Below are 576,716 nucleotides of genomic sequence, written 5' to 3'. Positions count from 1 at the left end.
TTCTTCAGGAATAGTTTGCTTACAAACTTAGTTTGTGTTTTTATCTTTGAAATATATGGGGCAAATGCATCAATAAATGTATCACCTTCAAAACAAAAATAAAATACACAGAATGTGTGCATGTTATACCTATAGATATGCCTCTATTTATGTGTCAATAAAATAAACATGTTGTTTAATAGATGTTTGTAAATTCTTCATCCACCTTTCTTATATATACAAACTTATTATAAAAATTATTGGATTTGCAAACATTTTCTCCGATTGCATAGGCTGCCTTTTAATTCTGTTGATAGTTTCCTTTTCTGTGAAGAAGTTTTTAAATTAGTCCTTCTTGTTTATTTTTGCTTTTGTCATCTTGGCTTTTGGTGTCAAATCAGAAAAATCATTGCCAAAACAAATGCCAAGGGGCTTACCCCATGTGTTTTCTTCTAAAAGTCCTGTGGTTTCAGGTCTTACATTCAGGTCTCTCTTCTTAGTTGATTTTTGTGTATGGTGAAAGACAGTAATTAATTTTTGTTATTATTTTTTGCATGTGGCTGTCTAGTTTTTCCAATATCACTTATTAAAAGAGACTGTCCTATCTCTATTGTAATATTCTTGGCTCCTTTGTTATAAATTAATTGACTGTATCCATGTGGGCTTATTTCTGGGCTCTCTAGGCTGTTCCATTTATTTATGTGTAAATTTTTATGCCAATAACATATTTCCTACCCTTTGCTTGGGAGTATACATCTTGGATTCTAAACTGAAAGGTTTGCCTATAAAGAGATTCCATTTTTGTCCTGGATTAGACTTCTCCATGCTGAAGTCTGCTTTATATATAATTATTTGTCAATTTTTCCCTCATACTCTATGTCTGCTTGGATTTCTAAATCCAAAGCAAACAACCAAAACAAATAAGAATTGTCAAAACACTGAATCCCTACATGGACTTGAAACACTTTCTTTCATTGGGACATGATGTGCTGGCTTCTCACTTCAAGACTTGTGATAATGACATGTTCTCCATTGCATATAAAGTGACCTTATAGCTGTAACTGATTTACCTGTTCAGCCCCACTGCTCAATTCTTGAATTTTTTATCCTCCTACCACTGATAAATGGACATTAGCCTTTGCATATAGTGTATGTAATTGGTCTATGTACAACTTAGACAGATGCTATTTCATTAACCACTGTTTGAAACAACTTTTGAATTACAGTGGTCTGAAGAAATACTTATATCTTTATATTAAGAATCATGGAAATTGGGGTTTTACATTAAAGGAAGAATCACATACCTACATATATTTAAGATAAGACATTACAAAATATAATGCACAAAATTAACATTAAAACTTCTTTCACTTTTTTCCATACCAAAAAGAAAAATAAGGGAATTGCAATTGCTTCCTTTAGAATACTTTGAATTATGTTGCTACTCCACAAGTTCCACATTACATATTGAGATATAAAATAAATTTTAAGCTCTGAAAGAAAAAACTTCATGATAGCTAGCCACTTTCACATTTATGAAGTGTTACAAAGGGGTAGGTCAAGATGGAAGTGTAGAAAGATCCTGGGCTCAACTCCTCCCACCGGCACACCAAAATTACAACTACATATAGAGCAACTATCTCTGACAATGACTTGAAGTCTACCAGAAAATATTTTCCACAAATAAAAATAAAAAGGAAATGCCACACTGAGATGGGCTTGGGGGTGGAGACTTGGCCTGGTCAAGAACCACACTCCCAGTACTGTGATCTATAGGCAGGAAGGATATCACAGACTTGAAGGTTTCCCCTGAGGACTGAGGGATTTAAATCCCATATCAGACTTCCCAGGCCAGGGGATCTGCACTGGAAAAATGAGCTCCCATAACATCTGGCTTTGAAAGCCATTGGGGTTTACATCCATGACAGCTGAAAGGCTATCGGAAACTGAGACTCCGCTCTTAAAGGGTATGTGCAAAAACTCACTCTCTCTGAATCCCAGTACAGAGGCAACATTCTGAAAAGTGCTTGGGGCATACATAAAGGAGATTCACTGAATAATTTTAGAGTATGTGCCCAAGGTATAGGGATCTGTTGAAATTTACTCTGGATACAGAGAAGCTGGTAAGTGCCAGTTTTCATTTGTTTTTGATTGTTTGTTTGCTTGTGGCTCACCTTTTACCTAGCTGATTTAGTGCTGGAAGCGTTGACATTTTTGACTGTACTTACCCACACTACTGGTGGTCAGCAGAGACCCTCCAAAGCAGCCCATGCCCCACTAGACCTGGCGGATGCCCTTCGCTTACACTGGCAATCCCTCAAAGCAGCTTCCACCCTGTAGGCCAGACCCACACACAAAAGCACTCATAACAATTTTGAACAGGCCTTACAGCCAGCTGTATCAGAGGACAGCCATACACACCAGTGTTCCTGCATAAACATGGCCCAGCCAAAACAGTAGAACACAAGCAGTACACACAGGAGCCACTCCTGGAGCACCTGGCTCTGGTGACCAGGGTGAACCACACTACTGGGCTCGAATGACACCTTCTAAACTAGGTCACTCTTTCAAGACCAGGAGACATAGCTGATGTACTTAATGCATAGAAGGAAACACAAAGAGTTAGGCAAAATAAGGAGACAAGGAATAAGTTCCAAAGAAAAGAATGTGACAAAACCTGAGAAAAAGAATTAAATGAAACATAGATAAGCAAACTTTCAGATAAAGAGTTCAAAGTAATGGTCATAAAGATACTCACTGAACTCAGGAGAAGAATGGAGGAATACAATAAAAATGTCAACAAAGACTTAGAAAATATAATCAGAGCCGAAAATACAATAATGGAAATGAAAAATACACTAGATGAAATGAGTGGCAGATTATATTATACAGAAGAAAGGATTAGCAATCTGGAAGACGGGCTAGTGGAAATCATTCAATGAGAATAGCAAAACAAACAAACAAAAACAAACAAAAAAAGGAAAAAAAAAAAGAAACAAAAAAAATGAGGGGATAGTTTAAGAAACCTTTGTGACAGTACCTAGTGTACTAACATTAGCATTATAGGAATTCCAGAAGGAGAATAAAGAGACAGAAAACCTATCTGAAGAAATAATGGCTGAAAATATTCCTAACCTGGTGAAGCAAACAGACATCCAAGTCCAGGAAGCATACAGTCCCAAACAAGATGAACCCAAAGAGACCCAAACAAAGGCCAAAGAAACATAATTAAAATGTCAAAAGTTATGTCAATCCCAAACTCCCTTACTATCCCTTTCCCCAATCCTTCCCCCTCGGTAACCATAAGTTCGTTCTCTAAGTCTATGAGTCTGTTTCTGTTTCGTAAACGAGTTCATTTGTATCATTTCTTTTTAGATTCCTCATATAAGGGATATCATACGATATGTCTCTCTGTCTGACTAACTTCGCTCAGTATGACAATCTCTAGGTCCAGCCATGTTGCTGCAAATGTCATTATTTCATTCTTTTTAATGGCTGAGTAATATTCCATTGTATATATGTACCACTGTACACACTGCTATATTTAAGATGGATAACCAACAAGGACCTAATGTATAGCACAGGGAACTCTGCTCAGTTTTATGTGACAGCCTGGATGGGAGGGGAGTTTGGGGGAGAATGGATACACGTATATGTATTGCTGAGTCGCTTTGCTGTGCACCTGAAACTACCACAAAATTGTTAATAGGCTATACCCCAATATAAAACAAAAAGTTAAAAAAATAAATAAAATGTCAAAAGTTAAAGAGATAATCTTAAAAGCAGTAAAATAAAAAAAAAAAACTACAAGAATGTATCATTTTATTGTGCTTCACTTTATTATGCATTGTAGATACTGAATTTTTTACCAATTGAAATTTTCTGGCAACCCTGCATTAAACAAGTCTAACAGCACTGTTTTTCCAACTGCATTTGCTTACTTCATGTTTCTGTGTGACAATTTGATAATTCTCACACTATTTCAAACTGTTTCACTACCATATTTTTTATGGTGATCTGTGATCACTGAAATTTGATGACACTACTAAGACTCACTGAAGGCTCAGATGATGGTTAGCAATTTTTAGCAGTAAATTATTTTTAATTAAAGTATGTACATTGTTTTTTAGACATAATGCTATTGCATATTTAGACTACAGTATAGTATAAACATAACTTTTATATGCGCTGGAAAATCAAAAAAAAATTTATGTGGCTCACTTTATTGTGATATTCTATTTATTGTGGTGGTCTGGAACTGAAATCTCAATATCTCTGAGGTATGCCTGTAGTTACATCTAGGAGAGCGCCCATAAGACTACCAGCTGACTTTTCAACAGAAACTTTCTAGGCCAAAAAGGAGTGGTACAACATAGTCAAAGTACTGAAAGAAAAACATTACAATCAGGAATGATCTATTCAGTAAGGTCATCATTTAGAACTGAAGGAGAGATAAAAAGTTTCTCCAACAAGCAAAAGCTGAAGATGTTCACCACCACTAAAGAGACTTCACAAGAGATGGTTGAAGAATTTATTTAAACAGAAAATACATAACTAGAAATATAAAAATTGTGAAAGAAAAATCTCACCGGTAAAGTCAAAATATAGTAAACGTAGTGGATCAACCATCTATATAGCTGGTATGAAGGTTAAAAGACAAAACTAGTAAAATCACATGTATCTACATTAATTAGCTAAGGAATACACAAAATAAACATGTAAAAAATGACATTGAAAACATAAAATGGTGAAGGGAGAGTAAAAATCGAGAGCTTTTAAAATGGATTCAAACATAAGCAGCCATCAAATTAAAATATACTGCTATACACATAGGTCATTATAAAATAATCTCATGGTAACCACAAACCAACAACCAGTAATAGATACACACACACAAAAAAAAGAGAAAGGAATGAGAAGATAATTCTAATAAAAATCAACAAATCACAAGGGAAGAGAGCAAAAGTGGAATAAAGGGGAAAAAAGAACTACATAAACAATCCTCAAACAATTAATAAAATGGCAAAAACTATATACCTATCAATAATTACTTTAAATGTAAAGGGACTAAATGATTCAATCAAAAGATAGAGTGGCTACATGGATAAAAAAAGAAGACCCATATATATGCTGCCCACCAAAGAACCATTTCAGATCTAAAGACACACATACACTAAAAGTGAGAGAATGGTAAAAAAGTGTTCCATGCAAATGGAAACAAAAAGAAAGTGGATCACCAATACTTAGACAAAATGTTTTTGGTTTTTTTTTTTTTGACAAAATGGTTTTTAAAACAAAGACTGTAATAAGAAACAAAGAAGGACATTACATAATGATCAAAGGGTTGATCCAACAAGAAGATATAATACTTGTAAACATACATGCACCCAACATAGGAGAACTTTTAAGTCCATAAAGCAAATATTAAGAGACATAAATTGACAGTAACACAATAGTAGGTAATTTTAACATGTCATTTACATTACTGAACATATCATCAAGACAGAAAAATCAGTAAGGAAACATTGGGCCTTAAATGACACATTAGACACATGGACTTTACATATATATATATATATATATATATATATATATATATATATATATATATATATATGGAACATTCCATCCAAAAGCAGCAGAATACACATTCTTTTCAAGTGCACATAGAACATTCTCCAGGTTCACATTCTGGAGAGCATAGATCATATGCTCATATGATCACATGCTCGGCCACAAAAAATCTCAGTAAATTTAAGAAAATTGAAATCATATCAAGCATCTTTTCCAGCCACAGTGCTATGAAACTAGAAATCAACTACAAGGAAACAACTACAAAAATCACAAGCACATGGAGGGTAAACAACATGATACTAAACAAGCAATGAGACATTGAAGAAATCAAAGAAGATATTTTAAAAAAAAAAAAAAAAAAAAACTTGTAGATAAGTGAAAATGGAAACACAATGTACCAAAATCTTTGGGATGCAGCAAAAGCAGTTCAAAAGGGAAGTTTAGAGTGATAAAGGCCTACCTCAGGAAACAAGAAAAGTCTCAAAAAATAATCTAATCTTACACCATATTACCCATCTATAATGAGATGATGTTCACTAAATGTATTGTAATCATTTCATAATGTATGTAAGTCAAATCATTATACTGTACACCTTAAACTTATGCAGTGGTTTATGTCAGTTATATCTCAATAAAACCGGAAGAAAAAAGCAGATGAATGGACAAACATGTTGTGATATGCACATGCACGGGATTCAGCCATAAAAATGAATGGAGTACATGCTACAACTTGGATGAACCTTGAAAACACTATGCTGAGTGAAAGAAGCCAGATACAAAAAGTAGCATGTTGTATGATTCCACATATAGAAAATAATAGGTTAATTCACAGAAACAGAAAACAAATCAGTGATTGCTAGAGGATAGGAGGAAGGGGAGAAAGAGGTATAACTGTTTGGTAGATATGAGGTTTCCTTTTGGGGTGTTGAAAATAATTTAGAACTGGATGAAAGTTGTGTTGCATAATATTATGAATGTACTAAACTCCATTGAATTGCTCTCTTTAAAATAGTTAGTTTTATGTTATGTGATTTTCACTTCAATAAAAAATTAAAATATTAAATATAAAAAGTGCTAAACAGAACTGCATCAAAAATAACAAATTATCTTAATATAACTAAGGTTTTAGGTTTAGTCTTAAATAAGATAATAAAGCAAATTCCAATAAGTCAAAGGAAAAACTGTTAAATGAACCTCTTATTCTATCTCATATGACTATTTCTTTTCCTTTACAGCATCCTTTAGAGAACTTCTCACAGTATTATGCATACACTTACTTGTGTCCTTGTTTCTATAATTTTTGTATCTCCCATCAAAGAGATCCAGAAGATCCATAAAAGGAATGACTATGTTTACCCCTGATTACTTTGCCTGACACAGATCAGTGCTCAATAAATAGTAGCAAATTATAAGAATTTTTTTCATTTTTTATATTTCAGAAGATAGTCATTTTTTTTGATATTCATCCATTTTCAACGTTTAGCTAATGCTTACTGAAGGCCTCTCTATATACCATTCCCATGCTTAGTTATGGATAAATGTCTGTAAACAAGAGATCTTACCTTCAAAGAACCTAAAATCTAGAGCAGGAAACAGAAGGACAATGTCAAATAATGAGATAATGTTCTCAAAAAGAGATGAGAAAGATGTGTAAAAAAAAAAAAGCTTCAATTCTCCATCTAAAAGCTTTAGACATGTGATAAATGATTAATATTTCTTTTAATAATAATGCCAATGGGAAGAGTAAAGAAATATTAATTTAATGTAAAAAGATAAACCTTGGTATAATTTGAAAAGAAAAAGATTTTCACTTCTCAATAAGATACTCCATTTCAGTCATGAAGACTAGCCTGAGGCACCAGGTCAATTAGTATGATAACTTGGTACATAAAGACTCAGGCGTAACAAGTGAAATTTAATTTAGTAATCTCATATTAATCATTGAGGGTCCAGAAGAGAGCAACACAATAATTAAAAAAAAAAAAAAAAGGAATATAGCATTTATGAGGGGAACTGGAGGAACTAATGAAATATAGCCTAGAGAAGAGAAGAGTAAGATGATATTTAATTTTGCTTGAATGGATATAGTAATGATATTAGGAGTCAAAGAACTTGTGCAAATACTGACTTAAATATGTGTCAATAATCAGCAATACATATGCAAGTAGGGCATTTGGACACTTATGTTTACTTGAAATTTTTTCCCCATAGAATTATGTGGTTTTGGCTCTGGACTTATGGGCAAGCAATAACTTGCATTAGCTATAACTGAGTGAGAATTTTTTGTGTTTTTTTTTTGTATTTTTGTGGAGTAATTTCTTGTTTTTTGAGTTGTGCTTTTTGGGTACAATTTGGAGTTATACAATAACTTATGTACATTGTGTCTCTTCTTGAAAGTAATAAGCAATTAATACTCTTTGATTAATCTGAAATACTTATTAAGTATACTGTTTTAAACAAACCTAAACAACTGTAACAAATAACATTGATCATTTAATATGTCCACTGAAAATGAGACTACCAACTCCTGTCCACTGTACCCCTTTTCCAAAATTTATACAACCGTTTAACCCATGTAAATTACAGCTGTGGACCAGAGTCCAAGATTTGGACTAGTATTTCTGCAACCTATTGAATATTTACATTTAAAAATTTAAATACAGTTTAAAAATTAATAAGGAGTCACTATTTCAGATATTTTGAAATGCAATTTTATTCTAATTTTTTGTAGTGTTTTTATTTGCTTTAGATATTTTTATGTTAGAATGGATTTCTACTCTGACTCACAATTCTACTTCAATTCATAATTATTTCATTATTTTATTCCAAATAGAATGAAATAATTTTAAAAATTACCTATTTGATTAACCAAAACCAAAATACCCCAATATCCCTATCTTGAGAATAAATTTGAGTGAAGTATATAAATTGTAATCATTATTATTATTTTTTATTTCAAACTACTAAAGGATTCAAATATCTTAAATATGAAATTGAAATCTGATAAAGGTATTAGAAATTTATCAAATTATTCTTTTTCCAGTTCTATATTCAAGTTAGCATTAAGTTTTTATTATTTTCCTGTTTCAATGCTATTCTGTTTTGTATGGTCTCTATTTGTAAGTACCTTAAAATAAAAGAGAGAGGGAGACACATGTATAAAACATTTATAAAATAATATTTCAGTATATAAACAAGTACATAACTGTAAATTACAGACCATATGTATCCCCCAAATTTCTACTTTTTACTTGATCTTCCATAATAGTGCTAAGTGGCTACCTCACCTCTCAGGGGGTGTGGGGAATGGCTTAGCCAATCCTGGTGGAATGGCTCCCTATCTCATCATCACTTTCTTTATTCTCTGGAAGTTCTTAAATTAAAACCACTTTTCTGGACCTAGTGGTTAAGTCAGATTTGTGTAAACACCTAATCTCACAGACATCAGGAACCACTTGTGTGCTGGGACCAGTTCATGTCTCATGAGAGCCAAATGTGTGCCAATGTGTGCACCTCTTCCAAACTGCATGAACAATGACATCACGTTAGGAGCTTGAAATTGGCTAAGATGAGAATATTTACACCATGAAAATTTGCAAATGCTACAAATCAAGGGGCTTTGTTTCTTTGTTTTGCTTTGTTTTTTTGGGGGGAGGGGGAGTAGTTTGCTAAACATTGATTAACACACCATTGTGTACAACTATGTGTTTTTCCATACACTTTCCAATTGGTTTTTAGCTCTAGTTTTTATGGCTCAACCAGAAGAATGTCTATAGAGTATATATACTGCTTAAGCCTACGGGGCTAGAAAGCATGAATATGAAAGTTCACAATCTCTTCTTGTTAGTGTACATATAAGGTCTACAAACTATGAAATCTGCTGTGCCCACTCTCACAGGATGTTTTTTGTTTTTGTTTTTTAAATGCCTAGGTGTTCTAATATAGGAAAGAAATCAGGGTTGAGCCATAGCAACTCCTTGGCTCTAGAACAGAAATCTTCTGTTCTAGAAGAGCAAGTTGTTGAGTAACAACTTCAGGGACAATTCTGTGAACTGCTCTTCATAAACTGTTTCCACAATAATTTTAATAAATCTGATAGTCTTATATATCCAGCTAGAAGTTCCATGAATCATTTTCTAAATATGCAATTGATAGGGATTGAGCAGAATAATTAAATATTATAGTTAGTTTAGAAATTCCACTAGAGGATTAAAGACAGAAAGGGAATTTTAAGGGAGTTTGGGAGACTGTTGTAAGCTAATGACCAATCAAGGAAAGAATCCAGTAACCTAGCAACAATCTACTCTACCTTCAAGGAAGAACAGGCACATTCAAGCGGCAGGCACACTCAAGCCCCAAATCCTGATAGTTAAAACACAAGACAATAGTTATGGGGCCTGAATCTTGTTACATGAAGTCAGGGAGTTAATGGTCCTTGAGGAGTAACATTTCTGCATGTAGCCAAGACAGGAATGTAAGTGAAAGGGGAAAGAAACTAGGTGATAGGGGACATTATACTGAAACTTGAGATGAATTACCATACTTTAGTATGTTACCACCCTTTTGCTAATATACATATGATTTAAATAGTGTCAAGACAGTCCTTGTTAGACCATATAGGGTCAAAGGAAAAATTAATGATGTAAGCTTTTATGTCTAACCAAGAATGTGGAAGAAGGTGGTCTTTTCCCCTCCCTACTTTTTCTTTGATCATACAAATGCCTCCCTCTTTGTTCTCTGGGCTGTGTCCCCTTGCCTGCCCACTTGTATGTCTCACAAGCATACTATGCTAATAAACTCACTCTCTGCCTATGCCTTTGCCTCACCCTGAATTCTTTCTGTGAAGAGACAAAAGAACTTGGGCTTCAGTAAGTCCTGACACCAGGTGAGCAATTTTAATTAGAAGACAGTGGGTTTGAGTCCCCTCCTAAGCCAGGGATTCTGGGTTCAAGTCCAAATCTGAGTTAAGTCCCATCTGAGAAGGAGTGTGGTTTCACAATAGCAGTGTTTTTACAGAAGGAAATCATTAGAGAAAAAATAGCTTGAATGAAGGGCCTTGAACTCCCAGATTTTCCAAGGATTCCCTCATCATAGGTTTGGGGTGACATCAACAAAGTTATGGCACCTTTATTCTGGACCATTTCATCAGCAAAAGCTTCTACTGATAGTAGGTGTATCATTCATTCATTCACTCATTCATTCATTTTTCATAATTATTGAGTTCTCATTATGTGACAGGCACTGTGCCTCAATCTCTCTCCCTTATTGAAATTACAGTGCAGTAGTGAAACTGACAATAAGCAGTTACAAATCAGTACAGGTAAAGGTGTTTCAGACAAGAGAGAGAATGGCCTTTTAGAGAATTGAAAGTTAAGTAGGCAGGAGATTTTTGTAAGAACAAAATTCTTACAAAATCACATGCAAATTTTTAAAAACAGATCTAGATTTCTTTAAGGAAAATTGGAAAGTATTAAAATAGTTTTACTTATTTATTTTTATTTTGTGTATGAGTACAGAAATGATCAAATTTTATTTTAGAAAGAACTAGAATTTAAAAGAAAAAAATACTATATATTTCAACAATAGACTTAGCCTTATTTTTTTTAGTAAATTATAATATTTGGAGCAATACAAATTCCTGATGGGAGCAAAATCAAAACTCATTGACAAGAATATGAACAAACTTATAAGAACTACCTTATCTGGAACACAAAATTAGAAATTTATCATGGCAAGAGCAAACTCTCACTATGCCAAAGATTGCATCATTGCACCTGGTTATGGAAGGTAGTGTTTTGATGTGGGAATTCATTCCACTCTTTATTTCACTGTTCTTCTCTTAACAGAAATAAATATTTGGAAATTCTTTCTGACATACTCATCCTTTCTAAATGGTAAGTGTCCCCACCCTACCCCACACAACTACAACACAAAGGAGAAATATATGCTGGGCTTAAAGTCATACAGTAGTTGTGCAGCACTTACCTATGGTGGATTGAGCTGTTTGAAAAAACTTTACCCTTTCTTCTATTTACTTGAGGAGTCCATTGGTATATTTTTAAAAAATAAAATGTCCTAGTTAAAATCTCTGTCATTTTTACTTTATATTGATGAAGTGGTGTCTCATACCACAATAATCTACTGTGTTAGCCAGAAAAATAAAGAGAGGTTGCTACTTTAAAAAGGTGGTACATTGTCTTAGAACTTTGTGTTCCTTTTAATTTTTTCACATGTATCAGAGATTATGTGTCTCAGCTGTGACACAATCTTCAGAGTTACCCCATTTTCATTTCTAAACACATTTAAAGATATACACAAATGAAATATTTAAAGTTGTTTCACCCACTCTGTGTATCTTGCAGATGGTATTGGATAAGTGATGGTGGAGATAGTGATAATGATGATGATAATAATAGTGATGATTCTGGCAGTCAGTTTTTCAAAGTGTCAAAAATTTGGGTTAATCTCATAGCAACATGAAAATTACTGTAGTCAATAACTTTTCCGTTGACATATATATTACAAAATATAGTTTTATCCTCACTTGCTAATTTCATTCTATAACTCCATAGAAAGAGACATAAAATTACAAAGAACTCATTGCATCTTGAATTGGGCAAACCCAAGGTGCACTACTGGAAGTTATACTAACTATCTCTGTTACTTGAACAAGTTCCTTAATCTCCAGTCCTTGGTTTCTTCTTACATAAAATAAGAAAAGCAATCATTGTAGTTATTGGGGTTAAATGGTACAGCATACATAAACTGCTTAGCACACAGTAGGTACTTAATGCATAATCTTCCCTCTGAGAAAAAAATAGAGTTACTACAAATTTATTTTACATATTTCTTACAAGACAGTATTAATCTATAATGAACTAATCAATGAATTTTTTAGTAGAAATATTTTCTTTAACATCCAGTTATTGTAATGAAATTTCATTTTCCTTAATAGCCATACTCTCTGAAAAAGTTTTCACTAATTTAACACAGCTTAAAGAATGATTAGTTATCCTATATATTCGTTGCAATATATGGTATCATACCTTGAAATTTGTCCATTCCCTCTTTTTTTTCCTTTTGCAAATATTCATTTTTGACATCCTCCTATAAGAAAACATAAGATTAAATTGATTAAATGAGCCAATATTTCTTTTCAATTATTTACTATTCTGTATTGTAATTAAACCTTGAACATGTATAACTGGAGAGCTCTAAATAATAGTAGAGAAGTTGAATAGACACATGGTAAAAAGATACGGGATAAACTATTTGAGCAATGCCTCAGATAGGAATACAGAGCCACATCTTCAAAGACAAAGAGGGTCTTGAAACAAAGTTTTACTGGTAGCTTATAATGAATAATTACCAAATATATAAACAATTTATTTATATTTATATAAAGGGACATGCACACACACACACACACACACAAGCACACAAACACGCACATAGTCTTTCCAGGCATTCTTTTCTCTTAATAAAACTTCCATTTTATAAAATACAAAACAACTAAGAAACAGAGGAATAACATTAGTACTGTTCCATTTTAAAATAAAGATATGGTCAACATGATCTCTATGGTGCTATATAACACTAAGTCATTATTCCATTTCTTCTGTGAATATAATCCTTTTTGTTTTTATTGCTTTTAAATTTAAATTGTGAACATAGTGAGTGAATATAGGTCTACATATATGTTGAATAAATACTTATAAAAATTAAAAATTAAAAATTAAAAATCAACAACTATCTTACTAAGTCTCCCAATGAGCTTTTAATTACCAAATGTAAAAGGACATTTTTACATTTTAGAAGGACATGATTACATGTCTATTACATTTACACATTTTAGAAGAGCACAAACACATGAATATTAAAACAGATTTCTTTAGCAGAAAAAAGTGTGAACAACTTAACATTCCAACTATTCATATCAAAACCTGTAATAATACCTTATGACCTATATATGATCAAAATAATTCAAATGATAATGAGTAGGTTTTAAACATTATCATATATAATAAGGTATTAACGATATATAATGTACAGCAGCTTATTTCTCTTCTGGAATACGGTCTTTCACATAAAATTGTAAGTTTCCAATTGTTCAACATGATGGTTAATAACTTGTAATTAATAAAATAATCAAATAAATTAATAGAGAGTAAGTCACATGGAGTATTCATTTTCACCAGACATATATGAACTCAAGCAACACTACATATAATTCAAACCTTGGGAATTCAGCAGGCATCTAAGTATTTACCTTGTTCATTACTTATGTTTTTACTTTAGTATTCATAAAATATCAGTTTACAATGATTCCTGGGTGATAAATGCTATATAAAACTGCTTTTGTTTTTATTTTGAGATTTGTGATAGTTTGGCATTCTCCTTTGAAATTATGCCAGTATGAAGCAAACCTTAGGATTAATTGGAGTGGATATGAATTTACTGACATTAATATTCCTCATACAGGGATAATCTGCTGGATAACTTCACATTATTGGATAACTAATGATCCCATTCTCTTTTTGGCAGTCCAAATGAGACATCTTTCAGTGAAAACAAAACACAGATGTTCAACATTAGCAGATGTCTAGGGTGACACACTAAACATATGCAAGGAATGGAAACCCTAGATCCTCTCGTGTGTAAGAAATTCTGACCAGTGAGTGTAAGATTTCCTAGCAGCATCATTTAGCTTTGTAAGAGTAGAATTTTGTTTATGTATTAGATAATAATATCCTCCCACATTCCAATCTCTACATTGATGCCAAAACTATTTTTCTTTCAAAAATAAATGATACATTATATTTTAAAAACTACATTTAGTTTTATTATTTTCATACTATTTCTACATAAAATAAAAAACTATAACATGTAAAGATAATTCATCTGCACTATCAAAATAAATTCTTAACTTAATTTCTTTTGTCCAAAAATTCTAAGTGACTTCCTTCATTGTTCATTTTTAGCCTACTCAAATATCTTTTCAGTGTGAACTTCCCTGGTTCAATTCAAGTGGAATATCTGACATTGTACACTTATGTATTTCTCCCTACTAGAAGCTTTGTGAAGGCAGTGAGTCACTTGACTTGTTTATCACTATACTTCCAGTGCCTAGAATAGAGGATATAGTAGGTGTTGAATAAATATTTGTTGGCTATATGAAAGATGAAAAAAAAATCAAGTTTTTTTTCGTTTGTTTACTTGCCTTACTTCCTTCCTTCCCTCCTTCCTTCCTTCCTTCCTTCCTCACTTTTGTGGGTAAGGTGTCATCCTCACCTAATCAGTGCCACAGTACCCTGAATTTGATAAGCAATAAACACTATTCAACTGAATTAAGGATCCACCCTAACTAGCACTTTTATAAGTGAAATTTCAGCCAACATTATTTTTAAAATGAAGTATAAATTACACACTATAAAATGTACCTTTCTTACATTTTCTGTTTGATGAGCTTTGACAATTACATACACATATACTACCAACACCCAAAACAAAATAAAGAATTTCTCTACCACCCTGGGAGTTTCCCTCATAACATTTTTCAGTCAAATCCCTTTTCACAGTGGCAATTGTTTTCTGACTTCTACCACTGTAGGTTATTTTTTACTATTTTGCTAAATGAAATTATACAATATATCCTTTTCTGTTTCTAGTTTTATTCACTTTGCATAATATCTGTAATATTCTTTATGTTGTTATGTGTATCAGTCTGTTACTTTTTATGCCAAGCAGTATTCCATTGTATTAATGAATCACAGATGGTTGATTAATTTTCCTGTTGATGGACACTTATGTTTTTCCTTTTTTTTATTATTAAAACTTAGAATGCTTTGAACATTCTTGTAAAAATATTTTTGTATTCATTGACCTCTGTGTTAAATACTTAGGTGTAAAAATACTGAGTCATAGGGTAGATGTGTCCTTAACTTTATAGGAAATGGTCAAAGATTTCTCCAAGATGGTTGTAAAATTTTATACCTACAGCAACAATATACAGTAGTTCTGATTGCTCCTCATCCTGCTACATGCCAACATATGACATCAAGGTCATTAAAGACATTCTCCTATGCTTTCTTCTAGAAATTCTAGGTTTTATGTTTCTTTTATCTGTCTTAAATTATTAGTATTATTATTTTATTTTTATTTTTATAGAGTGAGGTTGAAATTCATTTTTTTCCCTAGAAATATTCAGTTGTATTTTCCTTTTTAAATTTTAGTCACTCTATTGCATATGAAACAGTACCTAATTGTGGTTTTAAATTGGATTTTTCTAATGATTAATGATACTGAACACTTTTTCATGTGCTTATTGATCATTCTCATATCTTATTCTGTGATGTGTCTGTTCAAATCCTTTGCCTATTGTATAATTGAGTATTCAATTTTATTTCTACTGATAGAAGAGTAATTTACATTTTTTGCATATGTGTCCTTATTCAGACTTCTGTGCTGTGCTTATGTTTCTTAGTCTGTGGATATCCTACTGATTTTACTAATCATATCTTTTGATAAGCAGATATTGATAATATTGATGAAGACCACTTTATCATTTTAGATAAACTTTTAGCAGTGATTTTTGTGTCCTAAGAAATATTTGCCAACATCAAGGTCATAAACATATTCTTTTTTGTTTTATTTAGAAGCTTTATGGTTCTGGGTTTTATGTTTAACTGTTTGACCTGTCTTGGATTCTTCTTTCATGTAGAAGGAAGCCAGCGGATAAAGTTCATTTTTTCCATAGAAACATTCTGTGATCACAGCTGGGAAAAGTTCTCTACTTTTAAGGACTCATAAAATTAGATTGATCCCACTCAGATAATCTCCCCCTGTGAAGGTCCATAATCATTAGCTACATCTGCAAAGTCCTTTTGTCATGTAAGATATCATATCCACAGGTCCTAGGAATTAGGATGTGTTATTATTCTGTCTACCACATTTATCTTTCAGACTTTTATTTTCTGGTTTTTTTCTATCCAATTATTAAATTTAATTTTTCATAGGTAATTTGTGAACATGGTTTAAAAATTAAATTTATTAAGAGGTGATAATGAAAAAGCTCCCTTCTTTCTTTCAACCCCATTCTGTTCCATTCCTATATCTCCTAGGTAACTGTTAATCTTATTTTTATTTAATTTCCAGAAGTTAGTTTTTGGAATTTCCTTGTGCATGTATAGGCAATTATAAATATAGATTCTTATCTTAATCATTTTTTTACAACTAAACATTGCATATGATGTGCACTGCTTTGTTCCTTGCCTTTTCACTTAAAAATAATATTTAGGGGTTCTTTCTAAATTGACACATTGGGAAATACCTTATTTCTTTTTACATTTTTGTATGCTTTTAATGAATTTATCACTCTTATTTAACCAGGGTCTGGAACATTTAGGCAATCGAAATTCTCTATTCTTACAAAAATCTTGCATTTGAAAACTTTTAACATACATCATTTCATGTGTGTTCCAGTGCATGTGAAAAATTCCCCAAAGTGGAAATTCTGGATCAGTAGACATGTGCCTTTTTAATCTTGATATACCAATTGACTTCCATAGGTTATAAGAACCTGTGTCTTCTTAAAAAATCAAATTTACATATTTTCTACTTACCCTAAAAAAGTTAGAAATTTAGCACATATACATAATTCCCACTTTTCCTTTGCTACTCCTCACAATTTTTGTCATACTATTATTAGTAGTAGTTCTTCTATTGGTTAGTTTCTTAAATTTATATTATATACTTACTGAAACTTCTAGATTTATTTTTTTCTTTTGAACAATCCTACCCATCATTCTTAAATACCTTATTATTTCCTACAAACAAGGACATTTTCCTACATGCTCATACTACAACCATCAAAAACCAGGAAACTCTGATAACTTGGTTAAGAAGGTGTCTGCCTGATTTTTCCACTGCATTATTACTTCCCTCCCTTTGTAATTAGGATATATTTTATGGGGGAGTTACTTTGGAAATACTCTATTCCTCTTTACATTTTCAGCTCCATTTATTTATTTGGAAACATGGTTTTCAATTTTATTCAAAGAGTTTAATCAATTTTATATACTGATATATAATATATAGTATATATGATATATATTTTATACATAATATATATAGATAGACATAGAGTCAATATTATATATATTCAGAATCCTAGAGGCGGCTGCTACATGTGCTCATTGCTATGGAGTGTCACTGTCCCAAGGGCACACACACACACTTTAACCAATATCCAATACTTTTAATTCCAGTGAGCTACTACAGGGTTCATTCTAGTTTTCTTTTTCTCTTTCACAAATTGTAACTAACTTCTTTATTAGTGAGTAACGTGTCTTGAGTTATCCTAACACATATACACATTTGATTAATCTGCTGTACGTGACCAATTTCCTATCGCCACCCCTGCCCACTTCCCTCAGCGGATTCCCTCCTGAAGAATCTCCCTCTCAAGACATCCCACTCTGGGCCTACTCTTGCTATCCTGGTGCCCTCCTCAGTAAGCCTGGACGTTCACAACACACGCAGGTGGATCCCTCCTAATGGACAGAGGACAACCTCTTCACTGTACCTGGCATGATACACCTTGTCGCCTTCCTCAAGGCAGTCTTTCTTACCCCATGCAGGCTCCAATGCTAGGGCTTGGCCACGCCCTATGCAAGCGACCGGCTTCCCTCCTCAAGCTCCAAAACTTTGCATGGAATTTCCGAACCCTCTGGAAGGGATCTGCCCCCTGCCCTCTCCAGATCACACTCCTTAAATGGGGTAGCCCTCCTAAGTGGGCAACATTCTCAAGCTGCAAAGTCTAGGACACTCAGCACGAGCCCGCCACATCAGCCTTAATGCTGCGCATGCTCTGACATGGCACCCGCTGCCCCTCTGCAGGGAGGCCCCTCTAAGTTGAAGATAAATAATTTTCATTTAAAATCAGAGTGAAGTTACACTAAAAATAGATATTTTACATCTTGAATGATAAATACTGATGATGCTTTCCCATAAAATTCCATAAAAATTATGTCTACCTGACTACCATTAGAAATGACAGGCAAAGAACTGTAAGAAACTACAAGGTTTATTTCCAGTGCAGGTTGGTAGGGATGGGTGGTGGTTCTGCTTTGCATAGTCATTCAGGGACCCAGACTCTTTCCATCGAATGGCTCCTTCATTCCAGAGGCCTCAGAGTCCTTCTCTAGATCCTCTGAATCCAGACTCAAACAAGGGAAGATGGAGAATGAAGGATCATGAGTGGGGAATCTGAAAACTACAAGGAAATCTGAAAAATGTAATCTAGCTGTGTGTTCAGGAGGAAAGTAAGAAGATTTTGTTGTATAAACAGCTAGTTTCTGTCAAACATTATGTTTAGGTCTTTGTGAACTGCAAGGATAGTTTATGGTTGATCATATAGAAGAAAAATAGATGTAAACAAAATTTTTGTAAAGTGTATGTAAACTAAATAATGGGTTGTTTTTACAAAGTGGAAATATAAGTTATTGAACAATAATAGAGAAATTCTAATCCACGTTGAGACTTTTTAAACTGACAGGTTTTTTTTGGTAGGCAATATATTGTAATAATTTGTTCAGATTTTATTAAAAGGAGATTACATGAGGCAGCTCTATACAACATGCATTTACTTTGATTCCTATTTGAATAACCCTTAAGAAAGCATCCAATTTTAGTGCTGTTAGAAATAGAGGACCTATGAAATCATCTACAGCTTAAGATATTGAAGATATTACACTTAGGTAGCAAATATTAACTCTTTATTTCTTTCTACTTAAAGTGTTCTAATCATCCACTTGAGGTCTCAAACCTATCACCAAATGTTGTCTCTGAAAAAATAAAGCACCTGGAGTAAAAGAAAGAAAATGGTAATTGCATGTACACTTTTTAAAATCATCACTAATTGTTTACAGTGAAATTTAATCACAGGAAGATAAGATTCTTATAATTTAAACCTAACATTCATGTTCCAAGAAAGTAGCAACATTGTCTGACAGATTAGAAAAGCATAAATAGTAATCAAATTATATTGTCCAATTTTTATAATTTTAGGAAGAAATTAATTTAGAGTACTGTTAATGAATGAGTGGGAGTGATTACTTAACAAGTACAACAAATATCTGTAGTTCAGCAAAAGCAAAACACCAACAAGATTTCTAAAGGAGCTAATCCAACCTGAAGCAAAGACACATGACTTTTGACCCTTGTATTTGTATAGAAACAACATTTAGGAAAAGATTATAGAATCTTTTAGGTGGAACTTTAGGCATAATTTACCTAGCACAATAGTACTGGAATTTCCTCTATAATTTTCTTGAGACATGGAATCCCAGTCTTAGCTTGAACACTACTTCACAGGTGAGCAGGGGCCACTGCTGGTTATACAGGACCTTATAAAATGTTGTCTTATACTGACTTGAAACAAAATTTCTTATGACTTTCAAATATTAATTCTTATTCTATGACCTGGATGATGAATACATTTTCACCTTCTAGATAAAATATTTTAAAATAATAATGATGGATAAAATGTAACTTGTCTTATTTTCTTTATTCTGAGCACCTTTCTTTATACCAATTCTCTAATACTGCTAACTAAATTGTCAGCTCCCCTTTCAGAATGTCTGTGCTATTCCTAACCAGAAAAACATGTATAAGATGAGAAACAACATACTTGGCATTTGTGATATCATTTTTAACTTAAAAATGTGCAGAACCCCAATAATGAAATCCTTGAACTTCAGATCTCTCATGCAATTTTGAACAGAAGTCGTGTTATGTTCATATTCTGTTACTTGTATTTATTCTTTTGAATGAATGGTGATCTTGTTATCTCATGAAATTTGGCATGGTAATCTTAATATCTCAAGGAAAAATGTAATGTGTTACTAGAGCAAAATATTCAATAGGATTTGAATTATTGGAAATTGTTTTATGTGCAGTAAAGCATTTTAAACTTGTTTATGCAAATATATATATTTTTTAAAGGAAAAATGGTCAAAGTAATAAGACATAAATGTCTCCAAGTTGTCTTAGCCAAGAACTTTGGTCTTCTGAGAATTGCACCTACTTAGCATTTGATAATGTGGAGGAAGATTTGGAAAATATTCTTTTAGCTTCTGAAAAATGTACTCTTTATCAAGTAAATAGTTGTATTTATTTCAAGATCTAGTATTAGATTTTTTCTTTATTCAGAGACTAACCTATTTGGCTAATATTTCTGTAGAAAAATAAATCAATTTGCTTCCTTCTATTAAGAACCACAAAAATGAAAATGGAAAAAATGAGTACTTATGAAATGGAAAAATAGAGAAAAAAATAAGATGCCAGTCTTTACCCTTTAATTGTATATACCTACCTACTATCAAAGCAATGACAAATATACATTCCCACTCAGAACTATGTCTAGAGGAAAGCTTTTTCAAGAATGTAAATATTCCTGCTTAATTTTTTTCTTATTATCTATTGTTTATGTGCACCAAGCTGGAGAGTGCATCATTTTTAGGTGAAGAAAATATCCAGTGGGATATCCAATTTAACATGACTGAAGAATACAAGCATTGATTGAGCATTTCTCCACACTCACATTCCAGTGAAGTGTTCAGATGCCACAACTACTTTTCTGAACGATCTCCTTCCACTTTCATCTTTGCTCCTTCCATTCTAGCCACACTGGCTTTCTTTCTATCCCTTGCAGTTGTTTAGCATGTTCTCAACTCAAATAAGAGGGAGGCTTTTGGCTATGTCTGTTCCCTTTGTCTAGAACACTCGTGTAAATAAATGTTAGACTCATTACCTCAGCTTTTTCAGGTCTCTGTTCAAATATCAACATATCTACAGGCCCTCCCTATCTATGCTTTGTAAAATAACATGCCTCACGCAGGGCACTCCATCTTTCCCTGGCTTTACAATATTTATCCCTGCAATGTTGATCAATCAAAATCATTTATTTATGTTTTATTGTTGGTCTCCTTCTCCACACTGCTGACACTTGCTGTTTTGTCACCTACTCTGCCCTCTGTACTCAGATACTGACTGGAACTTCGTAGGTACTTAATAAATATTTGATAAATAAGCTAATTAATGAATATTGAATGGTAGGCATCAAAGAAATTTTCCCACACTTTATAAAGAGTAATGTGTTCAGAATGAAAAAGCCCAACTTTCATTGATGAGGATCCACATTTAGAAATATTTCTTGTGAAATTAGTGACTTCAAGAATAAAGGAGAGTCCAAGTAGAAACTTAAAAGAAAAATAAAACACAGGAAAAAAATGAGGTTAGCTTCAGATTATTTATCTGTATAATGAACAATGAAGCAATACAATAATGTTGAAGCTGTGGTTATTTAACCAACTAACCTAGCATTCAAATGTGAGTTGAAAGTAAAACGTTTTGGTATATAAAAACATACAAAAATGAAGACATTAAAAAAAAAAATCCAAGTGAGAAAAAGGCACATTGGAAGAAATAAGAAACAGAGAAGAAATTTAAAATTTTAAATTAAATCTAAAAATAAATGCTATCAACATTGGAAATGTGGCTTTGAATCATTTAAATTAGGAAATTATTGTTAAGAAAATAGAGGCAGGATTTCAGAAATTACTAACAATTCTGCACTAACTTTACAGATGAATTAAAGAAGAACATTAGATGAAATGGGATGTAAAACAGAAATATGAATATTTTATTCAGGTCATATCTGTTTGTATTTACAAATTCATTTGTATTGAAAAATGGAAGCATGTATCTGGATCAAAGAGTAATGTTTATTGTGGTTCCTGTTCATAGACTTCCAATAGAAATATTATGCTTTATTTTGTGTTAGGAGGAAAAATATTAGAGGACAAAAAGGACCTTAGTTTTTATTCACTTGTCTTCTGTATATTTCATTCTTGAAACATATGAGTCAACATTTTGAAAAAAGAAACTGATATCTCTGGTCAAGAGTGTTAAAGACAATGTATAAAGAAGACATTGTTCAACCCCAAATTATTTCAAAACTTTTAATAATAAAATACATTGTAAGGGACTCAAACATTTGAACCATATTTAGTCACATATGCTATTTATTTTCTTTATTTACTAAAATAAAAATATAAATTCACCTTACTGTAAAATTTTAAAAAGCATAAAAGTATATAAAATAAAAATAACCCCCCTTTCTTTTTCTTACTCCCTCCAATCACGTTTCATACCTTAGAGCTAACCATTGACAGACTACAATGACAAGTTCTAGAACATGCAGGTTGGAATTATGATAACAAAGACATAGGTTTATAAAGATATGCTGTCAAATATATTACTGTACTCAGAAGGGCACCAAAAGGATTTGAAAGAATAATGTGATTTTCTTGTTGCAAGACAAGAAATCAGACTAATTCATTGCTAATTCTTATGAGAGCAGGCATTATCAGAATATGGGACTTTTTATTTTTTGCAATACAAAACTGAGACAAAAATGTATTACTTGAATAAGAATATTCACCTCATTACCAAGTATTTTCTGATTTATACTTTGAAAATTCTAAATGAAATATAAATTAAATTTTTAAATATAAAATAGCATTTTAACATTTATAGCAATCAGTCTTAATTTATAAAACATGGCAGGTGGACTAGGTAGATTTTTATGTTCACCTCACCTCAACTCCTTAGCAGAGGTTAAAGATAGAGAAAGACTGCTTCCACACTTAAAGAGATTACATTTTAGTAGAAGGGAGAGGTAATTTCAAATGACTTACAAATAAAATTAAATAATGCACCAGGTACAAAAGCAGTATAGAACAGGAGAGCAAGAGAAGAATCTTCCCAGCAGGTGTACAACATTGAGAAAGACTTTAAAGAAGAAATATCCCATGGACAGGATTTGAAAGATGAACTCCCCAGGCTAATAAAAGAAGAATACAACATAGACAAAGGCACAGAGGCAAGAAATAAGATGGTACACTAAAAAATTTTTCAAGCAATTTTGCATTAGTTGATTACAACAAAGAGTAAAAGGCTGGAGAAGTCTGTAAGGGCTGAGTCATGGATGAGCTGGTATTAGCTAAGTTACTTGGACTCTAACCTGTAAGCCATGGAACATGAATGAATGGGTTTTAGAATTGGAAGGGACTGAGTAATATTCCATCCCATATATGAGCCACATCTTCTTTATCCATTCATCTGTCGATGGACAGGAGAGAATAGAATCCTTAACAATGGAGAAAATTGAATACCTTAGTTCAAATAGCAGAACTCATTGCAAATACGACATTGCATGGAATAAAATGTAAATAGGTAAAAGGTTAGTTTATCTATGAACCAAACCCCTTTCAACAGAAAATTGAAGTTGCAGTTAAACATTCAGTGAGTTTCCAATGTAGTCCCAGAGCCCTTCTAGTCTTTAAAGGGTATGAAAACAGACTAATACAATATTTGAATACTTGATGGACTGTCTTGAATGCATCATGCCCTATGGTACCATTTGTTACCAAAGGTTGGCCAAGGATCAGTAAATTTCAAATGCAATAAATTCAGGAATAAGTTGAAAAACCAGAGATGTCTAAATTATCAGGAGTGTGTTGTCAAACTTTATTAAAAGATGAGATGCTGAATGTCTTGGCAGTCCACAGTCATCAGAGCAATAATGGGATATCAGTATGCACACTATTTCATACTTGAATTAATGTGAATGTCTTCTTTTTACTGATGTTTTCTTTTTTTAAATGGTATAGGAATTAAGCTACAGATTTGTTTTAGTTATCCACAGAATTTCTATGATGGGTACTTTATAAGCGAAAGAATTTCAAAGATAACAGTAGAAATTTTAAATTAACACTATCCTGAAACCATTTGCCACAGGCAGCTTGCAGACACTCCAATTGTGGCCGCAGTACCCCTGCCTCGGCCTGAGTGAATAAGTGTGCCTCAAGCAGCAACTGCTTTCACTCCCTCTCGCCTGGGCAAAGAACAGATGCCTTAGGGTGGTGCACACACCAAGGTGGGGTCAAAACCAAAGCTGAGCCCCAGGGCCAGTGAGACTAAGGAAGAGGACAGCTGCACAAGTTGTGGATTAAATCCCCAAGATCAGCTGGGTAAATCCTGCATCTGTGGAATACCTGAATAGATGAGTGTTTCAACAATTGAGACCCGTCTAACCTTCGCAGCACTGGAATTTGGGGGCAAGTACATGTGGGAGTCTGGCCAGGTCAGAGTCTGAGCTGGCCCCACAGTGCCCACAGCAGGTCCAGAGACCTACCTAGAGGTATTGGAGGGCCTCCTGGGGAGGCATGGGTTGGCTCTGGCTCACTATGGGAGCAAGGACACTGACAGAGGAGGGCCCAGGAAAATATTCTTATTACTATTATTTTTTTTTTGTACATTTCATTTTGTTCAGTTGTTGGTGTTGTTGCTTTGATGTTTTTAATCTTTTAATTTTAATTAAAAAATTTTAATATATATGACTTTTATTTTTCTATTTTTACTTTTTGTTGCTTTGTGGGTTTTTTCTTGTTTTCATCCTTTATTTTTAATTTTCTTTTCTTTTCTTATTGTTTTTATGTGTACATTTTATGTTTCTTTTGATTTTTTTGTTGTTTGTTTGCTTTCTGTTTTTGATTTATTTTTCATTCTTTGTTTTTGTTAGTTTAGTTTTTATTGACTGTTCTCATATTAGAATTCTTTTGTTTGTTTGTTCCCTAGTTTTTTTCTTTTGTCTGTTTTTCTTCTTTTCTCTGTGTGTGTGTGCATGTGTGTGTGTTATGTTGTTGTTGCTACTGTTTGTTTAATGTTGTTTTTGCTATTTGTCTTGCATAAAAACAAACATTTACACATATTTAATTGTAGTATCATATAAGCAGTAAATAAAGAAGCTAAACGGAAATCAAGAAAATGAAGTCAATAAAATGAAGCACGTGTGTGATTCAGAAAAAAAAAAAGGTAATATCTGTGATATCACAGGTTATCTAGTTTTATTATCATTCTTAGACCTGTAGGGAAATTGTTATAATTCACTCTGTATTTTACTGTTTTTTATAATGCCTGGTTATGACAAAAGAGAGCTTGAAAATGTTATTATGTCTCACTACATAATTAAAAAAAAAAAATTTACACAACCTATAACAATCCGAATCCTTATACAAGGATTCAAACTGGATGAATATACTGCATTTCTTCTTTACTTTATCGTTTTTATTATTTGTTGAAGCTATCAACATCGTTTGCTTCCTTTCCAATTCTGTTCTATTATTGAAGACTTATCTTCAAATTTTATCTTCTCCAAGAAACTTTTCCAAGAACCTTGCAAACCAAATTATCCATCTCCTAAATCTTTGACCTTATAATTCTAGCTATTCATAAGCAAAGTGATTTTAAAATTGAACAATGTTTATGCTTAAGAATCTAGATCTCAAACATCTATCATGGAATACACACATGTAATGTCTAAAAGTTTGTGGACAAAGACGTCAAGATGACAGAAGATGTGAAACAAGACTGGACTTTATTTAGGCAGATGGAGGAATGTGAAGAATGTTTTGAAACCAATATGCCCCTTCTTCAACATCCATATTTTATCCCTTTGTACATTGTTCCTTGAGTCTCTTTTCTCTTTTCCTATTCTGCTTCTGGAAATACCTCACTTATTATTAACAAAGCAATGAAACGCTTTATTTTTACAAAATAATAATTATATTTGTTAGGAGAGAAACAGTTTAGTTCTCTTTAAGTTTTCTATATGGAAAGCTAAAGTTTCATAAACAGTTTATAAAATTCTCCAAATGTATGTGTAGCTTGAAAAGTTTTCACTTGTACCATCAGATTTATCTGCAGAAGGAAGGAAGCTGTTTAAAGAATGTGTGTAGGGATGCTCAGTGTTTGGTTGGACTTATTTGCTGCACCAATAGAGCATATTTTAGAGGAGGCAAAATCAGTAGAAAATTCTGATCAAAGACAACATGTTGTCTCTCTTCTTCATTAATTGTTAAAAGTAGTCAAAGGTAATGTACGAGTTCTTTCTAGTATACGTGTGTAACCAGATATCTGACGTGACAAATGTCTGGCAAGTTCATTCAATTATATGATTAAATACTAATTGAAAGCCCGGTATGTACCAGGCAACTTATCACATTAAGAACTGGAGAAGACATCCCTGTTTTCAAGAAGTAATTTTCCTCCCACTTCATTCTTATTCTTCCTCTGTCTAGTATTTTGTTATTTCAAGTCAGCCATTCATTTAATCATTATTTACCAAGCACTATGTTAGATACTAGAGACATAAGAGAACCCAGAAAGACAAAACCCATGTTAGATCTTAAGAGTAGCACAGTGTTGTAATAAACGGGGAATTAAATTGGAGATCAAGATAACATTATCTTAGACATACTAAGTAATTATTTTATATAGGATAGATCAGCTTCCTCATCATATTTCTTTTACTTATTAAATAAAGGGAGTCATTAATTTAGTCATTTAATGAACATTTACTGTGTTGGTCTATTATGTTCCATACACAAAGATAACTGAACTAAACACATAAACTCTGTTCTCTGTAAGAGAGCTTACAGTCTGATAAGAGTGGGGATAGATACACAAGTTAAAACATTCCAATAAATGTGTGTATAGAATGATATAGAAGCAAACGGGCAAGGTGGTCAGTGACATCAAGGGTCAGCAAAGTTTTTTGGATGCAGATAACACTGGAGTTTATTATGAAGAAAAAGAAAAAGTCTATGTTGCAAGTTGAAGGAAAAAGGAAATTCAAAGTAGAGCAAGAAACATAAGACACAGATACACAAGCCAGCATACTGGAAACTACAAGGAATCCAGGATGCTAAGATAGGGAGGTTTTAAAGTGCTAAGTGAAGAAAGATAAGGGACAGGAGAAATGGGCAGGAACAAATCTATCAATATTTGCATACCATGTTAGGAAATTTACATTTGTTTCTGTAAGCAAACAACAGTCACTGGAAAAATGAAAAGCTTGGAAGTTGTCACAATCAGAAATTGTTTATTTAAATAGATCGCTCTGAAAACAGTACAGAGAATGTCTCTGTAGAGGTTAAAAGCATTGCCTCTAAAATCACAAAGACAATCATGGCCTCAGTTTCCCAATCTGTAAAGTGAGAATAATAATCCTAAAATTGTCACAAAGTTTAAATGAAATAATGTATGCAAAACTCTTAGTATAGTTACCAGCAGTTTGGGTGAAGATATCAATGCCAGAGGCAGGAAAACAAGGAAATCACCACACATCAGAATGTCTAAAATTTTACCACTACTCATGCCAGTAAATTATTATGTAAATTTATTCCCAAATAGATTACAAAATCTGCTAAGGGAAGGGAATTTTTAAATGTATTTTTAAATCTCTCATTCTCTAGATTCTAGGATAAAGTTTTCTTTTTTTTTTTTTTTAACATCTTTATTGGAGTATAATTGCTTTACAATGGTGTGTTAGTTTCTGCTGTATAACAAAGTTAACCAGCTATACATATACATATATCCCCATATCTCTTCCCTCTTGAGTTTCCCTCCCACCCTACTTATCCCACCCCTCTAGGTGGTCACAGAGCACAGAGCTGATCTCCCTGTGCTATGTAGGTGTTCTACAGAAGTTTGCTAAAGACACAGCTAAAATTTTTAGGAAGGTAAGTTTTGCTTTTGACATTTTAACACAAAACTTATGAAAAAGTAAGGTGTTGGTTTTGTTTGATATTCATCTTTTCTAACCTTTAATTGTTTAAAAAATATCCTTTCATCATGTTTTAGAACAATTTAAAATTATTTAGAATAATGAAATCTCATATGTCATCACTTGCTTTACTTTTATAATGAGTTATTAAAGTACTTTTGCTGTTATAATGAGAATTAAATAAATCAGCAAATTCAGATTTGCTTTATTTTGATGGTTAAATTTATAACAATTATATGTTAAACACATCATTTTGTTTTTTTCTGATAATGTTAACTTTCATGATTTTTTCAGCTTGGTGTATATTATTACCTATAAATATATATTATCAAGTGGTCCTAGTATAAGTATGTCCATACTGAAATATTAAGCATTATGTTTAACCTTGAAGTGTAAAAGTGTAACCTTATTGGAATATACTATACCTATCTACATCTACATCTATATCTATCTATGTATGTCTACAAAATGTCATTGATATTAATTTTTTATACCCAATTGTCTAATATACTATTTAAGCTCAGTTCCTCCTTCCACTAACCTTCAGCATTTTGGAAATGGATAACACCTCTGCTAGAGGCTGGATAGGAAAGGAAAACAAGAAAATCCCAACAGGTTATGCACATATTCAGGCAGGTTCATTGCAGGTTTCGGTTGTTGCTCTGCAGTTATGTTATTATTTATAGATTTACTATCTTGTCACAAGCTATATATCATATCTGTTTAAAAGCCATGATTCCAAATGAAGGGCTGGGAGTCTTTCTCCTGCATGCCACAGAGATGCTGATTGGTTTCCAGCTTGGTGTAAATTTGTCTTGATTATTTTGTGACTAGTGTTAGTGTAAGTAATAAAAATAATGTATCAGAATCCTGCATTAGAAAGTAGGGAGTTTGGTAATATGCTTGTGCTTTTGGCTGCAAAATATCAATATAAGCAGATGCTGTACTTTTTGAAAACTGCAACCTTCACCTCACCTCTGTGCACACTGACTAGGCTACACTGAGATAGTCCAGATGTGACAGATGCATGCATCCCACTGAGCTGATCTTTATCCTGGAGGAAATCCCAGAATATTCTGTCCAGAGAAAGATGAAAGAAAGCACTTAGAGTTACATCATATACAATGTTAAGTCCAGAAGCAATAATGAATAGCTTGCTTTGTTTATTTGTATTTGAGAATTTTAAGACAACACCCATTTTTAAATGCCACAGGGCCTATGTATCAAGAAAAATAAACAAAATGCTAAAAGCTAAAAGTCATTTTTAATTAGCATATCAATAACGAAAAGCTCAACTGAACAGATGTCCCTTGATTTGTGCCCAGAAGTTCAATGAACTGGAGCGCTGTCAGGTCAAGGGAAAAAAAACATGTTCAACAGACTAAACGCTTTAAGACTCTTAATAGGAGCACTCTTGCTGATTTTACCCTTTGTAACTGTATGTAGATATTGATATCCCTCCAAAAAGTCAAAGGCCACTCTAATAATGGAGATTTAAAGATTACATTTGAATTATATCACTGAGGAATTACATTACATCATTTCAATATATTTGCATGGAATTCACAGAACTAAGTATACCTGGGATGGGTTACTTGCATCAAACCCTTCCTATACTCATACCCCCAATCTGTTTTCCACATAAGTAATTTTTATGAAATATTGACTGCATACCTTCTGCATTACCATTATTTATAAGAAATATATACATATTTGGTCATTCAGATGATCAAAATATGTTTCTAATATATATTTGGTTTTCATCCACAGCTTCTAATTGGTCCTTCATCTATGGCTCACAAAACCCTTGGAATTTCCTGAGCAATAAGAGCAATAGAAACATCTTTTGTTAAAATATTTGATCTCTTGTCTTCAGTTCCTGAAAATTCTGTGGAGCCATAAAGGTGAAATGAGTGTCTTCTTATTCATAATAAATGTCTTTCCACCACTCTCAGGCTTATGTTAATGAAGAGGGCTTTTGGAAACACCTAAGGATAGGAGCTGGTTGCCAAGGGAACCAACCAAGAATAGAGCGTTGGAACTTTCAATCCCACCCTCTGATTTCCTGGGAGGGGAGAAGAGGTAGAGATTGAATTAATCACCAATGGCCAATGAGTTATACAATTGTGCCTATGTAATGAAACTTCCATAAAAACTCAAAAAGAGGGATTTGGAGAGCTTCCAGCTTGGGGAACCAGACCTTCTAGGTGCTGGGCCAAACTTCATGAGGGCAGAAGTTCTTTTGCTCAGGACCTCACCCTATGTATCTTTTTATCTGGCTATTCTTATCCTTTAATATCTTTTATAATAAATCAGTAATCTAGTAAGTAAATGGGTTTCCTGAAGAGCTGTTCTAACAAATTAACTGAACCCATGGAGGGGGTCATGGGAACTTCTGATGTATAGCCATTCAGTCAGAAGCAGAGGGCTTGCAATTGGCCTCTGAAGTGGAGGGCCATCTTGTGGGACTGAAACCTTTATCGGTGGAATCTGATGCTATCTCAGGGTAGATTGTGTCAGAACTGAGTTAAATTTAGTTGAATTTTTGGACACCCTGCTGGTGTCTGGGAATTCCTTTTTGGTGTGGGAAGCCTCTGCAGGCACACACACACACACACACACAAACACACACAAACATGTGTGTGTGCTTTGAAATTGGGTCCAGGAACCCCCAAAGACCTTCCTACTTAAAGAATCATAGTGACCATAGGAGAAGATCTGGCTATATAAAAATCAAGCCACTTGCAAAGTACGACACCAAATTACTTCTCAGACTTCTCTACCATAAATGTGCATCATATTTTCTCCATTTCAACTTTGTATTTTCCTTACACTTCATGTGGTGCTTAAAGTATAAATCATCTCACCATTTCCTAATATCTACATCTGAAAAAGCCTATTCATTTTTCAAGCAGCTTTAGATAAAATGATACACTTTTCATGTAGAATCACTCCATCTATATTTCTCTGTAATTTCTGTATGTAAAATAAGCTGTTCTTTTCTCTTGTCTCATTGTTTGTAGTAAGAATATATGCTAGCCCTACTGCAATGGCTTAAAGAAGTTAGGGGTTGATTGGATCAATGATATGTGGAATCTGTAGGTAGGCTGCCCAATTAACAGATGTAGTCAAGGAAATGGGCTCTTGCTATCTCCTTGCTACAACACCTTCTTTTCTCACAACTTGTGTTCCAGGCTAGAATAATGGGAAAGGCCAAAAATGTTTTACTAGTGAGATATTGTCTGTTCCTTTAGAAGTCAAGCCCTCTACAGAAAACTCTATAAGTATTTCATTGACTAGAACTGGGCCATATGGTCACCCAGCTGCAATAGAGTTTGAGAAGATAATTTCTTCAAAATTTCAGACTCTAAAGTCAAGAAAACTGAAAACTTAAGTATGTAAGTGACTTCATGTTTCCCCAACTGCCATAAAACTAATTTTCCTATTATATTACAGTTATTAATTTTAGATATGTTCAAGTCTGTTTGTAATCCTGAGTCACTTGAAGAAAATGATTGTGACATTAATAATCCTATTGCTCATGTCAGGAACAATGTTAGAATGGACAGCTCCAAGAAGGAGAAGATTCTGTTTTAAGAACCCCAAGGACCTGAAAATAGACCAGCCTTAATTAAATCAAGGTAATCTCCCCATGACCTTTCTGCTCTCAGAAAACTTAATTTTCTGGAGGAAAGTAACATCATTCAGAGCATCTATAATTTTGCCAAAGTGTTTTCCAAAGCAATTGTATCATAATTCATTCCCACCAACAATATATGAGAGTTCCAGTAGCTTCACATCCTAGTTAACTCTTAGTATTGTCAGTCTTTTAAATGTATTACCTGTATAGTGATATTTCATTATAGTTTTATTATTTACTACTTTGAAGACTGATTTAATGTGCTTGTGGCTATTAGTATATCTTGTTTTGTGAAGTGTGTATTCAAAACTTTGACCATATTAGTTTTTCTTCCTTTTTTTCCCCTCTTTGTAAGAGATGTTTTTATATTCTGGATAAAAGTCCTTTATCAGACATATATTTTGCAAATATGTTTTAATATGTGGTTTACTTTTAAACATGCTTTTTTATAGCAGTTTTAGTGAGATATAATTTGCAAACCATAAAATTTATACTTTTAAATTATACAGTTCACTAGTTTTTCATATATTCTCAGAGTTGTATAATGATCAACACTATCTAATTTTAGAAAAGCAGGCTTTATTTGTTTCATGTTTTCTGTCTCTTGTCTAATAAATCTTTGTCTATTCGAAGTTGTAAAAGTTCTTTCCTATGTTTTTCTTCTGAAATTTGTGGTTTTGACATTCTTTAGTTAAGTTGTGTATATGAAATAGGGTAAGGGACAAGCCTTATTTTTTTTTTTTCATACTTATTCCATTACAATAAGTTGAAATGACCATGTTTCCTCTTCAAAATGCCTTGACAACTTTACTGACCATGTATGTATGGGTCTAATTCTATTTGTACTCTCTGTTCTATTGACTTATATGTCAATATCATGTATTCATTGTAGCTGTATAGTATGTTTTGGAATTTGATTCATCTTTCTCTAAATTGTGCTCATTTATTTTAAATGTTTTCATATATTTCTAAATTGTTTCAGCTGTTCTGTGTACTGAATATTTTTATACAAATTTTACAATCAACTTGTCAATTTATAGAGGAAAACATGTTGGAATTTGTCTTACAAGTGTGTTTAACTATAGATCAAATTAGTAATGATTGCAATGTAATATTAGATGCCGTCTTTCAAACTCTATTATCTCTTTTTCTCTGTCACATATGTATACTTAGAGTCATTATGCAATTTAATCCTGAATTATATGAGTCCTTAGATGTAAAAATAACTAAATATCTATCACTAATTTGAAACAAAACCTAAATAATAAAAGACTTCAGTTAAACCTAAGTAATGAAAGATTTTGGGTAAACCTACTAAATATGAAAAACAGTAACCTTTAAAGGAATAGGGGAAAATGCATAGTAATAAGGAATTCTATTCTTAAGTAGTAAATCTTAACTTTCCTTAGAATTAAACCCTTTGGTCCTGAAAATAAATGCACAGTCCTTAGAAGATTATGACCTATCAGCAATGATAAGCATCGAATTAAGTCAGTGTGGTTAACAATAGAACATGTTGCATATTACGTTGTCAATTTACTTCTATGAAATGAAAAAATAGATCACATGGTGACTCTAATTTCCTAAGAGATAAAGATAATTGTGGTAGAAATTCTGGGGTCATTAGCTCGCTGGGGGTTGTCAACACATAAGAGTAGTACACCTTTGGTAAACTACTCTGTTAAATATAGATCGAATTATTTGTACTTGATTGACTTAACAGTACAATAGGAAAAACCTAGCAACATTAATTATACATCAAGTAACAGTTATCTGTACTTTGTGTATTTCATGAGCAAAAATATATTGCATCCCATACACATAAGTAAATGGCAACAATGAAAGACTCGTAAATCCAATAGCATGACTCTCTTGTTTTGTTTCAGAAATATAACTCATTAAAATAATAGAGAACCTCAAATGCTCTTTATTAGTTTTAAATTATTTATGCAAGAAAAAATAGTTGTTCCAATAAGAAAAATGTTTAGAAAATTTGAAAACCCATTTTCAAAGGGAGAAATTATTGCCACGTTCTAGAAATTTGCTTTATGGTTTTATTTCTTTTGGAAAACTGTGATTACAAACAGAAGGATTTCTCACAATAATTATGCATGAAAAGAAAAACATATTAAATCAAGAGTAATTTTAAGAGACCATAACATTTGTTCTAATGAGAAGCAGAGTAATTTTCATATTGCAACAAAACATTTGCTTTTTATTTCCTAAAATTTATTTTCATAATTGATTTGGTAAGAATATTAAATATGGTAGTCACACTAAATCTTTTTAAAATTCCTCTGGGTTTATAGTTATTATCTATATTTCTTTTAGAAAACATTTCAGTTTCAACTGAATTTAAAAATCAAGTATCATTTAATATCGATGATCCACAGCAATCATAATGCTTAGGACTGGAAATGTAATAGAATAAATCGACCATATCAAATGATTAATCAAATTAAATGTTAGCCTATTTAGTCTATTCAGAAAGTATCTAAAGGCAAAGATCGAGTTTTATCCATTTAATTAAAATTTTTTTCTGAATTATATTACTACAGTAATTTTCCTACATACTAAAGAGTTCCATTCTGAGAGCACATACGTTAAGTCCAATTTGTTTGTAAGCCCAACAAAGTTAGCCTAGGTACCCAACTAACACAACTGGCTATATCGTACTGTACTGTAATAGGGTTATAATACTTTTCACACAAATAATACACACACAAACAAAACCCAAAAAATAAAGAAAACATTTTTAATCTTACAGTACATTACCTTGAAAAGTACAGTAGTACAGTACAACAGCTGACATACAGGGGCTGGCCTCAGGTGAACAGGCGAGAAGAGTTACTGACTGGAGGAGAGAGAGGAGGCAGGAGATAGTAGAGGAGAAGGATCATCAGCAATAGGAGATAGAGGGCAAGCTACAATTTCACTCATGCCTGATGTTGATGGAATGCATGTTCACATATTGTAAAGTTCGCAACTTGGAGGTTTGTACGTAGGGGACTTACTATATTATAATTATTCCCTTTGTACATTTTTCTTTAACATACATTAATTCAAGCTAGTAAATAAAATGAAAGCTCTCCCTAAAATTCTCTGGTAATAATCTTGGTCACTTTTATATATTGCTTTATGTTCTTATTTGAACCATGAATAAAATAATGTACTATCAAAAGAATATTATTGCAAAATTATATCATTTTGATCATTGCAAAAGTATATCATTTATATATATATTGATTAAAGGTAAAGTTATTTAAATTAGGTGGTTGGTACTATGTGATAATGATTAACTTGAACTCAATTTATTTACTTTTCTGGTTAAAAGATATATCTTAAAACAGACTCCTTATAAAAATACATTCAACACTGCAAATAAAATAAATCAAGACTGAGAAAATTGGAACAGAGGGAAAATGAGGATAGGAAAAGGAGATGATGTCAGAAGTGAGATGAGTACACTGAAAGCATACCAACTGTTCCTGTGTATCTGCTGGAGATGGGACACAAATTTAGCCCAAAGCTTTCTAGTAGTCAACACAAGGAAGGATCAATGATTCATGTAATGGGTCACAGTAACCTCGAAATGAAAACAAAGTACTCATTCAGGAAAAGACCTATTACTGGCACTATAACCATAAAAACATTTCCCATGTGTCTTAATAAAAACAATATTAGATGGGCTTCCCTGGTGGCGCAGTGGTTGGGAGTCTGCCTGCTAGTGCAGGGGACGCGGGTTCGAGCCCTGGTCTGGGAAGATCCCACATGCCGCGGAGCGACTGAGCCCGTGACCCACAACTACTGAGCTTGCGCGTCTGGAGCCTGTGCTCCGCAACGGGAGAGGCCTCGATAGTGAGAGGCCCGCGCACCGTGATGAAGAGTGGCCCCCGCTTGCCGCAACTGGAGAAAGCCCTAGCACAGGAGCGAAGACCCAACATAGCAATCAATCAATCAATCAATTAATCAATAAAATAAATCTTTAAAAAAAAAAAAAAAAAAAAAAAAACAATATTAGAAATTACAACCATACCTACATCCTTACAATATAGTACAGTCAGAAGTGCTCTGACATTTCTAGTAATAGCATTCTCAACTTAGGCTGTTCTATGACACAGAACACAATTCAGCAAAGCCAAAGCAATCTAATTTGGATGGACACAACTATCATGTGCCATGGCTTAACCCAACAATCCACTGCAGAGTTTCTAAAGTAGTAAGTTTCACATTTTCACTTTACTTCAGGAGCTGTCCTGTGTGCCCATGTGAGTGCTCATGAATATACATGGGCACATAGATAAAAGGAGATCCACTACCAATTCCAACCAAAAATTTAATAATTTGTTATATTTGCTCCAGCTTTATATTTTGTGGCATAATATGTAGAAGAGTTTTGAAATTTGTTTGTTGGTTTGTTTCTAAAGAACAGTTTGAAAAGTTCCAGATCTAAGCAAAGAGTTAGACTGAATATTGTTTAGGAAATCCTCAATCACTGATTCTGAAATAAGTGAGAGTAAGTGAGGATTACTTCCATGTTTTGTTTCCTGACAGCTTTTTGTAATATTACTATTTTATTTTTTCTTGTCCGGTACAAAACCAATTATTTTAAGAGTTAGTGGAACTAAAAGATGATCAACACCACCATCTTTTTTAAAGGTAATGGTGCTGATGAGGAACACATACACTTGAACAGACAACCTGGATTAGCCCAATGGTCTTTTAAAAGCAGTTTGTTTTTTATTTCGGGACTAAACAACAAAGAATAAAAAATACATGTTTTTGGATTAATGCCAGGTAAATGTCTCCAAGCTTGAATGGAATTGTAATGCAATCCTTTATGAAACTTTAAAAATGCAGGTGTCTGACATACATTTCAAAAATTCTGAATTAGAAATTGCAGAATAAGAAGAGAGTAAATATTACTACTCAAAAATTTCCACAAGTAATCCTATTATGTATTCTAGATTGAGAATCACAAACTTGTTCCAAATATATTAAATAGTAATATTACAAAAACTAAAATAATTCCTTTCTTCACTTTTAAATTTCAGTCCATTTTGTAGCTGGTCCCCCAGTCAAATGCCAAAAAGAAGCTGGAAAAGATTCATAAAGCACATACATTGTGGGGTAAAGAAAAATTACACCTACAAACCTTCTTCATTTTGCTATCACATTGCCTTTTCTGCCTTTGAATATCAACCACTAAGGTAAGTGGGAAATGCCAGGAGCAGAGATTTGGGACTTAAGCTTTCTTGTGGCTTTGTGTGTCTGCTTTACCACTGCTATGCTCCTGATTGCAGTCATGTACCACTGGGCAGAATATTACACACACAATATGTTTTCAGTCAGGTTAAAATGGGAAACATCAAAACAAGCATTAAAGACTGACTTTTCTAGAGACTATTTAATTAATACTTTCTTGTACAACACAAATATATTTTTTACATAGATTTTCAGAATATTTCAGAAAGTATGTTTTCTGACAGGTGAACCTAAGGAGTAAGGAAGTACTGAATAAACAAGAACTTCTTAATTTTCCTTCTGATTTCCCATTTACCACATCTTCTAAATTTCTAGAGTGAAATTTTTGATTTTTATCTTTAAAAATTAAATCTGTTCTGCTCTATTACAAACCTGATTTAGCACAAGAGTAATAACAGAATGGCTTTTCACCAGCTATAAAGGGTCTCTGACTATATTTTTCCATTTTAAAAATACCTAGTTTTATTATTCCTAATATGTTTCACTGAATGCAACATTCTATACTGAGGGTAAAACTCGTCATTAGTTTGGTCTATTATTGAATTGGACTCACAATATTTTAAATGTTTTTCTTTATTCTCTCTGCTCCTTCTGCTCTTTTTTCAGCCTGTGTGAGTCAACTCTAGCTCGAAGTAATGTCTCTCTAGTCTTTCTGTATTTAAAACTCTTTTTGTGCATTCCATCAGTTATTCTCAAGTAACTACCAGACTTCCATTGTTCTCCATGGGCTTCATTTATTTATCAAATCATGGTCAAGTACCTTGCTTGAAGTCTAGCCTTTCCACAAAGAATAAAGTGAGAGAAAAGGAATGTCTACTTCATTCACATGGTATCATCTTAGAATATAAATGTTTAAAAGATAGGATAGTTAATTATCATAAGTAAAGGTATTCCTACGGTGGAAGACACTTGGGTGCAAGGGAGACTCAATTTGAATGTCTCCAGATATTATGGGTTGGTAGGCATTCGAACCATTCATTGGGAAAAAATACTGTCAAACACTTGCTTAAAAAGGTACTATGAATTAGTCATATCCCTGAGATTGAAAACCATAGAAAAGCAGTAGAGCCAAAGAAAATATGGAAATAAAATTAACACAGGGAAAGTGCTTTGTTTCATATTTTTTAGCAAAAATATACGCAGAACTTCTGCTTCTGGGTATAGTGGATACTTTGTGGTTGACTATTGTTCCTGCTGAGCACAATTACAAAATCTGGGGAAAATTCTTTTTTTTTTAAAATTAATTAATTTATTTATATATGGCTGTGCTGGGTCTTCGTTTCTGTGCGAGGGCTTTCTCCAGTTGCGGCAAGCGGGGGCCACTCTTCATCGCGATGCGCGGGCCTCTCACTATCACGGCTTCTCTTGTTGCGGAGCACAGGCTCCAGACGCGCAGGCTCAGTAATTGTGGCTCATGGCCTAGCTGCTCCGCGGCGTGTGGGATCTTCCCAGACCAGGGCTCGAACCCGCGTCCTCTGCATTGGCAGGCAGATTCTCAACCATTGCGCCACCAGGGAAGCCCGAAAATTATTTTTTTAAAGGCTTCAGATATCTGCTAATCCCTTGAAGACATAAAGATATGATAATCTGGAGTTGGACTTTCAATGTGGAGCTGATTTTACTGCTTTGGGGTCATTTACTGGTACTGCTTGAGAAATTTACCTGGATAGAAGGTCATTGTCTCCCAGTAATGAGAAATTATCTGAGCTTTTGGTGATCTCTTGTGTCTATAGTGACACAAATGAAGACTTTTGGGTCCCAAAACACAAGGTAAATTGTCCCCCCCGAATCTGTGCCAGGCAAAAACCTAAAAACTTTAGCCGAAACCATTGGAAAAAGCTGGGTTTTCAGCATTCTTTCCTAAATAGACAAAAATTGACCTCAGGAACTGTCAGGGAAGGACCCACATGATGTTTTCAAATTCCACTGAAAACTCTGGAGAACAACAGGGATTCAATAGTAGACTGAGCTTTACCAAAAGTGTGATGCAGCCTCAATTCTCTGATCGGTTAAAGTGTTGAAACCCTTATTCCATCTGCCCAGTGAAGAAATGAATATATCACCTGAAGTCTGAAAAATATTTGTACAAATTATCCAGCATTAAATTGGAAATTCCCAAGAATGGCAACAAGAAAGACAATGTGACAGATAACCAAGAAAAAAAATAAAAAAGAATTACATGATCTAGACTGACCGATTATTCTGATGTCAAGTTCAGAGATCAGGACTTCAAAATAACTTTGACAGTTCCGTGTGTGTGTGTGTGGGGCGGGGGGGGGTGTTGTGTGAATCCTTTAGAATTTTCTACATATGAGCTCATGTCATCTACAAACAGATAATTTTACTTTTTCCTTTCCAATTTGGATGGTTTCTATTTCTTTTTCTTGCCTAATTATCCTGGCTGGATTTTCCAGTGCTACACTGAATAAAAGTGGTGTGATGGGCATTCTTACCTTGGTTCTTATCTTAGAGGAAAAGCTTTTGGTTTTTCAACATTGAGTATGAGATTAGCTGTGAGCTTGCCATGCCCCTTATTATGTTGAGGTACCTTCCTACTACGCTTAGTTTGTTGAGAGTTTTTATCATGAAAGAGTAATAAATTTTATCAAATGCTTTTTCTGCATATGTTGATATAATCATGTGATTTTTATCTGTCATTCTGTACATTTGGTGTATCACATTAATTAATTTGTTTGTGTTGAACCATCCTTGCAGTTTAGGAATTAACCCCACTTGATCATGATGTATAATCCTTTTAATGCGCTGCTAAATTTGGTTTGCTAGTATTTTGTGAGGATTTTTGATTCTGTGTTCTCAAAGGATATTGGGCTATAGTTTTCTTGTAGTGGTTTATCTGGTTTTAAAGTTGCAGGATACAAAATCAACATCAGTTGTATTTCTATACACTAACAACAAGCTACCTAAATAGGAAATTAAGAAAATAATCTCATTTACCATAGCATCAAAAAGAATAAAATACTTAGGAATAAACTTAACCAAGGTGGTAAAAGGCTTCACTGAAAACTACAAAACATTGATAAAAGAAATTAAAGAAGTCACTAATAAATGGAAAGACATCCTGTGTTCATGGATTGGAAAAATTAATCTTGTTAAAATATCCATAAGTAATCTACAAACTCAATGTAATCCCTATCAAAATCCCAATGGTATTTTTTACAGAAATAGTAAAAACAATCCTAAAATTCATATGGAACCACAAAGTCCCCAAATAGCTAAAACAATCTTGAGAAAGAAGAGCAAAGGTGGAGTCATCACACTTCCTCATTTCAAATTACAAATCTACAGTAACTAAAACAGTATGGCACTAGCCTAAAAGCAGACATACAGACCAATGGAAGAAAATAGAGGTCCCAGAAATAATCCACACATATATGGTCAACTGACTTTCAATGAGATGCCAGGAATGTACAATAGGGAAAGTATCATCTCTTCAACATTTAGTATTGGGAAAACTGAATATACACATGCAAAAGATTGAAATTGAACCCTTATCTTACACCATAAATAAAAAAAATCAATTCAAAATATATAAATGTAAGACTTGAAACTTTAAAACTCCAGAAGAAAATACAGGAGAAAAGTTATGTGGCATTGGTCTGGGCAATGATTTCTTGGAAATGACATCAAAAGCACAAACAATAAAAGAAAAAACAGACAAGTGAGACTACCTGAAACTAAAAAGCTTCTTTGCAACAAAGGAAAAAATCAGCAAAGTGAAAAGATGATCTACAGAATGGGAGAAAATATTGGCTAGCCATATATCTGATATGGGGTTAATATCCAAAATATATTAGGAGGAACTCATTCCTAATTCAATAGCCAAAAAAAACCCTAAATGAACTGATTTAAAAATGGGCAAACATAAATCACAATCTTATTGAACTATTTTGTTGTTAGTATGCCACACACACACACACATACACACATACACACACACACATATACTTAAATTCTTAGTTAATAAGACAAACATTTTCTACCCAGTCTATCAAGAGTAACTTACATTCAGAGTAAGTGAAATTTGAATATTCTAAATTACAGATCTCATCTTATATACGATTAAATTCATAATTTTTCAAAAAGAAAAATTGTTAACATATTGTTTAAAATTTGTTGCATTACTATTATTTGTTTCTGACGACAACAGTGACAGAAACTAATGATTATATATCCAGATAAATGCCCATGCTTATAATGAAGAGACTTTTAGCTCCTTTAAAGGTAAAATAATAGTTTTTTTGGACTAAGCCGCAGAATTAAGATGACAAATGGAATGGAAAGTATCACAATAAGGTATATATGATGTGATGTCACTGTGATTTGACCACCTTAAGAAGTGGACCTGTGGCAAATAGTATAACTCCAGTACCAAGACTAAATGACAAAATGCCATTTGTACAGTCTACCGCAGATTCAGGCATGAAGTCCCTGAAGAAACCATACCCAGATCTGAGAGGCCTGCTATTGCAGCATCCAGTTCATTATAAGGAATGGAATAATTAGTCACTAAATAAATGTTCTGGTTTAAAAAACAAAACAAAAAAGGGAAAACAACTTAGACATATTTCCAAAGAAAACATACATATGGCCAATAGGTACATGAAAAGGTGCTGAACATCATTAACCATCAAGGAAACGCAAATTAAAACCACACTGGGATTTCACTTCACACCTGTTAAGATGGCTATTATCAAAAAACAAAGGCTAGCTGTTGGTGAACATGTGGAGAAATTAGAACTCTTGTACACTATTGGTAGGAATGTAAATTGGTACAGCCACTATGGAAATCAGTATGGAGTTTCCTCAATAATTAAAATAGAACTACCATATGATCCAGCAATGCCATTTATGGGCATACAGTCAAAATAATTAAAATCAGGATATCAAGGTAATATCTTCAGTCCCATGTTACTGAAGCATTATTCACAATAGTTAAGCTATGGACACAACCTAAATGTCCATCAATATTTAGGTAAAGAAATATGGTATTCTAGCTTAAAAAAGAAGACAATTCTGCCATATGCAACAACATGGATGAACTGGAGGAAATTATGCTAAGTGAAATAAGCCAGTTACAGAAGGAAAAATACACATGATTCTACTTATACGAAGTATGTAAAACAGTCAAACTCATAGAAATAGAGAGTAGAATGTGGAGTTGCTGTTCAATAGGTGTTAAGTTTCAGTTATACAAGATAAATAAGTTCTAGAGATCTACTGTATGACATTGTGCCTATAGTTAACAATACCATATAGGCACTTAGAAATTTGTTTAGAGGGTAAATCTATGTGAAGTGATCTTATCATAGTAAAAGAAAATCACTTTGCCAAATATGTTCAAGAAAATAATGGAAAAAGATGAATCAAAAGGATGAAAAATTGTAGATATCATCTGATAATTGGAATCTATATAATTGGAAATTAAGATGTCAACAGATTTAACAGCACATTAAAGAGTAGAGACAGAATTGGTGTACTGGAAAGAAGAACAATTGAAAGTATGTACACTGAAGCAGAGATAAAAAGAAATATAACTAAAGTAAATATGTAGGAAAAAGACACATAGACTGAAAATTTCTCACATATATTTAAATGGAGTCTGAGATGGAGAGAAAAAAGAACGAGGCAAAATCATTATTTGAAACAATCCTAGCTGAATTTTCCAAAGCTAATGAAAGATGTGAACCTATAGATTGAAAAAGCTCTAACACTGAAACAGAATAAAAAGAAATAAAATGAAAACCAGAGGGAGGCACATCAAAATAGGATTGCTGAAAAACAAAGACAACTAGGAAACCTCAAAATCCAAGCAGGTTACTTTTTGTATATCGATAAGTCAATTTTATTATAAAATTTTAATGGAAATTCAAAGAGGAAGAGAATTGATAAGGCAATCATGAAGCAGAACAGGGTAGAAGGATTTAATCTGCAAAAAGCCCATAATTTATATCTAATTCTCAAAAATTAAGCCACTGTAGCACTAGTTTGGGAATAAACAATATGCCTATATTAAAAAATAGAGACTACATGAATAGACTCATGCATATATAGTCACCTGATTCATATCAATAGTGGCAATGCAGTTCAGTGGATAAAGGATGGTCTTTTCATTACATGGAACTGGCATAATTGTATATCCATATGCAAAAAACAAAAACAAAAAACTTGACCTTAAATTCATACCATTCTCAAAAGCCAACTTCATGTTAATTGTGAAAATTAAAACAAGAGAGGTTTTTAGAAGTAAACACAGGAGAATTAAACACAGTTTGAGTAGATGAGTGGGGAGGAAGGTCCAAGATGAATATTGAAGGCGGCTCTTTGTGGCACCATGCATGAGAATTTGGCTTTGTTGAAAATTCCAATAATTATACAGACACTACTGAGCTGTGTCTGAAACACCTCATTTTTACAAACTAGTCAAAATAGTTCTGTGACTGCGGAAAAATGCTGATCAGCATGAAAAAAATACATAGAGAATACAGGTGTTTTACTCAGATATGTATTCTGCTCATATAGTTTTGATTCTGCCAGAATTAGTTAACAAAAGAATTCTAGCTTGTGAAAAGGACCAGAATAGATGCCCCTGAAGGAGGCAAAATGTGAAGCAGCTTTAGAATCGTCACAAAACCACATAGTGACATACACAGAATTAAAAATGAACACTTGCATGATTATTAGCACATTTGGAAAATAAAGTGTGTTTTATTTTTCTGTGCTACATGGTTTAACACGTGGTTGGCTTTGTAGGCCGCATCTGTTCTTGCTCCCACTAAACTGGAAGTTGGAGTTTGCAACTGAGTGTTAAAAAAAATCAAAATCATTAGTGAGCAGTTGAAGATATTTGAGGGAAAACAGAACTTTTACTTTAAACCTGCCACTGTAAACAACTTATTTATAAATGTGTATTTTCTTCTAAGTCTCTCTTTGGCCACACTTCCAACCAAGGATTTTCTCCTTGCCACACTTTGCTTTTTCTGCTGTCTTTTCCTCCGACACATCACATTCCCCTTTATGCTCAGATCCCCAGTTTGCATGGTCTAGATCTCTGCTCACAGGGCTGACCTTTCCAACCAGTTCACCAGCCCTTCCGAGCACTTCCTATATCCACTAACCCTGATGAATAACAAACATTCTTTCTTTCTCATTTATATATTTCTTACAGAAAAATATTTTCATCCTTCCCCAAAAACAATCTTCTCAAGGAGAAGGCAACACCCGGATTTACTTGCTATTTCCAGGGCTCCATTGATTATTTGCTTAAACTCCTCTCTCAACCAAGAGATAACAGAGCCTTCTCAACGTCCTCTTTTGGGGTTGTGTTTCCTATCCCAGTCTGATGACTTAACTGTGAAAAAATTCTCTTCTTTTGGTTCTGAATTTGTCCCTCTCTCAGTCGAGTCAGGCAAAATTATACTTGTGTCAGCAGAGGTCTGTAGGTATTCTTAATTCGGGAAATATGCAACTATTATTGCTACAGAAGGGGAGGTTTAGAGGTGAACTTAAAAGTTCAGTCCTCACCAACTTAGCACATTTTATCCTCAGAGCCATAGCCCAGCTATCCGAAACATCTTTAGCCCCTAATACTGATATCTCTGCATTACTTTCAAACCCTCTCATTTCATGAGCTTAATTTCTCTAAGACAAGATTATGGTTTCTACCCTTAAAATAACCAAAATGAATGGCTAAGTGTTTCTATTTCCTAGGGTCTTGGAAAGTCCTTTGCTTTTATTTCCAAAATCTGCTTCTGCCTGTCTCAGGTGGTCCTTCCAGCTCTATGTAGGACAACCACCAGACCAGAATCAAGTTAGTGGGCAATTCCAGTGCCAAAGGCAAGTTCCAGAGGCCAATTTTTTTCCTGTTCTCCAACACATATGACCTCAGGCAGCTGAGCCACATGTTAGTAATCTGAAGATGGGCCAATTTGAACTGACAATTGAAGTTTCAAGTCTGCTATTTCTTTTTATCTACTGAGGGCAGGCATTCATACCTTTAGTCTTCTTCCTTCTGAAACAGCTTTACTAAGAGACAGTTGTAAAGGGAAAAGTTTGTTTTTTTAATGACTTCAAGATCTTTCCAGGAAAGCTAATTTATAAATTGCTCTTAAAGTAACTATTTCTGGGTAGTTCCAGTGTTTTCTCCACATCATATTTCAGAAAGCTTATTACAAAGTCTCTTGAGTTTTTAAAATACATGTAAAAGTATTTTATTACTTGTCTTTTTGACTTATGATCAGAATCCTGTCATCTTGATCCCAGCTACTTTCCACTTTATCATATAATGCCACCAAAACAGAGACATGTCCACCTTATATAAGTCCTAGCACTGGTCTTACAAATGATGTTGTAAAATCTTTCATGTCTCTACTTTATACCCACTCCTCCTGAGAGTTTCAGTGGCATATTCTAGGCACAAATCAAAATATTTTTCTCATGTAACTGGCATTACATTCCCAATACATTTCTCTATTTTCTGGCAGTTTTTGACCTAAACAAATCATTCTAATACTTGATTGATGACCAAATCACCAATAATGTACTTTCTCTAGGGAATTCCACCTCTACAGGTGACATCTGCTATGGACATCTTATAACAATCTTGGAAATACTTTAATATCTTAAGATTTGGTTAACTGGCATGGCTCAATTATATATTCATTACTAGCCTAAAACTTCGGAATGATGTTTCTTAATTCTCTCACTCAAATACACAGAATGGTTCATGTATTTAGCACTTTATTTGAATCTTTCAGTATTAAACTGTGCACAATGTTCATCTCATAATGCCCCTCTTCTATTCAGTCATATGCCAATTACCATCATGGTCTGTGTCATTTGGCAGCCATAGTGAAGAAACACTCTTGTCTCACTTTCATCATGATGATTTAATCCAAAACACAGCTGAGAGCTGCACCTTAATTCATAAATCCCAGATGAATTCTCAAAATATAACCCAGATGTTATCCCCTTTGGGAAACTTCTATTCTCACCACACTTTAGTCTTAAAAGAGTACTCAAAGTGTGCTCAAATTCAACCATAAGGAAACACTGAAATCATTAGAATGAGTTAAATGGATTTCACTAAGGGTTTTGTGGGGGAGATGGAGGGGAGGGCTAGCACTGAGCACCACACTATAAACAAGTTAGTCTTTAAAAATCCCTTTAGGGAATTTCTGGTCCTCAAAGATCCTATTTGGTTAAAATGCCAATCTGTTTCCTTTTCCCTTTGACTTCTCCACCATTTTCTCATATCACACATCATAGTCTGCCACTTTTACAAATACCCACTCCAGACATGTGGACTTGGGTTCTCCCTTCCTTTCATGTAGAGCAATATCATCGGCCATCTGGCCTTCTCCAGACATCTCTATAATGTTATTGATTTAAACTTTCTCCATATTCTTCATTATGTCATAAACTTGTTCAAGGTTTTTCATTTCTTGTATAAGTCACTAAATATTCTAGCATGCAATAACTGAATATTTTAAACTGTCTAATTTATAATGGTCCTCTATGCATTCTATAGCACATTGTAAATGTAAGTTTTATGGAGATTGGTATAAGGTGTATTTATTGCAACTATAAGTATATTTTGTTTACATGAAAAGAATATGCTCAAACTAAAAATAATATGGCCTACAGCTTTTGAAATATCTGTTTAAATGTTTGTACTGCTATTGAAAAATGTGAAACTTTTAAATTCTTTTATTGTGTTAAAAAGACTTGAGATCTACCCATTTAACAGATTTTAAAATATGTAATACTGTAGTATTATCTACAGGCAGAATGTTGTACAGGTGATCTCTAGAACATATTCATCTTGTGTGTCTGAAATTTTAGCCTAATTAATTAGCAATTCCCCATTTACCTCTTCCCCCAGCCCTGGCAACCACAATTCTATGTTTTGCTCCCATGAGTATAATTTAGATACCTCATGTAAGTGAAATTATGCAGTATTTGTCTTTCTGTGACTGGATTATTTCACTTAGCCTAAGATCCTCAAAGTTCATCTACGTGTCCATATAGCAGGCATGCAAAAGAATGAAATTGGACCTTTATCTTACACCGTATACAAAAATCAACTCAAAATGGATTAAAGACTTAAACATAAAATCTGAAACTATAAAACTCCTAGAAGAAAAATAGGTGAAACTTTTTTTTGTAAGACCGATTACATGGTATACTTCTGTTGAGATAGGCTGTAAAAGTTTTTGTAGTGTGTTATAAATCTCCACATTATAAAAATATTTCCATAAGTAACATTAAAACACATAAGTAGGTGGATGGATCATTGTAAGAACTTTTACAAATATCCTATTCCATTATTTTCTAGGGTGGATGATATGAAGTCACTTTTAGTAGCAAGGCAACTAAACATTAAAACATAATAAATGTTTTCATTTAATTACCCTGAATAGCAATATTTGTTATAATTTGAAATTCTACTTACATCTGACAGATGACCAAAAGTTGGTTTAGCTGTTTGAAGCATAAGTTTCTTGGTTATTGGGTTTAATGCTAGAGGAAAAGCAAACAAAATATTTAGAATATCACCAAAAGAAATAAAAAATAAGCAAAAAGTGGATAAGTTGTTAGTATTACCTTTACCAATATTTTGATATAAAAGACAATATTGGATTTTCCCTAATAATAAAATTGACTCATTGGGACTTCTTCTTAACTTCACATTCACAGACAACCATAAGCATGAATTATTTAATCTAATTTGTACAACGTCTAACTTCATAGTCAGAAATTAGAAATTGTATAGTACTTCACATGTGGCAGATATTATTGGTTGCCTACCCCAAAGCCATTACCTTATCCCTTGCCAGAATCACTTTCCATGACAGAAGCTAAAAATATCAGACATTTGCTTTTTTATAGGATACGTTGTTCCTAAGTTATAACCATGTGACCAAAACTAAAGTAGTCATAATTTATCATCCGAATGGGAGCACATTTGAGAATAAAAGGGAAGTATTCATAATTCTGCTTAGACAGTAGAGCACATCTGAAGTGGAAACGTGCCAGGGGACTTTTGGGAATATCTAGATTCCAGGATATAAAAACAATCTAGGTTGAGCAACTGCCCTTTATGCTTTGAACAAAGCTGTGTTGGATCACAAAACTTGAAGCAGAATCTTGGATGCATGAAAGGGACTACTGCCAACACATTGAGGATAGCTGAGTGAAAAAACAGAAAGAGCCGGAATCTTTTCTGACATAGTTGAATAGTTTGCTTCTTCTTACACAATAAATAGTTTTATTCCTTTAATTAGCTGTTTTTATTTACTCACATCAAAAGCATCCTAAATAATATATTTATAAATATTAATATGTAATGAAATTTGGGACCATGGTATTTCATGCACAACCCATTCAACTATTGGACAAACTTGTTTTAATAACTTTTCCTCCTATGGCATATGTAATCTTTATATTCTCTTTTATCTTCAATATTGAATTTATGATGAATCCGCTAATTTTTAAGGTAAAATGTCAGTTTCAAAACACACTACATGATATCAATAACCAATCTTATAGTCTACTTAAAATCAATATTAATTTTAAAACTATGATGCAATTTAATATCTTGAAAACTAAACAAATTTGCTCTAAACAACAGAATTTTAAAAGCAGTGGAGTAATTTATAACACATTCATTTGATTGTAATGATTAGAATACACTTTAATCCAGCTAGAGTAAAAACGATGTACGCCTAATAAGGACATACAAAATAATATAGCAAGTTCTAAGGACGTAGTGAGAATTGAATCTGAGTTCAGAAATATCAGAAAACAAGGGTGCTAGCTTTGTATGTTGAGAATAACACAATGCCTCTCATACTGCTACGTTTGAACCCTCTTACATTATCAGCTGGCTTCCCACACAGTCTCTTAATGAGGAAACCCAAAATCCAAGTTTACATAATCTTGTAATTCAGGATACTACAAGTTGGCCCTAGTGTTTATGACAGAATTTACTTATTGAGAAAAGATAATTGGTTTGTCCAAACCTATAAATTTGTTTACATTAGATTAAGAGTCTACCTCTGGTTCAGTTAGAAGAGATTGATTAAGAAACTTTCACTTCTGGGCCTGTGAATGAGACATGAAAATGAAGAGGTCTGGTACAAGAAAGAAGTCAAGCAAATTCGAATTTGATAGGGCATATTAAATGCTAGGCACCCCTCAGACAACTTTCGTAATATCTAATACAATCCTCACATAATTTCAATAAGACAGATTTTCTGGCAACAATTATACAAATGAGAAATTGATGCCTCAGGACAATTAAGCAAGCATCATTGCCAGAATTTTAGCCAAGGTCTGTCTATCTTGATAAAAAGGTAGAAAAATGGATAATTACTTTATTAGAAGTTACAGATATGGCTATTGATTTTTGTTAACATAAGGCACAACCCAGAATTGTATGGATTTTCCCTCAATTTTACCAGAGTAAAAGTATAAGAACATCATTTTGCCATAATAGATGTTATATTATTATTCATGTTTTCTCACACCAACCTTAGATTACCCATATCATGTTGTTGCTTTTAATAATTTAGAATATCAAGCAATTTATATCAGAGAAAAGAATATGTATTTAAATTGAAATTAGTAAGCAGTTTGTGGTGTGCCTATAGTATTATCATACCATTTAAACTGTATTTGATTTTGAATAGCAAAAAAAAGAAAATCTAGGAGAGAGTGTTCATTCAAAAGCAGATTTTATTTGAGATGAGGTTGGTATTTTTTAGTACCTTAACAAAATTGTGCAACCATCACTATCGTCTAATGCCAGAATATTTTCATCCCTGAAAACAAATGCTGTACCTAATTGCATTCAGTCCCCATTCCCACCTCCACCTTAGACCCTTGGCAGCACTAATTTACTTTCTGCCTCTATGGATTTGCCTTTTCTGGATACATCATACAAATGAAATCATACAATATGTAGTTTATTGTGTCTGGCTTTTTTAGTTAACATAATGTTTTTGAGGTTCACCATGTTGTAGCATAAATTGATACTTCATTACTTTTTATGGCTGAATAAGTCCCTTGTATGGAGGTGCCATATTTCTTTAGTCATTCATCAGCAGATGTACATTTGTTTCCACTTTGGGGCTAGGAACATTCATGTAAAAGTTTTTGTGTGGACATGTTTTCAGTTCTTCTGGGTATATACCTAGAAGTATCATTACTGGGCCATATGAAAGCTCAGTGGTTTACTTTTTGAGAGCTGCCAAACTATTTTCCAATACATTTACATTCCCATCAGCTATGTATGAGGGTTCCAATTTCTTCACATTCTCATTAACACTTATAATTGCCTGTGCTTTTTATTTTGCCATCCTAGTGGATGGAAGTGACATCACATTTTTCTGATTAGCATTTCTCCTAATTTGGAGAACAGATAGTCAAGATTATTTGCTCACTTTTTAACTGGTTTATTTTGGTTGTTTTGGTAGAATTGCAATAGTTCTGCATATATCCTGGATACTAGACTGCAATCAGATGTATGATTTGCAAATCACATATCTCTCATTTTGTGAGTAGTCTTCTTAGTTTCTAAATAGTGCCTTTTAAGCACACAAAAGTTTTGTCTTCTTTAAAATTTTTTATGAAGTCAACTTTATCTATCCTCTCTTTGGCTTCATGTTCTTTGAAGTATCACATGTAGAAACCATTGCCCCATGCAAGGTCATGAAGATTTACATCTATGTTTTCTTTTAAGAGTTTTATAAAATTTAGCTGTTACATTTCAGTATTTGATGCACTTTTAACTTATTTTTTGCATATGGTAGGAGGTAGGGGGGTCCAAACTTATACTTTTGCTTATAGATGTCCAGTTTTCCCAGCACCATTTATTGAAATTGTCTTAGTACTATTGTTGAAAATCAATTAACCATAAATATGTGGGTTTATTTCTGGATTCTTAATTATATTTCATTCCTCTAAAATTTATCCCTATGCTACTACTACACAATCATGACTACTGTAGTTTGTGTAGTAAGTTTTGAAATCCAGAAGTGTGAGTCCTCCTACTTAGCTCTTCTTTTCCGAGATGCTTTTGACTATTCTATGTTCCTTGTAGTTCCATATTAATTTTAGGATCAGTTTGTTGATTTCTGAAAGAAAAAAAGAGACCTGAGATTTGATAGGGGCTATGTCGAACCTGTAGATCAGTTATGTCGAACCTGTAGATCAATTTGGTGAGTGTTGCCATCTTAACAATATTAGGTGTTCCAATCCATGAATACACGGTGTCTTTTCATTTATTTAGTCTTTCTTTAAATTTATTTCAATGGTGCTTTGTAGTTTTCAGTGTACAAGGCAAACACTTCTTTTATTAAATTTATTCCTAAGTATTTTATTTTTTTTGACGCTATTATACATGGACTTATTTTCTTAATTTCATTTTCAGGCTGTTTATTGCTAGGGAATAGAAATACAGTTGATTTTTATATACTAATCTTGTATCCTTCTGAACTCATTTATTGACTCTGATAGTTTTTTGTGAATTTCTAAGGATTTTCTATATACACAATTAAGTCATCAGCAAAGAGAGATAAGGTTAATTCTTCCATTCCAGTAAGGATATTGTTTTCTTTTCTTACCTAATTTCCCAACAGATGATCTTCATCAGGATCTGAAAATTCTGTGCTCTGAGACTGCTTCTTTGATAGTGATACCTGCAATTTTACCAGTGTATAAAATTTTAGGAGCCTAAAACAGGACATTTTAAGGCAATCTTCAGAAGTAACCTATGGCCACAAAAGATCCTATGAGGCAGTAGTTCTCAAAGTGTGATCCTCAGACCAGCAGTATATGTACTACCTGGTTCCTTGTTAAAACTACATATTTCTTGGGCCACAGCCCAGACTTACTGAATCAGAAACTCTGAGTTTGAGAGCCAGTAGTTGATATGCTCTTGGAGTTCCATTAGTGCTCATGGAGAAAACTACTGCTATGGAGAAAACTAATGCCACATACTCCAAAGCAGGTGCAGTCAGTATCCACATGAGACGGCAACTCCTGGGTTGTGCTCAGATCCTTGTGTAGCAATGAATGCCAGTTGTTGCTCACATTGCTGGCCATCTGCAGGGATTACTAGGAACTCAGCAGATCCCTCTCACTTTGCCTGTCTTGGAGAATCTGACAAGTGGCTTGCTGCTGGAGGAAACAGATCTGCAGCATCAGGCACCCAGGCCCCTGAGGGCTGAGAAAAACCACAGTTCCTTGACACACCTGTAACTCATTTGGGGAGGTGCTGCTTGTGATGCTTGTGAAGCTCAGCTTTATCATCAAAAAATGGATTCTCCATTCAAAAAATATACTCCCAGCAGCTTGCAAAATGAGATCAAAATCACCGAGTACTACAAGTATTTTCTCATTATAGAAATTAATTTTATAATGAGAAAATACTTGTTTACATTTGTTATAAAGAAGTAGCAGTACATTTTGAAAAAAAACTAAACGTATAAAGAAAAATACATAGTGATGTAATCAGTAATGTTTCTTTAATAGTTATTGTATTTTACCTTAAGGTATGATATTATTAGTATGTATCTATGAACTCCTCCTTTCCTAACCTTCTACCCACACATATCTAGTACATATTATTCATTTCCAAGTGTGCATATGGTAGGCACATTAAAATAGCAAAAAAAAAGAAATCTGACCATTTGACAAGCATAGTAATAACATAAACATTTATACGAGCAGTGGCTAAACTGTTTAGGTTTACCAATTAAAATTCAAGGGTTATAATTAAATTAGAGTGTAAAATCCACCAAGGTAAATACCTAAAATTAAAAGATACTAGTTGCTAAAAATAAAAAAATCCTTCAGGTGAATGAAAACTTGAATATTTCAAAATACAGGTATAGGAATTTAAAGTAGCAAGAAACACAAATATGAAAGCATAGTGCCTCCTAGTATACTATGAAAGTTCATATTTTTCTTGGTAATTGTAGCATAATGAGGTCTAGATTCAAGTGAACTTGGAAAATAAATATTTGAACAGAGAACATGCAGATGATTGTTATTCAAAGTATCAGAACATAAGCATGTCTTAATAAAATTACTTGTACATTTTAGGCACATCTTTCTCTTTTGTCTAACATTTGAGGGTAGAATCCTAGCCATATTGATTGGCCAGACGTGATATGTTGATACTGTATTAACTGTTTTGCTTTTGTTATTTTTATATTTTGCAGATGTCACTTCATCCTAGTTTTAATATTTAAAAGGAACACATAAAATAACACAGTATATCAGAGGATTTGGTATGTTGTAAGAAAACAGTCTATATTTTTAAAAAACAAACATGAATATCATTTCCTAATTTGCCAAAATGGACAAAATGAAGGATACGGGTATCTCAATTTAAACTGAAAAAACAGTTCAAGTTATTTAAATTTTTTTCCTGAAATTTTTTGTATGATAAATCTAAGGTATTGAAGTTACCTCTGATTAGAAGTAAAGGGCAATCCAGTGGATTTGCGCCCGAAAGCACTACTGAATGTTGAGGTAATCCTCATAAAATTTCATTCAGTTGCAATAATGAGAGAGAAAAAAACCAAAACAAAACACTTTATGTCAAATATTTCCCTATACAATTAAAACCATCTGTTTCTGAAAATTGCATACTGTTTAAGCAATATTATTTAGAGTTCTATTCACTTCATGGCCACTCATCTTAGTATTTATGGGAAAATAGTATTTTAATGTCATTAAGATAGCATTTGTCACATTACTGTTGTGGTTGTTTTAATGGGAAAATTCAGCTAATTTACAGGAAATGTCTCAGTACACATAACTTGGTGGGAATTTAGGAAACAGTGATGTATATATTACAACAGAAATGTATGTAAAAATATTTAAAATAAAAAATAGAAGATATGAATGTCAGGAGAAGGCTAAAAAATTGTCAATAAATTCCTATCAATAAAACTTTAAAAAATCATCTTCTGGTGGGTGGCTTATTATTTACTTTGTGTTTATTAATATATTTTTAAGAACTTTTCTAGTTGGTTATAGATCAGCATCTTTTGGCAATAGCACAATGTTTGTGAGAATTTTGTACAATGAGTTTTTAAATATGTGTGTGAATGAAATGAAGATATATTTAATCTCGACTAATCCTGCTTGTGAAATGCCTGAGCTTAGCTATAGAAGGAATAAGAGTTGTATTTTTAGTATATTGAAAGTTAAACATGGAACTGTAAGGACTTCTGTTATTTATTCATTCGGTAAAAATTTTAGCTTCAACTGTGTGCCAGAAACAAGGATAAATAAAACATAGTTATGACCTTGGATAGCCATATACACTAGTGATAGAGAAGTAATTAAAATACTTAAAATAAAATATGAAAAATCCTCTAATAAATACTGGGAGAGCAGAATAGAAAGAGAAAAGTAGCCCAAAGCTCTCAGAAAGGATTCAGAAAGGCATTTCAATTAATGGAATCTCAAATATAAGTAGAAAGAGTTAAAATTCTATTATTTTCTGTATTAGTAAGGCATACACTAAAAGTTCGTGGTCAGTATGGGGCCCTACATTTCAAAATGAGAGTAAATCAGGAAGATATCTGGCAAAGACAATGCTAACTAGAAAAAAAGCCCTATGAGGAAAAGTAAAAATAATTGATGCTATTTAGTTAGAAAAGAAAGTTGTGACATCATGCAAATGGAAAGTTAATGTTTCTTCAGATTCTTGTAGAACAGACCATGACAAGCCTATCAAAAATACATTATATTTGGGACTTTGCTTTTGCTTATGATGGACTAGCTTGTGTCAAACCCACTCTACTGACAGAAACAACTAGAAAAGCTGGGTAAAATGCATTAAATCTCTTTGGAGGCATCAGAAATTACCAAGACAACCAAGATTTGAAGGGAGAAAATCTCAGAGAGAATGGAAAATGCTGGAACTGTGGCTTGGTGCCATTTTTTCTTTCCTGGTATCTGCTGATTCCTAAGCAGGGGAAAGCTTAGAGATTGAGAATCAACTAGAGGTTGGTGTATGAGTCTGAGAGGTTATGTAGATCTTTTGGCAGTCTTACAATGCAGGGAAGGGCAAAGCTAAAGCTCAGGGCCAGTTAAGAAGCCTGATTAACACACCAGATCCTGGAAGTCTGCACTCAAGGTACGAGGTCAAATCTGAAATAGACCAGCCCTAAAAAAACTGAAACCCAGCTTTAAATTAGCTCAGTTTCAATACTGGATTCAGGAGATAAGCCAGAAATATGCAAAAGTAAATATCTATGGGAAAGATAAGATCATCCAGATATAAAAATTATCCCTACTGTATTTTTACACAATAATTAGGATTCAATCATATATTACCAGGCTATCACAACACAAGATCAATATACATTAAACAAACAAAGGGAAAAAAAAGAAAATGAAAAATAGAGATTCAGGAAGGTGATCTAGATGTTAAAGTTATAAGGACTTTATAATAACTTTGATTCATAGGTTTATGAAAAATATATTTCAGGATAAAGAATTTTAGTAGTTAGTTAGTAGTTAGTATCTGTTAATAAAACTCAAAAGGTAATTATAGAATTAACAATAAATTAACAAGAATTAAAGACTTGATAACTGGGATTAAGAAGATTAGACACAGAGGATTAATGAATTGGATATAGCTCAGAAGAAAATGCTCAACTTGAAGCATGGAAAGAAAATACAGAGAAAAATTTAAGAAGATGTCTGATGTATTAAGAGTTATAATCCCATGAAGAAAGGAGACAATGAAGTAGAGCAATATTTGAAGACGTATTACCAAGAATGCAAGCCATAAAATACAAACAAAAAATGTAAACTGTATTGTAGAACTAAAGGAGAAATGATACAATAAACAAAAATATCTACAAGACAATGCAGACAGCTATCTTCAAAAATATTAGGTAATATGAGTTTCCTTGAAAGAATATAAAAAACACTATATGGGGGGAAAAGATGAGTTGGACTGCATTAAAATGAAGAACTTCTCATCTAATGAAAACATTAAGAGAAATTCATTAAGAGAAAATTCAAGCCAATAAGTGGGAGAAAATATATGTCATACATACATCTGACTCATGTATAAAATTTACTGAAAAAAATCTACAAATGAATAAAAATGCAGGCCATCCAATAATCACATGAGCAAGTGGATGTCAAAGAGGATATCCAAATCACAAATGAAAATATTTTAACACTGTTTAACCTTATTATTCTTCAAGGTAATGCAAATTGAAACTACGAGATAACTATTTCCTATCCAAATTGCTGCAAGGACAGAAAATACAGAGAGTTGGCAAGGATTGGAAGTAATGAGAATTCTTATAGACTGATAGGTGGAGTGAAAATGTGTACATATCAATTTGAAAAATTATTTTTCAATATTTACTAAAATTGAACATATGCATAAACTACGACCTAGAAATTCAATTCTGAGAAATAAGACTGCTAGAAATACATTCAATAAAAGGCATTTACTAGAATGCTGAAATATTCATGGCAGTATTTTTTCATAACAAACCCAAATTACAAACAATACCAATATCCTCAACCATATCAATCAACAATAGAACTGATTAAAAAGTATATTATAATCAGATAGAAGGATGTCATTCAGCAATAAAAATAAACAAATACTGATTTAAGCAACAACGTAGATGAATCTTGCAAGCACAATAATGAGCAAAAGAGGCCATAAACTGAACTATACACTATATTTCCTTATGTATAACTTTAAAATGAGCAAAACTTCTTTACAGAATTACCAGTGAGAATAGTGATTAAGTTTGAGGATGCAGATAGGTTTTGTAAATAAATGGGAAAGGTCAAGCAAGGAGTTCTGTGGTGTTTTAAAAGTCTGATTTATACACTGTTTCTCAATCTGGGGCTGTGGACCATGGGTAGCCATGAAGATGCTATCAGTGGCATGTAAATCCACATATATACTGCATATTATCTTAGTGAATGAATATGTTTTTCAAAAAATATTTTTAAATACATGGAGAATTTATTTTGATACAAAATCAGTGAAATTGTTATTAAATTCATAGTAGCTTTTTGCCATAAGGTATTTTGTCAATCTATAGTTACCAGTATAATATCATCCTATAGATGTTAATAAAATATTTCACATTAAAAATGTTCCCCATTCATGAACAAAGGTTGGAATCAACAGCTTAGATGATATACTGAGATACAGATCATTTAAATGAATGGTCTTTTAAAATCTCTCTTTATTGTATAATTTTTTAATTAAAAGAAGATATATTTAAACTGATATAAGCTATCAAACTAAGTTTTGTAGTTTGGCGAATCATAAAAGAAGGGCTCCACTTCAAGGTCCACAGAGAAATATACTGAAAGTAAGATGTAAATGTGCAGGAATTTCACGTTGTCAGTGGATGATTAATTTCCCTAAATACTCTCCACGTGTTACCAGATAACAGATTTTTTTCTTGTTGTTTTTGTTTTTAACATCTTTATTGGAGTATAATTGCTTTACAATGGTGTGTTAGTTTCTGCTTTATAACAAAGTGAATCAGCTATACATATACATATGTCCCCATATCTCTTCCCTCTTGCGTCTCCCTCCCTCCAACTCTCCTTATCCCACCCCTCTAGGTGGTCACAAAGCACAGAGCTGATCTCCCTGTGCTATGCGACTACTTCCCACTAGCTATATATTTTACGTTTGGTAGTGTATATATGTCCATGCCACTCTCTCACTTTGCCCCAGCTTACCCTTCCCCCTCCCTTTATCCTCAAGTCCATTCTCTAGTAGGTCTGTGTCTTTATTCCCGTCTTGCCCCTAGGCTCTTCATGACCATTTTTTTTTTCTTTTATTTATTTTTTAGATTCCATATATATGTGTTAGCATATGGTATTTGTTTTTCTCTTTCTGACTTACTTCACTCTGTATGACAGACTCTAGGTCCATCCACCTCACTACAAATAACTCAATTTCGTTTCTTTTTATGGCTAAGTAATATTCCATTGTATATATGTGCCACATCTTCTTTATCCATTCATCTGTTGATGGACACTTAGGTTGCTTCCATGTGCTGGCTATTGTAAATAGAGCTGCAATGAACATTTTGGCACATGACTCTATTTGAATTATGGTTTTCTCAGGGTATATGCCCAGTAGTGGGATTGCTGGGTCGTATGGTAGTTCTATTTTTAGTTTTTTAAGGAACCTCAACGCCGTTCTCCATAGTGGCTGTATCAACTTACTTTCCCACCAACAGTGCAATAGGGTTCCTTTTTCTCCACACCCTCTCCAGCATTTATTGTTTGCAGATTTTTTGGTGATGGCCATTCTGACCGGTGTGAGAAGATATCTCATTGTAGTTTTGATTTGCATTCCTCTAATGATTAATGATGTTGAGCATTCTTCCATATGTTTCTTGGCAATCTGTATATATTCTATGGAGAAATGTCTATTTAAGTTTTCTGCCCATTTTTGGATTGGGTTATTTGTTTTCTTGATATTGAGTGGCACGAGCTGCTTGTAAATTTTGTAGATTAATCCTTCGTCAGTTGCTTCATTTGCAAATATTTTCTCCCCTTCTGAGAGTTGTCTTTTCATCTTGTTTATGGTTTCCTTTGCTGTGCAAAAGCTTTTAAGTTTCATAAGGTCCCATTTGTTTATTTTTGTTTTTATTTCCATTTCTCTAGAAGGTGGGTCAGAAAGGATCTTGCTGTGATTTATGTCATAGAGTGTTCTGCCTATGTTTTCCTCTAAGAGTTTCATAGTGTCTGGCCTTACATTTAGGTCTTTAATCCATTTTGAGTTTATTTTTGTGTATGGTGTTAGGGAGTGTTCTAATTTCATACTTTTACATGTAGCTGTCCAGTTTTCCCAGCAGCACTTATTGAAGAGGCTGTGTTTTCTCCACTGTATATGCTTGCCTCCTTTATCAAAGATAAGGTGACCATATGTTTGTGGGTTTATCTCTGGGTTTTCTATCTTGTTCCATTGATCTATGTTTATGTTTTTGTGCCAGTACCAAACTGTCTTGATTACTGTAGCTTTGTAATATAGTCTGAAGTCAGGGAGCCTGATTCCTCCAGCTCCATTTTTTGTTCTCAAGATTGCTTTGGCTATTTGGAGTCTTTTGTGTTTCCATACAAATTGTGAAATTTTTTGTTCTAGTGCTGTGAAAAATGCCAGTGGTAGTTTGATAGGGATTGCATTGAAGCTGTAGATTGCTTTGGGTAGTAGAGTCATTTTCACAATGTTGATTCTTCCAATCCAAGAATATGGTATATCACTCCATCTATTTGTATCATCTTTAATTTCTTTCATCAGTGTCTTATAATTTTCTGCATACAGGTCTTTTGTCTCCTTAAGTAGGTTTATTCCTAGATATTTTATTCTTTTTGTTGCAATGGTAAATGGGAGTGTTTTCTTAATTTCACTTTCAGATTTTTCATCATTAGTGTATAGGAATGCAAGAGATTTCTGTGCATTAATCTTGTATCCTGCTACTTTACCACATTCATTGATTAGCTCTAGGAGTTTTCTGGTAGCATCTTTAGGATTCTCTATGTATAGTATCATGTCATCTGCAAACAGTGACAGCTTCACTTCTTCCTTTCCTATACGAATTCATTTTATTTCTTTTTCTTCTCTGATTGCTGTGGCTAAAACTTCCAAAACTATATTGAATAATAGTGGTGAGAGTGGGCAACCTTGTCTTGTTCCTGATCTTAGTGGAAATGGTTGCAGTTTTTCAGCATTGAGGACGATTTTGGGTTTGGCATAAATGGCCTTTATTATGTTGTGGAAAGTTCCCTCTATGCCTACGTTCTGGAGGGTTTTTGTCATAAATGGGTGTTGAATTTTGTCAAAAGCTTTCTCTGCATCTATTGAGATGATCATATGGTTTTTCTCCTTCAATTTGTCAATATGGTGTATCACATTGATTGATTTGTGTATACTGAAGAATCCTTGCATTCCTGGGATAAACCCCACTTGATCATGGTGTATAATCCTTTTAATGTGCTGTTGGATTCTGTTTGCTAGTATTTTGTTGAGGATTTTTGCATCTATGTTCATCAGTGATATTGGCCTGTAGTTTTCTTTCTTTGTGACATCTTTGTCTGGTTTGGGTATCAGGGTGATGGTGGCCTTGTAGAATGAGTCAGGGAGTGTTCCTCCCTCTGCTATATTTTGGAAGAGTTTGAGAAGGATAGGTGTTAGCTCTTCTCTAAATGTTTGACAGAATGTGCCTGTGAAGCCATCTGGTCCTGAGCTTTTGTTTGTTGGAAGATTTTTAATCACAGTTTCATATCAGTGCTTGTGATTGGCCTGGGCATATTTTCTATTTCTTCCTGGTTCGGTCGCAGAAGGTTGTGCATTTCTAAGAATTTGCCCATTTCTTCCAGGTTGTCCATTTTATTGGCATATAGTTGCTTGTAGTAATCTCTCATGATCCTTTGTATTTCTGCAGTGTCAGTTGTAACTTCTCTTTTTCCATTTCTAATTCTATTGATTTGAGTCTTCTCCCTTGTTTTCTTGATGAGTCTGGCTAATGGTTTATCAATCTTGTTCATCTTCTCAAAGAGACAGCTTTTAGTTTTATTGATCTTTGCTATTGTTTCCTTCATTTCTTTTTCATTTATTTCTGATCTGATCTTTATGATTTCTTTCCTTCTGCTAACTTTGGGGTTTTTTTTTGTTCTTCTTTCTCTAATTGCTTTAGGTATAAGGTTATGTTTTTTTTTTTTTTTTGAGATATTTCTTGTTTCTTAAGGTAGGATTGTATTGTTATAAACTTCCTTCTTAGAACTGCTTTTGCTGCATCCCATAGGTTTTGGGTCGTTGTTTTTACATTGTTATTTCTTTCTAGGTATTTTTTGATTTCCTCTTTGATTTCTTCAGTGTTCTCTTGGTTATTAAGTAGTGTACTGTTTAGCTTCCATGTGTTTGTATATTTTACAGTTTTTTTCCTGTAATTGATATCTAGTCTCATAGAATTTTGGTCCGAAAAGATACTTGATATGATTAAAATTTTCTTAAATTTACTAAGGCTTGATTTGTGACCCAAGGTATGATCTATCTTGAAGAATGTTCCATGAGCACTTGAGAAGAATGTGTATTCTGTTGTTTTTGGATAGAATGTCCTGTAAGTATCAATTAAGTCCATCTTGTTTAATGTATCATTTAAAGCTTGTGTTTCCTTATTTATTTTCATTTTGGATGATCTGTCCATTGGTGAATGTGGGTTGTTAAAGTCCCCTACTATGATTGTATTACTGTCGATTTCCCCTTTTATGGCTGTTAGTATTTGCCCTATGTATTGAGGTGCCCCTATGATGGGTGCATAAATATTTACAATTGTTATATCTTCTCTTAGATTGATCCCTTGATCATTATATAGTGTCCTTCTTTGTCTCTTGTAATAGTCTTTATTTTAATGTCTATTTTGTCTGATATGAGAATTGGTACTCCAGCTTTCTTTTGATTTCCATTTGCATGGAATATCTTCTTCCATCCCCTCACTTTCAGTCTGTATATGTCTCTAGGTCTGAAGTAGGTCTCTTGTAGACAGCATATATATGGGTCTTGTTTTTGTATCCTTTCAGTCAGTCCATGTCTTTTGGTTGGAGCATTTAAACCATTTACATTTAATGTAATTATCAATATGTATGTCCCTATTACCATTTTCTTAATTTTTTGAGGTTTGTTATTGTAGGTCTTTTCCTTCTCTTGTGTTTCCTGACTAGAGAAGTTCCTTTAGCATTTGTTGTAAAGCTCGTTTTGTGGTGCTGATTTCTCTTAGCTTTTGCTTGTCTGTAAAGGTTTTAATTTCTCCATCAAATCTGAATGAGATCCTTCGTGGGTAATATTGCTTGTAGGTTTTTTCTTCTTCATCACTTAAATATGTCCTGCCACTCCCTTCTGGCTTGCAGAATTTCTGCTGAAAGATCAGCTGTTAACCTTATGGGGATTCCCTTGTGTGTTATTTGTTGTTTTTCCCTTGCTGCTTTAATTTTTTTTTCTTTGTATTTAATTGTTGATAGTTTGATTAATATGTGTCTTGGGTTGTTTCTCCTTGGTTTTATCCTGTATGGGACTCTCTGTGCTGCCTGGATTTGATTAACTCTTTCCTTTCCCGTATTAGGGAAGTTTTCAACTATAATATCTTCAAATATTTTCTCAGTCCCTTTCTTTTTCTCTTCTTCTTCTGGGACCCCTATAATTCGAATGTTGGTGCGTTTAATGTTGTCCCAGAGGTCTCTGAGTCTGTCCTCAGTTCTTTTCATTCTTTTTTCTTTATTCTGCTCTGCAGTAGTTATTTCCACTATTTTATCTTCCAGGTGACTTATTCATTCTTCTGCCTCAGTTATTCTGCTATCAATTTCTTCTACAGAATTTTGAATTTCATTTATTTTGTTGTTCATCACTGTTCGTTTGCTCTTTAGTTCTTCTAGGTCCTTGTTAAACGTTTGTTTTATTTTCTCCATTCTATTTCCAAGATTTTGGATCATCTTTACTATCATTATTCTGAATTCTTTTTCAGGTAGACTGCCTATTTCCTCTTCATTTTTTATGTCTGGTGGGTTTTTGCCTTGCTCCTTCATCTGCTGTGTGTTTCTCTGTCTTCTCATTTTGCCTAACTTACTGTGTTTGGGGTTTCCTTTTTGCAGGCTGCAAGTTCGTTCTCTTTGTTTTTGGTGTCTGCCCCCAGTGGCTACGGTTGGTACAGTGGGTTGTAGGCCTCCTGGTGGTGGGGACTGGTGCCTGTGTTCTGGTGGATGAGGCTGTATCTGGTCTTTCTGATGGACAGGACTAAGTCCGGTGGTGTGTTTTGAGGTGTCTGTGACCTTATTTTCATTTTAGGCAGCCTCTCTGCTAATGGGTGGCATTGTGTTCCTGTCTTGCTAGTTGTTTGGCATAGGGTATCCAGTACTGTAGCTTGCTGGTTGTTGAGTGGAGCTGGATCTTGGCATTGAGATGGAGATCTCTGGGAAATTTTACCCATTTGATATTGTGTGGAGCTGGGAGGTCTCTTGTGGACCAGTGTCCTCCAACTTGGCTCTCCCACCTCAGAGGCACAGCCTTGACACCTGGCTGGAGCACCAAGAGCCTGTCATCCACACGGCTCAGAATAAAAGGGCGATAAAAAAGAAAGAAGAAGATAAAATAAAATAAAATAAAATAGTTATTAAAATAAAAAAATAATTATTAAAAAAAATTTATAAAGTAGTAATTAAAAAAAAGAAAGAAGAGAGTAACCAAACCAGAAAACAAATCCACCAGTGACAACAAGTCCTAAAACTATACTAAAAATTATAAAATAAAATAAAAATGGACAGAGAGAACCCTAAGACAAATGGTAAAAGCAAAGCTATACAGACAAAATCACACATAGAAACATACACTTACACACTCACAAAAAGAGAAAAAGGAAAAATATATATATATATCGCTGTCCCCAAAGTTCACCTCCTCAATTTGGGATAATTTGTTGTCTATTCAGGTATTCCACAGATGCAGGGTACATCAAGTTGATTGTGGAGATTTAATCCACTGCTCCTGAGGCTGCTGGGAGAAATTTCCCTTTTTCTTCTTCGTTCGCACAGCTCCTGGGGTTCAGCTTTGGATTTGGCCCTGCCCCTGCATGTAGGTTGCCTGAGGGCGTCTGTTCTTCTCTCAGAGAGGACAGGGTTAAAGGAGCAGCTGATTCGGTGGCTCTGGCTCACTCATGCCAGGGGGAGGGAGGGGTACGGTTTGCAGGGTGATCCTGCGGTGGCAGAGCCCGGCGTGATGTTGCAGCAGCCTGAGGCACGCCATGTGTTCTCCTGGGGAAGTTGTCCCTGGATCACGGGACCCTGGCAGTGGCGGGCTGCACCAGCTCCCAGGATGGGAGGTGTGGATAGTAACCTGTGCTTACACACAGGCTTCTTGGTGACTGCAGCATCATGCTTAGCATCTCTTGCCTGTCTCTGGGGTCCGCGCTGATAGCTGTGGCTGGCACCCATCTCTGGAGCTCCTTTAAGTGGTGCTCTTAATCCCCTCTCCTTGTGCACCGGGAAACAAAGAGGCAAGAGAAAGTCTCTTGCCTCTTCGGCAGTTCCAGACCTTTTCCCGGACACCCTCCCGGCTAGCTGTGGCAAACTAGCCCCTTCAGGCTGTGTTCATGCAGCCAACCCCTCTCCTCTCCCTGGGATCCGACCAAAGCCCGAGCCCCAGCTCCCAGTCCCCACCCTCCCCGGCGGGTGAGCAGACAAGCCTCTCTGGCTGGTGAGCGCTGGTCGGCATTGATCCTCTGTGCGGGAATCTCTCTGCTTTGTCCTTCGCACCCTTGTTGCTGCGCTCTCCTCCGTGGCTCCGAAGCTTCCCCCCTCTGCCACCCACAGTCTCCGCCCGCGAACGGGCTTCCTAGTGTGTGGAAACCTTTCCTCCTTCACGGCTCCCTCCCACTGGTGCAGGTCCCGTCCCTATTCTTTTGTCTCTGTTTTTTCTCTTTTCTTTTACCCTACCCAGGTACGTGGGGAGTTTCTTGCCTTTTGGGAGGTCTGAGGTCTTCTGCCAGCATTCAGTAGGTGTTCTGTAGGAGTTGTTCCACATGTAAATGTATTTCTGATGTATTTGTGGGGAGGAAGGTGATCTCCACATCTTACTCTTCCTCCGTCTTGAAGCTCCTCCCCAGTAACAGATGTTTGTTGTTTACCAGAGCCAATCTTTTCAGTGGTGAAAGAGATATCAATAATTCTAATATTTTTAATGTGAATCACAATAAAATCTGAGATAGTTTCAAATGTCTGAAATAGTGACTTGGGTGTATGAGCCAGAATATTGAATGTAGGCTTTCCTTCTGCCATTGATATTGTTAATCACATTTCATGCCCAAGTAAATTGTTATATCTCAAGAATGGAGTTTTCAAAAGGTGCATAACATGAGTAATGCTGATGATGTCTCTCTTTCTTTATTCCTTCCATGTGTTACTGTTTTAGAATATAAACCATGCAGTTGTTTACTCATTTAGGTATCTCACAAAATCATAGATTAAGAAAATCTGTAACCCTGTTTTAGGCAATAATAAACCATTAACAAATTATTACTAAATACATGCCATATACATTTGTGATATTTTAAAAAATCAAAGAAATGGTTGTATCCCATAATCTTACAATATTTCTCTCAGGTATATTACCCTAAAGAACATTATATTCTCTTCTTTCATGCCCTTGCCCTCTGCTCAGATTCATCCCCTATACTTTTTGACATAAAAACTTCCATCAGAGTGGCCTTCCTGCCCTGTTCTTCTTCCCTGTTGATCAAATACCCTCCCTGATGCTGGACTTTTGTCAGACAGTTCTGTACTGGATCCATCACCAGAAAGCTGACAGCAATCCACTCCCTAATAGGACTCTTGGTTGATCTGGACATTTGAGGTATATACTAAAAAACCAAACAAAAAAAAACCTTGTCAATAAATCATGGTCATTTACTGTTGAAATAGTACTATTTGTCCTGTAAGTGAATCACATGATGGGGGTTGAGCAGGTGGCTTTCACACTGGGTCTGATACCCTAATCACTACTGACAACAAATTTTTCCTTAGATTAAATGCATTCAGGGATCCAAAAGAACTGTGAAAACACAAATTGTGTGTGCTGCAGCACATAAAAAACACACCTTAAAATTGTGGTCGAGATATTCACTGGATTTACTTAGAAAACACACAGTCCCTTACTCTCAATAGTAGTTGGAGGAGGAGGAGAAGGAGGAGGAATAAAGATAACAGTGATAATAATTTTTAAAACATACTTCCCTTCAGTGAGGGCCTGTGTTGTGTGAGGCGTTGTGCTATGTAATTAACATATAATAGTTCATTTAATTGTCAGAAGAATAAGAATATAGGACATTAAAGCCTCATTTTATTTCAATATAATTATCTTTAAAACCTCAATAAGCCTCCAATATATTTGTTTCTGGTTTATCGAGTTGACTAGAAACCACACCCAAAGATGATATTTATGCACAGTTTTTGAATGTGGGACTTTCTGCTTCCTCACAGCAAGCCTTTCTGCACTAAGCACACTCTAGTTCACAAATTAATAGCTTCAAACCAAGATAAATCAAAACGTGGAATATGATTCTATTCTCCAGGCTACATTCCAGAGACTTCTTCAATGAGACAGAATCATTCTTCAAGAATTACGTAAGGAACATTTTTAAAAAAATGCTCAAACTACTTTCTAAGAAAAATTAATTAAATAAGAATTTCAGGGGCTGGAAGCAAAGCATCATTATTTTTTAAAAAACAATGTGCAGCCAAAGTTGAAACCACTGGGTTAACCAGAGATATTTGAAAGAGGCTTAAGTGTTCAGACTTATATTTTAAGTAATCTAATCTTCTGAGAATTCTTTCTGTCTCAGTTATCAGACATTAAATTTGGATTACAATGTATTTCCCAACAATTCAAAGAATCAAATTATCAACGGTGAGAATGTTTATTATAAAAACTGTCTTTTCTTTATTCTTTGTGTCCAGAGAGGCCTAAGCTTGTCTCTTTCTTGGAAAATATATATGATGGTCATAATAATTAATCAGCACATTGCAACATCCTGATATTTTCCTAACAAGTCCTTAAAGACATTGCTCTTATTCCAAAAGTACAACAAACCATAATTTAATCAAATATGGAAAAAAATTTCAATTTTCTACCAGGAATAATAGAGTCCTTCAGCAAATCAATTCTTCATGGAAGGATGTATCTCTGCCAGCCATGGTACCAGATTCTTTAACAGCATTCTCAGTTGTAAATGAGAGAAATTAAATCTGGTTAGCTTAACAGAAAAGGCTTGTAGTGAAAGAGTAATTGGTAGCTCATAAAATCTCTGGGAGTCCTGGAGAATCACTCCAGGTAGGGACAAAGGAAGGTAAGGTTTAACTGGAATCTTGCAACAGGAACAACCTACATAAGATGACATTGCCAGTGCCATGATCACCAATTATTAATTTGTGAAGTAGAATCTTTTATTCTTTTCTGACATCATTACTCTTCGCCCTAGAAAAATGTATCTGGAAAAGGTCTGATGTAAATAATTTAATATCAGTGACAATTAGTTATGGATTACTCCAGTTCAGCTGAACCAATTATAACATTGATATATTTCCTCACCAACCGAGTTAGATAACCATTGTAAAAGCACCCTAAGTATCTTACAAGCACCTCAGCTGCTCTAGACCCCAGATCTCCCACTACTAAATACATGATGATTGGCATGTCAAGGATCCTTCAAGATCCTGCTCTGAGTACTTTCTTCCGAACCGATCAGGGTTGGGCTCTTCCAAGTGTTAAATATTTGAATAACACTCCTTCTCTTCCCATCTGACTGAATCTTTGGCACTGGGAGCTGAAGAGTGATTCAAGACAACACAGAATGTAAGTGTGAGTCCAGGGTTTGGAACCTAGCAGGCTCATTCTAGACTCAAAGCTCTAAAACACGAAATCCATATTATTTACTTTCTTCTAGATAAGTTTATATCACATTAAGTGAATTTCCCTCACAAAAATTACAGATTGAAGAGGGGGGAGGCACTGGGGAAAACTGGAAAGGGTATTAGGAAGACTGTTGAAGTGACCTTAAAACCATATCATATATCAACATATACATACTGCCGAAGCCTAACAATGCCTTAGGACACAGACATCCTTTGTCCTAGCATCCTTAAGACTAGTGCATATTTGGCGGCTGCTTTAAAATTCTCACTTAATTTTCATGATTTTTATTTATACATAAAAGGAACACCAATAACAAAAATAACTGTTGTCTATTGAATTATCACAGGTTAAACTAGTGAAATAATTAAAATGAGGCATGAAAAGAAAACAGAAATATATTTGCTCCATTATAATAAACAAATAAATGGAAATAAATAATTTTATTTTAGTATCTTTAACATCTAGGGGGGGAAAATCTCTTTGATTTAATTAAAAAATTAATGATTGAAGAATAACAATCTGACAAGTAGAAAAAGTATCCCACTAAGGGAACAATTTTCTACTCATAGGCGAATAAGTGGGTTTGAAAGTACAGCAGTAAAATCTGTAAGTCTGTTTTAGATTTACTGTCATTCTTGGTCTAAAAGAATATTAATGATAGAATTAAAGCCTGATAAGTCATAAGAAAAACTTTAAGAAAGGCAGGTAGAAGCCTTTGGGCAAAATATGTTTACAGCTTAATGTACTGAGCATGGTTGACATGGTGAATTTAAACTTCTAAGACAGGGGAATTATATACAACCCTATAGCCCTCCCTGAGACTTAGAGTGATGAAAGGCATGCTTGATATACAATAAAAGGAGGATGAATCAGGTTTAAAGAAAGATGGATTATGTCAAGAAATCTATAGTTTTATGGAAATGTTTGCAACTGAGAGTAAATCTATGTTGAACAGCACTTTAAAAAATTGAGAAGGATCATAAGAATATATACTTGATGCATTTTAACTTAACTCAAACAGGTAGAGAAAGTGCTTATTACATTTTTGATACAGATAAACAAGCTGGCTTACAAACAGGCTCACATAGAACTAGGGAATTTCTATTTTCTCTGGCAATCTATTTTCTCTAAAAAAAAGTGCCCAAGATATGTCAACACATAGGGATAAAATGAGGTAATTCCAGAAATGGAAAAACAGTTTAATTATTAAAAAGTTTAACTAACAAAATCCAAACATAAATATTTAGACTTCTCCAGGAAATAGATATTTAAGAAGATATGATAATATTTCAGATTTATTACTATAACAAGGGAATACTTGAAGAAATGTGTTTGCCTATAACACAGGTATAATCCAGACCATAAAATAAAGACATTGACATCTAAAAACTTAGAGGATATTGATGATTATAACTTAATCATCAATTTATGATGATAGCATAATTGAAGCCATGACCACATTTGCATCTATGAAGTTATTCTATGTTTCAATAAAAGGAAGGAAATCTACATGGAATTCTGAGGACTATGAATGCAAAATGTAATTTTGCTATATTGTAATTTTACTATAGCTTCAACACTAACCAAGAAAGAGATAAGGTCTGTTTGTTGCCATGAACTGTCTGGTAAACTACATAAACTGTAGAGGTAAACTCTGTTTTGTGGCGGAGTTATGTTTCATTTATATTTACCAGCACTGAGGCATAATAGTTTTTGAATATCATTTCTTTTGCTCTGATTTCACTTTTACACTCTTACAAAACAAATAATAGTTTGGCTTTATAACAGCACAGTGGCAAGAGCATTGGATCAAGGTGACAGATGAAATAACACATACAACTAGGAAAGTGGGTACACTAAAGGAGTTATGCCAACATTTCTAGTCATGGGATGCAGTTTACTACTCTGACTTATACAAATATTATTAACATTACTTGCTCAATTCATGGGTAAGTAAAATTTACAGCTCTGGAAGAAATAATGCACAAGAATAAATAAAATATGTAGAAAATGAAAAAAAAGAGGATGAAGTGGCCCTGACAAATATAGAGTTGCACTATAAAATAAGAGTAATTAAAACAGAGAGATAACTTTTCAAATAATAAAGCAACAAATCAAATAATCAAGAGTCCAGAAACAGACAAAATATATATTTTTTTAAATATTTTCACCTAAAACCGTGATAAAATAATGGGCTATTAAAATACACAATACTAGGGCAATTAGCTATACGTGATTGTTGGGGGTAGAAATGATCCCTGCATTACATGAAAAGAAATTCTGGATGATTCAAAGAACTAGGTAAACAAATAAAAACTATAGCACATTCATTACATTAATAAAAGGGAGCGGTTGAAATATCAGAAAAACAACAATGGATGGTCTGGAGAAAATATTTTCAGTATATAAAACAGGAAAACTTTCAGTACTACTAATATAAGAAAAATTCATATGAGTATGAAAAAGAGACAATCTAATGAAAATAGACAAAAACTATAAATAGGTAAGAGCAGAAAAAGAACTACAAACATCAAATGCATGTATAAAAGGTGTTTCACAACATTAATAACTAAGGGAATGCAAATCAAACTGGTAGACATTTGATTCTTATTATTCACAGTATTTATGTTCTATAAAGTTGCCACATAAACTGAACAATTACTCCTCAGGGAAATACAAGGTTAGTTTTCTGTGAACATCTAGTCACAACATTTTCAACAACTCAACAATATAAAACATTGTTTTATGGATATTTCTGTTTAAAGACATTATTTAATAAATATTGTTAATTGATTCATTAACATTGAACTCACAGCCAACAGCACTACAACTCATGTATTACTGAAGCTTATCTAACACACATATTGTCTCCCTAAGGCACATCACAGCCTTCTTGCACTTAGAAGCACCAAATATCACGTTAGCACTACACTTGGGGGGCCATTTTAAACAGCAAAATCACCAAGAAGCACAAAATATGGAAAACGTGGCACTAAATAGACTGCAAAAATTACACTTATTTGCAGTATGAGAACTGAGCATCATCTTGTTCCTCCTCAGCTGGGAAAGTGTGTGTTGGGTGATTCCAAATTTCCATTGCCCTGAGTATGTCTATGAATAATCCAAAAATCACCATGAATATTGATTTAGGGGTTAAAAATTAATTTTAGTGACCAGGCAAGTTCACAAATAGGTAATATAGGGATAGTGAGAATCATTTAAAATCATCTGATGAGCAATGCCTGAAATAATTATATACTCAATATTGCATGGGGAAACAAGGATCTGAATACTGTGCTGGTGGAGTTACAAATTTTATAATGTGCATGCAGTATGACTAAGTAACACCACTTCTAGATCTTGCCTATGGAAATATCAATGTATATAAAACATAAATATGAGTGCTAATATCAGCAACATTTCTAAAAGCAAAATTTCATAAACAAAATAAATGTTTAGACAAAAAAGAATATTAAAATGAATTATAGTGCATCCATCCATACTATGGTATATACTGTAATCATTTCAAAAGAATATCTTCGATCTATATATACTCAAAAAGTAAGACATCTTACATATATCACTAAGAAAGGAAAATTGAAGAGCAATATGTATAATTTATGTTAATGAACCTAACTTATGTTAATATTTAAAATTTTGAATATACAGTTGACTTTTGAACAATGCAAGGGTTAGGGGTATCGCCCCTCATGCAGTTGAAAATCTGCATGTAACTTTTTTTTTTTAATTAATTAATTAATTTATTTATTTATTTATGGCTGTGTTGGGTCTTCGTTTCTGTGCCAGGGCTTTCTCTAGTTGCGTCAAGTGGGGGCCACTCTTCATCGCGGTGCACGGGCCTCTCATCATTGCAGCCTCTCTTGTTGCAGAGCACAGGCTCCAGAAGCGCAGGCTCAATAATTGTGGCTCACGGGCCTAGTTGCTCCGCGGCATGTGGGATCTTCCCAGACCAGGGCTCGAACCCGTGTCCCCTGCATTGGCAGGCAGACTCTCAACCACTGCACCATCAGGGAAGCCCTGTATGTAACTTTTGACTCCCCCAAAACTTAACGACTAATAGTGTACTATTGATGGGAAGTCTTACTGATAACATAAAGAGGTAACACATATTATGTATGTTATATGTATTATATAATATATTCTCACAATAAGGTAAGGTAGAGAAAAGAAAATGTTATCAAAAAAATCATAAACAATGGACTTACATGGTGGTGCAGTGGTTAAGAATCCGTCTGCCAATGCAGGGGACATGGTTCGAGTCTTGGTCCAGGAAGATCCCACATGTTGTGGAGCAACTAAACCCGCAAGCCACAACTACTGAGCCCATGAGCCACAACTACTGAGCCCACGTGCCACAACTACTGAAGCCCACATGCCTAGAACCCATGCTCCACAACAAGAGAAGCCATCACAATGGGAAGCCCACACACCACAACGAAGAGTAGCCTCAGCTTGCTGCAAATAGAGAAAGTGCACGCGCAACAATGAAGACCCAACACAGCCATAAATAAATAAATAAATACATAAAAAGAACATCATAAGCAAGAGAAAATACTTCACAGTACTGGACTGTATTTATTGATACTGTAAATTTACATTGTCTGTTTATAGGATGAATTGTGTCAGGACTTGCTTTAATATTGTCTTATATGATACAAAATATTATAGATTTTATACATATTACTAACACTATACATCAAAAATGAAAAGATAATGTGAAAAAATTCATATTTATTTACAGTTTAATGATTCATGCATTGATAACAAAGAAGCAGCAATGTGATTGCTTTATTGTAGCCTAGTGTGATCTATATGATTGATTCACAGTAGCCTTGCCTAACACTAATGAATGAATCGTTGTAAACTTTTATGGCATACGGTATATTACATTCGTATTCATAATACAGTATTGGAAGCTATGTTACTTTTTTTTAAAAAAAACTCCTGTGATGATAGGCTGATACGCAGTTTCTCCAGTTATGAGAGAGAAAAGTATCATGTAGACATAGTGTAATTATTTGAAAACCAAGTTATAAAACATTAAGAAAACTAATACATTATTAATTTACATTAAATATCACTCACCTTATGCCTAAGTGTAGGCTATCCACTTCAATACAAATGTTTCACATGATGTTCTACACTATTAATACTTAGGTGATGATGATGAAAAAAGTCTTATACAGTTCTTGCCACACAGTTATTATATTTCCACATGAAGACATACATATACACAACAGATAAGTGTATTCACTGTATGGCATGATGATTATTTACTAATCATTAAGTGGAAATGGATCATCACAAAAGTCTTCAGCCTCATGGCCTTTACACTGAGTAGGCTGAGGAGGAAGAGAAAGAAGGGTTGGCCTTGCTGTCTCAGGGGTGGCAGAGGCAGAAGAAGTGGAGGAGATGGAAGGGGAGGCAGGCACACGGTGTAATTTTACAGAAATACATCATAGTCTATGTCTGACTTTTTGCTTTTTCATTTCTCTAAAAATGCTTCTATATGGTACCAATCCCTCTTCCACTGTCTGTTTTAGTTTCAGTGCTCATATCATAAAAGGATCTATGTTTAAAAAGTCAAAAGCAGTCTTGAATAATCAGAACTCTTCTATCAGACTATCCAATGTCAATTTTTTGTTCCTGGCACGGCTTCTACTTTTCTTCAGCACTGGTTCAGAAGCACTTATCTCCATCAGGTTGTCTTCTGTTTATTCCTTTAATGTGTTGTCTATTAGCTCTTGAATTTCTCCAAGATCCATGTCTTGAAATGCTTCACCCCCCACGTTTTTTTGCAAACCACATGATTCCTTGATTGGCTCTATTGTAAATCCTATGAAGTCATGGACAACATCTGGACACAGTTTTCTCCAGCAGGAATTTATTGTTTTGGGTTTGATGGATTTTACAGCTTTTACTGTAACAGTGATGGCATCTCCAATCGTGTAATCCTTCCAGACTTTTATGATGTTTCATCAGGGTTCTCTTCCATAGAGCTGACAGTCCTTTGTAAAGAGCCTTAAAGGTCCTTATGACCCCCTGGTCTAAAGGCTGAATTAGAGACATTGTATTTGGGGGCAAGTAGACCACTTTGATGCCTTCAGTGTTGAACTCATGGGGTTCTGGGTGACTAGGGACATTGTGCAATGTCAAAAGAACTTTAAAAGGCAATCCCTTACTGGCAAGGTATTTCCTGACTTCAGGGAAAAAAACATCAGTGGAACCAGTCCAGAAAAAGTGATCTCATTGTCCAGGCCTTCTTGCTATACAATCAAAAAACTGGCAGCTGGTGTTTATCTTTTCAAGGCTCAGGAGTTAGCAGCTTTTTAGAAAAGGGTAGTCCTGAACATAAACCTGACTGCATCTGTACAAAACAGTAGAGTTGGCCTATCCCTTCCTTTCTTAAATTCTGGTGCTCAGTTCTCTTCCTTACTAATAAATGTCCTTTGTGGCATTTTTTTTTTTCCAGAATAGGGCACTTTTGTCTGCATTAAAAACCTGTCAGGCAGATATTCTTTCTCCTCAATGATTTTCTTAATGGCACCCGGGAACTCATCTGCTGCCTCTTGGTCAGCAGAAGCTTCTTCTCCTCTTATCTTGATATTTTTAAGCCAAACCTCTTTCTAAAATTATCAAACCATCCTTTGTTGGCATTATATTATCCAGCTTTAGATCCTTCACCTTCCTTTTGCTTTAAGTTGTTCATATAATGATTTCACTTTTCTCAAATCACATTAGAGTCCACAGGTATGCCTTCCTTAGAGCAATCCTGCACCCACATCAAAACTGCATTTTTAATATGAGATTTTGAAAAGTAGTTTGCAAAAGTACAAGATTTTCAAGCCTGCTGGCAGGGCAACAGCAATGGCTTAAATTATTTCCTTTTCGTTTTTATACGATGGTCCTTATGCTGGATTCATTTATCTTGAAGTGGCAGGTAACCTCAATTGCAGACCTCAATCTATGGTACATATCAAGAAATTCAACTTTTTCTTGTAATTTCATGTCTTTTCTGCACTTCTTGGGAGCACTTCCAGCATCACTAGAGGCACTTCACATGGGTCTCTTGGTGTTATTCAAAGTTTACAGTGTTGTGCTAAAAATGATAAAAAATACACAAGAACCACTAGAGATCACTTTTTACTGTGATACCAATTTACTGGTGAGACCAACTGCTCACGTGGAGATGATTAGTATCACACAGCATTTTAAGCAGATACCCGCAACAGTTGAGCTCATCATAATAGCAACAGGAGGTGCCTATGAAATTATGACAGCAGTACAATAGGTACTGCAGTTAATTTTATGCAGTTTTGATTTGACATTGAATCTGCACATTTGTTTGCATTTCTCTTGACTGTGAATGGCACCGTGTATGATCTGTGTATGCGTAAGTTTTGATAAATTTTAATTTTTATAAGAGATTTGTGAATATTTTATGGTATAAATGATAAAATAGACTAGTATCAACATATATTTTGTGCACTCAATGCATACCTAACTTTTTCTTAATTTTTTTCAGTATTTCCAAGCTATGAAATTCGTCTGCAAGTTTTTTCAACTTGTTGCAAATCTCCAAAGAATTTTCCAATATATTTATTGAAAAAATTCTGCATATAATTACACCCACACAGTTCAAACCCATGTTGTTCAAGGTTCACCTCTCTATATAGAAGCATATAAATATGTGTTTAAAGTCGTGAAGAAAATAAAGAAAAAGAATTGCTTATCTCAAAGGTGGAAACTGGGGAGATTTAAAGAGAAATTTTACTACTTTTAGGTATGTTATTTATTTTTACTATTTAGGTAGTACATTGTTGATTTTTTTCCCACAATAACGATTTTAAAAGTAATTTTTATTATTTAAAAATATATTACAGAAAGGAGGACTTACAAGGAATGAAAAATTATTTTTGCCCTTGAAGAATTTTGCTATAAAATTTAAAATTACAAAGTATTATAAGACAAATATCTAAGATGCCATGAGAAAGAGCAGCTGATTCTAAGTTGAGCATGGACATTTCAATGAAAGGAAGCAACATCCCAGGTCTAATAGAGGTTTGCTAAATGATTTAAAGGAAATTTCTATAGTTCTATAAAACTTATAATGTGGTGTTTGGAGAAAGTTAATTTATATGACTGCATAGATTATCATGTCACATTATAGATAAACACTCACAAAAGATTGAAGAAGGTTGTTGTATAACATAACTTCAGAGCCCTAAGGAAGGAATAAGCTGGGGGAAAATATCAATACACTTAGGCACCTCAATATGTCTTCTTCCATAAGCCTCCCTTTATTAGAATATGAGGTTTTTAATCTGCTTTCCATTAACCTCTATGAACTCCTAAAATGTATGGAAAATGCTCTGTGGGCAAGCCTATGTAACATTCCTGCCTTGCCTCTGAGGAGAATGATCACTAGCTGTCATGAGATTCTGAAAGGGTTAAAATGACACATGCACACACCAAGGCTTTACACCACTACTTTACACAAAACAATTCTTTCCTTTTGCTATGTTCATAACTACGTTGTAAATGTTGATTACAGCATTTTAAAAATTGTTTGGCACTATTAGGACATCACTAAATGTTTCTTAAATGAGTGAACAATTCAGTATGTTATATTATGTATAACATAGTTTTAAAAAATTGTTCCTCTCCCTTTTCTCTAGAACTATTCAGAAAGCCATAGAATTGCAGCAAAAAAAAAAAAAAAAAAAGTTATTGACAAAAAAATCCTTGCCGATATCACAAGCATGCAAACAACTATGTACTGTATCTGCAGAATCTTTAAATTCACTTATAACTATTTTCATGCTAAATCTTTATCTAGAAGGAGTCTATACTCATATATGCCAACTTCAAAGAATATATTTAATTTTATGTTTTCATAGTCTCAAGTGAGAAATCATTAAGCAAAGTACTCTGAGCTGTTGATCTAAGTTTAGCAAACAAAGTGGGAACAAGGTTTCAAAACAGTATCATTTTTACTGTAATTCAATTAATTGATTTGGTGGTTTAGTGTCCTTACTGAAAAGGAAATAAATAATACCTCACCTTGATTTGCTTCATCATGGCAGTAATGAAAACAATAGAGGTATTTCTTTATCCCTAGTAAAAAAATTTTCTTTTTTACTGAGTTAGCAGAGAAAGAGCCATAAAAAATTTAAAATCAAGATGGCTTAATCAAATGAATAATGAGTTTAATTATCTGAAGCCTAAGCTAAATGTTTTCATTAAAAAATAACCAAAAAATAAGAATTTATGTCCCCTTTTGATATATGGATAGCCACTCACAAACTGGAAAAGTAAAACACAGAGGTTCTTAAATCTTATAATATACCATCTAGGCAGGTTTTTAATCATCAGAGCCTTGGTTATACAGATAAGAGCAGATAAAAGAATATAAATTATTATTCTAGACTTTCCTATTAGCCACAGAGAGGAAGAGGGAATAAAAGGGAGAATGCAAATTGTAACTGCAAACAAGATTTTTAAAAAATAGGTCTGAATACACATATACAAAGTTAAACAATCCAACCACTTTTTACTCCCCAGCTCATAAATGATCTCTTCATTTAAACAGGTATTAGTTTTAGAGTTGGGAACAATTACTTGGCACTTATCAGTGCTTTGTATTGTTAAGAATCTTCTTATTTTATAGCACTAAGCTAGAATGTAATTATTCAAAGCAATTATGATTTTAAATAGTCCCCAGTATAGTAGCATATTCATAATATACTCAGTACAGATGATTATTATGTCCAATCAACAGATGAAAAAATACACACTTTGACCATGCCACAAAAATAAACATGTAGTCTATAATTAGATATCATTATTATTATTGTTGTTGTTATTATTTTAATTATTATTTTTATTTTTATTATACCTTTAACCTAGAAGTGGTTGTTTAGATCCTCTTCTCCATTCAGCTGGTCATTTATTCAAGTAACTTTATTACATATTGGGCTATAAGAAATCTAGAAGACAATATCTTTTACTCACTATTCCCTAATAGTCAATGTATAATCCAGCCTTCTCACTTGTACTTACAATTGCTTCACTGAATTTTGGTTATCTTTCTCTCTCCTGTCAGTGTATTCACATCTGCTGTCTTCGGGGTCTGGAAAAAGTCATATTATTTTATAGCAATTCTATGATCATGCCAGTCCACAGGTAGTTTTCTTTCCCTCTTCCAAGGTATAGTACTTATGATTTCCACACTCATCTTGGCGCTTACCATTTAGTCTATTATATCTCATATATTGATCCCTTATTACTTTTGAACTTCCTGTTATTTAGGTGTAACTGGCATTTTCTTCCAAGTCATACTTACTTTCTATGAACCTCACAATCTCTTTGGGGAAAGAAAGGATAGTTTATATTTCTTTGAAATTCTCAAAGACTAGTTCTGATTATATATTAGATGCTGTCTAAAAATTTGAATTCATGTTAGATAAAACACATTAATAAATAATAATTTAGTGTGTATGTCTACTGGCAAACCCTCATTTTTGTTATTTTAGGAAAGAATTAAGACTACTTGATCATATCGTATCTAATTAACAGCCCAGATGAAATGTTTCTGGAGGTAGAATATTACTGGAAGAGCAAGAAAAGTTGTCTAAGTCACAGTGTGAACTATGCATGAGTCTAATCTTGTCTTGCCACTTTTTCCTAAACAATGAACTGCTGCCAATCTGCTTACTGGAATCTGCTCTTGATAATGCCTAGTGTCTGTAGAGTTAACCTGCGTAGAAATGAATTCTTGATTCCATCCCCAATCTTACTCTACTCCCAATCTTCTAGATTCCAGTTAATGTCATCCCTATCTTTTCAATTCCTCTGCCCAAGAACTTATAGTCATTTCATAGCTCTGGCATCAAAAAAACCTGTAGGAAGACCTTCAAAATATGATGTTGAACATTTTTAAATGGTCATTTTTAGATTAAAAAAGTTAAAAGCCAGCAATAGATGATGTCTACCCATAACGTGTCCTGAATCAGACCATTTCTCATCACATTCAATGTTACCATTCTAGGCCAGGCCATCATCATCTCTTTAAAAACAAAATAAAATAAGCAAATAAACAACAAATACCTAAGAGTTTATTAAGATATAATTCACATACCACACAACTAACCCATTTGAAAGAGAAAAATTCATTGACTTTTACTATATTTACAGAGTTGTGCAACCATACCACAATTTAGTTTAGAATATTTTTTATCACTACAAAAATAATTTATATCTTTTAGCAGTTACTCTTCATCCTTCCCCATTTTCTCTCCCAGCCCTAACAACCACTAATCTACTTTCTATTTCTATAGATTTGTCTATTCTGAACATCTCATACAAACAGGATTATATAATATGTGGTCTTTTGTGACTAGCTTCTTTCACTTAGCACAATGTTTCCAAGTTTCATCCATGTTGTAACATGTATCAGCTCTTCACTCCTTTTTATTGCTGAGTATTCCATTGGAAGGTTATACCACATTTTGCTCCTCAGTTGATGAAAATATGAGTTGTTTCCATGTTTTGGCTATTATGAATAATACTGTTACAAACACCTAAGAGTGAAATTGCTTAGTCATGTAGTAAATATATGTTTAGCTTTGTGAAGAATTGTCAAGCTGTTTTCCAGAGTGGTTGCACCATTTTATATTCCCATCAGTTGTGTATGAGATTTCCCATTTCTTCATATCCTTGACAACATTTATTGTCTGTCTTTTAAAATTTTTGCTACCCCAGCAGGAAAGAATTGTTATCTCATTGCAGTTTTGATTTGCATTTTCTTAATCATTAATTACGTTGAGCGTCTTTTTATGTGCTTATTGCCCTTTTGTATGTCTTTGGAGAAATATTTGTTCAGACTATTCACTGATTTTTAATGGTGTTGTTAGCACTCTTTCAATATTCTGGTTACAAACACCTTATCATAAAAATTATTTCCAATATTTTATTGCATTCTGTGGATTGGCTTATCACTTTCTGGATAATATAATTTGCAACACAAAAGTTTTTAATTTTAATGAAGTCCAATATACCTTTTCTTTTTGTTTTCCTTTCCTTGCTTGTGCTTTTGGTATCATAACTAAGAAGGGTTTGCCTAACCCAAGATCACAAAGACTTACTCCCAAATTTTATTTTAAGAGTTTTATTAGTTTAGTTATTACATTCAATTCTATGGTTCTCCATGACCCATTTTAAGTTAAATTTTGCCTATAGTGTGAAGAGGGGTCCAACTTCATTTTGTGTGTGTGTGGATATCCAATTATCCCAGGATCACTTATGAAAATACTATTCTTTCCCTTTGAATTATTTTGGCATCCTGTCAAAAATTGACCATAACTATAAAAGTTTATGTCTAGACTCTCAATCCTATTCCACTGATACATATGTCTTTCCTTATGGCACTACTACACAGTTTTATAGTAAGTTTTAAAACTTGGAAGTCCTCCATATTTCTTCTTATTAAGATTATTTTGGCTATTCTGCATCTCTTGTGTTTCCACATGAATTTTCATAACAGTATGTCATTTTCTGCAAAAAATCAGGCTGGGATTTTGATAGGGATTTTACTGAATTTGTAGGTTAATTTAGAGAGTATGCCTTTATTGTTTTCTACATGGACTTTCTAATGCCTTCACAACTGATCGTTTTGCTTCAATCCTTGCCCTTCAAATCTGTTCTGCATATGGAACTAAAGTGATTTTTTAAAAAACTTCTCAGGTAATATTCCTCATCTTTTTATAAACCCCCAAAGTCTCACCCAGAATAAAATCTAAGGTCTTTACCATAGTTTAATGGCCCCACATCAACTTTTCTCCTGCTGCTACTTTGATTTCATTTCTTACAATTTTCCCACTTGGTCACTCATTTGAACTACACTGAACTTATCAGTAATCATTCTATGCAGGCTCTACTTTAGATTTTTTATACTCCCCATTAACTCTGCACATATTCTTCCTCCTCCAGACATCCTGCACTTTCCTAAGGTCTCAGGTATATTATCATATTATTAGGGGGTCCTTCTTGATCTTTTTATATAAAATAGCATCTCTCCATCCATCTCTATCTTCTGATCTGGTTTATTTTTCTTCAGAGCCCTTACTACTGCCTGACATTTAATATATACATACTTTTTTTTTTAGTATTTATCTCCCCCAGTAAGTTTAGCGTAAACAAGATTTTTGTTTTGTTCATTATTTTATCTTTAGTGATTAGACTAGTACCTTTCACAAAGCAGGCACTCAGTAAATATCTGTTGAAAGATGAACAAAATATTTTAAGACTATCTAATGGCTACAGATGAAATAGCCAATTTTATGAGGATTCTGTTAGACAATGTTATATACAGATAATACACAATTAAAACTTCTCTCTCTTACATTCAATATTATTGTATTATTCAAGCAGTGTGTCTACTTTAAAAGACGTGTCAAATGAATTTGAAGACTAAGTGAATGAGTCTTACTTGAATCTGATTTTCAGCAAGTCAGAAATACTAAGGTCTCATAATCATTACCAGTCTTGGCAAGCAATAAAATTTATATCACTATGTTCTAAAATCAAAGAATCATTGGTATCTCATAAACAGTATTTAGACTAAGAAGCCAAAGAGCCCTTAACTTCTTCAAAATTCTGTTTTTCACTTTGCATGATTTGGGCTGTACCACTGGACAAGTCATTTATCTTCTCTAACATTAGGTTGTGTTTCTTTAAAACAAAGATGATACAGCTTGGTGCTATTTATTCTCTCATATGCATTTGACAATATTGAAAAAGGTGACATAATTCTAAGCACAGGTTAATTTTTCACTTGGGAACTGCCACTCAAAAGGAAGAATTCCTGCAGTATAAAGGTTTCAGTGTACATAAAGAAGGATATATTAATGTTATAGTGTGAAAAATAACAGAATTATAAATGCATGAGAAGCATTGTGGGAAAGAAGGAAAGAATCAGGAGTCAAGAAGACCTTAGTTTAAATGCTGACTCTTTATTTTCCTAATAATGAAAAAGTTAAGCATAAAGGAACCTTACTTCTTTTTTTCTAAAAGGGGAATGGCAAACACTTTTAGAGCACCTAACAAAGTGCCAGGCGCATGGTATGTGCTTAATAAATGTGTGGTTCAACTCCTTTAATAGAACTCTCAAAAGGGCATGGCACCAGGTATCAAGCCATGGGTCTGATGAACAGATAGACTGAAACAAGTATCTTTATATGAGGCATGTGGGTTAACTTCTGAAATGAGTTGTTGAGAATTCTATTATTATTTTTAAATTAGCTGGTATCTCCATAATATAGTTACATTAAAAATGAATACTTTTCTACAAAATTGAATGTTAAAATAAAATGAAAAATTATGAGGCTTTTGAAGATCTCATAAATTGGGGATCAAATCAGCTATTCAATATTTATCTTTTTGCCTTTTAAATATTCTTTATAGGTTTTTTAAATTTCAAAAGTCAAATATGCTACTCAGTCCACATCCTGACAACAGACATTGACAACCTGGTGAATATCTTTCCACCCATTTGTGTATATTCATATAAATATGTACATAGAATTTTTATGTTTTGTTGACATTTGCTATATATATATATATATATATATATATATATATATATATCCTGAAGTTTATTTTGGAAAATTCTTAGTATCAACAAATAGTATGACTATAATTCTTCATCCAAACCTAGAAAGGCTATGCTATTAAAACTCATATTTGGACAACAGTTCTAAACTGAGACTGTCCTGAGAGAACCAGAATGTATGTTCACAATAGATTGAACACATAGTTGATAGTTCCATCGTGCTCTATAATACAGTTGTTCTGTAATTTAGCCACTGTTATGAACTGATGTTCATTGAGGTTGCATCTAGTTTTAGGCCACTCCAAAAAATAAAACAAACAAAAAGAAGTGATGTAATAAATATTCATTTTCCATTAATTATTTTCCTTTAGGAGAAAACCTTAAAATTGCACTGCTGAGTCAGGAGGTTTATGTTTTAAAAGAAAAACACTAACAATGTCAGATCATATTCTAAAAAGTATCTCACATTCACTGCAGTAGTATATGAGAGCACTTATTTCTCCATAAGGAAAGTCCATATTTCCATGGATTGATTTCTTGATCCTTTCTTCTGATTATTGTATTTTCTTGTGGTAAGATCATATCCCTTTGCTAAAAATATATTTTAAATTATTAATTCTTTTTCTAAATTTGAGTTATTCATTATTCCATACAAACATAAAATAATTTTACCTCATTACTAGCTAGTGGGTAGTTAGATATTCTTATGGAAATATTAAAATGCTGAACAGATCGTATTTAAATTACATGTATATTTTAGAAATGGTCACACTTTATGAAATTAAATTTTGCCTTCAAAACACAAATGATGTGTCTTTTTTTTTTAACATCTTTATTGGAGTATAATTGCTTTAAAATGGTGTGTTAGTTTCTGCTTTATAACAAAGTGAATCAGTTATACATATACATATGTTCCCATATCTCTTCCCTCTTGCATCTCCCTCCCTCCCACCCTCCCTATCCCACCCCTCTAGGTGGTCACAAAGCACCGAGCTGATCTCCCTGTGCTATGCGGCTGCTTCCCACTAGCTATCTATTTTACATTTGGTAGTGTATATATGTCCATGCCACTCTCTCACCCTGTCACATCTTACCCCTCCCGCTTCCCATATCCTCAAGTCCATTCTCTAGTAGGTCTGTGTCTTTATTCCCGTCTTGCCACTAGGTTCTTCATGACGTCTTTTTTTTTTTTTTCCTTAGATTCCATATATATGTGTTAGCATACTGTATTTGTTTTTCTCTTTCTGACTTACTTCACTCTGTATGACAGATTCTAACTCCATCCACCTCATTACAAATACCTCCATTTCATTTCTTTTTATGGCTGAATAATATTCCATTGTTTATATGTGCCACATCTTCTTTATCCATTCATCTGATGATGGACACTTAGGTTGCTTCCATGTCCTGGCTATTGTAAATAGCATTGCTATGAACATTTTGGTACATGACTCTTTTTGAATTATGGTTTTCTCAGGGTATATGCCCAGGAGTGGGATTGCTGGGTCGTATGGTAGTTCTATTTTTAGTTTTTTAAGGAACCTCCATACCGTTCTCCATAGTGGCTGTATCAATTTACATTCCCACCAACAGTGCAGGAGTTTTCGCTTTTCTCCACACCCTTTCCAGCATTTATTGTTTCTAGATTTTTTTTGATGATGGCCATTCTGACCAGTGTGAGAGGATATCTCATTGTAGTTTTGATTTGCATTTCCCTAATGATTAATGATGTTGAGCATTCTTTCATGTGTCTGTTGGCAATCTGTATATCTTCTTTGGGGAAATGTCTATTTAGGTCTTCTGCCCATTTTTGGATTTCGTTGTTTGTTTTTTTGTTATTGAGCTGCATGAGCTGCTTGTAAATTTTGGAGACTAATCCTTTGTCAGTTGCTTCATTTGCAAATATTTTCGCCCATTCTGAGGGTTGTCTTTTGGTCTTGTTTATGGTTTCCTTTGCTGTGCAAAAGCTTTTAAGTTTCATTAGGTCCCATTTGTTTATTTGTGTTTTTATTTCCATTTCTCTCGGAGCTGGGTCAAAAAGGATCTTGCTGTGATTTATGTCATAGAGTGTTCTGCCTATGTTTTCCTCTAAGAGTTTGATAGTGTCTGGCCTTACATTTCGGTCTTTAATCCATTTTGAGTTTATTTTTGTGTATGGTGTTAGGGAGTGTTCTAATTTCGTACTTTTACATGTAGCTGTCCAGTTTTCCCAGCAGCACTTATTGAAGAGGCTGTCTTTTCTCCACTGTATATGCTTGCCTCCTTTATCAAAGATAAGGTGACCATATGTTCGTGGGTTTATCTCTGGCTTTTCTATCCTGTTCCATTGATCTATGTTTCTGTTTTTGTGCCAGTACCCTACTGTCTTGATTACTGTAGCTTTGTAATATAGTCTGAAGTCAGGGAGCCTGATTCCCCCAGCTCCATTTTCTGTTCTCAAGATTGCTTTGGCTGTTTGGAGTCTTTTGTGTTTCCATACAAATTGTGAAATTTTTTGTTCTAGTTCTGTGAAAAATGCCAGTGGTAGTTTGATAGGGATTGCATTGAATCTGTAGATTGCTTTGGGTAGTAGAGTCATTTTCACAATGTTGTTTCTTCCAATCCAAGAATATGGTATATCTCTCCATCTATTTGTATCATCTTTAACTTCTTTCATCAGTGTCTTATAATTTTCTGCATACAGGTCTTTTGTCTCCTTAAGTAGGTTTATTTCTAGATATTTTATTCTTCTTGTTGCAATGGTAAATGGGAGTTTTTTCTTAATTTCACTTTCAGATTTTTCATCATTAGTGTGTAGGAATGCAAGAGATTTCTGTGCAATAATTTTGTATCCTGCTAATTTACCAAATTCATTGATTAACTCTAGTAGTTTTCTGGTAGCATCTTTAGGATTCTCTATGTATAGTATCATGTCATCTGCAAACAGTGACAGCTTTACTTCTTCTTTTCTGATTTGGATTACTTTTATTTCTTTTTCTTCTCTGATTGCTGTGGCTTACACTTCCAAAACTATGTTGAATAATAGTGGTGAGAGTGGGCAACCTTGTCTTGTTCCTGATCTTAGTGGAAATGGTTTCAGTTTTCCAGCATTGGGACGATGTTGGCTGTGGTTTTGTAATATATGGCCTTTATTATGTTGAGGAAAGTTCCCTCTATGCCTGCTTTCTGCAGGGCTTTTATCATAAATGGGTGTTGAATTTTGTCAAAAGCTTTCTCTGCATCTATTGAGATGATCATATGGTTTTTCTCCTTCAATTTGTTAATATGATGCATCACATTGATTGATTTGTGTATATTGAAGAATCCTTGCATTCCTTGAATAAACACCACTTGATCATGGTGTATGATCCTTTTAATGTGCTGTTGGATTCTGTTTGCTAGTATTTTGTTGAGGGTTTTTGCATCTACGTTCATCAGTGATATTGGCCTGTAGTTTTCTTTCTTTGTGACATCTTTGTCTGGTTTTGGTATCAGGGTGATGGTGGCCTCATAGAATGAGTTGGGGAGTGTTCCTCCCTCTGCAAAATTTTGGAAGAGTTTGAGAAGGATAGGTGTTAGCTCTTCTCTAAAAGTTTGATAGAATTCGCCTGTGAAGCCATCTGGCCCTGGGCTTTTGTTTGTTGGAAGATTTTTAATCACAGTTTCAAATTCAGTGCTTGTGATTGGTCTGTTCATATTTTCTATTTCTTCCTGGTTCAGTCTCGGCAGGTTGTACATTTCTAAGAATTAGTCCATTTCTTCCAGGTTGTCCATTTTATTGGCATAGAGTTGCTTGTAGTAATCTCTCATGATCCTTTGTATTTCTGCAGTGTCAGTGGTTACTTCTCCTTTTTCATTTCTAATTCTATTGATTTGAGTCTTCTCCCTTTTTCTCTTGATGAGTCTGGCTAATGGTTTATCAATTTTGTTTATCTTCTCCAAGAACCAGCTTTTAGTTTTACTGATCTTTGCTACTGTCTCCATCATTTCTTTTTCATTTATTTCTGATCAGATCTTTATTATTTCTTTCCTTCTGCTAGCTTTGGGGTTTTTTTGTTCTTCTTTCTCTAATTGCTTTAGGTGCAAGTTTAGGTTGTTTATTTGAGATGATTCCTGTTTCTTGATGTAGGCTTGTATTGCTATAAACTTCCCTCTTAGAACTGCTTTTGCTGCATCCCATAGTTTTTGGGTCGTCGTTTCTCCGTTGTCATTTGTTTCTAGGTATTTTTTAATTTCCCCTTTGATATCTTCAGTGATCACTTCGTTATTAAGTAGTGTATTGTGTAGCCTCCATGTGTTTGTATTTTTTACAGATCTTTTCCTGTAATTGATATCTAGTCTCAAAAAGTTGTGGTCGGAAAAGATACTTGATACGATTTCAATTTTCTTAAATTTACCAAGGCTTGATTTGTGACCCAAGATATGATCTATCCTGGAGAATGTTCTGTTGTTTTGGGGTGGAATGTCCTATAAATATCAATTAAGTCCATCTTGTTTAATGTATCATTTAAAGCTTGTGTTTCCTTATTTATTTTCATTTTGGATGACCTGTCCATTGGTGAAAGTGGGGTGTTAAAGTCCCCTACTATGATTGTGTTACTGTTGATTCCCCTTTTATGGCTGTTAGTATTTACCTTATGTATTGAGGTGCTCCTATGTTGGGTGCATAAATATTTACAATTGTTATACCTTCCTCTTGGATCAATCCCTTGATCATTATAGAGTGTCCTTCTTTGTCTCTTGTAATAGTCTTTATTTTAAAGTCTATTTTGTCTGATATGGGAATTGCTACTCCAGCTTTCTTTCGATTTCCATTTGCATGGAATATCTTTTTCCATCCCCTCACTTTCAGTCTGTATGTGTCCCTAGGTCTGAAGTAGGTCTCTTGTAGACAGCATATATATGGGTCTTGCTTTTGTATTCATTCAGCCAGTCTGTGTCTTTTGGTGGGAGCATTTAATCCATTTACATTTAAGGTAATTATCGATATGTATGTTCCTATTCCCATTTTCTTAATTGTTTGAGGTTTGTTATTTTAGGTCTTTTCCTTCTCTTGTGTTTCTTGCCTACAGAAGTTCCTTTAACATTTGTTGTAAAGCTGGTTTGGTGGTGCTGAACTCTCTCTGCTTTTGCTTGTCTGTAAAGGTTTTAATTTCTCCATCAAATCTGAATGAGATCCTTCGTGGGTAATATTGCTTGTAGGTTTACTCCTTCATCAATTTAAGTGTATCTTACCACTCCCTTCTGGCTTGCAGAGTTTCTGCTGAAAGATCAGCTGTTAACCTTATGGGGATTCCCTTGTGTGTTATTTGTTGTTTTTCCCTTGCTGCTTTTAATATGTTTTCTTTATATTTAATTTTTGATAGTTTGATTAATATGTCTTGGCGTGTTTCCCCTTGGATTTATCTTGTATGGGACTCTCTGTGCTTCCAGGACTTGATTAACTATTTCCTTTCCCATATTAGGGACGTTTTCAACTATAATCTCTTCAAATATTTTCTCAGTCCCTTTCTTTTTCTCTTCTTCTTCTGGGACCCCTATAATTCGAATGTTGTTGCATTTAATGTTGTCCCAGAGGTCTCTGAGACTGTCCTCAGTTCTTTTCATTCTTTTTTCTTTATTCTGCTCTGCAGTAGTTATTTCCACTATTTTATCTTCCAGGTCACTTATCCTTTCTTCTGCCTCAGTTATTCTGCTATTGATCCCTTCTAGAGTATTTTTAATTTCATTTATTGTGTTTTTCATTGTTGCTTGGTTCCTCTTTAGTTCTTCTACGTCCTTGTTAAATGTTTCTTGCATTTTGTCTATTCTATTTCCAAGATTTTGGATCACCTTTACTATCATTATTTTGAATTCTTTTTCAGGTAGACTACCTATTTCCTCTTCATTTGTTAAGTCTGGTGTGTTTTGACCCTGCTCCTTCATCTGCTGTGTGTTTTTCTTTCTTCTCATTTTGCTTATCTTACTGTGTTTGGGGTCTCCTTTTCACAGGCTGCAGGTTCGTAGTTCCTGTTGTTTTTGGTATCTGTCTCCAGTGGCTAAGGTTGGTTCAGTGGGTGTGTAGGCTTCCTGGTGTAGGGGACTAGTGCCTTTGTTCTGGTGGATGAGGCTGGATCTTGTCTTTCTGGTGGGCACATCCACGTCTGATGGTGTGTTTTGGGGTGTCTGTGGCCTTATTATGATTTTAGGCAGCCTCTCTGCTAATGGATGGGGCTGTGTTCCTGTCTTGCTAGTTGTTTGGCATAGGGTGTCCAGCACTGTAGCTTGCTGGTCGTTGAGTGAAGCTGGGTCTTGATGTTGAGATGGAGACCTCTGAGAGATTTTTGCCATTTGGTATTACGTGGAGCTGGGAGGTCTCTTGTGGACCAGTGTCCTGAAGTTGGCTCTCCCACCTCAGAGGCACAGCCCTGATGCCTGGCTGGAGCACCAAGAGCCTTTCATCCACATGGCTCAGAATAAAAGGGAGAAAAAATAGAAAGAAAGAAAGAAAGAGGATATAATAAAATAAAATAAAATAAAGCTATTATAATAAAAATAAGAAAAAAATTATTAAGAAAAAGTTTATTAAGAAAAATTTGTTTTTAATTTTTAAAAATAAATGTATTATTTTTTTTAAATAAAAAGAAGAAAAAAATATTAAGGAAAAAATTTATTAAAAAATTTTTAATTTTTTAAAATAAAAAATAAGAAAAAAATTACTAAGAAATAATTTATTAAGATAAAATTATTTTTTATTTTTTTCAAATAAAAAATTTAAAAAAATTAATAAGAAAAAAATTTTAATTTTTTTTTAAATAAAAAATAAGGAAAATTTATTAAGAAAAAAAATTTTTTTAATTAAAAAACAAACAATAAAAGCGGGTGGACCAAACCCTAAGAGAAACGGTGAAAGCAAAGCTATACAAACAAAATCTAACCCAGAAGCATACACCTATACACTCACAAAAAAAGGAAAAGGGGAAAAATTAATATATCCTGCTCCCAAAGTCCACCTCCTGAATTTGGGATAATTCGTTGTCTATTCAGTTATTCAGCAGATGCAGGTACATCAAGTTGTTTGCAGAACTTTAATCCACTGCTTCTGAGGCTGCTGGGAGAAATTTCCCTTTCTCTTCTTTGTTCATACAGCTCCCGGGGTTCAGCTTTTGATTTGGTCCCGCCTCTGCGTGTAGGTCGCCTGAGGGTGTCTGTTCTTCGCTCACACAGGACGGGGTTAAAGGAGCAGCTGCTTCGGGGGCTCTGGCTCACTCAGGCCGTGGGGAGGGAGCGGTACGGATGTGGGGCAAGCCTGCGGTGGCAGAGGCCAGCGTGATGTTGCAGCAGCCTTAGGCGCGCCATGTGTTCTCCCGTGGAAGTTGTCCCTGGATCACAGGAACCTGGCAGTGGCGGGCTGCACTGGCTCCCAGGAGGGGCAGTGTGGATAGTGACCTGTGCTCACACACAGGTTTCTTGGTGGCGGCAGCAGCAGCCTTAGCGTCCCATGTCCGGGTTTGGGGTCCACGCTGATATCCGCGGCTCGCACCTGTCTCTGGAGCTCATTTAGGCGGTGCTCTGAATCCCCTCTCCTTGCGTACTGCGAAACAAAGAGGCAAGAAAAAGTCTCTTGCCTCTTCGGCAGCTGCAGTCCTCTTCGGACTCCCTCCCGGCTAGCTGTGGTGCGTTAACCCCTTCAGGCTGTGTTCACGCAGCCAACCCCAGTCCTCTCCCTGCGATATGATCGAACCCCGAGCCTCAGCTCAACTGATGTGTCTTTCCTTTTTCATTCTTTAATATTTTTATAGTTTACTTCATATAGACCCAAAAATCTGTTATTAAATCGCTCATTTTTATTTTATATTTTATCTTGTCATTTCCATTTCTAAATAGATAATTTTTATTATAAAAACTATTGTTTTAAGTTTAAATATTTTACTATTAAATTACTATTAAAATTTAGTATTAATTATTAAGTTATATTGATATGGTAATGTTGATCTGGTGTACTGAGCTAGTAATTAAATGAGCACCCTTATTTATGTATGTAATCATAGCAAGCATATATAGAAAGTTGGTTCTTTTTTCCTACTGTTTCATGTTGTTGTTTTATTATATTATCTAAAATCTCCCAAAAAGTACTAGTGGGTGATGCTAGACGTTTTTGTCTTGATCTAGAGTTTATCTACAATAGCTTCAGCATCCCATCACTTTTGAGATATTTCCAATTGGTTTCTGGTAAATTATCTATATCACATTTAAGTATTTTTCTTGTATTTTCCTTTTACTAAGAATTTTTCTTAGACATTGCTACCAGATTCTAGGAGATATCTATTTGCCTTTGTTTCTATAATTCTGTTTTAGATCCCTTATTTCCTTTTTTAATATTATCTTCATTCTTCATACACAAGCAGATTCATACATTAATATAAATTAACAAATAATACATTTGCTTTTAAAAAATTCTGCTCATCTTTTGGGGGTGAAATTATCTCTAAACTAATTCAATTTTAAGTTTTAGGATTACTATATTATTTAGTGATTTTTTTACCATTTTTTTCTCATTAAGTTTTGCATAGTCTGAAGAGCTAATAGTTAAGAAGATTGTTTCTTAACTCAAGCTCCACATCCCTCACAGGTTTGTTACAGTGTCACCCCTAGACCCAGGCTGGTGAAATAGCCATTTTCTGCAATATTTCAGAAATCATTATATAGAGAAAAAAGAAACATGTTGGAACATACTATGATACTTAAAACTTCTGCTAACACATGACACACATCCTTGCATTTACATTTCATTGGCCTAAGTAATGCACATGACCATGCCTGAGTGAGTGGGCACTAGGAGTGAGACATATAATCCTCCCATGGGTATGAACAAAATATAGGTGACAAGAAATACCACCTACCCATTGTAAGAACTCATTTGAATATAGAAGTTAATATATATGTATGTATATATTTTGTTTTAATATAAACCATTTTGTTATGGTATCTCTGGTAGGCAAAATGATGCTCTCCTCCAAAAAGCCCTACTTCCTAATCCCTCGAGCCTGTGAATATATTAGGTTAACATAGCGATGGAGTAGGGGAGAATTCAGGTTGCAGTTGGAATTAAGGTTGCTTGTCATCCCTCCTTAAAATAGGGGCATTATCTTGTATTATCCAGGTGGGCCTATTGTAATCAGAAGGGTCCTCAAAAGTGGACTCTAACACCATATACAAAAATAAACTCAAAATGAATTAAAGACCTAAATGTAAGACCAGATACTATAAAACTCCTAGAGGAAAACATAGGCAGAACAATTTTTGATATAAAGCACAGCAATATATTTTTGGAATAGAGGCAAATGGGATCTAATTAAACTGGAAAGCTCTTGCACAGCAAAGGAAATCATCTACAAAGTGAAAAGACAACCTGCTGAATGGGAGAAAATATTTGCAAATGATATGACTAATAGGGGATTAATATCCAACATATATAACAGCTCATACAACTCAATATCAAAAAAAAAAAAAAAAAAACAATTAAAAATAGGCAGAAGAACTGAATAGAAATTTTTCCAAAGAGGAAATGCAGATGGCCAAGAGGCACATGAAAAGAAGTTCACCATCAACTAATTCAAAAAGATACATGCACCCCAATATTCATAGCAGCATATTTACAATTTCCAAGATATGGAAGCAACCTAGAAGTGCCCATCAACAGATGAATGGTTAAAGAAGAGGTGGTATATATATATACAGTGGAATACTACTCAGCCATAAAAAAAGACTGAAAATTTTCCATTTTCAGGAATATGCATGGACTTGGAGGGCATTATGCTAAGTGAAATAAGTCAGACAGAGAAAGACAAATACTATGTGGTATCACTTATATGTGGAATCTAAAAAATACAACATACTAGTGAATATAATTAAAAAGAAGAAGACTCACAGATATAGAGAACAAACTAGTGGTTACCAGTGTTGGGGGAGGGTCAAGATAGGGGTGGGGGAGTGGGAGGTACAAATTATTTGGTGTAAGATAGGTTACAAGGGAGTATTGTACAACATAAGGTATATAGCCAATATTTTGTAATAACTGTAAATGGAGTGCAACCTTTAAAAATTGTATAAATAATTTATAAATAAATAAATAAAATTCCTTCTGTAATTAAAAAAAATGTGGAAGAATGAGACAGAGTGTCAAAGTCAAAGAGACATTTGAAGATAGGACACTGTTGGCTTTAAAATGGAAGAAGAGACTACAAATCAAGGAATGTAAGAGGTCTCTAGAATCTGGAAAAGGGAAGGAAACATTTTCTCCTGGAACCTCTAGATGACATAAAAGCCATCTGACACCTTGATTTTAGCCTAGTGTCACCTATTTCAGAATTCTAACATTCAGAACTGTAAGATAGCAAATTTTTCTTGTGAAGCCACTAAGTTTGCAGTAATTTGTTCCAAAAACAATAGGATTTAATACCTGGAAGTGAGTTGCTATGTTAAATATCTAAAAAATGAAAAGAGAAAAGAAGAGGCACTATTAAAGAAAATTTTGAAAGATTTTTTTTTACTGCCAACTCTACATAGCATCTAGAATTTTAATTTTTATGTTTGCAATAAGATAGAGATGGTTATGTTTTTATTTTCTTCCAGATTAAGTCAGCTATTCTAGCAACTTCAAGTTTCTTTCTTTCTCTAGTTATTCTACTTCCACTTCTTACATTTTATTTTATTTTCTTTCTTCTTCTCTCCTCTGAGCTAACCAAAGAATCATATGTGTCAGATCAGACTTATATGTTTACTAATAGTTCAATGATACAAGCTAGTAGCAAGCACAAGTAGAGCAGGGAGAGATTTGGACATCAATGACGGTTCCCCAGGCCATTATGTCATTCATTAGACATGTAATTTCTAACTCAGAATACCAGATGAGTTTTCCATATAAGATATGTCAGTTATTCCACAGAGCAAGAAGCATTAAGGTTATGAAGAATTTTTAGTTTATATCTAGATAGGTGATCTTATTTAATATTTCCCATGAAATTAAACCTCACATATCCTAGGTTTGTTTACCATAAGCAATCTTAGCCAAAGACATCCTTCTAAGAGCATCCCACTGATAAGGACTCTTCCTACCAAATATCAATAGTTTATTCCTTAAGACCTCCAAGGAGATTAGACTGGGTCATCTGCCTTCTTTCTTTCCCTTAAATCGTCTCTCCAATAAAGATAAATAGATTACATGGCAATTGTTTTACCTCCTTCCTCCCCACAACTCCAGGAAACTCCTAAGTCTGTTTTGTTTTTCAGAACTGTCACTCTCTTGATACAATTTAGTTATAGCTGGATAAACACAATGGCATTTCAGGTACAGAAATAGAAATTCCCATTCAAACTACTGTTTGTTACATGAATTTGGTTACAGTTACCTCACGTGACAAAAGTAATTCCTAGCAATTCTGTTTCAGGTGAACTGAGGAATGGCATTTTTAGACATCGTTATCTCCACTGACATAATTCTATTATTAGAGCACTACGATTTCCCCTTATCTGAATCATATGCAAACCCATTCAGAAATATTTGTAAAACTCTCAACTGTTCAAGACACAGATGTGTGTAACAGAGCTCAAGTTCTTCTGCCATGAGTACTTTTCCTACATTGTACACAATCATTAACTATTTCCTGCTTTCTAAATATTATCTCATCCACCAGCCTTACTAGATACTTTCATGCTTATATCTGATTTATTCATTTACCATTGATGCACAATAATTCAAAATTTATATTTCTCAAAACTTAACACATTGGCATCTACATCATTAGGCTAAAGCCTGACTGCATCTTTGCTTCTTATTTCTTACCTGTATATACAAACCAGTGCTCTCTGAAGGAAGGTGTATGCTCTGGTTTCCTACACAAGATCATCCAATATGGTATGGAAAGAAAATATTAGAATTTCCTTTTGTTTTTACTTTAATCTCATACTTTAAAACAATCTTCTTTGTGTTTTATTATGACCATGATATATTAATACAATAGCATATACATATTATATATGACTAAGTATACATTTATTGAAGTACACCTTCAAAAAATATTCCCCTGATAAAATTGTGCTTTCAAAACAGTTTGAAAATCATTGCACCAAATTATTCCTATTTAAAAAAATAAATATATGAACAATCAGAAAGTTTTTATTCTGGAACATTTTTTTTCCCCAAAACTTCTTAAGAATTATGAAATATGTTTTATCTATTATTTTATTTTGAGTAAATTATCCCTAAATAGACAAAAATGAGTATTTCTCATAAAAGTTATATATAATTGGTATATCAATGTTTCATTGATTTTTCCTTGTTTAAAGAACTCCTCTTTAATATCTCTATATTAAAGCTGCTCCTCTAAACAAAAATTACTTTATTTCAAAATCTTTTACTTATTTATATTTTTTTTATTAAAAATAAACACTTTACTCCCATAAATAGTATTTAATATAGCATGTATTTTTGTATTACATGCAGAGTAGAATGATACTACTTCTCAGGGCTATTCGTACATAAATTAAATGAATAAATACCAATGTTTAGTATTATATAACTGTGGGCCTAGAAAGCTGGTATCCAAGATGTGCTCTGGCACATGTTAGACATATGTCCTCAGTTAATTTTTTTACTCTTTCGAAGGTTCCAATTTCTCCTCTATAAAATGAGAAGCCTAGTTAAGAGCATGGGCTTTGGACAGAACTGGGCCTGGATTCTGGTTCCATCACTGCAAAGTCCTGTTTATTTGTACAAGTGGCTTACGCTCTATAAGCATTAGTTTCCTCTTCTGTAAAATTGGTTTAATAAACTTAACTCAAAGGATTATCATTAGGATTAAATGAAATAATGCAAATAAAGCAGTTTAATTTAGTAAATACTCACTAGTGTTAGCTATTTTGATTACTAATATGCAGATTCCTAGTAAATTATCCAAATATGACTATGCATGTCTAAAATGTGTGACACTTTTCTAAGTGTTTTTACATGTGTCAGGATATTTCTAGAAAATAATTATTTCATACCAAGTTTTACTGTTAGAACGTTGGGCTCTAAGGGTTAGGGTAACTTCTTACAATCATAATTCACAGTAAATGATAGAACACAAATTAGAGCACTGAAGTTTTAACTCAAACACTCATGATATTCTTACCATATCATACTGTCTTCATCAAAGGAGAAAATTAATGAAGTGATTTTTATATAGGTCATAGAGGAGAGAAGATAGATATGATTTTGACATGAAGTTAGGAGAGAAAAAGGTCTTTTAGCATTGAGCAAAGGGTTATAGTAATGAATGGGAATGTCTGCTATGGGGGAAGAGACATTAAGGGTTCAACCTGATTGGATCAAACAATATGCTTTGAGATGGAGAGAATACATAATGCAGATAAGTAATAACAAATTGTACCATTCTCACCTGGAAAGTCTAGACTTCATTAGAAACAAATGGGTTCTTAATTTGAAAGACCCCGAGTTAAAAGTTAGTTTCCTAACTAATTTTTAGAGCCTATAATATGATAATTAGAAATATATCTCTACAGCATGTGAATTTTCCCAAGCTTATTGATCACAGTTCCTGTAGAAACCCTTCTTAAACTCTCTTAGAGCCTTTCCCTTACAACTAGAAAGTGATCCTATACCTTATCATGGTCTGGTGAACCTTACATCTTCTTACCACTGTCTACCTCTCCAGACTTCTCTCTTTACTCCCTCCTTATAACTGCTTCAATCTTCTTTCTGATATTCATGCCATAATTGTTCCCTTCTCAAAACTTTTGTGCCTGTGCTTCTCCCTTCCGCTTAGAATGCTCATCTCCAGATCTTCATGCTACTAACTAGCTCTTTTTCAACATGCAGGTCTTACCTCAAATGTTACCTTCTCAGAGAGGAAGAGGACTCCACAGCTAAAGAAGTATCTCTAAGCATTCTCTGGACTATCACCTGTTATTTTTTTCTCACTCATCTGAAATAATCATTGGGTTTCCCATTTCTGTGTTTACTTGTGTATTGTCTATCTCTTCTCGCATCATAATATGAACTGATAGGACTGGGGTTCTTTTCAGATGTCATTCCCTTAGCACCTGGAAGAATGCCTGGATAATGCAGGCGCTCAAAATTATTTCCTAACTGACCAAATGATAGATGGATGAACGGATGGAGGGATGGATGAACGGATGGATGGATGGATGAATTTGGAAATCCTTTACTCAACCCTCATTTGCAAACTAGAAAATGGCAAAAGGTGCCTTTCTAATTTTCCCTTGAATTACTCCTTCTGACCAGGTGACAAGAGCATCTTCTGCCTGCAAAGTTACATTCATTCACCTTTTGAATTGGAAGCTGACCATACTCTGTAAAAATATGTAGACAGCATCTCAGTCACCAAAGACTTCGGCAAACTACCAAATTCTGTTTTATAGCTTTTGCTCCATTTTGATTTTTCAAGCCCCTTGACAAGATATTCACCCATTTTTCCACATCAATTTTAATCTCATTTCCTGATGTTGTGCTTCCCAGATAATCTTCTCTGGAGTCCTAACTCTTATTCTCTTATTATGCATTCCTGATTCCTGCATCTGACTTCTCTGATTCACCAACTGAGTATCTGCTTTCTCCCTATTCACTTTCTGACTCAATCTTCTCTCAAGTCCCAGCAAAGCCTACATTCCCAGAGCACCTTAGTTCTAAATCCCTGTAGAGAACATTTGTTTATATATTTGTTAATTTATCTTTAGATATTCTGTTATTTTTTTCAAATTTGTCTTATTTTACCAGTTCCAATAAAATACCAACACACCAGTGTTGTTGTAAAGATTGAATGAGCCTATCAGAAAGATCTAGCACAGCAGCACAGCACAACACACAACACAGAATCTCAGCAGCCACAGAAATATCATCTCTGTTATTATTTGATGTTATGACTCCTTTCCTTACATAATTTCCTGCATTTTCAGGCAACATATAGTTAAATGATAAGCTATTAAATATTTACAGAGAAAGAACAATTTCTCCTTCAAGAAATCTACATATCTCTTACCAACACCTTTCCAGTAGATCTAAGGCCTGAAAATAGATGGACATAGGATCATGAATGTATTTCCTACAAGCAAATCAGGAAAGTATGAAGGAAGAAATTAAGTACGGTTGTGGAATGAACCTTGAAACTTTTAAGTCAAATTTTCCTTTTAATATATGGTAACTATAAGCAATTTTGTGGGATTTTATATGCACTAAGACATTTAAAAAGTAAATAACGGATGAAAGTTTTGTCTTGCATGTTATAATGTATTTCATTTTCTTCTTTGAGACTTTGGAATGGTTTCTAAACTGATATTTCAATCTAATAGCTTTAATTCAGTATTTAAGATATAACAGCCTAAGAAAAGAGAATCTGTGTAATAACTATACTGAATATAAATACTTGCTTACAGTGAATTCTATGCCTTGGAAAAGATGACCATCATGAACATTCTCAGCAGATTTACAGATAACTTTGCCTGCAAGTATTTCTAGGTCATTTTCTATTAAACCTTGGTGGATGTTTATCTGACATAGTCTATTGGGGTTAATTTTGATTATTGATTTGTCTAACTTTTTGCTTTCTCTTTGAAATGTACTAAATTCTACTTACCTCTCTGTGTGTTAACAGACACCACACAGTATACTCTAGGGCACATGTTATGTTCTGGAAATATGTAACTAAATGATAAGCTGATTTAAAAATATTTTGTTAGGGGATTTTTAAGTGTACTATTTTTTAAAGAGCTGAATTTATGTTTCCTCCGTCTCTTGTATATACAATGTTCTTATTATAAAAATATGCCAAAATAATTCTAAATCTTATTCTAAAACTTAGCATATATCTTCTTTATGTACATACATTTTCTTATTCCTAAATGTGCCTTGAACTTATTTTTGAGTACATATTTAAATGCTAAGCATAAAAGAATTATAATGAAAAACATATTCATTTTATGTCCTAATTTGGGAAATTTTACTTATCTATGAACTCCTCAGAAAATATCGCATTGTTGTCAGTTGTAAGACTCAGGGTAGCACTTGCTAGTTGCTATAACAAACTAAAATCTGGTTGCTTAATTCAACAAATGTTTGTCACTTGCACAAGTCTAATACTGATGTTCCTGGCTGAGCTATTCTTATGGGCAGCTCCATCCAAGAAGAGGATCCTAGAGTACAAGTTCCCACCATCATGTGATTCTGATATCTTGGAGCACTTCACTTCCAGACAGTGAGTGAGATCATGAAAGATAATATCTTTCATGACCAGGCTATAACAATTTCCCTCTATTTTATTAACCAGAACCAGTTACATGTCTCCAACCTAAATGCAAGAGAGACTCTGGAATTTGACCTTCCTCTATGCTTAGAAAGAGAAAAGGGAGATTGTTAAACCTCTAGTCAAACTCTGCCACACAGGCATATTGTTCTAGAACATGGTAAAAGAAGTAAATATTGGCAATGAGAATAAAAATCCTCAGTGATAGTTTCTTTTACTGAAATTTTCCTTATTAGTATGTTGGTTTAAAAATCAGATTTTAAAATGTAGTATTTTCATTTTTTGTGCATAACTGTACATAAAAGTGATTTTATCGAATTACTTACAAGACATATTTTACTCAATTAAATGCTTTCCTGAAAAATGAGTGACAGCCAATATTTAGTAGACAAGATGTAATATCAGAAATACTTCTGAAAAACACTCTGAAACAAGACATATAAAATGCAAAATAACTATTCACTTTAATTATTATATTTCAGTGGCTATAATACATGTTGGATATAACTGCCTTGTACATATTGATAAAGCACAGTATTGCCTATATTTTTATTTTCTTTTTCATGAATTATTTGTAAGAGATCAGTATTTTGTAGGGGATTAGTTTTGCCAAGTAATATAAATAGACAAAAGGTAAAAATACTATACTATGAAAGCATGTTTGGAATTATCAGAAGCTGTAACACTGAATTAATCAAGTATAAACTATTTTGTTTTCCAATAATTAAGTAAGCTTTTGCAATATAAATATTAAGACATCAAAAATGTAATCCAATTATAAGTTTATAAAATTACATTTGTGTATATGTAGATTTGGAGCCCTTCTAAAAATATTGAAGCATACGGTTTATGGAAAAACTTGGCCTGAAATTTTATGTGAACTAATTTGAAAACTATGTTTAAAGAATACAGGACTTTCATCAGTTTTGGGGTAGGTTTGAACTTGATATCTGATTAATATTGTATTATCTGCTAAACCAGCAAGGCACTCTGGTAAGGCTTGGTAATTTCCTATTCTATTAGCAAAAAATTTGTAATAATATCCTTTAATTTACAGACAATTACAATTCAATTATGAAGCATACAAAACATTTTCTAAGTTAAGACAATACACTGCCTAAAACTTTATATGATCTGTCAAATTTTTGCTGAAAAGAAATTCATGATTAAGGTATTATATAATTATAAGATTGAAGGCTCAAAACCTATGAAAGTTAAAGACTAAAACGGAACTAATTATTGTTATCAAAATGTTTCATGTCCAGGTAAGCAAAAGATGCATGATGAACTCTGTTTGTGATAACGCATTAAAGCCAAAATTCTGCCTGGCTTCATTTCAAATTGTTATTTGTAGTCAGGGTCAATTATTTCAATATCATCTATGTGGTTGGTGGCTTCACCTAAATCTATTGAGCTGATACTTCTATAATTCTGGGTCAGTAGAAGTAGTACTGGTCATTAATCATCATCTTCAAAAAAATCTAGTGTCCAGTAACACTTGTTTTTTTCTTGAGAGAAAAATACCAACCAATATACAACCCCATTAATCAAAAACATATGTAAATTCTGCCTTTTTTACTATTGAAATAATTCATCCATCTACTTCTATATAAGATACTTGATGCATTTATATATTTTTAAATTCAAAATATATTTTAAATTCTGTTATCAGGTAAATACATAATCATAACTAAAATTGATTAAAGTAGCAGAAATGAAAAATAGGGAAAGTAATGAAGAAATAATAACATGAGTTTATCTAGGTAAGGAAGCTACCACAAAGTCAAAAGTGGCAAAGTGACATTGTTCTTTTTTTTTCTTTCTTTTGGCCATACCACGCAGCATGCAGGATCTTAGTTTCCTGACCAGTGATTGAAGCCATGCCCCCTGCAGTGGAAGCATGGAGTCTTAACCACTGGACTGCCAGGGAAGTCCCAAAAGTGACATTGTTCTTTCTGGGAATCTAGGAAAAGTAGAAATATCATGAATTGCACTGTCTCTAAAAAGGAAGCATGCCAGTTCACAAAATGAGAGGAACTTGTTCTGAAAATCTAATGAAAAATTAATGTAAGTAAATTAACTGAACTTAAATCATTAAAATATTAGGAATTTTAATAATAGGATACGTTATTGATATGTAAGAGTATCAGAGAATGAAAGAGACCACATATTTGTGGAGAAATAAAGTATTATGGGGACCAGGGGCAAATGGCGGAGGAGTAAGACGTGGAGATCACCTTCCTCCCCACAAATACATCAAGAAAACATCTACATGTGGAACAGCTCCTACAGAACACCTACAGAACACTGGCAGGGGACCTCAGACTTCCAAAAAGGCAAGAAAATCCCCACGTAACTGGGCAGGGCAAAAGAAAAAAGAAGAAAAACAAAGAGGCAAAGGAATCAGGATGGGGCCTGCCCCTCTGGGAGGGAGCTGTGAAGGAGGAAAAGTTTCCACACACTAGGAAACCCCCTCACTGGCAGGGATGGGGGGAAGCTTCAGAGCCTTGGAGGAGAGGACAGCAACAGGGGTGCAGAGGGCAGAGCGGAGAGATTCCCACACGGAGGATTGGTGCCAACCAGCACTCACCAGCCAGAGACGCTTGTCTGCTCACCTGCTGGCCAGGGTGGGGGGTTGGGGGCTGGGTGCTGACGCTTGGGCTTCAGAGGTCAGACCCCAGGGAGAGGACTGGGATTGGCTGCATGAGGACAGCCTGAGGGTGTTAGTGTGCCAAAGCTAGATAGGATGGAGTCCGGGAAAAAGCCTGAGCATCGTGGAGAGGCAGGAGACCTTTGTTGTGGTGTGCTCAATAGGTGGCCCACCATAGGAGCTTCCTGCTGTGTGCTCACAGATGGCAGGGCAACACCTACGTGAGCACAAGCACTAGCCACGGCTGTTATCTCGGACAACAGAGGCTGCCACCATTGCCACCAAGCGTCCTGTGTGCAAGGCAGGTCACTGCCAACACTTTCCCAGCAGCCTGTGCAGCCCGCTACTGCCAAGGATCCTGCCATCCAGGGCCAACTTTCCTGGGTGAACATACGGTGCGCCTCAGACTCTTGCAACTTCACGTCGGCCTCTGCTGCCGCAGGTACTCCTCACACATCCTAATTGTGACTGCCATATCCCTCCCTCCCCCAAGCCTCAGTGAGCAAGTGAGCCCTAATCCGCCACTGCTTTCGCCTCCTCTTGCCTGGGAGGGGAACAGACGCCTGAGGGAGGCCCACACGCAGAGGCGGGGTGAAAACCAAAGCTGAACCACAGGGGCTTGCAACCAAAGAAGAGAAACGGAATACCGCTGCATGACCAGTGGATTAAATCCCTGCAATCGGCTTGGTAAACCCTACATCTATGGAATATCTGAATATACAATGAGAGTTCCCAGAGTTGAGGCTGTGGACTTTGGGGGCAAGTACACGCAGGTGTAAGGCCAGATCAGAGTCTGAGCTGAACCCACAGTGGCCACAGCAGGTGCATAGACTTACCTAGAAGTATTGGAGGACTTCCTGTGTAGGTAGGGATTGGCTGTGACTCACTGACGGGGCAAAGACACTGACAGCTAAGGCCACAGGAAAATATTACTACTTCTTTTTTGTTGTTGTTGTTCTTTTTTTATTTTTCTTTTAATTTTAATTTTTATTTACTTGTTATTTTCTTTTCTTTTTTATGCTTTATTTTTAATTTTTTAAAAAAAAATCTTTATTGGAGTATAATTGCTTTACAATGTTGTGTTAGTTTCTGTTGTAAAACAAAGTGAATCAGCTATACGTATACATATATCCCCATATCCCCTCCCTCTTGCGTCTCCCTCCCACCTTCCCTATCCCACCCCTCTAGGTGGTCACAAAGCACCAAGCTGATCTCCCTGTGCTATGTGGCTGCTTCCCACTAGCTATCTATTTTACATTTGGTAGTGTATACATGTCAATGCCACTCTGTCACTTCGTCCCAGCTTACCCTTCCCCCTCCCCGTGTCCTCAAGGCTATTCTCTACTCTGCGTCTTTATTCCTGTCCTGCTCCTAGGTTCTTCAAGACCATTTTTTTTTTTTAGATTCCATACATATATGTTAGCATATGGTAATTGTTTTTCTCTTTCTGATTTATTTCACTCTGTATGACAGACTCTAGATGCATCCACCTCCATACAAATAACACAATTCTGTTTCTTTTTATGGCTGAGTAGTATTCCATTGTATATTTGTGCCACATCTTTATCCATTCATATGTTGATGGACACTTACGTTGCTTCCATGTCCTGGCTATTGTAAATAGTGCTGCAGTGAACATTGTGGTACATGAGAATTCCAGATATCAGTAAAATTAAGGTAGTTGGTATGCATAATTTTAATCTAAATGACGTGAGGTATAAATTCTGCATCTGGACAAAAATATATTACCTTCATAAAAATAGTGATCAGATAAACTAAATTACCAGTGGCATTATATGAAAAAAAAAAGAATATACTTATATTGATTAAACTTAATAACCCTGTTCTCATTTTTCTTTACATGCTCAAAGTAGTATCTGAGAAGCATGTACACAGATTACAAAACAAGTTATTTCCTATTTTCCAAAAGTTAACAACTAAATGAACAAAGGAATCACTATTCAAGTCCTTTTAAATACTGTCAAACTAATTATTGAACATCTTCTAAGATTATATATAAATAGTTGTATATATAATTCTCCAGATACAATATGTAACATTTATGCACTCTTTTATGTTCCTTGGATTCTGTTCTACTTATCCCAGGTTGAGGTATAGTGAATTTATTGCTTCCTTTAGGTATTTTCTAAATATTATTGATAAACTGGATCATTTAAGTGATGTTAACTCTTCAATGTATTTTATATAGGTGCAGATAGAGTGTGAACTATATACCTGAGAAAATGTCTTTTTCTCATATGTGGATTACGTTGCCTGCACATTCTAATCTATAAAAGATTGTTAAATATAGTAAAAAAATTTTGGAATTGTAAAATGGATTACTAGAAAACTAAATGTTTAATTAGTCACAAAACATGTCAGTAGCTTTATAACATCTGTCCCAAATGAACAAAATATAGAATGGAATTTAAAATATGAACAACACACACAAAAATGCAACTGAAGCTTATACTACGCCATCTATTTGAATTTTAGTTTGTTGGATGACAAAGAAGATTCAGATACATGCTTGAAAGAAGCACTTTCATTTGTGAAATATTGGTTTACATAAAAGAGTCCACAGTGTATTTATTTACCTTGCAGCAGTTAACATAATTAGTACAGGAAAAGAAAAACCTAGCCTATGTCAAGTGAGAATATTATAAATATAACTGGTGGTCTGTAATTATTTTTAAGTGATATGTACCTTGAGGGGTTTGGTATTTGAATTTCACAGAAGGAAAGAATATTAATCAATGCTATTTCAAATGTATACCTATTAAAAATGGATACATGAATTTGAAGTTAAACAAAATCAGAGTTAAGAAGGTAGAGCATACATATTCTCTGAGACATTAAAATTAAAACAAACCTTGAAATTCAGAAAAGAGAATTCAGTCAAATCATATACAAGTAATATGGAAAAATTTCTAATTGAGCTTATTTAAAGCAAATCTCTCACCCATGTTAATTTCTATACGTTTCTAGATCTTTTAACCATTTATATTTCATATTCAATTGCATATCTTATTTGAATATTTATAATGTTTGGAGGGTCAATCACAGGTGACTGCACAATTATTATTCTAATATCACTAGAGCTCTAAAATTTCAACATCATTTATTATTAGAAAAATGCAAATCAAAACTACAATGAGGTATCACCTCATACTGGTCAGAATGGGCATCATCCAAAAATCTACAAACAGTAAACACTGGAGAGGGTGCAGAGAAAAGGGGCCCCTCCTACACTGTTGGTGGGAATGTAAATTGGTACAGCCACTATGGAGAACAGTATGGAGGTTCTTTAAAAAACTAAAAATAAAACTACCTTAGCACCCAGCAATCCCACTCCTGGATATATACCCAGAGAAAACCATGATTCAAAAAGATACATGCATTACAATATTCATTGCAGCACTATTTACAATAACCAGGATATGGAAGCAACCTAAATGTCCATCAACAGAGGAATGGATAAAGAAGATGTGGTACATATATACAATGGAATATTGCTCAGCCATAAAAAAGAACAAAATAATGCCATTTGTAGCAACATGGATGGACCTAGAGATTGTCATACTGAATGAAGTAAGTCAGACAGAGGAAGACAAATATCGTATGATAGTGCCTGTATGTGGAATCTAAAAAGAAAGGATACAAATAAACTTATTTACAAAACAGAACTATGGTTACGGATGTAGAACACAAATTTATGGTTACCAGGGGTTAAGGTGGGGAGGCAGATCAATTGGCAGATTGGGTTTGACATATACACACTACTATATATAAAATAGATAACTAATAAGAACCTGCTGTATAGCACAAGGAACTCTACTCAATACTCTGTAACGGCCTATATGGGAAAAAAATCTAAAAAAAAAAAAAGAGTGGATATATGTATATGTATAACTGATTCACTTTGCTGTACACCTGAAACTAACACAACATTGTAAATCAACTCTACTCCAATAAATTTTTTTTAAATAAAATAAAATTTCATATAAAAGTTTAAATACTGCAATCCATGGAGCTTCATATACACTTGAACAATTGGAGGAAAGTACACACTTGACCTGAACCAGAAACACTTAAGCAATGATTAAAAAAAAAAAAAAAAAAAAATTCCAGAAAAGGAGAAAATGTTGCTATTAATGGTAACTTGGGAATTGGCAGAGAGATTTTAATAATTTAAAATCAGTCTTTTAAAATATTGCTAATATATTCTAAAAGTAGCACAATTAAGTCAGATAGACTATGAAGTTATAAAGGGGGTTATCTATAGATATGCTGTCTCTGTAAATAATATACATACACCCATACTTACTTGAGTGTCCCAATTTGTCTGCGAAATATGTCTACTCTTACCAAAAACTCATCAAATAAAACGGTATAACAGTTGAAATAAAAGACATTTATGTATTTACCAAGTAGGTCCTTATCTTCAATAATTGCCATCTCAACGTCTTTTCCAGTAACTATTGTGTATGTGAAAGGAACTTGAAGAAGAACACTAATCTCACCAAAAGACTCCTTCTCCTTAAGTTTACCCATATACGCAAGTCTTCGTATTTTTTCCTGTAAGAGATATAGATAACTGATGTTTAATGAAACCACTTCCATATAATGGATAAATAATTTTGGTATATGGTATTTAAAATAAATTAGCAGTTTCAGGCAAATCAGAGAACATTTATTCATACATGTATTTAAATTATATTAGAAAAATAATAGATTGACGAGAACTTCAGCATATCTAAGACAGCTGAAGGCACTGTACTTTAGTGATCTAGAAATTAAATGTGTTAATACACCAAGATGTTTATGAAATCTTGAACTCATTCCATTTTTTAAGGTCCTAGGATACTGTTTTGTAAGCATAATTTAGTATGTTTTGTGAACCACCATTTGTTACCTCAGTTCCAGCTGCAAGGCACAGTTGTTGAACTAACAGAGAATAATGAAAATAAGCAGAGAGTGCCAGGAATGGTACTGATGAGATGATTAACTGCAAAAGATGAGATTCTACCCTAACTTTTTTGTATAAATTAAAAAAGGAAAAATGGAAAGTGAGTTTGACTCAGGGAACTAGCAATTTAAGTCCAAATAAGGAATTTTGTGGAAAGGAGCTGACAGTAGTTTCAATATGCATAGTTCTGGAGAAAAAATTGAAACTCCAAATTATATTTTCAGGGAGAGCCTAACAGTATTAAAACAAGAATGAGCTGCTGAGCAGTAAGATAAAAAAAAAAAAAAAAAAAAAGAATGTAACCCTCAGGGTAGGACAGTGACAGAACTCAGAACAGGTGAAAGCCTTTACTAAGTACCCTGGGGTCAAAAGCCAATAACTAACGAATTGATATGCCACTTATATAAATGACAAATCTTTACACTGAATATGACTAGTACAGCAAAATTCAATGAAGTTTGCATATTAAATTGAATTACATTGAAGACTGCCTAACCAGCCAAAATGGGTTAGTTCTAACTTTTCTGTCACTATGTATTAGTGTTTTGCCTATTCTAGAACTTCATAAAACTGGAGTCATACAGAATGCACTGTTCTGAGGTTTACCTTTTTGCCCAACTTAAGGCTTTGAGATTCATCCATATTCTTGTATGTAGCATAAATTCTTTTTATTGAGGCATGACATTCCAATGAATGAATATACCACAATTTTTCTATCCATTCAACTGTCAATGGATATTTGGATTACTTACAGTTTCTGGCTTATGAAGATTCATGTAAGTCTTTTTGTAAGCATATATTTTATTTCTCTTGAGTAAATATCTAGAGTGGAATTTCAGGGTCATATATTAAGTGTATTTTAACCAATCTAATATGCTTATAGAAGTGCTTTGTTGTAGTTTTAATTTGCATTTCTCTGATAAATAATGATGTCAAGCATCTTTTAATGTGCTTCTAGTTTGTTCCTAAGTCTTACAATTCAATATATCTTACAACTTATTTTACATTCCTGCTTCTTACAACTCAGTAAAAAGAAGAAAATAAATGAAAGAAAAACTAGTCAAAAATTGAACAGCTATTTCACAAAAGAAGACAAGTAATAAATGACCAATAAACACAAGAAAACATGTTCAGTATCTCCTATTCATTAAGATAGGCTAATTGATTAAAAAGAATACATAAGTTTAAAACTTACCACTTTTCTTGATTCTGGTTTTGAAAGTCCTACAATACTTCTGTAAACCTTACAATATCCAGAATTAATATAAGCCACAAAAGAGATTATATTTCCACTTTCCACTATCACTGAAAACAAGAGACAATTCATTGTTTCACACATTTTTATAAGAAATTATTTTAGATATTATGACAATAAAAGTTGACATTTAATTCAACAACTATTGAGTAAATTTCTTAAAGAATGACAGTTTATAGGCAGTCCTCTGTATATGATAAAAATTTACATCTGATATTTATATCAGCAACTAATATAGAAGTAAATATTGACAAGAATTTGGCAGTAAAATCAATGGTGTGCTAGTAAACTGTATGGTGGGGGAGAGGAAGATGAGTGTGGGGCAAGCCCCAAGCCGTAGCATTTGCTGATTTTCACGGTGTAGTTATTTCTACCATAGCTAGTTTGAAACTGCCAATGGTTTAACAACTGGCTCAAAAAAATCTCTGAATATTTATCATTTGGATCTTCAGAATTCAAAGTGTATAATAAAAAAATAAATAAAAGGTTTTTTAATTGTCACTAGTCATTTATTTTGCTTAAATAAAAATTTACGGTAACTCTTCTACTGTCTTATATTTTGTTTCTTACAGCCAAACAATAATAATATAAAGTTATCTTCAAATATCAAAGTATAATATAGCTGTAGAATTATGTTTAAATTGTATAGACATGGGAATTTTTTCATAGATCCTACTCTTAAAAGTAAAGAGTAGTGTTTTTGCCAAGATGTTATATGATAGTAGAGGCTGTTTTACTTCTTTTAGTCAATCAGCAGGACATAAAGGAAGGTATAGAGTCTCCTGGCAATTGTTACAGGTAACAGAAGCATGCACTTAGAGAGTAAAGAAGCCCATTATTTTTAACTTTTAGAGCTGCACTACTGTAAATCTTTTCTTGAAAGTCAAGCCTTACATAGATCATAGAGAAGTATACGTAATATCAAAGTGAATAAAGATCATGGGAATTTGTATTAAAAGTAAGGCAACAATGGAAAAGCTGAATCACTGCAGCGAAATCTATGAGGCAGTCTCACTCCTTATAGGGGACATTTGCTGCCTCAGTAATTGTCTGTGGTCTCTGTGCTAATCATAGAAAATGTTTATCTTAATGAAGACAACACAGCAAAACCGTTTTCATCTAGGTAAGCAGGCTGAATTTAATGACATTAAAAAAAGTCTCATCACACTTAAGAAATTTTAAATATTACTTTTTTGACTAGAAAAAGAACCATACCAATGCCTGCAAAGACTTAACACCTTTCTCTTGTGTTTCTTAATTTTATGCATTCAGCCTCTGAACCTGTTTCCCATTACAAAGAACTTATGCCAGTGATGTCAAGATAAATGTTGTCATCTCCATACCCTTTCCTCTTGGGATGCATAGAAAACTATGAACAACATAGAAAGATCCAAAGGATTATAACAAAATTTTAAATGAAAATATTTAGTCATGGACTATATAAATGACATTTTATTCATTATTATTTAAAGGTAATATTCAGGAAATAAAGTTGATTTATATTTAAAAACAGAGTTTCAGTTTAGGAAGGTGAAAAATTTGGGAGATGGATGATGGTGAGAGTTGCACAACAATGTGAATGTAGTGTCACTGAACTATATGGTTAAATATGGTTAAAATGGTATGTTTTATATTATGTGACTTTTACCACAATAAAAATAATTTTTTAAATAAGGTTTTAAAGAATCTCATCAAAACTCAAACTCATATTCTAAAACCTGAAAGCATTAGACCTTTATGAAAAGAACAAACTTGACTTTATCTTAAAAGTAAATTAGAAAGAGAAGAAAACCAGAAGGATTCATAGAAAGTGAATATCATGTATTGTTCTTTTCCTTCCTGTTGTTTTTCATGTGCCAGGAAATAGTCACAAGTCTAATAAAACTATTTTATTCCAATTTTCAGATCAGTTAGAAGAAGTCATGATAAGAAGGATAATTCCCAACTGGCTATTAGCATCAGCACTGGGACAGTTAAGGTCTCAGTTTAAATGGAAACTAGTGATTAGAAAGGTTGTTAAAGGACATCTTCTTAATAAACTTAATAAACTCAAGTCCATTAACCTAACAGACCAAAACACAGTTTTGGAGCAGAAGTGTGTCTGAGTATCAGCAAGACTGATGCAGCTTCAAGCAGAACATGCATTAGCTTAATGGATACCAGTTCTCCTTGTAAAACTAGAGTACTAGAAAAAGAATAATATAAAAAAAAATAGTGCTAATGAATCCTATTTTTGAATTTTAATGTCAATTTGGGGAAGCATTTTTGAACATGTTTTCCTTATGAATATATTTTTTGCTTTCCTAATGTGTTAAGAAAGATCTTGGTTAGAAAGGACCTTGCATTTACTGAGTATTTCTATAAGGGTCCATACTAATGAAACTTTAACCAATATTAAACACTACTTATTTATTATTTTAAAATATATATTTATATGAAGATAAATAGCATTTATGGCTAAATGGAAGCAAATCCTGAATAGAAGTGCGTATCAGAAAAATTGAACACTGATTAATTATCTAATTTCCATTTATACTACACCTTCTGAATTCATGGCACATTAAGATAAGTCATTCTTCTAAAGTATGAGTACTATATGTAAAATACTGTCATGCATATTAAATACCTGCCACTTTGCATAAGAAATTAAAAATAAGTGAGCATTTCTCTAATCACACAAACATGAGATTTGGAAAAAAGTTGTACTAATTATTGATAGAGGAAATCCAGAGAAATATGGGTAGAAGAAATTTAAATTTTGAACACACCTCAGAAACTATTCCAAGAAAAGAATTTACTAATATAATACATTTATAGAATTTCACAGAAAATAACAGAGTATGACTTGTTACTTATTGAAAATTAGGGCAGATGAAGAAGGTCCAGACTTGGTGTTAAATTCCCTCCACCCCTCTCTCCTTCCCCTTCTTCCCCTATTTTCCCCTTTCCTCCATCCCACGCTCCAAGATAGGACAAATACTGGGGCTTAGAGTCTTTTACAAGTCAGGGCAGAAGGGATTATGGAGATCTTATGCCCAGCCTGATAGCCAAGAAAGCCATACCCTCACCTCAACTCTCTTACCAGATTCAAATCTTCATTCAAATCTCACCCTCTCATGACTCTGCTAGTTTATCCTACAGTTTAACCTGCTCTTTCCAGCTCCCTTACCCCACTCTGCTTTTTTTCCTCATGGTTTTGTTATCATCTAACATACTATCTAATTTACTGATTTATTTCTTGTGCTTACTGTGTATTACATCCTCTAGCCACTAGAATGCAAGCTCCATCAAGACAAGGATTTTTCTTTTTATCTTTCTTTCACTCATGTATTTGCAAAGTAGCCGTTCAATAAATATTTGATGAACAAATGCAAGGTCTCAATATTAAATTGCAATTTCCTCAAAAGGTTAACTGAGCACGAGAGGAAGCTCAGAATATGGTAGCTTAGGTTTTTATGGAACCAACTTGCACAACTAAAAATTCTGGCTGAAATACTTTTAAATATATGAGGTGGTAAAAGGCAAAAAAACCCAAACCAAAACAAAAAGAAACCCAAAAAACCCTCAAAAGCCAGAAATAAAAAGAAAGTGCAGTCACAGAGGTAAGAAAGCCCTAGAACCAATGGCAAAGTCTGTCTGAGAGATCAGATGTGGACATCCTCCTTCATAAAACCTTCAAGAACAATATTCTTGGGGGGGTGAACTTGAAAAAGCCCACCTTACAAAGAGAGTTCCTGAAGATATTTTCCTCTCTTACTTGTGGTGCTAAAAGGAATGGAAAAAGAGAAGAGAAAGTCTCTCTGAAAATTCCTAACCATAGCTCATGATATTGGGGCTAGAATCTACACCACCTGTGAGGCATCAAAGATTTATTTTTAAATTATATTGTTGATTTGCCATGCTAAATGCCTGGGAAAAAATTCTTTCTGGATAAATTAATGTTTATCCAGGCTTCAAAGAAGTCTAACAGATATGAAGATACTATTTTAGGGAAAATGAGCCCTCAATAAAATATGTGTTACCAAATATGTTAGCAAACCAGCACCATTAATTATAGTCACCATACTGTTATAAACATAACTATACATATACTTACATTACTATAGATATTTTTATGTATTTATGTACACATGATATATACACATTTATAGCAACATCAGAATTAGGAAATATAAGATAAAACTATATTTATAAAAAAGCAAGAGACAGAATTAATCAGTTTGATTACCAAAATTATCCAGTGCTTTCGGAAAAACTATAATCAATCCAAACAAAAATATTAAATTAATTAAATATTAAACTAAAAAACTAATGCTATATCCTAAAATTTTATTATTAAAATTTAGCATTACATTTTTTTTTTGCATTATAATTAAGGTCACATTTCAAATGGCCATGAATTTAAATATTAGTTTATTTGAATCAAAATTTAAAAATTAAATTAAATGTAAAATGCTTATATACGAAACGCTAAATAATACAAAGGTAATTTCTGGAAGGACTTGCGTAAAATAGAAATTTTTCTTACAAGTTTGGGAAAATTCATTAGATCAACTGACGGAGTGTGTTTTTGGTTTTTTTATGATTATTACAACAATTCCTTTTGGTATTTTCTAGTTTTCTAATTCATACTTCTCTTTCATTTGACATTTTATATTTTCTAGAGATGTATTCTTTCCATCTAGTTTTTCCATACGTTAGAATAGACTTGTTTATGACACATACTTCTGAAATCTTTATTGTGTCTTTATTATATTTCATGTGCTTATAATGCTTTTTCCAAAATGATTTTTCCTAAAAAGCATTTTATTTCACAGATAGCTTGTTTCTGTGTAAATATTGCTTCTTAGTTCATTGATCTCTGTCTTTATTTCATTATTTTTTAAAATTCTTTTTTCTTGTTTTCTAATAAATGTATTTAACCCTACACATTTCTTCTCTCTACTGGCCTAACTATACCTCATACGTTCTGAAATATAGTGATTTTATTATGATTTGGTTGAGAGTTATTCTTAATTTCCTTTTTTAATCAGTGGGGTACAGCAACATGTATTTATTTCATTTCCAACATTTGGGACTATACTTTTTCTATTCTTTTAAATCAATTTTAAGTTTTCTTGTTTTGTTTTGTTTTACACTTGACTCTGTGTGACCATTATATACAATATATTTTTGTAATTATTCCTTATTTTTTACATGCTGGGGAAAAAGTTCTGTTGATGTGATGTATATAAAATTTTGACTTTTTAAAATTGTAATGTTCAGTTTACAGTTGTTAATCTATTTGGTCTCTCATTTCCTGAGAAAGTTGTGTAACCAAACTACAATGATTATGATTCTTTCTCTTTTTTTATCACAATAGTTTTACACTGCATTCTATCCTGCTATATATTACGGTTCTTTCATCAGCTTAACACACATAATTTAAATAAATGCATCATACCATTAATATTTTTCTGTGGCAAGATCTTCTATTTTAATTTTTCCTCTTTTACACTTGTCAGTATTTCCTAGTCAGCTTTCCATTTTAGTATGTATAAATTAATGTCATTATTTTTGAAAGACTCCATAGTATGGAGGTATCATAATTTAGGTCATCATTTTTCTAAAGTTGAGGTTTTAAACGGTTCCAAGTCTTGCTATTTAAAAATATGCTACAATAAATTTCCTTCCTGGACATCTGCAGATAAGTGCACAGTTTTCTATAAATTAAATTCCTTATAAAGCATGTAATAATAAATTCTGATAAATTTTGCTAAATCAGAAAATGAAATCTAATTATTGTTTTAATTGGCATGCCTTTGATATTTGCTGAGGATTAAAGTTCATTTATTTATGTATTTACCACTTGCATACTTTTATGAATTTTCGCTCATACATACTGTCCATTTTCAATTTTGACACTTTTGGCTTTTTTATCTGTAGTAACTTTATATATTATGGTTCTTTAATCTTCATCATTATATACATTGCAAATATTTACTTCTGGTTTCCTAAGAATTATTTTACTTGTTTACAATTTACCACATAATTTTTATGATTTTGTTTGTGGTCAAATCTGTTAAGAGTTTCTTCATAATATATGGATTGAGAAGATTATTACTAATAAAAATGATTATATATGGTTTCAATAGATTTATAGGATTTTGCATTTAAATACTTCCTATAATTTACAATTTGAATAATGTATGAACTAAGAATTTTCATCTCAAATGGATAGAAGTCCCAAAAACAATTGTTGAAAATTCTTTCTTATCCTCATTGATTTGAAATGTCCTTGATTTCATGTATAAATTGATATAAAGTTATGAAGGTTTTTCTGAACTTTATTGTAATGCACTTTTTAAATTATTTTACTATTAGAGTATGTTTTGATAACTGTGAGATAACTTTTCCCACTGAAATTTTACCAGATTTTCTTGGAACATATTAAATGTTTGCTCTTCCAGACAAAATTATGATGCTGAATATTTATGTTTGTCCCCTTCAGATTCCCTTTCTAACTTTCTCTACTCTGTTGGCTTTTTGTTGAATTTGGCCAATGAGAGGCAAAGGAAGGATATAATAAATGAGAGAATTTGAGGTAGTTATTTCCCCCATCTTCCATTTTGATGGACTACTGTGTAGCAGAGGCTGAACACCTGTACCGAAGACCCCAATTGCCACAGGAAAAACCTGTAGATACAATGTGTAGTCAGATGCTGATAATTCCTCCCTCCCCTTTCCCCTTCAGACTTAGACTTTGTAATGATTTCCTACTATTGGAAGTCCCTAGGTGCTTCACCATCTTTTGCTAGTTTCCCAAAATCTTACCCTCACTTTTGTAAGTAGTCCATTCCTTAGACTCTCTTTCATCATTCCCATCTAATATGCTGTCTATTTACTGCCAGAAGCCCAACTGATACCTAGAATTTTCTTTTCAAGTCCCATAGAGTATTCTGACAACATTTTCATTTCCATTCTATTCAATTCATATATTAATTTAGGTAGAAATCTATGTTTATCATATTCCAGTCTAGTTTCTATTTTCCTGGTCTTTTTAATACCATCCCTCCAAATTATATAGTTTGTCTCATAAAGGGTTTGCATTTTTCTCTTAGTTCATTTCTGGACATTTAAAAGTCTGTTGATATTTTAAGTGATGTGTCCCATTATTTTGCATAGTTTTTGTTGCTTATATAAATTATGAATTGTTGACTTAAGAAGTGGAAATTGATTCTTGTTGGTGTAGTAAAAGAGAAAGTTTTGAAGAAAGGATTGACATTTAACCCAAAGTCAATTACATTTATGGTGCCAGAGTCAGAATAAATCAAGCTTCATAATTGCCATACTTAGGATTTTTATTCCACAAAAGTAGTAGTGAGCAAATTTGGGTCAGGTGCCAGATCCACAGAGGATTTCTTTCTATGCAGTAGGGGTTGATCACCAAAGAAGAATTTATATGACATTACCAATGATTGACTATATATATGCTAAGTAAACAGAAACATTAAAAGAAAACGTTTCAAATAACATAATAAATGTAAGACTATCATCTTCCAAAAATATTTCTGATTCACTGATACCATTCTTTCTTTTACCTAGCACCATGATGCTAGGAAAAACATGCATATATATATATATATATATATATGTGTGTGTGTGTGTGTGTGCGTGTGTGTGTGTGTGTGTGTATGTGTTTAGCTTGACTTTCGGAATCAAATTCTATTTTCTGCTGAAATGGCAAATTGACGTTATCTCACAGGGTTCTTTAGAGGACCAAATAGATAATCTTTATAAATAGCAATAAATTAATAGAAGAAAATTATTTTCATATTTGTGTAGAAAAAGTTTCTTCGTTTTCACCTGACAATCATATATTTTAGCCATAAATTATAGTTAACCATGGTAATTGTCCATTTAGCAAGGATACACTGATTAGTGACTTCATTCTGACACTACCTAAACATCTACATTGATTTCAGTTCAATTACTTAAGCAATATTATTTTAGAGATGAATAATCACATACTAAATGGACTGGCCAACAAAGTACATGAATAGTATGATGCATTTAACATTTGTACATAGTACAGATTATAATTAAATTTATTCATTATTTGAAATACTGATTTACCTCATTAATTTCACAATAATTAACTTTGATTCAAGATAATATTCCATTTGGTATATCTTAATGTAATTTGGACAGTGTAGGTAAATTGTTTGAGTAAAGAAATTTATTTTATTACATACCTTCAGAACACCGGTTATTTCTACTCAAATTAGTTCAATCACTCTATAAGATATTTATGCAAAAGTACATTTCAGTACACCTACTGGTGATCCAGCTTCATTTTTGTACACACTATTCTGACAAGAAAAATGTGTGAAGTTATTTTTTAATATTTTTCAAAACAACTTTAAAAAGATGTGATAAATCCTATTTTCATTTTTTTGAATGGAATATTAATGTTTGATAATTAGATTTTGTGAATTCTTTATATTAATCCTCTTTTATAATATCATTTGTTGATTTTTCTGAAACTATTGTTTTCCTCTTAATCTCATTACTTTCACATGTTAGACAACTCAATATAAATTTCATACCCATAGTTTCTTCTTATTGTTATCTCTATCTTTAACTTAATAATTAATCCATCTTAAATAATTTTTGTCACATGATGTCAGGTTAAATAGCTGACTAAAGTTTTTTCCCATGTGTACAGATTATTTTCTAACACTTTTTGTTTTTTTACAGAATTTCCTTTTTTATTTTGTCAGATATACTCAACATACTCAAAACCTAACTTTTATCCTATGCCATATTTGAATTTTAGAATTGGTAGGGTCTGATTAATATATTCTACATAATAAGTTAACAAATCTGTTTTTCTAATAACACTTTTTATTTAAAAAAATACTAGCCTTTCCCCACTGATGTATGATACTTCTTCCATTATATACTATACACTATTCTCCTATACACTGGGCTCTTTTATAAGCTAACAGTCTAAATGGAATGAAATGAAAAAGTTGTTAGAGCTTTTATAAGAAATAAATTTACAGCATGTGTCAAAAATGATGTAATCTTTTAAACACATTGATGAAATGTATCTAATTCTAAGAATTTTTCTTAAGGAAATAATCAGGTAAGTATTTAAGTATATAAGTATTCAAAACCCTGTGTGTAAGATATTTTATGCAACTTAAATGACAATCAATAGGGAAATGTTTAAATAAAGTATGATAATCCATTGGGTATATTATGCTTCCACTAAAATTCATAACTTTTAAAAACTGTTACTGACATGGAATATGCTAATTTTATAATGGCAAGTGGAAATGAGTTCCATTAACTCTATAGTATTCAACTTTGGTTAAAAATATACAAAAGCCATTTGTTTCTGAATTAAAAACTTGGAAAAATATAGGAAAAGGTTGACGTCTGTAACAGTCAATGTTTTAAGAGTATAATTATAAGTAACTTATGCTTTGTAATCTTCTGTACAATAAATGTACACATTGTTTATATATTATTTTCATAATCACATTAAATAAAACATTTTCTAAAATAATTTTAGAACAACTGATTCATAATGTGGTCTCTGGTAGAGGTATACCATAATTACAGAATAAAAATAAATTGCTTTTGAGCAATATGGTATAATAGGAAGCCTGAGACCCTCCTTTCTCCCACAGAGACACTGATTCTACAACAATCCATGGACCAATTCCATTTGTGAGAAATCCAGAAACTAAATAAGAGGCTCTTGTACTCCAGGTGAGCACAAAACCAGCTGCATCAAAGCTGGTAAAAAAATTCATGGCACCCTCGTGCCATAGTCTCTCCCCACCAGTGAAGCTCCATACAATCAGGAGAAAACTCCCAGCTCCTGATTTCTTCCTAGGAAGGGAAAGAGAAGGCTGGACTGTATGTACAAAGTTCTGACCTTTCCAGGGAGCTGCCTGAGGGATTGGATTCTGCCTTGTCTCTCTGAGATCATTGACAGAACTCAGCATACTCTAGATGCCTGGTGGTCTCTGAGAACAAATAAGAGCTGGGTAGCATGCCGCTTCTTCAGAACACACGTGGTACAGCAGACAAAGTCCAGAACAGCTTGATGGCCTCTCCCTCAGGAGAAAGAGAAGAGTGGTGCATGCATACAAAGTTCTGGCTTTTCAGTGGGTTGCCTGATTTATATCTTGTCTGAATCTAAGCACTAACAGGAATAGGATACCAGGTTGAGTTCCAGTGAGAACAAAAATTTTTCAGTGTGCACCAGAATCTACAGTACCATATATAGACACTATGTGGCACTCCTGATTAGAAGTTGGCCAACAAGGCGATTAGACACACAAGCCTAAACAGAACAATCCCCAGAAAAGGCTTGAAAAATCTCTAGAATATCCAGCTGGGCTGACTGAAGAAGTTCCTCCCTGTGCAGAACCATGCCACAAAGACTGGGAGAAATAGTGGATTTTTCAAATTCCAAAGTTCCAGCAGAAGATAACAAGACATACAAAAAGCAGGGAAATATGGGATATTCAAAGGAACAAATTAAATCCCAAGAAAATGACCCTAAAGAAATGGAGAAATATGAATTAGCAGACAAAACATTTAAAATAACCATCATAAAGGTTTTTAATAAATTAAAAGAGAGCACAGACAGATAACTAACAGAAATTGGGAAAGTGATGTATGAACAAAATGAGAATATCAACAAAGATAGAAACTATGAAGAAGAACTAAATAGAAATTCTAGAATTGAAGAATAAAAAACTGAATTGAAAAATTCACTACAGGGTCTTAACAGCTCTTGACTAGACAGAAGAAAGAAAGAATCAGCAAACTTGAAGACAGGACTTTTGAAATTACTGAGGCTTAGGAGCAAGAAGAAAAAGAAGAAAAAGAAAAAAATGAAGAGAGCTTAACAGACTTGTGGGACATCATCAAATAGAATAACATATACACTATAGGAATCCCAGAGGAGAAGAGAAAGTGGCAGAGAACCTATTTGAAGAAATAATGGCTAAACACTTTTCAAATTTGAGAAAAAAAGGACATACAAATTCAAGAAGCTCAATTCACTCCAACCAGGATAAATCTAAGAAGACCTACACAAAGACACATTATAATAAAACTGTTAAAAGTCATAGGCAAAGAGAGAGTTTTGAAAGCAGCAATAAAAAGCTACTCATCACATACAAGGAAGTTCTAGAGATCTGTTGTACAACATTATACTTATAATTAACAATAAAGTACTTAAAAATTGTTGTGTAGGTCTCATGGTTTGTGTTTCTTACACAATAAAAATATAGTGTTTTTAAGATTTAGCCTCTGAGTTACTAACAGTTTTTTTAATTACTTCTCCATCAAAATATACCCTGAGTAATATGCAAACACACACACACACACACACACACAATCTCCAATGAACAAAAAGTCTCAATTGAGATCTTGTTAATCAATCATTGACCTAAGGTAGATGGCATGTAATTTTAACTTTTGACAAAATAGTTTTCTCTGTTGCAACTCAAAAATTATGATTACATAAGATGTGTTTACAGAGACAACTGAAAATAGTATCAGAAATATTTTAGTCAAATTTCTAGAGGTATTGAAAATATGTTTTTTTCTAAGTTTGAAGACTCATCCTTCTATCTAAAAATGCAACTGTAGAAACAAAACTAACCAGTTAAATTATTAAATTTAATTAAATGATTAGCTTGGACCTCCTTTCTTGAACAAACACTTAAGTTTTTTAAAACGTCTGAAATACAGTTGACTTGACAAGGCAAAAAATGAAAAGTAAAGTAAATATAAGAGAAATTTACTGGATTCTAATTCAAAATATTTCATTTATGTCTTTAAGAGTTAAAAGAACATCTACACAGTGCCACATATGTAAAAAGCAAGCAGCAATCAAAATTTTTTGTTCACATCATGTGAAACTTGAACTTGATTTAGAAGGTGTCATTATTCTAAGAAACTTTCAAGCTGGTAGACATTTTTTAAAAATTTTATTCAGATCATTTTTAATTTTATTCAGATCATTTTGAGTAGTGGAACTACTACTCAAAAAGAAAAAAGACATAAAAACCTGAAAGGACATCAAAATAAATTATACAGATTCATACACATTAACCTTATCACCTATTTCAGTGTAATACAAACATTTATAAGCTACACAGAATCTCTTTCCTGATTGGTTGATTCACTCTCTATTATTTTCAAACTCTACAGTTTTTACTGTTAATTTCTTTCTCACAGAGCAATGTTATTTTGCATCAGGTAGAATATGCAGAAGTTTTGCCTCAGTAGTGGGGAAAAATTAGACCCAAGCTAAATCTAAGAGAGATTAAAAGCAAGATATAAAAATATTGAACTGCTGTCAAGTACTAAACTTGGGCCCTGAGCAAAGTTCAAGAAAATTTGGAGAAATAGAAACAAATATTCATCACTGAAAAAGTAAAATTTAGAATACTTGAAATACAATGCAGAATTACAAAACATGCATGCAGAAAAATACAATGAGTATATAACTCATAATGAAGAGAAAAATAAATTAATTGAAAGCATACCAGAAGTCATATAAATGATAGAATAAGAAGACAAAGACATTAAAACCCTTATTATATATGCATCCTATAAACTAGTGGAAAGAATGAGCATTTTAAGTAGAAACATGGACAATATATAAACGATGCAAATCAAATTTCTAGAGATGAGAACTAAAATGTCTGATATGCAAAATATAATAGATATAATTTATAGGTTAGACACTGCAGACAAAAAGTTTAGTAACCTTAAAGACATGACAAAGGAAATTATCCAAAATGGAGCAGAGAAGAAAAAAGAAGAGAATCAAACACACACATACATACACACACACACAGAACAGAACATATTGAGACATATGATAGGTTTAATTCATCTAATATACATGTTATTTGCATACCCAAAAAAGAATGAGTGAGCACTTGAAGAAATCATGTCTAAAATATTCCACATTTAATTAAAACTAATATTCCACCACATAATAGCAAAATAAATTTTTTTTTACAAGTGTACATGGAACATGTACTACATAGACCATATTCTGGGCCATAAAAAAAAAAAGTCTCAATAAACCTAGAGATTCAAATCATACAAAATATGTTCTTTGACCAAAACAGAATTAAATTTAAATTCATTAGCTGGCAAAATCTATAATATTTTGAAACTTAATAACATATTTCCAAATAAACAATGGGTGAAGGAGAAATAAAAATGGAAAGTTAAAAAGAATTTTGAATAGGATGAAAACAAAAAGAGTAACACACCAAAATTTGCATATACATCTAAAGCAGTACTTAGAGAGAATAGTATTAAATGGCTATATTAAAAAAGAAGAAAGATCTCAAAACATAAACTTCAGCTTCTGGCTTAAGATACTAAAAGAATGAATTAACCACAAAATACACAGAAGAAAGGAACTAATAAATGTAGGAATAGAAATCAATGAAAGAGAAAACAGAAAAACAATAGGGAAAATCAATGAAAACCAAAGCTGGTTCTTTGAGAAGATTAATAACGTTGAGATATCTCTAGCCAGACAGAGCACAAAAAAATTATCATAACAACCCTCAGATAAGTACTATTATTACCTCCATTTTACAAACGAGAAAAATAATACACAGAGAAGTTACATGATTTGCTCAATGCCTCACAATTAGAAAGTAGTACATCCAGAATTCAAACCCAAATTATCTTCCTCCTCCAGCCATGATTTTAAATATATATTTTATTTTATAATGTATATTTATATAATTACAAATTCTATCAATATTTGTATAGCTATATCATTGTATATAGATACGATATAGTAAATAATTATACACAAATAACATAAATCTCTACCCACTTTCTGGCACTTTTTCACTTTTCAGTGTATCTTGGATATCTTTATGCATTTGCACATATGGTATCCCTCATTCTTTATATTAGTGGCAGACTCCCACCATAATTCATTAATGTTCCATAATTTATTAACCATCCCCTTATTGATGGATATTTGCTTCCCAGAGCAAAAAAAGTACAATAAAAATTACTACACATATATCTTTGAATAGACAAGAACACATTTACTGGTAGTATACATTTTCAGAAATAAAATTTGTTGTATAAAGATTGTTATTTTTTATAGATTTTGCCAAATTTGTCTTGAAGCATGTTGTACCAACTCATAGGCCTATCTAAAGTGCATAAGATTCTTGTTTACCAATGCTAGAAAATCTTCTTTATTAGTGAAATTTTGAATGTTTACAAACGTGACAAGTGAAAAATGTTAATTAAATAAAAATGAATATTTGAAATGATTAGTTAGCAAAGGTAAATTATGCAGGATTTTTCATTCCCTTATTGAGAACTGTCTTTTCATTCTCTTTTCTTCATTTTCCCTCTCTTTCTCTCTCTCTCTCTCTTTGACCACTCGAGATTTTACAATTGATTGGTAAGAGTCATTTTATATTAAAAATAACTTTTGTATAAGGTGTACAACAACTTTATCAGCTCTCTGTATATTAATACTTTATGGATCATATTCATGCAGAATACTGAATTTTTATTACTCTGAAATTAATATTTCAATATAAATTTTGAAATTTTAGTTTCAAAAAGGTATTTTACCTTTTTCTTTAGTCGTGTTTAAAAGAGCTTCCCCCACCAAAGGTTAGGAAATACATTTGGCAATGTTTTCTTTTTTTTTTTTTTAAACTAACATTTTATTTATTTATTTATTTATGGCTGTGTTGGGTCTTCCTTTCTGTGCGAGGGCTTTCTCTAGTTGCGGCAAGTGGGGGCCACTCTTCATCGCGGTGCGCAGGCCTCTCATTATCGCGGCCTCTCTTGTTGCAGAGCACAGACTCCAGATGTGCAGGCTCAGTAATTTTGGCTCACAGGCCTAGTTGTTCCATGGCATGTGGCATCTTCCCAGACCAGGGCTCAAACCCGTGTCCCCTGCATTGGCAGGCAGATTCTCAACCACTGCGCCACCAGGGGAGCCCGCCAATGTTTTCTTATAACAGTGTTATGATATCCTAGATAACACAGAGGATTTTAATCCACCTGAATGTATTTGCCTCTGTTTACTACTTGTCCAACAATCAGGCATTTAATAAACTATCTTTTCTCTACTCTTTTTCAATAACTCTTCTATATTATACTAAATTGCCATATTTTTTCTACATCCTTAGTTTTTTGATTAATCTGCTTACCTAATAAAATATTTGATTTATATTACATTCAGTATTTTAAATGTATCTAAGTTTTTACTCGTTTAATATTTTGTAGACATTAGTATCAACATAATCAGCTTCCAAAAAAGTCTTACTGCTATTTTTTATGAAGTTCACATTGGGCTAATAAATTTACTGTGATTTGCAGTGATGTGTTTTCCTATTCAAGTACAAGTTATGACTCAATTATTCTTATTCTTATTTTATGTAACACAGTTGAGATTTATTTTTTTATAAAATACCTTCATATTTCTTATCTATTTCTATACATTTGATATTTTGACTATTATATATGTAACCTCTTCTTCATTTAAAATTTACAAATAATATGAAATAAATTTTAAATATTAATCTTGCAACTAATTACCTCACTTAATTCCATGTTTTCTAATGATTTTCTCATTGACTCTCCACAAATATTCAACTATATAATAATATGAATAAATAATAGTGATTTCACCTTCTTTTTCAAGTTCATGCTTACTATTTACTTTACTTAAAAATGTTAGTAAACTCATCAATTTAATGAGAATGATTCTGGTATTTACTATTAAGAATATACCTAACTTCTTTTTTGAGACAGATAATTTTATCATGTTGTGGAAATATTCATATATTCTTATCTTATTAAGAATGTGTGTCAGAATTTCCTCAAATGCTTTTTAACTGCCATGAAGATATTATGGTTTTTCTCCTTTGATCTATATTTTAGTGAAATACACTAATATCATTTTAAAAAATATTGAGCTAGTTCTCACTGAATTCCTAGAATGAACCAATTTTTTTGATGTATTATTCTTTAAAGTACTGCTAGATTATGTTTTACAATTTAACTTTTAGGGTTTTTATATTGATATTCACATTTGAGATCCCTACATAGTCATTTTTAAAAATTATCTTTGTCAGTTTTAGCTTCCATGTTATACTGAATTTGATAGAGAGCATTGGTATCATCTGCTCCTTGAAAACTTAATCAAATTAACCAATTTTAGGCATATTAAAATATTCATAATATTATTACAGTGTGCTTCTGGTACTCAGCAAGGATCTCTCCAATATTCTAGAAGAGGCTGCTATGATCAGTCTTTAAAAAAAAGAAAAAAAGACAAAGCAAAAACAAGAGTTTATACTAGACAATGCATAAAACAAAATGGAAGTTAAGACTTTTTTTTTGTTGATGTATATTACTCAAATTATTTCTATTGCTGACATATCTTTTCTAATGTCATTATATAGGAAAAGTGACTAACCTGTTAAAAATGTTAAATTTACATAACTAATCTATTTTTCTATCTCTTTCCATTTAAAAAATAATTTTTAAAAGCTGCATGTAACTTTTTTTAATCTAGTAAAGAGAACATCAGAACAAAATATAAGGTATCAGAGCTCCCTGTGATAAACAAAAATATCACTTTCTTCTTAAAGATATCCCAGGTTATGCAAGACACTGAATGAGTAGTTTAGGTGTTTTATAAGTGATACTCTTGTGGTTCACATACATTAAAAACTATTGATAGCACCTTCATGATTGAAAGATTTGTTCAAGTATTGTATATTATATTTCTACCCTTTAAAACTGTGTCTTAAATATTTGCATGAATTAAATTAAATTAAATATTTACATTAATTAAATTAAATATGCATGAATTAAATAAGGGACCAAAGTACTTCTTGAGAATAACTGCTTATGCACATAAAATTGTTCTGTGTAAAATGCCTGAATAATTATTGTCATATTATTCAAACATATGTCATTCATTCTTGAATAACAACGTAAATTTGATTTATATTTTATATTCTCTGGCCAATATTATCTCCAGATAAGTTGCAGCAATATTTTCTAAAATAATATTTGTCAAGCAAACATAAGTGGATTAACATTAATATAGTATGTCCAAAAAGAAGCAAGCCTCTCAAGTTCAATAACACTTAGTCCTGTCTAAAATAGAATTTAGGTACAATGTATTTTAATATAAAGCCTATCCAAACTTTCTGAGTGAAGAATTGACTACATGTTACAATAAACATTGGAAAATGGCACTTTCCTCATAAGCATGGTGAAAATTTAAATAATAAAAATAATTTTTAAAAAAAGTATGCCATTTGAGAAGTTTAAGTAGAACCGCTGTAGCATTTAAGCCTAAATTTATATTTTTCTCAGAGCAAATATTAATCTCATAGCTGTAGCTATCTCCTAAAAGCTCCTGTAAAATTTGGGAACCTAAAGAGATCAGACGAGAAATACAGGTCTTTGACATGGCTGCCCTCTACTGATCCAAGATTTGTCTTGTTTCAACAAAGGACTTTTATGGAGTATTTGAAACTTCTAAGTCTTCTAGAATTTTAGGTTTAATAAAAACATACAAATAACACTCTTTTTATTAAAGTTTGTAAATCAACATATGGACTTAAAGAGTAATTAATTGCCCACGTGGCTGTCATTGGCTGTAGAAATGCCAAAAATTTAAAATAGGAAATAAGAATACTGTAGTCACAGGTAGATTGCCCCTAGAAGTCTTATTTTTCTTTCCTTTTACAAGCAAATATCCACTATATTTCATAGGAGCTGAAGATCTGATCATTTTGTCATTAACTAGTAGTTTGGGAAACCTTGAATAAACATTTGTTTGGGATCCAAAGTATATAGCAATACCACAGATATAAATTCAGTAGTGTCAATATTTAAAGAGATAAAACTAATCATGTGGTTATTATCCTAAAAGAATAGAGAAGGTTGTGCATGTGTAACTCACACACAGGCATGAGAAATAGTTAAAGCAAAAAGACTGCAACCTTGGAGTAAGGTATCAATTTGTTAAAAATAGATTATTATCTCAAAGCCCTGATATGGCGCTTTGAGGAGGTAGAAAGTACAGGAGAGTAACTTGCTTTTAAAAAATGGGGAAAATCTTCCAGTCATCACTCACTCCAAGAAATAATATAGATGATAGATGTAGATTTTTCCTTTGTTGAAAGCATGGAAGCTTACAAAGCTCTTCTTATAATAAGCACGAGTAAGAGTCATTCTAGAGATTCCAGAAAATTCATGCAGGGGATTACATTTCGTGAAATCATATGGAGGCAGTTGTAAATATAAATACATGACGCATATCACTAGAAACATGGCCTCTGAGAAATTTGGAGGAAAGTTTGTAATTTAAAGACGAAACCTAATAGCAAGATAACTCTTTTTTTAAGTACCAGGAAATGACAGGTCTTATGGGGGTTACAGGGGGATGAAGAAGCAGAAATGATTTGGGATCATGAGGAAATAGAATCACAAAGAAGACAAAGCATAGCTGGGCCCAAAATGAGGCAGTTCTCACTAATTCTGCCTGAGTCCTGCATAAATACTTTAAAGAAAGTTATGTAATACCACACTCCCACTTGGATGAAGCATGTGTTTTTGTTGTCTCAGCAGCTCTGTAGAAACACACTTATCCCCTTTCGCAGTCCAAGTGGTTCAAGGAGGATTTTACCATTTTCCAGGGGCAGGGCTGTGATCCAGCTCCAGCTGAACAATAAATTCCAACCCTTATCCAGAGTGAATTGTTCAGAGCGTACATGCAACTCAAGCCCAGCCAGTGAGTCATACCAGATTTTTCCTGGAACAATCAGGAAAAGAGACTTTTTCACAGGGATTGTTGGCTGTAACAAAAATGTATCCTGTAGCTATTTGTGCCATAACATGAGAAACTTGCTAGAGAAGAAAACAAACAGAAAGCAAACCAGAATGAGGGACTAAAACAAATAATCACGGTGAAATTAGTTCAGATCTTGGATCCAGGTATTTCTGAAAAGTAAATTCCTGACTTCCCAGTTATAAGTATCAATAAATTATTTTTTGTTTATTACTATTTTTTTACTCTTGATTCATTGAGTTTGATTTCTGTAATTAAAATGCAAAGATACCTAATAAAATATATTAAAGTTAGAATCCATAATGTCTTCCTGGGCACTGATCTTCCTTGCTAGGCTCTGATCACTTAAATTTGTAACCAAAGTTCTCTTAAACAGACTCCTTTTAACATGTGTGCCAAGCTAAGTGACTCTGTAGACATGACACATGCCCTTGTCTAATTGAATATCTGTGGCTAGTAAGTGGTACTTTAATAGCCTCATGTGCTTCAATTACCATCAAATGAGTTGTTCTCTTGACAACAGTCAATTGTGTTTGTTAACAAATGCTGTTCATATTATTTGCATTTTTCATTGTAATTAAAATTTTATCAAATATTAAATCAATAAATATTCTATGTGTGAAAGAGTTCATGTTTCTATGAAATCTAAAGATGAATCTATCTATCTAAAGATGAATCTATCAGAAATACTAACAGTTGTGAGTTGCAAAAGAAAATATCCTAATTAGATGTAGATCAGAGCCTGAGTAAAGCAAAACAAAATTTACTCTTCACAAAAGATTTTATTTCTTGTTCCTCTTTAAATGAATTAATACTAGAATTCATGGGTGTACAAAAAACATACACATCTCTAATGTAGATCCATATTAATATGAAGAGGCCTTCTCCCTCCATCAAAACATGAGAAATAAGGACTATGTGGTAAAAATTTTAAATGAAATAAAAGGCTTAAACTGCTGATAAGTCATTTTATATGATTCTCTAATTTTGTTTCAATTAAATTACCACTTACTGGTCCTAACATACCAGTACATCTATAAATTTTCAGCCTCTTAGAAGTTAATATGCCTAGCTTTCAATTCAACAATTTACTGTATAACTTTAAATAAGTTTTTTCAGTTCTTCAATATGGATTCTAAACTCCGTGAGGACAGGTACTACTTCTAAAGACTCTAAAGAGTTCTGGGTTTTATATATTGTAAATACTTACTGATTCAGATATGAATCATTTTCATTATAACATTTTTTATGTCTAGTCTCTGTGCACGAAGAAATAAATTTTTGTAAAAATAAGCTTCCTTTCTTGAGAATAATATTAATAAAATTAATCCATAAATATTTTAAATATTTTGACATAAAAAGTATAATTATATTGAACTTTTGATGCATACCTATATTTTTTAAACTGCAAGTAGTGCTGACTTGTAGATGACTGATTTACATATGTTCTCTACATATTAACATTCACATAGTTAAATCAAGTGTCCAAGGGGCTAAGAAAATGTCTTGTTTCACTTCCACTATTTTTTTCTTCTAGTTTTATTGAGATGTAATTGACATATAGCACTGTGTAAGTTTTAGGTTACAGCAAAATGATGTAACTCACACACATCATGAAATGATTATCACAAGTTTAGTGAACATCCATCATCTCATATAGATACAATATTAAAGAAACAGAAACAAAAATATTTTTCTCGTGATGAGAATTTTAGGATTTACTCTCTTAACAACTTTCAGTGTTAATTATATTTACATATCATACATTACATCCCTAGCACTTATTTATCTTATAACTGGAAGTTTGTACCTTTTGATTGCCTTCATCCAATTCCCCCTCCCCTTCCCCCACCTCTGATAACCAGAAATCTGACCTCTTTTTCTATGAGTTTGTTTGTTTGTTTTAGAATTATAATTGACCTACAACACTCTGTTAGCTCCTATTACACAACATAGTGTGATTTGATATTTCTATACTTTTCAAAATGATCACCACGATAAGTCGTTGTGATATGTCACCATATAAAGATATTACATAGTTATTGACTATATTCTCCACACTGTACATTTCATAATTGTGACTCATTTATTTTGCAACTGGAATTTTGTACCTCTTAATCTCCCTCACCTATTTCTTCAACTGTTTTTTGTTTCTCATTTTTTCTCCATATTAAGAGCCCTCATTTTCCCCTAGTTACAATGCTAATCCAAGATCAGGTCTATGATGCTGTGATGTTACAAGTACAAGGAGAAAAGGAGGGAGGGGTGGAAGCCCACTGCCACCTCACTGCAGGGGTTAGTGTGGCTGAAATCCGTCTCATGCCTCCATCACCATGCTGTGTGCCCTGGCATAGGGCTGCATCTGCCAAGAGAAAGTTGTGCCTTTTTTAGTTTACGCAGTGGTGACCTATGGTCTGGGGTAGTTTCCGTAGCTAATCGTCACTCTGTCTCATATTTAGACTGAGCCTTCTGTCCTCATTCTGTTCTCAAACAAGCCAGGGACCCAATAATCTTTACCAAATATACAGTCCAAACTCCCTTCAATCTATTGTTTTCTGGGTAAAGTATTTGAGTCTAATTCAGGTTTGTGCGTACCCAAAGACTTAATAGTTTCATTTACACTACACTCTTAAGGCCTAAATGAAAAAAAGAAGGGGATAGAATGTTATGAGGATCTTTTTAACCATATGTCTATTTCTCAGTATTTATTACAGCAATAAAAGTTTCTTAAAACATCAGTTTTGTGTTTCCTTCTGAAAGAGAAAACAGGGTACATTCTATAAATGGCATGTGATCTAACCAGAGCATGGGTTCTAGAGAAGTCTGGCCAGAAGCAGATGCAGAGTAGTAAACACTGATGAAGGGAGGTTAATCCCCAGAGCTCACAATCACAAATTTTGTGCTGCCTGGAGTCTGACACACCTAACTCTGCTAGCACATAGGCAGTTGATTTTGACTTTCCTTAACATCAAAACACATCTTGGAGGAATAACGTAATATAATGGAAAGAGGATTCATTTTCTCATTAATCCATTCTGGATTTCAAATATGATATTTACTAAAAGTCTAATCTTTGAAAAATACATTTTTGAACTTTAGATTTCCTTAATATCAGTTTCCCTTAATAAAGTTTCCCTTTATTTAAAAATTATTTATAAAATGTTTTGAATATTCTTTTCTCAAATAAAAGATGCCTTTATAATTGTTATAGGATGTTATAGGATGCCTTTTAATATTAAGTTCCCTGATGCTTATAGAATACAATTTCATTTGTATAAATTCTACATTAATAATTTTAGAAATATTATAAATATCACTTTATCAGGCCATTAACATCTATGAAGATAAAGTTTTGTGGTATCTCACTAGATCTGTTTATTAGCATAATATAGTCTTTAAAAATGAAAATACAATATTACATGTAAATATATTTTCATTTTCCTGAGGTAATCTTACCTCCCCCACACACATGCACATACACACACACTTTCACTCATCTGTAAGTGTGTAATTCCAGAGAAATTTAGGACATTCAAATGTCACAGTTAGGAAAACAAACCTATAATGACATGGTTTACCTTCTTAGCTATAGTCACTTTTTGGGAAGTAGTCATAATGATTTATAAGATCTTTTAAAAAGCAGCCATATAGTTCATCTTTACTGTCAGTAGTTTTAAAAATCCAGTTCTGTAAATCTGTTACACCAAGATTTTTGCCTCTTTTCATGTTTTGCAATAGCAGGAATAGTATTGCATGTTTTGAATCTGTGCTGTCCAACATGGAGGCGCTAGCCATGGGCACCTGTTGAGAACTGGAAAGCAGAGCGGCTAAGCAGGAGATTTGCTGGAAGTGTAAAACACACAGTGGATTTTGAAGATTTCATATATACATTTATTCTTACTAAAATGATGTCAAATATATAATCAGTAATTTTATGTTGATTGCCGATTGAAATTAAATATATTTAGTTAAAAATACAGTAGTTCACCCTTATCCATGGTTTTGCTTTCCATGGTTTCAGTTACCTGTAATCGACAATGGCCTGAAAATATTAAGTGGAAAACTCCAGAAGTAAACAATTCATAAGTTTTAAATTGCAACTCGTTTTGAGTAGCATGATGAAATCTCACACCACCCTGCTCTGTCCTGCCCAGTATGGGCGTGTCCTGCCCATTAGTCACTTAGTAGTCCTCATGCTTATCAGATCAACTGTTGTGTTATCATAGTGCTTGTGTTCAAGTAACCCTTATTGTACTTAATGATGACTCCAAGGTGCAAGAGTATTGATGCTAGCAATTCAGATATACCAAAGAGAAGCCATAAGTGCTTCCTTTTGGTGAACAGGCAAAAGTTCCTGAATTAATAAGGAATGAAAAACTATACTATGCTGAGGTTGCTATGGTAAGAACGAATCTTCTGTCTGTGAAATTGTGAGGAAGGAAAAAGAAATTTGTGCTAGTTTTGCTGTCACACCTCAAACTGCAAAATTTACAGCCACAGTGTTTGATAAGTGCTTAGTTAGGATGGGAAAGATATTAAATTTGTACAGCAAGATATTTTGAGAGAGAAAAGCAACACTCACATAACTTTTATTGTAGTATATTGTTACAATTGTTCTATTTTATTATTTGTTCTTGTTGTTCATCTCTTATTCTACTTAATTGTTAAGTTAAACTTTATCATAAGTATGTATGTATAGGAAAAAACATAGTATATATAGGGTTTTGTACTCTCCACAGTTTCAGGTATCTATTGTGGGTCTTGGATTTTATTCCCCCATCGATAAGGAGGGACTACTGTATATTAAATTTAATTTCATTTGTTTCTCACTACTTTTTTTAAAGGTCACTACTAGAAAATTTAAAATTTATATGTCTTCTATTATATTTCTATTAGACAGTATTGTTCTAAGATTTATACTTCTTCAAAATCCTATATACATATGATTCATGTAATCATATATATATGAATCACATTATAACCCTTTATGAATTATATGCTCAGTTTTACGTTTTTTAAATCCTATTTCTCTTTATATAGCCATCGGGAGTACAATGGAAAAGAATTCAGTCATCATTGGTCATTACAGTCTTACCAAACTATATAGACATTTCCACTGATTTCTACTTCGAGTCATTCTTACTTTTTTATTTCATCTTGTTAGACATACTCAAGATCTCACCATACACAAAAGGAGTCCTTTGGTCTAATCCATGTTCTTTTCCTGGATAGACTTATAGAAGAATTGTGGTTTGCTTTCATACAGTAATGAGCTGGGCCTTAGAATTTGGAAGTAAATAAATAACCTATTTTTTTCTTTTTTAATAGATCTTTATTGGAGTATAATTGCTTCACAGTACCATGTTAGTTTCTGTTGCACAACAAAGCGATCAGCCATATGCATACATATGTCCCCATATCCCCTCCCTCTTGAGCCTCCCTCCCATCCTCCCTACCCACCCCTCTAGGTCATCGCAAAGCACCGAGCCGATCTCCTTGTGCTATGCTGCTGCTTCCCACCAGCCAACTATTTTACATTGGTAGTGTATATATGTCAATGCTACTCTCACTTCACTCCAGCTTCACCCTCCCACCCCATGTCATCAAGTCCATTCTCTATGTCTACCTCTTTATTCCTGCCCTGCCCCTAGGTTCATCAGTACCTTTTTTTTTTTTTTTTTAGATTCCATATATGTACCTTAGCATATGGTATTTGTTTTTCCCTTTCTTACTTACTTCACTCTGTATGACAGACTCTACGTCCATCCACCTCACTACAAAAAACTCAATTTTGTTTCTCTTTATGGCTGAGTAATATTCCATTGTATATACGTGCTGTATCTTCTTTATCTGTTCATCTGTTGATGGACATTTAGGTTGGTTCTATGCCCTGGCTATTATAAATAGTGCTGCAATGAACATTGTGGTGCATGTCTCTTTTTGAATTATGGTTTTCTCAGGGTATATCCCCAGTAGTAGGATTGCCGAGTCATATGGTAGCTCTATTTTAGTTTTTTAAGGAACCTCCATACTGTTTTCCATAGTGCTTGTATCAATTTACATTCCCACCAACAGTGTAGGAGGGTTCCCTTTTCACCACACCCTTTCCAGCATTTATTGTTTCTAGTTTTTTTGATAATGACCATTCTGACTGGCTTGAGGTGGTACCTCATTGTAGTTTTGATTTGCATTTCTCTAATAATTAGTGATGTTGTGCATCTTTTCATGTGCCTCTTGGTCATCTGTACGTATTCCTTGGTGAAATGTTTCTTTAGGTCTTCTGCCCATGTTTTAACTGGATTGTTTGCTTTTTTGATATTGAGCTCCATGAGTTGTTTGTATATTTGGAGATCAATCCTTTGTCTGTTGTTGCATTTGCAAATATTTTCTCCCTTCGTGAAAACTGTCTTTTTGTCTTGTTTATGGTTTCCTTTGCTGTTCAAAAGCTTTTACCTTTAATTAAGTCCCATTTGTTTATTTTTGTTTTTATTTCTGTTACTCTAGGAGGTGAGTCAAAAAAGATCTTTGCTGTGTTTTATGTCAAAGAGTGTGTTTCCTATGTTTTCCTCTAAATGTTTTATGGTGTCTGATCTTACATTTAAGTCTTTAATTCATTTGGAGTTTATTTTTAGGTGTCGTGTTAGGTAGTGTTCTAATTTCATTCTTTTACAAGTAGCTATCCAGTTTTCCCAGCACCACTATTGAAAAGTCTGTCTTTTCTCCATTATACGTTCTTGCCTCCTTTGTCATAAATTAGGTGCCCATATGTGCGTGGGTTTATCTCTGGTCTTTCTACCCTGTACCATTGATATATTTCTATTTTTTTGCCAGTACCATACTGTCTTGATTACTATAGCTTTGTGGTATAGTTTGAAGTCAGGTAGCCTGATTCCTCCAACTCTGTTTTTCTTTCTCAAGATTGCTTTGACTATTCGGGGTCTTTTGTGTTTCCATACGAATTGTAAAATGTTTTTGTTATACTTCTGTGAAAAATGCCATTGGTAGTTTGATAGGGATTGCACTGAATCTGTAGATTACTTTGGGTAGTATAGTCATTTTCACAATATTGATTCTTCCAAACCAAGAACATGGTATATTTCTCCATCTGTTTATGTCATCTTTGATTTCTTTCATCAGTGTTTTATAGTTTTCTGAGTACAAGTCTTTCTCCTCCTTAGGCTGGTTTATTCCTAGGTATTTTATTCTTTATGTTGCAATGGTAAATGGGAGTGTTTCCTTGATTTATCTTTCTGATTTTTCACTGTTGGTGTATAGGAATGCCAGAGATTTCTGTGCATTAATTTTGTACCCTGCAACTTTACCAAATTCACTGATTAGTTCTAGTAGTTATCTGGTGGAATCTTTAGGATTTTCTATGTATAATATCATGTCATTGACAAACAGCGACAGTTTTACTTCTTCTTTTCCAATTTATATTCATTTTATTTCTTTTTCTTCTCTGATTGTTGTGGCTAGGACTTCCAAAACTATGTTGAATAAGAGTGGTGAGAGTGGGCATCCTTGTCTTTTTCCTGATCTTCGTGGAAATGCTTTCAGTTTTTCACCATTGACTATGATGCTTGCTGTGCATATTTCATATACAGCCTTTATTATGTTAAGGTAGGTCCCCTCTATGCCCAATTTCTGGAGAGTTTTTATCATAAATGGTGTTGAATTTTGTCAAAAGCTTTTCTGCATCTATTCAGATGATCATATGGTTTTTATTCCTTAATTTGTTAATGTGGTGTATCACATTGATTGATTTGCATATATTGAAGAATCCTTGCATCCCTGGGATAAACCCCACTTGATAATGGTGTATGATCCTTTTAATGTGCTGTTGGATTCTGTTTGCTAGTATTTTGTTCAGGACTTTTGCATCTATGTTCATCAGCAATATTGGTCTATGATTTTCTATTTTTGTGATACCTTTTGCTGATTTTGGTATCAGGGTGATGGTGACTATCATAGAATGCATTTGGGAGTGTTTCTCCCTCTGCAGTTTTTTGGAAGAGTTTGAAAAGGATCCATGTTAGCTCTTCTCTAAATGTTTGATAGAATTCTCTTATGAAGCCATCTGGTCCTGGACTTTTGTTTGCTAGAAGATTTTAAATTACGGTTTCAATTTCATTACTTGTGATAGGGCTGTTTATATTTTCTAATTCTTCCTGGTTCAGTCTTGGAAAGTTGTACATTTCCAGGAATTTGTCTATTTCTTCATGGTTGTCTTTTTATTGGCATATAGTTGCTTGCAGTGTTCTCTTATAATCCTTTGTATTTCTGCAGTGTCAGTTGTGATTTCTCCTTTTTCGTTTCTAATTTTATTGATTTCTGTCTTCTCCCTTTTTTTCTTGATGAGTTTGGCTAAGGGTTTATCAATTTTGTTTATATTCTCAAAGAACCAGCTCTTAGTTTTATTGCTCATTGCTATTGTTTTCTTCATTTCTATTTAATTTATTTCTGCTCTATCTTTATGATTTCTTTCCTTCTACTCACTTTGGGTTTTCTTTGTTCTTCTTTCTCTAGGTGTTTTAAGTGTAGGGTAGATTGTTCATTTGAGATTTTTTTGTTTCTTGAGGTGAGATTGAATTGCTATAAACTTCCCTCTTAAAACCACTTTTGCTGCATCCCATAGGTTTTGGGTCATCATATTTTCATTGTCATTTGTTTCCATGGTTTTTTTAAATTTCTTCTTTGATTTCTTCAGTGATCCCTTGGTTATTTAGTAGCACACTGTTTAGCCTCCATGTATTTGTGGTTTTTACAGTTTTGTTTTCCTGTAATTGATTTCCAATCTCATAGTGTTGTGGTCAGAAAAGATGTTTCATACAATTTCAATTTTCTTAAATTTTCCGAGGCTTGATTTGTGACCCAAGGTGTGATCTATCCTAGAGAATGTTCCATGTGCACTTGAGAAGAAAGTGTATTCTGCCACTTTTGGGTGGAATGTTCTATAAATATCAATTAGATCTATCTGGTCTATTATGTCATTTAAAGCTTGTGTTTCCTTATTTATTTTCGGTTTGGATGATCTGTCCATTGGTGTAAGTGGGGTGTTAAAGTCCCCTACTATTATCGTGTTACTGTCGATTTCTCCTTTCATGGTTGTTAGCATTTGCCTTATTTATTGAGGTGCTCCTATGTTGAGTGCATAAACATTTATAATTGTCATATATTTTTCTTGGATTAATCCTTTGATCATTATGTAGCATCCTTCCTTATCTATTGTAACAGTCTTTATTTTAAAGTCTATTTTATCTGATACAAGTATTGCTACTCCAGCTTTCTTTTGATTTCCATTTGCATGGAATATTTTTTTCCATCCCTTCACTTTCAGTCTGCATGTATCCCTAGGTCTGAAATGGGTCTCTTGAAGACAGCATATATATGGGTCTTGTTTTTGTATGCATTCAGCCAGTCTGTGTCTTTTGGCTGGGACATTTAATCCATTCACATTCAAGGTTATTATCAATATGTATGTTCCTTTTACCATTTTCTTAATAGTTTTGGGTTTGTTTTTGTGGATGTTTTTCTTCTCTTGTGTTTCCCGCTTAAAGAAACTTCTTTAGCATTTGTTGTAAAGCTAGTTTCATAGTACTGAATTCTCTTAGCTTTTGCTTCTCTGAAAAGCTTTTTTTTTTATCATCTTTATTGGAGTATAATTGCTTTACAATGGTGTGTTAGTTTCTGCTTTATAACAAAGTGAATCAGTTATACATATACATATGTTTCCATATCCCTTCCCTCTTGCATCTCCCTCCCTCCCACCGTCCCTATCCCACCCCTCTATGTGGTCACAAAACACCGAGCAGATCTCCCTGTGCTATGCAGTTGCTTCCCACTAGATATCTGTTTTATGTTTGGTAGTGTATATATGTCCATGCCACTCTCTCACTTTGTCACAGCTTACCCTTTCCCCTCCCCATATCCTCAACTCCATTCTCTAGTAGGTCTGTGTCTGAAAAGCTTTTGACTTCTCCATTGAATCTGAATGAGATCCTTGCTGTGTAGAGCAATCTTGGTTGTAGGTTTTTCTCTTTCATCACCTTAGGTATATCCTTCCACTCCCTTCTGGCCTGCAGTTTTCCACTGAAAAATCAGCTGATAACCTTATGGGGATTCTTCAAATGTTATTTTTTGTTTTTCCCTTGCTGCTTTTAATATTTTTTCTCTGAATTTAATTTTTGTTAGTTTGATTAGTATGTGCCTTGGTGTGTTTTTCCTAGGGTTTATCCTGTATGGGTCTCTCTGTGCTTCCTGGATTTGGGTGACTATTTCTTTTCCCATGTTAGGGAAGTTTTCCACTGTAATCTCGTCAAATATTTTCTCAGACCCTTTCTTTTTCTCTTCTTCTTCTAGGACCCATATCATTCGAATGTTGGTGTGTTTAGTGTTGTACCAGAGGTCTCTGAGATTGTCTTCAATTCTTTTTATTCTTTTTTCTTTATTCTGCTCCTTGGCAGGTATTTCCACCATTTTGCCTTCCAGCTCACTTATTCGTTCTTCTGCCTCAGTTATTCTGTTATTGATTCCTTCTAGTGTATTTTTTATTTCAGTTATTGTGTTGTTCATCTCTGTTTGTTTGTTCTTTAGTTCTTCTAGATCTTTGTTAAACATTTCTTGTATTTTCTCATTTCGTACTTCCATTCTATTTCCAAGATTCTGGATCTTCTTTACTATCATTACTCTGAATTCTTTTTCAGGTAGATTGCTTATTTCCTCTTCATTTATTTGGTCTTGCTGGTTTTTACCTTGCTCTTTCATCTGTTACATATTTTTTCGCCATCTCATTTTTTTTTTTTTTTTATGAGTGAGATTGTGTTCCTAGTTTACTGGTTGTGTGGCCTGAGGCTTCCAACACTGGAGTTTGTCTGCTATTGGGTAGAGCTGGGTCTTGATGCTGAGATAAGGACCTCTGTGAGACCTCACTCCAATGAATATTCCCTGGGGTCTGGGGTTCCCTGTTATTACAGTGTTTCAGACCCAGAGTTCCCACTGCAGGAGCTTCTGCCTGACCCCAGGCTCATGAACCAAGGTCCCGCAAGCCACTTGTGGTGGCGAAAAAGAAAAGAACAATAGCAAAGTAAAAAATAAAATTAGACTAGGAAACTAACAGATATGTTAGAAAGAATGTAAAAATAAAAATATAGATGAATCAACAACCAGAAGGTACATCAGTACCACAGTAGTAAAAAGGAGGAGGAGGGAAAAGAAAAAAAAGGTGGGGGGGACGACCTTGGCAGTGGAGAGTGGGGCTTAAGCAAGGGTGAGGTTTGAGCAGTTGGCAGGGCCAATGCTCAGGACCCACAGGGCTGGAAGAGACCCTGGGGGCAGTGGGGGGTGGGGCTTCGGCTCAAGGAAAAGAAGGGGCCCAGGCTTGCCCTGCACCCTGGTCTCATAGGTCAGGGGACATCACCTGGGAGCCCAGTAGTTTTCCTGGGCTTGATTGGACAGGGCAAATGCCTTCCTCTCCTCTATTGCTCCTCTGGTCTGGGGTATGGGAGGGCCCCTCCCGCTTGCCCATCTTGATCTCCCTGGCCTCCCTTCTATGTCCCCAAGGACCCACCCAACCTGGAGTGGGTTTTGGAGGGCAGAGGATCGGCCTGGGAGCTCAGCAGTCTCCCTGGGCTCAACTGGGTGGAGTAGTTGCCCTCCAGCTCTTCTCTTGCTCCTCCTGGAGGGCCCCTCCTGCCTGCCACTCCTAGTCTCTCTGGCCTCAGGAGCACCAATCTTGTCTGACCTTCAATTCTCCTCACCCCTCAGTGTCCCTACATCTTACCGTTTCACTCTGGGGTTCCTTCCATCTCCTTAGGCTTCAGAGTTCCCCATCAGTGGCCAGCAAATGCTCTAGTTGTGGGGAGATGGTAACTCTGCGTCTTCCCACACTGTCAACTTGACTCCTCCTCAATAATCTCTTTTTTATTTTCACTTCTCTTCTCCCTTAAAATCTATAACACATCACACACTAAATACTTAACTAACTACTTCCATTACTCTGGTGTCTTGTCTATGTTCTTAATATCTCTCCAAATGTGAAAGAATCTTCCAAACAGAAGTCATTCCATAAAACATATATTTTCAAATATAATGAAAACTGGCAAGGACTTATATTAATGCACTCCCTCAGGTGGGGAGATTGGATGGTGCATCACAAGATTTAATATAGATTGCTTTTTATTCATTAGATTGATTTTGGTTTTTAGAAAATAAATTATAATTATTTTTATTTATTTATTTATAAAAATAACTAGGTATCATAGAATATGTTTGATATACTGAAAAGTACAAAAAAACAATACTTTGAAGCATTGGTTATAAATAATATTTATATTACAGTACAAGAGTTAGTGTTTAAAGAAATTCTGCTCTGAAATTTTTGGAGATAATTTTGATTAAAGCAAATAGTATTATAATTCTGCATTTCTATAGATTTAAGTGTCCACATATTTGGTTTGCTTAGAGGAAATAAAATTTATTTTCTTATACTTGATTTACTTAAAATGTGAGAAAATGGAGCTAGGTCATTTTTTTTTTTATGTGGAGCAAAGTACAGCTTTACTGCTAAATGTCATGATCTAGAATGCCAAAAATTAATTTGTGTTCATAGGAAAGATTATAATTTTGTAATGACAAAATAGAAAAGACAATGGTCATATATGGGAAGTAGAAAGAGATAAAGTATTCCATAAAGAGCTCCAGCATTTCCTGGGTTGTTCATGAAGACTTCTATTTACTTACTGGGAATGTGAATAGAATTGGAATGTTTTATTATTAAATGATGTTTAATTGAATCCTATCTATTTTCAAGGATTTGCATTAATTAAATAAATGCTTGATTTATTTTTATTACTATCTAGTAGCTGGATAATTATTTAAATCAGCAGTAATTGTTTTTTTACTTTACATAATTGTTTAACATATTGTTCATCTTTATCTTACCATAATTAAATAAATTCTGAGTAAAAATTTAAACTACATACTTCCTACAAAGTTTGTTTGGATTTATTCTGTGGGTATTAATATACATTTGTCAAACTGCAAAATCAATTAAGAACAAAATCAATGTTTTTTATAGTGTATAGTTGTACTAGTTTCCTGTGGCTGCTGTAACAAATTGTCACTAACTAGGTGGTTTAAAACAATATAAATTTATTCTCTGGTAGTTCTGGAGGCCAGATGTCTGAAATCAAGGTGTCAACATGGCTGTGCTCCCTCTGGAGTTCCCTTTTGAGGATACTCCATTCCTTCACTTTCCTAGCTGGTAGTTGGTGGTTGGCATGCATTAGCATTTAGTGCCTTCTGGACACATCGCTCCAATCTATTTGCATCACCTTCTCCTCTGTTTATATCTCTGTCAAATCTCCTTCTGCATCCTTCTTATAAGGATACATGTGCTGGCATATAGGCCCCACCTGGATGATCCAGGATAAATTCCTCTCAAGAACCTTACAATTACCACGTCCTTTGCCATATAAGGTAATATTCACAGGTTCCACAATTAGGAAGTGAATATATCTTTGGGGAGTTATTTTTATTCCTATCATAATAATAAAAGAAATAGTCTAACTGCAATATTTAAATTTGTATTGATCAAGCTGTTCAAAATGTGCTCAATGTTTTAAGCATGAGTGTTATGTCAAACAAATAAGAACTTCTCCGAAACGATTTTTTCAAGCAACAAATATCTTCGGATTTTAATAGCAGCGTGTTTTATTTTCTATTGGCAAAATTATCAGAATATTGCATCTAGAATCTAATAAACTTAAAGCTTAATTTCAAAGATCTCATCTACATGGAATTAGATTCACATATATTTTATATGGGTAAATAGTTATGAAATAAAAAAATTTTCATAATAAAAATATTAATAAAAATTATATTTAATGATATGCTAGCCATAGTATTTTTGAGGTAAATTATTAAAGCTTCTATGATAAAAACAGTAAAAGGTTTTTTCATAGAATGTTAATAAAATTAATAAATTTTACACAGTCATTACCCATTTCCATTATTAATTATTACTCCAACAAACAAGTGTATTATGACACCATGAGGAAACAATTTAAAAAAAAAAAAGGCAGCAGCTTCGTGGAAAAGAAGTTTCTTGAATTGTGAAAGAAATTATAACATAAAAATTTTGGATTATACTTAAGTGATCTTGACAAATAAATTTATGTAATGAAAATTCACATATTCTGAATTTGTATCTTTAGATGATCAATATCAGTTTAAATCCTTTAGAAGAAATACAAATTAATAATGAAGCTTAAAAGTCAAGTGGTAAGCAGGTCCTTCAGCAGCTTTAGGAACATTTGCAGATGGCAACATCCTATGAGCTTGCGCTTTAATGATCAAACTTAGAGGGAAGGAAAATTTTGTGCTTCTACAAGGTAGTGAGTAAGAACAAACACCGTACATAATACCAAGATTCTCAATGATAACATGAATTAAAACTATCTGTCCAAAGATGCAGCAAGTCACTTAGAAAGTTATGATTAGCTTGGGTTCTGGGTAGGAAAAGAAAGCAACTGTCCCATGAACATTTAAAATAATGGCTTATTTACATTCACAAATGTCTTGGGAGTGGGGATGGGGTGGTCTGCATTTAAATACCTCTGGGAAATACTAGAAGAACTTTGTTCTACCTGTGAGGTGTTGGGTGAGAGCACAGGTTCATTTAAATCCATGCTTGAGAATACTGCCTGGTGACTGGAGTAAGAACATAGGCTAACATCCACAGATATACACATGCAGCAACGAAGTATTCTGGTTGAAATTAAAAACAAAAAACACCAACACAAAACAAAACATGGTGTAGAATTCTAGCAGTGCTAGGGAGTACTGAAAATGTACTTGAAAGGTTATATTCCATTCAATACTTAGAACAATTAAAATATCACTCACATAAATTCCTTCCATTAATAGTGTCACTACTGCCTTTTGTCTCTTTCCCTTGCATACCAAAATAGACTTCTACTTGTTTTCCTGGTTTTCTAGTGCCTCTCTCCTTTTAACCATACTTCATATTTCTCTGCCTGATTCACTCCTCTAAAATTTTTACTTCTTCGGACCTCTTCTATTCAAAACCTTTAATGATACCACATTAGCAATAAAATTAGGCACATGCACATGAATATGGCATTTAAAATGCATTGGATTCTCTATAGTTTTGACTGTGTTCCCAATGCTGATGAATAAGCACCTTATTAACTTATGAACTTGAATTGGGCTATTTGAACTGCTCTCTTGAATCAAGATGTGCAATCCCTGTATTGACTTATGTTATTTTTCCTGCCTGCAACTATCACTCCCAGCTACTGTCCAACCATGTCCAAAAAATCCTCTCTCTCATTTAGTTTCTATTGCATCTGTTGGAAAATAGTAATTTAAGAATATTTTCATAGGTAATATATATGTCCATGAGACATTGAAATTGATTGTAATGTGTGATATTTGTGAAGCATCTTATTAATTTTTGGGGGATAAATCATATAAATCTATTTGTGGGTGATACACTTTGTATATTATAAATACACTAGGTGAGATATACCCATAATGATATAAAATAATTATTTTATATCATCTTATTAATTTAAAAACACACTTTTAAGGGGAGACCTTCAAGATGGTGGAGGAGTAAGACATGGAGATCACCTTCCTCCCCACAAATACATCAAAAATATATCTACATGAGGAACAACTCCTACAGAACACCTACTGAACGCTGGCAGAAGACCTCAGACTTCCCAACAGCCAAGAAACACCCCACGTACCTGGTAGGGCAAAAGAAAAAAGAAAAAAACAGAGACAAAAGAATAGGGATGGGACCTGCATTTCTGCGAGGGAGCTGTGAAGGAGGAAATGTTTCCACATACTACAAAGCCTCTTCACTGGCAGAGATGGGGTGGGAAGGTCGGTGGCAGGTGGGAAGCTTCAGAGCCACGGAGCAGAGCACAGTAACAGGGGTGCAGAGGGCAAAGTGGAGTGATTCCTGTACAGAGGATTGGTGCTGACCAGCACTCACCAGACTGAGAGGCTTCTCTGCTCACCCACCGGGGCAGGTGGGAGGTGAGAGCTGAGGCTTGGGCTTTGGAGGTCAGATCCCAGGGAGAGGACTGGGGTTGACTGCGTGAACGCAGTGTGAAGGGGACTAATGCACCACAGCTAGCCAGGAGGGAGTCCAGGAAAAAGTCTGGAACTGTCTAAGAGGCAAGACACCATTGTTTCAGGGTGCACGAGGAGAGGGGATTCAGAGCACCATCTAAAAGAGATCTAGAGATGGGTGCAAGCCACAGTTATCAGAGCAGACACCAGAGATGGACATGAAATCCTAAGGCTGCTGCTACAGCCATGAAGAAGGCTGTGTGAAAGCACAGGTCACTATCCACACCTCCACTCCCAGGACCCTGTTCAACCCGCCTCTGCCAGCGTCCCATAATCCAGGAACAACTTCTCTGGGAGAACACACGGTATGCCTCAGGCTGGTGCAACGTCACGCCAGCCTTTGCTGCTGCAGGCTTACCCTGCATTCCGCACCACTCCCTCTCCCTGACCTGAGTGAGCCAGAGCCACCTAATCAGCTGTTACTTTAACCCCATCCTGCCTGGGCAGGAAAGAGACACCCTCAGTTGACCTACACACAGAGGTGGGCCAAATCCAAAGCTGAACCACAGGAGCTATGCAAACAAAGAAGAGAAAGGGAAATTTCTCCCAACAGCCTCAGGAGCAGTGGATTAAATCTCATCAACTTGAGGTACACTACATCTGTGGAATAGCTGAATAGGCAACAAATCAAGCCAAAATTGAGATGGTGGGCTTTGGGAGCAACTGGAGACTTGGGATTTGCTTTCTGCATCTAATTTGTTTCTGGTTTATGTTTATCATAGTTTAGTGTTTAGAGCTTATTATCATTGGTAGATTTGTTTATTGATTTGGGTGCTCTCTTCCTTTTTTTTTTTTTAACTTTTGGGTTTATTTATTTATTTATTTTTGGCTGTCTTGGGTCTTCGTTTCTGTACGAGAGCTTTCTCTAGTTGCGGCAAGTGGGGGACACTCTTCATCATGGTGCACGGGCCTCTCATTATCACGGCCTCTCTTGTTGCAGAGCACAGGCTCCAGACGTGCAGGCTCAGTAATTGTGGCTCACGGGCCTAGTTGCTCTGCGGTATGTGGGATCCTCCCAGACCAGGGTTCGAACCTGTGTCTCCTGCATTGGCAGGCAGATTCTCAACCACTGTGCCACCAGGGAAACCCCCGTTTTTTTTTTTATATGTATATATATTTTTTCCTTTTTCTCTTTTTGTGAGTGTGTCTGTGTATGCTTCTCTCTGTGATTTTGTCTGTATAGCTTTGCTTTTACCATTTGTCCTAGGGTTCTGTCTGTTGTTTTTTTGTTTTTTTAGTAAATTTTACCACTTGTTATCATTGGTGGATTTGTTTTTTGGTGTGGTTACCCTCTTTTTTCTTCCTCTCTTTCTTTTCTTCATATTATTATTTTTTTATTTTTTTAATAATTTTTTTCTATTTTTATAAATTTTTCTAATTTTGTTATTATTTTTTCTCCTTTCTCTCTTTCTTTCTATCTTTCTTTCTTTCTCTCTTTTCTCACTTTTCTTCTGAGTCATGTGGCTGACAGGGTCTTGGTGCTTTGGCTGGGAGTCACTCCTGAGCTTCTGAGGTGGGAGTTCAGGACATTGGTGCACCAGAGACCATCCAACCCCAAGTAATATCAAACAGCGAAAGCCCTCCCAGAGATTTCAATCTCAATGTTAAGACTCAGCTCCACTCAACAACCAGCAAGCTAAAGTGCTGGACACCCTATACTAAACAACTAGCAAGACAGGAACACAAACACACCCATTAGCAGACAGGCTGCCTAAAATCATAATAAGTTCACAGACACCAAAAAAAAACCCATAATAGGACATGGTCCTGCCCACCAGAAAGACAAGATCCAGCCTCATCCACCAGAACACAGGCACCAGTCCCCTCCATCAAGAAGCCTACACAACCCACTGAACCAACCTTACCCACTGGGAGCAGACACTAAAAACAATGGGAACTATGAACATGGAGTCTGTGAAATGGAGACCCCAAACACAGTAAGTTAAGAAAAAGAGAAGACACAGAAATACACAGCAGATGAAGAAGCAGGGAAAAAATCCACCAGACCAAACAAATGAAGAGGAAATGGGCAGTCTACCTGAGAAAGAATTGAGAGTAATGATAGTAAAGCTGATCCAAAATCTTGGAAATAGAATGGAGAAAATACAAGAATTGTTTAACAAAGACATAGAAAAACTAAACAGCAAACAAACAATGATGAACAACACAATAAATGAAATTAAAAATTCTCTAGAAGGAATCAATAGCAGAAAAAGTGAGGGAGAACGGATAAGTGACCTGGAAGATAAAATAGTGGAAATAACTACTACAGAGCAGAATAAAGAATAAAGAATGAAAAGATTTGAGAACAGTCTCAGAGACCTCTGTGACAACATTAAGCACACCAACATTCGAATTATAGGGGTCCCAGAAGAAGAAGAGAAAAAGAAAGGGACTGAGAAAACATTTGAAGGGATTATAGTTGAAAACTTCCCTAACATGGGAAAGGAAAGAGTTAATCAAGTCCAGGAAGTTCAGAGAGTCCCATACAGGATAAATCCAAGGAGAAACACGCCAAGACACATATTAATCAAACTATCAAAAATTAAATACAAAGAAAATATATTTAAAGCAACAGGGAAAAGCAACAAATAATATACAAGGGGGTTCCCATAAGGTTAAGAGCTGATCTTTCAGCAGAAACTCTGCAAGCCAGAAGGGAGTGACAGGACATATTTAAAGTGATGAAAGGCAAACACCTACAACCAAAATTACCCTACCCAGCAAGGATCACATTCAGATTTGAAGGAAAAATTAAAACCTTTACAGACAAGCAAAAGCTGTGATGATTCAGCACAACCAAACCAGCTTTACAACAAATGCTAAAGGAATTTCCCTAAGCAGGAAATACAAGAGAAGAAAAAGAACTAGAATAACAAACCCAAAACAACTAAGAAAATGGTAATAGGAACATGGATATTGATTACTACCTTAAATGTAAATGGATTAAATGCTCCAAACAAAAGACATAGACTGGTTGAATGGATACAAAAACAAGAGCCATATATATGCTGTCTACAAGAGACCCACTTCAGACCTAGGGACACATACAGGCTGAAAGTGAGGGGATGAAAAAAGATACTCCATGCAAATGAAAATCAAAAGAGAGCTGGAGGAGCATTCTCATAACAGACAAAATAGACTTTAAAATAAAGACTATTACAAGAGACAAAGAAGGACACTACATAATGATCAAGTGATCAAACCAAGAAAAAGAGAAAACAATTGTAAATATTTATGCACCCAACATAGGAGCGCCTCAATACATAAGGCAAATGCTAACAGCCATAAAAAGGGAAACTGACTGTAACACAATCATAGTAGGGGAATTTAACACTCCACTTTCACTAATGGACAGATCAACCAAAATGTATATAAATAAGGAAACACAAGCGTTAAATAATACATTAAACTAGATGGACTTAATTGATATTTACAGGACATTCCATCCAAAAGCAAAAAAATACAATTTCTTCTCAAGTGCTCATGAAATATTCTCCAGAATAGATCATACTTTGTGTCACAAATCAAGTCTTGGTAAATTTAAGAAAATTGAAGTTGTATCAAGTATCTTTTCTGACAACAACACTATGAGACTAGATATCAATTACAGAAAAAAAACTGTAAAAATACAAACACATGGAGGCTAAACAATACACTACTAAATAATCAAGAGATCACTGAAGAAATCAAAGAGGAAATTAAAAAAATGCCTAGAAACAAATGACAATGAAAACATGATGACCCAAAACTCATGGGATGCAGCAAAACCAGTTCTAAGAGGGAAGATTATAGCAATACAGTCCTACCTCAAGAAATGAGAAACATCTCAAACAACCTAACATTACACTTAAAGCAATTAGAGGAAGAAGAACAAAAAAAAACCCACAGTTAGCAGAAGGAAAGAAATCATAAACATCAAATCAGAAATAAATGAAAAAGAAATGAAGGAAACAGTAACAAAGATCAATAAAGCTAAAAGCTGGTTCTTTGACAAGATAAACAAAATTGATAAAACATTAGCCAGGCTCATCAAGAAAAAGAGGGAGAAGACTCAAATCAATAGAATTAGAAATGAAAAAGGAGAAGTAACAACTGACACTGCAGAAATACAAAGGATCATGAGAGATTACTACAAGCAAATATGTGCCATTAAAATGGACAACCTGGAATAAATGGACAAATTCTTAGAAAAGAACAGCCTTCCGAGACTGAGCCAGGAAGATATACAAAATATAAACAGACCAAACACAAGCACTGAAATTGAAACTGTGATTTAAAATCTTCCAACAAACAAAAGCCCAGGACCAGATGGCTTCACAGGCAAATTCTATCAAACATTTAGAGAAGAGCTAACACCTATCCTTCTCAAATTCTTCGAAGATATAGAAGAGGGAGGTACATTCCCAAAATCATTCTACAAGGCCACCATCACCCTGATACCAAAACCAGACAAAGATGTCACAAAGAAAGAAAACTACAGGCCAATATCACTGATGAACATAAATGCAAAAATCCTCAATAAAATACTAGCAAACAGAATCCGACAGCACATTAAAAGGATCATACACTGTGATCAAGTGGGGTTTATCCCAGAGTTGCAAGGATGCTTCAATATACGCAAACCAATCAATGTGATAAAACATATTAAGAAATTGAATGAGAAAACACATATGATCTTCTAAATCAAAAGCTTCTGACAAAATTCAACACCCATTTATGATAAAAACCCTCCAGAAAGTAGACAGAGAAGGGACTAAACTCAACATAGTAAAGGCAATATATACAAACCCACAGCCAACATCGTTCTCCATGGTGAAAAACTGAAACCATTTCCACTAAGATCAGGAACAAGACACGGTTGCCTACTCTCACCACTATTATTCAACCTAATTTTGGAAGTGTTAGCCACAGCAATCAGAGAAGAAAAAGAAATAAAAGGAATCCAAATCAGAATAGAAGAAGTAAAACTGTCATTGTTTGCAGATGACATGATACTATACATAGAGAATCTTAACGATATTATGAGAAAACTACTAGAGTGGATCAATAAATTTAGTAAAGTAGCAGGATGCAAAATTAATGTACAGAAATCTCTTGCAGTCCTATACACTAACGATGAAAAATCTGAAAGAGAAATTAAGGAAACACTCCCACTTACCGTTGCAAAATAAAGAATAAAATAATTAGGAATAAACCTACTAAGAAGACAAAGTACCTGTATGCAGAAAACTATGACACTGATGAAAGAAATTATAGATGATACAAAGAGATGGAGAGATATACCATGTTCTTGGATTGGAAGAATCAATATTGTGAAAATGACTATAATACCCAAAGCTATCTACAGATTCAATGCAATCTCTATCAAACTACCAAAGACACTATTCACAGAACTAGAAAGAAATATTTCACAATTTTAATGGAAACAACATAGACCCTAAATAGCTAAAGTAATCTTGAGAAAGAAAAACAGAGCTGGAGGATTCAGACTCCCTGACTTCAGACTATACTACAAAGCTACAGTAATCAAGACAGTATGTTATGGGCACAAAAAAAAGAAATATAGATCAATGGAACAAGATAGAAAGCCCAGAGATAAACCCATGCACATATGGTCACCTTATCTTTGATAAAGGAGGCAAGAATATACAATGGGGAAAAGATAGCCTCTTCAGTAAGTGGTGTTGGGAAAACTGGACACCTACATGTAAAAGGATGAAAATGGAACACTCCTTAACACCATACACAAAAATAAACTCAAAATGGATTAAAGACCTAAATGTAAGGCCAGATACTATCAAACTCTTTGAGGAAAACATAGGCAGAACACTCTATGACATAGATCACAGAAAGATCCTTTTTGACCCACCTCCTAGAGAAATGGAAATAAAAACAAAAATAAACAAATGGGACCTAATGAACCTTAAAAGCTTCTGCACAGCAAAGGAAACCATGACAAGATGAAAAGACAACCTTCAGAATGGGAGGAAATATTTGCAAATGAAGCAACTGACAAGGGATTAATCTCCAAAATACACAAACAGCTCATGCAGTTCAATATCAAAAAAAAACACAACCCAATCCAAAAATGGGAAGAAAACCTAAATAGACATTTTCCCAAAGAAGATATACAGATTGCCAACAAACACATGAAAGGATGCTCAACATCACTAATCATTAGAGTAATGCAAATCAAAACTACAATGAGGTATCACCTCACACCAGTCAGAATGGCCATCATCAAAAAATGTACAAACAATAAATGCTGAATAGGGTGTGGAGAAAAGGCGACCGTTTTGCACTGTTGGTGGGAATGTAAATTGATACAGCCACTCTGGAGAACAGTATGGAGGTTCCTTAAAAAACTAAATATAGAACTCCCATACTCCCCAGCAATCTCACTACTGGGCATATACCCTGAGAAAACCATAATTCAAAAAGAGTCATGTACCACAATGTTCATTGCAAGTCTATTTACAATAGCCGGGACATGGAAGCACCGTAAGTGTCCATTGACAGATGAATGGTTAAAGAAGATGTGGCACATATATACAATGGAATATTACTCAGCCATAAAAAGAAACGAAATTGAGTTATTTGTAGTGAGTTGGATGGACCTCAAGACTTTGTACAGAGTGAATTATGTCCAAAAGAGAAAAATGAATACCATAGGTTAACACATATATATGGAATCTAAGAAGAAAAAAAAAAAAAAGGTTATGAAGAACCTAGGGGCATTACAGCAATAAAGACACAGATGTAGAGAATGGGCTTGAGGACTTGGGGAGGGGGAAAGGGTAAGCTGGGATGAAGTGAGAGAGTGACATTGACCTATATACACTACCAAATGTAAAATAGATAGCTAGTGGGAAACAGCTACATAGCACAGGGAGAAAAGCTCCTTGCTTTGTGTCCACCTAGAGGGGTGGGATAGGGAAGGTGGGAGGGAGATGCAAGAGGGAGGAGATTTGTGGATATATGTATATGTATAGTTGACTCGCTTTGTTATACACCAGAAACTAACACACCATTATAAAGGAATTATACTCAAATAAAGATGTTAAATAAAAAAACACACCTTTATATATTTTTTCTAATTGTTAATTCTTTGAGATCAAACCAAAACCTTACATTTAGCTCCTCAAATACTTGAGTTTATTTGATTTTAAATCCATTTCTTTTCATCGCCACAAAGCAACTACTTTAGTGTTTTGCACATAATAAATGTTTAGTAAAAATATTAATTGACTAAATGTCAAGAAGAAATTCTGTAAAAGCACTTATTTACAAAAGAGATCATCTTTGATACAATGCACAACCAGGGCATTTCTCTTGGTTTCTGAGTACAGGCAATAAACTATTTTTATCTAAATTTAAACAGAAAAAGTTTTACTAGAAGATGTTAAAAGGCTATAGAAGAGCCATGGAACATGGTTTCAAAACTATAGAGTCAAAAAAACATCAGCCAGTGAATAAGTCCACCCATAGCATGGAGCTCTTAGAAGAAATCTGTCTCTTGCCAATCATCGGTAGTAATGCTAAGGGTGAAATCAGAACCACCATGCTTATAAGAGGAGCTGCTCCCTGACTACTTCCAAATGTTGTATAAGCATATCTGCAAAGCAAAGCTCAGGCCATAATCAAAATTAAAGTGCCACATTGTATCCAGGACGTGTAGTCTTTAGCTTTTCTTAGCCTTCACAGTAGAGGAAGGCAGATTAGAAGTGTCTGGAAGAGGCATTGAGGAATATAATCTGCAGAATCTACCATACTCAGAAATTATTTCTCGCAGAAATATTTATAACAACAATGTGTATTATGACAAATTTTAAAAGTAAGAAGGAGATTACACTTATATTTTTCAGTCATTATCCCATTTCCACTGCCTTATATTATAGAAAGTTGGTTGCATATATAGTGAGAGTTGAACATAATGATTAAAAATAAAAATGATTAGTTGATAGATTCAAAATTTTTTACTCCTGGTGATTTCTTGAAAAGAACAGACTTCCAAACTGCCTTTAACTAGTGTTGTTCATAGTACCATGCTAATGTTTGTCTTATTTAATGGCCTATCAAATTTAAACTGGCTTTTATTTTACCTGGATTATGAATTGAAAACACAGTGTTCTCCCATAATTCTTAGTATTTGACTGATTGCAATGATATAATTTCCTTAAATTTCTACTCGATGATAGTAAAGCAAAAAATTTTGTTTTAATCAAAATTTAACAATGAAAGTAAGTTTAAATTTACTAAGGTTAAATCAGCAAATACTATTTCTCTCAATTAAAGAAAACATATGATAAGTGTTAATGCAAACCATTTATACTGAGCAGTAAAGAGTTAAATTATTTACTTCTGGAAGTAATATGTGATAACTTTGGTCTAAAGTCACACACCAACATCAAAACATTCATTCATTTTTTTCATTCAACATATATATATCAAGCACCTACAAATTCTAAGCACTCCTTTGGACACTGAAAAATAAGATGAACACATTCCAGAGGAATTTTACGTTTATTGGGAAAACTGAGTCTTAAGTTATTAATTGTGACATAGCATGATTAGTGTTAAGATAAAACAGAGGTTAGTAAATTTTGGCCCATGGGCTAAATCTCGCTCAAGGCTTATTTTAGTACAGGTCTCCAGCTAAGAACATATTTTACATATTTAAAAGGAGGAGGAGGAGAAACAGATGAAGGAGAAGGAGAAGAAGTAGAAGATGAAGCAGAAGCAACAGCAACAGAGACTGTACATGACCAGCAAAACATATACTTACTACTTTTTTTACAGAAAAAGTTTGCTGAATCCTCAGATGTGGGATAAACAGAGATCTCTAGAAGCAAAGATACAGAAGTATAACCTAATTGGTCTTGGAAAAATTGTCTTCACAATAAATAAATTTGGTGAGATGAAGGTTAAGGAACTTCTCCAGGAAGTGGGAACAGCATGTGTAAAAACCTAGAGGAGAAGAGTACCACTAGAACTGATGAAAGTATAGAACGTCTGAAACATGAACAGAAAGGAGAGGAATGGTTCAATGTAAACTTGGAGACTCAGACCTGGCCCAGATGCAAACGGACTTTTAAACAATATTAAGGATTTTATATTTTAATCTATTGATGATGGGAAGAAAAAATATTGGTAAGGAGATGAATGATAAGATAAACTTTACTTTAGTACCAGTTAGTATAGCTGAATGTATAGGGTATAGTATAACTGAGGAAAAGGAGAGTGGGAAGAGAGGAGAGGAAAAAAAGAATTTAGAGTGGTGACAGAAACCTGGTTCTGGGTAAGATGGAATAAGCACACAGGCATATCATAGTACAAATCCTAAAAGCCAAAGACAAGGAGAATATATTGAAGCAGAAAGAGAAAAATAACTCATCACTGACAAGTGAACCATAATAAGATTAACAGTTGACTTCTCATCCGAAACTGTTTGAAGCCAGAAGACAATGGGATAATATATTCAAAGTGTGCCAAAAATGAAACAAAACCGTTTCAACAAAGAATTCTATATCTAACAAAAATATCTTTCAAAACTAAAGAAAAGCATTTCTAGTTAAATAAAACCTGAGATTATCCATTGCTAACACATACTCCTTAAAAGAAATGCTAAAGGAAGATCTTCAGACTGAAAGCAAAGAACACCAAACAATAATTCAAATATGCTTGAAAAATCAAAAGGTGACACTAAAGGTAAATATGTAATTACAGAAGGTGGCATAAACATATATTTATTATCCTTCTTCTCTTATCTATCTTAAACAATGATTTGTGAAATAACAAGTGCATAATTCTGACTTGGGTCTATAATATAAAAATGTAATATACTTGCCAATAACAGCGCAAGGAGGTAGATAGGAGAAACTTATAATGGACTAAGGAAATGACATCAGATGGTAACTCGAATTTACAGGAATAAATGAAGATAACTTGATAGAGTAAATAAGGTGTTTAATATAGCAAACACTATAAATACATACTTGCCCTCTCTTTTTCTCACAGTTTCTTTAAAAGACATAAAACTACATAAAATAATAATGATAATTTATTGTTCAGTTTGTAACATATATGAATGCAATATGTACAATAATAGTGCACAAAGAAGGAAAAGGAAATAGAGCTATATATTGTAGCATTTCTATATCTAACTGGAAATAAGTTAGTAAAAATTTGAAGTAGGTTCTGATAAATTGAGATGTATATGGTTAGCCCTAGAGCAAATATTAGAGAAATAGCAAATATAGTAAATTAAAAAATCAGTTTTTCTAGTCCAGCAACTAAGGAGCTTAGGAGACACAACTGCATCCTAACAACAAGTAGAAAGCTAAAAAAACTGAAAAATCAAGAATTCTTAACTCATAAGAGATATGAGGTCATAGGTCAAACTGCTGCCCACAAAATTGAAGAGACTAACAAGCAAATACAGAGAATCACAACTTACTAGAGCAGAAACCTCAATAAAAACCAGGATTGAGGTAGAAAGATCAGAACTGTAATTGACAAAATGCTGAAGGTTCACTGCAGACAAATCTGAGAATTAAAAACTCCAAGAGGACCCAGACAACAGAGAATCCTCATTCTTTTATGACTTTTACCTCCTGGATCTCTACCAGGTTCCTACAGTAAATATATAGAAAAATTCCTCATGCTTCTGGCATGAAATAGGACAGCACACTTTGTTCTTAACAAGACCTGCCTTTAGGAGAAACCTAGTTTGGTCGAGCTTAACCTAACAGGGTTTTATAAAAGGTTAACTGAACTGAAGAAAGGGAAATTCCTAACTCCAGTCCACTCTGGCCAACCTGCCCTATCTAATGGGGGCGGGGGGGAGGGAGGACTGAGAAGTATGTATGAAGTTCACATTCCAGAGGCATAGGCTCGCTATAAGACTGAGACCTCCTCCCCCTACACCTTACAACCATATTACTAAAATATATAATAGCAATCTTGTACCCAGTATATCATGCCTAGCTATCAAGAAAAAAATTTTAAAGCATACTTAAAAGCAAAAGTCACAGATGGAAAAGACAGAGTAAGCATCAGAATGAGACATGCCAGGGATGTTGAAATTATCAGATTGAGAATTTATATACTAAGGGTTCTAATGAATAAAGTAGACAGCAAGCAAGAACAAATAAACAATGGAAGCAGAGAGAGGGAAGTCCTATTAAAAAAATAATAAAAATAAATGCTTGAATTAAAAAGAAATATAACAGAAATAAAGAACACCATTGATAGGGTTATCAGTAGACTGCACACAGCTGAGAAAGAATCTGTGAGCTCTAAGATATCTAATCAGAAACCTCAAAAAGTGAAAGGCAAAGAGAAGAAAGACTTAAAAATAAATAGAGTAATCAAGAACTATGGGACAACTGCAAAAGGTACAACATGCCTAATGGGACTATCAGAAGAAAAAAAAAAAGAGAGAAAGGAACAGGAGAAATATTTGAAAGAGTAACGACTGAGAATTTCTCTAAATTAATAATAGACACCAAACCATAGATCAATCCAGAAGCTCAGAGAACACGTAGCAGGATAAATGCATAATAAATGTTCCCCCAGAAAACAAAAACAAAACAAACAAAAAACCAAAGAACTACACCTCAGCATTTTATTTTCAATTTATAGAAAAGCAGAGATAAAGAAAAAATCCTGAAAGAAGCCAGAGGATAAAGCATCTTACATGTAGAGGATCAATGATAAAAATTACAACCAACTCCTCAGAAATTATGCAAACCAGAAGAGAGAGGAGTGAAATATTGAAAATGTTAAGAGAGAAAAATCCATCAATGGAGAATTCTTGACTCTGTGAAATCATCCTTCAAAAGTTGTGGAGAAATAAAGACTTTCTCAGGCAAAGAAAAATTTAAGGAATTTGTTGCCTCTATATCTGCCTTGCAAGAAATGTTAAAATAAATTCTTTAGAGAGAAAGATAATTATATAGGCCAGAAACTCAGCTCTATATAAAGAAAGGGAAAGTCTCAGAGAAGGAATAAAGTGAAGGTAACATAAAAACTTTTATTTTTCTTCTTCTTAATTGATCTAACAGATAACAGTTTGTTCAAAATAATAATAACAACACTGTATTTGACTATGTATGCTTAGGAATATATATATATATGCCTAGCTATGTTACATATGAGTACAATCACTGACAGCAATGCTACAAAAGATAGGAGGGAGGAATGAGGATTATTTTATTATAAGGTAGTCACACTACCTGTGAATCAGTAAGTGTTATTTGTAAGTGGACTTGGATTAGTTATAAGTGTACATCCTAAACTCTAGGGTAACCACTAAAAACAGTAAAAAACTTTTACTAAAAACAGTATAACTGACATGCTAAGAAAAGAGAGAAAATGGAATCATATGAAATATTCAGTTAAAACCACAAAAGGCAGAAAATGAGTAGAAGCCAAAAACAGAGAACAAAGAACAAGGGTAACAATTAGAAAACAGTAACAAATATGGCAAATTTTATCCAAATATATCAATAATCACTTTGAATGTCAATGGTTTAAATGTACCAATTAAAAGACAGAGATTGTCAGAGTGTATAAAAAGAAAAGAGACCCAACAATATGTTATCTACAAGAAACCCACTTTAAATATAAAGACACATATAGATAAAAAATAAATATATGGAGAAAATATACCATACTAACACTAATCAAAAGAAAGTGCAAATAGCTATATTAACTTCAGACAGAGCAGACTTCAAAGTAAGGAATGTTATGAGAGATAAAGAGGGCATTACATAATGATAAAGAGGTCAATTGTCCAGGAAGACATAATGATCCTTAACATATATTTGTTAACAACAGAGTGTCAAAATATGTGAAGCAAAAATTATAGAACTTCAAGGATAAATAGATAAATCCACTATTATATTTGGAGACTTGAACTCCTCTCTCTCAGAAAGGGAAAGATCCAACAGGAGTTGAATTCAATACCACCATCGGTGAACTGAATAGAGGATATCTATAGACTACAACAACAGCAGATGACTCATTCTCCTCAAGGTCACATGGAATATTCACCAAGAGAGACCACATTCTGCACTATAAAACACGACTTAAATTTAGAAGGATAAAAATCATACAATGTGTGCTTTTAGACCACAATGGAATTAACTAGAAATCAATAACAGAAAGATAATTGGAAAATTTCAAAATATGTGGAGATTAAGCAACACACTTCCAAATAATACATGGGTCAAAGAAGAAATCTCAAGAGAAATTTAATAATATTTTGAATTAAATATAAATGAAAACACAATTTATCGAAATTTGTGGGATGCAGTGAGAGCAGTGTTTTAAGGGAAATTTATGGCATTGAATGCATTTATTAGGAAAGAAGAAGTAGCTAACATAAAAAAAATCTAAGCTTCCAACTTAGGAAATTAGAAAAAAAAAAGCAAATTAAATCTTAAGTAAGCAAATGGAATAAAAAAAAAAAAATAGGGCAGAAATCAATGAAATTGAAAACAAAAATCAATAGAGAAAATCAACAAAATCAAAAGCTGGTTCTATAAACAACAATGAGCAAGGGGAATTTGAAATTTAGGATGCAATCCTATTTACCTTAGCATCCCCCAAAATGAAATACTTAGGTATAAATCTAATAAATATGTATACGATCTATACAAGGAGAACTATAAAAGTCTGATGAAAGAAATTAAAGAGCTAAATTAAAGGAGAGATATTCTATGCTCAGGATAGGAAGACATTATTGTCAAAATGTCATTTCTTCTCAACTGGATCTATAGATTCAATTCAATCCAAATTAAATTCCCAAGTTTTTTTGTGAACATTGATTAACTGATTCTAAAGTTTATATGGAGAGGCAAAAGATCCAAAAGAGCCACCACAATATTGAAGGCGAAGAACAAAGTTGGAGGACTGGTACTATCTAAGTTCAAGACTTGTTATAAAGCAACGGTAATCAAGACAGTGTGATATCGACTTAATGATAGACAAATACATCAATGAAACTGAATAGAGTGCCGAGAAATGTACCCCATAAACATATCTAACAGATCTTTGACAAAGGATGAAAAGTAATATAATAGAGCAAAGGTAGTCTCTTCAACAAATGGTGCTGGAACATCCACATGCAAAAAAATGAATCCAAACACAGACCTTACACCTTTCACAAAACTAACTCAAAATGCATCATAGACATAAATGTAAAAAGGCAAAATTATAAAACTTCCAGAAGGTAACATAAGAAAAAAAATCTAGGTGACCTTGGGTATAGTGATGTCTTCATTAAAGTTAAAGACTTCTGCTCTTCAAAATACACATTAAGAGTATGAGAAGACATGGAACACATTGGGAGAAAGTATTTGCAAAAGATACATCTGAAGAACACTGTCATCCAAAATATACAAATAACTCTTAAAACACAACAATAAGAAAAATAAATCTGATAAAAAATGGGCCAAAGACTTTAACAGACATTTCATCAAAGAAGATATATAGATCATAAGCACATGAAAAGGTGCTCCAGTCACATGTCATCAGGGAAATTAAAATTAAAACAACAAAATACCATTGCAAATCTATGTGAGTGGCCGAAATCTAAAACACTGACAACACCAAATATTAGCAAAGATATGGAGCAACAGGAATTCCCATTGCGGTGAAAGTACAAAATGGTACAGCCACTTTGAAGTAGATTATTTTGCAACCTTTTTTAAAAATTTTTATTTATTTTATTTATTTACTTTTGGCTGCGTTGGGTCTTCGTTGCGGCATGCAGTCTTCTCATTGCAGTGGCTTCTCTTGTTGTGGAGCACGGGCCTAGGCACACAGGCTTCAGTAGCTGTGGCTCGCAGGCTCCAGAGAACAGGCTCAGTAGTTGTTGGGCACGGGTTTGGTTGGTCCGCAGCATGTGGGATCTTCCCAAACCAGGGATTGAGCTCATGTCCCCTGCATTGGCAGGTGGATTCTTAACCACTGAGCCACCGGGGAAGTCCTGGTACAGCCACTTTGAGAGACAGTTTGGCCGTTTCTCCCAAAACTGAACATACTTCTATCATACTATCCAGCAATTTCATTCCCTGATACTTACCCAAAAGAGTTGAAAACTTATGTCCACACAAAACCTGCATGCAAATGTTTTTAGCAGCTTCATTCATAATGCTAAAACCTGAATGCAACTAAGATGCCTTTCAGTAAGTGAATAGTTAAATACACTGTGGTACAGCCAGACAATGGAATATTATCCAGTGTTAAGAAGAAATGAGCTATCAAACCATGAAAAGATTTGGAAGAAACTTAAATATTAAAGTGAAAGAAACCAATCTGAAAAGGCTACATATATATTGTATGATTCCAATTCTGTGACAATCTGGAAATGGTAAAATCAAAAGAAAGCAGTAAAAAGATCAGTGGTTGCCAGGGGTTTAGGGAGGAGAGAGAGATGAAAATGTGGAGCACAGAGAATTTTTAAGGCAGTAACTATTCTGTACAATACTATAATGGTGGATAAATATCATTATACATTTGTCCAACCCACAGAATATCTAATACCAAAAGTAAGCCCTAATGTAAGCTATGGGCTTCGGTTGATGATGTTTCCATGTAGGCTCATTAATTGTAACAAATGAACCACTCTAGTGGCGTATGCTAATAGTAGGGGATAGTGTGCAAGACTGGGGTCAGGGGTTATATGGGAAATCTCTGTAAATTCTGCTCAGTTTTGCTGTGAACTGAAAACTTCTCTAAACAATAAAACCTATTAAAAATAATTAAATGAATTAATATGCTATATTACAAAATATTCACTTATGCAAAAGAAGAAAGGAGGAAGAAAAACGCATCATGATCAATGGCACCCCTAGACACAAACCTGTTTCTGGGATGCTCAAGAGTGTCCTTGGGGCTAAAAGTTTTGATACCCTGAAGAGTTAATTGATCTAGAAGGACTGATGTCAAAAAGTTGGGATTTAGAGCCTAGAAATTCAAAGTTCCATTTTGTATAAATTCTGTGACTGGAACTCTCCATTTTTGGCTTGTGAAGACTAGAAAATGTTTTACAATTGCTATATTTGCATATTTTATCTTTTAAAACTAAATTTATTACTACATTTTTAGTATCTCTAATGATTATGTTTGCTATATTGTATCCAACCTGGAAAAGATGGAGCATACTGACATAAGCAGGATAACAATAAAATGTATAAAAATGGTTCATTAATGTCGTTAATTTACCATTTTTTCTTATACACATGATACACATAGAAACAGGTTGATTAGTGAGATCAACTGGTTTCCATTTTCCATCCAGTCACACCTGGAAAAAATATCACCTGTGCAGACTTTAGCTGGTGTGATACAAACCAGACAGACCCAAATAACAAGCAACATTGTACACATCCATTAAACTCAATCTCCCTTTGCATATGAAGCAAAAGTAAGAAGACTTAAGAAGTTAACAGAGGAATAGTGTCAGAAATAAGTTTTATTTATTTCATAGATTTCCAGGTATTAATCCTAAATTCTATCAATCTTTTGAATAATTTCCTAGATGTCTCTGAAACTTCATCCAATATATTTTTCTAAAATAAGATCAAAACACAAGTAATTATGCTTTGGAAATCATACTACTGCTAATTTTAAGCCTATCAATAGATAATGAAAGTGTAATTTGAGCTATGCCCTACATTTTCTGATAAATATTCAAAATAAATCTTGAGTAAAGTGGAGAAGTATTATATCTAATGTTTCTCTTTGATATATCAAGTTTGTCACCACCATAAAAGAAAATTAGTTTAGGTTGAAAGAACTTATTCTTCACCTAGGAATGTTTATTTATAAGAACATAGTATTTCAGAGCTGAAAGAAGCCTTGAGAATCATCTAGTGAAACTGCCATTCTTCCCTAAGGAGATTAAATGGTTTTTTAAACTGTATACGTGTAAGGACCAAATATTTAAACAACCGGGAATAAGTGGAAGAATTATGTTACTTTTGACTTATACGATATAATCACAGATTGTTCAATGTGATAGTTTCCTCCATTACTTTAAAAGCATTTACCAAAAAAGAACTTGAACCCAGCATGTCTAAAAAACTATGTGCCCACATTTTCTTAACTTTTTAATGCTAAATTTAAATATTTTAGATTGATATTTCAGACCAAAACACATATTATTCATCATTAGTAATCAAATACATTAAAACACATAATTATTCCCCTATTCCAAATCCCATATTCTTTTGGTTTACGTAGTTGAAAAAAATCTTTGATTATGGTTTCTTTCTTCCTCTAAAACCATCTCAAAAATATTAATGTCCTGATAAATTGGCAAGTTTCAGATTTTTTTTTTATAAAATAGCCCTGGAACTGAGGCATGGACCAAGAGTTAATATTTCAAATACAGAAGGGAGACCCATGGTAAATCCAAGCACCCAATTAAAAAAAAAAATTCTATACAATAAATATACTGAGTTTAGAAATGCTAATTCCCAGTTTTTTTACACGTCAGTTTACTACTTGTCTTCTAAGTGTACTTTTGGCCAAAAAATGAATACAGCATTAGGAAAAATGTTTCATGAACAAAAATACAACACGACATTCAATTTTGATAAGCAAGAAGAAAATATATATTTGGATAAATATGGGCTACACACTGTATTTCAAAAGATGATAAATAAAATATAAAAACAAGCACAGGAAAGAAATTTGGAACAAAATCAGGAAAGGGTGCATAGTCTCACTAAACTGAACACATTTATTAGGGAGTCTCAGCTTTTGAAGCATAGGTATTTATTTTTTCCAATAAATGAATCTTCTGTATGGTGCTATATTAACCTCAATTTTCTATTATATAGCGGCTCCCTCAAAGGATAGCTTAGCCAGATTCTGTAATTTCTTCACCATATTTTTATTGTTAGAATAGTCACGTTTTGGAATTTATAACTTAGACTCATTCTTTTTAGAACTTTAATTTCAAACTTAATTCAGAAATGTTCTCCTCCTCCTGGCACCACATCTCTCACCACAATTATGGATCTGCAGGTTTGAGGTAGGGCACTATAGTGATTCCTGACTGAAGATTCTGACACACCTACCATAGTTCCTCTTGTGTTGGTGTCTTAGTTTTGGCTACTATAACAAATAGCATCAGCTGGGTTGGCTTAAACAACAAACATTCCTCACAATTTTGAAGGCTGGGAAATCCAAGATCAAGGTGCGAATAGATTCAATGTCTGATGAGAGCCCTCTTTCTGGTTTGCAGATAGCTGTTTTCTTGCAGTATCTTCACATAGCCAAGAAAGTGAGATCAACTCTTTCTCTCTCATCTCTTCTTTTAAGGGCACTAATCTCATTCACAAGGACTCCACTCTCATGACTTAATTGCCTGCCAAATGTCCCACATCCAAATAACATCACCTTAGCGAATAAAGCTTCAACATATGAATTTTGTGGGACACAAACATCAGTACATAGCAGTTGGCATCTCTTATTTAGTATGCTTCTCATAAATGGAAATATTGTACAAAATGACTCAACACCACCTACACTTTTTGTGTATACATAACCCAGAAAATGCATGTGTCATTGTCATGCTGAATATTGGAAATGTAGGCAGCTTCACTGCTGCTACTCCTTATCTCAGTCTTATCTATTCTCTATAATGATATTTTTCCCTGATAATGTGTACAGATAAGCAAACATGCAGCTTAGGTAGGTGTTCTACCAGGAGAAAAGAAAAAAATAATGTCTGTAACTTCTCACTGCCTTTATCCTTTATAGTTTGGTCTTTACATTGACTGCTAGGGTGGGGCAAGAAGGGTAGGGGCTGTGGGGAGAAATAGGAGGATGTGGAAGTAAGTCTACTTCTGAGATCACTCTTCAAGTCAATACAGAATGATTTTTAATTAAAAAAAACAACAATCTAAATGTCCAATTGAAAGGTAACATTAAATATATTAGAGAAATACATGTGAAGAAATATTATATAAAATATTAAATCTATGACAAATTACAAATTCCAATAATGTAATATAATATAAAGAAAATAATCCAAAATTGCTTTAAACTCACCATGACCTGGAGGAAACTTTTTCTATTTAGTGAGTGTAACTAGCTCATATATGGATAAAGTAGGCCACTCCACATAATATGGACACTTATGGATTAATTTCACCTTATTTTTATTTTCCAGTTTTGTTTTTTCCTGAGAAAAAGTCATTATCAAAATTTATATTACATAATTTAAAAAAAAGAGAGAAAAATATAGAAGATAGATAAATGGCAGTAAAAGAAAAATAAAGGTTATATGGATGTAACTTAGTATAAAATGTATTTGAATTTTATAGGAGCATGACCACATAACCATATTGAAATTTTAATCTTCAGATTTGCTACTAAAATATTTTCCCACCTTTCAAAATATTTTTAGGCTCCTATAAATGTTTTAGCATTAAAAAAAAAAAAACCTTATCATAGTCAAGACTACACTCAAAAGTTGTGTTTGATAATACCAAATAAATGATACTGACATTTTGAAAATAAAAACAAACATATGAAACTGTTTTTTAAGCCAGCCACTCTGAAACCAGAGATTTGGAAGGAAGTTGAATCCTGGGAAAGTCTTCTGTATCACCAAAACTGAGACCACTCTATCTAAAGAAATCCCAACTATTAAAGACCTAAATCAAGAAGATGGATGTCTCCCCATCTCCCTCCAGCATGAGCACCTCACTGTGGCTGATGCCAGTGCTCTGCAGCACCTGCACCATAGTTAAACCCTATCAAGAGGAGCTGACAGAGCATGACCATGGTGGGCTCCCAATCCGTCATTTATACAAACTTCCTCTTCCATCCAGGGGAGAAGAAATAGAAGAGAGGGGAATTTGGGGATTTGACTAAATGAGAATATTGTTAAAATTGAAGAAAATAAGTTATCCTAATGCAGCAGAATTAGGGGCTCAGAATTAAGTTGTGATCACCTACTCATGCAGCTCTCAGTCTTGATGTATGTTATACATATGAAATAGTGTGCAGATAATTCTCAAGTATTTGTTCCTCCTAAGGTAGACTGTAGAGGTTTAGAGATCTCTGATCATTCTGGTATCCCTCATACATGACATGCTGTTGACACCCAAAACATACAGTTGTTGAATGAATGAATAAGTGAATGAGTGAATGAATGGATGAATTTTAAATTCATGAAAAACCAAATGCACTCAAACATATAACAAATTATATCCATAGAGACCTTTCCACTTCAACTACTCATCAGAGGCTTAAGTGATGTTCATCAAATAAATAATATTTTTATGGTCTCCAGTTCAAGACAAATTAAAATATAAAAGAGATATGGACATCTTCTGCCTAGAGACGCAAAACTTAGTGTTAATTTACACCCATATTGTGTTAATAAATAGATTAGATATGGTCATACCGATTTTAACTTTTCATAATTCTTTGCAGGGATTTTAAGAATTTCACAATCTTCTTCTGCCACCACCGAGAACGCCTTTGTTTCTGATTCAGTCTGAGCTGTAACTTCCAGGGTTCCAAAGGTACTCCATTGTCCAAGCTGTAAAAACACCAAAAGCTACTTAAACTTCATTATCATTCGTCAACATAAAAATACCAATGATAGTGAAAGGATCAATCTAGGAGAGCCAGCAAAAGGGTAAATGGTAGATCACGCTCCTGCTCTTTGAAAGAAGGGGATCTAAACATGCTTGTATGGATGTCATACTTCTTTTGTCCAATGTCACTTTCTCAAAGCAAAAAAATTTTTTAAATTTATTTTTTCATTACATAAAATAAATAAGTTATAAGAATAGAGCTTCTGTTTTATTCACTGATTCATTTTAAGTGCCTGAAATTGTGCTTGGTACATAGTAGCCATTCAAAAAATATTTGTTGTTAGAATGAGGAAAATAGTGTACTTATATCCATGGTCTTCCATTTATTTTATTATACTCATATGTTGGTAAGTAATAATGGAAATGAATACAGTGTTAGGCAGGTGTAAATCACTGACATATATATGTATTCATGTATGGTCTCCTAATTTACTATGTTAAAAATAAATATTAAGCATGGCAAAAATGTTACCACTAGAATACATATTGTAAGTTATTAGGATGTAGTAAGAATGTGTACAGTTACAAAGAGGATTTGTATTCATGCTTGCCTGGGAAAATTGGACGACATCTAGAAAAGCAAGGGAAGCTTCTCAGAGAAAACATCAGGTCTATATGGCTATCTAATGATGATATAGGAAATCTTCCACTCTTCCACTTCATATCCTTAAAAAGGCTGAATATTTTTCTTTTTAGTTGAATGAATAGCTGAGATTGAATATTTGGAAATAAAGGACTTGAAACAATTACTGCTGAAGCCAAAGTGGTCCACAGTGATATCAAACTAGGAGGAGGGCCTAAGGGATTGAGTTCTGGGGTTGTCAACCATATTAGAATAGGAAACTCAGGACTATACAGGTGAGGAATTGGAGTTGGACCTTTTTGCCTGAAGCCTAGGACATTGAAGGATTGTCCCATATATTAAATGGAAACAACAAAAACTCTACCCATTAATCTAGCTGTGGAACTGGGTAGAATTGTCATAAAATCAGGATCCTAGGTCTGCAACTTGTGTGGGTGCAGAGTATACATTCACACATAGTACAGGACCCAAAGCTAATGTAAAGCTGGTATGAATTCAGAAGACAAGAAACTCCCACGGAATGCAATCCCTGATAATAACAAAATCACTATAGAAAATTGCAAGCCACACAAGTGAACAAACCCCTGTGATGAAAGTCAACAAAAAAAAAAGAACTAGAAAAAAAATGAACAACTTAAAAGAAGTTGTACACGTTTAATATATTAAGACCATAAAACCAGAGCATGACATTATGGAGGCAAAAAGAGACATTTTGTGAAATAACAAAATTAAATGTCTATAAGTAAAAAATAAAGTTATTGAAAGAAAAACACAATGAATGTATTAATTAGTAAATTTAAACTAAAGAAAGAATTCAGAACATGGACAAAATATGAGAAGAACATCCAGAATAAACTATGAAAAATATAGAAGGAATGGAAATAAGTGGGAGATTTTAAAAGATATAGAAGATAAATGAAGACCATTCAGCCTATATCTACTAGGATTTCCAGAAGAAAGCAAAAAAAAAATGAGAGTGAGGTGATACATAAGTGACAATGGCTGCAAATTTCCAGAACTGAGAGAAGAGTTGAATCCTGAAAATGAAGGAGGACACAAAATCTAGATACATATTTGTATTTTATATCACTGCTCAAAATTTTGTATACTTCCTTAACCTTTCTCCTCCAAATCCCCCTTCATCATCGTATTAGTTATCAGTAATTTCAAACAGATGTTCTCTACATATTTTTCCAGATTTTCTAATTTTTTTTAAGTATAAGACTTAGTCTGAGTTACCTAATAAATTATTATGAAAGCATAAGTCCTCCATGATTTTGAACAACCTTCTTAAGACTTTCTTTCTTCATTCATTAACCAATATCATCAGACAACCTAACAATGTTAGGACAGTATTCAACTTCCAATGCTCTTTACATACCCACTTATTTTAGTTGAATTAATTTTAAAATTAACATTTATAACATTTCCATTCTGTTCTATAACTATGGTCATCTTCAAAATGCTAGGAAAAAGAACTTTCGAAGAACTAGAATTGTGTATTTACTTAAAATAACAATAATATAGAGTGAGAGTAAAACAAACAACAAGATGATAAATTTAGGCAGCATGTGAAACAAATTACTAAAAGATGAATTTTAGCTGGAAAAGCATTGAATCCAAAGAAAAGGGATGCAAAGAAGTTGATAAAAATTGGTAAATGTAAATAACATTTACTTATATATAATAATTTTTAAATGACTAATATAGAATGCCTTTAAAATGAGATAAATTTAAAATAATTTTACAACAGAAACTCCAAAGAAAGGAGCAGGAAGATAGAATTAAAATGTCTATGCTCTGGAAGTAGGAAAGAAAAAAAGATTTATGCAACTTTTCTTAGTTCAAATTACAAATTTAATATAGGAATTAGAACTTTTTAAATGGAAAAAAGAAAATAAATACAATGATATAAAAATAAAGAAATGATAAAAATTTTTATGTACCTAAAATGTCTAATAAACACCAATAATTTGACCTAAAAAATAAAAACAACAACAAAGGCAAATGATTATAAAGATGACAAAAATATTTGTAAAATTTCCAGAAGAGAACAGCCAAATGAACCGCACACAAAAAAAACATGCTCAACCTCACTAGAAAACAGATATGTACATGGTACATACATATATTCATCCATCCAAATGAAAATATTAAATTACTCTAACCTATGAGACTGGGGAGATACTTTAATATATAACTCTAGAAACTGTAAAAATCTTCAAAAATGGGAAATAAATAATAAAATAAACAAAGAATGTGTGAAATACTTTATCCAGAAACCCATTCCCTAGGAATCTACTGTAAATAAATAAATACTTTCTTAAGGATACATTTAAAGATGTTAAGGCAGTACTTTTTAGCAGCCCCTGACTGGAATATTCCTTAATGTTCACCTACTTAGATCAATATGTGTGTGTGTTTGTGCGTGTGTATGTAGTGTGTGTGTCTATGTATGTATGTATATATGTATGTATATATGTATATATATATATGTTTGTGAGTAAATTATACATATATTCAAACAACTCTAAGTTTTAACATACTGTTAATGATTTGTAACATCTATACATCTTAACCTAAGATTCCTTATAATGAAAAAAAAGTAAAAGGTGAAAATTTATATGAAAAATCTATTTTTATAAAGTGAACATTTACAGAAACAGTAATTTGTATAAGTGTATACAATTGTTTATATCCTGGTGTCAGTTCAGGGAAACATATACAAGTGTAAAAGGCTATTCAGAGGAGAGATGGAGTGAAAATGACAAATGATTTATTAAGTTTTTCTTCAAACTTCCTTGTATTTTTTTCAATGATAATAGGGAGTATGGATTAAACTTTAGACATTTTTGAAGACATTTAAAATGCAGGTTCAAAACAACATTCTCTGTCTCCTAAGACAATAGAAATAAAAGCAAAAATAAATAAATGGGACTTAATCAAACTTAAAAGCTTTTGCACAGCAAAGGAAACCATAAACAAAACAAAAAGACAACCCTCAGAGTGGGAGAAAATATTTGCAAATGATGTGACTGAAAAGGGCTTAATTTCCAGAATATACAAACAGCTCACACAACTTAACAATGAGAAAACAAACAACCCAATTAAAGAATGGGCAGAAGACCTAAATAGACATTTCTCAAAAGAAGACATACAGATGGCCAAGAGGCACGTGTAAAGATGCTCAACATAGCTAATTATTAGAGAAATGCAAATCAAAACTACAATGAGGTATCACCTCACACCAGTCAGAATGGTCATTATTAAAAAGTCTACAAATAATAAATGCTGGAGAAGGTGTGGAGAAAAAGGAACCCTCCTACACTGCTGGTGGGAATCTAAACTGGTACTGTCACTATAGAGAACAGTATGGAGTTTCCTCATAAAACTAAAAAATAGAGTTGTTATATAATCCAGCAATCCCATTCCTGGACATATATCCAGAAAAGACAAAAGCTTTAATTTGAAAAGATACATGTACCCCAACATTCATAGAGGAACTATTTACAATAGCCAAGACATGGAAACAACCTAAGTGTCCATCGACAGATGAGTGGATAAAGAAGTTGTGGTGTATATATACAATGGAATATTACTCAGTCATAAAAAAGAATGCAAATGCCAAGATTATCATACTAAGCCAAATAAATCAGAAATGTATGTGGAATCTAAAAAATTGTACAAGTTAACTTATTCACAAAGACTAACAGACATAGAAATCACACTTATGGTTACCAAAAGAGGAAGGGGGGGTTGGATAGGGATAAATTGGGAATATGGATTAAAAGATACACACTACCATATATAAAATACATAAACAACAAGGGTCTACTGTATAGCACAGGGAACTACATTCCATATCTTGTAATAAACTACAATGGAAAATAATTTTAAAAATAGATATACATATATGTATATGTTGAATCGCTTTGCTGTACACCTGAAACTACGCAATATTATAAACCAAGTATATTTCAATTAAAAAAATTCTGTGTTATTTTTCATGCTTGTATTATCTCTTTTAATATCTTTATATTGATACATAAAATACCTTAAATTATACACATCAAATGTTTATGGCTGTTATCTCTAGATGATGGAATTTCAGATAATTCCCCTTATTATTGTGTACCTCTGCATTTTCTAAATTTTTCAATAAATATAATTTAAAACTAGACAACATTTTGAAGTTATTTTAATGACCTACAACTCAATCTTAATTTTTTTGAAAATATTTATCAAGGTTATGTTGATAATCCTATTTTGGTGGGGATAGTTAGTAGAGTTGCACAAAAGGAAACAGTTTCTCTCACTTCTAAACTCTCATGTTATTTTACTGAAAAATAAATTGATAGATAACTTTATTGGGAAATAATATATTCACATGATTTAAGAATTAACTTCTCTAAAAATGCATAACCCAAACAACTTGTCTCTGAATATTATGAGTCGGTAAACCAATTACAATTTCTTTTGAATAAAAACATCATGTTAAGTTTTGTTTTAAACTGCATTTTGCAAGAATAAACTTTTCTGAAAAACAGAAGACTTTTATAAGTATAATTTTTGTTTTTGTATTATTTTTCCATTGCTTCTAGCTTCCAGACACATTAAACAAGATCAATGATTAAAACTACAGCTGCTATTTTTAAGCCAAGGAAGGGTCTTGTTCTTAACACTATGAAACATTTTCTTTTTTCTAAGGGGCTGAAGAGGCAGACAGAGAAAATACAAAGCCTCTATAGATCAGGGGTTCAAGGCTGAGGTCTAAGGACTGACTTTTAAAGACTCTTAAACTCCTAATATGTTATGCCAGCATGTGATTATTTGTAAATTTCCATTTTTCTTGAGTTTCTATCACTTTCATTAGATTTTCAAAGTTGTCTGTGTGCCCAAAGAAGGTTAAAAAGAACTGCTCTAAATAGAAAAATATTACTTTTCTCCTATGATTTTAAAAGGCTTATGTAGGAACTGCTTTCTTATAACCAATGTTATACAATAAGAGAGGGATACAAAGATGTTGCATTTTATAATATTTCAGAGGATTTTGGCCATATTTGGGTTGAATTGTGATATTTAGAAGGTAGAAGCAGGCACAAACTTAAGGTGAGGATAATTTGCTTGGGAACTCATCTCACTGGCTGAGAGATTGGACTGTGTGATTCTGTAGGAATTCTCTGGGTACAGTTGTTCCAAACCTGTATGCTGAGTCAAACAAGATGTTTCCTATAATAGGAAAAGAATTGATCATTTAAGATTATATTAATAATATTGCAGTCTCTAAGTGAAACCTACAAACCAAGTCGATTTTTAGATATAGTCAATAAATTCCTCTTTAAATTTGGCTAAACAAGACATCCTTTTATGTCCCCTCACACATTTTAGCAAGAAGAGTCTAGACATCATAATGAATAAGAGAAGTAGAAGTTCTTTTTATTTCCTCTAAAACAGAACAGTTCTTTCAAACACCCTCAGGGTATTTCCACCTCTTTAATTGTTCACATGAAACACTTGTCTGAAATATCTAGCACACTGACTGCTTGTCAATACTACCCAGCTTCAAGGTCCAGTTTAAATCTCATCTTTTTCGCAAAGTCATCTGGTTCATCACAGTCACCCCTCTGATTTATAATAAAGTATGTACTCTATTGTTTTTTTATATAACATGCAATGCTTTCCTAAGTAAGGGCACTCTAAAAATTAATGATACTATTATATTACTATCTTAAAACTGTGAGGATAAAGAAACTTGTTTCCTTCCCCCTAATATAGGGAGATTTTTCAGCAGCAAATGAGCTTGAGTTGCATAATCATCACGTGTTGCCATTTTAAGACCAGTAGTATTCTAATCAAATGTCCTTAATTTTAAAAAGTCCAGTTGTAAAAAATTAATTGCTCTATAGGTAAATCTTGAACTTGGTAAAAGTTTATCTGATGCCTTCCTTACTTAATTTCACTGTGGTTATAGAAGATTTCAAATTTAAATCATTTGAATCAATCATTTGAAATTTGTTGAGACTCAACCTGTGACTTAGCACTAAATCAATTTTTTAAAATGTTCCATGACCATTTAAAAGGAATGTGCATTCTGCAATTGTTGTTTGCATTGTTGAATACAAGTCTATTAGATCAAGTTTGTTGTGTTATTCAGAATTTCTATTTCTTTGCTGATGTATGTTTTTGTCTAGTTCTTTATCCGATTCTATTAAAAAAAACTCCCACTATAGTTGTGAATTTCCTTATTTCTTCTTTGTGCCTCATCAATTTTCACTTTATATTTTTTGAGGTCATAACTTTAGTGCACATAAACTTCACACTCATCGTGAAATATTTCTCTATCTTAAATGATGCCCTTGCAATAAAATCTACTTTACCTACTATTGGTATAGCTACCCCAGCCTTCTTTTGGTTAGTGGGATCTTATTTATTATCTTCCATTATATTTCTTTGAAAATTCTGGTATATTTATAATGAGGTGTGTCAGCGTACAGGGTTTTATTTTACTTAGTCTGACAATCTTTGTTTATTAATTGAAGTATTTAGTCTGTTTATATATGATGTAATTATTGATATATTTGTGTTTAAATATGACATCTTAATATTTGTTTTCTATTTTGCTATCTACTTTTGTGTCATTTTCTCTCATTCATTGCTTCATTTTAAATTAATCAAACATTTCTCTATTATTTTATTATGTCATTTTTTAGCTTAGAGTATTTTTTTATTCTTTTGGCAGTTACTCTAGTAATAATAAAATGCATCCTTGTCTTACTGGAGTATACTCTAAATTATTAATTTTTTTCACTTTCCAGAAAGGCAAAGACAAAAAATCTTTAACTCCATTTACCCTATCCTCTTTTTAGGTTTTATCACTTTTGATATATTTTATTTCTATATACATGTAGACCTCCACAGGTAACACTCTTACACAGTCAAAGAACATTTAAATCAACCACATATTCACCAGGTTTCTTTGTTCTTCAATCCTTTCTACATTCTTGTAGTTTATTTGGAATAATATTTTTTTTCTGCCTGAAGTTATTTGCCTTAGGATTCCTTTTTACACAGGTCTCCCGGCAATGAGATATCTCTTTATTATTTGTCTGAACACATGTTTATTCTGTCTTTATTTAAAGATATTTTATCTGGTTATAGAAGTCTAGATTGACAGCTATTTTTATCTCAATACTTAAAGAATTATCATTCCATGTTTTCTGACATAATTATTTTTTGAGAGAGCATTAAAATTTACTTTTGAACATATTGTGTCCTTTCCAGCTATTTCAATTTTAAGATTTTTCTTGGACTGCTTTTCATTACTTTCTAATGTGTTTAGGTGTGATTACCTAGCTTGTAATTCATACAGAAACTTGAATCTGTTGCTTGATGTCCTTCCACAGTCGGGAAAAAATTTCAACCAGTTCTACTTCAGGCAATGCCAAATATCGTTTCTGTCCCATTCTTATGCTTCTTTTTCTTAAACATTTTATTACAAACTTGTCAGAATTTTTCATCACCTCATATATATCTTATGCTCTTTTCTGTATCATTCATCTTTTTATCTTCATATTTACCTGTAATATTTTCTACTAATTTATTTTCCAATTCAGTAACTCTCCTGTTTTATCTAATCTGTTGATAAACACGTCTGTTGAGTTATTAATTTGTTATTATATTGTTAAGTTTCAAAGTTACAATTTGGTTTTTTATTCAAATTTCAGATTTGTAATGAAATTCTCCCCTCATCTATTTTCTTCAAAATACAATCAGTTATTTTTAACTTATAACTTCAATAGCTGTATCACCTGTGTGTTAGTTTTATTGCTTTTTTCTATTGATTTTTTGGTATTTTGTCCTATATATGGATATTCTTGGCAATTTTTTATTCAATGCCGGACACTGAGTACAAAAAACTGTCATGGCTCTAGATGATATCATCTTTCTCTTAGATGTTTTACTTTTGTGCTGACAGTCAATTAGTATAGAGCAGATTAACATAATCCAATCAAGAATTGAGGTAATTTGAGGCTGATTTTAGTTCTGGTTTTCTACTGATAGACTAATATGTTTATGAGAACCTCTTATTCTTTGCAGATACAGAACTCTTAATTTCTATCTGTCAAGTGTTATGAGACTGATGACAATTCTTCTGTTAAAATTGTAGCTGCATAATTTTACTTGGGTTCTGTGATGATTAATTTTATGTGTCAACTTGATTGGGTCATGGAGTGCCCAGATATTTGATCAAGTATTATTTTGGATTTTTCTATAAGGGTGTTTTTGGATGAGATGATCATTTAAATTAGTAGACTGAGTAAAGCAGATTGCCTCCCTTAATGTAGTGGACTCATCTATTCAATTGAAGGCCTGAGTAGAAAAAAAGACTGGCCCACCCCCAAACAAGGAAGAATTTCCCTGCCCTTTGGCTTTCAAACTGATCTTCCTGAATATCAGCAACATTGGCCCCTTATGTCTTGACTGCCTAAGTAAACTGAACTCAAGATTTTGTCACTTTGGTACTCTAAGACTCCTGAAAGTTCTGATTCACTACTTTCTTCTTAGTTGTTCATCCTTATTATGCTTACAAATTGCCAGATGCCTCAAAGAATAAGCAACAGGAAATGTCTGGATCTAAACAATGTATTTCTCTTCTTGCTTGAATCATGGCCCTTCAAATCCTGGTTCCTTTGGTTGCTCTCAGATACCTTCAAAACAGTTGTTTGCTTGGTTGGTTTTATCCAGATTTTGTAATTGTTCTCAGCAAGGAGATTTGTTTGATGCAAGCTACTCTTCATGGTCAAAAGCAGACAGAGGTTAAGCAGACTAAAATGACTGCTTTTTTTTTAAAGCAAAATCTACTTCACTTTCTATTGTCTGGATTTTTTTTTTTTTTGGTCCTTATCATCCCTCTATGAAGGGAGTGACAAAATCACTCAGAATAATCAATTGGACAATGATATCCAAAACTTTTTAGAAGACAGAGGAAGAGTGGAGATTCTGGCAAGAAAATCCAGAAACTGGCACATAAGAATTAGAATCTGTAATAGGAAAAGTATTAAGAAGAGCTTGATCCTGATTTTGACTTTCTTTTCCCCAAATAAAACAACAGAGAGAGATATCAGATGATAGCTTCTTAAAAGAAGAAAGGAATTAGTAATATCCAAGCAATATATCTATATATCCATATATGGTAGTTGATAAGCAAGTCAATGAATAGTGATATATTTATTAATAACAGAGAATCTCCAATGCCTGAACTATTCATCTATTCATAGACATCAGACACTAATGAGAGTGAGCACTTAGTATTGATTGTACTTTGCAGGTTATATTTCATAAATGTGTGTGTGTCCTGTTTACTTCTCTCTTTGAGTTAAATTTATTTTCAAAGTCTTAGTTACACATTTTCTAGTTCATAACAGATACATCTAGGAGTGCAGAAATGGAGTAAATCAGCAAAGAAAGCAAGTGCCTGGAGAACTCATAAGAAATGTGTTCTTGATATGTGTCACACCACTCATAATGTAAATTCTCCTGAACGGCCCAGACTGCATTCTTTAAGCACATGGGCACAGCTCAGCTGATAACCATAAACTGTACCTCAAGTGGATCCCAGTTATTTCCTTGTGCATTAATTTTTTTATGTTTCCAAGAGACCAACTCATACAATATCTTCAGCACTGACAAGAACAACAGCCTCCTTTTTCTGTGTTGTTAGATTTGGACTTCTGACTTTATGCTTAGCAGATATGACTTTTTTTTTTCTATGTCCTCAGAAGGTCCTAGTTGACTAAACTGAATTCAGAAGGATTCACCCAGTATGATTCTGCAATTTCACAAACCTAATTTGGAAATACTGAGTTCATTTCAATCAGAAGTATTTTTCAAAAATTAAACCAATTAATTAAAAAATAACATTTGGACAAATAAATATAGTTTGTAATTTTCTAAACACTTTTGATGTGTAATTAATACTGCTGACTAGTTATAAATGAGAAAATTTTTATACCTCTATTATTTCATATTTTTAAATTTTCTTATTACAAGAGAGAAATTAATCTATCTGATACGTAAGAGTGCACCATTCAACCACTAGAAATAATCATTCCAACATGTTATTTAGTAAAAATTGCTTTTCTATACTGAGATATTATACTGCAAAAAAATATGAGTGACATAGTCATAATAATTTGAGTAAGCACTAAGAACTAAAAATATTTCTGTATTGTACCATGAAATTCAATGTCAATTAAAGAAAATGTTAACTTCTACTTTAGTCATAAACTTCTGAAAATTAGCATGTAAAGCTTAGAAAAAAACTAATAGAGCATATGTTAAAATAAATATTTTATAGGTATTCATACATGAGTGCTCATCACATGTCCAGTAGCTATTGTAGGTATAAAATCTAGAGTGCCCTAATGAGTTAATATCATTCATGTGTTATATGGTTTATCAATTTTTAAATTAATTGCTTTGATGTGATTTGAATTTTATATAAAATATGACATATTTTGGTAGCTTTCTATAGTAGACTTTTTTTTAATAAGCTGGAAACACTGCTTCCTGATTTTATATTCAAAATAGGACACTTCCTCCACATAACGCTGAATTCAATTGTTCAAATATCCCTTTATTCTGAGTTTAATGTGTTCTTACAAAGAAGATTCAGTTGAATAAGCTTAGATTTGAAGTGAAATAATTGTGTCAGCTTAATCTGAAAATGAAAATGATTTAACATCTACATTTTTCCTTATAGTAAAAATAAGTACTTTGAATTGCATTTTGGGCTTTTCCATATTCACCGTTAAAGAAATATGTTTCTTAAGTATACTCTCTACTTTTATAACTGTATAGCCTATTTTTTAAACTTTTCAATGTACTGTTGACCCTTGAACAACACAGATTTGAACTTCATGGGTCCATATAAATGTAGATTTGTTTCAGTAAATGTATTGGAAAATTTGGGGGAGATTTGTGACAATTTGAAAAACTCACAAACCACATAACCTAGAAATATCAAATAATTAAGATAAAATTAAGGTATGTCATAAATGAATAACATATATGTAGATACTCAACTATCCTTACATAGGTATAAGGTGAGTGGTATTTAATATAAAATTAATAATGTGTTAGGTTCTTTTTTTACTGTTTTATAACTTTGCTTTCAAAGAATTACATTACCATACAATATGCCTCTCTCATAATTGGAGAAACTGATACATCAGCCTATATCACAGGCAAGTAGTTTTTTAAAAAATGTAACAATGTTTCCAATCCTCTATCATTAATATGAATTTTATACTGTATGCCATAAAAAAATTATAGTAATTCATTCATTAATGTATAGGTTAGGCTACTGTGAAACAATTGTATAGATTAACTAGGCCACCCTAAAGCAACCATATTGCTGCTTCTTCATTATCAATTCATGAATTTTTGTACGTGTAAATAAATATGAATGTCTTTTTCACATTATATTTTTATTTTTGAGATCTAGTATTAATAACGTATATAACATCTACAGTGATGTAGGTACTGACAGATGATACATCTTGTAAGATAATGTAAACTTATGGTATAGATAAATACAGTAGAGTAGGGAAATGTATTTTCCCTTTCTTATGATTTTCCTAATAATATTTTATTCTCTCTGGCTTACTTTATTAAAAGAATACAGTATATAATATATATAACATACAAAATTTGTGTTAGTTGGCTGCTTATATTATTAGTAAGGTTTCCAGTCAACAGTAGGCTATTAGTACTTAGGTTTTGGGGGAATCAAAAGTTATACACGGATTTTCGACTGCACAGGGGTCAGTGCCCCTAAGACCCGTATTGTTCAAGGGTCAACTGTATAGTAATTATATAAAAATTGTGATAAAATGTTTATTCCCAGGTATTTTATTCTTTTTGATGAAATTTTAATTGGGATTGTTTCCTTGTTTGGTCTTTCTGATAGTTCATTATTAGTGTGTAGAAAATAACAGATTTCTCTATATGAATCTTGTATCCTACAACTGTACTGAATTCATTTATTAGTTTTAATAGTGTTTTGGTGGAGACTTTAAGGTTTTCTATATACAGTACCAAGGCATCTGCAAATGGTGACAGTTTTACTTCTTCCCTTCCGTTTTGGATGCCTTTTAGTTGTTTCTCTTGTCTGACTGTTGTGGCTAAGACTTCTAATACTACGCTAAATAGAAGTGGTGATAACAGACATCCCTGTTTTGCTCCTGATTTAGAAGAAAGTCTTTCATTTCTTCACTGTTGAATACGATGTTAGCTGTGGGTTTGTCATAAATGGTTTTTATTATGTTGAGATATGCTCCCTCTATACCGACTTTCATGAGTGTTTTTATCATGAATGGTTGTTGAATTTTGTCAAATACATTTTCTGCATCAATTGAGATGATCATGTCATTTTTGTCCTTCCTTTTGTTAATGTGGTGTGTCACATTGATTGATTTATGAATACTGAAAAGTCCATGCATCTCATATGAATGGGTAAAGAAGATGCAGTGTATATGTGTATGTGTGTGTGTGTGTGTGTGTATATATATATGTATATATATATATATATATATATGTGTGTGTGTGTATATTACTCAGCCATAAAAATAGCATAAAATTCTGCCATTTGCAACAATGTGGATGGACCTAGAGAGTATTACACTTAGTAAAATAAGCCAGACAAAGACAAATACTCTTATATTATCACTTATATGTGGAATCTAAAAATAAAACAAATTAATGTATATAATAAAACAGACACAGACTCAGAGCTATAGAATAAAACTAATGGATACCAGTGGGGCAAGACAGGGGTGTGGAATTAAGAGATACAAACTACTATGTATAAAATAGACAAGCAACAGGGATATATTGTACAGCACAGGAAAATATAGCTTTTGTTTTGAAACAGCTTTAAATGCAGAATGATCTATAAAAAATATTGAATAACTATGCTGCACATTTGAAACTAATATAAAATTGTAAATCAACTATGTTTCAATAAAAATTAAATTAATGATAAAATGAACTTTCGTGTTCCAATAGAAAGTCAGTCATTTATACTAATTGTCAGGATATTAATTTCTAAACTTTATATTGGTACAATTGTATATAACCCTAAAAAAATAGATGGTTTTATCTATTTCTTCACATTATTTAAAATAATATTAGAGTAAACAGTATTCTGTGTTTTTGCCAAATATTAAGTTTTTGAAATGCAACCATGTTAATGCAGCTTATTTCTTTTTTCACTGCTGCGTGACTATACTCAAATTATTTATTTGTTCTTTTGCTGATGAACATTTGTGTTGTTATCAGTCTTTGGCTATAAAACAGTGATGATATAAGCATTATTGTTCATGAGTCTGCATTTCAAATATAACTATTTCTCTAAGATATATAACTAAGGAAGCAATTTTTGTGCTATAGGATGTGTTAGCATTTTAACATCTAATATCAAACTCTTCTAAAGTGCAAGTTCTAACTTACTTGCAACATAAATGCATGCAACGTCTGTTTCTGCACACCTTCTCCAATATTTCATATTGTCTATTTTTTTTTAATATTTTCCAATTTGGTAGTAAGTAATACTATTGATTGAACTTTTTGTTATTTAGTTGTATTTACTTTTAAATGTAAAAATTATTTGCTGTGTATTTCCTACATTGCTAAAGCATCCTTGCATTTGCTTAATCTTTAATTCATAGTTTCTCTTCTGTAAAAGATTGATTTATATGTTTTGCATTTTTTATTATACTTACCCTTTAGACCTGTGGATCATTATATACTCCAGATATTAATCTTTTGCCTTTTATGTATGTTGAAAACATCTTATCCCAATGTATGCCTTGTCTTTTCACTTACTTAGGCTATCAAGAGATGAATAAAAAGTTCTTGATTAAAAAAATATATATTCTTATAGTTTACTTCTATAAGTATCTTATTTTAAAAGATACTTAAGTTTTTACTACCATGACATCATGAAGAAATTGTCACACCATCTTCTAAAATATTTGAGCTTATTCCTTTCACAAATAAGCTTGTGATATCAAATTACTTTTTATGTATAATGGGAAATAAACATGTAGTTTTACCCTTTCTATCCATGTAGATAACTATTTGCCTTAGCTTATATCCATGAATCATCCCACCACTTTCCCCACTGCTCTTCATGACACTGTTTCACCTGAGTGCTAATATATGTGCACCTAAGTTTTGGACTCTGGCTGTCAGTATGTCATCTATGAGCCACTATTTGGCTATAAAAGCACTATATTAATTATATAGCTTTATTTTAAGTCTTGATATCTGGTAGGACAAGTATCCTTTTTCCAACTGTCTTCTTCAGGATTATCTACCCTAGGCTTAGCTTTTTGCTCTTTAGTATAATTTTTAGAATCACATTGTCTAGTTCCATAAACAAATTGGATTTTTTCATTGGAATTGCATGAAACTTATAGATCATTTTGGGAGAACTGTCATCTTAAAATATTGAATGTTCCTGTTTGTGAACATAATATAACTATGTTTAAGATTTCTCTACCATTTATGATAAAAACCCTCCAGAAAGTCAGCATAGAGGGAACTTATCTCAACATAATAAAGGCCATATATGACAAAACCACAACCAACATCATTCTCAATGGTGAAAAAGTGAAACCATTTCCTCTAAGATCAGGAAATGGACAAAGTTGCCCACTCTCACCACTATTATTCAACATAGTTTTGGAAGTTTTAGCCACAGCAATCAGAGAAGAAAAAGAAATAAAAGGAATCCAAATCGGAGAAGAAGAAGTAAAGCTGTCACTGTTTGCAGATGACATGATACTATACATAGAGAATCCTAAAGATGCTACCAGAAAACTACTAGAACTAATCAATGAATTTGGTAAAGTAGCAGGATACAAAATTAATGCACGGAAATCTCTTGCATTCTTATACACTAATGATGAAAAATCTGAAAGAGAAATTAAGGAAACACTTCCATTTACCATTGAAAAAAAAAAAAGAATAAAATACCTAGGAACAAACCTACCTAGGGAGAAAAAAGACCTTCATGCAGAAAACTCTAAGACACTGGTGAAAGAAATTAAAGATGATACAAATAGATGGAGAGATATACCACGCCCTTGGATTGGAAGAATCAACATTTTGAAAATGACTATACTACCCAAAGCAATCTACAGATTCAGTGCAATCCCTATCAAACTACCAATGGCATTTTTCAGAGAACTAGAACAAAACATTTCACAATTTGTATGGAAACACAAAAGATCCCAAATAGCTAAAGTACTCTTGAGAAAGAAAAACAGAGCTGGAGGAATCAAGGTCCCTGACTTCAGACTATATTACAAAACTACAGTAATCAAGACAGTATGGTACTGGCACAAAAACAGAAATATAGATCAATGGAACAGGAAGAAAGCCCAGAGATAAACCCATGTACATATGGTCAGCTTATCTTTGATAAAGGAGGCAAGAATATACTGTGGAGAAAAGACAGCCTCTTCGATAAGTGGTGCTGGGAAAACTGGGCCGCTACATGTAAAAGAATGAAATTAGAACACTCCCTAACACTATACACAAAAATAAAGTCAAAATGGATTAAAGATCAAAAAGTAAGGCCAGACACTATAAAACTCTTAGAGGTAAACATAGGCAGAACACTCTATGACATAAATCACAGCAAAACCCTTTTTGACCCACCTCTTAGAGAAAGGGAAATAAAAACAAAACTAAACAAATGGGACCTAATGAAACTTAAAAGCTTTTGCACAGCAAAGGAAACCATGAACAAGACAAAAAGACAACCCTCAGAATGGGAGAAAATATTTGCAAATGAAGCAACTGACAAGGGATTAACTCCAAAATACACAAACAACTCATGCAGCTCAATATCAAAAAAACACACCACCCAATCAAAAAATGGGCAGAATATTTAAATAGACATTTCTCCAAAAAAGACATACCCAGCCAAAAAGCACATGAAAAGATCCTCAACATCACTAAGCATTAGAGAAATGCAAATCAGAACTGCAATGAGGTATCACCTCACACTGGTCAGAATGACCATCATCAAAAAATCAACAAGCAATAAATGCTGGAGAGGGTGTGGAGAAAAGGGGACTCTCTTGCACTGTTGGTGGGAATGTAAATTGATACAGCCACTATGGAGAACAGTATGGAGGTTCCTTAAAAAACTAAAAATAGAACTACCATATGACCCAGCAACCCCACTACTGCACATATATCCTGAGAAAACCATAATTCAGAAAGAGTCATGTACCGCATTGTTCATTGCAGGTCTATTTACAATAGCTAGGGCATGGAAGCAACCTAAGTGTCCATCGACAGATGAATGGATAAAGAAGACGTGGCACATATATACAATGGAATATTGCTCAGCCATAAAAAGAAAAGAAACTGAGTTATTTGTAGTGAGGTGGTTGGACCTAGAGTGTGTCGTACAGAGTGAAGTAAGACAGAAAGAGAAAACAATTACTGTATGCTAACACATATATATGGAATCTAAAAAAAAAAAAAGGTTCTGAAGAACGTAGTGTCAGGACAGGAATAAAGACGCAGATGTTGAGAATGGACTTCAGGTCACGGGGAGGGGGAAGTGTAAGCTGGGATGAAGTGAAAGAATGGCATGGACGTATATACTCTACCAAATGTAAAATAGATAGCTAATGGGAAGCAGCCACACAGCACAGGGAGATCAGCTCGGTGCTTTGTGTCCACCTAGAGGGGTGGGATAAGGAAGGTAAGAGGGAGATGCAAGAGGGAGGAGATATGGGGATATATGTATATGTAGAGCTGATTCTCTTTGTTATACAGCAGAAACTAACACACCATTGTAAAGCAATTATACTCCAATAAAGATATTAAAAAAAAGACTTCTCCAATATCTTTTAATGAAAATGTATAGTGTTCTCTAAAAAGTACTGCCACAAAATTTTTGCTATTTTTGAAGTTTTTTTATTAATGATATTTTCTGATTATTACCTATAATTCTGTGAATTTTTAATTTTATTTTCAAATCAACAATGTGTTTAAATGATGTTTTATTTTATTTTAATCTGTTCTTTAGTATTTTCCATTTAGAGAAGGGACTGATCAACCTTTTCTATAATTGACTAGAAAGCAAATATTTTCAGTTTTGCAGGTCATTTAGTGTCTGTCACAACTACTCAACTCTGCCATTGTAGAGGAAAGTAGTCACAAAACAGTATATAACAAATGGGTGTGATTGTGTCTTAATAAAACATTATTCACAAAAAAAGGCTGTAGTACAGATTTTGCCCAAGAGCTTGAGTTTGCCAACCTCAAAAATAGAGCTTCATTCATATTATCAAGTCCCTATATTTTTTGTTATTATTATTTTGAATTTTAAACACGTATTATATAATTATGCTGTAATATTGTGAAAATGATCTTTAATATTTAACATATAATAACGGTAAGATTTTCTATGATATGCTATACAATATAAAGGAGTATTACTAAGATATGACATTAGTGTAATTTTAAATTTTAAAAATTACAGTATCTAATTTCTCCCACTCACTTCACCAACTTCAGATTGTCCCTTGGCTTCTTGGGTCACAACTGTTATGCCCCAAATACCTTTTTGGAGGCTTTTTATTAGAACCATTTTAGGTTTACAGTACAAGTGAGAATAAGGTACAGATTTACCATGTACCCTCTGCCCCCATACATGCATACCCTCCCCCATTATCAACATCACTCACAAAAATGGTATATTTCTTAGCAAAGATGAATCTGAATTGGCACATAATAATCACCCAAAGTCCAAAATTCACATTATGGTTCACTCTTGGTGTTGTACATTCTAAGGGTTTGGTCAAATATATAATGACATCATTATATATTATTATTATATCATAGAGTATTTTTACTGCCTTAAAAAATTCTCTTTGCTCTTCCTATTCATCTTTTCCCCTCTCACCAACACCACTGGCAACCACTAATTGTTTTAAGGTCTCCATAATTTTATCTTTTCCAGAATGTCATATCATTGGAATTATACAGTATGTAGCATTCTCACATTGACTTCTTTCACTTAATAATATGCATTTAAGCTTCTTCCATGTGTGATCATGGCTTAATAGCTCATTTTTTTTTTGTCACTGAATAATATTCCATTGTCTGGATATACCACAGTTTGTTTAACCATTTACCTACTAAAGGACATCTTATTCCTTCCAAGATTTGACAATTATGAATAAAGCTACTATAAACATTTGTGTAGGGTTTTGTGTAGACATAAGTTTCCAGTTCCTTTGGGTAAATACCAAGGAGCACAAAGATAAGATTATATTTAGTTGTGTAAGAAACTGCCAGTCTTCCAAAGTGGCTGTACCATTTTGCATTCCCACCAGCAATGAATGAGAGTTCCTGTTACTCTATATCCTTGCCAACATTTGGTGGTGTTAGCGTTCCAGATTTTGGCTATTTAAATAGATGTGTAGTGCTATCTCATTGTTGTTTTAATTTGCATTTTCTTAATGACATATGATGTGGAGTAGCATTTCATATGCTTATTTGCCATCTGTATGTCTTCTTTAGTGAGGTGTCTGTTAAGGACTTTGGCCTATTTTTTAATCAGGTTGTTTTCTTATTATTCAGTTTTAAGAGTTCTTTGTATATTTTGAAACAGACCTTTATCAGATGCATCTCTTCCATATATTTTCTATCAGTGGCTTGTCTTCTCATTCTTTTGATATTATCTTTTGCAGAGCAGATATTTTTCATTTTAATAAAGAACAGCTTATCAATTATTTCTTTCATGGATTATGTCTTTGGTGCTTTATCTAAAAAGACATCATCATACCCAAAGTCATCTGGGTTTTCTCCTGTCATCATCTAGGAGTTTTATCGTTTGTGTTTTACAATTAGGTTTGTGATCTATTTTGAGTTAATTTTTTGAAGCATGTAATGTCTATGTCTACGTTCATATTTTTGACAGTGGTCATCCAGTTGTTCCAGCACCATTTGTTGAAGAGACTATATTTGCTCCTTTGTACTGACTTTGCACCATTGTCAAGACCAGATGACTATATTTATGGGGCTGTATTTCTGGCCTATTTTCTTCCACTGATCTATTTGTCTTTTCTTTCACTAATACCACACTGTCTTTATTACTGTAGCTTTATAGTAAATCTTGAAGTTGGGTAGCATCAATTCTCCTATTTTGTTCTTCTCCTTCATTATTGTGTTGGCTATTCTGGATCTTTTGCCTCTCTATATAAACTTTAGAATCATGTTGTTTATATCTATAAAATAACTTCCTGACAATTTGATTGGGATTGCATTGAATTTACAGATCAAGTGAGAAGAACTGACATCTTGACAATATTGAGACTTCCTACCCTAAACATGGATTGTCTCTCCATTTATTTAGTTCTTCTTTGATTTTATTCATTAGAGTTTTATTGTTTTGCTTATACAGATCTCATATATATTTTGTTAGATTTATACCTAAATATTTCATTTTTTAAAAGTATTTGTTTATTTATTTATTTATGGCTGTGTTGGGTCTTCGTTTCTGTGCGAGGGCTTTCTCTAGTTGTGGCAAGCGGGGGCCACTCTTCATTCTGGTGTGCGGGCCTCTCACTATCGCGGCCTCTCTTGCTGCGGAGCACAAGCTCCAGACGTGCAGGCTCAGTAATTGTGGCTCACAGGACCAGTTGCTCCGTGGCATGTGGGATCTTCCCAGACCAGGGCTTGAACCCGTGTCCCCTGCATTGGCAGGTGGATTCTTAACCACTGCACCACCAGGGAAGTCCAACATTGTTGATTTCTGTTGCAGTGTTTTTGACCTTTAACATTTCTTTTTGTTTCTTTCTTATGATTTCGACCTCTCTGCTTACATTGTCCATGTATTCTTACAAGTTGTCTATCCATTAGAGACCTTAACATATTAATTGTTGTTTTAAATTCCTGGTCTGATAATTTCAACATCCCTCCCATGTCTGGTTCTAATGCTTGCTTTGTCTCTTTAAATTGTATTTTTACCTTTATGTATGCCTTGTAATTTTTTTTTCTCAGCAGTTGGACATGATGAATTGGGTAAAAGGAACTGCTGTAAATAGATCCTTAGTAATGTAGTGGTGAGGTTTGGGAGAGACGAAGCATTCTACAGTCTATAGTCTATAATTAACTGTCAGTCTTTTAGTGAACCTGTGCCTCTGGGTTGTGAATTTCACAGGTGTTTCTCTGTGCTTTTCTTCCCACAGGATGGCTAGAGGGTGCTATATTGGGTATTTCCCTTTCCCCAGTTCAGTTATATTCTGATAATACTCCAACAGGTTAGGCTCTGGTTAACTAGTTTCTCCTGAGGTCAGACGTTGTTAAGATCAGAATGCTGTGGTGTATTTCAAAATGGTTTCTCCCCTGACCAGAAGCCCAAGGAGAGTTTTCTCTGATATTTCCTATGGAAACCTGGGCAAGATCCTGGAGGTAAATCTCACGATGCTATGGAGGTCCCCACAAGACTGGTTCCCCTGAAGAGTTGTCTGCACTGGGCTTCCAACAATTTGTCAGAGTTCAGCTTTTTGTACCCTGGCACTGATTCCCAAGGAGGTTCCCACTCCTGAGTCTCTGTTCTGTTAAACCCTGACTCCCTGTATTTGCTCGTCTCCAATCTTGCAGGCTATTGTTTGTCCTTTGCCCTTCCTTCTGTCATGGATACAAGAAGAGCTGTAGATATTACAGTCTGTTCACCTTTTTACTTGCTAGGAGAGTGGTTTCCACACTCCTCACATGCAGAACTGCCCCTGCTTACTTTCTAATATTCTGTGAAGTAGATGACATAATCTAACTACAGCTCCAAGGGTTTTAAGTGACTTCCCCCCAGAGTCCTGTAGTTCACACTAATTCTTTCCATTTTAACATATTTCTTTCTCTTCTATAGATTTAAAAATATGTTTGTGACTATTAATCTTTGATTGAATGAAGAAAAGTAAAATCAGTACTAACCTGTGTAGAGAGACTTGTCCTCTGCAGAATACGATTGCATCATTATGATCTATAATCCAATGCCTGCTCAGACTGTAGATGCCTAGGCCATACTGAATATATATAGGATCAGGTAGCAAACATCTTGTCTTAATCAATGCAGCAGAGATTTTTTTTTAATTGGTCACTGAAATGTGACCAGAGAGAAAAAGGTATTTTATTTTTATTTCCTCTAAGAAAAAAAAAAAAATCACGTAATAATTTTATTATAGTGTAAGTTACTATCGATTATAACAGAAATTAATTTGATTAAACAATATGGATAAGCTAGACAGCACTGAAATAGGCTTTTTGTTAAATTTTAGCCTCTGGGTCCTTTTCCAACTATCTCTCTGGAATCTTTTTCTCTGTTTCTTTGCCTCCTCCTTCTGCTCACACTGGGTGGGTAGGAGCTTTTTCTAAGGATTAGTTTTCAGGTCTCCACTCTACACATTAGGTAACTCTACTATCTGAGAATTCAACACTAATGGCATGGTATCATCACTATTTAGAATATTTCTACAGTGCTCTCCATTTCCGACCTATATCTGTAATGCTAATCACATCTCAAAGTGCCTACTGGACATTTCTCCATAAATATAATACATGTAAAACTCATAATCTAAACTCATAATTTAAATGTCTACTCTAATTTAGAGATTCTTATTCTTTTCTGTTTTGTGTATGATAAAATATATTTACCGATGATTCAAACAAAACCCTTGATTTGTTAACATCCCTATTTAACTAAATTCTTATTCCCTTCTAATTCCCATATGTTTGCAATCCTCATGACTATTCAATTCATATTTAATATTTTGTTATCATCTTTATTGTCCATAACTTTCTGTCATTACTCCTTTTATAGCAGTTATGTATATTTATTACCTGAATTTGTTCATTAATTCTCTCCACAGTTCTAGTTTGCCAATCTATTTCTGATTCCCTGCCATAATATTAATCTCCCTAAAACAATTAATTCAATATTTACCTCTTTATCAGTCAGGGGAGAGATACCGTATGCCACTTGGGTAATATGAAAAGAATGTAATGAAGGAACTACATATTAAGGATATAGGCACCTAAAAGTTGCCTAGACAGAAGTGGTCAATTCAATTTCTAAGAAAGAATCTCATATTACAAAAGCACCAGCCATGTTCAACACTCAAAATATTAGGAAGAGAATACCACAAAACTAAAGAACTGAAATTACATTAATGGTCTAGAGGGTCTTGTTTTTATGGAGAGCTTTGCCGATCTGCAGAATTATGAAACTGTCTTACATAACGTCAAATTAACTCCTGAGAATTTTGTGTCAGAAACATATTCATCTTCTCAACAGCACTTCCTCACTCCTGCCTTTCTTGCTAACAGAGCCTGATTTTAAGGCAAGAAGCTGCAAAGTACCCTGAGATCATGGATTAAGCCCTTGGTGCTGAATTCTGATTGTTCTAAGCTAATAATGGTGATCACATTCACCTCTATCAATTTTGAGTTGAAAGGACTGTCTTAATCCATTCAGACTGTTGTAACAAAGTACCATAGACTGTGTGGCTTATAAAGAACAGACAAGTATTGCCCCAGTTCTGGAAGCTGGAAGTCCAAGATCAGGGTGGGAGTGAAAACCCTCTTCTGTATTACAGACTTCTCCATGTCTCCTCACATGGTGGAAGAGGGGTGAGAGATCTCTCCGGAGCCTCTTTTATAATAGCACCAATATCATTCAAAGGGCTTTGCCCTTATAACCTAAAGACCCTACTTCCTAATACCATCACTTTGGGAGTTAGTCTTGATATTTCAACATATACATTCTGAGGGGATACAAACACTCAGACCACGGGCCTATGACCCAGTCTGGCCAATGAGAGAGAAGTGGAAGTTTGTGCCTTCTGTGGATTTTGTGGAAATGTTTTCTTCACTGATAAAAGGGCACATGATACCCCATCCCAAGTCTGGAATAGTGACAACAACTGAGATGAAAATTTGAGGAAGAAAGGCAGCATTCTAAGAATGGCGGGATGGAAATATGGGGAAGGCCCTGAGTCAGGTAACATTGTTGGGGCCCTCAATTAATGAATCCATGAGCCATCTATTTCCAGACTTCCTTTATGTGACATAATAAATATACTTATTGCTCAAGCCGTTATTGATAGGGGTTTAGATTACACACATTCAAAACTCTCTTGAATGATACAGAGGTTAAGATCAAATTCTCTAACCAAGTTTTATGAAATAGACTTCAACTGTAAGAAAAATAATTTATACATTCAAATGTTACAGACCATATTCAAAATTTATGTTAGTGTAAAAAACTCGACAGTTATTGGCATCATTTAGTTTGTTAATAGCTAAACGCAAAAGCTTCCCATTCCCAGTATGATCAATGACAGAAAGAAATCAGAGAAATTATAACTTGGAAAATGGAAAAGTGTAAATAAGCTTCTTCTAGAAGTAATGGAAAAATTACACATCAGGCTTGCCAGTGTATTTACCATCATCATTTCACCATTTTCTGTCTGTTAGAAAAATTTAAGAATCAAAATAGTGAAAAATCCCACTGTAATTGCAAAAAAAAAGAATAAATTGCAATCTTAAGGTAGTAGTTCTAGAAAACTTTCTAGAGATGAAATAGGCACTAAATTAAAGCAAACCTATAGGAATCTGTTGGACTTTTAAAAAATGAACATTCTGATTTTTTAATTACTTTGGCTTGTTCTACTATAAAATAAGATAAAAATAATAATACCTACTTCACAGTTGTATTTTCTATTAATATGATCAAAATATTTAATTACTTAATCCCTATCAAGATTTTAAATAAACTCTTGGCACTATGGTAAGCATTCAATATTTAATAGCACCCTTATAATCATAAGTAATATTAATAATGGGAAAGTAAACATTATCAAAATAAATATAAATAGTAATTCTTCCAAAAGTACTTGGGAGAAAAGAAAAAAATTTTAAATGTTTAATTTAAGAGTGTATAATGTAAGACAAAATCTCTTAAAACTATGAGCACAGTTTCATTAACTCACAATGTAATTTGGATAATTCTAATAAAATTATTCGAGAAATTGACAAATCAAGCAGACAAAAATGCGTAATAATAGCAAGGAATATAAAGATGCAACTGACATTTTAAAATGTTTTAAAAAATAATTTCCAATTCAATTAAGGAAGTCAAAGCAGAAATTACAATTATTTCAAAATTTAGTAGTAGTGTTGGGTCAGTAGGACTCCCAATTGAAAAACCATAAAGCTGTATGGCAAACTACATGAAAAATATATTTCAGATGTTTAAAATCTTCTAATGTAAAAATAAATTAATAAAGGTATGGATTTTTTTAACATATTTTTATAAAGTAATGGTGACAGAGAAACTTAGAGGCCTTTAAGGTAGAAACCAAAGACATTTGACTACATAATATATTATATAACTATAATGATAAAAGAGCTATAAATTAAAGCATAAACAACATAATATATTGAAAGCTCATATTTGCAACGCATGTAATAGAAAAAAAAGTTGAATCTCTACAGTACTATACTCAAAGATCTCATAAGTTAATAAGCAAAAGCACAAAGAAAACCTGCTAGTAAAACAAGCACAATGTGAAACAGGCATTTCACAGAAAATGGGCAAACATCCATAAATCAGAAACTACACTTATTTCTCTACCTCCAAATAAGTGTTATAAGATTAATACCTATTTTAAATCATATATCAACTTGAAATTCTTTATCATTTAAGCTTCTTAAAGCCAGTATTTGAAAAGGTTAGAAAAACAATAGCATACTTGAATGTATTTTGGTGTTTTCAAATAAAGTAGTCAAATAAGAAACAGTCCTTTTAAAAAACCGATTGGGGGAATATAAAACAAATTGATTGAAAGCTTTAATTCTCTTAAGTGTCTGTTTTGGAAATAAAATATATCTGTAATGCTTACACATGAAGTCCTTTTATTTTAAGATGCTATTAAAAGATTATTGATAAACAGGCAATATGTACCAAAACATTTCTTCTTTACTGCTTTTATATTAAAAGAGCCATAAGAACAGCTTATAGACAGTGTAATTTTTAATCTTTTTCTATTTATTTTACTCTTCAATCTATTTATTTTCAAATGATAGTAAATTTTCTATGACCTAAGGCTTATTTTTAGTTACATCACACATTTTAACTCTGTGAAAATAAAAGGTCATTACATGTAGTAGTGATAAGAAATATCTTCATGTTTCAAATCCATCACAGCTATTTGTATTGAATTTTTAAATGACTGGAGAAACAATTTGATGCTAAGTTCCAATTCCATTATTTATAGCAAAAATATTTCTTGAGTGACTTTCTGGGTTTTAACTTTTAAATATTCTAATATTTACATTTTATTAAAAAGGTTTTTTAAAATTTTATATTGGGCTATAGTTGATACACTTTATTTTTAAGAACAAAATATTGCACATATTTTAAACATACCAATTTAGATAAAATAAATGCAGTACATAAAAACAGCAGCAGTAAATACAAATTAAATTATATTTATTCTTATCAAACACCTTAAAATTCCTTGAATACTAGGCATCAGAGAAAAATAAGCTCCCCAACCTCAGGAAGTCACCTTCACATTGGGAGTTGAAACAGGCATTCAGAGAGACCAACATCTAAGATAACAGCAGAAAGTCATCCAAGACAGTCTATAGATAAATGAAATAAGATATGGAAGGGATCAGTAGAAGTGTGGACAAGGAATGAATCCTTGAGGTGTGCTTTGATATGGAGAGGCAAGAAAAAAAAAGAGGACAACTAGCTTAGAAAACAGCATACCCAGAAAAACAGGCAACTTTCCTTCTCAGAATTCTGGAGGCCTAGGAATTAGATATCCTAAAGATAAATTCCTTATGTTTATCAAACATGACATTGTCTTTACTCTTCAGGATATCCCAATATCTTCTTGATCATAGTTTAAAATTAATTGGAATAAGTTCTCATTTGAAATTATTGGTTGAGTTTTGATCTAGAGAGGAAATTGCTATTCAACTATCATATTTAAAAGATGTATTATTTCTCCAGTGGGAGCAACCATTTATCAATGTTTCTGAAGGCTCCCCAAATTTATCTAAATACCTGATAAAACATGAAATGTATTGGGCAGTATGAATAAGATCCTCATGGCTAAATTACCCTCAGATGCAAGAAAGATACAATCTATGCTGATAACACAGATTAGAAGTACTTAGGAGTTGGGAGATTGAAAAAATGGGATTCAGTGATCAAGTGATTAACTTGCTCAAAATATTTTCACTCTAACTTAAGGATACATACATACTGACAGCAAATTTTTATCAATTTTTTATCAATTCCTACCTCCACCCCATCCCCACCACCTAATCCTCACTCACACAGTTTGTTATTGACTGACTAGCTAGCAACTGATACAAGCCAAGAAAGAAGATCTTTGAGAAGGGATTTATTCCCGTAAAACCTAGGAATTAATGTAAATATCAACAATTAAATTTATGCAGCAAGCAATTAAATTATGCACATGTGTCTATTATCTCTGGTTACCCAATTTATTCCATGACGAAGGGAGGTAGACCCATTGCCTTCTCCTATTTTAACAAGAGTATAAATGCTATAATTATAGCTCCTAAAATGATTGCAAATAAACATCATTTTTTTCCTTTATGTACTGGTAATGGTATCATATTATTTACAGTGTTTGATTTACACAGGCACAAGCTAAGAAATTAACCACTGTGTATTTCAGCTGTTATAATATTACTACTGAACCACAGTAGTGATCATTTAATTATTCTTCTTTCTTCATCTACCAGATACCATGTTAGATACTTCTATTGTTATTTTTTCAAAAACATACCACATATAAATTGTTGTGTTAAATGCTGTTGTGCATATAAGCCAATGTACATGATTTCAAGCAGTGTCCAAATAAATACAAACTCCTTAAACCTCAAATTCAAGATCTTCTACTCTCCTACCTATTTTCAGCACTATTTCCAAAATATGCCCTTAGATGAATTTATCATTTTAGTCACATAGTTTATTCATTGACACCAAAAACATTTTGTGAATTTTGACTACATTTTCTTAGCAGCCCTTTATAACCACAGAGAATGCCTTCCTTAATTTGTTCTATCCATTTAAAATTTAACTTTTTCAATCTATCTTCTTTACCTATTGCCTTCAGAAAACTACTACTCTTTCCTTTAAGCTTAAATATTAATTGCTCGCTTACAAAGCTTATTTGGCAATTCATATCTATTACTAATGCATAATAATCAAAACAGAAATGTATTGAGCCCTTGTTTTGTGTTAAGCACTTTCATAAATCATCTTATTAATCCTCAAAACTTTGCTATGAGGAGGATATTATTAGTACTATTACTACCACTAAATCTATTTCACAGATACAGAAACAGAGCTTTAGAAAAGTTAAGGAACATATCCAAGGTTAAATGACTAATAAATAGCTGAGCCAGGATTCAAGCCTAGGATTGTCTCATACCAAGTTCTATGCTCTTTTATTATTATTTTTATTATTTCAAACTGCAATTAGTAATTCCCTTGTTTTTTTACCTTCTCTCTTTAACTGGATATATATGAGTGTCCTATGCATTCTGGTAAGCATACAAGTTTCTACAACATAGAGATATATACTTCTATTTGGTAAGTAGTGAAATGAAATTTTGGAGATTATAACAAAGCTAGATAGCTATAGCAAAACTAAATTGTGGACAGAAAACACATGTTAATTAACAATGATGGTTACACAGAATAACCATATAAAACAAGATCCAAAGGTGAATTTCAAGATCATGGGTTAGCCAGATACCCCCCATTGGAAAACTGACAAGCTTTCATGTAGTCTAACCAATAAACTAGAAGTAAATAATTTCTAATGAATTAACTGGTAAAGTGAGATAGTACATGCTATGTACCTGACTCAATAAAAATGGGAGCATAGAAAGGAAGATCTGTGACATGATTTGGAGGCAAGAAAGGAGAGGAGAGGAAAAAACAGAGTGTTTCCATACTGTATATACGCTTCTCCTCCTATGCTTATAGCTCCTGGAAATGTTACTCAAGAGGCAGAGATTCTCAAGTGGGAATGAAAATGAAAATACCTAATTCCTGACACATTGAGTAAACTCACTGCTGAGGAAGACAGGCTGCATGTATCATACCTGAGAAATTATCTTCCTAGTAGAATCTGATTTGGTAGAAATGTTTTAGGAATGTTTAGCATACTGACTGACTCCAGCCTAATAGCCATGGTAAAAGTTGGAAAAGAGTTAATTATCCTGCATTATGCACCAATATTCTTAATATTGTTTTCTTAATTTGATTCAATTGCAATAATATAATAATACACTATTATTTATTAAACTTATATTCTATGCCAGAAACAGGGTGGTATTTTCTCATTTAATCTTCACAAAATTTCCTAAAGTAGATATTACTATTATTCCCACTTTACAGATGAAGCAACTCAGTTTCAAGTAACTTGTCCAATGTAGCACAATTAGTAAGTGGTCAAACAAGGAAAGCTTGTTTTAAAAAGCTGGTCTCAAAAAATCTATGCTACGCTACTGATCTTATGATGTAGGTCTGTGCTGCTACACACACCAGTGGTGGCAAAATGAAAGGTAAAATTGTGGTAAATTAGCCCAGTACAACTAAGCATGGCCGTTTGAATCACCATAATGGCTTGTCATTAACTTACAATCATAATATTAAAGATCTAGTATCATATAAAAGTGTCTGCTAAAGGTGAATATTCATATATCAGCAAAGATATATTTTTTTCTGGTTTCTTAGCACTTAAGTGATGCCAGCTTCTGGGGCTAGTGAATTTATTTAGATGTCCGAAGGTTAATAGTCTAACTTTAGCCAAGTCCTTGATGACAGCATTTTCAGCCACTGCAACACAGGACAAAGAAGCAGCATTTCTACTTGCTAGTATTTCATAATTCCTGTTTCTCATCATATGTGTGCATATTTGTCACTCAGTGACCTGGAACTCTTATTTTAAAGTCAACTCTAAATGTTATTTCTAGTTATTTTATTTTAAAATTTCACTCAAGAAAGCAATGTTTGCTTAGAAAGACAGGAAGTCTTGGTCATTAAAAGTGTGAGCTTTAAAATCAACAAGACTGAGTTCTACTTTGGTCTAATTTAGTGTTTACCACCTATGTGGCAAATAATTAAAGTGTTACATTTCTCAGAGATAAAATTATATACCTCATAATGTTTTTGTGGAGATTATCTGAAATACTCTATAAAAGTTTTAACTTAGTCTTAGTGCAAGTACATAGCAAACACTCATTAAATAACAGCTGCTATTATTATTTATCATCTTTCTGATCATTATCATCATCAGGCTTATGACTGTACTGTTAAGTATACTTCTTAGTCTCATCTAGCACTGTAATCAAGCCAATCCATATATTATATTTTTCAAGTTATATTTAGCAATATAAACAACAAAATGTTAGGTCTTATGTTTAACAATAACAACATCATTTTAAAACCTATATTTTAATTTATTTTTAATGTTGCACACTTTAATTAACATACAAATTATCTTAATTAAACCAGCATTTTCCATGAGTAACAATCTCACATACAGGTTTGTTCCCTTCTCCAGTAATTGTAGAGGAGGTGGAAATGTCCTGGAGTTTTTTATATAAAATTCCAGACTCCCTTTTGAAATTCCAGACTCTCCTTATTCAAACTCTCACTGTAGCTTTTCTCAGTTTCTAGGACTCAAGTGACCAAATGCAAAATCCATGTTTCCTCTGAGCTCTAGGTGAGCTTGTGATCCTAAAGACAAGTCTTGCCATTTAAAAAATATTTCAAATAAAAACCCATATCATCCTCAAAGGTCTAAATTATGTCTCTATATGTTATCCATTCTTATTACCCCCTTCATTGCACTTAGCATTATGAATAAATAACAAAATGTTAGGCCTTATATTTAACAATAACAATATTATTTGTTATACTCTACTTTTTATGTTACAACTTCTTTGGACAAATGTTTAGCAATTTCATAACAAGTTAAATGTATCTTCTCTATGAACAAATAACCTCATTCCTAGGTATTTATCCAAGAAAAATAAAAACATTTATCACAAAAAACGCTAGCACATGAATGTTCATTGCTTTGGAAATAACTGAGATGTCTAGAAACAGAATAATGGATGAATAAGTTGTCGTATATTCATACAATTGACTACGATTGAGCAACTAAAGGTAACTACTGCAACAACATGACACTCTTAAGATCTAGACTCATATTGCAAGTTGTTAACATAACCCTCCACTTGTATACATAATTGGCATCTCAAAACTAACTGACCAAATTAGTTCTTTCCCAAATCCTCTTCTACCTGTCTTCCTAATCCCAGTGTTATCCTCCACCATTTCTCTCTATCCAAAATTTTAGAAACGATCATTGAATCCTCTCTTTAATTCCCCCTTCATTTCTAATCCATAAGCAAGTCCTGTCAATTCTACATCCAGAATGTATCCCAAGGCCATCTATGTCTATAGCATCTACTAAAGCAACACTGTCCAGGCAAATAACGTTACTAATGTACTTAATTACCAGAACCTCCTCACTGATTTCTGTTTTGCCTCCAGAACCACATACCCAGATCCACTCCATTCTACCCATGACAGCCAAAATGACTTTTCCATATCATAGTACTCCCTTGCTTTTGGGGAAAAAAAGGCTGGTAGATATTTAAAACATAGAATTGTGCTTTTCATATTCAAGCAAAGAATTAATGGAACCTCAAAAAATGATTTGATTGTTTCTTGGAAATATCAATTTTTTTTACTAAAAAATGTGGAATAGTAGCAAAAGCTACTACAAAGGGGTTATTTCACCAGAAATCTTACGTTTTATGAATATCAAGTGTATATTAGTTAGGTTGTTTATTTTTGGTGCAAAATTTAGTAAGACATTCCTTGGAATAAGAGGAAAAGTTTAATTTTAAAAGTACATCCTTTGACATACAGCAAAGTAGTTAAATATGCAGAGAAGTCCATTGGCTCTGACATAAAAATATTAAATTTGCTCAAAAGATTACAAAGACTAGCTTTCTGTAGGCATGCATCAAATCTCTTGAAAACAACAGTAATCAAAAGACACAAGAGTATAACACAAACTGCCAGATTCATCTTCCTAAAATTCATGAATTTAGTGCTCTCTTCAAGTGACTGGTATAGTTCCTTACTATGCTTTCATCAAAGATGAAATCTTCCAACTAGCCTAAAAACAAACCACTTACGTGAACCTGCCTAAGTGACCAACAACTGCCTTCTCTGTCCAGTGGACCAGAGCATTTCCTCACTGCCCATACTACCTCTTCCTGTCCACATTGTTTTTCCTACTTGGGATATTTCCATTCTTCCACTTGTCCATTCTTTTAGTCATCCTATCTAAAATGCCTTTATTTTAAATGACCTATGTATCATACCAATCACTATACCTATGAACAGGGGGTGTGATAAAGAAGAATAAACTTCAGTGAGTTTATAGTCAAATGAAAATAGAAACTAAAAACAAACAAACAAAAAAGTAAGTCACATGACAAAAATCAACAGCATAACCTAAGGGCATATACGAAATATATGAGGGCACAGGGGAGATTGAGAGACTTTAGTCAGAGGAAATGAAGCTTAATTAGTTTCTTGAGAATGCATGAGAGACTTCCAAGAAACCCCAAAGGAGCTTGTCACTTCAGGTGCAGAAAACAAGATGTGTAGAGACATGGAGACAACATAAACCTGCAGTGAACTATATGTAGTCTTGCCTGGCTAACAAAAAGCATGCACTGGAGAGATGAACTCATTCATGGAGGGCCCTGAAAACAATGCAGAGAAATTTAAATTTTATCTTGTAAGGAACTAGAAATAAGTAAAGCATTTTATGCAAGGGAACTACATAATCACATTTGACTTTTACAAAAGTCACTGTAGTGACAATGTGGATGATGAACTGAGGAAGTCTGTAGATTATATACAAGGATAGGAGGTGATTATAGTGTATTGACCAAAAATAATAAGAGCCTGAAAGTAAAAATTGGTAGAAGGGATGGAATGAAAAAAAAAAAAAAAAATCATTAACAATAAGAACAGTAGGTAAAAATTGACCTCTCACAATATGCTAGGAATTGTTCTGTGTTTTATATAATCTATCTCATTTAATACCAACAATGATGAATGAGGTGGGTACTGCTACTAGCTCAGTTTTTACATATAAGGGACCTGCAGCCTAGAGTCTTAGTAAATTGCTCATGTTTCTATAGCTGTAAAGTGTATGCTCTGACTCCATCACTTGTGCTCTTAAAAATGGGGCTATCATGGTCACACAGTGTGGACAGGGCACAAACATAGCTCACTACTTCTTCAGTATATGCTATAGTCTATAGAATTCTATAAAATAAGGGGACAGTGCCTTCTCTTAACTCCATGGCCGCTCTAACCCACAATGAACTTGCTCTTCTCCAAATGTCATAGTTCACCTTGTCAGGACCAGCTCCCACCTAACCATCTAATTCTGGACTGTCTTCCCCGTTTTTGTAACAAGAGTTAGTTCTGTTCCCCTGTTAAGGACAAGGAACATTTCTTACGTTTTATTTCAGTGATGCCCTGCCTCCATCAAAATGTTGTCAAATAATAGAGTGTGTGTGTGTGTGTGTGTGTGTTGATTTTTTATGCCTGTTTGGAGATGTGCTTACCAAAATTCAAAAACAAAGGGCCGAATCTGTAAGAGACATGAATAGCATATAATTGTCTCAATATTTACAAGAGCAGGAGGATGGGAAAGAATACATATTTTATGTTTTATTATTTTTATTATTGTGAAATATTAATTTTGTAAGAAACATCAAGGCAACAAAGGATCCAATCTGCTAAAGGATAACGAGCAATTAGTTAAGTCAATCATGTTTTATTTTTAGAGTTAACGAGCTAACTTGATAAAGTAAAACACAAAATATTCTCAGGTTAAAGGTTTTAACTTTATATTATATTGCTCAAAGGAAACATATTTTCTCCAGTCTAGGATGTTATCAAGTCATATAATACATACTCACAATGGTTCACAAGATACAACCAGGCAAAAATAGGGCTTCATGCAAAGTTCTCATTGCAAAAGGAAGGGCCTCAATATATCAGTATCTATTTAACCACCTCACCTTTGGGGAAATTTTCTTCTTACTGTCGCTATTCTAGTTCCGCTTCTTTGCTCTTTGGTGGCTACTTCCCTTTTTCTCAAATGTGGAATTTACTCAAGATTTGCTCCTTGAGTTTAGCTTTCTTTTTAATACTGTTTTTCTCAGACTTTATTTATATTTTTATGGATTTAATATCACATTTCTATGTAGACAATTTCAAAATTGATACCTCTAGTCATTTCAAGATTATATTGTATACCCACCACAGCACTTAACACACACACACAAAAATTCTTACATAGTAAGTATTTTATAAAACTAGTCAATTTAACTGATTCTGTAGCATCACACACACACACACACACACACACACACACACAATAAAAAGAAAAAAATTTCTTTTTAAAGCTAGCTTGTTGAAACTGATTTTTTGTGTGGCAAAACCCAAGTTTAAAGAGGTATATTTCAATATCACAATTTTTCCCAAATTGGGGGTTTCAAAAATAAATAAATAAAGTTATATGTAAGATTTCGCATGGAAACAAATAATATATATAATCTATTACATTCTATGTGTTACGTGTATTCTATATGTATACAAACAACATGCTATTATATACATATAGACATATTACACATATAAGCTATATCATAGGATCCATACATTACATGGGATGTGTTATACCCATAACACATAGAATATTAAGTGCAATTTTTCCAGTTACTCCAAGATGTTAAACTTACATTTATATAAATTAAAATGATATAAAATAGAATATATATACATATATGTATATATATAAAGATTAGATAGATTGATATATAGATATTTATGTAACAGAGTGCTCTGTGTAGTTTTCCTACTGTAAAAGTGACTTTTCCTGTTGCTTCAGAGTTTTAGAAATTAAAATTTCCAGGGCTTGCTTGCATAGAGATTTAAAGATTATAAAATTGGTTTTGCGAACTTTAGCTCATTTTCCATCTCAAGAGACTATAAACTGAGGTCAGGCAATTGACGGAAAAGATTGAGAGAAGTCTGTTTAGTGAGGGTTGCCAGCGTCCTGCAGTCATCTCCCTTCCTCTTTTTCCCCTTTCCCCAAAGCTCAAAGTGAGGATTGAAAGAATCTCTTTTCCCCATTTCCTGTCTGCCTACATTTTTGCCTTCTGACTTCATAAAAAAACTTAATTATAGGAATGAGATCACTAGGTAATTTAACCTAACTCCTGACCAATGCTCCACCGAATGCACAGGATGCCTTGCTAACCTGTTGATTCTTTTCCTAGATTGAAAGAAGTAAGAATGTAGAATTAAGTAGTTAAAGAATGACTAGCTCTCTACTCCCAGAAGCCTGCTTCACCATCCTGCCGGCACACCACGAGGGCAAGATAAGATCTGAAGAAAGATCATGAGGAGTCAGCCAGTCTGCATAAATGGAAAATGATGCAGAACACAACCTCCTGCCTTGATGAGTCACTGAGATTCTTTAAAAACAGTCATGGCTGAGCAGACTCTTCGGAGTTGGTCTGGGACACGGAACTACCTTCCACCAGGTTGCTGGAACTCTGAATAAAGCAACCTTTAATTTCTACCAAAACCTGTCTGCTTTTATTTCTATTATTTTTTCAAAATATTCTATCAGAACTAAGGAAAAGAATGATTTAGAGCTGTGAACTACTTATCATCCAGCTTGCAATAAAAATACATCACTGTAGCACTGATAGTTCCTGGCATGCTGTGGCAGTGATAAAACTTTTAATGGTGTTGAACAGGCATGGGGTATTGTCAGAAGAGAATGCTCAGGAAGCTACAGTATCTCAGACCTTTGAGGCAGGTGTTGGGGAATAAGTATTAACAACTATAAAAAAGAATAACAATACACAATATTGTTATACAATAACAATATCAATACAATGGGGAGAAACAATGAAAGTTTAAGGAAAATCAGTCATCAGCTTAAAGTGATGTAATCCAAGAGCTCCATGGCAGCATATAAAGAAAATTTCCTATAGTTGGAAGTCAGAAAAGTTGAGGATTGGACTCAGTAATTATAAGGATACCATAGCACCAAATAACTTTGCACTTACAACCACAGCAAATATTCTACTGAACCCTGAAACTTGGGATAGAGACTTTAAAACCTAGGACATAAAGTATCATAATTGCCACTTTTCAGTGAGAAAATATATGAATGCATTAAAAAAATTGAGTTTGTCCCATGTCTGCTTCACAGTAGCTCCACTGGGTTCATAGACCCACCTCATGGCAATTTCCATGGATTTTAAACATGTAATTTGAATGGATACTTGATGGAGGCCCCACACTGGTTTCTAGGCCTTTGCGGTAAAAACTATCAGAAAGGAAGATCAAGTGGTCTTTGCTCTCTCCCTACCCTCTTCCACCTTAGCCATGATAGTAAACCAAAACAATATCACACACATCAGCAAGATGGAAGAAGTTACAACCCAGCCCTCATCCCTCACAAAAGTACCAGTTTAATAACTATCCACAAATAAAAATAGAGTGTTGGAATACAATTTTTAAAAGCCCACAGTAAATGTCATAATTGATGTGGTAAAGCCTAAAAGATTTTCCTCTAAGATCCAGTACAAGGCAAGGATGCCCACTCTTTCCACTTCTCTTCAAAATAGTACTGAAATGCTAGACAGAGTAATTGTACAAAAAGAAGGAGGAAAAGAAGGAGAAGCAGAAGAAGGAAAGAAAGAAAGAAAAGACACCCAAATCAGAAGGAAGAAGTAAAATTACCTGTTTCCACGTGACATGATCTTATATGTAAAAAACCCCAAAAACTCCACAAAGAAAATGTTAGAAATAATAAATAAATCCAGTAAAGTTGCAGAATACAAAATCAACATGAAAAATCAGTGGTTTTTCTATACACAAGAACAAACTACACAAAAAGGAAATTGAGAAAACAATCCCATTTACAAGAACAACAAAAATAATAAAATACTTAGGAATAAACTTAACCAGAGAGATGAAAGACATATATTCTGAAAATTATAAAACAGTAATGAAGAAATTAAAGAAAACACAGACAAATGGAGACCTTCTGTGTTCATAGATAGGAAAAAATTAATATAGTTAAAATGTACATGCTACCAACTCAAATTCAACAACATATTAAAAGAATTATATACATTGACCATGTGGAATTTATCCCTGGGATGCAAGGATGGTTCAACATATGCAATCAATAAATGCAATACACCACATTCACAGAATGAAAGAATAAAAATCATATAATCATTACAGTATATACAGAAAAAAAAATCTGACAAAATATAACAGGCTTTCTTGATAAAACCTTCAACAAATTGGGTATAGAAAGAACATGCCTCAACATAAGAAAGGCCATATAACACAAAGACATAGCTATCATCCTACTCAACAGTGAGAGATCGAAAGCTTTTCTTCTAAGATCAGCAAAAAGACAAGGGTGCAACTCTCACCACTATTTTTCAATATTGTACTGGAAGTCCTAGTTAGATATAGTCAAGACAAATCAGAAAGGACACAGTAAAATTTTTATTATTTGCAGGTGATGTGATCTTATATGCAGAAAATCCAAAAAGCTGTTGGAAATAATCAGTGAATTAAATAAAGTTTCAGGATATAAAATCAACATACAGAAATTAGTGGCATTTCTGTATACCAACAAAACTTCTGCAAAAGAAATAAACTATCCCATTCACAATAGCATCAAAAATATAAAATATAAATATTAAATATTCAACCAAGTAATTGAAATACCTGTATCATGAAAACTGCAAGACTTTTATGAAAGAAATTGAAGAAGATACAAACAAATGGAAAGATATCCCATGTTCATGGATTGGAACAATTAATATTATTAACATGTCTGTACTATCCAAAGCCATATAATCCAAACCCAATGTAATCCCTATCAAAACTCCAATGGCATTTTCACAGAAATAAAGCAATCCTAAAATGTGTATGGAACCACAAAAGACCCTGTATAGACAAAGCAAACCTGAGAATAAAGAACAAAGGTAGAGGCATCACAGGTCCTGATTTCAAACTATACTACAAAGATATAGTAATCAAAACAGTATAGTATTAGCATAAAAATAGACATACTGATGGAACAGAAAAGAGAGCTCAGAAATAAATGCCATCACATACAGTCAACATATATTTGACAAAGGTGCCAAGAAAACTCAATAGGGAAAAAAAGTCTCTTCAATAAATAGTGCTTGGAAAACCAGATAAACACATGCAGAAATTGAAGTCTTATCTTACACCACAGTACAAAAATTAACTTGAAATGGGTTAAAGGCTTAAATATAAGATTGCTATCGTAAAACTCCTAGAAGAATATGTAGGGAAGAAGCTTCTTGACATTGGTTTTGGCAATGATTTTTTGGATATAATACCAAAAGTACAAACAACAAATGTAATAATCAACAAGCAGAACTATATTAAACTTAAAAGCTTACTTACAGCAAAATAAATAATAAACAAAATGAAAAGGCAACCTATATAATGGGAGAAAATGTTTTCAAGCCATATGTCAGATAAGGGGATAATATCCAAAATATATAAGGAACTCACACAATTCAATAGCAAAGAAACAAATAACCCAATTTTAAAAATGGGGAAAGGACCTAAATAGACATTTCTCAAAGGAAGACATAAAATTGACCAACAGGTGCATGAAAAGGTGCTCAACATCACTAATCATCAAGGAAATGAAAATCAAAGCCACAATGAAATATCACCTTACACCAGTTATAATGGTTATTATCAAAAAGAAAAGATAAATGTTGGAGAAGATGTGGTGGAAAGGTGATCCTCGTACACTGTTGGTGGACAGGTAAATTGGTACATCCATTATAAAAACAGTATGGAGCTACCCCCAAAAAAATAATTAAAAACAGAACTACCATATGATCCAGCAATACCACTTCTGTGTAGTCATCTAAAGAAATGAGAACAGATATTGAAGAGATATCCTCATTTCCATATTTATTGTATCATTATTCACGATAGCCAAGATATGGAAACAACCTATGTGTTTATCCATGGATAAATGGAGATAGAAGATATGATATACATACAAACAATGGGATATTATTCAGTCTGAAAGAGAAGGAAATCTTGCCATTTGTGACAACACAAATGAACCTGGAGGACATTATGCTAAGTGAAATAAGCCTAACATACAAAGACAGTTATTGTATGATCTCACTTATATGTGTAATCTAAAATAGTCAAACTCATTGAAGAAGAGAGTAGAATGTTGGCGACAAGGGGTCAAGTGTAGGGAAAATGGAGAGATATTGGTCAAAGGGTACAAAGTTTCCACTATGCAAGATGAGTAAGTCTTAGAGATCTAATATGTAGCATGGTGACTATAGTCAACAACACTGCGTTGTATACTTGAACTTTGCTAGGAGAATACATATTAAGTGTTCTCACCACAAACATACAAAAATCTAACTATGTGATATGAGGGATATGTTAATTAGTTTGATTGTGGTGATCATTTCACAATGTATACATATATCAAAATATCAAGATGTATACCTTAAATATATACAAATTTTACTTGTAAATTATACATCAGTAAAGCTGGAGCAAAAATAATACTACATCACAGGTAGAATGACTCAGTGCTGCCCTCATAAACCTAATTCAGGATTCAGAGGTGGTAGTCCCATCTTATTCTCATTTAATTCATGAGTTTTGTCCTTAAAAGCAAACAACTAGATCCTAGAAGATTGGAGTGGATTACTACAAAGTCAACAAAGAAATAACCCTAATTATAGCTGCTCTGCCAGAGGTGGTATTTTTTTCTAAAGAAGATTGAAAAAGTATTGGGTACATGGTATGTGGCCACTGAGTGGTGAGTGTATTCTTTACCATCCTTATCGAGATAGATTAGAAACATTACCTATTCATGTGTGATCAACAATATACTTTTATGTTCTTGACTCATTTTTTATCCTTGTTTGTTTTTATTGGTTTTATCCATACTCATTCTTCTTGAATCTGAGAATATTCTAAGTTTCCCTGACTTCAATCCATGCTGCTAAATAATTTGGTTTTAATTGGTCTCTTTGGCTCTTTTCTCCTCTGAACGTCTTGACCACCCTAAATCCAAAATTGGATTTTTTAGCCACAATTCTAGTTGAACCAGACCTGACCCTCATGTGGGGTATCTAGACATTCAGAAAGATATTAAACTTTATTTTTTTTTACCAGCTGATAGTCTTGAAACACATATAGGCAAAGGATTTTCTTCAAGCGAGACTTTCTGATTGTAACAGAATCAACACCTTGATTACCTTAGCATTGCCCTTGAGATAAACAGCATAAGCATACATTCTTAACTTGATTTAAAAGGCCCTTCATGATCTGTCCTTTGTGTTCCCTTTCTCAAATCACATGTTTCCTTTCCCTTATCTCAAAATAACCCTCCTTCTTCATTCAGTCATCCAACTACATTGGCCTTGTCTCAGTAGTCAAACATACCACAAAACACCAGCCAGTGGGCAATATGTTTTGGAAGGCATTCCTTATTAAATTGTTTTAAACACATTCCAAGTTGTGTTGAGTATAATTTTTATCTTTAAAAGCTGTATTATCTTGAATATTTCAGGATACACTGAGGGATATATTTAGATTTAAATATCTGGAAGTGATAAAATTTTACAATAATGATACATTGTTGCTTATTGAAAAAGCAAATATTCATTTCTTACCATTGGGTCCATTGAAGGTATGTGTATCCCAGCCAGTATAGAGTTTCTGAAGTCTTCACTGAAAACAAAGCTGTGGAAACTCTGAGGTATGAAAGAGGTTGTAGACTCATTTTCTTCAATCAGATTTTTATATATCTGTGTTCGTGGTCGAGCTAGGCCTTTCAGTATCACATAAAATCCATCATTTCCTATCACTGAAAGAAAACAAAACCAAACAAGATATACTGTAGACTTTATTTCCCAGACTCTTTGATATAAGTATGACTACAATACAGATTAAAATTGCTTCGCTTTTAGCAGATTTCTTTTAGTTTAATCAATAACAGTGACTTTAATGTGGCACTTAGGCATCACAAATAATTTAGTCAAATAACAAATATAACAAAGGCATCACAAATAATTTAGTCAAATAACAAATATAACAAAGACATGTCTACACATTTAGAATACTATTTTCTGACAGTTATTTATAGTAATAAATCCTCTTATGTAACTGATAAATTCTAGGAAAGAACCATGGTGCCATATCAAGATTAATAGATTTAAGACATAATGAGAAAAACGGCCAGAAAAGTCCTTGAACTTTTTAAAATGCCCCCCACCCCACAAAAAAGTGCCTTTCTTCCTATTTTATATAAGTAACAATATATACCTACTATTAATCTTCATTTATCTTTGTTCTGGACAGAATGATGATCACTCATAGAACTGAGTAAAGAATATAGTATGAAAAGGGAAATTGTTCATTAGTAGGAAAAAGGGTGGTTTTCAGTATATCTCCTACTTCATATTGTTACTCTCCACAATCTGTCATCTAATCCCATTACATAAAGTTCAAATATGTGACTGTAGGTCTGACAGATTTATTCACTTGTGAGCATTTTGAATGAAACATAAATCAGTTTTTGTTCTTCTGAAGCCTGTCATTTTGGAGAAGATCGTGGGAACTGGATGGTGTTTCTCCATTTCTCAGTCCTTTACATTTCTTCAAAGGATCAGAGCAAATTGTTCAAGTGCTGTGAGAAGATCTTTTCTTGCAATTTGCTTATTAACTTGCTGTAAATAGAAACATTACAAATTGATTTTAATGGACAGTTGTGTTTCTTTTTATGCCCTATGACATGCCAACTTCTTGCCTTCTCTGCTTTTTTCTAAACTGAGTCCTTACTAGTGGGTTTCTTTTGGTTACCATCTATACATCGTGACTATAGATTGATTTTTTTTTTTTTTTTTTTTTGTCTTCTCTAAAGCAAGGGTTGTGTTTATTTGGATGCCAGGGCTTAAAATAGATTCTTCCTGGGTAGCACAATATCACTTCTTATTAAACTTCTAATGTGTGTGGCAAGGGCACTGTGTAAACATCACTTTTTTAAAAAAATTTTTATTTAATTTTATTTTTATTTTTTGAGAAAATAATATATTTTATTTTATTTTTTTAACATCTTTATTGGAGTATAATTGCTTTACATTGTTGTGTTAGTTGCTGCTGAATAACAAAGTGAATCAGCTATACGTATACATATATCCCCATATTACCTCCCTTTTGTGTTTCCTTCCCACCCTCCCTATGCCAGCCCTCTAGGTGGTCACAAAGCACCGAGCTGATCTCCCTATGCTATGCAGCTGCTTCCCACTATCTATTTTACATTTGGTAGTTTATATATGTCCATGCCACTCTCTCACTTCGTTTCAGCTTACCCTTCCCCCTCCCTGTGTCCTCAAGTCCATTCTCTATGTCTGCATCTTTATTCCTGTCCTGCCCCAAGGTTCTTCAGAACCTTTTTTTTTTTTTTTAGATTCCATATATATGTGTTAGCATACTGTATTTGTTTTTCTCTTTCTGACTTACTTCGCTCTGCATGACAGACTCTAGGTCCATCCACCTCACTACAAATAACTCAATTTCGTTTCTTTTTATGGCTGAGCAATATTCCATTGTATACATGTGCCACATCTTCTTTATCCATTCATCTGTCGATGGACACTTAGGTTGCTCCCATGTCCTGGCTATTGTAAATAGTGCTACAATGAATATCTTGGTATTCCAAAGAAGATATACAGATTGCCAACAAAAACATGAAAGGATGCTCAACATCACTAATCATTAGAGAAATGCAAATCAAAACTACAATGAGGTATCACCTCACACCAGTCAGAATGGCCATCATCAAAAAATCGACAAACAATAAATGCTGGAGAGGGTGTGGAGAAAAGGGAACCCTCTTGCACTGTTAGTAGGAATGTAAATTGATACATCCACTATGGAAAACAGTATAGAAGTTCCTTAAAAAACTAAAAATATAACTACCATATGACCCAGCAATCCCACTACTGGGCATATACCCTGAGAAAACCATAATTCAAAAAGAGTCATGTACCAGAAACATTGCTTTTTAATAGCTATTGTGTGAGCTGTATGAGAACTACATTGTAATAAGTACACTGTGTAGGGAAAAGATAATAATAGTTAGTAGGACTAGTAATGGTCTTGAGAAATTACATAGAGGAGAAAACAAGTTGGGGAAAGGGTGTATTCTAATACGTACATTTATATTGTTTTTTTAAATAGAGTAACTGACACTTCTTAGTATAGAATAAGAGCTATGGAAAGAAGTCCACTGTGGGAAATAATTTTATTGCAAGGGTTGCTAGTTGCCTACCCAATATGAATTCTCTCCTTTTCCTTTAGTAACAAAACCACAATTTTATGGGGTGTTGTATGTGCCAGTTTAAAAATTGCATCTCCCAGAAACTCTTACTTGTGTGGCCACGTGACATCATTCTGATTGATAAAACATTGAGAGTATCTTTGCTTTCCACATACGCACACCATCCCTTCTTCCCTGCTACCAAGAACAATGATAGGATATTGGAGCTGAAGCAAGCATCTTACCACTAAGGAAAATGCAAGGAGAATTTCAGAGGCCTCACCTGAGACCATGTGACCTCTCATTATGTAACATAAACAAACCTGAAAATTTTTATAAACTAGTGTCCTCTAGTTCTCTATTACTCACAGCTGAACACAATTTCTGTGTGGATATTGTCGGAATTTCACTTAACTCTATCCATAAAATATGTTCACCTTACTGAGGAATATAACTATTCAGTTCCTCTAGAGAAAATCTTCCTTCAGCCTTGGCCCAGTGACAGTGAATTTGACTAAATTTCTGCTTACAATGCATTAATTTTCTCATTTACATTATAAAAATATCTATAATATTAAGGAGGCCGTTAAGGAATGTAAGTAATATAGGGGATTTGAGATCCATAGAAAATATTTTTGGTCAGAAAATATCTCATGAATATTCAAGTTACTTTTAAAAACAGTCAAATAAAGCTATTCTGGAAGCTGCTAACTCCATTTATATAAAAGAAGATGCCTATATTTGAAATGGCAAAGGGGGCTGTATTTTAAAAGAAAAAATTTTATTAATATTAGATAACATTTCTCCTTTTTTTTTTTTTTAACATCTTTATTGAAGTATAATTGCCTTACAATGGTGTGTTAGCTTCTGCTTTATAACAAAGTGAATCAGTTATACATATACAATATGTTCCCATTTCTCTTCCCTCTTGCATCTCCCTCCCGCCCACCCTCCCCATCCCACCCCTCTAGGTGGTCACAAAGCACCGAGCTGATCTCCCTGTGCTATGCGGCTGCTTCCCACTAGTTATCTATTTTACATTTGGTAGTGTATATATATCCATGACACTCTCTTACCCTGTCACATCTCACCCCACCCCCTCCCCATATCCTCAAGTCCATTCTCTAGTAGGTCTGTGTCTTTATTCCCGTCTTGACACTAGGTTCTTCATGGCCTTTTTTTTTTTTTTTTTTTTTCCTTAGATTCCGTATATATGTGTTAGCATACTGTATTTGTTTTTCTCTTTCTGACTTACTTCACTCTGTATGACAGACTCTAACTCCATCCACCTCACTACAAATACCTCCATTTCATTTCTTTTTATGGCTGAGTAATATTCCATTGTATATATGTGCCACATCTTCTTTATCCATTCATCTGTCGATGGACATTTAGGTTGCTTCCATATCCTGGCTATTGTAAATAGAGCTGCAATGAACATTTTGGTACATGGCTCTTTTTGACCTATGGTTTTCTCAGGGAATATGCCCAGTACTGGGATTGCTGGGTCGTATGGTAGTTCTATTTGTAGTTTTTTAAGGAACCTCCATACTGTTCTCCATAGTGGCTGTATCAATTTACATTCCCACCAACAGTGCAAGAGTGTTCCCTTTCCTCCACACCCTCTCCAGCATTTATTGTTTCTAGATTTTTTGATGATGGCCATTCTGACCGGTGTGAGATGATATCTCATTGTAGTTTTGATTTGCATTTCTCTAATGATTAATGATGTTGAGCATTCTTTCATGTGTCTGTAGGCCATCTGTATATCTTCTTTGGAGAAATGTCTATTTAGGTCTTCTGCCCATTTTTGGATTGGGTTGTTGGTTTTTTTGTTATTGAGCTGCATGAGCTGCTTGTAAATCTTGGAGATTAATCCTTTGTCAGTTGCTTCATTTGCAAATATTTTCTCCCATTCTGATGGTTGTCTTTTGGTCTTATTTATGGTTTCCTTTGCTGTGCAAAAGCTTTTAAGTTTCATTAGGTCCCATTTGTTTATTTGTGTTCTTATTTCCATTTCTCTGGGAGCTGGGTCAAAAAGAATCTTGCTGTGATGTATGTCATAGAGTGTTCTGCCTATGTTTTCCTCTAAGAGTTTGATAGTGTCTGCCCTTACACTTAGGTCTTTAATCCATTTTGAGTTTATTTTTGTGCATGGTGTCAGGGAGTGTTCTAATTTCATACTTTTACATGTACCTGTCCAATTTTCCCAGCACCACTTATTGAAGAGGCTGTCTTTTCTCCACTGTATATGCTTGCCTCCTTTATCAAGATAAGGTGACCATATGTGCGTGGGTTTATCTCTGGGCTTTCTATCCTGTTCCATTGATCTATATTTCTGTTTTTGTGCCAGTACCAAACTGTCTTGATTACTGAAGCTTTGTAATATAGTCAGAAGTCAGGGAGCCTGATTCCCCCAGCTCCATTTTTCGTTCTCAAGATTGCTTTGGCTATTCGGGGTCTTTTGTGTTTCCATACAAATTGTGAAATTTTTGGTTCTAGTTCTGTGAAAAATGCCAGTGGTAGTTTGATAGGGATTGCATTGAATCTGTAGATTGCTTTGGGTAGTAGAGTCATTTTCACAATGTTGATTCTTCCAATCCAGGAACATGGTATATCTCTCCATCTATTTGTATCATCTTTAATTTCTTTCATCAGTGTCTTATAATTTTCTGCATACAGGTCTTTTGTCTCCTTAGGCAGGTTTATTCCTAGATATTTTATTCTTTTTGTTGCAATGGTAAATGGGAGTGTTTTCTTAATTTCACTTTCAGATTTTTCGTCATTAGTGTATAGAAATGCAAGAGATTTCTGTGCATTTATTTTGTATCCTGCTACTTTACCAAATTCATTGATTAGCTCTAGGAGTTTTCTGGTAGAATCTTTAGGATTCTCTATGTATAGTATCATGTCATCTGCAAATAGTGACAGCTTTACTTCTTCTTTTCCGATTTGGATTCCTTTTATTTCTTTGTCTTCTCTGATTGCTGTGGCTAACACTTCCAAAACTATGTTGAATAATAGTGGTGAGAGTGGGCAACCTTGTCTTGTTCCTGATCTTAGTGGAAATGGTTTCAGTTTTTCACCATTGAGGACAATGTTGGCTGTGGGTTTGTCATATATGGCCTTTATTATGTTGAGGAAAGTTCCCTCTATGCCTACTTTCTGCAGGGCTTTTATCATAAATGGGCGTTGAATTTTGTCGAAAGCTTTCTCTGCATCTATTGAGATGATCATATGGTTTTTCTCCTTCAATTTGTTAATATGGTGTATCACATTGATTGATTTGCGTATATTGAAGAATCCTTGCATTCCTGGGATAAACCCCACTTGATCATGGTGTATGATCCTTTTAATGTGCTGTTGGATTCTGTTTGCTAGTATTTTGTTGAGGACTTTTGCATCTATGTTCATCAGTGATATTGGCCTGTAGTTTTCTTTCTTTGTGACATCTTTGTCTGGTTTTGGTATCGGGTGATGGTGGCCTCGTAGAATGAGTTTGGGAGTGTTCCTCCCTCTGTAATATTTTGGAAGAGTTTGAGAAGGATAGGTGTTAGCTCGTCTCTAAATGTTTGATAGAATTCACCTGTGAAGCCATCTGGTCCTGGGCTTTTGTTTGTTGGAAGGTTTTTAATCACAGTTTCAATTTCAGTGCTTGTGATTGGTCTGTTCATATTTTCTATTTCTTCCTGGTTCAGTCTCGGCAGTTTGTGCATTTCTAAGAATCTGTCCATTTCTTCCAGGTTGTCCATTTTATTGGCATAGAGTTGCTTGTAGTAATCTCTCATGATCTTTTGTATTTCTGCAGTGTCAGTGGTTACTTCTCCTTTTTCATTTCTAATTCTATTGATCTGAGTCTTCTCCCTTTTTCTCTTGATGAGTCTGGCTAATGGTTTATCAATTTTGTTTATCTTCTCAAAGAACCAGCTTTTAGTTTCATTGATTTTTGCTATTGTTTCCTTCATTTCTTTTTCATTTATTTCTGACCTGATCTTTATAATTTCTTTCCTTCTGCTGGCTTTGGGGTTTTTTTGTTCTTCTTTCTCTAATTGCTTCAGGTGCAAGGTTAGGTTGTTTATTCGAGATGTTTCCTGTTTCTTGAGGTAGGCTTGTATTGCTATAAACTTCCCTCTTAGCACTGCTTTTGCTGCATCCCATAGGTTTTGGGTCATCGTATCTCCATTGTCATTTGTTTCTAGGTATTTTTTGATTTCCCCTTTGATTTCTTCAGTGATCACTTCGTTATGAAGCAGTGTATTGTGTAGCCTCCATGTGTTTGTATTTTTTACAGATGTTTTCCTGTAATTGATATCTAGTCTCATAGCGTTGTGGTCGGAAAAGATACTTGATACGATTTCAATTTTCTTAAATTTACCAAGGCTTGATTTATAACCCAAGATATGATCTATCCTGGAGAATGTTCCATGAGCACTTGAGAAAAATGTGTATTCTGTTGTTTTTGGGTAGAATGTCCTATAAATATCAATTAAGTCCATCCTGTTTAATGTATCATTTAAAGCTTGTGTTTCTTTATTTATTTTCATTTTGGATGATCTGTCCATTGGTGAAAGTGGGGTGTTAAAGTCCCCTACTATGATTGTGTTGCTGTCGATTTCCCCTTTTATGGCTGTTAGTATTTGCCTTATGTATTGAGGTGCTCCTATGTTGGGTGCATAAATATTTACAATTGTTATAGCTTCCTCTTGGATTGATCCCTTGATCATTATATAGTGTCCTTCTTTGTCTCTTGTGATAGTCTTTATTTTAAAGTCTATTTTGTCTGATATGAGAATTGCTACTCCAGCTTTCTTGTTATTTCCATTTGCATGGAATATCTTTTTCCATCCCCTCACTTTCAGTCTGTATGTGTCTCTAGGTCTGAAGTGGGTCTCTTGTAGACAGCATATATATGGGTCTTGTTTTTGTGTCCATTCAGCCAGCCTGTGTCTTTTGGTGGGAGCATTTAATCCATTTACATTCAAGGTAATTATCGATATGTATGTTCCTATTCCCATTTTCTTAAATGTTTTGGGTTTGTTATTGTAGGTGTTTTCCTTCTCTTGTGTTTCTTGCCTAGAGAAGTTCCCTTAGCATTTGTTGTAAAGCTGGTTTGGTGGTGCTGAACTCTCTCAGCTTTTGCTTGTCTGTGAAGGTTTTAATTTCTCCATCACATCTGAATGAGATCCTTGCTGGGTAGAGTAATCTTGGTTGTAGGTTTTTCTCCTTCGTGACTTCAAGTATATCCTGCCACTCCCTTCTGGCTTGCAGAGTTTCTGCTGAAAGATCAGATGTTAACCTTATGGGGATTCCCTTGTGTGTTATTTGTTGTTTTTCCCTTGCTGCCTTTAATATGTTTTCCTTATATTTAATTTTTGACAGTTTGATTAATATGTGTCTTGGCGTGTTTCTCCTTGGGTTTATCCTGTATGGGACTCTCTGTGCTTCCAGGACTTGATTAACTATTTCCTTTCCCATATTAGGGAAGTTTTCAACTATAATCTCTTCAAATATTTTCTCAGTCCCTTTCTTTTTCTCTTCTTCTTCTGGGACCCCTATAATTTGAATGTTGGTGCGTTTAATGTTGTCCCAGAGGTCTCTGAGACTGTCCTCAGTTCTTTTCATTCTTTTTTCTTTATTCTGCTCTGCAGCAGTTATTTCCACCATCTTATCTTCCAGGTCACTTATCCTTTCTTCTGCCTCAGTTATTCTGCTATTGATCCCATCTAGAGTATTTTTAATTTCATTTATTGTGTTTTTCATCATTGCTTGGTTCCTCTTTAGTTCTTCTACATCCTTGTTAAATGTTTCTTGCATTTTGTCTATTCTATTTCCAAGATTTTGGATCATCCTTACTATCATTATTCTGAATTCTTTTTCAGGTAGACTACCTATTTCCTCTTCATTTGTTAGGTCTGGTGTGTTTTGACCCTGCTCCTTCATCTGCTGTGTGTTTTTCTGTCGTCTCATTTTGCTTATCTTACTGTGTTTGGGGTCTCCTTTTCACAGACTGCAGGTTTGTAGTTCCCGTTGTTTTTGGTATCTGTCCCCAGTGGCTAAGGTTGGTTCAGTGGGTTGTGTAGGCTTCCTGGTGTAGGGAACTAGTGCCTGAGTTCTGGTGGATGAGGCTGGATCTTGTCTTTCTGGTGGGCACGTCCACGTCTGGTGGTGTATTTTGGGGTATCTGTAGCCTTATTATGATTTTAGGCAGCCTCTCTGCTAATGGATGGGGCTGTGTTCCTGTCTTGCTAGTTGTTTGGCATAGGGTGTTCAGCACTGTATCTTTCTGGTCATTGAGTGATGCTGGGTCTTGATGTTGAGATGGAGATCTCTGAGAGATTTTTGCCGTTTGGTATTACGTGGAGCTGGGAGGTCTCTTGTGGACCAGTGTCCTGAAGTTGGCTCTCCCACCTCAGAGGCACGGCCCTGATGCCTGGCTGGAGCACCAAGAGCCTTTCGTCCACACGGCTCAGAGTAAAAGGGAGAAAAAAATAGAAAGAAAGAAAGAAAGAAAGAGGCTATAATATAGTGAAGTAAAATAAAGCTATTGTAAAGCAAAGCTATACAGACAAAATCTCACCCAGAAGCATATACATATACACTCACAAAAAAAAAAGGAAAAGGGGAAAAATTAATATATCCTGCTCCCAAAGTCCACCTCCTGAATTTGGTATGATTTGTTGTCTATTCAGGTATTCAACAGATGCAGGCACATCAAGTTGTTTGTGGAGTTTTAATCCGCTGCTTCTGAGGCTGCTGGGAGAGATTTCCCCTTCTCTTCCCTGTTCGCACAGCTCCTGGGGTTCAGCTTTGGTTTTGGACCCGCCTCTGCGTGTAGGTCGCCTGAGGGCGTCTATTCCCCGCCCAGACAGAACGGGGTTAAAGGAGCCGCTGCTTCGGGGGCTCTGGCTCACTAAGGCCGCGGGGAGGGAGGGGTACGGAGGAGGCGGGGCGAGCCTGCGGCGTCCGAGGCCGGCGTGACGTTGCACCAGCCTGAGGCGCGCCGTGCGTTCTCCCGGGGAATTTGTCCCTGGATCATGGGACCCTGGCAGTGGCGGGCTGCACCGGCTCCCAGGAGGGGCGGTGTGGAGAGTGACCTGTGCACACACACAGGCTTTTTGGAGGCGGCAGCAGCAGCCCCAGCGTCTCACGCCCGTCTCTGGGGTCCGCGCTGATCGCCGCGGCTCGCGCCCTTCTCTGGAGTTCGTTTAGGCGGCGCTCTGAATCCCCTCTCCTTGCGCGCAGCGAAACAAAGAGGCAAGAAAAAGTCTCTTGCCTCTTCGGCAGCTGCAGACATTTTCCTGGTCTCCCTCCCAGCCAGCTGTGGTGCGCTAACCCCTTCAGGCTGTGTTCACGCCGCCAGCCCCAGTCCTCTCCCTGCGATCCGACCGAAGCTGAGCCTCAGCTCCCAGCCCCGCCTGCCCCGGCGGGGGAGCAGACAAGCCTCTCGGGCTGGTGAGCGCTGCTCGGCGCCGAGCCTCTGTGCGGGTGTCTCTCTGCTTTTTCCTCTGCGCCCCTGTTGCTGTGGGATCCGCGCTGTTAGCTGCGGCTCGCGCCCGTCTCTGAAGTTCGTTTAGGCGGCGCTCTGAATCCCCTCTCCTCGCGCACCAGGAAACAAAGAGGGAAGAAAAAGTCTCTTGCCTCTTCGGCAGCTGCAGACTTTTTCCCGGGCTCCCTCCCAGCTAGCTGTGGTGCACTAACCCCTTCAGGCTGTGTTCACGCCACCAACCCCAGTCCTCTCCCTGCGATCCGACCGAAGCCCGAGCCTCAGCTCCCAGCCCCGCCCGCCCCGGCGGGGGAGCAGAGAAGCCTCTCGGGCTGGAGAGTGCTGGTTGGCACCGCTCCTCCGTGCGGGAACCTCTCCGCTTTGCCCTCCGCCCCCCTGTGGCTGCGCTCTCCTCCGTGGCTCCGAAGCTTCCCCTCTCTGCCACCCGCAGTCTCTGCCCGCGAAGGGGCTTCCTAGTTTGTGGAAATCTTTCCTCCTTCACAGCTCCCTCCCACTGGTGCAGGTGCCGTCCCTATTCTTTTGTCTCTGTTATTTCTTTTTTCTTTTGCCCTACCCAAGTACGGGGGGAGTTTCTTGCCTTTTTGGAGGTCGGACGTTTTCTGCCAGCGTTCAGTGGGTGTTCTGTAGGAGCAGTTCCACATGTAGATGTATTTCTACTGTATCTGTGGGAAGGAAGGTGATCTCCACGTCTTACTCTTCCGCCATCTTCGAGTCATCTCCCATTTTTCCTTTTTTATTGAGGTATAGTTGATGTACAGTATTATATAAATTTTCAGATATACAGCATAGTGACTCACAATTTTTAAAGGTTATATTCTATTTCTAGTTACTATAAAATATTGGTTATATTCCCTGTGTTGTACTATATATCCTTGTAGCTTATTTATTTTATACAAAGTAGTTTGTACTTCTTAATCCCCTATCACTATCCTATATTACTGCTCTCCCCTTTCTTCTCCCCAGTGGTAACCACTAGTTTGTTCTCTATATCTGTGATCCTGTTTCCTTTTGTTATATTCACTAGTTTGTTTTATTTTTTAGATTCCACATATAAGTGATATCATATAATATTTGTCTTTCCTGCTCTGACTTATTTCACTTAGCATAGTAACCTCCAACTACATCCATGTTGTTGCAAATGGCAAAATATTATTTTAATGGCTGAATAGTATTCCACTGTGTGTGTGTGTTTGTGTGTGTGTATATGTATATATATATATACAGTGCAGTGTTCAAATTAGTGTTTTCAAATTAGTGTTTTGGGGTTTTTTTTTGGATAAATACTCAGAAGTGGAACTGCGGGGTCTTAGAGTTTCTTGAGAAATCTCCATGCTGTTTTCCATAGTGGCTGCACAATTTTGCATTCTTACTAACAGTGTACAAAGGTTCCATTTTCTCCACACCCTTGCCAACATTTGTTATTTCTGGTCTTTTTAATGATAGCCATTGTAGTTTTAATTTGTAGTTCCTGACAGTTAATGATATTGAGCATGTTTTCCTGTTGGCCATCTGTATGTCTTCTTTGGAAAAATATCTATTCAGGTCTTCTGCTCATTTTTTTAATTGGTTTTTTTTTTTTTTTTTGATGTTGGGTTGTATGAGCTGTTTAAATATTTTTAATATTTTTTTCCCATTTTTAATCCCATTCAGTAGGTTGTCTTTTTGTTTTGCCAGGTGTTTCCTTTGCTGTACAAAAGCTTTGAAGTTTAATGAGGCTCCATTTGTTTATATTTGCTTTTATTTCCTTTGCTTTAGGAGACAGATTCAAAAAAAAAAAAAAATTGCTACAATTTATATCAAAGAGTGTTCTGCTTATGTTCCCTTCTAGGAATTTTATGGTTTCCAGTCTTACATTTAGGTCATTAGGTAGATACCATTTTAAATAGTCTACTATATATTGATTATTTTTTCTTTTCAAAATAAGGTACTATACATGGATCAAGTGCTGGTTTAGGAGGCCTGGATTTAGTCCAATTTTTGTGTTCATTATGTAATCTTGGGAGAGTCATATATTCCTAGGTTCAACTTCCAATTTAAAAATTGTCATGCTAGGTCAAATTATCTACATGTATTAAATGTTTTATTTTGCCAATTATTCAGTGAATATAATACATTTTTAAGTTGTTGGAATTACTATTAAAAAGCTTAAATAAATTATAAATTTCAAAACAAATATAAATAATGAAAATTTTACCAATGGAAAGATTATTTGTAAAAATTTTGGCTAACTTTAATTAATGAACTTTTTGAAATACAGGTGAAAAAGACTTACCTAATTACAATATTTAAATTAGTTTAAAATACTTTAAATCTCATATTAAATCTCCAGAGAAATGTTTTAAGTGTTTATCTGCATTTTGAGGTCCCAATTCCTTTTCTACTTTCCCTTATCCAAGAGATGATTGTGAAGTTTTGAGAAGGTTAATGCAGCTTTCAAGGATGAATCTTCATGAACCGTAGGGAACACCTTAGTGCAGTGAAAGCATATCCACACTTTAGAATCAATATACACTCTTCAAGGCCATGTTTGCCTTTAAGGGAGCTGTGGTCTTTACAGTAGGACTAAATATTTTATTACTTCTATTGTAAAAGCATGTTGTTTGGACTATGGTTAATTTATAGATGGAAAAGATGCCCACTAAATTTTTCATGAGATTTAGCTACTGTATTTTTATATGTTATATGAAATTTAAACCATGACAGAAAGTAAAGTCTATGCAGGCTAAGAAATGTTAAAGTTTTAGTAATCAAAAAATATTTTTCAGCATTAAAAATAAATATAGTATTTTTTTTAAATGAGGAGTTATAGTGTTTTTGAGATATAACCTCATAAAAAAGTAAGAGTAAAATGATAAAATGAAAGAAATAGGAGAGAAATAACACTGCAAGACTCAGCGGACTTCAAGTAAAGAAAACAGTAAACATGACATATATATATTAAAAGACAAAAACCCCTATTCAGTCATTTCATAGAAATATTTCAAGGTTAATATAAAGGCAGATATTAACAAATTTTTTATCTGGCATCTAATTCCTGGTTCTAATTCCTGATTCTTTTAGCTTTCTGAGTTTTATGTTATCAATCATAAAAATACCCTCTGCCCAGGCCATAAAATGAGATCCAATGGAAAACTCTTGAGATAATTTGAATTAAGTAAGCTATATCTATATCTATACATCTATATGGCATATAGAGTTTACCATATGTAATATACACTGTATAAAGTATTTTATTATAGTGATATAAGTAAGCTTTATATATAGTGATCTTATAGTAATCATGTTTTAGTACCATTTTCACTTAAACTAAAAATATGTAAGTGCGTTATTCAGTATTTGAAATCATAAAATTGTTATCCTTGTTAATATTTTATTGTTTAAGAAAACAATGCACGAGAGGCTGAGAAATGGTAAATTTAAGATGCTGCCTTAAATAATGAAGCTCCAAAGAACTTATGGCCAGAAAAGAGACCAGAAGGTGCAAACAGCTGTGTGGAATTGCAGGAAAGAAACCAAAGCCTCAGCAGCAGATTGAAAGTCAGCAGCATGGTGATGAGGAATTACTACAGGGAATACTTTAAATAACAGCAGAGGGAGGGAAATGCACACATGAATAAAGAAAAGGGAAAAAGAAAGACACCTGGTTAGACTTGTTTTTTAAGTTGGATGAACAAGAGATTTGCAAAGGTCAGATATTTAATGAATTGACTGCTTTGATAGTGAAACAGATCTGAGCTGTCAGAATTAGATGTCTTAAAACTCAAGAGAAGGGTTGCAGCACAGGTAGGGGTAAACAGAGAATTTCAAAATTTTTTAATGTGTTTGAAAATATGCACTATTGAAATATGAATTACAAAGACTTATTTAGTATAAATGATCAAATTAAAGTTGGTATTTGTCAAGGGTTGAAAGTTCATATTTTAATAGTTAATCACACATGTTTTTAAGATAACTTGAGAATACCTTTAATTATAGTTTTTAAAGCTTTCTGAAAAAAATAAATAACTACTCACAAACACTAACACATAAATATACATTCATTGTGGAAAATTCAACACAAGTATATGTAGAAGAAAAAGTTAACTGTTCCCCTTCACTGTTCCTCAATTCCTCTCCCCTGAATGAAGGTAACAATTTTTTAAATATGTATTTTTGGAGTATCCTTCTAGATCTACTTCTATGTAGTTTTTACTGTGTATTTTTATATGTGTATATATGCACATATAATTTCAAGTTTTATATTATCATATTATTTATATAATTCTGCAATTGTTCTGTCTTTATTTATTGTCCTTAATAAGTTTCTACATCAATGTATATAAATCTACCTCATTCTTTTTAACCCCTGACCAGAATTGTAGAGAATAAATGTATCACAATATATTGTCTTCTATTAAAGGATACTTAGGTTGCTTACATATTTTTTTACCATAAGAAGTATAATTTCAGAGATTTATGATAGAACAAATTAATTTTTTAATTACTAACCTCAAGCTAATGGCAAAACACTGTTGAATGTTTGTTCTTTCTTCCCTTTCAGAATCATTTATCCTCTGCAAAACTCCTATGATTTAATTTTCACTGCTTGATGTTGGATTAAATGAAACTAATTATGAGAGAGGACTGTTGGGGAAACTCTGAAAATATGTAAGTATTTTCAATAGACACATGTTCTCCAAAATTCCAGTTTGATTTTAAATGCCATGATCCTGATGAACCACTTTATAAAAACAGTGGCATAGTGAATGGAGAATAATTTAGCATTAAGGCTAAAGTGTGTTTGAAGCTCAGTTCTAATCAGGAACACTCCGCATGACATTTTGTGCCCTAGGGTCCTCATCTGCAGAGAATAATAATAATAATATCTACTTTTATTTGATACTGTGTGGAATAAATAAGGAATGTTCCTCACCCAAAGATGTACTAAATAAATTTAGTTCTTTTTTTCTAATAGACACAATAAATGCAAAAAAAATGATGTTGAATTCTGTTGGTTTAGGTTTGGGTGTGACCCTGTGTGTTGTTTATTTGTATGCCACCCCCCAAAAAATTAAAATACAAAATACTTCTATTAATGCATCCAATATATCCTTAGTAAAGGGACTAGAAATTAAAATTGGGAAACTAAACTAAAATCTGTCTGAAGAGTTTTTTTCACAGTATCTGGATCAGTCAAATAATCACTTTGACCACTTGCTGTCTTAACCGTGAAAACCAAAGCTAGATTGTTATTAAATGTGTATATCAACGAGTGGTTTTCAAGGTGTGGTGCGCAGACTAGAAGCATCCTCTGGAATGTTATTGGAAATGCAAATTAAGCTCCATTACAAACCCACTGAACCAGAAACCTTAGGGGTTGAATACAGCAACACATTTCAGTGTGTCCTCTGGGGGATTCTGATGCATGCTCAAAGTGGAGAAACACCACTGTATATCTTTAAAACATAAACACTAAAATGTGAAATGTTATTCATTTCACTACTTATAACTTTACAAATGAAATACATCCAAACAGTACATTTTAACAAGTCAAGTGAAATTATGAATATTATAATGATAGAGAACTCAAAATAGTGATGCACGTTTTGTCTTGCCAAATTTCCCTCCAGATTAGTCTGTTACCTGTGCTTCCTTTTACCCAGGTTTCAGAAATGACATTCTTACTAAGTATTTTCAGATGCTTATCAATTAGATGAGAGGTTAAATCTGGAATTGTTCTCAGCATCTTCCACAGAGCGTTGTGTTCAGATGGCGTCCTGTGAATGGGCCTTAAAAAAAAGATTGCAAACTGAGACTACCACATAAATACAAAGAAACAAACAAACCAAAAAATCCTCAATTTTTGAGCTTCCAAATTTGTATTTCCTTTTTTTCAGCGTTGCTAAGGATAAGTGATGATGTTCTCTTTTGTCTTAGTAATCTTTATAATTTGTTCTCCTTCCAAGATAAAGAGGTACCTCCATGAAACTTTAAACTTTAGGATATTACATAGTGCCTTTACCTTCCTTTTATGTAAAACTCAGTGTTTCAATTTTAAGATTATACCTCTCATTATTAGTCATTATAATAATAAAGACCTCTTTTAGACAATAAAATGATTGATGTCTTATTTTATTCTTGATTTTTAGGTACTATTAAAGTTAGAGCAAATGAATATGTAATTTAACATTTGAGAATACAAATTTTAAGTGAAAAGATGCATATGTAATTTTAAATAAAACATAGTTTTCCTATGAAGGATGACATTTATTTACTCTTAATCATTAAATTCACTATTTAATACATATAATACCATAATCAAGAAACAAAATTCATGTTGATTCTAAGTTTTCAAGGGACTAACCCAGCTACCATGCCGTTGCTAAATGCTCAGTATTTTTAAAAAATCTATTGTGAAAAATCAGTTTAGCAGTAGTAAGGGAATTCAGAGTACTCACATATATGTAGGTTTGCCAGAAACAGTCCCAGTTTAGGTGTGATATTCTATTGGCTCATCTGTTATGCATGTGTTTATGTGTGCATGTTTACTGATCACATTATAAATTGGGTTGTTGTTTTTTTTTAGTATTGTTGTGTGTTGTAGCAAAAAAAAGTTGGAAAACACTAATTTAGTAGATAATCTAAGAAATACTTTTGAGAAAACTAGCTCCCCACTTAATATCATTTAAAAGTGTGTACTTCAGATGTAATAATAAAGAATTAGTATTCAGAAATGGGATGGTATTATAACCAAATCCTAAAAAAATGTCATTGATTTAGCAACCAAACAGGGGATGACAAGGAAATAATATCACAGATTTTAAAATGGACATACATTTTTAGTGGCAAAACATTTGAAATATCAGTTGCCTGAAGTAATTTGGAAGGTAGACCAAGTGCCTAAGAAACCGGCTGCTTCACAGAAAATAGTTGGAAAAAGCTAGAAAGTTATTGGGTTTTGTTTGCTCAATGTTAGTTGTCCGTAGCAATGTATTATTAGCTGGATAAAACTGACCAGTTACCAAACATAAATGAAAAGGAATAGAGAAGATCCAGAAATGTGTGGCATGATTTTAAAAGCCATGTCATTAGATGAATATAATAGTCGTTTTTACCTGTATGGATGAATAGACTAATGTTTTTCATCAAATTGGGAAGCTTTGGCTATTCTTTCTTCAAATATTCTCTGTCCCTTTTCTCTCTTCTCTCCTTCTGGGATTCCCATTGTGTTGATTCTGGTATACTTGGTGGTGTCCCATAGGTCTCTGAAGCTCTGTTCATGTTTTTCATTCTTATTCTTTCTCTTCTCTGACTGGATAATCTTAATTGATATATCTTCTTCAAGTTTGCCAAACTTCTCTTCTGCCAGATCAAATCTGTTGTTGAACCTCTAGTGAAGTTTTTATTTCAGTTATTGTACTTTTTAACTCCATAATCTCTATTTGGACCTTTTTATGCAGTTTCTTTTTATTGATATTATCTATGTGGTAAGACATTATTGTCATACTTTCATTTAATTCTACAAAGTCTGTATTCCCTGTGTGCAGCTACCTAAATCTCTGTTTATTTCACTTAGTAGTCATCTAATAATTGTTTGGAAATTTTCTTAAATGTCTGAACCATTAAGTCCCCCAACTTTTGCTGATGGGCAGGCTGTGTGTTTTCGTGCTCTACTTTAATTCATTAGACACTGTTTCCTTTATTTCTTTGAACCTATCACAATAGTAGATTTAAAATCTTTGTCTTACTAAGTCTAACATTGTAATCCTCTCAGGACGTTGTTTGCTCTTGGCTGCTTCTTTCCCTGCATATGGGACACACTTTGTTGTTTCTTTGCATGTCTCATAATTTTTGTTTAAAATTGAACATTTTAGTGAATGTGGCAAATCTAGGAATAACCTTACCCCTCCTTTCCAGGGTCAAATAACAACAATGCACAATGAATGTGGTTTTTTAAGGGAGTTGCCAGACAAATCACAGTGTGGCAGTGCTTTGGGAGTGGGTTTTTTGAGGATCTCTTATCCAGTCTGCCCTTTAGGAGCTGCAGAGCTGCTAGGTCCTAAAGGCTATTACAGAATTGGAGACAAGAGGATTAAAATAGGTCAAAATAAAAAGCTACAAACCCTGCTAATTTTCTTGAATAAGTATGCCTCATGTGGCTTCATGCATCTGATTAATTTCAGAGTTCTGAAAACATTTGTTTTGACAATCTTTGTCAGTACTTCATTGCTTGTATGAAGGAGCAGATATACAGAGGTCTTCACTCTGCCATTCTAGAAGCCCTGCACTCCACATTGAATCTTAAATCCTCTGATGGATAGCAACACCCCTAATTTCTTCCCACAGATCAAAGTCAACATAGATGACAAGCAGTAGGAAGTTCATGTGACCACTGTGAGTGGGACAATCAAAAATATTTTGGAAATAACATTACTAACAGAAGACATTAAAAGAAATAATATTTAAAAGTCTGGAAGTCACTCAAAAATTATAACTATTAGTTTGAAAAAAAGAATGGGCTTGTAATTTACATATTCTGACTAAAAATGCAAAACATTTTTTCCTTCAACTAACTTAATCTTGCTCTGAAAATCTTATTCCTGTTAAATTCCTATTTTTTAGTTACTTCTGCCTTTCCTACATAGGCACTCAAGAACCTTCAAATACTTGGATTACCATACTTGGAAGAGGAAGAAACAAGAGGAACTGTAACATACTGCTTTAATTACCACTATTCTTACATTGCTTTTGCTGCCCCACTTGGGCACTGGTCTTAACGTTGTCTGAGGCTCCGCCCTGACAAATGATGTGCAGTTCTGAAATTCCCCCAGAAATTTTTCAGTGGAGTCTAACATACACCCCTGTGATGGTAAAACAAAATATTCAGGTCTGAAAACTTGGCCTCCACTTCCACTCTTTAAACGGGACTTCACTTTTCTTTCAATCTCTACATTTCTTGTTTGGCAGGAACTTTTACATACATCATACCCACTCCTTCTTACCACATCTTCCTGACCTACTCTTAATGCAGTGAAAGAAACTAGATTAACAAAAAGGAAAAATTCATATATTGCGAAAAACTATAATGTTCAAACTATTACTAGTAAATAAAGAGTTGTTTAATAGTGTCTTTCTTATCATTATCATCATTATGAATTATCAGACCACTTACAATGGTGTGAAAAAAGTGTTATTTCCCTTGTATTTTCATTTACTCACCTTTATTTCTATTTCTAGCCCCAATTCCAACTGATGACAAAAAGCAATATTTTAAAATATTCCAAGTATTTCAGGCATTACAAATGGAAATAAAATAATTATAGGATTCCCTTTCTACTCCTTTCTCTCCTGGTGATCATCTCAAACCTAGGAGCTTATAAAGAGTCATGATAAGTTGGTAACTGGCTTCTGATCACCAGCACTTATGTGCATTGACATCTGCTGCGTTCTAACTATTATGTATAGCCATTGGAATCCATGCTTTCACTGAATTCCTAAATGTTTCAAGTTGTAGGTACACATGATCTATATTTTGTAAAGCTCTTGTAAACCTGTTGATTTTTTCACTCTCCACTAATACATCATACTTCTTGCAAATAAAGAGAGAGCTTGATTGTTTCAGGAAATATCTTTGCAGCTGGGGGAAATGGTTAGGGCTCTCTTAAAGTGTCTATACCCTTAATATTAATAATTTACTCAGATTTGTACATTAAATGGAGTTTCTGAACTTTTTCTTCAATTAATCTAGTTTTTTTTAGAATCCCTAATCTACTAGGTTGAAGAGTAAAGCAAAACAAAAAAAATCCTTGCACTGTCTCTTAATAATATGACAAATCTTGTAATATACTCTCTATTCAATTTAAATATTGAGACTACACAAAGTTCCAACACTGGCTGCCTCACATGGTCTTTTTCAAAGGACTTAGACTCTTTAGTAAAATTGCTTAGTCTACCAGAGTTACTCCACTCACAATACTTCTCCCCAGGAAGGGATTCAAGTGTATAAGGGGATTTATTGGGTCCTTGTGGCAGTCGTTAGAGGAACAGTTGGACTGCATGTGCTGAAAATTTTGTTGAAGAAATAAAATCAACTTATATTACAGGGCACATAAATAGAGGCACTTAACATGTGTGGGATGTTTGCCAACAAAACAGTAGTAAATTGGAACACTAAGGTGCAAGTAGGGAGAGAGAGAAAGTGGTGGAATATGCTATAAGAAACAATATTTAGGGACCATTCTCTCCACCAGGAATCTTACACGAGACACTGAACCAAACTGACTCACTGGGGGCAGACACCAAAAACAACGAGAACTACAAATGTGCAGCCTGGGAAAAGGACACCACAAACACAGTAATTTAAGCAAAATCAGAAGACAGAAAAACAAACAGCAGATGAAGGAGCAATGTAAAATCTCAACAGACCAAACAAATGAAGAGGAAATAGGCAGTCTACTTGAAAAATAATTCAGAGTAATGATAGTGAAGATGATACAAAATCTTGGAAATAGAATGGAGAAAATACAAGAAACCTTAACAAGGACCTAGAAGAACTAAAGAACAAACAAACAATGATGAACAACAAAATAAATGAAATTTAAAATTATCTAGAAGGAATCAATAGCAGAATAACTGAGGCAGAAGAACGAATAAGGGCCCTGGAAGATAAAATAGTGGAAATAACTATCACAGAGCAGAATAAAGAAAAAAGAATGAAAATAATTGAAGACAGTCTCAGAGACCACTGAGACAACATTGAATGCACCAACATTCGAATTATAGGGGTCCCAGAAGAGGAAGAGAAGAAGAAACAGGCTAAGAAAATATTTGAAGGGATTATAGTTGAAAACTATAATCAAGTCCAGGAAGCACAGAGAGTCGCATACAGGATAAATCCAGGGAGAAACACACCAAGACACATATTAATCAAACTATCAGAAATTAAATACACAGAAAATATATCAAAAGCAGCAAGGGAAAAACAACAAATAACATACAAGGGAATCCCCATAAGGTTAACAGCTGATCTTTCAGCAGAAACTCTGCAAGCCAGACGGGAGTGGCAGGACATACTGAAAGTGATGAAAGGGAAAAATCTACAACCAAGATTACTCTACCCAGCAAGGATCTCATTCAGATTTGACGGAGAAATTAAAACCTTTACAGACAAGCAAAATCTAAGAGAATTCAGCACCATCAAACCAGCTTTACAACAAATGCTAAAGGAACTTCTCTAGGCAGGAAACACAAGAGACGGAAAAGACCTACAAAAACAAACCCAAAACAATTAAGAAACTGGTAATAGGAACATGGATATTGATAAATAAATGTAAGTGTAAATGGATTAAATGCTCCAACCAAAAGACATAGACTGGCTGAATGGATACAAAAACAAGATCCCTATATATGTTGTCTACAAGAGACCCACTTCAGACCTAGGGAAACATACAGACTGAAAGTGAAGGGAAGGAAAAAGATATTCCATGAAAAGGGAAATCAAAAGAAAGCTAGAGGGGCAATTCTCATATCAGACAAAATAGACTTTAAAATAAAGACTATTACAAGAGACAAAGAAGGACAATACATAATGATCAAGGGACCAATCCAAGAAGAAGATATAGCAATTGTAAATATTTATGAACCCAACATAGATGCACCTCAATACATAAGGCAAATGCTAACACCCATGAAAGGGGAAATTGACAGTAACACAATCATAGTAGGGGACTTTAACACCCCACTTTCACCAATGGACAGATCATCCAAAATGAAAATAAATAAGGAAACACAAGCTTTAAATGATACATTAAACAAGAGGGACTTAATTGATATTTATAGGACATTCCATTCAAAAACAACAGAATACACATCCTTCTCAAGTGCTCATGGAACATTCTCCAGGATACATCATATCTTGGGTCACAAATCAATCCTCGGTATTTTTAGAAAATTGAAATCGTATCAAGGATCTTTTCTGACTACAATGCTATGAGACTAGATATCAATTCCTGGAAAAAATCTGTAAAAAATACAAACACATGGAGGCTAAACAATACACTACTAAATAACCAAGAGATCACTGAATAAATCAAAGAGGAAATCAAAAAATACCTAGAAACAAATGACAATGGAAACACGATGACCCAAACTTATGGGATGCAGCAAAAGCACTTCTAAGAGGGAAGTTTGTAGCAATACAATCCTACCTCAAGAAACAAGAAACATCTCAAATAAACAACCTTATTTTACACCAAAAGCAATTAGGGAAAGAAGAACAAAAATACCCCAAAGTAAGCAGAAGGAAAGAAGTCATAAAAATCAGATTAGAAATGAATGGAAAAGCAATGAGGGAAACAATAGCAACGATCAATAAAACTAAAAGCTGGTTATTTGAGAAGATAAACAAAATTGATAAACCATTAGCCAGACTCATCAAGAAAAAAAGGGAGAAGACTCAAATCAATAGAATTAGAAATGAAAAAGGAGAAGAAACAGCTGACACTGCAGAAATACAAAGGATCATGAGAGATTACTACAAGCAACCTTATGGCAATAAAATGGACAACCTGGAAGAAATGGACAAATTCTTAGAAAAGAACAACCTTCCGAGACTGAACCAGGAAGAAATAGAAAATATAAACAGATGAAACACAAGCACCGAAATTGAGACTGTAATTAAAAATCTTCCAACAAACAAAAGCCCAGGACCAGATGGCTTCACAGGCGAATTCTATCAAACATTTAGAGAAGGGCTAACACCTTTCCTTCTCAAACTCTTCCAAAATGTAACAGAGGGAGGAACACTACCAAACGCATTCTATGAGGCCACAATCACCCTGATACCAACACCAGACAAAGATGCCACAAAGAAAGAAAACTACAGGTCAATATCACTGATGAACATAGATGCAAAATCCTCAACAAAATACTAGCAAACAGAATCCAAAAGCACATTAAAAGTATCATAGACCATGATCAAGTGAGGTTTATCCCAGGAATGCAAGGTATCTTCAATATACGCAAATCAATCAATATGATAAACCATATTAACAAACTGAAGGAGAAAAAACATATGATCATGTCAATAGATGCAGAAAAAACTTTCAAAAAAATTCAACACCCATTTAAGATAAAAACCCTCCAGAAAGTAGTCATAGAGGGAAATTACCTCAACATAATAAAGGCCTTATAAGAGAACCCACAGCCAACGTCGTTCTCTCACCACTATTATTCAACATAGTTTTGGAAGTTTTAGACACAACAATCAGAGAAGAAAAAGAAATAAAAGGAATCTTAATCAGAAAACAAGAAGTAAAGCTGTTACTGTTTGCAGAGGGCATGATACTATACATAGAGAATCCTAAAGATGTTACCAGAAAACTGCTAGAGCTAATCAATGAATTTGGTAAAGTTGCAGGATACAAAATTAATGCACAGAAATCTCTTGCATTCCTATACACTAATGATGAAAGATCTGAAAGAGAAATTAAGGAAACACTCCCATTTACCATTGCAACAAAAAGAATAAAGTACCTAGAAGTAAACCTACCTAAGGAGACAAAAGACCTGTATGCAGAAAAATATAAGACAGTGATGAGAGAAATTAAACATGATACAAACAGATGGAGAGATGTACCATGTTTTTGAATTGGAAGAATCAACATTATGAAAATGACTATACAACCCAAAGCAATCTACAAATTCAGTGCAGTACCTATCAAATTACCAATGGCATTTTTACAGAACTAGAACAAAACATTTCACAATTTGTATGGAAACACAAAAGACCCTTAATTGCCAAAGAAATCTTGAGAAAGAAAAACGAAGCTGGAGGAATCAGGCTCCATGGCTTCAGACTATACTACAAAGCTACAGTAATCAAGACAGTATGGTACTGGCACAAAAACAGATCAATGGAACAGGATAGAAAGCACAGAGGTAAACCCATGCACATATGGTCACCTTATTTTTGATCAAGGAGGCAAGAATATACAATGGAGAAAAGACAGTCTTTTCAATAAGTGGTGCTGGGAAAATTGGACAGCTACATGTAAAAGAATGAAATTAGAAAACTCCCTAGCACCATATAAAAAATGAACTCAAAAGGGATTAAAGACCTAAATGTAAGGCCAGACTCTATAAAACTCTTAGAGGAAAACATAGGCAGAACACTCTATGACATAAATCACAGCAAGATGCTTTTTGACCCACCTCCTAGAGAAATGGGAATAAAAACAAGAATAAAAAAAATGAGACCTAATTAAACTTCAAAGCTTTTGCACAGCAAAGGAAACCATAAACAAGATGAAAAGACAACCCTCAGAATGGGAGAAAATATTTGCAACGAAGCAACTGACCAAGGATTAATCTCCAAACTTTACAAACAACACATGCAGCTCAATATCAAGAAAACAAACAACCCAATCCAAAAATGGACAGAAGATCTAAAGAAACATTTCTCCAAAGAAGACATACAGATTGCCAACAAACACGTGAAAGGATGATCAACATCACTAATCATTAGATAAATGCAAATCAAAACTACAATGAGGTATCATCTCACACCAGTCGGAATGGCCATCATCAAAAAATCTACAAACAATAAATGCTGGAGAGGTTGTGGAGAACTGGGTACCCTCTTGCACTGTTGGTGGGAATGTAAATTGATACAGCCACAATGGAGAACAGTATGGAGGTTCCTTAAAAAACTAAAAATAGAACTACCATAAGATCCAGCAATCCCACTACTGGGCATGTACCCTGAGAAAGCCATAAATCAAAGGAGTTATGTACCACAATGTTCATTGCAGCTCTATTTACAATAGCCAGGACATGAAAGCAACCTAAATTTCCATTGACAGATGAACGGATAAAGATGATGTGGCTCATATATACAACGGAATACTACTCAGCCTTAAAAAGAAATGAAATTGAGTTATTTGTAGTGAGGTGGATTGGCCTAGAGTCTGTCATACAGAGTGAAGTAAGTCAGAAAGAGAAAAATAAATACCATGTGCTAACACATATATATGGAATCTAAAAAATAAAATAAAAAAGAATATTCTGAAGAACCTAGGTGTTGGACAGGAATAAAGACGCAGGCATAGAGAATGGAATTGAGGACTCGGGGAGCAGGAAGGATAAGCTGGGATGAAGTCAGATAGTGGCATGGACTTATCTATACTACGAAATGTAAAGCAGATAGGTAGTCGGAGGCAGCCCTATAGCACAGGGAGATTAACTCAGTGCTTTGTGACCACCTAGAGGGGTGGGACAGGGAGGTTAGAAGGGAGACGCAAGAGGGAGGAGATATAGGGACATATGTGTATGTATAGTTGATTTACTTTGTTATAAAGCAGAAACTACCACACCTTTGTAAAGCAATTATACTCCAATAAAGATGTTAAAATATCGACCAATCAATCAATATATAAAGAAAGAAAGAAGCAGCATTTAACTGAGAAACAAAGAGTTTTATTTCTTCAAGGACACATAGCTAATGGTGATTAGAAAGAAAATGAAATACTGAAAATTACTAAGTGAAGAAGAAATCATGCTAACACACACACACACACACACACACACACACACACACACAAAGAGGAGGAATTCTGAATACAAGAAAGATTTCATTCAGGAGGAGTTGCCAAAAGGCCCATGAAGGTCTCTAAAATTGAAAGTAAACTTCAGAGATGCTGATTAATTTTTACTTCTCAGTGACCTATAGACATCAAAGAAAATATCTTTAGGTGCTGCCATAAAGCAATCAATTTTTAACTGGAATTAAATATATTTGGAGATAGAGTTGATTCATGTATTTGAAGAGCTGTCAAATTAAAGAAGGATTAATATTATTGTGTCTGGCATTTTGAGTAGAAGGTATAAAGAGGTCACATTTTTCGAATTAAAAAGCACAAATAAAATATTAAAGAAAATAAAACATACCCTTGGGGATGTATATACAAATTCAAATATTAGCTCCCTATCAAAGTCCTCCTGCTGTCTGAGGTCAAATTTTCTTTTAATAATAGTTAAAAATAACCAACCAAACAGAAAGCAACAGGGGGCTCAGTCTCATGTACTGTGGGAAACTTGATAATCCTCTAATATCCCTGAGAATTTGGGGGAAGTTTATGTTTCTTCCAGTTGCTTCTTGTTGTTCTCCTATTTTCACTGAATACTTAAGCTCTGTTCTGGACAGCAGAATTTGCTGTGGTCGGTTTTATTTTATTTACTTTTAAAAAATGTCTTATCTGTCCCACATATGATATTCATATCAGATAGAGAACAGACTACCACTTGTTTTTAATTTTGAATATTTTCACTAATGTTATCAAGTGATTCTCTTACAAGGATTGGACAAGAGCAGTGGCGTTCAAACACACACACACACAGTCACAGAGCACTTTGTTCAAACTAAATCTTACATAGACTGTATATAAATAAGAACTACAGTAGTTTAAGGAGTGGGGGGATAGGTCAGTTTCCATACCAGACCCATGTCTCCCCCTACACATCTGAAGGAGCAGTGAGAAATCCACAGAGCTGATATAGAATTATGGGAAAATCAAGGTTCCTTTCAACATGGATGTTCTATTATTTTATTTAGTTGATTGCCCACTATTTTTTTAAATTCTTTATATTATCATACACTTACAAGGAATTTTATTTTCTAAATCCAACCTCCTCCTTTTAAAGTAAGAAATCTGAGGCTTAGATATGTTAAGTAAATTGTTCAAGGTCACACAGATAATAAATTGTAGAGCCAGGTAGTCTCACTCTGGACCCTCAGGGTTCCCAACCACTTAGCCACCACAGTTAGCCAAATCTTCATTATAGTCGCTTTCATTTTTTTGAGTTATTGGGCTAATTGAGTTAGGGCAGATTTTATTCCAGGTTTTGCTGAGTCTGACAAATAAAATAAAGAACATAAATTTATAAATTAAAAATTTGGAACAAACGTGAATATTTATTTAGAAAGGGAAGCAAGGACAATAAATTATCATTACAAATTTTTAAAAGCTACACAATTTCAGAACACCACAAAATCCAGAAAAATAATATAGTATTTTTATTAATTAGTTGTATATCTATTATATTTACTTTTCTAAAATTTTTACTACATTTCTTATATATTTTTACCTCTTTGTATGACATCAATTTTATATCATTTTTATTGAAAAGAGTATTCTCTCAAGCTTGGTTGGTAAAATGTTTTTAATTATTCTTAATAATTTAGAAATGTTTCTTTTTTAAACATTAGAATTCCTGTCAAATTTAGGAAAATCTAAGTCCACATTTCTTTCATGTGTGGGCTTTAAGATTTGAAAAGCTTTTCCATGGATTCAATTCTCTCATCATACATTTCAAAATATGTACCATTCGACTGCCAACATGTTTCTGGTACCAGGTTGCCATGGAATGGTTGTATATGGTGATGACAGCTCTGACCCATGTCAAGATGCTGTTGGGTCCAGTCAGTGAGTGATAGGGTTAATCCTGACAGCCATTCATACACTAGGACAGCGAGCAATAATAACTTGCATGTACAGCAATGACTAAGAACGAAAAATTAAATCCCACCAGACTGAAATGAAAAGTATCTTTAACTCAATTTTCCCTAAACTGAATCCACAAAATGCCAGAAGCCACTCCAGTGCCAGGGTCATGAATGTGTAAGAAAAGAAAGTTGACAGGCTAAGAGAAAACAAGTGATTAAAGTTAAAATGTCTTCCTTTTCAAACATTACAAAAATTTATGAGCATGTGAATACATTTCTAAGGCCTCTCTCAGGTCCGAGGAAGGAACCTATGCAAATCAAATGACAGGCCTAAAGCTTAAGCTTCATTACCTTTAGGTTATGGTCTGAGTTAAGGTCTAGTCCTTAAGCGAAAGAAAGAGTACAAAGAAAATAGCATTATAATCAGACTGGATTTAAAACTGAAGTCTTTGAACCTGGAGTGAAAAGAGGTAGACATTTTATAAAGGCATGAAATTGAGGAACACAGAGCAAAGTAAAGGTATGGGCCTAAATCAAAGACCATGGAGGAATTTGCTCAGATTTACAATTTGGGGGAAAAAATGGTGGAAATTATAGTGTGGATTATCAGCTGGGAGTAGAATGCCAGGGAGTGTGTTCCATTTGTTTATATCTGCCCCTAGAGCACACACCCGGTGCACCAAGCCATGGGAGTTCCTCAAGGAACCCAAAAACTTGCTATAATTTGATGGTATTATGTGTGGGAATACAAAAACATTTTCAGGGGCTTCACAGCTAAAATTCCTAGGTTTTAGCAAGACTATAACATTTGATCAAATGTTCTGTGAACCACAGATTATCGGGATAGAAAAATCCAGCTGGAAACGTCACTTTAATTAAAGGATGCCTACACACATATGCTTGGACCTCCATAATAGTTTTAAAAGCAGCATTTATGACAGTAACTATATTATTTAAAACAGTTAAAAATGTGATTTTTCCCCAAATGTCATTTATTTTTATCCATTTTCCCATTATGCTTTCAAGTAGTCCACTATAAAATTATTTTCCTGGAATCTAGTGTGTACCCGAATTTTTCTTGTATCATTAATATGTACATCACCTTCTGTCTGACTTGAAATTGGATTGCCGAATCAGTCAAGGATGAATGAACAGAATAACAATATATTTTATTTGCTTATCCAAATTCAGATGACAAATGTTGATCATTACCAGTTTTTCCAGAAATTAGGTTTGGTCATTCATGAAGAGCAGACATCAGAGTTACAGTATGATTTGGATTCTCTTTGCTATTCTTATACACAGTTGAAAATTAAAAGATTAGTGACAGCAACTGTAACTCTTCTTTTCAAGCTTAAAACATATATATATTTTGATTAGAAAATAGACTTTTTAAAAAATGTCTCTCCTTGTTGTTTGAAGTGGATGAGCTGGGCTTTTCCACGGGAGAGAAATTAAAAGACATATACCTCCAAAATAAAATAGCAGATCTCCTTTCACTTCACAGGGACACGATTGAAGAAAATAATAAACCAGTCTGTTGATTGAAATTTTTAGGAGGAGGGATCATAAAACAATTTTCAAAGAACTTAATTTATCTACATATTTATGAACCCAACACCAAATTTGAGAATTTTGAGAATCCTCAGGAAAGGTACCTCATCAAAGAGCACTTTCTTTCACACACTCAGTTCCTGAGACATGAGAGGTTAACAGTAGCAACACAAAAAGGGCATAAGTAAGGCCTCAAAATATTTCAAAAGTCACCTGCATTCTCACTTCCTAAACACAGTCAGCAGCAGTAAATAAGATAACCATGGATTACCAAAATAGACAGATGTTTAGAAATTCTATTTAAGGTTCTCTACATCTTTTCTCCTTACACATTTGAAAGAGCTGTTTCTAAGACACAAAACTGATGTGATGGATTTCTCTGTAAGAGAGACAGACAAGCAATTTTGTCAGGAATCTTAATTATTCTTAACTTAATCACCTTATTTTTCTTCTTGGTGCTCAGAAGAATGTAATTACTACATGTCAGAATCAGAAGGCAAGAAATAGCTTCTACCCACATTTGGATTTTTGAGGTCAGCTTAAAAAAGAGCCCCTATTCTCTGATCATTCATTCATTTCTTTATTTAGCAAATAATTTTGTGCAATGATTAATTTTCAGGTATTATACTAAATGTTGGCATACAACAAAGAAAAAGACAAATGTGTTCCTTGCCTTACACAACATAAAATCCAGTGGGGAAATCATATATTAAAGGAAACTTATATCTGTGAAACTGCTATAAAACTGCTATAAAAGGTAGAGTAATAGAAAATGGAAAGTAATAGAGAGACATATCTAGTCTAGTTGGGTCAAAAATATTCCCCAGAAATGATAGCAATATAAACTGACACCTGAAGAATAAGTTGGGCAACGGGGAAAGGGAGGATATCAGTGTTGAAGGTATAAGGAATTGCATGTCCAAAGGTCCAGAGTCAAGTATTCAAGAAACACTGAAGGCCCAGAGGAATCAGATCAGAGAGGGCAATGAGGAAATTGGACACTAAATGAGGCCCAAGTGACAGGAAAGGCAAAATCCTAGGGGGCATTGTAAACTCTGTTAAGAATTTTAGACTGTGTCATAAGAAAAGGTAAAGTCATCCAAGAGCTTTCACCAAGAGTAATAACTACAAGGATTTACATTTTTGAAAGTTCACTCTGGCTATGCAGAGGAGGGTGGGTTAGAGTATTGTAAAACTAATGCACTGAGATCAGTTAGAAGGCTATTACAGCAGATTGTACAATGAACAATTCCATCTAGCAGGTCAAGTTTTAAAAATTAGTTTGGAATAGATTTAGTGAGCTTAATAGGTCAAGGAAAAAGCAGTACAATTCCATGTCAAGAACACTCTTCCACGGGAGTAACATTGGTATCACCAGTAGTATCAATATCATAACTGGAGAGACTCCTTTTGTCAGGATGACTGATTGATAATGCCAGTTTAAAATTTTTCCAGTCCAAAATAATCTGTTATGTTTAGTGTCTTGAATTTGTGACTACGTTTCAGTAACTATCAAAATGCTAGCCAGAAAAAAATAAAATATAAGAAATACTCTCATTCCCCACTTTAGAAAATATTTTAGCATATTCTCTATCCTCATCTAATGTTAGGAACAAGGAAATCTACAAACTTAAATTTTATTAGGTTAGTTCTAACTTTTCCATAATCAGAGGGAAAGTATATGCTTAGCAAAGCCACAAATAGTTATATGTATCAAATGGATGGATGGGCAGGTACATACACAGACAATAGACATATAGATATACATATATAATATTTATATAGCTGTATTTCACTATCTATCTATAGATATATATTTATATATCTATATATCTGAAGTAGATGTATATAGATATTGAAATTGATATTGAAATTTATATCTACATATGTAATTGAAATCTATATATTTATTTACAAAATATATACATATATCTGTAGATAGCTGTTATATAAATGTTTTAATTTTAAAAAATAAAAAAAAATTTTTGAAGACTGGTAATAAAAATGACAATATGGAGAAAATCTCTTAGGTTAGGCACTGAGTAAAAGAAACTCAAATGCATGATGTTGTCAATTATGTACTTCAATATTTGCTTTTTGGTAGAAAAAATTTGACACTGGGATTGATTTTTTAAACTGATGATAATTAATGCATTTCTATTTCTTTCTAGGATGCATAAAAAGGCTTGAGCTAAATTTAATACTTAGACATGGCAAGTAAGTTAGTCAAGGTGGTTATTATGTCTTCTTTCCTAAACTTTGCTTGCTTGTTTCCATCGTAACAACCTTGTCATATGCATGCCTTTAGTAGAAGCCACACAAAACATTTCTGTAATATGACTTACAATATAAATTTCAATAATAAATTTGAAATAAGAATTTATTTAAATAAATTAAAAATAGGATAGGAATTCAAGATTAAATTTTAAATAGTAATCAAATTTATAGTAAATTTCAAATGAGAATATTGTATTGTGGTCCTTTGACTAAAATGAGATTTAATGGACAGATCTTATTTTGTTTTTGTTTTTTTTTCAGCAGTGTTATACAATGGTTTTAGAAAAATTCCTCCTTGTTTTTTGTGGGAGTTTTTTTGTTTTTTAATTTTGGAGAGGTTTGAAGTGGAAATGAATATAGGGTGATGGCTTGGACTATAGCACGAAATGAAGTGGATCAGGAAGTATTTTTGGTTCTTGATTAGATTGGGTAAAGAGAGAGAAAAAATTATTGTAAGACCACCAGTTTCCTGACATAAAATTATAAGTTGGCAGAATGTATTGAGATGGAGAATACTTTAGAAGATGAAAGTTTGGTAGAATGAACAAGGGTTCAGTTTTAGATTTAGAAAGTAAGATATACCAAGTGAACACATCAAGTAGGTAATAAATTATAAATAAATCCAAATCACTACAGGAAAACAATTAAGTAAATAAATGTTTGTAGGCATCTGATGTACTAACAAGGGCTAGATTTACCCTCCTACGTGAAACAACTAAAACATAAAATATATAAAATAATGGTTTTATAGACATTGAGCATCAGACAAAGAAAAACAGTGATCCCTGGAAACAAGATACAAATGAAGATAAGAAGAGGGGGATATCACAGGCTTGGGGATCCTCCCTGGGGAGTGAGGGTTTCAAGCTACATATTAGGTAACCCAGCCCTATGGTCTGACACTGGGAAGATGAGCCCCTCTTAGCTGGTTTAAAAACCAGTGGGGTTACTGGAGGGCTCTAAGAAACTGAGACTCCACTCTTGAAGAGTTCAGGCACAAACTTGCTTACTCCCAGTAACAGCAAAGAAGCAGCAGTTTGAAAACTACCTGGGGCTTTAACCAGATTTCCCAGACCACACCAGCCAGCCCCCCAGCCTGCACCAGGCTCCTGCTCCAGCCTCTCTTGCTCTGGTGCTGCTACCCACCAAGGCAGATGCTGCCTTTGCCAATAAGAGTGTGCATACTTGGAGGGAACTGAGCTAGCTTAGACCTGCCTCTGACGAGGGTGGGGGAAACTACCACCCCAGGAGCACACATCCCTGCACAGACTTAGAAGGGAGCAAAACCAGCTAAGTAGCATGGCACCAACCCCTCTGGCCCCAGTCCAACCTGTAACAAATGCATGCACACCAGGGAGTGGGGGGGGGGGTAGTGAAAACAATACAGAATTGCAACCCCAAGTCCTCAAGCTCTGACCATGACCCCAACCAAGGCAGAGACTGCCATCACACTCTAGAGGGACAGAACTCCCTCAGGGATCTTGCTCCAGTCCCTTGTACACCGACCCTACCACCAGTAGGGTGGTGATGGCCATTGAGCATACAACAAGCCCCTGCTTGAACTTGGCTCTGGCTCTAACACCTTCAGCTCCATCCCTAACCTCCCACCAAGTCAGTGGCTGCCAGCACACCCCAGGAGAAGATGCTGCCCATGCTCACTTCAGATCCACCTCTCCCACTAAAGCCACTGGGCACAAACAGACTGTATAGGGATTCTCCTACACAGAACACACCTTCAAGACTGGGAAAGCTAACTGATTCACCTAAATTCATAGATAGGAAGTTAAAGAAAATGAGAAGACAGAGGAATATGTTTCAACTGAAAGAACAAGAAAAAAATGCTTGAAAAACAAAAACCCTGAAGAAGCAATTTACAGAGATAAGTAATTTACCTGACAAAGAGTTCAAAGCAATAGTAATAAGAAAGCTAATTGAATTTTGGAAAAGAATAGATAAACACAGTGAAAATTTTAACAGAGAACTGGAAAATATAAAAATGAACTAGTCAGAGCTGAAGAATAAAATAACTGAAATGAAAAGTATGCCAGATGGAGTTAATAGCAGATTAGGGGACACAGAACATGTAAGTGATCTGGAAGATAGAATAAGGGAAATTACCCAATCAGAACAGCAAAAAGAAAAGCAAATTGTTAAAAATGAGAATAGTTTGAGGGACTTCTGTGATAAAGTTAAGTGTACTAATATTCATATTATAGGGGATTCCAGAAGGAGAAGAGAGAGAAAAGGGTCAAAAATGTATTTGATTAAATTATGGCTGAAAACTTCCCAAACCTGAAGAAGGAAATAGATATCCAGGTATAGGAAATATAGAAAGTTCCAACAAGATAAACCCAAAGAGACCCACACTAAGACATATCATAATTAAAATGACAAAAGTTAAAGATAAAGAGAGAATTTAATGGCAGTAAGAAAAACAAAGTCACATACAAGGGAACCCACATAAGGTTATCAGCTGACTTTTCTGGAGAAATTTTGCAAGCCAGAAGAGAGTGGCATAATTTATTTAAAGTGCTGAAAGGAAAAAAAAACTACAACCTAGGATCCAGTGAGGTTATCATTCAGAATTTAAGGAGAGATACAGAACTTATTAAGACAAGCAAAAACGAAAAGAGGTCAGAGGTCATCAATACTGAATAATCGTACAAGAAGTGTTTAGTGTCTTCTTTAAAAAAGAAAAGGCTGGGACTTCCCTGGTGGTCCCCTACATTGGAAGGTTAAGAACCCACCTTCCAATGTAGGGGACATGGGTTGGAACCCTGGTCGGGGAACTAAGATCCCACATGCCATGGGGCAACTAATCCAGTGTGCCACAACTACTGAGCCTGTGCACCACTACCAGAGAGGAGCCCATGCACTGCAACTAGAGAAGCCTGCGTGCCGCATCAAAGAGCCCACATGCCGCAATGAAAGATCCCGCGTGCAGCAAAGAAGATCCTGAGTGCTGTAACTAAGACCCAATGCAGCCAAATAAATTAAAAGAAAGAAAGAAAGAAAAGGCTACAATGAGAAAGAAATTATAGGAAGGGAAAAATCCACTGATAAAGGCAAATATATAGTTAAAGCTGTGGGTCAACCACTTAAATAAACTAGTATAAAGGTTAAAAGACAAAAATTATAAAATCTACTATAACTACAATAAATAGTTGATAGACATGGAAATGTAAAATATGACATTGATAACACAAAATGGGAGAGATGCATAAGAAATGTAGAGCTTTTAGAATGCATTTGAACTAAACTGACTATCAACTTGAAACAAGTAGATATAATTCTAGAGCAACATATATGAGCTCCATGGTAACCACAAATCAAAACCTGCAATAGATACACATAAACTGAAGAGAAAGAAACACAAATATAACACTAAAAAAAATCATCATACGACCGGGAAGTGACTAAAAGAAGAAAAGAATGTGGAAGAACTACAAAAGTAACTGGAAAACAAATAAAATGGCAATAATTCAAACCTATCACTTATCAATAATCACTTTAAACATCAATGGATTAACTGCTCCAATCAAAAGACATAAGGTGTCTGATTGAATTTTTAAAAATCTCCCTATGTGCTGCCTCTAAGAGACTCACTTCAGAGCTAAAGACACAGACTAAAAGTGAGAGGATGAAAAAAGATATTTCATGCAAATGGAAATGAAAAGAAAGCTGGGGTAGCAATATTCATATCGGACAAAGTAGACTTTAAAACAAAGTCAATAATAAAAAAATAAAGAAGGTAACTATATAATGATAAAGGGACCAATACAATAAGAGGATATAAGATTCATAAACATATATGCACCTAATATAGGAACACCTAATTATGTAAAGCAAATATTAACAGACATAAAGGAGAAATTGACAATAATACAATAATAGTAGGGGACTTTAACTTCCTAGTTACATTAATGGACAGGTCATCCACACAGCAAATCAATAAGGAAACAGAGGCCTTAAATGGCACATTACATCAGTTGGACTTAATTAACACCTACAGGACATTACGTCCAAAAACAGCATAAAACACATTCTTTTCAAGTACACATGGAACATTCTCCAGGATAGATCACATGCTAGGCCACAAAACAAATCTCAACAAATTTAAGAGGATAGAAATTATGTCAAGAATCTTTTCTGACCACAACAATATGAAAGTAGAAATCAATTACAGGATGAAAAATGGGAAAAACACAAATACATGGAAACTAAACAGCATGCTGCAAAATCTGGACATAGCTGTGTTAATCATTCTGCCCCCAGGATGACTCTTTAAAATAGGAATATAAAAACAATAACAAAACATCAAGGAGATAAGGGAGGATGTCATCAGTTAGCGGATAAGAGGGTCCATCACTTTTCTATGGGTGAGGGAAAAGTATATAGAAGTGTAGAGACAAATGAAGCAAAGTGGAGAAATACAAAGCCTAGATCAGTCATAGGAGAGGCAGCTGCATCAGAGGAGATGATCTGCATGCTTTGTAGAACTCAAAGAGACCCTAGAGATGTCTCTAGCAAATAAAATGAAGGAAAAAAATAGAAGTGGAGTTGCAAACAGAAGGGTTAGTTGAAGGTCATTATTCGGCAAATTATTTGCTAAACTAGAACGAGAACAGAAGGATGCATGTAATTGGTAAGAAGTCATAATTGAGACATCACATAACATAACATAACATAACATATTTGGTGTAATTTTTAAGAAATATTTTCAGAACTGATGCAAAGTGGTAATTCAGTGATTGTTGTTAACCAAAATGTACAATATGTTTTCCAAAATACATGTTAAAAATGTATCTGTAGAATAAATTCATCATTATTTCTGAAAACAACCAACTTGTATTTAAAACACAGTAAATAAGTTGTTTTCCTTCACCCTATCTTTTCTAATATTTTTAGAAAATATTATAATCTGTGGGTTTTTAAAATTTCTACATGCATTTCCTGGCAGTCTCATGTTTGCCTTGATTTCTATTTGCAGGCAGTGACTCTGAGATGTAGGTTTTCACCTCTTCTCTCTCTCAACTATTTTATAGATTTCTCTGCTTAGCTGTCTTACTAATTAATCACAAAAAATAAATCATTCATGTCAACTCTAAATTGCTTACTTTGGAGCTATTTAAGCATGTTTTCTTTTTCTTCATATTCAGAGTAGAACTACATTTAATCTCTTCTTTAAAAGAGCAAAAATTAAATTTAGTCGATTTTTAAATCTCTTCAAAATAATTCTTTCTCTTGAAAACTATAATCCTAACATTTTAATAGTCTTCATACCAATATCTGATGCTTTAAAATGCAGTTTCCAAAGCAAATTCTATACATTCTTATTAACATCTTATGGTTTCAACTAACCCCAAATGTGATAAAATTATTTCTTCAATGTTTCCTACTTATTTAAACTCAATTATTCTATTGAAGCTTTTAATCCTTCTGCTTTATGGAAACTAATTATTCAGGGATTTAATTACTTTTCTAGAAATGTTCAAGACCTTGGTTCTAGTTATTTATTGCCATTGAACTGAATCTCCATCTTAGGTTCGGTGAAACACTAGTGCCTTCTGGGTATATTTTGAGGGTAGTGTCTAGAGAATATGACCACTTCTTATACTTCACTGTTATGAATATGATCTAATCCTTATCTTTCTTCTGGATTAATATAATATTTTTATAAATGTTCCCCCTATTTCACCCCTACTCCATACTGCAGACAGAAGAGTCCTTTGCAAATATGTCAGGTTTTGTCCTTGGATTCCACTAGGCTCCAAGTAAAAGTCCAAGTCTTTTACAATGAGCCAAGCTATCTCTTTAACCTCACCTTCTAAAGCCCCCACTTCTTCATAACCAATGGTCTCTTTGGTACCCTTCAAACATGCCAGGTAAACTCCCACCTTAGGGTTTTTGCATTTCTTATTTCCTCTGCTTCAAAAGTTCTCTTTCAAGGTATCTATATTGTATACTACCTCACTTCATGTTTCTCCTCAAATGTCAGCTTCTTAGTAAAACTTTCTCTGAATACTTCTAGATACAATTGAATTATCCACCCCAGCTCCTACTAAGACCCATAACTCCCTAATTTTTGTTCATAATACTAATTACATTCCAATACCTCATGTATTTTCTTTTTTTGCTGTTGGTGATTATCTCCTATTAGAATATAAGCAAAGAAAGGCAAGGTTTGTATTAGGTTTTGTACTATGAACAGTGCTAAGATGCTCAATACATATTTGTGGAATAAATGAATTATTTCACCATTTTCTTAGGCTACTTCTGCCTGCTGATACATTCCCCAAATTGCTTTCAAGCTTCATGACTATCAATTTGCTTAAAGCAAGTGAATTTTACTTTAATATCTATCATTACCACATTATGTTACATATCTCTCTGTATACCTTCTACAACTACCCAAACATGCCATCTAAATCCAAACCTTTTATTTATTCAAATTATCCTCAGATCTGTCTTCTTTCTAGTATATTAGAACACTCTGATCATTTTTTATAATACATGTAATTCTACTACAATATAAGGTTTTATAACTTCATTTACTATAACATGATCAATTAATTAAGGAATATGAATTGCATTTATCTCATAATTACCGGTTACAATGTGAATAAAATAGAAAGCCAGAACTTATGGGTAGTAATAAAACTTTGTGTTTTGTGGTTTTATAAAAATGTGTGATAAAAATGAGAACAATGCAGATTTGTTCAGTGATGTGGTAGGATTTAGAATTATGCAATTGTACTATAAAAAGCAAAAAAACAAAAAAACTCCAGTATTGGCATTCTTATGGAAAATAACACCATTATTTTTGAGGATAAAATACTCTAAATCCCAATCTTTCTCTCCATTGGAACAATGATTTTGTAAAATGATTTTCAACATTCTGAGGTTTCTTAGGAATAAAACTATTGTCATAGCAAGAGTCTATTCTTAGCAGAACTAGCCATACTATTACAATTGGGATCATGACAATTACTTCTTAAATATTCCCTTTTACATTATACTTTCACTTTATATCCCTTTACTGTTTCCTACTCTCTCCACAGGAAAAAAAAAAAAAAGATTACATATAATAATAAAAATAATTAACATCTGAATAGCATTTTGACATTTTCAAAACAGTTTTACTTATATTGCCTCATTTAATGTTAACAACAATGCTGTAAATTGATTTTTTTTCATTATTTAAAGAACGTGATGAGCCCCCGATTTCAAGATAATACTGATAGGGTCAGACACAACTTAAGCCTAGTTCTAGATATCATTTTTCCCTGTCCTGTCACTCTGCATAAGAATAGAGAAATAACATGTTTTTAAAATAATTTTATCCAAATGACTGTTGTTTATGGTTATTTTTATTTTTCATAATCTATGAAGACATCAATGATAAGGTGAATAAACAAATGATATCTGTTGTATCTTGTATTACAAATATTAAATTAAAACTGAAAATTCAGGAAATATTCCTAGTAAGAATTATGAAAAAGTAAGTTTTAATCTGAGTTAACAAACTGACATAATCCTTGACAGACTGCATTCAGTGCAAGCAGGATTTAATTAAGGTTACTACTGGACTAGATATTCAAATAACTGAAGACTAAAGGAATATAATAAAGATATACAATCATATTTTCTGGATGAGTAAACCACAATATATTTATTTAGCACTGTCATGTGCAGCTATATTGGAAATGAAGCAAAAAGAAAAATATGCCCCCTGTATATATACTTACCAAAATAGCCCCCCATATTTTAAGCCAAGTGGAAAATATTAATAATAAGCTCTATAACAAAAAAATGAGTACGTGTAAAGCCCTGCATTCCACAAACTGTTCACACACCATTGTCAACCTTCATAAATCCATCTAGCAGGGACCCGACCACCCAGTGGTTCAGAAACTGTGAGAAGATAGAAAACAACAGTACTTGTCATTGAACAAAAATGCAGTATCATAAAACAAACCAAGAAAACAAGTCTGTCTATTTAAAATTTTGATATTTTATCATAGATTTTTACATTAACTTTTATTTTTCAAAATACTTCATTAAAAATATTTTATCTTGTTTACTGAGACTTTTGGTACACGCCCTTCAATCTGGCACCTCATCTTAATCCCAGCCCTATCTCCAGGTACATTTATAAGTATCACTGAAAAAAGATGACTGAAAAGCTGTAACTATAGGTTGAAATAATCTACCTCAACAACAAAAGGTGCATGTTCTATTACACCATAGCATATTAAGCTAATGAGTTCTTATGTCACACTTCTAAATCTAAATCTTAACTTCACAACTTAAGCAACGTCACAAGGATGATTACTGCAGCATAGTTTAGAGAAGATGTCTCTCAACTTGGAGATTATTGTTAGAAATACTATAGATACATTACAAAGAATTAACTCTATAACCATAAACCTGGCAACATTTCCATGATATAGTACGTAACTGAGAAAAACAATCCAAAGTATATCAGTATTATGCTAATATTGTAAAATTAATGATAATAAATCATTGTGATCATACACATATCTATACAACAATGTGTAACATTTTTAAAAGTTATATTTGAAGAGAAAAGGAGGAAGGAAAGGTGGAAATAAGTCAAATTTCTAAATGACATTTTAAAATAAATGTCCATACAGAGCATGCATATTATGATTTCATTTATATAAGTGTAAACGTGTTTGAATATGGTATTGAAGAGATACTTGAAATGATGGTCACAAAAATGTCAACTGTGATGACATCAAAGTTGTGGGAATTAAGGTAAATGTTTTCCAAGTAAATGTTGAATTTTTTCACAATTAATATATATTATTTCTATGACCAAAAATTTTAAATATTTTATAAGATCACATAGCAGCAACTGCATTTGAGTTTCAAAAATGAATTTGAGGTCTTTGTTCAGAATGACAGACTGAGCATGAGCTATAATTCCCTTAGTATTAAAAAATAAACATTAAATGCATAATCTTGACACTGGTTGTTCATGGGAAGCTTCTCTCAGAGAAGAATATTTAAGGGTAAACAGAAGTATGAGGAGGAGCCAGCCATATAGTTTTGTGACAAGAATAGTTGGAAAAGAACTGACCAAATAGAAATAAGCACATGTGCAAAAATCAGAAATCCTGAGGGAGAAAAGAGAAGCTGACCAGAGATTTGGATAGCCAGAGAACAATGAGAAGTCTGAACTTTGGGAAGAATGGGCGGGCCCAGATCCCCCCAAGGTACCTGTGGACTTGCTAAGGAGTTTAGTTTTTTTGTTTGTTTGTTTGAGTTTAGATGCTATTAGAAGAGCAATGGTAAATCAGTAAGCCGATTTAACTGGAGAACAAATGAACTTCAGTTTGTGTTTTGAAAAGAGTATTCCAGCAGCTATGTAAATACTAGACTGGAAGGCAGAAGTAGTGGACGCTGAGAACCTACAAAGGACGCTATCACAGTACCCAAGTGGGAAGTTATGGTGACTTGCTCAGAGACTGACGTCAGTGTGAAGGGAATGAAGCAGACAAAACCAAGGTATATTTTGGAGTTAACCCTGAAAAGACTTACTGATATTCAGGTGTAAAAGGAATAGAAAGTATTAAGTATAATGCCTACGCTTGTCACTTCAGTGAATCCTTGTCTGATTTATGGAGAGAGAAGGAAATGGAAAAGAAACAGCTTTAGAGTCATTGGGAATGAGGCAGGTGGGCAAAGGAAACTGAGAGTTCTATTTTGGGTATGGTAAGTAGAAGATGCCAAAAAGATGGCTCAGTACTTGAATGTAGAGTTCAGAGAAAGGTCACGGTTTATTTGTTTTTGTAATCTCCCAATGGCTAAAAACTAATTTTGTTTTACAAGTTCATAACATTTTACTTGGAAATTTTACCTGTAGAAAGTTATATTTAGGAAATAAAAAAGTGGACATAAATTCATTTATAATAGTTTCATCATACATGATAGCAAAGAAATTAGGTGAATGTGCATAAATAATAAACGATACTACAAAGAAAAGTCAGACAGGATTTGGTGACTTGTTAGATGGTGCTAAGGGCATTGTTTTATGATAAAGTTAGTATTACAAGCTAGAGCTGAAGAAAAATGTATTATAGAAGGCTCTTTGTACTTTTTCCTTCCTTCTGTTGTTTATACCTATGATAAACAATATATTTACATATTTTAATACCATGTTTCAGAAAAATATAAAACCTTTGTATAAAATTAAAACACATAAGGGTTTGTTCTTTTAAGTAGCATTTGGAAATGAATTTTTATAATACTATTTGCATAAAAATAACTTGAAATATAGAAATACTTCAAAATGACAAAAGTTAATTATCTTATTTTTTTATCCATTCATCCACCCTGTCTTTTGATTGGAACATTTAGTCCATTTACATTTAAAGTAAATGTATAAAGTATATGTATATGTATAGCTGATTTGCTTTGTTATAAAGCAGAAATTAACAGACCATTGTAAAGCAATTATACCCCAATAAAGATGTTAAAAAAAATAAAAATAAAAATAAATAAAAGGTGACAACTGCAAAAATAATAAAAAATTTAAAAAATAAATGTTGATAGGTATGTAATGATTTACATTTTGCTACTTGTGTTCTGATTGTTTTTGTAGCTCTTCTCTGTTCCTTTCTGCTTCTCTTTTTATCTTCCCTTGTGATTTGATGACTTTCTTTAGTGTTATGTCTACATTTCTTTTTCTTTATTTTTTGTATATCTGTTATAGTTTTTTGTTTTGTGGTTACCATGAAGGTCATACATAACAACCTATGTATATAGCAATCTATTTTAAGTTGATAGTGACTTAAATTTGTGTGCATTCTCAAAGCAGCACATTTCTACTGCCCCTACATCATTTAATGCTTTTGATGTCATATTTTACATCTTTTTATTTTGTGTGACTCAACTATTTTAGGGATAAATGATTTCACTGTACTTGTCTTTTAACCTTCATGCTAATTTTATAGATGTTTGATCCACTGCCTTTACTGTATGTTTGCTTTTATCGTGAGATTTTTTTCTTTCATAAGTTTCTTGTTTCCAGCTATGGCCTTTTCTTTTCCATTTAAAGAAGTCCCTTTAAGGTCAATCCCCTCAGCTTCCACCACCATGACCCCTCTGCCAGCACTCCAGCACAACCTTGGGCCGGCAATCCTCTGTGGGAGGGAGCAAAGCGGCCAGTGGCTGGATGGGTAGCTGACGGGGACAATGGGGACAGCAGTGGGGCAGCCTGTGGTCCTGCATACTAGAAAGTGACATCTCCATGGGGCCAGCCTGTAGTACCCACGCATTCTAAGGTGAACAGCAAATTCTGTGTTTATCAGAACACTTCCACTGCTGTACTGAGGGCACACGCATTTTCAGTGGGACTTGAAATTCCTGGAGAACTGCTTTTGGTAAAAAGCTGGCAACAATTTCTTTAATATCCATGTCTTAATTTTCTGTTTTGTTGTGTTTCAGAAAGACATCAAGAAACTATGAACAACTTTGGTAATGAACAGTTTGACTGCCATTTCCTGAATAAAGGCTTTACTGCAAGGACATTCTGGACCAAAAAAAAATTAATGAAATTTCTCGTTCTGATAATAAGACTGCCTTCTATGTTGTAGACCTGGGAGACATTCTAAAGAAATAACTGAGATTGTTAAAAGCTCTTCCTCTGGTCATCCCCTTTTATGCAGTCAAATGCAACGATAGCAGAACCACAGTGAAGACCTTAGCTTCCGTCAGAAAAGGATTTGACTGTGCCTGCATGACCGAAATACAATTGGTGCAGAGTCTCAGGGTGCCTCCAGAGACATGTGAATTCTTGTAAACAAGTGTCTCAGATTAAGTATGTTGCTGATAATGGAATCCAGATGATGACTTTTGATAGTGAAGTTGAGTTGATGAAAGTTGCCAGGGCACATCCAAAGGCAAAGTTGGTTTTGTGTGTTGCCACTGATGATTCCAAAGCAGTCTGTCACCTCAGCGTGAAATTTGGCACCAGAGTCAAAATTAGCAGGCTCCTTTTGGAATGGACAAAAGAGCTAAATATTGACTTCATAGGTGTCAGCTTCCACATGGAAAATGTCTGTACTGATCCTGAGACTTTCATGCAAACCGTCTCTGATGCCTGCTGTGTCTTTGACATGGTAGCTGAGGTTTATTTCCACATGTATTTGCTTGATGTTGGTGGTAGCTTTTCCGGATCTGAGGATGTTGTGTTTGAGCTGATTCCTTCAGGCATGCTGGTGGGTGGGGTTGGCTACAAAGCCCAGCCTCAACTACTGCTATTATGCTGGTGGGAGGGACTAGCCCCCAGCCAGCTGTCTATGAGACCTGGCTGTAACTGCTGCAGGTGTGCTGATAATGCAGGGCTGGGCCCTGAATGACTGGCTGCAAGGCCTGATGACATCTGTCACAGGAACACTGGTGTGGGGGGTTGGCCAGAGTGGGAGCTACTTTGGAGGGAGACCAGTGCTGGCAGAGGTTGCCCACCATGTGGAGCAAGGCTGGCTCCCTGGAGCAGGAGCCACTTTGAAGAGGCACTAGTCCTGACCAGGGTGGCCTGCCAGGTGGGGGGGGGAGTCACTTAGGAGGAGCTGGCCAGGGTGGGTGGTTTGGGTGGGGGAGTCCTCAGGAGAATGCCGGGAAAGAGCACATGGTGTTAGGTTGATGAAGAGTGAGAGTAATGGTACCCACCAGCACCAGGCAAGCTAAGCAGAAGGACTGTTCCAAAAAAATGGAGCCTGCCAGCATTTTTGTCCATGGAGAAAGTCCCACCAGATCCCTGCCCTTCTGGCACACTCCCTAAAATTAGCAAATGAATCTCCTTCTTATATGACCTGGATGTTTTTTCAAGCTGTTGCCCCTGTGCTGGGACTTGGAGCAAGTAAGTTTGTGTATGAGCCCTTCAAGAGTAGAGTCTTGGCTTCCCACAACCCTCAGGCTCTCCAAATATAAGCCCTATATTTTTCAAAGGCAGAAGTATGGGGGCTCATCTTCCAATGCAAGTCTCCCCTGGTAGGGAGCCCAACAGGGGCTAGAGCCCTTGCTCTTCAGGGGACTTCTGCAGGTCCTTAATTGTAGGAAATCTGTCCTGCTAGTCTTCAGGTTGTTCTCAGAGATAGTTGTTCTATATGTAGTTGTAGTTTCCGTAAGTTCTTGGGATAACGTGAGCTCAGGATCTTCCTACTCCACCATCTTGATCCAGACACTCTAGTATCTCATTTTTTTAATTTCTTTTTTTTATTACCAGTTAGGTTAACCTTTTTTATAATGTATTTGTTAGCCCATGCATTTTTAATTGTGAATGTACTTGTGAACCAATGTTGATTTTTCTCTTTTTTTTAAACTTTTGATCCCCTTCACTCATTTCTCCTACCCCCACCTCTTGCCTCCAGCAAACACCAATCTGTTGTCTTTATCTATGAGCTTGGTTTTTTATTTTGTTTTGTTATTTTTTAATCCACATATAAGATAGATCAGATGGTATTTGTCTTTCTCTGTCTGACTTATTTCACTTAGCACACTACTCTCTTGAGCCCAAAGCATGGAGAAGAGTTCCCTTGTTGTTTGTGTTCGATGTATATGTGGTTTTTTTTTTTGACATATTAAAAATATAGGCACTCACTTTTATTTATAAGTGCTATTATGCCATTTGTTGGAATAAGGGTATCCTAGCGCAGTGCCTTGATCATAGGAGGCTCCAATAGCCAGAAGTAAGTGCATAAGTAATTTGGGAAGCAAAAATACAGAACTAAGAACCAGTGGCCTTGGCACAGCCATGATGCTTTGAAGAAATGGAGAAACTGCCTTGGGTTATTTGCAGAGGTACTCTTCAGATGTCATCAGAAACTGTTTCCATGAGAGCAACTTCCACACTATGACAGATGAAAAAGATAGTCACCCAGCAACACAACCTCAAAAGGCATGACAGAAATTTGTCACATACCCAAGAAGAAGGCAGACATAGAAGTGAGAAGTCCTTCAATTACCATCCTACTCCTGCCTCACAAAGCCACAAGGACAGAAGAGCCACAGCCAAGAGCCCTGTCACCCTCTGCACCATGCTGCATTTCATCAATTGAGACTGCTTTAATTTCACTTCCTGTAGAGACTAGAAGAATAATTTCTGAATCAGTACATATTTTTATTTCCTATGAAAATTTATAGAACTTATATGAGGGTTTTTTTAAAATGTACAGCTTTGGGACTAAACTAAAAAATATTCTTATGCTTCATTTAAATCAACAAAGGCCACTTGTGCTTATAAGATATAGTTTGAAAGATCATGAACTGGAAAGGATTTTGGCAAGTACGGATAAAACCTGATTCTATACTTATTTGGAATTCAGCACCAACCTTTCATAATCTAATGCAAATAAACATCTATTGAAATACAAGTAAAATGATACACTCAGTTTCTACTGTAAAACTTAGAGTTTGGCAGCTCGTTAACTACAAAGGAAAAAAGATTACTAGAAGCTTTTTAAATAATTGAAAGAAGTAATGGATGCCATAAGCCTCCTCAAATTGTGTAAAAGATTTATAGTTTGATCTGCCAAATGATAACTGGCAGACTATTAAACTGTGTGAAAAATGAGATACGTTATTTTCTGCATAATGTAACTTGCATAACAATGAAAAGTGTTTGTTAAGGAATGCTTCTGCTTTAGTTCTTGTTCACTCCCTTTAACTCCAGAAAGTGTGTTTAATGTAAACCCTTAGATTGATATTATGCTGACCATCTTCATGTAGTACTATGAACTGTTTAGACTAAGCACTAGACTCAGAGTAAAAGGTATTTAAATACAGTACCAGAGTATTCATTACTTTGCTGTATGACTGCAGACAGCTCTGTCTTTGAACAGACCCCCAACTCTCCAATTTATCTTGATAACTAACATAACTTGCTATTGAGCATAAACTTCATTGGATAAAAAATCAAGCTCTCATTACAGTTTCCCATGATATCTTTGACAGCACCACACAGTGATGGTAATTTTGATATATAATATAATCCATTTTACCAAAAACATTTATTGAGGGTTCCACATGTGTTTAGAGCCATTCTAAGAGCTTTACTCATTTAATCTTCTCATGAACCTAAAGACTAGATCCTATTATGAACCGCTCTTAGGAAAAGGGGAAATTGAGCCAGAGAGATGTTATGTAACTTATCCAAGGTCAAAGCTGCTAAAGTGTGGAGTCTATATTTTATGCCAGGCAGTTTGACTCAAGAGAGATCAAACCTAAGGCCCAATGGATAATGCTCTAGGCACACTCTGTTTACCTCTTGAAGATCAGACTCTGTCCTAAGCACTTTGCACACAGTAACTCATTACATTTAGTAATGAAAATAAAAACAAAAATAAAGAAATGGGACCTAATTAAACTTAAAAGCTTTTGCACAGCCAAGGAAACCATAAACAAGATGAAAAGACAACACTCAGAATGGGAGAAAATATTTGCCAGTGAAGCAACAGACAAAGGATTAATCTACAAAATATATAAACAGCTCATGGAGTTCAATATCAATAAAACAACCCAATCAAAAAATGGGCAGAAGACCTAAATAGACATCTCTCCAAGGAGGACATACAGATGGCCAAGGGACACAAGAAAGGATGTTCAACATCACTGATTATTAGAGAAATGCAAATCAAAACTACAATGAGGTATCACCTCACACCAGTCAGAATGGCCATCATCAAAAAATCTACAAACAGTAAATGCTGGAGAGGGTGTGGAGGAAAGGGAACCGTCTTGCACTGTTGGTGAGAATGTAAATTGATACAGCCTCTACGGAGAACAGTATGGAGGTTCCTTAAAAAACTAAAAATAGTACCATATGACCCAGCAATCCAATTACTAGGCATATACTCTGAGAAAACCATAATTCAAAAGGACACATGTACCCCAATATTCGTTGCAGCACTATTTACAATAGACAGGACATGGAAACAACCTAAATGTCCATTGACAGATGAACAGATAAAGAAGATGTGGAACCTATATACAATGGAATATTACTCAGCCATAAAAAGGAATGAAATTGGGTCATTTGTAGAGATGTGGTTAGACCAAGAGTCTGTCATACAGAGTGAAGTAAGCCAGAAAGAGGAAAAACAAATATTGTATATTAACACATATATGTGGAATCTAGAAAAATGGTACAGATGAACATATTTGCAAGGCAGGAATAGAGACACAGACATAGAGAAAGGACATGTGGACACAGTGGGAGAGGAGAGGGTTGGACAAACTGGGAGACTAAGAATGATATATGTACAATACCATACGTAAAATAGGTAGCTAGTGGGAACATGCTATAAAGCACAGGAAGATTAGCTCAGTGTTCTGTGACAACCTAGATGGGTGAGGTAGGGGGGTGGGAGGGAGGTCCAAGAGGAAGGGAATATATGTATACATATAGCTGACTCACTTCATTGTACAGCAGAAACTAACACAACATTGTAAAGCAATTATACTCCATTAAAGAAAAGTTTAAAAAAAAAACCTATTACACAGAATTAACCCAATTTTAGAATTTAAAAAACAAAAAAGTATCAGAAGTTTAGTAACTTGCTTATAGTCATATTATGCAATAATTAGTGAATCCTGAATCCATCTGCCTGATTCAAAAGCCCGTGCTACTGACAAGGAGAATGTACGGCCAGCTTCAGTTTACTCCAACTTTATGAGTTGTATTAAATAGAGAAATCACAGCTATTTACCCAAGTCAAACTTTTTTTTTCTTTTTCTTTTTTTTGGATTTCAAAAATCAAATAGACTGCACAGTAAAAGGAAAAATAGACAAATGTGCTAGGAATGAAAATATATCAGTTATACAGACTCCAAAATTACAACCAAACCCTCAGGGTGTTGAAATCCCTCTGACCTGCCTGAGCTTGGTTAAGAGGAAGACTGGCACTGGGAGTCCATTCAAGCCTCCAGGCAAAGCTCCCTGTGTATAGGCACTTCAAAAAGGAGATGGGGAAGGACAAGAGAAGAACATCAATAATTTTTTTTTTTTTTTTATGTCAGCCAAAGCACTCTCTACTGCATGCTGCAGAATGCAAAAGAAATCAACTGTATCTCTATATGTAGTCAGTTATCAATGATTCCAGGTAACAGTGCAGCCATAATGTGGGGTACGAATGTATCTCTTAACTTTGACCAAGATGGTCACTTTATCACTGTTACTTTTGGCCTGCATTCTGTAATTACAGCTGACATCAAGTCACCAACTGGTGTTAAGGTTTTTCTTCCATGTTGTTTCCCACTAGGTAAGCTCCATATTTATTTTTCTATTTTCAGATTTTTCAGAACGTATATATATGTACACAGAAAAGAATTATTTTTGCATAAATTATTCAAAGCCAGCCAGACAGACCAATAATAAAAAAAGCTGATTAGAAAAGAAATACTATTGTTAATCAACTTTAAAGCTCAGAAATCAAATGATACATAAACAATTGCTGATAACTCTGCAACATTAACTTGCTTTTTGGAGTGGATTGATTTTTAAGATAATGTTCATCTGCTGGTACATCTGCCATTAAAACTCATGGATACAGAGGCTTTCTCTAAGCTTTACTATCCAAATAACTCCCCCTATGCAAGGGGCCACAAACTCATTTAGCTCTGTACCTTAGACTTCAAAGTAAGTGATTTTCATCAAATTCTAGATCTTGGACCACTTCCTTCCCCCAAATGCATGTAGAAAATAAGTATATTCTTCCTTTTTTTACTTACTTCCTGACTAGAATTCTAGCAGGGAACTGCGTTTCTGACTCATAATTGCTATAGCAGTATGCTTCTGACGAGATCGGGCGCGTTCAGGGTGGTATGGCCGTAGACTAGCAGTATGCTTCTGAATTTGACCTTTGATAGAGAAACAAAAAGAGAATGACAGCACCATGATTTTTTATTCTTTATTCCCATAACAGACTGAAAAACCCCAACCCTGATTAAAATTAAATTTGTCAAAAGGCATTACACAGCAACATTCTTTGAATATATATACCCCTGCAAAAAATAATTTCAATAGCAAACCACAAAGACATATCTATGTGTCTGATTTCAAGTGTATTTTATCAGATACATTTAAACTATCATGGGAATAATTATGAAGCAAACAAATTATTAGTTGCAAAACAAGTGGAAACTCTTCAGTTTCATTTGTAAAATAATGGTAATATTATTCACCTTAAAGAGCTATCATGAGGATTAAATGAGACCATGTGTGCAAAGTATTTAACATAGTGCTGGTACACACTGGGCACATAACAAGTGTTAAGTATTGATACTGAGTAGGACTGTTACCCACACGGTCTCCTTAAGAGTGATTGACACTATGACTCCAAGTACCACTAAATATGAACAGCTTCCACGTGTGCATTTCTAGACTATAAATGTCTCTGAACTTCAGAAAAATATATATGTGACAACTGTACATCTCTACTTGGATGTTTCTAAAGCATGCGCAGCTCAGTGTGCTGGAAATAGAGTTTTACATTTTCATCAAACCAAATATAATTCACCTCCATTCAAAAATCTGTGAGTTGTCCTAGATTTTCTCTCTTTTACATCACACACATAATGTCTCTTGTTGATTGAACTTTCTAAGTATATTCCATGTCTATATCTCCTTATCCATATTACCACTGCCATTGGTGTAGTTCAATATCTGATCATTTCTTGCCTGGATTCCTGCCATCCTTTTTAATTGGTTTTTCAGCTTCCATGTGTGCCCCCTTCAGCATATCTTCTACACTGCCACTAAAGCTGCCAAATGCAAATCTGACCATGTTACTCACTGGTAAAATACTTCAGTGACTCCCAATTACCTACAGAATAGAGATCAAATTCTTTAATGTCTGGATCTCTTGGAAGACAATAAATATCACCTTCTTACCTGCCAAATTAGAAAGATAATAAGAAATAAAATATAAGAATGAGAAATAGGTAACTAAAACACCTCCTTTATTACTGATGAAGCTATGATGAATATATAGTTTATACTAGCAGTCAAGTGTGTCTTTTAACCTTGAATCCTATAATCAGAAAATTTACCCTCCCAGCCCCAGGCAGAGCTAAACTAGAGCAAGTCTTCCCACCCTGGAGAAGGTGCTCCCTGCTGGCAGTATACTTCAAGAGGAACAATGGTTTCCCCTAGGAGTTTTACAGTTTCAGGTCTTATGTTTAAGTCTTTAATCCATTTTGAGTTGATTTTTGTGTATGGTTTAATATAAGTATACAATTTCATTCTTTTGGATGTGGATATCCAGTTGTCCCAACAATATATGTTGAAGAGACTATCCTTTGAGTATTCTTGGTTCCCTTGTTGACTGGTGATGTACACCTGAGTTTATTTTTGGGCTCTCTATTCTGTTGCATTGGTCTATATGTCTGTCTTTATGCCAGATATTAGTCTGGCAATGACTTCTTGGATATGACACCAAAAGCATAGGCAACAAAAACAAAAAATAGATTAGTGGGACTGCATCAAATCAAAAAGCTTCTACAAAGCAAAGAATGATGAACACAATAAAAAGGCAACCTATGGAATGGGAGAAAATATTTGCAAACTATATACCTGAGAAAAGGTTAATAACCAAAACACACAAGGAACCCCTCCAACTTAATAGTAAAAAAATAAATGACACAATTTTTAAAAATGGGCAGAGGACTTGAATAGACATTTCTCAAAGAAGATATACAAATGGTCAACAGTCACATGAAAAGATACTCAACATGACTAATCATCAGAGAAATGTAAATCAAAACCACAATGAGATATCACCTCACACTTGTTAGGATGGCTGTTACCAACAAAACAAAACAAAACAACAACAACAAAAAAAGAAATGACAGGTGTTGATGAGGATGTAGAGAAATTGTGCACTGTTGGTGGAAATTTAAATGGTGCAGTCACTATGGAAAACAGTATGGAGTTTCCCCAAAAGATTAAAAATAGTAATACCATATGATCCAGCAATCCTAATTATGGATATTTATCCAAAACAAATGAAATAACTGTCTCAAAGAGATATCTGCATTCCCATGTTCCCAGAATTATTCACAGTAGCCAAGATGTGGAAGCAACTTATTATCCATCAATGGGTGAATGGATAAAGAAAATGTAGTATACATAGCAAATGAAAATATGTAGTATACATATTAGCCCTGAAAAAAGGAAGAAAATACTGCCATATTTGGCAATATGGATTAATCTTGAGGACATTATGCTAAGTGAAATAAACCACTCATTGAAGGATATACTGCATGATACCACTTATATGAGTTATCTAAAATAGTCAAACACATAAAAACAGAGAGTAGAATGGTGGTTTCTCGGGGCCGAGGGGAGGGGGAAATGGGGAGTTGCTTTTCAATAGGTATAAAATTTCAGTTATGCAAGATAATTAGCTTTTAGATATCTGCTGTATAGCATTGATTCTATAGTTGACAATACTGTGTTTTGCACTTAAAATTTGTAAAGAAAATAGATCTTTACCACAGTGAAAAATCTTATGACAGTGAAAAAAAATTAAGTTTAAAAAGAGGAGGAATGGTGAAGATATGCCAATACTTCCATTTAAATATATCTAAATTTACCTCTCAAAGAGGTGGTTCCACACAACCTCCTTAGAGTAGAGTGAGTTAGTAAGGCTGGGTATGTCACCCGGTGGAGCTCCTGTCACTTGGAAGAAAAATCAGGTATGCTCTTCCCTAACAAGGAGTCTGGCAAACCAAGGCCTTTGTGATCTGACCTCTAGCAGCTACTCCTATAGCCTCATCCTCTGACACTCCCTGTCACTCAGTGTAAGTTCTGCTATCAATTTCAAAGTGTGTTTCATAGATTGATAAAAGGTTATAAACCAAAAAAAAAAAAAAAAAAAAAAACAAACAGGATGGTAATAGAGGAAATTCTGTGATCAAGCAATTTTGCAAAGTGCTGGATCAGATAAAGAGCTTTCTTCACTGTAGGTATTTTCAGATCCTTTAATATGCTAATGGGTATTGTGACTTTCCAGGAAGGGGATAGACAATACACGTGTTACCAGATCATCTTACAGGATGTTTTCTGAGGCGTACTTTGGAAAATGCTACTGTAGTAAAAACATTCCACTCACAGTTCTGAATATATCTTGTTCTCTCATGTCTCTAAACCACTGGACATGATGTCCCCACTGCTTCCGGTCCTTAACCAACTCCCCACAGCTCTTTAAGACTAGATCCAAGAATCACCTCTTTAACCTTTTTCAGTCCTTAGACTTTCCTCCTTATTTTCCTACTTCTGTATTTCTTTAGAGCTTCAGACTCTTACAATCATATGAATTTTCACTTTGTATTACTGTTGGTTTCATTTGATTTTCCATCTTACCAAATTGAAGATACTAGAGTTTAGAAAATATTTTATCTTTGTATCTTAAAATGTTAGGCATTTGCTAAATCATTGTAGAAAGAAGAATGCACTCGGACTTGGGTGTCAGTTCTAATTTAACATGATGCTCTGTGCCTGCTACCTGCTTGGCTCACAACCCTTGTCTCAACCCCCTGCCCAGTGCCAAATTCCAGTCATCCTGAACTTAATTCCGCTCAGCCCTGTTTCTTTTCTCTCTGGCTTTCCCATATACTGTTCTCTCTTTCTGGAACCCCCTAAAGCTTCTGTCCACTGAACCCCTTATTTATTTTTCATGCATTTTAGTCCTTCTAAGATCTCCCATAATGAGATAAGATGACCTTGTACGGGTCTCAAAGTCCAGTTTATCTATCTCCAACGTATGTTATTGCAATTGTTTATTTAATTGTATATTCTATGTAAATGCAGGGACCATGTCTATCTTGCTCACTAATATGTCTCCATTGCTTAGCACAGTATCTGATACATTGTAGGTGAGTAACAACTAGTCATTAAATGAATGAACAATTAGTTATGCTTCTCACCCAGGCTCCAGACAATAGTCTGAAATTTTATGACATTTATTTAATCAATGTCCCACTACACTGTCTGTTTTTAGGTAAGGTGATAGGTGCATATTTTACTTTTACTTTTCTTTTTTCTTATTCCCAATGCTTCTGTCTATAATTTGTCACCTGTATGCTGGGACATGACTTACAAATCAGTCCCTACTTCTTCCATGTCATGCTGCAGTCTTTCTCTACAAATTATAGCTTAAAGTTTCCTCAGGTTAACTAGAGCATACAAAAGGCTGAGAAACTCTGCAATGGCTTGTTTCCATTGACATTAAAATAGCAGGTCACACTATATCCAGAAAATCCATGTGGAAATGGCAGTCTGATATATTTCTTCAGAGAGCAAAACAATTACAGACAAGCAATTTTCTTTCCCAAGGGACTAGTAAAATGCTTTGCCCATGTCATCTTCCAATATTTTATGTTGTGGTGAGTGACTACACCTTTTCTATCCAATTAGACAGACCTTCAACAAGCTGAATAGTAAATAGCTAACCAGTCAAGTTAGAAACATATGTGAGCATATAACCCTGAACCACTGTTTTTCAAAATTGACCACATACAGGAAAGCTGTGGAATACCCTCCTCAACAAATGTGAAGGAAATCCTATTAATATATTTATTATCCATTCATCTAGTGTTTATTGGAAATTGTTTTGATATTATTTTAAATAAGGAACATGGTTAGGTTAAAAACCTTAAAGGGGGCAAAACTAATAGGACACAGTTTCCTGAAACCACAACGGTTCCCACAAAGCAAAAATATACTGCTTTATTTAAACTTGAGACCTTATTTTTTTATTATTTTCTCCTGTAACATACGTTTATTAATGAAAATTTGTGAAATAAAATTCATCTGAAAACCCACTATAGAAATGTTAGAACCATGTGTGGCTGGAATTATGTGTACGTATTTGGGATACATAGCGAATAGGCGATTTAGTATGGAGGGTGGTTGAGAGTTATCAACCTGGAGCTTTCTTGACAAGGAATATAGGATTAGTTCTATACAAAATAGTGAATTAAGTGAAATTTTGGTTATCCTAATTTCCAAAATGTCTCCTTAGCCTTCTTCTTTAGCTAAGCCTTAATAATTCCTTCCTTCTGTAATTACACTTATATCTCCACCCACCCATGCCATGGCCAACTCCAGATTCTCCCCACATCGATTCACCCTGCATATAACTCACAGATTTTCTTTTTCAAAATAAATGTGATGGTGTCAGTCTTCACATTAAACACATTTAAATCTGCTATTGTCAACTCTTTGATATACGTACTAGGTCTTTGATATTCTAACCTTGACTTCTCTAACCTAATTTTTCAGGGTTTAAATAAGACAAAGAAAATGAACTCACTGAAGCTTTAGAAATAGTTATTGTAATAATAACTATTATTATAATGATGAAGATGTTAGATAAATCTTTAAATTAAAAAAAAAATTCCAATTATTAAAGTGAAAATAATATGACTTTGGATGAAAATTTCCAACGTACAAAAAGATATACAGAATATGACCCACACTCTCCCAACCAAAGTTAACCACTATTAATACGTTGTAATACAGCTTTCCACAATCTGTTTTTCATACGTACTTATGTAGTCTGAATTAACAAAGGTAATTAATTTAAAAGGGGCAGAAAAACATTTATGATAATTTAAACAATGAGAGTGTATGGGGCACAGAAATATATATGAAAAGTACATGATAAACAGTAATTTGTGTATTTCCCCACCTCATAGTGGTTCCCTCATACTTGGTAATTACCTAGGGAATGTATTCAATATAAGCATCCTCCAATGTGGCTAGGGGACCATGCATTGGGCATATGTGACTGTGGTAGGTAGAGACTGTATATTTCCTTTCCTTGATTTTAATTTTCTTTATGGCACTTAACACCATTACGATGGTCTCAATGTTTGTGTCCCCCCAAATTTCACATGTTGGAGTTCTAAATCCCAATGTGATGGTGTCAGAGATGAGGCCTTTGGGAGGTGCTTAAGTCATGAGGATGGAGCCATACTACACTTTTTTCGCAGCTTTATTGAAGTATGATTAATAATAAAAATTGCATATATTTAAGGTGTACAGTAGGATGTTTGGATACATGTATATAAGGTGAAATAATTTCCTCAGTCAAGCTAATTAAAATCTCCATTACCTCACATAGTTACCATATTTTTGTGTACGTTGTGAGAAAACTTGAGATCTACCTCTTAGTAAATTTCAAATATGTGATAAATTATTAACTATAGTCACCATGCTATACTTTGGGCCCCCAAGAACATGCTTATCTTATAACTAAAATTTTGTACCCTTTGACCAACATCTCATTTCCACCACCAGCCCAGCCCCCGACCCCTGATAAACACCATTCTAGTCTCTGTTATGAGTTCAACTATTTTAGATTCCACACATAAGGGAGATAATGCAGTATTTATCTTTCTGTGTTTGGCCATCTCACTTAGCCTAATGTTCACCAAGTTCATCCATGTTGTCACATATGGCAGGATTTTTCTATTTTTTAAGACTGAATAATATTCTATTCGGTATATATACTACATTTTCTTTCTTTTTTTTTTTTTTTTAAATCTTTATTGAAGTATAATTGCCTTACAATGGTGTGTTAGCTTCTGCTTTATAACAAAGTGAATCAGTTATACATATACAATATGTTCCCATTTCTCTTCCCTCTTGCATCTCCCTCCCTCCCACCCTCCCAATCCCACCCCTCTAGGTGCTCACAAAGCACCGAGCTGATCTCCCTGTGCTATGCGGCTGCTTCCCACTAGTTATCTATTTTACATTTGGTGGTGTATATATGTCCATGACACTCTCTTACCCTGTCAAATCTCACCCCACCCCCTCCCCATATCCTCAAATCCATTCTCTAGTAGGTCTGCATCTTTATTCCCGTCTTGACACTAGGTTCTTCATGGCCTTTTTTTTTTTTTTTTTTTCCTTAGATTCCGTATATATGTGTTAGCATACTGTATTTGTTTTTCTCTTTCTGACTTACTTCACTCTGTATGACAGACTCTAACTCCATCCACCTCGTTACAAATACCTCCATTTCATTTCTTTTTATGGCTGAGTAATATTCCATTGTATATATGTGCCACATCTTCTTTATCCATTCATCTGTCGATGGACATTTAGGTTGCTTCCATGTCCTGGCTATTGTAAATAGAGCTGCAATGAACATTTTGGTACATGACTCTTTTTGAACTGTGGTTTTCTCAGGGTATATGCCCAGTAGTGGGATTGCTGGGTCGTATGGTAGTTCTATTTGTAGTTTTTTAAGGAACCTCCATACTGTTCTCCATAGTGGCTGTATCAATTTACATTCCCACCAACAGTGCAAGAGTGTTCCCTTTCCTCCACACCCTCTCCAGCATTTATTGTTTCTAGATTTTTTGATGATGGCCATTCTAACCGGTGTGAGATGATATCTCATTGTAGTTTTGATTTGCATTTCTCTAATGATTAATGATGTTGAGCATTCTTTCATGTGTCTGTAGGCCATCTGTATATCTTCTTTGGAGAAATGTCTATTTAGGTCTTCTGCCCATTTTTGGATTGGGTTTTTCGTTTTTTTGTTATTGAGCTGCATGAGCTGCTTGTAAATCTTGGAGGTTAATCCTTTGTCAGTTGCTTCATTTGCAAATATTTTCTCCCATTCTGATGGTTGTCTTTTGGTCTTGTTTATGGTTTCCTTTGCTGTGCAAAAGCTTTTAAGTTTCATTAGGTCCCATTTGTTTATTTGTGTTCTTATTTCCATTTCTCTGGGAGCTGGGTCAAAAAGAATCTTGCTGTGATGTATGTCATAGAGTGTTCTGCCTATGTTTTCCTCTAAGAGTTTGATAGTGTCTGCCCTTACACTTAGGTCTTTAATCCATTTTGAGTTTATTTTTGTGCATGGTGTCAGGGAGTGTTCTAATTTCATACTTTTACATGTACCTGTCCAATTTTCCCAGCACCACTTATTGAAGAGGCTGTCTTTTCTCCACTGTATATGCTTGCCTCCTTTATCAAAGATAAGGTGACCATATGTGCGTGGGTTTATCTCTGGGCTTTCTATCCTGTTCCATTGATCTATATTTCTGTTTTTGTGCCAGTACCAAACTGTCTTGATTACTGTAGCTTTGTAATATAGTCTGAAGTCAGGGAGCCTGATTCCCCCAGCTCCATTTTCTGTTCTCAAGATTGCTTTGGCTGTTTGGAGTCTTTTGTGTTTCCATACAAATTGTGAAATTTTTGGTTCTAGTTCTGTGAAAAATGCCAGTGGTAGTTTGATAGGGATTGCATTGAATCTGTAGATTGCTTTGGGTAGTAGAGTCATTTTCACAATGTTGATTCTTCCAATCCAGGAACATGGTATATCTCTCCATCTATTTGTATCATCTTTAATTTCTTTCATCAGTGTCTTATAATTTCCTGCATACAGGTCTTTTGTCTCCTTAGGCAGGTTTATTCCTAGATATTTTATTCTTTTTGTTGCAATGGTAAATGGGAGTGTTTTCTTAATTTCACTTTCAGATTTTTCGTCATTAGTGTATAGAAATGCAAGAGATTTCTGTGCATTTATTTTGTATCCTGCTACTTTACCAAATTCATTGATTAGCTCTAGGAGTTTTCTGGTAGAATCTTTAGGATTCTCTATGTATAGTATCATGTCATCTGCAAATAGTGACAGCTTTACTTCTTCTTTTCCGATTTGGATTCCTTTTATTTCTTTGTGTTCTCTGATTGCTGTGGCTAACACTTCCAAAATTATGTTGAATAATAGTGGTGAGAGTGGGCAACCTTGTCTTGTTCCTGATCTTAGTGGAAATGGTTTCAGTTTTTCACCACTGAGGACAATGTTGGCTGTGGGTTTGTCATATATGGCCTTTATTATGTTGAGGAAAGTTCCCTCTACGCCTACTTTCTGCAGGGCTTTTATCATAAATGGGTGTTGAATTTTGTCGAAAGCTTTCTCTGCATCTATTGAGATGATCATATGGTTTTTCTCCTTCAATTTGTTAATATGGTATATCACATTGATTGATTTGCGTTTGTTGAAAAATCCTTGCATTCCTGGGATAAACCCCACTTGATCATGGTGTATGATCCTTTTAATGTGCTGTTGGATTCTGTTTGCTAGTACTTTGTTGAGGATTTTGGCATCTATGTTCATCAGTGATATTGGCCTGTAGTTTTCTTTCTTTGTGACATCTTTGTCTGGTTTTGGTATCAGGGTGATGGTGGCCTCGTAGAATGAGCTTGGGAGTGTTCCTCCCTCTGCAATATTTTGGAAGAGTTTGAGAAAGATAGGTGTTAGCTCGTCTCTAAATGTTTGATAGAATTCACCTGTGAAGCCATCTGGTCCTGGGCTTTTGTTTGTTGGAAGGTTTTTAATCACAGTTTCAATTTCAGTGCTTGTGTTTGGTCTGTTCATATTTTCTATTTCTTCCTGGTTCAGTCTCGGCAGTTTGTGCATTTCTAAGAATCTGTCCATTTCTTCCAGGTTGTCCATTTTATTGGCATAGAGTTGCTTGTAGTAATCTCTCATGATCGTTTGTATTTCTGCAGTGTCAGTGGTTACTTCTCCTTTTTCATTTCTAATTCTATTGATTTGAGTCTTCTCCCTTTTTCTCTTGATGAGCCTGGCTAATGGTTTATCAATTTTGTTTATCTTCTCAAAGAACCAGCTTTTAGTTTCATTGATTTTTACTATTGTTTCCTTCATTTCTTTTTCATTTATTTCTGACCTAATCTTTATGATTTCTTTCTTTCTGCTGGCTTTGGGGTTTTTTTGTTCTTCTTTCTCTAATTGCTTTAGGTGCAAGGTTAGGTTGTTTATTCGAGATGTTTCCTGTTTCTTGAGGTAGGCTTGTATTGCAATAAACTTCCCTCTTAGCACTGCTTTTGCTGCGTCCCATAGGTTTTGGGATGTCATATCTCCATTGTCATTTGTTTCTAGGTATTTTTTGATTTCCCCTTTGATTTCTTCAGTGATCACTTCGTTATGAAGCAGTGTATTGTGTAGCCTCCATGTGTTTGTATTTTTTACAGATCTTTTCCTGTAATTGATATCTAGTCTCATAGCGTTGTGGTCGGAAAAGATACTTGACACAATTTCAATTTTCTTAAATTTACCAAGGCTTGATTTGTGACCCAAGATATGATCTATCCTGGAGAATGTTCCATGAGCACTTGAGAAAAATGTGTATTCTGTTGTTTTTGGGTGGAATGTCCTATAAATATCAATTAAGTCCATCCTGTTTAATGTATCATTTAAAGCTTGTGTTTCCTTAGTTATTTTCATTTTGGATGATCTGTCCATTGGTGAAAGTGGGGTGTTAAAGTCCCCTACTATGATTGTGTTACTGTCGATTTCCCCTTTCATGGCTGTTAGTATTTGCCTTATGTATTGAGGTGCTCCTATGTTGGGTGCATAATTATTTACAATTGTTATAGCTTCCTCTTGGATTGATCCCTTGATCATTATATAGTGTCCTTCTTTGTCTCTTGTAATAGTCTTTATTTTAAAGTCTATTTTGTTTGATATGAGAATTGCTACTCCAGCTTTCTTGTTATTTCCATTTGCATGGAATATCTTTTTCCATCCCCTCACTTTCAGTCTGTATGTGTCTCTAGGTCTGAAGTGGGTCTCTTGTAGACAGCATATATATGGGTCTTGTTTTTGTATCCATTCAGCCAGTCTGTGTCTTTTGGGGGGGGCATTTAATCCATTTACATTCAAGGTAATTATCGATATGTATGTTCCTATTCCCATTTTCTTAAATGTTTTGGGTTTGTTATTGTAGGTGTTTTCCTTCTCTTGTGTTTCTTGCCTAGAGAAGTTCCCTTAGCATTTATTGTAAAGCTGGTTTGGTGGTGCTGAATTCTCTCAGCTTTTGCTTGTCTGTAAAGGTTTTAATTTCTCCATCACATCTGAATGAGATCCTTGCTGGGTAGAGTAATCTTGATTATAGGTTTTTCTCCTTCATCACTTTAAGTATATCCTGCCACTCCCTTCTGGCTTGCAGAGTTTCTGCTGAAAGATCAGATGTTAACCTTATGGGGATTCCCTTGTGTGTTATTTGTTGTTTTTCCCTTGCTGCCTTTAATATGTTTTCCTTATATTTAATTTTTGACAGTTTGATTAATATGTGTCTTGGCGTGTTTCTCCTTGGGTTTATCCTGTATGGGACTCTCTGTGTTTCCAGGACTTGATTAACTATTTCCTTTCCCATATTAGGGAAGTTTTCAACTATAATCTCTTCAAATATTTTCTCAGTCCCTTTCTTTTTCTCTTCTTCTTCTGGGACCCCTATAATTCGAATGTTGGTGCATTTAATGTTGTCCCAGAGGTCTCTGAGACTGTCCTCAGTTCTTTTCATTCTTTTTTCTTTATACTGCTCTGCAGTAATTATTTCCACCATTTTATCTTCCAGGTCACTTATCCTTTCTTCTGCCTCAGTTATTCTGCTATTGATCCCATCTAGAGTATTTTTAATTTCATTTATTGTGTTTTTCATCATTGCTTGGTTCCTCTTTAGTTCTTCTAGGTCCTTGTTAAATGTTTCTTGCATTTTGTCTATTCTATATCCAAGATTTTGGATCATCCTTACTATCATTATTCTGAATTCTTTTTCAGGTAGACTACCTATTTCCTCTTCATTTGTTAGGTCTGGTGTGTTTTGACCCTGCTCCTTCATCTGCTGTGTGTTTTTCTGTCGTCTCATTTTGCTTATCTTACTGTGTTTGGGGTCTCCTTTTCACAGGCTGCAGGTTCGTAGTTCCCGTTGATTTTGGTATCTGTCCCCAGTGGCTAAGGTTGGTTCAGTGGGTTGTGTAGGCTTCCTGGTGGAGGGAACTAGTGCCTGAGTTCTGGTGGATGAGGCTGGATCTTGTCTTTCTGGTGGGCACGTCCACGTCTGGTGGTGTATTTTGGGGTGTCTGTGGCCTTATTATGATTTTAGGCAGCCTCTCTGCTAATGGATGGGGCTGTGTTCCTGTCTTGCTAGTTGTTTGGCATAGGGTGTTCAGCACTGTAGCTTTCTGGTCATTGAGTGATGCTGGGTCTTGATGTTGAGATGGAGATCTCTGAGAGATTTTTGCAGTTTGGTATTACGTGGAGCTGGGAGGTCTCTTGTGGACCAGTGTCCTGAAGTTGGCTCTCCCACTCAGAAGTACGGCCCTGATGCCTGGCTGGAGCACCAAGAGCCTTTCGTCCACACGGCTCAGAGTAAAAGGGAGAAAAAATAGAAAGAAAGAAAGAAAGAAAGAGGCTATAATATAGTGAAGTAAAATAAAGGTATTATAAAGCAAAGCTATACAGACAGAATCTCACCCAGAAGCATATACATATACACTCACAAAAAAAGGAAAAGGGGAAAAATTAATATATCCTGCTCCCAAAGTCCACCTCCTGAATTTGGGATGATTTGTTGTCTATTCAGGTATTCAACAGATGCAGGCACATCAAGTTGTTTGTGGAGTTTTAATCCGTTGCTTCTGAGGCTGCTGGGAGAGATTTCCCCTTCTCTTCTCTGTTCGCACAGCTCCTGGGGATCAGCTTTGGATTTGGACCCGCCTCTGCGTGTAGGTCGCCTGAGGGCGTCTGTTCCCGCCCAGCCAGGACGGGGTTAAAGGAGCAGCTGCTTCGGGGGCTCTGGCTCACCCAGGCCGCGGGGAGGGAGGGGTACAGAGGAGGCGGGGCGAGCCTGCGGCGTCCGAGGCCGGCGTGACGTTGCACCAGCCTGAGGCGTGCAGTGCGTTCTCCCGGGGAATTTGTCCCTGGATCACGGGACCCTGGCTGTGGCGGGCTGCACAGGCTCCCGGGAGGGGCGGTGTGGAGAGTGACCTGTGCTCGCACACAGGATTTTTGGAGGCTGCAGCAGCAGCCCCAGCGTCTCACGCCCGTCTCTGGGGTCCGCGCTGATAGCCGCGGCTCGCGCCAGTCTCTGGAGTTCGTTTAGGTGGCGCTCTGAATCCCCTCTCCTTGTGCGCCGTGAGACAAAGAGGCAAGAAAAAGTCTCTTGCCTGCCTCTTCGGCAGCTGCAGACTTTGTCCCGGTCTCCTTCCCAGCCAGCTGTGGTGCGCTAACCCCTTCAGGCTGTGTTCACGCCGCCAACCCCAGTCCTCACCCTGGGATCCACAGAAGCTGAGCCTCAGCTCCCAACCCCGCCCGCCCCAGTGGCTGAGCAGACAAGCCTCTCCGGCTGCTGAGTGCTGCTCGGCGCCGAGCCTCTGTGCGGGAATCTCTCCATTTTTTCCTCTGCGCCCCTGTTGCTGTGGGATCCGCGCTGATAGCCGCGGCTCATGCCCGTCTCTGAAGTTCGTTTAGGCGGCGCTCTGAATCCCCTCTCCTCGCGCACCAGGAAACAAAGAGGGAAGAAAAAGTCTCTTGCCTCTTCAGCAGCTGCAGACTTTTTCCCAGTCTCCCTCCCGGCTAGCTGTGGTGCACTAACCCCTTCAGGCTGTGTTCACGCAGCCAACCCCAGTCCTCTCCCTGCGATCCGACCGAAGCCCGAGCCTCAGCTCCCAGCCCCCGCCCGCCCCGGCGGGTGAGCAGACACGCCTCTCGGGCTGGTGAGTGCTGCTTGGCGCCGAGCCTCCGTGCGGGAATCTCTCCGCTTTGCCCTCCGCACCCCTGTGGCTGCGCTCTCCTCCGTGGCTCCGAAGCTTCCCCCCTCTGCCACCCGCAGTCTCTGCCCGCGAAGGGGCTTCCTAGTGTGTGGAAATCTTTCCTCCTTCACAGCTCCCTCCCACTGGTGCAGGTGCCGTCCCTATTCTTTTGTCTCTGTTATTTCTTTTTTCTTTTGCCCTACCCAAGTACGGGGGGAGTTTCTTGCCTTTTTGGAGGTCGGACGTTTTCTGCCAGCGTTCAGTGGGTGTTCTGTAGGAGCAGTTCCACGTGTAGATGTATATCTACTGTATCTGTGGGAAGGAAGGTGATCGCGTCTTACTCTTCCGCCATCTTCTCTCTACATTTTCTTTATACTCACCTGTTGATGAACGCTTTGGTTGTTTCCATACCTTGGCTATTATGAATAATGCTGGAAAGAATGTGGGAGTTTCAGATATCTGTTTAAGATACTTGTTTTATTTCCTATGGATATATACCCAGCATGGAATTGCTGGATCATACTGTAGTTCTATTTTAATTTTTGAGGAACCTCCATACTGTTTTCCATAAAGGTTGTACAAGTTTACATTCCTACAAACAGTGTCCAATGGTTCCTTTTTCTCTATGTCTTCATCAAACTTTTTGTTTTGTTTCGTTTTGTTTTTAAATGAAAGTCATCCTAACAGGAACGAGGTAACATCTCATTGTAGTTTTGATTTGAATTTCCCTGGCGATTAGTGATGTTAAACATATTTCATATACCTGCTGGCCATTTGTATCTCTTCTGTGGAAAAAATGTCAGTTCAGGTTCTTTGCACATTTCTTTTCTGGGTATTTTTTTATATTGAGTTTTATGATATATCAGATATTACATATATATATATACACACATACATATATATATGGTATTAACCCCTTATTAGATATATGGTTTGAAAATATTTTCTTCCATTCCATAAGTTGCCTTTTCCTTTTGTTGATTGTTTCCTTTGCTGTGCAGAAACTTTTTAGTTTGATGTAGTCCCATTTCTCTATTTTTCTTTTCTTCCTTGTGCTTTTTGGTGTCATATCCAAAAAATCGTTCCCAAGACCATATAAAGCAGCATTTCTACTATGCCTTTTTATAGGAGTTTTATAGTTCAGGTGTTATGTTTAAGACTTTAATCCATTTCTAGTTCACTTTATGTATGATGTAAGATATAGGTCCAGGTTCTGTCTTTTGCTTGTCATTATCAAGTTTTCCCTACATTGTGTATTAAAGAGACTATCCTTTCCCAATTGTATATTCTTGGCTCCCTTGTCAAGTATTAGCTTACTGTATATACACATAGATTTATTACTGGGCTGTCAATTGTGTTCCATTCATCTAATTATTTTTATGCAAGTACCACAACATATTGATCATTATAGATGTTAAATATAGATTGAAATCAGAAAGTGTGAGTCCTCCAGTTTTCTTGTCCGGGGTTACTTTGGTTACTGGGGTCTGGTGTGGTTCCACTCAAATTTAAAAAAAAAAATTCTATTTCTGTGAAAAATGCCATGGAAATTTAAATAGGAATTGCATTGAATCTACAGATCGCTTTTGATAGTATGGATATTTTAACAATATTAGTTCTTCCAATCCATGAACATGGGATATCATTCCATTTATTTGAATCTTCTTCAGTTTCTTTCATCAAAGTCTATTTTTCATTGTAGGTATCTTTCCCCTCCTTGATTCAATTCATTCCCAAGTATTTTATTATTTTTAATGTAATTGTAAATGGGATTGTTTTCATTATTTCCTTTTCAGATAGTTCTTTGTTATTGTATAGAAACACAACCAATTTAGGGGGGTTGATTTTGTATCTTACAACTTTACTGAATTTGCTCATTAGTTCTATCATTTGTGTGTTTGTGTGTGTGTGTGAAATCTTTAGGATTTTCTTTGTATAAGATTATATTCAGCAGAGACTGCTTTACTTTTTCCTTTCCAACTTGAATCCCTTTTATATCTTTTTCTTGCCCAATTGCTCTGGTTAAAACATCCAGTATTGTTAATAGGAGTGGTGAGAGTGGACATCCTTGTCTTGTTCCTGATCTTAGATAAAAAGTTTCCTGTTTTTTACTGTTGAGTATGGTAGTAGCTGTGGGCTTTTCTTATATAATACCTATTATAGAAGGTATGTTCCTTCTATACGCACCTTGTAGAGAGTTTTTATGTTCAATTTGTCAAATATTTTTTTCATAATCTATTGAGATAATCATATTTTTATCCTTTATTTTGTTAATGTAGGGTATCACGTTGATTGATTCCCCATCCCTGCATCACATTTGATTATGTTGCATGATCCTTTTAGTGTGCTGTCAAATTCAGTTTAGTAGTAGTTTGTTAAGGATTTTTGTGTCTTTATATATCAGAAATACTGGCCTGTAGTTTTCTTGGCTTGTGGCATCCTATCCAGCTTTGTTATTAGGTAATTCTGGTTGTACAAAATGAGTTTGGGAGTGTATCCTCCTCTTCCATTTTTTGAAAGAGTTTGAGAAGTATTCGTGTTAATTCTGCATTAAAGTTTTGTTGAAATTCACCAGAGAAATCATCTGGCTCTGGACTTTTCTTTTTGGGAGGTTTCTCATTACTGACTCAATCTCCTTACTCACTAATGGTCTGTACAAATTTTCTATTTCATTCTGATCCAGGCTTGTTAGATTGTATGTTCCTAGAAATGTATACATTTCTATTAGGTTATCCAATTTTTTGGTGTATAATTGTTCACAGTAGTCACTTATGATTCACTGTATTGTGATATCAGTTGTAACGTTCCTTGTCACATTGCTGAATTTGAGACATCTATCTTTTTGTCTTAGTCTACCTAAAGGTTTGCCATTTGTTCATCTTTTCAAAAAAACAACTCAGTTTCATAGATTTATTGTATTTTTTTTCTAGCCTCTATTTCATTTATTTCTGCTCTGATTTTTATTTCCTTCCTTCTACTTATTTTGGGCTTAGTTATTTTTGTAGTTCCTTTAGAAACAAAATTATGCTATTTGAGAGCTTTCCTTTTTCTTACTGAAATTATTTATTATAAACTTGTGTCTTAGAACTGCTTTTGTGCATCCCATATGTTTTGGTATATTGTGTTTCCATTTCTGTTTGTCTCAAGATATCTTTTAATTTCCCTTTTGATTTCTTCTTTGATCCATTGGCCTTAAGTAGTATGTTTTGTTTTGTTTTCTTTTCTATTTGTTATAATTAACATACAATATTACATTAGTTTCAGGTGGACAACATAGTGATTGAATATTTTTATGTATTATGAAATGATCAAAAGAATAAGACCAGTTACCATCTTGCAATATATAAAGTTATTGCAATATTATTGACTCCATTCCCTATGTGTACAGTATGTCCTCTGACTTATTTTATAGCAGAAAGTTTATACCTCTTAAGCCATTCACCTACTTTGTCTGTCCCTCTACAACCCTCCTCTCTGGCAACCACCAGTTTATTCTGTATAACTATGAGTCTGTTTCTGTTTGGTTTGGTTTGGCTGATTGGTTTGGGTTTTTAGATTCCACATATTAGTGAAAAAATATGGGATTTGTTTTCCTCTGTCTGATTTATTTCATTTAGCCTAATACCCTCTAGGTTCATCCATGTTGCCACAAATGCCTGAGTAATATGCCATTGTATATATATATCACATCTGCTTTATTCACTGTTTTGCTTTCCATTTGCCTGGAGAATTTGGAGTATTTTTTTTCCATCCCCTCACTTTAAGCCAATGTGTTCTTGAAATTTAAATGAATCTCTTGTAGGTAGCATACAGTTTTTGTTTGTTTGTTTTAAATTCATTCATTCAATGTCTTGTGATTGGAGAACTTAATCCATTTACATTTAAAGAATTATTGCTAGGTAAGGATTTTCTATTGTCTTTTTGTTAATTTTTTTTTTTTTTAAGTTCATTTGTTTCTTTCTCCCTTGCTGTTTTCCCTTGTGATTTGATGATTTTCCATACTGACATACATTGATTCCTTTATTTTTATCTTTTGTGTGTCTGCTATAGGTTTTTGGTTTGTGGTTAACATGACGCTTTCATAAATGTCTTGTGGTTATAACAGTCTATTTTAAGCTGATAGTAACTACTTCAATTTCATACGAAACTATTTTACTTCTGCTCTATTTTGTTTATGATGGCACAATTTAACATCTTTTAAATTACATATTCACCAAGTTATTATAACTGTACTTTTTCTTTTCAAGTTTATACTAGTATTAAAAGTGATTTACACACCACCATTACGTTAAAACAGTATGTTGAATTTGACTATATACTTGTCTTTACCAGTGAGTTTTGTACTTTTGTTTTAGTGTTACTAAATTAGCTTCATTTCAGTTTCATTTCTCCCTTTTGAATTTCTTTTAAAGCAGGTCTAGTGATGATGAACTCCCTCAGCTCTCTTTTGTCTGGGAAAGTCTTTATCTCTCCATTTCTGAAGGACAACTTTGCCAGCTAAAATATTCTTTCTTGACTTTTTTTTTTTTCTTTCAGCACTTTAAATATATCATTCCACAGTCTCCTGGCCTGCAAGGTTTCTGCTGAGAAATCCACTGGTAGTCTTTATGGGTGTTTCCTTTTGTGTGATGTGTCTCTTTTCTCTTGCTGCTTTCAAAATTCTGTCTTTTGACAGTTTGATTTGTCAGTGAAATCCTCTTGGAGTTGAATATTATTTTGCACCTTTGATCTTCATGCACTTGCATGTTCATATCTGTCTCCAGATTTGGAAAGATTTCAGCCATTATTTCTTTAAATAAATTTTCTGCCCCTTTCTCCCTCTCTTCTACATCTGGAACTCCCATATGCAAGCTTTAGTTCACTCTATGGTATACTATAAATCTTGCAGGCTTTCTTAGATTTTCTTATTCTGCTTGATCAAATCTGATGCTGACACTCTATTCTATTTTTCATTTCATTCAACGTATTCTTCAGTTCTTAAATTTCTATATTTTTAATGATTTTTATTTGTCTGTTGAACTTCTCATTTTACTTATGTATTCGTTGCTGATTTCATTGAGTGGTCTATTTGTCGTTTTTTGTAACTCATTGAACTTCCCTAAAACAATTGTTTTGAATTCTTTGTCAGGTACTTTGTAGATTTCCTTTTTAGAGGGTGAGTTACTAAAAAATTACTGTGTCCCCTGTGTGCCTTTGGTGGTGTCATATTTCCTTGATTGTTCACGTTCCTTAAAGTCTTGCATTACTGTCATTACATTTGAAAAGGCAGTCACTCCTCCGGTCTTTACTGATTGGTTTTGGTTTTCATAGAGAAATACCTTCACTAGTCAGCCTAGCTAGAGATTCTGAGGCTTTCTCAGACCTTATCTATGAATGCACCTGCTCCACACCTCTTGTTACCTCTTGAGAGGGAATTTTTTAATTGTATGCCTTCTCTCAATCCTGCAAAACCAGACTGGATATTGAGAGCCTCCCATTTGTTTTCCTTAGGGAAGTGCCTGAAATGCTTAAGTGTGTGTGTCTTCTCCCAATCCCACAGAGTTGGCCAGCTTTCTGTGCATGCTTGTTAACCACCTGCAAAGGCTTGCTATCATTGTCCATGGGCCACATGGAGAATCTAAAATTGGGGTAAGGGTGAGGAACACAAGTATTAAGGGTGCTCATGTGCCAGTTGGAAGAGTCACAGGTGAGGCATCCTAAGTGGCTCATGGGTGGGCTTTTTGATGGAGTCCACAAACCTTCTGCTTGTCCTTTGATGAATTCTGAGACCAGCGTCTTTCTCCCTCCCTCTCATTTTTATAACCTCAGTATTCTGGGTGCAGCAAGAAAGAAGTGAGCCTCTTTAGCAGCATCCTGCACAGCTGGCAGAAAGGCACTCATTCACTAAGTTCTTACATTCCCCCATAGGAGAAATTACATGGCACTGTGCTAGGCTGCCTTGGGAAAGGGATGATGCAAATGAAGTGACCCTCTTCAATGCATCCATTCTTACATTTTTTTGCTCTAATGGTATGCTGGAACTTCTCTGCTAGACTCCTGAACTCTCAAAAAGGTACTCTCATCTTTAGGTGGTTGACAAAATTGATGTTCTGTGGGGAAATGATAGTAGAAAATTCCTATTCCACCATCTTGCTGATGTCACTCCCAAACATTTTGTTTACTTATTTTGGTCATTATCTGTTGCTCTTCTATGAATTTAAGTATAGAGAATTTTGAATGTTTTCTTCATTGATGAATAAATACCTAGTGTTTAGAAAATGTCTGGTGCATTGTAGATACTCAATAAATATTTGTTGAATAAATGAATGAATAAATGAATATATGTGCACCCTATCTAAACAGGGTCAAAATGATGCTCTTGGTAGTTTTCAACTAACTGCAAAGATACAGCCAAGAGGTAGCTGGAATTGTATTACCTTCATGATGGTGTTTTTGGAGAACACAGATCTCTTGCTGCCAAAGTTACTACAACTTTTCTGCTCCTTGCCTTCCTAAAGCTTGGTTGTCAAGATTTTAGCTCTTTGAATACTCAGGTAATTGACCAAGAAGGCCTTAACAGTCCCCTCAGCCTGACTAAATTTTAGACAGGTTTATTCTCGATGATAGGCCCCTAACCTCCTTTTTTAGAGCATTCACTTTAGAAGACAGGAACTGTAAATTCTTTCACTGCTCTTTGAGATGTAAATCTCCCAACCTCTTGCCTGTTTTACAACCCAGGAATGTCTTTCTCAAGGACCTTTAAGCCATCCCTTTGAAATGTAATCGAGAAAGACAGAGCCCCTATCTCCCAGTCTCTGTGGGAAATTAGAAGTCTAACTTCAGTAAGTGCCATTTAGCAAAGACAAATGGTCTAATCAAATTGACAACCTCTCACCAATGCCCTCCAACACGTTTTCACTAGCTCACCCCAGCACTTAAAAACTCTCCTACATCTGTTTCAGAGAAGTTAAGTTTAATCTCTCTCCTCTATCGCAATGGTCTTGACCTCTATTGCAACTGAATGAAGTATTCCTTCCCTGTTTGATTCTGTCCAGTGCAATTTTGCTTTGGCATAATCTTGAAATGAATTGTGTATTTTGCTTAAGCTAGTCAGACTTAGTTCTCTTACTTGAGAGAAAGAGAACATAATTCACACACAAAGAGACAAAGAATCTTAATCAAATATGGTTGCGCCCCAGAGGAACTAGAACTGAAACCCCATTTAGAATTCAAGGGACTCTAGGAACGACAGCAGATGTGGAAACCCATATAGATCTTCATTCTATAGCACAGTCATTTTTTGACTCAGTGTTTCTCTATTCCTATTGCTATGGGCTTTGTAAACAAAATACTTTTATTTTTCTATTCTGTATAGCTGATCTCTACTTCATGATTTTTCCTTATTAAGTTACTTCTGTTCCCTCATGATTCTGGCTTATCAGTGGCCCTTGATGTTCTTACTCTGTTAATTTGCTGCATCATTTCAGCGTCTATTCCCATTACTGCCTGATTCACACTACCATTTTTCTAACTTGAATTGTCAAGAGAAAAACCCATTTTATCCCTTCACAAAGATCTACCTTGTGCCCTGTTGGCCAATCTATGGATTGGCTGCCTTTGGATTGAGTTCTACCCCCCAATCCAATTACATATGCTCAGAGGAATCAAGGCACATGAAAATAAAACATGTTTAGCTATGGCTACTCAGTCAGGATAGTGTGTGGCGTATGACAATGGGAGACACTCTGATGGACATATGTAGTACAGCTCATCCTTCAATTTCCAGTTGTACATACCTTTCCTTTATACACGTACTGTGTCGAAGATGCTCCCTACCTAGCATGATCTCTTATCATAATTCAACTATAAATACATCCCTACTACTCTCAATCAAGTAATAATGCAAAATCATACAAGTCTTCTTCAGATAGAGAAAATGCCATAAAGCTACTTGAAAAGGTTCTTGCCAGTAGTGTTATGATCCTAATCCAGGGGAGTCCCATTTCTCCTCTAGTACAGTCGTAATACCACTGATATGTTATTTTTTTCTTTTTTCTGAAATCAGTGAATTCAGTGTTACATGTAATTACAATCAACACATACTATATATTTAGTAACAATAACAAATAAATAATATGTTCTACATAAGCATAGAAAGAAAAACAACCTACCCCTAGATTTCCAAGTACAGGTGTTCAGGCTGTGGACAGGGTGGAGAAGAAGAAGAGTGTTGGTTCAAAACATATAACATATTCATGAAACAGCACCACATACTTGTAATAGGGATTCTCATGACTGTGGTAACTGGGAATGGTAAGGAGACAGATTGGGGCCTCACTCCGTTTGCAGTGAAATGAATCGTTTAGTCAATTAGATTGTCTTAGTTTCCCATGGAAACTGATCTCTTATGGTTAGCAGCTGACTGTCACAGCACTGCACTTCAGGGTGGTATTATCTAGCTTGCAGAGACTTCTGAAAATATGGGCTCAAATTTGTTGTTTTTATGCTCAGATCTGGAAATTGTCTGAGTGACTGAGGACATACACCAATTATTATGAGTCAGATTCAGATCCCTCTTCATCAGGACTGGAGAATTTTGGCAGTACATGACTCACAAAAGCATGCTGGGTTATATGTCAGTATTCTCCACAGAGATTCTGCAGTCTATAAATTAAAGATTGCAGCATGTTATTCTATTCATGCTTCTAGATTAGTATTCCTCCTTGGTTGCCACATAACATTCTGATTTCAAATCTAATTCTGCTTCTTCCTAGTTTATGTCTTAGAAAGTTCATTAACCTATCTGAATCTCTGTTCTGTAAAATAAACAATATTGATAAATCTATTTTACAGGACTGCAATAGGGAATGACCAAAATTAAATGTATAATTATATATTCATATTTATTCATCAAATCCAACATGTAGTAATCCAAATTAATTTAATGACAAAACAAACCACCTCTAAGGCAAGGAAATTTTTGAAAAATGTAAATTTTTTTTTTTTTTGATGTTAGTATGTATGTATGTATTTACTTGTTTGTTTATTTATTTATGGCTGGGTTGGGTCTTCGTTTCTGTGCGAGGGCTTTCTCTAGTTGCAGCAAGTGGGGGCCACTCTTCATCGCGGTGCGCGGGCCTCTCATTATCGCGGCCTCTCTTGTTGCGGAGCACAGGCTCCAGACGCGCAGGCTCAGTAGTTGTGGCTCACGGGCCTAGTTGCTCCGCGGCATGTGGGATCTTCCCAGACCAGGGCTTGAACCCGTGTCCCCTGCATTGGCAGGCAGATTCTCAACCACTGCGCCACCAGGGAAGCCCTGAAAAATGTAAATGTTTTTATAAAAAACTACTACCTAACATGAAACCAGAGTGGAAGGAAGATAAAGATTAAATCCTGACATGTTTGTAAGTAAGAAATATAACTCATTTACATAAATTTAATTTTTAAAGGTACTATTCAGAATAATAAAATATTTTCCTACAATACTTACACAAAAGTTAATCTGTTGGCTATTCAAATATATATGAAAGTTACCTATTTCATGGTGTATTTCCTTCAATATAGTGTTAAAATTTCAAGGAAAAACTAATTAGACATGTTAAAAGAAAAAAAAAAAAGCTGGAGTCTGGGGGATTGGGACTGACATATATACACTAATATTTATAAAATAGATAATTAATAAGAACCTGCTATATAGCACAGGGAACTCCACTTCACTGTACAGTAGAAACTCACACAACATTGTGAAACAACTATACCCCAATTAAAAAAAAAAAAAAAGTCTAGAAATTTCAGATACCCTTTTCAGAAAAATATTCTGCATGAAATAGATAAAGAAAATTTATACTGAAAATATAAAAACAAGAAGAGGAATTGTTCCACAAATAGAGAGTAAAAAAGTGAAAACCTCAGAGGGTAATATAGCTTTAAAAAACACACTTCTATCAATCCTTCAATGCAAAGGAATTCACTTATAAATGCATCTGCCCTGACATTTTCATTTTTTTGTCTAGGGTGCTCAAAATGAAAAATTTATCATTCTAGAGGTTGTTCATAGTTCCATGTACTAAAAAATAAGCCAGATTGTATCAGGTTTAAATTTTGTTTGACTTGATAGAAATAAATTATTATTCATGTACAGTTTTTAGAATTTCTCAAGGTTCAACCAATCTAATAGAAATTACTCTGAGAATTATTTCAGACAGTTTTAAGTTAATTCAAAAATTTAATAAGACATTTACAAATTTAGTTAGAAATATACATTGAAATTCTTAAGACCACCAGCTGTTATCAATGAACAATCATATTAACAAAATTTGTCACAGAAATAAAAAATGGAATAATTAAAAATGGCAGAAAAGCAATTTTTGTACACACAATGGATATTTAATGAGCAATATACACGGGGCAGATACACCAATGAAAAATAAATATGAGATTGCTGCTCCCATGGATTATATTATATACTGAAAATATTGTATTCTGGGAATGGCGGTTAGAAAATATTAGATAGATAGATCAATAGATAGATGATAGATAGATAGATAGATAGACAGACAGGTATACAGAGACGAAAATATCTGGTAACTCAACATGTTATGTAGACAAAACTGATTGACTTTGATAGTCAAAAGGCCTCTAAAAAATGGCATTAGCCTGATATACAGAGAGCACTAAAGTTAGTCTTATAAAGATAGGGGAAGAGAATTTCAGGAAGAAGGAACAGAAAACACCAAACGTATAGTGGTGTTGGAAGAAATGGTATGGGAGGGAGCATTTTGTAGACATGCAAAATTTTTGGATTTTATTTTAACTGTCATATTAAGCCACTAGAAGATTTAAAGGAGAGGATAAACATAATTTGATTTGCATTTTTAAAATGGACTTTTAAAAAATCACTGTAACTAGTTTGGTAAAAATGGATTAAGGGAAAGCAAGGGTGGAAGCAGAGAAAAAACTAGGAGCCTGTTACAGTGACGTGGGTGAGAGGTGATAGTGACCTTCACAATGGTAGTCATAATGGAGATGAAAAGAAATGAAAGCATTGAGGACGTTGTTTGAACATATATTTCATAGGACTTGCTAATGGAGGCAAAAGAAAAGCAAAAAGAGGAATACATGAATAACTCCTATGCTTTGGCTGGAGCAAGTAAGATGATGGCATAATGCTGACTACCAAAGTGGAGAAGAAAGGAATACAGGACTGGTAGGAGAGGAAAATTTGCTTTGGTCCTTATATGTTTATCAGCATAAAGATAACATTTAAAGACATGGGATGCAATGAAGGCACTAAACAACATATGAGAAGTTGAAACTACAATTTGAAAACCTGAGACTAAAGACGTTGGAGAAATGACTTACAAATAGCCATTTCATTATCTTATGATACCTTTTAAGAAAAGTTTCAAAATCACATATTAGAAAATTGAAAAAGTAAAAACATAGAAATAAATATAAACTGAGAGCCTAATTCTAGTGCAGAGAATTTGCTTAATATTTTTAAAATGATTTAATGACAGTATATAGAAATGGTATTTACATGAAAATATATTAGGAATTTTAGAAGAGTGAGCAGTAGCAACAGAAATTTAATCTCGCTTGGAAAAAGAAAAAGTCCATTATAATAATTATAAGATGGAGAGTGGACACTGGACACTGTTACACTTTGGCAATACATAATCTAAATTTTATTTATATTTAAACAAAATTCCAAAATATTGGGGGACAGGACTCCACTTTCCAATGTAGAGGCAAAGGGGGATTAGAAAATAACGTTTCTAAATTTTCAGTTCAAGACAGTAACTACAACCAGATAATTTTCTACTTTAATGATAAGGCAGCTGGGGTAGCCAATAGTAGACAACGAAGTAATATCCTATAGTCTCTTAATTTACATTGAATACAGAGCCTCACCATTTTGATTAAATATTAATTGGGTCTTTTTGAGAAAATCTGGTACCCCATGAACTGGAATGGGAATTAAAAGAAAGATTCACAAACTTTGAGAACCGAGAAATCCCAAAACCTTCTCTATAATTTGTTCTTTCTTTTTTTTTTTTTTTTTTTTTAATATATTTATCTTTATTTGGTTGCACCAGGTCTTAGTTGCGGCTCGCCGGCTCCTTAGTTGCAGCATGCGGACTTCTTAGTTGCGGCATGCATGTGGGATCTAGTTCCCTGACCAGGGATTGAACCCATGCCCCCTGCATTGGGAGCGTGGAGTCTTAGCCACTGGACCGCCAGGGAAGTCCCAATTTGTTCTTTCTTAATAAAGATGTAATAATCTCTATTCATTGAGTTTAATCAGTATCTTAAACACTCACAAATAATTAAAAGGATTTTCAAACACTTTAAACCTACTCAGCCTTCATCTTACATGCTCTTGTTTACTTTGTTTTTATCCCTGTATATTTAATTGAAGATTATTATTCCAATTATGATTATTATAAATTTATACAGATAATATTTTATTTACATGAATTTAATACAGATTATTTGCCTATGAGTTCTTTCGTCTTAAACCTGGAGTCTGGGATTATTTCACTTCCTCCTAAAATACATCCTTTAAGAGTTCCTTCGGTGACCATGTATTGAATTTGATGTGTCTGAAAATGTCTTTATTTGGCCCTGATCCGTAAAAGATATTTTTGATAGGTATAAGTTCTAAAGTTGAAATTAACTTTTCTTGGAAATTTAGAGGTTTTTAGCCTACTATTCTTTGGTATCCATTATGCTTTTGAGATATCTACCCTCAGCCTATTCTTTTTTTTTTTTAATTGAAGTATAGTTGATGTACAACGTTATATAAGTTACAAGCATACAGTATAGTGATTCATAATTGTTAAATGTTATACTCCATTTATAGTTATTATAACATATTGGCTATACTCCCTGTGTTGTATGATATATCTTTATAGCTTATTTTATAGATAATAGCTTGTACTTCTTAATTCCCTACCCCTATATTGCGCCTCCTCCCTTCCCTCTCCCCACTGGTAACCACTAGTTTGTTCTCTGCATTTGTGAGTTTGCTTCTTTTTTGTTATATTCACTAGTATGGAGTATTTTTAGATTCCAGATATAAGTGATATCATACAGTATCTGTCATTCTCTGTCTGACATTTCACTAAGCATAATGTCCTCCAAATCCATCCATGTTGCTACAAATGGCATTTTTTTCATTCTTTTATATGGCTGAGTAATATTGTAGTATTGCATTTGTATATATATACCACATCTTCTTTGTCCATGTACCTGTTGATGGGCACTAGGTTGCTTCCATATCTTGACAATTGGTAAATAATGCTACTATGAACAACGGGGTACATGTATCTTTTTGAATTAGTGTTTTTTTTTTTTTTCAAATATATACCCAGGAGTGGAACTGCTGGGTCATATGGTAGTTTTATTTTTACTTTTTTGAGAAACTTCCATACTGTTTTCCACAGTGGCTGCACCAGTTTACATTTCCACCAAAAGTGTACATTTCCTTTTCTCCACATCCTTGTCGGCATTTGTTATTTGTATTCTTTTTTATGATAACCATTCTGACAGGTGTGAAGTGATGTCTCAGTGTGTTTTTTTTTTTTTTAACATCTTTATTGGCTTTACAATAGTGTGTTAGTTTCTGCTTTATAACAAAGTGAATCAGGTATACATATACATATATCCCCATATCTCCTCCCTCTTGCATCTCTCTCCCACCCTCCCTATCCCACCCCTCTAGCTGGTCACAAAGCACCGAGCTGATCTCCCTGTTCTATGTGGCTGCTTCCCACTAGCTATCTATTTTACATTTGATTTGCCTTTCCCTGATGATTAGCGATGTTGAGCATCTTTTCAAGTGCTTGTTGGCTACCTGCATGTCTTCTTTGGAAAAATGTCCATTCAAGTTTTCTGCCCATTTTTTAATCAGGTTGCTTTTTCCTGTCACTGAGTTCTATGAGCTGTTTATATATTTTGGATATTAACCCCTTATTGGTCATATTATTTGCAAATATTTTCTCCAATTAACTAGGTTGTCTTTTTGCTTTTGTAGATGGTTTCCTTTTGCTGTGCAAAAGCTTTTAAGCTTAATTAGATTCCATTTGTTTATTTTGCTTTTATTTCCTTTGCTTTAGAAAAAGATCCAAAAAACATATTGCTCTGATGTATGTTACAAAGTGTTCTGCCTATATTTTCCTCTAGGAATTTTACAGTTTCCAGCCTTATATTTAGGTCTTTAATACATTTTAAGTTTATTTCATATATGGTGTTCTAATGTTCTAATTTTATTCTTTTACATACAGCTGTCCAGTTTTCCCAGCACCACTTATTGAAGATAATTTTCTCTTTTGAATATTCTTGCCTCCTTTATTGTAGGTTAATTGACCATAAGTGTGTGAGTTTATTTCTGGATTCCCTATTCTATTCCATTGATCTAAGTGTCTGTCTGTTTGTGTCTTTTGTGTTTCCATAAAAATTTTAAAATTATTACCTCCTGAAACTGAACCATATAATTTATTAATTCTCTATTAAAATTTGTCTTACTTTTTATCCACCTTGTGAGCTTTTACTTCTATAATTATTATTATTTTTTTAAATTTCTAAAATATCTATTGGGATTTTTTCCCAAATCTATCAAGACATTTTTCTACTGTTCCCTGTATTTAACTAATTTATATAACTTTTTATCCTTTTAAATCTTTCAGTCAAAGTAATTTACATCTTGAATCTGACATTACAATCTCTGAAGTCATTTGAGGAATAAATCTATGGTTATTGTTTCCTTATATCTCAAAAATGGTGACTTGTTTCCTTAAATGCATGGTGATTTTGTTTTTTATTGAAAGTCAAATTTTTTAATTTAATGTAGGTTGCTTTAGGCCTGAATTGAGAATGCTGTCTTTTTTTTTTTCTTTTTTTGATGATAAGGGAATGCCAACATTTATTTTATTCTATTTTATTTTATTTTTTAACATCTTTATTGGAGTATAATTGCTTTACAATGGTGTGTTAGTTTCTACTGTATAACAAAGTGAATCAACTATACATAAACACATATTCCCATATGTCCTCCTTCTTCCATCTCACTCCCACCCGCCCTATCCCACTCTTCTATGTGGACACAAAGCACCGAGCTGATCTCCCTGTGCTATGTGGCTGCTTCCCACTAGTTATCTATTTTACATTTGGTAGTGTATATATGTCCATGACACTCTCTCACTTCATCCCAGCTTACCCTTCCCCCTCACCGTGTCCTCAAGTCCATTCTCTACATCTGCATCTTTATTCCTGTTCTGCCCCTAGGTTCTTCAGAACTTTTATTTATTTATTTATTTATTTTGAGATTCCATATATATGTGTGTTAGCATATGGTAGTTTTTCTCTTTCTGACTTACTTCACTCTGTATGACAGTCTCTAGGTCCATCCACCTCACTACAAATAACTCAGTTTCTTTTCTTTTTATGGCTGAGCAACCTAAGTGTCCATCAACAGATGAACGGATAAAGAAGATGTGGCACATATATACAATGGAATATTACTAGGATGCTGTCTTTTAAAGGTGAATTTGCATTTTCTTTTTCGAGTTCCAGGGAATATCGCCAACCTAGGAATACTTTTGTCTCTTCAAGTTTCCCAAGCTTAATGGAAAAATGTCAGTTCAGCTCCCTACGTTTCTGAACTCTTTTGGACTTTTCTTTCCACCACACCATTGAATAGCCACTCTCTCTTCTTATTTCTCACAATTTTATTACTAGCTTAATCCTTAGATTTCTCTCCTCTGATATTGCCTCACTTTATTTTATTTTATTATTTTATTCTATGAGAATTAACTTATTTTAGCAACACTTAAAGTGCATTAAAATTTATATTTTTTTATAATTTACCCATGATATGTTTTAATTTTTCAGAAGAACACTTTAGCAGTTATTTTATTGGGAGTATCTATTCTGTGGCACTGCAAGAAGTAGAACTAGATTGTTGTATTAAAATGATGTTTTAAAAACCACAAATAGAAGTAAATTACTTTTATTTGACTGATATAAATAGAAATGTGTGCATGTTTAATAGTAAGCACTAGAGCGTATTTATGAATACTGATTTTTAGAGTCCTTGATTGAGCTAAATGTGTTGACGTGGGTGCTTTTAATAGACAGCCTGCAGGCTTAATGGTATGCTTGGTTAATTAGCACAAACCTAGAACCAATACTTAGAAGAACTGAGATTCTGACGCTCCTGGGCATATTTTAGACAAAGGAGTATGAAGACTTGAAGTTAGGCATTAAGTGTTGGGTATATCATGGCTACAAAAACAGGTGGAAAACATTGCAACTGAAATGGGTTGCCTATTTCTAACGGGACTTGAGTAACCCTAGGTGAAAAAGCCAAGTAACAGCTACTCCTCAAAACAACCATACCACTCATTTCTAAAGGTGACCCACTGGCCTTACTTTATTAATTTGTAACCCTGTTTCTTGTCTTTGCTCTCTCTTGCCAAATAATTGGATTTCAATAAATGTTGACAAATATATTTATAAATAGACACATTGAAGTGAAAATAAAGACAACTAACGAAACAGCAAAAAGTGAATGTTCCAGTTCATTTTATGCAATTAAATCTGTTTCATGGGTAGAGTTTTTGTTTTTTTGACTTTTGCCACCAGATGAATCTATCCAATTTTAAAGAAATAATTGCATTATAAATATAATTTATGCACATGACTGGTATTAAAAATATGAAATATTTAGTGTGAGCCCTGAGTACTGTAAAATTTAAAAAGAGATTGTTTCTATTTTTCCAGAATATAAAATATAATTAGACATAAGGTCAAATTAAAAATTTTATGAGTGTTCCTATAGGACCTCTACTAATTGATCTTGTTCTTCATTTTATACATTTGGTTAATAGTACATATGCTGCTATTAATTTATCTAATATTATGAATATTTTATATTTTCACCTTTTAGAACCATTATTATTTGAAAATATTATACACAAATACCAATATAGAATCAGTTACTGAAATAAGCTATACTTATGAGGATTTATGAAATGTCTAAACCCAAAGAGTACTAATAATGTAGCTTCCATGTCCTGGCTACTGTAAATAGTCCTGCAATGAACATTAGGGTGCATGTATCTTTTCAAATTACCATTTTCTATGGGTATATGCCGAGGAGTGGGATTGCTGGGTCATATGGTCATTCTATTTTTAGTTTTTTTTTTTTTTTTTTTAGTTTTAGTTTTTTAAGGAACCTCCATACTGTTCTCCATAGTAGCTGTACCAATTTGCATTCCCACCAAGTGTAGAAGTGTTCCTTTTTCTCCACACCCTCTCCAGCATTTACTGTTTGTAGAATTTCTGATGATGGTCATTCTGACCAGTGTGAGGTGATATCTCATTAAAGTTTTGATTTGCATTTCTCTAATAATTAATGATGTTAAGCATCTTTTCATGTGCTTTTTGGCAATCTCTGTATGTCTTCTTTGGAGAAATGTCTTTTTAGATCTTCTGCCCATTTTTGGATTGGGTTGTTTGTTTTTTTGATATTGAGTTGCATGAGCTGTTTGTATATTTTGGAGATTAATTCCTTGTCAGTCGCTTCATTTGCAAATATTTTCTCCCATTTTGAGGGTTGCCTTTTTGTTTTGTTTATGGTTCCTTTGATAAAGATGTGGTACATATATACAATGGAATATTACTCAGCCATAAAAAAGAACAAGATAATGCCATTTGCAGCAACATGGATGGACCTAGAGATTGTCATACTGAGTGAAGTAAGTCAGACAGAGAAAGACAAATATTATATGATATTACTTATATGTGGCATCTAAAAACATGGTACAAATGAACTTATTTACAGACAGAAGTAGAGTCACAGATGTAGAAAACAAACTTATGGTTACCAGGGGATAAAGTGGGGAGGGATGAATTGGAAGATTGGGTTTGACATATACACACTACTATATATAAAACAGGTAGCTAATAAGAACCTACTGTATAGCACAGGGAACTCTACTCAATACTCTGTAATGGCTTATATGGGAAAAATTCCAAAAAAAAAAAAAAAAAGAGTGGATATATGTATATGTTTAACTGATTCACTTTGCTGTACACCTGAAACTAACACAACATTGTAAATAAACTACACTCCAGTAAAAAGTTAAAAAAAAAGAAGTCTAAAAATGGTTGGAAAGTCATTTGTCCTAAATGAAATAGACATTAATTTAACTACAGAAGAATTGGCTATGTGCTCTGATTTTCTGACAGTTTAGAAGATAAGTACAAAGAGTTACTGAATTAGTCTTTTACAATATGATTAGCAGAAAGAAAGGTATAGAAACATATATATTTATATAGATCCTTCTTCAAGAAACAAAGAAATCAACACCAAATACAACTTCATACACTTCCATTAAGTTTGTGACTACAGCATAGATTTCTGTATCATTTATATCACTGGAAATATAGAAGGATGCTGAAATAAGCCACAGTAAGATTTTGTAATCAGAGAATCAATTTTTATGTGGCAGTTATGTTGCTAAATAGAAATTAGAAAGCTTATTTAAAAACTAAGTTCACTTCCACTCAGTATATTGATTCTGAAAAGCCCAATAGTGAACACCATGTATGAACTGTACAATGTGTAGATGTTTATAAATAAAAATAATTAGCAATGTTAACAGAATATTTTTAATGTTCAGAAAGCGAACATTTTAGGATACATACTCTTTTCATAGTTTTCTTAAAAAACTAAATATTTCCTAAAAATAGCAAAAGATTTAGCAGACCCAAAAAGTAAATGTATATTATTTATGATAGGAAGACAAGGTCCAGGAGTGATTAGGATCCTGCAGATGGAATATGATAATAGCCACCATACATACTTCCACAAGTTAGTTACACCTTCTCTGGGCTTCTTCCCATTTTATTCCATGATTTATTTTCTTATTAAAGTTTCTGATTCTACATAGTATGGTACCTTGACAACTGAAATGTCTGAACCTTTGAATTTTTAATCCATCTAGCATGAATCTTAAGATATTGCTGTAGTTTTAAAAATTGAATATAAAAAAATTTACAAGGAAATGCCTTATTCCTCTAGATAAAAATTCTGTTGTAATCTCTTTTTCCATGTCATGACTTCAATAAATGTCAATCTTTTAGTAAACCATTATGTTTAATATTAACAGATTACCTAAACCATCAAGGCTTTTTTACATTAAATATTTTATAGGATAGTCATCTTCAAGCTCAAAGTTTTATAATCATTTACCATCAGTTAGTGAGGAAAAATAAATGAGGAAGTATCAATTCTTTCAGGCCACAATAATAAATGAGAAGGACAAAATCCTTCGAAAGGAGATAGACCTGAATTCACAATATACATACTATTTCTACCATTTATGATGTGGATTTGATAAATTTGCATAACATTTTTAGTTTCTTCATCAGTTAAATAGGAATGCAAGGAGTGTGAGCATATGTGAGAGAGAGAGAGAAATTTAATACAAAGTGTATGAAGTGCTGACATAAGGAGTAATTACCATGTACTAAACAATAAATGGGAAAAATATGTCAGCATTAATGTATTACTTTGTGTGCGAGTAATAGGTCCCTGTCTTGGAGTAATTACAAATTTATCTTCCTCTTTTTTTTAGAGAGCTTGATCTTGGTAAAACTAATGCAACAAGTAAAATACTTTCACACCAAGAACTCAGGAGTGCAAATGTAACTTTTGGTTTCTCTGAAAATTATTCTCCAATAATTCAAGTTCTCATTCCAACCAAAAGCAGGTAACATAAAGTCTTTCTGACTAACCACAGTCAGTTGAGGTAAAAATTAAAGCTGGACAGTTCCTTTGGCCTTTTTTCTCAGGGAGGGCTTTGATGCTGCTTACTAGAGAGGAGAGGCTGAGATTTTTACACAACATTGAAAGGTGGAGTCAACCATGAACTTGTAGCCTTTGTTGGCATCAGCTTTTCAGTTGGTCTCTTGGTCCTCAGGCTTGGTTGTGCTGCCATCTGTGTCTGCTTCATCCATCCCAACCATGAGAGATCTTGAAGTTCGCTAACTGATCTAACTTCTTCACAGATCACTGGAAACTGCAGCTACTCTCCCACACCATTCTTGACTGCAGGAATCTGTCCCTATACCGACATATGCCAAATGGTCAGTGTGTTTACAGGGAAACTGGAAACCCAAGGAATGTGCTGGCTTCCTGAGTACCTGAGTTACAGTCAGAATAATTCACATTTACATTTTAAAAAAATTAACCGTAGAGGCCACACTGACTTACACTGTTAGTAGGCCTTTTTCAATGTATTTTATGTATTTTCAACACTTTCAATGTTTGGCAAATACTCTAATGTTTGGTAATTTCTATTCTATTTTAACATCAAATAAAGGAGGTATAAAGCAAAGCATGAAGTGCCTCACTAGGTAGCAGTTTTCAGATAGGAGTTAAAGAAAATACTTCTGAATGCTGTACCATTAGAACAGTTTGGGTAAATCTGGGTCAAGTTTAAACCATACACAACAGATAGCTTCCCCTTTCTCTTCCTGTTCTTAGTATCAGAGTTGGAGTTCAGTAAATGTTGATTGTCTGATTCTTTCTGCATATAAACCCTACTCCCATGTTTAGCTGAACTCTAAACTACCCAGGCCAAAGGCAGATACAAGCAGCCCAAATAAGACTAAACATATTTAAACAGAGCTCTCAGCTTCTGCTCACTGCAGAAAACACTGAGTTTGGAGTTTCAGTCCAGCCTGCTAGAGCAAAAAATCAATAATTTTGAGAGGAACACAACTTAATCCAGAGTCTTCACAATATTGAAGGTACAGTTCAAAATTATTGACATATGAAGAACAGAAAAAAATTACTAGTACACAGAATAAAAAACAATATAGTTGACACTAAAATATCACAGATGTTGAAATTAGCAGAAAGAATTTTAAAGCAGCAAGTCAAACCATTGTCAAGAAGTATTTGAAAACATAATTGTAGTGAATAAATAAAAAAGAAATCTCAGTAGAGAAATAAAAATATAAAAATAAATTAAATGAAAATTACAGAACTAAAAAACATCTAAAATTTTAAAAAAATATATCCTCATTAAGGAGTAGTAGCCAACTGAATGTGAAAATAATAAATTCAGCAGACTTGAAGATAGATTAATAAAAGTTATCCAGTTTGAAGAAAGCAGAGAAAAAAGATTGAGAATAACTGAACAGAATCTCAGTGATTTGTAGAATATTATGAAGTCATAACATTCATGCACTGGAGTCCTATAAAGAGAGAAGAGAGAAAATAAAGCAGAAAAAAAAATTTGAATAAATAGTGGCAAGAGGCCTCTAAAATATTTTGGAAGATATAAATTTATAGTTTCAGTAACCTTAGGAAGCCCTGAACTGTATAAATTCAAAAAAAAATTTATTGTGAAGCTTACTAAAGTGAAACAGTTGAAACTCCAAAGTGACAAGAAAATCTTAAAAGCAATTCCCCCAAAAGACATTACCTACAGATAAAAAAAAAATACAAATGTCCATTTCTCTTCATAAAAAAATCAAGGCCAGAAGAAACTGAAACAAATGTTTAAGCTGCAAAAAGAAAAACTGACAACCCAGATTTATAAATCCAGTGAAAATATCCTGCCAGCATAGAGGGAAACAAAATGAATAAATGAATAAATCTAAGAGCATTCATCCTTAGCAGAACAAAACTATAAGAAATAATAAAGGAAGTTCTAAATGAAGGAAAATGAAAACTCAAAACCTAGAGAGGAAATCAAGACATCAGAAATGGAGTTGAAGTTATTAAACACAGATGTTTTTCTCTTTACTTAATAATACCACTTATGACTAGCTAAAGTAAAACATAGTATTATACTATGGGGTTTAAAAATACACACGCATGTGTGTGTGTATGTATGTGTGTGTGTATGTTTTCTAATATTTAAAACAAGAACAAAATAATTACTCTATAGATCAAAGAAAAACTCAGAGAAATTTTAAAATATCTTAAACTGAATTATAGAAAATAACAAATTATGAGAAATTGCTAAAGCAACACTTACAGGTAAACAGCTTCAAATGCTTAATAAGAAAAGTTAAGGCGTGTAAGTCCAATATATATAGTAATATCACTTATAGATGTAGTATATACAACTGCAGCCAAAGTGGAGTGAGAGAAAATGGGTCTAATATTGATTGCAAAGTTTTTACATTTTGTGTGGAATAATATAATACTTAACTCTAAATAGAACGTGAAAAGTCAAAAACATATATTGTACCCCTTGGAGAAACCATTGAAAATATTGCAGAGAAATAGTATTGTAAAGCCATTATATAAGTTAAATTTATTTTCAAAAATCAGTTAAACCTAAAGAAGTCAGGAAACAAAGACAATGGAAACAAAAAAAAAAAAAATGGGGAAAATAGAAAACAAGTAATGAAATGGTAGGCAAAAATCTAAACACGAATAATTACATTAAATGCAAATGAACTGAGGATCCCAATTTAAAAATATAGACATGTATACAGAATGTATAAAAAAGCAAGATATAACTACATACTTTCTTCAAGAGGCACACTTTAAATATAAAAATAAAGGTTGAAATGAAAAGAATGGATAGGTAAACCATGTAAATCATGTAAGAAAGCTAGAGTTGTATATTAATATTAGTATTAATTAATTAATTAAAGTATACTTTGAGGCAAGAAGTATTGTCAGAGGAAAAGAAATATTTAAAAATGAGAAAGTAGTAAATTTAGCAGAAAGGCAAAAAAATCATAAATATGCATGGCATCTAACAACAGAGCTTAAAAACACATGAAGAAAAAATTGACAAAATTAAAAGAAGAGATAGACAAATTCACAATTATAGTAGCATAGTTTAACAATCTTCTCTCAAGAATTTAAAAAAGAAAAAGAGAAAAAATGCAACAAGACATGGAAAAGCTGAACAACACTATCATCCACTTTGACCTAGTTTACAATTATAAAACACATATGTCCAAAGGCCACAGAATGCACATTCTTTTCAAGGGTACATGGAAAATTCACCAAGACAGACCATACACTGAGCCATAAAACAAGTCTAAATAAATTTCAAAATACTTAAATTCTGAAAGAATGTTCTTTGACTATAATGAAATGATTTACAATTCAATAAAAATAGTGTATTCAGAATAAAGGTCAAATATGTATCAATTAAAAAATCACACTTTTAAAAAGTCCACAGGTCAAAGGAAAACTCAAGAAAGAAATTTTTAAATATTTTAAATTGAATGATAATATGAAAACATAAATTTTGGAACTTTGTTAAAGCAGTGTAGGAAGAGCATTCACTCTGTCTAAATATAGTTACATAATAAATAGCTGTTATCATCATTAATATATTGATAAAAATTTAAATCTACATTTTTATGTTAAATGTCAATGTTTTCTTTCCTCTCCTTCCTTCTTTGCCTGTTTTTAATTTTCATTGTTATGAAGATACAAATCTTATGTGCTCAGCATAGTTACACCAGAAGTAAGAGTAAAATTGTGTTAAGGTAAATAAGCTCCCTTTACACATTCACATATTATGGCTATGCCCATTTTAAAATATTTCTTGCAAACAAGACACATACATACTCAGTCTTCTTTCAATGAAAAGCAGAACCAAAATAGAAAAATCAGATTAGTGCTATTGATTTGAATAATAGTTTAAACCTCCAACATAATCTATATTATTAGAAACCATTATACAGCTGTCAAAAGTCATTGGAGTTTCTCCATTATTATGTCTGTGTGATGTGAGAAATATTTTGACAGCATTAGTAAAATCTCATAACTTCTGAGCAGCAGAACAAATCAGAGCCATGTGTGGGAAAAATACAGACTTCCAAAGCAAAGAGAGTTTTGTTTCTTCTAAGAAACTTTGAAATATTTTTATGTGTATATATAGATTTTATATATACACAGATTTGTATATGTATGTATGTATGTGTGTATATATATATATAGATAGATAGATTACAAATATATAAGCTTTTTTTAAAAAAGCTTTACAACTATTTTTCACTCTTTAAAATAGCTTCTGACTCTCTTAAACTATCTTTAAGATAGTTTAAGATTATCTTAAAGATAGGGGTTATATAAATTCTATAAATAATGTCATTTATTTCTGTGAGAATCACTTAACTCCAGGATCTATATTTTAAGATTTCTCCTATTGTGTAAACATCATTGCCAGCCACTGGACTCATGCAACAAAGAAGGGTGAAGATTTATGCTTTGAAGGTGTTCTGTGCCCCCATGTAGACAAGACATTTAACAGTACTTGGTACACAGCAGGTGCTGAATACATTTGTTGAATGAAAAGTTCATAAACAATAGAGTTATGAACAACTGTGTGAGTATAAGTGTAAATGATAAAAATGAAAATGGAAACCTGTACATGAGGCTTTACTTATTTCTGTGAGTAAAGCTTCAAATATTTTTCTGTGAAAAGGCAAGTATGAAGTAAAAAATTCAGGGCCTTTGCCAAACAGAAGTTGTACTCAGGAAATTAGTTAAGCATACAACTATGCCCTTATCAGGTGTGTTAAATTACAAACTTGTAAAAGTGAAGGCAAAAGTGACAATAGCTATTTATCAAGTTAAGAAGCCCAATACTGGGCAGCAGAACCACAGAAATTAGAACATATACAATGGATGTTCATTAAATACAAAATCACGCAATAGCTCCCAATCGCATGAAAGCCAAAGTAATTACACCTTACACCTATGATCTCACTCCATTCCAGCAACAACTGGCCTCCTAGCTCCTCCTAGAAATGCTAAGCCCGCTCCTGCCTTAGGACTTCTGTGTCTTCTGCACCCAGGCTGTGCTGTCTGCCTGGTGGACTAACCTCTCAGATATATTGGCAGAACTCCCTTCACCTCCTTCAAAGCTATTCCCAAATAATATTTTCTCAGTGAGGCTCACCCTGACCATCCTATTAAACATGTACTACACTTCCTCAAAACCAATGACATTCTCAAATCTCCTTGCGCTACTCTAAGGTTTCTTTTTCTATGGCACTTAATACATTCTAGCATATTTCATTTGTACATTATGTTTATTGTTTATTGTTTGCTTTCACCCTCAGAATATAAATACCACTAGGGCAGGAAGTCTTGTTTTGTTCATTAACGTATACTAAGTTCCTACTCCATGGCAAATGCTCAATAAATATGTTTAAATAAATAAAATATACTGAAAAATTTAATTATTAATAGTCTAAATGTATTTGAAAAAAAATAGCCAAACATCTGGAATATCTTTTGCCTACAGTTACCAGGGTGTATCCTCCAACTATCAATCCACGGACTATGTTAATAGTTAGGGTATTTGCCATTTATCTTAGCTCTCACTTATTTGATTCCTAACTCTGCTAGTAAGAAATTGTTCCTCTCTGTAATTCAGTGAAGTATGTGATGAAAGACCAATAATATCTATACACTCCAGTATATAACTTTTTTTTTTTTTAATTAAAAAGGAGGTGGAAGATTGGTCACATTTGGTCTTGGAAATAAGGTGGCCCTAGGCTGATGATGCTCCCAGTTTCCATTGGCCCCACTTTTGAGGTCAATAACTCTAAAAAGTGTCTCACAGCAGGTCCAACTCTCCTAGGTTCGTTATCTACATTTGAAGTGATCTCAGTTCTTCAAATCGTTCTTATAAATTATGTCCAGATAGTTCATTCTGCCATTTACTCAAAGCTGTTTATTTAGTGCCTTCTATGTGCCACACAAGTTGCTAGGTGATGAAGATATATATAGCCAAAAAGACAAATTCCCTGCTCTCAAGAATTCCGGTAAGAAAAACAGAAAAAGCAAGAAAATAAGAAATACATAATAATAAACTGAAATAAGAACTGTTAAGGAACTAGGATTCTTAAAGAGGTGAAAAATGTATGTGTGTGCATGTGTGTGTGTGTGTGTGTATGTTGTTTTGAGCGGAAGAAGTTAAAAGGCATTATTTTCAGTAATGTTAATGGAAGACTCTACTAGCATGTACAGTTGAGCTCAAAGCTGAAGGGAAGTGAGCTGAAAGAACAAATTCTATTCAGACAGGACTATGTGAGCAAAGTGTGTGCAATAAGTTTGACTGCTTGAGAAACTGAAAAATAGACAATTTGTTGGAGTATAGTGAGTGAAAGAGAAACGATATCAGTAAAGGTTGGAGAGGTGAGCAAAGACCAAACTTGTAAAGGCTTATAAGGCCATGGTGGAAAGTTTCCTTTTTTTTTCCATCTGTCCTGGAGGCATTGGGAAATTAGAGAAGAGATAATAGCAGGTATGAACATTCTTGGTACTATGTGCAGAGTGAATTGGAAGGCTGTAAAGAGTAAAGATAAGGGTTATTGCATTGGCCTAAATAAGATTCCTGGACTGGAGAGGAGGTGGTCGAGTTAGACTGACCAGATTTGAAATACTTTCAGATGTAAAAAAAATATGACTCTCTGATAGGTTGATATGGGCATGAAGAAAAGTAAATATCAAATATGACTGTTTTCTATTTTAAGCCCCCAGATTAATGTCATTTACTGAAATTGGAGGATTATATGGGAAGAACAGTGTGCATGAGAGGAAGAAAGGCACACAGATTTGGGTGGCAGGAGATAAAACTGAGCCTGTGAATTTTGAGACCTGTGAGACATTTAAGTCAACATGTCAAAAATGCAATGAAAAATATCATTTTGGTACTCAAACTTTAAAAAGATTGTATAAGATATGGGAATGGAATAGCAAAAGAATATAGACAGAGAAGAGAAAGAGACCCAGGACAAAATTATAGTTAGTAGAGAAAGAAAAACAAGCAAAAGAGGCTAATAAAAATGGCCAGTGAGTTAGGAAAATGTCACAGAAACAAATGGGGATAGTGTTCCAAGGAGAGGGGTTTTAGATTCATCCAGAGTTGGAGTTTTGACAAGCAAAAATATCTAAGGATTGTGGTACTGGGCAATAAAAAGTGTTTGTAATGATGAGCTGGATATGGAGGGAAACAACAATAGGAGGGGTTGATGGATAGTGAGAAAGTAAAGGCATCAATTCATCGAAGGTAATGTCAAACATGGACAATTGCAGAGACACCCCTCTAGGACTTAAGCAATGTCTTTGGCCTTTGAGAGGTATGAGAAAAGATAATAAATAGCAAGTAAAACCTACTCTTATCATTTCAAATTTATTGGATCCCAAATTCTTGGTACCTATGCCATAAGCTCTCTAGTGGGAACTCCTATCTTAAGAACCATTTCACATGTCCAAGCACCGTGTATATGTTCCTTTCCACTTAATACCACTCTGTAAATATGCGTGGCTATTTTTTCACATCTATGGTGTGGACTCTGCATTCCACTATTTTTTTTTTTTTGAAGGAAAACTTCAGGAACCAGGAGCAATTTAAAATCTGCCCATTTCCTTTCATACTTTCATATTTATTAATTACCATCAAATATAATAATCTCAAAGGGGTTGAAATTAACGTTAAATGCCGTGGATATCCTAATCTGCACAGTAAACAGAGACAAGGTTATATGTGTGCATATATACACACACACACACACATACATATGTGTATGCAGTAAGTCCCCTACATATGAATGAGTTCCATTCCAAGAGCACATTCATAGTCCAATTTGTTTGTAAGTCCAACAAAGTTGGCCTAGGTACCCAACTAACACAATCAGCTATATAGTACCATATTGTAATAGGTTTATAATAATTTTCACATGAATAATACATAAAAAGCAAACAAAAAGTAAAGAAAATATTTTAAATCCTACAGTACAGTACCTTGAAAAGCACAGTAGTATAGTACAACAGCTGGCATACAGGGGCTGACATCAAGTGAACAGGCAAGAAGAGTTACTGACTGGAGGAGGAAGAGAATGTGGGAAATGGTAGAGCTGAAGGATCATCAGCAATAAGAGATGGAGGGCAAGCTGCAATTTCCCTCATGCCTGATGTTGATGGCACAGGTTCTGGTTGCTTGCTGGATTCAATTCTATCTATCCTCTTGAAAACATGATCCAGTGATATCTGGGTGGTAGCACTTTTTTCCTCATCATAGGTAACACGGTAGCACTGGATTGCATTCTGAACAGCTGTTGCAACCTTCATGTACTGTTCTACATTCCAGTCCTGTGCCTCAAAAACTAACAGTGCCTCCTCAAATAAAGAAAATCCCTTTGCAGTTTCCAGCATCGTGAATCTCTTTGGTTCTTCAGTTGCTTCTTCCTCTAGTCTCTCTTCATCCTTTCTCTGGGCCTCCAATTCCATCAGGTCTTCATTAGTAAGCTCCTTGTGTTACACAACAAGAAGTTCAATGAAGTTGTCCTCTTGCAGATCTAGCTCCAGCTTCTCGCTGAGGGTCACTAAGTTGCTGAAGACCTCATCCACCTTCTCAAATCCATGAAAATTATGAACAAACTGTGGGCAAAGGTTCTTCCAAACCCCATTCATGGTGATGGCCATAACCTCATGCCAAGCAAAGTCTATATTTTCTATGGCCTTGTAGATGTTACAGCCCTTCCAAAACTGTCACAGGTTGTGCCTGATTCATCACTCGCCTTTACCGCGTGACAAAAAGTGTGACGCAAATAATATTTCTTGAAAGTTGCTATAACTCCCTGGTCCATAGTTTGGATGAGTAATGTAGTATTCGATGGCAGATGCACTACTTTGACATTGGGATGAAAGTCGTCCATGAATGGGGGGTGGCCCGGAGCACTGTTGAGCAGAAAAACAATGTTGAATGGGACATCTTTCTCCAAGCAATATTTCTCTACATCCAGGATAAAGTGGTGGAAAAACCAGTCCTGGAAAATGGCCTATGTGCCCCAGGCTTTGGAGTTACTCTTCCACACAAAAGGAAGAGAGCCCTTGGCTATGTTTGTAAGGGCTCTTGGGTTCTCTGAATGATAGATTACAAGAAGCTTCAGCTTCATATCACCAGAAGCATTGCCATCAAACAGCAGAGTTAACCTATCCTCTGCTGCTTTATAGCCTGGCATCAACTTTCCTCCTTTGGTCTGGCATCCTCTTCCAGTACAGTCCTGTCTCATCCACATTAAAAACCTGCTTGGGTAAATATGCTCTTTCCAGAACACTCTTTGACATAAATCACAGCAAGATATTTTTTGACCCACCTCCTAGAGTAATGAAAATTAAAATAAAAAGAAACAAATGGGACCTAATTAAAAGTTTTGCACAGTAAAGGAAACCATAAACAACATGAAAAAACAGCACTCAGAATGGGGAAAATATTTGCAAACAAAGCAACTGACAAAGGATTAATCTCCAAAATATACAAACAGCTCATGCAGCTCAATATCAAAAAATAAAAAATAAAGAAAAACCAATCAAAAAATGGGTGGAAGACCTAAATAGACATTTCTCCAAAGAAGACATACAGATGGCCAACAAACTCATGAAAAGATGCTCAACATCACTACTTATTACAGAAATGCAAATCAAAACTATAAGATTCCATATATACAATGGAATATTGCTCAGCCATAAAAAGGAACGAAATTGGGTCATTTGTAGAGACATGGATGGACCTAGAGACTGTCATACAGAATGAAGTAAGTCAGAAAGAGAAAAACAAATATCGTATATTAATGCATGCATGTGGAATCTAGAAAAATGGTATAGAGGTTATTATTTGCAAAGCAGAAATGGAGACACAGACATAGAGATCAAACATGGATACCAAGGGGGAAGGGGGTGGAAGGAAAAGGGAGATTGGGATTGACATATATACACTATTGATACTATGTATAAAATAGATAACTAATAAGAACCTATGCATAGCACAGGGAACTCTACTCAATGTGCTGTGGTGACCTAAATGGGAAGGAAATCCAAAAAGAGGGGATATATGTATACGTATAGCTGATTCACTTTGCTTTACAGTAGAAACTAACACAACATTGTAAAGCAACTATACTCCAATAAAAATTAATTTAAAAAACTACACACCATCATTAATATTTTCCCGAAGCATTTCAGGAAATTCCCGGGCAGCTACTGTTGTGGCACTTGCCCCCTCGCCACTTACTTTTATGTTATGAAGGTTGGCCCTAGCCTTGAACCAATGAAACCAGCCATGGCTGGCATTAAAAGATGCGCCCTCTGACTCTTCACTGTGTTTCTTCTTCAAGTCTTCATAAAGGCTTTTAGCTTTCTCTTGAATCAGCATGAAGTTGAGCGGGACTCCACATACAGAGAAGTTTCTCCATTACCTTTCCACACTTCTTTGATATTATTGTCAACATCATCGGCACAGCAGACTTCACATATTCCATGATCTTGTCCTTTTTCTTTAGAATCGTGCCGATGGTTGAATGATTCATGTTATAAGAGTGAGCAACATCTACCATCGTTTTGCCTCGCTCCACTCTCTGAATGATTTTCACTTTTGTTTCCATCGTTATAGCTTGGTGATTCTTAGCAGTACCAGCTACCTCATCATGGCTTTTACTCTTGCTTCCAGACATCCTGGGCTCGAAATAAACATACTATACCACTGTGCTCTATACAGTACTGTAAAGTACACAAAATCACAACCACTTGTAGAGGATGTACACACATGAAAATGTATGCCAGCCACGTGAACTAACTTACATGATTGAACATGTGAATGCACATTCGCATCTTTGAAAGTTTACAATTTGAAGGTTCGTATGTAGGGGACCTATTGTACAGCACATTACAATTCTAAATGCTCTTAGAAACTGATATAAATAATGGTGCATTAATTATGCTGTGTACTGCATATATCTTATATTTTTTATTGTTGCTATTGTATAAAGAATTTTTACGTGAAAAAAAAAAAGGTGTATGCCTGAGAGGGATGTGTATTTGGAAAGCCACTGTCTATATATACAGTTCCTAACCCCATTTGTTGATGGGTTCAATAGATTAGTCATTACATGTCACCTCTGGTAGAACAGGATACATAGATTAAATTATAATTAAGGACCAATGCCTTTTGAAAATAATTTCATGTTGCAGCTTAACTTTATGATTGCTCTGTTGCATCATATTATGCTATAACTTTAAGAGTTGGTTGCATATTTATTTCGTATTTATTTTAAATACGAAATAAATATGCTTACCTAGAGGACAGCCTCAAAGTGAAGTGGTTAACAATAAGAATTACATTCACAGTGAATGTGAACATGTGTGTTATTGTGTTGGAGGGGCACAAGTGGCAGTTACAAAGGATATCCAAAAGCTCTTGGGTAAGTAGGTGTCGTTCACTATATGCAAATAATCTTATAATCAGATGAAGAAATTCAAGTACAGAGAGTATTTGCAAAGGTCCTTCTACCAAAGGGAACTAGAAAATAAGAACTAGCAGATAAAAAGCAGTCTTTGAGAGATGAAATGATATTGAATTAAGGAAAAGATGTGAGGGAAAAAGAACTAAGAAACAGTCCTTGTATACATCCACTGTCTTGCAATTTAATGAATTGCTTATGTATAGCTAATGCTGGGCTAATAGCAGTAGTTGACAATGCTCAGCTGTTCTATAAAAAAGATGACATCATTTGACTGAAAACCTGAACTTAAATTAAGGCACTCACACTAAGGTGCCCAAAGAACAACTAGTGAAACAAAGTGACATCCTGAACTCTGTAGAGAAATGTATATGCACATGAGGAATTTTACATCATGCACACTTTTTCACCAATAACCTTTTCAAAAGCTACTCAGTAGTGTGCTGAAAAGAAATGCTAATAGTAGCTCATTTTCTTTGAACATTAATCACATTGATTAATGTATATGTAATATCTGCTTCTTTATCTTGGCTAAATATTACACTCTTTTATTCCTACAAGTGATGTCAATGTTACATTTTTCTGATTTATTTTGGACTGAACTAAGAGGTACAGTGCCACATTTTCTTTTTGAGGTAATTAAGAGTTACAGATTAACTTTCTATGTTAAATAGAATTAGATAAACATACTTTTTTTCCTTGTAAAATAGCCAAGTTCTACTTGCTTAGTCAACATAACATTAATTCAGCACTTATTATAAGCCAAGTATTCTACTGGCTACTTTACAAATTCATCTTCAGTTAATACTTTCAAATTTAAGGTGAGTTATCATCCTCATTTTACAGTAGAGGAAACAAAATCAGAAAGGTTAATTATCTTGCCCAAATGAACGCAGGTCTATAAAACTCAAAAGGTCAAGCTATTAACATTACATTATCGCCCAATATTCTATCATGGGGTGTTACAGATGCTGTGGCTGTTCCCACTAGATTCCCCTTATCTGGCTGCTGCACCCATCCCTAGCTACTGCCAATAGCTCACACTGAAACTCTTCTCGAAGAACTGTTCTTGACAGGTATGAGTCAACTTGCCCAAAGATACACAGGTGGTCCTGTGTCTACCCTGTGCCTGGGGTAACCCATGGCTAATGCACATTTCCTTTGTTCCTGGACAGAACAATCTCGTTAGTGCAAATTATGCATCAGAACCCCCTTTGAAATCAGGCTGAACTATATTTGAAACCATATCATTACCTAGCTTCTTCCTTTATCCTGACCTCTTTCCCTCACTCCCTTACAGGCTTTTCCTGACAGCCCTGCCTCAATAGGAATCCCTTTTCCAAGCTTCACGAGTAAAAAACCTGACCAAAGACAGTTGGTGGCAGGAGTGTCTAGAGAGTAGACTCTGAGGATAGGGTTTTAAAATTGAATTTCTCATTGGCCAAATAGCAATAGCCCCATCACTGATCACAGTTGGCATTTGAAGCATGATGAAGCAGAATAATTGCTGAGACTTTCACTGTAGTGATCTAGGACAGGATACAGGTTACAGATGAACTAGCTTATTTAGTGTCTTTGGTGTTTGATAGATACAGGGGGAAAAGTAACTCTAAAATTAGTGTGCAGTTGAGTGGATATGGCTGAGAGCTACTAATGCATTAGAGAGGAATGACAGGCTCCAATCAGTTAATCAACAATTTAAAGCAAATTCTGGGAGTCAGAGTGCCTCCTTGGCATGGTTTAAAGAGACTGTAATCTACTGCAGTTGGAAAGCTATTAATTAATCATAGGAATTAATTGTAAAAGTAACAAACATCAGAAAAAGCTGAATTTTCACCTAAGCAATGCTCATATGCCAAAGTTAGGACTTACTAGAAAAGACTGGAACCTTGAAATTTGAGATGTGGATACTTGTATAGCTGCAGTGAAGAAACGGGCAACTTTAGGTTACCTTAAGTCTTATGAGCTAGCAGAAATACCCCCACTTCCCCTTGACAGAATTAAGAGCATCTCCTCTTGTTTAAAAACTATGAAAAGGCCTCAAAGCAGATGTCTTATAAGACAATGCTTTCCATCTATAATGTTGCACCCCTTCTTCTGTCTGCCAGACCAATCGTGAGGGTCAAACCTTCTGAGGGTCAAATAGCCTGACAGTAGATGAACTGCTGAGCCCACTAAGGGAGAAAGAAATTTTATGATGAAGGAGTTGTACGATCTAATGAATTTTGCAGTAGTTTTGCAGGAGCTTACCTGGAAATGTATCCTGAGAGTGCTGAGTAGAATGTTAAATGGGATAGAAGAAATACTGTCAGAAATAGGTCATTCTCCCATGATTCTGAATTTAATTCCCTGGCAATGGCCCTTAGAGACATTTTAATAACTAGAAGCTCCACTAGAAGGTCAGAAAAGGCAATGGCTTACATTAAATACAGAAGAGATTTCAGAACTGTGGAAGCAAGAATGAAAAGCCTCAGAGAATTGGGTGTGCTAGAGTGGATCCATTATAAAAGAGTGAAAGACTCTGCACCTGTTGCTGTTCTCAGGAGCATCCAGAAGACATTCTATTTATCAAGGCAGTAATGAATGTCTTCGTGAGGGAGGCACCAATATTTTTGAAAATTCTGTAGTGTAGAGATAAAATTGCAGAACTGGTCTCCCTGCTATTAATGGGGACAATAGCTTCCCAGAATATCAGAGGACATATGACATCACTTAATTGTCAGAGAAAATGTGAGAGTAATTACTGTTGCAGACAAAATGATTTTAATGATAGCCAGGGCTGGACCTGACACACAGATCTATGGAGATGACTCAGAGAGCATGATGTTCCTAGAGGAAGTATAGATGAGCAGTCACCAAGAGTATTGCTTAATATATAATCAACAGAGATCAAGAATGAATGAACAGGAGGCTGATCATCTTCCCCAATAGAAAATCAGTTTACTGCCCAGTTCTCAAACCTGTATCGGTTCTCAGACGAAGACTGCATTGGCTGAAAGAGAGCCAGATGTCTTTGAAGAATACTCAGGAATACTTTGGTAAATGTATACAGAAATGATCCCCCCCAGTCCATCACCAAAGATGCCCCATAACCAAGGAAGTGTTAAGGAGAATACTTATATTTTTCAAGAGCATGTGGATATAGGATTTTAGCTGATAATGATATTATGAGATCAGAAAATAAATGGAGTCCTGGCCAAGGTTTACCTCACAGTTTTTCACTGGGCCCATGGGCCCACTTAGAGGTCGTTTTCCAAGCTCTTGAATGTATTTTTGAAATGAATATCCATAGCAGCTGTCAGAACCTTCACATTGATTCTTTGGCTAGTGGTTTAAGGATTATTGTTGTAGGAAAAGATAAGTGGAAGTTCCTGAAACAGACCAAGTTAGTAAATAAAAAAAATACATAGCAAATCCTGAAGTTAGTTACAGAGCTTAGTTTTACCCTCTGAGAGGCAGGAGCGGTGGTCGTCATCATATCTCATTTATTTCATCAATCTGTCCCATGCAAATGTAAAAATAAAAAAATTAAAGAGATAGATCATGGTGAATGAAAATGGACTGCTAAAAACTCAGCCTCATGATAGCCCTAAAGCAGCTGACATAACAGATGTGATATCTTTACTAGAATGGATTCATATTGCCCAGGTATAATGTGTGGAGCTATTCATCCAGCAAATGCATCCTTTTCCATATCCATTAGGAAGATCAGAAAACATTACTTTCACATGTGATGTATAACATATATATTTTATTGTTGTTTTGCCCAAGGGCTAATTTTAACCTTCTGTCACAAGGTAGTGCAAAAGGACCTAAATTATCTGGATACTGCACAGAATATCAGATAGGCCCATGATATTAATTGTATCATGTGAATTGTACTTGATGAGGAGGAAGTGACATGCACTCTGGATACCTGGTCAGATAAATGCTCCAGAGGACAGGAGATAGCTGCTAAATCAGTAAAGATTTCAGGAGTTCCCTGGTCTGGGGCATGCTTCCCATGTAAAAAACCAGTCATTACACCTTGTCTCACCCACCAAAAAGAAAGAAGTATTTAGTAGACCTCTTCTGATCTATTTTTTAGATGTTGCAGAAGGTCACTTTTGAGTGGGGCAACAAAGAGTATGGAAGCACGTCCAAGCTACCCATATGCTTAAGTCATATTCCAGCAGAGTCCATATATAGAGGTATAAAAATTCTGTGTGGCCTCAGATACATGGAATCAGAGACAAGATGGCAGAGTAGAAGGACTTGAGCTCACCTCCTCTCACAAAAACACCAAAATCACAACTAACTACTGAACAACCATTGACAAAAAAGACTGAAACCTACCAAAAAATGATATTCTATATCCAAAGACAAAGAAGAAGCCACAACAAGATGGTAGGAGGGGTGCTTTTGTGATATACTCAAATTCCATACCCACCAGGTGGGCAACTCACAAACTGGAAAATAATTATATCGCAGAGGTTCTTTCAAGGGAGTGAGAGTTATGATCCCCAAGTCAGGGTCCCTAGCCTGGGGGCCTGGCAACAGAAGGAGGAACCCCCAGAGCATTTGACTTTGAAAGCCAGCAGGGTTGAAATGCAGGAACTTCACAGGACTGGGGAAAATAGAGATTCTACTCTTGTAGGGTGCACATAAGTTTCCACATGCACAAGGACCCAGGACAAAGCAGTGACTCCATAGGAGCCTGAGCCAGACATACCTGTGGACTTTGGAAGGTATCCTGTGGATAAGGGTGTCAGCTATAGCCCACTGCTGAGGCAAGGAAACTAGTGGCAGAGGCCCCTAGGGAATATTCCAGAGTGTGATCTCTCCTAGAGGTTGCCATCTTGCCGCTGAAACCTGACCCCACCTAACAATCTGCAGGCTCTAGTGCTGGGATGCCTCAGGCCAAACAACCAACAGGTTGGGAACACAGCCCCACCCATCAACAGACAGATTTCCTAAAGTCATCCTGAGCCCACAGCCAAATCTAGGCACACCCCTTGACACAGTCTTGCCCACCTGAGGGACAAGATCCTCCTCCACACACCAATAGGCAGGCACCAGTCCATCCCACCAGGAAGCCTGAATAAGCCTTTGGACAAACCTCACATACCAGGGACCAGAAACCACAAGCAAGAACTACAATCCTGCAGCCTGAGGAATGGAGAACACAAACACTGAAAGTTAGACAAAATGAGACAGCAGAGAAATATATTCCAGATGAAGGAATGATATAAAACCCCAGAAGAACAACTAAATGAAATGGAGATAGGCAATATGCCTGAAAATGAATTCAGAATAATGATAGTAAAGATGATCCAAGATCTCAGAAAAAGAATAGAGGCACAGACTGAGAAGATGCAAAAAAAATGTTCAAAAAGGAGCTAGAAGATTTAAAAAGCAAACAAACAGAGGTGAACAATACAATAACTGAAATAAAAAATATACTAGAAGGAATCAATAACAGAATAAATGAGGCAGAAAAACAAATAAGTGAGCCAGAAGACATATTGTTGAAAATCACTGCTATGGAACAGAATAAAGAAAAAAGAATGAAAAGAAATGAGGACAGCCTCAGAGACCTCTGGGACAACATTAAACACACCAACATTCACATTATAGGGGTCCCAGGAGAAGAGAGAGAAAGGGTCTGAGAATATATTTGAAGAGATAATAACCAAAAACTTCCCTAACATGGGAAAGGAAACACTCAAGTCCAGGAAGCATAGAGAGTCTCATACAGGATAATTCCAAAGAGGAACACACTGAGACACATATTAATCAAATTGACAAAAATGAAAGACAAAAAGAAAATATTAAAAGCAACAGGAGAAAAGCAACAAATAAGATACAAGGGAATCCTTATAAGGTTATCAGCTGATTTTCAGCAGAAACTCTGCAGGCCAGAAGGTAGTGGCATGATACAGTGATGAAAGGGAAAAGCCTACAACTAAGAATACTCTACCCAGCAAGGCTCTTGTTTAGATTTGATGGAGAAATCAAAAGCTTTACACACAAGCAAAAGCTAAGAGAATTCAGCACAACCAAACCAGGTTTACGACAAATATTAAAGGAACTTCTCTAGGTGGAAAAGAAAAGCCCACAACTAGAAACAAGAAAATTATTAATGGAAAAACTCATCAGTAAAGACAAATATACAGTAAAGGTAGGAAATCATCCACGAACAAATATGATATCAAAGCCAGCAATCATGAGAAGAGGAGAGTACAAATGCATGATATTGGACATGTATTGGAAATTAAGAGACCAGCAACTTACAACAGTCCTGTATATATATAGACTGCTATATCAAAACCTTGTGGGAACCACAAAGCAAAACTCTACAATAGATGGCCACACAAAAACGAAAAAGCAATGCAAACACCACACTAAAGATAGTCATCAAATCACAAGAGAAGAGAACAAAAGAGGAAGGGAAGAAAAAGGACCTATGAAAACAAATCCTAAACAATTAAAAAAATGGCAATAAGAACATACATATCAATAATCAGCTTAAATGTAAATGGATTAAACACTCCGACCAAGACATAGTCTAGCTGAATAGATACAGAAACAAGACCCATATATATGATGTCTACAAGAGACCCACTTCAGATCCAGGGACACATACAGACATAAAGTGAGGGAATGGAAAAAGGTATTCCATGCAAATGGAAATCAAAATAAAGCTGGAGTAGAAATACTCATATCAGACAAAACAGACTAAAAAATAAACATGGTTACAAGAGACAAAGAAAGACACTACATAATGATCAATCTGAGAAGAAGACATAACAATTGTAAATATACAAGCACTCACCATAAGGCACCTCAATATATAAGGCAAATGTTAACAGCCATAAAAGAAGAAATTGACAGTAACACAATAAGAGTGGGAAAGATTAAAACCCCACTTATATCAATGGAGAGATCATCCAGACAGAAAATCAATAAGGAAACACATGACTTAAATGACACATTAGACCAGAATGACTTAATTGATACTTACAGAGCATTCCATCCAGAAGCAGCAGAATACACATTCTTTTCAAGTGCACATGGAACATTCTCCAGGATAGATCACATTCTTAACCACAAAGTGAGCCTTTGAGAATTTAAGAAAATTAAAATTATATAAAGCATCTTTTCTGACCACAATGCTGTGAGATTAGAATTCAACTGTAAGAAAAAACTGAAAGAAACACAAACACATAAATTTTAAACAATATGTTACTAAACAACCAATGGATAACTGAAGAAATAAAAGAGGAAATCAAAAAATATAGATGGACAAATGGAAAAGAATATACAATGATCCAAAACGTACGGGTGAAGCAAAAGCAGTTCTAAGCAGGAAACAATACAATCTTACCTAAGGAAACAAGAAAAATCTCAAATAAACAACCAGACCTTACACCTAAAGCAACTAGAAAAAGAAGAACAACAAAACCCAAAGTTAGTAGAAGGAAAGAAATCATAAAGATCAGAGAATGAATAAATGAAATAGAGATGAACAGGACAAGATAAAAGATCAATGAAATTAAAAGCTAGTTGTTTGAGAAGATAAACAAAACTGATAAACCTTTAGCCAGACTCATCAAGAAAAAAAAGGGAGAGGACTCAAATTAACAGAATTAGAAATGAAAAATGAGAAGTTACAACTGACACCACAGAAATACAAAGGATCATAAGAGACTACTACAAGCAACTATATGCCAATAAAATGGACAACCTAGATGAAATGGACAAATTCTTAGAAAGGTTCAATCTCCCAAGAATGAACAAGGAAGAAATAGAAAATATGAACTGACAAACCACAAGTACTGAAATTGAAACTGTGATTTAAAAACTTCCAACAAACAAAAGTCCAGGACCAGATGGCTTCACAGGAGAATTCTACCAAACATTTGGAGAAGAATTAACAGCTATTTTTCTGAAACTCTTCCAAAAAATTGCAAAGGAAGGAACACTCCCAAACTCATTCTATGAAGCCCTCATCACCCTGATACCAAAACCAGACAAAGATACCAGAAAAAGAGAAAATTACAGACGAATATCACTGATGAACATAAATGCAAAAATCCTCAACAAAATAATAGCAACCCGAATACATTAAATGGATCATATACTATGATCAAGTGGGATTTACCCCAGGGATGCAAGGATTTTTCAATATCCACAAATCAATCAGTGTGATACACCACATCAACAAACTGAGGAATAAAAACCATATCACTATCTCCATAGATGCAGAAAAAGCTTTTGACAAAGCTCTTGACAAGATAGAAGCTCTCCAGAAAGTGGGCATAGAGGGAATGTACCTCATCATAATAAAGGCCATATGTGACAAACCAACAACTAACAACATTCTCAAAGGTGAAAAGCTGAAAACCTTTCGTCTAAGATCAGGAGCAAGACAAGGATGTCCACTCTTACCACTTTTATTAAACGTAGTTTTGGAAGTGCTAGTCATGGCAATCAGAGAAGAAAAATAAAAGGAATCCAAATTGGAAAAGAAAAAGTAAAACTGTCACTGTTTGCTGATGACATGATACTATACATAGAAAATCCTAAATGTGTTACTAAAAGACTAGCAGAGCTCATCAATGAATTTGGAAAAGTTGAATTATACAAAATTAATACACAGAAATATCTTGCATTCCTATACACTAACAATGAGAAATCAGAGAGAGAAATCAAGGAAACAATCCTGTTTACCATTGTATCAAAGAGAATAAAATACCTAGGAATAAACCTACCTAAGGAGACAAAAGACCTGCACTGTGAAAACTATAAGATACTGATGAAAATAATCGAAGATTACACTGACAGATGGAGAGATATACCATGTTCCTGGATTGGAAGAATCAATATTGTCAAAATGACTATATTACCCAAGGCAATCTACAGATTCAATGCAATCCATATCAAATTACCAATGGAATTTTTCACAGAACTAGAACAAAAAATCTCACAATTTGTATGGAAACACAAAAGACCCTGAATAGCCAAAGCAATCTTGAGAAAGAAAAAAGGAGCTGGAAGAATCAGACTCCCTGACTTCAGACTATACTACAAAGATACAGTAATCAAGACAGTATGGTACTCACACAGAAACAGATATAAAGCTCAATGGAAGAGGATAGAAAGCCCAGAGATAAACCCTCACACATATGGTCACCTTATTTTTGATAAAGTAGGCAAGAATATACAATGGAGAAAAGACAGCCTCTTCATTAAGTGGTTTTGGAAAAACTGGACAGCTACATGTAAAAGAATGAAATTAGAACACTCCCTAACACCATACACAAAAATAAACTCAAAGTGGATTAAAGACCTAAACGTAAGGCCAGACACTATAAAACACTTAGACGAAAACATAGGCAGAACACTCAATGACATAAATCACAGCAAGATCCTTTTTGACCCACCTCCTAGAGAAATGGAAATAAAAACAAAAATAAACAAATGAGACCTAATGAAACTTAAAAGCTTTTACACAGCAAAGGAAACCATAAAAAAGACGAAAAGACAACCCTCAGAATGGGAGAAAATACTTGCAAACCTAGCAACTGAGAAAGGATTAATCTGCAAAATCTACAAGCAGCTCATGCAGCTCAATATCAAAAAAACAAACAACCCAATCCAAAAATGGGCAGAAGACCTAAATAGACATTTCTCCAAAGAAGATATACAGGTTGCCAACAAACACATGAAAACACACATACTAATCATCAGAGAAATGTAAATCAAAACTACAGTAAGGTAGTATTGTGGAATTCCCACCATCCCATCTATCTATCTTTCAGCATCTTTACATATATAAACTACCTCCCCTCTTATTTCTACAAGTAGACTATGTCTACTCCTATATAAAGTCAGCCCATGTCCCATTCACCTACCTAAGGACCTCTCTTCTATCATCAAGTTTGCTGTCACCAACTGATTATATCCATCAGCATAAAAAACCCTAATCTTTTGATTCCACTTCCCTTTCTGGCTACCTTGCAACAACAAATTACCTCCAAAAGTACTGTCTCAATGCCTCTTCTACTATTATCTTGATTTTCTTATTTAATTCCATGTGGATAAAGAGCAGATTCTGTAAGATTTTAACAGACGATTTTTTAAAATTGAGACTTCTTAATGGCATAGCACATGTACTATTTTCATGAAATTCTGTATACGCTTAAAAAGAATGTTGATTCTGCAGTTGTCATGTCCTATAAATGTCAAAAAGATGAAGGTGGTAGGTAGAGCCATTCGTATAGTTAATATCGTCATTGACATTTTGTCAAGCTCTATAATTGGCTGAGAGATTTGTAAAGTTTTCAATTATAAATATGATTTTGTCTATTTCTCCATTTTAGTTCTGTCAGTTTTTCTTCAAGTACTTTCAAGTTGTAATATTATGTGAATAGACATTTATAATTGTACCTTCCTGAGATATTGACCCTTTTATATTTATGAAGTGCTTTTATCTCTAGTAATACTACTTGTTTTATTCTTGAGATTTTAAAAATTGATTTACAACAGTGTTAAAACTTTTATATATAAAATATATATTGCAACTATCCTTTCATTTTGTTTGCCTTCCTTTTTTTTTAATTGAGGCAACGTTGGTTTATAACATTATGTAAGTTTCGTGTGTACAAAATTATAATTTGACTTCTGACTATATCATACTTCAGTATGGTCACCAGAAAAAGTATAATTTCCATGTGTCACCATACAATTGACCCTCTTTACCCATTTTGTCTTTCCCCTCTGGTAATGACCAATCAGTTCTCTGTATCTATGTGTTTTTTTGTTTGTTTGTTTATTTTGTTTTTTTTAATGTATTCTAAATAAGAGTGAAATCATATGGTATTTGTATTAGTCTGACTTATTTCACTTAGCATAATACCCTCATAATCCATCAATATTGTTGCAAATGGTAAGATTTCATCTTTTTTATGGCTGAGTAGTACTCCATTGTGTGTGTGTGTGTGTGTCTAAGTGTGTGTGTATGTATATGCATACCATATTTTCTTTATCCACTTATTCATTGATGGGCTGTTAAGTTGTTTCCATACTTTGGCTATTGTAAACAATGCTGTGATGAACATAGGGAATCATACATCTTTTGAATTAGTGTTTTTGTGTTCTTTGGATAAATACTCAGAAGTGGGATAGCTGAGTCAAATGGTGGTTCTATTCTTAATTTTTTGAGGGATCTCCATACTGTTTTCCATAGTGGCTGCACCAATTTACATTCCCACCAACAGTGTATAAGCATTCCCTTTTCTCTTTGTCCTCTCCAACATTTGTTATTTCTTGTCTTTTCGGTAATAGCTATTCTAACAGGTGTGAGGTGATATCTCATTGTGGTTTTTATTTGCCTTTCCCTGATAGTTCGTGATGTAAATCATCTTTTCATGTACCTGTTGGCCACCTGTATGTCTTCTTTGGAAAAAATATCTATGCAGATTTTCTGCCCATTTTTTATTTGGGTTTTTTGTTTCTTTGTGGTTGAGTTGTATGAGTTTCTTAAATATTTTGGATATTAACCCATTATCAGATATATGGTTTGCAAATATCTTCTCCCATTTGGTACGTTGTGTTTTATTTTGATCATGATTTACTTTACTGTGCAGAAGCTTTTCTGTTTGATGTAGACCCATTTGTTTCTCTTTTATTTCCCTTGCCTTTGGACTAAACCCACAAAAACGTTGCTAAGACCAATGTCAATTAGGTTACTGCCTATGTTTTCTTCTAGGAATTTTATGGTTTGAAGTCTTACATTCAAATCATAAGTCCATTTTAATTTTTGTGTATGATGTAAGACAGTGGTCCAGTTTCATTCTTTTGCATGTCACTGTCCAATTTTCCCAACACTAATGAAGAGACTTTCCTTTCTCCATTGTATGTTCTTTGTTCCTTTGTTGTAAATTAATTGCCCATATATATGTGGGCTTATTTCTGAGCTCTCAATTCTGTTACATTGATCTGTGTCTGTTTTCTGCCAATACTATGCTATTTTGATTACTATAGCTTTGTAGTATAATTTGAAATCAGGAAGTGTGATGCCTACAGCTTTGCTCTTTTTTCTCAAGATTCCTTTTGTTATTTGGGAGTCTTTTATGGTTCCATAATTATTTTAGGATTTTTTGTTCTGTTTCTGTGAAAATGTCATTGGCATTTTGTTAAGGATTGCATTGAATCTACAGATTGCTTTAGGTAACATGGACATTTTTACAATGTTAATTCTTCCAATCCATGAGCACAAAATATCTTTCTATTTCTTTGTGCTTTCAATTTCTTTCAACATCTTATAGTTTTCCTCGGTTAAATTTATTCCTTGGTATTTTATTCTTTTTATTGAGATTGAAAATGTGATTGCTTTCTTGATTTCTCTTTCTGCTAGTTTATTTTTAGTGTATAGAAATGCAACAGATTTTGTATGTTGATTTTGCTTCCTTCAACTTTATTGTATTCATTTATTATTTCTAATAGTTTTTTTGGTGGAGTCTTTAGAGTTTCCCATGTCATGAGCAAGTAGTGACTATTTTACTTTTTCCTTTCCAATTTGGATGCCTTTTATTTGTTTTTCTTGTCTAGTTGCTCTAGCTAGAACTTCCAATACTATGTTAAATAAGAGTTGCAAGAGTGGGCATCCTTGTCTTCTTCCTGCTCTTAGAGGGATAGTGTTCAGTGTTTCACCACTGAATATGTTTTTAGATGTGAGTTTGTAATATATGGTCTTTATTATGTTGAGGTACATTTCTTCTATACCCATTTTATTGAGAGTTTTTATCATACATGGGTGTAGAGTCTTGTCAAATGCTTTTTCTGCATCTATTGAGATAATGATATGATTTTTATCTGTCACTTTGTCAATGTGCTGTATCATATTGATTGATTTGTTGATGTTGTACCATCCTTGCATCTCTGGAATAAATCCCACTTGATCATGATGTATGATTTTTGAAATGTATTGTTGTTTTCAGTTAGCTGATATTTAGTTGAGGATTTTTGCATTTATATTCAACAGAGATATTAGTCTATAATTTTATTTTTCATATTTTCTTTGTCTCGTTTTTGTATCAAGATAATGTCAGCCTTGTAAAATCAGTTAGGAAGCATTTCTTCATCTTCAACATTTTGGAAGAGTTTGAAAAGAACAGATATTAAATCTTCTTTGAATGTTTGATAGAATTCATCTGTGAAGCCAATTACTCCTGGACTTTTGTTATTTGGGATGTTTTGGATTACTGGTTTAAATTCCCTACTAGATTTTCTGCTTCTTCATGATTCAGTCTTAGAAGGTTGTATGACTCTAATTTATACGTTTCTACTAGGTTGTCCAATTTGTTGACCTTTGGCTCTTCACAGTATTCTTTTATAATTCTTTGTATTTCTGTTGTATTCATTGTTATTTCTTCTCTTTCATTTCTGATTTTATTTACCTGAGCCTTCTTTCTTTTTTTCTTAGTGAATTTAGCTAAAGGTTTTTCAATTTTGTTTATATTTTCAAAGAACTGGCTCTTAGTGCCATTGATCTTTACTATTGTCCTTTAAGTCTCTATTTCATTCATTTCCATTCTTATTTTTATTTTTTCCTTCCTTCTACTGATTTTGAGCTTTGTTTGTTCTTTTTTCTAGTTCCTTCAGGTGTAGGTTAGATTGCTTATGTGAGACTTTTCTTATTTCTTGAGGTAGGCCTGTATGGATTTTGGTATACTGTATTTTTATTTTCATTTGTCTTCAGATATTTTTTGATTTATTCATTGACACAGTAGTTGTTCAGTATGTTGTTTAGTCTCCACAAATCTGTGATTTTTCCAACTTTTTTCTTGAGTTGATTTCTAGTTTTATATCATTGTGGTCAGAAAAGAATTTGATATGATTTTAATCTACTTAAATTTATTGAGATGTGTTTTGTGTCCCAACATATGGTCTATCCTTGAGAATGTTCCATGTGCACTTGAGAAGAATGTGTATTCTGCTGCATTTGTATGGGAATGTTCTGTATAAATCTATCAAGTCAATCTAGTCTAATATTTCATTTAAGGTCAATGATTCTTTGTTGGTTTTCTGTCTATATGATCTGTCCATTAATGTACACAAGACATTAAAGTACCCTACTCTTACTGTGTTGCTGTCAATTTCACCCTATGAAAGGTCTGATGATAATTGCATTATGTATTTTGATGCTTCTATGTTAGGTGCATATATATTAATGTGTTTTGTCTTCTTGATGGATTGTCCCCTTTATCATTGTATAATGTCCATCTTTGTCTTTTTCTTTTTTGGCTTAAAGTCTCTTTTGTCTGATATAAGTATGGCTACCCCTTCTTTCTTTTGGCTGCAATTTGCTTTGAGTGTCATCTCCCATCTTTTAATCTATTTTGTCTTCAGAGCTCAAATGAGTCTCCTGGAAGCAGCATAGAGTCAGGTCTTGTTTGTGTCTTTTGTTTGCTGAATTCAATCCATTTACATAAGGTGATTATTGATAGATGAGAGCATAGTTCTGTTATTTTATCTTTTATTTCCTTGTTTCTCTATACCTCCATTGTTTCTTTTTCCTTGTGTTTCTGCCATTTTAATTTGATAGTTATCTATGATATTTTTCTCAGTTTCCTCTTTTTTTTTAATGTTTCATGTCTCTGCTCTTCATTTATGTTTTGTGGTTACCATAAGATTGGATAAGATGTCTCATAGATAATACAGTCCTTTTCTGCTGATAGAATTTTTCTTCATTTGCCTATATGGGTTCTGTCCTTTTCTTCTTCTCTTTTTATGTTTTTGTTGTCTCAAATTACTGTTTTTTGGTTTTTTTTTTATGTTGTGAGCTTGTTACCAGATTGAAGGTGTTATTTTTGCTCTTATTTTTCTCTTTAACCTTTATGCTATAATTAAGTGCTTAACAACTTCTTTTGATATAAATTTGTAATTTCTGATTCTGCTTGTTTATTTATAATGTTACTCAAAGTTCTGTGTACTTTTGTCTTTTTGTTTTAGGTAGAAAAACTCCTTTCAACATTTTTTGTAAGGCAGGCCTAGTGTTGATGAATTTCCTTAGCTTTTGTTTGTCTGGGAAAGTCTTTGTTTCTCCTTCATATCTGAATGATAACATTGCTGGATAGAGTATTCTTGGGTGACAGCTTTTATCTTTCAATATTTTTAAAATGTCATTCCACTTCTTCCTGGCCTATAGAATTTCTGCTGAGAAATCTGATAGCCTCACAGGGGTTCCTTTGTAGGTTACTATCCTTTTTTCCCTGCTACCTTTAAGATTCTTTATCATTGACTTTTGACAGTTTTAATATAACGTGTCTTGGAGAAGGTCTTTTTGCTTTGAGATAATTAGGTGTTCTTTTAGCTTCATAGACTTAAATATCCAGTTCCTTCCCCAAGTTTGGGAAATTCTGAGCTATTAATTCTTTAAATAAACTCTCTGCTCTCTTCTCTCTTCTCTTCTTTTTCTGGGATACTCATTATGCTTATGTTGTCTTACCTGATGGAGTTGAATAAATCTTGTATACTTTCTTCATTTCTTAAAAATCGTAGTTCTCTTTCCTCCTCTACCTGAATCATTTCTAGATTTCTACCTTCAAGCTTGCTGATTCTCTCTTTCATATGGTCTGCTGTAATTCAGTGCTTTCTATTCCATTTTTCATCTTATTTATTGAGTTTTTCAGTTCCAGAACTTCTGTTTGTTTAGTTTCAATTTCTTTGGTAAAGTATTCCTTCTGTTTCTGAGCTCATTGAATTGCCTTTTTGAACGTTCTTTTTAATAGTTTTTTAAATTGAATTACATTTGATGTACCTTTTTGAGTTCTTTTGCAGCTCATTGAGTTTCTTCATGTCAGCTATTTTTATTTGTCTATCAGTTAGATTGCAAACATCCATAACTCTAAGTTTGGTTCCTGGAGAATGATCTCTGGTGTGTGTGTGTGTGTGTGTGTGTGTGTGTGTGTTACCATGTTCCCATGTTTTTTTCATGGTGCTTAATGAGTTGTGTTCCACTGCTGGCACATTTGAAGTAGTGAACACCTTTCTTATTTAGGTAAAATTTTTTCACTTGATTCTAACACTTGATTCTAAAACTTCAACAAGTTTGTAATTAGAGGCCCTTCTTTTCCTCTTTGGTAGGTGTCGATATAGCACAAGTTTTTGGTTTCTCTTACCTGATCTTGCCTCTGGCTATATTTGAGAGTCTGCACTTTCGCCCCTCCACCACCTCTGCCAGAGATATTGCTGGTGATTTTGTTGGAACTGCTTGTGCCTCTGGGGTCACTGGTGCCTTGCTGCTGGCAGTGTCATTGTTGTCACTGGTGCTGCTGCTGGAGGCACCAGGATGGCAGACACCTCGGCTACATCCAGAGTTGCCTGGGTCCAGGCACTGCCACTGCATTTTGGAGAGGGGGGCAGTTAGGGGAAGTAGGCTGGGTTGTGGGCACCTCTGCCATCCTGGAGTTGTCAGATTTACAGGTGCTACTGCCAAGGGCTAGTGTCATGGGCCTGCCAAGGCTGGAAGGACCTGGGTCACAGATCCCACTGCCATTGCTTCCCAGTTCCCTGTGGCTGCAGGCACCACTTCAGCCAGGTGGCTGGGTGCTGCTACTGGGTTCTCTGGGGCTGTGAACTCAGCCACCATAACCAGGGGTCTGAGATCATGGTTAGCACCACTACTATTCCCCCATTCCTCCTCCTCTGCATGTTCCAGTCCACCAACCTTCAGATGTACCGACATTTAGATCTATCCAGCATACTGGTGTTTTTTGGAGAGGAACCTTTACTGAGTTATGGATATTTTACTAGTTGTAGATTAAAGGGGAGAGAGGAAGGGAGCTTCTCATGCTGCCATGATGCTGATGTCACAATATTACTTGTTTTTAATCCTAGAATTTTAATTTGGTTCTTTTTCATAGTTTCCTTGTTTGGATTCCCCATCTGTTATTTCATTATGATTCTGTTTTTCTTTCAGTTCTTGAACATATTAATAATAATTGCTTGAAAGACCTTGTTTATTATTTCCAACATCTGTATCATCTTAGAGTTTCTACTGACTGATATTTTTATTGAGTAACTTTTTCCTGCTACTTTTTGGCTAGTAATATTTTATTGTGTGTTTGGCATTGTGTTGTATACATTGTAGATACTCTGTATTTACTTTCCTCTGAAAGGTTTTGAGGTTTTGCTCTAATAGGCAGTCAGATTCAAATTGCAAAATCTATCTCCTGCAGTAGGCAGAAGCTGAAATTTATGTTCATTTCTTTCTTACAGCTACTGATTTTAGAAGAACTGGAAACTTCCCTACATGCATAGTTCAGTGGGAAAACAAAGATTTTGGTAGAGTTACTACATAGACTTTGAGGCTCACCCACTCTACTTTTCCACTTAAATTTTCCATGTACATTGCCAGCTCTGCACTCTAGCTGCTGACAACTTAAGCCTTTAAGACTTGGATTTCTTCTATCCTGACCTCAGATTGAGAATTCTATCAGGACAAAAACAAGTTGCAAATACACAAATCTCATCTGATATTGTTTTCATTTTTAAAGTCAAATTCCCTCCAGTTTCTGCCTGTTTTTTGGTTTTTCTCCAGTCTTTCAAACAGATGTTTTCTTTTAAAACATCTTAAAATACTTTATCCAGATATGATTATTGTTATCTGTGTATTGGTTAGAATGACAAAGCTTATCTAGTACCAAAAGCCATAGCCCTAACTCTACAGAAACTACTTTTGTTAGCACCACCAATAGCCCCACATTACTAGGTCTAATAGTTAATTCTCAGTCTTCAACTTAACCTAAACTTTCAGCAGAATTTGACATGTCCTCCTCCTAGAATCACTTTTCTTACTCTCCTGTCTTCCATCTACCTAACTGACCTTTTCTTCTTAGGCTCTTTTCCTGATTCTTTATCTTCTTCCAGACCTCTTAGCTTTAAAAATATGACATGAATCAACTTTGCAACATCTATTTTATATCTACAAGCATTTCCTTGGTGATGTCATCCAATGTAGTGGCTTTAAAAATAACCAAATGTATAGCTATTCTCCTTGAATTCCAGGCATACATATCTAACTCCCTGCTTACCATCTCCACGTGAAACATCTCCCTCGGATGTTCTATTTTCTCATATTCACATTCAGAATATCAGAAAATATTAAGTGCTCAACCCTCAAAACATAGTAGACAAAGAATATGTGTACTAATTGCCTCTGAAATTGGTCAAATCCACCCTGGTCATTATTGCTTGTTTTGATATTGCAATTTCCTCCTTATTGATTTATCAACTTCGACCATTGCTCTTCCACTATTTTTCTCAAGTCAGTAGCTAAGTCATTCCTTTAAAATATAAAATAGGTAATATTACTTCTCTGCCAAAAATTATTTTTAAAAATATAAAACAGAAATATTATTTCTCTGTTCAAAGCTTTCCATTTCATTTATAGTAAAAACCAAAGTCTTCACAGTAACCTAAAGAGTCCCATATGGTCTGGTCTCTCTCTGACGGATTCGACTTTTCTCCTATCTGTTTAGTATGTGGTTGTCATTCTGGATAATTTTTTCTAAAAATGCACTCCCTTAAGTTTGTGCCATATTTTAAATCTGTTTTTCCACAACAACACTGATATTCTTACTTCAAATACAATCTATTTATTTATTATATTTAGTTTGTTTTCTCCCACTACAATGTAAGCATGAGGGTAATAATTTTTACGCTTGCTGCTTGTTTGTTTACTGTTATATTCTTAGAATCTAGAATAGTGCCTAACACAAGTTTGGTAATGAATAGTTGTTGAATGAATAACTAAATAAATGAAGCAAATCCTACCTGACTTCTCTCTGATCTTTGGAAATAGTCCAAAATCCTAATATGTTTTATAATCTTCAGCATACTATTGTTTCTATGTACCTCCAAAGAGCTTCATCTCTAAAGTAGTCTTTCTCCTCACATGGATGATTTAAGTTTCATCTTTCAAAAAGTTTTCTCTTACTTTTTTAGGACCATCTTACCCCAGTCTAGATTAGTTTTATCTTGTTCCCAGAATACCTGTTACTCACTGTAGTATTTGTTTATTCAACCAAAGCTTAAAACTGTAAGTCATTCATAGCAAGATCACCTCTCTTTTATGAACTATTTTTTCCCAGTTTGTCAGATATAATATTTGTCAAAAATAAAACTTGAAATGTGTTGTTATTGTTAACCTGAAGTTTTTAGAAGTGAGTAAACTAAGATTTGCTTATGGCTATAAAACCATGATGTGAATAAACTAGTATCTGAACCCAAGTCTTTCTAACACCATATTCTTTCCACATGAAATATTCATGAGTTATAAAATTTTCTTTTTTTTTTTTAATAAATTTATTTATTTATTTTTGGCTGTGTTGGGTCTTCGTTTCTGTGTGAGGGCTTTCTCTAGTTGTGGTGAGCGGGGGCCACTCTTCATCGCGGTGTGCGGGCCTTTCACTGTCGCGGCCTCTCTTGTTGCGGAGCACAGGCTCCAGACGCGCAGGCTCAGTAGTTGTGGCTCACGGGCCTAGTTGCTCCGCGGCATGTGGGATCTTCCCAGACCAGGGCTCGAACCCATGTCCCCTGCATTGGCAGGCAGATTCTCAACCACTGCGCCACCAGGGAAGCCCTATATAATTTTCTTATAAGAGTGCTTTAATAAAAATTTATCATAATATATTACACCTTTTTTCCAGTATAAGTTATTGATCATCCTTGGGAATTTTTCATTGACAAAATGAGTTTTTTCCCTATAGCAATATGCAAAGGTTGGCATAACTCTGTTATATTCATCTTTAGATACATATTTATATATCATCAATCTTCAAACCATTTAAAATACTTTTTAAGGATTGTGTGTCACAACACAGTCAGAATTATGATGACTCCAGTGGAATTTGACAGACCATGAAGTTAATTTACCTGTTAAGGTGTCAAGAGTGCAAATCTCCTTAGTTGCTGATCATTGCAGGAAACTAAAAAGCACCTAAGGCAGGAAGGAGGAAAGTTTGAGGCAAAGCACAATCAAAAGTCAGTAAATCTAATCAAATTTGTAGTGGCATGCATTGCACTAAAATTCTTCACAAAAAGACAAAAAGCTCAACATGTTGTAAACTACTGAAGAACAAAGTCAAAAATCATAGTTAAGATGTTACTCTTCCTTACAAGACATACATCAAAGCAGAACACTGCTTCCTGACCCACTGTGAAGACTGTAATTATTTCTAATGGTCTCTAGAGACAGGGTCTGTGCTTGTCAAGTAAAGAAACATAAATGCTTTTCTAGGTATACATTGAAGTATTTTATATGAAAAGACAACAGTCTTTGGAGGCAGACACGTTTGGATATGAATCAACTTTACCAAGTGGGAAGTATGTGATCTCATACATGTTGCATAAACTGAGAGCCTCAGTTTCTTCTTTTGCAAATTACAGAAAAATTTTTATCCTCACACTCTTTTTTAGGTCCAACTAATACATCAAAAATTAGTTTTAAACACTATAAGTACAGTATTAAAAGAAAAAATTACATGATATCAAAATCAGAATAGAAATGGAAAAGCAAAATGAAGTTTATATACACAAGGTTCATTGCATAAGGAAATAAAAGAAAACCCAGCACTTTCCTTTACCCCAAAAAGTTCAAAATAGCCTATAAACTTTTTTCCTCACTAAAAGTGAACTGTTGATGCTCAGGAAGAGCTCTGGAAAGGATAATGTCAAATGAGGAGAAAGTCATGTGATTAAGGGAGCTATATCTGCTTCCTGGTATACCTTGAACTCCCTCTTCTCCTTGCATTAATTTCCACTTCATCCAGTGCTTCATGCACTACTCTTTGGCACTTAAATTTGCCTTCTCTCAAATTTCCTTTTAATATGTTATCACCACTATGCACATCTTTGTAAACTGAAGACTTAAAGAAAAAAAAAAGCAGAATCAAAAGAAACAAAGCTCCCTCATCTTGGTCTGCTCTGTGAACTTTTCTACCACACTGACTCCATTTTCTGGCCTGTGATCTGTAACTCAGCAGCTAATTGATTGTACTGGAAGTAAGATGCATGGTTTTCCTATTCTCTTTCCATGTGGAGGGCAGAGAACTTGTAGAAGGGAAGTGCCCTGTTGCACATTTGTAGCTTTGCTAAGTTCTTTCTCAGATTCCTCATATTTAATTATGCTTTTCAGCATTAAAAATAGACATTTACATTAAAAATTATTCAATGTCCCTGCGATGAACAGAATTGTGCACTCCCGAAATTCCTGTGTTGAAACCTAACTCCCATGTGACCGTATTTGGAGTTAGTAATTAAGGCTAAATGAGGTCATAGAGTGGGGCTCTAATTTGATAAATGAGCATCCTTATAAAAAGAGACACCAGAGTGCCACCCCATATGAGGACACAACAAGAAGATGGCCATCTGCAAGATAGGAGGAGAGCTCTCACTAGCAATTGAGTTAGCCAGCACTTTGATCTTGGACTTCCCAGCCCTCATAACTGTCAGAATAGAAGTTTCTGCAGTTTAAGCGACCCAGTCTATATAGTTTTTGTTATAGCAACCTGCGTGACTAATATAGCTGCTGTTTGACTTCCCACAAAACAGTTACTTTCTGTGATATTTAAAAACACCTGAAAGGACTAATTACCTCAGAGTATAAGGGTGAGTCTACAGGCAGGAAAAGACAAATTGCTTAATACTTGTTACCTAAGAAACTCTGAAGTTTCATTCAATAACACAAAAAAGCAAGGGATGTTTCAAAGACAAAAGCAAATACATAACCATTCATTCATTCACTCAGAAGGTAATAATTGAGCAGTTGTCATAGGCCTAGTAAAAAGCACAATAAGATTACCACTAATCAACAGGCAATTTAGTAGAGAACATACACATATCTAGTAATTATGAGGAAAAATAACAAATCAAAAATAAAACTTATTTGTTGATTGTTATAATAGCAGAGAAGAAAACATATACTATAGTTAGAGTAAAGGAAAATAAGAAAAAAGATGATATTCAAATAGGAAGGTATCAAAAAAGTACAGGTTTGTCTTCTAATCAGTTTACTATGTTCAATATAGACCATCAAGTGTATTATCTTAAGCAAGCAAGAGGTTTTCCAAGAATCCAAATTTAAACTAAACAATCTCTTAACCCCCAAAAGAGAGTGAAAGGTAATTCCAATTTGCAGCTTCTAGGTTATTTTGTTTTGCATTTTTCACTTTGTAAAAACAAACATAGTAGAAAACAAAATTAACCTTCATTTAATCTGAAGCTTTCACTATTTAGGTGAAGAGGGTATGGTACTGTGAATATGATGCTCTAGTAGGTTATAGACATCTAATCACAATGCATAAATTATTTTCATGGATATAACACAACTAGCCAGGGCAAAATTCACTAATAAGCTGATTTCTGGAATAACTCTTAGGTTCCAGCAGTTTCTGTTCACACAAGGTTTACAGGATCAAACAATTAATAGTCATAACAATGGGACTAGGTCATCCATCATTTCAGAGAGCTAGACATAATTTGAAAATTTTAAAAATTAGCGTTCTCATTATAAAATGAATAAATGCATAAATATGGCATTTATTTCTTTTGATGGGTATTTAACCATTTTAAGTAACCCTAACCAGTAAAATAAAAAAATAATTATTTAAATTTTATTTTATTTATTTTTCTATTTTTTAACACCTTTATTGGAGTATAATTGCTTTACATTGTTGTGTTAGTTTCTGCTGTATAACAAAGTGAATAAGCTGTACGTATGCATATATCCCCATATCCCCTCTCTCTTGCGTCTCCCTCCCACCCACCATATCCCACCCCTCTAGGTGGTCACAAAGCACTGAGCTCATCTCCCTGTGCTGTGCAGCTGCTTCCCACTAGCTATCTATTTTAAATTTGGTAGTGTATATATGTCCATGACACTCTCTCACTTTGTCCCAGCTTACCCTTCCCCCTCCCCGTGTTCTTAAGTCCATTCTCTACATTTACGTCGTTATTACTGTCCTGCCCCTAGGTTCTTCAGAACCACTTATTTTTTTGTTTTAAATTCCATATATATGGGTTAGCATACGGTATTTGTTTTTCTTTTTCTGACTTATTTCACTCTGTATGGGAGATTCGAGGTCCATCCACCTCACTACAAATAACGCAATTTTGATTCCTTTTATGGCTGAGTAAATTTCCATTGTATACATGGGCCACTTCTTCTTTATCCATTCATCTGTCAATGGACACTTAGGTTGCTTCCTTGTGTTTGTTATTGTAAATAGTGTTGCAATGAACATTGTGGCACATGACTCTTTTTGAGTTATGGTTTTCTCAGGGTATATGCCCAGTAGTGGGATTGCTGCGTCACATAATAGTTCTGTTATTAGTTTTTTAAGGAACCTCCATACTGTTCTCCATAGAGGTCGTATCAATTTACATTCCCACCAACAGTGCAAGAGGGTTCCCTTTTCTCCACACCCTCTCCAGCATTTATTGTTTGTCGATTTTTTGATGATGGCCATTCTGACTGGTGTGAGGTGATACCTCATTGTAGACTTGATTTGCATTTCTCTAATGATTAGTGATGTCGAGCATCCTTTCATGTGTTTGTTGGTAATCTTTATATCTTCTTTGAAGAAATGCCTATTTAGGTCTTTTGCCCATTTTTGGATTGGGTTGTTTGTTTTTCTGATATTGAGCTGCATGAGCTGCTTGTATATTCTGGAGATTAATCCTGTGCCGGTTGCTTCGGTTGCAAATATTTTCTCCCAATCTGAGGGTTGTCTTTTCATCTTGTTTATGGTTACCTTTGCTGTGCAAAAGCTTTTAAGTTTCATTAGGTCCCATTTGTTAATTTTTTGTATTTCCATTTCTCTAGGAGGTGGGTAAAAATGAATCTTGCTGTGATTGATGTCATATAGTGTTCTGCTTATGTTTTCTTCTAAGAGTTTTATAGCGTCTGGCCTTACATTTAGGTCTTCAATCCATTTGGGGTTTACTTTTGTGTATGGTGTTAGGGAGTATTCTAATTCCATTCTTTTACATGTAGCTGTCCAGTTTTCCCAACAACACTTATTGAAGAGATTGTCTTCTCCATTGTATATTCTTGCCTCCTTTGTCAAAGATAAGGTGACCATATGTGCGTGGGTTTATCTCTGGGCTTTCTATCCTGTTCCATTGATCTATATTTCTGTTTTTGTGCCAGTACCATACTCTCTTGACTACTGTAGCTTTGTAGTATAGTCTGAAGTCAGGGAGCCTGATTCCTCCAGCTCCATTTTTCTTTCTCAAGATTGCTTTGGCTATTCGGGGTCTTATGTGTTTCCATACAAATTGTGAAAAGTTTTGTTCTAGTTCTGTGAAAAATGACATTGGTAGTTTGATATGTATCTCACTGAATCTGTAGATTGCTTTGGGTAGTATAGTTATTTTCACAATGTTGATTCTTCCAATCCAAGAACATAGTATATCTCTCCATCTGTTTGTATCATGTTTAATTTCTTTCATCAGTGTCTTATAATTTTCTGCATACAGGTCTTTTGTCTCCTTAGGTAGGTTTATCCTTGGTATTTTATTATTTTTGTTGCAGTGGTAAATGGGAGTGTTTCCTTAATTTCTCTTTCAGATTTTCATCATTAGTGTATAGGAATGCAAGAGACTTCTGTGCATTAATTTTGTATCCTGTTATTTTACCAAATTCATTGATTAGCTCTAGTAGCTTTCTGGTAGCATCTTTAGGATTCTCTATGTATAGTATCATGTCATCTGCAAACATTCACAGTTTTACTTCTTCTTTCCTGATTTGGATTACTTTTATTTCTTTTTCTTCTCTGCTTTCTGTGGCTAAAACTTCCAAAACTATATTGAATAATAGTGGTGTGAGTGGGTAACATTGTCTTGTTCCTGAACTTAGTGGAAATGGTTTCCATTTTTCACCATTGAGAACCATGTTGACTGTGGGTTTGTCATATATGACCTTTATTATGTTGAGGTAAGTTCTCTCTATGCCTACTTTCTGGAGGGTTTTTATCATAAATGGGTGTTGAATTTTGTCAAAAGCTTTTTCTGCCTCTATTGAGATGATCATACGGTTTTTATCATTCAGTTTGTTACTATGGTGTATCACATTGATTGATTTGCATATACTGAAGAATCCTTGCATTCCTGGGATAAACCCCACTTGATCATGGTGTATGATCCTTTTAATGTGCTGTTGGATTCTGTTTGCTAGTATTTTGTTGAGGATTTTGTATCTACATTCATCAGTGATATTGGCCTGTAGTATTCTTTTTTTGTGACATCTTTGTCTGGTTTTGGTATCAGGGTGATGGTGGCCTTGTAGAATGAATTTGTGAGTCTTCCTTCCTCTGTTATATATTGGAAGAGTTTGAGAAGGATAGGTGTTAGCTCTTCTGTAAATATTTGATAGAATTCACCTGTGAAGCCATCTGGTCTTGGGCTTTTGTTTGTTGGAATATTTTTAATCACAGTTTAAATTTCAATGCGTGTGATTGGTCTGTTTATATTTTCTATTTTTTCCTGGTTCAATCTTGGAAGGTTGTGCTTTGTTAATAATTTGTCCATTTCTTCCAGGTTTTCCGTTTTATTGGCATAGAGTTGCTTGTAGTAATCTCTCATGATCCTTTGTATTTCTGCTGTGTCAGTTGTTACTTCTTTTTCGTTTCTAATTTTATTGATTTGTCTCTTCTCTCTTTTTTTCTTGATGAGTCTGGCTAGTGATTTATCAATTTTGTTTATTTTCTCAGACAACCAGCTTTTAGTTTTGTTGATCTTTGCTATCATTTCCATCATTTCTTTTTCAATTATTTCTGATCTGATTTTTATGATTACTTTCCTTCTGCTAACTTCGGGGTTTTTTTTTTCTTCTTCTTTCTCTAATTGCTTTAGGTGCAAGGTTAGGTTGTTTATTTCAGATGTTTCTTGTTTCTTGAGGTAGGATTTTATTGCTATAAACTTCCCTCTTAGAATGCTTTTGCTGCATCCCATAGGTTTTGAGTCATCGTGTTTTCATTGTCATTTGTCTCTAGGTATTCATTTCTTCTTTAATTTCTTCAGTGATCTCTTGGTTATTTAGTAGTGTATTGTTTAGCCTCCATGTGTTTGTATGTTTTACAGTTTTTTTTTTCCTGTAATTGATGTCTAGTCTCATAACATTGTGATGAGAAAAGATACTTGATACAATTTCAATTTTCTTAAATTTACCAAGGTTTGATTTGTGTCCCAAGATATGATTTATCCTGGAGAATGTTCCATGAGCACTTGGGAAGAAAGTGTATCCTGTTGTTTTTGGATGGAATGTCCTATAAAAATCAATTAAGTCCATCTTGTTTAATATGTCATTTAAGCTTGTGTTTCCTTATTTATTTTCATTTTGGCTGATCTGTCCATTGGTGAAAGTGTGGTGTTACGTCCCCTACTATAATTGTGTTACAGTCAATTTCCCCTTTTATGCCTGTTAGCATTTGCCCTATGTATTGAGGTGCTTCTTTTGGGGGTGCATAAATATGTAAAATTGTTATATCTTCTTCTTGGATTAATCTCTTCACCATTACATAGTGTCCTTTGTCTCTTGTAATAGTCTTTATTTTAAAGTCTATTTTTTCTGATATGAGGATTGCTACTACAGCTTTCTTTTGATTTCCATTTGCATGGAATAACTTTTCCCCTCCTGTCACTTTCAGTCTGCATGTGTCCTTAGGTCTGAAGTGGGTGTCTTGTAGACAGCATATACATGGGTGTTGATTTTGTATCCATTCAGCCAGTCTATATCTTTTGGTTAAAGCATTTAATCCATTTACATTTAAGGTAATTATCAATATGTATATTCCTATTACAATTTTCTTAATTGTTTTGAGTTTGTTTTTGTAGGTCTATTCCTTCTCTTGTGTCCTGCCTAGAGAAGTTCCTTTAGAATTTGTTGTAAAGCTGGTTTGTCAGTGCCAAACTCTCTTAGGTTTTGCTTGTCTGTAAAGGTTTTAATTTCTCCTTCAAATCTGGATGAGATCCTTGCTGGGTTGAGTAATCTTGGTTGTAGATTTTTCCCTTTTGTCACTTTAAATATGTCCTGCCACTCCCTTCTGGCTTGCAGAGTTTCTGCTGAAAGATCAGCTGTTAACATTATGGGGATTCCCTTTGTGTTATTTGTTGCTTTTCCCTTGCTGCTTTCAGTATTTTTTCTTTGTATTTAATTTTTGATAGTTTGATTAACATGTCTTGGCGTGTTTCTCCTTGGATTTATCCTGTATGGGACTCTCTGTACTTCCTGGACTTGATAGACTCTTTCTTTTCCTATTGGAGGTAAGTTTTCAACTACAATCTCTTCAAATATTTTCTCAGTCCCTTTCTTTTTCTCTTTTTCTTCTGGGACCCTTATAATTCGAATGTTGGTGCATTTAATGTTGTCCCAAACGTCTCTGAGACTCTCCCCAACTCTTTTCATTCTTTTTTCTTTATTCTGCTCTGTGGTAGTTATTTCCACTACTTTATCTTCCAGGTCACTTATCTATTCTTCTTCCTCAGTTATTCTGCTATGGATTCCTTCTAGAGAATTTTAAATTTCATTTATTGTGTTGTTCATCACTGTTTTTTGCTCTTTAGTTCTTCTAGGTCCTTGTTAAACGTTTCCTGTATTTTCTCCATTCTATTTCCCAGATTTTGGATATTCTTTACTATCATTACCCTGAATCTTTTTCAAGTCGACTGCCTATTTCCTCTTCATTTGTTTGCTCTGGTGGGTTTTTACCTTGCTCCTCTATCTGCTGTGTATTTCTCTGTCTTCTTATTTTGCTTAACTTACCCTGTTTGAGGTCTCTTTTTCGCAGGCTGCAGGTTTGTAGTTCCCATTGTTTTTGGTGTCTGACCCCAGTTGGTAAGGTTGGTTTAGTGGCTTGTGTAGGCTTCCTGGTGGAGGGCACTGGTGCCTGTGTTCTGGTAAACGAGGCTGGATCTTGTCTTTCTGGTGCCAGGACTGCATCTGGTGGTGTGTTTTGGGGTGTCTGTGCACTTATTATGCTATTAGGCAGCCTCTCTGCTAATGGGTGGTGTTGTTTTCCTATATTGGTAGTTGTTTGGTGTGGGATGTCCAGCACTGGAGCTTGCTGGTCGTTGAGTGCAGCTGGGTCTTAGCATTGAGATGCAGATCTCTGGGGTAGCTGTCACCAATTGATATTACATTGGGCTGGGAGGTCTCTGGTGGTCCAATGTCCAGCTCAGCTCTCCCACCTCCAAGGCTCTGGTCTGACAGCTGGCTGGAGCACCAAGACCCTGTCAGTCTCATGGCTCAGAAGAAAAGGGAGAAAATAAAGAATGAAAGAAATAAAATAAAATAAATAAATTTATTAAAATAAAAATTTTTTTAAAAATTTTTTAAATACTGTAAATAAAAGAAGAGAGCAACCAAACCAATAAACAAATCCACCAATGATATCAAATGCTAAAAGCTAAATTAAGATAAACATACAAATCAGAAACTATTCAGTTGCATACAGCAAACCCCAAGACTACAGTTGCTCCCAAAGTCCACTGCCTCAATTTGGGATCATTTGTTGTCTATTCAAGTATCCCACAGATGCCGGGTACTTCAAGTTGATTGTGGAGATTTAATCCACTGCTCCTGAGGCTGCACAGAGAAATTTCCCTTTCTCTTCTTTGTTCCCACAGCTCCTGTGGTTCAGCTTTAGATTTGGCTCTGCCTCTTCATGTAGGTCGACCTCTGGCATCTGTTCTTCGCCCAGACATGAGGGAGTTAAAGGAGTGGCTGATTACTGGGCTCTGGCTCACTGCAGCCTGGGGCAGGGAGGTGTACAGAATGCGGGGTTAGCCTGTAGTGGGAGAGGTCAGTGTGCAACAGCCTGAGGTGTGCCGTGTTTTCTCCTGGGGAAGTTTTCCCTGGATCACAGGACCCTGACAGTTGCTGGTTGCACAGGGTCCCAGGAGGGGAGGTGTGGATAGTGACATGTGCTCGCACCCAGGCTTCTTGGTGGCTGCAGGAACAGCCTTAGTGTTTCATGCCCGTCTCTGGTGTACTTGCTGATAGCCGTGGCTCACGGCTGTCTCTGGAGCTCGTTTAGGCAGTTCTCTGAATCCCTTCTACTTGCACACCCTGAAACAATGGTCTCTTGCTTCCTAGGCAGTTCCAGACTTTTTCCCAGACTCCCTCTCATTTAGCTGTGGTGCTAACTCCCTTCAGGCTGTGTTCATGCAACCAATCCCAGTCCTCTCCCTGGGATCTACCTCTGAAGCTCAGGCCTCAGCTCCCAGACCGCACCTGCCCTGGCAGGTGAGCCAACAAGCCTCTCAGGCTGGTGAGTGCTGGTTGGCACCGATCCTCTGTGTGGGAATCTCTCCACTTTGCCCTCCGCACCCCTGTGGCTGCACTCTCCTCCTTGGCTCTGAAGCTTCAACCCCCCACCCACACCCTGTCTCCACCAGTAAAGAGGCTTCCTAGTGTGTGAAAACTTTTCCTCCTTCACCAATCCTTCCCAGAGGTGCAGGTCCCATCCCTATTCTTTTTTCTCTGTTTTTTCTTTTACCCTACCCAGGTACATGAGGAGTTTCTTGCCTTTTGGGAAGTCTGAGGTCTTTTGCCAGCATTCAGTAGGTGTTCTGTAGGAGCTGTTCCACATGTAGATGTATTTTTGATGTATTCATGGGGAGGAAAGTGATCTCCACATCTTATTCCTCTGCTGTCTTGAAGGTCCTCCTAATTTAAATTTTAAAAAGTACTGGAGAAGAAAGAAACATCAAGGAAAGTAACAGGAAAAGGAAGCATTTGCTCTAACACCTGAGAAGAGCTTCACCTAAGAGCGTAAGCTTAATATTTCCAAAGCTTGGGCCCTTCCTACCTGTAGTAACCTTCAGTTCTTCTCATTATAGCAGCACCTTGTAAAGAAGAGAAAAGAAAAGCTAAAAAGTGAATCCACTAGCACCTTATTCTGGGAAGCCTGAGCCTTTAATATCTTTGTTTTTTGAGATTCCTAGCACAATCATCAGTGGACCAGCCCAACCCACAAGATATCCTTTTCCCCTGTAATTAAAGGGAGAGATGAGAAAGGGGGCTTGTCATAGATGTCACCTTCAGCAAAGCAGAAATTTATGAAAGACACTGTGTAGAAGTTTGTTCTGAAGTGGATCCAGCCATGATTTCAATAGTTATTGCAGGCCTAGTATGTGCTAATATGCCTAGAAAGGGATAGAGATTTTTAAACAAATGATAATAGCGTTTTAAGGAAGCATTTAAAGAGAAATTAACCTAGTCCTTGGAGTTAGTATAGATCAAATGACATTCAAATTGAGAACTAAAGAAATGGAAATGGTTTCCTATCATAAATATGGTAGAAGAATAATATCTGGGGCTGAGAGGAGAGACAGTGAGAGGCCACTGGACAAAATTTTTTTAAAAAGTGAATTACTGGAACTGAAGAAGAAGGCCAGAATGTAATAGACCTAGAACACCTAAGGCACAGATAGGAGAAGAAAATGACTTAAGTTGAATTTGGAAATATAGTCAAGAGGCTTATAGTCAGTGTTAAGCCCTGGGCTCTTCAGGCTAAGAGTGAAACACTTGACTCTCATTTTTTAGAAGTCACATAAACGTCATAAACTGAACATGGAGAAAAAAGACTGGGGAGGAGGACAAGAGTTACTATAGGGAGACTAACTGGGTAACAATTACCATACTTCAGGTAAGAAGCAACCCTCCAAATAGAAGTATGGCAGCAATGGGGTGAAAAGAAATGGATGTATTAAATATGTTGTTTAAATGAAGTTGATGCCCCACATGGCCTAGGACTGCATTAAACATTAATCAAAGCTTTGAGAACCATGGCGCTCTTTACTGAATTTTATGAAGGAATGGCTTGAGAGCTTTGCACACTACTTCTCATGGAAATTTCCTTTAAAATCCCCTGTAGATATGCTCCCTCTCCCTCTCTGTGATGATTAATTTTATGTGTCCATTGGCTAAGCTATGGTACCCAGTTGTTTGGTCAAACAACCATTTAGAAGTTGCTGTGAACATTTGCTTTATTTCTTTTTTTTAAAATTTTTATTGGAGTATAGTTGTTTTACAATATTGTGTTAGTTTCTACTGTATAGCAAATTGAATCAGCTATACATATAAATATATCCCCTTTTTTGGATTTCCTTCCCATTTAGGTCACCACAGAACCCTGAGTAGAGTTCCCTGTGCTATACAGTAGGTTCTCATTAGTTGTCTATTTTATACATAGTATCAATAGTGTATATATGCCAATCCCAATCTCCCAATTCATTCCACACCCCCTTTCTTCCTTGGTATCCATATATTTGTTCTCTACGTCTCTGTCTCTATTTCTGCTTTGTAAATAAAATTGTCTATACCAATTTTTTTCAGATTCCACATATATGCGTTAATATACAATTATTTGTTTTTTGCTTTCTGACTTACTTTACTCTGTATGACAGTGTCTAGGTCCATCCACATCTCTACAAATGACTCAATTTCATTCCTTTTTATGGCTGAGTAATATTCCATTGTATATATGTACCACATCTTCTTTATCCATTCCTCTGTTGATAGACATTTAGGTTGTTTCCATGTCCTAGCTATTGCAAAGAGTGTTGCAATGAACATCGGGGTGCATTTGTCTTTTTGAATTATGGTTTTCTCTGGATACATGCCCAGTAGTGGGATTGCTGGGTCACATGGTATTTCTATTTTTAGCTTTTTAAGGACCCTCCATACTGTTCTCCATAGTGACTGTATCAATTTACATTCCCACCAGCAGTGCAAGAGGGTTCCCTTTTCTCCACACCCTCTCCAGCATTTATTGTTTGTAGATTTTGTGATGATGGCCATTCTGACTGGTGTGAGGTGATATTTCATTGTGGTTTTGATTTGCATTTCTCTAATAATTAGTGAAGTTAGCATTTTTTCATGTGTTTGTTGGCCATCTGTATGTCTTCTTTGGAGAAATGTCTGTTTAGGTTTTCTGCCCATTTTTGGATTGGGTTGTTTGGTTTTTTTTTCTATTGAGCTGCATGAGCTGTTTGTGTATTTTGGAGTTTAATCCTTTGTCAGTTGCTTCGTTTGCAAATATTTTCTCCCATTCTGAAGGCTGTCTTTTCACCTTGTTTATGGTTTTCCTTGCTGTGCAAAAGCTTTTAAGTTTAATTAGATATGATTAACTTTTAGGTCAGTAGACTTTGAATAAAACAGATTACCCTTCATAATGTGATTAGGCCTTATCTAATCAGTTGACAGTATGAAGAAAAAAGACTGAGGTACTTCCTGTAAGAAGGAATTCTGCCTCCAGCTGCCTTATGTGGGACAAGCAAGAACTTCCCTATTATTGGGCATAGATAAAGCCAAAATAGGACTCAAACTGCAACATCAAGTCTCTCCCAGGTCTCTAGTCTTCTAGTCAGATATTGGCCTTGCCAGCTCCCACAGTCACATGAGCCAGTTTTGTAAAAATAAATCCTTATCTCTAAATACATACATCTTATTGGCTCTTCTTCTCTGCAGAATCACGACTAATACACTCTCTTTTCTACCCATGGCAATCGGTTTTTCCTGTCAACATGCTGCTGTCTCCTAGCCATAGAGAGTTTCCATTCACTTCCTTCTGCCAAGTCCCTAACCACTGCCCATGCCAGGCTACTTACTCACTTTCTGCCAGCCAGAAGGGGCCTCAGGCTTTCTATTCCCATCTGCCTTTTGCTGCTCACAGGTGGCCAGAAAATTAACAGCTCCACTCATCCTCAACAACAAGCCAAATTCCCCACATATGGGAAGCCCTTTTATTTAATGCATTTCCTATAAGAACTGGCCCTTTTACCAAATTCTGTACAGGAAAGGAGTTGTCAAGAGTTCACAAAGAAAATAATATACAATTTTTTTAACATCTTTAGAAAATAATATACAATTTATCCTAGAAGTCAGAAGGTGAAAATACCGTGTTTATTCATACATTAATAATCCTTAGTCCCTGTCGCAGATATTTAGGAGATAAAAGCAAAAGACTCAATGATAAAATCAAAATGGCAGACATGAATGAGGGAGAGAGGAGGAATAGAGGTGACTCCCAGGTTTCTGTCTTATGTAATTGTTAGTGAAAAAAAAAATGCACTTCATTTTACTAGGGAAGTAATAGGTTTGAAGTCACAAGACTTTGGAGAGATGAAAAGTTAACTGTTGAGGATGTTGAATATGGGTGGCCATGAAACATCCAATTTTAGAACTGATAGATGCATCTGGAGGTCAGAAGAGAGGTAATGTCTGGAGATATAAGTCTATGAGATGATGACTTATAGACTCTTATCTAAGTCATTGGTGGTCTAGGAAAAATGAATAGAGTAAGAAAAAACCAATAAGCTCTAAAAAATTCCAAAATTTAGTAGTCATGTACAGGAAGAGGAGCCAGCACAAGAGATAAAAGTGAACAACCAAATAGGTGAGAGGGAGGGGAATATTATTTTATACATATATTCTGTTATAGAATATATATATATATATTATATTATAGAATCAATTGCATATAACTATGTTACCCTAAAAGCACCTCAGCTGTTAATGCAGTAGAATATTGGAAACTGATGTATTCTGATGAGTTAATATAGTTCCAATCACTTCCTCATTTTTGACAGATGTTGGTGAACACAGCATTGCCATCAGTCAACCATCTTAGAAGGTTATTAACTTCCGCACAAGGCAGTTATTCACAACAAATTAACATTCTCCAGAGGGCATATTAGAGAATGACAGAAAGGAAATAATCTTATTTCAAGCTATCTTTTAAAACATGTCCTGTCTTGCACATTCTCAAATCACTGCTTGCTTATCTTTTGTGAATTACTAATCCCCCTCGCTCACAAACTACACACTGTTTAAACTGTAATTAAGTGAAATAAAAAATTTACATTCCTTGAAAGTGTGTACCAGAAGAACTATGTGATTAAAAATTAAAATATTATAAAGGAGTATTCACTTTGCATTTGTATTTCTGAAAAAAAACAATAAAATAGAAGAATGGGACAAATTAAAAACAAAGAAATATGTCCAACCAGAATTTCCTATTTATACCTGTAAATTAAGACTATCTGAATATCCAATCTGAGGAATTGATTAGCTATATTATCAAAATCTACACATTACTAAACATTACTAAGAAAAGACATTTGTATGAACAAGTGACATTTTCAATACTATCAAAGTCTAATACTATACAAATATTTTTAAATAGAAGGAAAGAAAAAACAATCCTTTGGGAAAAAGCAAGAGTAAATTGTAACTCCAAACCCATTTTCTCACCCCTCACCTATCCTCAAATTTTGCAATATTATCTCAGTCCTATGACTCTATAACACTGATCTTTACAGAAAGATGGGTCTTCAGTTACCAAATTCAATAGCTGCTTTCAGTCTTCATTCTTCCAACTTTCCGTAAATTAACTGACACTTTTTTTTTCTCAAATATATTCCTTAATCCTTGACAAATTCAGATATACCTTCAGTAAGTCACTCTGTCCTGTCAATTTCTATAGGTTAATTTTACTTAACCTCTTCTTTCCATTGCCCACTGCCAGAACTGAACTTAATGTCTCTGGTTAGGAATATGCGATAATATCATTCGATTTTTTTCCATGTCCCCCTGTCCCATCTCTTCACACACATACACACACATGCACACACGCACATGCACACACATTTGAGTCTATCCAATACGGTTGGAAAATAATATTTTTTATTTGTACTTACATACTTTGACCATGTGACTCTCAAGATCATACTTTTAGTGACACTGACTATAGAATCAAGTCTATAGTCTGCCTAATACTATTCACAGCACTATTAGACCTAGTTCCACCTGCTTTTTCATCTGATTCCATCTACTTCACTTCATAGATGCATCTTTCCCATAATGAAGACTCCCTGCCATTCCCTGAAAATTCTATGATCCTTCCTGATTTCATGCTTTGATGTTTCTTCTGTCCAATTTATACTAAGCCTTTTTAAAGCTTAACTCAACTACTTTCTTCTATATAGAGTCTTCCCTAAATCTCTTCCATCAAAATCATATCTTCTCCTGTGTTCACTAGTTACTATATGTTACTCATGTAGCCCATATCACATTTAGCTATATATATTTACTTATGTTCATGCCATATTTCTTTTACAAGATTGTCAGCTTTGTTAAGATAGAAATTCGTTTTTGGTCATATTTCTGTCCACCAAAATACTTAGAACAATATAAGTGCTTAATTATTTTTGTTATAGTACATTAAAATTTTCAATTTATTTTCAAGAGTACTTGGCTTATAGACTTATCTTTTTTTAAAATACACTTTACCTTTAATATAAAGAGATGGGGTTGATGAAGACATTTTATAACAAAATGCTAGTAAAACCAGTGTCAAATTTACTCCTCCTCAATAAATTTTTTAATATTTTATTTATTTATTTATTTATTTATTTTTTATTTCTTTGGCTGCATTGGGTCTTAGTTGCAGCACGCGTGATCTTCGTTGAGGCATGCTGGATTTTTCATTGCTGGGCACGAGCTCTTCATTGTGGCACGTGGGCTTTGCTCTAGTTGTGGCATGCGGGTTTTCTCTTCTCTAGTTGTGGTGTGAGGGCTCCAGAGTGCATGCGCTCTGTAGTTTGTGGCACATGGGCTATCTAGTTGAGGCGTGTGAGCTCGGTAGTTGTGGCGCTTAGGCTTAGTTACCCCATGGCATGTGGGATCTTAGTTCCCTGACCAGGGATTGAACCCACATCCCTGGATTGGAAGGTGGATTATTTACTACTGGACCACCAGGGAAGTCTCCTCCTTAATAAATTTAATCATACAACTACTGCTACTTTTAACATATAAATTATTTCCTTCAAGTGTGATTTAAATTTTTCTCAATTAAATACTATTATAAGTTAATTTAGCTTGATTTTTAAAAGCAAGCACTACTAAAAAGAGTCATAAGTATGAATGGCACAGTACAGAAGAAGTGGTAAATTCAACAATAATTTATAAAATAATTTATAAAAATCACAAGTGCTCTTTTCAGATTATCATGACAGACATAGGCCATATGAATATACAAAACATCCTATTGTCCTCAGTCAGGCACAATATAACTAAGACTACTTAGTTTTGCTATAAAAAGAGCATTTTATTGGGCATTTCATGCCAAAGGGGCCAACTGAGTTACAACAACCTATCATTAGCAGTGCATTAACCTCTAACATTAGTTAATATTCATAAATGTTAATAGGTAGTGGTGTCAAAGGTGAAACATTTGAAAAATGTCTTTGAAACAGAGGGGGAAAAACTAATATGCTTTTTAATCTGAAAGTTACATTCATAAGCAGGGATACTTACAACCTGGCCTTTGGAAAGGAGGATGGAACTGTTGCAATCAATTTATCACTTGAAAAAAACCATTATATAGTGACAAATGACTTTATGTGCACATAATGTGATCACAAACATTTTCTGTTTCAGAATAAATATGAGGTAATGAAAAGAGCTCAAAGCCAAAGAATTGTATTCTCTCCCAGGCTTCACCACCTGCTGCCTACATGACCTCTGTCAAATCATTTAGCATCTCTGGTCTTTGTTACCTCATCTGTAAAATGAGAAAGGTGAACTCAATGATCTCTCACATAATTCTAAGCTCTAAAATCCTGACTCTCAGGAATATATTTCAATAGAAGAATTTCCAAAATTTGTCTCTTATGATAGTCCCTCAACAACATGCTTACCGATATTTTGCCATATATTTTCATATTTTGCTCTATTTTTTAATGTAGATAGTGAATTTTCTCCATGCACTCTAAATCTCCAAAGTGTCCAGTTTGGTACTTTATACCCACTGGGCACTCAAAAATTATGTAGAGTGGATACTAAGAAGTGTTCTACTAGCAAGCAGTTTTCTGCCTCCCAAGTATTCCTGATATTCATTCAAATAACTGGCACTTCCAGGAAAGAATTCTGTGATTTAGACAAATCCAGGAAGCATATTACATCCTTTTGGGGACAGTCATTGGTTAGGGGTAGGCATGTGACCAAACCTGAATTGAACAGAATGACTCTTGAGTTTTTGCCTTGAATGCTGGGCCCTCTTCCTTCCTTTGACAGTGTCATATCTAAATGTAAGGTCTGAATAGCTTGGCTGGACAAAGGATTAAGCTGACACTCAAAGGAAGGCCAAGGGGAGCAATTGCAGAGGAATGTCACTGGAGCACTGTTAAACATTATGAGCCTCTTGTTCAATTGGTGCATAAAATTCTTACTGCCTCTGGATTTTTGGTTTTATGAGAAAGCTCATTTACTTTTCAGTTTAAGGTGGTTTAAGTTGGATTTTCTTTTACTTGCAACAGAAGTATTCAAACGCAGGTAATTAATGAACATTAAAAGGATCCGATTAGTAACACCTCATGGAACTCTCAATACTGACTATATGACATATGTTATTAAACTATTTTGTTTTCTTTTATGGTTTAACGTCAATTCTATAATTTGTACTTTCAGCAAATATAATCTCATAATTTAAGGAGTTCTTTCATTTTTCATAAAACCATTTTGAAAATAAATAATGCTTTGGCCTTAAAAGCAGGCTTATAATATTTGTATTGCTCAAGGGACAATATTTCAAAATAGTAATATCTGAAAATCTGAATATAATAATCATTGCTTCAGAAATATCTCCATATTCTTGTTAAAAAAAATTCTATTCTCTACCTATATACCTTATTTTTCTACTTTTCAAAATCCTATTTGAATTCTGCTCAGCATATATAAAACCAGAAAGAATGTCTCTCTCATGCTCTAACAATCAGAAAAAGCCAAACAATCTATAAAAGTATATTTTTTAATAAATTAGAGAGCTGAGGTTGCAAGACAAAAAACACACCTAAAATCTAAGGAAAGCCAACTGTGTCAAAGGAGATAAGCACATAAGTGAGGCAGAGGATGAGAGAAAGAAGAAGCACTGGGTGCTATACTGATAAGAAAAATCATTTAAAATATTCTAAAAGGATGTGAGTGAGGACTATGGTGGGATAATAAAACCATTAAGAGCTTCAGACTCAAGGACAGTTCACATTCACTTGCCGACTCTTCATTGATCTCACCAGGACCTTGGGAAAGATTCTAGTGGCAGCACAGAATAAAGAAACTGAGGGTAACCATACAGACTACGGGTAACCATAGCAATAAAAACTCCAAATGCAGCTCAATCTTCCATTCTAAAAACTGAACAAAGAAAAAAGTGAGCCCTACTTCCAGCATAAATACTATTTACTCTCCATCTTACATACATGAGAGCTTACCAAGTACAAATTTTGAGAAACACGAAGTAGCAAGGAAAAGCAAAACACTGGTAGAAGACAGAGAAATCAAATGAACCAGACCCATATACGATCCATATGATTAACAAGGTGATGATTGAAATAAAAAGCATGGTACAGATAAGAAAAACACTTTCAACTGAGTCACTGGAAACTCATAATAGCTGAGGAAATAATTAATGAACTTGATGACAGGTCAATGAAATTACTCAAACTAACACCCAAAGAGAAAAAAAGATTTTAAAAAATTCAGAATAGAATATCCAGGAGTTGTGGAAGAATTCCAAAAGGTGAAGAGAAAGAGAATGGGGCATAAAAAATACTTAAAGAAGTAATGATTGGCAAGTCTTCAAAAATAATGAAAGCCATCAAAATACAGATTTAAGAGGCTTCAGAAAACACCCCGCAAGATAATTTTTTAAAGATACCTAACACATTGTAGTCAAACAGTGGAAATTTTTTTGAAAAGTAAAAATCTAAAAATTGGCCAGAGAAAAATAGCACATCCCATACAAAAATTGTAATCATTTCAATTTCAAATTATGCAAACCAGAAGACAGCAGGATAACATAAATAAAATGTACAATTAAAAAAAAAGATTAACTCAGAATTCTATATCAATGAGAACATCTCTCAAAACGAAGGAGAAACAAAGGTAAAATAAACATATGTGGGGACAAACAAAGGCTGAAATAATTTATTATCAGCAGTCCTGTGCTACCAGAAATATTAACTCAGTTTCTTCCAGTAGAAGTATCATAATACCAAACAGAAATTTGGATCTACATAAGCAAATGAAGGGTTCTGAAAATAACAAATATAAAGATAAATATAAAAATTTTTGTTAATTGCTTTAAAAGACACTTTCATTATCTAAAGCAAAATAGTATCAATGTATTGTGGATTTTGAAACATATAAGATATAGTATATGAAAATAGAAGCATAAAGAATTATATGGAAATGGAAATATGCTGTTGTAATACTTTAACACCACGTGAAGTGGTATAAATAATATTTAAAGGTAGATTGTAACAAATTAAGATTGTGCATTGTCAACCCTAGGGGACCACTAAAAAGTTTTTAAAAGATCTATGATTGATAAACCTATAGGGGAAGTAAAATGGAATCATTTAAAAAATTGAATCCAAAAGAAAATTCTAAATGTGAAAAAAGAAAAAAAGAACAGATGGAACATGTAGAAAACAAGTAGAAAATTGGTAGGTTTATTCTAACTACAACGATACTTAAGTGAAACGTAAATGGTCTACACACCTGAATTAAAATATAGAGATTGAATTAAACACACACACACGTAGAATTCAGGTATATGCAGTATACAAGAAACCCACTTTAAATAAAAAGACATAAATAATTTAATAGTAAAATGAAGGGGGAAAATATACCATTCAAACATTAATCAAAAGCAAGTTACAGAGGTTATGTTAAAGCAGACAAAGTAAATAACAAAATAAGGAATATTACCAGGGTTAAGAGGAATATTGCAGGATTATAAAGGGATCAAGATTTCATTAATATGCTAAATGTGTATTCCCCTAATAGCAAAATTTTAAAATGCACGAAGAAAAAACTGATAGAACTGAAAGGAGGAATAAACAAATCCACAATTATTATTAGAAACTTCAGCAATCCTCTCTCAGTACTCAAAGAAGTACATGGGGAAAAAAAAATTAGAGAAGACATTGCATACCTGAATAACATTATCAAACTACTTGAACCAATTTACATTTATAGAATAATCCATCCAATAACAACATAATGCACATGGTATGTTAACTAAGATAAACTATAATTTAAGTAATAAAGCAAACCTAAATTAGAAACCAAACTGAAAACATACAAGGGAATTAGATTAGAAATAAATAACAGAAAGATATTTGGAAAATCCCAAATATTTTGAAACTAAGCAATACAGTTCTAAATAACCTGAGTCAAGAATAATCAGTAGGAAAAATGAGAAAATATTTTAAATTAAATAAAAATGGTAACATACATATCAGAAATTATAGGATGCAACTAAAGCAGTGTTTAGAGAAAACTAGAGCAATAAATGCTTATTTAAAAAACAAGGATAGTTTTGAATCAATGATCTAAACATCCATCTTAAGAAACAAGATAATAAAGAGCAAAATAAACACAAACCAAGAATAAAGGAGTAAAAAACAGATAAAATTGATAATATAAAAATAGAGAAAATGAATGAAAGCAAAAGATGGTTGTTTGAAAAATTATGAAAATTGACAAATGTTTAACCACAACAAAGAAAAATAAAAGAAGGCACAAATTATAGATATCAAGAATGAGAAAAAACATTAGTACTTGTAGATCCTACAGACATTACAAGAATATTCAGTTAATATTATGAACAACATTATGGTAAAAACATATTGAATACTTAGTTGAAATGGAGGAATTCCTTGAAAGACTCAAACTACCTCAGCTTACAGAAGTAGAAATAGATCACCTGGATATATCTGTTAAGAAAAATAATTTGTAATTCAAAATCATCCCACAAAGAAGACTTCTGAGAAAGTTCACTGCTGTGGCAAATTCAACCAAATATTTAACAAAGAAATGATACAAATCCTACATAATCATTTCCAAAACAACAGAAGAAAGTTGACAATCTATTTCTAGGAATTATATAAAAGTTTAGTGCCCTAAAATATCCTAATTAATTTTTAAAAGGAACAAAATTGGAAGACTTACCCTAATTAATTGCAAGACACAAAATTAAGACAGTGTGATATTCACAAAAGAATAAATATACACATCAATGAAGTAGAATACAGAGTTTAAAAATAGACATAAAATTTATGTTCAGTTGATTTTCAACAAAGTGCCAAGAACTGCCAATAAGGAAAGGAAAATTTTTCAATAAATATTGTTGGAACAATTGGATACCCATATGGACAATATCAACGCTGACTTTTACCTCACATCGTACATAAAAATTAACTCCAAATGTATCAAAAATCTAAATGTAAAAGTTAAAACTGGAAAAATCTTGAAGAAACTCTTTGCATCCTTGAGTTAGACAAATATTTGTTAGAAAGGACATAAATATCACAAAGCATAACAGAAAAACCTAATAAATTGGACTACATTGAAATCAAAATATTCTGCTCTTTCACATATATTTTTAAAGTGAAATTGCAAGCCATAGAATGAGGAAAATATTTGCAATACATTTGTCAGACAAAAGATTTATATCCATTTAAGGAGTTCCTCCTAACCCAATAAGAAAATTTAAAACTCTATTTGAAGACATGTACAAAAGAAGATATACAAATGGCCAATATGCCCATGAAAAGTGACCAGGAGTCATCAGGGAAATGCAAATTAAACGCCTAGTCAGATTCCACTACACATGCATTAGAATAGCTAAAATTAAAGAGTGACATTACCAAGTGTAGATATGGATGTGAAGGCAACTGAGATTTATACACTGACAATGGAAATGTAAAAGAGTACAGCCACACTAGAAAAGTATTTGGTCATTTTTGAAAATGTTAAAAAATACCCTTGCCGTGCAATGTAGTCATAAGTATTTATAAAAACTTGTACACAATTCTTCATAGCACCTTTACTCACAGCCCCAAAATTGGAATGAACATGAATACACAATGAATGAAAAAACAAAATGTAATATATCCTGACAATGGAAAATAATTCAGTATTAAAAACAAACAGATTATCATAAAACATTGATGATCTCAAAATCAGTATACTGAGTGAAAGAAATTAGACACTACATAGTACATATTGTATTATTCCATTTATATAAAAATCTTACAAATGGAAACAAATCACAATGACCAAAAAAAAAGCAATGGGTGGTTTCCTGGGACCAAGAGAGGAGGGAGGAATATACTGTCTGTCAGCCCATGGGGACAATGAAACTTTTGGAAGTTTTATGGGTTTTTTTGTTTTTTTTTTTTTTTTAGGATACATTTTATTTTATTGGGTTGGCCAAAAAGTTCATTCAGGTTTTTCCATAACATCTCCAACACTACTGGAAATAAATATTTGAAGGATAAAATGGTACTTTATTATATCATTATTGCCAATTTACAGTCATGTTTGTTTTAATTCAAACTTTTCATCTTATTTACAGCTATTATAATAAAATCAAGCAAAGGTTTCACAATAAGACACTATATACGTGGGCCACCTTCTCTTTTCACATACAAGTCAGCCAGGACCACCATTTCAAGCCAGACTTCCTGTGATTTAGTAACAGTAGAAGCGGGTGTTTGTATTTCCACTAAGCAGATCTGTATGGATGTTCACTCATGCATCCCACAAACACTGACTGAGTGCCAGTTTCCTATGGGAACTGTGCACAAAGTTCCATTCGACTGACCAGGGGCAACATCATGCATTAGGGAACAGGGTTTCAGAAGCCCTCACCCTGGTTTTCTATCCCTCTGCCTTCAGGAAGCATTGGAGAGGCCCCAGCACCCAGGTTTCTTCTACTATTCCATTTCCCCATGCCCCAGAGAGAGAATCTGATTACAGAAACGAATTCAAGTTCTACTGTTATGCATATAAACATGATTTTATATGAAGAGCTCAAGGTCCTAACACTCGATTTTCTCTCCCTGATCAGAAGACAATGACTCAAATAATAACTAGGAAGGGACACTCCAGAAGCCAGAACCCAAGGTCTCTGTGAATTGGGGACACCCCACTGCCTCGTCAAGGATATCCTTTCCCAGGAGAGCTTGGCTTTTGCTATGGGCTGAATTGTGTCTCCTTAAAATGCACATGTTGAAACCCTAACCCCCAGTATGACTCTTCCTTGGAGGCAGGATCTTCAGGAGTTAATTCAGGTTAAATTAGGTCATAAAGGCGAAGCTCTAATCCACCAGCACTGTGGCCTGACAAAAAGAGGAAGAGAGTAATCTCTCTTCACTGTGAGAGAACACAGCAACAAGGCAGGAAGAGCATCCTCACCAGGAGATGAACCCTGTTGGGACCTCCACCCTGGACTTTTCAGCCTCCAGAAGAGTGAGAAGATAAATTTCTGTTGTTTGAGCCATCCAGACTATGATATTTTGTTATCCAGCCCAAGCCGACAAAGACAGTTTTCATCAGGGGTTTTGTCAGCAAGAGAGATAAAAATTTACTGTGAAACTGAAGGAGCCCTGGAGGAAGCTGGAATATTGTACAAAGTGTCCCAACCTGATAAATAATATTAGCTATTATTTATTGAATAATTAAAGCCAGGCACAGTGCTTTGTGGGCACACACACACACACTAGAAGTGATTTTTTTATCTTGTGTTTGTAGTTTCAGAGTTTATAATATTTGTCACAACTTATCAAATTATATATTTTAAATGCATGCAGTTTATTGGAACTTATGCCTACTTAAAATTTATATTAAAGTAATTCTCAATAAATTCCTAAGAGCAGACACTATGCAGATCCATAGACACTACTTTACTTATGGTATTCTGGAATAACCCCAAATCAAGCAGGAATAGCTTTAGAAAATTCACAACTCTTTCACATACTAGATCTCTAGTGGTATTTTCTGTGGAAGGACGTTCTTAAACACAAACAAAGGAGTTAAAGCAACCAAGGCTATATTAGTCCCTTTTAGCCACCTAGTCCCAACTATAGTGGACTTCTCATAACTGGAGAAACCCAAGCATATGAGTATCTTTGATGAAGAATTCAGGGATCCAGTGCAATGATTCATCTCTAACTAATTGTGTTTATTTTCTCAAAGGAGACATTAAAACCAGAGTCTGGTCTCTGCAATGGTTCCTAGGTCTCTTAAATTACCCTCATGGCATGTGTTCCTTGTTACTTTGCTTGGAATGGGTATTTTATCTACAAATGCACAGCTTTGGGAAGTGAAACCAGCTACATTCATACAGCTTGTAATTCACATCAACAGTACTATCCCAGCAAACTCTTCCCAACAAAGTAAAATTGCATATGAATTCAATTGGTGTTTCAGGAATTTACTGAAAGTACTCATCAAAAAACAATAGATATGCCAATAAAATGGACAACCTGGAAGAAATGGACAAATTCTTAGAAAGGTAAAACATTCGAAGACTGAACCAGGAAGAAATAAATAATATGAACAGACCAATCACAAGTAATGAAATTGAGACTGTGATTAAAAATCTTCCAACAAACAAAAGTCCAGGACCAGATGGCTTCACAGGTGAATTCTACCAAACATTTAGAGAAGAGCTAACACCCATCCTTCTCAAACTCTTCCAAAAAATTGCAGAGGAAGGAATACTCCCAAACTCATTCTATGAGGCCACCAAAACCCTAATACCAAAACCAGAAAAACATACTACAAAAAAAAGAAAATTACAGACCAATATCACTGATGAATATAGATGCAAAAATCCTCAACAAAACACTAGCAAACAGAATCTAACAACACATTAAAAGGATCATACACCACGATCAAGTGGGATTTATCCCAGGGATGCAAGGATTCTTCAATATATGCAAATCAATCGATGTGATACACTATATTAACAAATTGAAGAATAAAACCATAGGATCATCTCGAATGATGCAGAAAAAGCTTTCAACAAAATTCAACACCCATTAATGATAAAAACTCTCCAGAAAACGGGCATAGAGGGAACTTACCTCAACATAATAAAGGCCATATATGATAAAAAACCACAGCCAACATGGTTCTCAGTGGTGAAAAACGGAAACCATTTCCTCTAAGATTGGGAACAAGATAAGGATGCCCACTTTCACCACTATTATTCCACACAGTTTTGGAAGTTTTAGCCACAGCAGTCAGAGAAGAAAAATAAATAAAAGGAATCCAAATCAGAAAAGAAGAAGTAAAACTGTCACTGTTTGCAGATGACATGATACTATACATAGAGAATCCTAAAGATGCTACCAGAAAACTACTAGAGAAAATCAATGAATTTGCTAAAGTTTCAGGATACAAAATTAATGCACAGAAATCTCTTGCATTCCTATACACTAATGATGAAAAATCTGAAAGAGAAATCAAGGAAACACTCCCATTTACCACTGCAACAAAAAGAATAAAATACCTAGGAATAAACCTACCTAAGGAGACAAAAGACCTGTATGCAGAAAACTATAAGACACTGATGAAAGAAATTAAATATACTACAAACAGATGGAGTGATATACCATGTTCTTGGATTGGAAGAATGAACATTGTGAAAATGAGTATACTACCCAAACAATCTACATATTCACTGCAATCACTATCAAATTACCAATGGCATTTTTACAGAACTAGAACAAAAAATCTCTCAATTTGTATGGAAACACAAAAGACTCCAAATAGCCAAAGCAATCTTGAGAAAGAAAAATGGAGCTGGAGGAATCAGGCTCCCTGAATTCAGACTATACTACAAAGCTAGAGTAATCAAGACAGTATGGTACTGGCACAGAAACAGAAATATAGATCAATGGAACAGGATAGAAAGCCCAGAGATAAACCCATTCACATATGGTCACCTTATCTTTGATAAAAGAGTCAAGAGTATAGAATGGAAAAAAGACAGTCTCTTCAATAAGTGGTGCTGGGAAAACTGGACAGCTACATGTAAAAGAATGAAATTAGAACACTCCCTAACACCATACACAAAAGTAAACTCAAAATGGATTAAAGACCTAAATGTAAGGCCAGACACTATCAAACTCTTAGAGGAAGACATAGGCAGAACACTCTATGACATAAATCACAGCAAGATCCTTTTTGAAACACCTCCTAGAGAAATGGAAATAAAAACAAAAATAAACAAATGGGACCTAATGAAACTTAAAAGCTTTTGCATAACAAAGGAAACCATAAACAAGACGAAAAGACAACCCTCAGAATGGGAGAAAATATTTGTCAACAAAGCAACTGACAAAGGATTAATATCCAGAATACACAAGCTGCTCATGCAGCTCAATATAAAAAAAAAACAAACAACCTAATCCAGAAATGTGCAGAAAACATAAATAGATATTTCTTCAAAGAAGATATACAGATTACCAACAAACACATGAAAGGATGCTCAACATCACTAATTATTAGAGAAATGCATATCAAAACTACAATGAGGTATCACCTCACACCAGTCATAATGGCTGTCATCAAAAAATCAGCAAACAATGAATGCTGGAGAGGGTGTGGAGAAAAGGGTACCCTCTTGCACCGTTGGTGGGAACATAAATTAATACAGCCACTATGGAGAACAGTATGGAGGTTCCTTAAAAAACTAAAAAGAGCACTACCATATGACCCAGCAATCCCACTACTGAGCATATACCCTGAGAAAGCCATAATTCAAAAAGAGTCATGTACCACAATGTTCACTGCAGCACTATTTACAATAGCCAGGACATGGGAGCAACCTAAGTGCCCATCAACAGATGAATGCATAAAGAAGATGTGGCACATATATACAATGGAATATTACTCAGCCATTAAAAAAAAACGAAATTGAGTTATTTGTAATGAGGTGGATGGACCTAGAGTCTGTAATACAGAGTGAAGTAAGTCAGAAAGAGAAAAACAAATACCGTATGCTAACACATATATATGGAATCTACCAAAAACAAACAAAAAAAGTTCTGAAGAACCTAGGGCCAGGACAGAAATAAAGACGCAGATGTAGAGAATGGACTTGAGGACACGGGGAGGGGGAAGGGTAAGCTGGGACAAAGTGAGAGAGTGACAGGTATATAGATACACTACCAAATATAAAATAGATAGCTAGTGGGAAGCAGCCACATAGCACAGGTAGATCAGCTCTGTGCTTTATGACCACCTAGAGGGGTGGGGTAGGGAGGGTGGGATGGATACTTAAGAGGGAGAGGATATAGTCACATATGTATACATATTGCTGATTCACTTTGTTATACAGCAGAAACTAACACAAAAATGTAAAGCAATTATACTCCAATAAAGATTTTAAAAAAAATAAAGATAGCTCAAGTAGTCTCATGGACTCTTCAAGACTTACTTAGAAACTCTTGCTTCATTATTCTTGTCTCTCTGGGTCTATCATTTATAAAAATATTATATCCTGAATCTTGCCCAATCCTAACCAAGCCCAATCATTGAAAAGAACCTTGTTAAGCCATGTCACTCAAAGCCTCATAAATATCTTGCCTTTGCCCTCCCCGTTCTGAGACACTACTAAGCACTATTAAGATAGATACCTCCCTTTCTGTGGTAAGCCATTTATTTCAACAGGTTATTTGGTGGTGTTTTCAAAAAACAAGCATTTAACAGCTTTTGACATCAACAAAGTAAAGCAGCTTCAGAATGTTCAATTCCTCATTCAAATCATGGACACTGATCAAAACAGCCTCAAAGAAACCAATTTATATAATCTCTATATTTTTCACCATGAATGTTTGTCCCTAAATTTCTCAACTAAATCTCTCAGTTACATTTTCCTGACATAAGTCACTCAGACCTTTATTGTACTTAACTAGGTTAGTAGCTGTAATTATAACTGCAATTCTAATTAATATTTCCTTACACTATCTAATGTTCATTATAATTAGGATACCTAATAATTTAAGCTATAAAAATACAAACCACCAATAATATCAGTCAAAAGTCCTATTTGGAGAGTGACTATATCTTTGGGACAAACTGTATCAGGCCCTATTAACATACCATCCAGATGTAGGCTGTAATTATTGTTATGGAATCACCACTCTGTGTGGACTCTAGAAACCAGGGCATTTCTCAGAGGTTTAATAAGAGCTACTCCCTTCCCTGTCACTCAACCTCCTCTGTAGTTCTCACTCACTTCATGCTAGGAATATTATACCTTTTTCTACATAAGGGGTAAATCTCTGCCTTCCTCTCTCTCAGCCTAACTGCACTTTCAGAAATGTCTTGAAGTTGCTGCATGTTTAATGTATACTGATTTATGCCACTGATATGTGTATTTTTCTTGCGTATGTCAGTGGAAATTTGAAAGACAGAGGCTACACCCATGGGCTAAAGAAGTCTCTCTCAGAGAGCTATTAAGGTCAAAATAACAAGATAAACAGAAAAATATTCCAAAATCCTATGTACATGCATTTCAAAAAGGAAGAAATAGAAATGGCATATGGGTATACTATACGCTTTTACCTCATTAACAATTGAGATGTACAGATAAAAGCATTTTGTATTATGTGCTTTTAAGTGTCAAAGAGTGTTCTAAGAGTTTTACAAATATTAATGTGTTTAATCCTCATAAAATCTCTGAGATAGCTATAATTATTATTCCCGTATATATAGATAAACAATTGAGACATACAGAAGTTATGTATTTTTTCCAAAAGAATAAAGTAATTGGAAGAGCCAAGATGCATGCTCCTAACTACAAACTTATAATGCCACTCAATCTCTAGAGCTAAAAAAGAAGAGGAACCAAACTTCCATAGATGCTTCCAGAAAACAGAAAATGGGGCAACATTTCATAATTCACTTTATGAGGCCAGTATAACCTTAAAAATAAAACCTGACCAGGACTCTGTACAGAAAGGAAAATAAAATACAAAATTCACCCATGAAAATGAGTCAGAAGAATTTTAAATGAAATATTGGCAAATTTATCCCAGCAATAATCAGAAAGATAATACATAAGACCAAGCTGGGTGTATAATAAGAATCAATGATGCTTTAATCTTCAAAAACTTACCAACATAATTCACCATTGAATAAAGGAAGAAAAAAGCCGTATTATCATCATAATAGAAAAATATTTCAGTCAAATTCAACAATCTTAACAAAAAACATTAAGAAACCAGGAATATAAGAGAGTATCTTTATTATGATAAGGTAAACATATCTATTTAAAACAGTCATCATACATAAAGCTGAAAGCTTTCCCTCTAAGAGACACAATGGCATTTGATAGTTGTCATCATTCCTAATGAGAGTGGATTTTAAGCCCAATATTGTAAGATAAGGAAAAGAAATAAAGTTATATAAAGAGGAAATAGAAAAAATGCTTTCATTGGCAAATTGTACGATTTTGTATTTGTAAAAAATACAAAATAGGGGCTTCCCTGGTGGCACAGTGGTTAAGAATCAGCCTGCCAATGCAGGGGACATGGGTTCGAGCACTGGTCCAGGAAGATCCCACATGCCGCAGAGCAACTAAGCCCGTGTGCCACAACTACTGAGCCTGTGCTCTAGACCCCGTGAGCCACAACTACTGAAGCCCGCACACCACAACCAAGAGTAGCCCCCGCTCGTCACACCTAGAGAAAGCCCACACGCAGCAATGAAGACCCAACACAGCCAAAAATAAATTAATTAATTAATTTTAAAAAATACAATATTATCTAAATAAAATTTAATAAAATAACTGTTAACATTACTAGATATAAGGTCAATATCTGAATTAATTGTACTTCTTTATCGCAAACAAAAAAATTTTTAAAGATACTATGTGCAGCAGTATCAAAAATAACAAATAGATCTAAATAAAATTAACAAATTCAAATAGAAAAATAAAACATTATTGAGAGAAAATAGAAAGGGCCTAATAAGTGGAGAAACAAATTATTTTCATACATGGGAAGACTACTATAAAACTGCAAGTTCACCCCTGATTAATCTCCAGATTGAATGAAATCCCAAATATTTTCAGGTGGATTGTAAATCTAAATGTGAAAGACAAACCATAAGCTCCGGAAGGTAACAAAGTATGTTTTCTAAAACTCTGGCAGAGAAAGATTTCCTAAACAAGACACAGAAATTTTTAACCAGAAAGGAAAAGATCAATACATTAGAGTATATTAAAATTTAAGATAGTGCTTATTAAGTGATAACATTAAGAGACTGAAAAGTAAAGCCTCACAGTGGGAGAATATATTTGCAACACATATAACCAGCAAGGGGCTTATACCCTCAATAAGAAAAAGACAATCTAATTTTTTAAATGAACAAAATATTTGAACAGTTTTCATTAAAATTCATATTTCATTTGTCAATAAACAAGTGAAAAGGCACTCAAACTCACTAATCATCAGAGAAAGTCATAGTAACTAAACAATGAGATATATCCACACCCAACGATATGGTTAAAATTAAAAACTGATCTCTCTCTCTCTCTTTATATATATATATATATATATATATATATATATATATATATATATATATATATATATATATATATATATAAAATTGCAGAATTCTCTGCAATTATTAATCACTGTATTTTATGTTTATTTCTCTCCCTCTCACCTTTTCCTCCAACAATACCAAAGGTAGTTTTTCCCTCCGCATGCCAGACAGAAACAAGACTCGAAAAAGCTTTAATGCTATTCAAAAGAGAATAATCTGATATATGCTGGATAGGACTAGAGCTGCAAAAAGTGAAAGAAGATAATGGAACAAAGACTGAGCCAGAGAGTAGGGTGTAAACAGAGAATAATCAGAGAGGCAGCAGGAGAAGTCTCTTCTCTCACAAGGACTAGGTGGTGAAGGGAACACCATGCCCAAATGTCCAGAAGTTTGGACACCCCCTTATTTATTGTCTGTGAGCATCCAGCTCTCTGACACCTCCTGAACAGAGAGTAAAGGATTACACATTTATTTGGAGATTGAGACATCAAATAAAATCCTCACCCTCCAACAAAACTGAAACTGATAGAACCAAATGGGAGCTCTCCTAGGAGTTTAGCAGCTGTGTACACAACACCTCTCTTAGGAATGAGTGAGTGAGTTAATGAGCAGAGGAAGTTGGAACATTTGAGTACAGAGTAAATCGCACATAAATGCCGATATGAGATTTACCTACACCTAAAATGCTAAATTTCAAAAGCACTAAAGATTAAGACAAAGTTGAAGTGAAATGAAAATGGCAACTCCAGTGGATCCCTAGAACTTTTCATTCCAAGTTTCCACTGTTCACTATATTTGTTACTGCCTGACATAAACATCCACAAAATTTCTTCCCTATGGTTGTAATTATTCAAAACTAGTTTTTCAAAACAGTAACAACAGCAAAAGCAGCCATGGTAACAACAAATAAATGATGAAATAACACCAAAATCATTTAGATAAAACAAAAGATATAAACAGATAAGTTTACAAAGAAGAGATTTGTTTATTCATTCTAAAAATCCTTCATCTTTGCACCAAATTAGCAGGTGTAGCTAATTTGAGAACAAGACCAGTCCATTTTTCTCACTTCAAACAGGTATTTTCTTGGTTCACATGTCTCGAGTAACACACAGTTTTGTTGAAGATAATTTCTGCACTTGCAATATTCCTGGGCAATCCCAAAAGTGCTTACTATATTTCTTTCTGTGTGAGAAGGTCTTACATTAGGCTAAGAGATCTGGAGCTTTACCTACTTCAAGGGTACAATATTTATATCTTTCTAGTGCACTGCCTTCCTGGCCAAGAATACTTTAGGAGAAGGGAAAAATTAAGTGAGAGGAAGTGGCTTGGCTGAGAAGGGAAGAGAAAATAGCTTTATTTTCAGATTCTTTAAGTACATTTTTAATGATGTTTTACATATGTTGAACATCAAACCCTAAACAGGTTCTGACAAATTATCTTTTTCCTCTTATTAAGTTCATAGATGAACTTATTGATCAATACGACCCTTTGCTCTAGAAAAGATTTGAAATTAGCTCATCAAAACACAAACTAGGGTAACTATACAAGCTTAGTCTCACATCCTGGCCTAAACACACATAAACTGAGCACATATAAACATTGGCACATTGGTAAGTTATTTAACCACCTGGAACCTTGGTTTTCTTATGTTTTTTAATATGAACACAAAGGTTTGTTGTGAAGACTAAAATTAAGTGAAAGTGGAAAATCAACTAATACTTCTTTCTCAGACCCCTTAACCCATTCAAAATGAAAAAAAAAAAAAAAACTAGGGTTTTTTTCTTACCATTTTAAGAACATATTACTTAAAACATTATTACATTCATTTATTGAAAACACATTTTAAGTGCCCCCCAAATGCAAATTATTTGTAAATTAACTAAAAACTATCAGAATGTGATGAATTAGATAGCATCCATCTACAAGTGATTCTGCTGCTCTATGAGTAACCCAATAAGTCATGCTTGCTTTTTGTTGGAGGTCAAAATCACAGATGCAATTTAAAAAGCAATTAAACACTGCAAGAGCAGATGATTAATTGTTCACACCTCAGCATGCTTAATGTATTATCAAAGTCTAATTTGCTAAAGCTATAGAGGAGATTATTTGTTACATCTTTTTAGAGTACTGTATAATAGTTACTCAGTATTTTTTTGGATAATTATTTCCAAGACAAGCTCAGTTGATAACTATTCTTAGGTCAAATTAGTCTCTCCTATTTGTGAGTGATTATTTAAATTATTTATTGGAGAGAAACATGAAAATGAAAGGATAGTCTTAGTTCTCCTCAGATGAAAACCCTAAGTATATTAGGAGGTATGAAAAAAATTCCACAGAGAAATAACACACTGGTAGAGATCAATCACATTTTAAAGAGGCAAATTTTAAAAATACAAGGTTATGAGTTAAGTACTGAGTAAAAACAGATGGCCTTTGTTCAATAATTTTAATTTGTGATGAATGAAAAAAGAAAGGAATGCTCTGAAATCTCTAAAAGAAAGCCTATATTTACCCTGGAGAAAGGTGGGGAAAAGATTTAAATATTGTGACTAAATACAATTTGCTTTCACTTTAAATCTCCGTTATTGGTCTTATTTTAAATTTTTCAAACATTAAAAATCTGTAAAGGAACACTGTGTCATTTAAAACTGCCATCAGTAACATCTTCAAAAATCAAAGGAGAAATGTTATACTTATGCACAGCAAATGTTTTCTGGTAACATCAAGGAGGTTAAGATCTCAAGAGCAAAGTCAAAAGACCAACAATAGAATTAGTAATGCCAAAAAACTGCACAATTATTAAAGTGGACCTTTATTTTTAAGGCATACCATATATACACATTGAGAAATGCTTGTGTTTTCTCCTTGTACTTTTTACCCATTTTTCCTCAAGCTTATTTACTGGAATTAATACAGTCAAATTATCAATTTGTAAAGGCTTTGTTCACATATGAGGCCAACTTGTAGACATGCTTAATATTCCATCTCTAGAGAAATGAGCTCAACTCTCAAGTGCATGATCATGTAGAAGAGATAATGCACCGACCAACGATGGCAGCAAACAAGTAGATTGTACCTAAGTTAAAAATGCAACCAGTAGAGTCATTTTTTCCAAACCTACATGAATCACAGAGTCATGAAATTTTAGATCTGGAAGGAACCATCAATATTATCTAATCCAAAACTTTTACTTTACAAACAAAACCTGGAAATGCAAATTCCCTAACTTGAAGACATGAAGACGTAATTATATTTTAAATTGTAACACAGTTAGTAGATCATAGGAAGTAAAAATAAAATACATTTTAACAATTGTATGATCATATACAAACATACAGATATATGATTTAATCACGCTTTTTGAAAGAATTATTGGTTTTCAAAATATTAAATTACAATCTAATAGAGGCAGTTTCCAGAATTTGTAAAATTCTAAATACATGAGTTTATCAATAAATCAGGCAATAAAAATGTGTATAACTTCCATCTGGAATTAAGATACATAAGGCTGTACATTAAATTAAAAAAAAACAATGACACCCGCCTAATCTATCAAAGTAACAACTACTCTAGTAATAAAACAAGAATGTCTGTAATTATTCAGTTGAAAGGTTTGGGAATACCTAAAGCTCTGATCAAATTATCTGGGATATTTCTTTAGGGAGGAAGGACTGGAATAAAAAGAGAGATGAGGCGCCCTAGTGGATAAAAAACGGAAACCCACCAAATTTATAAGGCAGCAGCACTCACTCCTCCAGGGAAGAGAATGTTCTGAACCATGGATTTCAGCTCTCTTTGTCCTGGGAGTAGGATAGCTTATGTAACGTCCAAATAACTCTTGTTCTAATTACATACAACCTTCTGATTATAGTTCATGTTTTTTTTCCAGTCACTTAACAACAGTAATAAAGATCATTAATTGACTGACATAAACCTAGTTTTCATGACCGTTTTGAGTAGGTTGACATTTGGATTTATACATCACGTTCTATGAGATTGCTATTGTGACTCTATGTCCGAGGATTTGTCACCATCATGCTGACAACACTGCGTCACTAAAACTGAAAGGATGAAGTCTAGCCCTGGTTGTAGTTAATTCCCAAAGGTTGTTGCAGGACTGTACTGAAGTTCATAACCTCCAGTAATCTCTACTTCCTTCATGACCTCTAGGAATCACTGTGTTTTTTTCTTTGAAACTTAGATATAGAGTTAGTAGGAAAAAGCCACATATTAGTTAGGAGTATGTACTTTAGAACTAGAGAGAGATGGATTCGAGTCCAGCATACACATTTATAGGCATGTGTCTTTTGGCAAGGACCAATTTACTCCTAAATTTGGTGGAAATTTTGGAGGACAACTTTAATGCCTGGAAAAAATATAAAAATATTTACCTGAAGGCATCAGAGGGTTAATAATGCCATGAAGAAAAGTGCACTCAGTATTTGGAGTTGCCTTTCCCTTATAAATCTCTCAATTCCTATAGTTTTGAGACGGAAAATGGAGAACAAAAATTGGAATCCAGGCCTGCTAAAGATGTGCCTAGTAAGTATGCTACAAATTGGTTGGTAGCCCAAAAGGTTAATTTTCAGAGTAAAGGTGAGTTAGAATTAAGACCACAGAGGGACTACGGCCCACTGTTGAATCATCTCAATTCCTTAAATTGGATTAAGAAGTCCATATTGCTAGTGCTCCTCAAAGCCCACCAGAAGCAATGTAAATCCTGTCTGGAGAGAAAAAAACATCTCTAATGCTCTCAGAGTTTCTACGATTTTTCAAATACAGTGGTTGGCACATTAAAAAAAAAAAAAATCAGGCCCAGTTGGAGAAAGACACCATAAACAAAACAAAACAGCAGAAAAACAGACAATAGAAATAAACCCACAACTCTAGATATTAGAGTTATCAGGCATAGGCCGTAAAATAAACTTTGCTTACTATGCTTCAAAGAGACTTGGACTTCTTCAGAGAACTGGAAAATCTATAAAAAGCATATGGAAGATTTGAAATTACAAAAATGAAAAACACAACAGCCAAATTAAGAACTAAATAGATGGTAGTAACAGAAGAATAAACATAGATATAGAATTTATGAACCAAAAATAATCAAAAGAAAATAGGCAGACTGAAGCATGCAGAAAAAGAATGAAAAATATAAGGAGTAAGAGTTATAGATGATACATTGAGAAGGTCTAACATACATGTAATGTTGCTGCAGAAGAAGAGAAGTGAGTGAAAGGAACAGAAACAAATTTTTAATAGATAGTGCCTGTTTTACTGAGCAAGAAAAGGCAAGCTACAGATTTTAAAAGCCCATGGAAGATAAAACAGAATTAGTAATAAGAAACCTACCTACAACACAGCAAAATCTAGAAATCTAATCCTGGAGAAAATGTCCTTTAAAAGTGAAGTAATAACATTTTTCGACAAACAAACAAAGTGAGTAAATTTGTCACTAGAAGACCTGAGCTAAAAAAAACAAAAAACAAAACAAACAAAAAAAAAACTAAACGTGTGTTTTTCAGACAAGTAAAATTGGATATATGAATAGAAATAAAAGGCAACAAAAATATAATACTGACTTTTTAAAATAATAACATCTTTTGTAGTAAAAATATGGAGACTTTAAAAGACATGAAAAAATAGCATGTTTTTTAGGGTGGAGTACAGTGGATTTACAGTGTTCTAAGGCCCTTTCCTTACCTAGGAAGAGAATAAAATGTCAATTAACATTACACTTTGACAAGTCAAGGATACATGTGGTGATTTCTAGAGAAACAAATAAATATAAAATAATTACTTTCAAGCTACTATACTGGAAAATTACATAATAAGAAATATCGAAATGAGGACAAGATAGGAGAAAAACATAATATAGAAAATTTTAAGCAGAAAACAAGTGAGATAACTGATTTAAAACAAGGTATGTTAATACTTTGGTATATATCAAAGGACTAACCCCTATAGTAAAGGTTACATGGAGTAAAGGTTGCATGGGGTAGAGCGGGAGCGGGAATCTTCAACCTTGTTTCCAAGGGTAAGATTTTACTGAAGATAAAAGCCAGTGTAGTAATAGTGTTATGGGGAAAAGGGTATAAAGATTGGAAAGAAGGAAAAAAATTCTCAACATTCACAGATGATAAGATTGTGTATAGTGAAAACAGAGAGAGTTACAGATGAATTATTTGAATTAACAAGTGAGTTTAACAAGGTTCTACATATATTGCTATTTGGTCAGTATACCAAAATCAGGCATATCCATACAGTAGCATTAAGTAAACTGAATATAAAAATTTTTTAAAGATACCATTTATAATAGCATCAAAATATGAAACTCCTACAAGTAATTATAACAAAAGATATAATGTCCTATTCTTTTAAAACTATAAATGCTATTGAGATAAATTTTGAAAAATTTAAATAAATGAAAGGACAAACTATTCATGAGTTGGAAGACATACTGAAAAGATGTCAGTTTTCCTCAAATCAATATATTGATGATGGAATCTCAATTAATATTCCAAATCTTGATTCTAAACTTTATGTGGAGATTCAAGGAACAAAAATAGCTATGTTTCTATTAAAGTTAAGGAACAAGATTTGAGAACTTTTTGGATATTAAGTCTAATTATAAAATTAAGTAATTAAGGTGATACAATCTCAGCATAAAGCTATGCCAATAGACTGTAAGAGAATAGAGGCCAGAACCAACCACTCGAATATATGACACTTCACTAGAGCAACGATAGTACTACAGAGGATTGGAAAACCCATGGTCTATTCAATAAATGGTCCTTCAGCAACTAGATATCTATACGGGGCCATATGGACCCTGCCATTACAATTCTTATAACAGTGATCCAATCAACACTTCTTTTTCCAGGAACACAGTCCCTGTCTTAAGGAAGTTTGAGTGAATTTATTTATTTTTATTTTTGGCCGCGTTGGGTCTTCATTGATGTGCATGGGCTTTCTTTATTTGCGGTGAGCAGGGGGTACTCTTCGTTGCGGTGAGTGGGCTTCTCATTGTGGTGACCTCTCTTGTTGCACAGCACAGGCTCTAGGCGTGCAGACTTCAGTAGTTGTGGCTCACAGGCTCTAGAGCTCAGGCTCAGTAGTTGTGGCACACGGGCTTAGTTGTTCTGTGGCATGTGGGATCTTCCCTGACCAGGGATCGAACCTGTGTCCCCTGCATTGGCAGGCAGATTCTTAACCGCTGCACCACCAGTGAAGTCCTGGTTTGAGTGAATTTAAAGGCAACTATCACTATTGTACCACTCTTACGTATTCTTGTCTATAGATAAATTCCAAAGTCGCTTGAACTGTTCATCATGTGATATGGCTTCTAGGCCACTCACTTTTACTGTTACCTTCATCTTGATAGGCCACAATTTTCCAGTCTCTCTTTCAAAACACTCAACCAAAAGTGAATACATGCTTTTAGTGGATCTGATCTGCAGTATAATTTCTTGTGTTTCAGTTGTTATACTATTAATATAGATATATATTAAATTTCTCAGCAAACACATCAGTAGATGCCTTGTACTAAAATTACAATCAACCAAAATCCTTTTTTTTCACATGTATTATATGGATATTAAGACCTATCTTCTCCTTTATGCATTGGGGAGTTGCACAATACTTTTAATCTAACAATAAATCCATTAAACTTAAGAGGAAAATGAGGTATAATGTATAAAGCACTTTAATGTGGTACCTGGTTTATAGCAAGCAATCAAAATACTGTTAAAAAATGTCATATTTTCCTTAATAATTTAGGCACCTTCTACGAAGATGACAAACAAATCTCACTTACATGCAAACACACAACACAAATACACACACAGACATAGATGTGTCCATTTTTCTCGTGCCTAAAATTACAGTGCTGAAAGAAGCTGCCATTATCAAGAATTACTGAAATTAACTTTGCCTTGAACAACAAAAAAGTATAAACCTACACGGCAACTGCAAAAAACCCAAGTTGTAATTGCAGACTCCTATGGTTGGCTAATTTTTTTTTTTTTAACATCTTTATTGGAGTATAATTGCTTTAAAATGGTGTGTTAGTTTCTGCTTTATAACAAAGTGAATCACTTATACATATACATATATCCCCATATCTCTTCCCTCTTGTGTCTCCCTCCCTCCCACCCTCCCTATCCCACCCATCTAGGTGGTCACAAAGCACCGAGCTGATATCCCTGTGCTATGCGGCTGCTTCCCACTAGCTATCTGTTTTACGTCTGGTAGTGTATATATGTCCATGCCACTCTCTCACTTTCTCCCAGTTTACCCTTCCCCCTCCCCATATTCTCAAGTCCATTCTCTAGTAGGTCTGTGTCTTTATTCCCGTCTTGCCCCTAGGTGCTTCATGACCATTTCTTTGTTTGTTTTTTAGATTCCATATATATGCATTACCATATGGTATTTGTTTTTCTCTTTCTGACTTACTTCACTCTGTATGACAGACTCTAGGTCCATCCACCTCACTACAAATAACTCAATTTCATTTCTTTTTATGGCTGAGTAATATTCCATTGTATATATGTGCCACATCTTTATCCATTCATCTGTTGATGGACACTTAGGTTGCTTCCATGCCCTGGCTATTGTAAATAGAGTTGCAATGAACATTGTGGCACAAACTCTTTTTGAATTACGGTTTTCTCAGGGTATATGCCCAGTAGTGGGATTGCTGGGTCATATGGTAGTTCTATTTTTAGTTTTAAGGAACCTCCATACTGTTCCCCATAGTGACTGTATCAATTTCCATTCCCAGCAACAACACAAGAGGGTTCTCTTTTCTCCACACCCTCTCCAGCATTTATTGTTTGTAGATTTTTTGATGATGGCCATCCCACCGGTGTGAGATGATATCTCATTGTAGTTTTGATTTGCATGTCTCTAACGCTTAATGATGTTGAGCATCTTTTTATGTGTTTGTTGGCAATCTGTATATCTTTTTTGGAGAAATGTCTGTTTAGGTTTTCTGCCCATTTTTGGAATGGGTTGTTTGTTTTTTTGATATTGAGCTGCATGAGCTGCTTGTAAAATTTGGAGATTACTCCTTTGTCAGTTGCTTCATTTGCAAATAATTTCTCCTATTCTAAGGATTGTCTTTTTGTCTTGCTTATGGTTTCCTTTGCTATGCAAAAGCTTTTAAGTTTCATTAGGTCCCATTTGTTTATTTGTGTTTTTATTTCCATTTCTCTAGGAGCTGGGTCAAAAAGGATCTTGCGCTGTGATTTATGTCATAGAGTGTTCTGCCTATGTTTTCCTCTAAGAATTTGATAGTGTCTGGCCTTACATTTAGGTCTTTAATCCATATTGAGTTTATTTTTCTGTATGTTGTTAGGGAGTGTTCTAATTTCATTCTTTTACATGTAGCAGTCCAGTTTTCCCAGCACCACTTATTGAAGAGGCTGTCTTTTCTCCACTGTATATTCTTGCCTCCTTTATCAAAGATAAGGTGACCATATATGAGTGGGTTTATCTCTGGGCTTTCTATCCTGTTCCATTGATCTATATTTCTGTTTTTGTGCCGGTACCATAATGTCTTTATTGCTGTAGCTTTGTAGTATAGTCTGAAGTCAGGGAGCCTGATTCCTCCAGCTCCATTTTTCTTTCTCAAGATTGCTTTGGCTATTCAGGGTCTTATATGTTTCCATAGAAATTGTAAAATTTTTTGTTTTACTTCTGTGAAAAATGCCATTGGTAGATTGATAGGGATTGCAATTAGTCTGTAGATTGCTTTGGGTAGTAGAGTCATTTTCACAATGTTGATTCTTCCAATCCAAGAACATAGTATATCTCTCCATCTGTTTGTATCATCTTTAATTTCTTTCACCAGTGTCTTATAATTTTCTGCATACAGGTCTTTTGTCTCCTTAGGTAAGTTTATTCCTAGATATTTTATTCTTTTTGTTGCAGTGGTAAATGGGAGTGTTTCCTTAATTTCTCTTTCAGATTTTTCATCATTAGTGTATAGGAATGCAAGAGATTTCTGTGCATTAATTTTGCATCCTGCTACTTTACCAAATTCTTTGATTAGCTCTAGTAGTTTTCTGATAGCATCTTTAGGATTCTCTATGTATAGTATCATGTCATCTGCAAACAGTGACACCTTTACTTCTTCTTTTCCAATTTGGATTCCTTTTATTTCTTTTTCTTCTCTGATTGCTGTGACTAAAACTTCCAAAACTATGTTGAATAATAGTGGTGACAGTGGCAACCTTGTCTTTTTCCTGATCTTAATGGAAATGGTTTCCATTTTTCACCATTGAGGATGATGTTGACTGTGGGTTTGTCATATATGGCCTTTATTATGTTGAGGTAAGTTCCCTCTGCCTATTTTCTGGAGGGTTTTTTATCATAAATGGGTGTTGAATTTTGTCAAAAGCCTTCTCTGTTTCTATGGAGATGATTGTATGGTTTTTCTCCTTCAATTTGTTAATATGGTGTATTACATTGATTGATTTGCATAAATGAAGAATCCTTGCATTCCTGGGATAAACCCCACTTGATCATGGTGTATGATCATTTTAATGTGCTGTTGGATTTTGTTTGCTAATATTTTGTTGAGGATTTTTGCATCTATGTTCATCAGTGTTATTGGCCTCTAGTTTTCTTTCTTTGTGACGTCTTTGTCTGGTTTTGGTATCAGGGTGATTGTGACCTCATAGAATGAGTTTGAGAGTGTTCCTCCCTCTGTTATATTTTGGAAGAGTTTGAGAATGATAGGTGTTAGCTCTTCGCTAAATGTTTGATAGAATTCGCCTGTGAAGCCATCTGGTCCTGGGCTTTTGTTTGTTGGAAGATTTTTAATCGCAGTTTCTATTTCAGTGCTTGTGATTGGTCTGTTCATATTTTCTATTTCTTCCTGGTCCAGTCTCAGAAGGTTGTGCATTTCTAAGAATTTTTTCATTTCTTCCAGGTTGTCCATTTTATTGGCATATGGTTGCTTGTAGGCTAATATTTTTGAATGAATATTATCGCTTGTGTGGGAGTTGAGTTGCTGGCTAGCAAAAATCTCAGTTCACTTTTCATTCAGCTGGCGTCATACCTTAATGTCACTAATGGCCTACTCTCACCAATAGATAATTGACTATCTGTGCTCAGCAATCATTGCTCAGCTGAAAATAGATCCTGAATAACATCGATCATTTCATTTTCTCTGTCAAACCTAGCTGTGCTGACAGGACATCCCACAGGGTAGAATAACTATGAAGATGACTGCAGAGAAGCCATTTGGAGAGTTATGTGGCCTCTGTCAGAGCTACTGTTTCTTCTGCTATATAACTATTGGGGGAAATGTGCTTGCACATTTCACTTTAAAAACATATTTTCTTACGCAATTTTCATATTCTCTGAAATACACTTGCTTGGAACACACAAAACAAAGACAAATTAAGCTAGTAGAAACATCATCAGCTAACTCCCACATTCCTAAACAAATCTCAGAATAGGACACACATAACATATTCAGGCTTGGTGAATTCACACTAAATAGTTATTTCAAATTGCGAAAGAAGCTCTATTTTTTTTTAAATTAGTAAATTCAACATGAGTGTAAACAATTAGGAAGGCTATTCTGGGAGGTCAGTGAGGATGGAGAATAAGAGAATTAAATCTTTGTGATTAGAAAAGTTCAGAAGGAAAAAAGTAAATCAGTCATTTGTGGGGCTTATAGAGTATCTTGAAAATAAATCTGTTTGCAGTTATTATTGTGTAATCTGCTGTCAATACAGCCCTAGTCAGCCAGATCCAAATGAATTTTCTACCTGAAGTGATTGATTTAACCTGATTAAGGACACTAATCCTATTTAGTGACTTCTTAATTCCCAGTGTCCTGCTTGTCTCTTGCATGGTACAAAGTTCAGGCAAGCCAGCACTGAGTGGTAGGTGTTGAACAGAACATTTTTTCCACTAGTACAAGAGAAGCGAGTACACTATTTACACATTGCAAACAGCCACAGGGTCTTATAGCCAGTTTGACAATCCTGAACTTGGCATTTTGAAAAGGAATTTTTCATTGAAAGAGGAATTTGAGTTTCACTACTACTGAAACCTGGTCTCTGCAAATAATTCTTGTGGTGATCCAGGGGCAAAAGTTGCAGAGAGCAAAACTTTCGCAGACTCAGCCTTGCATTATACCCACTGCTCACACTTTTCAGTCTTTAACCAAAAGAAGAAATATCTAGTGCTGATCAGCTTCTTCCTTCATGGGTAAAATTTTTTTTATATAAAGTTTACAAACTGTGTTTATCTTATGTGAATTATATTCTTTACCCATTTTCTCTTTCAGATTCTGTTAGCTCATCATATAATAAACGTAGTATCCTTTTTAATAGTTAATGGAGACTTTTTTAATTTTTAAAATTTTTATTTTAGTTTTAATATTGTTATGATCAGAAGTTTTTAAATGGCTATGTAGATTATCTTTTTTCCTGTCACATATTTTTATCAGTCCTAAGTTCGCAATAGACTAAGATTTGAAAAATGTTTAGTTTTATTTTGATTTGATTTTTCTCAATACAATACACCTAATCTATCTGTTATTTATTTCAAAGATGTGACAGTGATTCTCAAATTGAGACAAGAGATAGGGATCAGTACATTCAGGTGTGAGTACATACTTAAATGTAATCTGAGATGTTCCTTTATAATATATTAGGTTCTTATATATAATAAGATAAAGCCAAAAGTATCTCTTTTCCATTGATCTGGTTGGTTTATGCACCAATACTCTACTTTCAGTAAGGGTTGTTATAATATCAGTTTTAATATTTTCCTATGTATTCTGTATTAATTTCTATCACTATATATGAATCACCACAAACTCAGCAGCTTAAAAAAAAACATACATTTATTATGTCACCATTTCTATGGGTCAAGAATCTGGGCATGGCTTCACCGAATCCCCTGCTCAAGGTCTCGCAAGGCTGCAGTCAAGGTGTCTGCTGGGCTGCATTTCCATCTGGAGGCTTGACAAAGGAAGAACACACTTCCAGACTCATTGAAGGTTGGCAGAATTAATTTTCTTGCATTTGTGGGATTGGAGGCCCCAATTCCTACTGGCCACCAGGTGGAGGCTGCCCTTCAGTCTTACTGGCCACCTGCAGTTCCCTGACATGTGGTCCTCTCCATATGCAGTCACAACATAACAAGTCACTTCTTCAAAGTGAAGAGTCTTCCCCTCCAATCTGCTAAATTGCCTTATAAAATCTGTCATACAGAGTAAAGTAGCCAGAAAGAGAAAAACAAATATCATATATTAACGCATACATGTGGAATCTAGAAAAATGGTACAGATGAAACTATTGTAGGGCAGGAATAGAGACATGGTCATAGAGAACGGACATGTGTACATGGGGGAAGGGGAGGGTGGAACGAATTGGGAGATTAGGTATGACATAAATACACTACCATGTGTAAAATAGCTAGTGGGAACCTGCTGTATAGCACAGGAAGTGCAGCATGGTGCTCTGTGATGACCGAGAAGGGGGGGAGTGAGAGGGAGGTCAAAGAGGGAGGGTATATAGGTATACATATAGCTGATTCACTTCATTGTACAGCAGAAACTAACACAACATTGTAAAGCAATTTTATTCCAATAAAATAAAATGTAATGGAATCGTGAAAGTGATATCCCATCACTTTTGCCATATTCTATTGATGAGAAGTCAGTCACAGCTTCCATTCACACACAAATGGAGATAGATACACACATAACAACAGGGACAGAGATCATGAAGACCGTCATCGAAGTCTACCTACCACAAATTTGCTTTAAAATAAGTTTTAGGGCTTCCCTGGTGGCGCAGTGGTTGAGAATCTGTCTGCTAATGCAGGGGACACAGGTTCGAGCCCTGGTCTGGGAAGATCCCACATGCTGCAGAGCAACTAGACCCGTGAGCCACAACTACTGAGCCTACGCGTCTGGAGCCTGTGCTCCGCAACAAGAGAGGCCACGATAGAGAGAGGCCCGCGCACTGCGATGAAGAGAGGCCCCGGCTTGACTCATCTAGAGAAAGCCCTCACACAGAAACGAAGACCCAACACAGCCAAAAATAAATAAATAAATAAATAAATAAATAAATAAATAAAATAAAAAGTTTTAATATTTTTTCAAATATGTGTTTGATATTTGTATGAACTTAGTCTTCTAGTTGTGATGAATATCTGTTTGAATGTACCGTATATTTTAATTTGGAAGAAAATGTTACCTCTAAAATATATAATGCTCCCCATTAGAAACATTAAATACTCATAGGTATACTCAAATGCTCACGTTATCTCTTTAAAGTATTATAGCTATCTTCACATAGTTTATATATATTCTGGTTGAAGGACTTTTTTGATCAAGAATATTTTTGGATGTTAATGGCCAGTGAGAGTGAGATTTTTTTACTGTTATTTTTTATTGAAGTACAGTTGATGTAAAATATTTTTATAAGTTACAGGTATGCAATATAGTGATTCAAAATTTTTAAAGGCTATACTCCATTTATAGTTATTACAAAACTTTTGCTATATTTTCCATGTTGTACAAGATATCCTTGTAGCTTATTTTATACATAATATTTTGTACCTCTTAATCCCCCACTGGCAACAACTAGTTTGCTCTCTGTATCTGTGAGTCTGCTTCTTTTTTGTTATATTCACTAGTTTGCTGTATTTTTTAGATTCCACATATAAGTGATATCATATATGTATATACACCACATTTTCTTTATCCATCCTTCTGTTGATGGACACTTACTTTGCCATATCTTGTCAATTGTAAATAATGCTGCTATGAACATTGGGGTGTTTGTATCTTTTTGAATTAGTGGAGAAAAGGGAACCCTCATACACTGCTGGTGGCAATGTAAATTGGTGCAGCCACTGTGGAAAACAGTATGAAGTTTTCTCAAAAAACTAAAAACAGAACTACTTTATTACCCAGCAATTGCACTCTAAGAATAAGATTTTTATTTATTAAATTTTATGATTATTTATTGCTCAGGTATTGAAATACATTGATTTATAACTATTTTTATTGGATATAAACACATTTCTGAAATATTTTGTTCTTTCTAATATAATTTTTAATAAATTCTTTGTGGATTTCTAGGATAATATTTTTAATATGAGTGTTAATGTTCATTTTCCTTTACATTTCCTTGTACTTAAAGCTAAGGCCACTGTGTATGGCTGTATATTTCTTTGCCCAAAGGAATCAAGGCAAAGATACAGGAGGACCCTGATGTCCATTCCTGCCCTACTTGTTTAGGGGTATGCCTGATATAGAGAGGCATAGCTGTGGAAAAAGAGACCTCTTTTTAAAATAAAGTGTTCCCTCCCTTCAGGGAGGTGTTTTGTAATCTCTGTGCTCAGAGGTAGAGGTGCTTTTTTATAAACTGTCTAATGTCTCTGTATAGGCTAATAACATTTCTGTTATCTCTCCTATTCTACATAACATTGGGCAAGTTGTTTAACCTCTCTGTGCCTAGATTTCTTCATCTGTTAAGTGGTGGTAATAATAGTACCCACTACATAAATTATCAGTTTGTGTAAACTAACAGTTCCTGGCTCTTAGTAAATGTTTAATAAATTTTCATTATAGTTGTTCTCATTTGTTATTGTTTAGTTCTCCTTGAGTTTTCCATTTTTTCTCAGGAACATTTAGGATTGTCAGAACAGGAGTTTAATAAAGAAGAGGAAAAGGAGAAGAAGAAGAAGGAACAAAGCAATGAGAAAAGAGGAAGGGAAGGAGGGAGTGAGGGAGGGAAAGAAAGAAGAAAGAAAAAATATTTGACTTAAAATATCCAAGGACAGGGAAGGGGCAAGGAGGGGGAAATTAGATGAAGGCAGACAAAAGGTACAAACTTCTAGTTATAAGATAAATAAGTACTAGGAATGTAATATACAATATGATAAATAATACCACTGTTGTACCTTGTATATGAAAGTTGTTAAGAGATCTCATAAATCCTAAGATATCTCATCAAAAAGATTTTTTTTCTTTTATTTTGTATCTATATGAGAAAATGGATGTTCACTAAACTTACTGTGGTCATTTCATGATGTATGTCAGTTAAATCATTATGCTGTACACCTTATACAGTGCTGTATGTCAATTATACATCAATAAAACTGGAAGAAAAAAATGTCCAAGGGCATATCCAGATTTTATGGGAGCATAAAACTTATACCATATTGGGTCCCCTTTTAATAAAAATAATACAAAAATAATTTAATTTGCAAAATTACAAAAATATATAACCATGTGAACACATTGCTAGGGTTCCTCCCAGGGCCTTGGAAGGACTGAAACCCTGAGACCCTGAAACTCAATTTTCATTAGATTCAAGGGAAGTATGTTTCCATAGACAACCAAAATTGGATTTTGAAGAAAAATAGCAATCTCGAAAGTAAAACTAGAATCCTTTTAAAATTGTTTACCTTGCCTTAACATAAAGAACAAGAATGACACAGATCATGAGATCTTCTATACTGTGTGACTCTTTCTAGAAGACATCAAAAAATTGAGTTTGCTGTTCAAGAAGAAGGAGAAATCCTTTCTGACAGAAGAATGGCAAGGGACATATCAATGAAGTCAAATACTACGTTTCTCACTGTTATCCCCCAAGAAGAGAGAAGGGGTTTTTAGAAACATCAGGAGAGATAGAAGCGAAACTGAGCACATTAGAGATAGCGACTCACTTCGCAGTAGCCAGGGAAGTAGGGGAGGCTGCAGAGTTTTACAGAGGTGGTGGTGAGTTTTCTGAGGCAACACTTCTGGTTACCTATAGCCCATACATGATGAACATGTGATCCAGAGATTCTTTCCCACCCTGCCAAGAAAACCAAGGGGCTTGGAGGTCCAGGGGACCGACCTGGGTCCTAATATCAGAGCCCAAAGGCCACTGTGTATAAGATGCAAGCTGACTTAGACAATAAAACTAAAATGTCAAGAATTAGGAAACATTAGAATAACATTTATAAAGGTTATAGGCAAAATATGTTGAATCAAGAGTTCTATGTATAGAAAAACATAAGAAGAAATTGGCAAAACCAAATTTATAATGAATTATTTTAATAAATCTCAGATTATATGTAATTTCTGAGGTTATGAAGATATAAAAATATAATGAGTATATTTATAATTCTGTCATTTATATTTCGTGCAGTATATATTATTAAATTTATATGTTCATTGTATAATTATTATTTATAACACTTAATTGTTAGTGATAGTATACATCTGCCTATGTATTTCCAAATTTTTCTCTGAAAACAGATTAACATAACTTCTGTTGGCCATAAAATATTTATAAGCATTATTTCACATAAAACTCCTCAAAAGGAGTTTTGCTGGCTCCTTGTTGCCCAATCTCTCTTTAATCCACTTCAATCAAGATTTCTTCTCCACCATTTAATTTTTTTGAAATCGCCAAGTCATATTCCCCACAGCATCACTGGATATAGTTTATTGCTAAGCTCCTTTCTTTTCTCTGCTTATACTCTAAAAGAATCACTCCAGTTGATTCTATTCAGGTACATGATTTTAAATACTATCCATGAGTTAATGGCTCATTTTTATCTCTTGCTCTAGGCCCTCACCTGAGCTCCAGGTGCTTAGATTCCATTGTCAAATCAATTTCTCAACTGAGATATATTTAGTAAGTTTATGAAGATTAACATACTGAAGACTGATTCTTTGATTCATCTGTCAAAACTCTGCTCTTCCCCGAGCCTTCTCCTTCTCAGTAAAAGAAACCACCACAGCTCAGGCCAAAGGCTAAGAAATAACTTTAATTCACTGCTTTCCCTCAAGCCCCATAAGTCAGACAGATAAAGACAAATACTATATGATAACAGTTATATGTGGAATCAGAAAAATAAAACAAACACATTACCACTGGAGAAAGGAAAGTGGGAGAAGGCCAGGAAAGGAGTAGGAGATTAAGAGATACAAACTACTGTGTATTAAAAATAGACAAGCAGCAAGGATATATTGTACTGCACAGGCAATTACAGACATTATTTTGTAGTACCTTTTAATGTAGTATAATCTATAAAAATACTGAATCACTATGCTGCACAACTAATACTAATATCATATTGCAAATCTACTATACTAAATAAATAAATAAAATGCTTGGCTAGAAAAAAATCAACTTACAATTATATGGTAAATCTGACCACTTCTCACCATCTCTTGCAATAATTCAACCTTGATAAAGTCACCGCTATCATTGCACTCCTAGGTTCCAGGAATACCCTCATACCTGTCATCACTTCTTTCTTTACTCCTCCAGTGTGGTCTCTGGAGAAACGGTCGTAACACTTGTAATACTTATGTCAGAACTTTCCCTTGCTTGTTCAACACCCTTCAACATCTTTCAAATTCAATTTTCCATGAACTATCATATAATGGAGCTTTCTCATCCTTTGTGATGGCTAATCTTATGTGTCAACTTGACTGGCCACAGAGTGACTATACTAAACATTATTTCTAGGGGTGTCTGTGAGGGTGTTTCCAGATGAGATCAGCATTTGAATCCATGGACTCAGTAAAGTAGATGGCTTTCTCAATGTGGGTGGCCATCACAACATCCGTTGAGGACCTGAATAAATCAAAGGCTGAGGATGAAGTGATTTGTCCCGTTTTTTCCTCCTGTCTCACTGCTTAAAGTGGGACATCTCATCTTAGTTTCTTCTTCCCTCAGACTGTGATGTACAACATTGTCTCTCCTGATGGAGCCTTCCAACTCTGACTGAATTACATCACATGTGTTCCTGGATCTCCAGCTTGCATGTGGCAGATCACAGGACTTCTCAGTCTCCTAATTTTGTGAGCCAATTCCTCACCATAAATCTCCTTGATAGATTAGATAGATAGATAGATAGATAGATAGATAGATAGATAGATAGATGATAGATAGATAGATAGATAGATAGATAGGTATAGAAAGAGCTTATCTCAAGAACTCTGACTAATATGCTCTTTCTCTCTCATTTAATGGCAATTTCCTCCTCCCTCATGCCATTTCACTTGCACTGATATTCTTGCTCTTCTGCAAATAACCTAATTCCTGACTCAGACTTTTACATTTGCTGTTTCCTCTCTCACATATGCTCCCACAACCCCCTACCCCCCAAAAGACACTCACATTTCTCACTCCTATATATCATTTAGTTATCTTTTCAAATGTCACCTTCCTAAAGAGGCCATTCCTTAACACCATGTCTAAACTAGCCTTTCCCACTCCTCCTGCTAGTCCCTCTTCCTTCTTTATGTTTCTTCAAAGCACTTATCACAACTTCAGACTACACTATTTTTTTATTTGTACATTTTACTGCCTGCAACCTCCCAAAACAATATAATCTCTTTCCTATGTTTGAGTATTCTAAAATATTGCTTTACTTTTATAATCTGAAACAATAAGTTATTTTAATTAGAAACCATAATGATGTATGACATAGAAATTAATAATAGGAAGAATACTTTCAAATAGAACATATAATATTTTATCATATCTCACTAGAAGATTTAAAAGCTTTTTTATTTCATTATTAAATGAAAAATATTAAAAATAAATTATTAGAGGAGACCTTCAAGATGGCAGAGGAGTAAGACATGGAGATCAACTTCCTCCCCACAAATACATCAAAAATACATCTACACGTGGAACAATTCTTACAGAACACCTACTGAGCACTGGCAAAAGACCTCAGATTTCCTGAATGGCAAGAAACTCTCCACGTACCTGGGTAGGAGAAAAGAAAAAGAAAAAACAGAGACCAAAAATAGGGATGGGACCTGCATCTCTGGAAAGGAGCTGTGGAGGAGGAAAAGTTTCCACACACTAGGAAGCCTCTTCACTGGTGGAGGGGGTGGGAGAAGCTTCGGAGCCACGGAGGAGAGCACAGCAACAGGGGTACAGAGGGCAAAGTGGAGTGATTCCTGCACAGAGGATTGGTGCCGACCAGCACTCACCAGCCTGAAAGGCTTGTCTGCTCACCCGCTGGGGTGGGTGGGATCTTGGAGCTGAAGCTAAGGCTTCGGAGGTCAGATCCCAGGGAGAGGACTGGGTTTGGCTGCATGAACACAGCCTGAAGGGGGCTAATGTGCAACAGCTAGCTGAGAGGGAGTCCATGAAAATGTCTGGAACTGTCTAAGAGTCAAAAGATCATTGTTTCAGGGTGCTCGAGGAGAGGGGATTCAGAGCACTGCCTAAATGAGCTCCAGAGATGGGCACGAGCCTTGGCTATCAGCTCAGACAACAGAGACGGGCATGAAAAGCTAACACTGCTGCTGCAGCCACCAAGAATCCTGTGTGCAAGCACAGGTCACTATCCACACCCCCACCCCCTGGAGCCTGTGTAGCCCACCACTGCCAGGGTCCCGTGATTCAGGGTCAACGTCCCCAGGAGAACACATGACATGTCTCAGGCTGTTGCAAAGTCATGCCGGCCTCTGCCGCCACAGGCTCACCCCACATTCCAATTATAACTACAATACCCCTCCCTCACCCTGGCCAGAGTGAGCCAGAGCCCCCTAATCAGCTGCTGTTTTAACCCCTTCCTGTTTGGGTGGAAGCAGATGCCTGAGGGCAATCTACATGCAGAAGTGTGGCCAAAACCAAAGCTGAACCCCAGGAGCTGTGCAAACAAAGAAGAGAAAGGGAATTTTCTCCATGCAGCATCAGGAGCAGTGGATTAAATCCCCACAAGCAACTTGAGGTACCTTGCATCTGTGAAACACCTGAATAAACAACAAATCAACCTAAAATTGAGGTGGTGAAATTTGGGAGCAACTGTAGACTTGGGGTTTGCTGTATGCGACTGACTTTTTTCTTATTTTTATGTTTATCTTAGTATAGTTTTTTGTGCTTGTTATCATTGGTGGATTTCTTTATTGGTTTCATTGCTGTCTTCTTTGTTTTATTGCTTTGAAAAAATTTTTTATTTTAATATTTTTTTAATTTTAATTATTTTATTTCATTTTATTATTTTTTAAAATATTTTTTCTTTCTTTTTGTCTCCCTTTTCTTCTGAGCCGTGTGGCTGACAGGGTCTTGGTGCTCCGGTCTGGTGTGAGGCCTGAGCCTCTGAGGTGGGAGAGCTGACTTGAGGACATTGGACCACCAGACACCTCCCAGCTCCACATAATATCAATTGGCGAGAGTTTTCCCAGAGGTCTCCATCTCAACGCCAAGACCCAGCTCCACTCAATGACCAGCAAGCTACGGTGATGGACACCTTAAGCCAAACAACTAGCAAGACAGGAATATAACTCCACCCATTAGAAGAGAGGGTGCCTAAAATCACACTAAGTTAAAAGACACCACAAATCACACCACCAGAAGCAGCCCTATCCACCAGAAAGACAAGGTCCAGCCCCACCCACAAGAACACTGACACCAGTCCCCTCCACCAGAAAGCCTACACAAGTCACTAAACCAACCTTACTCACTGGGGGCAGACACTAAAAACAAAGGGAAATATGAACATGCAGCCTGCAAAAAAGAGACCACAAACACAGTAAGTTAAGCAAAGTGGGAAGGCAGAGAAACATGCAGCAGATGAAGGAGCAAGGGAAAAACTCACCAGACCAAACAAATGAAGAGGAAATAGGCAATCTAGCTGAAAAAGAATTCAGAGTAATGATAGTAAAGATGATACAAAATCTTGGAAGTAGAATGGAGAAAATACAAGAAATGTTTAACAAGGACCTAGAAGAACTATAGAGCAAACAAACAATGATGAACAACACAATAAATGAAATTAAAAATTCTCTAGAAGGAATCAATAGCAGAATAACTGAGGCAGAAGAATGGATAAGTGACCTGGAAGATAAAATAGTGGAAATAATTACTGAAGAGCAGAATAAAGAAAAAAGAATGAAAAGAATTGAGGACAGTCTCAGAGACCTCTGGGATAACATTAAACACACCAACTTTCAAATTGCAAGGATCCCAGAAGAAGAAGAGAAAAAGAAAGGGTCTGAAAACATATTAGAAGAGATTATAGTTGAAAACTTCCCTAACATGGGAAAGGAAATAGTCAAGTCAAGGAAGAACAGAGAGTCCCAAACAGGATAAATCCAAGGAGAAACACACCAAGACACACAATAATTAAACTATCAAAAATTAAATACAAAGAAAAAATATTAAAAGCAGGAAGGGAAAAGCAACAAATAACATAAAAAGGAATCCCCAAAAGGTTCACAGCTGATCTTTCAGCAGAAACTCTGCAAGCCAGAAGGGAGTGGCAGGACATACTGAAAGTGATGAAAGGGGGAAATCTACAACAAAGATTACTCTACCCAGCAAGGATCTCATTCAGCTTCAATGGAGAAATTAAAACCTTTACAGACAAGCAAATTTAAGAGAATTCAGCACACCAAACCAGCTTTACAACAAATGCTAAAAGAACTTCTCTAGGCAGGAAAAAAGAGAAGGAAAAGACCTACAAAAACAAACCCAAAACAATTAAGAAAATGGTAACAGGAACATACATATCAATAATTACCTTAAATGTAAAAGGATTAAATGCTCCAACCAAAACATATAGACTGGCTGGATGGATACAAAAAGAAGACCCATATATATATTGTCTACAAGAGACCCACTTCAGACCTAGGGACACATGTAGACTGAAAGTGAGGGAATGGAAAAAGATATCCCATGCAAATAGAAATCAATAGCAAGCTGGAGTAGCAATTCTGATATAAGAAAAAATAGACTTTAAAATAAAGACTATTACAAGAGACAAAGAAGGACACTATATAATGATCAAGGGGTCGATCGAAGAAGAAGATGTAACAATTGTAAATATTTATGCACCCAACATAGGAGCACCTCGATACATAAGGCAAATGCTAACAGCCATAAAAGGGAAAATCGACAGTAACACAATAATAGTAGGGGATTTAACACCCCACTTTTACCAATGGAAAGATCATCCAAATTGAAAATAAATAAGGAAACACAAGCTTTAAATGATACATTAAACAAGAGGGACTTAATAGATATTTATAGGACATTCCATGCAAAAACAACAGAATACACTTTCTTCTCAAGTGATCACGGAACATTCTCCAGGATAGATCATATCTTGGGTCACAAATCAAGCCTTGGAATATTTAAGAAAATTGAAATCGTATCAAGTATCTTTTCCAACCACAACGCTATGAGACTAGATATCAATTACACGAAAATATCTGCAAAAAATAAAAACACATGGAGGCTAAACAATACACTATTAAATAAACAAGAGATCACTGAAGAAATCAAAGGGGGAATCACAGAATACCTAGAAACAAATGAGAATGAAAACACGAAGATCCAAAACCTATGGGATGCAGCAAAAGCAGTTCTAAAAGGGAAGTTTATAGCAATCCAATACTACCTCAAGAAACAAGAAACATCTCAAATAAACAACCTAAACTTACACCTAAAGCAGTTAGAGAAAGAAGAAGAAAAGAACCTGAAGTTAGCAGAAGGAAAGAAATCATAAAGATAAGATCAGATATAATGAAAAAGAAACGAAAGAAACAAGAGCAAACATCAATAAAACTAAAAGCTGGTTCTTTGAGAAGATAAACAAAATTGATAAAGCACTAGCCAGGCTCATCAAGAAAAAAAGGGAGAAGACTCAAATCAACAGAATTAGAAATAAAAAGGAAAAGTAACAACTGACACTGCAGAAATACAATGGCTCATGAGAGATTACTACAAGCAAGTATGTGCCAATAAAATGGAGAACCTAGAAGAAATGGATAAATTCTTAGAAAAGCACAACCTTCTGAGACTGAACCAGGAAAAAATAGAAAATATAAACAGACCAATCACAAGCATTGAAATTGAAACTGTGATTAAAAATCTTCCAACAAACAAAAGCCCAGGACCAAGTGGTTTCATAGGTGAATTCTATGAAATATTTACAGAAGAGCTAACACCTATCCTTCTCAAACTCTTCCAAAATATAGCAAGGGAATAAACGCTCCCATACTCATTCTATGAGCCACCATCACCCTGATACCAAAACCAGACAAAGATGGCACAAAAAAAGAAAACTAGAGATCAATATCACTGATGAGCATAGAGGCAAAAATTCTCAAGAAAATACTAACAAACAGAATCCAACAGCACATTAAAAGGATCATACACCATAATCAAGTGGGGTTTATCCCAGGATTGCAAGGATTCTTCAATATACACAAATCAATCAATGTGATAAACCATATTAACAAACTGAAAGATAAAAACCATATGACAATCTCAATATATGCAGAAAAAGCTTTTGACAAAATTTAACACACATTTATGATAAAAACGCTCCAGAAAGTAGGCATAGAGGGGACTTACCTCAATATAATAAAGGCCATATATAACAAACCCACAGTCAACATCATTCTCAATGGTGAAAAACTGAAACGATTTCATCTAAATCATGAACAAGACTAGGATGCCCACTGTCACCACTATTATTCAACATAGTTTTGGAAGTTTTAGCCACAGCAATCTGAGACAAAAAAGAAATAAAAGGAATCCAAATTGGAAAAGAAGAAGTAAAGCTGTCACTGTGTGCAGATGACAGGATACTATACATAGAGATTCCTAAAGATGCTACCAGAAAACTACTAAAGCTAATCAAAGAATTTGGTAAAGTAGCAGGATACAAAATTAATGCATAGAAATCTCTTGCATTCCTATACACCAATGTTGTAAAATCTGAAAGAGAAATTAAGGAAACACTCCCATTTACCACTGCAACAAAAAGAATAAAATATCTAGGAATAAACCTACCTAAGGAGACAAAAGATCTGTTTGCAGAAAACTATAAGACACTGATTAAAGAAATTAAAGATGATACAAACAGATGGAGAGATATACCATGTCCTTGGATTGGAAGAATCAACATTGTGAAAATGACTCTACTACCCAAAGCAATTTACTCATGCAATGCAATCCCTATCAAACTACCACTGGCATTTTTCACAGAACTAGAACAAAACATTTCACAATTTTTATGGAAACACAAAACACCCCAAATAGCCAAAGCAATTCTGAGAAAGAAATACGGAGCTGGAGGAATCAGGCTTCCTGACTTCAGACTATACTACAAACTACAGTAATCAATACAGTATGGTACTGGCACAAAAAGCAGAAATATAGATCAATGGAACAGGATAGAAAGCCCAGAGATAAACCCATGCACATATGGTCACCTTATCTTTGATAAACGAGGCAAGAATATACAATGGAGAAAAGACAACTTCTTCAATAAGTGGTGTTGGGCAAACTGGACAGCTACATGTAAAAGAATGAAATTAGAACACTTCTTAACACCATATACAAAAATAAACACAAAATGGATTAAAGACCTAAATGTAAGGCCAGACACTATAAAACTCTTAGAGAAAAACATAGGCAGAACACTATATGACATCAATCACAGCAAGATCCTCTTTGACCCACCTCCTAGGGAAGTGGAAAGAAAAACAAAAATAAACAAATGGGACTTAATGAAACTTAAAAGTTTTTGCATAGCAAAGGAAACCATAAAGAAGACAAAAAGACAACCCTCAGAATGGGAGAAAATATTTGCAAATGAAGCAACTGACAAAGGAGTAATCTCCAAAATATACAAGCAACTCATGCAGCTCAATATCAAAAAATGCAAGCAACCCCAATCCATAAATGGGCAGAAGTTCTAAATAGACATTTCTCCAAAGAAGATATACAGATTGTCAACAAACACATGAACGTATGCGCAACATCACTAATTATTAGAGAAATGAAAATCAAAACTACAGTGAGGTATCCCTTCACACTGGTCAGAATGGCTGTCATCAAAAAATCGGCAAACAATAAATGCTGGAGAGGGTGTGAAGAAAAGGGAACCCTCTTGCACTGTTGGTGGGAATGTAAATTGATAGGGCCACTATGGAGGTTCTTTAAAAAGCTAAAAATAGAACTACCATATGACCCAGGAATCCCACTACCAGGCATGTATCCTGAGAAAAGCATAGTTCAAAAAGAGTCATGTACCACAATGTTCATTGTAGTACTATTTACAATAGCCAAGACATGGAAGTGACCTAAGTGTCCATCGACAGATGAATGGATAAAGAAGATGTGGCACATATATTCAGTGGAATATTACTCAGTCATAAAAAGAAACGAAATTGAGTTATTTGTAGTGAGGTGGATGGACCTAGAGTCTGTCATAAAGAGTGAAAAAAGTCAGAAAGAGAAAAACCAATACCGTATGCTAACACATATATATGGAACCTAAAAAAAAAAAAAAAAAAAGAAAAATGGTTCTGATGAAGCTACGGGCAGGACAGGAATAAAAACGTAGACATAAAGAATGGACTTGAGGACACAGGGTGGGGGAAGGGTAAGCTGGGACGAAGTGAGAGAGTAGCATTGACATATATACACTACTAATTGTAAAATAGATAGCTAGTGGGAAGCAGCTGCATCCCACGGGGAGATCAGCTCAGTGCTCTGTGACCACCTAGAGGTGTCGGAAAGAGAATGTGGGAGGGAAACTCAAGAGGGAGGAGATATGTGGATATATGTATACATACAGTTGATTCACTTTGTTATACAGCAGAAACTAACACAACATTGTAAAGCAATTATACTCCAATAAAGATGTTAAAAAGAAAAAATAGTTAAACATTCAACTCAATAATCAAGGATAAGAACCACAAAATAGTATTAAGAAAATTACTTGTTAAGAACTAAATAAGACAAAGTTAATCTATTATAATCCTTTTTTAAAAAAAGAAACAGTAAAAGTGAGAAATGAAAGCAAGAGTAGTGTCTTAGAAAAGGAAAGTAAAATAGATAAATCTCTGATAAATCTGACCCCCCAAATTGGAGGACTCATGAATATTCAGAAATAATAATGAGAAAAGGGCTAAGGAAAAGATTGAAACCTGTAAGTACAAACATATTTAAGGAATTTGTGATCCACTAACTGAAATATTAAGGCAAATTTGGGAAGAGGTAGAAAACTTGAATAGAAAAATCCGTTTTGAATTTCAAGGACATACACCCATAAAAATCATTAGTGATTATTAAAATATGCATATGTAATAGATAATCAACTTCCAATTGAACATAACAGGTTGAAGATATCATCACTCCTCCTGAACTATCACTAAAATACAAGTGAAAGAATCTAAAAAGATATATAAATCCAAACTTACACAAATAATGGAAAAAAGTTAACAGCAGATGAGAGAGGAAAATAAAATTTTAGAAAATGAAAAGACAATAGTAATTGAGTTAAGTTTCAACTTTCTCTGCTCTGCTAAAGGCTTATACTTGTGAGGAAGCCCACAAAAGTAAGAGATTTACTACACAAACACCAGGAAAATCTCAGGAATCAGAGGCAACTTGTTTCACTAAGGGCATTCATGGGAATTGGAGGTGGGACTGCTACAGAAAGAGATACTGACTGAACATGAGCCTGTGCTAGATAGTATATCACTAGATTCCCTCCCTCCTGCCATACAAGTGACACCAGAATGTTTACCATTTGTTCAGGCTCTGGGCAGCAGAAGACAGAGTAAGTCATGTTACTGAAAACAGGGAGATATAAATGTAAGTCCATATACGGAACTGTGAGACCCCCTTGGTTCACCTCTCCATCATCAGGAACACTGGCTGCGAGGCTCTGACCCACAGTACCAACAGACCAGAGATTAAAAGATTACACTTGGGAGAAACTACCCAGCTTATTGGAGGAAGTCATCGAGAGGACATGACTGTCAGTGACTCTCAAGCTGGACTAAGGCAATCGGAAGCTCCTTACTCCCTCCCCTGTCCTTGGAATGTCCCACAGTGGGAGCCGTTTTCAAAGAACACAGCTTTGAGAAAGCGATGTGTTGCTGAGACCATCTGGACAGTATACGTGACTGAACCCAGTTAAGGCCCCTATAAAAACATTTAAGACTACTGAGCCTGTGCAGAGATCTATTCATCTTGAGGCTGCCCAAGACAAGCCTTGTATGTAAATTCTGGCTTGTTAAACCTGCCACCTATTAATCTGCAGTGGTCTGACTGTTTCTTCAGTCTCTCCTTGTCTTCTTGTACAAGGACCAGTTTTCAAAGCAACACAGCCCTAGAAAATGACACAGAGAGACTGAAATCCCCCAGAAACAAGCTATTTCATCCTATGTGAGGCCTACAAATACAATTTTAAATCAGCATTTTAATGTCTCACTCTTAAATATGGGCAACAGGTAATAACCAGACAATTGAGAAAAGTTTCCAACGTGAAATGCAGTGACAAAAAACATAAACACAAAAACAAATTTTTAGAATAATCAAAAAGTATTCTATGAAGGATTTGGAAATACATTTTTCAAAAACTAGTAATCCAAGAAAGACAAGAGAATACTAAATCCTTAAAATAAAAGGATGCCATGAAAAAGAAATGTTTGAAGAACAAACAATAAATTTGGAGAAAAAAAAAAGCAGATATATAAATTCAATAGAACGGTGGGGAGATAAAGTTGAAAGGTTTTTATCTTCCAAAAAAATGATAAAGTGGAAAAAGTGAGGCAGCTATTATAGAAATAATATAAGAAATTTTTGTATTGTACAAGGTTATGACTTAGAGACTGAAAATGTCAATCAAGTGGCCAGCAAAATGAACGAAAAATTGCCCACAAGAGTTACACCATTGTGAATTTTCAGAACTCCAGAAAGAAAGATCCTAAAAGCTTCCAGGAAGAATTTTTTTTTTGAAAAAAAGGCATTTTCAAACAATTGTTGATCACAATATCATCAAACTCCTCACAAAAGCAATCTGGAAGCTGAAAGACAAGGCAACAAAATTTTGAGGTAAAATCATTTTGACCTGTACAATTCTACATCCAGTCAAGCTAGTAATTAAAGTGAGAGTAGGATAAAAAGCATATTTTTATATTCAAGGTCCCCAAAAATGTACACATTCTTAGAAGTTCACAGAGGAACGGCCGCCCTTCAAAGGAGGAAGTAAATAAAGAGGGAAGACACAGCTTTTGACAGATTGATGTGGACAAGTAAAAGTTAAAGGGACTTGACAGGATGAAGGGGAAGAAAGTCCCAGGATACCAGATGAGCATCAGCTTGGGCAGCATTTATTATAAATGAAGCAGGAGGACAGAGGTCTCCAGGAAGCTTGCCTCAAACACTTGCCCCCAAAAAAATTTAGATAGATAGATACATAGATAGATAGATAGATACATAAATAGATAGATAGATAGACACATAGATAGATAGACTTGATATATTTGACCTTAGTAAGATAGCTTTACTCTTTTTTGAACAGTTTGGAAGTAAATTAATGATAGATATAAAAACAAGTGAGTAAATAAAAACTCAAAGACTTTATTATCTCCAGAAAAAGCAAACAGTTGTATGAGAAAGGAAATGTGATAGTATATGGAACAGCTGTGACTAATATTTACTCTGTGAAAATAATGAAAACATCAAACAGATATTTAATCAAAAATTATGAGAAAAAAAGCATGAATGGTAGGGATAGGGAGCAGGACATGGGGTTTGAGGGATACCCTAAATTTCCATAATAAGAAGTCAATAGAGAATGTGTAAAATTGAAAAATCAAAAAATAAAAGTGTTCCAGAGACTACCAGTCCCTACCAACACACACACATTTCTCCATAGCAATAATAGAAGGCTATGCAGGCACATAGGTGCCCAAAATAAAGACTGTATTTCCCCACTTCTCTTGCTCCCAGGTACAGTCACAGAACTGAGTTCTGGCCAGTAGATATGTCAAGTGATAGCTTTCCAGTGTCTTCCTTAAAAATACAGACTAGCTCTGTGCCTCTTGGTTATAAAAGAAATTTCCTTACACTTCATGTTGAAGCAACCATGGATTTTAGAGCTTCATTCTTTGTTACCTGATACTGGACTACTTAACCCACAAATGTCTAATTAGCCAGAGATCTTTGGACATATTTCCATGACACAGTATATTCCAAGCTAATAATTTGATAATTTTCTACTAAAACTTAAATGTGTGCTTATGACATTTTCTTTCTCCGTTTTCCCATCTCTAATTCCCTGGGAGAGACACTGTTGATTGATTACAAAAATGCCATTTCCAACCTCCCATCCCTTGCCATATCTCATTACAGATTGAAGATAGAAAGGCATGTTTATGTTTTTCAAACTTTTTTAAAGGCTAAGAGCATCCATAAGACCCAACTATGAAACATAACGAAAAATATGCTTGGTGAAGAGGCTTCTGGGAAAGTTACATTTTGTTTCAGACAAAAAGAGGAACACATGGTCATCATCATCTTTCCCTCTTCTTGCCTTGAAAATGGATGTTATGGCTGGAGCTGTTTCCCTCCATCATATCCTGAGTTCTAGCCAAAACACTGCACATTCCACTTCAAATAGCATGGCAAACATGTGCATTTTTACTAAGAATATTAATGGTATACTGCATCCCTGAATAAATTCTAGAGCATAAAAGTACACTGACAATTTTACTTCAAAAATTTTTCAAGTATTCAAAATTTGTTTAGTCAGGTAGATTAGGAAGAGAGGACATGGGAAGAAAGAGCCAAAAGGATATAGTATATGGAGATGAGAGAACGAAAAGGAAAAGATGATTTCCATGTACCTGGATAGGATGTCTGGAATTTTATAATTTACCTAGTCCTTCACTACCTCCCCAAAAGGAGGCCAATTTATAAAGATAAACCAAAGTACTGGAGTACTTCATAAGAATTCTAGGAATATCTAAAACTGCTTCTGTTTTAGTCTTTGTTTCTCCCATTTTCCAAGAAGTGCCATCAAATAAAAATTTTAGGAAATGTAAATATTCTCACAGCTGTGAAAGTGTTTATGTTTTAAAATGGATATTTTAAATCCCATTCAACCACAAAGCATTGTAAGACAGTTTCCATGGTTACTTCTATTAACTCCAGCAGCCATAAAACATTTATCAGGATGCTTAAAAAAAATTAGTGTCATCAGCATTTAAAAAAAACTTTTAGAAGTGTTTATCTTGACTACTAATCATCTCTGTTGTATGATGATAATTCTGAAAACTCAGCAGATGTGTTAAATTCAGTGAACAATGTACAGAATTCACTAAGAAAATGTGTATCTAAATTTATTTCACTTTTATTCCAATTGATTATATTTGTGACTGCAATTTGTATGTGGAATGCTGAACACACATATATGTCCCTGCCACAGTATATTAAAAATCAGATTGACATAAATTATTCAAGGTCTTCATTTTAATGGCAGATTATAATTATTTTATTTTTAAATAGGTTCAGACTTGGTATTTCAGGAAATTAATCCCTCAAATTGAAAATACATCTTAAAAACAACACCTCATAACCTTACAGTTTAAATATAATAGTTAGGACTTCCCTGGTGGGGCAGTGGTTAAGAATCCTCCAGCCAGTGCAGGGGACACGGGTTCGAGCCCTGGTCTGGGAAGATCCCACATGCTGTGGAGCAACACGTGCCACAACTACTGAAACTTGCGTACCTAGAGCCTGTGCTCCGCAACAAGAGAAGCCACCGCAATGAGAAGCCTGCGCATTGCAATGAAGAGTAGCCCCCGCTCACCACAACTAGAGAAAGCCCGCATGCAGGAATGAAGACCCAATGCAGCCAAAAATAAATAAATTTATAACAAATAACTATAATAGTTATACCAATAAACAAATTAACAAATAAATTAAGATGCAAAATAATAATATATAAATTATTTTCTATAAATCTTTTTCCTAATGACACAATTTTCTTTTTCAAATAGTATTTTTAAAAACTTATAACAAAATACTTGAGATACTTTCTCACCCCTCCCTTGGTCCCTCTCACATAACTCAACCACTTTTGACTATTTTTACCTTCCTTATTTACACTGATTTACCTCCTACACTTTCTAATAATTATATAACTATACAAAAATTGTAATAATTATGGTTGAGTCTGTATTTAGTGTTTAAATTAATATGCCTTTGAAGAGTACCATGGCTATGATTCCTTTGTTGTTTAGTTGTCTGTTTGTTTGCTCTCTCCTGCATGATTTTGCACTGTGTTTCATTCTTCATGTAAGTAAATCTGAAATGATATTTTTAAATGAAACATACTGAGGTTTCAAATGAAGAAAAAAAAAGATAGAGATTGGGAAGGAGAGATAAGAACACTTCTCTTCTTCATGAAAAATTTTGCAGGAAAAACAAATGCTTTTTATTCACCTTCTATTTAAAACCAAATATTTTACTTATGTTTTAAATTAGAATAAATAGATATTACAAAAGAACTTTTTATATGTGTCTTTTCATGCATACATAGAATAGTCATTTCAATTAGACTTATTTTAATATTCTAGTATTACTCTTCTGCTTCATAATATTGTTTCTAAATCATGAGTAACTATTAGGCCCCCAAAACTTCCAAATCATAAAATAGTTCCACCGACCCCATATTTCATTTTGAAATATAAATCCATAATCTGAAGATTAGGCAGATTGTAGAACAGAGGTTTTATGCACATAGATTTTAAAGATTAGAAATACCACATTTTCCCCACACGTAGAAATACTCTATACTCTTAGCAAGCAAGAAAGAAAGAAAGAGAGGAAGGAAGGGAGAGAGAGAGGGAGACGGAAAGAAAGTAAGAAAGTAAGAAAGTAAGAAAGAAAAGAAAGAAAGAAAGAAAGAAAGAAAGAAAGAAAGAAAGAAAGAAAGAAAGAAAGAAAGAAAGAAAAAAAGAAGGGAAGGAAGGAAAAAGGAGAGGAAAGGAAAGGAAAGGGGAGGAGAAGAAGGAGAAGGGAAGAGAAGAGAAAAAGGAAACAAAACAAAAGAGAAAAGAAAACTCTCTTAATCATGGCTCTCTGGTTTTATTAAATGCAAGAAAATCATAGTTGTAAAGACAGAATTTGTTCCTCCCAGTGGAGGACCAAATAGGTCTCATTGATTTGTGGGGATCGAAAAGATGTTTCAAAAGAAATGGTTTTGTAACATCAATTTATTCTACTTTAAAACAAAAGCAAAACATTTGGTATTAAATAAAGATGATTTATGGCAAAAAATTAATACCTCATAAACCTATTTAAAAATATAAGAGTGTTCCTCTTGGAAAACTTAGAAAATGTCCTCTGTAAAAGAAAAGATATCAATCATATGATTTGGGATCATAGGTTTTAACTATCTCTTTTCCCTCCTTTTTCATCAATCCATTCTCCCTACCCCGCACTTAATTCATCCTACCCAAAAACTTACCCCAATAAACACAAAAGGATGTCAACTCTTTGTTTTTGTTTATTTCTTAGTCACTTCCTGTGCATTCAAGTAAACTTGTCATATTTCAAATGATTTAACTTGATTTTATAAACGTTTCTTTCATCCTCATAAAACAATTTCTCAAGGCTATTCTTATTTATACAGTTTTATATGGTCAGCTGCCATTTGAGATCATAGAAATTGTTGCAGAATCATCTAAGTTACAAAATTATCTCACTGTTATCTAGTTGAGGAAGTCTTTAAAACAAAACAGACAAAACGAGGTTGTAGCTATTAAAATGCTATGCTTCATCAACACTAAGAAACATAATGAAATATTTGATTCTAAAAAAATATTTCTATATTTCATGTACTGTAATAATTCATGGACACTTCTATTTCTTTGTGAAATATTTGTCAGGGATAACCTATCTTTTAACATAAAGAAAATGTATAAATTGAAGCTAAAATACCTGATTATATCTGTTTTAATTAATGATCAAAATAGGTAACTTCAAAAAAAGTTTTAAATGTCATAATAAATATTTAAAATGACAAAGTCTAGGTTTTCTGGATTGAAGACATTCAACCACACTAACAAAGCATGTTCACCCATTAAGCAAGTGGTTAGGAATTCTAATTCAGCATGATTATAGCCTGTTAGGTATTCAGGACTACAAGGAAGAGATGGTTATGATGGCAATTGAATACTTGAATTAAAATTTTACTAAGGAAATATATGATCTGATTACTGTTTTGCATAAATAAGTAGTACTAAGGGTTTCTAAGGATGAGGAAATAGTACAAAAGGTCAAAGTGTAAAAATTGTTTTTGGACCTGTGACACTCATTTTCAGATTCAAAGATCACACTAAGAGAATAAAAGTACAATATAAAATAAAGTAGGTTGCAAATTCTATAATTATATTTGAGATGATTATTTTACAGGTTTCAGACATGTTTAAAGATATATTTTACTGCAATAGTCTATATTTTTAACATGTTGCTGTGTTCAATCTACAAGATCCATAAAGTCTGCATTGTGAGCCCCTTATCAGTATTCTTTGTATATTGTTCATTTGTTGTCCTCAGCAAAATCTCCCATACAAAAGAGATTCAATGAAGTCATGAACATAAATACAGTATTCTGTCAAATAGAGGAAGCATGATTTGAGGAAAGACCACTGTCTTAGTTTACTTAGGCTGCTATAACAAAATACCATAAACTGGGTAGCTTACAAACAATATAAATTTATTTCTCACAGTTCTGGAGGCTGAAGAATCCAAGATCAAGGCACTGGCAGGTACAGGGTCTGGAGAGAGCCCACTTCCTGGTTCATAGACAGCTGTCCTGTCATGTCTTCACTTGGTGGAAGAGACTAGAGAGTTCTCTGGGGTCTCTTTTATAAGAGCACTAATCCCATTCATGAGGGCTCCACCCTCATGACCCAGTCATTTCCCAAAGGTCCCATCTCCAAATAACACCACTTTGGGGATTTAGCTTTAACTATGAAGGAGGTGGGCCCTAAGCTTTCATTCCATAACAACCACTTACCTTTGTTTCAAAGGATCTGAATTCAGGTTTCATCCCTCTAATTAGGAGCTGAGTGACACTAATAACAGTACTTTCAGTTTCCTTTCACATAAAAGTGATAATAACGTCCACTTAGAAGGGTTACTATAAGATTTAAGTACTATAATATTTGAAGGTGGCTGGGCTCACAGTGTCATTTCTTAAACTGCCTCTTTCTTCCCTCCCTACTTTCAAATTTGGAATTCAAATTTTGTGACTTCAAGCAAGGAAATTCAAGTTGTCTTTAAATTTCAAATCATCTCTATCAAATAAACTATTAAAATGTTTCCAGCAATTATTAGATATTTATTGAGAATCAGTTTGCTATTTTATTCACTTTTCTGGGGGTTGGGCAGTAGATTTGACAATGTTCAGAATAAAAACAGGCAATATAATTTCAAAACTATTATCTCAGTAATAGTGGTTACAAAAAGCTGCAGTATAAATGTGTATTCAAATTGTGGATTTAATAAATTTAAGGGCCAGAGTAAACAAAATGTAACCAAAGTCATCTGAAACTTGAAGCAGAAACTTTAAAGCACAGAGCATCCAATATTTTTTTTTTTTCCTTATGGTAGGATACCCCACTTGAAATCATCTGAAATAAACTTCTACTTTTCACTTTATTTGCCTCACTGGACTCATTTGATGCAACCTCTTATTTCTCTTCTCACCAAGAGAAAGATATACCTCTCCACAATATTTTTTTTATTGAAGCATAGTTGATTTACAATATTGTGTTAGTTTCAGGTGTACAGCAAAGTGGTTCAGTTTTATATATATATATATATACATATATGTATATATGAATATATATATTAGATTAGTTTTCTTTATAGGTTATTACAAGATATTGAATATAGTTCCCTGTGCTATACAATAAATCCTTGTTGCTTTTCTATTTTATGTTAGTGGTTTATATCTGTTAATCCCACACTCCTAATTTATCCTTCCCACCTTCCCTTTCCCCTTTGGTAACCGTAAGTTTGCTTTCTATGTCTGTGAGTCTGTTTCTGTGTTGTACACAGATTCATTTGTATTATTTTTTAGATTCCACACATAAGTGATATATGTCTTTCTCTGTCTTACTTACTTCAATAAGTATGATATTATCTAGTCCATTCATGTTGCTACAAATGGCAATATTTCATTCTTGTTTATGGCTGAGTAATATTCCATTGTATATATGTACCATTGTCTATTGATGGGCACTTGAGTTGTTTCCATGTCTTGGCAATTGTAAACAGTGCTACTCCAATTATAAGTCAAAACATGGACGTGCCTTGACATGCACATATTCTTGCTGTTATTGCTGTTTCTAATACAAAAAAAAATTATTTTTCATGAAAAATATTGATTTTCATTTATTAAAATGTACATTTATTTGTGTATTAAGTTTTCTCTCACTTATGATCTGCATCTATTCACCTTTGAAAATGTACATATCTGATAAATATTAGACACTCATAATGTTTACTGATTTGAATAACTGTGTTTATCTGTGTTTTCTTTAAAATTTTACTTATATTAATTTTATCTTTAGATCGAAGTTTCTCAACCTTGACACAACTAACATTTTGGACTGGAAATACTTTGTTGTAAGTGTATTAAGGCACTTACCTGGCCTCTACCCTGTGGATGACAATGGGAACTTCACCCAATGTTGTGACAACCAAAAATATCTCCAGATTTGCCAAATGTCACCTAGGAGGCAAAATCATCCCCAGTTGAGACACACTGGTTTAAATCCATGAATCTAAATTTTAACTTTTGATAAGAAAATGTAGTCATCAGAATGCTAAAAACTAGAAAGTCTGTAATTCAAAGTAACTCAAATATGTAAGAAATACAGCTCCCAAATCACATCTAATTATCTATACATACTTATTGTGTCTATGCAATATGAATAATGCACTACAAAAGCATTTCCCAACTGTAGGAAAACTTCTCAAAACTAACATTTATAAAAGTACTTTGAAAGAATGAAAGATGTCCGATAAGTTATACCTATTGTGTACAGCCCTGCCCTCACAAAAATCAGCAACAAGAACAACGAACAAAATCACTAACATTTCTGCAACCAGAGATGTCTGCTATAAAGCTGGACACAAATTTCCTGCTCATTCATCTGCTGTTAGAGATGGCATTTTTTTCAGTGCTCACTTAGTGACTCTCTAATTCTTTACAGCTTGTAAATTTAAAAATCACAATGAACATGTCTCACAAAAGATCTAGATGTCCTCTAGAGAATTTCACCTACATGGTTTTATTTATACTAAAATTTCTTTTGCTTCACAGAAAAAAAGTACAAGAACAAGGTTCCCAGATGTTCCTTAGCTTTTATACTCCAATTAATTTGTCCACCTCCTTCAAGCACAAATTTTCCCATGTACAATTTTTCTTAGTGTCAATTGTCTGAGCTATTCTTCTAATATGTTTATCTTCTCTGGAGTTTCAACTAGTCTTTCCTGAAAACAGTACGATCCTCATGTTTATTCTTTAAATTATTTTCCTGGATCAAACTGACAATAGCTGGTATTAACTCTAAAAACAGAAAATAAGAAAATACGATCTTTTAACAAAATATTTTTCTTAAATCAAATGATTACTTTGTTATTATTCAAATGAAAGAAAATAAAGATTTAACTCATTCAATAAAGTGTTTTTAAAATTTAACTGGAAGATATTAGGTGAAGATTTAAACAAGTACTCTCTGGCTATGATACAGTAGCTCTTCTCAGTTAACTACCCCCCAACAAGAAAAATCATAAAAGTTGGGTAAATTTAACAAAAGCAAACAAACAAAAACATATTTTTTAATGTAACAAAGAAAGGAGCCAAAGTGCTGCAGAGAGGGAAACTCACAGAAATGAGCCCAACAGTTTTTGGTGTATTTCCCTCAAGGCATTTGATGATTCATAAGTTACATAAGGCAAGAGGCTACGAAGCCAAATGGAATATAAAATTTAACAGGAAATCTAAGCAGAGTTTTCTACAGTCTCACGGTGCTGGGGAGATTAAATATTGGAATTCAGAGACTACCAAGAAGGAAATAAACCTTAGTAAACATCCCATGTTTTCAATTGAAAACCCTAAAGAGCTATACTTTAGGAAAAAATGAAAAACAAACAAAACCAGTCCTAGGAAAGACTAAATCCAGTCGTAAATTTTCCAACTATGACTGCAACATGGTGATCTGTTCCTATTCTCTCTGCCAGAACAGAATTTAATCTTCTCCCTGCAAAGATGTCATTATCCAGTCTCTACAGTGTTTCACACTCAATGACTGACTTACAAACAAACATTACTAGATATGCCAGGAGAATAAACCAAATGATTAAAAATCAAGACAGAGAAAAAGGGGGCGGGGGGGTAAAGACAGAAACATACCTACAAGCAATTCAGATATTATAGTTTTCAGACGTGGATTTCAAATAAATGTTTTCAATATATTCAAGAAGATAGATGACAATATGGAAACTCTTACAACAGAGCTGGAATTTATAAAAAAGGAAAAAAATGTAATTCTAGAAATGAAAATACTATAACAGAAAAAATAACCTAGTAAGTAGATTTAACAACAGATTAGACACAAAATAGAGCATTAGTAAATTGGAAGTTAGATCAGTAGAAAACATCCAGCCTAAAGCTTTTAGAAATGAAAAGATAAAAACCAAAATAGTTTCAGAAACATGTAAGCCATTGATTATAGGTCTAATACATGCATTTAAAGTGGCAAAGAATGAAAAAATGGAGGTGGGGGGTGATAGAAGCAATATTTGAGGAAATTCTGTGTGCAGTATTTTCCAAAAGTAATAAAAGACCACAGATGCTTTACATTTTATTAACATGAAAGATCTGTACCAACAAACAACAAATTAATATATTACAGGAAAAAATTCCAAAAATCAAAGATAAGGAAGAAAAAAAAAAGTAGCAAGGGTCATGAGAGGATATCCCCTTGAAACAGAGAAATAAGACTCTCAGTTGACTTTATTTCAAAGAAAAAGAACAAAGAGAAGAAGGAGGATGGGGAGGAAGATGAGGAGGAGGGAGGTGAGGAAGAGGAGAGGGAGGGGACAAAGAGGAAGTAGCAGAGGCCTGAAACACTGTTGTGGCACCTTTAATGCATTTAAAATAACTGCAACTTATCATTTTCTAACTAGTAAAACTATCCTCTAAAAATAAAGATAAAATAAAATGTTTCAAATAAATAAAGCCAAGAGAATTTGTCACCAGCAGACCTAAGCTAGAAAGAAATATTGAAAGGAATTCTTCCTGAAGAAGAAACGTGATCTGATTAACGCATGGGAATGAGGAAGAAATGAAGAGTACAAGGAAGGATAAATAGATGGGTGAATTGAAATGAATATTGACCTAAATAATAAATAATAATAATAACATTTGACCAATGGAAAAATATATGTAGAATTAAATAAAGTGATGAAAAACGAACAAAAGGCAAAGAGAGTTAAATAGCATTAAACCATTCTAAGATCCTTTCAATTTTCTGAAAGTGGAAAAGCATTAATATATCATAGACTCTAGTAAATCAAGGTTTTAAATAATAATTACTAAGGAAGTAAATGAAAGAATACATGGCTAACAAGATAATGTACAGGAAAGAAAGTATGAAATAAGAAAAAAAAATGGATAGTTAAAATAGAAAACCAATGGCAGATTTCAACTCAAATATATTATAATTACTTTAAATAATAAATAGAATAAATGTCATAATTAAGACAAAGACTCTCAGTCAGTAAAAAATTATCTGTATGAATTTATTGAAAATGTGAACAAAAAACTTTATTTGCATTGAAGGAAAATGTGTTTGCAATTATGAATGGGACATTTTGTTTATAAAAGGATGAATAAATGTTGTTTGGTAAAACAAAGAAATACAAGTTCCCCAAATAAGCTTACAGGGACATTTTGGCTCAAGCCCATTCTTCCTTAATTGCTACTATTGGCTAACATCAATTCAATTTTGTTTCCTGTGGATTTTTCGTACATCAAGCTAACTCCCTGATGATTTCTGCTTTTCTTTCCAGACTTCTAGTTGTGGCAAAACATTTCACTCAGAAGGGCCTTACATGCAGAGATACATTTGACTTGTCAACACTGAGCATTCAGATGTACATTAAAAATAAACCCCAGTATAACTAAAACTAACTCTTACTGGATAAATTCTTCAGGAGGCACTTTTAAGACTAAAAAAATACAAAGGTTATGGCAAGGAAAGCAATACTATGTAAAACATCTGAGAAACACCAGTACAGTGATACTCACCACCAGATTTCTATAGTCAGTGTTCCTAAAATTAAGCATATAATAAAAAACACATTAAACTAAGAGAACATTAAGCAATATGCTTAGAAACAAATGTAAATAGATTCAAATAAAGATTGACATTTAAAACAAAAAAACTAGGATAACCTGAGAGCTCATATAGGCCTTTTTACCAACCCATTACATTAGCCCTGAATTGACATTTTAAAACACAAAGAAATTAATGATGTGCATTTCAAAAGAGTAGGCAATAAGAGAAGTCTCCATCTCATAGAAGTTGTCTATGTAGATAAAATTCCAAAAGCTTAATGTAATATGTCAAACTTGGATGCTTTTTAAATCTATATGCAAGTAAATATGTAGACCAAAATATTAGTTTACTAGGATAAGTTCTACTCTTATCCTTCACCTCAAATATCATTTAAGAATATTCATGTACAAATGGTGCTTTTAGAGTCTTTTAGTGATTATGAGTGCTGTTTTATTAAGAAAAAGTTTAGTAAATTGATTTGCTTAATATCTTATCTAGACATTTGAAAATTTAATAAATAAATTTTAAAATTAGTAAAGATTTTTTGGATCCACCTCCAAAAAAGAAAACAAACAAAAAACTAATTCAAAAGGTACATGCACCCCAGTGTTTATAGCAACATTATTTACAATTGCCAAGATATGGAAGCAACCTAAGTGTCCATCAACAGATGAATGGATAAAGAAGACATGAGATAGATATATAGATATATAGATATATAGATATACACACACACACATATACATGCAATGAAATATTACTCAAGCATAAAAAAGAACAAAATCTTGCCATTTGCAGTAACATGGATGGACTTGGAGGGCATTATGCTAAGTGAAATAGGTCAGAGAAAGGCAAATACTGTATATCACTTATATGTGGAATCTAAAAGATACAGCAAACTAGTGAATATAACCAAAAAAGAATCAGACTCACAGATGTAAAGGACAAACTAGTGGTTACCAGTGGGGAGGCGGGGAGGGAAAATATAGCAGTGGGGGGATGAGATGCACAAATTATTGGGTGTAAGATAGGTTCACGGATGTATTGTACATGATAGGAAATATAGTCAATATTTTGTAATAATTGTAAATGGAATGTAAACTTTAAAAATTGTATAAAGGGCTTCCCTGGTGGCACAGTGGTTGAGAATCTGCCTGCCAATGCAGGGGACACGGGTTTGAGCCCTAGTCTGGGAAGATCCCACATGTCACGGAGCAACTAGGCCTGTGAGCCACAATTACTGAGCCTGCGCATCTGGAGCCTGTGCTCCACAACAAGAGAGGCCACGATAGTGAGAGGTCTGCACACGGCGATGAAGAGTGGCCCCCACTTGTTGCAACTAGAGAAAAGAATTTGCACAGAAACAAAGACCCAACACAGCCATAAATAAAAATTAATTAATTAATTAAATTTTTAAAAAATTGTATAAAAATTTTAATTAAAAAAATAAATAAAAGCAACTCAAGCCCTGAGTCAAACTCTTTGAGTCAACCTCAAAGAAAAGTAAGATAAAATAAGTAGAAAAATGCTAATTTACCATAAACATATAAGTAGGAATATTTAAACATTCTTTTGCAAATTTGTAAGGAAAATATTAAGAATGTCATCCATCTAAAACATATTTTTCAGTAATAAGTGTTTTCATTCTACTGAAGTACAGCAAAGGGAACTAAATTTCACAGGTTAGGAGAAAATTAGTATCAAGATGGAAACCATTTCTTCATGTAATGAAATATCATAAGTAACATGGGGAAAGAGACAAAGGTAACTTAGCTCAATGGACAAAAATGGAAAGTTACAATTTCAGATAGAGCAAAGTTATTATGTCCGTTGTTGAAACAGCACTGGAAGCTCAAAAATACTTTTGTATCCAAAAGATATGAAATATAAACCAAGGGAAAATTGTTACATAATACAAAAGCATATGTTAGTTGAAAATATAAAAATAAGAGCTTAAAGATTTTTTAAGAAAATATTTTCCAGTTTGCTGAGAATGAAGTCTCCAACAAGTTTAATATTTCTGCATTCTCTATAGCATAAAAAGATGAAAATAAATAGGGAATATATTTAGGAAAATCAGTAATAATATGAATTTTTATTTCACAATGTTCATTTCAATGCCAACATAAGAAAATCATAATAGTTACATATCTTTACCTTACATTAGCTTATATTAGGAAGTAAAACATTTAAAGCAAGAAAATAAGGAAGTTAATTGTTTTCTTCTTGGCTTGTTCATTTCACACTTGCTATAATTATAAAGAAAATGAGACTGGTGGCGCCTTCTGTCTGGGAAATACTATTTCCTTCCAGAAACCTCACTTAGAACTAAGGAAGGGCTGAGGAGATGGACAACAGGGAGACTCACTGAAGAAGGTCACTCTTGTTCCCAGATTCAGAGTATTGGAATGAAAATGGTCAATCAGAACCTAGATAGAATTTTGGTAAAAGAGTTGCCTGAGCAGGTTTCACAGTCTTACCTTTAACTGAGGTCTCAGATCCAAAATGTGCTTGTAGGATCCCTTGACCAAGAGGGCCTTAATTTTCCCCTCAGTTTGACTAAACTTTAGACAGGATTTTTCCTGCCTATAAGTCCCTAATCTCCCTTTTCTTAGAGAATTTACTTTAGAACACTTGCAACTATAAATTCTTTTTCTACCCCTTTGAGATGTAAATATGTAAATATTCTACAACCCAGAAAGGTCTTTCCCAAGTACCAGGGAGCCATCCCTTTGAAATGTAACCATCCAAAAATATAAGGCCCCTACCTCTCAGCCTCTGTGGGAGGGTAAGACTTAGATAAGCACCAATTAGCAAACACAGATGGCCTAATGACATTGACCAACCTCTTCCCTGTTAGTTGTCTGGTACTTTTCCACTAGCTCACCCCAGTGCTCAAAAACTCTCCCACCTTTTTTTCAACAGGCTTGCATTCTATTTTCTCTCCTCCATTGCAATAGTCTTGAATAAAATCTTATTTACCTGTTTAACATGTCTGGTGCAATTTTTCTTTGACACTGTGGTCCTAGTCAATTACAGGTATAAGAGAACTGAGTATCTATTGCTCAATAAATAAGCAAGTTGAAGTGCCAAAAATGTGGATAGAAATTATGGAACTAACAGTTCATTTCTGACATGAGTAACAAGAGTCAATACACTATCATCCAGGGGTCCTACTATGTTTTAACTAGAAGGAACATTAAGTTAAATTGATAATTTCAAATCTTCCTTGTTATTATCAAAAGTTATAGCCTTGGTGACCCAAAGATTTCCTTTCCCTATTTAAAAGTCATAATTTTATTTTTATTGAGATATGATTGACATAAAAATGTTGTACATATTTAATGTATACATTTTGTAACTGAGCAGGACCCTATGGGGCCTTCCTGGGATAGACCCCCACACACCCATTGTCCTCCATCTGCCTCTTGATGAGCTTGAAGATAAGTATACACCCACAAAGCCATCACCATATACAATGCAATAAATTTACTATCAGCTCTAAAAGTTCCCTCCCTCTTTTTTTTTTTTTTTTGGTAAGAACATTTTTCTCATAAGGACTACCTTCAACAAATACAGTATTATTAACTATATGCACTACGCTGTGCAGTAGATGTCTAGCGCTTATTCATCTTGCATAATTGATACTTATACCCTTGACCAACATCTCCCTGATTCTGCCTGCCCCCCCAAGCCCCTGGTAACTACCAAGCTACTCTGTTTCTATGAGTTTTACTTTTTAAGATTCTTAATATAACTAACTGGGATCATGTGGTATTTTTTCTTCTGTGTCTGGCTTATTTCATGTATCATAATGCCTTCCAAGTTTCTCTGTTACAAATTGTAACAAATGACAGGATTTCCTTCTTTATAAGATGAATAATATCCTGTTGTATGTATATGCTACTTTTTTATTCATTTGGTGGATGGACGTTTAGGTGTTTAGGAGGACATTTAGGTATTTCCATATCTTGGCTCTCATCAATAATACTGCAATGAACATGGAAGTTCAGCTATCTCTTTGAAATACTGATTTTGTTTCCTGCAGATATATACCCAGAAGTGTTGAATTTTTGGATCATATGTTAACTCTACCTTTAATTTGTTGGGGAAATTCCGTACTATTTTTCCATGGCAATTGCACCAATTTACACAACCATAAACAATGTACAAAGTTTCCCTTTTCTCCGTATCCTCATCAACACTAAGCTTTTGTTTATTTTTATAATAGCCATCCAAACAAGTGTGAGATAATATCTCACTGTGGTTTTCATTTGCATTCTCTTGATGATTACTGATGTTGAGCAATTTTTCATGTACAGGTTGACCATTTTTAGTCTTCTTTGGAAAAATGTTCAGTTCCTTTGCCCATATTTTACTTAGATTATTTGGTTTTCTGCTGGTGAATTGTATGACTTTTTTTATATATTTAGGATATTAACCTCTTGTCAGATATATGGCTTATAAATATTTTTGTTCCCTTTCTACAGGTTGTCTCTTTATTTTGTTGATGGTTTCCTTTGCTGTACAGAAGCTTTTTACTTTGGTGTAGTCTCACTTGTTTATGTTGCTTTTGTTACCTGTGCTTTTGATTTTATATCTAAGAAATTTTTGCCAAAGTCAAAACTTACAATTTTAGGTCTTATGTTCATCCATCTTTTAAAATATTTCAACAAAAATCTTAACATTAAATATATTTAATCAAAAAGAGAACTTTTCCTATCAGGAAGCTTGCACAAGCCTCTTAGATAGCCTCATCCACGAGAGGGCACACAGCAGAAGCAAGAAGAACTACAATCCTGCAGCCTGTGGAACGAAAACCACCTTCACAGAAAGACAGACAAAATGAAAAGGCAGAGGACCATGTACCAGATGAAGGAACAAGATAAAACCCCAGGAAAACAACTAAATGAAGTGGAGATAGAAAACCTTCCAGAAAAAGAATTCAGAATAACGATAGCAAAGATGATCCAGGACCTCGGAAAAAGAATGGAGGCAAAGATTGAGAAGACGTAAGAAATGTTTAACAAAGACCTAGAAGAATTAAAAAACAAACAAACAGAGATAAAAGAGGAAATTGACAGCAACACAATACAATACAATAACTGAAATGAAAAATACATTAGAAGGAATCAATAGCAGAATAACTGAGGCAGAACGGATAAGTGACCTGGAAGACAGAATGGTGGAATTCACAGCCATGGAACAGAATAAAGAGAAAAGAATGAAAAGAAATGAAGACAGCCTAAGAGACATCTGGAACAACATTAAATGCAATGACATTCACATGATAGGGGTCCCAGAAGGAGAAGAGAGAGAGAAAGGCCCTGAGAAAATATTTGAAGAGATTATAGTCGAAAACTTCCTTAACATGGGAAAAGAAAGAGCCACCCAAGTCCAGGAAGCACAGATGTCACAGGAAGGACAAACCCAAGGAGAAACACACCGACACACATAGTACTCAAATTGACAAAAATTAAAGACAAAGAAAAATCATTAAAAGCAACAAGGGAAAAACGAACAATAATATACAGGGAAACTCCCATAAGGTTAACAGCTGTTTTCTTAGCAGAAACTCTACAAGGAAGAAGGGAGTGGCACAATATATTTAAAGTGATGAAAGGGAAGAAACTACAACCAAGATTACTCTATCCAGCAAGGATCTCATTCAGATTCAATGGAGAAATCAAAAGCTTCACAGAGAAGCAAAAGCTAAGAGAATTCAGCACCACCAAACCAGCTCTACAGCAAATGCTAAAGGAACTTCTCTAAGTGGGAAGCACAGAGAAGTAAAAGACCTGCAAAAACAAACACAAAACAATTAAGAAAATGGTAATAGTAACATACTTATCGATAATTACCTTAAATGTGAATGGATTAAATGCTCCAAACAAAAGACACATCCTTGCTGAATTGATATAAAAACAAGACCTTTATATATGCTGTCTACAAGATACGCACTTCAGACCTAGGAACACATACAGAATGAAAGTGAGGGGATGGAGAAAGATATTCCATGCAAATGGAACTCAAAAGAAAGCTGGAGTAGTAATACTCATATCAGATAAAATAGACTTTAAAATAAAGAATGTCACAAGAGACAAGGCAGGACACTACATAATGATTAAGGGCTCAGTCCAAGAAGAAGGTATAACAATTATAAACATGTATGCACCCAACATAGGAGCACCTCAATACATAAGGCAAATGCTAACAGCTATAAAAGAGGAAATCGACAGTAACACAATAATAGTGGGGGACTTTAACACCTCACATACACCAATGGAAAGATCATCCAAGCAGAAAATTAAAAAGGAAACACAAGCTTTAAATGACACAATAGACCAAATAGATTTAACTGATATTTATAGGACATTCCATCTGAAAACAGCAAAATACACTTTCTTCTCAAGTGCACATGGAACATTCTCCAGAATAGATCACATCTTGGGACAAAACTCAAGCCTCGGAAAATTTAAGAAAATTGAAATAATATCAAGCATCTTTTCTGACCATGATGTTATGAGATTAGAAATAAATTACAGGGAAAAAATGTAAAAAACACAAACACATGGAGGCTAAACAATACATTACTAAATAACCAAGAGATAACAGAAGAAATCAAAGGAGAAATCAAAACATAACTAGAGGCAAATGACAATGAAAACAAAATGATCCAAAACCTATGGGATGCAGCAAAAGCAGTTCTAAGATGGAAGTTTATAGCAATACAATCCTACCTCAAGAAACAAGAAAAATCTCAAATAAATAATCTAACCTTACACCTAAAGGAACTAGAGAAAGAAGAACAAACAAAACGCAAAGTTAGTAGAAGGAAAGAAATCATAAAGACCAGAGCAGAAATAAATGAAATAGAAACAAAGAAAACAAGAGCAAAGATCAATAAATCTAAAAACTGGTTCTTTGAGAAGATAAACAAAATTGATAAACCTTTAACCAGACTCATCAAGAAGATGAGGGAGAGGACTCAAATCAATAAAATTAGAAATGAAAAAGGAGAAGTTACAATGGACACTGCAAAAATACAAAGCATAATTAGAGACTAATACAAGCAACTCTATGCCAATATAATGGACAACCTGGAAGAAATGCACAAATTCTTAGAAAAGTATAACCTTCCAAGACTGAATCAGGAAGAAATAGAAAATATGAACAGAAAAATCAAAACCAATGAAATTGAAACTGTGATCAAAAATCTTCCAACAAACCAAACTTCAGGACCAGATAGCTTCACAGGTGAATTCTGTCAAATATTTAGAGATCTAACACCTATCCTTCACAAACTCTTCCAAAATATTGCAGAAAAATGAAAATTCCCAAACTCCAAAACCAGACAAAGACACTACAAAAAAGGAAACTTACAGATCAATATCACTGATGAATATAGATGCAAAAATCCTCAACAAAATACTAGCAAACAGAATCCAACAACACATTAAAAGGATCATACACCATGATCAAGTGGGATTTATCCAAGGGATGCAAGGATTCTTCAATATATACAAATCAATCAATGTGATACACCATATCAACACACTGAAGAATAAAAACCATATTTTTACCTCAGTAGATGCAGAAAAAGCTTTTGATAAGATTCAACACCCATTTATGATAAAAACTCTCCAGAAAGTGGGCATAGAGTGAACCTCCCTCAACATAATAAAGGTCATATATGACACACCCACAGCAAACAACATTCTCAATGGTGAAAAACTGAAAGCATGTCCTCTAAGATCAGGAACAAGACAAGGATATCCACTCTTGCCACTATTATTCAACATAGTTTTGGAAGTCCTAGCCACAGCAATCAGAGAAGAAAAATAAATAAAAGGAATACAAATTGGAAAAGAAGTAAAACTGTCACTGTTTGCAGATGACATGATACTATACATAGAGAATCTTAAAGATGCTATCAGAAAACTACCAGAGAAAATCAATGAATTTGGTAAACTTGCAGCTACAAAGTTAATGCACAGAAATCTCTTGTATTCTTATACACTAACAATGAAAGATCAGAAAGGGGAAGATCAGAAAGATCAGAAATTAAGGAAACAGTCCCATTCACCATTGCAAAAAAAGAATGAAGTAACTAGGAATAAACTTACCTAAGGAGGTACTCAGAAAACTATAAAATTTCTTTCTTTGAAAGAAATCAAAGATGTCACAAACAGAGGGAGAGATATAACATGTACTTGGATTGGAGGAATCAATATTGTGAAAATGACTGTACTACCCAAAGCAATCCACAGATTCAATGCAATCCCTATCAAATTACCAATGGCATTTTTTACAGAACTAGAACAAAAAATCTTAAAATCTGTATGGAGACACAAAAGACCCCAAATAGCCAAAGCAATCTTGAGGGGAAAAAACGGAGCAGGAGGAATCAGACTTCCTGACTTCAGAATACACTACAAAGTTACAGTCATCAAGACAATATGATATTGGCACAAAAACAGAAATATAGATCAATGGAACAGGATAGAAAGGCCAGAGATAAACCCATGCACATATGGTCACCTTATCTTTGACAAAGGAGGCAAGAATATACAATGGAGAAGACAGTCTCTTCAATAAGTGTTGTTGGGAAAACTGGACAGCTACATGTAAAAGAATGGAATTAGAATACTCCCTAACACCTTACACAAAAATAAACTCAAAATGAATTAGAGACCTAAATGTAAGACTGGACACTTTAAAACTTTTAGAGGAAAACATAGGAAGAACACCCTTTGACATAAATCACAGCAAGATCTTTTTTGACCCACCTCCTAGAGTAATGGAAATAAAAACAAAAATAAACACATGGGACCTAATGAAACTTAAAAGCTTTTGCACAGCAAAGGAAACTATAAGCAAGACAAAAAGACAACCCTCAGAATGGGAGAAAATATTTGCAAATGAGTCAATGGACAAAAGATTAGTCTCCAAAATCTATAAACAGCTCATGCAGCTCAATATTTTAAAAAAACAAACAACCCAATCAAAAAATGGGTGGAAGACCTAAATAGACATTTCTCCAAAGAAGACATACAGATGGCCAAGAAGCACATGAAAAGCTGCTCAACATCATTAATTATTAGAGAAATGCAAATCAAAACTACAATAAGGTATCACCTCACACCAGTTAGAATGGGCATCATCAGAAAATCTACAAACAACAAATGCTGGAGAGGGTGTAGAGAAAAGGGAACCTGCCTACACTGTTGGTGGGAATGTAAATTGATACAGTCACTATGCAGAACAATCTGGAGGTTCCTTAAAAAACTAAAAATAGAATTACCATATGACCCAGCAATCTCACTACTGGCCATATACCCAGAGAAAACCATAACTCAAAAAGACACATACACCCCAATGTTCATTGCAGCACTATTTACAATAGCCAGGTCATGGAATCAACCTAAATGCCCATCAACAGACGAATAGATAAAGAATATGTGGTACATATATACAATAGAAGATTACTCAGCCATAAACAGGAACGAAATTGGGTCATTTGTAGAGATGTGGATGGACCTAGAGACTGTCATACAGAGTGAAGTAAGTCAGAAAGAGAAAAACAAATATTGTATATTAACACGTATATGTGGAATGTAGGAAAATGTTACAGATGAACCTGTTTGCAAGGCAGAAATAGAGACACAGATGTAGAGAACAGACTTATGGACACCAAGCAGGGAAAGTGCATGGGGGGTGATGTGGTGAGATGAACTGGGATGTTTGGATTGACATGTATAAACTGATGTGTATAAAATGGATGACTAATAAGAACCTGCTGTATAAAAAAATAAAATTAAATTAAATTCAATAAATAAATAAATAAATAAAGTGGGTTACCAGGACAGACTTTACAGAAAAGGTGACATTTGAGCAAAGACTTGAATGAGGAGTTAGCATGAGAATATTGTGAGAGATGGGGTTTCAGGATAGGCAACCATAAATGCAAAGGAGAGAATATATTTGGCATTTTTGAGAAACAGCAAGACCATGTGGCTGGAATAGAATGAACATTGGAGTTATTACTAAGAGATGAAGTTTGAAGTAAGGGAAGGAGGTAAAAACATACTGCTTCATGGAATATTTAACGAACTCTGATTTTTACCATCCAGGATTTGGAGCAGAGGACAGACATGATCTAGTTTCTATTTTGAAAGGACCACTCTGGCTACTATGATAAGAACAGACTATAGGATCACGGGGCAAGATGGCGGAAGAGTAAGACGCAGAGATCACCTTCCTTCCCACAGATACATTAGAAATACATCTACATGTGGAACTGCTCCTACAGAACACCCAGTGAACGCTGGTAGAAGACGTCAGACCTCCCAAAAGGCAAGTAACTCCCCACCTACTTGGGTAGGGCAAAAGAAAAAAGAAATAACAGAGACAAAAGAATAGGGATGGGACCTGCACCAGTGGGAGGGAGCTGTGAAGGAGGAAAGCTTTCCACACACTAGGAAACCCCTTCGCAGGCAGAGACTGCAGGTGGCAGAGGGGGGAAGCTTCGGAGCCACAGAGGAGAGCGCAGCCACAGGGGTGTGGAGGGCAAAGCGGAGAGATTCCCGCACAGAGGCTCGGCGCCGAGCAGCACTCACCAGCCCAAGAGGCTTGTCTGCTCACCGCCGGGGCGGGCGGGGGCTGGGAGCTGACGCTCGGGCTTCGGTCGGATCACAGGGAGAGGACTGGGGTTGGCAGCGGGAACACAGCCTGAAGGGGTTAGCACACCACAGCTAGCCAGGAGGGAGTCCGGGAAAAAGTCTTTAGCTGCTGAAGAGGCAAGAAACTTTTTCTTGCCTCTTTGTTTTGCGGCACGCAAGGAGAGGGGATTCAGAGCGCCGCCTAAACAAACTCCAGAGATGGGCACGGGCCGCGGCTATCAGCGCGGACCACAGAGATGGGCATGAGATGCTAAGGCTGCTGCTGCCACCACCAAGAAGCCTGTGTGCGAGCACAGGTCACTCTCCACACTGCCCCTCCCGGGAGCCTGTGCAGCCCGCCACTGCCAGGGTCCCGTGATCCAGGGACAACTTTCCCGGGAGAATGCACGGCGCGCCTCAGGCTGCTGCAATGTCATGTCGGCCTCTGCTGCCGCATGCTCACCCTGGATCCGTACCCCTCCCGATCCCCGGCCTTAGTGAGCCAGAGCCCCCGAAGCAGCTGCTTCTTTAACCCCATTCTGTCTGGGCGGGGAACAGATGCCCTCAGGCGACCTACAGGCAGAGGCGGGTCCAAATCCAACGCTGAACCCCGGGAGCTGTACGAACAAAGAAGAGAAAGGGAAATATCTCCCAGCAGCCTCAGAAGCAGCGGATTAAAGCTCCACAAACAACTTGATGTGCCTGCAACTGTTGAATACCTGAATAGAAAACGAATCATCCCAAATTCAGGAGGTGGACTTTGGGAGCAAAATATATTAATTTTTCCCATTTTCCTTTTTTGTGAGTGTATATGTGTATGCTTCTGGGTGAGATTTTGTCTGAATAGCTTTGCTTTCACCATTAGTCCAAGGGTTCGGTCCGTCTGGTTTTTTTTTTCTTTTTTTTTTTTACTTAAAATTTTTTTTTTGTTAATAAATGTTTTCTTAATAATTTTTTCCTTATTTTCTATTTTTAAAAATTAAAAAAAATTTTTCTTAAGTATTTTCATATTCTTTATTTTAAAAAATTTAAAAAATTTTTTCTTAATAAATTTTTTCTTAATAATTTTTTCCTATTTTTTATTATAAAAAATTAATAAATCTATTTTTTAAAATTAAAAAAAATTTACTTAATAAATTTATTCTTAATACTTTTTTCTTATTTTTTATTATAATAGCTTTATTTTATTTTATTTTATCCTCTTTCTTTCTTTCTTTCTATTTTTTCTCCCTTTTATTCTGAGCTGTGTGGATGAAAGGCTCTTAGTGCTCCAGCCAGGCATCAGGACTGTGCCTCTGATGTGGGAGAGCCAACTTCAGGACACTGGTCCATAAGAGACCTCCCAGCTCCATGTAATACCAAACGGCGAAAATCTCTCAGAGATCTCCATCTCAACATCAAGACCCAGCTTCAACAACCAGCAAGCTACAGTGCTGGACACCCTATGCCAAACAACTAGCAAGACAGGAACACAGCCCCATCCATTAGCAGAGAGGATGCCTAAAATCATAATAAGGCCACAGACACCACAAAATACACCACCAGACGTGGATGTGAACACCAGAAACACAAGATCCAGCCTCATCCACCAGAACACAGGCACTAGTCCCCTTCACCAGGAAGCCTACACAACCCACTGAACCAACCTTAGCCACTGGGGACAGACACCAAAAACAACAGGAACTACGAACCTGCAGCCTGTGAAAAGGAGATCTGAAACACAGTAAGATAAGCAAAATGAGAAAACAGAAAACACATAGCAGATGAGGGAGCAGGGTCAAAACACACCAGACCTAACAAATAAAGAGGAAATAGGCAGTCTACCTAAAAAAGAATTCAGAATAATGATAGTAAAGATGATCCAAAATCTTGGAAATAGAGTAAGCAAAATGCAAGAAACATTTAACAAGGACGTAGAAGAACTAAAGAGGAACCAAGCAATGATGAAAAACACAATAAATGAAATTAAAAATACTCTAGATGGGATCAATAGCAGAATAAATGAGGCAGAAGAACGGATAAGTGACCTGGAAAATAAAATAGTGGAAATAACTACTGCAGAGCAGAAAAAAGAAAAAAGGATGAAAAGAACTGAGGACAGTCTCAGAGACCTCTGGGACAACATTAAACACACCAACATTTGAATTATAGGGGTCCCAGAAGAAGAAGAGGAAAAGAAAGGGACTGAGAAAATATTTGAAGAGATTATACTTGAAAACTTCCCTAATATGGGAAAGGAAATAGTTAATCAAGTCCTGGAAACACAGAGAGTCCCATACAGGATAAATACAAGGAGAAACACACCAACACACATATTAATCAAACTATCAAAAATTAAATATAAAGAAAACATATTAAAAGCAGCAAGGGAAAAACAACAAATAACACACAAGGGAATCCCCATAAGGTTGACAGCTGATCTTTCAGCAGAAACTCTGCAAGCCAGAAGGGAGTGGCAGGATATACTTAAAGTGATGAAGGAGAAAAACCTACAAGCAAGGTTACTCTACCCAGCAAGGATCTCATTCAGATTTGATGGAGAAATTAAAACCTTTACAGACAAGCAAAAGCTGAGAGAGTTCAGCACCACCAAACCAGCTTTACAACAAATGCTAAAGGAACTTCTCTAGGCAAGAAACACAAGAGAAGGAAAACACCTACAATAACAAACCCAAAACATTTAAGAAAATGGGAATAGGAACATACATATCGATAATTACCTTAAATGTAAATGGATTAAATGTTCGCACCAAAAGACGCAGACTGGCTGAATGGATACAAAAACAAGACCCATATATATGCTGTCTACAAGAGACCCACTTCAGACCTAGAGACACATACAGACTGAAAGTGAGGGGATGGAAAAAGATATTCCATGCAAATGGAAATCAAAAGAAAGCTGGAGTAGCAATTCTCATATCAGACAAAATAGACTTTAAAATAAAGACTATTACAAGAGACAAAGAAGGACACTATAATGATCAAGGGATTGATCCAAGAGGAAGGTATAACAATTGTAAATATTTATGCACCCATCATAGGGGCACCTCAATACATAAGGCAAATACTAACAGCCATAAAAGGGGAAATCGAGAGTAACACAATCATAGTAGGGGACTTTAACACCTCACTTTCACCAATGGACAGATCATCCAAAATGAAAATAAATAAGGAAACACAAGGTTTAAATGATACATTAAACAAGATGGACTTAATTGATATTTATAGGACATTCCACGCAAAAACAACAGAATACACATTTTTCTCAAGTGTCATGGAACATTCTCCAGGATAGATCATATCCTGGGTCACAAATCAAGCCTCGGTAAATTTAAGAAAATTGAAATCGTATCAAGTATCTTTTTCGAACATAACGCTATGAGACTAGATATCAATTACAGGAAAAGATCTGTAAAAAATACAAACACATGGAGGCTACACAATACACTACTTAATAACGAAGTGATCAATGAAGATATCAAAGTGGAAATCAAAAAATACCTAGAAACAAATGACAATGGAGACACGACGACCCAAAACCTATGGGATGCAGCAAAAGCAGTTCTAAGAGGGAAGTTTATAGCAATACAAGCCTACCTCAAGAAACACGAAACATCTCGAATAAACAACCTAACCTTGCACCTAAAGCAATTAGAGAAAGAAGAACAAAAAACCCTCAAAGCTAGCGGAAGGAAAGAAATCATAAAGATCAGATCAGAAATAAATGAAAAAGAAATGAAGGAGACAATAGCGAAGATCAATAAAACTAAAAGCTGGTTCTTTGAGAAGATAAACAAAATTGATAAACCATTAGCCAGACTTATCAAGAGAAAAACGGAGAAGACTCAAATCAATAGAATTAGAAATGAAAAAGGAGAAGTAACCACTGACACTCCAGAAATACAAACGATCATGAGAGATTACTACAAGCAACTCTATGCCAATAAAATGGACAACCTGGAGGAAATGGACAGATTTTTAGAAATGCACAACCTGCTGAGACTGAATCAGGAAGAAATAGATAATATAAACAGACCAATCACAAGCACTGAAATTGAAACTGTGATTGCAAACCTTCCAACAAACAAAAGCCCAGGACCAGATGGCTTCACAGGTGAATTCTATCAAACATTTAGAGAAGAGCTAACACCTATCCTTCTCAAACTCTTCCAAAATATTGCAGAGGGAGAAACACTCCCAAACTCATTCTACGAGGCCACCATCACCCTGATACCAAAACCAGACAAAGATGTCACAAAGAAAGAAAACTACAGGCCAATATCACTGATGAACATAAATGCAAAAATCCTCAACAAAATACTAGCAAACAGAATCCAACAGCACATTAAAAGGATCATACACCATAATCAAGTTGGGTTTATTCCAGGAATGCATGAATCTTCAATATACGCAAATCAATCAACGTGATACATCATATTAACAAATTGAAGGAGAAAAACCATATGATCAGCTCAATAGAGGTAGAGAAAGCTTTTGACAAAATTCAACACCCATTTATGATAAAAGCTCTGCAGAATGTAGGCATAGAGGGAACTTTCCTCAACATAATAAAGGCCATATATGACAAACCCACAGCCAACATTGTCCTCAATGGTGAAAAACTGAAACCATTTCCACTAAGATCAGGAACAAGACAAGGTTGCCCACTCTCACCACTATTATTCAACATAGTTTTGGAAGTGTTAGCCACAGCAATCAGAGAAGAAAAAGAAATAAAAAGAATTCAAATCAGAAAAGAAGAAGTAAAGCTGTCACTGTTTGCAGATGACCTGATACTATACATAGAGAATCCTAAAGATTCTACCAGAAAACTACTAGAGGTAATCAATGAATTTGGTAAAGTAGCAGGATACAAAATTAATGCACAGAAATCTCTTGCATTCCTATATACTATAGATGAAAAATCTGAAAGTGAAATTAAGAAAACACTCCCGTTTACCACTGCAATAAAAAGAATAAAATATCTAGGAATAAACCTACCTAAGGAGACAAAAGACCTGTATGCAGAAAATTATAGGACATTGATGAAAGAAATTAAAGATGATACAAATAGATGGAGAGATATACCATGTTCTTGGATTGGAAGAATCAATATTGTGAAAATGACTCCACTACCCAAAGCAATCTACAGTTTCAATGCAATCCCTATCAAACTACCACTGGCATTTTCCACAGAACTAGAACAAAAATTTTCACAATTTGTATGGAAACACAAAAGACCCCAAATAGCCAAAGGAATCTTGAGAACGAAAAATGGAGCTGGAGGAGTCAGGCTCCCTGACTTCAGATTATATTACAAAGCTACAGTAATCAAGACAGTTTGGTACTGGCACAAAAACAGAAATATAGATCAATGGAACAGGATAGAAAGCCCAGAGATAAACCCACGCACATATGGTCACCTTATCTTTGATAAAGGAGGCAAGCATATACAATGGAGAAAAGACAGCCTCTTCAATAAATGGTACTGGGAAAATTGGACAGGTACATGTAAAAGTATGAAATTAGAACACTCTCTGACACCATACACAAAAATAAACTCAAAATGGATTAAAGACCTAAGTGTAAGGCCAGACGCTATCAAACTCTTAGAGGAAAACATAGGCAGAACACTCTATGACATAAATCACAGCAAGATCCTTTTTGACCCAGCTCCTAGAGAAATGGAAATAAAAACACAAATAAACAAATGGGACCTAATGAAAGTTAAAAGCTTTTGCACAGCAAAGGAAACTATAAACAAGACCAAAAGACAACTCTCAGAATGGGAGAAAATATTTGCAAATGAAGCAACTGACAAAGGATTAATCTCCAGGATTTACTAGCAGCTCATACAGCTCAATAACAGTAAAACAAACAACGCAATCTAAAAATGGGCAGAAGACCTAAATAGACATTTCTCCAAAGAAGATATACAGATGGCCTACAGACACATGAAAGAATGCTCAATCATTAATCATTAGAGAAATGCAAATCAAAACTACAATGAGATATCATCTCACACCGGTCAGAATGGCCATAATCAAAAAAGCTAGAAACAATAAATGCTCGAGAGGTTGTGGAGAAAAGGGAACCCTCTTGCACTGTTGGTGAAAATGTAAATTGATACAGCCACTATGGAGAACATTATGGAGGTTCCTTAAAAAACTAAAAATAGAATTACCATACGACTCAGCAAGCCCACTACTGGGCATATACCCTGAGAAAACCATCGTTCAAAAAGAGTCATGTACCAAAATGTTCATTGCAGCTCTATTTACAATAGCCAAGACATGGAAGCAACCTAAGTGTCCATCATCGGATGAATGGATAAAGAAGATGTGGCACATATATACAATGGAATATTACTCAGCCATAAAAAGAAACGAAATGGAGTTATTTGTAGTGAGGTGGATGGACCTAGAGTCTGTCATACAGAGTGAAGTAAGTCAGAAAGAGAAAAACAAATACAGTATGCTAACACATATATATGGAATCTAAGGGGGAAAACAAAAGGTCATGAAGAACCTAGTGGCAAGACGGGAATAAAGACACAGACCTACTAGAGAATGGACTTGAGGATATGGGGAGGGGGAGGGGTGAGATGTGACAGGGTGAGAGAGTGGCATGGACATATATACACTACCAAATGTAAAATAGATAGCTAGTGGGAAGCAGCCGCATAGCACAGGGAGATCAGCTCGGTGCTTTTTGACCACGTAGAGGGGTGGGATAAGGAAGGTGGGAGGGAGGGAGATGGAAGAGGGAAGAGATATGGGAACATATGTATAGGTATAAGTGATTCACTTTGTTATAAAGCAGAAACTAACACACCATTGTAAAGCAATTATACTCCAATAAAGATGTTTACAAAAAAAAAAAAAAAAAGAACAGACTATAGCAGATGAAGAATAGAAGTCAAGACAAGTTAGGAGTCTATGAAAATGAACCAGGAGAGAGATGACAGTGGCTCTGACCAGATTTGTGTCAGTGGAGACAAAGAACAAAATTGGATTGAATTCTGGACATACTGTATTTTTAAAGTTATCTCAGAAGGATTCACTTTTTAATTAGATATAATTTATGAAAGATAAAAAAGAGTACTAAACAGTTTATATGTGAATTTCCATCAAATTAAATAAAATTTCTCTAGCAGAATGGAGTGCAATGGCACATATTGGAGGCTCCTATCTCTGACACTACCCTCCAAAAGCCATACCAGCAAATGAAAAAATCTGGAGAATTCTATCATCCACCCCCCCCCAATATTGAGACAAACAAACTGAAGGGATGTCTTCTTCTTTTCCCTCTTCTTACAAAGAACACTTTTAAGTGACTTCTGGGAATAATAATTAAAACAGAAAATTAAAAGGGAAGCTCAGTTCTTAAAGAATTAAAAGTTTAATTGATAGTCACTAAAGTGAAACCTGGGTTGGGTGGGGAACCTTGATATACTCCACAATGGGGGCAGGAAATATCTCCCCAACTAAATAAACTGAACTCCAGCTAAACACACATTTTTAAAATCCCAGGAGGGAAAACATATTCTAAGATAAATATTCTCACAAAAACAGACTGAACATTCCTTCAGCTGAGTTTATCCCTATTCCTACATCATGCTCTCAGGCTATAGCAAAATTGTATGTAAATAAAATAACCAGTTCTTCAACGTCAGCTCATTGGAAAGAACAACTAGCCTCAGATACAGTATAAAAAGACCAAAAAAAAAAAAAAAAAATCACATAGGCTCTATCAGAGCACAAACATACTACCTTATCTGGTCTGCTCACACATGGTTAAGAGGAAAAGAAACAGCATGGCACCAATATAGAGAATGTAGTGCCACACATTCTCAAGAAAAGAAAGGAAGAAGAAAGAAAGAAAGAAAGAAAGAAAGAAAGAAAGAAAGAAAGAAAGAAAGAAAGAAAGAAAGAAAGAAAGAAAGAAAGAAAGAAAGAAAGAAAGAAAGAAAGAAAGAAAGAAAGAAAGAAAGAAAGAAAGAAAGAAGGAAAGAAAGAGAAAGAAAGAAAGAAAGAAAAAGAAAGAGAGGGGAAAAAAAGTGAAATCTAAAGAAATATGAATAACTCAACCAGAATGATAACCTAACACAAGAAACAAATAAAAATGTAATTTAAAAAATTTCCTACAATGAAGAAACATGAAGATTGAAAGAACAGCAGTGTGATGTTTCCTTGTATGTGTCACCTTGACTAACCACAGGGTACCTAGATTAAACATTATTTCTGGGTGTGTCTGTGAGAATGTTTCCAGATGAGATTAACACTTGAATCCATGGGCTCAATAGATTGCTCTCCCCAGTATGGGTGGGCATTGTCTAATTTGTTCAAAGCTTGAATAGAACAAAAGGCACAGAAAAAAAGAATTTTCCCCTTCCTGTCTAAGTTTGGGACATGGATCTTCTGCCCTGAATGCTCTGGTTTCTCAAGCCTTCACACTCAGACTGAATTACATTACTGGCTTTCCTATGTCTCCAGCCTGGAGACACAGATTATGGACTTCTCAGCTTCTATAACTGCATAAGCCAATTTCTTATAGTAAGTATTTGCCTATATTTCTGTATCTACCTATATCAATATAGGTAGAGATATAGATATAAATCCTATTGGCTTGTTCTTTCTCTAGCGAAATCTAATACATGAAGATTATAGGAAAATTTGATTTTTAAATGACCAGGTAATTCCCTGGGGCCCCAGTGGTTAGGACTTTGTGCTTTCACTGCCAAGGGCCCAGGTTCAATCCCTGATTGGGGAACTAAGATCCCACTCCTGGAAGTCCCCAAGCAAAAAAAAAAAAAAAAAAATAGTCCAATATTGAAACCTATCCTAGTTATATTAATGAACCTCAAAGAGAAAGAAAAAAACTTTCTAGCAAATTACCCAAAAAGGAGAAAAATAATCAGGGTGACATCAAATTTCTACAAAGTAACAATAAATGACATAATATGATGAAACAAATTAAAAAATTCTAAAGAATGAAAATGAGAACCAAATTATTATACCAGTCAAGATGTTATTCAAATATTAAAGCAATCAGAATATATTCTTGAGCATAATAACTAATATTCATTGGGTGTCTACCGTGTGTGCCAAGCCTGTTCTAAATGCTTTTGAATTGTTAATTTCTCTTCACAATAACATTATGAGGAAGGTCCTATTATTCATTCAACTTTACATATGAGAAAACTAGTGTGTAATGTAATTATATTATTTTCCCAAAGTCCCACTTGAATCCAGGCTGCCTGACTCCAGAGACCATACATTAACTATACTATCTCCCTTATGAAAAATGAAAAATTAAGAACTTTATTTGATGACTATAGTACCCATGTGCTTTTCCCAGTAAACAAATAAGAAAAAGAAAACTGATAAAATTCAGCCCAAGGCCCACAAAATAATAAGTGCCACAATCCAAAGCAAGGTTGTAGAATACACAGGTAGAACATAAAACGTTAGCTTGTGGATTTGTGAGAGAAAAAAGCAAAAGAGCTAGTCCATAAAAGTGAAAAGAAGCCTAGAATACCCCTTCTCCTCACCCTTCAGTCACTCTTCCAAATGAGACTTTGGAAATGAAGTTCAGAGAGTTGATTATTTCAATGGCAGGGACACTTTATTGAAAAAAAGATAGGTTTCAAGAAGATAGCTCTTATAATTAAAACTGACTGTATTCTCCACAGATAGTGGGTATGATGGTCAGGAATGGGATGGGAAAGTTGTTTTCCATTTTATAGCAGATTCATCAAATCACACTCCAATCAAAAACAATTACACAGAGATGGATTGTGGGAAACTTTGAGTATCCAGGATAAGGGAAGACTCATTTGTAGATATAAATCTGCCTAGGTATAAAATCTAGGTGAAAGGGTCTCAGAGCCAGGTGAGACAGTCCACACTGGTTGATATGTTTCATTATTGAGCAGTTCTAAAAATGCAGTTTTCCAATTCATTCAAAGTGTTTAGAGTACAGAAAATATAACATTAAGCATGGTGCCAGTGGTATACAGTTGATTCTCATCTTTCGTGGATTCTGTATTTTTTAATTCACCTACTCATTAAGATTTATCTGTTACCCCCAAATCAGTAATTGTGATGTTTTCACAGTGAGTCATGAGCATGTGGAAAGTGGTACTGAAAAACTTGAGTCTCCCAACACACAGGACGCCAGCTGAGGTAGACCAAGGCAACGTTCTGCCTTCTTCAGCTTTCATACTGTAAATAAGTGTCCTTTTCACGGTCTATTTAATGCCCTTTTTCACACTTTTGTGTTTTTTGTTGGCGATTTCACTGTGTAAAATGGCCACCAAGCATAGTACTGAAGTGTGTTTGTGTTACTGAGTCTAAGCTTTACTGCTCGCTGCACGACAGGGCAATAATTGAGAGACGAGTTGTTGGGGCAAGGAATAACGACTTTATTCAGAAAGCCAGCAAACCGAGAAGATGGTGGGCTTGTGCCCCCAAAGACCCATCTTGCCTGAGTTAGAACTGAGGCTTCTTTTATACTAAAAGGGGAGGGAGTAAGGTCAAACACTTCCTAGTTCCCATCAGCCTCCGGAAGGGATGTGTTAATTTCTTCCTCCCTGCAGTCATTCACAGATGGGCCGGTCAGGATGTTTCCTGTGAGCTAAACAAAGGTATTTTAGCTTAATGATCATTACCTGGGAGGCAAGGTCCCCAGAGATGGGCCATTATGTATAATTTAAACTTATTGGCAACATCCCTTTAGCGATCAATTTGTAATAGAATACAAGGGTTCTTCCCTAAAGTGTAAGAGGGCTGGGATGTTCCTTATGGAGAAAATGCGTGTGTTAGATAAACTTCATTCAGGCATGAGTTGCAGTGCTGCTGGCCATGAGTTCAATGTTAATGAATCAACCATATGTTAACTAAAATGTCTCTAAACAGAATCACACATAAAACAAGGGTATATCAGGATATGTGAACCTAGAGGCTCACGAGGGACATAACCCTGAATTTCCCCTGGAAGCAATGATCAGTATTGACAGCAACTTGATAGACCGCAATTACCGCAGGTAACGAAAATCAACAGTATCTACTTAGTATTTGTGGTATAGATTTGCCTTTGTGTTGTAATGTGGGTGTGTAGGAAAGGAATCTTGAGTGCACCCTGGGCTTACTCTCAGCATTGGAGAAAAAGAAATGTCCTTATCAAGGAACATTAAGCTCTATTATCTGTTTTGTTCCATGAGCTGCATCTAATGGTAGGAGCTGCTTGTAGTGGAGAAGGCTTTTTGTAAGGCGAGCACAATCTTCCCACTAAAGGAGTAGCCTCCCCTGGGTCTGAAGGAAAACTTATGACTCACGAGGTTAAATAAGCTGGGAGAATAACTATAAACCTGTCTCACTGTGACTCCTTAGAGACCTCAAAGCTACTGCAAAAAAGGTCATATTAGAGCACACAAGCCCCGTCACACTGGACCTGAAGAGAAGCTATCAGTAACTGCCCCCCACTTTTACAGGTCTCATTTCATGTCAAGTAGGAAAACAGCCTCAGAGCTAATATTTCTCTAAACATTGTTTCACAGAATAATGAAGCCCCGTTGGTGACTACTGGCTTAATCCTTTTCAAGGAGGACTAAATGTTTGGAGTCACCAACCAAAGCACTGTGAATACTGACAACTGAGTGTGACCTAATCACATTTCTAAGGCAATGACACAAGAGAGCTTCCTCCTCCAGGAGACTGAAGAATGAGATGAAACCGCACCAATGCCCAAGAGGCTTGATTCAAATTATCTGGATTTTTCTAGAGTATGCCTAAAGTGTTTTCTGAAAAGATTTTTCATAATTTTATGTTTAAAAGAGTCAGTCTCCTCTAAATATGTCACTTTAGTCATCAAAGGCAGGGGAGGTTTATGGCTCTTAATTACATTGTGTATTCATAGGAACAATAGCAAGTAACTTACTGTCTTAGGATGAAAATTTTAGCTGTGGTTTTGTATTATTATAGAACATTGGGTCTTTGAAGGCAGAGGATACCTAATTGCCTAAGCTCTAACATCATTATGTTTTCATTGTGTCAACTTTGTGACACTCAACTATTCTGCTTACTATCCACTCCCAGTCTAATTTCATACTAATTATTTAAGATAAAACATCTTTCTGCCCATAGATAGAAAAAAATGTTAGCTTTTAAAATTGAAAACAAAAGATGTAAAACTTTATAAGTATTAAATCTACTACTATGGTGTTTTAAAGTACAAATAATTCATATATACATACATATATATATATATATATATATATATATATATATATATATATATATATAAAACAACAATATGAAGAAAGTTTTAGGAACCCTAATGAAAACATTTTTGTGGTTTATAGTTTTTGCATTAGCTTGTGCTCAGGTAGAATTGGCAGTGTTATTGATATTTGTATCAATTAATCAATTTGTTTATTGTGCTCTTGAGCATTCTCAGCATTAAGACAAGCACTTGGTAGGAAGCCATGATTTCTATGCTCAAGAAGTTTATAATCCTGGTGAGACATAAGACAAAAACAAACAACTAAAGCACATGTAAGACCTTGCATATTATGAGCAGCAGTCAACCAAGGAAAGGTGGAGTGGGAGGAAAAGAGGCTTCGGAAACCTCTAGAAATACTTCCTGAATAAAAATTTTTAAAAGAGTAATAATAAAAAAAGAAACACAGACAATTGATCCTTTAGATAACAGAAGCCAAGTTACCAGGTAGGAATCAGCCTGAGAGAGGGGCTTCCTTTTTGAGGGAACAAGGGAAATTAAATTAGACTGCAGTTATGTGTGGGGATCATGGAGGGTCTCAGTATCAACAGGAGTTTAGACTTATTTCACCAGAAAGAGGAAGTCATCAAGGATTTTTGACAAAAAGGTTTCTACTTTTGTCCATCTCCATTTCATCTTTCACACGAATGTTATCTAAACATCTGAAAATCAACCATTGTAATAACCATAAAATAAAGTAGAAAAAACTTAAGATGATTTCAGTAGATGCAGAAAAAGCATTAGACAAAACTTAACTACCATTTATGATTTTTAAGAATATGAGTAAACTAGAAATAAACACTTTAAAAAGCAAAAATTGATATTTTAATAATCTAACAATAAAGCAATTAAAAAATTCAAAACCAAAATTATAAAATTTTATTTATACAAGCATCAAAGAAATCAAATTCTTAGAAATTACTTTAACAAAAATTGTGAACAACTTATACACTGAAAATTACAAAATATTGCAAAATGAAAGTAATTAAGATCTAAATAAATGGAGAAAGATAATGTGTTCCTATTAGGACACTCAATTTTGCTAAAATGGAAACTTCTCCAAATTGATCCATCAATTCAATGTAGTCCCATTCAAAAATCACAGCAAGCATTTTGTGTAAAGTTCTCAAGCTGATTCTAAAATTTATATGGAAAAGCAAGGGACCTTAAAAAGGCAAAACAATTTTGACAAAAACAGAGGAAATGAAAGAACTCACACTACCTGATTTTAAGAATTAATATAAGCTACTATAAGCAAGACAATGTTATATTAGTACAGGAATCAACATATAGATATATGCAACATGAAAGGGAATTTAGAAACAAACTGATAGTTGTTGATCAATTGATTTTTACAAATTTACCAGGGTAATTCAATGGGGAAAAATAGTCCTTGCAACAATGGCACTGGCTATTTGTATGGAAATAAAAGAACTTCAACCCTTACTTCACCCAGTACAAAATAATTAAACAATAACTTAAATCACAGATCTACATGTAAAAGCTGAAAGTCTAAAACTTTTAGAATAAAACATAGGAGAAAATTATTGTGACATATTAAAACTTTTGCTCTTTGAAAGAAACAATGAAGAAAATAAAAAGGAGAGCTACAAATTGAGAGAACATATTTGCAGAAAATATGGGGAATAATCACCTTGAGGGCCAGGGGACTACTCACCATTCCATAACTGAAGTAATTCTTCCTGGAACATTGTTTGATTTGCCTCATTCTTTAAAGTGATAAATTGCCAAATGTTATAAAAATTCTAATCTCAAGAATGAAGACAACCAAAAAACGGTAGTCAGAAGAGAAAATAAAGGCAAATACTTGAAAGCTGGTGATAAATCTGACTTTTAGAATTTATAAGCTTCAAAATCACTGAAAATAGCAAAAATTGAGTAATATGTGTTTGTGGAAGCAAAATTATTTAATATAAGTAAAGCAATTCCATCAAAAAGATTTTTCTGTCAAGCACCTTAAATTGTTACATTTTTCAACAACATTGGAAGAATCTAGCATGTCCCACTTTGCTTTTATATCACCTTGTTAACCTGTAAAAAATGGCAGTTAACCTGAGAAGTGATAGTAGGTGGTCCAAGCTGAGGTTTTGAGACCATTTACAGCCTTTGGCACAGGCAATAACCTTAGAAACACAACCCTATGGGACCTCCTATAGTAGATGGTTACTCCTAAATAAAAATCTATTTCTAAGTGAGACCTTCAAGAAGGCGGAGGAGTGAGACGTTGAGATCACCTTCTTTCCTACAAATACATCAGAAATACATCTAGATGTGGAACAACTCTGACAGAACACCTACTGAATGTTGGCAGAAGACCTAAGACTTCCCAAAAGGCAAGAAACTCCCCACATACCTGGGTAGGGCAAAAGAAAAAAGAAAAAACAGAGACAAAAGAATTGGGACAGGACCTGCACCACTGTGAGGGAGCTGTGAAGGAGGAAAAGTTTCCACACACTAGGAAGCCCCTTCACTGGCAGAGACAGGGGGTGGTAGGAGGGAATCTTCAGAGCCACAGAGGAGGGTACAGCAATAAGGGTGCAGAGGGCAAAGTGGAGAGATTCCTGCACAGAGGATCTGTGCCAACCAGCATTCACCAGCCTGAGAGGCTTGTCTGCTCACCAGCCAGCTAGGATGGGTGGGGGCTAGGAGCTGAGGCTAGGGCTTCAGAGGTCAGATCCCAGGGAGAGGACTGAGGTTGGCTGCGTGAACACAGCCAGAAGGGGGCTAGTGCACCACAACTAGCCAGGAGGGAGTCCAGGAAAAAGTCTGGAGCTGCTGAAGAGGAAAGAGACCATTGTTTTGGGGTGCACAAGGAGAGGGGATTCAGAGCATGGCCTAAACAAGCTCCAGAGAGAGGTATGAGCCACGATTATCAGCACGGACACCAGAGACGGGCATGAAATGCTAAGGCTGCTACTGCAGCCATCAAGAAGCCTGTGTGCAAGCACAGGCCACTATCCACACCACCCCTTCCAGGAGACTGTGCAGCCCGCCACTACCAGGGTCCATGATCCAGGGACTACTTCCCCAAGAGAACACAGGGCACACCTCAGGCGGTTGCAAAGTCACGCCAGCCTCTGCCACCACAGGCTCACCTCACATTCCATACCTCTCCCTCCCCCCAGCCTGAGAGAGCCAGAGCCCCCTAATCAGCTGCTACTTTAACCCTGTCCTGTCTGAACAAAGAACAGACACACTCAGGTGTCCTACACACAGAGGCATGGCCAAATCCAAAGCTGAAACCCAGGAGCTTGCAAACAAAGAAGAGAAAGGGAAATCTCTCCCGGCAGCTGCAGGAGCAGCAGATTAAATCTCCGCAGTCAACTTGATGTATCCTGCATCTGTGGAATACCTGAATAGAAAACGAATCATCCCAAATTTGAGGTGGTGGACTTTGGGAGCAATGATATATAATTTTTTTTCCTTTTTGCCTTTTTGTGAGGATGTATGTGTATGCTTCTTTGTGTGATTGCATCTGTATAGCTTTGCTTTTACAATTTGTCCTAGGGTTCTGGCTGTCCAGTTTTTTTTGTTGTTTTTTGGGTTTTTTTAGTATAGTTTTAGTGCTTGTTATCATTGGTGGATTTGTTTTTTGGTTTCTTTGCTCTCTTCTTTATTTCTTTTTTTTTTTCTCCTTTTATTACTTTAAATTTTTTTTAATACTTATTTTTTATTTTTTATTTTAATAACTATTTCATTTTTTCTTGCTCTCTTTTTCTTTTTTTTAATTTTAATTTTTTAATAATTATTTTTTATTTTAATAACTTTATTTAATTTGTTTTATATTTTGCTTTCTTTCTTTCTTTTTTTCTCCCTTCTCTTCTGAGCCATGTGGCTGACAGGGTCTTTGTGCTCCAGCCAGGTGTCAGGTCTGTGCCTTTGAGGTGGGAGAGCCAAGATCAGGACATTGGTCCACCAGAGACCTCCCAGCTCCACGTAATATTAAATGACAAAAGCTCTCCCAGAGACCTCCATCTCAACGCTAAGACCCAGCTCCACTCAACGACCAGCAAGCTACAGTGCAGGACACACTATGCCACACAACAAGCAAGACAGGAACACAACCCCACCCATTAGCTGAGAGGCTACCTAAAATCATAAGGTCACAGACACCACAAAACACACCACTGGACTTGGTCCTGCCCACCAGAAAGAAAGATCCAGCCTCATCCTCCAGAACACAGGCACTAGTCTCCTACCACCAGTAAGCCCACACAACACACTGAACTAAACTTAGCTACTGGGGACAGACATCAAAAACAATGGGTACTATGAACCTGCAGCCTGCAAAAAGGAGACACCAAACACATTAAGTTAAGCAAAATGAGAAGACAGAGAAACACACAGCAGATGAAGGAGCAAGGTAAAAATCCACCAAACCAAACAAATTAAGAGGAAATAGGCAGTCTACCTAAAAAAGAATTCAGAGTAATGATAGTAAAGATGATATAAAATCTTGGAAATAGAATGGAGAAAATACAAGAAATGTTTAACACAGACCTAGAAGAACTAAAGAGCACACAAACAGTGATGAACAACACAATAAATGAAATTAAAAATTCTCTAGAAGGAATCAATAGCAGAATAACTGAGGCAGAAGTACGGATAAGTGACCTGGAAGATAAAATAGTGGAAATAACTACTGCAGAGCAGAATAAAGAAAAAAGAATGAAAAGAATTGAGGACAGTCTCAGAGACCTCTGGGACAACAATAAATGCACAAACATTCGAATTATAGGGGTCCCAGAAGAAGAGAAAAAGAAAGGGACTGAGAAAATATTTGAAGAGATTATAGTTGAAAACTTCCCTAATATGGGAAAATAAATAGTTAATCAAGTCCAGGAAGATCAGAGAGTCCCATATAGGATAAGTCCAAGGAGAAACACACCAAGACACACATCAATCAAAGTATCAAAATTTAAATAGAAAGAAAAAATATTGAAAGCAGCAGGGAAAAACAACAAATAACATACAAGGGAATCCCCATAAAGTTAACAGCTGATCTTTCAGCAGAAACTCTGCAAGCCAGAAGTGAGTGGCAGGATATATTTAAAGTGATGAAAGGGAAAAAGCTACAACCAAGATTACTCTACCCAGCAAGGATCTCATTCAGACTCGACAGAGAAATTAAAACCTTGACAGAGAAGCAAAAGCTAAGAGAATTCAGCACCACCAAACCAGCCTTACAACAAATGCTAAAGGAACTTCTATAGGCAGGAAACACAAGAGAAGGAAAAGACCTACAAAAATAAACCCAAAACAATTAAGAAAATGGTAATAGGAACATACATATCGATAATTACCTTAAATGTAAATGGATTAAATGCTCCAACCAAAAGATATAGACTGGTTGAATGGATACAAAAACAAGACTTGTACATATGCTGTCTATAAGAGATCCACGTCAGACCTAGGGGCACATACAGACTGAAAAAGAGGGGAAAGAAAAAGATATTCCATGCAAAAGGAAATCAAAAGAAAGATGGAGTAGTAATTCTCATATCAGACAAAATAGACTTTAAAATAAAGACTATTACAAGAGACAAAGAAGGACACTACAAAATGATCAAGGGATCAATCCAAGAAGAAAATATAAAAATTGTAAATAGTTATGCACCCAACATAGGAGCACCTCAATACATAAGGCAAATGCTAACAGCCATAAAAGGGGAAATTGACAGTAACATAATCATAGTAGGGGACTTTAACACCCCACTTTCACCAATGGACAGATCATCCAAAATGAAAATAAATAAGGAAACACAAGGTTTAAATGACACACTAAACAAGATGGACTTAATTGATATTTACAGAACATTCCATCCAAAACGAAAAGAATACATTTTCTTCTCAAGTGTGCATGGAACATTCTCCAGGATAGATCATATCTTGGGTCACATATCAAGCCTTGGTAAATCGTATCAAGTATCTTTTCCAACCACAACGCTATGAGACTAGATATCAATTACAGGAAAAAATCTTAAAAAATACAAATACATGGAGGTTAAACAATACACTACTTAATAACAAAGAGATCACTGAAGAAATCAAAGAGGAAATTAAAAAATACCTAGAAACAAATGACAATGAAAACACGACTATCCAAAACCTATGGGGTGCAGCAAAAGCATTTCTAAGAGGGAAGTTTACAGCAATACAATGCTACCTCAAGAAACAAGAAACATCTCAAATAAACAACCTAACATTACACCTAAAGCAATTAGAGAAGGAAGAACTAAAAAACGCAAAGTTACCAGAAGGAAAGAAATCATAAAGATCAGATCAGAAATAAATGGAAAAGAAATGAAAGAAACAATACCAAAAATCAGTAAAACTAAAAGCAGGTTGAGGAGATAAACAAAATTGATAAACCATTAGCCAGACTCATCAAGAAAGAAAGGAAGACTCAAATCAACAGAATTCAAAATGAAAAAAGAAGTAACAATGGACACTGTAGAAATACAAAGGATCATGAGATATTACTACAAGCAACTATATGCCAATAAAATGGACAACCTGGAAGAAATGGACAAGTTCTTAGAAAAGCACACACTTCTGAGACTGAACCAGGAAGAAATAAAAAATATAAACAGACCAATCACAAGCACTGAAATTGAGACTGTAATTAAAAATCTTTCAGCAAAAAAAAGTCCAGGACCAGATGGATTCACAGGTGAATTCTATCAAACATTTAGAGAAGAGCTAACACCTATCCTTCTCAAACTCTTCCAAAATATAGCAGAGGGAGGAAAACTCCCAAACTCATTCTACGAGGCCACCATCACCCTGATACCAAAACCAGACAATGATGTCACAAAGAAAGAAAACGACTAGCCAATATCACTGATGAAGATAGATGCAAAAATCCTCAACAAAATACTAGCAAACAGAATCCTACAGCACTTTAAAAGAATCATACACCATGATCAAGTGGGTTTATCCCAAGAATTCAAGGATTCTTCAATATACACAAATCAATCAATGTGATACACCATATTAACAAATTGAAGAATAAAAACTGTATGATCATCTCAATAGATGCAGAAGAAGCTTTCAACAAAACTCAATACCCATTTATGATAAAAACCATCCAGAAAGTAGGCATAGAGAGAAGTTACCTCAACAAAATAAAGGCCATATATGACAAACCCACAGCCACCATCATTCTCTATGGTGAAAAACTGAAACCATTTTCACTAAGATCATGAACAAACAAGGTTACCCACTCTCACCACTATTATTCAACATAGTTTTGGAAGTTTTAGCCACAGCAATAAGAGAAGAAAAATAAATAAAAGGAAACCAAATTGGAAAAGAAAAATTAAAGCTGTCATTGTTTGCAGATGACATGATACTATACATAGAGAATCCTAAAGATGCTATCAGAAAACTACTAGAGCTAATCAATGAACTTGATAAAGTAGTAGATACAAAATTAATGCACAGAAATCTCTTGCATTCCTATACACTAATGATGAAAAATCTGAAAGAGAAATTAAGGAAACACTCCCATTTACCACTGCAACAAAAAGAATAAAATACCTAGGAATAAACTTACCTAAGGAGACAAAAGACCTGTATGCAGGAAATTATAAGACACTGATGAAAGAAATTAAAGATGATACAAATAGATGGAGAGATATACCATGTTCCTGGATTGGAAGAATCAACATTGTGAAAATGACTCTACTACCCAAAGCAATCTACAGATTCAATGCAATCCCTATCAAACTACCAAAGGCATTTTTCACAGAACTAGAAAAAAACGTTTCAAAATTTGTATGGAAACACAAAAGACCGTGAATAGCCAAAGCAATCTTGAGAAAGAAAAATGGAGCTGGGAGAATCATGTTCCCTGACTTCAGACTATACTACAAACTACAGTAATCAAGACAGTATGGTACTGGCACAAAAACTGAAATATAGACCAATGGAACAGGTTAGAAAACCCAGAGATAAACCCATGCACATATGGTCACCTTATCTTTGATAAAGGAGGCAAGAGTATACATTGAAGAAAGACAGTCTCTTCAATAAGTGGTGCTGGGAAAACTTTGCAGCTACATGTAAAAGAATGAAAATGGAACACTCCCTAACACCATACACAAAAATAAACTCAAAATGGATTAAAGACCTAAATGTAAGGCCAGACACTATCAAACTCTTTGAGGAAAACATAGGCAGAACACTCTATGATATAAAGCACAGCAAGATCCTTTCTGACCCACCTTCTAGAGAAATGGAAATAAAAACAAAAATAAACACATGAGACCTAATGAAACTTAAAACTTTCGCACAGCAAAGGAAACCATAAACAAGACAAAAAGACAACCCACAGAACGGGAAAAAATATTTGTAAATGAAGCAACTGACAAAGGAGTAATCTCCAAAACTTACAAGCATCTCATGCAGCTCAATAACAAAAACACAAACAACCCAATCCCAAAATGGGCAGAAGACATAAATAGACATTTCTCCAAAGAAGATATACAGATTGCTAACAAACACAGGAAATGCAAATCAAAATTACGAGGTATCACCTCACACCTGTCAGAATGGCCATCATCAAAAAATCTACAAACAATAAATGCTGGACAGGGTGTGGAGAAATGGGAACCCTCATGCACTGTTGGTGGGAATGTAAATTGATACAGCCACAATGGAGAACAGTATGGAGGTTCCTTAAAAAACTAAAAATAGAATTACCATATGACCCAGCAATCCCATTACTGGGCATGTACCCTGAGAAAACCATAATTCAAAAAGAGTCATGTACCACAATCTTCATTGCAGCTCTATTTACAATAGCCAGGACATGGAAGCAACCTAAGTGTCCTTCAACACTTGAATGGATAAAGACAATGTGGCACATATATACAATGGAATATTACTCAGCCATAAAAGGAAACGAAATTGAATTAGTTGTAGTGAGGTGGATGGACCTAGAGTCTGTCATACGGAGTGAAGTAAGTCAGAAAGAGAAAAACAAATACCATATGCTAACACATATATATGGAATCTAAGAAAAGAAAATGGTTCTTGTGAACCTAGGGACAGGACAGGAATAAAGACTTACATGTAGAAAATAGACTTGAGGACAGGGTTGGGGGAATGGTAAGCTGGGATGAAGTGAGAGAGTGGCATGGACTAATATATACTACCAAATGTAAAACAGATAGCTAGTGGGAAGCAGCTGCATAGCAAGGGTGATCAGCTCCTTGCTTTGTGATGACCTAGATGGGTGGGATAGGGAATGTGGGAGGGAGAGGCAAGAGGGAGGTGATATGGGGATATATGTATATGTATAGCTGAGACACTTTCTTATAAAGCAGAAACTAACACACCATTTTGAAGCGATTATACTCTAATAAAGATGTTTTTTTAAAAAAGGCTCTTTCTATCCTGAAGAGCTAATTTATCTGAAATACCTCTGTATTAAGAGATATTTCTAGGAGAATAATCATTTGGAATTAGATATTCAGTGTTATTTATTATAGTTTTTATTCTAACATTTTCTTATTTAAACTAAGGAAAAATATATTGTCCATATTACAAATACACAAGAAAACAAACACTCTTGTTATTTAGTGATGAATGATGTGGACAATGTTGACTACAAAAAGAAAATGTGACCTGATTTTTAACTTTATTTTATGAATTAATAACTCACTGATGGATTCAAAACTTGAACTGATTTAAAGACATAATCTTAACATTTCCATAAGTGGCAAAAAAGGCAATGAAAAGTTACATATTTAGTGTGATTTGTTATTTGGAATGTTCAGTGTATATACTCATATTCAAAATATTCCTAGACTATGGTATAAATTGCACTTTTTTCTACAAAAAAAGTATTCATTTACTACAAAGAGGGCTATACTCAGAATATATGTTACTAAAACGAAAATTATGTCATTTACAAACACAAAAATTAGCATGGGTTACTGTGTAAGTAAAACAGACATACTTATTAAGAACACAAAATTCATAATACTTTATAAATCTAATTTCAAATAATAGCCAAAGTAAATTTAACTTTGAATTAGTGACACAATTTTTTTCAAATACTACATCTAGATTATTTCCTGTCTCATTTTTGCTTTTAGAAGATAGAATTAAAATTTGATTCATATCGCTATTATTATTATTGCTGTTTCTTCAAGAGGAAGCTCATCCACCTGCACTGACACATAAAGAAATGAAGGTCAATATAGAGATTGGCTTTCTGTAAATTAGATTAATGTCTTGAGGTAAATTTTAGTGAAAAATGGCTTTTATCTTCTCTAAATTATCTACTGAACATTTAAAGGGACTGTAAATGACAAGCATAAGCTCAAATGACAAGAAAATAGGAAGAATGAAATAGTAGTCTCAACATGTGAGACCAGACATTAAAAGGTAATTCATAAGCAGTATAGATTACTTTAATATAGAGTTCATGTACACCAATGTAATATGTCCAAACACAGAGAATATTTTCATTTTATTTGTTCATAGAGGAGTTTTCCCAATAGTTTTTCTCTCAAATTTTTAGGCTTCCATTGAATGGATTTTTAGTTTTTTCATTTTAAGATAGGAATAGACTTATTTTAAGATGATCTACTTAACTTTTTAAACTCTCCTATCTAATATGTCAGCTATGTACAAAACAATGCATATGCATATTTTAAACAATAACACAATAAAAATAAACTGAACACCCATATATTCATCATCCAGCTCAAGAATGGAACATCTGGGAGTAACCAAGATAGTGGAGCAGGAAGACCCTGAGCTCACCCTCCTCTCATGAGTACAACAAAATTTCATTTATTTACAGAGCAACTATCATTGAGAACAGATCTGAAGACTTGCAGAAAAGGTATCCTACAACTAAAGATACAAAGAAGGAACCACAATGAGAAAAGTAGGAGGGGCAGAGACGTGGTATAGTCAATACTCATACTACCAGGTTGGAGGCTCACAAATGAGAGGATAATTACAATTTCAGAGGTTCTCCCCTTGTAGTGAGAGGTCCAAGTCTCAAATTTTCCACTCCAGCCCAGGGGTCTTGCACCAGGAATAGAACCCCCAGAGCATTTGGCTTTGAAGGCCAGCAGGGCTTACTTTAGGGAGAAGAAGAGGGCTGTAGGAAATAGACAGTCTACTCTTAAAGGGCACACACAAATCTCACATGCTCTGAGACCCAAGGCAGAAGCAATAATTTGAAAGAATCCTGGGTCAGACTCACTCACTGATCTTGGAGAGCCTCCCAAAGAGGCAGAAGGCAACTCTGAAATTAACCCTGGTACATATACACTGGCAGAAGTCATTTTGGGGAACTCATCCTACCATGAGGACACTGGTGCTGGTAAGCACTATTTTGGAAACCTCACTCTAGCTTTTTAATGTGAGGACCCAGCCTTGTCCACCAGCCAGTAGGCACCAGTCCAGGGACATCCCAGACCAAGCAGCTAGCTAGGCATGGACACAGTCCCACCCACCAGCAGGCCAGCTACCATAGGACACCCTGAGCCCCCAACCATCCCAGAATCTAACCTCAGAGGCCTCAGGACCTGGCACCACCCATGAGTGGGCCAGAACTAGACCCAGAAGTCACTGGGTCCTAGCCCAACCAACCAACAGGCCAACATCAGCTCTGGGACCCCTGTGCTCCATGGCCAGTGGATGCAGGACATAGCTTTGTTAACCAATGTGCTGACACTAGCCCCAGGACCTGGCCTCACCCACTAGAGGGTGAGGACCAGCCCCAGGACCCCCAGGGCCTTGTCTCACCAACTAGTGGGTAGAGACCAGATTAGGAACCCTCTGGACCCCATAGCCAGTGATTTTAAGATATGGCCTATCCACCAAGAGGCTGGCATCACCCCCAAGATACCATGGAACATGATCCTGTCCATCAGCAGACCAACCCTGGCTCTGGAACCCCTGACTCCACAGCCAACTAGCCCTAAATCTGGGTCTCCCCACCAGTGGGCCAGCACTAGCCCCAGGAGCCATCAGGGTTCTGCAGCCAGCCACCTCATGACATGGCCCTAGCCATGAGCAGGCCAACACCAGGACCAGGACTCCCCTATCCTTACAGCAAGTTGTGCCAGGACCTGGCCCCAACCACCAGCAGCCAACAGCCTCCACACAAGGCAGGGCCTGGCAATTAAATAAACTGTGTGCCAGCCATGCCTACCTGCATTCAACACTTGTCATCCTACCACAACAGGAGGGCCCACCCACCCTACATAGAGGACACCCATAAAGCATATAACTCTAATCACCAGAGAGGAGTGTGCTGTTAGGCTACACAGGACTTCTCCTATATAAGGATACTTCTCCAAGATCAGGAAACATAACCCACCTACCAAATACACAGAAATAAAAGCAATGAATTTGGCAAAATGAGGTGACAGAGGAATATGTTCTATAAAAAGGAACAAGATAGAACCCCTGAAGGGAGAAAAACAAAAAAGGAACAGAAAAGAACTACATAAACAACCCACCAACAATTAACAAAATGGCAATAAGTATATGCTTATCAATAGTTACTTTTAATGTAAATGAACTAAATGCACCAATCAAAAGACACGTAGAGTGGCTGAATGGATAAAAAAAAAAAAAAAAGACCCATATACATGATGCCTATAAGAAACTCACTTCAGATCTAAAGAAACACACAGACTGAAATTGAAGGGATGGAAAAAAGGGTATTCCATGCAAATGGAAATGAAAAGAAAGTTGGGGTAGCAATACTTATATCAGATAAAATAGATTTTATTTATTTATTTATTTATTTTTTAACATCTTTATTGGAGTACAATTGCTTTACAATGGTGTGTTAGTCTTGCCCTACAACAAAGTGAATCAGCTATACACATACACATGTTTTCATATTTCCTCCCTCTTGCATCTCCCTCCCTCCCACCCATCCTATCCCACCCCTCTAGGTGGTCACAAAGCACCGAGCTGATCTCCCTGTGCTATGCGGTTGCTTCCCACTAGCTATCTATTTTACGTTTGGTAGTGTATATATGTCCATGCCACTCTCTCACTTTGTCACAGCTTACCCTTCCCCCTCCCCATATCCTCAAATCCATTCTCTAGTAGGTCTGTGTCTTTATTCCCGTCTTACCACTAGGTTCTTCATGACCTTTTCTTTTTTTTTTCCCTTAGATTCCATATATATGTGTTAGCATACTGTATTTGTTTTTCTCTTTCTGACTTACTTCACTCTGTATGACAGACTCTAACTCCATCCACCTCACTACAAATAACTCAATTTCGTTTCTTTTTATGGCTGAGTAATATTCCATTGTATATATGTGCCACATCTTCTTTATCCATTCATCTGATTCTGGTTTTGAGTTTACTTGGCTGTGCCAAGCCCAGTGCAAAGCTGTACCCTCAGGTGCTGCAGCTTTCCTCAGGCAAGGTGAGTTTTCAATTTTTCTATTCTTTGCTGGCAAAAAACAAAGACTAACAAGAGACAAAGCAGGATATTACATAATGATCAAGGGATCAATCAAAGAAGGTATAACAATTGTAAATATATATGTACCCAACATAGAAACACCTAAAAACATAAAGCAAATATTAACAGACATAAAGGGAGAAATTAACAATAACACAATAATAGTAAGGGACTTTAACACCCTACTAACATCAATGGACAGATCATCCAGACAGAAAATCAATAAGTCATTATACCAGATGCACTTAATAGATATATATAGAACATTCCATCCAAAAACAGCATTCTTTTCATGTGCACATGGAACATTCTCTAGGGTAGATCACATGCTAGGCTACAAAATAACTTAGCATAAATTTAAAATTTTGAAATTATATCAAGCATATTGTTGACCAAAATGCTATGAGAATAGAAACCAACTACAAGGAAAAAAAACTGCAAAAAAGACACATGGAGGCTAAACAATATGCTACTAAACAACCAGTGGGGTCACTGAAGAAATAAAAGAAGAAATGAAAAAATACCTGGAAACAAATGAAAATGAAAACATGACTGAAATGCTATGTGATGCGGCAAAAGCAGTTCCAAGAGGGAAGTTTATAGTGATACAAGCCTACCTCAGGAAACAAGGAAAATCTCAAACAAATTAAGCTTACACCTAAAGGAACTTGAAAATGAAGAATAAACAACTCCCAAAGTTGGTAGAAGGAAAGAAATCATAAAGATCAGAGCCCAAATAAATGAAATAGACACTAAAAAAATAATAGAAAAGATTAATGAAACTAATAGCTGATGCTTTGAAAAGATAAACAAAACTGATAAAGCTTTAGCCAGACTCATCAAGAAAATAAAAGGGAGACAGTGTAAATAAATAAAATTAAAAACAAAAATGGAGATGATACAACCAACACTGCAGAAATACAAAGGATTACAAGAGTACTACTATTATACACTAAAAAAATGGACAACAAAGAAGAAATGGACAAATTCCTAGAAACGTACGATCTCACATAACAGAACCAGGAAGGAATAGAAAAATATGAGCAGACCAATTACCAGTAATGAAATTGAATTAGTAATTTAAAAAAAAAATAAAACTTCCAGAAAACAAAACTCCAAGACCAGGTGGCTTCATAGGTGAATTCTACCAAACATTTAGAGAAGAGCTAACAGCTATGCCTCTCAAATTATTCCAAAAAAAACTACACAGGAAATAATGCTTCCAAACTCATTCTATGAAGACAGAATCACCCTGATACCAAAGCCAGAAAAACACATCACAAAATAGAAAATTACAGGCCTATATTGCTGATGAACATAGATGCAAAAAATCCTCAACAAAATATTAGCAAACTGAATTCAATAATGCATTAAAAAGATCATACCCCATGATCAAATGGGATTTATCCCAGGGATGCAAGAATGGTTCAATATCTACACTAAGGAAAGAAGGGGTCCTTTTTATATTGAGCAGGCTACAGTTGTAGAAGGGGGACTACTATGGCATTCAGTAGAAGGACACAGCCAACCTTGCCTACTCAGCAAGAAAAGACCCAAAGGAATAGTTACTCTGACTTCAAGCTTCTTCTATCCTTTTTTATCTCCTAGTGTCTCCCATTGTATAATACTAAATTCAACCAGAAAAGATGTCCAGGAAGAGTAACTGACACAGTTTATACAGGTCATCCTTTTGGGGCATAAAGCAGGGTGGAAACAAGTATATGTGTGTGTGCATGCACCTGTGTGTGTATATTACCTACTATGTGCATAACCTTTTTTAAAATTTTTATTTTATATTGGAGTATGCACTTCATATGCTCTCTCCTTAAGTTTCATAAAAATCCTGGGGACTAGATATATTTATCACCTGTTTAAAAATAAGTAAACTCAGGTTAGATAAAATATTTATGATCATATAAGCAAGTCACAAGCTGGGTTTTCAATTCAAGACTTTTTTAAAAGAATGCTTCTACTCTAAAATGTTTTTTCCCTTCAACCAAGAGACAATATCACACAGTATGATAAATTGCTAGAAGCATACTATTAAAATAAAATACATGAAAAAGCTTCTCACTATCCCTACAATTGTTTATTTAATACTATTGTAATGTTATATTTAATGCATTAAGATAAGTAAAAACACAGTATATCTATTTGAAAGGAGATAAAATGATCATTATTCCCAGACAGTATTATGGTAATTAAAACAATTAAAATAAAGTCAATTGAAATATATTAGAATAAATATTAGTTCAGTAAGGCAGTCAGTTACAAATATATATAAACCTAGTTAAATAGCTTTCCCATATACTTGCAATACTTAGAAGATATAATGATTTGAAAAGTTTTAAGAGAATAGATCCTAAAAGTTCCTATCAGAAGGAAAAAAAATTTTGTATCTATATGGGATTGTGGATGTAAATTAAATTTGTGGCAATCATTTCATAATACATGTAAGTCAAGTCATTATGCTGTACATCTTAAATTTATACAGTGCTGTATATCAATTATATCTCAATAAAACTGAAAGAAAAAAGTACTTCTTAAATTGTGCCCCCTAATTTCCTTTGAGCCTGGCCTTGAAAAAAATACAATAAGAAAATAATGCATTTATAACATTCACAAAAAGATATAAAAGCTAGGAAATTACCCCCCAGAAAAGTATAGAATCTTTATGAAACTCTATTAAGAGTCACAAAAGAAGACTAAAAAAAAATGCAAACTATTCACCATGCTTCTGAATGAGAAAGTTACTATTATATATATATATATATATGTATTATTTTATATATATAATTAATTAACAAAATAGTAAGACTAGTAAGAACTAAAAAAGTAGTAAGAAATTATCTTACCAGATATCAACACACACCATAAAGCTAAGGTTATTTTTAATTCAGATGAATTTGGCATAAGAGTAGACATCAATAAAACAATAGTTAGTCCAAGTATATAATAAGGTTAACATGTGACCAAATTGCATAACAAATCAATAATTATGACTGAAATGTCCAAGAACTTAAATGATAATATGAAGATTTTGGCAAAGAACCATAAACTATAAAAAAGAGTCCAGTGAAGTTTTTAGAAATGACAAGTGCAGTAACTGAAATTAAGAACTCCATGAATGAACTAAAGAGAATTGGTGAACAGGAAAATAAGAGCAAAAAAATACACAAGATGAGAAAAAATGATGGCAAATACAAGATATTTTCCAATGATGGAAACAAGATAGAAAACATATAAGACATTATAAGAAATTCTAACATATGAATAAGTGGAGTTCCAGAAGGGTAGCATAAAGAGAGCTCATCAGGAACAACATTTGATAAATTAATGGTTAAAATTTTTCCAAAACTAAGGACATCAAACCTGAACTTTGAGAAGAATTACAGGGACTTCCCTCGTGGCACAGTTGTTAAGAATCTAACTGCCAATGCAGGGGACATGGGTTCAAGCCCTGGTCCGGGAATACCCCACATGCCGCAGAGCAACTAAGCCCATGCGCCACAACTACTAAGCCTGCACTCTAGAGCCCATGAGCCACAACTACTGAGCCCGTGTGCCAAAACTACTGAAGCATGCACGCCAAGAGCCCATGCTCTGCAGCAAGAGAAGCCACCACAATGAGAAGCTTGCACATTGCAACGAAGAGTAGCCCCTGCTTGCCACAACTAGAGAAAGCCCACACGCAGCAATGAAGACCCAAAGCAGTCAAAAACAAACAAATAAATAAATTTATTTTAAAAAAAGAAGAAGAACTACAAACTGAAGATGAAAAAAAAATCAAATTTTGGGTAAATCACAGTAAAAAATTTTAAAACCAAAGAGAAAAATCTTAAAAACATCTAGGAAAAAGTAAAGTCTTATTACTTTCAAAAGAGGAACAAAGGCATAACAACGAGACAGATAGCTGACTTTGTAGTTGAAACAAAGCCATAAAGATATAAAAGAAAATGACTGACAATCTTAAATTCCATTCTCAGCAAAAAAAAAAAAAAAAAAAAAATTATCCAAAAATGAAGAATAAATAAAGGCATTTTTCAAACAAACAAAACTTGAAAGAATTTTCCATCAGCAGACCACACTAAAGAAAATATTAAAGGGTATACTTCAGGCAGAAAAAAAATGAAGAGATGAAAATGTTAAAACTGTGGGTAACTGAGAAAAAAAAAAAAGATTCTTTGAAGTCTTAGTAATACTGATTTGTAGGATTTATACACAGAGTAGAAAAATTTCCAGATCCCACCATCTCTCAACCAAAATAGTCATGTTTTTATTTGTTTAACACATTATTTATCTGTATGAAGTTTATTTTGAAATGAGCTCTACAGCTAGACTTGTTAAAAACCCAGTAAGATTTAATAAGTTCTATTACCTAAAACAAACATAACATTAAAAAAGCAATTGAAAAATTGAAGGAAAAATAGCAATAAATATGTAAAAATGCCAGCCAGGCTTTTCTTTTTTAGCAACTTACAAACTGATTTTTAAAATTCATATGAATATACAAAGGACTAAAGATAACCTAAAACAATTTTGCAAAAAGAACAACAAAATGGAAGAATTCACACTACCTGATTTCAAGACATATTTAAAAACTATAGTAATCAAGACACTGTAATAGTAGACTAACATAGACATATGTCAACAAAATATAAATTCCAGAAGTAGACCCACACATATATGCACAAATAATTTCCACCAAAACTACAAAGGCATTGCAATCCAGAAAGAGTATTCTTTTCAATAAATATACTGGAATAATTGGGTATCAATGAGCAAAACAAATAAACAAATAAATAAATAAATAGAAAACTTCTAATCATACTTTATACCATTTGCAAAAATTAACTCAAAATGGATAATAGACTTAAATGCAAAACCTAAAGCTATAAAACTTGTAGAAGAAAACATATGATCAACCTTTTGAGATTTTTAGTAGGGCAAACATTTCCTAGATATAATACCAAAAGCATGATTCATAAAAGAAAAATTATTAAATTGGATTTAATCAAAATTAAGTACTTCTACTTTTTGAATCACTGTGAAGAGAATGAAAAAAGAGAAACCAAAGACCAGGAAAATATTTACAAAGCATATATCTGATATATGTTCAACTATATGTTCAGAATATATAAAGAAACCTCAATATTTGAGCAAATATTTTCCCTTTTTAAAATTGGGTTTTCACTTTTAAAATGTGCAAAGTATTTGTGCAAGTATTTCACCAAACAATATATATGAATGACAAATAAATACATTAAACATCATTAGTCATTAGGGAAGTACAAATTAAAATCATGATATATCACTACACATCTATTAGAGTTATTAAAATTTAAAGAATGGCCAAATTAAGATTTGGCAAGAATGAAAAGGAACTAGAACTCTCATAAACTAATAGTGAAAATGTCTTGTGGTACAAGAGTTTTGGAAAACAGTTTGGCAATTTCTTAAAAAGTTCAACATACACTCACCATAGACTAAGTTGCTCCATTTCTAGGTTTTTACTCAATAGAAATGAAGACAAATGCCCATGCTAATACTTGTACATGAATGTTCATAGCAACTTTATGTAATAGCCAAAAACTAAAAACAAACCAAATGTCTATCAACAGATGAATAAACTGTTGTATATTCATAGGGTGGATTACTATTCAGAAAAAAAAAAAAAAGGAAATGAACTACTGATACACAAAACAACATGAATGAATCTCCAGAATAATTGTGTTGAGTGAAAGAGCCAGATTAAAATACAGTATATACTATATGATTCCATGTATATAAAATCCTAGAAAACATAAACTAATCTATAGTGGCAGAAAGCTGAGTAGTGGTTGCTTGGGCACTGGGTATAAGGTTGGGCAAAAGAAAAGGACTACAAAGTTGCACAAGGAAACTCTTGAGAATGATGAATATGTTCATTATTTTGATCGTGATAATGGTTTCATAGATGTATTCATGCATCAAGACATTAAACTGAATGCTTTAAAATACACATTTTATTGTATGTAAATTATACCTCAATAAAGCTGTTTATATTAATAAGATATGATATATATTATACACTAATATTGTGTATATTATTACACAATAATATTGTGTATATTATTACACAATAATATATAATAATATTGTGTATATTATTACACAATAATAGTATACATAAAGTCATTCTTTCTTCTTTATTTGATGCTTGTCAAAATCTATCATGACCTGCAAATATATTCTGGACAAATATCAAATATTTGGGGTAAATATACATATTGGACAAAATCCTTTTCTGAAGCTTTTGTTCTCCTTTGCATAAATGGTACTCAATCCATATTATATTTATGTCTACAATATATAACGCATATAAAGCTCTTTATATTAGCAGTACACAATTAAAGCACAATAGAAAAGACAGGAAAAGGTTAGGATCAGATAGCTCACACCAACACAAATAAATACAAATATCCAATAAATGAATGAAGAAAACCTCAGCTTAAGAAGGAAGCAAAAACAAAGGCAAATGTGATGCCTTTTGTTGTGTCCTATGAAATTGGAAAAATTTTTAAAGCTAATTTCACTGTTAAGGGCAATATCAATTAGTTCATTCTTTCCAAAAATAAATGTGGCTTAAAACATTAATAATTATAATATCTTAGTCTTTTATCTACTAGTAATTCTATTTCAAGGAAATCATTCTAAAAACCAGAAATTTGATAATTTCTCTTAGCTAAAGAATCAGGTTTTGTTGATTTCAAATAAGAATTTTAGATGTTAAAAACTTAAATAGCAATTAACTTTAAAATTATTAAGTTTGTGACACCAAATAACAAACAGAAGAGAAGTAATGTTTGGAAATGTTTAGCTAAAATATGAGAATAATTATCAATTAACCAAACAGAGAATGAATGCTTAAGAGAATTTTTGCCAGCATAGTATTCAGCTAGTTGACAAGGATCTAATACATTGAACATTGAAGAAAGATCTAATACACTGAAGAAAGAATATTGAACCATATCCTGATGGTATAATTTGCTGTGCAACAAACCCAATGTAGTGGCTCATTTTGAAACTAAATTCCATGCAGACCATGAGATAGGAGGTATAGTCACAAATCCATTGAGAGCCACACATAGATGTTGTAAACACACCACAGACTACTGACCACTATCTCTTTAGCCAGACCAAGACATGTAGAAGCCTATCATGTCATCCTTGAATATTAAGGGAACTAACTAAACCATTATTTTGTAAGAATAAATGTTTAATGGATGAGAGGAACGACACATAAGGAAATATATTTCAGGCTTTTAAAGACTACCAAATTGTTTATTACCTCTCTGCAGTTAGACCCAGGAGGTGACAAACAAGAGTTACTATGCAGACCCACACTCTGTTAGAAACAATCAATCTTTCCAAGATTTCCTAATAAGGTATTACTTAAGCCTGGACTTATTTTTTAAGTCTCTCCAAAATGGTTCTTCATACTATGAGATAACAGCTCCTTGGGTATAAAAGCATTCTGTCCAAATGTATAATCCACAGTTTCATACATATGTAACTAAGACACCTTACTTGATAAAGTTAGAACTAACTTTCAAGATGACTTTAATAGACTGTTAAATAATTACATTAGGAAAGCAAGTAATGTTCTTTATATGTCCAGACATTAAATTTTTAACAAAAATTTGCATCTTGTCATAATGTCAGCAATTGTCATAAGAAATAATTTAAAAGCATCATACTCTATTTTGTCATTAAATCTGTAATACATCACACGATAAAAACTCCCATTGGAGTTATTCATTCTGATCTCTCAATGCATGATGTGTGCTTTCTATTACACTTACAAATCTAATATAGTAAGAAAGAACTTATACCAAATACCTAGAAAATATTTCTATGAAAAAAAGGATTCTAACTTGAAATGCACAAATGAATAGTCACCCAAGGCAATAAGTCTCAGCTTTAACATTCACATCTATGTTGAAATAACATATATCTTATGGACTGAATATTTATGTCCTCCCAAAATTTATGTTAAAATCTCAAGCTCCAATGTTTTGTGGTATTAGGAGGTGGAACATTTGGGAAATGATTAGGTCATGAAGGTAGAGCCCTCATGAATGGGATTAGTGGTTTCAATATTGTGATTTATAAGAAATATAGATTTGGTCATTCAGATGACCAAAAGCTATTTCTCATATATGTTTGGTCTTTGTTTGTAGTTTCTGGCTCACAACCCCCAAAACCCTTGGAGTTTTCTAAGTGTTGACCGTGACAAAAGTGTCTCTTGATAGGTTAATAAAGTGACTTTTGGACTTCACCTGAGAAAGGGGGCTGGTTGCCAGGAGAACCAACCATATGATTAGAGGGTTGTAACTTTCAGTCCTACCCTCCACCCCCAACCCCCAGCACCTCACCTCTCCACCCCACCCCAACCTCCAGGGAGGAAGAGGGCCTGGAGGTTGAATCAATCACCAATAGCCAATGATTTAATCACTCTTGAGTATGTAATGAAGCCTCCATAAAAAGCCAAGAGGACAGAGTTTGGAGAGCTTCCAGGTTGATAAACATGTGAAGATTTGGGGAGAATGGAGTGCTCCAAGAGGGCATGGAAGCTCCACATCCCTTCCCACATATCTTGTCCTATGGATGTCTTCCATCTGGCTGTTCCTGAGTTATATCCTTTTATAATCAACTAGTGAACTAGTAAGCAAATTGTTTCTCTGAGTTCTATGAGCTGCTCTAGCAAATTAATTGAACCCAAAGAAGGGACCATGGGAACCTGTGATTTATAGTCAGTTTGTCAGAAGTACAGGTAACAATCTGGACTTGTGACTGGTATCTGAAGTCCAAGAAGGGGGTTGTGGGAACCTCTAATCTGTAGTAGGTCAGTCAGAAGCACAGGCTTTCAACTGGTGTCTGAAAGGGGAGGATGGGATGGAGAAAAGACAGTAGTTGTAGGACTGAACCCAAAAGCTGTGAAATCTGTTGCTATCTCTGAGTAGGTAGCATCAAAATTGAGTTGAACTGCTTGTTGGTTCAGGGAACCCCCGTTTCACACATTGGACACTGAGTGTAAGAAGAGACCCTGAGAGCTCTCACCACTTCTTCCATGTGAGGACAAAGCAAGAAGAGGGCCACCTATGACCCAGGAAGTGGGCCTTCACCACACAAGGAATCTGCAGGTGCCTTGATCTTAGACTTCCCAGCCTCCAGAACTGACTGTGAGAAATACATTTCTGTTATTTAAGCCACCCAGTCTGTTGTATTGTTTTATAGCAACCCAAATGGACTAAGACGTAACTATACAGTGAAAACAAAATTTTTTACAAGAACTATGTAATTGATGGCATTTGCTTATTTCCAAACAATAGAAGAAAGATACAAGATATAATTTTCTTAAACACTAGTTAATTTGTGACCAATTAGTAACTTCTGAAACTCCAGTACAAAAATATCACTGGCTACTTTTATAAAAAAATTCTATCATGATATGGAAGATTCTTTGGGAAAGGGAAGATTGACTTGTACAAAGGGCCTATGATGGACCAAGTAATATTTGTGGGGCTTTACATTTTTAACTTCATTTAGGCTTCACAACAACAATGGTCCTCTGAGGTTAATAATTGTGCCCATTTTATAGATTAGTGAATTATGTATCAAGAGGTAGAAATTTGCCCAAGGTCATACAACTAATAACTAGAGGAGTCCAGTTCAGAACACATTTCTTCCTGACTCCAAAGTCCAGGCATTTTGCAATATGTGCATCCCGAATGTAACTTTAACTCTGTCATTGGTGGGCCAAGATTCAGTGCCTTGCTCTTCTATACTGTAAATCTACGGTCAAGGAGTTTTTAATCTCTGTCCTTGGCTAACTCATCTCCTTAACACAGATAGCTCTCTTTTTTTAGCTTCCATTCTTATAAATGATCACTGTTTCTGTCAGAAATCTAAATTACTTTTAGCATTTACACAATTTGTTATTGTCTTACTTTCTCTTTTAGCTTCAAATAAAGACTTTCTTTTCTAGAGGAGAGGGCCTTTCCAACTTCACTTAGTTTTTAACCTGATTCTGTATTTTTAACAGAATTAATAACCCACAAAGTGTTTTTCTCTCAGTAGCATGTAGCCCTAAAACATAGTTTGAGATGACAATTCCTCATCTTATACACCATTTCACTAGAAAACAGCACTGTAAGAACCATATTGCCTTTGGATTTTAAAAAGCTTGAATCTAAAAAGCAAAAATCCTCATGTCCTTTTAGGGCGCAATTCCTCTGAGTCATTCCTGAGAAGTGGCTTTGCATCATTGCTCCACTGAAACATAAAGATCTTCAGATGCCTCATTCCCTCAAAGGAAACATCTTTAACTGGAGAAAGTAGGAGAAAAAACATTTGGGCCAAGTTTTCTCAGAAGATCTTACACTGCTTTTCAACTCTCATTTATAAATTTGTCTCTTCTCCTACCCTTTCTACAGCCCCCACAAATACATATGCACATCACTTTTTTTCCCAGAAATTAGCCATTTATAAAGAAACCAATTATTTTTACCAAAGAAATCCATAATTGTATTTTTAAAGCTGGTGATGTTATAGGCAATGTAATCAAATATGAACATGTGAGAGCACTAGATGAATTGCCCAGCATTCTCCTTGTTGGGGGTCAAGTTGAGCAAGTAATGTAATGTACTTCCAGGAACATCAATTGAAAACTGTTCAGCTTTTTTTTTTTAACATCTTTATTGGAGTATAATGCTTTACAATGTTGTGTTAATTTCTGCTGTATAACAAAATGAATCAGCTATACATATACATATATCCCCATATCCCCTCCCTCTTACATCTGCCTCCCACCCTCCCTATCGCACCCCTCTAGGTGGTCACAAAGCACCGAGCTGATCTCCCTGTGCTATGCGGTTGCTTCCCACTAGCTATCTATTTTATATTTGGTAGTGTGTATATGTCAATTCTACACTCTCACTTCATCCCAGCTTACCCTTCCCCCTTCCCGTGCCCTCAAGTCCATTCTCTATGTCTGTGTCTTTATTTCTACCCTGCCCCTAGGTTCACCAGAACCACTTATTTTTTAGATTCCATATATGTATGTTAGCATCCAGTATTTGTTTTTCTCTTTCTGACTTTCTTCACTCTGTATGACAGACTCTAGATCCCTCCACCTCACTACAAATAACTCAATTTTGTTTCTTTTTATGGCTGAGTAATATTTCATTGTGTATATGTGCCACATCTTCTTCATCCATTCATCTGTCACTGGACACTTAGGTTGCTTCCGTGTTCTGGCTATTGTAAATAGTGCTGCAATGAACATTGTGGTACATGTATCTTTTTGAATTATGGTTTTCTCAGGGTACATGCCCAGTAGTGGGATTGCTGGGTCATATGGTAGTTCTATTTGTAGTTTTTTAAGGAACCTCCATACCATTCTCCATAGTGGCTGTATCAATTTACATTCCCACCAACAGTGCAAGAGGGTTCCCTTGCCTCCACACCCTCTCCAGCATTTATTGTTTGTCAATTTTTTGATGATGGCCATTCTGACTGGTATGAGGTGATACCTCATTGTAGTTTTGATTTGCATTTCTCTAATGATTAGTGATGTTGAGCATTCTTTCATGTGTTTGTTGGCAATCTGTATATCTTCTTTGGAGAAATGTCTACTTAGATCTTCTGCCGATTTTTTGATTGTGTTGTTTGTTTTTTGGATATTGAGCTGCATGAGCTGCTAGTATATTTTGGAGATTAATCCTTTGTCAGTTGCTTCATTTGCAAATATTTTCTCCCATTCTGAGAGTTGTCTTGTGATAACCAGGTATGGGCCTTACGCTCCAGCGCCATCCATTATCAACTAGCTCATGTCTTTTTAAAAAAGCAAGTCAAATTCTACATGTCAAATTGAACTCCCTAAAACAGAATTCAGGCCACAGTCATTTCTTGCCTAGACCAATTTCATATAGTCTTCTGACAGGTCATCCCAAATCTCCTCCTGGCACCCAGAGTGGACTCTCCACACATGACCCATTACCATGTAAATCAAAACACATCATTCCCATTTTGCCTATCACACCAAGATTAAAAATCTACCACAACCTACAAACCCTAAGTAGTGATCTTGTTCAGCTACCTCTGAAGCCTCATTTCCACCAACTCTTCCCCTCGTTCAGGCACTTTCACAACACTGGCCTCTCTTGCTAATTTTTTTTTCAATTTGCAAAGCACATTGCCATCCTGAGCTCTTGTACTTGTGTTTCCTCTGCCTGGAATTCACTTCTCCAAGATATTTGATTCACTATCTCTCTCATTTCATTAAATTATCTGACTTCTCTAATCATTTCCATCATGCCCTATACACCTATTCAGCACTAGTTTTTGTTTCTAATACTTATCACTAACATAATATATATGTGTTTGTTATCTCTCTTACATTAGAACATAAGCTCCCCATAAGGGCAAAAATATTGCCTGTTCACCACTGCAGTCCCAATACCAAGAGTATTTTCAGAAACATGTGGGAATTTAAAAGTATATATTGAATTCATTAATAAATGAAAAATAAAATCAAAATTATTTATAAATTAAAATTCCAAGCCATATATTAATTCATTGCTTTTAATATTGTTTATTCATGATCCATTTCCCCTCTTTCTGAAATACTTTCTCTTTTGAAATGCTATCTCTTACCAATTGAATATAACTTCAATAAAATTGTAAATTATAATGTACAGCCCGCATCAGCATTTATTCAAGAGGTGAGTATTGAAAACAAACTACAACAATCTGACTCCCTATCCCTGAAACTAAAGTGTGAGCCTAATAACCCCCAATCAAAAATAGTAGTATCTGATTGAGTCCAATGTTTTACCAATGCTGGAGAGGGTGTGGAGAGAAGAAAACTCTCCTACATTGTTGGTGGGAACGTAAATTGGTACAGCCACTATGGAGAAGGATATGGAGGTTTCTTAAAAAACTAAAAATAGAGCTACCATATGATGCTGTAATCCCACTCCTGGGCATATATTTGGAGAAAAACATGGTTCGAAAGGATACATGCACCCCAGTGATCATTGCAGCACTGTTTATGATAGCCAAGACATGGAAGCAACCTCAATATCCTTCGACAGAGGAATGGATAAAGAAGATGTGGTACATATATGCAATGGAATATTACTCAACCTTTGAAAAGAATGAAATAATGCCATTTGCAGCAACATAGATGGACCTAGAGATTGTCATACTGAGTGAAGTAAGTCAGACAGAGAAAGAGAGATATTGTATGATATGCCTTATATGTGGAATCTAAAAAGAAGTGATACAGATGAACTTATTTACAAAACAGAAACAGACTCACAGACTTAGAGAACAAAATTATGATTACCGGGGGGAAGGATGGGGGTAAGGGATAGTCAGGGAATTTGGGATTGACATGTACACACTGCTATTTTTAAAATGGATAAACAACAAGGACCTACTATAGAGCACAGGGAACTCTGCTCAATGTTATGTGGCAGGCTGGATGGGAAGGGAGTTTGGGTGAGGAAGAATACATGTATATTTATGGCTGAATCCCTTTTCTGTACACCTGGATCTATCAAAACATTGTTAATTGACTATACTCCAATATAAAATTAAAAGTTTAAAAATAAAAAAGAGATACCCAGAGGTGCATATCATATCCAGCATCGAATACTTCTTCTCCATTTTGGGAGCTGTCCAATATTCTTCCACAGGTTCCCCCTCTACCTCCTCCCTTTTTTTGGTTGTTTGTTTTAATTAGCCAGAATCGGTTTCTGTCATTTACAATCCAAAATTTAACTAACACATATGATAAGCTTATATTCAATCTTATATACCTCAAAATACAAAATTTAACAGAAAGTTTCTCAATTCTCTTTTTTCTCTCTCTCATCTCTCCCTCCCATTGTCTGTTCTCCACACACACTTCCCTATTACAGTGTACTGTAGTTACTCAAACCCTTCCTCTCTGGTGACATCCCCCATACGTGCCCTTTGCAACAATTTTAATGTTTCAACATCATTTATCCTTCCTCCCATCTAGCACTGTTTACTCAGAGTTGCTGAACTGAAGTATAAGTTAAGAAGTAATCGATATGATTAAGCCAAAATACACCAAGTTATCAATAATCAATATTCTTAATCTTGTCAAGCATATTTGCATTTCTTTAAAAAGAGGCTACTGTTACTCAAAATTAATTTGTTAAAATTTCAAATAGGGGGACTTCCCTGGTGATTCAGTGGCTAATACTCCACGGTCCCAATGCAGGGGGCCCAGGTTCGATACCTGGTCAGAAAACTAGATCCCACATGCTGCTACTAAGAGTTTGCATGCCGCAACTAAAGATTCCTTGTGCCACAGCTAAGACCCAGTGCAGCCAAATAAATTTATTAATTAAAAAAAATTTTAAAATATTTTTCAAGTAGGATGACAAAGTGAAGAATTTTAGAGAGTATAAGGTAGTTACTTTTTTACATGTATAAATGACATCACTCAAGTAGTCTGTGGACCTGATCATGGTTCATTTAAAGATAAACAGAGGGCTTATAGACAAGACAACTTATCCATCAATTAAACAGATTTTAGTTGAACTACTTTTGTGTGAATACATAAAGCATACAGACCCATTACAAATGTGATTAACAGTCACAATGTTACCAAATATGGCTAACATACCCCAAGGGGACCCTCAATCACCTCTCCCTGCATTTTAGGGGGGTGGAGGCAAAAGCAATGATTTGTTTCTAACCAATAGACTATGGCAAAAGTGATGGAATATGAATGCCTTTAATTAGGTTATATAAGACATCATCTTAGCAGAATGAGAGAGAGAGAGACAGAGACACAGACATAGAGAGAGAGAGACTCTCCATTGCTGGTTTTGAAGATTTAAGCTTCTGTGTTGTGAGAAGGTCTGAGAGAGAATGATATGGCAAGGACCTGCGTAACCTCTAGGAGCTAAGAGGAGCCCTCAACTAGAGCCAGGAAGAAAGTAAAGACCTCAGTCCTAGAACCAAAAGGAATTAAATTCTGCAAACAACACATGTGATTTTGGAAGAGGACCTCATGCTCTGGAAAAGAGTGTAGTCTGACAGATACCTTGATTGAAGCCTTCTGAGACATGAGCAGTTAAACTTTGTGCAGAGAGATAATAAATGTATGTTGTTTCAAGCCACTATATTTATGTAATTTGTTACACAGTAATAGAAAAAAATTCACTCATATACCAAGGAGACAAGAAGATAAAAATCATGTCTGTAGAACAGTCATAGATTGTGGATTTAGCACATTCATTGCTCTTTTACTTACTAGTTTATCATATCCACTTCAAAGCATTGATGTGAGGATTCAATCAGAAATTTTATGTGTAGATTTTAAGGCTTTGTGCGAATATTAAACATCTCATAAAAGTGAGTTTCCTCCTCATTTACTCTGCTATTTAACTCAGTGGGTGTCACAGCCCCACTCATTGGCAGCAGTCAAGACCCTCATTCTGAAGAGTCACATTTGGACAATTCTGAGCCACTGAAAGTGGGAGATTGCAGTACTTCAGGATCTCCTCTGCCTACCCACCCACCCATTGTGTCACATGTGAGTGAAGAGTGGGTTCTGGAGATTACCACTGTCCCAGCACCTATTGTCTACAGTATTTGGAGACTGGTTGTTATATGGACTCCACCGAGGTCCACATTAGGATGTAGCAGTAGCTTCTTTGTTTATTCTCCCTTGTGTTTAGATAACCTTCTATCATGACCCCTTTTCACTTCAGTCCATTGCTCACATGGTGCTTGGCTCTCATCCATTTCTTGTTTCCATCCTGACTTGAATGTAGATTTACTTCCTAGTATTTTGACACCTTGCTGGAGAACCATAGCCACTTGAGCTCCTCCTGTATCTAAGATAAGAACTTTTTGTTATCCAGAAACTGCTACCTTTTAATTTTCAGAAAGATAAGGATTGAAAATCCATTGAAAATTCTGCAGCCCAGCACAATCTGAAATCAGCAATGAGTGATTCATGGGTTTCTAGACACTTAAAATGTTTAATCCAGTACATTTTTATTCAACATTATGGCTGACATTTCATTAAGAATGAAAATGGCCTTAGCATCCTATAGCTCCAATAACTTTCAGTGCTTTAGTGATTTTTCTATCAAGTATATTTTTAACACATTCACTGAACACATTCTAGTTAAATTTCCTATTTTTTACAGCTTACCAGTTTAACGGTACCCCTGTATGGCAGGTGGTTATGATGTCCCTCTCTACAATTCCCTCACACATGCTTTCCTATAAAGTAACTAATCTTTGCTGTGTTTATTTTTTGTCATTCTTATAAGTAAAAGCATCAGAAATCTGACCATTCTCAAATTTCCTGGAAGCTCTGACCATATTTTCTCAAACTTGCAATTACAATTGAAGAAAAGTACTTATGGCATAGAATTCTTAGTGTATTTCTCTAAACATAAATACCAGATTTTTCATTTCTCATCCATGCTACTGGTTTTTAGCCTCAATTCTAGTATGATACTTTTACTTCTGGCTTTGTTTCTATTGTCAATCTCAATTCCAGTATCCAACACTGTTCCATGGTTTCCTTTCAACTTTAGCTGTATTCACAAATCCAATACCATCTTTAATAACCAGCCTCCACCCAGATTTAATCCCCCTTTTCTCCAACTTCATCTTCTTCAGGCAGTTGTACCCCAGTCACAGCACAAAGCACTCCAGAAAGTTAAAGAGAATATGAGGTAAGCTTATTTAAAGGCTCTTTGTTGGGGAAGACAGTTTAAATTTGTGAAGGACTGCCTAACCATAAGTTACTGAAATCTTAAACATAATTTTGGTTTAGCATAATCATTAAATAACATAAAATAATATTTTGCTTGCAACTTAAAATTAAAATGATGTGCCACAATTGGATATAGTACCAACATATCCATTCTATGCCATGAAGTCTGAATTGATGAAAATTGCACTGATCTAGAATCAGTCTCCAGTATTTCCAGCTCTTCTGAATCAATCATTAGTGCTAGTTTGTAAATAAAGTACACTTAGCTGCAAACAACTAACTTTTTAAAAAATCTATTCAAAAGAATTATTCAACTACAAGAAGCAATATATTTAAAATACTTACAATTTTTTTAAGATAGCCATGAATTCTACTAACTTCTCTTCAGATTTTTTTGGTCCATATAAAGTACGGCCACCACGTGCTTTTTTAACATGGACAGATATGTTGTGAGAATCATCAGGTTGTTGGGGTTTACTTTCTGCTGTGCCTTCAGCAGGTTTTCTAAACAAGGAAGCATAATATTTTATGGTGTTGTATTTTGTATAAAAATTACTGACATGACTCTTTACTTTCAAGAGTAGAAATGCACTGTTCTGAAGTAATTTGGCATTTTAATAATATATTCCTTCTCAATGCTTGTTTTTTTTCCAGTCATTAATAATGCAATTAAACACATATATAAAATATTTTCTATGTACAGAATTTGATTATAGGTATTATATAACAGTCTCAAGTGATTGAAACATCTTCTATAATAAATTAGATGCATATATTTAGGGAAATATTTCAAGTCAATGGTCACCCTTCTTTTACACTCTTACAGTTGTTTTTCAGTGTTTTTTTTTTTTTTTTTTTTTTGCACCAATGATAAAAGTACTTTTTTTTAACTTTTGCTTACAACCGGTAAATTATGAACATCTTGGAAGCAGCCATCATATTTCATTCTTGTGCTATAGTATGTTACACAACTAAGTCCCTAAGAGATGTGTGAATGAATGACCATTTCCCATTTATCCTTCCAGCTCAGAGCTTTCCTATTAAGAGGTCACTAAAAACCTAAGGAAAAGCAATCTAACAAATGTTGTCCATCTTTAAGAAAAAAAATAGTGGAGGAGATGATAAAAATCCAAATGATCATAGCTTAGTCACCTTTAATTTTATACATGAAAAGATTTTTTTTAAGTTAAATATAAGATAAACATTATATGGAATAACAATAACAATCATCACATTAACATCTAACATATACCTGCGTCCTTTTAAAAGTGCTGGCTACTCTATTAAACATTATATACATATATCTCATTAACATTAACTAAGTGAAATAAACAATATGATCCCCAATTTAATAAGATGAAGAAATTGCAGCTTAAAGAGTTTATATAATTTGTCTAACCACTCATATCCACTTTCCAGTAGAGCTGGAAAGAGTTTTTTGCAATCTAAATTTCACAGAATATTAAAACTTAATAGCAAACCTTACTTATCTGATATATACAGAAAAAAGATACTTTAGCATAACTTACAAAGATAAAATTAAGAGCCAAAATCCATTTACCCTTCTACCACTTTTACAGAAGCTCAGCCATTCTATCTATAGAGACCTAAGACACTATTTAAAACTCTATTCCTAGTTACGTCTATAAATAGTAAGTACAGTAAAACTCAGCAATGGTTAAGATTCAGATATAAACAATTGGCTGCTTTCCTCCACCCAGCTCTGATTCTCAAATGCAAATGGAATAGAGTTCTTATCTTCTAGAGGAGAGAGGTCTGTGGACTGGAGGGCAAGGTGGAGGTAGATATGGCAAACTTTGTGAGGGAAATTTAGAAAGTGAGTCCCCATGGACCCAGTATTCTTTTGGCTCAAGTTCATCATATTTGCCCAAGGCAAGAGATTCCTGGAATTCCTGCCTTTACATTGAAAAATCTCAAGTCAGCCAAAGGATTCAGAATAGTCCCCAATGATATATAAGATATTTGAAGCCCAGCAGGGGATACCAAACCACCAAAAGCAACAGGAGGAAATAGATGGTCATATATATTAATTAATTAACTGATTGATTAAGTTGTGTCCTATTGTCTTTGGGAAATGGTAGAAAATAATCCTCATCATTATATTTATATACTAAAACTAGCAACAATTCAATATGTATTATCTAAAATTTTCAGTCATATAAAATTCAAAATCATTTTATGAGAGATTAATAAATGTGCAAGTTGCCAAGGCAAGTGGGAGTATAGGAGGTTGTGGACATGATTCACATCTTTTCTGGAGCTATGTTGGTAATCTTAGACTTCTCTATGTTTCTGTGTTTCCCAATTACCTGTACCTTTAAATTTTTAGTGAAATTTTATACTGGGTAAAATCTCTGATTCTCATAAGTCTAATTTGATAACTGAATCCTTTGTGTTATTCTCAGGCCTCTAAAGATTTTTTTCTTTCATACAAGTCCTACTTGTTACTTGATAAGATTGTTCCAAGGTATGTAATATTTGCACTATCATGTTACTTGTATATATGTAATAATATTTCTGTAGCCGATATGTTTAGGATTTTTTAAATAAAATTCAGTTTTATTGATCATTGTGGTTGCGTAAACTATTTTTCTCTTTTCCCCAGTAATCAGCTACTTTAATAAGCTCTTTTTTTTCAGTTGACCATCTTAAGGATTTTTTGGGTGGTAGATAAAAAGGTGTAGATGAAAATAAATGGAAAGAAATTTATTGCTATAAATGCATATAGTTTTTTAGAAAAAATAGTTGACAATCTATGAGCTAAGGATCTATCTCAAAGAGTGAAAAAAGAAGAGCAAGTTAACCCAAAATAAGTAATTGGAACAAACAATCTAATAAACTTGGCAAAACATTAGTCAAGTACAAAAAGAGAGAAGGCAGGAATAAATAATATCAGGAATGAAAAAGGAGACCTCATCACAGATCCCACAGAATAAAAGATTATACTATGAAAAATTTCATGCTGATAAACTTGAAAATTTAGATGAAAGGAACAAATAACTATAAAAGTACAAATTACCAAACGAACACAAGAAGAAATAGAAAACTTGAATTTTTCTAGATATTTTAAAGAATATAACTATTAAATAAGAATCTCCTCACAAAGAAACTCACAGCCAAAGTGGCCTTACTGATAAATTCTACAAACTCTTAATAAATAAATAAAACCAAACATTTCAAGAAAATAGAAAAGTCATATATACTTGCTGTCTAGTTTTATGACATCAACATAGTCTTGATATCAACATCTGGCAAGGATTTTACAAGAAACAAAAATTATAAGCCAATATCATGATGCAAAAATCTGGAGCAAAATATTAACAAACTGAATCCAGTGATAATTTTAAAAGATAATATAGCATAGCCTATTTGAGATGTTATTCAACACATTAGCAGTATACAGGAGAAAAAATCATTAATAACTAAATAATATTTAATATGATACAATATTCATTTGTAATCAAAATCTTAGCAAACTGAACACAAGTGAATTTTCTTAATATGACAAAAGTACTTGCAAAAATTACAATACTTAGAGTGAAATATTAAAACTTTGCCTCTGGAATCAAAAACAAAATTTGCATACTGTTCTAACCTATTTAATACTATTGTGGAGGTCCTGGGCATTAAAATTAAAATAACTAAAAGTATAAGAATTGGAAAGGTCAAGTAAAGGTATTATTTTTTCAGATGACAAATTATATACATGGAAAATCCGAATGAATCTACAGATACTAGAATCAATAAGAGAATTCAGTAAAGATGCTGAGTAAAAGTTTAATATACAAAACATCTATTGTATTTGTCTTTATGTTCCTTAATATCTAATGCAGGAAGGCACTAATAGAATAATCAGTCTTGTACATGTACTATTGAAAGATGTTAAAAGTGATACGAAGAATTTATACACGTTGCGAAAACAACCATAGGGTGCTTATCAGAGTGTAAAAGAATATAAAAACTTTGCTTGCCAGGAAAAGACAGTATCTTTCAGAGAGAGAGATTTAAGCTGAGACATGTAAGATGACAAAGAGTTAGACAAAAAATATTCCAATAAGAAGATAAAAGGAATTTTTCTGGAGAAGAAACTTCTAAAAATGCTAAATTTTACTCAAAAATATTTTTACCCTGCCAAATAGGCATAGCCACTGTTCAACAGATAAATATTCTCTATTAATCTATTCATACTTTTTTGGCATCACCATGTACAATTATTTGTGAATTAATTTTTACTCCAAGTAAATGATATGGATGCATGAAATTATTTATAGAATTGGATAGATACCATAGAACGCTAGTAATTTTGTAACTCTATTCCTTTCTCTGCTATCGACTTTTAAATGTTTTTGGCATTGTTTTGCATGTAAGCATGAATCAAGACAATGGAATCAAACTAGTAGCATCTAATTCCTCATTGCCACACATTTGCAGTTTTAAAAAAACAGAGAATAGTAATTTTATTTAATCTTAACCCTTTGAACCTTGAGTACACTTCTTTGTGATACTTTGCGTGACAAAATGAGAAGTGCAGATTAAGTATTTTTGTGGCATTCTAAAGAAATATTTGTCTCAAATAAAAGTGCTTCTACTACTGAGTTGCAAGGTGAATTATCCACTTTCTTCATTGTGCTGTATATTTACTTGAAAGAACAACCAACCAGCTACAATAATTGAATTGGATGTTTAGGATATATTTTTTTCAAATATGAGTGAAGTGGGATTGTCACTTCGAGGAAGAGACAGCATATGTTGCCAATGATAAAATGCAAGCTTTCAAGTGAAAATTAGAATTTTGGAAAACTTGTATTTACCTCTCTCTGTAAGTTTGAAAGCTTCCCAGTACTTAAAGGCTTTTCTGTGGACATCAGTTGTGATATTAACAATATCACGATTGTGTTTTTTTCTAATATTACATAAAGAAACATGTCTACATTTGCAAGATCTGCATAGTTCAATGGGCCAATGTTTTCCAAATGGCCAATGTATGTATTACAAAATTGTACATTGGTGAAGAGCCATTCATAGTGCAAAATATAGTTTTTATAGATAAAAATGTTTTTAAATTGGCTGTATTCTAGATTTTTTTTTAAATGCCTCAGTAAATTCAGGTGATTGGGATTAGCACCAGCAGTAAGCAAAATAAAGTAAAATTTTGCATGCATTATCTCATCCAATCCTCCAACATCGCTCTAAAGTATGTATTATTGTCCCCATTTTTAGATGAAGAGACTAAGATTCAAAGTTTGAGGTAATTTTCTTAAGGTACCATAATTGCCAAATTGCAGAACTGAAGTTCAGACCCAGATCTGATTAGTCCAGAGGCCATCACAGAACTTTATCCTCCATATATCCTTGCATCAGAGCTCTTACAAGCTTTTTTTGTCATTCTTCAAAATCCTTCTTTAACCCCCTCCACCACTTTTTTGTAAATGCATATAATTTTACTAAGTAGTAGTTAGAGCCAGAGTAATATATGTACTCTTTCTGAAGATATTTTCTGTAGGATTCTTCAATCATTTTTTTAAGGAACTGAAGTCATCCTGACATAAAAATAAAAATTAAATTCAGTCACTTCAAGTACACTAAGTTAACTCTATCTGTTGATTTTAGCTTAATTGTCATTAATGCCAAACCAGGGAAATAACAATGGGTAAATCTCCACCCCCAGGATGAAAGTTGGTGAATTGCAGACTTTGTTTTGCGCTGAGCAAGAGTGCTGACTTTGTCCCACACATTGCCAACATACCTAAAGTTAAAATTGAGGAGAGTTGAAGGCAAGTTCCATTTTAAACTCTTGACAGTCAACATTGGAATCCTGTCATCTCTTATAATATAAGAAAGAATATTTTAAGGTTAGACAGAGGTAAGCAATATTTCCCTGGTTTCTACTAAATTAATGTCCTTGACAAACTCAAAGTCTTCTCTTTCATTTCCAAAGAGCAATAGAAAATCCACAGTTAAAAACGAACAGTTAGACTTAATGTACTCTACAGACTAAAGCAGCAATACATTTTCCTGAATATATGACAAGCTATACAAATATGCAAGAAAGTTAAGTTGTTTGGAGAAGATTATTTCACAGATTTACCTCCTAAGGATTAATTAAAATTGAGCCTCAAATCAAAAACTTGGGATATCTAAAGACAACTCTTAATATAGCAGTATATTAACATATATTTTTAAAATAATGATCAAATACCATGTTCTGCCTTTCCTTATAACCTAAATTCCCTCCAGTCACAATTCAATTCAGCAAACATTTCTTGAACACCCAGCCCAAGCAGAGTTCATTGTGTTCATTATCTCAGCTCCCAGGTATGAATCATTTCCATTTTTCCATTTAATCACCCTACTTTTTCCACCCACAGAACATTGCTGAATTGGTCACACACTTGAGTGATTACATATCTACATTATCTAATTTTAATTGATCTTTGATTTGCTTAGCATTCTTAAATTAGCTATTTGTCAAGCTCTCATGCAGTCACCTCAATGGCTTTCGTCTAGTTCCTTTTCCAGCCCCATTTCCACATTCTATAGACAGGTTTTTTTCAGTACTAATGCTCTCTACCTGACCTCTATATAGGAATTAATGATTATTATTGACTGTTGAGAAATAATGATAAACCCCATTCCAGTTATTCAGCTGTAGTGTCACTCAAGCCGAACCTAATTTTGATTGATTGATTGATTGATTTGTCTTTGCCAATATTTTGTTTAACACAGGTTTACTGCAGGAGTTATAATAATTTCACAAGCCAATAGCATACAGGATAATGTCACTTTTTTTTTAAGTTGAGGCTTTTAAAAAATATATTTATTTATTTTGGCTGCACCAGGTCTTAGTTGCGGCATGCAGGATCATTTTTTTCAGTTGTGGCATGCGGGATCTAGTTCCCCGACCAAGGATCAAACTCAGACCCCCTGCATTGGGAACACAGAGTCTTAGCCACTGGACCACCACGGAAGTCCCAGAATAATGTCTCTTAAGAAGCCAATAAATAAATATTCTCCAAACCAATGATAAATTTTTTAAAAAGTCCAAATTTAGGTGAGTCCAAATTTTTAACAGTTGGTTCCCAGGAGAGTTGGCTTAGTAAACCACAAGCTGAAGGCACAAAAGCAAAAGTCTAATGTTGCTGTTGGAGCACACTGCTAGGGAACGAAGACTCAAGTGTTGACCGGCTAAATGATCTTGGTGGGGCCGCTGCACTGTTTTCACTGTTGCTGGTAAAGGGTCTTACCCTGACAGGAAGCTAATGCCCCAAGGTCTTCAGAGACCTATTTTGATGAGCAGAGTCGCCTTGCTGAGGCCAAACATTCTCAGTCCTCACGATTCTGGGTATTTATAGTCTAAATGTCCCCTCACCATAGTTGCTTATTCATTTGTTCTTATTGATCAGCCCCCGGTGGTGCCCCTCAGCAGCTGAGCTACAGAGTGCTTCATCAGCAGCCTCAGATGTCCATGATGCTCTCCTGATGCGACACCTTCACTCTTATAGCAAAACAGCTTTCCTTATAAAAACAATTTCATTCTTAGATCAACTTTGATTTATTGAAGAGAAGAATTAAATGCAGAGAAAATGTGGCCTGTGAATTTTCCGAATTTCTCTTTTGACTTTATACTAATCTCCTCAAGTAAGTCTTAACTCCATAGGGCTAATCTAAGTAATGAATAGAACCCCTAATTTGGGGAAATGGAAGGACCAATTTAGAGACAGAGAGGTAAATTTCCTGCCAACAATATTATACAACCTGGAAGAAACTCCAAACTTTCAACCATATCCTTTTGAACCATAGAACTGACTCCCTTTGAATCAAAGATGGCTTTTCTCCCTTAGTTGCATATGGTCTTTGATGAATAAGATTTATAAGACATCACCATCTACATTACTTCTTCAGCTGAACTCATAATTTCACCATGTCCACTACCTAACTCTTAACTGATGGTATCACATTTTTCCATTATTGGGATATTAGTCGGTAATTCCACGCAATACAGATGGTATTAGCAGGGATCTACTGACCCCTTAAAATCTAAATAAGTTCCCATGAAAATTCATGCAAGTAAAAAGCTCTTCCTAAAATTTCAGCAATTTCCTAGGAAATTACATTCTGATGTTACCTCTGCCATTGTGCTTCTTCCTTAAATACTCTCTTTATTCCATGTCTTGTTTATCTAGAAGTAAAACCAACCTTTCTTATATCTCCTCAACAAAACTAAATTAAATTAAACCAAGTACTCAGAGCATTTGTAAGTATAGTAGAGTTCATCAAATCCTGGGGTTATCTTAGATGTTTGTATCACATATGACACAGGTACTTGAAATCCATTAATAGATCTTTCTTTTCTTAAATGTCCTTACCGCCATGCCCAGGACCAGTGGGTTCTCCTCACTCAGTGCACACGTTCCTTCAATTATTTCCTGGCTATTCTTGCTTCTTTTCTACCCCATTTTTGTCTGCCTTTCCTCACTCCTGGCTTGCTCCACAACTCCAAATTAGAATGCCTCTACCGGGCAGAGCACTCCAGCCTTCCTCAGCACCTACTCCCAGACACTTCAGGAAAGAAGCATGACAAAAGTTCCTTCCTTCTGGCAAAATCTATCATTCCTCAGTGGTAATCATAAACATAAATGACATTTTCTTTAGACTCAGGCTTAAGACTTTTGTGTATCATTCCACTTTGATACAGGGAAATCCTATACATGTAGGCAATTTCTACAAATCACTGTCACTTTGCTACAATAATGCCCAAGCCATCCAGAGTTTCATTTTTATGTCATAGTAAAATCTTTAATTTGGGCCACAAAGGATGACACCAGAGCATGGCTGAGGCAACCAGTTAGATTTCTATAAAGTTACCTCCTCTTCCCTTCATAGAATTCTCCTAAAGGTCAAAATATTGCTCCTGAACTGGCATGACAGTCTTTCATTTTTCCCTTGTATTTCTCTCTCCCCTTTCTTCCTTTCTTCTTCCTTCTTTCCTTCTTCTCTCGCTCTTCCCCTCTCCTTTTCTTGCCTTCCTTTCTTTCTCTTTCTCTTCCCTTCTTTCTCTTTCTCTTTTCTTCTTTCTTTTCTTTTCTTCTTTCTTTTCTTTCTTCTTTCTTTCTTTCTTTCTTTCTTTTCTTTCTCTTTCTCTTTCCCTTTCTTTCTTTCTTTCCTTCTTTCTTTCTTTCTTCTTTCCTTTCTTTCTATTTCTTTTTCTTTCTTTCTTTCTTTCTTTCTTCTTTCTTTCTTTCTTTCTCTCTCTCTCTCTTTCTTTCTTTCTTTCTTTCTTCCTTCTTTCTTCCTTTCTCCTCCTGCATCCCTCCCAGCCACCATTTTCATCTTAGTACCCATAGGGGAGATCATGGACAGGTTTTGAAAATACTGTTTTCAGGTTTCTGTTCACAACTACTAAATTGGGCAAATAGAGTATCAGCTAAGATAGCTTCACCAGCACTTGGATAATCAACAGTGTGAAGACTATTACATGCAGTTCTCTCTGCCTCAGAGACTCTTTCCCTTCTTCTTCTAGCCAACTCTTAACTTATCCTTGAATTTAAACATCCCTTTCTCAGGGATGCTTGCCCTGACCTTCCAAGACAGCATCTGTTGTTAGTATAAGCACTTTCAGTGCAACCAGCCCCCAATCCTGTAATCACCTCTGACACCCATTACGTTTCATTCATCTCCTCTTACTCAGGGTCTGTCAGTGCCACCAACCTGCACCTTCTGAGTACAGAGACCCTGCCTGACCTACACTCAGCACATGGTCACTGCTCAGAGTATATTAAGTAAATGAATAAATGAATAAGACTGTCTCATAAAGTTTCTTTCCAGAGTGTGTAAAATTTTACTTTTCTTTTTAGAATAAAATAGTGAAACAGAATTGTTCTAATTCGGACTTTTAAAAATACAGGGAACATCTCATTCAATGGAGCTCAGAACTTCAGTGAAAATATGGGTTTTACAATCATAGCAAGAATAGTTTTATTTGTTCTAAAGTTAAATACATATTTTCCAAATATCCTATGGTTGATTATCCTGAGGCCAGATCCAAGCTGTTGCACATGGGTAATTTTGACAATGTTAGAGAACAAAATAGAGTCCAAAATCTCAGAAGAAAATCACAAGCAAAAAATCAATTTTGCAGAAAGATGTTTTTAAGTCAGTCTTTCAGAATCCATTTGTCTAGGTTTTCAGTTTCTTTATCTCCAAATATTCATCTCTAATTTCCAAAATTTTCTGCACTTACACTTTTAGAGAGAATTTATAATCCATCTAGGTAATATATGTACTATACCAAATGATTGTTTTAAAATGTTTGGGAAAATATACATATTACAAAGTTCCACATCATTTTAACCCAAAACAAAGCCACTTGTTACTACTGTATTTAGATCTGGAAGTGAAATTCTAAGCTTCAATTCAAGCAGCGGGGATATCCTAGTCTCTTTAGAATCTAAAGTCTAAACCACTAATCTTTTTACTGTCCCCAAAGTTTTGCACTTTCCAGAACGTCATACAGTTGGAGTTATACAGTATGTCCTTTTCAGGTTGGCTTCTTTCATTTAGTAATATGCATTTAAGTTTCCTCTATGTCCTTTCATGCTTGATGGCTCTTTTTTTTTAACACTAAATAATATTTCATTGTCTGATGTAGCACAGTTTGTTTAGCCATTCACCTACAGAAGGACATCTTGATTGCTTCCAGGTTTTGGCAATTATGAATAAAGTTGCTATAAATATTTGTGTACCAGTTTTTGTGTGGACGTAAGTTTCAACTTCTTTGGGTAAATGCCAAGGAGTGTGATTGCTGAATTATGTGGGAAGAGTATGTTGAGTTTTGTAAGAAACCACCAAACTGGCTGTACCACTTTGCATTTTTACCAGCAATAAATGAGAGCTCTTGTTGCTCCACATTCTTGCCAGTATTTGGCATTGTCAGTGTTCTGGATTTTGGCCCTTCTAGTAATTGTGTAGTGGTATCTCGTTGTTTCTATTTGCATCCCTGATGATACATGATGTAGACATCTATTTACATGAGGTTATTTTTGCTATCATTACTCCATGAAATTTCATTTTTACAATGTCCTAATTAGATTTCCAAGTGCTTTTCTATTAAAGTTATGACAGATTCCATGTTAGTTGTGCCATAACCCTGCCATCCTGAGATGTGATCATTTAGAATAATGTAGTTTATAGAGACAGTAACCCCTGCAGCTTCTCGTTGTTAAAGGACATTTTCCTCTGGCTTCTTTTTATATGGATACAGTTTTGGTATTTTAATACTTAAGTAGATTAGTGGGATTTAATTTTATTTAAACCCTACCATGTACAAAGAAGATAACTTGCTTATTTTTTATAAAGAACCTAAGACTTTCCCATAAGCTCACAGATTCTCTTCCTGCAATGCCATCATATGGTGTCTGTCCCATTGATTTGAAACAGTTTGATTAAAATAGCTTTGTTTTTTGTCAAGTAAATAAAGGCTCAGTCATGCCCATTTTCTGCCCAGTCCATTTCCTTTCTAAACTGGGTATGGGTGTATGTTGGGAGAGGTTGGGGTTGCTAATATGACCACTATTGGAGGGAGAAGCTCCTCTTCCCTATGAGCTGCAAGCTGATCATCATCATGTTCCTGTTGCAGAGTGGCTACAGGTCTATGCAGGCCCCTAGATTGGCAGCTGTTGAGGAAAGACTGTATTTTTTGGCAATGTCATTTGCTCTTGCTGACTACCTTTCCCTTGGTCATCCAGATTTCTACCTCAGCAGCCAGCTCTTCCCCTCTCCAGGATCCCACAACCCTTCAGTCCTATCAGCATTTCACTGTCTCCTCACCAGTGTTCACAGGAATTTCTGGACCTCACACATGCTTGACACAGGCCAAGTGGAACTAATGGCATTAGTTCCAGGTTATCTCTCAGCATCTTCTCCACCAATGCTGTGCTATTATTCTCATTTCATGTTGAATGAAGCCCAATTTAGGTCTTACTGTAAAAATAATTTTCAAGCATCATCTAGGACTATTTGTTTAAATAAATACTTAGGCTTTGGCCCCAAGTCAGAGATTCCAATTTAAATAGTCTGGGTTGGAAAGAGACCTTGCACCAGTATTTTGTAAAAACCCTCTGGGTGACTCTAATGTGCAGTCCAAGTTGTTTATCACTGCCTTAGAGGATGCAGTTTCTTCAGTAGCTATCTGGATGTTTCGTCAACCCTCATATCCCCATGGAGAGGTTCATACCAAGGATGGGAGTGGATGAAGATCAACAATTCTTGAGCTTAGCTAACTTCCTCTGTTTCTATATCACTACTTTTCCCCAAGTGCCTACATTTTATATCTTCCTGCTTCTCAATGTAGTATTTACCCTTCCCTTGTCTCTGAAACCATGATGGTGCATGGAGTTCAGGAAGGGAAGTGATCATATTATTAGGAGAATATATCAAAAGAGAATACAAAATATTATCTTCCTTACATATGTCTCCCTAAAGTATCTGTAACATTAAATAGGAATTTTTATAAAAGTCAAGTAAGGTATTAATAAGAATGCAGGCTTCCTTGAAAATATTTGAATTCCTATCCCCCTAAAAAATCACAACTTTAATAAATATATCTTTAACATAGGTTTCTACAGTTCTGTGGATTCATATTATTTGTTTCTTCAGCTACTGTCATTTCCTTAAACTTCTTTTCCTCTGGAAATAAACTGATGCAAAAATGTATTGATTAAAAGTCTACTTCTTTTCTTGTTGTTTAAAAAAACTTTTGAAGCAAGCAATGCAATGATTTTTTATTAATTTGTGATGGTGGTGATTGTTGCTTAACCTGTTTAAATAAAAAGGCAGAACTTCTTGAGAGATGGCATAAATCTATATAAAATAACATTGTCATCTATAGTCCATGATACCAGTGAAATAGTACAATTACAAAGTTCTTTCAGTTCATAACTCTCAAGTAGGATAATGTTATCCTCTTTTTCTGAGTAAAAACTGAGTGCAGTCAATGTTCAGAGACAATTCCAAAGTCATGTTGCTGCTACTGGGTGAAATAAAAACTCAAATCCACGTCTTCTGGTTCAAAATTCAGTGTTCTTTTTAAAACAATGTGTCTATTTGATTTCCTGTATCTGTGAATATACCAAAAGTTCACCTTCTGCCTAGATGATCCACCAAAAAAATAAATTTTAGGTAATGATCACAGTTCCAAGCAGTCCTTGGTCTCATTCTTGTCATTTACTCACATGTTTGGCTCATGTAGAAATGTTTCCCTATGTCTCAACCAGGTCTTCTGTTTATTTTCATTAGTGTAGCATTGCTCCAAGTGGTTTTAATGGTGTATGAAGCATTTCTTCTATTCTCCTTGCACATGACTGTCTTACTTCAATATTTAGCAAATGCGCTGGTATCAGGCATTCTCACCAGCTGCCCACAGCCAGGCAGGTGCCATACTTCAGTCTCACTATTGTATCTGTCACATGACATTTGAATTAAATGAATTATAGAGTGTTGAATATGACAATGATAAGAGGTAAAGGCTGTTGAAGAATAATTTTAATAGAGCAGGTATTTAGTGTCTACCAAGATTCATGTTTCCTCATCGATTTTATTCTGCCAAAAGCTTCTCTGAATTACTTCAGCTTTATTCCCAACACCTGGGCATATATGGGTTGATCACATTACATGAGGGACCAGTGTAAGCTAAGCTTAGAGGAGATCTACAATTTCTTGATTATATTTTATGTAATTTTATTTTAATTCAGTTTAAGATATTTTTATTGCTACTTTAGAGCAGAGGTTTTTTTCTGGCTGAAAAAATATAAATGTTTTGTATTACTTAACAGTCACATGACTGCACACATTACGTTTTTACCTGCATCATTTTGCTTTTACTATGAGACGTGGATACTGAATTACATGAAAAGCCTTTGCATCATCTGTAGATATCATCATATAGTTTCTCCTTGAGCTACTAATATTATAAAATTTTAATAATAGCTTTTCTAATGAACCTAGTTTGTACTCATGAGATGAAGCCAACTTAACCATAATGTACAAATCTGCTAAGAAACTACTGCATTATTTCATTTGCTAATACTTTACTTTGTATGTATGCCTATATACTCAAAACTAAAATTGTTATTTCTTGTCTATGTTATCCTTGTTAAATTTTTATATCAGTTATACAGGCATGACAAATATACAACATACTTTTCATTTTCTATACTCCAAGAATATTAAGTTGCAGAGAAAATACCTTTTCTTGATATAAAACTTATACTGATATCACTTGGACTATGGGTTTTTAATTTTTGCTTTTGTTCTTTTTGCTTCAAAAAATATTTTTGAAGAGTACTTTTTACAACTTCTATTTATACATAGTTATTTTTTATTTCTATCTTCTTGAATAAATACAGTAGTACATATTTTTTAGAAAACGAACCAACAATATCTAGATTATTTGTAAGTTATATAAATTATTCTATTATAATTTATAATTTTTTTAGTTTTCTCTGCATCATTTATTATGTTATCTTTTTCATTCCTAATAGTATTTTATTTTATTATGTTTATTATATAGGGCTAGCTGTTTATTATATAGGGCTAGTGAAAAAACTCAGAGAGCTACACATATTTATTAGTCTCAGTTACCATACCACATAATTAAAATGCCTCCAAAAATGATTGCATGAATTCAACCTTCCCTACCAATCTCTATTTCCTTGGCTGATCTTTTTTTTTTTTTTTTTTTTTTTTACATCTTTATTGGAGTATAATTGCTTTACAATGGTGTGTTCGTTTCTGCTTTATAACAAAGTGAATCAGTTATACATATACATATGTCCCAATATCTCTTCCCTCTTGGGTCTCCCTCCCTCCCACCCTCCCTATCCCACCCTTCTAGGTGGTCACAAAGCACCGAGCTGATCTCCCTGTGTTATGCAGCTTCTTCCCACTAGCTATCTATTTTACATTTGGTAGTGTATATATGTCCATGCCACTCTCTCACTTTCTCCCAGCTTACCCTTCCCCCTCCCCATATCCTCAAGTCCATTCTCTAGTAGGTCTGCATCTTTATTCCCGTCTTGCCCCCAGGTTCTTCATGACCTTTTTTTTTTTTTTTTTTTAGATTCCATATATATGTGTTAGCATATGGTATTTGTTTTTCTCTTTCTGACTTACTTCACTCTGTATGACAGACTCTAGGTCCATCCACCTCACTACAAATAACTGCATTTCGTTTCTTTTTATGGCTGAGTAATATTCCATTGTATATATGTGCCACATCTTCCTTATCCATTCATCCGATGATGGACACGTAGGATGCTTCCATGTCCTGGCTATTGTAACTAGAGCTGCAATGAACATTTTGGTACATGACACTTTTTGAATTATGGTTTTCTCAGGGTATATGCCCAGTACTGGGATTGCTGGGTCACATGGTAGTTCTATTTTTAGTTTTTTAAGGAACCTCCATACTGTTCTCCATAGTGGCTGTATCAATTTACATTCCCACCAACAGTGCAAGAGTGTTCCCTTTTCTCCACACCCTCTCCAGTATTTATTGTTCCTAGATATTTTGCTGATGGCCATTCTGACTGGTGTGAGATGACATCTCATTGTAGTTTTGATCTACATTTCTCTAACAATTAATGATGTTGAGCATTCTTTCATGTGTTTGTTGGCAATCTGTATATATTCTTTGGAGAAATGTCTATTTAGGTCTTCTGCCTATTTTTGGATTGCGTTGTTTGTTTTTTTGTTATTGAGCTGCATGAGCTGCATGTAAATTTGGGAGATTAATCCTTTGTCAGTTGCTTCAGTTGCAAATATTTTCTCCAATTCTGAGGGTTCTCTTTTGTTCTTGTTTACGGTATCCTTTGCTGTGCAAAAGCTATTATGTTTCATTAGGTATCATTTGTTTACTTATGTTTTTATTTCCATTTCTCTAGGAGCTGGGTCAAAAAGAATCTTGCTGTGATTTATGTCATAGAGTGTCCTGCCTATGTTTTCCCCTAAGAGTTTGATAGTGTCTGGCCTTACATTTAGGTTTTTAATCCATCTTGAGTTTATTTTTGTGTACGGTGTTAGGGAGTGTTCTAATTTCATACTTTTACATGTACCTGTCCAGTTTTCCCAGCACCACTTATTGAAGAGGCTGTCTTTTCTCCACTGTATATGCTTGCCTGCTTTATCAAAGATAAGGTGACCATATGTGCGTGAGTTTATCTCTGGGCTTTCTATCCTGTTCCATTGATCTATATTTCTGTTTTTGTGCCAGTACCATACTGTCTTGATTACTGTAGCTTTGTAGTATAGTCTGAAGTCAGGGAGCCTGATTCCTCCAGCTCCGTTTTTCTTTCTCAAGATTGCTTTGGCTATTCGGGGGTCTTTTGTGTTGCCATACAAATTGTGAAATTTTTTGTTCTAGTTCTGTGAAAAATGCCAGTGGTAGTTTGATAGGGATTGCATTGAATCTGTAGATTGCTTTGGGTAGTAGAGTCATTTTCACAATGTTGATTCTTCCAATCCAAGAACATGGTATATCTCTCCATCTATTTGTATCATCTTTAATTTCTTTCATCAGTGTCTTATAATTTTCTGCATACAGGTCTTTTGTCTCCTTAGGTAGGTTTATTACTAGATATTTGGTTAATTTTGCTGCAGTGGTAAATGGGAGTGTTTTCTTAATTTCACTATCAGATTTTTCGTCATTAGTGTATAGGAATGCAAGAGATTTCTGTGCATTAATTTTGTATCTTGCTACTTTACCAAATTCATTCATTAGCTCGAGTAGTTTTCTGGTAGAATCTTTAGGATTCTCTATGTATAGTATCATGTCATCTGCAAACAGTGACACCTTTACTTCTTCTTTTCCAATTTGGATTCCTTTTATTTCTTTTTCTTCTCTAATTGCTGTGGCTAACACTTCCAAAACTATGTTGAATAATAGTGGTGAGAGTGGGCAACCTTGTCTTGTTCCTGATCTTAGTGGAAATGGTTTCAGTTTTTCACCCTTGAGGATGATGTTGGCTGTGGGTTTGTCATATGTGGCCTTTATTATGTTGAGGAAAGTTCCCTCTATGCCTACTTTCTACAGGGCTTTTATCATAAATGGGTGTTGAATTTTGTCGAAAGCTTTCTCTGCATCTATTGAGATGATCATATGGTTTTTCTCCTTCAATTTGTTAATATGGTGCATCACATTGATTGATTTGCATATATTGAAGAATCCTTGCATTCCTGGAATAAACCTCACTTGATCATGGTGTATGATCCTTCTAATATGCTGTTGGATTCTGTTTGCTGGTATTTTGTTGAGGATTTTTGCATCTATGTTCATCAGGGATATTGGCCCGTAGTTTCCTTTCTTTGTGACATCTTTGTCTGGTTTTGGTATCAGGGTGATGGTGGCCTTGTAGAATGAGTTGGGGAGAGGTCCTCCCTCTGCAATATTTTGGAAGAGTTTGAGAAGGATAGGTGTTAACTCTTCTCTAAATGTTTGATAGAACTTGCCTCTGAAGCCGTCTGGTCCTGGGCTTTTGTTTGATGGAAGATTTTTAATCACAGTTTCAATTTCAGTGCTTGTGATTGGTCTGTTAATATTTTCTATTTCTTCCTGGTTTAGTCTCAGCAGGTTGTGCATTTCTAAGAATTTGTCCAATTCTTTCAGATTGTCCATTTTATTGGCATAGAGTTGCTTGTACTAATCTCTCATGATCGTTTGTATTTCTGCAGTGTCCGTTGTTACTTCTCCTTTTTCATTTCTAATTCTATTGATTTGAGTCTTCTCCCTTTTTTTCTTGATGAGTCTGGCTAATGGTTTATCAATTTTGTTTATCTTCTTAAGGAACCAGCTTTTAGTTTTATTTATCTTTGCTATTGTTTCCTTTATTTCTTTTTCATTTATTTCTGATCTGATCTTTATGATTTCTTTCCTTCTTCTAACTTTGTGTTTTTTTCTTCTTCTTTCTCTAATTGCTTTAGGTGCAAGGTTAGGTTGTATATTTTAGATGTTTCCTGTTTCTTGAGGTAGGCTTGTATTGCTATAAACTTCCCTCTTAGAACTGCTTTTGCTGCATCTCATAGGTTTTGGGTGGTTGTGTCTCCATTGTCATTTGTTTCTAGGTATTTTTTGATTTTCCCTTTGATTTCTTCAGTGACCACTTCGTTATTAAGTAGTGTATTGTGTAGCCTCCATGTGTTTGTATTTTTTAGAGATGTTTTCCTGTAATCGATATCTAGTCTCATAGCGTTGTGGTCAGAGAAGATACTTGATACGATTTCAATTTTCTTAAATTTACCAAGGCTTGATTTTTGACCCAAGATATGATCTATCCTGGAGAATGTTCCATGAGCACTTGAGAAAAATGTTTATTCTGTTGTTTTGGGGTGGAATGTCCTACAAATATCAATTAAGTCCATCTTGTTTAATGTATCATTTAAAACTTGTGTTTCCTTATTTATTTCCACTTTGGATGATCTGTCCATTGGTGATAGTGGGGTGTTAAAGTCCCCTACTAAGATTGTGTTACTGTCGATTTCCCCTTTTATGGCTGTTAGTATTTGCCTTATGTACTGAGGTGCTCCTATGTTGGGTGCATAAATATTTAAGATTGTTATAGCTTCCTCTTGGATCGATCCCTTGATCATTATATGGTGTCCTTCTTTGTCTCTTGTAATAGTCTTTGTTTTAAAGTCTATTTTGTCTGATATGAGAATAGCTACTCCAGCTTTCTTTTGATTTCCATTTGCATGGAAAATCTTTTTCCATCCCCTCACTTTCATTCTGTATGTTTCCCTAGGTCTGAAGTGGGTGTCTTGTAGACAGCATATATATCAGTCTTATTTTTGTATCCATTCAGCCAGTCTGTGTCTTTTGTTGGGAGCATTTCATCCATTTACATTTTAGGTAGTTATCGATATGTATGTTCCTATTCCCATTTTCTTAAATGTTTGGGTTTGTTATTGTAGGTGTTTTCCTCCTCTTGTGTTTCTTGCCTAGAGAAGTTCCTTTAGCATTTGTTGTAAAGCTGGTTTGGTGGTGCTGAACTCTCTCAGCTTTTGCTTGTCTGTAAAGTTTTTAATTTCTCCATCAAATCTGAATGAAATCCTTGCTGAGGAGAATAATCTTGGTTGTAGGTTTTTCTCCTTCATCACTTTAAGTATGTCCTGCCACTCCCTACTGGCTTGCAGAGTTTCTGCTGAAAAATCAGCTGTCAACCTTACAGGGACTCCTTTGTGTGTTACTTGTTGTTTTTCCCTTGCTGTTTTTAATATGTTTTCTTTACATTTAATTTTTGACAGTTTGATTAATATGTGTCTTGGCGTGTTTCTCCTTGGATTTGTCCTATATGGGACTCTCTGTGCTTCCAGGACTTGATTAACTATTTCCTTTCCCATATAAGGAAGTTTTCAACTATAATGTCTTCAAATATTTTCTCTGTCTCCCGCTTTTTCTCTTCTTCTTCTGAGACCCCTATAATTCGAATGTTGGTGCATTTAATGTTGTCCCAGAGATCATTGCGACTGTCCTCAGTTCTTTTCATTCTTTTCTGTTTATTCTGCTCTGCAGTAGTTATTTCCACTATTTTATCTTCCAGGTCACTTATCCGTTCTTCTGCCTCAGTTATGCTGCTATTGATCCCCTCCAGAGTATTTTTAATTTCATTTATTGTGTTTTTCATCTTTGCTTTGTTCCTCTTTAGTTCTTCTACTTCCTTGTTAAATGTTTCTTGCATTTTGTCTATTCTATTTCCAAGATTTTGGATCATCTTTACTATCATGATTCTGAATTCTTTTTCAGGTAGACTGCCTATTTCCTCTTCATTTGTTAAGTCTGGTGTGTTTTGACCCTGCTCCTTCATCTGCTGTGTGTTTTTCTGTCTTCTCATTTTGCTTATCTTACTGTGTTTGGGGTCTCCTTTTCACAGGCTCCAAGTTCGTAGTTCCCATTGTTTTTGGTATCTGTCCCCAGTGGCTAAGTTTGGTTCAGTGGGTTGTGTAGGCTTCCTGGTGAAGGGGACTAGTGCCTGTGTTCTGGTGGATGAGGCTGGATCTTTTCTTTCTGGTGGGCACGTCCATGTCTGGTGGTGTGTTTTGGGGTGTCTGTGGCCTTATTATGATTTTAGGCAGCCTCTCTGCTAATGGATGAGGCTGTGTTCCTGTCTTGCTAGTTGTTTGGCATAGGGTGTCCCGCACTGTAGCTTGCTGGTTGTTGCGTGAAGCTGGGTCTTGATGTTGAGATGGAGATCTCTGAGAGATTTTTGCCATTTGGTATTACGTGGAGCTGGGAGGTCTCTTGTGGACCAGTGTCCTGAAGTTGGCTCTCCCACCTCAGAGGCATAGCCCTGATGCTTGGTTGGAGCACCAAGAGCCTTTCATCCACATGGCTTAGAATAAAAGGGAGAAAAAATAGAAAGAAAGAAAGAAAGAAAGAAAGAGGATAAAATAAAATAAAGTAAGATAAAATAAAATAAAGTTATTAAAATAAAAAATAATTATTAAGAAAAATAAATTTTTTTAAGTAAAAAAAAAAAAGAACAACAGACGGACAGAACCCTAGGACAAATGGTGAAAGTAAAGCTATACAGGCAAAATCTCACACAGAAGCATACACATACACACTCACAAAAAGAGGAAAAGGGGAAAAAATAATATATCTTGCTCCCAAAGTCCACCTCCTCAATTTGGGATGGTTAGTTGTCTATTCAGGTATTCAACAGATGCAGGTACATCAAGTTGTTTGTGGAGCTTTAATCTGCTGCTTCTGAAGCTTCTGGGAGAAATTTCCCTTTCTCTTCTTTGTTCGCACAGCTCCCGGGGTTCAGCTTTGGATTTGGACCCGTCTGTGCGAGTAGGTCGCCTGAGGGCGTCTGTTCTTTGCTCACACAGGACGGGGTTAAAGGATCAGCTGCTTCAGGGGCTCTGGCTCACTCAGGCCAGGGGGAGGGAGTGGTACAGATGCTGGGCAAGCCTGTGGTGGCAGAGGCCAGTGTGACGTTGCACCAGCCTGAGGCGTGCCGTTCGTTCTCCCGGGGAAGTTGTCCCTGGATCACGGGAGCCTGGCAGTGGCGAGCTGCACAGGCTCCCGGGAGGGGTGGTGTGGATAGTGACCTGTGCTTGCACACAGGCTTCTTGGTGGTGGCAGCAGCAGTCTTAGCATCTCATGCCCGTCTCTGGGGTCCGCGCTGATAGCCGCGGCTCGCTCCCATCTCTGGAGTTCGTTTAGGTGGCGCTCTGAATCCCCTCTCCTCACGCACCAGGAAACAAAGAGGCAATAAAAAGTCTCTTGCCTCTTCGGCAGCTCCAGACATTTTCCCGGACTCCCTCCTGGCTAGCTGTGGTTCACTAACCCCTTCAGTCTGTGTTCACGCCGCCAACACCAGTCCTCTCCCTGCGATCCGACCGAAGCCCGAGTCTCAGCTCCCAGGCCCCGCCCACCCCGGCGGGGGAGCAGACAAACCTCTCAGGCTGGTGAGTGCTGGTCGGCACAGATCCTCCATGTGGGAATCTCTCCACTTTGCCCTTCGCACCCCTGTTGCTGCGCTCTCCTCCATGGCTCCGAAGCTTCCCCCCTCTGCCACCTGCAGTCTCTGCCCACGAAGGGGCTTCCTAGTGTGTGGAAACCTTTCCTCCTTTCCAGCTCCCTCCCACTGGTGCAGGTCCCATCCCTATTCTTTTGTCTCTGTTATTTCTTTTTTCTTTTGCCCTACCCAGGTACGTGGAGAGTTTCTTGCCTTTTGGGATGTCTGACATCTTCTGCCAGCAATCAGTAGGTGTTCTATAGGTGTTCAGTAGGTGTTCCACGTTTAGATGTATTTCTGATGTATCTGTGGGGAGGAAGGTGATCTCTGCATCTTACTCTTCTGCCATCTTCTCCTCTCCCCCTTGGAATAGCTTTTAATGGAGTATAGTCTGTAAAAATACTGAATCACTATGCAGTACACCTGAAACTAATTTAATATTGTAAATCAACTATACTTCAATAAAAATAAATAAATAAACAAACCTATAGCTATACACACCAGAACTCTAGAGCACTTCCAGGATGCTACATATTCAAGGATCACAAAATTAAATGTTTACAGTGGCCAAGCAGGTTTCAAAATTTGGGGACTGTGGTGAACTGGAGATATTATGCCCATAAAGTGGAAGTCATGACCCCTCTCTTAAGCCCACTTTTGTCATGTAGTAAGAGAAGTCCAAAGTGGTCAGATCTTGCAGGGTTTTTTTTAAGAAGCCAGAAATCTGAACACTCATGTGAAGGTTTCTGATTTTTAAATATTAGTAACTGCTATAGACTGAATTATGTTCCCCCAAAATTTATGTTGAAGCCCTAGTCCCCAATTTGTCCGTATTTGGAGATAGGGCTTTTAGGAGATAATTAAGGTTAAATGTTATTGTAAAAGTTGGGATCTAATCCAATAAGATTGGTGGCTGTATAAGGAGAGGAATAAGAAGGATATCTCTCTCTCCACATGCAAGCACTAAGGAAAGCTCATGAGAGGACACAGCAAGAAGGCACCTATATACAAGCTAGGAAGAGAACTCCCACCAGAAACCAAATCGGCTGGCACCTTAGTCTCAAACTGCTCAGCCTCTAGAACTGTGAGAATTTGTGTTGTTTAAAACAATTAGTATTATGTTATGGCAGCCCATTCAGACTACAATAGTAACTTACTTAAATATTTGTTTAAATATTTGTGGATCAATCAAAAGAAGTATTTGGGCTGTACACCTATCTGAGGTCAGGGGAAGGGGGTACCAGCTAATGGCTTTGGAAGGGTTCCCTGACTGTATAATATGTAGTTACTTCCTGCCTCCCCTACTAGATTGTGCTTATGAGGAGAAATAACAGAATCTATTCTTGAGGTCAAGATAACCTATTCGTGTACTAATTTTTATACTTTATAAAAATTAGCCAGATGTTTAAACTTTATATGTCTCATTTCCTTATCCATTAAATGATAGATTTATATCTAAATAATAACAACATCTCTAGATTTAATATTCAATGTCATATATCTATCTCAAAGACTTCTCTACACTCCCCCAAACCATATCTTCTTCCTGGGCACAGAGTAAGACTACATTTCTTAACTCCCTTGTAGTACCTGGCTGAGTTCTAGCCAATGGAATATGGAAGAGGAGGTGGGAAGGATGTGCACCACTTCCAGACTAGGACCATCAACATCTTTCCCCAACCTCCCAAAAAATCCTTTCCACAAGAGATTCTCCATCTTTTCCCCTCCAGCTTGAAGCAAATGAGTAGGATGGACTTGGAAGACAGACCAAGAAAGATAGGAGAGCAAAAGTTTGGAAAAGGCCTGAGTTCCTAACCCAGAAAAACAGCCTACCAATCAAAAATAGCCCTATGGGGTTTGATGTGAAAAAGAAATAAATTTCTATTGTGTTGAGTCACTGAGATTTAGGGTTTATCTATAGCAGCTAGAAATATCCTAATTACTACATTATATCTTCTGTATCCCATTCAGTTCTGCTCACAAGTCTCAGGACATAATAAGTTTTTAATAAAATGCTTAGTGATCAGTTATATTTATGTGATTGCCCTAAGGCAATTTACATTTTTATTTCAAATTAATTAAAACAAGTCATAAAATCTGAATCTATTCAACCTTTCATAGACTTTTTCTCCTGAATTTGTCTTACAAATATTGTAGCATCTACACATTTATTTGATGAAAATTGAAAAAAATATGAATGTTATCTTTGCACATTAGGAGGTACAGGTGCAATATTTATGAAATGTTTATGATATATATGGATATAATATATATTTTATATATTATAATTTATTATGTATAATACATTCATACCTTTATTTTATTTATTTTATATTATATTATATATTATGGATTCATCCTTTTATTACAATATTAAGTTGAAGAAGGAAATGCTCTGTAATAAGGCCAATGTATTCATCATGCCCTAGACTTAAATGAAAAGATAGAGCAATCAGCAATCTTCAGATAATACCACTACAAAGTGTCACTTTATTCAGTTTCCTCTATACTTATTGTTTGTATTTTTGGAAATGTTAGTCCCCAATTATGAATTCATTTAATCATCTTCCTTATCCATGGATAAAGTGTATTAGCCAATGACTTTGTGGCTTCAAAATTACATGTTTTTCAAAGGAGTTCTAGATGATATTGCAATTAGTTAGTCATAAAAATTAATCCCTAACTTTTTCTTTTCATAAAGTTCCTGAAGAAAAATTAAAAGGTCTGCTTTGACAAAGTTTTTTGACAAAGTTAAACTGCAAAATATGACTTGAAGACTGGATCTAAACCTTTTAGGGAGACATTAATCTGTCATAAGATTTTACTTCCGGTTAAATAACTCAAAGTCTCACTATTTTGAGAACAAATATCTGAATTACATATAAAACTGAAGTTGTGAAGGAGAAGGTTCAAGATGGTGGTGTAGAAAGACTTTTAACTAACCTCCTTCCATGGACACAGAAAATCTACAACTACATACGGGATAATTCCCTCTGAAAGGGATCTGGAAACTTGATGAACAGAGTCTCCTCAACAAAGGGTAAAAGGAAAGTATCAATATGGGTGGAAGAAACAAAGATACAGTTTCACCGATGAAAAAATCACATCCCAGCCACAGCAATTCATAATCAGGAAGGATTACAAGGCACGGTTATTTTCCCTGAGGAACCAGGGATTCAAGCTCCACATTAGGCTCCCTTACCCTTAGATACTGAACAGAAGAGACAAGCCCCCAAAAACCTGGTCTTGTAGATCTATAGGGAACAGTAAACCTGCTCTTAAAAGGCTCACACACAGGCTCACTCAACCCCACTTGACAGAAAAACCAATGCAAAAACACCAGATTGAAAAATGCATGGGCAATAGGTGAAGGGGACCCACTTACTAATCTTGAAGCATCTGCTAGAGAGGGTGGAACCAACTGGGATGCCTCCTGGGGCTGAGAACCTAGTGGGAACCATTTATGTGATCTTGGTTAACTTGCTCATATCGGCACTAGTGATACCATTTTGGCAATTTCCATCTAATATATTAGTGCCAGCAGGCATGCCCTGTTGAAAGCCTCACCCACCCCTACAATTCTGCTAGTCCTCACAACCAGCTGGATGATAATCATGCCTACCAGCACCTGGCAGCCATAGTGACCAGGCCCTGAAGTTGTTCTGGGACCAGCCCCATGCATAAGCATGCTGCAGCAGCAGCTATAGCCCTGACACAATAGGACGTTGCATGCAGCCCACATAATAGGGACACTCCCTGAGTGCCTGGCTCTGGTAACCAGGAGGGATTGCACTTCTCAACCTGACAGGACATCTCCTATTTGAGGCCATTCCTTTAAGACTTGGAGAGGTAGCTAATTTACATAATACATAGAAATAAACATACATAATTAGGAAAATGAGGAGGCAGAAAAATATGTTCAAATTGAAAGAACAGGAAAAATACCTAAGAAAACTAAACAAAATGAATATAAGCAATCTACCTGATAAACAGTTCAAAATAATGGTAATAAAGATGTTCACAAAACTCAGGAGATGAATGGAGGAACACAGTAACATCTTCAACAAAGAGATAGAAAATATAAGAAAATATCAAACAGAAGTTATAACTGAACTGAAAATACACTAGAGGGGTTCAACAGCAGATTGGATGAGGTAGAAGAATGAATCAGTGAGGTGGAACACAAAGCAATGAAACTTACCTAGATAGAATTGTAAAATAAAAAAAGACTTTAAAAAACTAAAGCTAACTTAAGGAACATTTGGGACAACATCAAGTAGATTCACATTCACATTATAAGGGTCTCAGAAGGAGAAAATAGAGAGACAAGGGCAGAAAAATTATTTGAAGGAGTAGCAGCTAAAAACTTTGCTAATCTGGGGAAGAAACAGACATCCAGGTTCAGGAAGCTCACAGAGTTATGGATAAGATGAACTCAAAGGTACACACACCAAGACACACTATAATTAACATGGTAAAAGTTAAGGATAAAGAGAGATTTTCAAAATCTGCAAGAGAAAAATAATTTTTTATGTACAAGGGAAACCCCATAAGCCTATCAGTAGAGTTTTCAGCAAATAAAACCTTACCGGAGAAAAGGGAGTGGCATGACATATTCAAAATGATGAAAGAAAAAAGCTTTCAAGAAGTCTTTACCTATCAGGGTTATCATTCAGAATTGAAGGAGAGATTAAGAGTTTCCCAGATAAGCAAAAGCTAAAGAAGTTCACCACGACTGAACCATCCATACAAAAAATGTTAAAATGACTTATTTCAGCTGAAAATAGATGGCACTAGTTAATAATAAGAAAGTGTACAAAACTAAAATCTCACTGGAAAAAAGGTGAATATGTAATAAAGGTAGTGCATCAATCACTTATAGAGCAAGCAGAAGGTTAAAAGACAGAAGTAGTAAAATTAACTAAAATTGCAATAATCTCTTAAGGAATACATGAAAGGATGTAAAGTGTGTCTTCAAAAATATAAAACGGGGGGGGGGGGGTGGTAGTGAAAAGGTAAAGCTTTGGAATTGTTTCAAAATTAAGTTGCCACCAACTTAAAACAAATTGCCTTTACATAAGCTATTATATGTGAATATCACATTAACCACAAGAAAAAAAATTAATAGTAAATACACAAAAGAAAAAGAGAATGGGATCTAAACATAACACTAAAGAAAACCACTAAAGCTCAAGGGAAGAGAGAAAGAGAAGAAAAAAGGTATGGAGAGAAACTACAAAAACAGCCAGAAAACGATTAACAAAATGGCAATAAGTTCATACTTATCAATAATTACTTTAAATGTAAATGGACTAAATTTGCAAATCAAAAAACATAGACTAGCTGAATAGATTGAAAAACAAGACTCATCTATGAGAGTCTCACATCAGAAGTAAAGACACACACAGACTAAAGGTGAAGGGATGGAAAAAGATATTCCATGCAAAAGGAAATAAAAAGAAAGCTGAGTAGCTATATTTATAACAGACAGAATAAACTTTAAAACAAAGACTGTAATAAAAGACAAAGAAAGACATTACATAATGATAAAGGAGTCAGTCTTGCAAGAAGATATATTTATATTAAAAAAAAAAAAAAAGGTCATGAAGAACCTAGGGGCAAGATGGGAATAAAGATGCAGACCTACTAGAGAATGGACTTGAGCATACAGGGAGGGGGAAGGGTAAGCTGGGACAAAGTGAGAGAGTGGCATGGACATATATACACTACCAAATGTAAAATAGATAGCTAGTGGGAAGCAACCGCATAGCACAGGGAGATCAGCTCGGTGCTTTGTGACCACCTAGAGGGGTGGGATAGGGAGGGTGGGAGGGAAGGAGACCCAAGAGGGAAGAGATATGGGGACATATGTATATGTATAACTGATTCACTTTGTTATAAAGCAGAAACTGACACACCATTGTAAAGTAATTATACTCCAATAAAGATGTTAAAAAAGAAATATATGCACCCAACATAAGAGCTCTAAGATATATAAAGCACAAATTAATACACTGAAATGAAGAATTTGAAGGCAATAAAATAATAGTAGGGGAGTTTAACACCCCACTTACAACAATGGATAGATCATCCAGACAGGAAATTAGTAAGAAAACTTCAGACTTAAATGACACATTAAACCAAATGAACTTAATAGATATATATAGAACACTTCATCCAAAACAGCAGAATACACATTCTTCTCAAGTACACTTGGAACATTCTTCAGGATATATCACATGTTATGTCCGAAGCAGGTCTCAGTAAATTCAAGAAGACTGAAATCGTATCAAGCAGCTTCTCTGACCACAGTGGTATGAAACTAGAAATCAAACACAGGGGGAAAAAACTAAAAAAAACAAAACAAAAAGGTGGAGATTAAACAACATGCTGCTCAGTAACCAGTCATAAAAGAAATCAAAGGAGAAGTTAAAAACTACCTAGAGACAAATAAGAACAGAAATACAGCATACCAAAATCTACAGAATGCAGAAAAAGAGGGAAGTTCATAGCAATACATGCCTACCTAAACAAGAAAAATTCAAAAAGAAATCTAACTTTATACCTAAAGGAAATAGAAAAAGAAAGCCCAAAATTAGTAGAAGTAAGGAAATAATAAATCTCAGAGTGAAAATAAATAAAACAGAGTCCAAAAAAATAGATAAGATGAACCAAACTAAGAGCAGGTTCTTTGCAAAGATAAGCAAAATGAAGAAACCATTAGCTAAATTCACCGAAAAAAAGGAGAACTCATATAAATAAAATCAGAAATGAAAAAGAAGTTACAACTGACAGCACAGAAAAACAAAGGATCGTGAGATTGCTACAAATGATTATATGCTGAAAAATTAAACAACTAGAAGAAATGGATAAATTTCTAGGAACTCTTCCAAGACTGAATCATGAAGAAATAGAAAACCTGAATAGACGGATTACTAATAAGAAGATTAAAACAGTAATCAAAACACAATAAACAAAAACCCAAACACAGAGCTTCATTGGCAAATTTTACAAAACATTCAAAGAAGGTTTAATACCTATCCTCTTCCAAAAAATTGAAGGGGTGGGGAACCCTCCAAACACATTTTACAAATTGAACATTATCCTGAAACCGAAACTAGATAAAGACATCACAAAATTAGAAAACTGAAGGTCAATATCATTGATGAACATAAATGCAAGCATCCTCAATAAAATATTAGTAAACCAAATCCAAAAATACATTAAAAAGATCATACACCATGATCAAGTGGGATTTATCCCACAGATTCAAGGATGGTTCAACATCCATAAATCAATCAATGTAATACATCACATTAACAAAATGAAGGATAAAAATCATATGATCATCTGAATAGATGCATTAAAAGGATTTGACAAAATTCAGAATCCACTTATGATAAAAGCTGTCCACAAAGTTGGAAACATATCTCAAAATAATAAAAGTCACATATAACAAACCCACAGCCAATATCATATCAAAGGTGAAAAGTTGAAAGATTTTCTCTAAGATTAGGAACAAGATAAAGATGCTCACTCCTGTCATTTTTATTCAACATAGTATTGGAAGTCCTAGACACAGCAGTCAGCAAGTAAAAGAAATAGAAGACATCCAAACTGGAAAGGAAGAAATGAAACCATGACTATTTCCAGGTGACATGATACTATATAGAGAAAACCCTAAAGACTCTACCAAAGAACTGGTAGAACTAATAAATGAATTCAGTAATGTCACAGGGTACAAAATCAATATATAGAAATATTTGGCATGTTTATACAGTAATATCAAAGAGAGAAATTGAGAAAATGATGCCATATATGTTTGCATAAAAAAGGAATAAAATACCTAGGAATAAATATAACCAAGGAAGTGAAAGAATTGTACACTGAAAACTATATGACACTGATGAAAAAACTGGAAGAAAACACCAAAAAAAAAAAAAAAAAAGGAAGACTGTCCCATGCTCAAAAACTAGAAGAATCTCTATTGTTAAAATGTTCAGACTACCTGAAGCATCTACAGACTCAATGCAATCCCTACCAAAATGTCAATAGCATATTTCACAAAACTAGAACAAATGATTCTAAAATTTGTATGAAATCACAAGAAACCTAAAATAGTCAAAACAATCTTGAGAAAAAGGAACAAAGCCGGAAGTATCATACGCCCTAATTCCAAATTATACTACAAAGCTATAGTAATCAAAACAGTATGGTAATAGCACAAAAATAAGACACATAGTTCAATGGAACATAATTGAAAGCCTACACATATATGAAAAATTTATTTACAACAAAGGAGCAAAGAACATACAATGGAGAAAGGACATGCTCTTCCATAAATGATGTTGAGAAAACTGGATAGTGACATGCAAAAGAATAAAACTAGACCACCATCTTATGCCACACACAAAAATTAACTTAAAATGGATTAAAGACTTGAATATAAGAGCAGAAACCATAAAATTCCTAGAAGAAAACATAAGCAGTAACCTCATTGACATCAGTCTTAGCAATGTTTTGTGGATCTGACTCCAAAGGCAAGGAAAACAAAGCAAAAATAAACAAAAAGGACTACATCAAACTAAAAGGCTTCTGCACAATGAAAGAAATCATCATCAAAATTAAAAGGCAACGTACTGAATGGGAGAAGGTACTTGCAAATGATATGTCCCATAAGTGGTTAATATCCAAAATATATAGAGAACTCATACAACTCAACAACAAAAAACAAACCTCATTTAAAAATGGACAGAGGATCTGAACAGACATTTTTCCAAAGAACACATACAGATTGCCATCAGAATCATTAAAATATGTTCACCATCACAAATTATCAGAGAAATGCAAATCAAAACCACAATGAGATATCAGTTCACACATGTTAGAATGGCTATTATTGAAAAGACAAGGAATAACAAATGTTGGAGAGGATGTGGAAAAAAAGGAGTCCTTGTACACTGTTGGTAGGAATGTAAATTGGTGCAGCCACTATGGAAAACAGTACAGAGATTCTTTAAAAAGTTATGAATAGAACTATCATATGACCCATCTATTCCACTTCTGGGTATTTATCCAAAGAACACAAAACATTAATTTGAAAACATATGCACTCCAATGTTCACTGTAGCATTATTTACAATAGCCAAGATATGCAACCAACCTAAGTGTCCATCGGTGGATGAATGGACAAAGAAGTTGCAGTGTATACAAAAAATGGAATTCTACTCAGCCATAAAAATGAATGAAATCCTGCCATTTGTGGCAATGTGGTTGGACCATAAGGGTATTATGTTATGTGAAATAAATCAGACAGAGAAAAACAAATACTGTATGATTTCACTCATATGAGGAATCTAAAGAAAAAAGAGCAAACAAAATAAGATAAAAATAAAATCGTAGATACAGAGAACAGATTAGCGGTTACCATAGAAGAAGGGGTTAGGGAATGGGTAAAATGGGTGAAGGAGATCAACTATATGGTGATGGATGTTAACTAGACTTGTGTGGTGATCATTACATAGTGTATAAAGATGTTGAACTATAATGTTATATATCTGAAATACATAATAAAAAAATTTTAAAGGTGAAGGTGTGTTTTATCCTTATTTAAGGTATTTAAACCCCTCATTTATATTTTTATCTCTGGAAAATGACTGCCAACATTTTAGGACAGTTGTAGTTGTTAGAAGTAATGTATATGTGGGCTCACTGTTTAAAATATATTATACATGTTAAAATAATAACTATTAATATAAATTGATATACAGAATATATAGCATATATAACTATTTTCTTTTTAAAAATTGTCAATAAAAAATTTTTATTTTTTTAAAAATTTGGGGATATAAACCCCATTTTCAATGGAAAAAGGATAAGAATTTGAGTCTACATTAAATCTCCTATACCACTACATATGAATGAAATTCTTGTCATATTAAATGTTATTAAGACTAGAATATTCTAGCCATGAGTAAGAGATTTCATTATTAAAAAGGACCTAGACAATGACTCTAAAGGAGCCGTGTCATTATTGGAACACAATTATAAAGAGGAAATTTCTGGCACTCATTTTCTTATAGTGTAGAATATCATACCTAAGAAAGAAAAATCTTCAAGTTATTTATATCATGGCAGTCTTGATTCACTGAAAAATCCTCTTGATGAACATACCTTGCATAACAACTTTTTGGTGAATTGTCAGTCTTACAAGAAGTAATCAAGATCTCCAAGGACTACCAAATGTAAGAAAAGGTCAATGAAACTGAGTGGGTACCTGAAATGTGAGCAGTGAGCAGAAAGAAAGATAAGCTGTGTGGAGGGCAGTTGCTAATAAAAGCACTGTTCAAAGACATAGGAACCTTGACCCAGGAAAAAGGAGGGGACCCCAGCCTGAGACCCCTGCTTTGGAGAGAGACTCTTGTAAAAAGAATGAGGTAGTCCCAGTTGATGGTGCAGACTGGCTCTAGGTAGAGACAGATATAAATTCTTTCTGGAAAAAATTAGTCACAATTTAGGTCACATGTTGTTACATGTTAAGAAAAAGCAAACCTTTCACAGAAAGATTATCTACAAAGACAAGCTACCATGAGTGCAAGTCAGCAGAAACAACAAACAATAGATTTACACTCTTAAAGCCTATAAATCCTAGTGTGTTAGATATAGAATATAAAATATATAGGTATAAAATATTTATATAAATAAATGATGGAATCACAATGAACAACAAGACTATCAGGAATGATCAGGCAAATTTGTGGAACACCTCAAAATGAACATTACATTATTAAAATTAAAAACTCAATGAGGCCCACCCCTCAAGCCAAGACTTCCTCCACCTGCGCAGGCTCTGGGGTCCTGAGTGCTGAACATGCCAAAGCTTCCTCAGGAATCAGCCCTGGGTGCCCCAGCCTGAGAGAGGAATCCACCAGTGCAGGTGGGGGCTAAGTGCTAAAGTGTGGGGTTAAGAGAGTGGACCCAGGGAGCAAACTGCCATTGGCTGCATGGAGACAGCCTGAAGGGATGGGAGTGAAGAGCTCAGCCATGTGGAGACAACCTAAGGGGATGGAAGTGAGGGGCCCCATGGCCGAGAATGCTCCTAGGGGAAGCATGGTCAGCCTTGGAAATGAGGCACCATCGTTGAGTGGTGCACAAGGGGTGGTGCTGTCATCGCAGACTTTCTCCCCACATGCCAACTTCTGCCTCCATGGGCACTGGGGGGGACTGCCACCAGAGTGAGTAGACCCCAGTCTGTTGCAACTTCCTGCTGGTCTCTGCCACCGCAGGCACTAGAAGGGATTCCCATCGGAGTAAGTGCATGCACCCCAGTTGTGGCAACCTTATCTCTCCCCAGCCTGAGTGAGCAAGTGTGCCCCAATTAGCCACTGCTTTTGACATCTCTTGCCTGGGCAGGGAACAAATGTCTGAGGGTGGCCCACATGTGGAGGTGGGGTCAAAACCAAAACTGAGCCCCAGGGGCTGTGTGACTAAGGAAGAGGAATGGAAATCTCTCCATGCAGCTGTGCAAGCTGAGGATTAAATCCCCATGATCAGCTTGGTAAACCCTGAGTCTGTGGAATGGCTGAATGGACGAGTGCTCCCACAACTGAGACTGGTCTAGCTTTAGAAGCTGTGGATTTGGGGGACAAGGGCACAAAGGAGTTTGACCACATCAGCATCTGAGCTGCCCCCACAGTGCCCACAGTGGGTCCAGAGACCTACCTAGAGGTATTGGAGGGCCTCCCGGGGAGGCAGGGTATGGCTGTGACTCACTGTGGGGGCAAGGACACTGACAGCAGAGGCCCCAAGAAAATTTTTTTTGTTTCATTTTATTTTGTTGTTGCTGTTTTTTTCTTATTATTTTTCTTTTTTGTTTTTAGTTTTTAATATATTTTTTATTTTTCTATTTTTATCTTACTTTTTGTTGTTTTGTGATTTTTTTGTTTTTGCTTTGTTTTGATTTGATTTTTTTACTTTTTTTGATCATTTTTGTGTGTTAGTTTTATATTTTCTTTGCTTATTTATAGCTTGCTTTCTGCTTTTGTTTGTTTTTTTGTTTTTATTAGTTTTGTTTTTATCATTTGTTTTCATTTTGGGGTTCTTTTGTTTGGTTGTTTTGTGTTTTGTTCTCTTTATTTTTAGGGTTGTTTTGGTTTTTTGTCTGTTTTTTGTTTGCTTTTGTTTTTGTTTGGTTTTGTTTTTAACATTTCTCTTGGGTTTTGTTTGTCTGTTTGTTCTCTTTATTTTGTGGTGTTTTTTGTTTTTGTTTTTGCTATTTGTCTTGGGTTTAGTTTGTCTATTTATTTTCTTTTCCTTTCTTTTTTTTATCTTTTTTGGCTGCACCTCGCAGCTTGTGGGCTCTTGGTTTCCTGGCCAGGGATAGGGCCTGAGACCCCGGGATGGGAGCACCAAATCAAGGACACTGGACCACCAGAGAATTCCTGGTCCCATGGAATATTAATCAGAATGAGCTCTCCTGGAGGTCTCCATCTCAACACCAAGACCCACGTCCACCCAACTGCCTGCAGCTCTGATGCTGGACACCTCAGGCCAAAGAACCAGCAAGACAGGAACACAGCTTCACCCATCAGCAGACAGGCTGCCTAAATCCAACTAAGCTCCCAGAAACCCAAAAACACACCCCTGACACGGCCCTGCCCATCAAATGGACAGGACTCAGCTCCAACCAACAGAGTGCAGGCACCAGTCCATCCTACCAGGAAGCCTACACAAGCCCCTGCACCAACCTCAACCACCAAGGGGCAGACACCAGAAACAAGAGGAACTATGACCCTGAAGCCAGGGGAAAGGAGACCACAAACACAGTAAGTCAGACAAAATGAGATGACAGAGAAATATGTTGCAGACGAAGGAGCAAGGTAAAAACTGACAAGACCAAATAAATGAAGGAGGAAATAGGAAATCTACCTGAAAGGGAATTCAGAGTAATGATATTAAAGATGATTCACGATCTCAGAAACAGAATGGAGGCACAGATCGAGAAGTTACATGAAATGTTTAACAAGGACATAGAGGAACTAAAGAACAAACAAACAGTGATGAACAACACAATAACTGAAATGAAAAATACAAGAGAAGGAATCAATAGCAGAATACTAAGGCAGAAAAATAGAAAAGTGCATTGGAAGATAGTATGCTGGAAATAACTGCCATGGAGCAGTATGAAGAAAAAGAATGAAAAGAATTGAAGACAGTCTCAGAGACATCTGGGACAACGTTAAATGCAACAACATTCAAATGATAGGGGTCCCAGAATAAGAAAAGAAAGAAAAGGTCTGAGAAAATATTTGAAGAGATTATAGTTGAAAACTTCCCTAACATGGGAAAGGAAATAGTCACCCAAGTTCAGGAAATGCAGAGAGTCGCATACAGGAAAACACAAGGAGGAACATGCCAAGATACATATTAATCAAACAAAACAGAAATTAAATACAAAGAAAAATATTAAAAGCAACAAAGGGAAAAGCAACAAATAACATACAAGGGAATCCCCATAAGGTTAACAGCTGATTTTTCAGCAGAAACTCTGCAGGCCAGAAAGGAGTGGAATGATATATACAAAGTGATGAAAGGTAAAGACCTACAACCAAGATTACTCTACCCAACAAGGATCTCATTCAGATTTGAAAGAGAAATCAAAAACTTTACAGACAAGCAAAAGCTAAGAGAATTCAGCACCACTAAACCAGCTTTACAACAAATGGTAAAGGAACTTCTCTAGGTGGAAAACACAAGAAAAAAAAAAAGACCTACAAAAACAAACCTAAAACTATTAACAAAATGGCAATAGGAACGTACACATTAATAATTACCTTAAATGTAAATGGAATAAATACTCCAACCAAAAGATACAGATGGGCTGAATGGATACAAAAACAAGACATGGATGTATGCTGTCTACAAGAGACCCATTTCAGATCTAGGGACATATACAGACTAAAAGTGAGGGGACGTAAAAAGATATTCCATGCAAATGGAAATCAAAAGAAAGCTGGAATAGCAATACTCATATCAGACAAAATAGACTTTAAAATAAAGACTGTTACAAGAGACAAGGAAGGACACTGCATAATGATTAAGGTATCAATCCAAGAAGAAGATATAACAACTGTAAATATTTATGCACCCAATATAGGAGTGCCTCAATACATAAGGCAAATGCTAACAGCTATAAAAGGGGAAATTGACAGTAACACAGTCATAGTAGGGGATTTTAACACCCCACTTACACCAATGGACAGATCATCCAGACAGAAAATTAATGAGGAAACACAAGCCTAAATGGCACATTAGACCAGAGAGACTTAAGGGGTATTTACAGGACATACCATCTGAAAGCAGCAGTATACACTTTCTTCTCAAGTGCACATGGAACATTCTACCGGATAGATCACATCTTGGGTCACAAATTAAGCCTTGGTAAATTTAAGAAAATTGAAATCATATCAAGCATCTTTTCTGACAAAAACACTAGGAGATAAGAAATCAATTACAGGGAAAAAAAATAAAACACTATAAAAAACACAAACACATGGAGATGAAATAATATGCTATTAAATAACTAATGGATCATTGAAGAAACCAAAGAGGCAATTTTAAAATACTTAGAAAAAAATGACAATGAAAACACATTGATTTGACAGAGCCTCTGCTTCAGTGATGTCTGTCTCACAATGGCTCCGAATGATTTCTGTACTGCAAAATAAAATAAAGCCAAACTCTGGAAACCAAAAAAAAAAAAAAAAGAAAAAAAAAAAAAAAAAGAAAACACAATGACCCAAAATGTAGGGGAAATGGCAAAAGCAGTTCTAAGAGGGAAGTTTATAGCAATGTTATCTTACCTCAAGAAACAAGAAAAATCTCAAATAAACAAACTAACCTTACACCTAATGCAGCTAGAGAAAGAAGAACAAACAAAACCCAAGTTAGCAGAAGGAAAGAAATCATAAAGTTCAGATCAGAAATAAATGAAATAGAAATGAAGAAAACAATACCAAAGATCAATGAAACTAAAAGATGGCTCTTTGAGAAGATAAACAAAATTGATAAAGCTTTAGCCAGACTCATCAAGAACAAAAAGGGAGAGGACTCAAAGCAATGAAATTAGAAAAGAAAAAGGAGAAGTTACAACTGACACCACAGAAAGACAAAGGATCTTAAGAGACTACTACAAGCAACTATATGCCAATAAAATGGACAACCTGGAACAAATGGACAAATTCGTAGAAAGGTATAACCTTCCAAGACTGAACCAGGAAGAAATAAAAAATATGAACAGACCAATCACAAGTAATGAAATGAAACTGTGATTAAAAATCTTCCAACAAACAAAAACCCAGGACCAGATGGCTTCACAGGCAAATTCTACCAAACATTTAGAGCAGAGCTAACACCTACCCTTCTCAAACTCTTCCAAAATATAGCAGAGGGAGGAACACTCCCAAACTCATTCTACGAGGTCACCAACACTCTGATACCAAAACCAGACAAACATATCACAAAAAAAGAAAATTACAGGCCAATATCACTGATGAACATAGGTGCAAAAATCCTCAACAAAATACAAGCAAACAGAATCCAACAACACATTAAAAGGGCCATACACCATGATCAAGTGGGACTGAGCCCAGGGATGCAAGGATTCTTCAATATATGCAAATCAATGTGATATACCATATTAACAAATTGAAGAATAAAAACATATGATCATCTCAATAGATGCAGAAAAAGCTTTTGACAAATTTCAATACCCATTTATGATAAAAACTCTCCAGAAAGTGGGCATAGAGGGAACCTACTGCAACATAATAGATGCCATATATGACAAACCCACAGCCAACATTGTTCTCAATGGTGAAAACTGAAACCATTTCCTCTAAGATCAGGAAAAAGACAAGGATGTCAACTCTCATCACTATTATTCAAAATCATTTTGGAAGTGCTAGCCATGGCAATCAGAGAAGAAAGAGTAATAAAAGGAATCCAAAATGGAAAAGAAGTAAAACTGTCACTGTTTGCAGATGACATGATACTATACATAGAGAATCCTAAAGATGCTACCAGAAAACTACTAGAGCTAATCAATGAATTTAGTAAGGTAACAGGATACAAAATTAATGCACAGAAATCTCTTGCATTCCTCTACCCTAATGATGAAAAATCTGAAAGAGAAATTAAGGTAACACTCCCATTTACCATTGCAACAAAAGAATAAAATACTTAGGAATAAACCTAACACCATACACAAAAATAAACTCAAAATGTATTAAAAACCTAAATGTAAGGCCAAACACTATAAAACTCTTAGAGGAAAACATAGGAAGAACACTCTTTGACACAAATCGCAGCAAGATCTTCTTTGACCCATCTCCTAGAGTAATGAAAATAAAAACAAAAATAAACAAATGGGGCCTAATGAAACTTAAAACCTTTTGCACAACAAAGGAAACCATAAACAAGATGAAAATACCACCATCAGAATGGCAGAAAACATTTGCAAATGAAGCAACTGACAAAGTATTAATCTCCAAAATATGCAAACAGCTCATGCAGCTCAATATCAAAAACCAAACAACCCAATCAAAAAATGGGTGGAAGACCTAAACAGACATTTCTCCAAAAAGACATACAGATGGCCAGCAAACACATGAAAAGATGCTCAACATCACTAATTATTAGAGAAATGCAAATCAAAACTACAATGAGGTATCACCTCACACCAGTCAGAATGACCATCATCAAAAAATCTACAAACAATAAATGCTGGACAGGGTGTGGAGAAAAGGGAACCCTCCTACACTGTTGGTGGGAATGTAAATTGGTACAGCCATTATGGAGAACAGTATAGAGGTTCCTTAAAAAACTAAAAATAGAACTACTATATGACCCATCAATGCCACTACTGGGCATATACCCTGAGAAAACCATCATTCAAAAAGATACATGCACCCCAGTGTTCATTGCAGCACTATTTACAATAGCCAGGACATGGAAGCAACATAAATGACCATCAACAGAGGAACGGATAAAGAATATGTGGTATATATGTACAATGGAATATTACTTAGCCATAAGAAGGAATGAAACTGTGCCATTTGCAGAGACATGAATGGAGCTAGAGACTATCATACATAGTGAAGTAAGTCAGAAAGAGAAAAACAAATATTGTATAATATCGCTTTTATGTGGAATCTAGAAAAATGGTACAGGTGAACCTATTTGCAAAGCAGAAATAGAGACACAGACCTAGAGAAAAAATGTATGGATACCAAGGTGGGGTAGGGGGGTGAAATGAACTGGGAGATTGGGCTTGACATATAATCACTACTATGAATAAAATAGATAAATAATAAGAACCTACTGTATAGCACAGTGAACTCTACTCAATGTTCTGTGGTGATCTAAATGGGAAGGAAAATCAAAAAAAGAGAGGATATATGTATACATATAGCTGATTCACTTGCTGTAAGCAGAAACTAACATAACATTTTAAAGCAACTATACTTCAATAAAAATTAATAATAAAAAAACTCAGTGAATGAGAGATTAGAGACAGGTGTATAAGGAATTAATAAACTTGAAAATATGTCTTTAGATATTCCCAAATGCTTCATAGAGAAATAAGGAGGTGCAAAACAGAGAAAAAGAATTATAAAATATTTATTCTTTTATTAATTAAAAACATTTATGGAGCCCCTAGGGTATTCTAGTCTCTAGTAATAGAAAGACTAATAAGATAGGATTTCTGTTTGGGTTGACAGACTACTAGTTGACCCCACTCAAATTCACTCTCCACTTCTTCCCAAACACATGGTTGCCCAGCTAAAGATTACATTTCCCAGCCTCTTTTCAACTGAAATTAGCCTAAGAGAAAGTTCTTGCCAGCAGAATGTAAGAAGTAATTCTAGAAATTCTGGCTCCTTTGTCAAATAGGAAATTGCTTTCCTTGACTTCATATTTTTCCTTTCCATGAAGTGGAAACCAGATGTGGCAGTGGCCTCTTCACCTGTACTGAAAAGAAAATGACAAACTGATATCAAAACACCAAGATGAGGCCAACACACATCCCTGAATGATTTCATGTGGTAGAACTTCTACATACAACAGGAGTGCCCCTTTCAGACTAAGGAAGAAAAACCTTTTACTTAAACCACAGTATATTTTTAGTTTTATTGTTACATCATACTGGCAGTTACCCTAATCTAATGAACACAGCCTTCAAGGAGCTGCCTATGTTAAAATAGAGGGGAAGAGACTTTAAACAAATGCATAAGAAATTATCAGGAGTGCTCTGATAGAAAACAATACAGAGTCAAGTGGAAATGGATAAGACAACTCTTCTTGGAGAAGGAGATTTCAGGTTGAACATGAAGATTAGTTCACCTATTTATTGGCAGGTGGGGATGAATGGGAGGATGGTATTTCAGACAGAAAAATCAGTATGAGCCAAAGTACAAAGCCCTCAATAACATGGTACAGGTATAGTCAAGAAACCACCAGTCATGTCATGGCTGGGAGGAAAGGAAGAGTCACTGGGAGACAAGGCTGGAGATGTAAAAATCATCCCATTATAAAAGCTCTTGTAAGTAATGTGATTATAACTGATTTATCCAATGTGTGTCTAATATGGAGGGAAGATGGGATTCTACAATTTAACAGTTTCTGGCTTGCACAGCTGGGTAGATAATTTTGCCATTCACTAAGATAAAAGTGTGGATAAAAATATAGCTTCAGCTTTATACAGTAATAAGACTAAAAGTTTTTTTATGTCAAATCAAATTTATATCTTTCCTTTTGCAAATGAGAAAACTGAGCCCTGAGAGTTTAACTGATATTCCAATAACCTCAATCACATTTAGCAGCAGAGCAAAAGCTAGAAGGTGAATTCCTTCAGACTCTCAGCTTAAAGTTTTTTTGGAACAGATTTATAGGGAATAAAAAGCTATGCAGTTTGCTGCGAGACAATCTGAACCTTGAAAAATAAATAAAATTAAACTTGGTAGAGGGGAGATTAATAAGTTTATCAGGATAAAGGAATTTGTAAATAAGGGTTGGGGGTTTAGGGGATATTTACTCAGGAGTAAAATTCACGTCAGCAAATAGTAATAAGAATATATTGATTGTCCCAGATTCTAGAAGAGTTTAAATGCCAGATAAAGGAGATTTATTCAAAAAATAGTTAATGTGCACCAATAATGTGTCAGATACCATTATAATCACTGGGAATACATCAGCAAATAAAAAAAGTTTTGTCCTCATGAAGTTTTCAATGTAGAGAGAGGAACAATAAAAATAAATTTGTAGCTATATGTCAGACATACTATTAAGAAATGAAAGCAAAAATCAGGAGATAATAAGTACTAAGAGTATCTGTTTCATATAGGCTGGTCACAGAATGCAGAGACCTGAGGGACATAAGGGATAAAGGAGAGTAGACATCTGAAGAAAGAGCATTCCAGATAGAAAGTACAAGTGCGAAGGCCTTGAGGCAGGACCAAAGTTGGTGCGATAGGAACAGAGCATGGAGACAACTATGGCTAGAGCAAAATAAGCAAGACAGTCTTGTCTAGAAGAAGTGGTCAGAGATGCAGTAGGATGTGATCATGTATGACCTTACAGGCCACAGTGAAGTTCTTAGCTTTTACCTTGAGTGATATGGAAACCATTAGAATATTCTGAGCAAATAATGTCCTGGTGTATATTTTAACAAGATTCATCTGGCTACTGTGCCAGCTACAGACTGTAAAAGGGCAAGGGATGGAGCAAGAACACCAATCAATAGGCTATTGCTGTAATCCAGGCAAGAGCACTGGTGCTCTGGATCAGGATGGTATTAGCGGAGGTGGTAAGAAATGGTTAGGTTCTGGATACATTTTGAAGGTAGAGCTATCAGGATATCTTTCAGGTTAGATATGAGGTATAAAAAAGAAAGATAGCAGGCTCTGATGACTCCAAGATTTGGAGCTTGACCTTGAATTTGCACAGTTGCCATTTATTAAAATGTGGATACAGAAGGTTAATAGGTGAAAAGAAAAAAATCAAAAGTTATGTTCTAGATTTGTAGAGTTTGAGGTGCCTGTTTGCTACCTAAGTGGATTTGACTTTATCTTTTATGTGGTGAATAGTCATTGGATAGTCTTGAGCAATGAAATGATAGTAAAATATATTAACCTAAATGTATCAAAGAAATAACATTAGAAAACTATCAAAGCAAATGTAGGTTCCCACAATCCTCTACTCAGGTTTGATTAATTTGTTAGAGTGACTCAGAGAATTCAGGAAAACAGTTTACTTAGTTATGTTTACCAGTTTATTACAAAAGGATATGATAAAGGATACAGATGGACATCCTGAAAAAAGAGATTCACAGGGTAAATTATGTGGGAATGGGTGCAGAGCTTCCATACCCTCTCCAGGCATCACTATCCCAGCACCTCCATGTGTTCACCAACTCAGAAGCTCCTTGAACCCAGTCCTTCTGGGTTTTGATAGAGGCTTCATTACATAAACATAATTGATTAAATTATTGACCCAGAGGTCAGGAGGTGGGACTGAAAGTTCCAACCTTCTAATCACATTGTTGGTTTTCCTGGCAACTTGGATCCTTGGATGGGGTCCAAAAGTCACCTCATTAACATAACAAAAGATATCTGTATCACTCTCATCAGTTAGGAAATTCCAAAAGTTTTAGGAGCACTATGCCAGAAATGGGGACGAAGACCAGACATATACTTCTTATTGTAAATCACAATGCCACAGAGGGCTATTGGCATTTGGGATGGAGCAATATGCAGGATTTTACTGCACATTGCTGTTTACAATGCCCAACCCCTACCCACTTAATGTCAGTGCTACCTCCTAGTCATTGTGGAATCTATAAGTGGGTACACATTTCCAAATGCCCTCTAGGGGCGGTACTGCCTCAGTTAGAGAATCCTGCTCTAGACAACTGAATACAAGACTATGAACTTTAGGCAAAATAACGTTAACAGGCACACCTTGAATCACAAGCCCCCAACTTGTTCACAATCTATTAAATAAAAGTAAGATTCTATCAGTCTCTGCCCACATTTTCTGCCATCACAAAAGATAACAAGTCTGTTCTGATTGACAGTGCCAAATGGTAGCTACCAATGAAAACTATTCAAAATAAAAATTGACTTCATTCCAGACAGAGCAATGTTTGTGGGACAGCTCAGTTAATTTTTTTTTATGTGTACATAAACCATCTTTTTAAAGCTCTTCTTATCTCCCCTTTCTCTTCCAAACCTTATTTTCCTTAAAAATAAAAATCACCTATTTCTTCATATCTTCATGTTTATGTCAAACAATGTCCATGTCTGATAAGCCAAGTCCAGGAGCCTCCTTAAAATCATCATAACTGTCTCTACCAACCTTTACTTTTCTACTAATTTGATGTACTTTACCTTAATTGGAAGCAATGAGAGAAAAATAATTACTCAATGTTTTTGTGTTTTAATTAATTACTATAATTTAAGCAATATCATTTTTCTCTTTCTGTCATAAAAGTATATAATCTAAAGATACATTTTGGGGAAACTGGGCACATTTAATCATCTATAAATTAAGGAGTTTCCACCAGATGATTTCTCAGTTGATTTCTTCTTGTACAATCCTCTAACTCTACAATATTGTGTCTATGGGAAAATGCTGAATGCTACATAATCAACTTATAAGTGAACTTTGGGCTAAAACCTATTTATGAGTTATAGACTCTGCAAGTATAAAAATATACAATCAGCATAACTACATCTATATTTGAGTATAAATGGCTACATATTGGTAATATTAATCACTAATAAAGATAGAGCTTTTGCTATAACCTAGTCAAAAACCTAATTGTTTGACAAGGACCATTTTTATACAAATGTACAAATGCAAATGCATCATAACTGTGTTTTTCTTTTATACTTCCAAGTTTATAAATGTTTAAAGATTTCTGTATGAAGTTACAAAAGTACTTGACCACAAAGGAAAAAGCAGTTATAAAGCTGTAGCCTCATTTTTTTTCTATTTGAAACTTAGAACATAAAATTCCTTTTAAACCATATTGCTCTATTTTTTACTAAGTAAATTGACCTTTAGAACATAAGAGCTGACTGATCAAGTCATAGAGTACTTTGACAAACCAAAGAAATCTTCAAAGGATATTTAAGTTTATCTCCAAAGCATATAGTCCAAGAAGAAATTTGGAATGTTGAACCAACAGAAGCTACTCTTTTGTTTTAAAATGTATGTTTTAAAAAGATTAGCTATCTAGACAATACTAAAAAAAAAAAACTATTAATGTGTATTTATCCTCATAATCAACACAAGTAGAAAATTCATAATGTTTTTTAAAGCATTAAGAAGATATTTATTTCTACTGATCATCAGAACATAATTCAATTCAAAACATTGAACTCTATGCCTAAAGTCTAAGAGTAGAAAGCAATAAGATAAAACAAATCTCCTGGGACTTTCCTGGTGGTCCAGTGTTAAAGAATCCACCTTCCAGTGCAGGGGACAAGGGTTTGACCCCTGGTCGGGGAACTAAGATCCCACATGCTGCTGGGCAACTAAGCCCGCACACCACAACTACTGAGCTCATGCACCACAACGAGAGAGCCCGCATGCCTCAAACTACAGAGCCCATGCACACTGGAGCCCATGCCACGTCTAGAGAGAGAAAATCCACACTCCACAACTAGAGAGAAGCCCACACGCCACAACGAAGGGCCCACATGACACAACTAAGACCTGACTCGGCCAAAAATAAAAAAGAAAAGAAATAAATAAAATTTTAAAAAAAGAATACATTAGGAAATCCTTTTAAAAAATAAATAAGTAAATAAAATTAAAAAATAAAACAAATCTCCTCTCATGGAACATAGTCTACTAGAGATAAAAAGTTCTATATCCAAGAATTTAGGAATCCAAAGTGACATCATTTTCCCTTTGTTATTCAGTTTTTCTTTTATGTGGTTTAAAAAGAAAACCCAGAATAATATGCCAATCTACTGCCTTTATTCTGAGGAGAAGAAATATCAGATAGACACCAGCTGACTGAGACCACACATATATGGGCAGCAGCTACCACAACAGTGTGTCTTGCCTTTTGTACAAAGTGTATACATATATACATGTAAATATATATATAGATATATAGATATATAGATATATATAGATATAGATATATAGATATGTAATCCAGTGAGAAGTTCTCACATGTACCCAGATAGGGGACAGAAGCAGTTGTAGCAGCTGGAGTGGAGCCCATGGTAGAGGTAAATGGGAAGTGGTAGAGAGTAGCAGCCTCCCCTCCATCTTCCCACCCTGGGCCAAATGAAGGACCCGGGAGGAAGGACAGCTATCCAAAGATGAATATACATATGTACGTGTGTGTGTGTATGGTATAGTATCAAAACTAAGACTCTTCATATGTTTCATGTATAAAAATTTCAATCCTTAAGTCATTTAATTCTCAGCCTTTCTGTTTTTATTATGGGGAAAAGTATATTTCATTGGTCATTTTAAACATATAATACATATAGAATAAATATGGAGGAACATATTTTTCTTAAATCTCTTCTCAATTTGTTGAAATCAATTGAAAACTTTGTAATCTGAAAGACAATTTCTATGTACACATTTCTGATAAGTTGCCTAAAGAAATCTCAGGGAGGAAAAAGGACCTGAATTGCTAAGCCTTCATTAATTTGTTGTAGTTTATTTTCTCATTCTAAATAAATACTCATTTTAATATCCAATTTTGTATTTGTAATCTTATATTCTTCTTCTAAAAGAATGACCCAAAACCTATACACAGTTCCCGTAAAACGTGCCCCCTTCCAGGCCCCTGGTGTGTGCCACTGCCTCAAAAGAAAACATCCAAGAAATTCAGGGGAGTGTCTAAGAGAAGGTACAGTAAATGTGAGACTTAATAGAGGGAAGTCAGGCAGGACAACCAGACTGCCTGGACCAGATGATGGTCTGATGAGAAAACACTGCCTGGGGGGGATTCTCAAACCAGGAAGATGAAGGCTGATAAAATTTATGTAGAATGGATTCTTTGGCAGACCCAGATCTAGATGATTTAATCTCTCTTATTATGATTCCCCAAGGGTGGTAGCGAGGTGGGAATCTAGAAATACATTTTTAAAAAAATGCCCGGGCTAGAAAGCAAAAGGAAAATAAGAGGAAAGAAGGTGTTCTACTCCAAAAGCCTTAACTAGCTTGTTACGTGTGAAAAAAGGGACCAGCATATAAGTTCAACAGTTAAAAACTTGGGTGAGCTTTTTTGAATAACAATAATAAAAATAGTTATGTAGCTCTTACCATGTGTCAGACACTGTTTACTTTACATATATTCACTCATTTAATCATCCTAATAAATCTTTGAAATGGATATGACTATTATCTCCATTTTACTAATGAGAAAACTGAGGTAAAGAAAATTAAGTAACCAGTCCAAGACCAAGACCACACAGCTGGGAAGTGGCTGATCCAGGATTCAAACCAGGCAACCTGACTCCAGAGGGCATGTATTTAATTCTTTACCCTATGCTGAAAGGTGCCAAGAGTGAAGAAGGGGCAGAAGCACATAATAAAAAAAAGTATTCTTAAAAAAAAAAAAAAAAAGTATTCTTTAGAGAAATAAAAAAAAAGCATACCCTCTCTCTTTCTCTGAAAAAGGAGTGGAAAAGTCAATGAAGATGTAGAAATAATTTGAAGTGGTTAAGAGGATGTGACTTAAGATGAGGCAAGTTCCTCTCTTAGTGAAGAAAAGTGGGAGGGTAGATGGACACTGATGGATGGGAAAGAAACTAACTGGTTTTATAATTTCAAAAATTCAATTTGGGAAAAGGAGTTGGCAAGAAAATAGATTTTTAAAAATTATATTTTCAAGTGTCACATATCTTAGGAACCCTGAGCTATGAACCGTGATATTTCTTAGTTCTTTGGCTCCATTATATTTCAACTACGCATCTCCTAGACACTGCTAAAGTACTTGTTTCACTCAGGATTTGTGTTTTCAACCATTTAAAGCTTTTTTCCCTTATGACTGTTTTTGAGTACTACCAAGAGCCCAGCTAGGGATGAGTTATGTTTGTTTCACACTAAATTGCTTCCTTAAAATATGACATATATATTCTGCCCCTTCAATCTGGAGAAATAACCTCCAGGTTTTCAAATGTTTTTATCTGTGTGGTAAATCAGGTACCTCTGAGAGTCAACAATGGTTTATTACTATACTTTATCCATTAAACAAACATATTCATATTCATTTGAATGACAGGAAAAGAAAGGCATGATAACTTACCTGTATTGTATTCCTCTCATGTGGCATAATGTATTCAACTGATGATAATCAATGTTCTTAGGCATTTGCAAGCCTGCAAAATTAAAAAAAAAAAAATCAATTAAAAATGTAATTTTCAGTAATCTTATTAACCAAGTTTGTAAATACAGTTTAATTGCAAACATTCATCATAGTAAAAGAACTCAGTGACTATGGAAGTGAGGTATTAACAGTCTTTGTTACACAAGCAGAATTGAATAGGGTGATTAAAATGAGGAAAGAATTTAATGTTTTTCATTGATGTCAAATCTAGTCTGGAATATTATGTTTGTTTATTTGTTTAATTCCAGTAAATGCTGGTGCTAACATGTGTCATATAATGTCACTTCTCTGGAAGTAAGCCTTTCAGAATCCTTATCCTATACCTTTAGAATGTGAAATGGTTCCAGAACTCCAGACATGACAATTCAAAGAAGAGTTTTCTTGAGGTCTCCCTCTCCCTCTCCTTCTCCGTAATACTAGTAATTTTTGTTCATTCCTATGCAGGTCCCCATCTTTGGCTAGCTCCTCTTCAGAACTCTACAGAGCACCTTCCAGTGTCTGGATTCAGTTCGCAATTCCTTCTGAAGTTCAAGTGTAAGCAAATCACACATGTTCCCTTACAAGCAGAAAGATAGTAGTCATAGCTAAAAGCAACTAATTGTGATTCCCCTTCAGTACCATAAAGAACTGACATCCTTCAAAGGAGATGAAAAGGAAAATAGAATATTGACGACAAGCATCTTTACAAAGATGGGCCTTCACATCACATGTACTCTCCATACCCCAGGAGAATGCATGCTGTTGGAAATGTAAAAGAGAAAGCAGTAATAAATACCAAGATGCACATTATTCCTTCCCTTAGTGAACAGGTACTGAAAGAATCAGTGGCCTAATGCATTTCTAACCTTTTTAAGACATATTCATTGACCACATCCCAATAAGGAAGAATTAGAATTTGACATGTCCAAACTTATCCATTTTAATTCCAGGTAACTGAATCATAAAATTTCAAAAACTTTTTATTTAAGCCTTTTGTGACCTAAAACTGAATCATCAATAACAAATAACCACTTTCTAAATACAAAACTGAAATCAGTAACATATAAACAGAAAACTGGTTGCTACCACATGAATCATTACCATTTAATAAACCTAAAAATACTAATTACATGCTTTAGGTATTTTCTTACTTACTTTACTCAGTTAAGCCTTAAGAAAGAAAAAATTACCTAATTGCATTTTAGCATTATATGGAATAATTACTTTAGATTATCCTTTAGATTATCCAAGTTACAGCTAAATTATATAAAAAATACTTCTAGTATAGTAATATTTCTGATATGAGATATTATATAAATCTTAATTATAGTAGTATTTTTTCATTTTTAAAAATTTGATTGAAGTATAGTTGACTTACAATGTATTAATTTCTGCTGTACAGCAAAGTGATTGTTATACACATATATATACATATTCTTTTTCATATTCTTTTCCATTATGGTTTATCATAGGATACTGAATATAGTTTGCTGGGCTATATAGTAGGACATTGTTGTTTATCCATACTATATATCACAGTTTTCATCTGCTAATCCCAAACTCACAATCCATCTGTCCCCCAATCCCTTCTCCCCCTTGGCAACCACAGGTCTGTTCTCTATACCTGTGAGTCTGTTTCTATTTCATAGATAAGTTCATTTGTGTTATATTTTATATTCCACATATAAGTGATATCATATGGTATTTGTCTTTTTCTTTCTGACTTACTTCACTTAGTATGATAATCTCTGGGTCCATCCATGTTGCTGCAAATGACATTATTTCTTTCTTTTATGACTGAGTAATATTTCATTGTGTATATATATACCACATCTTCTTTACCCATTCATCTGTCATACAGTAGTTTTTATATACATGGGTTAAGAAAAGACTTCTACTAAGTATTGGTTTCGTCCATTTTCATAACCCAGTTTAAGAACAGGGTCAGAAATAGCCCTGGGGACTGGTGTGGACATAAAAGGGGGATGGTGGCATAGAGACTTGGGAAAAGGACAAGGTTTGAGAAATTCTGACTTTAAAAAGAGCTTTGAAAAAGTAAATATCTTCAACTTTCAGTTAAAGCAAAATTATAAAAATCACAGAACAGATATTATAAGACTAAGAATTGCCAGCAAAGAATAGAAAAATTGAAAACTCACCTTGCTGAGGAAAGCTGCGTCACCTGAGGGTGCAACTTTGCACTGGGCTTGGCACAGCCAAGTAAACTCAAAACCAGAATCAGATGAATGGATAAAGAAGATGTGGCACATATATATAATGGAATATTACTCAGCCATAAAAAGAAATGAAATTGAGTTATTTGTAGTGAGGTGGATGGACATAGAGTCTGTCACACAGAGTGAAGTAAGTCAGAAAGAGAAAAACAAATACCGTATGCTAACACATATATATGGAATCTAAAAAAAAAAAAAAAAAAATGCTCATGAAGAACCGGGACAGGAAAGGAATAAAGACGCAGACCTACTAGAGAATGGACTTGAGGATACGGGAAGAGGGAAGGGTAAGCTGAGACAAAGTGAGAGAGTGTCATGGACATATATAAACTACCAAATGTAAAATAGATAGCTAGTGGGAAGCAGCTGCATAGCACAGAGAGATCAGCTCGGTGCTTTTTGACCACCTAGAGGGGTGGGATAGGGAGGGTGGGAGGGAGGGAGACGCAAGAGGGAAGAGATATGGGGATATATGTATATGTATAACTGATTCACTTTGTTAAAAAGCAGAAACTAACACACCATTGTAAAATAATTATACTCCAATAAAGATGTTAAAAAAAATAAGTAAATAAATGGAATAGGCTAGATAGTACTCACAGCCTAGAAGGACACTTTACAATTCACAAAATAAATTTCTTCACCGATCCTCATTTCCAAGAGGTGTTTGTCACAAGGGTCTTTACATAAAGGCCCTTGAGCAATATACTGGATCTTGTCTTCGAAGAGTTTCATTAAAAAGAAAAAAACCAAAATATTTCACCATGAAATTGTAAAGTTGAGTTTCTCTGGTGATCAAATTTAATACAGGGATAAAGCTTAAAGAGCTTAAAGAATACTAAGCTTATGTTTGTTTTCCAGTCTTTTTCTCTGCTCATGAATATGTCTTACTTGGGCTTTTGGCAGAGTAGAAGAGGCTTAACCCTATAATGGGGATAAAAATCAAGGATTTTGACCAGAGTAAGTTTGAAAGGGGATTAGCAGCTGATATAAATGGGTGGTTATAAAGAATTTTAAACTTGAAATTCATGGTGAAATTAAAAAAGCAATTATCTTTATTGATATAAGGCCCACTATGTATTATTGAAATAGAGAAACTAAAATCCAATGTTTTATGTGAGTGACACGATGACCTTTTGTTTACATGTGTTAATGTTTTCTCAGGGGTAATATATATTTTCATATTTGTGCAGTATGGTGAATTAAGTTTGTGATAGGAGTTATAAAGATATGTTAAAACATATAAAGATATGTTTTGTGAGTGTTAAAATAAAACTAAACTATTTTTCTCCAACAAGCTTTCTCTCTTGAGTAGATAAATATCCCTTGCAAAATCTAAGAGGAAGCAGTAGACTAAGTGCAGACTTAACAATATTGTAAGTGAATAACCACTATTTACTATAAGACTAAATTCATCTGAGTGGCTTATAGGGCAAGGTAAAAGAGATGGACCACAGGGCCAAAGAGAAAATGTGACAACAACATGTGGAAATTTCAGAGTATGGTAGGCTAGAAAACAGACCTCTTCAAAGTAGTTGTAGCACACACTCTAATGACTAATCCAGTGATAAGTAGAACGTTGCTTAATACAGTATTCAGAGTACAAAGAAACAGTTCAACAGCAATAGCAACAGAAACATTATCAACAAACTTTTAGTAAGAATAGTAGTTCTTATATGCAGGAGGTGAATTCTAGCATAAGACTAAAGTACAGAACAAGGAGTTGGATAGGAGTAAAAAGAAAATATCCATCAGAGACTATAATTAATTCCCCCTATATACTTAGATAATTGATCCAGTTCTATGTTTTTAAATAAATCTAAACTTGTGTAATAATAGAGAATTAAACATACCTATGTTAGTGGTTAATAGTGTGTTTATTCTTTTCCCTTCAAATAGTACGTTGTTGTTTTCTAAAATCTCAAAGTTAATTCTCCTTCAAATAACATTCAATAAACATAAGGCACCTGAAAAATTTCAGTTAAATAGACCATCAAGAGGCAAAGGAATAGTGCTCAATCACGGACTTCTATGAATAAAAGCCGACACACCAACATGGACAATTACACAAGTGGGCTTATATTGTCCCTGCCCCTTGTCTGAGTGGTTAAGATGTTAAAATAGACATATATTAACTGAAAAGGGAAAATAGAAGGGAATGTTATACAACAAATTATTGAACTAGCTTCCCTTTATATCTTGATGAATGCAGTCATCTACATTCATGTTTATTTCCTCAACTCAAATTCGCTTCTCCACTCACTAAAATTTATCTTTCACATTCATTATTTATTGAAATTTGTTTTATTAAAAATTATAGGAAATCTTGTAGTTTTTAGTCCAATAACCTTTTTTCAGTCTTCATGGTACTAACCTCTGTGTGACATTTGACACTGGTGAAGTTTCTACCCACGAGGCTTCTGTGACAGCATTCTCTCCTTGCTTGCTTCTTCCTTATTAGACTGCTCTACCAACTCCTATCTTCTTTTCTTGAGCATCGATGTTGCTCACCAATCCATTCTCAGTATCCCTGTCTTCTCTTTTCAGTTTAGACCCACTTCTTGCATGACCTTATCAGCACCCACATCGCCAGCTATCACACATACACTTCGGATCCTCAAATCAAACTCTCCAGCCCAGAACTCTAACTTCCACTCCACTAATATTCACATGAATGTCACCCAGGAAAATCAGACTCACGATAACAAAAACTTCACTTAAAATTCCCCTCATACTTCTTTCCCTCAAAAACCTGATCCTCCTCCTGAATTCTCCACCTGGGTTAAGAAAATCCCTATCACTTTCACAATTCTATCACCAACCTTGGGATCCTATTCTATTCTTTCCCCTTCAGGACCAAGGTGTTATGAAAGCCATCAATTCTGCCTCTTTTCAAATGTATCCTAAGTATCCTTCAAACATGTCCTCTCCAATCCTAATGGCAGGGCCACTGAAGAGGGCCATACTGTGTGCACACTGTGAAGAAGTGTTATCACATGCATGCAACACGTCAGAACCTTGTTTTAGACCCTCGTTGAGTCTCATCTGTACTATTGCCATTACCTCCTGTCTAGTCTCCCTGACTCGAACATTTTCCTTTCCAACTCATCCTTCACACTACTATCACGGTACTTTCCAAAATTCCAATAGAGATTACATAACTTTGTATGGAATACAATGCCTTTTATAATCATACCCAAGTTGAACCTCATTAAATACCACCACCATGTTCGTTTCCCTTGCCCTCCCCCATATCTCAACAACACATTTTCTGTCTGCTCCATGAACATACCTTGTCCTTTTTTCTTTTTAAGATTTTTTTTTGATGTGGACCATTTTTTTTATTATTAATTTATTTATTTTTGGCTCTGTTGGGTCTTCGTTTCTGTGCGAGGACTTTCTCTAGTTCTGGCAAGTGGGGGCCACTCTTCATCGTGGTGCGCGAGCCTCTCACTATCGCGGCCTCTCTTGTTGCGGAGCATGGGCTCCAGACGCGCAGGCTCAGTAGTTGTGGCTCACGGGCCTAGTTGCTCCGCGGCATGTGGGATCTTCCCAGACCAGGGCTCGAACCTGTGTCCCCTGCATTAGCAGGCAGATTCTCAACCACTGCACCACCAGGGAAGCCCCATGTGGACCATTTTTAAAGTCTTTATTGATTTTATTACAATATCGCTTCCGTATTATGTTTTGGTTTTTTGGCCATGAGGCAAGTGGGATCTTAGCTCCCTGACTAGGGATCGAACCCACACCCGCTGTCTTGGAAGGTGAAGTCTTAACCACTGGACTGCCAGGGAAGTCCCATACCTTGTCCTTCAATATGATATTATCATTGGTTCTTTCTCAACTTAAAAAACGTATCCATCCATTTAGATCCACCTCAAAAGTTAACCCATCTGTGACATTTAAACTTCTCTTCCCTAGAAAAAAGTAGTTGTGCTAAACCTGAAAATAGTTGCCCTTAAGCAAGCATTATCTTTCTTTATGAGTTTTTCATTTATACCTAATTTTTTTTCTATTTATCACTGTCCCCTAAGGGTAGGATTCATTCCCTGCTTATATATGAAACACTAGAACTTATAACTGTGCTTCAATTTAAATAAATATTATTTGTTAAATTATAATGAATAAATAATAAGAACATGGCTCTAATATGTCAGGCAAGGGTTAGTTGTATGCAAGGAAAATAAATCAAGGAAAAGTAATGAAGGCAGGTATATATAAGGAATATAAAGTTGTGTTTAAAGAATATTCACCAAAAACTCAAAAAAAATAAATGAACAAAAAACAAACAAAACACCCTCTGCCCCTTGCAGGCAATACTTTAATCATTTTACCTCCTTTCTATATGAGATTGAAGATCATATCAATGTCATTTTTGGCATTAAAAACCTATACACCATGGCAAAGAGCTCACTAAGTAACAAAGTGTAAAAAGAAGAAAAAACTTTGATCTTCATTAAAACTGAGGATTAAAAATATTCCCTTACTACAAACTCTAAAGAATATCAGCCAAATGATGTGATTTCAATAAATTTTAAAAGAGGTATAGGATATGCATACTTCTCTTGTTTGAGGAAATAAGCAGAGTTCTCCAGGGAAAGGTAGGTTCCTTTAGCCCTGAAGGGTAAACCAATGAACTCTTACCTGGAATGGGAAGTTCTTGAGACTGGACACACTAAGAGGAACCCCAAGCCCATGATATATATGGAATGCAGGGCTGCAAAAGGATCCTACCTATACTCATAGATTTTTAAGAGTCAGGTTGTTTTGGTGATAAAATAGAGGACAAATGTTAGGTGGCATTCAACACAGAAGCAGCTGATCTCAGTCATTAAAGAGAAATAGAGAAATCACTACCAAGAAAACCTTGGAATATGAATTACTAATTAGAGACATATGATTTAGGGAAGAGTACAGAACAAAGTTGAGGAGAAAGTATTCAAAGTTAACATATAAGAAAATTCTATCTGTCTGCTATCCCAGCTCATTCCCCACCACTATTTATTTTTCTAGCAAGTAAACTGCCTTCAAAAAATAACCACTGTTCAATAATCCTGGCACCTAGGCATAACATACTCTTAGGGAAAGCATGAAAAACAATTTACTTATCAAACAAAAATCAAATAATACACATCAGAAGATGTAGTATGGCAGGAAATGAGAAGAAAGGCCACACACACATACACACGATGAAAGAAAAACGAAGATCTATAAGGCATTAAATAGAAATAAATTACAAACGAATAGGTTATATTCAGGAAAGAAGAGAAAAATAATTATGACAAAACCCACATTAGAAATAACAAAAATGGCAATAGAGATGTAAGAAAATATAGTCACAGAACATAGAGGTAAACATAAGTAAATAGAGAAAAGAAAAGGAGAAAATGATAAATGAAGATAGGAAGGCGACACTACATGTGAAAATTGTTCCTGAATAAGAAAATAGTAATAATGGCACAGGACAAAATATGCTCATACATATTACACAAGAACACTTTTCTCATATAAAGACCTGAGTCTGAAGAACTAAATATAATACCATGACCCAGAAAGGGAAAGAGAAATCATAGTACATGATTTACAAAGAGACTAGATGTTTTAGATGTACTAGGTTCATAACTAAATGTCACTTTTTCAAAGATAAACTATTATTTTAGCACCCAGGCAAAAGAGGAAGTCTCCTACAAGAGTGAAAACTAAATTTGGCCTTAGTCTTCTCCACACAACAGTCCTGGCAAACAGTAAGACAATCTCAGGGGGAAAAAAAATGTGACTCGTGAGTTTTATTCTCCAATAAATATAAAGGTAACAAATAAATATAAGACCTCAGAGAATATAAAGTACCATGAGCTCTCTGAAAAATACAATTTGATAACGATACAACTAAGGCTTAAGTAATACGGACTATACTAATAAACAGTAGGTAAACTCTGCAAACCTTAACACAAACAATAAATTCTTCATAGATTCTAGTGGCAATAGTGTAAATAATAATGAGTAAAAAATTGGAAGTTTCAACAGAGAAGTGGAAGTATAAAATATATTTGTATAGATTCCCTCACACAGCAAATAATTAATAGCTACAGTTTAAAGAATATTTTAAAATAATGGATGTTTAATAATAATATTTGAAGGTATGAATGAAATTAGCCAGACTTAGATTTTACTATTCAGATTAGACATTAATAATCAAATTAAGATGTGCAGAGACAAACTTTTCTCATTTCATACTAGATTGTGAATATCCATTGTCTAAAGTTGTTAAACCAAGAAAGGTTTAGGTATGGAGCCTTACTATTAAATATTTTTGTGTTCCAAATTATATGGCCTTAAAATTTATAAATCAAAAATCTCAGCAGTTGTAAATTAACTGTACTTCAATTTTAAAAATTGTTAAAAAAAAAAAAAAAAGAGCAAATTGGAAAAAAAAAAAACCTCAGGAGACAAAATAACTTCCACAGTATCTGCCCTTCCTTTTTACCCAAAAATTAAGTAGAAAATGAATCACTGAGGATATAAATATTCTACATAATTAATGAGATATATTAATCATATATAAAATCTATTCTTAAATCAAACAGCATATCAAAACTGAAATTATAAAATATCAAGAAATTAAAAACAGTGACTGCTTTCATGAACCAATGGAATATAATTAGTCTTTCTCTGGGGAAAGTACATTCCCCAAATATTTATATTACAAGAAAGGAGAAAGAATTAAGCATTCAATGCAATAAGTTTGGAAAAGAAAATTAAAATAAATAAGAGAAATAAAAGAGAGAAAATGGAAAAGTAGAAATTAATGAACTTATAAAACAAGAAAAACTGTAGAAGATAAACAAATTCAAGAGCTGGTTCTTTGAAGGGAAAAAAACTACTGGCTTATCTAAACAAGGAAAAAATATCATAAGTACTCAATATCAGAAATACAACTGGGAAGTAATTAATGATAAATATCATTATATAGGTAATCAAAGTATTTTTCACAACTATGTGCCAAAATAATTAAAATTCTGATTAAAAATGAATGACTTTTCAGGAAAATGAATATTACTTAAATTGACCCTAGAAGGGAGGGAAAACCTAAATAAATAAATTGTCTTGGAAAAGTGGAAAATAATCTCACAGTAGTTTCTCTCTCTCTCTCTCTCTCTCTCACACACACACACACACACCCCACACACAAAAACACACACACACACAAATGTACATAACCAAGGTGTTATCACAGGTGAATTCCATCAAATCCTCATAGGAGAAATAATTCTAATGCTAGTTAAATGTTTCAGAACACAGAGAAGAAAAGCTTCCATACTTCTTTGATGAAGCAAGTAAAATAATGATACCCAAATGTGACGACAGTGGGAAAAAGAAAACCAGAGACTGATCTCATATATAAATAAAAATGAATATTATAATTTTATAGTGCCCAGAAACATATTAACACAGTAATACCACACAAAAAAGTAAGATTTATCCTAGTAATTCCAAGAAATTTCAACTACCACATATAACCATATAACTTACCACAAGTCAACATTTTAAAAAGCATAATCTCCAGATAGAGAAGTATTCAGTAAAATTCAATATTGTTTTTAAATAATTTAAGCAGAAAAAAGTTTCTTAATTTGGTGAATATATCAAACCAAAAGACAGCATCATGTTTAATGTTGAAACCCTAGAAGCAATAGCATAAATTCAGGAACACCTTACAAATACCACTAGTGCTACACATGTCTGGAAGTACCAAGCAACACAATTTGATAAAAGAAATACACAAGTTATAAAAATTAGAAAAAAAGAGACAAAAAAAATCACTGATCACAGATCACCATAACAAATACAATAGTAATAATGAAAAGGTTTGAAATACTGTGAGAATTACTAAAATGTGACACAGAGACGAGAACTGAGCAAATGCTGTTGGGAAAATGGTGCCAATAGACTCACTTGATACAAGGCTGCCACAAACTTTTATTTTGTAAAAAATACAATACCTACAATGTGTAATAAAACAAGGTATGCCTGCCAGTTAAAAAAAAACAGAAAGAAAAAAAGAGAAACAACAATAATTGATAATATTGTAATTATATAAGTAGAAAACAGAATTGCATAGACTGAAAATCCATTAGGGTATTGACTGAAGTGGTTGATTATGGAAGTAACCAAATATTCAATAGCTTGCCCCTTTCCCTGAAGAAATGAGTTACAAAAGCACTGAGGGTAGTAGAGGAAGGTAGGCATCAATGCCAGCTGTAGGTTTGGGGAGAATGGTAAGGTGTCCCAATGGATAAGACCAGGATGTGGTGGGCATCCACATGTGGGGTGGGCCTGTGCAAAATATCAGAGGCCAAGAGGGGTAAGGAGAGCAAAGGTGGGAGGGGGACAGGATGTGCCATTGTCGAGTGTAGGACCCTTAGTGGGGATGGGGTGGCAGTAGTATGAAAGATTGGCTACACACAGTGGAACTGATCAAATGTGTTAAGGTTAATAGGAGCAAGGTTTGTTACTTGAGAGAAGAGAGTTACAAATACAGAAGGCAAAAATGACTGTAGTGTTGTATTGGACTTGAACGAATTGGTGTAAACTCATGGCTTTCAATAGATATAAATTGATACGCAAACAAATATAAAGGTACATTTTTATTGCTTAGATCTGTCCACTGAGAGGGCCTGGGAGCAGTGACACTCTAACATCAATGAACACACATAGTACCCAGAGCTTGATTTTTAAATCTAATTCTGCATTAAAATAAACTAGGGCTCTTTGGGAAAAGAGCTGGTCTGCAGGATCAGGTAGGGAAAAGTACTGAGATGTGCCTGAAAAATCTTACTGCGCCAGAAAGCAAGGAAATGCTTAAACCACCTTAAAGGTGCTCCCAGTGGCCAGACTGAACCATTAAACAATTTGGGCATCAAAATATATAATGATAGTAATTAATTAAAACCCTTTGAATAAACTAGGAAATCATAATTTTACATTGATTGATTAAATATTTCATGAGAAAAGGGGTATTTATATATTTTCAAAATACCTTTTCACACAATACTTATTAATTACAAAAGGGGGAAAAGCAAATTTACAGCAAAGAAGCTCTCTGAGTACCACCTTAGTCAACTGATTAAAGTGAAATTATGTGCCACCTGGTAAGAAGGAAGGAGAACACAGAATCACTTTTATGACATTCCTGCCAAAGATTTCTAACTTGAATCTAATCATAAGGAAATATCAGACAAACCAAACTGAAGCATATTCTTCTAAATAATAGTTTGTAACTCCCAGCATCAAGGTCATGAAAGGCAAGGAAAACTTAAAAACTGTTCCAGACTAAAGGAGATCGAAGAGATAAGATGATGAAATGCAACATGAGATTTTGAATTGGATCCTTTTACTTAAGAACATTAACAGAACAATTGGCTACATTTAAACGGGGTCTAAAGATTAGATTACAGTAATTTATCTGTGTTAAATTCCTGATTTTGATGAATGTATTGTGATTATGTAATAAGAGAATGTCCTTGTTTTTAAGAAATGCATACCAAAATATTTAAGGATGATGGAGTGTCAAATGGCTCTGGAAAAATATATTTCTTTATATTGAATTTACAACATTTCTGTAAAATTGTGGTTTCAAATTCTTTTATTTTTTAAAATTCAATAGCTTTCTCATATGATGACTTTTACAGTTAGAAAATATAGTGAGAAAAAGATCTTCATAATAGTAAGGAAAAAATGTAGAATGCCCAGGAATAAATTTTATTGAGTGTCATGAAAAGGACACTTGCATAACTTGGAAGTAGAAAGGTTGAATAAAGATACCAGTTCCTGAGTAGGAAGACTCAATATCACAAAGATGTCAATTCTTCCTAGGTTAATTTTAAATTTAGCACATTTTCCAATTAAAATACCAAAATGTTTACTTACTGAAGAAGCCCAAAATAGTTCTAAAGTTCACACAGAAAAATAAAAATGGGAGAATAGCCAGAAAATGTCTTTTAAAAAAGAGTAATCAGTAAAGGTTAATCTTACCAGATATTGAAATATAATGCTTCAAAATTACAACAGTTTAACATGAATGCATATATAGACAAGAGATTAGTGGAAAAAGTAAATAATATATTCCAGAAATAGATCCAGAATGCATACAAAAATTTAGTATTTAATAAAAACTGGCATTTCAAATTAGCAGGAAAAAAAGAATTACTCAACAAATGGTGTTAGAAGAGTTGGTTGGTCACTTGCAAAAATATTATGTTGTAGCCTTACATCACTATTCTAATGTAAATGTATTCAAAATAAATTCCAGGTGCACCAAATATTTAATAAGCTTAATATTGAAACGTAAAATTATATAAATACTAAGAGAAAGCATGGAGGAATTATGTTTAACTTTTGGCATGGAAAAATGACATCCTAAGCAAGAATCAATAACAGAGGACAAAAACTACACAAACATTCTAAAACCTTTGTAGGACACAAAAATCATAAAGACAAAAGAAAAATGCAAACTGAGAAGAATATTTGTAAAGTATATGCCATGCCAAAGGGCTAATTTCTTTTATAAACAAAGAGTTATTTTTTAAATAAAAGAAAAAATAAACCTCAGTGAATAGTCAAGGGACATAAACAGGCTGTTCACATAGATACAAATGGCCACAAATATATGAAAAGATTCTAAACCTCACTCTTTAAGAAAAGTGAACTTAAAGAGCAATTAAAACTGTTTTCAATTAATTTATTGGCAAAACATGTGTTTTATAGTACATGATATTAGCATAAACGTTGTAAAATAGAAGTTCGTATACACTGATGGTAGAACTAGAAATTAGTACAACCTCTTTGGAAGACAATTTGTCAGTAGTTATCAAATTAAAATGCACACATTCTTTGTCCTTGAAGTTCTGTTGAAACACTTGCTTACCAACTTAAAAAGATACATACAGAATGTTTATTTGATTTAAACAGCAAAACTTGCTAGAAACAAATTCCCACCATATTAATTAGGATCCAGTAGCCAGGAAACAGAAACCATATCAGTATTTTTAATGGAAAAAAATTGATACAAAGAACTGTTAGGTGTTAGAAAACTGAAAAGAAAAAAAAAGGGAACACCAAATATCATGCAGAAAGCATCTACCACCCCTATTTCAGCTGATGAAACAAAGGAAAGAGGTTTAATTACCAAAATTTAGAAGCTTGGAGAAATGGCCCTACAAAGCTCAGATACGTCCCTCTGAGGACAGGACGTGTAGTAGTAGCTGGCACTGAATTTTTGAGGGGGTGCAATGGGGCTATTTCTGAGAATGTTGGTAAAACTGCAAATGGAATAAACTACTGCTGCTGGAACAAACAGCCACGGCTTGGGTGAAAAAGACATTGCTGGAGAGACACTCACAAGAAGCAAACCAGAAACAGAAATCAAAAGAATGAACACTTTCCGTAACTTTCCTCCTGCCTTTCAATCCCCCTCTAACACCTGCTATTTACAGAGCTTAATAGGAAGCCACCTGGCTTCCTGGGAAAAACTGGTTTGCAGAGTCCCAGCCCCAACCTCATGAAGCAGAATATAAAAGGGTGGACTTGAAGACACAATAATTTAAACATCCATTAGTAGCATTTTGGTGTACTCAAGCAATGAAATACAATGTAACCACTAAAATAAATATATATATACACATATAAACATGAATATGCATGGAAAACTTCAAGGAAAATATTTTTATGATAGTTACTTCTGAGGATAAGATCAGGAGTATGAGTTGGGAGGAAGACTCACTCAAATTTTAATCTTTTCTTGTGCCTGAGGCATATGCTATTTATGTAATAATTTGTAAAAGAGAACTATTCACCAAAATTCCCATATATTGTGAGACTTGTTCATTTTTCTGTCAATTTACTAAACACTTGCATGCTAGGCATTGGAGAAACAAATGTGAGGGATAACCACTTATTTCTAGATATTCATCTAATTAGAATCATAGCCCTAAGGCACAAGTATATGAGGTTTCTAAGTGAAGTTAAAGGTGATAAGGATAGAAAGGGTGTAGAGAAAGTGCTAAAGGAGTTCAGAGATATGGAAGAGATTACTTCATACCGGAGGGCAGTGGTCTCCAACCTTTTTGGCACCAGGCACCGGTTTCATGGAAGACAAGTTTTCCGCTGACCAGGGTGGCAGGGTTGCGGGGGTTAGATGGTTCAGGTGTTAAAGCGAGCAATGGGGAGCGGCAGATGAAGCTTTCCTCGCTCGCTCACCCACCGCTCACCTCCTGCTATGCGGCCCAGTTCCTAACAGTCCCCAGACTGGTACCAGTCCACAGCCCGGGGGTTGGAGATCTCTGCTGGAGAGGACAGGAGAGTCTTTATGGAGATTAAAGTCATTGAGCAGAACTTTGAAGAATTGGAATGATAGGAACAAATAGAGCAAGATAGAAGGGAACCCCAGAGGAAACATGAGTTAAGGCAGGAGGGTATGGTGAGGAGTATAATGGTGTAACTCAAGGAGTAACTTTCCCCTCAGCATGAGAACTCTCCAGCTCTATTTACGAGAGACCAGATAGAGAGTGTTAACCAGATTGCTAGGGAACATTGCTTATGATAACAATGGTGCCTGATTGATGAGTTGTACCTGGACTAAGACAAACTAGTGATGATCTGCAAGTACCTGAGCCTCTGAAATGGGCTTCCCTGAGAACAGTGATTCTTGTAACTGAGAAGTTCTATGCCTATGGAATTTTTATAGGCCATGGTTATAAAACTTGGCTCCTGCAGGTATGAATTTTAAGCCAAGGCTATTTATCACCTGCCCTTTGTGACTCTCATTACCTTGAACCTGAACTACCACCTGGGGGGGCCAAAGAGGACTGTGTGGGCTACTGCCTAGGCAGCTGTGAGAACTGCTTCCACAAAAGGGAAACACCTGATTCTGCCCTCTGGAAGATTGTGATTCTATCCTATATCTTTCTGAGCACAGGTGCCAAATATGGTCATGTGAATGTTTACTTGGACCGAGAAAGCCCTCTTGTCCCCCTGAGCAGTGATGCAGATGGGTTTAAAGAACGTCAATCAAAACATTTTAGCTACAGTGGAGAGTTCAATCAATAGCAGTGTAAAGTCTAGGACATGAAAGACAGATTTTAGCCAAATTATGAAAAGTTTAAATGTCAGATTGAGGGAAATGGATTGTAATGTAAGTTTTGGAGGCAAGTAAGACCCTGATATCTTTTGAGCAGAGAATTAATATGATCAAATTCATTTTTTAATCATCATATCAGAAAGGAAATCTGGTCCACAATATATGTTGGAAGGAAGGTGATAGAGGATCCAGATGGCTGAGGGATTGATAACAGAGGACTGATGCAGGAGGTACTTCTGAGACTGACTGCTGAGAACAGAACAGCAGCCTGACACTGAGGGGTGACCTGGTGTGACCTCTAGTGGAGAGAACTGATTTGCAATGCATTGCAATTCCTTCAAGGTTTCCAGCCTGAACACCACAGTCATGATTAAGCTCAAGTTTAAGTTAACATAACAATTTCTAAAGGCCATTCAAGATCTTCTAACAGAAAGTAAGAGCACATTGAGATAGTTATAACGGTGGTAAGAAAAAAAAGTAGAAACAGTGCTTTTTCAATAAAATATTCATCCTTTCTCCTTTGGGATTTAAAAAAAGATAAAAGTGACTTTTACACTGAAAAATAGAGAAAATAATTTTCATATATTTCCTTTCCTAAATTATCTGATGGTATTTTCCATAGGGACTATTATTGATTACACAAACACAGAGACATACACCAACATTCAACCACTTTTTTATCTTTTATTCCTTCTTGGAATATCCATTCTCATCTCTTTCAGCTGTTTTTCATCCTTGCTTTCTTTATACATTACAAAGTCTGCTTCTTCACTGACAAACCCCCCCCCTTTTTTTCTTATTTTTACTCCTGAATGGTGTAAAACTTTAAAATGGAGCAATATTCACCTTTCCAGATAAATATATATCTTGAAACTCCTTTAATCTTTAGCTGCTAAAGAACTGAAAACTCTCAAATTACGGGAAATGCCCGTGAAGTTTTAGGAATGATGGCACCATTATTTCAGGTTTTCTGTAAATGTATGCCCATAACATGAAAGAAAAGAGCAAAGGAAAACATTCACTTAGGAGTAGTATCTTGTTTCTAAATTCCTTCAAGCGTCTCTGGTCTTCTCTTGAATGCTTTTTTTTCTTTTCTTCTTCTTCTACAGCCTCACATGTTGGAAGAAGCAAAATGTACCTACAAATATCTTGTGAACTTGAAAGCCTTTTGTTACTGGGAAAACAAACAAACAAAAAACCTTTTGGTTAAAGCACAGAAATTCTTTCTACCAGATAAACCAGTAGGCAAAACGTAAAGCACATTTTTGAAATTGTCCTCTCTTAGAAAGATAAGCCTAATAAGCATGAATAAAATAAAGGTATAGCTTATTAACCCAAAAAAAGTATCTAACTGGACCACACCCCTAATCGTAAGTATGAAAGGGTTTCCTCCAGCCAAATGCTAAAAAAAAATTTAAGACATCTTTCTTCCTTTTTTCTCTTCAGGAAGTCAACTTCTAATAACAATGGGTCAAGCATGTCCCTAGGCCAGATGCTATTTCATGTAGGTGGTAAAACTACTGCAGGTTTTGCTAACTGCAAGGTTTTTAAAACAATTCTCATCCAGAGTAAAAAGTGGCATGACTTTTTTGCTTTTGAGAACAATCACCTCTTTCCTAGCATAAACATGCTATGAAGAATCCAGAGACACAAGTCAGAGAGACTATAGAAGGAGAAGACTTGGAAGTTTCAAAGAAAATATTTGTAAGTGACTCAAGAAGCTTAACTGCTTGGAGTGTTTTTGAGTCTGAACTTCAGAGTTAAGCAGACAGCACTGGAGGGGTGTTTGAAGATGAGGATATATTCTCTTCCTTAAATCTAAAGTGTCAAAGCAGTGAAAATGGCAAAATTCAACAAATGCATAACCATCATTTAACTAGGAAATTGTGCAGGGGATTTCAGGGTAGTGGGCAAGAAGGAAACCAGAGTGCTGCTGACACTCTGGTTTGTTGTTGTTTTCATGAGTAGAGAAAATTCATTACATAGATGATACTATGAAGAGTCTCTACCACTTGACAACGATGTGAACTTTAGCATGAAACTTAAGCCTCACTATGCCTAACTGTAAAATAGACCATGTGTTAGTTTTCTATTGCCACTGTAAAAATTACCACCAACCTACTGGCTTAAAGACAACACAACATTATTATCTTACAGTTTTGGAAGTCAGAAGTCTGAAATAGGTCTCACTAAGCTAAAATCAAGCTGTCAGCAGGACTGTATTCCTTCTGGAAGTTCTAGGGGAGAATCCATTTCTTTGCCTTTTCCAGCTTCTAGGGGCCACCTGAATTCCTTGGCTCATGGCTCCCTTCCATCTTCAAAGCCAGTAATGGCCAGTCAAACCTTTCTCATCCTGCATCTGACTCATAAATGCTTCCTCCTTCCACCCAGAAGGACTCTTGTTATTACAGTGGGACCAGCAGATAATCCAGAATACTCCCCCATCTCAAGGTCAGCTGTTTAGCAACCTCAATTCCATCTTCCATTCCTCTTCATTCCACTTGCCAAGAAGCATAGCATCTTCACAGGTTCAGGGGATTAGGACATGGACATCATTGAAGGCCATTGTTCTGCCTACAACAGAGCTCATAGGTTCATTGTGGGAAATAAATGAAATAACAACATAACATGCAAAATTCTCACACACTGCTTATAGAAAGCCCTCAATAAACATTATTCACATATAAAATGTATAGAGAAGATAGACATGACTCACTAAATGTAACCTAGCTAAGTACATTCAAAGTAAACCAGAATGTATATAATGCCTAGATTTTCCTTAAGGTCCTTAACTGAGCCTTCCTATTTATGTCCATCACATTTTGAATCAGTCCCTTTTATATCTCCTTTATCATTCAGGTTCAGTCGTATTATGGATTGAAAACATTCTCACATATGTTTTCCTGAGGTCATTGTTTCAGCAGTGACGATAGAGTTCGCTAAGGGAAATTGCCGACTTGCTAGAGTTAGCAAAAAGACACAGTTACTGAGCAAGCAGGACACGTCTCCAAAGAGAAGTCACACATAGAACATCAAGCAGGAACCTCTGAAGGGAAAATTGGGAGCCCCACTGCTTTCCATTATGCTCTATTCAGTTCTGAGACCTAAATTGCTGCTGATTTTTCATCTTTTAATCACTTCACACAAGTTAAGTGTCCTTGGGAGACACTACAGAGGGTAGCACATATCTCATTCCATTGATACTAAATTAATTTGATCTTTTAACTCCCAGATACTGCACTTCCTAGGCTGCTAAAAAAGAAACCATCTTAGGGTGACTTTTTTCTGCACAGTAGAAACTGTGTTTTATGGCAAAATTACTTTTAATATTTATTTCAACTCGCACTGAAATATAACTTTGGCTATATACAAGAAATTTTTCATAACAATAATAAAAACATATAAAATAACATGTGTAGGAATAAATTTGATTTAACATAAGGACTTTGTCTAATGCTGTTCAAGACATAAGTATAACATTACCCATTTCAAAGGGTATCAACTCCTGCCTGTGGCAACTTTTTCCCTGGAGACTATGATCATTAATTTTAAAATATGTACACATAAAAGAGTCAACTCTCACAGGAAGATAAAAGAATAGATGGGTTAGTTTTTTCAGATCAATACCAGAAATCTACCCAATGAATATTAAAATAATAAGGTAAATGCTTTATTGAAGTTGAAAGAGTCAGTTATTACCGCTGGTATCTGAAAGATTTTTAAAATCTCAACTATCTCTGGGACTATTACCTATTATTAGTCAGTATATTGGTGACCAAATAATAGATCTATGAATTTGATGGCTATGAAGAAAAGTCTTGAGAAAAATATTCTGGGTTAGGCTGACTGTATAAAATAAGAAAATACTGTAAATTGTATAAACTTGAAAATATTTATATTTATAATTCTTATGATATCATAAATCAAAAACTACAAAATTAAAATAAAATGGGAATAAATTTCAGAGCAAGGATAATGGGAATTATCTCTTATTTTTCTTAAAAAATTTAAATAAGAATTTTCCTAGTAAAAATTATGTATTAGATAGCTTATGAAAGGCAGTAAAGCTAACTCTGGGTAGGCACAAGAAGACCTGTCAGAAACAAGGGGCCTGATCATCGGTAAGCCAAGTGACCTCTCTGAGCCTTTGTTTTCTCTCCTCTTTAAAAGTATTTTTTATTTGAAGCTCTGAGAGTTCATAAAAACCCTCATTTTACTGGGTAAAATACTGGAGACCTACAGAATAGAAATGGCTTCAGGAGGACAAAGCAGGAATTGCACATCTATGTTCTTTCCATTCCACTGTGCTGTCAATAAGACTCCCAGTGTGTCTACCAACCCTCAAATGCCCCACTTCTTTTCTCTGGGGTAAGTACACTGAAAACTATGGCAGACCCTCCAGATTTTCCCCACTCACTTGGAATACTGAGAAGTGGAGGAGAAGACACATTGCTTACAGCTATCATTTGAGATAAAATGGCTGCTGGGAGAGAAGACATAGGCATCTTGATGGCTCAAAGGCAGCTAACTAGAGGCTATTTGAGAGGCAAATGACCACTCTTTTCCTTGAGGCATCACAAAGCAGAACCCTCAAGGTACTGATAGGTTGAGTGTTATGGAATCTTCATGTTCACAGTTCTTCTATGTGTGTACAGCATTCTGAGAGGGAAACTTAGACTAGGAAGAATGATATTCTAGTCTAGTGGAACTTATGAAGGAGGCTTTGTGAGCTATAGTGAGTAGTAGGACTGAAGAGGGAAATAATATTGTACAGGCAGATACATCAGAATCAATAGCATACATGAGTCTAGGTTAGGTAAAGGAAGAATTCATGTCATTGACCTTCCATTGTCCAGAGACTTTTTTCAGCTTACTAAATGTCTACATTGAGTATTGGAGACCCTTTTTGTAGCAGCAGCAACAGGATATTAATACTGCTTTCCATGGCTACATACATAGAGTAAAACATACCTTCTAACGATCAGACACCAATAAACTCACCATATTCTGCGAGGTGTGATATATGTTTCTCTTATTTTCTGCTGCTTCACAATAATTAAGGTTCATTACAATGTCTAGGATTTAGAATCTTAATATATCTTTTACTTCTGTGTATCATCTCAGAAGGGTTTTAAAATTATTCTCTGGGGTCATAACTATAATGCGTTATGCACAAAAAGACTGTGACTGACTCCTGAGCATGATATATAGTGATAACTATTTATACATCAACTTCATCTAGAAAACACTAATAACAAGAATTGAAAACTTTACTTGTATTACAAAAGTAACACGTTTGGGGCTTCCCTGGTGGCGCAGTGGTTGAGAATCTGCCTGCCAATGCAGGGCACACGGGTTCGAGCCCTGGTCTGGGAAGATCCCACATGCCGCGGAGCAACTGGGCCCATGAGCCACAATGACTGATCCTGCGCGTCTGGAGCCTGTGCTCCGCAATAAGAGAGGCCGCGATGGTGAGAGCCCCGCGCACCGCGATGAAGAGTGGTCCCCACTTGCCGCAACTAGAGAAAGCCCTCGCACAGAAACGAAGACTCAACACAGTCATAAATAAACAAACAAATAAATAAATAAATAAATAAATAAATAAATAAATAAATAAAAGAACGTGAATTTCTTAAAAAAAAAAAAAGTAACACATTTATCTTGCAACAGTTCCTATTGAATTGTCTCTGCACAATAAAATTACTTCACCATAACTTTTCAGTTGAATATATTTTCTTGTCCCCAGTTCTATAAACTCTGGACTCAGTGTAGACTCAATTTTTTTTAGGCTCATCATTGCTTTTAATCTTATATTTTTTTCTACACTAACCAGCTACCTTCACCTGTATGGCTCCCACCTCAGATGGCACCTAGCCATCCCAACTGTACCCCCCTGTGAATTCCTATGCCTTCATTTGACAGACTATCCCAGATCAGTTCTCTTCCCAATATTACATTTAAAGCTCAAAGAACCAAGGACATCTTTTAAAAAGTTAATTATAAAATACTCCTGCATTTTTCATGGATTTTAAACAGATGGGGCTATATTAGATTTTTTTTTCCTTTGGCAAGTTGTTTTGATCAAATGATGTAAGAAAAGAGGTTTTCTAAGGCCCTAAGTTCATACTGATCAATTTCCTTTCTGATTCCAATTTCATAAGTTCTTATTTTTATTTATTTTCTAGTTCTTTGTCCTTATTTTTAAAATTTTCACCTTTTTTCTGTTCTATATTTCATATACAAAAAACTATATGTACTGAAAGATAATTAGCATCATAATAACTTCACATCAATTGGACCTTGCTTGAAAACAACTGAAAGATATATATGTGTGTATATATATAAATACATATATGTATATATATGTGTATATATATATATATATAGTGACAATGCAAGTAAACAAGAACATAGAACATTAAGGGAGAAATAGCAAAATAAGCAATTAAAAAATCTTACTTCACTGTATCTAAGTCTATGTAATCTTCATGATTTTGTGTGAACATCTGTTAGTATCTGCTGGTATATGTACAAAGAGAATCCAACAAATCACAAACTCAGCTTCCCCCAAATGTTTTTGATTAGTCCCTGCAATATATTCTGAATAGTCTTAAAATTCATTCCAAGAACAATAATATAATCACTGATTTGTCTTTGACAGACAGATGTATGAAATGTTTTGTCAGTTCCTGGATAATCCTCAGAAGTCTACTCACTTCTCAAATACTTACTTGTAAAATTATCCTGTGCAAGTCACTTAATTTTAGTCTCAATATCCTAATCTACACAATAAAGGTAATGATAATACCTCATAAAAATGTTATGAACACTAAATTTTCAATGAATATAAAAATTTTAATGAATATAAAGGTCCTAGCACAGTTTCTAGATATAGCAATCACTCATTTAGCATTTTTTACTAGTAATAATAATATTATTATTACAGAGGTAAACCTTGAGAAATGTACATGGATTAAAAAAGTTTTAAATACATAAATAGTTTTTCTCAAACTTACATTTTATATGGGTTCAACCCTTCCTGCTACATAGTCAACAGTAACATATTACAGGTTTGTTTTTCTAGATACACCTTAGGTATCCATCCCATATCACAAAACCAATAATAATAATAACCAAATTTATCATGATAATTTTCTATAGACTATTACTATTTCAAATGACTTAATTCCAGAGAGAATAATGCTTCAATTAAAATTAAAGCAATTCAACACGTATATTTGTATTTTAAAGTATAATTATCAAAATATTTATATAAATTAAAACTAGTTAGTTACAAAACTCATTTATGTAAAATAAAGTGTTACATCATATAATTGACCAATCTGTCCTTTGAAAGACAGTCTATAAATTACATATGCACATGTCCATAATAACTGCAAAACAAAATAAATCATTAATATATAAATATATTTATATATGTACATATTTTTTCATGTGAATGATTAAAAATAATATTCAAATTAACTAGAATGCATATAATCTGTATATAGTCTTACTCTAATAAATGAAGTACAGTATTTATTTTTTGTTTGTTTATACATATATAGAAATGTATAGAAATGAAACTTATATGGAACTTTGTACACCTACTTCAATCTGTGTCAAATTTGCTAATAAAAAAATGAGTACACATTACAAAAATATTGTCATTAATTTATGACTTAAATTCTTTTGTTTCATTTCCTGTAAATTGCTCTGAGGTATAATTTTTATGTCCTCACAAATGGTAATTTTTACTGTGAGATTAATTTATAAGCAATTTAAACTCCAACTGATAAGTTGAATAATGTGTTGATAAATACATTACTAATGAAACAAATCTGGGCTTCCCTGTTGGCGCAGTGGTTGAGAATCTGCCTGCCAATGCAGGGGACATGGGTTCAAGCCCTGGTCTGGGAAGATCCCACATGCCGCGGAGCAACTAGGCCTGTGAGCCACAACTACTGAGCTTGCGCGTCTGGAGCCTGTGCTCCGCAACAAGAGAGGCCGCGATAGTGAGAGGCCCGTGCACCGTGATGAAGAGTGGCCCCCACTTGCCACAACTAGAGAACGCCCTCGCACAGAAACGAAGACCCAACACAGCCAAAAATAAATAAATAAATTAATTAATTAATTTAGAAAAAGAAAAAGAAGCGTTTTGCCCAGCCACCTCTAAGACCCTCTTTAAAAAAAAAAAAAGAAACAAATCTATTTTCCAGAACCAATTGTGAATGATAAATTGGTGTACACACATATGAATATCTATTTATCTATAATGTATAAATAATATACTACCCATAATCAAAAAATCTTTTGTTTTGATTAATGTCAGTCTGTTGCCATATATAGACCTAAGCAATAGTACATTCATGTACAAATATTCACAGCACTTGCCACAGATATACATATTCTTGAAGTGTATATTAAATGTTAATCACAAAACTGTGGTCTTCTATTTGAATGGGTTATTTATTTATCTGAAGAAGGGGATCGGGGAAGGGGTGGGGTGAGATGTGACAAGGTAAGAGAGTGTCATGGACATATATACACCACCAAATGTAAAATAGATAACTAGTGGGAAGCAGCCACATAGCACAGGGAGATCAGCTCGGTGCTTTGTGACCACCTAGAGGGGTGGGATGGGGAGGGTGGGAGGGAGGGAGATGCAAGAGGGAAGAGAAATGGGAACATATTGTATATGTACAACTGATTCACTTTGTTATAAAGCAGAAGCTAACACACCATTGTAAGGCAATTATACTTCAATAAAGATGTTTAAAAAAAAAAAAAAAAGAAGGGGATCAAATTTCTCAACTGATGTAGCTACACACATTTGTGTAATTTGTCACTCTGCAGTTAAGGCAGTTTCTCCAGAGCTGCATTAATCACTGCACCTGTGAACTGAGACCTATTCTGAGTGTTTCATTATGGTATATTTGTAAACTTTATTGGCAAAGATAAGTCAACTTAAGATAAATGTGCATGATTTAATAGAGGATCTCAAAGATTTACCAAAACAATTTCCCTGTCAGTCTAGAGATTCACAAGTATATGTTATATCCAAGTAGGTTTATTAGATGAATAAAATTAACTAGTCACATTTCCAAAGATTGTGTAACCCTTAGATCAGGCATGTAACGCTTAAATAGCAAAGTCTAGAGAGGCAATAAGCAAAAGGCTGAACAATCATAGAAAATAGCCCCCAGGTACTAGCAAAGTGGATCAACATTTGACTCAGAAACTAGGAAACAAGAACAAAGAATGATAAGCAAGAATAAAGACTGATAAGACTGATAAGGGCTTCACCAATAACGAATGGAAAGAAATGAATCAGTTATAGTAAACCATAATACTCTTATATGTATATTATTATCATATGAAAGTTCAAGTAGACAGAGGTTCAGGTGCCATATCAGCCATTAACCAGCTCTGTCCTATATGACAAGTTATTTACAGGCCTCAGTTTCCTTGTAGGTAAAATGGAAAGATATCTATCCATAGGATTATTTTGAAGGATGGAAAAAAGTAGAGATCACTTAATGCAGCTTGTTTAATACAGTTGTCCAATTAGTGTTAGCTCATCTTTTTAAATCTTCTCTATATGTTTATATATCTATGTTCTTGTTTAGTGACCATAATAGCTCAATCTTACAGGACTGTTATAGGAATTAAATGAGGTGAGCTCATCCTTTCTCACAAAAACACGAAAAATCACAACTACTGAACAACCAGTGACAAAAAATTGCTGGAAACTACAAAAAAAATACCCTACATCGAAAGACAAAGAAACCACTATGTGACATTAGGACGGGCACAATCACGATAAAATCAAATCCCATACCCACCAGGTGGGTGACCCACAAACTGGAAAATAATTATATCACAGAAGTTCTCCCACAAGAGTGAAAGTTCTGTGCCCCACGTCAGGCTCCCTAGCCTGGGGGTCTGGCATCAGGAGGAGGAGCCCCCAGAGCATCTGGCTTTGAAGGCCAGCAGGGCTTGATTACAGGAATTCCACAGGACTGGGGGAAACAGAAACTCCACTCTTAGAGAGCTCACACAAGGTTTTGTGCACACCAGGACCCAGGGGAAAAAGCAGTGACCTCATAAGAGCCTGGGCCAGACCTACCTGCTGGTATTGGAGGGTCTCCTGTGGAGGCTAGGAGCAGCTGTGGCTCACTGAGGGGACAAAGACACTAGTTGCAGTAGTTCTGGGGAGTACTTATTGGTATGAGCCCCCCTGGAGGCCGCCATTTTCTCACCAAGACCTGACCCCACCCAATAGCCTGTAGGCTCCAGGGTTGGGATGCCTCAGGCCAACCAACGAACAGGAAGGGAACATTGTCCCACCCATCAGCAGACAGGCTGCCTAAAGTCATCCTGAGCCCACAGCTGCCCAAAAAATGCACCCCTTGACATGGCCCTACTCACCAGAGGGACAAGATCCAGCTCTACCCACCAGTGGGCAGGCACCAGTCCCTCCCACCAGGAAGGCAGCACAAGCCCCTTAGAACAGTCTCATCCACCAGGGGACAGACAGCAGAAGCAAGAAGAACTACAACCCTGCAGCATGCAGAATGGAAACTGCAATCACAGAAAGTTAAATAAGATGTGACAGCAGAGGAATATGTCCCAAAGGAACAAGATAAAAACCCCAAAAGAACAACTGAGTGAAGTGGAGATAGGCAACCTACCTGAAAAACAATTCAGAAAATGACAGTAAAGATGATCCAAGATCTCAGAAAAAGAATGGAGGCAAGGATCAAGAAGATACAAGAAATATGTAACAAAGAGCTAGAAGATTAAGGAACAAACTATGAGATGAACAATACAATAGCTGAGATGAAAAGTACACTAGAAGGAATCAATAGCAGAATAAATGAGGCAGAAGAACAGATAAGTGACCTGGAAGACAGAATGGTGGAATTACTGCTGCAGAACAGAATAAAGTAAAAAGAATGAAAAGAAATGAGGACAGTCTAAGAGACCTCTGGGACAACATTAAATACACCAACATTCACATTATAGGGGTCCCAGAGGAGAAGAGCAAGAGAAAGGACTGGAGAAAATATTTGAAAAGATAATAGCTGAAAAATTCCCTAACGTGGAAATGGAAACAGTCATCCAAGTCCAGGAAGCACAGAGAGTCTCAGGCAGGATAAACCCAAGGAGCAACACACAGAGACACATAGTAATCACACTGACAAAAATTAAATACCAAGAGAAAATATTAAAAGCAACAAGGGAAAAGCAACAAATAACATACAAGGGATTTCCCATAAGGTTATCAGCTGATTTTTCAGCAGAAACTCTAGAGGTCAGAAGGGAGTGGCACGATATATTTAAAGTGATGAAAAGGAAGAAACTACAGGTAAGAATACTCTACCCAGCAATGCTCTGATTCATATTAAACAAAGAAATCAAAAGCTTTGCAGACAAGCAAAAGATAAGAGAATTCAGCAAAACCAGACCAGCTTTGCAACAAATGCTAAAGGAACTTCTCTAGGCAGAAAAGAAAAGGCCACATCTAGAAACAAGAAAATTACCAATGGAAAAGCTCACTGGTAAAGGAAAACATACAGTAAAGGTAGGAAATCATTCACACACAAATATGATATCAAAACCTGCAATCATAAGGAGAGTAAAAATTTAGGATATTGGAAATACATTTGAAATTAAAAGACCAGCAACTTAAAACAATCTTGTTTATATATAGGCTACTATATCAAAACCTTATGGTAACCGCAAACCAAAAACCTACAATAGATACAAAGACAAAAAAGAATAAGGAATCAAAATACATGCTAAAGTTAGTCATCAAATCACAAGAGAAGAGAACAAAAGAGGAAGGAAAGAATAAAAACCTAGAAAAACAAATCCGAACAATTAACAAAATGGCAATAAGAACATACATATCAATATTTACCTTAAAAAAGGTATTCCATGCAAATGGAAATTTTTTAAAAAGCTGGAGTACCAATACTAATATTAAACAAAATAGACTTTAAAATAAAGATTGTTACAAGAGACAAAAAAGGACACTACATAATGATGAAGGGATCATCCAAGAAGAAGTTAAAACAATTGTAAATATATATGCACCCAACATAGGAACACCTCAACAGATAAGGCAAATACTAACAGCCATAAAAGGTGAAATTGACAGTAACACAACAATAGTGGGGGACTTTAACACCACACTTTCATCAATGATGAAATGATCATCCAGACAGAAGATCAATAAGGAAACACAGACCTTAAATGACACATTAGACCAGATCGACTTAATTGATATTTATAGAGCATTCCATCTGAAAGCAGCAGGATACCCATTCAAGTGCACATAGAATATTCTCCAGGAATGATCACATGCTGGGCCACAAAGTGAGCCTTGGTAAATTTAAGAAAATTGAAATCGTATCAAGCATCTTTTCCAAGCATAACACTGTGAGATTAGAAACCAACTACAAGGAAAAAGCTGTAAAAAACAAAAACACATGGAGGCTAAACAATATTCTACTAAACAACCAATAGATCACTGAAGAAATCAAAAAGGAAATCAAAAAATACCTAGAGACAAATGAAATTGAAAGCACAATGACCCAAAACCTACCGGATGCAGCAAAAGTAGTTCTAAGAGGGAAGCTTATAGCAATACAATCTTACCTCAGGAAACAAGAAAAATCTCAAATAAACAACCTAACCTTACATGTAAAGCAACTAGAGAAAGAAGAACAAATAAAACCCAAAGTTAGTAGAAGGAAAGAAATCATAAAAGCAGAGTAGAAATAAATGGAGACAAAGAAAACAATAGAAAAGATCAATGAAACTAAGAGCTGGTTCTTTGAAAAGATAAACAAAATTGATAAACCTTTAGCCAGACTCACCAAGAAAAAAAGGGAGGACTCAAATCAATAACATTAGAAATGAAAAAGGAGAAGTTACAACTGACACCACAGAAATACAACCAACTATATGCCAATAAAAAGGGTAACCTAGAAGAAATGGTCAAATTCTTAGAAAGATACAATCTCCCAAAACTGAACCAGGAAGAAGTAGAAAATATGAACAGACCAATCACAAGTACCAAAATTGAAACAGAGATTTAAAATTTTCCAATAAAAAAAGTCCGGGACCAGATGGCTTCACAGGCAAATTCTATCAAACATTTAGAGAAGAGTTAACACCTATCCTTCTGAAACTCTTTCAAAAAATTGCAGAGGAAGAAACACTCCCAAACACATTTTATGAGGCCACCATCACCCCAACAACAAAACCAGATTAAGATACCACAAAAAAAAGAGAAAATTATGGCCAACATCACCAATGAACATAGATGCAAACATCCTCAACAAAATACTAGCATCCAAATCCAACAATACATTAAAAGGATCAAGTGAGATTTATCTCAGGGATGCAAGGATTTTTCAATATCCACAAATCAATCAGTGTGATACAACAACAAATTGAAGAATAAAAACCATATTGTCATCTCAATAGATGCAGAAAAGGCTTTTAACACAATTCAACACCCATTTATGATGAAAACTCTCCAGAAAATGGACACAGAGGGAATATACTTCAACATAATAAGGATCATATATGGCAAACCTCAGCCAACATCATACTCAACAATGAAAAGCTGAAAGCATTTCCTCTAAGATCAGGAACAAGACAAGGATGTCCACTCTAGCCATTTCTTTTCAACATAGTTTTGGAAGTCCTAGCCACAACAATCAGAGAAGAAAAAGAAGTAAAACTGCCACTGTTTTCAGATGACATCGTACTATACATAGAAAATTCTAAAGATGCTACCAGAAAACTACTGGGTCTCATCAATGAATTCAGTAAAGTTGCAGGATACAAAATAAATACACAGAAATCTGTTGCATTTCTATACACTAACAATGAAAGATCAAAAAGAGAAAGTAACAAAACAATCCCGTTTACCATTCATATATACAATGGAATATTACTCAGCTCAGCCATTAAAAAGAATGAAATAATGCCATTTGCAGCAACATGTATGGACCTAGAGGTTATCATACTAAGTAAGTCAGACAGAGAAGGACAAATATCATATGATATTGCTTATATGCAGAACCTAAAATGAAATGAACTTATTTACAAAACAGAAACAGACTCACAGACTTAGAAAACAAACTTATGGTTACCAAAGGGGAAAGGTGGGGAGGAGGGATAAATTGGGAGTTTTAAAATAGACAACCAAGGACTTCCCTGGAGGTCCAGTGGTTAAGAATCTTCCTTCCAGTGCAGGGGACATGGGTTCAATCCCTGGTGGGGGAACTAAGATCCCACAGGCCGCAGGGCCACTAAGCCCACGCGCCACAAATACTGAGCCCATGCAGTCTGGAGCCTGCGTGCCACAACTAGAGATAAGCCTGTGTGCCACAACTAGAGAAGCCCATGTGCTGCAAAGATCCCATGTGCTGCAACTGAAACCCAACACAGCCAAATAATAAAATAAAAAAACTTTTTAAAAAATAGATAACCAACAAGGACCTACTCTGCTCAATATTCTGTAATAACCTAAATGGGAAAAGAATTTGAAAAAGAATAGATATATGTATATGTATAAATGAATCACTTTGCTTTACACCTGAAACTGACACAATATTGTAAATCAACTATGGTCCAATATAAAATAAAAATTAATTAAAAAATAAATTAAATAAAATGAAAAAAAGAATAAAATGAGACAATGTTTTTAAATGCTTACCACATGGCCTTGCACATGTAAGTACTCAAAATAAGTAGTTGTGATTAGGCATTTCCAATAGCAGCAGTGAGAGCAGCAGTGGTAGTAGTGTTCCATATGCTGAGTTCAAGATTTTTCAGCTAATAAATCTGCTGTCATTTTAGGTAGAATCCACTACTTAATTTGAGTCCCAATTTGAGTGTGCCATTTTTATACTAAGAGTAAAAATAGAACAGACACTTTGAGCTCCTGTCTTTGTGTCCTCAGTTCTGGCAAATAGTAGCAAACAAAAATAATCATGTAATAAGTGATTTACACTTTCCTGACACATTCCCTTTTTTTATGTGTGGCCCAATCTTACTCCAGACTACATATATGTAATTTTATTTAATGAATGATGTAAATTATTTTGAAATGTAAAGATAAACCCAATTGTATCTAATATTTATTTACAACAATTCTAAACCTGGCTTCTGTTAGTTTTCATCTTAATAATAACCAGTGTTGCATGGTGCTTTATGAAATCAAAGGGTTCTGAATGCATTTGAGCATTGCAACATTTCCACATAAGAAATGCAAATAGTTGTTTTCAAATGAAGAAACCGAGGAATATGGAGGATAAGGGGTTTATCCAAACCACAGAGTGTCATGTGGGCTCAGAATTTTAATGAGGTCTGTTTCAGAACTGGAACTCTAGGGCTAGGGGAGCATAAATTGCAGAATACAAGGTGAAGGAAGGGGGACCAGGTAAGGGGCTGTTGGAGCTGTTCTGGGTAGTGATGAGGGAGGTTTGAACTAGGGCAGTGTGGCAGGAAAGGAAAAGAGGAAATGGTTAATAACAAATGGAGGCTGGGGAGAAGAATGAGGATTCCTAGGATTTTGCATTAGTGTTAGGGTGGATGCAGCTACACTAACTGAAATAAAGACCAAAATACATGATGATGATGATGGTGACGACGATGACACAGTCAATATTTCATAAGCACTTTTTTTGCAAGGCATCAATTCAGACACTCTACACTTCTTTATCCCTCACAACCCCATGAGGTAGGTACAACTTACTAGCCCTATTTTATAGATAAGGAAACTGAGGTATGTAGTGGTAATTAACATGAGAAGATCATAGAGGGCAGAAGAGTTCTTACTTTTAACCTATAGCAAAAGGACCAGAGAGGCTCGACCTAAAAAAGGGATTTTTAGGAGTTCATTAAAGAATGAGTGGATTAGGAAAAGAAGGGACATAGGATATCTGCTCCTCTCTCCTTCCTCACAGTAATTAAACTGTATTTTATCTATGAATCACAGTTGTTTTCTCTGTCAATATTCTTGGGGAAATATCTATAAAATTTTGGGACCTCATTTATAAGAAGGTCATTTCAACATATAAATCACTATGAAGATGAATCCAGATGCAATTTGATTGTTAAAAATTGAGAATATTTCTCAAAAGATATCATAATACCAGATAAATGTTTTCTTTTTTGTTGTTGTTGTTGTTTTATACTGCAGGTTCTTATTAGTCATCAATTTTATACACATCACTTTATACATGTCAATCCCAAACACCCAATTCAGCATGCCACGATCCCCACCCCACCACAGTTTTCCCCCCTTGCTGTCCATACGTTTGTTCTCTACATCTGTGTCTCAAATTCTGCCCTGCAACCCGGCTCATCTGTACCACTTTTCTAGGTTCCACATACATGTGTTAATATACAATATTTGTTTTTCTCTTTCTGACTTACTTCACTCTGGATGACAGTCTCTAGATCCATCCACGTCTCAACAAATGACTCAATTTCGTTCCTTTTTATGGCTGAGTAATATTCCATTGTATATATGTACCACAACTTCTTTATCCATTCGTCTGTCGATGGGCATTTAGGTTGCTTCCATGACCTGGCTATTGTAAATAGTGTTGCAATGAACATTGGGGTGCATGTGTCTTTTTGAATTACGGTTTTCTCTGGGTATATGCCCAGTAGTGGGATTGCTGGATCATATGGTAATTCTATTTTTAGTTTTTTAAGGAACCTCCATATTGTTTTCCATAGTGGCTGTATCAATTTACATTCCCACCAACAGTGCAAGAGGGTTCCCTTTTCTCCACACCCTCTCCAGCATTTGTTGTTTGTAGATTTTCTGATGATGCCATTTCTAACTGGTGTGAGGTGATACTTCATTATAGTTTTGATTTACATTTCTCTAATAATTAGTGATGTTGAGCATCTTTGCATGTGCTTCGTGGCTGTCTGTATGTCTTCTTTGGAGAAATGTCTATTTAGGTCTTCTGCCCATTTTTGGATTGGGGTGTTTGTTTCTTTAATATTGAGGTGAATGAGCTGTTTATATATTTTGGAGATTAATCCTTTGTCCGTTGATTCGTTTGCAAATATTTTCTCCCATTCTGAGGGTTGTCTTTTCGCCTTGTTTATGGTTTCCTTTGCTGTGCAAAAGCTTTTAAGTTTCATTAGGTCCCATTTGTTTATTTTTGTTTTTATTTCCATTACTCTAGGAGGTGGATCAAAAAAGATCTTGCTGTGATTTATGTCAAAGAGTGTTCTTCCTATGTTTTCCTCTAAGAGTTTTATAGTGTCCAGTCTGACATTTAGGTCTCTAATCCATTTTGAGTTTATTTTTGTGTATGGTGTTAGGGAGTATTCTAATTTCATTCTTTTACATGTAGCTGTCCAGTTTTCCCAGCACCACTTATTGAAGAGACTCTGTTTTCTCCATAGTATATATTTGCCTCCTTTGTCATAGATTAGTTGGCCATAGGTGCGTAGGTTATCTCTGGGCTTTCTATCTTGTTCCATTGATCTATGTTTCTGTTTTTGTGCCAGTACCATATTGTCTTGATTACTGTAGCTTTGTAGTATAGTCTGAAGTCAGGAAGTCTGATTCCTCCAGTTCCGATTTTTTCCCTCAAGACTGCTTTGGCTATTCGGGGTCTTTTGTGTCTCCATACAAATTTTAAGATGATTTGTTCTAGTTCCGTAAAAAATGCCATTGGTAATTTGATAGGGATTGCATTGAATATGTAGATTGCTTTGGGTAGTATAGTCATTTTCACAATGTTGATTCTTCCAATCCAAGAAAATGGTATATCTCTCCATCTGCTGGTATCATCTTTAATTTCTTTCATCAGTGTCTTATAGTTTTCTGCATACAGGTCTTTTGTCTCCCTAGGTAGGTTTATTCCTAGGTATTTTATTCTTTTTGTTGCAATGGTAAATGGGAGTGTTTCCTTAATTTCTCTTTCAGATTTTGCATCATTATTGTGTAGGAATGCAAGAGATTTCTGTGCATTAATTTTGTATCCTGCAACTTTACCAAATTCATTAATTAGCTCTAGCAGTTTTCTTTTTTTTTTTTTAAAGTAATCCTTTATCTATTTATTTATTTTTATATATTTATTTTTGGCTGTGTTGGGTCTTCGTTTCTGTGCAAGGGCTTTCTCTAGTTGCGGCAAGCAGGGGCCACTCTTCATCGTGGCACGTGGGCCTCCCACTATCGCGGCCTCTCTTGTGGCGGAGCACAGGCTCCAGACGCGCAGGCTCAGCAGTTTTGGCTCACGGGCCTAGTTGCTCCGCGCCATGTGGGATCTTCCCAGACCAGGGCCCGAACCCATGTCCCTTGCACTGGCAGGCAGACTCCCAACCACTGCGCCACCAGGGAAGCCCAACTCTAGCAGTTTTCTGGTGGCAGTTTTAGGATTCTCTATGTATAGTATCATGTCATCTGAAAACAGTGACAGTTTTACTTCTTCTTTTCCAATTTGTATTCCTTTTATTTCTTTTTCTTCTCTGATTGCCATGGCTAGAACTTCCAGAACTATGTTGAATAATAGTGGTGAGAGTGGACATCCTTGTCTCCTTCCTGATCTTAGAGGAAATGCTTTCAGTTTTTCACCATTGAGAATGATGTTTGCTGTGCGTTTGTCGTATATGGCCTTTATTATATTGAGGTAGGTTCCCTCTATGCCCACTTTCTGGAGAGTTTTTATCAGAAATGGGTGTTGAATTTTGTCAAAAGCTTTTTCTGCATCTATTGAGATGATCATATGGATTTTATTCTTCAATTTGTTAATATGGTGTATCACATTGATTGATTTGCGTATATTGAAGAATCCTTGCATCCCTGGGATAAATCCCACTTGATCGTGGTGTATGATCCTTTTAATGTGTTGTTGGATTCTGTTTGCTAGTATTTTGTTGAGGATTTTTGCATCTATATTCATCAGTGATATTGGTCTGTAATTTTCTTTTTTTGTAGTGTGTTTGTCTGGTTATGGTATCAGGGTGATGGTGGCCTCATAGAATGAGTTTGGGAGTGTTCCTTCCTCTGCAATTTTTTGGAAGAGTTTGAGAAGGATAGGTGTTAGCTCTTCTCTAAATGTTTGATAGAATTCACCTGTGAAGCCATCTAGTCCTGGACTTTTGTTTGTTGGAAGATTTTTAATCACAGTTTCAATTTCATTACTTGTGATTGGTCTGTTCATATTTTCTATTTCTTCCTGGTTCAGTCTTGGAAGGTTATACCTTTCTAAGAATTTGTCCATTGCTTCCAGGTTGTCCATTTTATTGGCATAGAGTTGCTTGTAGTAGTCTCTTAGGATGCTTTGTATTTCTGCAGTGTCTGTTGTAACTTCTCCTTTTTCATTTCTGATTTTATTGATGTGAGTCCTCTCCCTCTTTCTCTTGATGAGTGTGGCTAATGGCTTATCAATTTTATCTTCTCAAAGAACCAGCTTTTAGTTTTATTGATCTTTGCTATTGTTTTCTTTGTTTCTATTTTATTTATTTCCACTCTGATCTTTATGATTTCTTTCCTTCTGCTAACTTTGGGTTTTGTTTGTTCTTCTTTCTCTAATTCCTTTAGGTGTAAGGTTAGATTGTTTACTTGAGATTTTTCTTATTTCTTTAGGTAAGATTGTATAGCTATAAACTTCCCTCTTAGAACTACTTTTGCTGCATCCCATAGGTTTTTGATCATTGTGTTTTCATTGTCATTTGTCTCTAGGTATTTTTTGATTTCCTCTTTGATTTCTTCAGTGATCTCTTGGTTATTTAGTAACGTATTGTTTAGCCTCCATGTGTTTGTGTTTTTTACGTTTTTTTCCCTGTAATTCATTTCTAATCTCATAGTGTTGTGGTCAGAAAAGATGCTTGATATGATTTCAATTTTCTTAAATTTACTGAGACTTGATTTTTGACCCAAGATGTGATCTATCCTGGAGAATGTTCCGTGCACACTTGAGAAGAACATGTAATCTGCTGTTTTTGGATGGAATGTCCTATAAATATCAATTAAATCTATCTGGTCTATTGTGTCATTTAAAGCTTCTGTTTCCTTTTTTATTTTCATTTTGGATGATCTGTCCATTGATGTAAGTGAGGTGTTAAAGTCCCCCACTATTATTGTGTTACTGTTGATTTCCTCTTTTATAGCTGTTAGCAGTTGCCTTATCTATTGAGGTGCTCCTATGTTGGGTGCATATATATTTATAATTGTTATATCTTCTTCTTGGATTGATCCCTTGATCATTATGTAGTTTCCTTCCTTGTCTCTTGTAACATTATTTTAAAGTCTATTTTATCTGATATGAGTATAGCTACTCCAGCTTTCTTTTGATTTCCATTTTCATGGAATATCTTTTTCCATCCCCTCACTTTCAGTCTGTATGTGTCCCTAGGTCTGAAGTGGGTCTCTTGTAGACACCATATATATGGGTCTTGTTTTTGTATCCATTCAGCAAGCCTTTTGGTTGGAGCATTTAATCCATTCACGTTTTAGGTAATTATCGATATGTATGTTCCTATGACCATTTTCTTAATTGTTTTGGGTTTGTTTTTGTAGGTCCTTTTCTTCTCTTGTGTTTCCCACTTAGAGAAGTTCCTTTAGCATTTGTTGTAGAGCTGGTTTGGTGATGCTGAATTCTCTTAGCTTTTGCTTGTCTGTAAAGCTTTTGATTTCTCCATCAAATCTAAATGAGATCCTTGCCGGGTAGAGTCATCTTGGTTGTAGGTTCTTCCCTTTCATCACTTTAATATATCATGCCACTCCCTTCTGGCTTGTAGAGTTTCTGCTGAGAAATCAGCTGTTAACCTTATGGGAGTTCCCTTGTATGTTATTTGTCATTTTTCTCTTGCTGCTTTCAATAATTTTTCTTTGTCTTTAATTTTTGCCAATTTGATTACTATGTGTCTCGGCATGTTTCTCCTTGCGTTTATCCTGTATGGGACTCCCTGCGCTTCCTGGACTTGGGTGGCTATTTCCTTTCCCATGTTAGGGAAGTTTTCAACTATAATCTTTTCAAATATTTTCTCTGGTCCTTTCTCTCTCTCTTCTCCTTCTGGGACCCCTATAATGTGAATGTTGTTGCATTTAATGTTGCCCCAGAGGTCTCTTAGGCTGTCTTCATTTCTTTTCATTCTTTTTTCTTTATTCTGTTCCGCAGCAGTGAATTCCACCATTCTGTCTTCCAGGTCACTTATCCATTCTTCTGCCTCAGTTATTTTGCTATTGATTCCTTCTAGTGTAGTTTTCATTTCAGTTATTGTATTGGTCATCTCTGTTTGTTTGATCATTAATTCTTCTAGGTCTTTGTTAAACATTTCTTGCATCTTCTTGATCTTCGCCTCCATTGTTTTTCCACGGTCCTGGATCATCTTCACTATCATTATTCTGAATTCTTTTTCTGGAAGGTTGCCTATCTCCACTTCATTTAGTTGTTTTTCTGGGTTTTTTTCTTGTTCCTTCATCTGGTATATAGCCCTCTGCCTTTTCATCTTGTCTATCTTTCTCTAAATGTGGATTTTGCTCCACAGGCTGCAGGATTGTAGTTTTTCTTGCCTCTGCCGTCTGCCCTCTGGTGGTTGAGGCTATCTAAGAGGCTTGATGGGAGGCTCTGGTGGTCTGTAGAGCTGACTGTTGCTGTCATAAATGTTTTCTTAAAGCACACAAATAAACTATCGTTCTTAAATAACTCTTAATATTATAAACCAAAAAGATCAAAGTAAGATTTTGAGCCCATCTTATATGAAATATAAATATTCAGCAGGAAGTGCAGAGCATATGAACACTGAAGGATAACTATTTAAAATGATCAAGATGTTATCAACTGTTGATGGTAAACAAAATACATTTTAAATGAAATCAACTGTTTAAGGAAATAATTAAACATTATAACAACTATGTAGTCTGGAAAAGTACTGAGATCAGAAATCCTTGTCAGACCTGATGGCTTTAGCAATTCCCCTTATGGCTTTCAGGTAAAATTATTTGAAGCACATTCAATATATCACAAAACTATAAAAATATCTTCTCTTGCTGACTTTAAATTTCTTTCCGTTTATGGGCACTCACAAACAGATGGAGTCTCCTTTTGAAAATAAAATTTTCCTAAATAAAATAGGCAAAGAGTACAAAATGTTTACATTATGAAGAATTTTAACCAAGGTGGCATGTTAAGCCATTTATTTTACTGGATTTTGAAATGCCCTAGTATCTTAACGTCTGTTCAAAATTCACTCTGAAAGTCACAAACCCATTTGTGCTCCACTTACTACCAAGCTCTTTGAGTTTATTTGATCAATGTTTACTTCAATAACATTGTGAGAGAAGGTTAATTCATGGCCTTTCTGTTTGAATTTCTATTCTCATGAGCATAATTTAATCACAGAAAACATCTGTGGACTATATTCCAACTGCCAAGCTAAGTGATTTCCATGCGTTATCTCCTATTTAGTTGAATCTTTGCAAAAGTCTATGAGACAGAAACTGGTACTATTCCCAGTTTACAAGTTGAAAACAAAGTCTTCATGATGATAAATAATTTCTCAGGTCTTCTGGCCATTGAAATGCACCTTCAGGATTCAAATTCCTCCAAACTCTTCAGCCTGCTGGTTCAGCATCAATTCAAGCAAAGGAACACACGGCCAGCAGTCACTTTCCCAAACCTACTTTAAATGTCAGTGCCTCTTGTTAGAAGGAGGCCCCCATTTAAACAAATAAGTGTTCTTAACAAAGACACACATTGCTGACTGTTCCTGCATGCTGTGAATGCTGGCTGGCATGAGTTCCTTAGATGCACAATCTATTTTTTCTCTTGAATTTTCTCCAGATATATTACTCTGAATTCACAATATTTTGCTCTGCAGGTGCTCAAAAGTCATTCACATTTAAAAGTGCATCATCCCCTTTGAACCCAGAAGGATGTGAAACATGTCCCCCTAACTTAAAAGGGAAAATATGTCCATTTCTCTTTCTTCCTCTCTTGCATTTTCTTTCATATGACTTAGATATCCTAAAGATTCACTTGGATATATTCACAACTGCCTAGAGAAGTATCTAGAAGTGTCACAGAGGTGTGCACGGAACATGATTCCTTGCACAATCCTGCCCATTCATTACACATTCTTACTTTCTAATTTGCAGGATTATGCGGCCAGAGGGTGAAACACAGACATGGCAGCATTCACAAAGGCTATGAAGGGCATGAGGCATTTCTTCTTTCTTGGGGTGAGCATATTGAGAGCCTCCTACTTCCTGAACATATGATTCTCCTTTTCACTTGTGCAGCAGACAGAATTAGACTCACTACTTCGTCCAATCTACCTTCAACTTTCTGAGGGTCACATAATGAATCAAGAAATGGGTCATGATTGAAGCCTAGATTAAAAATTCTATGCCCAGCCAAATTCTGCCTCGTGGTTGGCTCCCCTTCCCTCAGTTATCTAAGAAGTAAATACTATTTCCCTCACCTAATAACTTGCAGTGCTTCCAGTGTACCACACCATAAGTGATTTTTATGAAGATACTATTCACAGCATCAGCTGAACTTCTTGTCATCCTGATGTTTTTTCTAACGTAATCTCATTGTCATTTAGGTTTAACATTTCAGAGACTTGAACTTCAATGCAGTGAACTACTCAAAGTTGCCTGGGGATGTGTGCTGAGCTGTGCTTTTCCCCAGTGATTCAAGGAAGAACATTATTTTTCCTTCTTTATTGCTCCAGTCTTCCACTCTACACTTCCACAAATCACTGTAATTTGCACCACACAGTACACTATCTGCACGAGGTGTCCTGTAGCAACTTCTGAAAGGGCCTATAATATTATAAATCACTGTGCTATTTTGGCATAAAATGTTACTTAGGTAAATAGCCTTTGTTGTGCATTTTTTCTCTAGAGAACTATTAGTCACATTTTATTGTTCACAAAGAAAGCCTGGTATGAATCACATTTTTCTGTTTTTTTTTTTTTTCTTTGGTTGTTGTTTGGTGGCTACTATAGTTTAAAACTACACTTTAGTCCTTAACAGATGGAATGTCTTTGAATAAAAAACATGCATATGTGTTCATGCATTAGTAAACTGGAGGTCACTAAGAGAGAGTTGATGTCCATTCTGAATATGTTTATTAATCATTACTTTGTTACATGGTATCTGCAACAAACACAGAACAGATTTATAGGTAATGACAAATGGCTTAGTTGAAGCAAACCCCTGACCTTATTAGGTCAAATACAAGAGAGAAACAACTACCAAGCAAAAGCTGGCCAAAACACAGCTTTGGATCACATCAATTCTGATGCTTTATCTATTTTCTGTGATATATCAAATTGTCCTTCAAAATTGTACTTGATTCACTTTTTTGATGGGTTGGATCTAAAAAAAATTCTAACTGATTTTCAAAGCTTGAACTGCTGCTTCCTCTATCAACTGCATCAGTCAGGGTTTGATCAGAGAAGCAGAACCACTAGGAGATATATGAAATAAGGGATTTATTATAGAGATTTGAGCTTACATAGTGACACAATACAAATCCACCTCACCAAATCATTGCTCAACTTTTAATTTATCTGATTTCCATTTTTCCTCTAAACATTTTCCTAAAAATATTAAGAGAAACTGCCAAATCACCAAGCAGTATACATTCAAGAAGGCAGAACAACAGCATTGTTCAAAATGGTATCTGGATAAAAACTCCAGGATAACGCTTCCAAGCTTTCAGTAAAAGTCATAAAAATTCCATAAAAGACAAAATGTATAAAATCAAAAATTAAAAGGGATAGACAACATGATGACAAAATCTGAATGAACGCTATGAAATTTTAAAGCATGTGGAGTAAGATTAATGAGAATCTACCTGTTATGGGTTGAAATGTGTTCCCTCAAAATGATATGCTTAAATCTGTTAAAATATTCAGAGAGTACAATTTAACTGATCTAAGCAAGTTTTATTTTTTTGCTTCATGAAGTAGACAGTCTCCCCTCTCAAGAGTCCAGAGAACTACAAGGCAAGGAACAGGGCTGTGAGCTTTTATAATAAAAGAAGGCAATCAGGGAATAAGAGAAGAGTATTTGGCTTAAATTAGTTGGCTGGAATTGCATATCTGACCTTATTTAGAACAAAGAAATCATTACAGATTCTTGGCAGTTGGGGATTGCCTAGCTGGACATACTGTGTTTCTGGTAAAGGGGAGTATTTACAGGAACACGAAAGTTATCTAAGTTTTGGTTTGCTGACATGGTATCCCACCAGGAGTGGCTCCATTTTAGGCCTAGAAATTTATTTCAACAAATCCTAATCTTCAGTACCTCAGAATATGGCCTTATTTGTATATGGAGTCTTTACAGAGATAATCAAGTTAAAATGAAGTCATTAGGGTGGCCCCAACTCCAATATGACTGTTGTCCTTATGAAGAGGGGTAATTTGGACATTCACAGAGGGGAAACAATGTGAAAACAAAGTGAGAAGATGCCAGGTAACAGGAGTGATGCATCTACAAGCCAAGGAATTCTAAGGATTGCCAGTAAACACCAGAAGCTGGAAAAGGTAAGGAAGGATTCTCTTCTAGAGCTGTCAGAGAGAGTATAGCCCTGCTCACATCTTGGTTTCTGACTTTAGCCTCAAGAACTGTGAGACAACAAATTTCTGTTGTTTTATGCCACCTAGTTTTTGGTACTTTGTTACAGCAGGCCCAGGAAGCTAATACACTAACAATGCTTCCTCACATGGCATAATTCATAATATGGCCCTATGCCAGAAATTTTGTTTTTAACACAACTATTTTTTTTTAAATCAGTCATCAGTTTAATACACATCAGTGTATACATGTCAATCCCAATCGCCCAATTCAGCACACCACCATCCCCATCTCACAGTGGTTTTCCCCCCTTGGTGTCCATACATTTGTTCTCTACATCGGTGTCTCAACTTCTGCCCTGCAACTGGTTCATCTGTACCATTTTTCTAGGTTCCACATATATACATTAATATACGATATTTGTTTTTCTCTTTCTGACTTACTTCACTCTGGATGACAGTCTCTAGACCCATCCACGTCTCAACAAATGACTCAATTTCATTCCTTTTTATGGCTGAGTAATATTCCATTGTATATATGTACCACAACTTCTTTATCCATTCGTCTGTCGATGGGCATTTAGGTGGCTTCCATGACCTGGCTATTGTAAATAGTGTTGCAATGAACATTGGGGTGCATGTGTCTTTTTGAATTATGGTTTTCTCTGGGTATATGCCGAGTAGTGGGATTGCTGGATCATATGGTAATTCTATTTTTAGTTTTTTAAGGAACCTCCATATTGTTTTCCATAGTGGCTGTATCAATTTACATTCCCACCAACAGTGCAAGAGGGTTCCCTTTTCTACACACCCTCTCCAGCATTTGTTGTTTGTAGATTCTCTGATGATGACCATTCTAACTGGTGTGAGGTGATAACGCATTGTAGTTTTGATTTGCATTTCTCTAATAATTAGTGATGTTGAGCAGATTTTCATGTGCTTCTTGGCCATCTGTATGTCTTCTTTGGAGAAATGTCTATTTAGGTCTTCTGCCCATTTTTGGATTGCGGTGTTTGTTTCTTTGATATTGAGCTGAATGAGCTGTTTATATATTTTGGAGATGAACCCTTTGTCCATTGATACGTTTGCAAATATTTTCTCCATTCTGAGAGTTGTCTTTTCGTCTTGTTTATGGTTTCCTTTGCTGTGCAAAATCTTTTAAGTTTCATTAGGTCCCATTTGTTTATTTTTGTTTTTATTTCCATTACTGTAGGAGGTGGATCAAAAAAGATCTTGCTGTGATTTATCTCAAAGAGTGTTCTTCCTATGTTTTCCTCTAAGGGTTTTATAGTGTCCGGTCTTACATTTAGGTCTCTAATCCATTTTGAGTTTATATTTGTGTATGGTGTTAGGGAGTATTCTAATTTCATTCTTTTACATGTAGCTGTCCCAGTCCCAGTTTCCCCAGCACCACTTATTGAAGAGACTCTCTTTTCTCCATAGTATATCTTTGCCCCCTTTGTCATAGATTAGTTGACCATAGGTGCGTGGGTTTATCTCTGGGCTTTCTATCTTGTTCCCTTGATCTGTGTTTCTGTTTTTGTGCCAGTACCATATTGTCTTGATTACTGTAGCTTTGTAGTATAGTCTGAAGTCAGGGAGTCTGATTCCTCCAGCTCCGATTTTTTCCCTCAAGACTGCTTTGGCTATTCGGGGTCTTATGTGTCTCCATACAAATTTTAAGATGATTTGTTCTAGTTCCGTAAAAAATGCCATTGGTAATTTGATAGGGATTGCATTGAATGTGTAGATTGCTTTGGGTAGTATAGTCATTTTCACAATATTGATTCTTCCAATCCAAGAAAATGGTATATCTCTCCATCTGCTGGTATCATCTTTAATTTCTTTCATCAGTGTCTTATAGTTTTCTGCATACAGGTCTTTTGTCTCCCTAGGTAGCTTTATTCCTAGGTATTTTATTTTTGTTGCAATGGTAAATGGGAGTGTTTCCTTAATTTCTCTTTCAGATTTTTCATCATTATTGTACAGGAATGCAAGAGATTTCTGTGCATTAATTTTGTATCCTGCTACTTTACCAAATTCATTGATTAACTCTAGTAGTTTTCTGGTGGCATTTCTAGGATTCTCTATGTATAGTATCATGTCATCTGCAAACTGTGACAATTTTACTTCTTCTTTTCCAATTTGTATCCCTTTTATTTCTTTTTCTTCTCTGATTGCCGTGACTAGGACTTCCAAAACTATGTTGAATAATAGTGGTGAGAGTGGACATCCTTGTCTCGTTCCTGATCTTAGAGGAAATGCTTTCAGTTTTTCACCATTGAGAATGATGTTTGCTGTGCGTTTGTCGTATATGGCCTTTATTATATTGAGGTAGGTTCCCTCTATGCCCACTTTCTGGAGAGTTTTTATCAGAAATGGGTGTTGAATTTTGTCAAAAGCTTTTTCTGCATCTATTGAGATGATCATATGGTTTTTATTCTTCAATTTGTTAATATGTTGTATCACAGTGATTGATTTGCGTATATTGAAGAATCCTTGCATCCCTGGGATAAATCCCACTTGATCGTGGTGTATGATCCTTTTAATGTGTTGTTGGATTCTGTTTGCTAGTATTTTGTTGAGGATTTTTGCATCTATATTCATCAGTGATATTGGTCTGTAATTTTCTTTTTTTGTAGTGTCTTTGTCTGGTTTTGGTATCAGGGTGATGGTGGCCTCATAGAATGAGTTTGGGAGTGTTCCTTCCTCTGAAATTTTTGGAAGAGTTTCAGAAGGATGGGTGTTAGCTCTTCTCTAAATGTTTGATAGAATTCACCTGTGAAGCCATCTAGTCCTGGACTTTTGTTTGTTGGAAGATTTTTAATCACAGTTTCAATTTCTTTACTTGTGATTATCTGTTCATATTTTCTGTTTCTTCCTCGTTCAGTCTTGGAAGGTTATACCTTTCTAAGAATTTGTCCATTGCTTCCAGGTTGTCCATTTTATTGGCATAGAATTGCTTGTAGTAGTCTCTTAGGATGCTTTGTATTTCTGCAGTGTCTGTTGTAACTTCTCCTTTTTCACTTCTAATTTTATTGATTTGAGTCCTCTCCTTCTTTTTCTTGATGAGTGTGGCTAATGGCTTATCAATTTTGTTTATCTTCTCAAAGAACCAGCTTTTAGTTTTATTGATCTTTGCTATTGTTTTCTTTGTTTCTATTTTATTTATTTCCGCTCTGATCTTTATGATTTCTTTCCTTCTGCTACCATTGGGTTTTGTTTGTTCTTCTTTCTCCAGTTCCTTTATGTGTAAGGTTAGATTGTTTACTTGAGATTTTTCTTGTTTCTTTAGGTAGGCTTGTATAGCTATAAACTTCCCTCTTAGAACCACTTTTGCTGCATCCCATAGGTTTTTGATCATTGTGTTTTCACTGTCATTTGTCTCTAGGTATTTTTTGATTTCCTCTTTGATTTCTTCAGTGATCTCTTGGTTATTTAGTAACGTATTGTTTAGCCTCCATGTGTTTGTGCTTTTCACGTTTTTTTCCCTGTAATTCATTTCTAATCTCATAGCATTGTGGTCAGAAAAGATGCTTGATATGGTTTCAATTTTCTTAAATTTACTGAGGCTTGATTTGTGACCCAAGATGTGATCTATCCTGAAGAATGTTCCGTGCGCACTTTAGAAGAAAGTGCAATCTGCTGTTTTTGGATGGCATGTCCTATATATATCAATTAAATCTATCTGGTCTATTGTGTCATTTAAAGCTTCCATTTCCTTATTTATTTTCATTTTGGATGATCTGTCCATTGATGTAAGTGAGGTGTTAAAGTCCCCCACTATTATTGTGCTACTGTTGAGTTCCTCTTTTATAGCTGTTAGCAGTTGCCTTATGTATTGAGGTGCTCCTATGTTGGGTGTATATATAGTTATAATTGTTGTATCTTCTTCTTGGATTGATCCCTTGATCATTATGTAATGTCCTTCCTTGTCTCTTGTAACATTCTTTATTTTAAAGTCTATTTTATCTGATATGAGTATAGCTACTCCAGCTTTCTTTTGATTTCCATTTACATGGAATATCTTTTTCCATCCCCTCACTTTCAGTCTGTATGTGTCCCTAGGTCTGAAGTGGGTCTCTTGTAGACACCATATATATGGGTCTTGTTTTTGTATCCATTCAGCAAGCCTGTGTCTTTTGGTTGGAGATTTTAATCCATTCACGTTTTAGGTAATTATCAATATGTATGTTCCTATGATCATTTTCTTAATTGTTTTGGGTTTGTTTTTGTAGGTCCTTTTCTTCTCTTGTGTATCCCACTTAGAGAAGTTCCTTTAGCATTTGTTGTAGAGCTGGTTTGGTGGTGCTGAATTCTCTTAGCTTTTGCTTGTCTGTAAAGCTTTTGATTTCTCCATCATATCTAAATGAGATCCTTGCCGCGTAGAGTCATCTTGGTTGTAGGTTCTTCCCTTTCATCACTTTAAGTATATCATGCCACTCCCTTCTGGCTTGTAGAGTTTCTGCTGAGAAATCAGCTGTTAATCTTATGGGAGTTCCCTTGTATGTTATTTGTCATTTTTCTCTTGCTGCTTTCAATAATTTTTCTTTGTCTTTAATTTTTGCCAATTTGATTACTATGTGTCTTGGCGTGTTTCTCCTTGGGTTTATCCTGTATGGGACTCCCTGCACTTCCTGGACTTGGGTGGCTGTTTCCTTTCCCATGTTAGGGAAGTTTTCGACTATAATCTCTTCAAATATTTTCTCTGGTCCTTTCTCTCTCTCTTCTCCTTCTGGGACCCCTATAATGTGAATGTTGTTGCATTTAATGTTGTCCCAAAGGTCTCTTAGGTTGTATTCATTTCTTTTCATTCTTTTTTCTTTAGTCTGTTCTGTAGAAGTGAATTTCACCATTCTGTCTTCCAGGTCACTTATCCGTTCTTCTGCCTCAGTTATTCTGCTACTGATTCCTTCTAGTGTAGTTTTCATTTCAGTTATTGTGTTTTTCATCTCTGTTTGTTTGTTCTTTAATTCTTCTAGGTCTTTGTTAATCATTTCTTGCATCTTCTCAATCTTTGCCTCCATTCTTATTCCGAGGTCCTGGATCATCTTCACTCTCATTATTCTGAAATCTTTTTCTGGAAGGTTGCCTATCTCCACTTCATTTAGTTGTTTTCCTGGGGTCTTATCTTGTTCCTTCATCTGGTATATAGCCCTCTGCCTTTTCATCTTCTCTATCTTTCTGTGAATGTGGTTTTTCTTCCACAGGCTGCAGGATTGTAATCTTTCTTGCCTCTGCTGTCTGCCCTCTGGTGGGTGAGGCTATCTAAGAGGCTTGATGGGAGGCTCTGGTGGTGGGTAGAGCTGACTGTTGCTGTGGTGGTCAGAGCTCAGTAAAACTTTAATCCACTTGACTGTTGATGGGTGGGGCTGGGTTCCCTCCCTGTTGGTTGTTTTGCCTGAGGCAACCCAACACTGGAGCTTACCTCGGCTCTTTGGTGGGGCTAATGACAGACTCTGGGAGGGCTTACACCCAGGAGTACCTCCCAGAACTTCTGCTGCCAGTGTCCTTGTCCCCACGGTGAAACAGAGCCACCCCCCACCTCTGCAGGAGACCTTCCAACACTAGCAGGTAGGTCTGGTTCAGTCTCCCCCGGGGTTACTGCTCCTTCCCCTCATTCCCAATGCACACACTATTTTGTGTGCGCCCTCCAAGAGTGGGGTCTCTGTTTCCCCCAGTTCTGTTGAAGTCCTGCAATCAATTCCCACTAGGCTTCAAAGTCTGATTAACTATGAATTCCTCCTCCCATTGCCAGACCCCCAGATTGGGAAGCCTGACGTGGGGCTCAGAACCTTCACTCCAGTGGGTGGATTTCTGTCGTATAAGTGTTCGCCAGTCTGTGAGTCACCCATCTAGCAGTTATGGGATTTGATTTTAGTCTGATTGTGCCCCTCCTACCGTCTCATTGTGGCTTCTCCTTTGTCGTTGGATGTGGGGTATCTTTTTTCGTGAGTTCCAGTGTCTTCCTGTCGATGATTGTCTAGCAGCTAGTTGTGATTCTGGTGTTCTCTCAAGAGGGAGTGAGAGCATGTCCTTCTACTCCGCCATCTTGGTTCCTGAAAATGCCAGAACTTTTTAACATATTCTTCATTCTAGGTCACCCTCTTCAGGTTTTTGTGTAAACTGTACTAAAAGCCCCCATGGGCACCCACCCTCTGCCTTGCAAATTCCTTCAGATTTGCCTTGTATGTGTATGCTCTAACAATATTTGTTCATCCATTCCACCCACTCTTGCTCTTTTTTTCATTTCCAAACTGATTCCCACACTCAGTTTGGCCCCTTTAACAAGTAGCTCAGTGCTGGACTCTGTCCTTTATTTCCTCTCTTGAGAACAGGCCACACAGTGTGGTTCACTGATTCACTGCAACACTGCCCATTCTTGCTGCTCTTCACCTTGCCCACAGCCAGATTTGAAAGCTTTAACATAAGGTGATAGAAATACCAATAAAAATGTTTCTAGATAACTGAACTTAAACTTTAAAGCACCAAAATATTTTACAAAAAATAACAGAAGCTGATGAATAGATTTTTTGGCTTGTTGGTTCAGGATTATCAGTAAGAACCTTCAATTATTATTCTAGAGTACTATAATAGTGTCTTTGGAAGCTGTTAAGTTGTTAAATCTGCCAGACTATTAAATGGACTCATTTTTTAATTTCAGAGAATTCTTCCCAATTTTAACATGTTTAAAGTTATTTCTGTTAGTGTGACAACTTCTCCCCTTCTAACTTTTTCCTTCTAACCAGCACTGTCCAAGGATATCAGTTAAGCTGGCTTATAGAATTGTATTTATGAACATGGAGATGAGCTGTCAGAATGTTCCTTCAATGGAGGACTCATTGCCCCAGCAACAGGTTTAGTCTCAGCTACAGAGAAAGCTGCTACTCACAAGGGTACTCCCTTCCCAGGGAAGCTTGTGTCCAATAACTGATAAATATATAGATATATGTATGTATGTATGTACATATATGTGTGTGTGTGAGAGAGAGATGATATACGATATATCATCATTTCAGGTGGTTGATTGGTTATTTGAGAAAAGTTTACCTAAATATCCTAAGATATCACCACAACACTTGCTGTATTTAATTATATTTGATGAAACCTATCTTATCAAAGCATTACTATTTTGTGTTCTGAACATACCACAGTGATTTTCTAAAATTTTTTAGCAGTAACAGATTTTATTTTTAAAGTTTTTAGTTATTAATGATTTTCATTGTAATTTATATAAATATGTTGGTTCTTGAATAAATAATAATTTTACTGTTGACTTAACTGGCAATTTAATTAAAAGGACTTTCACCACAATTGGAGTTTTATATCAGGTGCTTCTGAGCAAATACAACTGATTTAGATAGTTTTTCTATTATGTCTTTATAACTGGTAATTAAGGTTATGAAATTCATCTTTGAACTTGAGTGTACTTCTTTCTTGAGCAATTAAAATGAATTGTGTACTGAAAACTTGCTGCCTCTACTTAGCCATGCTGTGGCTTCACAATGGAATAGAGAAAGACGCTTGGTACCCATCACTATCATCATATTGCAATGAAGATATTTTGAAATAACCTGTGCCAATAATATTTTTATTAGATTGTCCACTGCTCAAAAAAAAATCACTTGCTTTAAAAAAGTGTACATACAATGCGTGTAATTTGGTCTTAAAGTTTTTTGATCATGATGATGATGATAATGATGGTCAAAGTATTTTGAGAGAGCTACATGGCAAAGAGAAAATAAGTAGGGCTATATTTGCATCAGTCATTGTTAAGAATGTACTGGCAGTACATGAACTATTTAAAAACCTTAAAAAGCTTCTCAATATTTTACTCACTTATTTCATATTAAATTATACTTATTGGACTGGCATCAAGTTTAAGACATGGTTTTGTGCCCCAAATTTAGAATGCCGTATCTATTTGTAAGTTTTAAAAGCAGATGCTCTAGGGAAAATATCATAAAGATTCTTCAAAGAAAAAAAAAAAAATACTCCAGTACAGTCTTGACTAAACATTGAAAAAGACTGTCAAGCTGAACAGTTGACTGATGATGACCCTAGTTGAGATGCCTGCTAGCTGTATTTTCAAAAGCATCAAAGTCATTCTGCAGTCTCCTGGTAAATTGTCAAATCTGTCTGGAATTGCTATTAGGTTCCAGCCATATCTGTCTATTCACGAAAAGCTAAAAAACCAAAAAACTACCAATAAACTTTGGCCTTTGAATTTGAGTTCTCGTCAAAGAGAAGTTGTTGTGTATTTTTTCTTTCCTAAGATCATTTACCCTTTTAGTGAATTGACTGAATTACACGCTCTACAATAAAAGCAAATTTCAGAATAAGTTCAAACATTAGAACAGGTACCTGAAACAACTAAGAAGTCAACCAATATACGATTTTAACTTTAAAAAATCATAAGACTTACAGTTTTAGAATTACTACTTATGGACCAATTGACTTAAGAGGCACTGAAGAGCTTTTCAGCACTAGAATATCTTGAGAATAAAAATATACCAAAGAAGTAACTAACTTTGAATAGAAACTATGCAGAAGAGGTAAAATACCAACTCTGATAAATAATTTTCTTTTCCGCAGTTCAATTCAGGGAGCATTATAGCATAAGAGTCCCAAAGTAAGGAGAATAGTCATCAGAAGTCTTAGCTATTAAGTGACATAGAGGAACCTTGGAACTTACAGGATAGGCAGGCCACAAGAGAATGGGGATCCAGACAAGAGTCTACATAATAAGGATTCAAGCAAGTCAAAGAAAATTTTTAACCAGTACAATGCATCAGTAACAAAAATTGAACTCAAAACTTCTGAAGGAACTTATTACAACCAAGTCTTCACTGGTTTCTGTGTACTTAATGCCAGCCCAACTAGGGCAGGCTTACACACTGACATGATTCCTGACCCTCTGTGTAAATGCAATACCGAAAAATATTTGGTTTGGTGATACCATCTATGGCTACTACTGCAATAAATGAAAAGTTCCAAGAGAGTGATAGTTCTAATTACCTCTAAGTATCTGTTACACCCATCACTTTAACTATGTGGACACTCTTTCTTCTTCTGTGTCTTTGACAGTGTTTGCAACATACAATTCTGATCTTGGAAGAGAGACAAGCCTTCCTCCAATTCCATACAACATTCTTCACATAGGAGGAAAGGTTGGGAATAAATTTGTTAAGATAAAGACGCTATTTTTCATCGGTGGTTAGGCATGTCCCCAAAGAATCTGATAAAGAAAGTATTTCTTAAGCCAATTACTTTATGATTTTTCTCATAGGTAAATATAAACATAGAGAAACATAAATAAATATCTGAGTTTTCAGAAAAATGTAATTTAATAGAAGATATACCATCACTCTTTCCCACAAATAATCCTGGCTCCTGTTACTATTTGTGCCTTTAAAAATTATAATGATACAACTTTTCTACAGAGAAAATGGAAAACATCAAACTGTGAGTATTCAAGAAATCATTAACTACCTCCTCCTCAATGCATGAGTGTATGTTAACCCTGCAATTACAATAGTTCTTTAGGTGATCTGGTTCTTTATGTCAAAAATTGAACTGCTGAAATAAATACCCTTAAGGAAGAAACAATAGTGAACTTGCAACCCCCTCATTACTCCAAAATTGGGAACAGGTTAGGTCCTTGGGATTATTGGGGTAGGGCAAGGCTGTGAAATTGAGTTGTAGCATAAGTTAGAACAAATGACTTACATAGTTGTTAATTGAAGTCAGACAACTAGTAGATAAAAACACACAAGTGACATCAGAAAAAGTCAAAAGCAGATAAGACATGGGGGAAAAGCTAGTATTGAAGTCAAGAGAACAAAGTTCACTGCAACCCAAAAAACCCAAGTCAGGTACAAAAAGAGTCACAGGAAAAATGTAGAACGTTGGCTTGTTTTCCAGGAGAATAGCCAGTCTGAAGTGTTGAGGACAGACTATGACCTTTATGTTCAGAAGACTAAACCTAATTGGACAAATCCACTCTTTTGCTGAAGAATCCCTATGGGAAAAGAGAATCATTTCTAATCCTTTAAAGGCAGTTTTGGCTACATCATCTTGCCTAACTCTTGGAGAGCATATTTTATTTCTTGTTATATCCCCAGTCCATAAAAATGTGTCTGGTACATAGTAGAAAATAAATATTTTTACTTAATACACCAAGAACTCATTAAAGGTATCTATGTTTTCATGGGTTCAAAATGGTTAATGGACATTTATTAACTAATACAGCAATACTGTTTCACCTGTATATAACACTACATTTCATGAAGTACTTCCACCAGTATTATCCCATTTGAACTTCAAAGCCATTCTGAAGTAAATATTAACTATAATCATCATTCTATTGATGTGAAAAACTGAGACTCAGAGAGATTCAGTAACTTTTCCAACAGACTTACAGTAAATAGAGGAATTAATATCAGAAATTAGATTTCTTGGATCTAAGACTTTTCTCTCATGGTAGAGCTCTAATGTTCAAAGTTAGAAAAAAAAAAATCCCATTGATTTTTCCCTTCTGTTGGCTGAGAAAGGAAAACATATATCTAACCTCCTGAAAATTCTTCTCAAATATAGGCCACATCTTCAGCCCAACATCAAATACAATGCAGAGCACAAATAAGATGTTTAGCAAAAAGAGGCAGAATGTTGAAAGCATTTCCTCTAAAATCAGGAATAAAATAAGGATGCCCACTCTTGCCACTTTCATTCAACATAGTATTGGAAGTACTAGCCATAGCAATCAGACAAGAAAAAGAAATATAAGGAATCCAAATTGGAAAGAAAGAAGTTTAAGTGTAACTGTTTGCACATGACATAATAGTATACTATATAGAGAAAATCATAAACACAATAAACAAATAGGTGAAAGACTTGTACTTTGGAAACTATAAGACGTTGATGAAAGAAATTGAAGGTGACACAAACAAATGGAAAGATACACTGTGTCTATGGATTGGAAGAATTAATATTGTTAAAATGATCACACAACCCAAGGCAATCTTCAGATTCAATGTAATCCCTATCAAAACACCAAAGACATTTTTTGCAGAAGTAGTACAAATAGTTCTAAACTCTATAGGGAAACACAAAAGACCCCAAATAATGAAAGCAATCTTGAGAAAGAAGAACAAAGCCGGAGATATCACACTCCCTGATTCCAAACTCCACGATAAAGCTACAGTAATCAAAACAGAATTGCTCTGACGCAAAACAAACACACATATCAATGGAACAGAACGGAGAGCCCAGAAATAAACCCACAATTATATAGTCAATTAACCTACAACATAGGAAGCAATGGAGAAAAGAGTCTCTTCAATAGGTGGTCCTGGGAAAACTGTACAGTCATACAAAAGAATAAAACTAGACTACTTTCTCACACCATATACAAAAGTAAACTCAAAATTGGTTAAAGACTTAATTATAAGACCTGAAACCATAAAACTCATATAAGAAAACATAGGCAATATACTCTTTGACATTGGTCTTAGCAATATTTTTTGGGATCTTTCCCCAGGCAGGAGAAACAAAAGCAAAAATAAACAAAAGGGACTACATAAAACTAAAAAGGTTTTTCACAGTGAAGGAAACTATCAGCAAAACAAAAAGACAGCTTACTGAATGGAAAAAGATATTTGCAAACAATATATCCAATAATGGGTTAATATCCAAAATATACAAGAACTCATACAACTCAACATCAAAAAAACCCCCAAACAACCTGATTTAAAAATGGGCAGAGGAGATGAATAAACATTTTTCCAAAGAAGACATACAAATGGCCAACAGACACGCAAAAATATGCTCAACATCAGCAATCATCAGGGAACTCCAAAACAAAACCACAGTGAGATACCACCTCACACCTGTCAGAGTGCCTATCACTGAAAAGACAACAAATAAAAAATATTGGTGAAGATATGGAGGAAAGGGAACCCTCGTACACTGTTGGTGTGAATATAAATTGGTTCAGCCACTGTGGAAAACAGTATGAAGTTTCCTCAAAAAATTAAAAATATAACTTCCATATAACTCAGCAATTTTACAGCTGGGCATTTACCCAAAGGAAACAACAACACTGATTGGAAAAGACATATGCAACCCTATGTTCTTGAAGTATTATTTACAATACCAAGATATAAAAGCAACCTAAGTGTCCATCAACAGAGGAATGGATAAAGAAGATGTGAGATATATATATATATATATTTTTTTTTTTTTCCAATGGAATATTGATCAGCCATAAACAATGAAATCTTGTCCTTTGTGAGAACATGGGTGGATCTAAATGGAAGTGAAATAGTCAGAGAAAGAGAAATACCATATGATCTCACTTATATGTGGAATCTAAAAAAACAAACAAAACAAAAGCAGGCTATAGATATAGAGAACAAATGCGTAGTTCAAAGGGGAAGGGGGTGAAGGGTGGATGAAATAGGTGAAAGGGATTAAGAGGCACAAACCTCCAGTTATATAATAAGTAAGTCACATGGATATAATATATAGCATAAGAAATATGGTCAATAATATTGTAATAAATTTTTATGGGGACAGATCGTGACTAGACTTATGGTGATCATTTCATAATGTATGCAAATGTCATCACTATGTAGGACACCTGAAACTAACATCATAATATTGTATATCAACTACATTTCAATTTTAAAAAGGAGGCAGAATGTTAAATGAATATAGGCATTTGCTAAAATGAATCGTAGAAGAAAATAAAAGACGAATTTAATCTCAGATAAAAAATAAGATATAAATATATAACATGTATCCTAGAAAAATGAGTGAGAGAGAAGCAAACAAGAAACCATTTATTTGCTAACCTAAGGTGCAGAAATCCTACTTATGAAAAACTATTCAATTTCCTGCTATTATACCTTTCATTACAACATGACAGAAGAACATTAAAAGTAGAAGAGCATTAAAAATAACTTTTTTAAAGAACTGAGTTGTTAGTAAAATGTAAAAGACTATTTTGACCAGAATTTTTTTAAAAAAAGAAACTTTTTATAATTAGATTCTTTCTTCCTGATTCTGAGCTCAAAAAGAAGATTGTAGCAAAATACTGTATGAAGATGGCTATCTAAATTCCAGAACAAATTGAGACAGGTTGTCTAAATTTCAAAACAAATTGAAACTTTTCATAGAAAAGTGAGAAATCTTTTTAGAGTTGTTTTTCTCTGTAAGATGTTCAGTGAAAATGTGTTCTATGGCTCCAGGGGAGAATAGAGAGGTATCTTTGCTTCAGAATGGGGAAGTTCTAATATCTCTCCCATTCCCCCAACATATAGTCAAACCCAGAGCACATAGTCCTTTTGATATTTCCTCTGTCTTTGTTAGTGCCTGGGGTAGCAACATCTATCTAAACATAAATCCAGATTGTCTTCACTTAAGACTTAGTTCTCTGGGCAACTGAAACTCCAGCTGCCTTTTTACTAGGGCATGTTCACCAAACACCTACCTTGGGTAATATTACACACATGAAACTCCACCCTGGAGGCAAATATGTAAGCTGAGAGATACTCCCCCAGATGGTTTGTCCCCAAAAGACCACACTATGACTACTTCTTTCTCAGAGAAGTTCTGTTCTCACTGCTCCTGTCCTCAATAAGGAACTCCTCTTTTTGCTAGGGTTATTAGCACTCTTATAACATTTAGCTAGAAGGATAGCTTAATTTCAGAATGTTAAATTCAACCAAATAAAGCTGGTGTGTCTGGGCAAACTACTGTCTTTTTTCTGGCAATCAATAAATTGCAGGGTGGCTATTTGTTCAAGTATTTTCTTCTGCCTCAACCCCCAACTCTTGGTGTAAATCATCCCATTCTGTTCTCCATGGCTGGACATAGGTAGCTCAATTACCACATCTTAGGCAGGATCCACAACACACTCTTAAGAGTAGGAATAACAACCAGTCATACCAGCAATAAACATAGCATTCAAGTCAGTGGCTTTATTCCAATGTTACCTATAATTGAGAGAATAGGTGTCCTGTATTCCTAGAGTGCAAATACAAATAATCTGGAAATTATGGCATCAGTTGTCCCTTTGACCACTGCCTCATTTCATTCCTTCTGTCCTAAGGTAAGCAGCCATATTCAATTATAGTTATAGTAACTAAAGCCTTCAACTCTTAGTGACGATAGTCTTACAATGTTTTCATACACAGTTGACCTTTGAACAAGCAGGTGTTGGGGTCCCCACCTTTCACGAGGTCAAAAGTCCCCATATAACTTTACAGGTGGTCTTCAAGATTCCACATCTGCTTATTCAACCAACTGCAAATCATGTGGTACTGTAGTATATATTTGCTGAAAAAAATCCATGTATAAGCTGATGTGCCCACTTCAAGCCAAGTGCTGTTCAAAGGTCAACTGTAATTTGCATACATTTTACAAACCTTTTTAAATAGGACTGATAAAGTAGTAAATGGTTTTGGCTAAACAAAACCTCCCACATCATAAATAGAAGACAGAAAAGAACATGGATAGAGAAAGTGAGTGTGTGATGTACATAATAAAGAATATCATTACAAGTTCTTGTACATGTTTAACACAAATGAATTGAATAAGGGAGGAAGACATCTAAGGAGAAAGACATTTTCTGATTGCCTGTGAACATAAGATCATTAGCAGCATCATGATGACAGCATAGCAAAATCTCTCAATCAATGCTTCTTAGTTCCCTTCCACACTCTCCAAAATCACATATACTCAAGGCTGAGTCCAGAGAATTTCATCTTAAACTTCACCTCTACGGCTCAAGTATGTTGGAGATGGATGTGGAAGCTATATAAAATTGATGTTAGCTGGCCTAATGGCTAAAAGTATGGGAAGGAGTATGCCTTGTTGGATAAAAATGAATAAGCACGTAACATGGTTAGTGTTCAAATTCAGTTTTGTTCATAGAGGATAATTCCATTTTCAGATAAAGTTCTGAGTTTCTACAGAAAATTTGCAGATTTATGCTGCAAGTGTATGATGTATTTACATTACTCTTGTGTAACATGGTCAGGGAAATACCTGAACTTGAATTTACAATTTACTTATGTGGATTAATAAAAGAGAGAGTAAGAATCTTTAAAAACCACAGTTAACTCAAAATGTTGGTGTAACCTGCACACTGTCATTCATCAATCCACTCATCCATTTTAAAATGCTTATATTACTTCTCCATGATATACCCCTTATGACTAATCAATGTTATCCCCTTAACCTTTGTTCCTTCCACCTGTAAAAATCTCTTCCCTCTTTCAATATTGAACCCAAGCATCATCTTTTCTGCTTTGACATACTTACTTTCCTTCTTCCCAGTTAGGTGCTCTCTCATTAGGCCTCCATGACATTTGAACAGAAATCAAACACAGAGCTTATGCTATTTCATCTCATATACTTCTCCCTCCACTAATGGACTGATTCTTCCTTAGGATAGGTATATTGTCATCATCTTGTCTTTATTCAACCTTGTACCTACAAGGCAAAGTATAATGCCTGAGACATATTAAGAACTCAATAAATGTCTGCTGAATGATCAATTGATTGAATGTTAGGAAGTAGGAGTATAGTTAATCATTCAGCTGCTTTGGATTATATTTAATCTTTCCTTTGCCTATATTCTTCTGACTGAAATAAATAGCAGAAAAGAAGAAGCTGTAAAAACTCTGAAGAAAAAAACGTTCTTCAACACATCTGAGTAGGAGATTATTGCTCTAAAATTTTTTCTGTAAGGATTGCTAAAATTTTTCCCGTAAGGATTAATTTACAGGTAAATTAAATATTTTTGGAGTCTTATTAGATAATCAGTATTTTCTTCACTTTTCATAGAACTTTATTTATGTATTTATTTACTCATATTTATTCATTCATGACTCATGAATATGAGTCAATGAGTAAAACCACAAATACCCTATCAGTAGTGTTCTTCGTTAGAGGCAATAGAAATAAATTATAACTTAAAAGAAAAAGAGTTGTTAGGAAGAGTATTAGGAGGATCACAGAATTGGCTAGAGGCTGGAGGCTCACAAAGGGAGGTGGGCAGGAGCCAAAGGGCTGCAGAGAACAGGCAGCAGAAACCAAGGAGCAAACCTTGAAGGTAAAACATTCTGGTGATTACTCCACTATTACTTCACACTCTTCCCATTCTGGTATTATTTGCTTGAGTATTAAAGTTCTCCAGGTGGTCAATTGACCTGGCTTAGGTTCATGAGCCCATCACCTAGCAGAGAGAGGGAGGTCCTCAATACCTCTGCTTTCATAGGGGGAGATTGTCACCAGTGTCACTGCCCACCAAGACTGTATATGATGGAAGAGAGGCAACTCTACATAACAAAAGCAGGGTGCAATTAGGAAACGAAATTGATGTCATCCAGTCAGAAAAGTTATAAATATTCCTTACAAATATGTTTTATATTATACACAAAGCTATTTTCAAAAAATGTAGAGAAGCAGAAGATGAAATGGATAATATGAATCCTGCCATTAAGAAACTTACAGTCTCAGAGGAAATAGTTGCTTTGGAACCACATTGTATTACTATAGCTTGAAAAGATTGAACTAAATGACAATTTCACACAGTTCAACCTAAAATGTAGGCTAAACAGATAATAAACCATCAAATTACCAAATCTTGAGAGTCAATAGGCAGCTTATATTCAGTTTTTATTCCAATAACCTTCCTTCCTAAATTTATAGTAGTTATGATAAACTGAGTGTGCATAGTGTGTTTGTCAGCATTGGCCTCTATTTACTCAAGCATTCACCTTTATTCTTTTACCTTTTTCAGTGGCATCTGAAGACTCAGAACAAAATAACTTTAAGGCATGTTTTATATCTGATATTATTAAAATGAGTACATTTTAAAGGGTGCAAATAAACATGGAGAATAGAAAGTGAACTATTTGGCCAATGGGAATAAGCCCAAGGGAGAATTTTCTATGACTGCTATATAGTAAACTGAATGGCTTACAAATTATCATGAAAAATGATTGTGTTAGGTGCTCAAGTTAGAGTAATATATCCAGAATAGTAAGCAGGAAGTATTTATTTTCAAGAAAAGTACATAACTATAAATAGAAGAAAAAGTAAGAATCCACATCAGATAAGTATTGCATTGTATCAAGTATCAGCAACCTTCTAAATTATGTACCAAAATTTTAAGCCCTACCCTTCTGGTTCTTCAGGATCATGGAGAAGATGGTTATCATGCCAACTTGTTGAAACAATGTTTCCATGCCAACTCAAATGATGAGTAGTAAAATGGTGTTATTATTCCAACTCTCTCCTTGAGATAGCTCTCTCATGCAATGAACCTTATCAAGTATGGTAAAGTGGTGCTTGACAATGCCTGTCCACCCCCTTCCAACCTCAGTTGCTGAGACCTGATCAAGTTGACTTTAACTGAGTTGGATGGATATATTTGATGCTGTAAAACTCTCTAATGTGATTCAATGCCAGAGTCACTGAGCTACAGAGTATCCTTGTGACTTGTGATAGAGTTAACACAACTTCTCACATACCCAATATGTTCTCAGAAACTTTAAAAAGGGGGAAAGGAGGACCTCTTTCTTAAAATTTTATATATTTATGCATTTGGTTGCAACTATTCTAAATTACTGAATTTCTTTTTTTTTTTTTTTTCAATATTTTAAGGATGACATTTGGGTCTGTGTCAGGGATCACCAAGACTGCACCCATGCTCAATGATTCACTGGAAAGATCACCAGACTCAGAAAATCTGTTAAACTTACATTTATGGTTTATTATTACAAAAGATACCAATTAAAATCAGTGAGGGGAAAAGGGTTTTATGAGGCAAACTCCAGGAAAAACAAGACACAAGTTTTCAGGTGTCCTCTCTCAGAGGAGTGGCATGGATACATTTAAATCTCTGAGCAACGATGTGTGACGAAATGTGCAAATATTGTCAACCAGAGAAGTTCACTGAAGTCCAGGGGTTTTAGTGGGGGCTCAATAGCACATGCATGTGGTGCTTGCTTGCAAGAGTGACCTCAGCTACTCAGACTGTAGTCCCTCACAGAGCAAAAACAAATGTTCACCATAAATCATATTGTTTACATAATTTATCTAATCAAGCTGGTACCTCATGGCCTACAGCCTTAGGGATACACTCTCTTACCAGGTAAGTATTCCAAGGATGCAGAGCTTATCTCCCAAGAGCTGGACAAGGGTCAGTCCTGAAGACAACCTTTTCTTGGGAGTGTGCAGGATTTGAGCAATATTGGCCTGCTGGGTTAACACTTCGCTGCATGGCAGATTGCCCTTTTCATTTTTTTTTAACATCTTTATTGGAGTATGATTGCTTTACAATAGTGTGTTAGTTTCTGCTGTATCACAAAATGAATCAGCTATACATACACATATATCCCCATTTCTCCTCCCTCTTGCATCTCCCTCCCACCCTCCTTATTCCACCCCTCTAGGTGGACACAAAGCACTGAGCTGATCTCCCTGTGCCATGCAGCTGCTTCCCACTAGCTATCTATTTTACATTTACTAATGTATATATGTCCATGCCACTCTCTCACTTCTTCCCACATTACCCTCTCCCCTCCCAGTGTCCTCAAGTCCATTCTCTACATCTGTGTCTTTATTCCTGTCCTACCCTTAGGTTCTTCAGAACCATATTTTATTTTTGATTCCATATATACATTTTAGCATACAGTATTTGTTTTTCTCCTTAGGACTTTCATCACTCTGTATAACAGTCTCTATGTCCATCCACTTCATACAAATAACTCAATTTCATTTCTTTTAATGACTGAGTAATATTCCATTATATACATGTGCCACATCTTCCTTATCCATTCAACTGTCGATGGACACTTAGGTTGCTTCCATGTCCTAGCTATCGTAAATAGTGCTGCAATGAACATTTTGGTACATGACTCTTTTTGAATTATGGTTTTCTCAGGGTATATGCCCAGTAGTGAGATTGCTGTGTCATATGGTAGTTCTATTTTTAGTTTTTTAAGGAACCTCCATACTGTTCTTCATAGTGGCTCTATCAATTTATATTCACAACAGTGCAAGAGGGTTCCCTTTTCTCCACACCCTCTCCAACATTTATTGTTTGTAGATTTTTTTAATGATGGCCATTCTGACTGGTGTGAGGTGATACCTCGTAATTTTGATTTTCATTTCTCTAATGATTAGTGATTTTGAGCATCCTTTCCTGTGTTTGTTGGCAATCTGTATATCTTCTTTGGAGAAATGTCTCTTTACGTTTTCTGCCCATTTTTGGATTGGACTGTTTGTTTTTTTGATATTGAGCTGCATGAGCTGCGTGTATATTTTGGAGATTACCCCTTTGTCAGTTGCTTTGTTTGCAAATATTTTCTCCCATTCTGAGGGTTGTCTTTTTGTCTTGTTAATGGTTTCCTTGGCTGTTCAAAAGCTTTTAAGTTTCATTAGGTCCCATTTGTTTATTTTTGTTTTTATTTCATTTCTCTAGAGGTGGGTCAAAAAGGACATTGCTGTGATTTATGTCATAGAGTGTTCTGCCTATGTTTTCCTCTAAGAGTTTTATAGTGTATAGCCTTACATTTAGGTCATTAATCCATTTTGAGTTTATTTTTGTGTATGGTGTTAGGAAGTGTTCTAATATCATTCTTTTACATGTAGCTGTCCAGTTTCCCCAGCACCACTTATTGAAGCGGCTGTCTTTTCTCCATTGTATATTCTTGCCTCCTTTACCAAACATAAGGTGATCATATATGCATGGGTATATCTCTGGGCTTTCTATCCTGTTCCATTGATCTATATTTCTGTTTTTGTGCCAGTACCATACTGTCTTGATTACTGTAGCTTTGTAGTATAGTTTGAAGTTGGGAACCCTGATTCCTCCAACTCCATTTATCTTCCTGAAGATTGCTTTGGCTATTCAGGGTCTTTTGTGTTTCCATACAAATTGTGAAATGCTTTGTTCTAGTTCTGTGAAAAACACCAATAAGAATTGCAATGAATCTGTGGATTGCTTTGGGTAGTATAGTCATTTTCACAATGTTGATTCTTCCAATCCAAGAACATGATATATATCTCCATCTGTTTGTATCATCTTTAATCTCTTTCATCAGTTTCTTTTAGTTTTCTGCATACAGGTCTTTTGTCTCCTTAGGTCGGTTTATCCTAGGTATATTATTATTTTTGTTGCAATGGTAAATGGGAGGGCTTCCTTAATTTCTCTTTCAGATTTTTCATCATTAGTGTATAGGAATGCAAGAGATTTCTGTGCATTAATTTTGTACCCTGCTACTTTACCAAATTCATTGATTAGCTCTAGTAATTTTCTGGTAGCATCTTTAGGGTTCTCTATGTATAGTATCATGTCGTCTGCAAACAGTGACAGCTTTACTTCTTCTTTTCTGATTTGGATTCTTATTATTTCTTTTTCTTCTCTGATGGCTGTGGCTAAAACTTCCAAAACTATGCTGAATAATAGTGGTGACAGTGGGCAACCTTGTCTTGTTCCTGATCTTAGTGGAAAAGTTTTCAATTTTTCACCATTGAGAATGATGTTGAGTGTGGGTTTGTCATATATGGCGTTTATTATGTTGAGGTAAGTTATCTCTATGCCTACTTTCTGGAGGGTTTTTCTCATAAATCGTTGTTGAATTTTGTCAAAAGCTTTTTCTACATCTATTGAGATGATCATATGGTTTTTCTCCTTCAGTTTGTTAATGTGGTTTATCTCATTGATTGATTTGCATATATTGAAGAATCCTTGCATTCCAGGGATAAACCCTACTTGATTGGGGGTCTGATCCTTTTAATGTGCTGTTGGATTCTGTTTGCTAGTTTGTTGTTGAGGATTTTTACATCTATGTTCATCAGTGATATTGCCTGTAGTGTTCTTTTTTGTGTAACATCTTTGTCTAGTTTTGGTATCAGGGTGGTGATGGCCTTGTAGAATGAGTTTGGGAGTGTTCCTCCCTCTGCAATATTTTGGAAGAGTTTGAGAAGGATAGGTGTTAGCTCTTCTCTAAATGTTTGATAGAATTTGCCTGTGAAACCATCTGGTCCTGGGCTTTTGTTTGTTGGAAGATTTTTAGTCACAGTCTCAATTTCAGTGCTTGTGACTGGTCTGTTTATATTTTCTATTTCTTCCTTGTTCAGTCTTGGAAGGTTGTGCTTTTCTAAGAATCTGTCCATTTCTTCCAGGTTGTCCATTTTATTGGCATATAGTTGCTTGCAGTAATCTCTCATGATTCATTGTATTTCTGCATTGTCAGTTGTTACTTCTCCTTATTCATTTTTAATTCTGTTGATTTGAGTCTTCTCCCTTTTTTTCTTGATGAGTCTGGCTAATGGTTTATCAATTTTGTTTATCTTCTCAAAGAACCAGCTTTTAGTTTTATTGATCTTTGCTATCATTTCCTTCATTTCTCTTTCATTTATTTCTTATCTGACCTTTATGATTTCTTTCCTTCTGCTAACTTTGAGCTTTTTTTTGTTCTTCCTTCCCTAATTGCTTTAGGTGTGAGGTTAGGTTGTTTATTTGAGATCTTTCTTGTTTCTTAAGGTAGGATTGTATTGCTATAAACTTCCCTCTTAGAACTGCTTTTGCTGCATCCCATAGGTTTTGGTTCATCATGTTTTCCTTGTCATTTGTTTCTACGTATTTTTTGATTTCTTCTTTGATTTCTTCAGTGATCTCTTGGTTACTAAGTAGTGTATTGTTTAGCCTCCATGTGTTTGTATTTTTTACGGATTTTTTTCCTCTAATTGATATCTAGTCTCATAGCATTGTGGTCAGAAAAGACATTCGATATGATTTCAATTTTCTTAAGTTTACCAAGGCTTGATTTGTGACCAAAGATATGATCTATCCTGGAGAATGTTCCATAAGCACTTGAGAAGAAAGTGTATTCCTTTGTTTTTGGATGGAATGTCCTATAAATATCAATTAAGTCCATCTTGTTTAATGTATCATTTAAAGCTTGTGTTTCCTTATTTATTTTCATTTTGGATGATCTGTCCATTGGTGAAAGTGGGGTGTTAAAATACCCTGCTATTACTGTGTTACCGTTGAATTTCCCTTTTATGGTTGTTAGCATTTGCTTTATGTATTGAGGTGCTCCTATGTTAAGTTCATAAATATTCACAATGTTATATCTTCTTCTTGGATTGATCCCTTGATCATTATGTTGTGTCCTTCTTTGTCTCTTGTAATAGTCTTTATTTTAAAGACTATTTTGTCTGATATGAGAATTGCTACTCCAGTTTTCTTTTGATTTCCATTTGCATATCTTTTTCTCTCCCCTCACTTTCATTCTGTGTGTGTCCCTAGGTCTGAAGTGGGTGTCTTGTAGACTGCATATATATGTGTCTTGTTTTTGTACCCATTCAGCCAGTCTATCTATTTTGTTTGGAGCATTTAATCCATTTACATTTAAGGTAATTATCGATATGTATGTTCCTATTATCATTTTGTTAATTGTTTTGGGTTTGTTATTGTTGGTGTTTTCTTTCTCTTGTGTTTCCTGCCTAGAGAAGTTCCTTTAGCATTTGTTCTAAAGCTGACTTAGTGGTGCTTAATTCTCTTAGTTTTTGCTTGTCTGTAAAGGTTTTAATTTCTCCATCAAATCTGAATGAGATCTTTGCTGGGTAGAGTAATGTTGGTTGTAGGTTTTTCTCTTTCATCACTATCAATATGCCCTGCCACTCCCTACTGGCTTGCAGAGTTTGTGCTGAAAGAACAGCTGTTAACCTTATGGAATTCCCTTGTATGTTATTTGTTGCTTTTCCCTTACTGCTTTTAATATTTTTTCTTTGTATTTAATTTTTGGTAGTTTGATTAATATAGGTCTTAGCATGTTTCTCCTTGGATTTATCCTGTGTGGGGCTCTCTGCACTTCCTGGACTTGATTGATTATTTCCTTTCCCATATTAGGGAAGTTTTCGACTATAATCTCCTCAAATATTTTCTCAGTCCCTTTCTTTTTCTCTTCTTCTTCTGGGGCCCCTATAATTCAAATGTTGCTGCATTTAATGTTGTCTCAGAGGTGTCTAAGACTGTCCTCAGTTCTTTTCATTCTATTCTCCTTATTCTGCTCTGTGGTAGTTATTTCCAGTTTTTTGCCTTCCAGGTCACTTATCTGCTCTTCTGCCTCAGTTTTTCTGCTGTTGATTCCTTCTGGAAATTTTTAATTTCATTTATTGTGTTGTTCATCATTGTTTGTTTGCTCTTTAGTTCTCTTAGGTTCTTGTTAAATGTTTCTTGTATTTTCTCCTTTCTATTTCCAAGATTTTGTATGATCTGCACTATAATTATTCTGAATTCTTTTGCAGGTAGACTGCCTATTTCCTCTTTATTTGTTTGGTCTGGTGAGTTTTTACCGTGCTCCTTCATCTGCTGTGTATTTGTCTGTCTTCTCATTTTGCTTAACTTACTGTGTTTGGGGTCTCCTTTTAGCAAGTGGCAGGTTCTTAGCTCCCATTGTTTTTGGTGTCTGCCCCCAGTGTGTAAGGTTGATTCAGTGAGTTGTGTAGGCTTCCTGTTGGATGGCACTGGTGCCTGTGTTCTGGTGGATGAGGCTGGATCTTGTCTTTCTGGTGGGCAGGACTGCATCTGGTGGTGTGTTTTGGGGTGTCTGTGGACTTATTATGATTTTAGGCAACCCCTCTGCTAATGTGTTGGGTTGTGTTCCTGTATTGCTAGTTGTTTGGCATAGGGTGTCCAGCACTGTAGCTTGCTGGTTGCTGAGTGGAGCTGTTTCTCAGCATGAGATGGAGATCTCTGGAAGAGCTTTCGCCATTTGATATTATATGGGGCCGGGAGGTCTCTGGTGGACCAATGTCCTGAACTCGGCTCTCCCAACTCAGAGGCTCATGCCTGACACCTGGACAGAGTACCAAGACCCTGTCAGCCACTCGGCTCAGAAGAAAAGGGAGAAAAAAAAACAAGAGAGAGAGAAAAAAGTAAAAAATAAAATAAAATAAAGTTAATAAAATAAAACAATATTATTAAAAATAAAAAACTAATTAAAAAAAAGGAATGAAAGAAGAGGACAACCAAACTAAAAAACAAATCCACCAATGATAACAAGTGCTAAAAACTATACAAAAAATAAAAAATAAAGGAAGGGAACAACCAAATCAGTAAACAAATCTACCAATGATATAAACTCTAAATACTAAACTAAAATAAACATAAAACCAGAAACAAATTAGATGCAGAAAGCAAACCCCAAGTCTACAGTTGCTCCCAACATCCACCGTCTCAATTTCAGGATGATTCATTGTCTATTCAGGTATTCCACAGATGCAGGGTACATCAAGTTGATTGTGGAGATTTAATCCACTACTCCTGAGGCTACTGGGATTAATTTCCCTTTCTCTTCTTTGTTCGCACAGCTCTTGTTGTTCAGCTTTGGAGTTGGCCCCACTTCTGCATGTAGATCACCTGAGTGCATCTGTTCCCTGCCCAGACTGGATGGGGTTAAAGGAGCAGCTGATTAGGGGGCTCTGGCTCATGCAGGTCACTGGGAAGTAGGGGTACAGAATCCGGGGCGAGCCTGTGGTGGCAGACGCAGGCATGACATTGCAACAGGCTGAGGTGCGCCATGTGTTCTCCCGGGGAAGTTGTCCCTCCCTGGATCATGGGACCCTGTCAGTGGCAGACTGCACAGGCTCCCGGGAGGGGAAGTGTGGATAGTGACCTGTGCTTGCACACAGGCTTCTTGGTGGCTGCTGCAGCAGCCTTAGCATTTCATGCCTGCCTCTGTTGTCCACGCTGATAGCTGAGGCTCACGCCTGTCTCTGGAGCTTGTTTAGGCAGTGCTCTGAATCCCCTCTCCTCGTGCACCCCGAAACAATGGACCTTTGCCTCTTAGGCAGTTCCAGGCTTCTTCCCAGACTCCCTCAAGACTAGCTGTGGTTCACTAGCCCCCTTCAGGCTGTGTTCACACAGCCAACCCCAGTCCTCTCCCTGGGATCTGACCTCCGAAGCCCAAGCCTCAGCTCCCAGCCCCAACCCGGCCCGGCGGGTGAACAGACAAGCCTCTCAGGCTGGTGAGTGCTGGTCGGCACCAATTCTCTGTGTGGGAATGTCTCCGCTTTGCCTTCTGCACCCCTGTTGCTGTGCTCTTCTCCATGGCCTCAAAGCTCCCACCCACTCACCCACCCCCTGTCTCTGCCAGTGAAGTGGCTTCCTAATGTGTGGAAACTTTTCCCCCTTCACAGCTGCTTCCCACAAGTGCAGGTCCCATCCCTATTTTTTGTCTCTGTTTTTTCTTTTTTCTTTTGCCCTACCCAGGTACCTGGGGAGTTCCTTGCATTTTGGGAAGTCTGACGTCTTCTGCCAGTGTTCAGTAGGTGTTATGTAGGAGTTGTTCCACATATAGATGTATTTTTAATGTATTTGTAGGGAGGAAGGTGATCTCTACATCCTACTCCTCCGCCATCTTGAAGTTCCCTCCAGATTGCTCTTTTTTATATAAAATCTATTCCCTTTCCTTATACTGTAATCATTTTTTCTGTGCACATGGCAAGACAGTTAGAAACAATGTTTCCCATCTTTTCTTGCAGCTAATCATGACTATGTGACCAACTTCTCCCCAACAGTTTATATGAAAATCACACCATTGCTTAAAAGGAAATTGCTTTCCTCGGGCTTTCTTTGTTTGTTCATTCCTGTGAGAAAGATGATGGCTCTGCAACTCAGCCTCAACCTATGACCCAGAAATTCTGCATCTGACAATATATTCCAAGAAATTCTCACACACGTCCATAAGGGGGCATTTACAAATATGTTCATCAACCATTGTTTGAGGCAGCAGCAATTTGGAAGCAATCGAGTTGTCTGTCACTGGAAGAACAGATAAACAAAGTGTGGTGGATTCATACCAATCAGGTTGATGCTCAAAATATGTAACAAATGTTATGGCATCAGTCTCAGTCAGTCAAAATGAATACCAGCCTTAGCACTGGAGCAGGGTCCTGGAGACCTCCCAAGTCCCCTCCCCACAAAATAGCTTGGTGTTAACCCTGTAAATGATGGATTGTGGAGAAATCCATTCATCTATCAGAGGAGCCCTCAGGAGACCCTAAATAGAGACTATTCATCAATTCATGTTAAAGCATTTCTATATTTTAACAACTTGTATGACCGTACACCTGCATACCGACTGAAAAACAGCCCTGTGTGGAGTACTATGCTTTAGTTAGTATAAGTGGACTACATGTTCACACAGCAATATAGATCAAGAAAATAACAAATAAAATGAGATGTAGAGCAGAATATCATTTAAATTAAATATATTTGCACACAAGCACTAGCAAACATCTTATAAGAACATATAAAAAAGGGTATGTTTTATTTGAACTTGTTGAATGAGCACAGGGAAATGGAAATATGGAATGGGTGTGAAGGGGAACAAATAAAAAAGAAGGGATCTTGTGTAGATCAATGTTGATAAGGTCCAAAATATTCCATTTACAACCGAACTTTCTCTGAGTCTAGCCAAATGTAGTTAGGCTGTTGCCACAAATATTTTGTACGTTAATAAACTTATGCAGAACAAAGTAACTGCATTAGAAGGAATATTTTGCCCAGATAACTTGTTTCTACAAAAAGCAGTTTTCAAAACTCAGTTCATAGGAGGGAGACAACTTATTAAGGAATCTGAGAAAGAAACATAGAAAAAATGGGATTTTGGATGAGCCTCAAATGGTAGATAAGATTTCAACTGGCAAAGATTGGAGAATACAGAATTTCTGACAAAGAGAACATACATATAATCAGGGAAGATAAATAAATAAAAGGAATACAAATACTACGTTCAATTTCACTACTAGTGATCAGCCTGTTCTGATGGTCTATTTCTTCCCGATTCGGTCTTGAAAGAGTGTATGTTTATAGAAATTTATCCTTTTCTTCTAGGTTTTCCAGTTTGTTGGCATATCATCATTCATAAAATTATCTTATGATTTTTTGTATCTATGTGATATTGGCTGTCATTGCTTCTCTTCCATTTCTTATTTTATTTGGATCCTCTTTCTTTTTTTCTTGATGAGCCTGGCTATGTGTATATCGATGTTGTTTATGTTTTCAAAAACCCTCACAACTGCTCACTCTCCATGGCTATTGCAGCACTCACTCTAGTGTGGAGCTATGCCATGAGGAAGAGGGGCCAGAGTGGGTATTCAGTTTGGGTCAGGGCATGAGCTGGAGAGGTCCTGGCACTAGTCAAAATACCAGACCACTCTCAATATGCTGCCCCATGAACCAGTAATGGTTGCCCTTGCCCTGTTTGGATACTGTGCTGGGTCTGACCTGGCTCTGTCCCTTACAATTGTACCCTCTCCTCAGCCACTTCAGGCTTTGCCCTGGTGTGGAGCTGCACCATGGGACAAGAGAGGACATGATAGGTGCCTTGGTCAGGCTGAAGTGTGCCTGGGTTGGTCATGGGAAACCAGCCAGAGTCCCAGGAAGTTTCAATCTGCTTCCTCCACCTTGTTTCAGGAGTAAGCAAATGTGTGGCACCTTTCATGAGCAGAGTCTAGGTTTCTTACAATACTGCTGTAGTCCCACTGGTTTTCAAACCAGCTAAGAGGACTTCTTCTCCTGGTGTTCCCCAGGGCTGGGGTGCTCAATATGTAGTTCTAAATTCTCACTCCCCAGGGAGTATCTCCAAGCCTGTGATACCTCCCTCCTCTGCTGGGTCCCCTCGTAAGAGCACAGGTCCCAACTTGATTGCTTCTCTTCCCTTCCTACCCAACTCTGTGTGGTTCTTTCTTACAGCCTTGGTTATATAAGAATCTTTCTGCCAGTCTCAAGTCACTTTCAGTGAAAATAGCTCCACATGTAGATGTATTTTTGATGTACTTGTGAGGAGAGATGAGCTCCATATCCTCCTACTCCACCATCTTGACCCCCTCCTAGGAGAATCTATAAAAATTATCTTTAAAGGGGCAGAATGGACTTCATCTACATGTGCTATAATTTTTATAGATTCTCTTGCTGCTGCCTTTGCATGAAAATCAGCTAAGGTATTTCCCTGAGACAAGCAGTTTGTACCCTGATGACACATCTTCCCCGGGAATTCTGCCTGAGGCAAAACTGGTGGAACATGATTAATTAGGAGCTCCAGCTGTTCCTGTGCATGTTCACCCTGTGCATGTGTCCTCAGGCCTGGGGGTCTGCCACTTCCTATGAGGCCCATCATGGATGTGCTGCAGACTGCCAGAAAGATCTGGATGCAGTGGTGGAAACAACATAAAAGGAGAACCTGTTGATGAAAAGCCAGTGTGAGGGGCTCCACATGAAGACCCAGGAAATGGGGAAAATCATAAATGGGTTTTAGGGGATGGAGGAGGTTCAGAAACAGAAGGAACTTGCTAAAGCGTAAATCCAGAAGGCTCTTTTCTTTTCTTAAAACCATTCAAACCTTGCTTTATTTGCTGTTTTTTTTTATGAAAGTTCCATTCAATTCGTTTATCTTTGTTAAAGTAAATGAGTGTGTTTCAATATAAGTGCCTGTAGAACTCTAACTCAAAGGACTCTGAGGCTGTTATACAAGGTCCCACCATGGTCTTTCAAGTGTCTCAGGTAAGGTTAAAACTGTCCCCTTGGGTCCAGGAAGTATCTTCAGTCTCCAAGTAATGGTGAGGCTAATCATGTCCCCTGAGTCAAACCTGTACCACCTCTCCACTGAGGGAAATATTTCTTCAACTTGAGCATTCACAAGCATGTCCAAAACAAGAGAAAACTTAAGGTAAACTTATAGCTAAATAATATGTTACCTTTTTTTTACAAATAAGTACCTCTAAAGTTAATTCTTTTTTTTTTCCATTCTTAACTGAATTTATTATTTTTTTATTTCAGTATAATTGATTTATAATGTTATATTAGTTTCAGGTATGCAACATAATTCAATATTTGTATACAATTGAACTTTGAACAACATGGATTTGAACTTCACAGGTCTACTTATACCCAGATTTTTTTCAATAATTACATACTGCAGTACTACACAATCTACAGTTGGGTGAATCCACAAAACAAGACCCACAACACAGGGGAACCAAGTGTAATGTTATACTCAGATTTTCAACTGTGTAGGATTGGCACCCCTAACCCCTGCATTGTTCAAGGGTCAGGTGTATATTGCAAAATGATCACCACAATAAGTCCAGTTTTCCATCACCATACATGGTTACAAAATTTTTTTCTTGTGATGAAAACTTTCAAGATCCACTCTCATTCTCATAGCTACTTTTAAATATTCAATACAGTATTGTTAACTATAATCACCTATGACATTCACTTCATAACTGGAAATTTGTACCATTTTACCCCCTTCACCCATTTCACCCTCCCAAACACCATAGGCAACCACCAATCAATTCTCTATATCCATGAACTCCATTTTTTGGGGGGGAGGTGTTTTTTGGTGTTTTGTTTTTAGATTCCACAAATAAGTGAGATCTTATGGTATTTATCTTTCTCTATCTGACTTATTTCACTTAGCCTAGTGCCTTCCAGGTCCATCCATGTTGTCACAAATGGTAGGAATTCCTTTTTTTTATGGCTGAATAATATACCATTTTAAATATATACCACAACTTCTTTATTCATCTATCCATTGATAGACACTTAGGTTGTTTTCATGTCTTGGCTGTTGTAAACAATGCTGCTATGAATATGGGTGTGCAGGTAATTTTTCAAGTTAGTGTTTTCATTTCCTTTGGATATATACCCACAAGTGGAACTACTGGATCATAGTGTAGTTCTATTTTTAATTTTTTGAGGTACCTACATGTTTTACCAATTTAGAATCCCACCAACAGTGCACAAGTGTTTCTCTTTCTCCATATGTACACCAGCATTTGCTATCTCTTGTATTTTTGATCATGGCCATTCCAACAGGTATGAGGTGATATAACATTGCGGTTTTAATTTGCATTTCCCTAATGACTAGTAGTTTAGAACATTTTTTCATGTACCTCTTGGCTATTCTTAGAACTTATTTGGAAAAATGTCTATTCAGGTCTTTTGCCCATTTTAAATTGGATTATTTATTTTACTATTGAGGTATATGAGTTTTTATATATTTTGGATATTAAACCTTTGTTAAATATATGGTTTGCAAATATTTTTCCCCTTCCATAGGTTACCTTTTTATTTTCTTGATAGTTTCTTTTGCTGTGCAGAAGCTTTTTAGTTTGATGTAGACCCACTCATTTATTTTTTATTTTGTTGCTTGTACTTTAGATGTGATTTCCAAAATTTATTACTAAGGCCTATGTCAAGTATTTTTTCCTATGTTTACTTCTGAGAGTTTCATCATTTAAGGTCTTGCAATTAATGCAATTTCTTGTCTTTTTTATAATAGCCATTCTAACAGGTTTGAGATTATATCTTATGGCTTTGATTTGCATTTTCCTGATAATTAGTGATGTTGAGCATCACTTCATGTACCTGTTGGCCATTTGTATATCTTCTTCGGAAAAATGTCTATTCAAATCCTCTGCCCACTTTATAAGTAAATTGTTTCTTTTTTTTGTTATTGAGTTGTTTGATTTCTTTATATACTTTGGATATTAACCCCTTATCAGATATACAGTTTGAAAATATTTTCTCCAATTCATAGGTTACCTTTTCATTTTGTTGCTGGTTTCCTTTGTTGTCTAAAAAGATTTTAGTTTGATGCGGTCCCACCTATTTATTTTTTGTTGTTGTTGCCTTTGCTTTTGGTGTCAGATCTAAAAAATCATCACCAAGACTGATGTCAAGAAGCTTACCACCTATGTTTTTTTTCTAGGAGTGTCATTGTTTTAGGTCTTACATTAAATTCTTTAATTCAACTAAAGTTAATTTTTGTCTATGGGGTAAGATAGTGATCAAGTTTCATTCTTTTGTATGTGTCTATTCAGTTTTCCCAACTCCATTTATTGAAGAGACTGACCTTTCCCCATTGTATATTCTTGGCTCTTTTGTCATAAAGTAATTGTCCATACATGCACGAGTTTATCTCTGGACTCTCTATTCAGTTCCATTTATCTCCATGTCTGTTTTTATGCCAATACCATATGGTTTTAATTAGTATAGCTTTGTAATACAGTTTAAAATCAAGACACACGCTGTCTCCAGGTTTGTTCTTCATTTTCAAGATTTATTTAGCCATTTTGGGGTTTTTCATGGTTACATACAAATTTTAAGATCTTTTGCTCTATTTCTTTTTTTTTTTAATGCCGTTGGCATATTGATAAGTATCACATTTGATCTGTAGATTACTTTGGGTAGTGTGGACATTTTAACAATACTAATTCTTTAAATCCATTAACATGGAATATCTTTCCATTTCTTTGTGTCCTCTTCATTTGCTTTTATCAATGCCTTACAGATTTCAGTGCAGAAGACTTTCACCTCCTTGGTTAAATTTATTCCTAGGTACTTTATTTTTTTTGATGCAGTTCTAAATGGGATTGTTCTCTTAGTTTCTTTTTCTGATAGTTCATTATTAGTATATACAAATGCATCAGATTTTTGTATATTGATTTTTGTATCCTGCAACTTTGTTGAATTCATTTATTAGTTCTAACAGTATTTTGGTGGAGTCTCTAGGGTTTTCTATATATAATATCATGTCATCTGCAAACGGTGACAGTTTTACACCTTCCTTTCCAGTTTGGATGCCTTTTATTTCTTTTTCTCGTCTAATTGCCCTGGCTAGGTCTTCTAATAATATGCTAAATAAAAGTGGGCATACTTGTCTTATTCCTGATATTAGAGGAAAGCTTTAACCTTTTCACCATTGACTATGATGTTAGCTGTTGGTTTGTCATATATGGTCTTTATTATGTTGAGATACGTTACCTCTATACACACTTTGTTGAGAGTTTTTATCATGAATGGATGTTGAATTTTGTCAAGAGCTTTTCCTTCATCTATCAAATTGATCATATGAGTTCTATCCTTCATTTTTTTAACATGGTGTATCATATTGATTGATTTGCAGATGTTGAACCATCCTTGCATCCCTGGAATGAATCCCACTTGATCATGGTGTATGATCCTTTTAACATATTGTTGGGTTTGGTTTGCTAATATTTTGTTGATTTCTGCATCTATATTCATCAGTGATATCAGCCTGTAATTTTCTTTTCTTGTGGTGTCCTATCTGGTTTTGCTATCAGGGTAATGCTGGCTTCATAAAATGATTTCATAAGTGTTTCCTTCTCTTCTGTTATTTTGGAAGAGTTTGAGGAAGATTGATATTAATTCTTCTTTGAATCTTTGGTAAAATTCACTAGTGAAGCCATCTAGTCCTGAACTCTTTTTTGTTAAGAGGTTTCTGGTTAAGAAGTTGTCTCTATTTCATTTATTTACACTCTGATATTTGTTGTTTTTATCCTTCTACTAACTTTGGGTTTGATTTCTTCTTCTTTTTCTAATTCCTTGAGCTGTAAAGATAGGTTGTTTATTTGAGATTTTTCTTTTTTCCTGAGATAGGTGTATATTGCTATTAACTTTCCTCTTAGAACTGCATTTGCCATATCCCATAATATTTGGTAAGTTCCATTTCCATCTTCATTTGTCTCAAGGTATTTTTTGATTCTTCTTTTGACTTCTTTTCTGACTGATTGGTTGTTCAATAGCATGTTGTTTAATCTTCACATATTTTAAATTTTCTAGTTTTCTTCTTATTTATTTCTAGCGTTGTGGTTGGAGAAAATGCTTAATATGAGTTCAGTCTTCTTAAATTTATTAAGACTTGTTTTGTGGCCTAAGATACGACCTATCCTGGAGAATATTCCATGCACACTTGAGAAAAATTTTTCATTCTGTGTCTTTTGGATGGAATGTTTGAGAGAGAGAGCAAGCCAATGTGGTCTAAGGTGTCATTTGGGGATGATATTTCCGTTTTGATTTTCTGTTTGCATGATCTATTCATTGATATAAGTTCCCTATTGTATTGCTGTCTATTTCTCCCTTTAAGCCTGTTAATATTTGTTTTAAATACATAGGTTCTTCTATATTAGGACATAAATATTTGCAAATGTTATAGACTCATTGGATTGACCCATATATCATTACATAATGCCCTCCTTTGTTTCTGATCATGGTCCATGTTTTAAAGTCTATTTTGTCTGATAAAACTATTGCTACTCCAGCTTTCTTTTGGTTTCCATTTGCATGGAATATCTTCTCCAACTCTTCACTTTCAGTTTGTGCCCTTAGATCTGAAGTGAGTCTCTTTTAACAGTACAGAGATGGGTCTTTTTTAAAAATCCATTTAACCACTCAGTCTTTTGATTGGGGAATTTAGTTCATTTACACTTAAGGTAATTATTGAGAGGTATGTACTTATTGCCATTTCATTAATTGTTCTCTGATCATTTAGTAGTTTCTCTCTATACCTTTCTTCTTCTCTTGCTCTCTTAATTTGTTATTTGATGACTTGTTATGTTATGCTTAGACTCCTTTCTCTTTAACTTTTGTGTATGTACTATAGGTTTTGCATTGTAGTTACTATGCAGCTTACATATATAAACTTAGATTTAAAACAGCCTACTTAAATAGATAACAACTAAGTTTGAACACATTCTAAAGCTCTACATTTTTACTCTACCCCAAAATTTTGTTTTTGATGTCACATTTCAATTTTTTTGTGTTTACCTCTTAACTAATTGTTGTAGTTACAGTTATTTTTATTACACTTGTCTTTTAACCTTCATACTAGCTATATAAGTGATTATTATATTATATTTACTATATATTTACCCTTACCAGTGAAATATATATTTCACGTTTTCTTTTTTTTTTTAACATCTTTATTGGAGTATAATTGCTTTACAATGGTGTGTTAGTTTCTGCTTTATAACAAAGTGAATCTGTTATACGTATACATATGTACCCATATCTCTTCCCTCTTGCATCTCCCTCCCTCCCACTCTTCCTATCTCACCCATCTAGGTGGTCACAAAGCACCAAGCTGATCTCCCTGTGCTATGTGACTGCTACCCACTAGCTATCTATTTTACGTTTGGTAGTGTATATATGTCCATGCCACTCTCTCACTTTGTCCCAGCTTACCCTTCTCCCTCCCCATATCCTCAAGTCCATTCTCTAGTAGGTCTTCATCTTTATTCCCATCTTGCCCTTAGGTTCTTTATGACTTTATTTTTTTTTTTCTTTTTAGATTCCATATATATTTGTTATCATACAGTATTTGTTTTTCGCTTTCCAACTTACTTCACACTGTGCGACAGTCTCTGGTTCCATCTACCTCACTACAAATAACTCAGTTTCGTTCCTTTTTATGGCTGAGTAATATTCCATTGTATATATGTGCCACATCTTCCTTATCCATTCATCTGTTGATGGACACCTCAGTTGCTTCCATGTCCTGTCTATTGTAAATACAGATGTAATGAACATTTTGGTACATGACTCTTTTTGAATTATGGTTTTCTCAGGGTATATACCCAGTAGTGAGATTGCTGGGTTGCATGATAGTTCTACTTTTAGTTTTTAAGGAACGTCCATACTGTTCTCCATAGTGGCTATATCAGTTTACATTCCCACCAACAGTGCAAGAGGGTTCCCTTTTCTTCACACCCTCTCCAGCATTTATTGTTTGTAGATTTTTTGATGATGGTCATTCTGACCAGTGTGAGATGATATCTCATTGTAGTTTTGACTTGCATTTCTCTAATGATTAATGATGTTGAGCATTCTTTCATGTGTCTGTTGGCAATCTGTATATCTTCTTTGGAGAAATGTCTATTTAGGTCTTCTGCCCACTTTTGGATTGGGTTGTTTGTTTTTTTAATGTTGAGCTGCATGAGGTGCTTGTAAATATTGGAGATTAATCCTTTGTCAGTTGCTTCATTTGCAAATATTTTCTCCCATTCTGAGAGTTGTCTTTTCGTCTTCTTTATGGTTTCCTTTGCTGTGAAAAAGCTTTGCAGATTCATTACGTCACATTTGTTTATTTTTGTTTTTATCTTCATTTCTCTAGGAGGTGGGTCAAAAAAGATCTTGCTGTGATTTATGTCATAGAGTGTTCTGCCTATGTTTTCCTCTAAGAGTTTGATAGTGTTTGACCTTACATTTAGGTCATTAATACATTTTGAGTTTATTTTTGTGTATGGTGTTAAGGAATGTTCTAATTTCATTCTCTTACATGTAGTTATCCAGTTTTACCAGCACCATTTATTGAAGAGACTGTCTTTTCTCCACTATATGTTCTTCCCTCCTTTATCAAAAGTAAGGTGACCATATGTGCGTGGGTTAACCTCTGGGCTTTCTATCCTGTTCCACTGATCTATATTTCTGTTTCTGTGCCAGTACCATACTGTCTTGATTACTATAGCTTTGTAGTATACTCTGAGGTCAGGGAGCCTGATTCCTCCAGCTCCGTTTTTCTCTCTCAAGATTGCTTTGCCTATTCAGGGTCTTTTGTGTTTCCATACAAATTGTGAAATTTTTTGTTCTAGTTCTGTGAAAAATGCCAGTGGTAATTTGATAGGGATTGCATTGAATCTGTAGATTGCTTTGGGTAGTAGAGTCATTTTCACAATGTTGATTCTTCCAATCCAAGAACATGGTATATCTCTCCATCTATTTGTATCATCTTTAATTTCTTTCATCAGAGTCTTATAATTTTCTGCATACAGGTCTTTTGTCTCCTTAGGCAGGTTTATTCCTAGATATTTGGTTCATTTTGTTGCAGTGGTAAATGGGAGTGTTTTCTTAATTTCATTTTCAGATTTTTCATCATTAGTGTATAGGAATGCAAGAGATATCTGTACATTAATTTTGTATCCTGCTACTTTACCAAATTCATTGATTAGCTCTAGTAGTTTTCTGGTAGCATCTTTAGGATTCTCTATGGATAGTATCATGTCATCTACAAACAGTGACAGCTTTACTTCTTCTTTTCCAATTTGGACTCCTTTTATTTCTTTTTCTTCTCTGATTGCTGTGGCTAAAATTTCCAAAACGATGTTGAATAATAGTGGTGAGAGTGGGCAACCTTGTCTTGTCCTTGATCTTAGTGGAAATGGTTTCAGTTTTTCACCATTGAGGACGATGTTGGCTGTGGGTTTGTCACATATGGCTTTTATTATGTTGAGGAAAGTTCCCTCTATGCCTACTTTCTGGAAGGTTTTTACCATAAGTGGGTGTTGAATTTTGTCAAAAGCTTTCTCTGCATCTATTGGGATGATCATATGGTTTTTCTCCTTCAATTTGTTAATATGGTGTATTACATTGATTGATTTGCATATATTGAAGAATCCTTGCATTTTTGGGATAAACCCCACTTGATCATAGTGTATGATCCTTTAATGTGTTGCTGGATTCTGTTTGCTAGTATTTTGTTGAGGATTTTTGAGTCTATGTTCATCAGTGATATTAGCCTGTAGTTTTCTTTCTTTGTGACATCTTTGTCTGGTTTTGGTATCAGGGTGATGGTGGCCTCGTAGAATGACTTGGGGAGTGTTCTTCCCTCTGCAATATTTTGGAAGAGTTTGAGAAGGATAGGTGTTAGCTCTTCTCTAAATGTTTGGTAGAATTTGCCTGTGAAGCCATCTGGTCCTGGGCTTTTGTTTGTTGGAAGATTTTTAATCACAGTTTCAATTTCAGTGCTTGTGATTGGTCTGTTCATATTTTCTGTTTCTTCCTGGTTCAGTCTCAGAAGGTTGTGCATTTCTAAGAATTTGTCCATTTCTTCCAGGTTGTCCATTTTATTGACATAGAGTTGCTTGTAGTAATCTCTCATGATCGTTTGTATTTCTGCAGTGTCAGTGGTTACTTCTCCTTTTTCATTTGTAATTCTATTGATTTGAGTCTTCTCCCTTATTTTCTTGATAAGTCTGGCTAATGGTTTATCAATTTTGTTTATCTTCTCAAAGAACCAGCTTTTAGTTTTATTGATTTTTGCTATTGTTTCTTTCATTTCTTTTTCATTTATTTCTGATCTGATCTTTATGATTTCTTTCCTTCTGCTAATTTTGGGGTTTTTTTGTTCTTCATTCTCTAATTGCTTTAGGTGTAAGGTTACATTGTTTATTTGAGATGTTTCTTGTTTCTTAAAGTAGGATTGTATTGCTATAAACTTCCCTCTTAGAACTGCTTTTGCTGCATCCCATAGGTTTTGGGTCGTCGTGTTTTCATTGTCATTTGTTTCTAGGTATTTTTTGATTTCCCCTTTGATTTCTTCAGTGATCTCTTGGTTATTAAGTAGTGTGTTGTTTAGCCTCCACGTGTTTGTATTTCTTACAGATTTTTTCCTGTAATTGATATCTACTCTCATAGCGTTGTGGTCAGAAAAGATACTTGATACAGTTTCAATTTTCTTAAATTTACCAAGGCTTGCTTTGTGACCCAAGATATGATCTATCCTGGAGAATGTTCCATGAGCACTTGAGAAGGATGTATGTATTCTGCTATTTTTGGATGGAATGTCCTATAAAGATCAATTAATTCCATCTTGTTTAATGTATCATTTAAAGCTTGTGTTTCCTTATTTATTTTCATTTTGCATGATCTGTTCATTGGTGAAAGTGGGGTGTTAAAATCCCCTACTATGATTGTGTTACTGTCGATTTCCCCTTTTATGGCTGTTAGTATTTGCCTTATGTATTGAGGTGCTCCTATGTTGGGTGCATAAATATTTATAATTGTTATATCTTCTTCTTGGATTGATCCCTTGATCATTATGTAGTGCCTTGTCTTTTGTAATAGTCTTTGTTTTAAAGTTTATTTTGTCTGATATGAGAATTGCTACTCCAGCTTTCTTTTGATTTCCATTTGCATGGAATATATTTTTCCATCCCCTCACTTTCAGTCTGTATGTGTCCCTAGGTCTGAGGTGTTTCTCTTGTAGACAGCATATATACAGGTCTTGTTTTTGTATCCATTCAGCCAGACTATGTCTTTTGGTTGGAGCATTTAATCCATTTACTTTTAAGGTAATTATCAATATGTATGTTCCTATTACCATTTTCTTAATTGTTTTGGTTTTATTATTGTACGCGTTTTCCTTCTCTTGTGTTTGCGACCTAGAGAAGTTCCTTTAACATTTGTTATAAAGCTGGTTTGGTGGTGCTGAATTCTCTTAGCTTTTGCTTGTCTGTAAAGGTTTTAATTTCTCTGTCAAATCTGAATGAGATCCTTGCTGGGTAGAGTAATCTTGGTTGTAGGTTTTTCTCCTTCATCACTTTAAATATGTTCCGCCACGCCCTTCAGGCTTGCAGAGTTTCTGTGGAAAGATCAGCTGCTAACCTTATGGAGATTCCCTTATGTGTTATATGTTTTTTTTCTCTTGCTGCTTTTAATATTTATTCTTTGTATTTAATTTTTGATAGTTTGATTAATATGTGTTTGGTGTGTTTCCTCTTGGATTTATCCTGTATGGGACTCTCTGTGCTTCCTGGACTTGATTAACTATTTCTTTTCCCATATTAGGGAAGTTTTCAACTATAATCTCTTCAAATATTTTCTCAGTCCCTTTCTTTTTCTGTTCTTCTTCTGGGACCCCTATAATTCGAATGTTGGTGTGTTTAATGTTGTCCCAGAGGTCTCTGAGACTCTCCTCAATTCTTTTTATTCTTTTTTCTTTATTCTGCTGTGCAGTAGTTGTTTCCACTATTTTATCTTCCAGGTCACTTATCCGTTTTTCTGCCTCAGTTATTCGGCTATTGATCCCTTCTAGAGAACTTTAAATTCATTTATTCTGTTGTCCATCACTGTTTGTTTGCTCTTTAGTTCTTCTGGGTGTTTGTTAAATGTTTCTTGTATTTTGTCCATTCTATTTCCCAGAATTTGAATCATCTTTACTATCATTATTCTGAATTCTTTTTCAGGTAGTCTGCTTATTTCCTCTTCATTTGTTAGGTCTGGTGGGTTTTTGCCTTGTTCTTTCATCTTCTGTGTGTTTCTCTGTCTTCTCATATTGCTTAACTTACTGTGTTTGGGATCTCCTTTTCGCTGGCTGCAAGTTCGTAGTTCCCGTTGTTTTTGGTGTCTGTTCTCAGTGGCTAAGTTTGGTTCCCTGGCTTGTGTAGGTTTCCTGGTGGAGGGGACTAGTGCCTGTGTTATGGTGGATGAGGCTGGATCTTGTCTTCCTGTTTGGCAGGTCCACGTCTGGTGGTGTGTTTTGGGGTGTCTGTGGCCTTATTATGATTTTAGGCCACCTCTGTGTTAATGAATGGGGTTGTGTTCCTGTCTTGCTAGTTGTTTGGCATAGGGTGTCCAACACTGGAGCTTGCTGGTTTTTAAGTGGAGCTGGATCTTGGTGTTGAGATGGAGATCTCTGGAAGATTTTCGCCGTTTGATATTACATGAAGCTGTGAGGTCTCTTGTGGATCAGTGTCCTGAACTTGGCTCTCCCACCTCAAAGGCACAGCCCTGACACCTGGCTGGAGCACCAAGAACCTGTCTTCCACACGGCTCAGAATAAAAGGGAGGAAAAAAAGAAAGAAGGAGATAAAATAAAATAAAGTAAAATAAAATAAAATAAAGTTATTAAAATAAAAAATAATTATTAAGAAAAAAAATTTTTTAAGTAATTAAAAAAAACAACGGACAGACAGAACCCTAGGACAAATGGTAAAAGCAAAGCTATACAGACAAAATTACACACAGAAGCATACACATACACACTCACAAAAAGAGAAAAAGGGGAAAAAAATATATATATATCGTTGCTCCCAAAGTCCACCTCCTCAATTTGCAATGATTTGTTGTCTATTCAGGTATTCCACAGATGCAGGGTACATCAAGTTGATTGTGGAGATTTAATCTGCTGCTCCTGAGGCTGCTGGGAGAGTTTTCCCTTTCTCTTCTTTGTTCACAGAGCTCCCAGTGTTCAGCTTTGGATTTGGACCCGCCTCTGCTTGTAGGTCACCTGAGGGCATCTGTTCCCACTCAGACAGGACTGGGTTAAAGGCACATCTGCTTCGGCGGTCTCACTCACTTAGGCCGGGGGGAGGGAGGGGTCCAGATGCGGGGCGATCCTACAGCAGCAGAGGCCGGCGTGACATTGCACCAGCTTGAGGCATGCCATGTGTTCTCCCGGGGAAGTTGTCCCTGGATCACAGGACCCTGGCAGTGGCAGGATGCCCAGGGTCCTGGCGGGGAGGTGTGGAGAGTGACCTGTGCTCGCACACAGGCTTCTTGGTGGCTGCAGTGGCAGCCTTAGCGTCCCATGCCCGTCTCTGGGTTCCACGTTGGTAGCCGCGGCTCACGCCCGTCTCTGGAGCTCCTTTAAGCGGCCCTCTTAATCCCCTCTCCTCGCGCACCAGGAAACAAAGAGGCAAGAAAAAGTCTCTTGCCTCTTCGGCTGCTCCAGACTTTTTCCCAGACTCCCTCCTGGCTAGCTGTAGCGCAGTAGTCCCTTCAGGCTGTGTTCACGCCGCCGACCCCAGTCCTCTCCCTGGGATCTGATGGAAGCCCGAGCCTCAGCTCCCAGCTCCCAGCCCCCGCCCACCCCGGCGGGGGAGCAGACAAGCCTCTCGGGCTGGTGAGTGCTGGTTGGCACCACTCCTCTGTGCGGGAATCTCTCCGCTTTGTGCTCTGCTCCCCTGTTGCTGTGCTCTCCTCCGTGGCTCCGAAGCTTCCCCCCTCTGCCCCCTGCAGTCTCCACCCGCAAAGGGTCTTCCTAATGTGTGGAAACCTTTCCTCCTTCACAGCTTCCTCCCCGAGGTGCAATTCCCATCCCTGTTCTTTTGTCTCTGTTTTTTCTTTTTTCTTTTGCCCTGCCCAGGTACGTGGGGAGTTTCTTGCCTTTTGGGAAGTCTGAGGTCTTCTGCCAGCGTTCAGTAGGTGTTCTGTAGGAGTTGTTCCACACGTAGATGTATTTCTGATGTATTTGTGGGGAGGAAGGTGATCTCCGCGTCTTACTCTTCCACCATCTTGAAGCTCTCCCCTCATATGTTTTCTTGTTACTGATTAACACCCTTTCTTTTCAGCTTAAAGAATTCCCTTCAACATTTCTTGTAAGGCCAGTTTAGTGGTGATGAAGTCATTTAGGTTTTGTCTGTCTGGAAAACTGTATCTTTCATTCAATTTTAAATGATACTGTTGCCTGTTAGTTTTTGGTTGGAAATTTTTCCTTTCAGTACTTTAAATATATTGTGCCACTCCCTTCCGGCCTGCAAATTTCTGCTAAAAAATCTTCTGGTAGTCTTATGAGAGATTCCCTTGTAGGTAGTAAGTTGTTCTTCTCTTGCTGCTGTAAGATTATTTTCTTGTCTTTAACTTTTGACATTTTATATATAATGCCTCTTTGTGTGAGTCTCTTCTGGTTTATCTTATTTGGAGGTATTTGGGCTTCCTGTATATAGACATCTATTTCCTTTACCAAGCTGGGGAAGTTTTCAGCCATTATTTCTTCAAATAAATATTCTGCCCCTTTCTCTTTCTCTTTTCTTTCTGGGTCCCCTATAATGTGAATGTTAATCTGTTTGATGTTATTCTCTAATTCTCGTAAGCTATCCTCACATTTTTTCATTCCTTTTTTCTTTTTGCTGTTCTGATTGGGTGAGTTCCACTGCTCTGTCCTCGATTTCACTGATCCTTTTTTCTGCCTCATCTAGTCTGCTGTTGAACTCCTCTGGTGTACTTTTTGGTTCAGTTATTGCATTCTTCAATGTGATTTTTATTTGGTATTTTCATCTGTTTTCTATCTCTTTGTTGGAGTTTTCATTGTGTTCATTCTCTTCTCTAGTTCAGTGAACATCTTTATGACCATTACTTTAAACTCTTTGTCAGGTAAATTACTTACCTCCATTTCAATAAGGTTAAGATTTTTTCTGAGGTTTTATCTTGTTCTTTCATTTGGAACATGATTCTCTGTTTCTTCATATTTCTTGACTCTCCATGTTGGTTTCTATGTGTTAGATAAAACAGCCACCTCTCATATTCTTGAAGGAGTGGCCTCGTGTAGGAGATGAACCTTATCATTCAGCTCTGCCCTAACTCTCAGTTGTTTCTGAAACCTTTGTAATTGTCCAAGCAACCTTTTATTTTTAGTAACTTTCAGTAGTTGGGGGTGTGCCAAGACCTGCCAGTGTCCCAAAGGGGAGGATCTCATTCAGCGCCTAGATTCAGGATGAGTGGAAGCCAGACGCTCAGGCAAGAGTTTTTAATGTATGCAAATATATATAGCTCTGTGAGACTGCAAGCATAAACCCTTCTGGCCAACAGAGCCATGCAATCTGGAGGTATCCCCGCCATGGGAGTTGCAAAAATTTGGGCTCTGGACAGCTCCTTTCTGGAAGAGATCAGCAAGCTATAGTGAGGCAAAGGGAGAGTGAAAAAATGGCATCGATCAGACTGCATTCCCTGAGAGCACCTCCTCGTTGTGTGTCAGACCTGAAGCCTGGTCCTCAGGCCAAAACTCTAGGACAAGCAAATAGGTCTCTTTTACAGAAAGACTGAGGATATGTTTCAGTTGGATATCTCTGCAGTGCTCTGGGGTGGTAACCTGCCAAGGACTGTCTCTTTGATTATTACAACCCCATGGAACCCAAGAACACAGCCCCCCTGTCCTCCAGAGTCAGGTGATCAAAAGGTGTCCCCTGGATGACAGCTGCAAAAACCAGGGCACCCTATGTAAAAACCAGAGTACCAGATGCATGTAAAATCTCCCCTCCTGGAGGTACTGGTGCTGTGGAGCATGGCTGGGGGAGAATGTGAAGACAGTGCCCACTCTTTGAGGTCTCTGGAAAGGATTACAGTCATCCCTTAGATGTGTGTTTAATTAGAAGGCTTCTCATCAGGTTGTAGTTATGATGCTAGTCTAATAGGTCACTTTCATAGAAAGACAGCTCTTGGGTCTGTTGCCTCTTGTTGTGCCCTGGGGGGCAGGGGGGTAGCCATTTAAAAACTATTTTTTCATTACCGTCCTGTGGGACCCCTGCTCATAAGCTCCACTGGCCACCAGAGACAGGTGATGTAGAGGTGTCCCCTGGTGGCGTCTGCAAAAATGAGGGTGCCAGACATGGATATGAGCTCCTTTCTGGGAGGAAAAGGTGAGCTTGAGCAAGGCAGAGGGAGAGCACAAAGAATGCATCCACAGGCCTCCATTCCTTGAGAGCACCTCCATAGGCTCCTAATTATATGGAAAACCAGAATCCTGTCCCTCAGGCTGAAGCTCTTGGATAAGCAAATAGATGTCTTTCATAGAAAGACTGGGGGTGTGTTTCAGACTGCTATCTGTGCAGTCCGCTGTGTTGGTAGTCTGCCAAGAACTGTCTCTCAGATTGTTACAGTCTCCTGGGACCCAGGATTGTAAACTCCCCTGACCTCCAGAGCCAGGCGATCCAGAGGGTGTCCTCTGGGTGGCAGCTTCAAAAACCAGTGTACCAGACATGTGTAAAAACTCCCCACTAGGAGATAATCACACTCTGGAGTGCAGCAGAGGGAGAGAGCAAAGACCCCATCCACTGGCTGGGATGTGGCAGAAGATGAGCATATAGATGCATGTAGATGGACTGGGGAAAAGGAAAATAAAAGGAAAGAAAAAAAGGGTGCCCACCAGCTGGAGTGCAAAGATAGCACCTACAGGTTAGAATGAGGCAGAGGGGGGACATATAGATGGCACTCGAGGAAAAGAGAGGATAACAATAACAAAGACCAAAAAAAGATGAAAAGATGGTGTCTGCTGGCTAGAATGAAATAGAGGAAGAGTGTCAAGATGGTGCCCACTAGCCAGCAGACCCCTAGATATGTCCTAATTTAGATGCCTGCCACTCTGGCTGCCACTTTAAGATTAGCAAATGAGCCGCAGTCACATAAAGTCTGGGCCTCTCTCGATAGGCTGCCTCTGAGCTAAGCCCTGGGGCAGGTGAATCCAAGCACCTGAGCCCTTTAAGAGCCATTTCAGATCATTATAGTCTTGTGGTTCTTTTGGACATGAACCCCATTAGTTTTCAAAATTAGATCTTTTGGAGTCTCATCTCTCAGGTGCAGGTCTTAAAAGTTGGAGTGTCCAATGTGAGGTTCCAACACTTTGCTCCTCAGGGAGAATCTCTAGGTTGTGAGTCCCCTCCCTATGGTGGGTCGCTGTGCTAGTGATGGAGTTTATGGTGAGACTGTGTCCTAGCATCTCTTACTCGTTTTGATGTGGCCTTCTCTTGCTTGCCAGATGAATAGGAGTTGCCCAGACAATTTTTAGGGTTTTTTCAGAGGAAGTTGTTCCATATGTAGCTGCAGATTTGGTGCGCCTGTGGGGGGAATTGAGCCCAGGATTCTCCTACATGGCCGTCTTGAACTGGTACATCCCCAAATCCAGAAGGTTCTGAAGGAAAAGGACCAACTTACCACAGACTTGAACTTTGTGGAAAAATCTTCTCTGACATCTTCAAGCAGTTTGAGAAACAGAAGGTGATTGAAGGCTACCACACACATGATGAATCACTGAAGAAGTGTGTTGAGGATTACATAGGAAGAATTGAAAAGGAAGGCCAAAGATATCCAGCACTGAAGGCCCACACAGAAGAAAAGCGCAAGCTGGCAAATGAGGAAATTGCCCAGGTCCAGCTTTTCCTGGGCCTTCCAGGAAAACCTAAGGAAGAAGCAGACACACATCCACTCACTGGAGAAGAACATTGCGCAGAAGACTAATGAAAACAATGAACTGATCAGAATCTGTGACAACTTCATTTCCAAGATGGAAAAGATCTGATATGGAGGTCCCTGACTCGTGCTATCCTCCCTCCTGTCTGTCTGTCTTACTCTGTTATTAGAAGGTTTCCTGTTCTTTCTTCTCTTAACCTCAACTTCTTTTTGAACTAGATTGCTTTAAAAAGAAGACAGTAAAATTTCCCTTAAGTTAACAAAAGAGAGAAAAAGTGAGAGAGGGGTTCTATGCAGTGCTCTGGTTAACAGTCTTAGCTGATACCAGCCTGTGTGGCATTCCAGCTCAGCTTCCAGAAACATGAGTAAAGAAGTCTCAAAAAGATTTCAGTCCCCAAATTTTCAAATATTACCAGCTGACACATTAGACATTATGAAGACAAGCTGTTCTCACCATGACTTGTCCAGATTCCTGATACACAGAGCCAGTGAGCATGTTGCAATGATAGTTGTTTTAAACCACAGAATTTGGAGGTGGCTTGGCATACAATAATAGACAACCAGAATGCCTCGCCATCTTGCATATCCCATTTTCCACTTTCCAAATGTCCCCAGTTCCTTTGAAGTCCGTGTCGCTCTGGGACTACCAAGTCGTCCCCCAGCTCCAAGGGTAGGAGAAGTGATATAGGGTAATCTAATTGTCAATGTTTTCCCCTAGTCACAGAGACTAGTTCATGCAGGTGCACATGAACTAAGCCAGACTCTAATATTCCATGCGAATATTACAACTTTTGCTTGGAATTTTCTGTAAAAAGTGTTTTCTTTGTCTGGACAATTTGGAGCTGCTGAAATCATTTGTTTTTTTAACTATGAGGGAAGCCAATTTGCAAATAAGTTCAACACATGGAAAAGAACAGAGTTGAGAACCCCCAAAACTCAGACCTGGGGTCCTGATGATAATATAAACTTTTAGATGAAGCCCTTGTCTTAAATTTGACCTTCTGGATATTTTAGCTTTATACATTGGTAAATTCCCTTTATTATTCAAGCCAGTTTGAGTAGAGCTTTACCTTGCTTACAACCAAAAACATCCTAAGCTTTCTATGCATAAGCCAAAAATTTTTCTGGAAAGACTCACATCAGTGGCTACCATGGATAAAATAACTCAGGAAGAGGGAAGCTTTAGTTTTTAATCTTATACCTTATTGTATTATTTAAATTATCTAACAATATACACCAATTACTTTTTTTTTAAATAATGACAGGACTTATCTGGGTGCTGAAATAGGCTATTTTTTGGTTTTGTTAGTCATGATTTTCTGTGTGATATCCAACCACGCCCATGTGATACTTAATTCACTCTTTCCTATAATACAAAAAAGTATCAAGGACTTAACAATGTTGAAGAATTTCACATGTATTACCCCTTTTAATCCTCATAAGAAGTCCAGTGGTTAATCCATGTTACCCTTATGTTATGAAGCAGGAAAGTGAAGCAAGCTGAGAACTGCTAAGGAATTTGTCAAAGGTCACGAAACTAGTTAAGTGGTAAAGATAGTATTCAAATCAATGTCTGCCTAATATCATTGTTCATGCTCATAACTCTCCCACCATTAATGATTCAAGTGTTTTTCAAACTTATATTTGAACCTTCTATCCTAGAATAAGGATAAGCTTGTCATCTTTTCTTTATGTTAAAAAAAACAACAAAATTTAGTTCTCTCTCTGTTAATTCTACCTATTGAGGAGTATTTTTTCTGCCTATGCCAAACCACCTAATCCCTCATCCAAGCATTAGTCTTTTAAATATTTGAAGACAATTATAATGTCCCCCCTCCAGGAGCCTCTTCTTCATGCCCACCATATCCATGCTCACATACAAATACACATACACACACACACACACACACACACACACACATCCCTGAAACATTCCTTTGCCAATGTCTTTAAATTCTATCAAGTCTATCAACCCTTACTTAAAGTCACCTTTTTCCCATTTCCTCACCATCATGATCCCCCTGTCCTGTACCCACTCACCCTCTGAAAACTAAAGCCTGCAAAGGTAAGTGATTTTCCCAAAAACAAAAAGTTCCTTATTAGTTGAATACAGGAAGGTCTGATTACCATTTTCCTGTGGATCAGCATCAATATTCCTCATCAGGCATAGCTCATACAATTCTTTATAGTGACCTTTATATGTATTTATTCACATTTAGGTGATAGACAAGCAGACAGATCTTCACTTTGATAACCAATGAATATAACATTAGCATC

The 576,716-nt window shown here is 35.0% G+C and overlaps 1 protein-coding gene and 1 pseudogene across 1 annotated transcript; one reads left to right on the top strand and one right to left on the bottom strand.

Moving 5' to 3' along the window:
- Window positions 1-105,538: 105,538 nt before the first annotated feature.
- CNBD1 (cyclic nucleotide binding domain containing 1) lies at window positions 105,539-508,775 on the bottom strand. Its single transcript, XM_068525485.1, is given in 12 exon segments — window positions 105,539-105,793; window positions 107,380-107,489; window positions 161,576-161,708; window positions 162,939-163,076; window positions 203,720-203,913; window positions 219,494-219,639; window positions 442,312-442,470; window positions 454,715-454,801; window positions 473,673-473,734; window positions 488,601-488,630; window positions 488,853-488,914; window positions 508,688-508,775. Coding segments are annotated over 12 exon segments (1,464 nt in total).
- On the top strand, window positions 246,674-247,570 carry LOC137751605 (ornithine decarboxylase pseudogene; annotated as a pseudogene).
- Window positions 508,776-576,716: the final 67,941 nt, after the last annotated feature.

This window comes from Eschrichtius robustus, chromosome 17, assembly GCF_028021215.1.
Source record: "Eschrichtius robustus isolate mEscRob2 chromosome 17, mEscRob2.pri, whole genome shotgun sequence".
In the NCBI taxonomy this organism is placed as follows: Eukaryota; Metazoa; Chordata; class Mammalia; order Artiodactyla; family Eschrichtiidae; genus Eschrichtius; species Eschrichtius robustus.
The sequence above is the reverse complement of the archived record's forward strand: the minus strand, read 5'-3'. Positions and strand labels throughout refer to the sequence as shown.